The sequence below is a fragment of the Desmodus rotundus genome, chromosome 4, assembly GCF_022682495.2.
Source record: "Desmodus rotundus isolate HL8 chromosome 4, HLdesRot8A.1, whole genome shotgun sequence".
NCBI classification, from domain to species: domain Eukaryota; kingdom Metazoa; phylum Chordata; class Mammalia; order Chiroptera; family Phyllostomidae; genus Desmodus; species Desmodus rotundus.
The window spans coordinates 94,638,141-95,214,856 of NC_071390.1; the positions used below are offsets into that span (position 1 = coordinate 94,638,141).

At 38.5% G+C, this 576,716-nt stretch overlaps 1 protein-coding gene, 2 non-coding genes and 1 pseudogene across 4 annotated transcripts; 1 reads left to right on the forward strand and 3 right to left on the reverse strand.

The window, feature by feature from the left end:
• Positions 1-166,928: 166,928 nt before the first annotated feature.
• Positions 166,929-472,139, reverse strand: PPP3CA (protein phosphatase 3 catalytic subunit alpha). 2 transcript variants are annotated; one of them, XM_045183657.3, is made up of 14 exons: positions 471,308-472,139; positions 316,008-316,208; positions 246,292-246,416; positions 237,741-237,852; positions 236,339-236,484; positions 233,869-234,008; positions 223,040-223,117; positions 220,031-220,125; positions 203,789-203,914; positions 201,094-201,168; positions 180,374-180,458; positions 175,629-175,726; positions 172,655-172,684; positions 166,929-169,554 (listed from the first exon to the last, which is right to left on the reverse strand). In XM_045183657.3, the coding sequence occupies exons 1-14, from the start codon at positions 471,363-471,365 to the stop codon at positions 169,358-169,360; spliced, it is 1,566 nt and encodes a 521-aa protein (XP_045039592.2). In that variant the 5' UTR covers positions 471,366-472,139; the 3' UTR covers positions 166,929-169,357. The 2 variants fall into 2 exon arrangements, with proteins under 2 accessions (XP_045039592.2, XP_024430726.3); XM_024574958.4 differs by lacking the exon at positions 172,655-172,684.
• On the reverse strand, positions 254,744-254,850 carry LOC112317904 (U6 spliceosomal RNA). Its single transcript, XR_002976154.2, has one exon. It is a non-coding gene; the product is annotated as a U6 spliceosomal RNA (small nuclear RNA).
• LOC112317677 (small ribosomal subunit protein eS6-like) lies at positions 368,312-424,565 on the forward strand (annotated as a pseudogene).
• Positions 466,606-466,769, reverse strand: LOC112317879 (U1 spliceosomal RNA). The gene has a single exon (XR_002976142.2). It is a non-coding gene; the product is annotated as a U1 spliceosomal RNA (small nuclear RNA).
• Positions 472,140-576,716: the final 104,577 nt, after the last annotated feature.

Genomic DNA, 576,716 nt, shown 5'->3' on the forward strand with positions numbered 1-576,716 from the left:
CAACATACAGACCCCGCTGGACAGCTGGACGGTTCCTCATCAAGAGAATACTCATGAAGACATCTTCAATTCCCCTGGGCATACGTGGCAGTTGTTTTTATTGTGTTAGTAACTGACTGAAAAGCAACCATATTTTAAATATGAAAAAGCTTGACTTGATTTTTCCTAATAAAACAAAATTCTTTGCTCAGAAAGAACAACTTTGGTTGTTAGTTTAGAGGTTACGGCACCTGTTTTAAACCCCAGCTTTAGGAAAAGTGTGAAAGCAGGTGTTAGAAGCAAATGGTCCACTTTCTGGAGCCTCCACAGTTAGTTACCAACAGCTGTGTGCTACACTCATTAAGGTTCTACTGCAGGTTTTAACTTGGCTGACAGTTAATTAAATCTGAATTTACTTAAGCCCATACTTATCATCTGTGTTGTATTTAAAGCTCATTCACCCTGATTGAAGGGTGAATCTCAATTCATTTATTTGGCACTTAATCTATGCCAAACACAATTTAACCACTTTATATAACCTCAGTTAAATTCCCACAATAGCCCCATGAGGTACAAATTATTAATAACCTTGTTTTAAAGATATTAAAATTAAGGCCATGGTTAGACAGTTGTTTGGATTTTAACCCAGCAATAATCTATTCACAGCTCTCTTGCACCTGATATTGGACACCTTTCTACTCTACTAGTTGTAGGTTTATTGGACAAATCATCTACTTCAAAAAGGAAAATTATATAAGGACAGTAAAGTAAGATTACAAGTGGCATCTTATCCAGGAAAATAAAGGCCACTGAGTTAGAGTAAATCTAAAGAGACTGTTTTGTGAAATTTGAATAATTACATAACAATGGTTCAACCAAAAATTGAGCAAGAACGCACCATCTTTCACTAGCAGTAACCTCACTGCATGGCACATGATGAAGTAACTGTCTCTTCACTCTGACTTTTGGGCTTCAACAACGGAGATGACTATCAGAGGGGCATACTTTGGGCTGCAACTCTGTTGATCTTAAACATAAACAGCCAGGTATTTCTCCAGTAAAAATGGGTTTATTTGGGAACAACAAATAATTTTAATCTGACACAGGCAGTCTAATGGCAAACCACACTCAAGTCCAGAGAAGAAAGGAGAGACCTTTTTTTGATAGGTGGGAATTGTAAACAAAGAGTCCATTAGAAGACACAAAGTTCAAAGTGTAGTGGCTTTTCATTGACTGAGTTGTAGGTCTTTCATTGGATGAGTGGTTGCCAGGAGAGGTGAAGATCCTACTTCTTCCTCCTAGAGTAGTGGAAAAAAAAAAATCTTCCTACTAGTGGTGGAAAGCACGTCTCTTCCTATTTGGCTTAGTTGACAAATAAATGGTAGGACATGAGAGGTTCCCCACAGGCTCTCCCAACTCTAATTTAAATGAGATTTCTATTTATTAATCATAGTTCCTCCTTTTGAACAAGATTTTTCTCTGAAAGCATCACTGATTATGAGTTAGGTTTTTCCAGATTCAGTGGCCTTTTGTCCCTTGATGCCAGAAAGGATGTTTTGTACCATGTCAAAAAACAAACAAACAAAAAAACCCTGCACAGACTGGAAACCTGTACTGATCACATTTGAGTAACATGGAAGGGTTAGAATTCTCAAGCATTTCCCATCTAAAGTCTGTGTCTTAGAATAGTGAATCAAAGGTACAATCAGACCTGAAAATAATTAGACAAGCAGTTTGGGATGACACAATATAGGAATAAAACATGAAGCAATTAAATAGTGTTGTTATCTGAAAAGAAACTGGAACAGGATGTCTTATTGAGAATACAGTCTGTAGGTTGCAAATTCAGAAACTATGAATTTGGATAAGAACCCAGAGTTGATTAATAATCTAAATTAAAGATAGACTCTGTGAATTTTAAACCTCCTAGCAGACCTGGTCTGAATACCTTGGGATAGCTCTTATCAGATGCCATCTGCTTCAATTTCAGGAAATTTTCTTCTTCAATTCACCATATGGTCTGCACATTCAGTCAGGGTTAGGTGCTTTCTTTGCTTGTGTCATGCAAATCTGGGGGTCTAGTCTCTGGAGTTTGGTAACATAGGAGTTAGTTAGCATTACCTGATAGGGGCCTGTCAAAGGAAAATGAAGACATTCTCCTTTTACCCGCTGTAGATCAAAAGAGGCAGGGGCCAGGGCATTGGACACCCTGTAACTATCTCAAAAGTTAAGAGTTTGAGTTCCAAAGGCGGTGGGTCTGAGATTTAGAAGGACCAATGGCAGTGCCTCTGGTCAAGGTATTTGGATGGTTTGTATGAATTTTGCCAATTGATTCCTAACATTCCCATTAGTGTATTTGACTCTACCTGAGTATTGAGGGCGGTTAAGTACAGTAAAAGTATTGTAAAACTGTCCAAATAGCACAGACTTGTTGAAGGTCCTGCCTGGGAAAACAGGTTTCTCAACCCCTATGAGGCTGAGAGTCATTTCCCAGGTAGGTATAATCTTTTACAAAAAGACTTTAGCCACAGAAGAGGCGGGAGCCTATTTACTGGGAAAGCTTCAGTCTAATGAGAAAACATACAGACCATGACTAAGACATATTTATATCCATGAGACAGGAGAAGCTATCTGAAATCCATTTTTCCAAACCTTGACTAGTCCATTAGGCAATTTAAAATATCTGGGAACAGTGTGAACTGGCTTCCCTGGGTTGTTCCTTGGACAAGAGGGAAAAGTGAGGTAGGCGCTTCCTGCAGCCTTATTAATATTCTCCCACTAACACTGACTCATGAATGCTGTCATTTTTTTATAGTGGCCCAAAGGTTCAATCAATTTACAAGAGTTAAGATTGGGAATTTTAAGAGTCTCTAGCAGGACTGGGTAGCTGTTTGTCCCGAAACAGAGATTTCATTTTTTATGAAGCAACAACCAGATTTTCAATATTGTTTTTCCTTCTCTGAGGCCAATTATTGAGCTACTCTAGCCAGCTTTTTGAAGTTATCATTTGGGGGAATATCCTAGTGGGCCTTGACAGAGGTCCGACACAGTCAATTCCTTTAAGGGCAGCATTCCTCGAGGAAGCATCAGCAGGGACACTTCTGGTATCTTCCAGAGAGTCATGGTTAGAATGCCTGGGATCTTAGTAATAGCTAAAGTGGCAGGCAAAAGTATAGTAGCCAGTAATCCCTGAACATATGGGCCATTTTAAATTTTATTTCCCCTGTAAGTAAGAAACCCATGTTGCTTCCCCCGCATTCCAATATCAAGCGCCGCTTTGAAAGTATATCTTCTACTAACTAGTACAGATGATAGCAGTTAGCTAGAGGGCAGGACCATGTGAACATATAAAATTCAGCTTGTTGGCTCATAGTAGCCAAAGGCAAAGGTGCTATTTTAACTACATCAAATATGTTGACATTACATATCCAGCTCAATATTTGCCATTATCATCTTTTAAGTAAGAACCTTCAGCGAACTATTAAAAGTCAGAATTACTCAAAGGAGTTTCCTGCAGATCATCATGAGAGGTCAGACGGTGATTCACCCGCATTATGCACTCATGAGAGGCTTCATCGGTAACAGAGGGGAGAAGAGTAGCAGGGTTAAAGTTGTTACATGAAAGAATTATGTGAGCAGCAGTTAACAAAACTATGTCATAGGAGGTGAAATGGCTGACTGAAAAATGCTGAGTGTGATGAGAATTCAGGAGGGCTTCTACTGCGTGGGCTACAAAGATGGTTAAAGGCGATCCCACAGTGGTTTCCTTAGTGGCCTTAACCAAAAGGGTGGTGGCAGTGATGGCTCTAAGGCAAGGGGGATATCCCCATGCCACAGGGTTCAGTTGCTGGCTGTACATGGGTAAATGGCGGTCCCCAGGTTTTTCGATGAGTACCCCAAGGGCTTTCTTTTCCACTCCACATATGAAAGGGAATCAGTTGAGATGCTCAACGGCAGTTTCGTTCATTAACCTCTCATTTGAGACTTTAAAGGCTTTGTTGTCCTGTTCTTCTCATGAAATTGGGTCAGGGTTATTGTTCTTTAGTAAAACATTCAGGGGTTTGGCCATAAGAGAAATATTTTGGATCCAATTTCCCCAATAACCGACTAGCCCAAGAAAACCTCACAGTTGATGCTTACTCGGGGATTTGGGGAGACATAAAACACCATGAAACCAATCTGGATCTAGATGCAGTCTTTTTCTGATATCAAGTGCCCCCAACTATTAAACCTAGGGTTGGGAAAGCTGTATTTTCTTTTTCAAACTTATCTACCTTAAAGCATAAAAGATTTAACAAATGGATACTGTCTTCCTGTGAGAAGACTTTGGAAGAAGAGCAAAGAAGCAAGTTGCCCACATACTGCAACGAAGTAGCACCCAGGAACCTTTGGGTCACCCAGATCAGTCTTCAAGATTTGTGAGAAATAAAGACTCAGTAAATCCGGGAAGCATTACTGTCCAGGCGAATTGTTTTCCTCCCCAAGTGAAAGCAAACAGGTATTGGCTAGCTTCATCAACTGGCATACTAAAGAATGCACTGTGTAAATCAATTACAGCAAGAATTTATATTCAGTTGGGATGGATGTTAGTAACATTTGAGAGTTATAAACAACAGGGTGTCAAAGAATAATAATGTTGTTTATTACTGGGAAGTGCTGGACAAACCTCTACTCTTGGCCCTTGAGTTTTCTAACAGGTAAAATAAGAGCATTACAGCACTAGTGCAAGGGATAATGAGGCCCTGAGTCTCACAATCTTCTGTTATGGGCTTTATGCCTCAAAGGGCTTCTTTACCTCCAGGACATTAATTGATTCTTGGAAGGGGTTTTGAGGGATCTATTTCGATAGTGATAGGAAGTATGCTGTGAATACTGCCAACAGCAGTTGAAGATTTTGGTCATAAAGACTGGCTGATACAACAACTATAGATGCAGCTATAGTGTCATCAGAAATGGAGCAAATAAAAGATGCTGAAGGGTCATTTAATTTACCTGATTGGCTACTGTCAAATTCTAGAAGTATTTCCTCCTTTTGAGAAGAAGAAATTCTGCCATGACACTTTTCTAAGACATCTTGGCCTAATAAATAAATAAGCATAGAGAAAGTAAGGAAAAAGTAGATCTCCAAGGATTTAGACAAAAACAGGTTCAGAGACAGTAACTTCTTGAGATTTATTTAGAGATCCCCACTATTGGAGCAGTTTTAGTTCTCTGAGGCAGAGGCTGCTTTATAGCATTGAGCACCAAGAGTGTGGTTGTGGTGTCAATAAGGACACAGAGAGACTCACTGCCAATCTGGAGAGTGCTTTCCCCGAGTCAATAACGAGGAAGGACTGGGAAGGACCTCTGCAGCTCACTGGAGCCCTATCATTGGGAATTAGCAGGACATTAGAAGGGCTGGTTAGAAGGCTGAAGGTACCTGAAGCACTCAAATTTGTGACAATCTTTTTCAATGTCCTAGCTTTTTGTAAAAATAGCAGAATTTGGGAGAGTTTGGGCTTTACACAGAGACTTTCATTTACCAGAGTTGAAAACTTGTAATTTTAGCAGTCTTCCTTTTAACTGACTCATTTGGGTGGGAGCAAGCTGATTTGCCAATATAACCAAATTTGTAGTGCACATAATTTCCCATTTCATCCTGATCCTTTTTACTGAAAGAGAAAGATCTCAGTTCAGCCTGTTAATAAACATGGACTTAAAAGCTACTCAGGTGGATTCAACATTTGAAGGAAGGCCAGGATTTCCTTTGGAAGCAACCTGAAGTCAATTATAACAGTCATAAACAGATTCATCAGACTATTTTGAGCAAGCCCAAATTTTGCTCTAATCAACAAGCTTTAAGAAAGCTGCTGTAATGTTTAGTGGAAGTCTTCAACGAGCGCTCTAGCATTTTGCAAAAATTAGAGGTTTGTTCTGCTAAATCCCTTTCAGGATGTTCCCACGTCAGGCAAGTTTCATCTTATGCTTGGCTTGATCCTCACAGACAAGCATGTGGACTAATTGACATAAATCTGAGAAATCGGTTGGTTTTGAATAACTAAGATAAATTCTTTAGCAAACCTATGGGAGTCCTCAGTTACTTTAGGAAATTCTTTTAACTATAGATTACAATTCAGTCTTAATCCTGGGAACAAAAAAAACTTGAAGATTTTCACATATCCTCAAAAGGTTTAACTTTAAAGGGGCTGTTACCAAACAAAAGTGGGGTTTGGGTGCCCACTGCCGAACACAGGTATAAGACAAAGGTTGGTGGGGAAGGAAAGAGATCTTTGTTAAGATGTTGCACCATTTGGGGGGATGGAGACTCCCAGGGTCCAGGCCAATCTCACACAAACAAAACCCAGCCACCCTCAGAACCAGAAATAGTGTCCAAACATCTCGTTCCATCTTTATCTGTAGCCCAAGGCTGCTAAGTAGATGGCTCTCCGGCTTCAGCCTCCCTTCCTGAAGTCCTTGTATGTGGGGCTGGCACCACCATTGCCACTCAGAGGTTGATTTCCATTCCAGGGGCATGGGGGTGCTGCCAACTGCTGAAGCCAGTTGCGCAGAGGCTCCATCCATGCAGTCCCAGTGCCTGAGGCTTCCCAGCCCCTGGGGCTGGTGAGCACTCCAGCTCGTGCATCCGTGTGCAGATCCCAGAGGAAGAGTAGGACAAGGATGCAGCCTGGAACCATCCTTGCCAATCCTGCTCTGGTGTGACCGATGGGAATTCCTTCCCCCAGGCTAGATTGGAAGATCAGCACCTCCCCTTGCTGCCATTTTCTGGAAGGGAGTAGGAGGGCTTTTCCCTTCATCCTTCATGCTTGCCAGCCTGTACAACTCTTCCTCCTGCTCTGCATCTCCACCCGGGTGGGGAATCTGTTGTTACGCACCATTCTAGGTTGGTTTGAAGGGACATCACAATGTTGCCATGCTGCTTTGGGTGTTTTCTCTTTACCCAGGGAACACAGACTCCCCTGTACTCTCTCAGGGCCCTCCCCTTACTGGACCCCTTCTCTGCCCCACAATCTGGCCAGATCTCCCTATATCAGGGAATTCCTGGTGGGTTCAAAGAAGAAAGGAGTGGGGAAAGGTTCAGAGCAGAAAGATAGCACCAAAGGTGGAGCTTCAAATAAAGGAGAGAGAAAGATGATGGTGCCAGAGGTAGAGCCTGAGACAAAGAAGTTGGGGTGAGAAACATGTTTCTTTAACTGTTAGTTTGCTTCAATTAAAAAAATTTTATTTTGCAAGGAGGTAATTTTAGAGTACTGGTATTATTTAGAAGCCTCAAAATTCCAGTCAAAATCAGTGTTTCATTCAGTTTTGAAAAATTTTCAAATTATCATTGTCCAATTTGTTTTTAAGAAAAGCTGCATTTGAAGGGTTTGAAAGTTTTTCATAACGGCCATTGGTGTTCTAAATAACTTTGGAAAATTGGTCCATTTAGTTAGAAATGTACATGATGAGGGACATTTTTAAAACATAAAACCAGCTGGGAGGTCCCCAAAGTTGGGGGTACCCTCAAAGTATTTAAATAACTGGGATCCCATTTTTCCAAGGATTTTTTCTTTCCTACAGCAAAAGTCTAAACAATTTGTAGGCCAAATGCCAACACAGTTCTACTAGGAACTGTCCAATTTCAAAAATTCAGACCAAAGGCTGAAAAGCATAGTTCCAGTAGGAGCAGTGCAGTTCCAAAAGGAATTGGACCAAAAGGCTGAACAGTACAGTCCCGGTTGAACAGCCTTCTTCCAAATGAGTCAGGCCAAAGGCTGAATGGCACAGTTCCAATGGGACAGCCTGGTTCCAAAAGGAATCAGACCAATGGCTAGTAACAGTTTCAGTAGAAACAGCCCAGTCCAAAAGAAAATGAACCAAAAGCTCATATAATTCCAGTGGAATAGCCTGATTTCAAGAAAGTCTGGTGGAAGTGCCAACTGTGTACTCACAGACAAAACAAGGCCTTAACCAGAAGGACAAAGACTTAAAGTAGATCCCACGTAGAGCCTGGAGATCTTCCAAATGCAGAGTAGAAGTTAGGATCCAGAATGAAGACTTATCCTCAAATTCCAGGGTTGGAGAGGAAACACTGAGTTCAGTTGGCTCTGTGAGTACCGCACCCATATGCTCACCAGCCTCAGAGTTGTCTGGGGTCTTCTCTGGATCCTCACGTTAGAAGACACCAAAAAATGCTGACCTGAAACACACAGAGAGCCAGATATTTCTGTCACAAAATGATTTTATTCGGCAACAACAAACAATTGCAATTTGGCACATACGATCTAATGGCAAAGCTTGCTCAAGTCCAGGGAACAAAGGAGAGAAATGTTTTTTATAGAGGAAAGGGAGAGCTGAGAGGGCTGTTGTAAACAAAGAGTTCATTGGAGGACACTGGGAGTTCAAAGTGTGGCTTTTCATCAGCTGAGGGCTAACAGTCTTTTCATTGGCTGAGTGATTGACAGGTGAGGAGAAGATCCTCCTTCTTCTTGCTTGAGAGGTAGAGAAGAAAAACTTCCTCTTGGAGATAGTTTGTCTCTTCCTGTTTAGGGTAGTTGACAATGAGTAGGAGGGCATGACAGCTTCCCCAGCAAGCCCTTCCAACTCTAATTTAAGTCAGATTTCTATTAATTAACCTTCACAACTCTCTTCATAGCAATAACAATTATTATTTAATTTTGCAAAATGATTTAGTTATTCTTTGAGAAAACGGAGCTTTTGCCATTCTGTTTGTTTTGTTTGTTGTGTTTTTTGTTAGTGCGGACAAAAAAGGGGCCACCTATTAAACCTGACAAGCTCAGGGAGGCCTGCTTAGTGGCCTCACCAACTCAGAGACCTAAAGTAACCACATAGGATGGTCTGAAATTTAAACTTCCTTCCTAAAAGTGAGTCAGGGTGGGTAGTCTCAGGATCTTCCTAAACAAGGTCAACCTTTACCTTACCTGATCCTGTCTATTGTCTTTTACTATCCACTGCTTTTTCAGAGTAATCCTCTTTCTCCAGACCCCTCAGGGCACAATCTCCCACCAGAACAGGAGACTACAGAAGCACGTATTGGTATCTTCTTTCCCAGGTACCATCTCTTTGTGTTGTAAATGTTCATTCTTAACTATCCTATACCCATCATATAAAAAAAGTGTCTATTTGTTTTACTTTTTATCCAGTCTCAGAGATTTCTTGTAACCCCTTTCTGTATTATTCTTTGACTTTGATGTAAAAAACAAGGTGCAAATCCATCATTCTCCATCATTCTTCTGGTCCAAATCATTGATTTGAGTCCCAGTTTCCTTCCCTTCTCTGTTGGTTCCCTGTATATTTTCCTTTACTTTACTCTACATAGCCTTCACTTTTTCCTCTATTTTGTGACCATACTTAACCATTTATGTGAGCATTCTGATTACCAGTGTTTTGAACTCTGCACTTGATAGGTTGGCTATCTCTTCATTGCTTAGTTGTATTTTTTCTGGAGCTTTGATCTGTTCTTTCATTTAGGCCTTTTTTTTTTTGCTTTAGGTGCAGCTGTTACATTTAAAGGGTGGAGCCTTAGGTATTCGCCAGTGGGGGACAACCCAGGTTGCTACTTTGTGGCACTGTATGTGGGGGAGGGGACCATGAAGGAACAATGGTGCTTGCTCCTCTCTCTGCTGGCTTTCAGTCACTTCCCCAGCTACCCACAAGCAAATTGGGCCCATCTGGTACTAATTCCTGGGTGGGTGGGTTTGTGTACATTCTAGGCCTCCATAGGTCTTTCCAACCAACTCTCTTGTGAGGCTGGGAGTTTTTTCCACCACCGAAGCACCCACAGGTTTTTATAGCCAGAGGTTTTGAGGCTTTATTTCCCCCCACTGGAACCCTGGCTTGGGCAGTCTTTCTTGCTCCCCACTTGTTCCTCCTGGTTTATCTTCATGCAAATGTGGGACTGTTCAGTCCATGAACTGCCACCTCACCCACCCAGTCCTCTAGCCACCACCTTGCTGCCCATCCTCTCTGCCCCCCAGCTACCTGTCTCCACCCTCTACCAATCTGAATGAATGTTTCTCTTTAACTCTTTGGTTGTAGGACTTCCATACAGTTCTATTTTCTGGCAGTTCTGGTTGTTTTTTGTTTTTAAAATTGTTGTTGTCTTTGTTTTGGTTGTTCGAGGAAGCACAGTGTATCTACCTACACCTCTATCTTAGCCAGAAGCCCATATTTTTCTTTCTTATGAATCCCAAGATGCCTCCAGGACAGCAAAAGAAAACCTGCTAATGCAGACACCTAAAGGATCAGTAGAAATGATAATGATTTTTTTCTTGGGGGAAGAAAACTCCTTGCAAATTTTCCTCCACAGAACAAAATAGTATGGGATTCAGGCTATTCACTCTTTTCTTTTCCTTCCTTCAGGTATTTTGTATTTCTACTAATGTGGTGGATAAAACATGGTCAATTGACCTGCCTATAATGGCTGCAGAAGTTACTTTGTTTTACTAATCAGTATGTGCATTCAGTTGAGGATTAAGAGAAGCTGCTAGCTTTATTAGCATTCAAACTGAGCTTTCTCAGTCACTAGGGAACACAGCAAATCAATGCTCACAAAGATGCCCTGATGCTCACCTCTACTTCCATCTCTAACTTCACTTATGCGCAACATCCTCTAGAGTTACCAGCTGACTATGAAATGGAAACAGGTGCTCTGGAAATCTCTTCCTATACACACCCACACACGCAAAATTTTCTGCAATAATATCCCACACTGGGTTCTGACTGACAAGAACTATCATATTTTTAAAAAGCCCCTTTGAGATAGGAGGTGATGAAAGAATTGATCTACAGTTTCTGAAAGAATCACTATCTAAGACATGAGCTGTGTTCAAAGCCAGTGGAGTGGTTTTATATTGTTTGTGCCGAGATCTGTATTCCAAAACCTATATCCTTCCTTTTTGACCACAGTAAAGCCAAGTAGAGCACCATTCACCTCCACTGGAAAGTCATTACATCTTCAAATTGATTGCTATGGAAGTCTTCCTCTTGCTAAAAACTGCAGCAACTGGTTTGAGTAATACTGGCTCTGGCCACTTGCTGTTCCTTTTTGTGAATACATGGGAAACATGAATGAGGAAAGAGATGAATTAAGATTGCTGAGACTTTGATGAGAGTTGAGTAGTTTTCCAGCTTTTGCACAATCTCTATGTTCATATTTTGCACATATGCCAGAAAACCTGATGAGAGCTTCAGATGCAGAGATTTCATCATCAAAGATCTACTTCTGGCAACCATTTTCCAGCCCCACCTTCACTTTTATGGGCCTCTTGTATTTTAATTATATCAACGTTGATTTCTTTGACAGCTTTGCGTTTTTATTTGTTATAACCAAATACTTGCATTTTAAATACCAAAATAACAACACCACCACACAGGTTCTTAGTTCATTTTAAGTGAAAATTCTAGGTTTTTATAAAGTAAATTTGTCTTATGGTCCAGCATGCTAGTGAAGAATGTATGTTTCAAAATGATTCTAACTTTTGTGTGTATAGAAAAAAGTTTACCATATTTTATCCTCCATGGACTTTTTGCTGGCTTTCTTTTCCCCAAGGTTAAATTACATTAATCTAAGGATGAGGACATTTTAAAACCTAGTCCATTTGTAAATTGGAAGTTGCCTGTGAATGAAAGCAATATGTAATCTCCAGTCGTGATTTTAATCAGTAGTTTCACCTTTTCACTAGTGAACCTCCATGCCAGGATGCTCATGGAGAATCCTAGAGTATCATTAGTGTGATTGTGCAGCCTTAGAGATCAAGAGTAGGGCAGGTCTGGGCTGAAGTCCAACTGTGCCACTAAGTAGCTGTGTGACCTTGAGCCAGTTGCTTCATTTACATGAACTTCAGGTAGTAGTTCTCTCATTTTGCTTTTGTGAGGGTTAAATAAGCTAAGTCATGATGAATGCATTGCTTTATGCCTGAAACATGATGAGCACTCAATAAATATTACCGAAGTTTTCAAAGGAACTGAATACACAGCATTTACAAGGAACAAAAACTAGACTGGCACCAGATTTCCCATCAGCAAGATTGAGGCTAACAGAGAGCAAAGCAATACTTTCAAAGTTCTGAGACAATAAGGTCTTTAACCTAAAATTCTATATTCAACCAAATTTTAAATAAGGTGTCAATGTGCACCAGTTACAAACCACTGGAACATACCTTTAGTCAAACAAGGTTGGGTTTATTTATTCTGGCTGTAGAAAGGAAGACCTCATTTATAGGGAAGTGTGGGGATTTCTGTAAGAGGAGGGTGTTATGGCAGTTCTTATTATGGGATTTAGGCTTGTGTTGAGTGATTTTGGAAAGAGTGCAAGGAAGCAGGTTTTGCTTTTATTTGGGTGCTATCAAGAGATGACAATGATCCTATGATTAGGTTCTTAATAATTTTAATCTAGAAGTCAGGAGAAATGGGACAGGTAGGTCTAAAGCTTAATTGATATGGATGCAACCATCACCCATGATAGTTAAGAGAGGGGATACAAGACATTTATGGTTTGCCCTGTGTACTTGCTATTGTCTACACTTAGACACAATTACAGAGCGATCCTGTTTTTCTTTGTTCCATCATGGTCACAGAGTTACCTTGTCTGCTATTGGTGTTTTGTGAAACTGTTCACGTTAACAGGGAGCATCACTGTTAGTACTAGGCCTGCCGCCAGCAGAGAGCACTTACTCCTTCTCAGTGGAATGGAAGAATAAGGACATTTTCAGACATGCAAGGACTGAATGTTTTACCTTATGTATACTTTTTCCTAAGCAGTTACTTAAGGATGTGCTAAAGCAAAAACAATGGAGTGAACCAAGATAAAGGAAGATTTAGAATCCAAGAAATAGTGGCACCAACCCAGGAAAGCTGAGCAACTGTTCCAGGAAGAAATCAGCCCAGACCAGAGAAAGGGTAAGAGAGACCTACTAGAGAGAAAAGAGAATAGCTGGCTGGAATATGGAACTGAAAATATAAAGGCTATGATACATTGAAATAGTATAAGAAATAAAAAGACAAATTAGATACTACACAAAGCAAATATAATTAAGTGTATTATCTAACTCTGCCCTAAATAGTTAAATAATGCAAATACTTTTTATATAAATATGTTGTGAATAATCTCTACATAATGATTAGAAAATGCCTATGCGAATTATAGAATGTGAACATTTTGAACCTAGACTGTATGAAAACAAAAGTTCAGACGACAGAAGTCTACAGTGAGCACAAGGGAGAAGAGCTAAAGGAAATAGTAGAGGCAATAATACCACAAACGTGCAAAGTGGGATTTATGAGAATCTAAAACAATCTTATGGAATAAGAGGTAACTGTGCTATGAAATTACTCAAAGTTACATAATAATCCATTTTAAAAAAAAGGTTGTATAACTCTGTTAGGAAAATGAAGATGATGGTATAATTAGGCAAATCCTCATTTATCAGAACACGAATTTTAAATGAGTCAATCAAAAAACAGCCACCTAGGCATACTTATTAAAATGGTGGAAGTAACCATCAGAAGAATAAGAAGTTGCCAAAAGAGTTCAAGGTGATCGCCCCAATGCGGCAGGTCTAGCACTCAAAAGGAATGCAGCTGGGGGTGGATTTTCTTCTTTCTAAATCCTTTTCTCTGATCAATATTTTTACATGCATAAATTTTACCAAAAGCTAACTTTAAAAAGCAAAAGAAGTGCTTATAAAATGGGCATGGTCATTGCTTAATAAATATTTATTGAATAAGTTACTCTACATTAAAAATGAGAAAAATATAGTTTAAAATCAAAATTTTATAGTAACATTCTGGACCACTTGTGACTTCTTTGTGGTGCAAAAAGAGACCACTTTTTAAAAGATTTTATTTATTTTTATTTTTAGAAAGAGGGGGAGGGAGGGAGAGAGAGAAGGAGAGAAACATCATCGATGTGGGAGAGACACGTCAATCCGTTGTCTTCTCATACGCGCCCCAACCGGGTCCCAACCCACAACACAGGTGTATGCCCTGAGCAGGAGTCCTTTTGCTTTGTGTCACAATGCCCAACCAACTGTGCCACACCAGTCAGGGTACAAATTTTTTAGAATACAATATAGTAGCCCAGCTTGCAGATCCTTCAGAATTCATTAGTCATTTTTTCATCATGGGATGCTGTTCTTATTTCACAACTTCTGAGTAACTAATATCATTGGCAACAAGTGGGTTGACTTCTGCTATAAATTATGCTCTCCATGTATTTTTCTGCCTTCCACCAACCTGAAAATCAACAAGTCTAGGACTTTGCCTGGTCACCTGTGGCAAAACATAGTTGAGTGCAGCTCCATGAAGAATCCAAGATGTGTGGAGAGACAAACCCTCCATCCACCTTTGCCTACCCAGGGCCTTCAGGGATCTGCACTGAGAACCTGTGACTAGACACTTGTGCCTCTTTCCACTGATGCTTTCCACTGTCCCCCATTAATGGTGCTTAGATCCCAGGGGTTCGTGGCAGCACAAGGCCACCACACAATAATTCTGGAAGGCCAAATTGGAGGTGACAAAAGACTTTCTCCACAAACAGGAATGAGCTTTCTTTTTGGAGATATTTAGCCTAGTGGTGGTTGTTTTTGACTACCCAGGATCGATATTCCTAATAACATTCCTGTTCATGAGGAACCACCTCTTCTCCCCTGGGTTCAGAGTTGTAAGACTGTAATGGGAGAAGCTGACCAACCCTGGCTAAGGAGTAGGTTCATGACCCAAGGTCAGTCAATAGGGAGCTCCTACCATGAAATCCAAATCTCTTGAAGAGGAACCAGGTCACCCATGTCCTAGCTCACCCAACTCATTCAAGAACAGGCTGTTCTTGAAAGAGAGCATTGTTATGGCTCCTGGTATCCAGTTTTCAGGGGTGCTTAAGATCTGCCTATTTCTAAGATTGAGTCTCCACCCATCAATCCTGTGAGATCTAGCAGTCTTGAGTGAGTTCCTTTTTGCTACAGAGAGCCAAAGAATCCTAAGTAGATTCACAATATAAACTGATATTTACTGTATTTTTCGGACTATAAGACACACCAGACCATAAGACATACCTAGGTTTTAGAGGAGGAAAATAGGACAAAAAAACCCCCTGCTCCACCGCCACCCCCTTTTCCCCCAGCAAGCCAGGTAAGCTACATTCGGACTATAAGATGCACCCCCATTTTCCTCCCAAATTCGTGTCTTGTAGTTCGAAAAATACTGTATGTACTTACTGATACAGACTTTAACCAAATGGAAAATAATGACATCAGTAAAGATGGTGTTTAATATATGAACATAAAAAAAGAGAAAAAGTGTAATTTCTTTGTTTCCCCAGTGTAAGACATGGCAGATGACATCCACATGTGGGTTTTTACAAAGAAGAGCATGAGAGCTGGAAGAAACAAGAAAGGGGCGATTTGTTGTTCTTGGGTGTATCTGGGATTTTGTGCAATTCTCCATATGCTAAGTAGCATCTAGAATAAAATTAGAATGCAGTGTGTAGCAAGACATTACTGGAGACCAGTGATTTTCAACCTTTTTCATCTCCTGGCACACATAAACTAATTACTAAAACTGCAGCACACCAAAAGATATGTGTTTTGCCTAGCTGACAAAAAATAGATATACTTTTGATTCGTTCACACTGGATAGCTACTGTTATGTTGACTGTTCTCATTTTTTTAATTTCATAGTCTAAGGGAAAAGAGGTCAGTGACCCTAAGTAGTCAACTATTGAAAGTTTTAAACATTCTGGCAGAAAATTGCTGCTGTGGACAATCATTCAGCTATATTTTGCTCTATAAAAAGATGTAAATCATTCACAAATTATGGTAAATTAACCATCTCAAGTAATATCACTGATACAATTTATAACTTGTCACATCACACCAGTGGGTTTTAATGGTGAGTTTAAGAACTATGATCTTAAATAAGGTAGATAAATATTTTTAAATCATCTCTTAAAATTAACCCTATAGTATGAAAACAAAGAGAAAGAAATTAAGCTTTCTATAGAGTCATCTAACCTACAACAGCTTTTAAAAGAAGTTTTGGAGGCAAGACCTTGATGACAAAATAAACAAGTATAAAATAAGCAAACTGGCAGGTGGTGGGGGAGGTGTAGAAGGGGGAGATGCAGAACAAAATAAGGTGGTATATAAACAGAAGGGAAATTTGAAATGTCCTACACAGGAAGAGAGGACTGAAGATTGCAATTAAATGTGAAAAATAAATGAAGGATCTAATAAGGAAATATGATGCAAATAGGAAAAAATTGTGGTGACAGCAGCTTCATTGGGGGTTTGGAAGATGAGGGAGACATAACACTTTCCACACTATTGATATTTTTTAATTATATTTCTCGGGTTTTGTATAATAAAAAGAACAGGAAAAGAGTGAAACAAATTAGATGTTATAAAATTTGAGAAGACATAAATTTGGAGGGACTATGCTACATTTCATCAAAAAGGCAGAAACACAGAAACAGTGTGTTCTGAATAACACAGCCAACTGAAATAAATTCTTATTTCAAGGAAAACACAGACTTAATGTAGAGTACAAGAGTCAAACTTTTATCATAGTCTCAGTTGGAGAAATAGTTCTAGGGACTTAGGAATAAAGATTTGTGATCAACTCACTATTTTTTAAAACCATACGATGCATTCTGAATCTGGCAAACAGGTGACAGCCTCAGAATATAATGCATTAAGACTATTAAATTTCTCCGGATTGGCTTGAACACTGGCTGGCAGGCTATTACATGAATGGCAACAAACAGTGATATTGTGGATACCTGATGAGGCTCCCCAGGAACCAATAGTAATTCAATCTCACTGAATGCACAGACAGAGCAGTAGCTTCTCTGAGGCAATAACTGAGAAGAAATTACATTTTCAAAGTCCCTAATACTCTAAGTCATCAAACTTTGTATATTTAAATCAAATGGGTTTTGAGATTTGGTAACAACTTAGCATCTTTTTAGGGCAAGAAAATAAAAAATAAAAAAAAATAAAAACCCTTCCAGGAGGCAGCCCTCCAGCAAAAAGTAGTTAAATTTAACAAGTGAGAGTTCCTCTGCTTGCCTTATTTGTTTCTGTTTACAGATAGAATATCTCTTGTAAAGAGAGAAGGGAAAGACACGCTTCAAATGAAATCCCAGAAAATGAGCAAGCAGAAGACAGAGTCGGCGGGAAGACTGCAGACACGAGAGGAGTGAAAGAGGTTTCCTCGCAAGTGAGCCCCCGCCAGCTTCTCAGCCTCTGGTGCGCGTTGTTACGGAACTGAACGTTCACGTCCTCTGGACTTCCGCAGTCAGTTAAGTGTGAACATTCTTTATACATGTTCATGTTTCCAAGGCAGTGGGATTGGATATAAATGAAGAATAGAAAGTATAAATCTTACGTTTCATTGAGGAACGTTTTTCTTAGACACCATTGAATAGAAGGGGCAGAAGTGGACATCTTTGCTTCGTTCCTGATCTTAAGGGAACGTATTCCATCTGTCACTATTAAGTATGATGCTTGTTGTATATTTTTTATAGATGCGCTGGAGCCCGTTGACAAAGCTTCTTTCTATGCCTAATTCCCTTTTTGTTCTCTATTTCCACAATAACACAAAACACGTCAAGACAGACACACTGTACGATGCTGCGGGAGTGTTATGTGCATGCTTTCTACGGAAATCACGTTAGCTATATCGAATGTTTTATGCTACATTTTGGGTTAATACACTTATTTTTACCTATCTGACTAAAAAAAGTAATGTGATGAATGGTTAAAATTTTATTTACAAATATATTTATCAGAATGTTATTAGTAATAGTGACAAGTTGAAAATAACATGAGGTCGGTATAAGGAAAATAGGAAAATTATGGTCAAGTATAGAAGAGAATAATATGCAATCAATAATTTCAATTTACATGGGAAAATGTTTATTTTAATAAAGTACAGTTATAATAATTATTAAATCTTGCCCAGGAGCTTGGCTTCAGAGTCGAGAAGGTGAAGCGAATGGACTGGAAGCCATAGGGCTCTCGGACCCTGATCAGGGACAGGACGTCGGGGCCAGAGAGCGGAGGAAAGGCTCAAACGAGGGTTCCCAGACCCGGACTCTGGGTTCTGCGGGGAAAGGGCCAGAACAAACTGTGGTAAAAGGAAAGTCAGTGAGGAAGGGAGGAACAGAGCCCAGGCAGACTGAACTACTGTTCTTTTTTTGGCTTTAGCTGTGTGGAGAGTGGGCCTGACTAAGAGGACAGCAGCGCCGTCCGTCAGCTGAGAGGAGGGCACTGAGGGAGGCCGTGTTTGGAGCATGCGCAGTAGAGCGATGACTTGGGGGTGACGCCACGCCTCCAGCGCGCTGAGTGGAGCGAAATAAACCACGTGTGCCTTTCGGGACTGAGGAAAACACGTGCTTATCCAGGCCGGGAAACACACGTGCATCAGGGACTGCAGAAACAACGTGACTTCGCAGTCCAGAGGAGCACCGAAGCAGGAGCGCTGGACGAACTGCTGAGACAGCGGCTGGGGAGAGCACCGCACCGCGCTGCCCCGCTCAGTCCCGACTCAGGCGCCGCTGACTCAGCTGCACAGGACGGTGACCACCCACCCGGCTGCCCCCTGGGCTGGACTCTGATCTGGACTCTAGGCTTTGGGTCCCTTATCCCCGAATTCTCTTGTGTGGTGCTATGCTGCTGTTTCTGAGTGACTGTTAGTATTATTACGTTATTATAGATTTGGATTGAATTGCATTCATGAAAGCTGAGGGAACAGCATAGTCCCCCGTGTTGGCTCACTGTTACTCCGTGGTGCTGGCGTTTCCTGTGGGCCTGGTGGCCGTCTAGGTGGCCCAGTGCTTTCCGTTCCTAAGTCCCGGGTCAGGGGGACCTGAATGGGGCAGGGAAGGATAGAGGGCTGACTTATAAGAAAGACTACCTTGTGAAACATTCACTCATGACAAGCATATTATAATCAATTTTTTTTTTTACCTTTTCATTCTCTTCACCCATTTCTCCCATCCCCACCGTTCACTTTTGGCAACCACCAATGTGTTGTCTGTATCTATGAGCTTGGTGTGTTTTTGGTTTTTGCAACAAAACAAAACATAAATAAGAAACTACATCATACTAAAAAGTTTCTGCACAGCAAAAGAAACCATCAACAAAAAGAAAAGGAAGCCTACCGAATGGGAAAAAATATTTGCAATCATATATATATTTAATAAGGGTCTACTATCCGAAATATACAAAGAACTCATGCAACCAATTAAAAATGGGCAGAAGATCTGAATAGACATTATTCCAAAGAAGAAACATCACAGATGGCCAACAGGTACATGAAAGATGCCCGACATCATTAATCATCAGAGAAATGCAAATCAAATCCTCAATGATATATTACCTCACACAGTGGGTATTATCAAATAGAAACAAAATAACAAGTGTTGGCAAGGATGCAGAGAAAAGGAACCCCTTGTGCGCTGTTGGTGAGAATGTAAATTAGTGCAGCCACCATGGAAAACAGTATCAAGTTTTCTCAAAAAAATTAAAAATAGAAATAGCATATGATCCAGTAATTTTATTTCTGGGCATTTATCTGAAGAGAGTAAAAACAATAATTTGAAAACCTATATGCACCTCCATGCTCACTGAAGCATTATTTACAATGTTTTTAGTAAAACCATACCTTTAATCACTCAATGCTTCAACTGCCCCATTTGTAAACATAGAAATCTTTCCTGCACAATTCTCACAGATGTGGCATAAGAATTCATAAAGTCTTGAAAATAATTTTCCTTAGAAAAAGAAACTGCAAAAGTCTAGGAGTTTCTTAAACTATTAATTTAATCTTGACTTTCTCACAAAACCATATGGGAATGTTATAATCCTCCAGCATACAGTTACATTTCAAATAAATGTATGATAATCTTATCAATCTTGAAATTACTTGTGTGGAACTCTGGCAATTTCTCTTAATAACTCAGTCCAATATAATTACATACCTGACATAATGTTCATTATGACAACAAAATGAAAAACACAGATTTGGAAATCAATCAATAGGAGATTGAAGTGTAATACATGCCTAGCTGATCATGGAGAGAGAATTAACTAGTTTATGTTGCTCAAATGAGAAGCTTAAATTTAAAAAGATAAATAATAGAAATTTTATTCCCAAATGAGCAATGTTACCCTAAATACCATATTTGTTTTGTTTTATTATTGATAATCTACTGAAATCTTAGATTCAAACATACGGGCTTTTTTCTGTATCGACCTTCTCACATGAGAGAAATTTCTTTTTATACTAGCCACTCTCTCTTATCCTGGCCTATCTCCTTTCAGGACCTGCAGTGGCCAGGGCTATGCATTTCCAGTCCCCACCACCCGGCTCCATCACCCACTGGGAAGGCGGCAGCAGCAGCAGCAGTTGAAGAAGAAACTGATGATACTTATATTCAAGGTGAGGAGATAAGCTTCTGAATAAGCTTATAAATTCTGTGCTAGTCCTGTTTTCTGCTCATTGACTCACCTCTACATCCATTAAAGATTCTTAATCTTTAAAATTTTTCTTACATCAGCTCACTTTACTTCACACCTGCTGATCTGTCACTAGTAAGTAAACAACTAAAAGAGGAACGTGGTGCCTGATCTTCTGAACGTCTCTCAGTCCTCCAGGCCACCTTACTCGCCTCCCCAGTCATGTGCATCTATCTGAAAACTTTTCCTGGGTTTACAAGGCCCACAGACTCCTCAGCCTGGCATCAATGACCCCACATTCTAACTCCTTTATAGATTGGTTGCATTACTTTACATTGATCCTCTTGATTCTTATTCCTTAACAAAATCAATTCCTTTGAATTCATTAAGGGCAACAAGTTACATTTTTTTCCTTCCTTGAAATACTTCTCTCCCTCAACAGAACTACTGTAAAAATTCTACCAATCCTTTAATACCTGGTTTAAATGCTATTTTCTCTGTGAAAAGTATTATAATCTCTGTAAGTGGAAATTCTGTCTCTTTATTTCTCTGTGTCATCATCACCATCATCATCATCATCACCACTGTCATCACTTTTATCATCATCATTACCATCAGTACCATGGAATACTTTCATAGTTCTAGATTTAGGATGGCACCATAACTATTATGTCTGTATGCAACACCTTATACTAGGTCCTAGCTATGTGCCTCATCAATGCTGAGCAAGTAAATGATAAAGTTTCTCCCTCTCTATTCTCTCACTCAACTCTGCAAATGACAAAATGAGATGGAAGGATGAAAGGACTACAGATTAAGAGAAGCAGGGCATACCAAAGGGCCAAAGGTCTACCTTCTTTTTCCCCCTCATTTGTTAATTCATTCTTTTTCCCCCTCATTTTTTAATTCATTCTGTATATCTACAGCATGCTCCTCTGTAGGAAGAAGAAAGTAAGCTTGAGGTGGTACTCCTTAATGAAAAAATTGATGTGTAGTATGTAACATTGCAAGAAAAGGGGAAACCACCATTCTTCAGGTTTTCTTGTTCTATGATCCATTTCATTCTCTATTTCCTATAGAAGATACTAGCATAAGACACAATTATTCATATTTTAAAAGACAGATTGAATTCTGTCCTCTATTCCCATGATACAAATAGTACAGGATCAGTCAACCAGCAAACTGGAAAGGAAATAAATCCTCCTTCACCCTTTTATCATAGATCTCTCTCCCTGCAGTTACTCCTGGTCAGATAAGACAATGGCACTTCTGGGATCTATCAGAACACACCTGCACATCGGCATCTGTGTACATTAGTAACAGGCAAGTCAGTCAGCCCGTCATAATATTTATCCACTGCTTAAGATCTCAAGCCCATGGAAAATCAAAGGAAAACCAAAATGGCCACTGCTCCATGGAGCTTTCACTCTTAACTTCTTCCAAATAATTAAACAACTGGAAATATACAAAATGTGACTTAGGAAAAGCACCACACACTGCTGTTGCAATCAGTCTCTTCCATTAAAGGGTGAGTGGCCATGGGCAAAGACAAGAGCATTGAACACATTTACTAAGCATTACTGATAATTACATTAAAGGCCTTTAGTGCGATGTTTGGCACATACTATATTTTCAGTAAGTGACAAGGAACATGTAAACATCCCCTTGCCAAGGAAATATGTATTTTTACTTCTAAATTTCACTGGTCATTACATTAAAATTTGACTAGGAATGTTATAAAAGGCCCCCTGCCTTTACAGTGTTGGTGTACCTTTCATTCCCAAAAAGCTGATGTACAAAGTGCCAAGGGTTCTAACTTACTCCTCATTTTTTTCTCAATACCTATCTTATATGAGGTCTGTATAGACTCAGTCACTGGTTTATGACAGACGATATAGTAGCAAAGGCATGGGATTTAGTATTAGATAAACTTGAATGTAAGCATGCTTTCTACCAGTCATTGAGAAAACCTAAATCATCTGTGAAATGAACTAATATTTGCTAAATCCAATTTCTAGGCATCGTAGATGAGGGGCCAGGACCCATGACAACCCCTGGTAGGAGGACTGGGGTACTTGAGCACTGAGGATAAAGAAGACTCAATTCTATGTTTAAAGGCCATAGGTGCCAAACCAGCCGTGCACCCACACCTTCTAAGGATAATGCGAAGGCCTTTTCCCATGTGTCCTAAGGGCGTTCTAAGCATAGACACAGAGCAGCGATTAACTTTGTACTAGCAAAGTGGCTCATGGAGGAAAACTCAGGCTGCCTGCTGTTGTGCCTGTTAAAATACCCATTGGAAGTGTTGAGGAACTCTTCCCTCTATTTCCGTTTTGTGGAGTGTTTTCCTACTTGAGCTCAAGTCCAACCTCAAGAGTGGACTTGCTAGCCACGTTTTATAATAGCTAAATTGGCAGACTCTGTTGCTACCTTAGTTTCATTCCAAACCCTCCACCTGGGCTTCCTTTATTTTGCCCTACAGTCTGCAAATTGCCGTGCAGGATTCTGGGGGACTGATTGGTGAGAACACCATGGGCTGCTGGATGCCTGCATGCACTTGCGCACATACATAATGGAGAGCTGGCTCAAACAGGAGGACTTTTTCTTTTTTTCTCAAATGATTGTTTGGGCATTAAAAACAATGTATTCTGTTCTCCTGCTAGCAAGGAATAATGAAACCAGAGTGTTGCCTTCTCAGCAGCTCTCGCCTTTGAATCATGCAGAGCAGAAATGATCCTCTGTTTGCAGGCAGCAACAGCCTCCAGAAGCTGTGGGAACATTGCCAAGGCCCTGAAAAACCTCCACAGCTAATTGGGAACCAGCTTATTGGTGACACTTTTGAGAGCCAGGTTGTCATCGAAGAGAAATGAAGGAGAACATGGTGGGCGCTGTAGCCTGGAATTAGGCTGTGGGAGGGAGGGCTGGTCTCCGCTCCTCACAGAACATTGCTCTGTAATTTTCTCAAATGCTGTGCTCAGCTGGCTTGCCAAAGCCCTAGATGTTGGGAGGCTGCAGACAACACCTTATCACCCCCTGACCTGCCACGCCTCCTTGAACATCACCCCCCATCATCCACATTTGGAGGGCTCTGTGGCTATTTCAAATGCACCCTGAATTAGTTAACCACAACCTAGATAAGCACATCAAGTCCTCTTAGAAGTCTCTTGAACATGTGTTTACATTTTTTGTGTAGCAAAGTATTTTGTTTCACGATCATTAGACAATTTTAGTAGCAAACACCCTCTAGGGTTTTTTATAAATATTAAAATCTCAGTCAAAAGATAAGTGAGTTAGAGAATTTTTTTAAATTTTAAATGAACTTGTTAAAATAGCAGTTATGTGTTATTTGAGAAGGACCACAAGAAACGAATCATGGTTTTTTAGGAAGGTGATCTCCAGTGTCAGACCAGCCCCAGTCAAGCAGAATGCTATGTCTGAGCGTGGCCTGAGGTCTAGTGACATATTGCTCTGATAACAAATGGGGTTTCCCTCTCTCCTGAGAGCATGGTGCCTGATCTGGATAATTTTTTCCTGGCTTCTGTAGAAAGATTCTAACCTTCGCCCAAAAGAAAAAAGAATGAAGAAGAAACATATGTGTTGTTGCACATTAGCAATGAGAGCCATGTGAGCTGGGTGAGCCTACCCCATGTCCATCTGATAGGCTTCCTGCTGGCTAATTGGTGGAGTCTCGTTGCTGCCTGGTAAAAAGAGGCAAGTTGAGACCTGGAATTAACTCCTGGAGTTCCACTGGGGTGAAAACAGCCCTAGGAAGCTCTTCCTGATGGTACTGGAGGTCCATGTGAGCACAGGGCCTGAAACAGGGAAAACAACGGTTGACAAGCACCTGTTTGCTGCCTAACTCCATTAATTACTTCTCTCATCATTTCCAGAAAATTCATTCTTCTTTCCTCATAATAATGATTCAGCCTTTGCATAGTCCATAATTTAACCCAACCTGTGACGTGAAAGGTTCCTTGAATCTCAAGGTAACTCAATGTCTCTCTCTAGCTCTCATTTTTTTTGTTATTTTTCTTGTTGACACTATTACAGATGTCCCCCATTTTTCATCCCTTTTGCCCCCTTCACCCAGCCCCTGCCCCTCCGCAACCCTGGCCATCAGCACATTGTTGTCTGGGTCCATGGGCTATGCATATGCACATATATGTTCTTTGGTTAATCTCTTCAAGTCCCCTGCTCTATTCCCCTGTAAGATCTGTCCTTCTATTTCATGTATTTACACCTCTGGTTTTATTTTGTTAGTTTATATTATTCATTAGATTCCACATATGAATGAGATCATATGGTATTTGTCTTTCTCTGACTGACTTATTTTGCCTAACATAATAATCTCTAGGTCCATCCATGCTGTCACAAAAGCTAAGAGTTCCTTCTTTTCTACAGCCTTGTAGAATTCCACTGTGGAACCTCATATATACATACATGCATACACATGCCCACAGACACACGTGCATTTTAGTAATACACAGAATTGGATTGGTTGCCTACCCAAGAGTTGCCTATTTTCCTATGCCTTTCTTTTTTGCTAGGACAGTTTGCCTCCCACAGGAGGACCTAAGATATCAGTTACCAGCGTTCCCAACTTCCTTGCTGCTAGAGGTGACAATGTGCACAGTTGTGAGGTGAAAGCAACCGGGTCCTATTGTGGCAACATAATGATGTGACACATTTCTGAAGTGGTTATGTGACAAAGTTCTTGGATTGCAAAGTGACATGGTTCTGGGATGGACATGTGTCAGTGTTCCAGGGGGCCATGTAATACAGTACTTGGTGGCAATGTGACACCGGCTGGAGTGACCATCAAAACATTCTTGTGATGACTGTATAACACAGGTGTGGGATAGTTATGTGACACAGTTCTGTGCTGGCAGTGTGACATAGGAGATAATCACGTGAAACATTTCTGGTCAATGAAACTCAAAGGAGAACTTCCAGGAGAGGTTCTCCCTCCTTATAAAGAAGGATATGGAAAGAGACCTTTCCCACCACTGGGACTTTTCTCCTGTCAGCTTTGAATAAATTTATATGAGCAAGTCATGCGTGGGGCTGCTGCCACTGCCACCCTGCTGCGACTGTGGAAGACATTTCACCCACTAGGGATGGCAGACAAATGAAGAGTGCCTGGAACTTTGATGGCCGGTGTTTTGAACTAGTGCAAGCACCTTTGGCCTGGCTACCCCTACATTTCTTCTCACGTGAAATAATAAACTCCTGATATTTATGTCACACACATATGAACTATTTATTTTTATTAAATATACATATTTTACTGCATATACACAATTCTGCTAGCTGAGGAAACTAGAATTTCTTTGTAGAAATCAAAATTATTTGCAAAGCAAAATTTGTAAGCAAAGATACAAATCTTTTTCTGGTGAAAATTCAGGACAAAAATATCCATTTGAAACTTTGGAAAGAATAACATAAGTAGTCTCTTTTAGTTACACAAACATGAGGTAAGCAGGCTCCCTGACCTGGAATAAAGACACATAAGACTTTTTGATTGACTGTTTTCTTCTAACTACTACTTTGTTGTAAGCAACTCTAGGAAGTGAGTGGCCAGTTTGCATAAAAAGCTCAAGGCCTTCTGGGAGATTAAAAATTGCCCAATTCCTGCTCTCCAAAGCTTAAAATAAAGGAAATCAATCAATTTACACAGAGGTGGTCAAAGCCACCTGCAACAAAATTACCTTGACCAGGTTGAGAATAGGCTCACTATCTAGGGTTCAGTGTATATCAAGCTGGAAGGTTGGCATTTTCCACATCAATGACTGCGATTGAGAAACAATAGCTGAGCATGAAATCCACAAATTGCAGTCTGTGTGAAGGGACATGAACCAGCAAGGACACACCAGAGCCAGAGGACAAGTAATATCATCTGTCAAATGGTACACGACGTAGAAGTAATGGCCGCGGTGGGCTTGCGTGATGACTACTCTCTGCTTGTTTTCTGTGTGTGGAGGTAGCCTCCAACCATTTTGAGAGAATGAGCAAATGGATGGATTCTTGCACTGGAAAGAACTGAAGGGAGAATTTAAAGTATCCCCACTAATAGAACTTGTAAAAAGTCAAAGCATAATGGAAAATAAATGAAAACATCAGTACTCCCATATTATCTAAGTAGTGTATATAAATATTTGCCTAATTCACATATATACCAAACTATCAAAGCCACAAACTAAATGGTGACTTTTTATGGTCCCAAAATAAAATGAACAATTAAGCATAGTTATTTTTTAAGCATAGTTATTATTGCTTAATATAATCCTTCTGGTCTTTGCATAATGTTTATTCAGTTTGTATTTTCTAACATGAGGAAGTATTTTAAAAGAAATTTTCTAAGGTCAAATAAACCTTCTTTACACAAATTTAAACCTGTTGTTTTGATGCAGGTCTTTGGAAGCCTTTATGAGGCACAGTATAAATATCTAAGAGGGGATTAATAGCTCCTCTAAAAATTAGGGAACTGCTAAAGCCTTCCTCACAAAAAAATGTCTCATGAGACTAGTTTCTTGCAGAACATAAGCTAAGAAACACTGATTTACAGTTTTAAACCCAACTGCAGATAATACATGTTTAAATTTTACATATATTTTCTTAAACTAAAATATTCAAATTTATTGTAATTATTTAGAATTTAGCCTTGTAGTCAGTTGCATATTTACTCATCAGAAATCCCTTTATGATTTCACCTCTCAAGCTTTTAATATTAATGCATGGCTTGGTCTGTTGGAGATGTTTTTAAAATAAGTTTTCAAGAATGGTTTATGAATAATACATTTGCTGATTCCTCTGTCCCCAAAATATGCAAAAATATTTTTTCCATTGGCTTTTTGTGTACTACCCATCTAGGATATATACAAAATCATTAGGTCCCGAACCTGTGCCTTCAAAATGAGACGCCAGTTTGTGATGTACTGCGGCACAGAGGTTAGGAGCGTGCCTCAGTTTGGTGTTTGGGACATAACGTGGGGGACGAGGGATGGGGAAAAGCGTGGAGATAAACCATTATACCCATAGATTCTCTGTTTATTTTGAGTTAATATTATTTAAAATGTTTGGAAGAACATGTCTAGGGTGAGTATCCAAAATAATTTTGAATGATATTTGCAGATCACTTTAAATCTGTCTGACTGGTTCACTGTGGAGTCTCAGCTTCATAGTGCTTAAGAAATCTGCCAAGCCAAAGGTCACAAATAATTTTCTCTTAGTACTTTTACAGTTTCAGTTCTCACATTAAAGTCAGTGATTCATTCGTGTTAATGTTTGTATATCATATGAGGAAAACAATAATTGTCCAATTGTTGTAACACCATTTGTAGAAAGATTATCTTCTTTTCTCTTAGCAGTTTGGTAAAAATCAATTGATAATATATGTGAATCTGTTTCTGGACTTATTATTCTATTCCATTGATCTATATTTTTCTCTCTCTATGTTAATACTATAGAATCTTGATTATTGTAGCTTAATAAATGTTAAAATTGGTTAACATAAGAACCCAAATATGTTTCTTCTTTTTTAATTTTGTATTAACTATTCTAGATTCTTTGCATTTTTATATAAATATTAAACTCAGCTTGTTACAAAACAAAAGCCTACTGGGATTTTCAATAGCATTACTTTGAATCTATAGAGAAAATGGGGAAGATCGGTATGTTAACAATATTAAGTGTCTGATCCACTAATAGATATCTCTCTATAGTTACTCAAGTTTTTAAACTCTTCCCTTGTAATATAGTATAGATATATATCATTTGTCAAATTTAACCCTAACATTTTCATATTTTAATACTGCTATAGATGGTAATTATTTATTGATAGTAAATAGAAATACAATAAACTTTGCATATTTATCTTGTATTTTGCAAACTTACTGGAATCACTTATCCATACTAGTATATTCTTTTTTTTTCTTTTCTGTATCTCTATATTCTTGTAACAATTACATCAAATAGCCTACACAGGTAATTACGATATATACAAATAGAGGCAGTTTTATCTATCTTTTCAATCTAGATGGATTTTATTAATTATCTTGCCTTATGGCATTTTATAGACCCTAAATGATGATGTTAAATAGATGCACTGACAGCAGATATACCTAATTTTCCAGAAAAGTTGGGTAGAATTGGTATCATGACTTTCTTAACTGTTTGGTACAGTTCCTCAATGAAACCATCTAAGCTTTCTTTGTGGAAAGAATATATTTAACTGAAAATTAAATTTCACTGATATAGGATTACTTAGGTTACCTATTGCGTATTGTGTAATCTTTGGTAGTTTGTCTACTTCATCATAGTATTAGGTTACTACCCTTTATAAATATTAGAATATTGTCTCTATTGTTCTAATATTGATAACTCGTGTCTTGTTTTCATTTTGGTCAGTCAGTTTGGAGGTTTATCAAGTTATTAATTTTCTCACAGAAATTTATTTTGATTGATTATAATTGTTTTTCTGTTTTATTTAATAGATTTTTGATATGATCTTTATTATTTCTCTCTTTTGCTTACTTTGGGTGTAATTTGCTCTTTTTTTAGCTTCTTAAAGTTGAAGTGAAATAATCTATTTGCAACTTATTTTTTTCCAATTATACACTTTTAATAGTTTATTTTTATTGTGTTTTTTCCATTGCCATTTATCTTTCTGATACTCTCTCCCATCTCCGCCCCAACCTCCACAATCACCACACTGTTGTCTGAGTACATGAGTTCTTTTTATTTTTTTTGCTTGATTCCACCCCCCCCCAAATTGTACATTTTAAGGCTATACATTTCCCTCTTAAGACTGTTCTTGTATGTTATGTTATCATATTCATAAGTTTAAAACAATCTAATTTTTATTTTGATTTCTTTGACCCATGAGATTTTTAAAATTGTATTATTTAAATTTCAAATGTTTACATAGTTTCTAGATATCTTTTTCTTATTTATTAATTCCATGTGCTTGGAGAACACACTTTTTATCACTTGAATTACTTTAAATTTAGTGAACCATAATATAATTTCTTAATAGTCTATGTGCACTGAAAAAATATGTATTTTAATGTTTTTTGATACTTTCAACTGAAGTCTTTTCTAACATTACTGATTTTCTGCCCCCTTACAATAACAATTATTGAGAAAAGACTGTTAAAATTTCTAACTACAACTGTGGATTTGTCTATGTTTTTTTCTTACAGTTTTATAAGTTTTTATTTCTTTTGGAAATAAAATTGAATTCATAAATATTTAAGATTGTTATTTTCTTTTAGTGAACTAATCCCTTTGTCAGAATGAAATAGCCATTTCTTTATTCCTAATAATCTAATACCTTTGTCTGTTATTATTATAGCAACTCCAGGTGGCTTTTATTTTTTGTACCATGCTATAAAAAGCTAGCATTGTATATTCTTTTCCATTCCTTTACCTATTTGGGGCTCAATATTTAGAATGATTTTTCTGGTAAGTAACACAGTTGCATTTTAAATGTCTATACTTGAAATAGCCATGTATTATCTTAATCATATATACATACATATATATATATATATATATGTATTTGAGGAATTATAGAAATTCTTGTTGGATGTGCTACTGAAGATAAAGGCAAGACAGTGACTAGGTCTTTCCGAGTCATCTTGGGCAGGTTATGCACTGTAGACACAATCTCAAAGACAATAAAAGGTCAATAAAGCTTCTAAGCATGGAAACAGTACAATTAGATTTTAGGGGAATTACCTGGCTACAAGGTGTGTTTAGGGCTGAAGGATAGAAAGATTTGCATCAAGGAATCTACTAGGAGATGTTTGTAGAGACTCGGGGCTGGATTAGGTAGGTTAGTGGCAGTGGATATAAACAAAAATGGACAACCTTGAAACATGGTTAGCAAGTAGTTTCAAAAGAACTTCATGTTGATTATTTCAGTGTTGAAGCCTAGAGTGGATTGTTGGGTAAGAATGGAGGTGTTAAAAAATCACATTTATGTTTCTGGCCAACTTTGGACATGCAATGTATGAGAAAAACTGATGACTTCAGAATTTAGAGATTCATTGTGGAAACCAAAAGCTAAAGTCCAGTGGCCAGTTACATATATGGCTTTGAACCTCAAGAAATGTCAAAGCTAAAATGTATATTGGAGAACCATCAAGTTTAGTTTTTAAATTTCATCTCACATTATTTTCTATTATTTTTTCTGCTTTCTAAATGATCTCTTTTAAGTTTACACCCCTCACCACTGACTGAGTTTTCTGCCACAGGGTTTTGTTAAACATGCAATCCATAGTATTTTACTAAACTCCCTTTTCATTTTATCTTTACCCTCTAATTCGGCACCTGCTTATGGTTGTCTCTTCACATTACATAGCTTAGATTGTACTGATGCTGTCAAACTGTTTTGACTTTGAATTTCTGTAGTAAAACATTTTGCGGAACTCTGCTCACTCATTCCCTCTTCAGAATGTTATTTTCATTCCAGTGTAATATAATCAGTTTTTCCAGGAGCCCTGTGTTATTTTGTCTTCTCATTCATTCTCAATCAAAAGATTCCCTTAGTTTTAGTTCTCACAGAAGTAAATCCTGAGAAAAATAGTCTAATCCACGTAACTTATTTTGAAGGTAAAGAAACACAGATAGAAAAGGGAGGGGAAATATAAGAACCAGAAGGTCATGAATAGAAGGTAGATTGTCAAACTAGCTACCACTGTGAGTAAATCTGTGAGAAAATTCTGGGAACCAGCACGCAATACATACCTGAGAATTATTTCACCTGTGGGGCAAGGAAGCTGTTAATGCCCTTGACATGCACAGTCACACTTCTGCACAGAGCTTTTATACCTTCTCTCTGTGGAATCAGAGCATGTCACCACCCGGCAGGTGAAGGTATTTGTTACTGTGCTTCAGATTCTGATAAAACTCTGATTAACCCAGAGTTTTTATCAGGATTTAATTATGTAGGCAAGATTGAGTGAATCTGAACTCCCTCTCCAGCTCCTTCCCTTCCCTGGAGGTCAGGAGGTGAAATGACATCACCTTGGCCAAGGCTCCAAACCTCTCATCCCAGGGTTGGTCTTTCTGGCGTGGCCTAAGCCCCATCATGAATAATCTCATTAACATAAACTATCACGGCCTATTATAAATTTTAAGAAAGCTCTTATCACTCAGGAAATTACAAGGATTTAGTGTTCTTTCCAGGAACCAGGGACAAAGACCAGATAAATTCTTTATCAAACCACCTCAGTGTGTGGAGACAGTTGGATCTCTTTTGATCTAGATCTGGAGGGAGAGTTGTTTGTACTACTAATGTTTTATTTCTTGTGGGCATCATTTTCTTTAGGTTTTATATTAAGAATCTTTCTGTTTTCACTACCTGATTTTGTTTAAAAAAATGAAATATATTAAAACTATATCCTGGTCTATGAAAGACACTGTCAAGAGAACTTGCACTGAAAATACACAAAGAACCCTTAGATCTCAACCATAAGAAAATAAATGACCCAATTAAAAAAACCGGCTAAAGTCCTAAACAGATACCTCATCAAAGAACATATGCAGGTGACAAATGAGCATATGAAAAGGTGCTCCACATCAAGAGTCCTCAGGAAAAAATCAAATTTAAAAAGAGAGAGAAAGATACTATTACATACCTACTATAATGGCCCAAATCCAAAACATTGATAACAAGAGCTGGTGAGGATATGGAGCAACAGGAACTCACATCCAGTGCTGATGAGAACGGGAAGTGACAGTGACTTTGAAAGTCAGTTTGGTAGTTTCTTACAAAACTAAACACACTCTTACCATACAATCCATGAATTGTGTTCTCTGGTATTTACACAAAGGAACTGAAAACTTGTCTGCACACACTAACCTGCACGTAGATGTTTACAGCAGCTTCAGTCATAATTGCCAAAATTTACAAGTAACCAAGACAGCCTTCAATAGGAGAATGGGTAAATAACCTGTGGTACATCCAGACAATGGAATATTATTTAATACTAAAAAGAAATGAGCTGTCAGGCCATGGAAAGACATAAAGAACCTTAAATGCATTGGCAAAGTGAAAGAAGCCAATCTGAAAACTCTGCATACTGTGTGATTCCAACTATATGAATTCAAAAAAAGGCTAAACTGTAGAGACAGTAAAAAATAATCAGTGGTTGCCAAGGGTTTAGGAGGGAGGGATCAATAGATGGAGCACAGATTATTTTTGAGGCAGTCAAAATACTTTGTATGAAACTCCAGTGGTGAATACTTGTCATTATATATTTGTCCAAAACCATAGAATGTACAGCACCAAGGGTGAGCCCCAATATAAACTCTGGACTTTGTGTGACAATGATGTTAATGCAGGTTCATCAATTTTAACAAATGTACCTTTCTGTTGGTGGTGTTGTTAATGGAGGAAGGTACGCATGTGTGAGGGTAGCGAGTATAAGGGAAATCTCTGTACCATCCTTTCAATTTTGGTATGAACCTAAAATTGCTCTTAAAGATAAAGTCTATAAAGAAAAATATATATATACTCCCAGTACACATTAATGTCTTCCAGGATTCTTGATATTTTCTGAAATTCAAGGGAATGTAGAAATATTAAGGTGGAAGGGTACTTTTGAAGGAGAAGGCAGATCTTATTTTCTGGGTGCACACAGACCCTGGGTCACTGAGTGGAAGGTGAGTGATGATAGAAACCCTATGTTCCCAATATTTTCTTGCAATGAAGGGAAAAATTTTATTTCATAATTTTCCTTCATCCTGAAAAATTGGCTTTGTTCTTTGTGAAAATTTCCTCCAAGATTCTGACAATAGGTTGTTAATCAGTCTCTGTTTTCAGGAGTGGTGTAAATTTTTCAGCCTTAGTAATAAATTGGGAGGAGCTGAATAGAGAGTTGGGAACCAAGCACCTTTTCAAAATTCAACTCCAACCAACTTCCATTTATTTATTTATTTATTTATTTAAATCTTCATTTTTAAAAGTTTAAATAAGAAATAGGGGCAGTAAAAACATTTCTTGTGCATTTTTATGTAAAAGGCATTGTTTTATTATTTAACATGGTAATACTGAAAACCAGTAGTATTTTGGTTTTCTTACAGGAGTTAGCATGGTAGAGAGAGTCCAAGAGTTTTGGAGTCAGACATGAGTTTCAATGCTGGCCATGTTACTTAGACTCTTTAGTTTCACCTGTTAAATAGCAAAATAATAATACTGGTTTCTAGGAGTATCATTTCATTTTATATTGCTTTTTAAAAAAATCTTTTCAATGTCTAATTCTAGATCACTCCATATTTTTGTATCCTTTAATTATTAACACTAATTAATAAGGCTAGTTGTTTCTAGCCTTAAAAAAGTGGATTTGGCAAAGGTGGCTGCTATAACTTCCTCACATGTATGGAACTCAGATAAATCAAATCCATATGCAAGTGAGGTGTGGGTTTCCTCCCCACAAAACATCAAGGATGTATTTGACAAGAGGCTTTCATTCCCATATATGTTCTTTCCTTATTTTTGTTTTGTTTTCTTTAACAAGAATTTTGTGATTTAACAAAATTCTACACATATCTAACTATGTTCTAACTATAGCTAGAATTCTAACTATGTAGAATTCTAACTATATCTACACATCAGTATCTAATGCTCGTGAGTAAGATATAACAACATACAAACCCTACATTGACCTAATACTCTGCTTTTAGAATCTAATTCTTCCCTGTAACTATCCTTGGAATTAGCTCACAGCTAGTGTCTTATTCTGTTTAGTTTAACCTCCTGTAATATCACCAATTTTCTATCCTAGGAGGATGAATGTGCAGTTATGCACTAATTATTTCATCAGGTTATATAAAGCAATAACCCATTGGGTTTAAAGCTGAACTGTCTTCTCAAACTATCACCATGAACTATGCGCATCTTTTTTTCAAGAGACCATCAGGGGAAAATATAATGCACAAACATGATTTAAGCAACATCTGCTTCAGTCACTGAGATGATCCTCTCATAGGTAACTGAAAGGATAATCATTTTTGTCACATGAGAATACAGTGTTCTGTTCAAAATGGGTTAAGTACATGCAGAGGCAGAGCACAGAGGAAAGTCGAAATGGGAAAATGTCAATAGAAAATGGTTTAGCTCGGGGCTGTTCAGCCTTATTTCACAAAAATAACAGATTAGCCCACACAAAAACTTTCCCTGACAGTTGAGATTAGGTCAACCAAGTGTTAGCCTTCGGGTCAGTTTCTTACACCAGACCTTAAAGAATCTCAGCTTCCTTTTCTCAACCCACAATAATACTCATCCTAAGAATGCAGGCTTCATGCGGACAAGAACACGTCATTCTTATTCTCTGTTTTCTACCTAGTTTTAGCACTTGGCCTTTATAGTCATTAAATTCCTTACTCATTTATTTAATAAACATTGACTCTTTCCTAAACACAGAGAAAGGCAGGTGAGCTACACACCATCAGAGAAGGAAACAGAAATGTAAGCAATGGGATAATCTTCCAGAATGCAGATAATCCTGAATGCCATAGGAGCACTGAGAAAGGAATCACTAATTTTGCCTAAAAGAATTGGAAAACATACCCCAAGAAGATCGTGATCCTAAAGAAAAACTGATATTTATGAGTTTGAGAAGAAGGAGAAGAATATAACAGATTGAGAAACAACACACCTAATGACCCTGAGTAATGAGGGCCATGCACCACCATGCACCACCTAAAGTTCCTTGTGCAGCATAGTATGCGGTGGGAGAATAATGGGAGAACATACTGCAAAGGTCAACCTAGGCCAGATTATGAAGGCTTTGCATCTCACACCAAGGAGTCTGGTTTTATCTGTTTGGTAATTAGGAGCCATAGAAGGTTTTTAACAAGATCAGATTGTGGTATTGAAAGATAATCCTTGTGTCGTATGGTTTAGTTTGAAAGTAGATTTAAAAAATCTGGTTAGTAAATTCTGGCATTAAATTAGTCAATAACTGAGAGGTATATGTACTAAGGCAACAGAAGAATACAAAAATATATACAAGTTTGGAGGGTATTTAAAAACTTAGTTTGAAAAAAGTAAGACATTAACATTTGGAATGGGAATATCTCTGAGAATGCAGTGGAGAATCTGGACCAACCATAGTCCCCTGAGTTTATTGGGCCTGCCCAGGGGCCCACTCACCTTTGTTGGAAGATAGTAGCCCCTTCTTGTTTGAAGATTGTGCAAAGGTTCAGCTGAGGCAGGTGACTTACAAAACATTTCTTCTTCCCTTCAGGATCTACACCCTGCTGACAATTCAAATAATGAGGGTCAAATCTTGGCACGAATATGCTAGCCTATGGCAGGGGGGGAAACTATAGGAATCTGTCTAATAAGCACTGTCAAGAGCTGAAATACTTTACATGGAAGAAGACTCTGATAGTGCTGGGAACTTTACATAGACTAGACCCTGAGGGTGGTGGATATTGTACATGAACTGGACCCTGAGGGTAGTGGATATTGTACATAGGACTGGACCCCAAAGGTGGTGGATATTGTACATTAACTGGACCCGAGGGTGGTGGATACTGTACATGGGACTGTACTCCGAGGGTTCTGGGCAAAAACAAACCACATAAAAAAGGAGTTTATCTGATGAGTGAACTCTCTAATGACACAGGATTTAATATCCTGGCAAAGACCTCAGGAGAAAGTGCAAATGTGTTGCAAAGATGACCTTCAGAAGCAAGAAAAATGATGGTTGCTGTTAATGAAGTAGAAATGCAAGAACTGCTATAACAATTCATGGAGCAAGGGACCCAAAATCTCATAGAAATGGACACACAAAATTGGGAAACCTACCAGGTACCTATATTGTTTAGAAGGTTGTAGAGGACACTCCATATACCAAAACATGTGAGGAATGTGCTGGTAGGAGGGACTCCAGCATCAATGAAAAGCTCACTGGGTTTTTGTTGAAAACTACCTTATTGTAGGGGTTATTCATGGGATTTTAGTGTCCAGTTTGTTCTCATGTTACTACCAAAAAGTATGACTTTAATTGTAGACTAATGAGAGAAAGACAAAAATAAATAAAAAAAAGAACTGGGAAAAATATTCAAGACCTGTTCAGAAAAGTGCAGCCATTGTTAATGTAACGAGAATGGTCTGGGTGACATTGATGTAACCTGGCAGTCAAGGAGAGAGAACTAGAATGTGCATGTGTGAACAATGATGACTTCACTGTACTAGTCAGACGCCTTTGAGTTGAGCACGTGTGTTGCATGGCTGTGACAATCAAAATAATGGAGCACGTGGAGCAACGAATCTGCACCAAATTTTGTGTTAAGTTTAAGCATTCCTCTGTAGAAACTATTCAGATGATTCAGAAGGCCGCCACTATGAACAGCTGGTGATTGGCAACTTCATCATGACAATATACCCAATGGGCAAAAACTACAAGTGTTCCCCTTAAGATTGGGAGCAAGACAGGAATATCTGCTTTCACCTCTCTTATTCAACATAGTACTGGAAGTCCAAGCCTTAGCAATCAGACAAGAAGGAGAAATAAAAGACATCCAAATTAGAAAGGAAGAAATAAAACTGTCTTTATTTGGAGATGACATGATGCTATGCAGAGAGAACACTAAAGATTCCACCAAGCACTACTAGCACTACTAGCAGCATACAAAATCAACATCCAAAAATCAGTTGCATTTTTATATGCCAATAACTAACTAATAGAAAGGGAAATGAAGAAAATCCCATTCATGATTGCTTCAAAAAGAATAAAATACCTCATAATAAATCTAACCACTGAAGTAAAAAAACCTGTACTCAGAAAATTACAAAACACTGAAGAAAGAAATTGTAGAAGATACAAATAAGTGGAAGAACACAGTATGTTCATGGATAGGAAGAATTAACATCATTAAAATGTCCATACTACCCAAAGGAATCTGTAGATTAATGCAATTCCTATCAAGATTCCAATGACATATTTCTCAGAACTAGAACAAATATTTCAAAAATTTATATGGAACCACAAAGGACCCTGAATAGCAATAGCAATCCTGAGAAATAAGAACAAAGTTTGAAGAATCATGCTACTTAATATCAAATTATACTATAAGACCATAGTAATCAAAACAGCATGATACTGTCATAAAAACAGACACATAGATGAATAGAACAGAATAAAAAGTTTAGAAATAAACCCACACTTTTATAGTCATTTAATATTCAACAGAGGAAGCATGCATGTACAACATACTAAAGATAGTTTATTCAATTAATGGTGTTGGGAAAATTGGACAGATACATGCAGAAAAATGAAATGAGACCACCTTCTTACACCAACACAAGAATAAATTCAAAATGGATTAAAGACTTAAATGTTAGGCCAGAAATTATAAAAATCCTGGAAGAAAACATAAGCAAAAATCTTGGACATTGCTTGTAGTAATATTTTATTGGCTATATCTCCTCAGGCAAGAGAAACAAAAGAAAAAAATAAACAAATGGGACTACAACAAAGGAAACCAAAACAAAATAAAAAGGCAACCCATTCAATGAGAGAGCATATTCACTGATACCTCTATGGGGGTTAATATGCAACTTTTACAAAGAACTTATAAAACCCAACACAAAAAAGAAAACACAATCTAATAAAAAGTTAGGCAAAGGCCCCCAATAGACACTTTTCCAAAGAGGACACACGAATTGCCAATAGATACATGAAAAGATTTTCAATGTCACTAATCATCAGAGAGATGGAAATTAAAACCACAATGAGATATCACCTCACACTGGTCAAATGGCTGTCATCACTAAATCAACAAACTAGTGCTGGCGAAGATGTGGATGCAGGGGAACCCCAGTGCACTCTTGGTGGGAATGCAGACAGGTGCAACCACTGTGGAACACAGTATGGAGTTACCTCAAAAAATTAAAAATGGATCTGCCTTTTGACCCAGAGATCCCACTTCTGGGAATATATCCAAAGAAACCCAAAATAATTTTTAAGAACATACACACCCTTACGTTAATTTTAGCGTTATTTACAATAGCCAATCTATGGAAGCAGCCCAACTGTCCATCAGTAGATGAGCAGGTGAAACAACTATGGGACATTTACACAATGCGATACTCCTTGACCATATAAAGAAGAAAACTTTACCATTTGTGACACCATGGCTGGACCTGGAGCATATTATGCTAAGTGAAGTAAGCCAGTCAGAGAAAGACAAATACCATATGATCTCACTAATGTGTGGAATCTAATGAACTAAGTGTACTAACAAGTAAAATAGAGACAGACTCAGAGATCAGAATGACAGCTATGGTGTGTGGGGGGGGGTGGGATTGGGGGTAGAGGGTTAGAACAAAAAGGAAAAAGGACTCATAGACAGGGACAACAGTGTGGTGATTGCGGGAGAGGAGGCCTGTGTGAGGGGGATAAATGGTAATGGAAAAAATAGAATTAAAAAAAAGAAAATGAAGAAAGAATGAGGGAGATATTGCTATCAGGGATGGTACCTTACCTTAGACTGTCCTGATAAAATTGCTATTCTACAACAATAACAACAAAGTTTATTAAATAGTTAAAATTTTGTACTTTTTAAAGATATCAATTCATCTCTGTCTGTTAAGTAACATTTTCATTAAAATAATTTTTGTTAATATGGGAAGAAAGAGCCTTTACAAGCAGTCTGCATTTACTAAATTAAAATCAAACACTTGGGGGTATACCTAGCCATATCCAAGGGATGATGAAGTCCTCGGAGATAGGCACAGGCCACAGGGGGCAGCTGACAAGAAGAAAAAAGATGCTAGAACAGTTTAAGAGTGAGGTACAGTGTTTGGAAACTTTCTGCCAAATCTATAGAAATGTTTCGGATTCATAGCTTTTTGAATTTCAGATAATAATATCTCAGAGTTATAATTCACTAATACCCATTGTGCTGGCCAGGGGTTCAGTTGTTTGGAGCATTGTCCCTTGAACCAAAGTATTACAGGTTCCATTCCCAGTCAGAGTTCATACCTAGATTGTGGGTTTGATACCAGTTAGGGCACATACAGAAAGCAAATGGTAGATCTTTCTCTCTCACACTGATATCTCTCTCTCTCTCTTTCTCATCAGTAAAAAACATACTCTTGGTGAGGATTAAATAATAATAATACCCATTCAAATTAATGACATTTTTTACCATATCACAAATTTATTTAGCTATCCTAAATCATAGTCTTGTGTTTTCTCTGAGTGACTACTGCATTGACCAAATATAAGAAACATCTTGGTTCTCCTAGCAACCATACTTTAAAATAATGTGGTCATATTTTAAATATTGTGCTGAAAAGTGACATAATAAAAGTTTTATAATGTTGTTATGGCAACTTGAACATTTCAGTTTAAACACCTAGGTATCCATAATTTTAAATCACATCTAAGCAACAAAGACTGTATTGGTAAGTAACCAATCCTTATTCAGTGATTTCTATTCATTCTTAAATCCTATTTGCCTCTCTTAACTCTTAATTAATTTGTCACTTATTCATTGTGAATTTTTGAGCATTCAAATCTTTAGTCTGGATAGAATTACAATAGGATTTTGTCCCCTTCCATCCTGACTTATTTCTTTTTGCTGCACTTCCTCCTATTCAAACTAAGCTCCAGCCAAATTGAAATTCTTTCATTGTTTGAATAGCACATGACCTCTCTAATCTTAAAAGTGCCTCTCAAATGTTCATACCATCCAGTAGCTCTTTCTCAAGACTTAGATAGGCTACCAGATTCAGCAAATAAAAATACAAGACATCCAGTTAAATTTTTATTGCTGATAAGCAATAGGACTTTTTTTTACAATAAATATAGTCCCTATACTGCATAGGACATACATGTCCTAATAAAATTGTTTTTATTTGAAATTCAAATTTTACTGGGTATCTGTATTTTATCTGGCAATGTTGCAGCTAGCAATGTCTCCATGCTATAGTTATTATTTTTCTTTAAAGCATATTCTCTCCCTCAGGTATGACTGAAAAAAAACCCAGAGCCGTTTGTACAGAAAAGTAAGCCAATGGCCCTCGCCCTGGTCCTGAGCCTCTTTTCCAAATTAATTTCTCAGCCTGTACTGCCATGTTGCTCAGTATTGTTTTCTAGATTCCCAGTCTTCTAACTCATTCTTGGCTCTGATGGCTGAGATCTGACTTCTGTCTGACATCCTCTCTGGGGCAGGCATGGCAAATGAGGGACCTATCTTAAGTTTGGGGTCCTGGGCCCAGGCCTAGACCTGGTTATGAGTGGGGCTAGTCAGTATGGTACAATGGGTGGTCAAAGTCCAAGTTCTGTGACAAAATGCACCTGCCAAGTGTGCCCCTGTAGCATCAAGTTCAAGAGAGGAGGGGAAAAATAAGAATAGGAAAAAAAGTGAAGCAATAGACAACATAATCTGAAAGATGAAGCAGCAGAACAGAGCTTTTATGGAATAATTATAATGAAACATTGTCAAGGAGAAGACTGTTAAGATGGCCATGCTTATTTGAACAATTCACCTGGGCTACCCAAAGACAGTAAAGTTTTATTTTCCATCTTAATGATGGCAGATACTCTTCTCCTAGGCAGTTCCTTCATCTCAAAGCCCTAACTCCACTAGGAGGAATAAGAAGCCAAGCCCAGCCTACCTTGATTCTTTACTTACTCCCTACCCAGGTGTCCTCATTTTGCTTGACTCTCCCAGGCCTGCCTCCCTACATGTCTGCTTGTACTTTGTCCTCATGGTTTATGATAAGAAGAAAGATGAGCCATGGCCTCCTACTATTAAAGATCACCACAATCTACTAGGTTACAGCTCCCTATATTCAAATAACAGTACCTAAGAAATCACAAGCAGGTTCTAACAGAATATGCACTATAACTTTCATCTAATATCTTTGAAAACAAATGTATAAAGCTGTGCACTCACTTCAACAGTAAGGCATTCAAATAATGACTCTAATCAACCAAATAGGAAAAAATTGTGTGAAAAATATCTTGGTCAGCGTGACATCTGCTTCTTGCAATAGCTGATTGAGAATAAAAAGCTTTAATATATACATTGGTTCCCCAAACCCCATATATTTGATTTCCCAAACCCAATATATTGGTTTGGGAAATTAAAGAGCTGTATCTGAGATTAAGGGTGAACTGGAATTAATTAACCAAACTTTAAAAGACTGCAGCCCCATAATTACCTCATCTGAATTGCCCAGAAAAATCTTTGTTCCAGAAACTAAAATGACTCTGATTACTTGATCAGTGCTTCTCACTCATAATCTCAATTCTCTCCTGGATACAAGAAAAGATGGCACACCCTCACCCACTTGAATTTGGGAATAACCATGTGACTTGTCTGAGCAATGAAGCATTTAAAACCCAGTACAGAGTTCTCCAATATCATTTGCTGGCCTTATAGATATGGTCAAGAAAGATAAAACAAAAGAAAAAGAAATCATCTCAGTGGGCATAGCCATGGATGACAAAGGACAGTGGACTGGGGAAACCGTCCCAGGGAACAGAATTGTCTAAGTCCTCGGGACAAGGCGCTGTTGAAACCTATTCTCAGGATGCTCAGTATTTCTGTGGCCAGGTGACTCCTGCAGGTTATGCTCTCTTCCTTGTTCAGAATGAAAATCCTTGCTGTAATTATCCTGTCCCTGCTCCATCACTGTATATTGGTATGAAGCAGAAGATCAAGAGCTGCCACATCTGGACGTGGTATAAACACTATGGCACATCACATGCTAATAGAGAGAAAACTATGCATTACCAAAAGACCTGGATTGTCAGTTCCATGATCATATTAGAGGGGATTTCGAATCAGCCACCTGTGGGTACAGAGTGGGTATATTTGACATGCAGTAAAGACAATGAGCCTAATATTTAGTGACAAGAAGAGCAATCGGTGGTACAAATCAATGCCTCTCCCCACTATTTCCAATTTTCCTCCTCTAGGCCCATTTGAGGATTGTATTTTCCTGTCCCCTTCCTTTGGCCACTGAAATGTTAATAGAGGTGATATGTGCATTTGGAGTTAGAATTATTTAAAATACAATTCTCCAATTTTGCCCTTATCTTGGCAATTGTAAGAGCTGCTGTTAATATGAATACACTATAAAATTAAAGCAAGCTGGCCCTGGCCAGGTAGCTCAGTTGATTAGTGTCCTCTGGAGGCATGAAGGTTGCAGGTTCAATCTCAAGTTAGGACACATACAAGAAGCAACCAATGAATGCATAAATAAGTAGACAACAAATCTCTCTCTCTCTCTCTCTCTCTCTCTCTCTCTCTCTCTCTCTCTCTCTCTTTCTCCCCTCCCTTCCTCTCTCTATAAAATCAATAAATGAAATTTAAGAAAATTTAAAACAAGCTGAAATGCCCAATTGCTAAATTAAACATGTGAATACTAGTGATAATAGAGGATTACCTTTTCTCACTGGCATGAGAAAAAAAAAAATTGTTTAGCCACTGAAATTTTGAGATTTTTACCACAGCCTAGCAAAGATCACCTGACTAATTCTTTAACCTGGACTCGAAATTATTTCTAAGTTTCCTTGCAAAGTAATATTTTTATAGTATCTATTTTTGTTGTGGTTATAAAGACCATCTGTGTCTGTTGAAGAGAATCAAAGAATTCCAGCTGAAATGAAAGGGGAGTATTCAGGTTGCCCACAGCCATCACTCAGGAATCCTGTTACCATGCTGACTTTTAGCTTCTGTAGTCAAGAGGTGACAAGTCCATGTTTACAGATGAATGGAAAGGCATTACCAAAACTTCCCAATGACCAATGAAGTATTTTTGCTAATTAATGGCTACAGATACCAAATACAATAAATTATAATAACTAACCATTCCTTACCAGATTTAGAGCATTGTGAAGCTCAGGAAATACCATTCAGCCTGCTTATTTTTCTTCGAAGTGTGGCTGGCCAAAGTCTATTTTTCATTTACCAATAAACCACTTGCATTATAGTTTAATATTTTAAGTGCTTTTTTTATACTCATGATGTATTATACTTTCTCTCTCCAAAGGTGCTTTCCACAGTAAATAACCAACCTTAACAATATATCAAAGTAGAAAAAATGGGCAGTGGATTACCAGGACCAAGTTCACTTGATTGTTGAGTCTTCCCAACATGCAGAAACAGCATTAGGTGCAGATTAGGGATTGAGAAGGTGCATTGCACTAGGCAATTCTAGATCCTCTCAGTGACGCACTATTAGAAATTAATCTGTGAGGGTTAGATATTTTTCCTATTTCTTAGTATAACACCTTTAAGATATATACTTGAAATATATACATCTTTTGCTGTTAAGCTTATTTCAAGGGGCTTGTTTAACCTGAAGGTACCTTCAGTCTATCAGGGGATGCTTCTAAATAACTGTTCTGTATCTAACACTCTGCAGCAGGAACGTGGGGAAAGAAGGGTGAGTAGCTATGTTGTGCTGGAAGGAGTCTTAAAGAAAGATGACACCTCTGACCACGTGTTCTTTCAGCCACATCCTACTCACCGCTGCTTGTACACAGGTTTTCTAGAGAAGAACGAACAATTATGCATCCTGGTTTTCTTTCAGCCAGACTGACAAGCACAGATGGAGGTATAGATGTGTATGAATGTTCCATGGGTACTCTTGAAAGTTGCCCTGGACCTTACATTTCTGACTTGTCCTTAATCTCAGTCCATCCCCATTTGATCCTAAACTCTTGGCTCCACAGGCTGTGTCTGCTTCCACCTCTGGCAATTTAGATTTTGTGTCTGTAATTGGTCTCACTGGGGTTAGCCTCTCAGTTCTGCCTAAGAGATTGTGGTGTCAATTCTGATTCTGTCCTTGGCAGATTGCCTCAGATAGTATAGCCCATCCTAATCCTAGCTTCACGTGACGTGGCTGATTCCCTAGCCAAACTTACCCTGGGATTGCAGCAGAACATTCTGTTGCTTTCAGGAACCATGATTATTGCCCAGTATTCATTTCTCCTTCTGCTCTTCTTTGTGTTCCATATAGGTAAACAAAAGCCTCACGCGGCTTAGGAAAATACAGTAAAAACAGAGTGTAATAGCTTTAATGAAATGCTAGCTGGAAAAGTAAAATTGGGAGTTCATTTGGCTATTGAGAACACAGAGCTCATAAACAGCAATTGAGATGACAGCATTCCTGTTTCATGTTGCACTGAAATTGTTTTATGGAAGTGTCACATTTTCCAAACAGAGAAAATCACCAGGCCTCCCTGCACTTGGTACCGATTGAACTGAGCACATTCAGTTCCATTATTACATAAAGAAAAGTGAACCTATTGTTTTTGACAGGGAACTGGCTCCTTTCTGAGACCACATGAGCATATGATGTACCCAATTGTTTTCAGAGGCAGCAAATTAGTCAGTAATTATTAACCTGCCTTTTTCTACCAAAATGCTTAGAATAAATGGCAATTATGAAGAGTAAACATTTCTCAGGTCTGTTATTAACCATAGGCAATGCCACAAGATGTATAAAATGGGTATTCAAAAATATTCTTCCTCTCCTCTCTTTGCATTAATAGATTTTATAGGTTTATGAGCTTCCACCAGATTTCCTACAGGAAGTTTCCACCTAGATTGACTTTCACAGTAGCGTGTAAAACCAGAGCAGTTGAGCCTTTATATGTATTTAAAAAGGAGACACAGAGACACAAGAGTATTCAATATCTTATTTCACCATCAGAAAGAAGGAGGCCAAAAAAAGAGAAGAAACAGACTGGCCCAATGTGAACTACTGTGGCTTTGGCATTGGTGAGATCTAGTTTTAACACCTGGTTTTGATCTGAACATATTGTGTGACTTTGGACACTAACTCAAATGCTCTAAACCACAGTTTTATCAGTAAAATGGGATTAAAAAACCTATATCATGAAATTGTTGAAAAAATTGAATGAAAGCATGTGGTTAGCACATAATAAACTATAAATAAGTGGTTACTGTTTCTACTGAATTTTGTTTTACTAGGTTTGCTTAGATCCAATTTTTAAAACATTAGTCGGTAGACCTGAATATTGAAGTGGAAAGAGGATCTTTCCACCAATCAAGGAGGTGAGCATTTACAGCCCAGGAGTTATCATGACACTGGGTCTGGGTTTAAAGACTATAATTTGGGAGTGGAGGCTGGATGAACTGTGAAGGAGAGATACAAAGATGAGTGCTAGAGAAAAAATCACTGAAAAATAATTTTGTGGCCATCGCTGGAGACAAAGATATTTATCTGGATAAGAATGGCTCTTTCTACAAATGCTGTTACTGATTAAAAATCATCTAGCTCTGTGGAATTTAAAGATAGTTATATAATCACAAGGGTTGTCTACTTTGTGCTAAGTGGTTTACATCTACAGATTCATTACATCTCACCACAGCTCTGGAGGCATCACCTCTTTATACAGCTGAGGGAAGTGAGGCTATGTGGATTGGATGCCTTGTTCATTTATGACTCATACATAAATCAGGGCAAGGAAAACCAAGTCCATGTGACTTAACACTTACGTTCTCACCATTCCACTATTTTTTCATAGGAACCAGCTCACCACCACCACCAACAGCAAAAACAAACAAACGTGTTTGTTTTTTGCTGGTTTTTTTTTGCTGTTAAACGTATCTGTTTAAACGTATTCTGTTTAAGAAGAAAATAAGATATTAAAAAAATAAATATGGTTCTTCAGGAAATAATTGCCACACCAAGAAAATCAAATACCATGTCATCTTATTTACTCAGAAAGGGTTATTTGAGGAAGAAAAGAAGGAGATGGGAAGTTAGCTCATGAACAGTGAGGAAGCAGAAGACTGTAGAGTTTCGTTTTCAGGCTCTTTTATTAGCTGTATCTCTGTTGTCATCTTAAGATGATAAAGAGGGTCACTACTGTGTTTCTTATCAAGGTGTTTCTAACCACAACGGAGTTATGTTTCATAAATATTTTCCTGTAGCACATTTTCTAATAGCACCATTTATCATTTAATTACAAACTATGTGAACTATTCATAACATGTATTCATATTTCCTTCCCTCGAACAAGTTCAAGGATTTATATTCTCACTGGGAAAAAAAATGAGAAATTGGTTATGCAGGTTTCTGTGTCCCTCTATGAAATACTTGGACTTCTGTAGGAAGAAATATAATTACTTACACCAGAAGTATTTATTGAGCAGCTACTATTTTCAAGCCAATGTAATAAGTGCTAAAGAGGGAAGAAAATGGAGAGGAGAGGTTCCTGGCCTTTAGTAAATGTATAATCTTGTTCAAATTCCAATACAAAGGGATTACCTGACTATCAAATTCAGGAGGAAACATTTTGCTTTTCCATCTACCTGTATTCCTGATCCTCTGCTCAGCCTTTCCTTCCTACATTAAGCCTAGTAATACCTTTCACCATAAAATGTGATGTAATGTCTCTGTAGGATAGTACTGAACTTCTGGACAACCTCCTCCTTGCCTTAAGTTTGGATATATGTATAGAGGCCCAATTTTCAGAAAACACTCATGCCTCTGTATAATTTCATTCAACACTTTGTGGGTACTTACCCTTTACCAGGTGTTTCTCTAGGAAATTTCACATCCATTATCATATTTACTCCCATAGTGGCTTGCTGTTGTTAACACAGTCACCTCCATTTTACAAATGATGAAGTGAATGTACGAAATATGAAATAAATAGTCCAAGATCATACTACCAGCTCATGGCAAAACTGGATTTTAAACCTAGATCTTAAAAGAAATCCAAGTTCAATTCTTTTCTTACGGCATCACTGTATACTTAAGGACAGGAAGTGGGTCTCAGGCCTACAGTTTGGGTCCCCCAGGAAGCAGCTTCCCACATGGAGGCTGGTGCACAGGTAGGTGATGGGGACATCCTCTCAGGATCCACACGACCTGTAGGAGGGACGGAAACTGAGGAGAGTTGGATGGTGATGGAGCCACAAGATCTCAGGTGACAAGGCCAAACTTGTGCACTGAGAAGGTGTTGGATAGGCACTACCTCAGGAAGAGAATTTAAACTTAGGTAATGTGACTTTCTGCAGTGAGGCAATTCCCAGAGAGGGCTAAGCAGTTGAGATGTGACAATAACATCCCCAGCAGTCGGGGGAAGGTCCTTTAATCCCAAACTAGGGATTCAGTGGCACAGAACAGCATTCACACCTCAGAATTTTGTGGGTCAGACTCCCAAACTAATGTTTGGTGTTTTCAACTATTTTAATCCAACCATTTCAATGAATCAAATCAAGGAAAATATTGTATTTGTATATTTTTTCCAGAGAGCACAACTCCCAACTAAACAAACAAGAATAAAGAAAGTGAGAGAATGTGGTATTTGCCTAGAGCCAGAGAGCAGCTGAAGCTCATCAGCAGATGACTCTATTTCCGAAAACTTTATTTTCACTTCTCCACAACAGAAACATTAAAGGAAAGAAACTTTCATTTAATTGTTGTATCCAGTTACCTAAGCATGCCTCTAGATTTCACCCCATACAGAAAATTTCTACCGACTTTTAATAGTTCCCTCCAACAAATTTTATAACACATATGCAAAAATAATACAATAGAAAGAAGTCCAAATTTATAATCTGTTTAATAGATTGAGCCACCGTAGGATTCTTTCACTCAAATGCTAGATAAATTATAATAAAAAGTTTTGAAATACAGTTGTTTCAAATTGAGACACTTCTTGATGCGAGAAATAAAGAACTCAAACCCAGAGCAATAAATAGGCACTGCTTTGTTCTTTTTCCCCATGTGGCTCCCAGGACCAGATAGACGTGCCTAAAGGTCTGAAGGTCATGTTTTGTGGATACAGAAATTTTACAGCCACAGTCCCGATGTCAAGTGCTATTTCTGAGCTCTTTACACAAAGTCATGAACCAACAAGGGGTGACTTGTCCTTGAAAAAGAGACTACAAAAGCCCTGCCTCTGCACTAAGGATACGGCAGAGAGACCAACGACTACAGACAAGTGGTGGGAAAGAGAACTGGGAAATCTGAAACCCCGGCCTTCGGTGTGGAAAGCTAGGAAATTGCAGTTTGAGAAATTAACACAAAACTAATTCAGTGTTGGCAAAACCCTTAGAGCCTGTGCAGCGGCAACCATAAAACTATCCCACAGAGACACTGCCATGTGATTAGGACACGCAGGACTTCCATGGGGACAATTTCTTCCAAAGATGAGCTCACAGTCAAATTTACCAAAAAAGTGAAGAAGCAAATTGCCACAAAGCATAGGCACAAATGTGAGGGGAGAGTCATATCACAGAATGACAAATAACACAAAAATATGCAAGATCTTAAAATAAGTGTGTTTAAAGTGGTCAAAGAGATAATGAAGGGAACAGAAATTTGAAGCAATAATAATATAATGTGGGAAATGAGCAGATAGGCTGTATTTAAGTAGAACTAAAATAGAATTCTTGAAATGAAAATATGGAAATCAAACATTTTTAAAGCTCAAATTTATATTGAGTAGCTTACTAGATACATCAGAAAGAATTAGTGAATTGGAAGATAAATTTATAGAAATCATTTGAAATGTAGCAGAGAATGATAAAGAGATAGGAAATGTTAAAGAGAAGTTAATAGACAAGGAGAATGGAAAGAGAAGTTTCAACATACATCTAGTTGACATTCCAGAAGAAATAATAGGGATATGGGGAAAAGGCAATGTCCAAAAAAAAAAAATATTTATATCAGAAGATAGAAGCACTTATCCAGTTCAGAGCATAATTTTAAAAAAATACAAAATCCGCATTTAGATTCACCATAGTGACACAGTCAAACCAGCAAAGAATGGATAATGATGTACACGGGAACAACAGTGTTAGAAGCAGGATGTTGGCATTAGAAGAGTCTGACATAGGAAGAAAAATTAATTTGTATTATCACATTATTGCAGGCAAAATTGTCTTGTCCTTTGAAGAAACACTCTTTAGAAAGCGTGCTTAATTCGAGTCTTGGGAGTGCAGTGATATTAGAATGTGAAATTCTGGTCTCCATCCCTCAGTGTTTGCCACCTCACCCCTTCCACAAGTTACCGTGGAGGAGGAGGTTGCCCTGGGGCTGCCGTGGGCTATCTGACCCAGATTATGCACACGGGAACTGAAAAAGCCCACACGTATGGCTCTCTCACCTTTTACTTGAAGGCTCTCTCCATTTTTATACAGAAATCAGTTAATATATAACCAAATTAAACTATAATTCCGTGACAAGCATTTGAAGCACAGAAGATTTATCTTTGTATGCAGATTTGTACATTTCATGACATATTTTGTGTGTGTCCATTATTTTAAAATTATATCAACCTTCTAATACAAACTGCAGTCAGCAAGAATAAGCTGTTATATCTGATGAAATTCCTAAAGGTCTCTACTTTTCAGCAGATGTAAAACAGGAGATTGTTCCTCCTAACAATTTATTTCATTACTATTTTACTCTTAGTAGACCCTTATCAAGGCAGTGTTAATATTCTTTTAGGGGAAGTACTTTGGCATTTTAAAGCACTACTGCATTTTACTTATTGGTATGTAGTAAAGACTCTTTTAATTAAATGATTTTCCCCAATGCAGGTAATGTGTAAACAGCTCAGCAATTTTCCCAACTTTCCATAAATTCTCTAAATATGAAAAGTTGAGACTCAGTTATCTCAGAGGTAAATGAGTGAAGCTGAGTGAAAATTAGGTAGCTTCTAGAAATCTTTATAATCCATTATCTACTACAGATGCAAAAATTACCATTTATTATCTCCAAGTTTTTCTTACTTGTCAAAGTGCAATACTTCTCTGTACATTAACATTTAAAGTACATTCACTCCTTTCAAAGGCCAAAAATCTTACCTCATTATGCAAAGTAAAAACTCCTGGTGTTATTCACACAAAGATTGCTCTGCAAGAGTAGCGTCACACATGATGTGTACACAACCGCTGTGATACACAAAATGATGCTTGAAGCACAAAAATTAAAACTTAGGAATTTATTTACATTTACTTTTACTTCTAAAGTAACATATAGTGCATTTAGTATTAGCGGCACAGCCCCCCCTTGCTCAGCCCATAGGACAGTGCGGATAGTAACAGCGTCAACGTGTGAGGGCCAACACCAGTTCTCTCTCAGGCGCCCTAGCGCAAGCTCAGATCACACCCAGTTTAAACCGAACTAACCCGCACACAGTAGAGGAGCGCTTTAAAAATTCCTGGCAAAGAAGCAGCTGACTGAAGAAAATTCCCATATTACAATCTTCTGTAACATGAAACACATCTGTATAATTTTTAGCAATATTTAAAATCATATAATATTTAATCCAGTGATTTATAAATACCCAGTAACCATAATGATGAATTTTATATACATCTTTTAATGGTTTCTTGCTTATAACCAAAGCACAAAAATCTTCATACCTTTGAACAACGCCTTTCTGCTGTGGCAAAATTTGACCAAAACAGTATAAATAAATTAATGTGATAATAAATCAACATTTATTCCATTTATTCCCTTAACAAATACATTTGAATATACAGAGAAGCATAGTTAAAGATTTGAAGGAACAGATATTCGAACCAATTAAGGAGTGTGAAAAGTTTATTTACAGTTGGGTCAAACCACTGATGTTTATACTAGTCTCAGTTCATGGTATTGGCTAAATTGGCTTTCAATGACAAAACACGCATAAAACTACAATTTATAGGCCATTGAAGGACAGGTGTACTGGAGAAAATACTTTCTCAACAGTAAATGACTTATTTTTAGATCACCATAATTTTTGGACAAAAAAAAATACTGTGTGCGTTAACCCCTGATTCTACAAAGAATTCTGGGAGAAGGCCACAGGAGAAGTCAGCATCTACAGATCAGTCCCTGGTGGCAGGCCATCGCAACAAAGTGAAGCCCAAAGTGCACACAGTGCTACAGTCTCACCCAGCAGGTTAAGGGATTTTTTTGTTTCATTTTGTTTTTTAATGAGACTTTAAATAAAAATGTATCATTACAATAGATGAAATGTGGGATGTAGGACAGTCCTTGGTTCCACAGGGTTTTACTTGTCATCATGTGACAAAACACAGGAAAGGGTTGCAGAACTTCGCCACAGCTTACATATTTTTGCCTTAAAAAAGAGAACAGCATGAAGGCTACGTCCCTTCTGTGACACAGAGAGGCTGTTGTTATAATGCAGACAATTAAACATGTGTAACATGTCCTTCACACGTAAGGTGACGTTTTTACAATGGCTAAGAAAGGAACTATTTCATTAAAGACAACTGAGCTATGGAGAGAACATTTGAAATGGATATTGGACATTATTTTCCACATTATTTCTTTGGCTGGAAACAATGACAGATACCTAAAAATCTCACCTACACTCTTTAAAAACGTGTTAACATAACTTCCAAAATGAAATTTTGAAAGATTTTCAACTTATTTTAAAAAATGTAAATGCAACACATCTAATTAATTTGCAAGAACTACTGATTTACATCTTGAAGATGGAGATTTACTAGAAGCATTTTAAAACAACAAAATTTTGCAAAAAGAAAAAAAAAACTGTGGAGAGTAGGATCTGAAGCCATGTTAGCCATGTTTAGAGCATGCGCAGTATAGTAATGACGCAGAGAAATAATAGAACCCCTGAGCATGCAGAGTACAGTGTGGCAAACAACATATGTCTATCAGAGCTGATGTATACAGCACGTGCCTATCGGGACTGAGGAAAATAACATGTGCTTATTCAAATTAAGAAAACCATGTTTTTTAAAAAAGAAAAACATATTTACAAGAAATTGTGCAAAATCAACATGACTTTGCACCGAAAAGAAGCATAAAAGCAGAGGACCGCAGACCGTGGACGAAGCATCCCGAGATTGAGTCACCTTGAGAAGTCCTGCACGTTCTGAGGAGAGCTTCTCCGCCCGCTTCTGCCACTGGCTCTGCCTTGTAAGACGTGGCCACCCTCAGCTGCCTCGCGGACCGGCCTGATCTGGACTCCAGGGACTCGGGTTTGTTGTTCCCCAGTTCTCTTGTGTAATGTTATTGCTGATTGTTTCTGAGTGATAATTATTGTTATTAGGTTAATACGGATTTGGATCGAATCTACATTAATAAAAGCTGAGTAAATGACCTAGTTACCTGTGTTGACTCAGTTTTTGCTCGGTGCTGGTAGGTACAGGTGGCCTGGTGCTTTTGATTCCTGAGGCCGGAGTCAGACAACCTGATGGGGACTGAGGACTGACTCACAGGAAAGACTATATTGTGAAACAAGCACTCTCAACAAAGACCTACAAAATTTTTGAGTGGAATCTATTGATTCAGTAAGGATAGCAGTGTGCATTATATAGTTTATTTCAACTACAGTTTATTTCATTAAATTTTAAATGAAATATACCAAATAATCACTATTTATATCATAATGGGTTAAACCAAGATTTTTTTAGAGTGAAAGATATTCATTAATGTTACTTTCAAAATATTGTTTTCATATCATTAATAAAAAACATTATTTTAAAATTAATGCTTATTCTATATTTATATTTTAAATGCATTTTGATACATTTCATAATGCATGAGCTAGTATTTGTATATAACATGTAAATATATGTGTACCGTATTTTGGGTAAAGGCATAAGTATTATACTGATGAGGGTCTGAGATCTGAAAAGATTGACAATGACTTCTGACTGTTCTTTCCACTAGAGGCCTCTGCTTCATGTTGCTTTTTAGATGTTCATGCTCTTGACCAGCAGGTGTCAATATCTGGAAGCGTGGCTGCGTTTATCCTGCAGACAGAATGGAGAGCTCAAACTCACACAACAGGAAAACTCCTCTGGTTAAGAAATGTCCATAACTTGCGTCTGTTCCCTTGGCGAAAACAGGGTAGGGTTTTTTCTCACTGGGCAAAGATGGCAACCTGGCAGTGCATTTTTTGCGTTCATATTTATTAAATCGGTTTTAAGAATACAAGTCATATTGCACAGCAGGGGATATTGAGGGAAAGGGGACACCAAAACCCCTGGCCATGAAACCACCCGATTCCTTAGGTGGGCTTTGGGAGGGACAATGAGCATGTGCTGTAGAGCAAGGGATACCTGGTGTCCAGTCCTCTTCGTAGTGACCTTGTGTCCAGTGCCTCAGGCAACCAATCTGCAAAATATGCATCATTCTGCTCAAATCATAGAATTATCAGGACTGCAGAGTGGCACAAAGAAATGATCCACCATTCTGAGACCCTTTACACACTGAATTTATGAAACTAAACATACCATCAAAATAAAGACTGATTAACAGTTATTTACTTTCTTTTTTTTTTGACCAATAAATACTTTAATAGAAATGCATCCCAGCATTCAGAGATCGATCTCTCTCTCTGTCCTCGCTATACACAATACAGCTTTTCTGAGGTGTAATTGGCATGTAATAAATGCCGCATATTTAAAATGTGCAATCTGATGACTTTTGAATTGTGTGTATATACACATGAAACTATCGCCACAATAATGTTAATGAGCATATTCATCACCCCACCCCCAAAGTGTCCTCATAGCTATGGTATGGTCATTGCTTCCTTCCTATCCTTCACCCCTTCCCATCACCAGACCACCGTCAATTTGCTTCCACTTCTGATAAGTTATTTTTATCATAATTTTGTGTAAATGTTACTGTCTGGTTTATTTCACTCAAATTAATTGTTTTGAAATTCATGCATGCTGCTGTTCATTCCTTGCCACTGCCGAGTGGTGTTCAGTTGTATGGATGCCCCATTTGTTCGTTCATTTACCTGCTGACATTCATTTGATTGTTTCCAGATTGGGGCTATTATAATAAGGTTGTTGTGAACAATTTTCTTCAAGTCCTTGTGTGGATATGTGCTTTCATATTGTTTGGAATTAAATGGATCAAAGTGAAATGACTGGGACAGATGGTAGGTATATGTTTATCTTTTTAGGAAACTGCAAACTGTTCTGCAAAGTGGGCATGGCATTTTATACTTCCACCAGCAGCGTGTGAAACTCCAAGTTGCTCTATCTCCTGCTCAACAACACTTGATTTGTTCAGATTTCTAATTTAGACACTTGAACATTTTTAATTTTAGACATTGTCACTTTAATTAGTTTGCATTTCCCTACTGACAAAATATGTTAACCATCTTTTCACATGTTTTTCTTTTATCCATTCATCTTGGCTTACGTATGTATTGAAATCTTCCACTAGTTCTTTGTTGGGCTGTTTGATTTCTGTTGCAAGTTTTAAGTGTTCTCAATATGTTTGGAATTCAATTATTTATCATGTGTGTGATATACAAATATTTTCTTAAAATATGTGACTTGTATTTTCATCCTCTTAACCATGGCTTTCAAAGGGTAACAGTTCTTAATTTTGATGAAGTATGATGTATTGTTTCTTTTTAAAGAATTATAATTTGGGCATTGTATCTAAGAAATCAGTGCTAATCCCAAGGTCTCAAAGATGTTTTTCTCCAATGTTTTTCTTTTTTCTTTTTTTTAATTTAATTTAATTTTATTTTATTTAAATTTTTATTGTTATTCAATTACAGTTGTATGCCTTTTCTCCCCATCCCTCCACCCCACCCCAGGTGAACCCACCTTCCTCTCTCCAACGTTTTTCACTAAATATTTTTAGTTTTAGGATTTACATTTAGGCTTATAATTCATTTTGAGTTAATATTTATATAGTATGCGCAGTATGAATTAAATGATTTTTTGGCATGTGCATATCCAATTTTCCCAGCATCATTTTTTAAAAAAACTAACTTTCCCCATACAAATGACTTCATACCTCTGTCAAAATCCATTGACTATATAAGTATGGATTTCTTTCTGCGCTCCATTCTGTTCCAATGATTTATGTGTCTATCTTCAGACAAATGGCTCATTGTCTTTTTAAAAAATATATGTTATTGATTATGCTATTACAGTTGTCCCATTTCCCCCTTTTATTCCCCTCCGCCCTGCACACCCCCTCCAACCTGCATTCCCCCACCTTAATTCCTTATATAGAATTAATGTCCTTATATGGACATGAATTGTCCATATATGTATATATGGATGCGAATTGTTCATATATGTATATATATGGACAATATGGTTGTACATATAAGTTCTTTGGCTTCTGCATTTCCTATATTATTCTTTACCTCCCCCTGTCTATTTTGTACCTACCATTTATGCTACTCATTCCTGTATCTTCTCCCCAATTCCTGTTCACCCCTACCCCAATGATAACCCTCCATGTGATCTCCATTTCTGTGATTCTGTTCCTGTTTTAGTTGTTTGCTTGGTTTGTTGTTGTTTTTTTAGGTTCAGTTGTTGATAGTTGTGAGTTTCTTGTCATTTTACTGTTCATATTTTTAGTCTTCCCTTCTTAGAAAAGCCCTTTTAACATTTCATATAATAACGGCTTGGGGATGATGAACTCCTTTAACTTCACCTTATCTGAGAAGCGCATTATCTGCCCTCCCATTCTAAATGATAGCTTTGCTGAATAGAGTAATCTTGGATGTAGGTCCTTGTTTTTCATGACTTTTGAATACTTCTTTCCAGCCCCTTCTTGCCTGTAAAGTTTCTTTTGAGAAATCAGCTGATGGTCTTATGGGAACTCCTCTGTAGGTAACTGTCTCCTTTTCTCTTGCTGCTTTTAAGATTCTCTCCTTATCTTTAAACTTGGGTAATGTAATTATGATGTTCCTTGGTGTGTGCTTCCTTGTGTCCAACTTCTTTGGGACTCTCTGAGCTTCCTGGACTTCCTAGAAGTCTATTTCTTTTGCCATATTGGGGAAGTTCTCCTTCATTATTTGTTCAAATAAGTTTTCAGTTTCTTGCTCTTGTTCTTTTCCTTCTTGCACCCCTATCATTCAGATATTGGAACATTTAAGGTTGTCCTGGAGGTTCCTAAGCCTCTTCTCATTTTTTTGAATTCTTGTTTTTGCATTCTGTTCTGGTTGAATGTTTATTTCTTCCTTCTACTCCAAACTATTGATTTGAGTCCCAGTTTCCTTCTCTTCACTGTTGGTTCCCTATATATTTTCCTTTATTTCACTTTTCATGGCCTTCACTTTTTCCTTCTATTTTGCAACCACATTCAACCATTTCTGTGAGCATCCTGATTACCATCCTGATAGCCATCCTGATAGGCAGGCTGTCTGTTCATCACTGCTGTATTTTTTCTGGAGCTTTAATCTCTTCTTTTATTTCGGTCTCATTTTTTTTTTTGTCTCAGCACACCCGTTATGTACTAAGGGGCAGAGCCTTAGGTATTCACCAGGGCGGGCAACCCATGTCACTGTGTGTGACACTATATGTTGGGGAGGGGTCTGAGAGGGAACAATGCCCCTTGCTTGGCTCTCTGATGGCTTTCAGTCACTTCCAGTGCTACCCAAAAGCAGATTGGTCCCTTCTGGTGCTGATTCCTGGGTGTGTGGGTTTGTGTACATTCTAGGACCCTGTGGGTCTCTCCAACGAACTCTCCTGTGAGGCTGGGAGTTTCTCCTGCCACCTCAACCCCAACAGGTGTTTTTAGTCAGAGGTTTTAAGGCTTTATTTCCCCTGTACTGGAACCCTGGGTTGCGTGGTCTGCCTCATTCCCCAGGTTTTTGTCCCGGTTTATTTGCATGCAAATGTGGGACCACCTGACCGACCAGCCCCTGCCTTGCCCTGAGTTCTCTCCACCCAGCTGTCCATCTCTATCCCTCCTACTGGTCTGGATGAATGTTCCTTCTTTAACTCCTTGGCTGTCGGACTTCCATAGTTTGCTTTTCTGGCAGTTCTGGTTATTTTGGTTTTTAAATTTGTTTTTGTCCTTCTTTTGGTGGTGCGAGGAGGCACAGTATATCTACAAATGCCTCCATCAGCAGTCAGCACATTGTCTTGATTATTGTAACATTATAATGTCTTGGAATTCATTATATGTATACAACTTTTAAAAAAAATTGTGTGGTTATTCTAGTCCTTTGCTATCCAATAAAAATTTTAGAAACATATAATCTCCTTCTATAAGGACATTATACAAATGCTGTCCTCAGATTTTGACTGTGATTGCATTAAATCTATGGATTGCCTTTATGGGAATTAAAATCTTAACAATACGGAGTCTTGTGATCCAGAAACACATCTCTCTATTTAAGACTGCATTCCTTTCTCTCCGCAATGTTTTATAGTTTTCTTAAAGATCTCGTCCATCTTTTGTCACATTTGTACCTAGGTATCTCATATTTTAATGCTACTATAAAATGTTTTAAAATTTTAATTTCTTTGAAATTAAGAAGAAACTGTCAGTAACCAGAAGGGAGGTGGGAGGGGATAATGGGGGGAAAAAAGGGGAAGGGTTTTCAGGAACAACTATAAAGGACACATGGACAAAACCAAGGGGGGATGGAATCAGGGGAGGGAGGTGGGTATGGCTGGGGTGGGGGGGGGGGGGGGGAGGCAGACAACTGTACTTGAACAACAACAAAATAAAAATTAAAAAATTTTTAATTTCTGATTGTTCATTGCTAGTATATTAAAAAACAATCGACTTTTGAATATTCATTTTGTATCTTGGAAAATTATTAAATTCATTTATTGGCTCTAGTAACATTTTTTATAGATTCCATAGGATTTTCTACATTGGTGATTATGAAGTTTGTGATAAAAATAAATTTTTCTTCATGTTTCATATGAATGTTTTTATTTCTTTTACTTGTCTTGTTGGCTTGAATCCAGTGCAATGTTATATAAGTGATGAAAGCAGACATCCTAGAAATAAATACTCTGCAGCGTCTTTCCCTCTGAACTAGAATGTTAAATGTAGACTTTTCTTAAACTAATTGGGGATAAATCTTGCTTGATTATAATGTATTATCATTTCTGTGTATTGTTGAATTTCACTTTTGCTAACACTTTGTTAAAAATTTTTGCATTTTTGAAATATATTGTTTACTTTTCTTGCAATGAATTTTTCTGGTTTTGGTATCAAATTAATTCTAGCTCCATAGAAGGAGGTAGAGAATATTATTTCCTCTTTAATTTTCTGAAAGAAATTTTATAATTGGTATTATTTCTTCCTTAAATGTTTGGTAGAATTCATCATTGAGGACATCTTGGTCTGAACTGTTCTTTATGTAAAGGTTTGTAACTTAGGTTTAAAGTTATTAAATGGACACAGGGATATTTGTATTATATGTTTACTTTTCAATAAGCTTTGGTAGTTCATTTCTTTCAAGAAATCTATTTCATCTAAGTTGTATAATATATTTACAACAAGTTGTTCATATGATTCTCTATTATGCACCAAATATCTGTAAAATTTGCATGATATTACCTCTCTCATTCATGATTTGGTCACATGTACTTTTTTTGGTCTGATTGGTCTGATTGGTATGAGTACAGTTTATCAATTTTATGGATCTTCTCAAAGAGCCTGATTTTGGTTTCATTGATTTTCTCTATTGTCTTTCTTTTTGCTCTTTCATTGGTTTCTATTCTAATTTTGATTATTGTTTTCTCATTCATTTGGGGTTCCATTTGTTATTTTCTTTTCCTATTTTCTAAAGATAATTATTAATGTTATTTATTTGGGAACATTTTCCTTTTAATGTAGGCATTTTGTTCTATAATTTCCCATTAAAGAATGCTGCATTGCAGATATATTGATACATTCTGTTTTAATTTTCATTCCATTCAAAATCCCCCAATTTCTATTTTGATTTTTCTTCGATCCAGTTTATTTAGAATTGTTTATTTAGTTTACAGGTATTTGGAGTTGTTTTTTTTCCCCATGTGTCTTCCTAGTATTGGTTTCATTGTAATTCCATTGTAGTCAAAGAAGATACTTTAAAAACTTAAACCCTTTCAACTTGATTGAGATATTTATGGCCCAAATATAATCTATCTTGATAAAAATTCTTGTACACTTGAAAAGAATGTGTATCTGTCATTGCTGAATGGAGTGTCCTATAAACGTCAGTTAGGTCAAGTTATATTGACAGTGTAGTTCATATCTCCTATATCTTTGCTATTTTTATGTCTACTTATTCTAGCAATTATCGAGACAGAGATACAGAAATCTCTGATTTTCATTTTGTATATGTCTATTACTTCTATTTGCAATTCTACCGGATTTTGCTTAACGGATTTTAAAGCTTTTTTTATTATGTATATAAACACTTAAGGTTATTAGGTCTTCTTGATGAATTGACCTTATATATTTGAAATGATAAGCATTATGAAATGAGTTTATCACCTGTGGTTTTTTTCTAATACCTACTTTAATATTAATGTATGCCTGCCACTTGTAAATTCTTCCAGCATTTCTATGTCTACCTTTATGTATGAAAGAAATTTTCCCTGGATACATAGTTCTTTTCTTTCATTGCTGCATAGAGCTTGGTTTGTTGTCTTCTGGTTTTGTTTCTGATGATGAATCTGCTGTATACTGGCTTTCCTTGCTCTGTACGTAATTTAATTCAACCTACCACCCCTCTGACTGCTTTTAACATTCAGTCTTTATTATTGGTTTTGAGTAATGTGATCGTAATGTGCCTTGATGACTTTTACCCATATTTCTTATTTTGAGATTTGGAGGAGATTTTATGAGTTTTTTGTTGTTTTTGTTTTGTTTTATTTTTCTACTTCATGTACTAGTAGCATAGTAGAATTACTGTTTTAATCAATAAGTAAGTTTTCAGCCATTGTTTTCTCAAATGCATTTCCTGCTTTCCACCTCTGGTAATTTTAGTTGTATATATATTATTCTACTTGAAAATGTTCATCTTATTTTTTAGTGCTTTATTTTTGATGCTTTCTATTTCTTCAAGTTCACTAGTCTTTTCCTCAGTAAAGCCTAATCTTCAATTAATACTATCATGGTACAGTCAATCCTCATACTTGTGGATTCTGTAGTTGCTAATTCACTTACTAAAATGTATTTGAAATCTCAAACTCAATACTCACTGCACTTTCACATTCACTCTTGGACATGAATATGGCAGCAAGAAAATTGAGTTTCCCAAGATGCATTCACAGCTGAGGTTGAGTGAGGCAACACTCTGCCTTCTTGTTTCAGCTCTCACAGAGTAAGCAAGTGGGGTTTTTTATGTATTTAATGCCAAACATTTTACACTTTTACACTGTTTATCATTAATTTCACTATTCAGAATGGCCCCCAAGCATAGTGTGAAAGTGCTGTCTAGACTTCCTAAGCACAGGAAGGTTGTGATGTACCTTACAGAGAAAATACATGTGTTATATGAGCTTCATTTGGGCATGATGTATAGTGCTTTTGGCCTTGAGTTCAATATTAATGAATGAATAGTGTACATTAAATATGGCATCTTTAAACAAAAACATGCATAAAACAAGATTACTGTATTTTGCTGTGTATAATGTGCACCCACATTTTTGTGCGCATTATACATGGCATTATTATAACCATTATTGTACCCATGATATGTATTCATTACACCCATGTATAATGTGCATCCTTATTTTTCCCTCAGCAATTTGGGCAAAAAGTGTGCATTATACATGGCAAAGTATGGAATGTACTGATGGGTTGATGAAAATTTTATGACAAGAGGCTCACAGAAACCTAATTCCATGTTTCCCCTAGAAGCAATTTTTCAGTATTCACTGATTAAGTATTCATAACAACTTAGAGGTCAAACTACCACCAAAAAAAAAAAGAATCAACTGTATTTCTCATCTCAGGCAATTTTATCTAACTGAAGTTTTCACTCTAAAGCTTAGGAATATTTTATATCTTTCATTCCTTTATTTAACATGTTCAATATTTCTCCTAACTTCTTGAACACAAATAATATAGTTATAATAACAATTGTAATATTATTTCTACTAATTGTATCATCTGTGTTATTCCTGGGTCAGTTATTGATTAATTTTTCTCCTCATTATGAGTTGTAATTTCCTGCTTCTTTGCATGTCTGGAATTTTTTATTAGATATTGTGATTTTTACCTTTCTGGGTGGTCAAAATATTTGTATTGCAATAGATATCTTCGAGCTTTGTTCAGGGATGCAATTACATTACAGGTATAACAGTTTGATCCTTCAGAGTCTTGCTTTACAGCTTTGCCTAAGAAAACTTAAAAGCTTAAAAACTTAAAAGCAATACTTGGAAGGAGCAAACTATTTCCAAGTTAACTTAAACTGTCTCCCAGAACAAAGTTTAAGAATATCTATGGGATATTGTAAATTTTAGGAAGTTTTGGCTAATTTTATTCCCCTGCTAAAACAAATCTCTAGATCTCCAGAGTGTGTTCTCTCTCTCTCTCTCTGTCTCTCTGTGTCTCCTTCCCCCTGGTATTCTGATTTGCAAAATGTAGCTATTTCTGACCTCCTTGGTTTCCAGTTCTTTCTCTTCAACTTGGGGAGACTGACAGCTCTGCCTGTGGTCCCCTCCCTGTCCTGTGACCCAGAAACTCACCCAAATTAGGTAGGTGGAAGGATTGTAGTGCTCACTCCAGTTGTTTCTCGTCACTCAAGCATCACTCTCATTTGGTTGCTGATGTCAAAGCCTTTAAAACTATTCTGTCGGATATTTAGTTTAGTTTTTTATTTGTATCAGGTGTGAGCATATATCAAGCCTTTATTATTCCATCTTCGCCATTCTTTCTTCATACATATTTTCCATTCTGAAAAAAGTATGTAATTAAATTCCACTTTTCTCAATCAAACAGGCTCCAAGTTCATTGACAAGACTGATATGGCAAAATAATTATGGGCTTAATTTTTTTTGAATTGCAAATTCTAAATGACAATGTATAAGCATAATATGTCACATGTCAGTAAATGTGAATACTCAGAATAATCACACTCTCCATCAAGTCCTAGTGTCCAAGTACTTGAGGTTCAGAGCTAAAAATTGTAAAGGGTACAATAGCCCACACTTTCTAATTCTATATTAAAATTTAGATTATTGAAAGTTGAACATTAAACCAATCCTTTATTTTACAAATAAGAAAAGTAAGACTTGTAAAAATTAAGCAACCTTCCCAAGGTACCACAGCTAGTTATTGGTAGCACTGCGAAAGAATCCTGGTACTGATTTCCAACATGACTTTTCACTCTTCAAAAACCCTTTCTGCTGTCTAATTATACCTGTGTTATATATTAGTGGGCTGCACATCTACCTGAGTAAAATGCCAAGTACATATGTTAGGGTCTCACTATTAAGCAGATAAAACTAAAATAACTTAGAGAACTAAAAGAGTTTCATTAAAGAGAGTCTACAAAGAGAACATTCACAGACATGCAGACAAGCTTAAGGAAACCAGTAAGATGTTGTGACTGCAATTGTGGGAATCCCACAGAATCCCTAGGGCAACTGGGCTAAACAAAAGTACTGAGTTCTACAGAGAGGGCGATGGCCATGGAAGAAAAGCCCTCCGACCACGTCTGCGGACGTGGAGGAACACAGTCTCTTCCTGTCAAGGAGAGAGCAGAAGAATTAACCCCCAAGTTCTTTCTCCTCCCAGTCTTCAATCTTCTGTCAGTGTTTCCCACTGGTGGAACCCAGCAGAAACCAGAGGGTAAACGAGTCCGTACAAGCCAGTCTTCTGGGGCAGAGAGCACAGAAGAGAAAAATCAGACAATGAATCTGGGGGAGAAAGGAGAAAGAACATTACACCAACTTTTTTTTACATAAATATATGAAGGAAATTTGCAGCCACAGAAACGCCAAGAGGATTGAAAATATCAATTAGTCATCTGGGAACAGTCAAAACCATTTTGGAAACCATCCCTACCTTGAATGTTTTCATAAGCCCTTTCCCTTAATTGTCTTTTTCATTTTTTAATACAAAAAAACCCTATGTTAGTAATTTTTATTGAAAATAATATGGCAATGAAGCAAAAGGACAATAAGATTCAATATTTATTAGTACTACTGAGAGGCCTAACATTTTTTTACATTCACTAGAAAGGATTTTTGAATTTGTCAAAGAGTGTCTTTCTTGATGGAGATAAAAATCGATTCTGAGTGTCATAACTGAGCACTCAGAACAATTTACCTAATCTTTGTCTTCCAGATCTAAAAACGCCACTATCACATCTCTTTGACATCTCAGGCTGAGCAAGTGTAATCTGCACAAATGCCAGAGTAAACCCGTATATAGTCTTTCGGATCCTAGGGGACTCACACTTCATAGCTCACACTTCCTGAGCCAAGTGTTTTATTCAACCTTTCACTTGGTCTGCTCTGACCAGGAGGGTTGTAGGGTGGGAGACCACTTTCTTTCCCCACCTGTTCTCAGGAACACTTAAAATTGGATATTAATCAACAAATCTTTTATGGTTCAGTTTACGGAGTAATACATTCAATTTTTTCAAAATAAAAATGTTGCAGAAGCATCACACAAATACCTCCTGTGTTAATTGCTTGTTCTTGGACACTTTTTAGACGGTTATATCATGGTAAATTATGCTGGCAATAGAAAGATGTTTCATTTATAAAGTTCATATAAATGATGCATTGGAAAGGATTTTTTTTTTTTTGGTTCTGGTTGATAAAAGTTAATCAAATGCAAAATGGCATAGAGCAATTCAGCATAAATCTTCCACAGAGACTGCGCACGCCTCCCATCTCCCAGGTAGGGAGAACATTTATCTGGCTATTTCTAAACTGTCCCAATAAATCTTTGATTAAGAGAACCATATCAAAGTAGCTGACTAATGACTTGTTTTTCAGAACTCTTCTAGTAAATATATTATAAATGGCATCTCAACTCTTCAATCGTCTGAAAGCAGAGACATTTAAAACTTAAGCGAAACCCACAAATGAGTCAAAGAGGGTAAGGATTTGCCTCAAATGCAGTTTTCTCTTGACACCGGAGAACCTACGATAAGGCAAAGGGAAGGAAACAATGAGTTCAGGTTCTACAACACTCTCAAACTACTAGATTTCAGTTCCTCTGTGGCCGAGGTTGGGTATCAGATTTGTTAATGGTTGTGTTTATCAGCTTAATGGTAAAAATGAAATCTATTCCTATCAAGGTCAGATACTGTCCAAAGTCTGAGACTAAGTACCGATTTTGAATGTAACCTTCTCTTCCTCTATTTATAACAGTATAAAGGAAAATTAAGCTCTCTGAGTAGAGGTAGCTTAACTAAATGGGAGAAATGGTTACTGTTTGAGGACACTAATATCTCCCCCTACAAACCAGTCTGTGGATCAGGCAAGTTGGCCTTGGCCATGCTTTTATGCTTGACCATATGCTGCTAAATTATCCATGATTTAAAAATTACTCAGCGGATATGCCGACATAATGTGTGTCCTTTCACATATCACTGTGTGAATTGAACTATGCCCATGATGTTGAGAGAAAAATTATGACATTTACCTCTTAGCATTTTTAGGATTAGAAATTGGTGTGATTATTACTTATTACAATGCCTGACAATAAAAACCTATTTATCCACTTTCCTTTTCCTGTCCTCCACTATTCGGATGCTTTGTCCCAAAATTCTAAATGTTATTGTAGGTTCTACAAGTTATTCAGGGTTTTCTATATGCTCAGGATTTCTCATCCCTTGTGCTGAAGCCACAGAACAAATCTTTGTTGGATTAGGCACCAGGTGGTCTATTGGTGTAAAGCAAGATTCAGAGGGGTTAGGAAGCTGAAGTCATACTATCTGTAAGCAACTGATCCAGAAATTGAACCTATTATAGTTTTGTCTAAATTTGAAACACATGTCCTTTCCATTGCCTCTTTTTCATGTATATTTTTTGACATTATTCTTTATTATTTACACTATTACAGATGTCCCCATTCTTCCCCCTTTGCCCACCTCCACCCAGACCCTGCTGCCCCTTCCCTCAGGCCATCCCCACACTGTTGTCTGTGTCTGTGGGTTTTGCACACATGTTCTTTGTTTAATCCTTTCACCTTCTTTCATCTGGCCCATTGGTTCTTTCTAATAAACTGCTAAAGGTACTAGGTTGTTAAGATTTCTGATCCTGCATGCAATAAAGTACAGCTATTAAAGATTCTCACCCAGAAGACTGAAATTTAAGGATATAAATCAAACGCCTATTTTAAAAACTTGAAAATTTCAGAAAGATTGTAATATTCCTTCAGATCATGTATCTTTTTTTTTTAGGTCTGATAAAACAGACTATGTGTAATTACAAATTCGAATCTGTGGATTCAAAGAAGACGGTCCCAGTATGTCATCCCAGATGGCACAGAGGTGTTCTTACCCAGAGCAGCGTCCCACTCAACCATTTTTTGTTTGTTGTTTGTAAAATAAAAAAGTAAACAAAACAGTAAATCATCTTAGCCCCCATACTTCATTTTTTAAGCCACCCTTTTGTGCATGCAATTTACTCAATTTTAAAAATGGTGCTTGGATTTTAAGGACTAACTACAAAGGAAAGGGGCTAAATTGTCATGATTGTAAAAAATAAATATCCTTATGTTTATATTTCATGGTTTGGCTGTAGAATAAAAAAGCGAATAATGTTACTTATCTGTTATATTTATAGTGGTTCCACATATCTTTGAAAAGCAGAATAACATTTCTCCACTTCTCTCTCTCCCATTGCATTTAATTAAAATGTGATCTTTTCTAAATTGACTGAGTCACTTGGCCCTGCTGTGTATATTTCAGGCTCCACACATAAATTCTTTACCAGATTTCCATTTGGGGAGGATTAACCATTTTGCAATCTAATTTCCCTCCAGCAGAATGCCTCTGGTTCTCTGTCAATATTCGGGATGGGGGGATGAAAACTCCAAGAGTCTGACCCTCTCCATACAAAAGAACTCTCCCTTTCATCATTTCAATTACTTTCTCCTTCCCTCCCACCCTGACCAGGAGAGTTGCATGTGGACAGTCCCTCCTCAGATGGATAAGGATTGCATCCCGTCACGCCCACGAGTCCCGGCTTCACCACACATAACTTGTGCCAGATTTCATCAGACAAAGTCAAATCTCTAGACCAGAGTTGTAGTCTAAGGGATTTTTCTCTTGGACAAGAATCCAGACTGATGATTTCAAACTTTAATCTCATTGCTTTAACCCTTAGAGATTACTTAGGTCAATGCCCTCATTCTTTAAACAATAACACTGAAATCCAGATAACTGAAATGAGTATGTGACAAATGATTTTTAACAGCAAAACGTAGACTACAACACTTATAATACATGTCTGATGATTTTTCTACATAACAGTGCTATCTCAAATGTGACTTTTCATGCTTAAAAATTATTGATATTCTCTTACTCCACTGAGATAAATTAACTAAACAATTATTCTTATATTTCCTCTAACTAAGAAACATTTTTCCACTTTTCAGTGCCTCTGAATTAGGGATAAATCTCAGAAGCAACAGTATCATATTGCTGATGTTAGCTTGGTGTCAGTAAGGAAGTCGTCATTACCTATTCACACACAATCTTGGTGGCATAACTGCACACATACAATCCATTGATATTTGATTGAAAAAGCTCTTTAAAAACTTTTAAGGAATCACTATGACTTAGCTGTTGAGTTTCATTGACATTATCTGGTAAGATCAAGAGAAATACAGCATCGAAACTTGCAAAATGGTTGTTTGTGGTCAGTGAAAGAAAATCCTTCCAAAACAGTGAAGTACTCTTAAAAGAACAGCTGTATCAGCATCAGTCTTCAGAACACAGAGAACCACACTAAGGGAAAGCAGAGGAATCAACAACCCTAAAAATAATTCAAAATACTTTGAATCTGCAAAGAAACCTTAAGAACATATTAAGTAATATATTTCATTTTATGAGGTTTGTCCAGAAGGTGCCCAGTCACGTAATATGAAAAATAGAGACATTTATTGAAGAAGATACAAGATACAAGAAACATTGTACATAGAACAATGATACCTCAGTCCCCTCCAAGATAGGCACCTTGGGGCCTCACACAGTTCTCCCAATCGCCACCAGCTGCCCCATCATATTTTCCTGAATCTCATCAATGATCTGAAATCTCTTCCCTTTCAAAGGTGATTTTAGTTTTGAGAAAAGCTAGAAGTCACAGGGTGCCAAATCTGGGCCAATATGGGGCTGAGTCACCTGGATGATTTGAAGTTTCGTCAAAAAACTCTGCACAAGATGTGATGCATGAGTGGGTATTTTGTCATGATGAAGCTGCCAATCACCAGTTACCCATAGCTGCGGCCTACTGAATCATCCAAATATTTTCCATGGAGGAATGTTCAAGCTTAACACAAAATTTGACAGATTTGTTGCTCTACTCACTCAGTCATTTTGAATGTGACAGCCACACAGTACACATGCTCACTCAGTGGCATCTACTGCCCTCACTGACTAGTACACTGAAATCATCATTGCTCACACATGCACATTCTAATCTACACTCCTTGGCTGCCAGGTTACATCAATGTCATGCAAACTATTCTTGTTATATTAACCATGGCTGGACTTTTTCCAGACAGACCTTGTATATAGGAATAAGAGTGCTATATAACCAAAATCTTTTAAAATATGTCTAAAACTTATTTTCAACAAATTTAAAATAGAAATTCTAAATAATAGTACAATTTTCAGTGTTTTATTTTCTTTTTCTCTTTCATTGGCAAATAGGACCACATATCTTACAATTAATGGCAACTTGGAGTTTATAAAATAATGTGTATATATATATGTGTGTGTGTGTGTGTGTGTGTGAGTGTGTGTTTAGTTTTTTGTGTTGAGTAGTTTATTGACTAGATAAAAAATCTAAATTGAGCCCTGGCTGGTATGGCTAAGTGGGTTCAGTACTGGCCTGCAAACCACAGGGTTGCTGGTTCGATTCCTAGTCAGGACACATGCCTGGGTTGCAGGCCAGGTCCCCAGCAGGGGGTGCATGAGAGACAACCACACATTGATGTTTCTTTCCCTCTCTCTCTCCCTCTCTTCCTCTCTCTCTAAAAATAAATAAATACAATCTTTTAAAAAAGAGTTTAAAAAATCTAAGTTGTATTATCTATCTTCAAAAGTCTCCTAATCAAGAAAGATTAAGCCAATCCAAGAAATAGTCAGAAGCCAAGACAAGATGTAACCAAGAATTCAATTTTATGATAAAGCTTGTATACATGCAATTTAGAAAGAGAGCATTTCTATGACTGGTGTCCTCGAGCATTTCTATGACTGGTGTCCTCAAGCATTTCTATGACTGGTGTCCTCAAGCCAGTAAGTTATCAGCTGGGCTCTGAAGCTTGTATTGGATTTCAATAGGCTATGAAAAAATTGAAGGAGAAAAACAAATTTTTGTCACCAGTTCAGTCAAATGAATTGGCCCTGGGATGAGGCATTAAACAGAGCAGTCATACACCATTGTGCAATTTTTTTGGTGCACAAAGACTCCTCACGAAGGAAGGAAGTGAGTGGGGGCCAAAAACCCACTGTCACCAGTTTATCAAGCCAAGCAGGGAGGTGAAATAATTTGAGGAAAGCTGTTCCTTTATAACTGGTCCATCCAGCAAGATAATCTTTTTGGCAATAGGGTGCAAGATGTGCTCATGAAGGCCAAAGATGACATATTACAGCCATCAACTTCCCATTCATCAGGAGAAAACAAACAAGCTGGTGAGTGTGGCGAGGTTGGCTAGAAGTGCATCCCAGGCTTGGCAGCAGAACAATGCAGCATATTCATAGGATAATGGAAAGGTCCTCACTGGGAATCAGAGGGGAGTAAGATTGGATAACAGAATGGGGTTAGATTATGGAGGGTCTCAAAGATCAACTTTTTGAGGGAACCAGATTGAAGTTTGAAATCAGGGGCTGTGATTTATTCCCAGGAATAATTATTTGACCTGTAATGAGGCCCCCAAATTAGAAGTTGTCTGACCGACTCTGGCACACCCCTGGTAGACCAGGCTGGGGACATGGGAGAAAAGAATAGGCAATTCTTATCTGTCTGAGTCAGCTCTAGCAGATAATAGGAAATATTTTCATTTTGAGAATGGGAATGATGTAATAAAAACAATGCTTACAAGCATATCACGGCATGGGATGGGAGTGGTGGAGGAGGGGGCAACCTGGAGTCTGGCAGAGCGACAAGGATGTTGTTCTGAGTTCATTCTTGGTGCTCTCGGGGCACAGGGGGAAGGAGAGGGTATGTGATGACTCACGTTTCCATTCTGGGGGACTAAAAACCGTCATATCACTGTTAAGGAAATGAGGGACATAAGATAAAATTGCTGAAAAATGAAGAAAAACTGTTTACTAAAATGGAAAAGCCTCATGAGCATTTCAAGTCTATGGAAAAAAATCTCTAGCAAATTACTTCTTAAAACAAGAACAGCTATTATTTCTTATAAAAGAAACCAACAAGTTCAGGGTGGGTAAAGGAAATGTTGCTGATTAGCCTAAACAGGCTTATCATTCCCTAAATGTTTAAAGAAGTGAGAAATAACAATGTAAACCAGTGGTTAGCCCTATCTGCTCTACTTTATGCCAAAGCCTTAACTAGATTTATTTTTCTCTCAACAGAATACACTATAATTACACATTATGTTGACAATGGATCTCACATTCTCCTAAACTAATGGCAAGTTGCATTTCTCCTCAAAGTAAAGCAGGCAGAATTTGGTGAGGATCCAGTGTGCTGCAAGAGACGCGGAGCCTGATCCGCCCTGTGAAGCGGGCCGATACAGGGGCAGAGAGAGGTGTGAGGAACAGAGACCCAGCTGCAGGAACCAGGACAGGGCCCAGCCTGACTAACAGCACAGTAGGAGGCTGGAAAGGCAATTAACAGGTAGTAAGTCAACTGTCAAGTCTAAAAAGTATCAACGAATTCAGCTCAAGGAAAATTCCATCAGCGTCCGAAAGTGTGTCAGCAGATGGAAGGGCTTGAACTCCTTCCGGTGGGGATTGCACTGCCCAGATGAGGCACAGTAAAACTAAAGCTTGATTCAAATTACAGGTGTCAAGTAGGCTATGGAGGCTCAGGCACATAAAAGGAAATAAGAATCCAGCTTCAAAAATGGAAGTAGAAGGGAAGCACCAAACCTCTGGAATAAGGAAGCTGTGAAAATTAGAGCACAAGGCACCAGAACTCAGTATGAAACAGAAAGCTTGTGCTGTTTTCAAGAAACCTATCATGTAATGGAAACTACTACCTAATGGGATAAAGTTGTTTAATCTCTCCAAACCTCTGCTTCCTTGCCTGTGACATGGGAACAGTTATTCTTTCCTCATGCTGGTTCTAAGATACACTGTTAGGTAAAAAAGAATCACAAAATATTTACTCTATGATTCCATTTGTATTTAAAAAATCTGTGTCTAAGTTTCCATGTACAAATATGCACACACGCAATCACACACACTCCAGGTCTGGAAGGAAACATATTCCACCATTATCAATGCTAACGATGGGGAAGAAAATGGAAGGGACCCTCTCAGTTTTAGTATAAACAATTACTTTTTAAAAATATTTTACAATGTTCGCGCATTAAAATGCTACTTTTCAAAAAACCAAACTTTTAAAATATCTATCTCAGAGGATTATAAGGTTTCAACAAAAGACTGTTTGTTTCTGAAGTGTGTAACACAGGGACAGTCACATAGAACTGGACGAATGACAGAGCTGTCATTACTGTCACTGCCGTTGTTGCTGCTGTTAGAGGGAAAGGCAAGCATCCAAAAATGTATAAGAACACAGTGAAATAAAAATAAAAGCAAAAGCACAGTTAGGACCATAAACAAGCTATAGTTAGACAAACACAGCTGCTGAGAAGACTGCGACGTAACTGGCGTGTGTTAAACAGGAGGAAGTCCACCTGGGAAGGATCCATGAAGATGAGGCCGACTGAACAGAATTCTGAGGGTAGGAAGAGATGCAGTTTGCCAGCAACACAGAGCATGAGGATTATAAAAATGGGTTGGAAGAACTAAAGATCTAATGGTGCCAACATATCTAAGTCCACTTTCAAGTTCAGACCATGTCAGAGCTTTTCCATTCTGAGATGAAAAGATCCAGCAGGCAGTGAGAGAGGTCATATATGGGCGCTCCAGGGGAAAGACACAGGAAGGGACAGAAGTGTGAGTGTATTTTTAGAGACCGTCATATTTTCCCAGGTGGTCTGGGAAGAACCAGGGCAGCATTGTATGGGGTCAGCCAACAGGAGATGAATGCTTCACCTGCTACAGTGCCCTAGTGACTGGGGCTTTGTTTATGTGATGGTTGAAATAATGCATCCAACTGCTCTTCACTTCTCTCTTCCTCATGGGGGGTAGTAGCAACCTGGGACCATGCTGTCCCCAGTCACAGACCTCCATGCATGCACTTGTGTGGCCTCATTGCTGGTTCTTTCTGCTTCCTCATAGTGGCTCTTCTGGGAAAGCCTAATATGTCATTATGGACTACATGTTGTGTCCCTCTCAATCTATATGTTGAAACCCTAACCCTAATGGAATGATAAAAAGGCGTGGCATTTGGGTGGTAATCAGGTCATGTATTTTTCAGGGTTCTCCAAAGAAACAGAACTAATCGATGATGATAGATAAATAGACAGACAGGTAGATAGAGACGCAGATTTATTCTAGGAATTGACTCACATGATTATGGAGGCCAAGTCCCACTATCTGCTACCTGGAGAACCAGGGGAGGCAGTGGTGTAATTCAGTCTGAGTCCAAAGGCCTGAGAACCGGGACTGCCAATGTCTGAGAATGGATAGATGTTGCAGCTCAAGTGGGAGTGACTTTGACCTTTCTCTGCCTTTGTGTTCTCTTCAGGCCTTCAATGCCTATCCATACTGGTAAGGCCAGTTTTCTTTACTCAGTCTATCAATTCAAATGCTAATCTCCTCCAAAAACACCCTCACAGACAGATTCAGAAACAATATTTTACCAGCTATCAGAACATCCTTTAACCCAGTCAAGTGACAGATAAGATTAACTGCCACAGGTCACGACAGTGGAGCCCTTAAGAGAAAGGACATGAGAGAGGTTACTTCCTCCTACTCTTGGGCACACGAGAACACAGCTAGAGACAACCATCAGCAAACCAGAAAGTGGGTCCTCACCAGACACCGATCTGCCTGCAACTTCATCTTTAACTTCCCAGAACTGTGAGGAATGCTATTTATTGTTAAGTCACATAGTCCATGGTAATTTATTCTAGCAGCCCTCGTAGACTAAGACATGTGAGTGTAGCTTTCAATTGCTGATCATCCACAAAGGTCTCTGGGTTTACACCATCATTCTCAGTTCCAGCAACAGGACTTTTGTGACCTACCACCTATGACACAGCAGATTCCCTAACAAATTGGTAGCTGAGAATTCCTGGATCTCCTATGCCTGCTTCAATGTTGCTCCCTTTCTTGGCCATCATGTAACCAGGCAGCCTGGGGAGTCCAGCCACTTGCTGCATGTATAAGCATAACACGAAGATATGTGGGTAAGGAAGAAGGTTTTTATTAACAGGGTACCCAATTTGAGGGGGCTGGGGGCATTTCCTCTTTGAGCCCATCTCTTCTACAAAGCACAGAAAGCCAGCCACTCCCAGGACCAAAGTCAGCGTCTAGACACCTTGCCCCATCTTATCGGTCCTTTTGAGTCCCGTGGCAGCTACTCAAATGGGACTCCATCCTCAGACTCTCTCTTTCTCTCTGCTGCATACTTGTGGGTTTCAGCATCACCATCACCTTGCTCAACTCTCTCTTTCTCTCTCTCTCTCTCCTGGGGACTGGGATGCACTGCCAGATCACTCCAGATGGTCCCGTAGGGGAAGGTCCATCCATAGGGCCCCTGTGCCCGAGGCTGCCTATGCCCCTGGGGCCAAGGAACATTCTCAACTCACACCTCCATGTGCTGCTCCCAGCCTCTGTGTGCTGCTCTCAGAGCAAGAGATGGAAGCAGTCCAGGCCCCACGTGCTTGCACAGGGTCGCAGCACCCCAAGGGCTGGTGTCTGCCAGTCCCATGAGTGCTCCCCAAATGGGGGCATGAGGCAGGAAAGAGAGAGAGGTTTCTGTCCTCGTTCTGTTTTAAAGTCCTCTCCCAAAATCTCATGCAGTGTGAGAATGTCCATCTTTTCAATCAATGTGCGCTAGTATTGGCCATGTTTGTCTTTGCCTCTCTTCCAGCTGCCATGTTCCGCCAGGGGGCAGAGTTCCTAGCCACACTCAAGGGCGCAGTGTCTCAGCTGGGGGCAGGACATCCAGTCCCTACAGTGGCTTGCTGACCTTCACCATACACCTGTACTGTGACCTTTTCAGCCCCACGCAGCCTCAGTGCAAGCTCCCTTCAGCTGGGTCACAAGCTGCTCCCCAGCCGGGGCCATGCACACTGGCTGTTTACTGTTGCCTGGGGCAGCAGCGTTCTCTCACTGCCCCTCTCCTGCTGAGAAGGCACAGGCTGCTTGGTTGCCAGGGCAACACACACTGGCTTCTTTATAGTTGCCTCTGGCAGCTGCCCTTCTCCGCAGCCTCTCCCTTCTTGGAGCATCACCTGTGGCTTCAGTCCTGACCTTCTCCCTTCTTGGGGCACTGCAGCCTCTCAGATCAGGGATTCCCTCAGATTGGGGTCTCCCTGGCTCCCCAGCGATCTGGTCAAGACCCCCCTGTTACAATCAGAGTTCCTTACTGCACAGTGAGATCATGTAGCTTTTTATTCACACTGGCTCCCTTGGAGCACAGCCTCTGCCACAGCCTTCTCTTCCCCAGACTCTCCCACCTTACCTTTGTGACTGCCCACCTCACAATGTCCAGGTCACTGGCAGCTTTTCCCTGTGTCAGCATGTTGAGGTGGTCTGGAATCTGCATCTCAGGGGGGTCAACTCAGCCCCAGGACCCACATGGGGACCACCCACTGCCTGGTTCTGAGTGTCTTCTTCAACAGCACCTCTTGGTTGACAAGACTTTGGGAACCCATCACGGCAAACTGTCAGTGTTCTCTGAAGCCAGATTTTTACTTATCTACCTCATTATACCAACTCATATTGACCCCTTATTTGTGGCCTGGAAGAAGATGAGAAAAAAAGGTGGCACAATGCCTGTGGGAGTGGGGATGCTGCAGTCCCAGTCTGCGGTTATGCAAACCAAACTTTCAGCAGACCCTTGTGAAGCAGCAACTCACGCATGCACTAGCAGTGACCTGCTGAGAGACTTGGGGCATGAGTCCCCATTGGCAGGGCTTAGGTGAGAAGGGACGGTGGTTTAGGCTTCACTGTAATAGTCCAGGGGTTCTGTAATATCACATCCTAATTAGCAGAACTTTGTTGAGAAGTTCACTAGTTAACTCAAGCCTGCCACAGGAATAAACCACACGCCCTATAGAAGTTGGCTCAGGGTGCCATAAAAAATACCACAGACTGAGTGGCTTAAACAATAGAAATCTACTTCCTTGCAGTTCTGGAGGTGGGAAGTTCAAAATCGAGATGCTAATGAGATAGGTTTTATCCTGACACTTTATCTCTTGGCTTGTAGTAGGCACCATCCAGCTGCATGCTCTCACGGTATTTCCTTGGTATGTGCATGCAGAAAGAAGCAGAGAACGAGCAAGTATGGGGGTTTCTTTTTATAAGGACACGAATCCTGTTGGATCAGAGACCTCCCCTTATGACCTCACTTAACACTAACTACTTCCTTAAAGGTCCCATCAGATATAGCCACACTGGGCATTAGGGCTTCAAGATATGAATTTGGGGAGACACAAAAATTCAATCCATACTGCCCCCCCCAAAGAATGAGATTTCTCAGGAATTTATAAGTAATATTTGAAAATACCTATAGGAAGTTTAGAACTATGTTTGACTCTTAGCATGATACGCAATATTTGCATTAATAATACAATGACAAAGTTTTAACCAACAGAAAACCAGAATGGAGAAAGCTAGCCATCCAGGTGGAACCACTTTCCAGAAGACAGGGAATTATCTTGAAAGGGACTGAATAACATTTCTAATAGAACAAAAGGCAGGAGAAGGATCAGGTGTTGGGAGCATGAACTTTGGGGGAAAAGCAGAGAGGTGGAGCCAGTAAGCTGGGAGGAGGCTGTACAATGCATGATGTTCCACCTCACAGCCTTGTCTCCTGAGATCACAAGTCTGTTCGGATTTTTTATGGTACACAACAAAGGGGCTAAGCCAGAAATTGTTTTCAACCAGGAAAGTGCTACCCTTGAAGGAGGTAGAGAGCATTTGAAAATGCGTGGCAGTGCTTTGGGTTGTAATGATAACTTCAGAGCACCATTTGTAGGCTTGTAATGTCCATAATGCAAGAAGGAATGATCCCATACATGGAAGAATAGCCTCATCCAAATGTTATCATGGTTAGGCTAAAGTTATCTGAGTCTCTGAAGAGTACTGAGGCCCTGGGCTGCATGATTTGTTTGTTCATTCACACATACATGCATTTATTAACTTCTTACAATTATAGGAAAGCTAGGATGAACCAACATGAATAAGACATGGAATTTGCTCTCAAAGAACTGATAATCTATATGTACAATTAAATATGATGCTTTATATCATGGTCTGTAATAGTTGTATAAATAGAGTAACAGGCAGTGACTAATTTAAACTGAGTGAGAATAGAGAGGAGAAAGCATCAAAGAAACCATGAAATGGAAATGGTGATTAGTGTATCAGCAAGTTCCCAGTGCAGAAGTAGGGAAAATGCCATTTCGGCAGAAGGAACAAGAGCAAAGGCACAGACATGCGAAAGTCTATGGCATGTGTGTTGTGAAGCACAGAATACAAAATAATTTTGGCCAAATGATCTTAACTCATAGAATGGAATATCAGCTTTGCCCAGAATGACCTTTCATTTCCTTCTTTCGATACATCGCTGTTCACTTGAAGATTTGGAAAAGGTAATTGGACAGGGTTCTGGCAATGGCTCTGTGTTCACTAACTTCCAACAATGCTGACAAGATTCTCAAAATCTATTCAGCTCATTAGAGATGCTGCTTTTCGGGACCAGCTAATGCAGCATGTCACATCCAAGCAAGGGATTTCCATAATGTTGAATTACGGCTTCCGGCCACAGAGCTGCTGGCAGAAGGCTTCTTTCCTCTGTTTCTGTTTTGATTCTGTTGTTTCTGAACTGTCAGAAAGAAAGTCAGTGGGAGTCAAACATATTTGGTATTTTATTGCACTATTTCTATATAATCTTACTCTACAATTGTTTAAATCCAATGCTCATGTTATTGAAGGGGAAAACAAGCATAAATCAACTGCAGTAGTGCAGTTACATTGAATATCTTAACTGATAACCCAGAAAAGGTTCAAGCTCAATACCTTTCCATTAAGCAAATGTCACAATAATTATATTTATGTTATAATTTTTAATTCTAGAATTTTGCACCTGGGATACTACCTCCTTCAGTCTTGAAATATCTCTTAACTGCTCAAGTATCTCATACACTACATTAAGTACCTAAAGTTCTTAAATACTTACGTAGGAGGCAGGAAAGTTAAAATAGGGAACAAAGGCCTCAAGCTCTGCAGCTCCCCTTCTCCATCGTGGCTGGAACATCACAAATGCAACCTATGCTATCTACCTGTTCCCCCATTCCCCACCCCCACCCCCACTTTCCAGCAGTCACCACATCAGTGTCAGAAGCAGAGGACCACCATACACTCCCTGGCCCACATTTTATAAAAACCTTCCACCCAGACCCCATCAGGGCACCTCATTCTCCAAGGTTGCCTGCTCTCACTTCTCAAGTGCATACTATTGCTTTAATAAACTTACTGTGCTTTGCTAAATTTGTCACTCTCTTGAATTCCTTCTTGTTCCATGGCAAGGCCTTTCTTTGGCCTCCCCCACCCCCAGTGCCACCCAGTCCTAGTTCATAGTTACAAAACAACAAGCAATCTTTACAGTGACTAAAACATTTATAGTGAACTCACTCTGTGCTAGACAGAGTGCTTTACATGCATTAGCTTTCGTCATCCTCACAACAGCTCTGCAAGTGTGCTGCTACTATTACTCTCCCCACTTTTAAAGTACATGTGTTTAAAAGATCAGGTTTGGCCAGAGTGTATCCAGCCATGTACTATGAAAAATAGAGATATTTGTTGAAGAAGATACAAGATATAAGAAACATTGTACACAGGAAAATGATGACTCAGTCCCCTTCAAAGTAAGCACCTTGGGACCTCACACAGTTCTCCCAATCGCCACCAGCTGCCCCATTGTATTTTCCTGAATCTCATCGACGGTCTGAAATCTCTTCCCTTTCAAGGGTGATTTTAGTTTTGGGAAAAGCCAGAGGTCACAGGGCACCAAATCTGGGCTGTAGCGGGCCTGAGTCACCTGGGTGATTTGATGTTTTACCACAAATGAGATGTGATGCATGAGCTTGCGCTTTGTCATGATGAAGCTGCCAATCACCAGTTGCCCGTAACTGCAGCCATCTGAGTCATCTGAATAGTTTCCGCAGAGGAATGTTCAAGCTTAATACAAAATTTCACGCAGATTCGTTGCTCTACTTGCTCAGCCATTTTGAATGTGGTGGCCACACAGTACACATGCTCACTCAATGGCATCTACCGCCCCCACTGACTAGTATAGTGAAGTCATCATTGTTGACACATGCGCATTCCTGTCCACTCGCTTTGGATGCCAGATTGCCAAGTTATATCGATCAAGTTACATCGATGGCTTGCAAATCTTTCCCATTATATTAACAATGGTTGGATGTTTTCCAAACAAATTATATGTATATACACACACACATACACACATGTAGGAGAAGGTCATAAGTAATTGTATTAGCATTTTTTTCAGTAGTGGAACCTCACATGGTTTTAGTTGCAGTTTTCTTTTGAAGTAATTTTAAACTTAACAGAAATGTTGCAAAAAGACTACATAGTCTTTTCATATTTCCTTCACCATGTTTCTCTATATGTTAATATCTTAATCAGAGTACAATTTTGAAACCAGGAAATTAATATTGGTACATACTATTAGTAGAGTCCTTATTCAAATGTCGCCAATTTTTCACTGATGTCTTCTCCTCTTCTAGGACTCAAATCAGAATCCCACGTTGCATTTAACTCTGTTTCCTTAGCTTTTTCCTGTCTGTGACAGTTCCTCAGTCTTTCCTTGTCTTTCCTGACCCAAATAGCACTTCTAAAGACCACTGGTCAGTGATTTTGCAGAATGTTTATCAATTTGGTGTTTACTAATGTCTTCTCATAATTAAACTGATATTATGCATTTTTGGCAACCATAGCACAGAAGTAGTATCCTCTGTATCATATTATGGTGCATTTGAGGTTGATATATCTTAATTATAAAATGCTAACCTTAATAATTTTGTAAAGTTGTTTACTGTTTTCCATTTGTGTTTATAAAAAATTGAGTGAGGCTTTTTGAGATTATGCAAATATTCTGTTTCTCCTTAAACTTCACCCAAATTTAGCAACCATCCATGCATCTTGCCTGCAATTATTACCATGGTGTTTGCCTAGTAATTTTTGTATTTTCTTTATCTCTTTTACACTGATAAACTGGAAACCTTCTGTAAGAAAAATTGGCCTCTTCAGCTCCATTTATTTATTTTTATGATTATTTATTTATATCAATGTGGGCTCATGGACATCTATTTTATTCTCTTGGTTATCATTCCACACTCATTTGTTACACATATTCTTCCAGGTGTGGTGACTGAGAGCTCCTTCGGTTTGGCGCCTTGTCTTTCAACATGATGTATTCTTTTCAATCACTTTCTTATTTTCTGTACAAAAATATATTCTATGATCTTCTTATAATCTTTTTTATTCCAGCATTGAATCAATTATTTCTCTACAGATCTAGTCTCTTTTATTGGAGAATGATATTTAGAAATCAAGGTCTGGGCACTAGGTATGTCCATTGCTACTGGGCTCTCCCATCTTTTAAGCCCGCTCAGTGGACAGAGTTAGAAAATATTACGTATGTGTAGTAACCCAGGTATATCTACACTTTTCTCTGAATCTACCTATTTAAATATACTAAAAAGCATGGATTCAATCTCCAATTTCAATCAAATTTCATAGGGCTCATTCTAGCTTTTCCTTATTCCTTTTTGTAAGATTTTCGCTGTGGATATAATTATCTGCAATATGTTTTATTTATTTGTGCATTTTCAAAATTGCAAATCCATATTGCTATGAGGAAAAAGTTACTAATGAGGATGCAGTATTTGTACCCAGTTCTTTCATTCTTTGGCCTTATAAATACCGCTTCCCAAAATTTCTTAGGTTAGTTCTTCACCACCCATTATTATTAATTAATTCTTTTATTAATTAACCACATTTAAGAGTAAACACATTTTGTGTAATTTTTTAAAGACTACATTCTCTGAGATCAGCATATTGTCTTGAGCAAAATTAAGTATGAAGGTGGTATCAGACACAGGTTTTCTTAACGATGCTTTTATCTTCACCGCATTAGTAACAACTGTTTTCATACATCTGTGTTGTACCCAGGTGCAGATTTCTGGGGTCCATGAAAAAGTCTCAAGACTACTCTGTAGCTCCGGTTTCAACCACCCCCTGCTCCTCCCAGCTCCCTCATCTCACTTGTCTTGTCCCTCTTTACCAGAGCTTCAAACGTACACCTAGTTTCATGTCTGGGAAAACATTCACGACACTTAAGAATTATTGAAAGAGAAGTCAAAGAAATACAATCTTGGAGATTTTATATATATATATAAACATATATTTTATAGACACACACATATATATTCTTTTTAAAGAAACCAAAAGTCAAACAACATCTTTGGTGATTTTATAAATAATATTCTAGGAATATTTTGAAAGCATCATGAGCTATGAGGGTGTTGTTGACAAGTTGGCCGCCTTGAAAAATAATGATACTTGATTAGTCATAATGCAGATGTGACCTTGTCCTAACAAAGAGGTTAGGAAACTCACTGTTTGCCATGGAGACGAGTAACACTCAGGTATTTACTAAAGCGGTGAAATAGAACAGTTCCAGACTTTCACCTCAAAATCCTCACTTCCCACTAAAAACAATAGTTCATTAAATTAATATTAAAATAATAATAGTCTTCCTTCAAACTTATTGGTAATTGATAATTACATTAAATTTAGATTTTTTCAAATCAATAAGTCATTAATATAGAGAGATCTTACTTTTTTTTTTTTTTATCACTACTCACTTGCCTCCAAACCAAGGAGTAGGGAAGTAGTAGGGGTTGAAATTTAATGACCAAGATTCAGGAGAAAATCTTCTTTTAAATTTTTAAACATTTAAGTAACCGTTTTATTTTTCACCTTTATTGAGGTTTGGTTTTAAATAAAATTGTAAGATGTTTCAAGTCTTACTTTAAACAGACATCATGGTGACTTGATATGCAAAGATTCCTCCTATCTAGTTAGTTAACACATTCACCACCTCTGAATTTTTTACTATGAATTTCAAAAATTTTCAATAATTATACAATAAAGTGTTGTCAACTACAGTCACTATGTCATATATTAGGTCCTCAGAACTTAGCTATTTTATAACTGAAGGTTTGTACTATTTTACCAACCTCTCCCAATTTCCCTCACTCTGTTCTCAGAGTAAGTGTTTGGGCCTCTGAAGACGGTGAATTCCCTGTTTTCAGGAAGATGTACTTAGAGCAAGTGAGGACGTCTAAACCACATTAAGTGTCCAAAAGCAGCAAAATTTGACACCTTAAATGAGTCAATACACATAAATAATTGAGTAAATTATTTGTTAACTAGCAAGTGTGCATTAAAAACAATAATTTGCTTGTGCAAATCCTAGCTTACAAATTGTCACTGAACTGGCTAGTTAAGAACTGTGTGGGTACCTCTTGTGGCTTTAAAATATTGACAGCTGATCAAACTGATCATGTCAGCAACCTTAGAATTCTTTTCATTTAATCTAGAAGTTTCATTAACTAATGAAAAAACAGGTTGACGGAGAGATACTACTACACACCCACGAGAAGAGCTACCATTTTGAAAACTTACAGTGCCAGCTGTTGATGAGGATGTGGAACACCAGGAGCACTGCTGCAGAAAGTACAGATGATACAGTTGTGGGGAACAGTGATACTTTAAATTAGAGCTAATCATATGCTTATTTCATAACTCAAGAGTAGTGAGCTCATGGCACCATCAAAAAAATGTTTGAAAACATTGACAGCAGCTTTAGTCCAAACAACCCAAGGCAGAAACAACCCAACTGTCCAATAACAAGAAACTGAGTAAATAGGTTGTGTGTGCTCATGAAGGGAGACATTACACAGCAACAAAGAATATATTACACCGCAAACATGAGATCACAGACTCTCCCGGACATTTTGGTGAGTGAAAGAAAATAGACACAGAGAATACACTGTATGACACTATTTATATCATGTTCAAGAACATACAAAACTAAAGATGTTAGAAATCAGAGTAGTGATTACTTTCAGGGAAGGTGTTGACTGGGAAATGAGGTAACTTCTCTGGTATGGGAACATTCTATGTCTTGAGCTGGTATAACAGAGTCAAATGCTCTCTCCAGCTTAATTCTGGCCTGCGTTTCTCCCATGGCCTTCAGGCTCATAGTTCCTGTTATAGATATGCTACTTAACCAGAGAAATTCTGCTTAAGGCTTGAATTTTTGCCAAAAAACAACCCTCTGTTAGAAGGTATGTTTCCCAAAGAGTTTTGTAAATGAGTGATAGGGGTCTCTAGACCTGACTCAGATTGGTGGAGGCAGAGGTGGCAACAGACTAGAGGTAATAAAGAGATTTAGAAATTTTATGTTCTTCCTTGAATCCCTTTCTTGGTGCCTAACTGCCTATTGCCCCACTCACCTCTTGCCTTGTCCCTCATTCCTTGCCTTGGACATAAAAGATGCCTGAATTCTAGGCTCTCTTAAGATGGATTTGCAGCAGCCATGATGCATCCCCATCTCCTCTAGCTGGGCCTTCTCAGTCAATAAACCTTTCCTTAGTCCAAACTCTGATGTTCTGAATATTGGCCTTTCTCTTGAAGCATCAGGCACACAAACCTTGCACACATAATCACTGGGTGATTATATAGGTGTAGACATATCAAAAATAAATAAACCCATGCATTTATAGTTAGTGCAGTTCATGTACTTTACTCATATGTATCATTCGCACAGGCAGCTAGGAATGAACAAAAGAGAAGGTTGGACCTCATTGAGTCTAGAAGTTACACTTAATTAGGCTTAAGTCTGGCAGTTACAGCTCCAGACACCTCAGGGGATTGCAGAGTCCCTGCAAAGGAGATTAATATCCCTCAATAACCCCCATGTAACAAGGAAGGACTGGCTTTCCAATCTCCTTGAAGGACAACTGGTCCACCTGCCCAGACTATGGGAAGGAGGAATAAGCAATAAATGGGAAATTCCTCTGCAGGGTACATGCCCAGTGGAAACCAAGTTGGTGCCGGTGTAGGTAAGTGCATGGGCAGTAAAAACCAGATGAGGCAAAATATTGAGGCATGCAGAGTTGGAGCTGTAATAGTGACATAAAGGGGCAGCGTATAGCCTGAAAAACCTGGGGGAAAGACTGGATTGGACAGAGCGAAGACCCAGCACAAGCCTGAGAAAGATTAGGAAAGATATCGGTTAGCTTGAAAGAAAAGTTGTTCTCTCCCAAGCTCAAGGTAATATAGTCATAGCTTAACAAAAGCCCTTCTGGCTAGCATTCATTCACAGGCCCATTTGGATGCTTCCGCTCCACAGCAGCCACGTGGGCCCAAGTGCAGGCCTGAGTGAGACAGTGCAGCACCCACCAGAGCACAGCCAGGAATCCAAGTGCAACACTAGCTGTGGGTAGGGCACCATTGAGCTTAGGCAACATATGTGCAGATGGGGAAATGAGACACAGAGAACCCCTGCATCTCTGGGCCCTGGCCCTCCTGGGCTTGGTGAGGACAGGTGAGGGTCTGAAGCTCCAGAGGCTGGACCTTTTCCACAGTGGAATTAAGCTTAGCCACCTGATTGTGGATGCGACACTGGGCACCTAGGGACAGTTTGCTTTTTGCTCCAATAAATCTCAGCACTACATCTCATCCTTCTGTGTATGGGTCCCCAAAATGCTTTTCTTGTGACTCTGTGGAAGAATCCCATTTCCACTGGCAACAATATGATAAACTTCAATTTTAAATTTTTAAAAATAAGATAGGAAAAGTGCCCCAGGAAAATAGAGACATTTGGAAACCTTTTTCAACATGAAAGAAATAGCTACATCTCATCCACCTATAACCCAAGGACAGAATAAAGAATCTAAAGCAAAGTAGCTGAAGTACAGTCACGTGACTAGACCCGTGGGGGTTCAGATCTAGTCTTCCCAAGATGTACCTCAGTGGATTGCAGATTAGTTGAAGCAAAATGCCGCATTAACCTTTACTATCTACAGGGCAGGGCAAACTTCTGTTTACTAAACGCCTTCTCCTTATCATTCTGCAATGACCCTTTGAAGCCCACAAGGGGCGTTACCTCATCCCTAGCTCAGGGTGTTTTATATACCTCACTCCCCCTTTCTGTCTCTAAATCTGACCTGCATGTGGTGTCTCTGACTCTCTCACGTATGTGAGGTTCCCCTACATATGTATGTATTAAATTTGGTTATTTTGTCTTCTTAATCTGTCTCACGTTTATTTGATTATTAGACCAGGCAGAAGGACCTTGAAGGTAGAGGAAAGTGTGTTTCTCCCCCACAGACCCAAAAGAGAAGTTATTAAACCATCAGACATGACCTGGTCTGGTGGCACAGTTTGTTGGAGCATCATCCGTATACATTAGGTTATGGGTTTGACCCCTAGTCAGGGCACGTACCTAGGTTGCAGGTTCAATCCCTGTTCAGGGCATACCTGGGAGGTAATTGATGTTTCTCTCTCACATCCATCTCTCTCTCTCTCTCTGAAAACATCAATAAACATATCCACAGGTAAGAAAAAAACAAAAAAAGAAAACATTACACATCATACCTACTCCCTACTATTAATTTGAGTCCCTACATCCCATTTTTTTCAACTTCAAGAAATAAAATGATAAACAAGAATTGTCTGCTACAGAGACAATCAAGACAATCAAGTCCTTACATGAGATAATGGGTTGTTTCAGAAAAACAGACTCTAAAATTTTTATAGTTAATGTATTTTGCTCTCTCACAACTCACTTCACATTCAAAGAATCAATCAATATGCAAGTTTAGCCACACTAACGTAAGTCATTTATTAATTCAATTCTACTTGAATGGAGGCCTCTTTTACATAATCCCTAGGCAGGGACCTTGTCAAAATCTTTGCTCAGTACAAGTCCTAGGACACTGCTGACATTCGGCTGATAATGTATATTATAATTAGTATCGTAATAACAATAACATAAGGAAAATACCTCCAGCAGTTTGCCGATATACTGAGCTGAAACTAACACAGAATTTTAATTCAGAATCAACAATGAAAAGAGAGATCAGAAAGCAGCAAAAGCAATTGGATTCAGTGAATTTACAAATTCAGCCCAAACTGCAGGAAAAACAATACTTACTGGGTAAGGTCTCCTAGGGGAGACAGCTATATTAAGCAAGATAATTTTGTGGTCCCAGCGCATCTATTTTACCATAGTGAAGACTGATGCCTTAGCAGATACAGAAGGCCAGACCTTTTTTCTGAAGGTGGCAGAGATTGGAAGTGTGTGTGTAAGTGTGTGTGCGATACCAGGCAAACTGGGATTCGGCTGCATACTGCCATACACAAGCAGAACACAAAAATTAGTGGGGAACAAAAAACACTTTTATTAGCAAGGTGCCCAATTGGGGGACATGGGGACTCCCCTGCTTCAAGCCATTCTCTTCTGCAAAACATGAAATACCCTCATTCCCCCAAAAACTGAAATCCAAATCCTTGCCTAGAGACCCCCCCTTCCATTCTTATCTGCCCTTTTGAAGTCCAAGGCTGTTACACAGATGGGTCTCCATCTCTCCAGCTCCAGGCTCCCCTCTCTCTCCCTCTCTCTCTCTCTGTCTCTCTGTTTCTCTGTCTCTCTGTCTGTCTCTCTCTCTCTCTCTCTCTCTCTGGAGCACATACTTCTGAGGCCAGCATCTTCATTGCTTTACCGTAGTTTTCTCCCTCTCCCAGGGCAGGGTGCACTGCCAGGTCACTCCAGCTGGTCATGCTAGGGACTCAGTCTGCTGGGCCTCAGTGTCTCAGGCTGCTCAGAGCAGAATGGCTGGTGAACATCCCCAGCCTGAGTGTCTGTGTGCTGCTCTTAGAGGGAGAGAAAGGGAGCGGGCTGAGACCCGTGGCATGCAGTGCAGGGATGTAGTGTCCTGTGGGCTGTCACATGTGGGGCGTGTGTCTTACGTGAGCGTGCTCCTGATTGTGAGCAGGGACAGGCAAGACCCATTAGCAGGGCCTGGCATCTGCCGAGTCCATGAACGCCTGGTTCTTCAACCAGGCAGGATGAGAGGAATGCAAAAAAGGGCCGAGTTTCTGCACACCCTCCATTTTAAATCCTCCCCCCAAATCCTGTGTGCTGTGGGAGTGTCCAAATTCACTGCCGATTTCGACTAAAGTCCACACTGCATGTCGGCCTGCACAGTGCCTCTGCCCCTTCTTGGCCATCATGCTCTGGAAGGAGGTAGGAGGATTTTCTAGCCACACAGGGGTACAGCATCCCTGCCTGGGTTGGGGCACCATGCACAGGTTGTTTACAGGTGTGTGGCACACCCTGGCTGTGGGTTCGATCCGATGCCTTGGGGTTTCCTGCAATGCCTCTCCCTTCTCTGGGGAAGGCAGGCTCTCTCACCATCTCAGGGTTCCCTCCCCCACTCCAGGGAGTGCAGCCTCTTATGTTGATTGGGGTTCCCTGCCCCCCAGCAATCTGGCCAGAACCCCCTGTTACATGTGTCCATCTATGTCTTTGTGTATATTTGACAATGTTTGAATGTGTTGGTGGGAAGGGTAAGAAAGGACAAAATAGTAATAAAACAATTTTGTGACTGAAAAAGATTGTCTCATAAATGAAATAAGTTACACCTTTAACTCCTTACTCCCAGTACAGGAGAAACTACTGGTATAGTGAAGGTTAATAAACATTCCCTACAAGTGCAAAGTTATTGACATTTTTTTCCTTTGAAGAGCAGCTAACATCTACTCTCCGACCCTCAAGTCAAGAGCATACATCTTACTTTGCCAGGAAAATTTTTAAAAAACCAAAAAAGTCAGGCCAGCATTTTACAGAAACATCTGTCAAAAAGCCCCAAGGCAAGGAGGACCTCCCTTCAAATGGGTTTTCCTCTGAAGGGCTCCTTTTACAATTCCTAATCAGCGATGCTGTCAGTGTGGTCCCTAAACAGCAACATCAGCATCACCTGAGAACTTGTTAGAAAGCCCTCCTGATGAATCTCAGGCATGCTCAGGTTTCAGTTGTTCTCAATTCCACATCCTATTCCAACCTTTCAAAAAAATAACTAGCCTAGGTCCTTTATTCAGCTGCTGCAAGTTTCTTCCTGCTCCATTGTTTTTTAACTTAATTCTTGATGGTGGAGCCATATTTTCCACTTATACAACATTATTCAAATAAAATAAACTCTCCTACTACAGATCAAGAAAACACAAGAAAAGTTTTGTCTATCCCAAAATGTTGCCACTATCTATTAAATCGTATCAGGGCCACCACAAAGCACAATGATCTCTGCAACCCGATCCCAAGCATCTTCTTTCAGAACGTCCCTCTGCAGCAACGATGCTGGTGGAAGTCATGTTCTTGCACGTGATTGTGGGAATAGCATTTCATGGGCCCACACACAGGAGATTGTGATGTGCCAAGATTTATTTGGATGGAAATCTGCTACTGGGTTTCCACTTTCCCATCTCCCTTTGCCCCACCATGGAAAAGGTCCAATCATGTCTTCAGCTGGGCCAAAACAAAGGCCAGTGTCCAGAGTTCTGTTTCATATTTAAGCTTAGTACTTCGTAGCCCATGTGGTCTGCTGCCAGCCCACATGGCTGCTAGACCCACGTGGTTGCGTGTGTTCTCAGGCAACAGAGAAAACACGCGAGTGAACAAGACAAGTGTGGGTCATCGATCAAGAAGAGAGAGCTCTCTGTTCCCCTGAGGTTATATTCTCTCAGGGCTGTGAAAGACCAGGAGTCTTTTTTAAAGTAACCAATCAGGGGTGAGAAAATGGTGGCTAAGTATGTGGAAGTTGAGCCCACTTGTTCATGCCCACAGACCAGACTGTTAGCTGATCTCCTGACAAGTGACCTGAACAACAATGGAATTTTAGATGATATGAATTTCTGAAGCCACAGTACACAAAGGATACTTTGCACTGTCCAGTAAGAGATTTTATAAGTTGAAGGGGAAATACCCTGAGGGAGGCACCTGCAGCAGAGGAGAGAACAGACACAAAACTCAGCTCAGTAGCCTGTGCTCCTCCTGGAGTGGGGGGCTCCAGGCTTGCACATGGAACCCCCAACCCTAATCAGGAGTGACTTGGCAGCATATACACAATCTGAGAGACTCAGGCTGCACACGCAGTGAGCAGCATATCCAGAGCTACAGTGCCAACCGGGAGAGCTCAGAGAGGAATTCTATCTCCTAAAACTGTCAGGAGGCAGCAGTAGGCTGTGGCCAGCCCTAACTGGGAGACAATTTTTGCCTTTTGGGGAGGTAGAGTGAGCAGAGAGCCTGGCAGTGGCTCGGTGCTGCAGTGTGGGTGCCACATAGAGACTTTTTTTTAAGAGAGAAGCTGAGGCATGGCTGGCCAGCGACCCCATGTGAGCACGCAGCTGCCCTGCCAGCAAAGACACCAGACTGAAAGTGCGGTTCATGCCCATTGAGTCCAGCTGTCCAGGAAGAGTAGAAGAGGGTCCCACCAAATGTGGGTGGTGAGCAGAAGGCTGCGTGCAGAATGACGATGGGTTTGGGTCTCAGCCTTCTGCGAGAGCAGTGGGATAGAAGCTGGATGGGCAAGAGCTGAGTGCCTGAGATTCTTTGCAGCAGGCAGGGCCACTCAGAAAACTCTGGGAAGAGGAAGGCGTGCCCAATCTTCACCTGTGTGATTGCAAAAATTCCACATAATTGTAAGGCCAGGCTCAAGAACCCCCTGCTAGATAAATATCTGCAGGAAAAGAAAGAGAATCTCCAAAGGAGCCCTTTATGAACTTTTGTCAGATGCTATTCTGGCTCCTCCTTGGCACCTATTCCACTGAAAACAGCAGAGCAGAGAGATTAGAAATTGGTGCAGCAAGAGGTATTCAGGGGCCCAGCCAGCCTTGGATCTCATACAGAGCTGCCATCAGCACCAAGCAGGAAAGAGCTGACCCTTTTATACAGATTTGCCCCTCACATGAAACAGATAGCTAATTCACCAGAAACTATGCATTATTGGAAATAATCTGGGACAAACCAAGACATGTGGTGCAGGGGTGGGGGAACACACCCACCATCTTCCCTGAAGACTACAGTGCTTCCAGGGAGAAAACCACGAATCACACCCTCGGGATCACATCAGAAGCCCCCTCTAGAGGCAGGTGGAGGTAGTACATGCGTGCTCTCAGACATTAGATGAACCACCTCTGGGGCTTATGCTGATAAAAAGCCAGCAGGGCAGAACAGCAAGGACCAGCCGAGCTAGAAGGAGACAGCCACAGACTGCAGATCACTTGTGGCCTTGAATAAGCTGCCTGAAGCTGGACTAGAACACCAGCTGACATTACCAGGCATGGAGCCAAAAGGAGAAGTCAGCAGGCAAACAAATACTAGACTCCTGAGAGGAATACCACATTTTTTTTTCATTATGTGCATTACTTTTTCTCCTCCATAGTTTTTTAATATTGTTTCCTTGTCTTCAATTTTGCTTCTATTATTTCACTACTTATTTTTTATTTTATTTTTATATATATTTTTATTTATATTTTTGTTTTATTTCAAATCTTGTATTTTATGCTGCCCTTCTCTTACTCCATTTTGCTTTCATCCTTCTCTTTCTTATTTTTGTTTTAAGATTTTATTTTTCCATTTCCATGTGTTGTTTCTATTCTTCACTCTTACTATTTCTCCTCCCTCCATCCTCTCGGAACCATCTTTCTCTCCATTAGTCATCTCACATTCTTTTTCCCTTTCTTATAACATCCTTATTTTCATTCCACCTTTAGTGATATTTGTCTAGTTGTCATTGTTGTTGGGGTGGTGGTTGCATTTCTTCAATTTTATTCCCAGTTGTTCATTATTTTATTATTTAAATCTCATTTTACTGTTCCTCTGTGTTACTCCATTTCACCTTCCTCCTGCCCTGTCTTATTTTCATTTTATCTTTTATTTTCTCCTTTATTAGCCTGGTTTCTAAACATTATACTTATTATTTCTCCTCAATTTATCCTCTCAAAAATTTTTTTTCCTTTAGACATCTCATAACCTTTTCTTTCTTTTTTCTTTCTTATACGATTCTTATTCTCTTTCCACCTTCATTAATCTTTGCTCATCTGTCATGGATATTGCTGTGGTGGTTGTTTGTCTTCAATTTGGTTCTTACTTTTTAACCATTTTTTTCCAGTCCTCATCTTGTACTCTTTCCTTTTCTTACTCTGTTTTCCCCCATTCCCTCCCTATTTTATTTACATTGTAAATCTTATTTTCTCCTTTTCTTTGCCTTGTTTCTATTCCCTATTTTTATTATTTCTCCTCCTTCTACCATCACAAAATCATTTTTCTTTCCATTAGTCACCTCATATTTTCCTATCATATAATATTCTTATTTTCTTTCCACCTTTATTACTATTGGCTCATTTCTTGTTGCTCTCATGGTAGTGATTGGGGGTATTTTTGCTGGGGTGGATTTTGTTTGCTAGGTTGTTTTGTTTTGTTCTGACAGCTGCTATACAACAGCACACAAGGTGTGGTGAGGGCTGTGACTCACAGCCAGCCGGCCAGATGGGGAAACTGACCAATGAATGAGCCAACAACACTCAAAATATAGTTACAACAGGGGAGAACACATAAACTCATACAGGACATTCCTCAAGTATCCAGCTCAAAAATTCAAGGAGACTGTACCACTGAGTCCCACAGGATTCCTAACACAGAAGGCCACCCCACAAAGACAAGGAGTCAAAGCAGATCAGTCTAATATGCAGAAACAAAAAAAAGTCACCTAAAATAGGGAGGCAAAGAAACAATAACCAATCGAAAGAAAAGGAGGAATCTCCAGAAAGAGTGTTAAGTGAAATTGAGGCAAGCAATTTATCATATGTAGAGTTCAAAATAATGGTTATAAAGATGCTAAAGAAACTCAGAACAATAAGGAACTTAGTGGGAACTGCATTAGCATGAATAAGGACATAAAAACTGTGAATAAGAGCCAGGAGGAAAAGATGAATACAATATCTGAAATGAAGAATACACTAGAAGGGATTAAAAGGAGGCCAGATGAAGCAGAGAATCAAATCAGTGAGTTGGAAGACAAGGTAGAAAAAAACACCCAGTCAGAGTAACAAAAAAAAAAAGGAAAGACTCAAAAAGAACAAAGATAGTTTAAGAGATGACAGACAACATGAAACATAAAATATTCACATGATAGGGATACCAGAAGGAAAAGAAAAGGAGCAAGAGATAGAAAACCTGTTTGAAAAAGTGACAGAAAATTTCCCTAACTTGGTGAAGGAAAAAGTCATTCAAGTTCAGAAGCACGGAGGTCTCCAATCAAGATGAACCAAGGAGGCCCATTCCAAGATACATCATAATTAAAATGGCAAAATATAAAGATAAAACCCAAATCCTATGGGACACAGCAAAGGCAGTTCTGAGAGGGAAGTTCATAGCAATATAGGCCTATGCAAAAAAGACAGAACAATTTTAAATAAACAACCCAACATTACGTATAAAAGAACTGGAGTAATAACAACAAACAAAGTCCAGAGCAAGTAGAATGAAGGAAATAATCAAGATTAGAGCAGAATTAAATGACATAGAAACTAAAAAAGCAATTTAAAGGATCAATGAACCCAGGAGCTGTTTCTGTGAAAAGTTAAACCAAATTGACAAATCTTTAACCAGACTCAAAAGAAGAAAAGAGAGAGGATGCAAATAAATAAAATTAGAAATGAAAGAGGAGAAGTAAAAACAGATACCACCGAAATACAAAGGATTGTAAGAAATTACTATGAATAACTATAGGTCAAGAAAATGGACAACCTGGATGAAATGATAAACTTCTAGAAACATACAGTCTTTGAAAACTGAATCAGGAATAAGCAGAAAACCTGAATAAACTGATAATAACTAGAAACTGAAGCAATAAACAAAAAAGTCCCAACACACATAAGCCCTGGGCCAGATGCCTTCACAGCCAAATTTTACCAAACATTCAAAGAACTAACTCTTATCCTTCTCAAACTATTCCTAAAAGTCCAAAAAGAAGGAAGTTCCCAAACTCTTTTTGCAAAGCCACTGTTATCCTAATTCCAAAACCAAGACACAACAAAGAAACAAAATTACAGGCCAATATCTCTGATGAACTTAGATGCTAAAATTATCAGCAAATATTGGCAATCCAGATCCAGCAATGCATTGAAAAGATCATACACCATGATCAAGTGGGATTCATCCTAGGGATGCAAAGATAGTACAATATTTACAAATCAACAAACATAATACAACACATAAACAAAATGAAGGACAAAAACCACATGATCATATTAATAGTTACTGGAAAAAATTTGATAAAATCTAGCACCCATTTATGATAAAAATATTCAGCAAAGGGGGAATAGAGGGAGCATACTTCAATATGATAAAAGCCATATAGGAGAAACCTACTGCAAACATCATACTCAATGGGCAAAAACTAAAAGTGTTTACCTTAAGGTCAGGAACAAGACATGGGTCCACTTTCACTACTTTTATTCAACATAGCGCTGGAAGTTCTAGCCACAGCAATCAGACAGGAAGAAGAAATAAAATGGCACCAAAGTTGGAAAGGAGAAAACAAAACTGCCATTATTTACAGACAACAGGATAATGGACAGAGTAAGCCCGATAAGCTCCACCAAAAAACTACTCGACATAATATGTGAATTTAGCAAAGTAGCAGGATAAAAAGTCAATATTCAGAAATCGATGGCATTTTTATACACCAACAATGAACTATCAGAAAGAAAAACTAGGAAAAATATCCCATTTACTATAGCAAAAGAAGAATAAAGTACCTAGGAACAAATTTAAACAAGGTGGTAAAAGACCTACGCTCATAAAACTATACAACACTGAAGAAACAAATTGAGGAAGATACAAATAAATGGAAGCATATACAATATAATGGATTGGAAAAATTATCATCATTAAAATGTCCATACTACCCAAAGTAATCTATAAGCTCAATGCTAATTCCTGTTAAAATACCAATGGCATATTTCATTGATTTAGAACAAATATTCCAAAAAATTTATATGGAACCAAAAAATACCCTGAATAGCCATAGCAATTTTAGGAAGAAAAATAAAGTTGGAGGGATAACAATACCTGATATAAAACTATATTGTAAGATCATTGTAATCAAAACAGTCAGCTAATGGTATAAGAACAGACACATAGATGAGTGGAACAGAATAGAAAGCCAGAAGTGAATCCATGTTGCTATGGTCAATTAATATTTGACAAAGGGAGGACAAGCATACAATGGAGTAAAAATAGCCTCTTCAATAAATGGTGTTGGGAGAACTGGACTGGTACATGCAAACATATGAAACTAGACCACCAACTTATACCATACACCAGAATAACTCTAAATGGATAAATGACTTAAATATAAGTCATGATACCATAAAAGTCTTAGCAGAAAATATAGGCAGCAAATTTTCATATATCCCACATAGCAATATTTTTGCCTATACTCTCCTAGGGCAAGGGAAATAAAAGAAAAATAAACAAATGGGCTACATCAAATTAAAAAGCCTCTCCACAGCTAAAGAAAGCATCATCGGAATCAAAAAAGAACCAACTGTATGGAAGAACATATTTGCCAATGATACATCAGACAAGGGTTCAGTCTCCAAAATATATAAAGAACTACAGGACTCAACACCAGGAAGGCAGACACTCTTTTTGCTCTGATCCCAGTTAAGACAGGGTAAAAATGATTGGGGGATGGGAGAAAAGAAAAGAGAAAGAAGGAAAGAGATGAATGGGAAATGGAAGTAGAGGAGAGAAAAGGAGGGCAGTGGGTTGGGGGTGGGGTGTGGGAGGTGAGGAGAAAGGAATAAAAGTCCAGGGGAAAGTACTCATTCACTAAGCAGGCTTTTGCAATCACTATTGAATGAGAGTTGAATAGTAACATTTTCTAAGCTAGGGAATTTGTCTCCAAAATGAACAAAATAGTGTTTTTAGTGGTATGTAGACTACCCTTAATAACCCTTAACTGCCTCTTTACTTCTCCTGCCTGAGTATTTGGCTAGTACAGTTAGTATGTTTACCCAGAGATCTCACTTATATTTACACATGAATATATTTATAGAGATGTACTCTGTTCTGTCTCCTTTTTATACCATTAGAATGTACGACAGTGCACGTCCACTGTGGTCCAGAGGAGGTCGTTGGCTGGTTCATTAGGCAGTTCCCAACCCTAACAAGGAAACAACTATGAGCTAGTTAATGCCTAGAGTATATCATTTTCCAAATCTAAACTAGTTTCTTCCCAAACTCTGAGGGAGGTGTGTTATTTCCCATCCCTTTCATTTAATTAAAATGTCTTTAGTGCTTCTAACTATTGCTTTAGGTTTGGCCTGAGAACCATGGAAATCCTACACATTTTTTTCTTCTCTCTAGTATCAGCAGGCTAGAGACCCAGGTCTGTTTATTTCCCCTGCAATTCAGAAGGTACAATCTCTGTGCAAAATGTGGGGACCTTCCCAACTGGGCCAGACCTCAACAAGTAATTGAGTTCAGCCTCCCTGATTCAAGCACTCTTTCTCCAACCCTATCAGGTAACGTGGGCACATAAGTATTACTGTCCCTTCATCAGTCAAATGCGAATGTTATACATAACTTTCCTCTATGGGTGAGAACTTGTACCTCCTCTCCCTTCTCGGATGACTCATACTGTGTGCACCCGTGTGTGCACGTGTGTGTGTTTTTCAGGGTGGGGAGATGTGAGCTGACAGAAGTTCTTGTCTCCAAGTGAAGGGCACATCTTGGAGTGCAATTCTCCACCTGTGTCTCTTACTCTGCTGCTGATGCTCTTTCATAACTCCCACAAGCTGACAATTAGTGCTTTCCTAATAGTACATTCAGTTCTAAATGGAAACTTCTAGTGATCTGGGTTTTTTTCAGCTGCTCACATGCTATTCTGATTGCTATTCTGATCTTCAGTAGGCCTTCTGTATTTTGAGTTTATTATCTATTTCTATGCCTCTTTTTTATTATATTCTATATTTCCTCTGGTAAGTGGAAAGAATCTTGTCCAGCACTTGTCTCTTATTTTATGTTTTCTTATGTCTGATAGGCAGGACACAGCACCATCTCATCGCCTTCTTTCATAGAGGATTCTCACCCTTTAGACAGTGCCTTTCATCTGTTAGAACGTGATCACTCCCTTCAGGCTATAGCCAACCTCAGGTTTCTAGGGAATACGTTATAAACTGATTTTAGCGTGTCATATACCTCCCATGTGGTACTGGAGATTATCTGTGATTCTTTCACTCACTCATTCATTCATTCATTCAAGCAGTGTGCATTGAGCACCTCCCTCCAGGTGTCGTTAAGTAGTTGGAAGTTAACTTGCACACTGAACTCTGGCAAGCACCTCAATTCTGTATGACATCAGATCTATCCAAATGAAGTCTGATTTGGAAGCACAGGGGTTAGTTTTAAGAACTTTAGATAGTAGTTAAATTTTTAAATCACTTTTTAAATACTCCAGGCCAGTTGCTGATAGCCACTTTGAAGGAATGATGGTGAGAAACGATGAAAAGGTGTTGAGTCGTATAAGTTCTTTATATATTTTGGAGATTAAACCCTTGTCCAGTGTATTGACTCAGCACCAGGAAGACAAACAAATTAAAAAATGGGCAGAGGCCCTGAACAGACACTTCTCCAAGAAGGACATACAGAGGGCCCATAAACATATGAAAGAATGCTAGCATCACTAGCCATCAGAGATGCAAGTTAAAACCACAATGAGATATATCTCCTCACACCTGCCAAAATGGCTATCATTAATAAGCCAACAAATAAAAAGTACTGGTGAGAATGTGGAGAAAAGTAAATTCTAGTACACTGTGGTCGGAATGCAGACTGGTGCAGCCACAGTGGAAAACAGTATGGAATTTCCTCGAAAAACTAAAAATGGAATGGCCTTTTGACCTGGCAATTCCACTGCTGGGGTTATACCCTAAGAATTCCGAAACTCCAATTCAAAAGAATTAATGCATCCCTGTATTCAGAGCAGCACAATTTACAATAGTCAAAATTCAGAAACAGCCTAAATGCCCACTAGTAAATTAGTGGATAAAAAAAAAAAAAAACTGTTGTACACTTAAACAATGAAATACTACACAGAAATAAAGAAGGAACTTTTACATTTTATGACAGCATGGATTGAACTGGAGAATATTATGCTAAGTGAAATAAGCCAGTCAGTAAAAGACTAATATTATATGATCTCACTTTAAGAGGAATCTATGGAACAAAATAAACTAATGAGCAAAATAGAACCAGAGACATGGAAACATGGAATGACTGACGGAGGCCAGAGGAGAGGGACTAGGAGGATAATTGTGGAAAGAAGGGGAATGGGCTAGTCAAGAACATGTATGAATGACCCATGGACATGGACAACCACGTGGGGATTGACTGTGAGAGCAGGGTGTGGGCTTAGGTGGGGAAAGGGGAAATATTTGGGGCAACTGTAATTGAATAACAATAACAATAAAAATAACCAATCAAATTCCCAATATTTTGCAGACTTCGGATTGGTCCACTCCCTTGCCAGTGATCTCTGTCCCAGGTTAGACTGACAGGCCTCTGTGGTCAAGCACCTCCCCTGTGCCTCCCAACAATCTGGTACTGGAGGGTGGACCATGCTCCTGGGGAGATTTCCTGTGCTCCTAGGATTAAGTATCCTTGCTGGCAGTCCCTTGAACTGTGTGAATGAGTCTGTAAATGCTGTATCTTTCTGACTAAACAAGCAGACTTATGCTGCCCAGTTCATTAAGCTCAATGTCTAATTCCCTTTGCTTTATTTCTTATTAATAACTAGTTAACTACCTACAGTAATAGCAAGACCTCTATAGAAGAGACTCTAGACTCCATTATCTACACCAATTTCTAGACAATAAAATGTGGAGGAAATAATGTGTGACATTTCTGGGTTGAGTTAAGAAATAGGTGTTCCATTTTGCCATCCAACCACTGAATTCAAACAACACAAGAATGCAGGCTTAGAGCAGTGGTTCTCAAATTTCACCCTGCATCAGAATCACTTGCTGGGCAATTAAAATTGCTAATTGCTAGACCATAGCCCTAGAGCTTCTAATTTAGGAGGATTAGGGTGGGGTCCAACAACGTGCATTTCTAATAGGGCCTTAGGTGATGCTGATGCTCCTGGTCCTGGGACCACACAGTGGAGAACCACTGGCGTGAATTATTGGCCTAGAGAATGGTAGAGTCACAAGAAGGAAGCTGCTTCCCTCAGGGACCACGTGGAAAACTGCTAGCTGATCAAGAACATCGCCCTCATTCTATGTCACAGCAGGAGATCAACTCCTAGTGGTTTTGAGCCAATGTGCAAAGCTCTATTTTTTTATTACCACAGTTCATTCTATTCTAGCTGATAAAATTCTCTAGAAAAGTAGGTTTTGACATCTTTGAGATCATATCTAAAATTACATTTATGATATTCATTAATATGAAACAACAAAGACACTAAACTAACAGAAACCACACACAAAACAAAGACAAAGATGAAATTTCATAATCGCAAATTAGAAATAACTCATTTCTTCCTTTAGTTTTTGTTTGTCACAGATTTATTTTCAGTGTTTATCTTCCTCAGAGTTCCAACAAGATGCTTATGAACTGATTTTCCTTAGTGCAATAAGATACTTGTTCTGTTCGGTTTCCCATCAATGTCTTCTCATGAGAGCACCAGGAAAAGATTGTGTCTTATTTATCATAAGTTTCCTGGTACCTAACACAGTGCCTGCCACATGGTTGAGATTCAAGTGATACATTTGTGAGATGAGAAAAAAATGTGTGGGAAATGGACAAATGAATGATGCCTTTGATACTTCATTGTTTTTTTTTTTTTGACTACCCTATCTTATGTTGTATTAAGTTCCATAGATGCATTCGACAATTTGTTTAAAAATATTCCAGGCATTGTTCACATGCTAAGTAAAAAGCAGTAGACAGAGAATCAAGTTCCCTAATTCAAAGAGTTTACATCATATGAAAAAAAGACATACACAAGAAAATATTTTATAGAATACAATACCATACAATACAATACAATACAATAGAAGCAAATAAGACAAGTAACAGTGAGAGGCAGATTAATTGGGAAAATTAAAATAGAATGCTGTTCTCTAAGATGCCTAACATAGACAAAAGTACTGGGCAAACTTTATTTGGCATAAAAATGGAAAAATCTCCTGTAACACCTATTAGTAGGCTCCTGTACCAATAGCCTTTTCTTCTTCACCTGTGGTTAGTTTGACAAAGCGTATGGGATGCAGCAGACAAGTTGACAGGGCTTTTGCAGCTTTGAGTACAAATTCTATCTTATTTCTTAGAAATGTTCATTTAGCTGTGCAACAAATAAACTAGTTGTATCATGAGTTTAAAATGATCACCCATACGAAGAGAAAAGGATCACACATGGCACACTTTCCACATCCAACACTATAGGTTCACTGACACACCGCACTGGGATCTGTACTTCTATGACCGTGAATTTAAACAGCTGGAGATCTTTTGAAACAAGAAATTCTGTGATTATCTATGGTATTCAAAGACTCCCAGCCATTATATAATGAACAAATTATTCCTTTTACATAAATTGACTCCTGGGACTTCAAACATTAAAGTTACAAGGATTAGCACTTTGATAACTAGCTAAAAACTGTATATTTCTATGTCTACTGAGATTGTAGTGCTTACAGGCCAGATGGAGTGTTTAAAAAAAAAAAAACAGCACTAAGTAAAATGTATTGCCAAAAACACACACTCACTTCAATCAGCGAAGACTAAATTTATCACCAAAAAAGAAAAAGACAGGGCAACTGCTCTTCCTTGGGCTTTTTGGCCATAATTTTTTAGTTTGTCCACTGTTGACATATAATATTTCATTCTTCAGTTCATCTAGTACCTGTTTTTTGGAAGCCTGATGTATGAGAACACCTGCTACGTGTGAAAAAAGGTGAACAGGTAAAAACGCAACTCGGAGATTGTGTTCCTGCTGTTAGATCACGTTAACCAAGACTCTGCGTAGTCAGGATCTTCCCTGGCCTCTTCATTCCTCTCTCAAAGTTTCCCCTGCGAATGCCCCTACCAATGATCCAACAAGCAAGCAAATGCCTAACCACATAGTCACAGGAAAAGTACCTCATGCTATCATTTGTTCTTATGAATATTGAAAGAGTCTTAACAGATGCTGAGTTTCTAAACATATTTTTAAAAGATTGGAATTTATACATTCCTGTTCATTACAACATGTATTTGTGCTTCAGTTTTTTCTATAAAACAACTTCCCCATATTTTAGCCAGAGAGTATGACTTTGAAATGAAAAACTCGTGACTGGGTGTAGGAAGGGAAAGACTAAAATTAGAGAGACCAACAAGCTCTGATATTAGGAGTTTATTTTGAAAATAACACTTCCAATGAGAAATAACAAAGAAATTTTCTAAAAATGAATTTACTTTAATATGTTGAACTTCTGTCCTTTCCTAATAGAATAAATAACTGGCTTTTCTGAATTATTTTTGAAGATGTACAATCAGATTCAGAAAATAAATAATATCCATTTATTTAATCATGGAGAAACAACAACAACAAAAATATTTGGTCTAAAGGGAGAAGAGACTGACCAGGATAAAGGTAAAGTGAAAATAAAGAAATCTGGAGAGACACTCTTGGCTGGCCTGTCTGTGGCTTCTAAGATCCTCCCCACTTTCAACTGAATAGTTAGCTGCAGACAGAATTAGAGACCATGTGCTGCATTTAGAAGAGGTATTGTGTCACCATGGTAACTGGTTTTGCTTAAACATGGCTCTGTACATACATACAGTCCAAATTAGCTACAGAAGGTATACACACACAATATTCCTGGGGCTTACGTAAAATCTGCCTATCTATTTTTCTGAAATGGGATGTTTGAATTGAGGTTTGTAAATTCTTTTTCCTTAACAATTTCCTTTCTATGTAGTTTGTCTGTGATCACTCAGTTGTTATGATCCTGGAAGCAATATAACTGATAAAATTTTGGGTGATAATCAACATGTGAAAAGAATAATTTGTCCTTGCTGGCTTTCATCAGTAACTTCTTAGTGCATGGAATATAAATGATAAAACCTACCATTTTCACTTCTTACCTTTCAAATATATTTTATTTGGCACATTTTGGTGGAGCATTTTGGATCATATTGTTGAAAGATTATCCCCAAATAGCATTCCCACCCCCACTGACTGCTCTTTATGATAAAATTGCTAAGAAAACAAGTTACAGAAAATTAAAAGAACTTCTAAAAAGAAAAGAAGTTGTCACAACATGGTATCCAAACCAAAAATATCCCCAATATTCTTCTAATAATTTTTACTTGAAGATTTATCTAAATGAAAAAAATAATAGATTAAAATCCATAACTTTACACTGTTAAAAGCATGTGATTCTTTGTGCTTTTTAAGCTTATATTTCTCTTTTTTTAATTTTCTGAGAAGAGAATTAAATATGAGACACTTTGGGGAAAATTACATCATTGGCTGTTTCACCGTTTTCAGAACCACACTGATTTCCGTACTGGAACGGCATAACGTCCGTAGTGTTCGTGAATATTTGACCGAAAAGAGGGAAAATTAATCACGATATTTTCTTTACTGAACACCAGTGAAATTATCCTTCTCCTTTGGCCACAGGATGTACTCACACAGTTTGTCCAGTGTCTGTAGCTGTGTTCCTTCCATTCAAAGTAAAACAGCTGCCGTTTATTGAGCCCCAGTTCCACACCAGGCACTTGGTGGGAAATTTATTACGCCATGTCATTTAATTCTCAGGGACCGTTCAAGGTAGGTGTCATTATCTCCAGAAGGAAACTAATGTTCAGAGAGGTTATTTCCCTATTTCACACAGCTTATAATTTGGCAAAGCTGAGACACAAATGCAGATTCCAGGACACATTTGCTCAGATGATACTCAGCCCATGTCTAACAGAGCTGTGCCGAAGCATCAGCAGTTAAGGACTCAGCTGTGTTGCATTAAGTTGGATTAGCTGTGTTTTTCGTTAGCTCTCTGATCCCCCTATTGGAGGATCACCAGGAGGCAGTGGTAGTCTGAACCCAACACCTTATCTTGGAGTCATCATCTTTGCTAGCTTCGAGCTGGAGTCTTCGACTCTGCAAGGAAGTATGTGACACTTCCTTCCTTCCCCAGGTCGTCAAGACGCAATTGTGCTGAAGTATTTCTTAAAAACTGTTTAAGAATGTGTAATGTCCTGGCCTCCATACTCAGTGAGAAGAAGGAAGCTAGAAGTTCAGAGGAAGCTTCTCAGAGCAATTTGGTAATAGCAGTGCCTGGAGAAATGGAGACAAGTGCAACAGGCCCATGCCCTGAGTTCATGCAGATGAGTGGCATGGGATAAGGGGAGAGGCTATCATCAGCCTTCCAGAATAGTAGGAGCATCTTGAGGGTGGGCTGAGATGGATGAAGAGCTACGGTCTGTTTCCTCGGAAGAGGGGGCAAGAGTATCTTTCCATGCCACTGATGAGAAGGATATATGGTAGGGAGGGGAGTCCACAGGTCCTTAAAGGCCGGAGCTGGAGACGACCTTCAAGAAAATCTCTTCTAGTGGTTGTTACAATGTCTTGGGGAGCTTCTTATGCACGTGCCCCAAAGGCTACTGAGGGTGTGGGCCAAGGGACTCCTGGGGGAAGACTCTAGTTGCTCATACCATCCCTGCTTTTCAATCACAGTGTTTCCATTTTTATCAGTTTTACATTTTGGACTCTTTGAATAAGACTTTATTTCATAAAAGAAACCTATTGTTTAAAAGTTTGAAAACTGCTTTATAAATGAAGAAATTGAGACTTAGAGAAAATATAGTATTCCTTTCTTCAGCAATGAGAAAATTCTTGAAGCATATTTCTTATTATAGTACAAATATTTGGGCTCATGATGTGCTTCAGTGGTTCAGGCCAGCTTCGGAAACCTGCTAAGAAGAGTGGACATCAGAAGAAATGACAATCGATGCACGAGCCCAAGGTCTATGCCTCGGTTCTACCAAAACGTCTTGCTGTTAATTGTCTTGAGACAAATCAGTAACAGAAAGTCTTCCTTTATTTTCTCTTGCAAGAAAAAACTACATTATCAGCCTCCTTTATTAGGAACAGGTTCAAAGGGAAGAGTTGGCTCGGTGCTCTAGCAAGAAAGGGTAAGGGCTAAGGGCTAAAGAAGACAAAGGTATATGTTAAGGAGAGTAATTTTTTACACTATTAACTGAGAGCAGCCAATGGATTAAAAAGATACCAACCCTGTTGTTCTTTACGTGGGCAGGAAAAAAATAATAGCCTCTTTTTTGCAAATTAAAGCCCAAATTTTTCATAAGAAAACAGTTTTCATAATTTGGAGCAACAGAATATAGTTCAGAAGAAGCAGCACCTGCTTTATGCCCAGGAGTTCCCGGTGTGGATGCAGCTCCACTACTGCCCAGTTGTACGCCCTGGACCACGCCGTTGTCTTTGAGGGCCTCGCGTTCCTCTTTGTGAATGCCTGTGGGACTACCGCGAGGTTTAGAAAGAACGTGTGTGAGATGTGCATGGCATGTGCCTAACATTATTATTATTATTATTACCGTGCGTTGTGGTTGCATTCACCGTGTTTCAACCTGAAAATAAGGATTCAGAGTTAGAGTGAGGTGGCTTGTGTGATTTTCCTACAGTAAGGATATGATTTTTGGTTCTACAGTGGTTTTAACCAGCAGGGAAGTTCTGTTTGGTAGTGGGTATCTTAATGCTGCGGGAAGAAGATGCTGAAGCCTCTCAGCAGGAAAAAAATACCATGAGTGTAGAAATGAATATGTGGTTAGAGTGGCTGCACCAATGACCAGCATAGACCATCTCTGCTCTGGGCTAGGAGGGGTTAGGAAAAGGGAACACATGCATTAAACCCCAACTTTGTACCCAAAATATTTTAGCCATAGCTGATGGGCAGGAGTGGAGAAAGATTCTGTCACCTTATTTCACCGCAGATTTTACTTGGTACAGAACTGACTGTTTGCAGAGCCTCAACAGCTGATGCAATGGACTGGGGAAGATGCAACATGGAAAAAGAAAGAGCAGGAGAGAAAGTTCAGGGAGAAGCCGGGCAGGGACAATCTAAGCTGGAGAGGTGTGTATCTTGACAGGTACCACCTGCCATCCCTAGCATTTTTTAAACCATGAAGCATACATTTCACAAGTTGGAGGCTTCTTACTCCCCTTGTAGACTCCTGAAATAACCTCAGTATTGGCACAAAGACAATTTGAAATTAAGCCATCCAGAAAAATATGATCTGAGCCAAATTCTCCAGGAAACCTGAAGGTCTGGAATCAGGGGATTTAGAGTACCCAGGAGCTCAGCTGGCTGACACTAAGGTTTAGAATCGGGGGTGTCCAACCCGTGGCTTGCAGGCTGTGTGCGGCCCAGGATGACTATGAATGCGGCCCAACACAAAATCGTAAATTTACTTAAAACCGTGTTGTTGTTGTTTTTTGCTCATAAGTGTTCATTAGTGTTTGTGTATTTAATGTGTGGCCCAAGACAACTCTTCTTCCAATGTGACCCAGAGACACCAAAAGGTTGGACACCTCTGGTAGGTGCTCTGGGAAGCCAATTACAAGAAGGGTTCTTTTGAATAAAATGGGGAGAAGGAGACAGGACTTGGAAAATCTTTCCTAAAGTGACTGCTGTCATAAGAGCATGGAATTGGAGATTTTGTGCACTTTAAAGTTTTTTCTAGAGCAACAGGTAAAATAATACAAAATAATAGTATCTTGTGTGGATGCAAATTTTTCTATTGAAATTACTGGAAAACAAAACCTTGGTCCCTCATGGAGGAAGTCTATCTGGCTGATCCTCCATCTCTCACGGGTAGAAATTACATTTTTGAAAACCTAAGCCGGGTGAGCCATACTGAGGGTGTGGGCTGGCAGCGAGAACCATATGGATCGAGGGCTATAGTTGGTCACCCTTCTCAAAATGTGTCAGCCAGGCCCTTGGCTTCTCCCAGGACACACTGCTAATGGAATCTTTAGTGCTTCTCTTCAAAAAGCTTTGTTTCCCAGTTATAGCATTTTGGCTTTAATTATTTGCTTAAAGACATTTTTCTTTTGCAAGTAAGAGGTCTAGGATAAATATATGAAACCACCTTATTTGAGTAAGTGCATCAATTTAGTGTCTCGAAGCAAACAAGTGTAATGAATTGATGCATTCTGTATAGTCCCTGAACATAATTAAATTCGAACATCACCCAGGAGGGAGTCGTGCTGCTGACCGCCTTCCATAATGACAGCGCCAGAGGAAATCACAGCCTGCACACTAATTATTCAATCTTACCCTTCATCAGGGAGGAACAATGGGTTAACCGTTTTAAATCACGTTGGAAGCACAGGGTAGCTCTGCGTATCTGCTACAAATATTCTGATGTCGCCATGTGCTACAAAGTTAGAGTGTGTCCACGAGGCCACATGGAGGAAACCTATTTCCACATACCTGTATTTCCTCAGGCTACATCATCGCCTGGGGAGTTTTTAAAATTTGCAAACAGTATTTTCTCTTATGTTTGGCCCCTGAGTCGATTTTGAGATCTCCATTCCCTTTTCCAGGATCTCAATCTGGAGAGACCTCAGAAAGTATCTAATTAATATATACAGCATTTAAGCAATCAGACAGATTCCACCATTGTTCTACTCTTTCACTCTGCTTTTAGATGCCTATGCATGCGACTGCTGCCACTGCGGTTAACATTTCAAAGGCCCCACAAAGACCACACGCCTCCACTGGCCGGGGCACTGTCTGCAGCTGTTGCTCACTGAAGACGTTGCTGTACCGACACCACTGGGCCTTGAAGCTCCCAGTTTAGCATTCTATCTGGCAGCCCTGTCGAAGATGTATGGAAGATGTGTGTTTTGTTTCCACTCCAATATTATAAAGTAGTTATTATTATTATTCACTTCATTTTATCAAATGAGAAACTACAGCTTAACAAAGTTTTGTAATTATATAGCATAGTGTCACTCCACTAGTAAGTGCCAGGGCATCTGATTTCAGTCTCGTGTTTCAAACAGTCTGTATTCTGCTCCGTCTCTCTTTTATACCGCTGCTTATACCACCCCTCTGCTCACAGAGATATCTACATGGTCACAAGGGGGAATATTAAATATTCAACACGTAGACGAGGGAATTTTGAGTTAAGAGTGACAAAACTTTAGTATATCAGTCCAAAAGTAATCTATTTTTGCTAGTAATAGGATTGTCTACCCTTTCTTTTTCAATAACTAATAGATGTGTCTAGTATTTGTCCAGACCAGGGATTGGTGTAGCCTTTCTGAATAAGCCAATAGAAACTATGCTCCACTCTAAAGAGATTGTGAAAACAATCTCACTATATTAAAATCTCTTACTGGGAGAGAGTGGCTTGCATGCCCCGCAGTGGGCAGTACTCACGTCCTCTCATCTGGCTGCGTTCTGAGACACACGGGTGTGTGTTGGGAACAGGGGTGGGACTGCTTCTAAGAAAAATCTAAGAGGGCTGGAGCAGAAAAGTCACTTATTTGTATCTCTACTATATTCACCATTTTTATTATACCGAATCCCTTTAATTCAACCTGTTTTTCAAAACCAAAGATGAGCTGACACGTGTTATTGCAAATCATATCTATTTACCAAGCGCAGGCCAAAAGAAGTGTATAGCATCTTGAGGGCTTTGAAATGAGATCTGAACACTCTGTGTAGGTCCTTTCAACTTTGTTATGTTCTGATGGAGGCTTTGGGCTCAGGAAAGACTCTTCCTTCTGTGAGGATCCCCCGTTGGAGACAGCAGCTATTTTAAACAGGTCATTCACATAAATGGAGTGTGACCTGGGACTTAACCTTCCTTTCCAATTAAAAAAATAAAATAAAATAAAATAAAATAAAATAAAATAAAATAAAATAAAATAAAATAAAATAAAATAAAATAAAATAAAAAAAAACCCTTATGTTCCCAGACAGCAGGAGCCTACCATATTTTTGTTGCAAAATATAATAGAGCCTGGGTTGCAACTTAGTTTGTAGTCACTCCCAGAGCACTGTGTTGGGGAAAGTATTCAGCCCATGTTTGGGCTCTGGGAACAGTTTCACGGATCAGCCATGTTTCCCGTGGTTGCATGTCTGGCGAGAAGGACACATGTGCCTTGCGTTTAATATCCCTGTATTAGAAGCTTACATTGACCACATGAGCCCGGAAATTGACATCAGATTCCTGGGGCTGAGAGAGCATTATTTGTGTCTAGCAGAGGCAGCTTCATCTCTTCCTCAGACTAACTGACCAGGACGCTTGCTAAGCAGAGACGCACTGCTGCCTCTCCCTGAAGCCTTACCATCCTCATCCAAAAGGGCTTGTTACGCATGGTCACCTTATCTTAAGCTGCATATAAGCTTTACTTAGACATACGTTATGATAGGGTTTTAAAGCATGTCTGGACTCATTGCTCTCCCACCTCCATATCATATTCTATGAAACGAGCCCCATCATTAAGTTGCTTGGACCACCACTTCAAATTTATAAAGTTTGTAGTGGAATATTCTTTTAATTTTAGTTAGCACTCTTTTTCTGCTGAGGAATCAGACAATTTTCCAGGCGCTGTCCCAAGACAGATTCAACTGACAGCCAGCAAATCAAATGCATCACCACTTCCATTCAGGTGACAAGTTCTTGTCACCGAGCCCCTGCCTGGGTTCTTTTTCCCTCAGGAGGAACTTTTCTGAGAAGCTCCTCTGTCCTCATGCCAACAGGCTCCTCATGAGTTGTGCAGACAAACCCACACAGATGTGAATCCCAGGACCTCCAGGCAAGCTGGAAGTGTCCTGCACAATGGGACTGGGAGAGACGGTGAGCCGGGTCTGAAGTGCATCGCAGACCTGACTCGCCAAGCCATGTTGTTCAACCAGAGACTGACTGTGCTGGCCCAGAAGAGGAAGAAATGTGCCAGGCAGGCAAGCAATACATTCTGTGAAGCCTACCTGTGGGTAGATAAATATCTTCCGAGTAGACCCCAAGCCAGATCAATAACCCGAGCTTTTGAATAGAATTGTGTCACCACTTTGGAAACCAAATGGAGATGAGATGGAAAATTAGGTCCATATATTGGAAAAACCCTACATTTCTACATTTTATTCACCTCGTACTCACATCACAGACCTCCAGAGTGACAAAACAACTCAGAATTAGAAGTACTACCAGCAGGGTGTGCTCTGTTTGGAGCTGCGGTGGCGTGACACAAAGCGCACTCCGCACAGAAGACGTGGAGCCGCGTCTCACTCTGCCACCTGCATCCTCCTGAGCTCAGGGTCTGCACCCACAAAATGAGAAAACACAGCCAGTCCTCCGTGCTTTACCAGATATCTGAAAATAACCTTTGCATGTCAGAGTTTTGTACATTGTAAAGTTTCATAAAAATACGGACTATGATGATCACACTCTAAATGCAGAGTATGTTAAAATTTTTTAATGTTTATTTTTATTTTAAATAAAAAAGTAACACTCTTAAGTAGTAATTTTTAATCATCATGTATCACTGCAGCAGAAACACGGTCTCACTCCAACCCACCAGCTTTCCGGTTAGCAGAACGAGCAAACTAAGAGCAGGGTCTCAGACCATACCAAAGTGAGACCCAGTAGGTTTAAAACCTAGGAAAACAAAACATAAACCCCCAAACAAAGGAAAATACATTTAATTTATGGAGTAAGAACATTTTTTATCTTCAATTATGGCCTATAATGAAAGCAAACTCTGGAAAAGAAGAAAGTCTCTCAAAAAAATACCACATTCCAGCAAAGCAAGGATACTCGGCAGTCTCTCTCTGCACCACCCACTATTTAATGCTGTATACCTCGTAAGTGCTGATGTTTCAAGAGATAACAAAATGCAAAAACTTCTAATCCTACTGGTCTTTTACACGATTATACAAACCATATCATATCCTGCAACCTCATTTATGTTTGTTTCAGGCAGGTATTAGTCACCAGTACAAGGAAACAAATTATTTACTAATAAAATTTACACTTGATCTTAAACTATTGATGCAGAGAGGTGAGACTGAAAGTGAAAGGAAAGGGACCTTGGAGTTGGGAAGTTTTAGTTTTTATTTTATTTTCAAAGGACTGGAAGACCATTGATGGAATGTGATTTGTGGTATGTTTCAGGAAGCTTGGTTTGGGAACAGTGTATAGGGGAGGCTGAAGTAAGAGAAAGTGAAGAGAGTGAATTATTGCTAAGTGAACTGCTGGCAAAAAAGAGAGACTGTTACAATGGTCCAAGGGGTCATTTATTCATTTGTCAATATTTCAAATTCTTGAATGTGCTACTTATGAGCTATACCTATAGGCTACCATAGTGTAGGCTACCATACCTGTAGGCTACCATAGTGTTGAGCAAAAGACTAGTGAGGGTGATGGTTAAATAATTATACAACTAAATGTATAGTATAGACATGTATAGTAACTATAAATTTACAGAAAAATATTTGTGTAGAGTCATAAGTAAAAGATACTGGCAATAGTTATGGGTCAGTTCAGGTATCCTGGATGAAGTGACATGCAAGCTAAAAAAAATTAGCTGAAAAATTAACTAGATAGAATGGCAGGGAGTGAGTACAGGAAAAGAGGTTGAAAAAACATTTCAAGTAGAGCCAACATCATGTGCCAAGGCCCTGTGGCAAGAGCAAGTGATCAGAATCAAAAAGCATGGATGAGTTTAAAGAGAAGAAAAGAGAGAACAGAAAACAAATCGATAGTGCACATGAAATACGCCAGGCAACGGTGAGGTATCGAGAAGGGGAATAGAGAATGAAAGGAACAGAAAGAAATCAGGCACTAGGCAATTTGAGGATAGACATAATGCATGGAGGCACATGGCTGGCTGTGGACAGAACTTTCCAAGTAGGAATCAGTCAGTGGCCTGAAGGGAGAGAACTTTTGGTGGACTTTAGGAATAGAAAGGATACCTCTCTAGCTGCTATGAAGAGCAAGGGGGGAAACATTAGAAACGAAGCCAGAGAAATAATAAGAGCCATAGACCACTACTCTGTGCGAAACTGAAAGGTATTGAAAGATCTTTTTGCGGGAGACTTTCAAAATCTGGCTTATATTTTTAAGAGTCATTTTGGCCATTGTATAAGGAACATACTGTGGGAGTTATTGGATGAGCTAGAAGGTCAAGGGTCACTCCTAAGCATCTGACCATGAACCTGCAGAGCAGTGGTACCATTTGTGCACATCAGCAATACTGCAAAAGGATGGAGCTTTCTAGACAGAGGGCAGAGGAATAGCCAAAGGGAGGAGAGCATGATATATGTCTTGGATGTATGAGTTGGAAGTGCTCTGTGACATCCAAGTAGAGATGTAACTGTGGGAGTGATCAATGAACTGAGGAAAAATGAAACTGTGGTTGTAGAATAGATTGCCTAAGGGAGGAGACCGCACTGAGAAGACAGAGGACCCAGTGTTGAATACCAACATCTAGTGGTGGAATAGAAGAGAATAAAAATCACAGTAACAATAATAACGCATAAACGTAGGAGGAGAAGTAAAAACAAGAGATGCAGCAGCATTTATCAAGTGTCTATTATATTTTAGGCACAGCTCTTTATGCCTCATATGAATTAATTAATCTTCACAACAACCCTATCAGGGTTCTTTCATTATCCTTAGCTCAATAATTTCAACAATCTAAGATATACATTTCTGTTCACATCTCTGTATCAATTTTCTTCAGTAATCTGCAAATTCAAGTTGTTCTTTGTTCTTGGAAGGTTTTTTATTATTCATTTCTTTGGACATTTTTGTTGCTCTTATTCCATATGTACTTTCTTTTTTTTCCCCCCCTCTATAACTTCTTTTTTTGTAAGATTTTGTTTATTTATTTTTTAGAGAGAGGGGAAGGGAAGGAGAAAGAGGGAGAGAAACATCACTGTGTGGTTGCCTGTCAGGTGGCCCCCACTGAGGACCTGGCCCAAAACCCAGGCATGTGCCCAGACCTGAAATCAAACCCACCACCCTTTGGTTTGCAGTCCAGTGCTCAGTCCGCTGAGCCTCACCAGCCAGAGCTCCTCTATAACTTCTGTCCCTATCTGTCATCCACGTCTATTTCTTTTTCTGAAACTATGGCTGTTCCTTCGTGGGTTTTTCTCGTTCATTTTGTGCAATTTCATCAGTTCTGCAGATTGATTCTCCTGTTTATATTTGCCTTTGTGCTAATTGTTTAAATGCGGCTTTTATCTCCATGAGGATTTTTTTCCTACCCCATTTCCTTCTTAAAATCCTTCCACCCTGAAGCATTCTCATCTCTTGGCTTTCAGGCTGTCACACACTATTGTTAATGTTTCTTTTCTGCAGTTGTTACTTCTTGGTCTTGTTTTCTAGCATGTTCCCTTCTCCCTGAGCTCCAAACTTTAGATGATTCAGTGCTCAGTCTTCTGGTCTCTTACTTTCTCCCCCTATTACTTTTTTATTCAGTTCTGTAAATTTAAAGAATGTTTTTACTCCTGGGACTTTTGAACAGAAATTTCCAGTCCAGCCCTCTTCCCACAGAATTCTATTCAGCCTTCTAACAAATTCATTTCAATGTCCACTGGTTCCTCAAACCTAGAAAGTTTAAAAAGCAGCTCAAGATTTTCTCTCTTGTCTACTTTTCTTGCCATCTCTCTTAGTTCTGTATGTGGTACCACTCTCTGCCCAGTTGCTCATACCAAAAGCTTTGTATGTATTATCGATGCCCATCCCCATATAACCATGCAAACCGAGGCTCAGCCAATTGGTGCCTTCAATCTACATGACTCAACAATTAGTGTTGAAGGAAACAGGTTTTTATTAACAGGGTTCCAAACTTTGGGGGCTGAGAGTACTCCTGCTCAGAGCTCTCCTTTCCCCAAAACCCAGAATTTTCCTTGCTCCCCAAAAGACTACAAGCCAAAACCATGCCCGGAAGTTCCCCATGTCCTCATCTGTCCACCAGCTAGTCATGTAAATAGGTCTCTATCCCATCAGGAATGAGCACTCATGGTTTTCAGAGTCACCATCCTCTTGCAGCAGCTCCCTTGTTCAGGATCTAGGGTGCTCTGTTCTCAGCCCCCATGTAACAGTTCAGGAAACCATGTGCCATATTACACTGGGTCACGGTGCCTCTGAGATTGGGGCCCTGGGAGGCACGCGCCCCTGCAAAGGACCCTGTCTCCAGGAGTGGGCTCCCACCCGTGCAGGGTCTAAGTTGCTAGTGGACCCCACATACCCTGGTCCCATGACCACTCCCATACGTGCAGGGAGCAGGCCCAGAAGCCCAGAATGTCCAAATGCCAAAAACCCAGAGAGGAAGACACTTTATAGCAAGTTCTCAAGTTCCCTACCAATAGTCCCCATACCAAGAAAGTAACTTCTCTGTACATCCTTCAGAGAAGCAGAAGTCTGCAGCTCAGCATTCCCAGTCACAGTTCAGCTTCACGCATCTCTCATGTGTCTGCACTTGGTCTGGCAGGTCCCCGCAGCTCCATCAGCTCTACTGCAGTGTTCCCACAGATCTCATGGCTGACTCTTGTGCAGACCTCTGCAGACCTCCTCTGACCTCACGGCTCTCTCTCTCTGAACTTGAGCCCACCCTAATTTAAATGCTCAACTTGGGACTTCATATGCGACCTCATATCTGACTTCTCCAATGGTGTATTAGTGTCTGCCATTTTCGTCAGCTCCCCAGTGTTGTTTACCCTCTTTTGCCTGCTATCTTTCCCCAAGAATGCAGGGAGGACATCCGCCCCCTTGGCTAGGGCATGAGTCACTGCATGTTCTTGAGTCACTACACCATTCGCCCTGGGTAGCTAGCCTCTCTCTTCCCTTCAGGGAGGGATGGCTATTAACTTGCCTTTGTGATGCAATGTATCTTAAACACTGTACCTTCTGCTCTGTGGGCACCCCTCCTGCCCCATTCATGCAAGATTTGGGGTGTTGCCCTATTATCAGGGGACCCCACGCTCTGTACCCCATTATATCCATATCCAATCGACCATTTGAAGGGCTTAATTTTGTTTCCCATGATCATGAGAAAAATCACCCTGAGTGTTGGCTGCTGCAGGTCTCATTTTCTAGCCAATATTTTTGCTCCTTGAAAAGTTAACACCAATTTGCTTGGGATGAATAAGAAATTACCTGGGGGAAAGGTCATTTAATTAGTGGGTAAAAATGTCTTTAACCCTGGGAAGATTGAAAATTAAGGTTAGAAATTATGAAGTAAATTAAAAATCCATAGAAATATTCATACTTTTGCATTAATCTGAGGAATAATCTTTGTATGTATTTTCTTTCATATATTTGTAAAGTTTAAAAGAATTTGTCATATTAGAGTTGTGATTACAATTAAAAATATTTAATTACTAATTTTCATTTGTGAGCTTAAGTTGAAAAGTATAAAAATATTTTTAGCATACTTAAGATACACTGTATTTGTAAATCTACATTATTAGAGCTGTATTAAAGAACTTCTTAAGTACATTGTAAGTTTTTGTTAGTTTACAACTGAAATAGTTAAAAGAATACTTAAACTTCTAAATGAAATTTAAAATATTAAAGCCCTTTAAGAGAGGTTATTCAATTTATTAGAATTTGAATAGAAAAGTGATATGTTAATTAAAAAAACTAGTTTTTGCAATCCCATTACTTTAATGGGAGAAAAGCCTCCTTCTTAGGTAATACTGATATGTGCGTACCACAAAGTAATTTTTCAACAATATCTATTGAGTAAGAGGATGAGACCAGATATTTCTTAAATTTATAATCCACTGGAGATCTAAATACACTATATGACAATTTATTTAATGAAAATAAGAGCAGAGCTTTTGGGAAGTAAGTATGAAAGAGCTGATGTATTTATTAACTTCAACAGCAACCATTTACTTAATTCCTGATACCGCTATAGCCAAAACATCCACATTCCATGTGTTTGTGAGACTTTCCACTTCTCAGAAGGTAAATGGATAAGAATTTGATTGCAGTCATATGCCTACTCTAAAAACCTCCTCACCCACCTTGATACCTCAATCCATGGGCCAACACTAAGATCTCATTTGTGTAACTACACTAAACCAAGAGTCTGTGGCCTGCATAATAGGACACCAGAAACCTTCTTTAAAGGCTAATTTCCACTTTAGAAGACAATTCAGATTTACCATATTGTTGATTCACCAACAGCCAGAAAAATTCAAGTTTTAAGTTTGGTGTAATTTCAGTCTAAACCATGCTGCCATTCTTCAGAAAATCTTGTAAAAACAACCTTTGACTTATCTCTAGTTCAATTTAAACATAAAATGTCTATGCTTAAGATTGTAGACTCAGAGCTGAAATGCTCTGCAGTTAGATGCTCATCTTGTGCTACTTTATAGGAATCTCTCCCAAACCCAACCATTGGATCCAAGTCCCTAGTACCGGTTTTACACATTGGAAATGTTTGTAGGGTAAAAAAATACCGAAATCTTCTCTAAGCCAGACCTGACTCTTTTCCTTCAATAATCTGTCTTTCTATGGGTAAACTTTGTAGATGCATCTGTTTTGAGTTTCATAAATAGACAAAAAAGGATTTTATAGCTGGAAAATTTATGCATTCCATATTCTCACAGCTTTAAAATGGCCAAATTTATTCTCCTGAATAAATGCTTGGCAATAAAATCAAAAGAACAACTCCAAAGCAATATTTTGAGGGGTTTTGCCAGCATCAGAGAAAAAGAAGGTGCATAAAAATAGACACATGTATATACACATCTATCCAAATATCTGCTATTTAGGCTTGAGAAAATGGATCTACTACAGATGATTCCAAATTATTTGGCCATTCAAATTTATTTCTTACTTAAATGATGATTCCATATGAATATTTATATTTAAATATGGGTGTGTTTAACATGCTTGTATTCAGTTCAAAGCAAATAAGGCTGTCAAGAGGGTAGTAGGTGGGACCAGATAAGAGAAAGAATTTTATGGAGCATTTGTATGACTACTGGGAAGGTTTTCACCATCAAGACGGCATGAACATTGACATTGCCACCTACCACAGCAGCTGGCAGGCAAGGAGAAGTGGATCTCTGTGCCAACACCCTCTCTTACCTCCTCCCATAGGAAAATGTGTGTCTGGGAGGAACCACATCATTCACACTCTTTTCGATAGCTTAGCTCACAAAATGCAGTAGAAAAAGAATTTTAATCAAGATTCAAGTCCAGGAACTAGCAGGTGGTAGACATGGGAGATGGGATTCTTGGAAGCAGCCACATGATAGAACAAATCTCTGATGTAGTGCTACTGTGTGTCTCAGGGACAGAGAATTCCTGAGTTTCCCAATGCAAACCCATAATTGCAGCCATTAACTAGTTTCCACTTCAGCTTCACAATGCTCTGGGTCATCTCTGAGCTTCAGCCCCGTGATCATATATACTTTTACCTGAAGCATGGAGTCAACTCCGCCCACCTTACCCCTGTCTTTATGGGTATGTCCCACCCAGCATCAGTTGATGCTAAATTGAGAAGATCAGCTAGAGAAGCTAGGAAGGTGTTTAGGTTTCTGATTTTGTTGGTGTTTTGGGGGGGGCGGGCAGTAACCTAAGTTAAGATCCTTACATAGAGCAATTAAGGTATTATATATTGAATTTTAAAAAAAACAGTCCTGATAAAGGGGACATAGTATCAAAGATTTTCTGTGATGACAAATAAAACAGAAATTCTTGAATTGTAAGTTAAAGATGAAAATACACAAGCAACATCAACTGAGACATTTATCACTAAGCAGGTAGGCAGAGAAGGTAAGGGCAATTATCTGAAATCATGATTGGATAGGAGTTGACCACAACATAGATAATTTCTTTGAGAACAATAAAGAGGACATTCCATAGATGACCACGTACTTTCTGGATTAGAAGCATATAATGTGCACATGAACAGTTTCTCCTATTCTGCTTACTTTGCTGATAAGATTTTCTAAGCTCCTGGACTGATCTATATATTCTGACTTTCACTAACCCTTCACTAATCTCTTTCTGAAATGTATACTCATTTTCTATGCTAGTTACTTTTGAAAAATTTACTTTTCTTTCTTCTTTTTATTTCTTTCCCATTAGGAAATCAAATATCAACCCAACCCTGGCTGGTAAACATAGTACAGAGATGGATATCTATTAAGGAAAGGACTCAATGATTTTCACATAAAATGGGAAATAAAGAATTGATAGTTTCTAAATATAAATTCCTTTAACAGTTCCAAAAGTTTCTTAACAAATTTCCACAAAGGTTTGCATCTCTCTTACAAGAATCTATTTTTGGCTTTTGGGCAAGATGGTGGCAGAGTAGAAGTATATATTGCACACTGCCTCCCAGAACGAGATTAGAAATAAAGAGAACAATCGCCCAAGTTAAACCAAAAGCTACCTGAAAAGAGACTTTTACAAAAGATAGCGAAAAAACCATCCTTAGACTGGAAGGAAGGTCAGGGACATCTTAAAGGGGCCAACTGCGCAAACACAAGCAGTGGACAGAGGTGGCAGGGAGGCTGTGGGAGCTTCCCCTTGAGAAGAGTGAAACCAGATCCACAGGCTCCCGAGCTCTGAGAGCCAGTGCCGAGATCCGCCCACCACAGAGCATCCAGCAGGGGGGCTCTCTCTGCTGGGAGAGATAAAAACTGCTAGAGACAAACCCACCATCTTTTCTTTTTTTCCTTAAAGGGGCAAAGCACAGGTTTTGTGTTTGTGGCTAGTCACCTTGTGTTCCAGCAAAGGGAGAGTGGCACAAACTGGAGTCGTGAGAGGGGAGTCTGGAGTTGGAGGCACTGGGGAGAAAATTGGGGGAGCAGCTATGGGATTTTTTGGGCCCAGATATACCCGGGCTCCACAACTGCCATATTTCTTGAGAAGAGCTAGCCCTTCCCAAGAGAAAATCAATTACCTTACTTTGTGGGATACTGCTCCCCCACCCTCTGGAATTCTCCTCACCATACCCTCTGAACTCCTCTCCATCCTGCACCTTTTTTGTTCTTTTTTCATTTTTGCGCTGTCTTGGTGTTTTGCTTTGTTTGTTTTTTCTTTCTTTTCTCCCATCCTGCATCTTAACCTCTACTGAGGAGACAGCAACCAAAAGAAACCCAGGGGTCATCAGAGACTGGCTATAGTTCACAGCCAACCCATACACTTTCCTGGGAAACAGACTGTTGCTTCCCCCTAATGGGAGAGCCTCAGAAACACCCTCCTGGCATCCAGCAGACCAAAATTCTGGACTCTGGAGGCCTACTAGAGGCCCCACCCTGCCAAATACAGGGAAATAATTTCAGACAGACTCACACTAGTGGCTTGGGGGAAGGAGACAACACCTACCATCTTCCCTGAAGTCTGAAAGGCATCTGCCATGGGAGATCCAAGAATCACAGAGCCCTGTCTCTGCCAGAAGCCCTCTCAGAAATAGTCGGGTCTATGACTAGTCTAAGAATGACAGCAGGCCATCAGGCAGAGACAAGCAGGGGCAGATCCTGCAGTGACTTGGGATGTTTGTGACACACCCTGGACCCAGTGCTGATAAAAGCCAGCTTTGCAGAGCAGCTTGGCCCATCCTGGGAGCAGCCAAGTCAGGAAGAATCAGCCACAAACTATGGGTCACTTGCAGCTTGAAAAGGCTGCTAAGGGCCAGACGTGGACAACACCTGACATTGGCTTACACTAGCTTCAGACAACAGAGCAGCATCCAAAGGGAGAAACCAGAGGCAAGCACTAAACTCTACTGAGATGAACCATTTGGTTTCTTTTTCATCATTTTTGCTATTTTTTCTTTTTCATAGCCTTTTTATTATTTTTTATCTATTTTTCTTTTATTTTTGGTGCTCTAATTTTTCTTTCATAGCTCCTATTTTATTCTAATCTTTGACTACTCCTTTCTTCCCTTCTTTTCTCCTTTTATTATTTTTGTTGCTTTTTCTGTGTTCTTTTTCCCTCTTTTCCTCTTTCAATTCATTAATAGTAATAGTTCTCTTCCCCCTTATCTTTTCATAATCACTTTTCTTTCCTTTGGTGTTCTTATGTTTCTTTTCCTTTTCACCTGTCTCTACTATTCCATTTCTCTTTCCATTTGTATTATTCTTTGCTCTCTTGCCATTGATACTGCTCCTGTGGTTCGGGGGGTTGCTTGTCTTGGTGTTGTTTTTGTGCTGCTTTGCTTTGCTCTACCAGCACCTATACAACAGCATATGAGACCTGGTGAGGGTTGAGCTTCTTAGCCAGGTGGAGGGGAGTTCCCACCAGTGAAGGAGCCAATAACAATCATGACCCAAATATGACAGGAGAGTCCACATTCCTAGAGCATCCAGATCAAGAGATCACAGAATGTGCACCACTGGGTCCCAAGGACATCTAACACATAAGGCCTCTCCACAAGAGAAACAGTCAAAACATATCAATCTAATACATAGAAACAAACACAAAGAAACAAATAGAATGGGGAGACAAAGAAACAACCTGCAAAAAAAGAAGAATCTCCAGAAAAAGAGCTAAATGAAATCAAGGCAAGCAATTTATCAGACATAGAGTTCAAAATAATGGTTAATGGTTATAAGGATGCTCAAGGAACTTAGTGAGAACTATAAGGAACTTAGTGGGAACTACATCAGCATGAAAAAAAGATATAGAAACCTTGAATAAGAACCAGGTGAAGGGAGAACCAAGATGGCGGCGTAGGTAGACACACTGCGCCTCCTCGCACAACCAGAACTGACAGAGAATCGAACAGCAAGGGGGACCAACACCAAGAAAATAGAAAATAACCATTCATCCAGACTGGTAGGAGGGGCGGAGACGGGCACCGGGGTGGAGAGGACTCGCGTGGCTGTGGCGGGACTGAGACTGGCGGAGTGTGGGACAAATGGCGCAGGCAGTCCGAGCACTAGCAGACCCTGCGGCCCCACATTTGCACAGATAAACCCAGAGGGCCGGACTCAGAGTGGCGGAGAGTGGGGCAGGCAGAGCAGCGGGTAGCACCCTGCGGCACCACATTCGCCCACAGATAAACCTGACGAACGGCAGGCAACGAAGCAGACCGTGCAACCCAGGGCTCCAGCTCGGGGAAATAAAGCCTCAAACCTCTGATTGAAAGCGCCCCTGGGGGTTGGGGCGGCAGCAGGAGAGACTCCCAGCCTCACAGAAGAGGTTGTTGGAGAGACCCACAGGGGCCTAGAGTATGCACAGGCCCACTTACTCGGGAACCAGCACCAGAGGGGCCCAGTTTGATTGTGGGTAACGGAGTGAAAGATTGAAATCCGGAGGAGAGTGAGGCGGGCGCCATTGCTCCCACTCGGCCCCTCCCCCTCGTACAGCGTCACAGCTCAGCGACCAGCATTACCCCGCCCTGGTGAACACCTAAGGCTCCGCCCCTTAAAGTAACAGACGCGCCAAGACAAAAAAAAAAAAAAAAAAAATGGCCCAAGTGACAGAACACTTCAAAGCTCCAGAAAAAATACAACTAAGCGAGGAAGAGATAGCCAACCTATCGGATGCACAGTTCAAAGCACTGGTTATCAATATGCTCACAGACTTGGTTGAATCTATTCGAAAAACAGATGAAAAAATGAAGCCTATGCTAAGAGAAACAAAGGAAAATGTACAGGGAACCAATAGTGATGAGAAGGAAACTGGGACTCAAATCAATGGTGTGGACCAGAAGGAAGAAACAAACATCCAAACAGAAAAGAATGAAGAAACAAGAACTTGGAAAAATGAGGAGAGGCTTAGGAACCTCCCAGACGCCTTGAAACGTTCCCACATCCGAATTATAGGGGTGCCAGAAGGAGAAGAGGAAGAACAAAAAATTGAAAACTTATTTGAACAAATAATGAAGGAGAACTTCCCTAATCTGGCAAAGGAAATAGACTTCCGGGAAGTCCAGGAAGCTCAGAGAGTCCCAAAGAAGCTGGACCCAAGGAGGAACACACCAAGGCACATCATAATTACATTACCCAAGATTAAACGCAAGGACCTACATCCAAGATTACTGTATCCAGCAAAGCTATCACTTAGAATGGAAGGGAAGATAAAGTGCTTCTCAGATAAGGTCAAGTTAAAGAAGCTCATCATCACCAAGCCCTTATTATATGAAATGTTAAAGGGAGTTACCTAAGAAAAAGAAGATCAAAAATTGGAACAGTAAAAATGACAGCAAACTCACAGTTATTAATGGCCACACATGAAACAAAAACGAGAGCAAACTAGGCAAACAACTAGAACATGAGGGTTGTCATTAAAGGAGTGGGAGGGGGAGAGAGGGGGAAAGGTACAGAGAATAAGTAGCATAGATGATAGGTGGAAAATAGACAGGGGGAGGGTAAAAATAGTGTAGGAAATGTAGAAGCCAAAGAACTTATAAGTATGACCCATGGACATGAACTATGGGGGGGGAATGTGGGAGGGAGGGGGGTGGGCAGGATGGAGTGGAGTGGGGGGGGGGAATGGGACAACTGTAATAGCATAATCAATAAATATATTTAAAAAAAAAAAAGAACCAGGTGAAAATGAAAAATGCAATGTATGAAATAAAGAATACATTAGAATAAATTAAAAGCAGTGCAGATAAAGCAGAGGATTGAGTTAGGAAGTTGGAAGACAAGGTAGAACAAAAACAACCAGTCAGCACAACAAAATAATTTTAAAAAATGACGGAAGAACAATGAGGACAGTTTAAGGGAGCTTTGAACAACATGAAATGTAACAATATTTGCATTATAGGGATAGAAGGAGAAGAAAGGGAGATAGGAGTTAAAAATTTGTTTGAAAAAAAATGACAGAAAACTTCCCTAACTTGGTGAGGGAGAGTCATACAGGTTCAGGAAGCACAGGAGTTCCAATCAAGATACACCCACAGATGCCCACACCAAGACACAACACAATTAAAATGGCAAAATTTAAAGACAAAGAGAGAATCTTAAAAGCAGTGAGAGAGAAACAGCTAGTTACCTACAAAGGAGCTCTGATAAGGTTATCAGCTGATTTCTCAACAGAAACAGTACAGGTGAGATGTGACTGTCATGAAATATTCCAAGTAATGAAAAGCAAGGACCTGCAACCAAGTCTACTCTACCCAACAAGACTCAATTAAAATGGAAGGAGAAATAGTTTCTCAGATTAACAACAACAAAAAAGCTAAAGGAATGCATTTCCACCAAACCAGCATTGCAAGAGATGCTAAGGGGATTGCTTTAAGAAGAAGAAATAAACAGAGAGAGAAACACAGGTACAAATGGAAAAAATGGCAATGGATAAGTACCTATCAATAATACCTTAAATGTAAATGGGTTAAATGCTCCAATCAAAAGATATGGGGTAACTGAATGGATAAGAAAATACAACCCACAAATTTGCTGTCTACAAGAAACCCACTTCAGAACAAAAGATGTACACAAGCTGAAACTGAATGGATAGAAAAAATATTCCATGCAAATAGACATGAAAAAAGCTGGGGCAGTAATACATATATCAGAATAAAATAGACTTCCAAACTAAAGCCATAACAAGAGACAAAGAAGGCCACTCATATAATACTTAAGGGAACAATCCAACCAGAAGATATAACCCTTGTAAACATATAGAAGCACCTAAATATATAAAGAAAATCTTGGAGGACTTTAAGAAAGAGATGAACAGCAGTAAAATCTGTAGGGGATTTCAACATTCCACTGACAACAGCGAGCAGATCTTCCAGACAAAAAAATCAAGGTTATGGCAGCATTGAACAATACTCTAGATCAAATTGACTTAACCTATATTTACAGAATATTTCTCCCCAAAGAAGCAAAATACATATTCTTCTCAAACACACATGGATCATTTTCAAAGATAGACCACATGGTAGGACACAAAACAAGCCTTAGTGAACTCAAGAAAATTGAAATCATATGAAGCATCATATCAGATAACAATGGCTTGGAACTAGAAATCAACCTCAAGAAAACATTCAAATACATAGACTCTGAATAACATGTTATTAAATAATGAATGGGTTAACAACGAGATCAAGGAAAAAATCAAAAGTATCTGGAAACAAATGAAATTGAACTCACAGCAACCCAAAATCTAAGGGACACAATGAAAACAGTCCTCAGAGGGAAGTTCATAGCATTACAGGCCTATCTAAAAAAGACAGAAAAAGTTCAAATAAACAACCTAAACCCTACACCTAAAAGAACTAGAGGAATAACAACAAAGCCCAGATTGAGTAAAAGGAAGGAAATAATCAAGATCAGAGCCAAATTAAATGATATAAAGACTCAAAAAACAATTCAAAGGATCAATGAATCCAGGAGCTTATCCTTTAAAAAGATAAATAAAATTGACAAATTCTTAACCAGATTCCTCAAGAAAAGAAGAAGACCAAAATAAATAAAATCAGAAATGAAAGAGAAATAACAACTGATACCACAGAAATACAAAAGATTGTAATAAATTACTATGAACAACTATATGTCACGATATTGGACAACTAGGGTGAAATGGATAAATTTCTAGAAACATACAATTTTCCAAAATTGAATCAGGAAGAAGGAGAAAACCTGAGTAGACCAATAACAACTAGCAAAATTGAAGCAGTAATCAAAAAACTCCCAACACATAAGTCCTGGACTAGATGGTTTCACAGGTAAATTTTCCCAAACATTCAAAGGAAAACTAAAACCTATCCTTCTCAAACTATTTCAAACAATTCAAGAAAAGGGAAGATTCCCAAACTCTTTTTATAAAAGTATTATCCTAATCCTAAAATAAGGCAAAGACACAACAAAAAAAGAAAATTATAGATCAGTACCTCTGATGAACATACATGCTAAAACCCTCACCAAAATACTAGCAAACCAGACCCAGCAATACATTAAAAATATCATACAGCATGGTCCAGTGGGATTTTTTCCAGGGATGTAAGGGTGGTACAATATTCACAAATCATTAAAGGTAATACACCACATAAACAAAATGAAAGACAAAAACCACATAATCATATAAATAGATGCAGAAAAAGCATTTGATAAAATCAAACACCTTTTATGATAAAAGTACTCAGCCAAGTGGGAATAGAGAGGGCATACCTCAACATAATAAAGGCCATATACCAGAAACCTTCTGCCAATATCATTCTTATGGGCAAAACTAAAACTAAAAGTATTTTCCTTAAGCTCAAGAACAAGACAAGGGTGTCCACTTTACACACTCTTATTCAACATAGTACTGGAAATCCTAACCACAGCAATAAGAAAAGAAAAAGAAAAAAAAGACATTCAAATAAAAAAGGAGGAAGTAAAACTGTCATTCACAGATAACATGATAGTGTACATAGAAAACCCTATATTCTCCATTAAAAAACTACTTGGCCTAATAAGTGAATAAAGCAAAATAGCACAATACAAAGTCAATATTCAGAAATCAATGGCATTTTTGTATGACAACAATGAACTATCACAAAGAAAAAGTAGGGGAAAATCCCATTTACTACAGCAACAGGAATATAATAATAGAGTATCTAGGAATAAATTTATCCAAGGTGGTAAAAGACTTGTATTCAGAAAACTATAGGACACTGAAGAAATTGAGGAAGATAGAAATAAATGGAAGCATATACTGTGTTCATGGATTAGAAGAATTAACATAATTAGAGTGGCCATACTACCCAAAGCAATCTATAGATTCAATGTAATTCCTAGTAAAATACCAATAACATATCTCACAGATGTAGGACAAATATTTTAAAAATTTATACAGAACCAGAAAAGATGCCAAATAGCTTCAGAAATCTTAAGAAAGAAGAGCAAAGTAGGAGGGATCATAATACCTGATGGCAAACTATATTATAATCCTACTGTAATCAAAACAGTCTGGTATTGGCACAGTAACAGACACATAGATCAATAGAACAGAATAGAGGGCCCAGAAATAAATCCATTTCTCTATGGTTAATATCTGACAAAGTGGGTATCAGCACACAACGAAGAAAAGACAATGTCTTCAATAAATGGTGTTGGGAGAACTGGTCTGGTACATGCAAAAAAAAAAAGAAAGAAACTAGACCACCAGCTTATGCCATATACCATAATAAACTCAAAATGGATAAAAGACAACTGTAAGTCATGACACCATAAAAATCCTAGTGGAAAACATAGGCAGAAAAATGTCAGATATCCCACATAGCAATATTTTTGCTGATATATCTCCAAGGGCAAGATAAATAAATAAATAAAAAGGACTACATTAAATTTAAAAGCTTCTGCATGGCTAAAGAAACCATCATCAAAATGAAAAGGGAACCAACTGTATAGGAGAACATACCTGGCAATGATACATCAGACAAGGGTTTAATCTCCAAAATATATAAAGAACTCATATGACTCAACACCAGGAAGACATACAATTAAATTAAAAAATAGACAAAGAACTTGAATAGACACTTCTCCGAGGACATACAGATGGCCTGTAGACTTATGAAAAGATGCTCAACATCACTAGCCATCAGAGAGATGCAAATTAAAACCAAAATGAGATATCACCTCCCACCTGACAAAATGGCCATCATTAATAAATCAACAAACAACAAGTGCTGGTGAGGATGGGAAAAAAGGGAACCTTAGTGCACTGTTGGTGGAAATACAGACTGGTACAGCCACTGTGGAAAAATGTACTGAGTTTCCTAATAAAATTAGAAATGGAACTGCCTTTTGACCCAGTGATTTCAGCGCTGGGAATATACCCTAAGAAACCTGAAACACCAATCCAAAGAATTTATGCATTCTTCTGTTCATAGCAGCACTATTTACAATATCCAAGATTTGCAAATAGCCTAAATGACCATCAGTAAATGAATAGATAAAAAAACCTTTCTATTACACAATGGAATACTATGCTGCAGAAAAAAGGAATGTCTGCCTTTTACAACCACATTGATGGGACTGGAGACTATTATGCTAAGTGAAATAAGTCAGTCAGTGAAAGACAAATACCATGTGCTCTCACTTACAGAAGGAATGTAATGAACAAAATAAACTAATGAAGAAAATAAAACCAGAGGCATGGAATCATGGAACAGACTGACAGCTCTGAGAGAGGAGAGGGGAAGTAGGGACTGATTGAAAAAAGGTGAACAGATTAATCGAAGAATATACATGAAGGACCCATGGACATGGCCAATGGTGTAGGGATTGACTATGGAAGTAGGGGGCAGTTTGGGTGGAGGGGATTAAAGAGGGAAAAATAGGACAACTGTAATAGCATAAACAATAAAATATTTTTAAAAGAATATTTTAATAATAAAAACAAATTACATTTTAGTATTACTTTAAATTTAATTTCTAGTGTGTTAATTATACTTTGTATACTATCATAATGGTGTAACTGTTCAGTAATATTATGAATTAAATAGGTTTTTTACTGCTGGTCCTGCCAATAATGTTTATAATATATATAAAATAATATTATAAGTAATGTCAAAAGGACTTTTCAAACACAATCTATTTTAAATTGTGTTGTGCCTGAATAAATATTTATAGAACATATAACCACTATATGTCATAGTTTCTCGGTATAATCCAAGTTTGGTAAGTTTTCCTTTTTATTTGATTAGGATCAACAACAACAAAAAATGCTGTGAACTCAGCAATTACCTTCATATAGAAAGTCAAGTTTAGAGTGTGGGTGTGGTCCAATCAATCTAACATACATATTCCAAATTTCTTACACATGTTAGAGATTCAATAGGATGCAAAAGCAGCCAACTGCTCTTATTTTAGTACCTGAAAAGAAACCATTGCAAGCTTCATTAGCAGGGAAAAAAAGCAATCTTTTTCATTTGCCTGGGTTTAAAAACTTCTCATTGCACCTTCTGGTAAAATACAGTTTGACCTACAGATTCTGTAATCAAAATCCACAATTATGTATCTCTGAAATGAATTTTTAAGTGCATAAAAATATGTTGCGGAAGTTCTGCCAAAGAATTTTTGTTGACTGAGCAGGACTTGCTCCTTTAAATCCCTAGGAACTGTGTCCATATGTAGCCCCATGGCAATTGAGCCTCGCATGCAGTGTGAAGCTTTCATAGAGTCTAGGAGCAGCGTGAAGTAGACACGGTGCACTTTAATTTTTAAACGTTTGCAAAATATAACTTTTATGGCTCATCAATCAGAAACTTAAGATAAATTATGTATTTGGACATTTGACATATTTTTCTTAAGGCCTTATAGCTAACTGATTTTTCTCAAATTATGCATGCCCAGATGATTTTATCCTTAATTAATCTTGGTTTTGTGAAGAAGAATTTAGGTTTCATTTCTAGAAAAATGATTCTAAAATTATTTTCTTCAATAATGAGTCTCAAAATTCTCTCTTCCAAACTTTTCTTTATTTTTAAAATTCTATATATTTAAAACAAAGACAAAAACAAACAAACAAAACTTTATCTTCAGGATGACTTCATTTTTCCCAATAGTTAATATGATTCATAAATTGAGTAAATATTAACTGAGTATATTCTTTGCCAGATATCACATCCAAATAAAGGAATTAACTGGTTGCTGAGCCATGTGGCTTGATAATACTGCAAACCTTATTAATTTGGCTAACATTGATTCAGTTCCTCTTATGTTTTAAGTTCTGTATTGGTCATAGGTTTATAAAGACATGATTTAAAGAATGGTCACAGGGATGTGAAGTACAGCATAGGGAATATAGTCAATAATATTCTGATAACTACATATGGTGTCAGAAAGGTACATGATTTATTGGGATGATCTCTTAGTAGCTTATATAATGTCTAATCGTTGGGGTGTATAACTGAAACTAATATAATATGCTACATAAACTGTAATAGACAAAAATTTAAATGACTTAAATTTAAAATTTAAATAATAAAATAATAAAATGTAAATAAATACATAAATAAGTAAGAAAACCCTGCCCTTGAAAAGCTCACATTCTTTCAAGGAAAACAAAAATAAACAAATAAGCACAAAGACATAACTTTCCCCATAAAGGTAATTTCCAAAGTATTATCAAAACAGAGAAGGGAGAAGATCTAATTTCAATGTGAGGCAATGGTGGTTCAGGGAAACTTCCTAGAAGAGTCAACACTTGAGCTGATTCATGAACAGTAATTACAGATTTTCCAGAGGAAAAAATGGAGACAGGTACTCCAGACAGAATCCACAATATGTGTGAATGCATAAATAAATGAAAGAAAGTCAAGTACTTCGGCAAAGCAGAGAGTATAGTGTATTGGGGAACAGAAAGTGAAGACAGAAAGTCCTGAAATCTGGATCTGCTAAGGGATATTATCTTTGGAAAACTGTCATTTGATTCACATAGTCTCCGAGTAAACACTGAGAATTGCTTGATAATATCTTTTGTATTTGTTATTTACAGCTGATGAATTGGTAGGCCAGGTGTTACTACGTGTGATAACTGAAAGAAAAAAATTGAGAAAGACTAAGGGGAAGTTTCCACCCCTAATTTAGTCGTCAGTCCGTGGTAGCATCAGCGTCAGCTCTGTGCTTCCACAGGGCACCTTGTTAGACCTAAAAGCTTGAACCATCCTATGAGAAAATACTGGTTTTTATCCTGCTGTATGCAATTATCTCATTCAGTTTTTTATTCTTTGTCCATTAATGAAATCTCATGACTTTTAATTTTGTATGGCATCTAACTACTGCAAAGTCCCTGCGCTTCATACAGAACTTGGATTTTTATTTTTAGGTGATATAAATTACAAGCTAGGTTTAATTAAGGGAGTTATGGCTCACCTTGGAAGTAATGTTTAGAGTGAATACAAAAAAATTGAAGCAGAGATAATTACTAGCTGGCCATTGGTAATAATTTCGATAGTAGAGGAATAGGGGCTGAAATAAAGGGAGGCACACAGAACGGAGAGGAAGAGGCATATTCAAAGGTATATACTCTCGGAATTCGGCAACTAATAGCTGTAAGGGATGAGAGAGAAAATGATGAGCTCTGGCAACTTTATTTCCAATTATAGAGCTTAGCCAGCATCAAATCTAAGTCACAACAAAAAGAGAAAGTAAGGCTAGATTAAAAAAAAAAAAAAAGAAAGAAAGAAAGAAGAAATTTATGTGAAGGCAGAAGAAAGCTACCAGGCAGCCAGGATGGAGGTGATCAAGACCCCAGGGGAAAGGACATGCACTGAACTGAGTCAAGTATTCTCACCGCTTTGCCTGAGATGCATTTACCCTTCATAAGCAGACTTAAGCCAAGGACTTCAGAAGCCAAACATAAAGACATAACTAATCTAAACAGAGTGATTGGCACTTTCATAAATACTGGAGAGACATAAAGTACAAGGCCTACCAAGATGAAGCAGAACTGGTAAACATTATAAAATTTCTACTGGGACTCCTGAAAGCCTATGCAACAGAAGTAAAGGTGAACTGGACATAGATCAAACCTCACAGAATGAAATTTATATTTTATAAATTTAATCTCAGATTGGATTACATAATATTCCCTTTATCAAACTACTTGTCGAAAGTAAAATTATACTATCTGAGGGAAACATTCAGAATCTTTCCAATTATTTATTCACAACATCTGACAGCCAATAAAATATTACCACGCATACCAGAGCACAGGACCAGTTTAGTAAAAACCGAACAGAGCACAGGTTACCAAAACAGATCCATAGATGATAAAGACATTTATTTGCTTTGTCAGATACAAACTTTAAAATAGTTGTGATTAATATATTAGAATTCTTCAGCAAAAACTGAGTGTATAAATCAAATGAAAATTTAAGAACTAGAAAACAAATATGGAAATTAAAGTTTCAATAAATGGTTTTAATGGCATATTAGACAAAAAACTAAAGAAAAGATTAATAATTGGAAGTTATACCAGTTAAAAATATTCACAATGAAACAGAAAAAAAACCCAAATATGTAAATAAGAATAAGGGACATGTAGAACATGGCGAAAGGTCGAGCATGCCCGTGAGTGGAATGTCAGAGCCAGGGGAATGAAAGAACAGGGCAGTAGTAACATTTAAAGAAATAACCCTAAACATTTCCTAAACGTAAAATGTAAACCATTAAGCCACAGATTCAAGAAGTTCTGAGTCCCAAGATTTACAAATACAGAGAAAATTATATCAAGAACAATCAAAATAAAACTACGTAGAGCTAAGATAAAAAAAATCTTAAGAACAGTAGTAAACAAAGACCTCTCGCATTCATAGGAACAGCAGCAAGGGAGGGGTGACTTCTCCACAGAAACTGTAGAAACCACATGAAAATAAAACGTCTTCAAAATGCTGAAAGAAAGTAACTGCCAACCTAGAGTTCCATACCCAAGGAAAACGTCCTTCGAAAACAAAGACAAAATAGACTCATTCAAACCAACTAAAACTGAGAGACCACTGTTGGCAGACCCACACTAAAGATATATAGAGAGAGTTATTTAGGCGTAAGGGAATGACCCCGGGAGGAAGCAAGGAGATTCAAGGGGGAATAAAATACAACAGAAAGAGTAAAAACACGGCGATTGATTACATGAAAACAATAAATGCTGATGATTAATACAATAGTAATGTATTATGGAGTTTAAATTACATGTAAAATTAAAATATACGATAAAAAACCAGAAAGTGAGATCATTGCAATGCATGAGAATGAATAAAATTAATTCGTATTAGACTCTAATAAGTCAAAAATGGAAGCTATCATGCTTGGGGTAGCAAAAAAGTAATATAGGAGAAAATAAAATAATAATAAATCAATTAATAAAAGATAAAAATGAAAGGAAAAGGAATATAAAACAAGTTGAAAAAGAAAACAGGAAGATTTTGAATGTAAACACAATTATCTCATTAATTACATTAAATGTAAATGGAATAAGCATTCAAATTAGAAGTCAAAAGTTACCTAATTAAATGCAAAAATACAATAAAAAACATGGCTCATTTAAAAATATATATTAGGACACAAATACTGAAAGCAAAAGGGCAAAAATATATAAAAACACGAACAAAAAGTAAATAATTGACCCAGGGTTCCCACTTCTGGGAATACATCCTAAGAATACCCAAACCCCAATTTGAAAGAAGAGATGCACCCCTATGTTCATAGCAGCGTTATTTACAGTAACCGAGATCTGGAAGCAGTCCAAGTGCCCACCAGTAGGTGAGTGGGTAACACGACTGTGGCACATTTACACAACGGAATACTTTGCAGCAGTAAAAAACATGGAACTCTTACCTTTCACAGCAACATGCATGGACCTGAAGATTATTCTGCTAAATGAAATAAGCCAGTCAGAAAAGGAAAATACCATATGATCTCACTTATGTGTAGAATCTAATGAACAAAAGAAACTGATGAACAAAATAGAAACAGAAGCATGGGTACACAGAACTGACTGATAGTTATCAAAGGGGAGACGGAAGGGAAAGGGTCTGGATGAATGAAAGAGAAGGGATTAGACCAAGAGCACATGAGCAGGACCCACAGACACAGACAATGGTGTGGGGATGGCCTGAGGGAAAGGAGGGCAGGGCCGGGTGGAGGTGGGCAAACGTGGAAAACATGGAGACATCTGTTATAATAGTGTCAACAATAAAAATAAAGTTGAAAAAAGTACATAGTTATAACTATACTAATGTCAGACATACCCTTTAAGGCAAAAATTTGTAAAAAAGGTAGAGAAGGATATTTTATAAAGTAAAAGATTCACTTCACCAGGAAGATAAAGCAATTGGAAATTAAAATATATAAAGCAAATCTAAAACAAAAGGGAGGAATCTATCAACACCGGAAGGAGAAATACAGAAATCCACAACTTCATGGAAATTTTTAACACACAACTCCTATTAACTGATACTAAAATCAGACAAAAGAGGTTGGCATTGTTTTACATTTTGAAAATCCCTTTCAAACCTTGTATAATAGAAAACAGCTAGGTTCTCAGATCTACTTCTGCTTTCAATTTGAAGTATTATCACACATTAAGAATTTCTGGAAAACTTTACTGTTCACTCATGAAAGAATGAAAGTTAGAAAAGGGCTATCTGAATGGAATTTTGGAATCTCCAGGGTTGCTTGGACCATACCTTAAAAACTGCTATTTTAAGCATTTGATTTTTTACGCTATTACCAATAGAATTATTCTCTAACATTTCATTTCTAATTGTTTACTGCCCATATATGGAAATACAATTCATTTGTGCATATTGACTTCGCAGTCTGTGACCATGCTAAATTCACTTAAGAATTTTAATAATTTATTTGCAAATAATTTTGAATTTTCTACATATAAAATAACATCAGGACAAAAATTGTGAGTTTTATTTCCTTCTTTTAACATGTGTTCACCTTTTAATTCCTTTTCTTCCTTTTACTGCAAGTTGGGGCCTGCCGCTGAACACAGATTCTGGAAATGTTCTATTTCTTTATCTGGGTGGCATACAGATCTCTTTATTTTGTGGTAATTCACCACGCAGTAAACCCTGCGCAGCCACTCATTAATTTTTTTTTCTACTGGCCAAAGAAAACTGAGTGTTGTGAAAAAATTCAGTATAGCATTTCCATGCTTTTATACTTTTCATACTCCATTCAATTTTCCTTTGAGATTTTTCTACCAATCCACCTCTTGAGATGCATATTGAAGCGTTGAAATTTGGATAATAAAATAATCATAGCTTCCAGAGAAAGCATTGGGCACGCTCATGAATTATTTAGCTTTATAATTTCAGCTTACTTTGCCTGCACATGTGTGCCAGAAAAAACACCCATTTAGGTGGTGCCAGCTAGATTTCTTTTTTTAAATTCCCGCTTGAGAGTGCTGGCTACTTCAGCAGGATTTGGATCAATTTACTTTGCCAAGTAATTCGAGCGGTCCTGCTAACCAGTCCTTTAACCTGGCCGTGGGCAAGGTGAAAGATAAAGGAATGTTAAGGTCAATGATAGATTTCCTGTTGCCAGGTACCCGGGCCCTTTCATTAGTCTCCCTTTCTCCAATTTCCAGAACTGTTTCTGGTGGCATAGGACGAGGATCTGGATCTGCCCTGTTAAAACGGAGATGAGCAGGTTTTACGTAGTTCACGATTACTGAATTGAAAAAATAGCCCAGTGACATCAGCAGCAGAGTAAACATGCATTCAAAAAGGAGTCATTCTGGAGATGGTCATATAAGCTGTTCTTATTATTTGGGATAGGAAGTAACTTCTAAATATATTCATTCAAAATTCTCCTTGACACGACGAAGGCTGTTCTGTTCACGTGGCCCACATCACCTCGAGTCACATAAATACGTATTTTATTTTATTTTATTTGCCTCAAACATTCCCCATAGCAATGAAGTTGCTTAGGGAAAGTTTTACTGTAGAGGGAAATTTCCAAGTGACCTCCCGGGCCCCTTAATGTAAAGGAAGTGGCTGCAGGGATGGCACAGAGCAGACTGCCTGGTTTTTCTGACGGGGTTTCTCTTTCCATGCTATTCTAAGAGTTTTCCCCATCGTCTTTGTCTCAATTTCTGAGAAAAATTAAGATGAAAGAAGTCTTGGCTTCCTCTTTGGGGAGAATGATATTTGTGGCTTTTTTTAGGTGTATTTCTTACATGACACATCGAGTGTTTCCCTTTGGTATAAAGTCCATCTTAAAGAAAATGCCTACGTTTAGTGAAGGTAAATAAGAAAGCTCTCTGTTCTTTATCCACAGTCATTGCCAGCAACACCAGGGCAACTCCTGGCAGGGGTAGTAAAGGTAAAAGGGAAATGTGGCACTCTGGCAAATCGCACCTCCTTCCCCTGTTCTGCATGCCATGAGGAAACATTACGGCAGCTGACAGCAACTGGGTGATGAGTGGCGTGAAGGACAGAAGGCAGCTCCTAATGGATCCACCACACCAGAGAGCCAGGCTGCTTTCCTCTCTGTTGCCAATCCTCAAATCCTCATTCCAAATTGCAGTGTCATTCACATCGGGAACATCTAACTCTCTCCTCAGGTCCAACTGACACTGGGGATTAAGGTCAGATACATCATGGGTCCTCTTTGTGGAAAGGTAAAATGACTTTTTGAACTGACATAACAGACTTAAGGCACTAAGGCAAAATACAGCTCCATCCAAACCCCCAGTGACATATTTACAGAACCAGGTCTGGCTGGAAACAAGGTGAAAGAAACAGTAATTCTAATTGCAGCCAGCAAAACGAACACGCTGATTGGCTGAACCTTGGCCAAGCTCTTACCATTAAAAATACCACAGCGTTGCTGCCAAGAGGGGTGTTGGGACAAATTGCCAGAGGTAACTGTTACATAAGCCAGAGCTTGCCCTGCCAATTAGCCAGAAACCATTGCTACATCTCTTCTGGCCACAGTTATTCTGACAGGGCATTTGCGAGCTCTTTAGCTGTTTAAGAACTCTACCAGACGAATTCGGTTCTTCTGTGGGAGAGGAGAATTGCGTCTGGGCAAAGGCAGTTGGTGGGGGTCGTTCCCCAGGATTGGTGAACGCATCCACTTGACTGGAGGTAGTTTCAGTAAGAAAGGAAGAGAATCTCAGAGAACTCAGGTAAATGACCTATTTAAAATCGCTGCAGCTTTTTCAGAGGGCCACAGGTAGTACAAGCAAAGAAATGTGCCTTGGCTTGCAAAAAGAAAGGCAGGAAAGAAAAGGCCCACTGAATTACCTCATTTTTTTAATTAAAAAATGTTTACCACCCTGATTAGCTTTGAGCTCAGCAGCAGTCCCCTGAGGACTATTCTCCACCAACAAAATAAAGGAAAGCACAGAGGCAAGTCAGAGAAAGCCTCTTCTTTATGGCAAAGCCCTGGAAAATGTGGTGGGCATTTTCTACCCAGGTAGTAGCTCCCACCCATGCTCATCTCCTGTCACTGCTTTCTCAGGCCGCGATGGCTGTGGAGCCCTGCCACCAGTTTAGTGCTCTCTGTCCTCATTGCCTTCCTGACTCCCAGCCACAGGCTCCCTCTGAGAAGTCTTTCTATTTGCTCTTCTCCAGAATTGTGCTCTTCCTTACCGGACTGACACACAGCCAGGCTCAACATCACACCCACAATCCATTCAACTGCCACCTAGCTAGGTTCTCATTCTAATATGGGAATTCGATCTTGCCATCTACCTGTACAAAATCCTTAAGAACTACTCTGTTACCTTTGCTGCTGCCTTTGTTTGATTCGGTGAACACTGCCTATATTACAGGCTTTACCTCTACTTATCCCCACAAGCTCCATTCCAGAGAGAGGACAATTTGTAACAGTGGTGGTCAGTAAGAATAGCACGTATTTGAAATCGTCCCCACTGGTGTGATGGTATTTGGAGGTGCCCCTTCGGGAGATGATTAGGTCATGAGGGTGAAGCTCTCTTGGCTGGGATTCGTACCTTTATTAAAGAGACCCCAGAGAGCTCCCTAGCTCTCTTTCCGCACTGTGAGGACACAGAGAGAAGTTGGTTGTCTGCAACCAGGAAAAGGGCCTTCACCAGAACCCAACCATTCTGATGCCTTGATCTCAACTTCCAGCCTCTAGAGTTGTGAGAAACGAATTTCTGTTGTTTGTACACCACCCCATTTATGGGATTTTGTTAAAGTAGCCAAACCGACTAAAACAGTCACCTCATATGCTTTTGCACATGCATTTTCCTAGGTTGGAAATGAGTTATTTTACATCTTTGTTATTTTTTCCCTGCTGTTTTTGTAGGGCATAAGTAAGGTATCTTCTCCTGCAACCCTCCAGTAACTTCCGTTCATTTTCCTGCGGCAACCTATGCATGCCTGCATGCTGATCCTTGGCGTCTCTCTTTTCTTCTCTGACGGGGGGAGAAGATCTGTCTGGGCAGGAAGTGTGTTCATTCGTGTTTGCATCCGCAGTGCCTATTGTGGAAGGAGCACAGATGTGCGACAACAGCAAGCTTGGACTTAATTCTCAAAGCTCCTCTGGACAGTCTTCTGCTTACAAAACCTCACAGGCTTCCTAATTTTAGGACATAATAAAGTGAATGAGAAGAAAGACATCTGGAAGATAAGGCATCAAAACTACTTTGAGACCTTGGTAACACTTAGGGTTGTTACTCTGTGGTTATTTGTAACTGGGTGACAGCCTCTTGATAGCTTCCATACTGAACTATTTTAAAATGATTCTGAACTATTTAATCAAGAACGTAAAGGCTCATAAACACGTTTTTTTTCATGGCCTTTACTCAAATGGATTTCGCTTCTTAATGCATTTTGGCAAGGCATGCTACAATGTATGAGGTGGGAAGGACATTGAGATCCTTCCCAACTGGGGCCATGGTTTCCCTTAACAGGAAACTCAGATCCCTTTCAAACAAAAAGGGCTCCTGGACACGATGCAAGAAGGGCATTGTGAGAAAAAATCCAGATTTAGCAATAAGGATACAAACATGAAAGCAATTCTTTGCTGGAAAGACATTTAAAAATCCCGGGACCTGCAGGCCAGGGCCTGCCACTGGAATTGGCAAAGGAAGAAGAGAGAACTGACTTTCATTTTGGCTTTTACCACAAGTACGTTTGCTTTGTGATTCTTGCCCAAAGCCTCTAAATGAGATGCTTGGCAGGTACTCCACGGTTCCTGCCTTCCGACGCTAGCATGGAAGACATAACACATTCTTTTTCCTTTCTTTCCAGTGGAAAGAGTTTTAGAAGATAAGCTGCTTTGAACAATAGGTTGAAAATACAGTTTATTTTCTAACGTAAGTGATGACCCAATCATTCCTGCTCAGGAAAACCACAGGGACATAGAAAGGCAAAGCAGGAGGTACAACAAAGCACATGAAGAGCAAGGGTTTCCCTTTCCTCTCTTTTTGTTCTTTTTGGAACACTAGGAATTCCATTCTCCTGAGAAAAATTTTATACTCTTTATGATGTTGGCCTTTTTATGTGAAGGAGGCTCTATTTTTAAGAACAAATGGAGCAAGGCGCAGAAACTTTCTTCGGAGAGCTTATATTCTAGAGCAGACACAGCTTTTAGTAGTTGCCTAGATCTTAAGACAGGTGTAGTGGTAACTGAGAGGTTGGGGGTGAGTGCATAGTAAACATTGTGCACAGAACTGGTAGCCTGCAAAATTCATAATCACCAAGTTAATCCTTGTCTCTACTTCTTTGGACAAAATAACATTAGACTGAACCATACAAAATTGCCTTTTCTTCAGGTCAGAACCTGCCAGACCAGCAATTACATTAAGTTCACTCTAATAGTAAACTGATTTCAAAGCAACAGACACATGGGGAACCTGAGATAAATGCGGTCCCTCTGAATTTCATCTTTAAATTTCAACCTCCCCCTTAACACTGTAAATAATACGCAGTCGTTAACATTTATAGAGTGCTTCTTATGTGTTTAGCACTGTGTTAAGTGACTTGCATAGGAAATCTCACTTAATGCTCACAGCAATTCTGTTAGGTAGGTATTATGATTACCCCCAATTTACAGATAAGAAAACTGAGGCTTACAAAAGTTAAGTAAATTGTCCAAGAGCACATAACTTGTGTCAGTCAGAAAATGGAGTTCTGACTGCTACCCAGGTCCTGCTTCAAACCCTATGAAGGATCCAGCTGGGCCATTTCCAAGGGTGTATCTATAAGAGGCACTAAAACATCATGGCACATATCAGGAAATGAAATAAACTTTTCACGATTTTCTCAGAATGAGTACTGTGTGTTGGTTGGGAGAAACACTTGGATAGGCTGAAGGGGTGGAAGCAGAGTGGGGAAGGTGACAGCCCCCAAAGACGCGCATGCTCCTGTCGCAGCAGTCCCACGGTCAGACTCACGCAGCGTGATGGCACCCGGACAGAGTGTGCCGGCCACCCTGGCTTTGGTTCACACGGTCTGAAGTGAGCGTGGAGTCACGGGGCTATAGCCCGCCATTCTCCAGTTTCCTCAGGTTTCCTCTAATGGATCACTCAAGTCCGTGATTCACCAAAGCGTTTTGAATCGATGTTAAACCTTGGGGTGTGACAAGTGGGTTGGTCAGTCCCTTGCTCAGTGTGGATACAGTTCACTCCTTCGTGTTCTTTTTACACTGTAATCTCTCCAAGTAATCAGTCCAGTCAAACTGATACTTTATGCAAATCCTTCAATGGAAAAAAAGGGAACATTTTGGAAGGGTGCACATTTGGTGATTAAATAAATGAAAGCATATTGTGGCAAAAGATCCAAAAGCATTAAAAACATCCCCAAACATTTCTCAGCCAGTTTTATTTTTCCACTGCTTGTAAAGCACTAACTCAGCTTCTCAGTTGCCTGAGGGCTTAAGCAACTCACCACCTCAGAAACTACTATTGCTGCCTGGAGTACAGGCATCCAGGCTTTTAATGGGAAGTTGCACTCGTGAGGCCCGGCTTGTCTCCCAAAGCATCCCTCTTCGGAACCTTTGATCTTCCTTCGCTGAACAACCTTCTAGGGCTTTATTGGCAGAACCTGCTCAATTAATTTTCCAAGAGTCACATGTTTCCTTGTTGGTATACACTTTGGGTTATAGTAACTTAGGAAGATGTTGTGTCAGAGGAAAAGAATACTATAAAACATAAACTCCACTTCCTGGCCTTGTAACTTGAAGTATCCATGTGTTGCATATAATAAGCTTTAATTCTCGCATCTCATTTGATTCCTACAACCATATATTTGACAAATATAATAACTACACGTGAGCAACAACCATCAGAACAGGCATTGTAGTGACTGGTCTTGGCTTACCTCTCCGTACCATCTAACGATGGACCTTGATATTTAAGGTTCACTTCATGTTGAGTCGGAAAAGGATGCTTCGTGTAAGCAGAAGAGATTTAGAATCTTTTCATCTATTATTAACTCCTACAATGTGATAGATAACTTCAAAACAGAACAGATTGTCTGCCCAGATAGCAGCACACAACTCTTCTTTTGTTCCTTCTTTGTTCAAATTCTGGATTTGCCAAGCAATCGCTGCATAGTGTTGTGTGTGTAGAACCATGTACACTCTGCGGGATGACTTAAGGGACTTACTATGGTAACTACTTCTGTACTTTGTTTTCACTTTTTGCATTGATTTTAGAGATTCCTCTGAAGAAATGAACTGCGGATCTTCGAAGGAATGAAAAAACATTCAGACTGAATGAGCCAAGGTGCTAGCCCATAAACAACTTTTTCCATAATTAATTTTTGTTTAGAATGTGATGCTCTATTTTCAGATATTATGTGCCAGCTATTTAGACTATTTCTCCTGAATACAGTGAGGAAAATTGCTTCTTTCTTAATAATAACTTCCACCCAGCCCAACCACTTCTTATTTTGTGACAGCCTTTACGTTCCAGGCAGCTGAGAAGGCTCTAAGACTTCTCAGCCTCTGAAATCTCAGGACATTTCCTCCAGTGTATGTGAGACCAGAGTCCTCAGTAAGAAGGAGGAGGCTCCTCCCTTTGCCTTTTACCTGAATGTGGATCAAAGTGAGGCCAACTCCTTTCTGGGTAAACCAGCAGCTTTCTCATTTTCTTTATCCTCCTCCTTCACATACCTGGCCCAGTTCAGGTGGGATGTGAGATTGTTAACTACTAGACAGGTGGAAATGATCCCAGTCAGCTCCAGGCAAAAGGCAGCACAGTGATGGGCACCGGTTCTCAAACGTTTCCAGGAAGTGCTCTCAGGCAGAGGAGAATGAACGGCTACCCCGGAGATCCAAGGAGGAGATCCAAGGATGCGTGTGCTGCTAGCTTGGAGGATTTTCAGTGTTCCACATTTTATCATTAAAATGGCTTGTGATTATTTTTTTATTCTACTCCAATATATGTCTGTTTAATTACAAAATGTTTCATATCACTCACCATGGAATGAAGTGGACTTACTATGGAATCAAGTTACTGACCATGGAATCAGGTTCCAAGAAGCTACGCCGTGCATTTCCTATGGAACCGTGGCCTCTGGCTTGGAAGTTAGAGTCTCAGATGCAGATGGAAGAGTGTTGGACCTAGAGAGTGAGGCTGGAATTCTAATCCTGCCTCTGTCACCGAGATACTCTTTCTTTAATCTTCATTATTTTCTTTAATGTTTATTTGTTCCCTCTTTTAATGAAGGAAAATAGTTTCAATACTTTCCAACTCCAAAGTTCTAGAAACTTTATATTTTTGTTATAATTTTACACATATTACCTTTAAAGTAAATTAGGTAATATTTAAAATTCCTGAAATTTTTTGATGCTTCTAGAAAAGAGAATGGAGTGGTCTGGGCAAACCAAGGGAAGAATCCATTAAGAGCAGTACCGAGAGCTTATTGAAGCCAGGGAGACTGACTTAAGAGTCAGAAATCAGCACCAGAGACTGGTGAACTTGAGCTTCCGGATTTCTGCTATTCTCCGCCTTTTGCATTCAAAGGTGGTCAATAATCAAGAAAAATAAATATTAAGGAAAATTATGTATACATTTATTCTTTCACCTAGCAATACATTTCAAAGAATTTATCCCTCAGATATGCTGGTACAAACATAACACAGCATCGTGATAAGAGCACAAGACTAGGAACAATCCAAAAGTTGAATAAACAACTGTTTGTCCATAGGATAGAGTATTATAAAGATGTATCAAGGCATGAGAAGCATCTCTGTGTAATGTAATACAATGACTTTCGTAATATATAAAGTTAAAAAAAGAAAAAATATGCATAGTATAGTTTATGTAAGAAGGAGATGAATATATCTATATATACATATTCATATTTTTAAGTGAAAGGATAAACCAAAAGCTTTTGTTAAAATAACATCTATTGGAGAAGAGGAAGTAGGATGGCAGAACAGGAATGGAGACAGATTTCTTTGAATATACTTTGCACTTTGTAAATATGATTTTGGAATTTTTGCATAATTATAACACAAAATTAAATTTTAAAGAAAGCAATGCCTAAAAGTCAACAGCAATATTGAAACAAACTTAAGTATTTATCAAGCTTGTAGCATAACTGCATGGAAGGAATTATTTCAATCAACTTAACAACAGCATATTATAAAGTGATTGAACGCTCCTAACAGCATATATTGTAAAACAAAAAGAATTACAGGAAACAAAATAATAGATCTTAAAATATTTTTAGTAGCCACATTGTTGGATATACTATTTGTATTGCTATTATAAGATTGCACATAAATTGTGGTAGAAATCATAAATTGTGGGATACATGAGTAGTTATATTGGTTCATTGGGAACTGAAATTACCTGTATGGGAGAAAATAGAAACAGATGAAAGATAAAGTTAAGTAAAAACATCATAGTCCTGAATTTAAGTGGAAATTATCAGTTAAAACATAAAAGTGGTATTTTTGAAAAGAAACGAATTTCCTAGCCGTACTCACTGAAGAGGTCTAGAAACAAGAGCCGATCCTACAGCAGTGCGCCCACATGGCCTGCATTCTCTAAATCCCACTTAGAGACAACAGGGATGCTGGGAGTAAAGGCCAGGTCTAGGTCTGCGGCTGGAAACGTGCAACACCGGCTTGGAATATCTTGTTGGACGAAGCAGCAAGGTGGCACACGAAGGCTTTAGTGCTGTAACAAGGTCAGAAGCTGAGGTGGGCTGGAGCCGTGACATATTTGCTCATTAGAGCTGATTGTTAAATATGCAGACTTTTCTGATCCTATTGCAAAACTGTTGGTAGCTTAAAATAAATCAGCCATGTTGGGAGAATTTACACAAAAGTTACTAAATACTTCATATTATGGCTTTTATTTCCTTTTTTTTTGAGAGTCTCTTTGCCAGCACAATACTATACAGGAGTCAAGAAGGCTATGTTGGACACCAATAGAATATTTTGAGCATCAATAAGAAAAATAACCGCAATGCAGTGAAATGTATCAAATATAGTTAAATCTATGTGTTCATAATGGTATTACCCCCACCTCCTCTTCCTACACACACACACGCACACACACACACACACAATTTCTTTGGTCACCTTCAAAGTATATGAGGTAATCAAACTTCTGTTTCGAAGACTGGTTAAAAAAAGGGAAAAGGACCAGGCATTTATCTTTTTTTTTCTATACAAAATATACGGAGTAAACACAAGAGTTGATATGGAAATGTTGTTTGTATATATCTATGCCAGATAATTAATGACAAATAAATGATATACTATCATCATTTAAAAATCCCTAAGTAATGAATCAATCTAGACAATGAACAATAATAGCTGCTAACATAACCAAATGGGAGAGAATCAGACATTTGCTTACCTACAAAATACCATCCATTAAATAGTCTTGCCTCCCTCACCCCCACCCCCCTAATCCCCCAAATTAAACCTCTATAGTGAACTACCACTCAGGGACTACAAGAAACATGTTAATAAAAACCATGCACTCAGCAAAATTAGACTGTTGGAAATTCTACTGGACAAATCACACAATTCCTTAGAGTAATAAATTGCAAAGAATTATAAAGAGATGGGAAACGGGAGGCAGAACATCTATAGATTAAAAGAAAGTTCAGAAACATCAGTCAATAGCAACGTATGGAAGTTATTTCAACCCCAATTCAAACACACTGTGAGGGGGAAAAATAAACAAACAAGAATCAGGGAAGGTTGAACAATGAATATTTAATGCTATGGAGGAATTATTAATTTTTAAAAATAGAGTAATGGTATTGTGGCTACTTTTTAAAATGAACTCATGTTAGGTGCTCACACTGAAATATTTATGAATAAAATAACATGATATGTGGAGTTTGTTTCAAAACAACGAGTGTGTGAGGGTAAAGTTGGTAAGGGTGGAGAACTCTGCTACTCCAAACGTTAGCCACTGGCCAGCAGAACCCACGCCATCTAGGAGCTCATTAGAAACAAAGACTCTCAGGCCCAAGCATAAACTGTAAATAAAAAAAAAACTGTATTGTAACATTTGATTCTTATGTTTGTTGAATTTTCAGCAACTCTAGTTTAATAAAACACAATTGTCCATTGTTTAAGCTGGGTTGCTATCCTCTCTACTTTCGTATGTATCTGAAATGCTCCATTATAAAAAGTTACTATAAAAAGAAAGTCTGGTTGGAGAGAAAGGTTGAACAAGTGTGAATAACTCAAAAGTAGACCTTTGCCTCCTGTGGCCCCCTGTTCTGGCACTTTACCAATTGCGCAGGCCCTAACTGACCCTGAGGTGTCTTCTCAGGGTGCACTCCCAACCTCTTGTGCTCCAGGGCCATTTCTATTGTGTTCCCAGTGTGAGTCACCAAGAGCTGCAAGGCAATTTCATGGATGGGACAATTTCTCTGCTACTAACAGCTTCTCCGTGAACCACATTTGCGGGTTTCCGGCGGGAGATGAGCAGACCGTGGTGCCCCCTGCCAGGAATGACTGGCAGAACACATGAAAAGACCTCAGCTGGCCCCATGCCATGGCCCAGCTGCACTGGTTACAAAAGTCATTGTTATTTCCTCCATATTTTCAAAAATATTTTAGCGCCATTGTGAAGGGAGCCAAGGGGAGGTAGAGGGAGATCTCTGTACATGTGCAGGGAGCATTGTATTTTCTGCTCTCCAAATATACAGCAGAAGCGAGGTTCACAGACCAAGCGGAACAGAGGAGAATCAAGAAAACAAAGATTATTTTATTTGTGTTTTCCCTCTTCCCTTAGGCAGGGTTCTTTCAATACACAGCTGCATTTCACAGTGGTGCAAAAAAATTCCACTCCACTTGCTGCAGTTCCACCTTGCCCCATCTCCTCGTCAGTGTCCTCTCCTCTCCCAGTCTGCACAGGTAATTGTCAGGTACACCAGAGTTTAAGACCCTTTGGGCATAATACTGCCCAGAAATGTAATAACCAAAGCCAGTTAGTATTAGGCAAATTCCATCCTGTATTTAAAAGCAACACTAACTTGGTTTTTTTTTTTTAATGTTTGGGAAAAAAAGTAAGTTTTACTAGCGGTCCAGTGTGAAGGAACAGAACGAAGTGTCGCCCTGCCTTTCAGACTGGCAGGCGCCTTGCGCAGACGCGGACAAACCAGCCCTGTCCCGTGTCCCGTGGTGCTGATGGAGAGCGAGGGGGAAATGTTACTAGATAAAACCTAGCCTTAGGGATCAAAGACAATTTTAAAAAGAAAACAACTTTATTGAAGTTTAACAGACATATAATAAACCACCCATATTTAAAGTATAAAATTTGCTAAATTGTTAAATATATGTTAAATATATTTATACCAGTAAAATACCAACATTATTAAAATAATGAGCATATATACCACCCCCCAAATTTCACACCCCTCAGTAATCTCACTCTCAAGATCATCCCTGACACACCCTCGTGTCCACAAACATGACCTAGAATGTGATTGAAGTGAAATCATATAATGTATTCTTTTGTCTGGCTTCTTTCACTCAGCATAATTACTTTGAGATTTGCCTATGCTCCAGCATGTACCAATAGTTTATTCTGTTCTAATGATAGCTAGTTCCCCCAGACTGAATGTTCATGTCCACCCCCCTCACCCCCAAAGTGATTATGTTGAACCCCTGAAGTGATGGGATTAGGAGGTGGGGCCTTGGGGGGGTCCTGAGGGTAGAGTCCCGTGATGGGATTAGTGTTCTTAGGAGAGGGGGCAAGAGACAAGCCCTCTGCCTCTCTTCCAAGGGAGGAGGATACAAGGAGAAAATAGCTATTTGCAAACGTGGAAGAGGACATTCACCAGGAACCCAACTATTCTGGTACCCTGGCAGCCTCCAGAACAGTGAGAAATAAATGTGTGTTGTTCAAACAACCCAGGCTACGCTATCGTGTTACAGCAGCAGCCCTAACTAAGACGCTAGCATTCTGTTGTGTGCACACGCCACAGTTTCTTTAAACACTTGCCTGTCCGTAGAAATGCGGGTGGTTTCGCTGTTTGACTATCACAAACGCAGTCCCCTGAATGTGCCTGCGCACATCGCTGTGTGGGCCTGTGCTGCTCTTCTCCTCCTGGGTAAACACCTAGGAGTAGAACGTCTCAATCACAGTAGGACTGACTTTTTAAGAAATTATTAATATTAACTGTTTTAAAGTGATTGATGGTACCACTTACATTCCTACCAACCATGTGTGAGAGGTTTAGGTCTCCAGCCTCCTGAGTGTAACTTGGTATGATCAGTTTTTGTTTCTGTTTTGCTCTGTTTTAGCCATGTGTAGTGGTTTTAGATTGCATTTCTCTAATGGCTGATGATATTAAGCATCTTTCTTTCCATGTGTATATTTGCCACCTTTATATCTTCTTTGGCAAAGTGACAATTCAAATTCAAATCTTTTGCCCCTTTTTAAAAAAAAATTTGATTTTGTTTTCTTTATTGAGTTTTTGAGGTTTTTTGCAATATATTTTTGATAAAGTCCTTCATCAGTTATTTGATTGGCAAATATTTTCGGTCAGTCTCCAGCAGGCTTCATGGAGTGTTACAAAAAGCATGAGTTTTTGAAGTCCAGTTTGTTCTTTATGTATCATGCTTTGGTATCATAGCTAAAATAGAGTTAGCTGATGAAACAATATTACAAAGATTTTCTCTTATGTTTTTTTCTAGAAGTTTTAGAGTTTTGGATACACATGTAAGTCCACATATACTTTGAGTGTGTTGTTTTGCAAGGTATGAAACAAGTTCATTTATTTAATATGCGGGTATTCAACGTTCTAGGATCATTGGTTGGAAAGACTATCTTTTACCACTAAATTGCCATTGCAGCTTCGAGAAAATCAGTTGTCCATATATGTGTATGTCTATTCAAATACTCTCTATTCTGTTCCATTGACCTATTTGTCTGCCTTTACACCAATGCCATTTTGTCTAGATTACTGTAGTTTTATAACAAGTCTTGAAATCAGGTAATGTTAGTAAACACACTGTTCTTTTTCAAAATTTTTTTGGCTAGCCTAGGTGCTTTGCATTTCTATATAAATTTTAGAATCAGTTTTTCAAATTCTATGGAAAAGGCTAATGGAATTTTAATTGGGATGCCATGAACCTAGAGAGCAATTTAGGGAGAACTGACATATTATCAACATTGTGTCTTTTAATCATTAACATAGCATATCTCTTTATTTATCTGGGGCTTCTTTAATTTGTCTCAGAATATTTTCTAGTTCTCAGTATAAAATACTTTTATAACATTTGTCAGATTTGTCCCTAAGTATTTCATATTTTTATGCTATTATAAATAGTATTGTTTTAATTTTCAATATTTGATCATTTGTTGCTAGAATATAGAATTATAATTGATTTTTGTATATAAATCTTGTACCTTGGGATGTTGTTAAATTCACTTATTAGAACTAGGAGTTTTTTTTATAAATTCCATTCAATTTTCCATATAAGCAAGCATATGATCTGCAAATGGAAACAGGTTCACTTCATTTCCAACCTAAATATCTTCTTTTTGCCTTATTCTATTGGCTAGAACTTCCAGTACAATATTGAATAGAACTGTCCAGAGTGACTATCTTGACTTTTTTTCTGAATTTGGTTAAAAAGCTTTCAGTCTTTCGGCATTAATCATGATGTCAGCTATAGATATTAAGTATATGATCTTTACTAGGTTCTCTTCTATTTTTAATTTGCTAAAAACTTTTGTATCAATAATGCATGTTAAAATTGGAAAATACTTTTTCTGCATTAACTGAAATAATCTCAGATTTCTTCTGCAGCCTATTAATATGGTAGGTTATGTTAGTGGACTTTTCAATAATGTAACGGCTTTGTATTCCTTGAAAAACTGCCTGGTTGCTGAATATAATTCTTTTTATAAATTCTTGGATTCAAATTGACAAATTTTGATTAGAATTTTTGCATCTATGTTCATATGGGATATTGATCTGTACTTGCAATAATTTTTTCCTAGTTTTGGTATCAAGGTAATGCTCAGTTCGTAGAATGGGTTGGTAAGTATTTCCTCCTCTTCAGTTTTCCAGAAGAGTTTTTGTCTAATTGGTATTATTTAGGCTTTAACTATTGGGTTACATTCCAAATTCAGTGGAGAAGCCACCTCAGCCGAAATTTGGTTTTGTGGTCAGGTCCTGACTACAAATTGAATTTTGCGATAAGTATCGGACTGTCCAGATTGTGTCTTCTTGAGTGAGCTTCAGTAGTTTGTGTCTTTTAAGGAATTTGTTTATTCCATCTAAGTTGAAAAATTTATTGAGATATAGTTGTTCATAACATTTCCTTATCCTTTTACTATCTGTAGAATCTGTAGGAATGTCACTTTTCTCATTTCTGATATTGGTAATTTTATTCTTCCCCCTATTTTTTCTGATTAGTCTTTCTAGAGGTTTATTAATTTTATAAATCTCAAAGAATTAGTTTTTTATATTGTTAATTTTCTTTCTGTAGCTGTCCTGTTTTCTATTTTATTTTCACTCTCTTGTTTATTTTATTCTTTAATTTACTTACTTTCAATTTGTTGGCTTCCACCTTACAAAACCCAAACCGGTTGTGGCCTATAGCTTCATTTCTTTGTTATTTTAGTGGTTGCTTTAGGATTTATAGCACACACCATTACCTTATCCTTGTCAGCCTTCAAGTGATATTAAAACAACCATGTGGCCCTGGCCGGTGTGGCTAGTTGGTTGGAGCATCCCACCTAACTGGAGGGTTGCAGGTTCAATTGCAGGTCAGGGCACATGCCTAGGTTGCGGGTTTGATCCCTAGTGTGGTCGTGGGTGAGTGCAATCCCTGGCCCAGGGGTGAACGGGAGGCAACCAATCTATGCTTCTCCCATATCAATGTTTTTTTCTCTCTCCCCCTCTCTCCCTCTCTCTCTAAGAGCAATGAAAAAATGTCCTCAGGTCACAATAAAGAAAAATAATAACCCGTGTGTAGTATAAGGATCTTACCAGGTATTTCTTTCCTCCTGAGCTTTGTGATAGTTTTGCTTTGTTTTACATGTTTTAAACTTCTTGCTATATTATTATTATTATTTGAACAGTCCATGATCTTACAAAAACATTTAAATAACTAGAAAAACTTGTATATTTGCTCATTTAGTTACTATTGTGAGACAATTCTTAGTAGGTTTCCCATATGTTTGAACATCTTGTGAGCAAAGGCACTGAAAGCTTTTGTTTCAAACTACCTTTCCAAGGATGTTTATATAACGAGCAGCCTTCGATGAGACTAAAATAGTGTCTCCCTCTGGGACAGAGGGCTTGGGTTTCTGCTGTCTTTTATACTAAAGATAATGTCTTCCCCCTGGACCAAGTCGGGACAAATTTTCTTGCAGCCTGTTATACAATGAGAAAAAGTAAATTTGTATTTTACTAAATTCAAGGTTTCTTAGTTTCGACACAAGGACCATGTGCATCACATATCTAGGACAACCTGCTTCACCACGTGGGACTTGGGTGGCGTGGAGACCTGGCACAAACAGGAACCTCGTACCGCTTGATGGGTTATGAGTAATAAAGTTCTTTGTCTCTGACCCGGGAGCCTTGTATCTTCTGCCAGCACCCACGAAACGGTGGAAGGCTAACTTATTAACTTGCAAAAAGGGTGAAATCTCAGATCATTCACAATTCTTCATAATTACTATTTCTGGGACTCTTCATTTCTTTTTGTAGAAATTTCACCTGGTATCGTTTTCCTTCTGCCTGAAGGACTTCCTTTAACATTTTCTGGAGTGTGGGACTGCATGAAATACATTCTTTCAGCTATTGTATATTTGGAAAAGTATTTATTCTGCCTTTTTTTTAATGAAACATATGTTTACTGAGTATACAATTCTAGGAAAACAGTTTTATTCTTTTAAATTTTAGTAATTTTAAAACATTCTTCTACTACCTACTTGCCTGTATTGTTTCCTATGAGATAGTTGTCGTTATTATTTTTCTGTGCTTAATATATTTTTCCTCTGGCTGCTTTTCAGATTTTCTCTTTATCATTGGTCATGAGTAATTTGATTATGATGTGTCTTGGTATAGTTTTCTTTATGATTTTGGTGCTTGAGATTAAGCTTCTTGCATGCATATATAGTTTTATAATTTTCACCAAATTTGAAATTTTGGGATCACTACTCTCTTCAAATATTTTTACTGTCCTTTCCTCTGTGATTACATGTATATTAAGCCTCCTGGGTTATCCCAGTTTACGGATTCTCTCTCCATGTTTTAAAAGTTATTTTATTTGGGGTGATTTCTATTAGGATTTCAATGTAGCTCATTTTTGTGTCTGTAATTTGTAATCTGCCATTAATCACATTCAGTCTGTAACCGAGTGAAATGCTTGGCCTCTCTGCCTCCACCTTGTTGAAGCCTGCTCTGTTCCCATGGCCTTCAGGCTAATAGCTTCTGCTTATTCTTGCGTACAGACATGCTAATCAGTAGAGGAATTCTGCTTGTGGCTTGAGTTTATAAAAACAGCTCTTTGCCAGAAAAATGCCTCTCCTGAGGAGATAAGGGACAGACGTACAAAAATAATGATTGTTTATCAAAGATTTGCAGGAACCTGGTGACCAGAGTCACATCAACTGGAATCAACTGACTAAGAACAAAGAAGCTTTACAATCTTCCTCCAACCCCTGCTGGCACCCAGATGTCCACAGTCATCAATCACCTCTTGCCCCTCCTGTTTCCCACTTCCCCTGACATAGAAGAGGCCTAAATTCTGTACTTTCTTAAGATGGTTACCTAGGACCCTGGACTGCCATCTTCTCTGCTGGCTGGCTTTCCGAAGAAAGTTGCTTTCTTTGCCCCAACACTTTGTCACTCAACTTATTGGCTGTCATATGACAATCAGTACAAGCTTAGACTCAATAAAAGGTATATTGTTTTCATCTCATAACACACATCATATTTTCTATTTCTAGAGCTTTGATTTGCATTTTTTACATCTTCTATTTCTCAACTTAACTGTTGAACATATGGAATTAGGGCCAGGCCTTGGGTGAGGCATGAGACGTACATCCAGGGCACAAAATTTAAGAAGACACCTGCTTAGGGATGTGCAAGTCCTGACCTTGCTTCGTGTGGAATACAGTTCCAATAACTCCTTTAACAGCCTTGTCTGCTAACTCTAATAACTGTGTCAGTTTGGTGTCTGCTTCAATTGATTGATTTCTTTATGGGTCATTTAAAATTTAGAAGGTTATATAACGAAATCCACTTAGCTTTTTTGGGCAGTGATATTTCTTGATCTAACTTTTTAAATCTCATTTACTTAACTTTTCTCCATATTTCATCAATCATATATTTATGCCATTATGTATTGTGCAATGTTTGCTGACATTTGATTTAAAATATTTTTTAAACTTACAAAAAAGTTGTAAAAAGAATACAGTCTCGAATAGCCTTCACCCTAATTTTAAAATGTATAAGTTTTTGAAGTTATAAACATTATTATGAAATATTTTTAATCATGCTGACATGAAGAATAACATATCAATTGTCCTTGAAGTTGGCCCTAGGGCATGGACTGTCGTCCTCTTCTACACTCCTGAATTAAGAGAACTTGCTACTGACCAAAAAGCATCCAGGGTAAGCTTGGAATGACAAAGGTAAACCCACCACTACTATTCAGGGAATACACAGCATTAGACTGTGCTGGGGATGAGTTAGAACACACTATTCAAATACAAATGAGAGCATAACTCTTCTAGATAAAAATAGTCCTGCTTGTTCCTTTGGCAAAGACTAGGTGATCAATCTGTTTGTTTCTATCTGTAGTTTCAGGCCCTTATGTTTCCTTTCCCTGGTGTCAATTTTTCCCCAAACATAAGGCCATGGGACCAGGGCAGGGGAGGGGGTGCTGAGACAGAAAAAGAAGGATGTAAGGACCAAAATATTTGATTTGGATGCCACCAACCCACCTCCCAAGTTGGAAATGATTAACGGAGAGAAATGAGTTGGCGGTTGCATCTCATCCATAGACCAATTTTACAAGATCAGCTGAGTGGATTTACATTCCACTGATTTCTTCCTCTCAGAGACTTGAATCCTGACGCTTTTGTTCAGCACCAGGAAAAACAGTCTTAAATGCCTGTTGGACTTGATGCCCCTGGCCTCTTTCACATCTCCGCAGCCCTGCCCTTCAGTTTCAGTGAGGCTGCCGTGGGCATTGCCCTTTGCTCACTGACTCACCTTAGTGTCAGTCCCCGAGCAAACAGATGTCTTTCTGCATTTTGCCCCATGACTTCCTTAGGCAAAGCCGGAACTCTTGTGGTCTACAAGCAAACACAGAGCAAGAATCTGGGAGCCTTCATTCCCCAGGGAGCAGACCTCAAATAATGGGAGTGGTAGGGTAAACAGACCCATCTCTCAGCTTTCAAGGGGGCAGCTCTTGGAAGCATTTTGCACTTTTCGACCCAGCTCATTGTGGAATCAGGCCAGCCAGGCCTCCATTAGCAATTTTTCACTCTCGCCCTCTTTTTCCTTCACTCTTGCCTTCTAGGATAAACTACTAGCACCCTTACCTTTGTCTCCTGCTCTGCTTTTGGGAAATCCAAACTAAAACACCCTTCACTCCTTTGATATAGTTCATGTCTGGTTTAGTGAGGGCAGCTGGTTTTAATTCTGCTTGTCTACAAAATGCCCACAAAAGCAAGGACAATGTATATTTTATCTATCTTTTTGTTGCCTGAGTTCAACATAATAACTTAAGCAAAGCAATCCTTGGCCAAAGGAATAAATTAGTTAAAATGAGGCCCCAAAATTCATTTCTTAAATATAATTTAAAAAAATAATGATATAATCACTCCTCCTGGGATTGCATAAATACCACTTAAGAATCCTTTATTTGCCTTGTTTAGTTTTATAACAACTACCCATAAAGCTCAAAAGGAAAAACAACTCAATAGCCAGGAGAAATGTGTCTGATTATAGTGTGGAATTCGTTAAAATCTAATAGTTCCTTTGTACTCAGAGTCTTTCAAGAAATTTAGCAAGATCACGGTCCCGTGCATTTGCACAGAGATAGCGTAGTTTCCCATGGCCTGGATGAAGTTCTCTTACTCCGGGATCCCTAATGATGGGTCCTATTAGAATACCGACCATCACATGCGCCACACCTTTGTTATTACTCACTTGATTATCTGCCTCCCCTGGTAAACTGTACGCACTAGGAGGACGGGGGGAGCCACATTTGTCTTCGCCCCATGGCCTACCATGTTTAGTATTTTTCTCACTCTGACATTCTTTTTGCTCTGCTCCCAATTAAGGATAGAATAAAAATGGATGGGGGATGGGAGAAGAGAAAGGAGAACGGACGGAAGGGATGAAATGGAACAGGGAGTAGAGGAGAGAAAAGGATAGCAGTGAGGTGTGGGGTGGGTTGGGGGGGGGTGAAGGAAGAGAGTGAAGGACCAGGGGAAAGTACTCTCTCATTAAGCAGGTTTTTCCAATCACTATTGAATGAGAGTCAAATAGTAATATATTTTCTAAGCCAGGGAAGTTGTCTCCAAGATGAACAAAATAGTGTTTTTTAAGGGTAGGTAGACTATTTTTATAAAGACATCTTAATAAACCCTTAACTGCCTCTTTACTTCTCCTGCCTGAGTATTTGGCTAGTACAGTTAGTATGTTTACCCAGAGATCTCACTTATATTTACACATGAATATATTTATAGAGACGTACTCTGTTCTGTCTCCTTTTTATACCATTAGAATGTACGACAGTGCACGTCCACTGTGGTCCAGAGGAGGTCGTTGGCTGGTTCATTAGGCAGTTCCCAACCCTAACAAGGAAACAACTATGAGCTAGTTAATGCCTAGAGTATATCATTTTCCAAGTCTAAACTACTTTCTTCCCAAACTCTGAGGGAGGTGTGTTATTTCCCATCCCTTTCATTTAATTAAAATGTCTTTAGTGCTTCTAACTATTGCTTTAGGTTTGGCCTGAGAACCATGGAAATCCTACACATTTTTTTCTTCTCTCTAGTATCAGCAGGCTAGAGACCCAGGTCTGTTTATTTCCCCTGGAATATGTACAATCTCTGTGCAAAATGTGGGGACCTTCCCAACTGGGCCAGACCTCAACAAGTAATTGAGTTCAGCCTCCCTGATTCAAGCACTCTTTCTCCAACCCTATCAGGTAACGTGGGCACATAAGTATTACTGTCCCTTCACCAGTCAAATGTGAATGTTAAACATAACTTTCCTCTATGGGTATGAACTTGTACCTCCTCTCCCTTCTCGGATGACTCATACTGTGTGCACCCATGTGTGCACGTGTGTGTGTTTTTCAGGGTGGGGAGATGTGAGCTGACAGAAGTTCTTGTCTCCAAGTGAAGGACACATCTTGGAGTGCAATTCTCCACCTTGTGTCTCTTACTCTGCTGCTGATGCTCTTTCATAACTCCCACAAGCTGACAATTAGTGCTTTCCTAATAGTACATTCAGTTCTAAATGGAAACTTCTAGTGATCTGGGTTTTTTTCAGCTGCTCACATGCTATTCTGATTGCTATTCTGATCTTCAGTAGGCCTTCTGTATTTTGAGTTTATTATCTATTTCTATGCCTCTTTTTTATTATATTCTATATTTCCTCTGGTAAGTGGAAAGAATCTTGTCCAGCACTTGTCTCTTATTTTATGTTTTCTTATGTTTGGTAGGCAGGACACAGCACCATCTCATCGCCTTCTTTCATAGAGGATTCTCACCCTTTAGACAGTGCCTTTCATCTGTTGGAACGTGGTCACTCCCTTCAGGCTATAGCCAACCTCAGGCTTCTAGGGAATACGTTATAAACTGATTTTAGTGTGTCTGTTAGAACGTGGGTCTGGTCACTCCCTCCAGGCTATATCCAACCTCGGGTTTCTAGGGAATACGTTATAAACTGATTTTAGCGTGTCATATACCTCCCATGTGGTACTGGAGATTATCTGTGATTCTTTCACTCACTCATTCATTCATTCATTCAAGCAGTGTGCATTGAGCACCTCCCTCCAGGTGTCGTTAAGTAGTTGGAAGTTAACTTGCACACTGAACTCTGGCAAGCACCTCAATTCTGTATGACATCAGATCTATCCAAATGAAGTCTGATTTGGAAGCACAGGGGTTAGTTTTAAGAACTTTAGATAGTAGTTAAATTTTTAAATCACTTTTTAAATACTCCAGGCTGGTTGGTGATAGCCACTTTGAAGGAATGACATTCAGAAACCATGAGAAGGTTTTGAGTCGTATAAGTTCTGTATATATTTTGGAGATCAAACTCTGGTCTGATGTATTGACTCAGTACCAGTAAGAAAAAAAAATCCAATTAGAAAATGGGCGAAGGCCCTGAATAGACACTTCTGTAAGGAGGACATACAGAGGGCCCAGAGACATAAGAAAAAGTGCTCAACATCACTAGCCATCAGAGATGCAAATTAAAACCACAATGAGATATATCACCTCACACCTGCCAAAATGGCCATCATTAATAAACCAACAAACAACAAGTGTTGGCGAGAATGTGGAGAAAAAGGAAGCCCTGTGCACTATTGGTGGGAATGCAGACTGGTGCAGCCACAGTGTAGAATAGTATGGAGTTTCCTCAGAATATTAACAATGGAACCACCTTATGACCCAATGATTCCATAGCTGGGAATATACTCTAAGAATCCTGATACATCAATTTAAAGGTATTTATGCACCCTATATTCATAGCACCACTATATAAAATAGCCAAGATTTGGAAACAGCCTAAGTGCCTATCAGTAGATGAGTAGACCAAAAAATTGTGGTACCTTTACACAGTGGAAAACTACACAGCAGAAAAAAGAAGAAATTCCTACCTTTTGCACTCAGATGGATGGAACTGGAGACTATCATGTTAAGTGAAAGCAGCTAGTTGGTGAAAGACAAATACAATATGGTCTCATAAGTGGAATCTAATGAACAAAATATACTAATGAGCAAAATAGAAGCAGAGGCACAGAATCACGGGACAGACTGACAGCTGTAGGAGGGGAGGGAGGTGGTGAGGACTGGTTGAAAGAAAATGAAGGGATTAGTCAAAGAACATATACGAAGGACCTTGGACATGGACAATGGTGTGGGAATTAACTATAGGGGTGGGGGGTGGGCTGGGTGGAGGGGGGCAAAGGGGTAAATATTGGGACAACCGTGATAGCACACATAATAAAACATTAAAAAGTGAAAAATGAGAAGGCAACGTGAAGGCCTATGACATAAGGCAAAGGCAGGTACGAGAAGATGTTGGCGCACTGTGAGAGTGATGGCCAAAGGTTGTATTCAGCTGGATGGAACCGTGAAATTACCGGTAATTTTGAAGAGGCAGCCAGGACAGCTGCTCCAAATTAACTGTGGAAATGGCAATGACTTGTTCCTCCAAGTTTGATTTTAAATACCACTTATCTAAGAAAAGGAATTATGACTTCTCGCTGTAGTTTTTGACAGAAATTTTCTAGGAATTCACTATTCTTTCAATTTCAATTTACGAAGAAGTATTCTACTTCAGTATAGAAAATTTTGCTTATCCCGCTCTCTCCCTCCGAGCAGTGAGATCAGAAGGCAAAGTCTTAGGTCTGGAGTCCCATTTTCATTATTGCTCAGAACATCTTTCGACCACTGAAGGACCAATCATACTCAGACTGGGCCCTCATCATAGTCGGTCACATGAGCAATTCTGCCTTCTCAGTTATTTGTATTTGTAATCATACCCAAAATGCTGTGTTATGCTTAATAAAAATGTGAGTATGAACATATATTTTTTTTAAATCATACAAATGGAATGACAAGAGAACACGATATTTTTGTTAGCTTAACGCCGCAAACAGGTGATGTATAGAAATGTTTTTTCTGGAGTGTGCAGGAGCCATAAGGACGAGGTGTGGCCGACTTCTGGGAAGGAGGGGCTGGAAGCAACCTAAGGAAGCCAGCCTCAACAGAACCTAGAAGAAAATAAAATGGCACAGTTGCGGGGAAGCTTTTAGGATCAAAAGCAATTAACCCATTGTTTTCAGGGGACTTCCTAAGTGCAGTACGATAATTATTTTTACTGTGATTTTTATTCTTTCTCTCAAGAACTAAAAAGGTTGAGGAAATTAATCTTTGTGGTTATAAAAATAAGTCATAGATGGTAAGTTAGACTTATGTGCTAAATTTAATACAGCAACATTGAATTGTGTGTTTTTTAGCTACTCTATTGACCTGAGTGGCTTAATTTACACACAGTACAGGGTGGGCAAAAGTAGGTTCACAGTTGTGAGTGCATGAAACAGTTTATTTTGTATTACTGTTTACGAATTATTGTATTATTTTACATACGAAGAACTGTAAACCTACTTTTGCCCCACCTTTGTATTTACTCCTTGCAAAAGCCTTTGTAATAGGAGGTCAGGTGTTATGATATTAATTAACCATCTTCTAAACAGCTTTCCTAAAACATTACCTCTGCTTTAGCATGGGATCTGAGACAGTTTGAAGTGGTGATGTGTCTTATGAGAAAAAGAAAATTGGAGAGGAAATTAAAACTGAGGAGGAAAAAAAAGAGTTTCAGCGCAGATGGCCTGGTTTGCGAGGGGAAAAGAGGTCAGGTGTAATATAGTATTCCATTTCATTTCTCAAATGAAAAATGCCTTCATATTGGCAGGAAAAGTCTGGTGTTCTGATTCAGCCAACGAGGTCAGGTCAAAACCTTATCTTTTAAAGAAATAGATCATGTAATTGGTTGCTTGAAAGTAATTGAAAGTTGGCACAATTGGGAAACCATTTCCCCTGAAGACTCACTCCTCTTAAATTGAGCAAATGTCAGAAGCAGACATTAAGAGCTAATGTTTGTCTTCTAATTCTCAAAGACTGTACTGTGTGTGTTTCCTGTGGACTTGTGTACATGAACTTTCCTAGTCCTGTGTAAACAGTTCGTACCAGGCTGCCTCTAACTGCTGATCACTTACATGAAAGCAACATTTCACAGACTATTAGTGGACTCCAAACAGAAGGACCGGTTATAACCCTTTCTGACCCAATGACCTTTTTTCCCCCTTTTTTACAATAAACAATTCTTTGTTTATTAGCATTTGATTTTTGTTCATTGTTAATATTTAAATTTATATACAGTATAATTAACATTTGTTTTGACATACAGCTCGAGTTTTGATACGTATATGGATTCACATAAACACTGCCACAATCAGGTCAAAGGACCGTTCTGTGACATCAAAAGATTCCCTCGTCCTGACCCAACCCTAACCCCTGAGAATCATTGACCTATCTGTAACTCGTCACAATAGCATTGTGTTTTCCAGAAGGTTAGGTAAATGGAATCATAGAGCATGTAATCTTTTGCAATGGGCTTCTGTCGGGAGGCAATGCCATTTCTACATGTCTTGTGACAGTTGTGTCTCAGGCTATCTTCTTGGCTATTTGCTATGGTTGCTTCAGGGCTGTTTGCTAAGATAGAGGTAGCATCCCCCTCTGCAGATGGCAGAGGGCAGATTTATTTCCTCACCAGGATCCTAAAAATTAGGTCTCCCTGTAAGGCAAAGGTTGGGCAGGATTGCTTGGAGTCCCCTTGATAAGAATGGAAGTTTTCTAAGGTGGATTCCCTCAGCTGTGACGAAAACCCACTGTTTTCTTACCTGGATCTGACTGCATTGTGCCCATGGGTGGGGCGTTAGGGGAACTGATTCCAGTATGAACCTTATGCTGGCTGCTGTGCCGTGAGGAATAAAGTCCTTTGTCTCTGGCCCAGGAGTGTCCGGTCTTCGGTCAGCGCCCTCAAACTTGTGGCAAGCTGAATTGTCAGCTTGCAATAAGGCCCTAAGTTTTCAGACCTTCCACAATGCTTGATGCTTCCTTCATTTAGCATACTGCATTTTGATTCACTGTGTTATTGTGAGTAATCAGTAATGTATTATTTTCCTAGGGCTGGCCAACAAAGTACCAAAAACTGGGTGGCTTAAAACAAAAGAAAATTATTGGTTCACAGTTCTTGACCTAGAAGTCTGAAATCAAGGTGTTCAGGGTCACAATCCCTCTGAAACCTCCAGAGAAACCTTTCCTTGTTTTTCTGGTGGCTTGCCAGTAACCTTTAGTTATCCTTGGCTTTTACCTGCATAGTTTCAATCTTTGCCTTTGTCATCATATCGTGTTTTTCCCATGTGCCTTTGTTTTCACATGGATGCCCTTTTATATGGTGTGGTGAGCAGAACTGAACTAAGGTGGCATCAGTCCTGTAACTAAGAAGCCATGTTTAGAGCATGCGCAGAGGAGCAAAGACTCAGAGGGACAGTGCCACCCCCCGAGCAGGTGCAGTACAATGTGGAGGAAAGCACGTGCTTACATGAGAGGTACCACCACCCTATCAGAGCATGCACAGCAGAGAGACATATCAGCATGTGCTTACTGAGATGGCACAAGACAACATGTGTCAATCAAAGGCTGATGCAGCATTGCATGGTACACGAGTATGAAAGCAAAGGTCTTCGAACAGACAGCTGAGACAGCCGAGAGGGAGAGAAAGGCATACTGCTCCTCCAATCAACCCCGCTGTAGCTGACTCTGAAGCCGCCACAGACTCTGCCTTGCACGATGCTGACCGACTGCCTTCTAGACCCAGACTCTGATCTGGACTCTTGGGACTCGGGTTTATTATCCCCCAATTCTCTTGTGTGATGTTATCATTGATTGTTTCTGAGTGATTATTAGTGTTATTAGGTTATTATAAATTTGGGTTGCATCTGCATTTAAAACAAAGCTGAGTAAACTCTGGCTGGTGTGGTTCAGTAGATTGAGGGCCAGCCTGCGAACCAGAGGGTCGCTGGTTCAAATCCCAGTCAGGGCACATGCTTGAGTTGTGGGCCAGGTCCCCAGTAGGGGGTGCATGAGAGGTAACCACACATGGATGTTCCTCTCTCTCTCTTTTTGCCTCCCTTTCTTGCTGTCTAAAAATAAATTAATTAAATCCTGAAAAAAAGACAAAAAAGAAAAAATATTTTTTTAAAAAAGCTGAGTGAATAGCATAGTCATCTGTGTTGACTCACTGTTATTCCTTGGTGCTGGTGTTACCTCTAGGGCTGGTGGCTGTATAGGTGGCCCAATGCTTTTGGTTCCAAAGGTTTAGGTTGCAGAACCGAGCAGGGTCAGGGAAGGGCCGGGGGCTGACTTACAAGAAATACTTCATCACGAAACATTTGCTTAAACATAACGACAGTAATTAGCCTTATTGAATGTAGGTCCACCTACTCCAGTAAGACCTCATGTTAATTAAATGACTCCATTTCCAAATAAGGTCACATTCTTACATACTTGGTATAAGAACTTCAACGGATTATGGTTTTTTTTGGGGGGGGAGGAGCACAATTTAACCCATTTCAAATAGCTTCTTCTTATTAATAAGCAGTACTCCACTGGGTCAGAGATACCACAGGTTTTTTATTCTTTTGCCTGTTGAAGAACATCAGGATGTTTCCAGTTTGGGGTAATTATGACTGATGCTGCTGTGAACATTTGTGTACAAACTTTTGTGTGAACATTTACCTAGGAATGATATTGTTGGGTCACATGGGAACTTTATCTGAAACTGTTTAACTTTTTAAGAAGCAGTTTATCAAAGTGGCTATATCATTTTGGACTTCCACCAGCAACATATGAGTCCATTTGCAGAATCCTCACAAGCACATGATATCGTCATTTTGTTCTGTTTTTTTAAATTTGTTCTGTGTATGCGTGTGTCCATTTGAATAGTTATACAGTGTTATCCCATATGCCTTTAATTTGTATTTTCCTAGTGACTAATGGTGTTGAAAATCTTTTCATGTGCTTATTTGCTGTATGTCTATCTTGTTTGATGTGCTTGTTCAAATTTCTTGCTCACTTTTTATTCGGTTTGCTTGTTGTTTTACTTGGAGAGAGTTATATATATTCTGTATATAAGTCATCTGGTAAAGATGTGATTTGAATAAATCTTCTCCCAGACTATTGTTTGTCCTTTCATTTTTCTTAGCAATGCCCTTTGCAAAGCATAATGTTATAATTTGATGAAGTATGATTTTTTCATTTTTTTTCTTACATAGATTGTGCTTTTGGTGTCATACATGTGAAATCTTTGCCTAAGCCAAGGTCTCCAAAATATTCTCTCTCTCTCTCTCCCCTTCTTCTGTCAATCATAGGAATCATCTACACCCCACAATGCTTTAAGACCTTATTGCTTATGTAGTTAAGAATTTCCTGAATCAAACCCACTCTATAATTCTCTCACATTCTCTTCTGTTTTCATGTAAATATTTTAGCCTTTGCATTTTAGATTTGTGTTCATGATCTACTTTGAGTTCACTTCTGGATAGACTGTGAGGTTGAATTAATTTGTTTCTTTGCCAATGTATCTCCAGTTGTTCCAGCATTACTTGCTGAGAAGGTTATACCTTCTTCATTGAATTGTCTTTGCACTTTTCTCACTATTTGTGTGGGTCTATAGCTGGATTCTATTCTGTCCATTAATCTAAATATCTATACTTTCATCAATACTAATTTGATTTCAATAGATTTAGAGTGATTTTTAAGTTGGGTACTATGAACTCTCCAAAACTTGAACTTTACCAAATCTGTTTTGGCCATTCTAGCTATTTCTCTTCTCAACATAGATTTTAGAATGAACTTGTCTGTATCTAGAAGAAAATCCTGTTATGGTTTCAGTGTGATTGCATTAAGTGTATAAAATCACTTGAAAAGAATTCACATCATAAGTATAGCCATATGCCACATAAAGATGTTTTGAGCAATGATTAACTGCATGTGTGAGTTGTCCCATAACATTTATTTATTTTAAAAAATTTGGGTAGGGGGTGGACAATCAAGATGGAGGCATAGGTAGAAATGCTTCACTTCCTTGCACAACCAAAAGAAGGATAACACTCAATTTAAAAAGAAAGAACAACCAGAACTGCCAGAAAATGAAACTGCATGGAAGTCTGACAACCAAGGAGTTAAAGATGAAACATTCATCCAGACTGGTAGGAGGGGCAGGAAGCTGGCTTGGAGAGGATGTGAGACAAGGTGGCAGATCGTGTGGGCGAGGTGGGGGCTGGCAGACCAGGTAGTCCCACATTTGCATGTGGATAAGCTGGGAGGAACAACTGGGGAGTGAGATAGACCAGGTAGCCCAGGGTTCCAGTGGGGGAAGTAAAGCCTCAAAACCTCTGGCTGTAAAAACCTGTGGGGGTTGCAAAGGTGGGAGAAACTCCCAGCCTCACAGGAGAGTCCGGTGGAGAGACCCAGGGTGTCCTAGAATGTACACAAGCTCACCCATCTGAGAATCAGTCCCTGAAAGGGTACAATCTACTTGTGGGAAACAAGGGAAGTGATGGAAAGCGGGATGAGAGCTGAGCAAGTGAGCAAGCAGCACTGTTCCCTCTCTGACCCCTCCCCCACATACAGTGCCACAATGCAGGGAAGTGGGTTACCCCACCCTGACAAATACCTAAGGCTCCACCCCTTGAAACGTAACAGGTGTGCCAAGACAAAAAAATATGGCCCAGACAAAAGAACAGATCAAAACTCCAGGGAAAGAACTAAGCGGCGAGGAGATAGACAGATGCAAAGTTCAAAACACTGGTAACCAGAGACTCACAGAAATGATTGAGTTTGCTCACAAAATGAAAGAAGAAATGAAGGCTATAAAAAGTTAAATAAAGGAAAATATACAGGGAACCAACAGTGAAGGGAAGGAAACCAGGATTCAAATCAATGATTTGGAACAAAAGGAAGAAATAAACATCCAATTGCAACAGAATGAAGAAACAAGAACTCAAAAAAGTGAGGAGAGGTTTAAGAACCTCTGGGACAACTTTAAATGTTCCAACATCTAAATCATGGGGATGCCAGAAGGAGAAGAGGAAGAGCAAGAATTTGAAGAAATAATGAAGGAAATCTGGTGAAGGAACTAGACATGCAAGTGCAAGACACTCAGAGAGTCCCAAAGAAGTTGGATCCAAGAAGGAGCGCACCAAGACACATCATAATTACATTACCCAAGATTAAAGAGAAGGACAGAATCTTAAAAGCAGCAAGAGAAAATGAATTACCTACAAAGGGGTTCCCAGAAGACTATCAGCTGATTTCTCAAAAGAAACCTTACAGGCAAGAAGGGGCCGGAAAGAAGTATTCAAAGTCATGAAAGGCAAGGACCTACAACCAAGATTACTCTGTCCAGCAAAGCTATCATTTAGAATTGAAGGGCAGATAAAGTGCTTCCCAGATAAGGTCAAGTTATAAGAGTTCATCATCACCAAGTCCTTATTATATGAAATGTTAAAGGGACTTATCAAAGAAAAAGAAGATCAAAAACTATGAACAGTAAAATGACAACACACTCACAACGATCAACAACTGAACTTAAAAAACTAAAACAAAAACTAAGAAAACAACTAGAACAGGAACAGAATCACAGAAATAGAGATCACATGGAGGGATATCAGCAGATGGGGAGGGGCGAGAATGGGGGAAGTTACAGGGAATAAGAAGCATAATTGGTAGGTACAAAATAGGCAGGGGGAGGTTAATAATAGTATGGAGAAGCCAAAGAATTTATATGTATGACCCATGGACATGAACAAAGGGGTAGGGAATGCTGGAGGGTGGGGAAGGCAGGAAGGAGGGGGATAAAGGGGAGAAAAAATTGAGACAACTGTAATAGCATAATCAATAAAATATACTTTAATAAAAAGAAAATATGACGAAATCTTAACATTGGTTGCCTCTACAGTATAACTATTGCTTTTCTACTTTAAAATGTTTTTCTTAGGGTATATGGGGATAAATGGTAATGGAAAAATACAATAAAACATAATGTAAAAAAATAATAAACATTTGAATATAAAAACAGGAAAAATATTAAAAAATAAAAATGTATAAAAATAAAAAAATGTTTATCCTCACCCGAGAACTTTTTAAATTGCTTTTAAATAGAGAGGAAGGGGGAGAAGAGAAAGAGATGGAGAGAATCATTGATGTGGGGGAGAAACATTGATTGGTTGACTTCTCATATGCACCCTGAGTAGGGATCAACCCGCAACTTGGGTATGTGCCCTGATTAGGAACAGACACCGTGACCACTTGGTGTACGGGATGACGCTCCAGCTAACTGAGCACACTGGCCAGAACCCCATAACATTTTAATGAAGCTGAATTTCCTGTTATTCAGAAATGGAAGGACGTGTGGTTCAGGAGGAATTTTTTCTCTGATGGGAGCAATGTCTGTGGAGATTGGCAATAGAGTCCCTCTTACTCATAGCACCTCAATTTTGAGGGCACATATTCCATCCAAATGAGTCAACCACTGACCTGGTTCACCTAACGCTACATATTCATAGGGTGCCTACAGCCCTCCCTGATGTAGGTGATGGCCCTCAGAGTACATCAGCATTGTGTATTCTTTGTTGAAGACCTAAGAATCTTGTGCAAGGACACCGGGCCCACAGGAGCTACCTTAACAAGTACTAGGTGCCACTGCCACGTCAGTAAAAGCTCCTGTGGCAGTGTGGAGCCCGCTGTCCCGGTACTTTGGAAATATTTTTAATAATGTAAAACATAGATGTTTTCTTTCTTTCATCAATTCAATGCAGAGAGAGCCCTTTAGGCCAGATAGGGTCAATGGAACCAAAATAAATTTCCGAAGTCAAAATACTGAGTTCTCAGTTTTACCTTCTTTCCATCTTAAATGCCTTCTCTTTTCAAATGCATATCACAGAGCTCCTTAATCTGACCATTGCTTTACCACACAATAGCCAAAACCAGGTCGTCATGACAACCTGTTATGATCCTTCATCTCTCCATCTTGATTTTTTTTCAAAGATTTTATTTTTAGAGAAAGGGGAAGGGAAGGAGGGACAGAAACATTGATGTGTGGTTGCCTCTTGTGTGCCCACAACTGGAGACCTGGCCCGCAGCCCAGGCCTGTGCCCTGACTTGGAATCGAACCAGCAACCCTTTGGTTCAAAGGCTGGCACTCAATACACTGAGCCACACCAGCCAGGGTTCCATCCTGATTTCTTATTCCTACTGATCCTCAGGCCACCTTTCACTCCCCACTGACAGTCACCAGTATGGTGATCTACACCTTACCCAGCTTTCCCTGGATATTTCCAATCCGTCCAGCGCACAGCCCTGTTCATGCAGCAGCACTGAGAGCTTCGATGTTCTCTTTCTGACCCTGCTGGAAGGGAGTGGGGGGAGGGCTGTGGGGCATTGTGTATGAAGCCTCAGCAGTGTGCAGTGATGCCCAGGCCTCCACATTCACTCCCCACGCCCTCGCTGATTCACCCAGAGCACCTTCCCGGCCTGCAAGTCCCATTCACAACATGTCCCCTATACAAGTGAACCACTTTAAAAATCTCTTATATTGTATTCTTACTGTACTTTTTCTCTTTAGATGCACAAATAGCTTTGTGTTACAGTTGCCTACAGTGTTTAGTACAGTAACATGCTGCACAGGGTTATAGCCTAGAAGCAATAAGCTGTACAACTCAGCCTAGGTGTGTAGTAGGCTGTATCATCGAGCTCTCTATGATGTTTGCCCAAGGACCAAATCACCTACCAATGCATTTCTCAGAACATAGCCCTGGCATTACGTGATGCATGATTATTATTGAGTCTTCTGATTTATGAACTCAACATGTCTCTCCATTTATTTCAGTCTCCTTTGATTTCTTTCATCAGCATCTGGGAGTTTTATCATTTTTGCTTCAATTGTCATATATACCTTAAGAGACAAAAGAAAAGTTTCATACTTTAACCCAGATATTTACTGCAAACTCTTCAAAATTCACGTAGTAACTCTCTCTCGGCTATTCTACCAATCTTAAACTATCATGTCACAAACTCTGTCCAGTCCTTATCAGTCCTTGTAAATATTATGCTTTTGCTTTGCTCCTTCTAGATTCACTGTGACTGTGAAGGCAGTGGTTCCAAGACTGCGGTAAGCAGTCCATTCGCGTTAGTTATAGGCTATCTCGGTGGTATTTTCCCGTGGTCAGACAGTGTTGTGTACGAAAGTGATGCCAGTGGCTGTGACTGTTCTTCGCAGCCATAAAGACAGAAGCCAACAGAATAATAGTGTGGGAAGAAGCCTGGAAAGAGCCTAGGTCCATGGTCATAATGTTGAGCCATCAAACCAATCCTGGGACCACAGAGTCAGGCCCATGTGTCCTGTCAAGTAATTGCAAGTGTATTTATGGTTCGAGCACAGTTAAGTATGTATTTGGTTATGTGAAGCTGAGACCTCCTGATAGAAACAACTGATTTGGCTCTACTCTCCCCTGTCCTTTCCCCTTTGCGCCCACCCCTCTTATGCTTTAACCACAGTGGTCCACTTGTCATTACTATCCTCCTGGATCTTCTCTTTGCTCTTACTGGTTCCCCCAGGCTGAAGTGCCTTCCTGCCCCCCGCCCACTCCCCTCCCCTCCCCCAACCCCATTCCAAGCCTCCAACCCCAGCTATTTCTTCCGGAAGGATTTTCTGACTCCACATACCTGCCCAACACACACATACACAGCCCACACACCTTCGTCTACCCAATATTTATTTTAAGTACTCACATGACTGAGCTGCTGCTGAATACCAAATAAAAACTAGTTCGCTGAGTGCTTATTTTGTGCCAGGCACCATAACAATACTTTGTGTTGTCATTTTACTCCCCATGAAAAGTTTACATATTAAGCACTCTTCTTGCCTTCCTTCTTACCAAGGATAAAATGAAGTTTAAAGAGGCCTAGTCGGTCTCCCAAGGTCACACGGACACCTGGTAAGTGGCAGGCTATAAAAATTCCAGCCCAGGACTGGCTCCAGACTTAAACTCAGGGGGTACATGCTCTCTTACACAGAAGAGAGCATGTGTGGCACAAAACATGAATTTATCTTCACTGCTGCTGGCATGAGACGAGGCTGTGCTGCGGGTTCCATTGTATTTGCTTGTCTGCAGGCCTGTGCCTTGCACAGAGCTGCACAGTACGTGTGCCCAGTGATCAGAGGGGCATCGTCCTCTCTGAGTGCTGGAGCTCCCTCCACCTGCTCACCCCAAGTGCTGTCCCAGGCTCTAGCTGTGGCTTTCCTCCCCTTCTCCATAACCACACCTGTCTTTACTAGCTTTTCGCCAGCCCTGTCAGAACCGTGATAAGTTAATTCTCACTAAGATGTTAGCAACTGCCAGCAGCTTGTGTTTTTTTTTTTTAATGTGTGTCCTTTAATAAAGGACTTTTGGATAAAGTGGAGTTGAAACCAAAGGAATGATTCTCTCATGGTAAAACTTCAGGTACATTATCGGATTCTTAAGGACAAACGGTGTTGAGTATACATTCAAAAAGCATTTTTTTGAACAAATTATGATAAGCTGGTGGTGACGGTGGGTGAATGAAGTTGTTATAGTGGAGAAGTGATATGAATGAAACAGTCTTTTCCTTGATTCGTCACTGAGGGTGTCTAGATTATTTTACTGCCCTAACCTCCTTTTCCAGGTGAACTTTTATCGACTCAAAAAGGCTACCACCTCCTCCCTGGTCTTTTAGTGAATATTAAGGTTTACATAAATAATGCCTGCATTTTCATTCACATTCACACTCACTAAACTGTAAACAAAAAATGTGTGAATCTGTACAGCAACAATGGTAAGCAGTAAAATATTTGCCCATACTAAATCATCTGTTGAATTGGAAATACAGGACTAAATTTTAAATTTGCTATAGGAATTAATAGAATTTTGGTGGATGCCTAGTAAAATGTAAGCTCCATTCCAGACCTTCAGGCCCCAGAAGGCACCCGTGAGAGGAGTGGGAAGTACTGAGCTGGGGTAAGTGTTGCAGCTGTTCTTCTACAGGGTTTGCCCCTCGGACTCTGGGTTAGCTATATCATGGAACCGTGCCGGAAAACATTCCATTCTTTCCCTATCTGCCTTTCTATCAAGAAACACTGTGCCAGGCACTGGGGCATGCTGAGAACACAAGGATGAGCAACACTTCTCACTGAAGTGCCAGGCAAAGACAACTAACAGTCATACACAGTGGACTAAGTGCTAAGTAGAGGTACTACAGGATACTACTGTACACTTAAGAGAGAAGGAAACACCTTGCTCAAGTAATTAAGGCAAATTGGACAACGCAAAGGAGAGGTCATTCCACACAGACCCAGAGGGTTAAGGAAACCTGGTGCTTGCTGAGCATTGTTCAATGTCTGGCCTGGCTGAAGTTCAGGGTCAAGCTGGGGAGAGTGGAGGCAGATGAGATTGGCTAGAATCAGACTGTGAATAGCCTTACATGTCACCTTGAAGATGTTGGACTTAATCCCATAAACAATACAGAGCTGTTGGGAAGAAACCTAGATATCCCCAGCATTTGGAATAAAATAATTTCGAAGTATAACTTGACAAGAATGCCACAGGATTAGAGTTGAAATCAACTTAGTTCTCAGCTAATATTCTATAATCATCAGTTTCGAGCTGTGTTAATCTAATGAAGACTCCTCTCAGCTGATATAACGAGCTCAAAATGTAAAACAGATAAAAGGGCTGCTTTGGTCGATTCAGAAAACTCAGCCCTTTCTGTAAATACATGGCTCTAGAGAACAGTCTGCAAATCGAAGTGCTGTGTTCCCTAAAGGCTGGATAACTGAAGGAAAACTTTGATGCTCTCTCTGAGGGGAGCCGGGCTACTGCCTAGTACAGCTCCTTCCATGCAGCATCAGTCAGGAGCTGCTTGGGACGCTGAGTTCACTGAACGGGAGGGTCATTTATTCGCAGCTTCCACTCTATGATAAGGCGGCATCTTTCTGAGTTAAATAGGATCTTTTGAAATAACCAACTCAATATAATGGCTATTGTGTCTCCTTCTGTTCCCTTTAGGTGTCTTCAGTCTTTCCCTAAAACAGACCCCCTCTTCTGCTGGGTTTCTATTCTCCCACATGCATCCCAATTTGTCTGTGTTGTCTCTTGAAAATGTCCTCACTTTTGCTACTTCTTTCCTCTCATTACAATGAACACATTTTTTAATAAATGAATTTATCATCAAAGGGCCTCATTGGGGGCTTAAAATATATGTGAGAAGAAACACCTATGAAACAGAGAGTAAAAATGGATTTAAAAAGCAGCTGTGTTAAGCCAGACACTGACTCATGATTGGATGGAACGCTGACATTTTACGTCATAATGAAAACTGATATGTTGTCAAGCCTGCTAGACCTTTTTCTGTGGAAAAAATAAGTACCTAAGACAGTGAGAGGCACATAGCAGAAGATCAATGTCTGTGGAGTGAGTAAAGTGGAAAGACACACAGTAAAGGGCAAGAAAGTATCTCTAGTTTGAGGACTTCAGATTTGTCCACCTCAAGGAACTTCTGGTCTGGAAGAAATGTAGGCACTCAGGCCAGGCAAGCTGTGAGGTCCCTGCTCTTAATGGAGTTTGACAGAAGGGTCGGCGAGTGAGAGACATGAAGTAGACAAGAAAAGCGTGAGCCGGTTACAGCCATTCTACTTCCCTGCTATGGTGCTGAATTCACATGGGGGGCTTGGATTAGGGGGCAGAAAAATGGATGTTGCTAAAATGTATTCTTTCGCATGGATATGATGGGGTGGCAAGGAAAGAAATGTTTTAGGACAAGGTCATGCTGGGGCCTCAGCTTCACCATGACACTTACGGGGTTGACACCACTGGAGGCCTCTGCTTGAATGCCCTGCCCCCGGGCATGCCTCTGTCCGGCTGAGATGTGCCCCCCCCCACTTTACTTAGCTCCCCTTGTCATACAAGTTCAGTCTCTGAAGACTTTTCTTTAAAAAATATTTCAGAAGGACATAAGCAGAGAATATTTTAAATAAAAATTTGCTGATGTAGGGTTAGTGAAATCTAGCTCTTACTCCTTGAAAAGCTAGACAAAAACTCAGTACTGAGTTTGAACCCCAGGAGAGGTCAGACTTTGGGAGTGGGTGAAGGAGGCCAGGGAACCGAGGTTGTTCCTGTGCGTGTGTGTGTGTGCGTGTGTGTGTGTAGATGAAGATGCACTGGCATAAACCACTCAAGAATTCAACAGTTTCTCCCAAAGTGAAGGAGACAGACCTAATAACCGATGATCTGGCAGTGTTCCACCTTTTGGAAAAATGACTTCATTTCTACATTGATTTCTTTGGTAGAATTACTATTTAAAAATATTCAGTATTACCTTCCTAATTACTGACCAGAAAGACCAAGCAATACTCACATCAACTGATTATTTTAATGTCAAATGTTTATTTCTATGCCATAGTTGCCTCAGCACAATTTGTAAAAGAAAGGAATCCAAAAGAACGAATTTTTTTTTTTTTTTGGTCAGGATATTTTCTCTGCAGATATAAGAAAGTAAACACCTTGGTACCAGGAATTATCATTTCTTTCACACCATTCTATAAATTGCATCTAAATATTTTCCTTGGATGTCATTTTTTTAGGGCAGAAAAATATCCAAAGAAAAAAAAATGTCTGGGTTCATTAAAATAAATTTGGGATAGTCCGTGTCAGAGAACATGTCTAGAACATCTTTGTCCTGGTACGCTACATCACTAATCGTCTCATTTCATATGATAGCATACTTTACCCCACAAAACAGAGTGCGCTGAAAATGAACAATGTTAGAAACAAACGGAAATCGGTGTATCTTAAATCTCCTGGTGATTAGATATTAGCTGAAGCGCCGGAATACAAATTGTTTATCAATACAAATGCAACTCTCTTCTGTGATGAAAACGCACTTAGTAGCTCAGTTCTTTCTGCTTCAGCAGACAGGGCCGCCAATACAACTGACACACCTGATAACAATTTTTTTTTCCACAATATAAAGGAATGCTCTGGTTTCTTAACTGGCTCCCACACTCGAGGGAGCCAGAAGATGGCATTTGCTCTTTAAATATATTTCTTATCTAATTTGAGACACAAATCCACCACGGTTCTCACAGCAGAAGTAGGCACCACACTTAGAGCGGGAGGCCGTCGGGGAAGCCCGTTAGAGTAATTCTGTGGTGGCGCCTAGAAGACAGCGTGGTGGTGGTTGTGCACAGAAATGCCTTCAGCAGACTCAGTGAAGGATGAGAGTTCTGTAAGTTCATGCACATTTTATTGAGTAGTAATATAAAATGCTTTTTCTTTTTCATTGTTACAAGTGCATGCTTTGATTGCCAACATTTCAGAAGTCAAATTACAAAGGCAAGGCTTTAGGCTCTAGTGAATTACTTGGGCACTTATACAATTGTTAAAAAATATGAATGGACTTTTGTTGTTGTTTTCAGAATGAACCAGTTGTAACCCGTAACTGATATACAAAGGGAAAAAAGTGAAAAAAGTACGTGGTTTGTGGCACATGACAGAACAGAACAAAATAACTAAACCATTATGACATTAACAGTTACCATGCATTTAGAGTTTCACATGTAACTACAAACTTATTTAAATTTCACAAGGTTGCTAAACATGCTAACCATCTATATGTGCACTGACAAGCTTATGTTAAAAACTTTTAAGAATACTCTCCCCTTTAGATTTTTTCAAAGCTTTTTTGATTACAAAATTTCAAAGGCATTAAGCATTTTAGAGAATATAAAGTACGCCAGTATACATACATTTCCAGTATATGTCAGACCACTAAGCGCATTACAGTCCCATACAGGCCGATACAGCCATTTTTTTTTCTTAAAAAACATGCATAGGCAGATTTTTTTTTTACAGAATATAGATGCTTTATCACTGTACTTAATATGGTGTCTTGTTCACTATACTTAAAATGCACCACTCATAAATATTTAATTCAGCAAGCCACAACCAAGACTTGATTTATCAACAAAACCCCTAAATATAAACAGCAAAAAAAGATAGATGTAATTATTCCAGTTTTTTAAAACTTAAAGAAAAGAAACAAAAAGATAGTCATTGCTAAATTAATACGTGTTATATTGAAAGAAGGGCATTCAAGCACACTAAAGAAACCTGAGGTAAGCATAATCTGTACAAAATTAAACTGTCTTTTTTGGCATTTTAACAAATTTGCAACATTTTTTTTTCTTTTTCTATTTTTTTAAGTCTGCCTAATTCATTTTATAGCCATTATCTGACAAGAGTAGCAAAACATTATCAATAAATAGTCCTTATTTAGTTTGTACATCATTTTGTTAAAAATGTTTGATGTCATTCATTTTTAGTGCTGCAACTGTAAACGTACAATAGAGTAAGAAATTAGACAAAGTTTTCTTGTCCAGTAACATAACAAAAGACCTCTCCTGAACCTATCTTGGAGTCCCCAATGCAGTAGGAAAACGTGTCCGTTCCCTAACACTGCAGTATGAACTAGCATTAGCTTTCTTTTTAAATTTGTTTTTCCTGTAAGTATTTTTAAAAGGCATACCCCAAAGACGTGTTTAATCACCACCCTCACCAAAATACAGTTTTATTATCTCTCCCCCTTTTTTAATGATAGTGTAAACTGAATCCAATTGCTGGCCCCCACAGCAAATAAGCTACCTTCAGAGGCAAGAACATACAACTGCTGATAATATGCAGCAATCCCCACCATGCCCTGCAGCTGCAGCTCAAAAAAAAAGTAAAATAAAATAAAAAAAAGAAAGAACGAAAGAAAAGAAAGACAAAAGGAAAAGCGTGAACAAAAAGTGGTCACTGAATATTGCTGCTATTACTGCCATTGCTGTCCGTGCCGTTAGTCTCTGAGGCAAGAGCCTTGTTGATGGAGTTAAGGTTGGCATCAGAGGGCATGGCGTCTCTGCGAGGCGGCATCCTCTCGTTAATTCGGTCTAAGCCCTTGGCCTCCTCGAAGCTGGTGATCTTATGCTGTGGTGAAAATCCTTTGATAGCTAAACACAAAATCATTAAAAAAAGAAAAATGAGGTTAGCCGGAGGAAGACAAGGGCACAGCTGTTGCATCAGGTGTGTTAGAGATTCTGCAGTGAGAGAGGGAACCCTTTAGCAGAGAACAAGTGACGGGACCTGAGCACAACACGACAGACTGCTTACCATACCCGAAGAGAACCAAAAGGGTTCAAGACAGCCAATGTCTCTTGCCAACCAAAATGTCCTCTTCAAGTCAGTAAGACGTAAACACTTCTGTTGTCTTCAGGAAAGCTTAGATCAACAAAAGCCGAGGTGGGTACGTAAAGAGGAAAGCTGCTACCAGGGACAGGTCTCGAGACCCAGAACAGCATCGAGTGCCCACGTAATTAACTGGATTATAGCATCAAACACCCTGATTTAGACAGACTGGAACATAACCCTTTTACTATTCCATTCTGCTAGAAATGGCAAATTCAGTAGAATCGCTGAGGCAGGTATAAAGCTTAGAGCAGAAGCTAAAAGGAGATAAAAGGAATTAATAACCTGGGGCATTTCCATGCCATCTCAGAATCCCAGAAACACTTCCTTGACAAACGACTCAGTAATGGCATGAACACAATAAAATTAAAAGCTCCCACTTCTCCATTCAACTTTGGGAGCATGTAGAGTGGGTGACAAGGTGAGAGAAACTCAGAAAAATCAAGATCAGATCACTGATCTTGGGTAGAAAACTTTCTCTGCCCTTCAGCAGAGAACAGGTCAAACTGATGTTCATATGGTATCCATTTTTGCCTAAATCAAAGAAAAACTTCCTTGGTGGATCAATGTAGACATAAGTGATGATTCGAGAATAACACTGAGAAAATGCCTTTCACAATTTTAGCAAAGGAATGGGCCTGGTTTCAGCCCTATTCAATGAAAACATGAATTCTCAAAGGGGGAGCACTGCTATTTGGTATTTTTTTTTTATTTTACAGTAAACTTTAATGTGCTCCAGAGACAGATATGCCATTTGTTCAAGAAACTCAATGAGTCTGTCAGTGAGTGCACCAACAGGTAAGCTGAAGTGAAGTCCGTAAATGGGGAACCAATGACATCAGTTTGCTTTACTCCCCGTGAAGTGCAAGCCAGACATTGAAGGGCCAATCACCAATGCTGAACGGGCTGCGTCTCCACAGTGGGTTAAGGACAATTTTATGGTACCTTTATCCTTCCCACCTTATGTGGGGAAAAAAAGGAAAGCTGTTGCAATCGGAAACTTTGCCAGCCACTCTTACACAAATGTGCCGTGCCTTTGATTAGTATGGGTGAGATTCTTGAAGATATACACAGTTGCTTCTAAACTTATTAAATGATGAGAAATAGCATGTTTCCCCCTCTGCATTTTAAAGGTTAGCATCATGGTGATTAGTCGACTATGAGAGGAACAAGATGGGGAAATGGGGAAAGACCAAGGCCCAAAGCAAAGCTTCTTAATTCTTCTCTAATTGAGTAATAAATTGCAAAATAATAGAGCTGTCTAATGAGCACCCACCCTGAAAACGAACTCAGTTATTTTGAGGGACAAAACAATTGCACAAAGGGGTACTCTATTCCTTTTTTCTAAGCTACTACGAATACCATTTCATCAGAATGAATACATATGAAAAGTTCATCATCATGATAATTTAAGGAGTTACTTCATTAAATTTCAGTGATAAAAGTGGAATCTCTGGGTTTTAAAAGCCAATAAGATGGGAGCATAGAAATGAAAAAATCTAGTGGAACAAGGGATGTGCTCAGAATGGGGCTCCACTGCTAATCATTTTTGTCTCCCCGGGATGGAAGAACGTGCTCTGCTGTAGTTGCTGGTCAGACAATGGGTATTAGCAATTTACATTGGTAGTATACTTAACACAACACAGAGTCACAGAAACCACAGAAAACAGCCAAACTACCAACAAGAATGCACACTGCAGATTAGAATTTGCCAAGAGGAATAGAGAATTCCCACATAAATAGCAGTTTATTCACTGCTATTTAGGAAGCAGTTGTATTTTCTCTTACAGGTGCTATCATTTCCCCTACCACATCCAAATCATGTACAAATTAAAGAGTCTAAAGTGGCACTTTTTAACATCATGTCAAAGGACCATATGCACACAATTTGGGGGAAAAGAAAAAGTGGTCTTGCAAGAACAAAATACAACTGAAGAATTTTGTTTTAAAGGGGAACTTCAAATTATTCTTTTTTACAATTTCCAGAGGGTACGGTATGTATAATATTAAAAACTATGTGATAGGTAGTTCTCTCATAACTGTATATTTAAAAAGCACGTATTTCAAAAGTAATTGCTAAAGGGTCAACTCTACTGTCCTTGAGCAGTGCCACAAAACAGCCGGTGAGAGACACCTCTCGATTTCTCCTGCAGCACCTAGCAGAGTGCCTGGTGCGAAGCAGACACTCAGTAAACATATATCAATTGAGTGATTTACTCAGTAGTCACTGTGCTCGCTGCCGGCCACGCCCACAGCTACTTTGCTGGTGCTAACTGCACTACAAATACCAGACAGTTAGAATTTGGTAAGAGGGGCAGAACTGTATCTCATACACAGCTGTCACATGTTGGGATATTGTTTAGAGACATAAATTAATGCTGACTACAACAAAGCACTATTCAAATGAACATTTTTTTTCTTTCTAGAAACTTCTGAAGACCAGAATTCATAGAGCTATTTTTATTCTCTCCTTTTCAGTGCTGACTAAAAGTGATTTGAGGGAGGGACATGGTTCAGCTCTAAGAATATAGTTTTGTGCATTATTTGTCAAAACAGCTGCCATAACCCCCACCCCACATCATTCAAGATATATAATCCTTTTGTTTTCTGTGATTATCCTAGATTCATTGTGTACAAAAGTCATACATAGCTTCAAGGGAAAAAAACAAACAAACAAACCATAAAAGGACATTTTCCCCTTTAAAGCAAGAACATTTTGGTTAATACTGAGCCACAACTGTTAGCCCAACACCCACACACTCTGTACAAGCTACAGCAAAATAAAAAATAAAAAATAAAAATGAATACACCCAGCAGAGCCCTTATCTGTTGCAGGTACAACAGAAAGGGGACTGGCCAATTTACCTTCATCAGCCTCAATAGCCTCAACAGTAGCTGAAGAGAAGAAAGGGGGTGTAAAATGAATGAGAAAAATGAGCAGAGGATTTTTAACTCTAAGAACAAATCAATGACGATCAAGGGAGCTACGAGAATTCATGTTCCTGTAAGTGCTGGATTCTGGCATAGACAACAGAACAGAAATGCTAAAAAGAAAGAAAAAAAAAACACAACAAAATGGTAAGTTTACCTTGTGAGATGCATACACCTTTGCTTTGGTTTTTCCTCACTAATAAATGGTAAAATGATCCTTTAGGAAAATACTCAGGAAAGTTTTCTTTTACTTAGATCAAATCGATAAGAAACTAGGTCAGTCTAAAATTTGCCTGTGACTCACAGAAATTTCAATAAAACCACTGCTATGCTTAGTGATTTATAGTTTTAAAATTCCAGAAAAATGGAAGAATTTGAGGCAGTGCCATAATGTCAATGGGGTAATTAAACAGCCCAGTTTCCTACTGCAAATGAAAAGCAGAGGGTGGGGGTGAAGAGAGGTCCATATAGGGGAAGAATAAAATCAACATGTCTTTAGTTAAAAATGCATGTGTTTCTATAAAGACCAACACCCAGAATGATTACAGTGGTGAGTGAAGAAGAGAAAAAAAAGGCAATGATACAGTTTGGACTTCTTTTTTATCAGGCAATCAGATTTAAAATCAGTTTTTCTTATTGGAATATCACTTCTGGGAACGAAATTCTTAAAAAGGTACAATCAAGTGGTAACATGCTAATAGCAGCAATAATTCTATCAGCATTTTAAAGAAAATGCAGCCTAAATACTGCAACATCAGGATACTTCAGAGGTAAAACTTAAGAAAACCGTTGCTTTATCAGCAATTTTTATAATAAGGTGAGGGTCTCTATTCTCACTGTACAGGTGTGTGAATCTGTGTTACTAATGGTAGTTGATATTTCCCTAATTAACTGTTAAAATGCAAAACTTCTCAACGATTACTTCCAAAACTAAAATTCTACCCCTTTACTTTAACATGCACATTTCTTATAATTTAAGGTTTGAAATCTAGGGCAACTGCCAAAGTGTACTACAACTTACTTCAGTGCATTCTGAAGTCCACCATGGAGACTGAATAGTAAAACTCTAAGTAGTTTCTCCATTTAGACAACTGAAGGGTGGCAGACAATGGGTTTTGAAACTGTATTAATATATATGCTTCACAATATACACTGTGTTTTCCAATTCTTAGGACTAATCAGGTTCCAGTCCTTACGTTCATTGTGTGTGTGTGTTCAACACAGAATAATGCAAACAATGAATTTTAAAATAAAGTTAACAGAAAAGGAAATGGAATAATCTAAAATACCAGTGAAATACCAGTGAAAATCTCAAAAAAATCCCTAAAGAATTATAAGAACTTAAATAACTTAAGTTTGAAAGTAAAGCAAAGATATGAAACCACACCAGCACCGACACATTAGGAACATGTACTGCCCATTGTTAAATGTACTCTCCTAAAGCAGATGTGGCCATAGTTTCTGATAACACACCTGCAGTACCTTAAATGTGCTTATCAAAAACTACGCAGAGTTCAGTCATTTAGGTAGTTGTGCATTTAAGTGATTCATTTATGCTAATGTTGTAGAGAGCATGTTTACTATAGTGGGAAAAATTCTGCAGTTTTTAAAAAAGATTATTAAATTAATCCTTAGCTATAAAAAGAGACTTTACTTAAATACTATACATTTTCCTTCCATCATTTAGAAAATTCTCTTTTGTGGAAACTCAAAGATACTGATTTTGGAATAAATTCATATGAAAATAAAGAAAACTAGAATGATGCTCCTAGATGTGATTATTTAGCAGTACCATATTACATGAAGTTGAACATTACTGTCTACGTAGGTGTGTCTAAATAACGTAACCTGAACCTTCTCATTTGAGAGATAGGGATAGAAAAAAAAAAAAACACAAAACAGATTCAGGGAAAGATATAGGAAAATAAGCAAGCGCCTGAGATTATTTTCAAAATGTTACAGTGTATTTTTGTTTTCATTCTTTCCTTTTCAATTCTAATTTAATACAACATTTCCATAAAGTATTATTAAAACTGGACTCTAGTTAATGATCATATTAGTTAAAATAGGTAACAGAACAAAAGCAACAAAAATACAACAGTGTATATAGTACTGTACCATCTAACAGGGTAGCCATGAGCCACATGTGACTGTTTAAATCAAATTAATAAAAATTAGATAAAACACTCAGATAAAAACTCAATATAGTTTTATCAGCTATATTTCAAGTGCTCAAAACCCTATGGTGCCCGTGGCTTCTGTACAGATATAGGAGTGTCCATCATCACAAAAAGTTTTATTGGAAAGCACTTGTCCAGAAAGCTACAGATTTTAATACAAATTCTTTGACTTAAAGGAATTTTTTTTTTTGCAGAAATAAAACATGGTTTTACTCTGTCTTAGGGGTATAAATCAAAGAAAAGACATATATGACATGTATTTCCATTCAAGTGGATAATGAAATTATCCTTTTGTATATTCTTCCTCCATTTCCCACTGAACTCTAGACTTAGGGATATATATTTGTGTATGTGTGTATATCTGCGGTGTGTTTCATCCATCAAATAGATAACCAGAGCATTTAGTAAAAATGTAACTAAAAGTTTATTTTAGCAACTGATTCACTCAAAGTGGTCACACCTATCGGGCAGGAGGGCATTCTAAATGAACGGCCCTACAGCAAGCCTGAGCTGCTAACGCGGGAATGAGGGAGTGTGTGGTGGGGTCAGGACCCCATGCAGGCGACCAAGGGAGCTACTGTGTTGGACAGGACTGGTCAAGTGGATGTGGGGTGTCAGCCCTTCTTTGAGCAGAGACTGAGACAGAGCTTAAATGAATGAAAGTCAGGGCTGGACAGTGCAGCTGACTGAGATCCTCCCAGCACAGCCAGAGCAACGGGCCTGCTTACCGCTTTGCAGGGTCTGCTTCCCTCCAGAGAGCACTCCGCTGGGGAGCATGCCAGTGGGCGTCAGGCCTTTCAGCGTCAGCACGCTCTCACTCTCTTCTCTGCAAAGGCACAATGTGGGGGGAGGGCATTAACTCTTACTTTCTTCTAAGAGAAAGAAAAGTCTTGAAAGAAAAAATGCATATAAAAACTCACATTTACACCTATCTTGGCGCTGTAGATTTCTTAAAAGTCAAAACATTTTTTTTTTATACATTCATATCGAATTATGTTATGTGAAGGGTGGGACTGATTAGTTTACAACTATGCAATTGTGATGGTTGGGTCTCTTCTGAGTACTGGATGGACAGACAGCAGTTCTGATTTAGTAGGAGGCATCACAATACACAGTCCTGGCTGGGCATTCTCCGTGGGCCCACACGTATGTGGAGAATGAGCCAGCCGGAGTGTTGATGTGACTTTTTCAGCAAGGCTCAGGAAAAATCAGTGAAGCTGATTTGATGGGGAGAGAAAACCAGACAGTATGTGGGAGATAAAAAAAAAAAGTAAATAAAATCCATCTATGGATTAGGAAGCTAGGAGTTACATTCAAGAGGTGAGGAATTTTGACATTACGTGATAAACATACAAAATAATGGCAACTAGCCAATAATGAAACTTGTAAAATCTCCCAGCTTTCCTTGTCTGCCACCTCTTTCCCCACTACTTTGCTAATACAAAAGTATTTTATTACTCATTATGACAAATGTTTTGTAATCAATTTTATGTACATCATCATTTCAATTATATTTATTAATCACAGCCCAGCATTGATCATACTGATTAAATAACCATGAAATAGGAATAATCTAACATAACCAAAGGGTTATATTTTTATATATCTATGTTTCCAATGTGTGCATCTGCCTACTGCACATTTTTATGATGTCTTACATGATCCAAACAGAATTCCTAAACTCCCCCCAAACCTGCCTCTTCCATAATCTTTCTTCAATTCCATCCTTGAGTTAAGCTTAAAGATACACCCTTTAGCTCCTTCTACCTCTCTCATGCCACATGCACTCAATCAGCAAACCTGCGGGCTCTACCCTCGAAGCAGTTCCAGCATCGTCTCACAGTGCTACCCCTTTGTCTCTTTTTAAAGCAGCTTCACTGACATGGAAGTAACATTTCATACAATTGGCTCATTTAAAGTATATGATTCAATCAATGGTTTTAGTGTATTCATAGTTGTGAAACCATAACCCATAGTGAATTTTGGAACATTTTTGTCATTCCAGAAAGAAACCCTTTGTCCATTAGAGGTCACTTGCCATTTCTTTTAGCCCTATATAACCACTAAGCTACTTTCTGTAGGTTTGCTTCTTCTAGATTTTGTATTCAAACTTCAGCTCTCGAATGTTTTGGTTCTTGACCAAGATTTTTGCAGGAAAAAAATTTCTTGGTTGTCTAACAAAATTCAGGGCTTGATTCTCTACCTGACAACCCTTCCATGCTGGTATCTGTGTGATCAGTCACACATCTCTCAGGCAACAAAGGAGATTTGGTTTTCTAACAAATTGCTTCTTGAACAGTTACCATCAACAACTGGATTGCTCTACCCGCCTCTTAACTAGTCTCCCTGCTCTATCCTTGTTATGCTCTTGTGCTCCCTCTCCACCCCCGCAGATATTATACCAACGTGTAAGGAATGTGTTGGACAGCTGTACCTGACAAATCGGTACCGCCATCCACATTCATTCATTGCATTTATCATCTGCTAGCTTCACAAATTCCTTATATTTGTCCCTTCCTTTGCATCTTTCCTCCTATCGCCCAGTTTGGCTTGCATTATTTCAAGAGCTTCCTAAATGTTTTTCCTGACACCAGTAAGTCATCTTGCTATCTGATCTTCACACAGTCATTAACATATAATATCTAAATATGGGTTAGAGCATGTCACTCACTCCATGAAGACCATTCCATAGCTCATTTACTACGCACACAAAATTAAATGCTTTATTTACCATGGTATGCAGACCATCAGGGATCTGGACTCCAATCCATTTTCAGCCTCATTTTTTACTGGATTGTTCACTCACCTTCATGTCTCACTGTCCAGGTCTTTTAAATACTTAGAATGCATTGACCACATCGTTCACTTTCAGATCAGACCCTCATCAGTGCTGCTCACTAACTGAGCCCGGACATACCACTCGGCCTCTCCCGGTTTCAGCTTCCTCACTAAGGTCAACCCGACCTTGCAAGTGTGCTGTGCAGATTCCCGTCAAGTGCGTACACCATGGGGCACGGCACTTGGCGCTTAACCAGGACCTCGTCAAACACTGCTCTTGGGACTGTGGGACTGTGTTCTCGATGATTTCTCGGCTCCAGGACTGCCTTCACCACCATTCTCCACCCAGTGGAGCCGGGCCTATCCTGTACAGCTCTCCTCCAATGCCAGCCCCTCCATGAACATTCCTTTCAGGAAACGCAAGGGCTCCTTGCTGTCCTCTTCCACAGCAGAGCGTGTCTGTGTGCACCCAGCACGCATTTCATCGTCTCTTGTTTATTTTCCACATTGTCTGGCATTCCAATTTGTCACCCATTTTACTTAACGTAGTATCGATATAATAGTACACATTTAATGCTCAATCCTTACTTACTAAGCTTAACTTACTTTTCTCTGGATATTACCCCCCTGTATTCTACAAATTTACTGAGATGATTTAATTGCAGAAAAGCTGTAAAATGTACCTTGTTTTAATTTTCTATCCATATGTGTAATCTTAGTCAAATCACTGATTATCAGTGGCTTCAAGCGGATCATTTCTCAGCTGGGAACGATGTACTAACAGGCAAGGGACTGGAGGTACTTCCAAATTTTAAGACCTACCTATGATTTACAGCATTGTTTCTAACATCTTCATGTGGTTTGAAGGCAACATAGACAAAAATAATTTTTTTAAATTTTCTCTTTGTTTTTATTTTATTTTTTAAAAGATTTTATTTAGTTATTTTTAGAGAGGGAGAAAGAAAGGGAGAGAAACATCATTGTGTGCTTGCTCTAGTGTGCCCCCTACTGAGGACCTGGCCCACAACCCAGGCATGTGCCCTGACTGTGAATCGAACCTATGACCCTTTGGTTCGCAGGCTGGCGCTCAATCTACTGAGCCACACCAACCAGGGCCCAAAATAATTTTTTTATATTAAGGAAGGCTTCTCCTTTTCTCCCTTAATGTACTTTCACATGGACATGCTGGAGCTGCTTTTCCTCCTCCTTATACAGATTTCAGATAAGAAACAAAATAAAGCATTTATCGGTAAATCTGAGACACGATAAGCAAGTATTTACATAGTTATCAACTGAGCTTATGATCTTTCTAAAGTCCTTTGCTCCATAGGACATCTAGCCACACATGCCTCCTTGCTGGTCCTCAAAACTGCTAACTCTGTTTCTACCTAAGGATCTTTGCACCTGCTCTTCTGGGGCCTTGAACCCTCTCAGCCCACAGTTCCATGAAGGCCACTCCCACACTGGCTCAAATGCTGTTACTCAGAAAGCTCTTTGTTGATTACATACTAAAGTGCCTCATTTCCCACTTGTTATACCTTTATATTGCTTTTTTACCCCTTCATGGTACAGAATCAATGCTTTAAGTTTTATATTTATTACTGAGTGAATGAATAAATGAATCCTAACAGTTCAGTTAAGCATTAGAGCAAAGGCAGCCTCATTCATTCGGCGGTAGGGAGCAATGTTGCTGTATTTTCAGCTTTTACGTGACTTTTCAAGATTTGGCTGGCTACCACGGAGCTATTAGTGACTTTGACTTGATGTCTTTGAGAAGGCATGGCACTGCTTTTCGTCCTTCTCACGGCTCTCTGCTTGTGGCCTCAAGTCACTCAGTCACTCTTTAGTGACTCTACCAGGAGCAGGATAGAAATAGCAAGAGGAGAAATCAAAAGACCTAGTGTAGCTACTCTATGCAAAACAGTTGAGGCAAAATTAGGTTACAAAATTACACAATCTGTAGATGGCCTATTTCCCAAGATTTTTCTATCTCCCCTTTTTTAATGTGTAATTGTGAATTGATTGTATCCTCCTCACATATAAACATGCTATATTTTAAGTAAATTTTTGGAAGTGAAATAGTTATTTTGTATTATCTAAGAACAGATAATTAAATTTAAGTAGACTGTAGTTAATTCTCTTCAAGAAAATGTTTGTTTTCTAAATCCAGGCTTAATAATAACATGATTCATGGTCTACTTAAAAAATAAGTACTACATGAGAATTGAAACATTAAATAACTATTTTTTCCTCTCAATCATTTATTAGAATAATATAGACTCACATGATTAAGCTTTATGGTTGATGTTCATTTCCTAGAAATCTAGTGAAATGCACATAATAGAATCATCTTTTACCACAGAGCCAGAATGAAAAATAAAAAAGATTATAATAGTTTTCCTATTTTACCTCATGTTCAACCTGTTGCAAAATAAATGTTTTAAAAGTCCAGCAGCAAATAGAGGGATACAATGTGAAACAGTACATTTAGAGACCTTCTCCACAGAAATAATTTAGTGTATTTCAGTTTGAATAGAACAGTGAGGAACTTACAATTTCATTTAAAAGAAAAAATAATTATGGAAAATCAAGTATCTTCTAGTAAAATACTTAAATTACCAGATTAAAGTATTAAAATGTTTATTAAGTGACACTTAATCAAATTTAAAACAAAATAGAGGAAAAATGATCCCACCTGAGAACGGAGAACACTCTGGCCATTTTGCCTATTGCTCGGATCTTGTTCCTTATCACTTCCTTCCGGGCTGCAGCTGTGGCTCCTACAGTGTAAAACAGAAAGTTGACTAGTCAGTGCCTTTTGACATTACTGTAATTATTTCATAATTTTTTAATGTAATAGACAGTAGTGAGCAAAACCAGTGTCTTTTCCCTCCTCTAAGGGAATTTATCTGTAAATCAATTAAAAAACCCTATGTATCCAGCCTTGATACCTGGATGTGATTCTCGATTTGTCCTTGGAATGTCAAAGACTAACTTTTGATACTTCCTTGGGGAAGTGGGTAAAGAGCTAGCAGTGAAAAATCACTGAGCAGACGGTGTAGGTTCCTACCCTTGTCTTCTAGTTGAGTTCCCTTCTCTTACATTTATACAAAGAGAGTGTGCATTGGCAGGAAAAATGGTCAGCAGGGTCTACTCATTTCCTGTCTCTATGCTGGGAAGAGTACATTAGGAAACTGCTTTTTCAAAAGTTCTCCCTGGAAGTGATCAAGGGAAGGAGTCTCAACTCATTGTACTCCCTGGAACATTATGTATGTCACTTAATCACCATAAAACATTTATCTTTGCTCCTGACACTTTTTCATCTTCTGGTGGGTTCGCAAGTTCTGGAGGAAAAAGTAGAAAACTACTAAGTTGGATTTAGTGAGAGATAGTGGCATGTGGTTTGTATTTCAGTGCTTAGGTAAATGAGTCACTCATAGGTCTGTCTGAATGAGTTTCCACCACTTACTGGAAAAAAAATCAATCTACGTAGGTTATTGTTATTATAAGCATTTTCTTGTTTTAATTATTTTTTTAAAAAATACCATATGATTTTTAGTGAATCTGTTTTATTGTTTTCTTAAATTCCCCAGGCACATTTGGAAGAGTGAAAGTCACAGTAACAAGCTTTCTTCTTAAGATTTTTATTCTCCCAGGTAAAAGGGATTCAGTTGTCCTTTTTATGTATACAGTATGTGGGACTTTGTAGAAAGTGTTAACACAAGCCACTAACAGAAATGCAACAGACTGGGATCTGAACTTCCGGCCAAGATGGAAGTGTAGGTAGATACACTTTGCCTCCTCCAACCACCACAAGAAGGACAACAACAAATTTAAAAACAAAAATAACCAGAACTGCCAGAAAATCAAACTGTATGGAAGTCTGACAACGAAGGACTTAAAGAAGACACATTCATTCAGACTGATAGGAAGGGCGGAGACAGCCAGCCAGGGCAGAGAGGACGCGCAGCAAGGTGGCAGCTGGTGGAAACGGCAGTCCCACATTTGTGTGCAGATAAACCAGGGGAACAACTGTGGAGAAAGACAGACCTCACAACCCAGGGTTCTATCGTGGGGAAATAAAACATCAAAACCTCTGGCTGTAAAAACATGTGGGGTTTGAGGCTGCAGGAGAAACTCCCAGTCTCAAAGGAGAGTTCAGTGAAGAGATCCACTGGGTCTTAGAATGTACACAAACCCACCCACCCAGGAATCAGCATCAGAAGGGCCCAATTTGCTTGTGGGTAGCAAGGAAAGTGACTGAAAGCTGCTGACAGCTAAGCAAGCGGCATTATTCCCTCTCTGACCCCTTCCCCACATATAGTGCCATAACGTATTAACGTGGGTGGCCCCAACCTGGTGGATACCTAAGCCTCCACCCTTTACAACATAACGGGTATGCCAAGATGGAGGAATATGGCCCAAATGAAAGAACAGATCAAAGCTCCAAAAACAGAACTAACCAATGAAGAGATAGCCTACCTATCAGATGTAGAATTCAAAACACTGGTAATCAGGATACTCACATAAATGGTTATGTTTATAAAATAGAGGAAAAAGTGAAAGCTATTCAAAGTAAAATAAGGAAAAATACACAGGGAACCAACAGTGAAGGGAAGGAAACCAGCACTCAAATCAACAATTTGGAGCAGAAAGAAGAAATAAACATTCAATCAGAACAGGATGAAGAAACAAGAATTCAAAAAAACGAGGAGAGGCTTCAGAACCTCTGGGACAATTTTAAACATTCCAACTTCTGAATCATAGTGGTGCCAGGAGGAGAAGAGGAAGAGCAACAAATCAGAAACTTATTTGAAAAAATAATGAAGGAGAACTTCTCCAATCTGCCAAAGGAAAGAGGCTTCCAGGAAGTCAAGGAAGCTCAGAGAGTCCCAAACAAGTTGGACCCAAGGAAGCACACACCAAAGCACATCATAATTATATCACCTGAGATTAAAGATAAGGAGAGAATCCTAAAAGCAGCAAGAGAAAAAGAGACAGTTACTTACAAAGGAGTTCCCACAAGACTGTCAGCTGATTTCTCAAGAGACCTTACAGGCAAGAAGGGGCTGGAAAGAAGTATTCAAAGTCATGAAAGGCAAGGACCTACATCCGAGATTACTCTATCCAGCAGAGCTATCATTTAGAATGGAAGGACAAGTAAAGGGTTTCCCAGAAAAGATAAAGTTAAAGGAGTTCATACCCCCTAGCTCTTATTAAATGAAATGTTAAAGGGAGTTATCTAAGAAAAAGAAGAATTTCAAAACTATGAACAGGAAAATGACAACAAAGTCACAACTATCAACAACTGAACCTAAAAACAAAAACAGAAACAAAAACAAACTAAGCAAACAACTAGAACAGGGCCAGAATCACAGAAATGGAGATCACATGGAGGGATATGAGCGAGGAGTGGGGAGAATGGGGAAAAAGGTACAGGGAATAAGTAGCATAAATGGTAGGCACAAAATAGACAGGGGGAGGTTAGAATAGTATAGGAAATGGAGAAGCCAAAGAACTTATGTGTGTGACCCATGGACATGAACTAAGAGGTTGGGGAATGCTGGTGGGAGGGGTGCTGCAAGCTGGAGGGGAATAAAGGGGAGAAAAAATTGGGACAACTGTAATAACATAATCAACAAAATATATTTTTAAAAAAGAAATGCTACAAAATAAGTCTTTTTATATAATATCAGAAATGTTCCTAACCCAATGAACAGTTTAAGTCACATAATTTGTTCAAAGACTGTAGTCTATAAATGGTAATTGGTGTAAATTTTGGTCTTTAAGCTGTGACAATAACAAGCTTTCTGACCTTTTTGCAAGAAAGGACTTCTGCCGTTTCTCTTAGAGGGCTTTCAGGAATGTAATTTGGAGCTTCTGCATTGTTTGATAAGGGTCAAACAATTAATCACCACTGTAAGATTTCTATAAGAAAACTCACACCAACACTTTCACACAATTTAGAAATGTCTGGAGGAAAGGCCTCTGCCATTCTCCACCCCAAGAAAATACGAACATAATGGGCCGCCTTCTTCTCATGAGTGGGTTAATTTGTCAGAGGTGATGCTGATACAGACCCATCTCACCTGCCCACGGGTGTCCCCCACGTGTGTACCAGTGAGCTAGCTGCCTTCCTCTCACCTTCCCTCTGACCTGAAAGCCCTCAAACAGCTTGTATTTTTCCTCATTTCTCTCTCTCTTGTGGCAATCACAATGTGTAATTATCTCTCAACATGGCTGTTTGGCAGGACGTACTATTTCGGCCAGCTCTCCTGCCTGCAAATGAGTAGAGTAAGTATAAATCCAAATGGGGAAAAGCCATTCTCCAGTCCAGTCCTTCTGAAGATCACGTGGAACCATGGCTTCTCCTTCACTGTCGGTTCCTAGAATGATACTCTACTGGACAGAACACTGGAAGGGAAGATGGGGTGGGTGTAGGACTGCCTGCCTCAAACTTGATTCTGAGTTTTTAGCAATTTTTATAATGTGTGTTTTCTAATTAAGACTCTTCATACAATAAGTTCTATCCTAAAGACCATCTAAAAGTCTGAAGTTTCTGAGCTTGGATTTCTCTAATTTATGGTGAAGAGACTACTAAAAGACATTTGTTAAAGGAAAAAAAACTGGGATGGAGATTACTCTCCTGAAGGTGTTTTTCCTTTATATACATTTTCAGTGAAATGCTGCTTCCACTCTGACACTGTGCTTTCCTACTCTATGTGTAACGTTACCCAGCCTGACTGGCCCAGTGCACTCAGAGGTCACGATGTGCTGAGTGAGGGGAGAGATTCTGACCCGCTACAGCAAGCAGGATAACCAGAGCGTAAATCCATCCAACAGACGCGAAGAATGGAAAGTGTGGGAAAGCTCCAAAAATCGTGGCTATATTTAGAAGCTCAACAAGAAAAGCAGCAAGAAGTAGTAGTTAAGTGTCCAGATAGAAACTATATATATTTTAGAAAAATGAGAAGGGGAAAATATAAAATAAAATATATAAATATATAAAATATGTCAGAAAGATAATCTCCCAGAAAATTTTCAATAAAGGACTTGTAAAAAACATAACCAGAGAGAAGAAAAGCAAGGCGCTAAGTTGGGAGTGAAATAAATTATGTAGAGTTGTTCTTCTGAGCTCAGTATTAGCTCAAGTACGTACGAAATTTTAAATGTAAAATGAACACTCTGACAGAGTCAGTTTATCATTCCTTATCTTTTTTCACATCAAATGGCCTAGTAGGGGACGCACGGCAGATATTCTACTTAGTGCACTCCTAGTTCCCGCCAACAGCGGCTCTCTGCACACGGCAGTGCTGTTCTCATGGAGGAGGGCTATCTCTCTTTAGGTTCCTCAACACCCCTTTCAAAATTAGAGTATATTTACTCAAAGTCAAATAATCTAATCACAAACAGTAAGAAAAACCATCAAAAACTACTGTCTCAAATATCCTAGGCTTACCTTCAACATTTTCCAAATAACCAAAATCAGAATTAAGCTAATACCACACATTTGTAACACTACAAATATTTAAAATATTCAAGTAAAACATCTGAATTGACATATAATGGAACTCAAAGGAGCTGAACAACAGCAGGATAAATTTAAGTTCAGATATAAAGGCTTTACATATTTAGTATTGATATTCCTGGTTTTGGTTACTTTCCAGAGTTCATTAAAACTCTTCTTCAACTACTGTGTTCCAGCGCAAATCCTCACAGTCCACAATTCAACAGAAAGATCAAGGCCAATAGCACGGTTTTTAGAATTATACTAGCTGCAACATGCAAAGGTAATGTCATATTCCACACTCTCGGTACCTGCTCTGTTTATGTGGTGAAAATGTACGACTGCAGCTCAAATTAAAATTCAGTACATTAAATAATTTAGACACATAAAAGTCCTTTTACATGAAAAACTGTGGCAACTATTTTTTATCATTAAGAGTATAATCACTTATTTTAACTTGGAAGTCCAAAACTGAAAGGCAGTATTTTCTCCGTTTAAAAAATTAATAATTTTAAGTAAAATTTCATTTTATGTTTCCATTCAAATAATTATCCCTTCTTTTTTTTGGCTTCTGTCCCTCTTTAACTTTTAAGTTCTAATATTCTTTTAAGCCTGGGGCATTAGGGTACTATTTCTAAAATGTAGACAAACCCTGCATACTCCATTTTCCTCAAAGGGGAAGAGGCTAATGTACAGACAAGGGGATCTTTAAAGATTCGCTTTTCATATGTGTCCTTCCTGACCTTAACTTAGCACCTTGCTGACTTCTCATGCAGTTGCGTAAAGGTATCTGTGCCAAGTGGCCTGCTGAGCGAGTGTTACATCCTCACAGGGTGATTTCAGCCTCTGCAGGGAACTCAGAAACTGTGGCAGCACCACAGCGATGAGGGGCCCAGTGTGGGGTGAAGAGACGTTCTCACCACATGGACATCTGCTGCCAGGTGCTGGCTCTGTCCTCCGCTCACAGTTCCCACCCCTTGAGCTGCTGCTATAAACTCCTCAGTTTTAACGGAATGAAGGGTGTGTGGAAAGTACTATGTAGCATACAATTCATTACCCGTATCATTCACTCAAATGTTCCTGTGAATCCTATCCTACGTGGCTTGCCATGTGCCAACTGCTACCAACAGAAACAGGAACAAAGCATGGTCTCTGCTTTAGGAGAGCATGTGAATGGTGCTCTGCTAGACAATGGACTGTGCCAACATTACAGTGACACTGCGGGGGATGCTGCTGTCGGCTCGTGCGAGTATACCAAGTGAACACCTTCTGAACTCCACGCTCAGGAACTTCGTTTGGGGAGCCTGAAGTCAGCTGCTGAGACAGGAATCATCTATACCATGGAAATCTGCAAATGCCACAAACCAGGGCCATTTCCCCCTGGGAAACAGGTTGTTAAACATTCACCAGCACACCTCTGGAAGGAGGTGCTGCTTGGAGGCATGAGAAAAATGTTCACTGAAATAACGATGGTTGAAGGATTTTGAAGAATGAAGAGTAGAGAAAATGAGTGTTCTCCATAGAAGGAGAATTCTCAAACTCGGAGGCCTCGGTGGTCCATGCACGGTTCAGATGAGGGGTGAGAAGCCTGCTGTGGGTGGAGTCTGAGTACCTTGGGGTAAGGCTGGGAGAGAAGAGAAGCGGGAGGTGCCTAGGGTTGAACTGTAAAGGCTTTAGCACAGCAGTGTGTGGAAATAGGAGCTTGGACAATAGCATTCATGAAATGGAGATAAACTGACCTTTGTCACTGGAGATAAAATGAACTTACTTTGTGACTCCCCCACCCTCCCCCTCCCAAAAAAGAAAAACTTAAAATAATTAGGTAGAAAGAGTTATGTGGGAAAGCAGATATAGTCAAATTTTAACAGTAGAAAGTGATGGGCATCAACTATAAAATTCTTTCAACATTCCTCTATGTTTGAAACACCTTGTAATAAAACACCAAAAAATAAAACTATACTTGGAAGAGCTTAGTTTTGAGGGAAAAGACAGCAGCTTTGGGAAGAGAGGGTTCTCCATCTCCCGTTCTTTGTGTTATGTGGGAGATGCATGACCTTGCTAAAGGAGGCAAGAAGAAAAAAGTCCCCTGGGGCAGTGCCGTTGCCCCCTGACCTTCTGCAATCAGCCCCAGGAGAAAATGGGACTGGTCAGATATTTTATACTCCCAATCCAGTGGATTCCAATTGGTTTCAATACATTCTTACAATGATAAGAATTGAAGATGACTAGCTATATACAAATTTCATATTTGAATATATTTTTAGAATGTGAAAAAGCTTTTAAAAATTGTTATTGAGTTGTTTTCTCTTTAATGGGAAAAGCAGTTTTCCCCTTCACTATTACATTGGTCTCAAATGTCTCAGTTATGCTTCCTCCTCTAAATGACTCTTAGCTAATACAAGTGTATCTGCACCGTATGTTTTAAAATAAAACATTAAAGTACGCATATACACTAACATTTCACATGTTTTCAAAGGAAAGAAATTTGAAGTCTATCAGTAAAATATAAGCTTCAAATTTCTTTTAACTTTTATTTCTAACTCAAAGAAAATATTACAGAAAACTCACCACTTTTCCATATTTGTTAAAAGTAAACCAAGTTTACCTCTGTAGAAAACCTATTCCACTTGAAAGTAAAATTTTATCAAGGATTATTATTACTAAGTGGTTTAAACATGCCTCAAAATTTTATTTTTTTTTGTGAAAAGAGCAATTACTGATTTGAATAAAGGCTATTGATGGAATAAAGCATAAGGTAATGAGATAAGAAATATCTTTTATGGTGTTACATTAAGGACAAAAATTGGCTCAATCCGAAGTCAGCGCCTTCGAAATACAAGACATAATGTGAAGACAGAACATGACTTCAGATGCCTCTAAAAACCTTAGATGATGATGAAATCATGAGTATACAGACTGTCTTATGTGGGAGAACGCCTGTTCCAAATTGGCCCCCATAAAAAACTACAGGACCAAACCCTGTGGTAATCCCTAAACCTTACCTATTTTGTCTTTTCTTTCCCTAACCTAGTTTACCAATAACAAATATTGAGCTTCTATATCCCAACAAAGTAACGTTATCCAAAAGTGACTTAGAGGTCCACCCAGTTTTGCCCTCGGCTATGAGCGTGTCAAGAGCTTTACCACATTTTTCTAGACCAGGCACTTGTGTCCTGGATTCAGGCCCGGCGCTGGAAGCACTGAGTGACTGTGCCCACTCTGATGGGAGGGCCTCCAAACTAGCCTTTACCTTTGTCACCCATGCACCCACAAAGAGTGTCCTGCAAAAAACACGACTGCCACCTCCAAGTTTAAGTAGTTATAAAGAATATATATATATAATATTGTAAGCACTGCCATTTAAGGATTACACTTTTACACTTTTTTAAACCAATGGCATGTAAGTATCTTAGCAATTTCATCCCACCATCGTCCATTAAAAGAAAAAAGTCCATGAACCAGACATTTATTGGTATTTAGAAATCTTATGTTAGTACGTTTTCTTTGAAATTATATTTCCATTTCAATTTCCCTGTTTCATGCTAGTGAATCATATATTTCTACTTTAAAATACTTTTATCACCATACTGTACTTTTATGAAAAAATACGTTGAGAAATTTAAACTAAATGTATTTTTAAAAATTTCCCGAAACAATAAGGCCCTAAGTGTTAAAAATTCCTTTATAACCATTATCACAATTATTAGTAGTAAATAATTGAGCCAGATAGTACCAATATATGACACACGTCTAAATATGTAAAAAGCATATAAAATTTTGTTGGAATGCATCCCTTAATGATAGGGATGGGAGGGAGGTTGCACTACCTTGATGAAGAAGACTTCCTAGACTTGGAGTTGTTCTAACATGTTTCTGTTTAGTACTCCAGTGCGAAGCATCTCACAGCCATGTTCAGAGTAATTGTGTCTAAGGAGACCTGCGCCTTCTATGAAAATGGGAGAGGGCAACTGAGAAAGCGGAGGCGGGAACGAGGCAGCTGCAACGAGGCACGTAGCCTCCAGCTCAGGTGAGTTCCCATGATTCCTTTCAGGCAAGAGGACACATGGAAGCTGAGCATGTAAAAATGGATTCCCTTAAAGCTCCTCTTGAAATGTGTCTGGATAACCCCAGTAGTACAGATGTCCTGGCATGAAGATTGCTGCTTTATTAAGGATTAGATTACTCAGTTTCTAGAGCTGATAGCTGTTGGAAGATCTTCTTGACTAGCATAACCTGGGAAAACTACATTGCTCATCCACTTAGGGTCCGTGCTGGTTAAAATTTAGTCCAAATATATTGTTAGGTGCTGCCCCTCACAAAACAGCTGTTTTTACGTAATGCTTATGTAAGTTATTCTATTAGGCAGAGGAAAACACCTTCAGCATAAGAAAATTTAAAAATCCCTGTAAAAGTTAATCTTTCTGAAGATTACAATGTAAAACTTGGAATACCTTTCTAATTTTGATTCTAACTATACAATACTCTACGTCCACAAGTGATAAAACGGGCACATGACAGCCACTCACTCCAAAGCACATACTATTCTGAATTTCTTCCACATGTTTTTCAGCTCAACTAAAATCTCAGCATGTAATAAAACCCGCAGTGGTGTGATGCTTGGCATAAGACTATTCTGTCTTATATCCCATTTTGAAGGCAACAGAAGACCCTTCAAAATACATATGCATATTTGAGAATGTGTATTCCAAATTGGCCCTTATAAAACTACATCGACAAACCATGTGCTATATAATCCCTAAACCTTATCTCTTTTTGTCTTTTCTTTCCCTGACCTTATATATATATATATATATTTGAGTCTCTCTTGTATAATGAACTTTAAGGAAGGCTAGTATAGCCTATACTATGTTTTCCCCACTTCTCTTGTCATAAAACATAACTGAATTCTTTGGATAGGAAGTCTCAAAAATGCACAGACTACTTTCAAATGTTAAATATCACTCATTATTTGATTATCTTCCATTTTAGTTAAAAGTTACTTTGTTTACAAGCTCTAATTGATCCCACAAACTTTTGTTCTTTGAGACACCATTCCGTCTGTTAATGACTTCTCAGTCAAGTCGCAGAAATTGGCTATAAGCATAATTCTAAGTTGGGTGGAAATTAGAGACTTTAACGTAGATAGGAAGCTTCTGTTGATTTTTCAAGAAATTATCCCCTCATCAGCCTATGCCTTACACAGGCTTTTTTCAGTTTATTATATTCACCGAAGAAGAAATGAATAGCATGTAAAATCCTACTTCAATGGACCTTTTTTCATGATAAAAACACATCAGTTTTATAAACTGACAAGAGAAAAGCAAAATGGAATTACATAACAAATGTCAAGTGAATAATGTAGATTTTTTTTGTCTAAATGAGAAACAATCATAATACCTGAAAGTACAATTTATAAAGAATTATTCTGGATAGAGATAAGGCTGTAACAGTTAAAAAGCTATTTATTAAGTACCTAATTATATATGCATGGTAAGTGCTAGAAACATGCATTCAGACTAGAACTTAATTCTGGACCCATTTTATAAATTGATCAAATACTAAAATATTTTAATGTTATCTATAAAAATACAAAAACTGAAGGGAAAAATGAACAAATATATAGTAGAATACTGTTTGATAGTCCCGTGTATTATACTTGAGATACAAAGTTAATTGAGTGCCATTTAACAGCACAATAAAAAAGCAGAATACCATATGATCTCACCATTAACAGGAACCTAATCAACAAAACGCACAAGCAAGCAAAGTATAGCCAAAGACACTGAAATTGAGAACAGTGATCAGAGGGGAGAGGGAGGGGATAATGGGGGAAAAGGGTGAAGGGTTTACTGGAACACTTATAAAGGACATACGGACAATAACAAGAGGGGGTGGAAATGGGGGAGGGAGGCGGGGAGGGCTGGGGTGGTGGGGAGAGGTGGGGGGAAAAGGCAGAAAAATGTACTTGAACAACAATAAAAAATAAAAAAAAATTTAAAAAAGCAGAATTAAAGAATTAATGCAACTCCTTCATCTGACAGCAGAAGGTGGCTGAGGCACTGGCATGTATTGAGCTTATCTGAAATAAAGTTGGTCAAAACTCTTATGTTGCTATACAAGACTTAGGCTGTGTGTTTTGTCAGTCCATGGGGGAAGCAGCAAGGTTTTGTCCATGAAGGAAAAACAGAAAATGAGCAGTAGGTTCTGGCCACTGTTCAGTACACAGGCAACTTAAAGAGGCAGGACGGTTCCCACATCCTGAGACATTAACACCACTAAGGATGATTCTAAGGAACAAAAAGGGTAAATTGTTTGCCTAAGGTCACCCGCGAGAAAATGGACATCAGAGCCAGTATTCATTACTGCGGCAGCTGTCTGAGTGACTAGGTCCGTGGGTAGAGGCATGAAACAAGTGATGGGTTCATTCATTCTCCACGTTCAACAAGCACACACGCCAGGCGCTGTGCTACCTGCTAAAGCACAGACCTTTGATACATGGGAAGTACTCAGAAATGTTTGCTATTATTAAGCACGAGAAAATGCTTGTGCAGAGAAGAGTATTCCAGTTCTGCTAACAGTTACATATCTTACTATAAATTACAAGATTGATTGTGTGATTTTCATTACTACCAAGCTGCCCAAATGGGGCCTCATTTGTGTTTTGTGCTAGACAGGCCACCAGCTGGACCCTGCTGATGGCAAACTTATTAGGGGAGAATGCAAGCAGCCAGAATGATGCTGGTTTCGCTTTGAGGGAAAAAAAATGTGAATTTTTTCCCCTCAAAAGACAGGCTGACCAAACGCAATCAAAATTTCTATAAGGTTCTAGGAAAAACTAGGAGAAAAGTTTTATAGTTTCTCACGAACTAAGAGTAATGACAAAAAGAATAAAACATTTTTAAGAGAGTCAAAATAGATTACCTCATAAAAATATTTTAAAATTTAGATTTTTCTGAGCATTTATTAAATTTTTTTGTATACCTTTAAACCTGCCATCAGAGATCAAACCATTCCACTAAAAAGTATACTTTACAAACTTTGGACTCATAACGCTAAATCTGCCTGAGGCTATTTAATCAATTATTATTCATTCTCATATAGGTCCAATCTCCAGGTTGGGAACCTGGACATATAAAATGCGTTAGCATAAGAAAGAATCGTGAAAGCTCTGCCAAAGACACAAGGAAAATACATCTTCTTTTCTTATGGCATTGGATTTCAGGAAGTTGACACTAGCTACCACAGTTCCCTCAGTGAAGAAGGCCTTTTCACAATCACCTTGACCTCGTTGGTGAGCAGTAATGATTTCCTATGATACACACACATACATATCCACAAAATCTCTGCCCTTATTAAAGAAAAAAATGCTCTACTTCAGTGCCTTTCAAATAAAGAATATGAGGTCTGTCCAAAAAGTCCAGCCACTATTAATATAACGAGAACAATTTGTGCAATATCGATGTAGCCTGGCAGCCAAGGAGAGTGGCCTGGAATGCGCATATGTGAACAATGATGACTTCACTGTACTAGTCATTGGGGGTGGTAGATGCTGTTGAGTGAGCATGTGTACTGTGTGGCCATCACATTCAAAATGGCTGAGCAAGTAGAGCAACGAATCTGCGTGAAATTTTGTATTAAGCTTGAACATTCCTCTGCGGAAACTATTCAGATGATTAAGAAGGCCACAGCTATGGGCAACTGGTGATTGGCAGCTTCATCATGACAATGCTCCTGCTCATGCATCACTGTCTTGTGCAGAGGTTTTTAGTGAAACATCAAATCACTCAAGGACTCAGTCCCCCTACAGCCCAGATTTGGTACCCAGTGACTTCTGACTTTTCCCAAAACTAAAATCACCTTTGAAAGGGAAGAGATTTCAGACCATACATGAGATTCAGGAAAATATGATGGGGCAGCTGATGGTGATTGGGAGAACTGTGTGAGGTCCCAAGGTGCCTACTTTGAAGGGGACTGAGGTGTCATTGTCCTGTGTACAATGTTTCTTGTATCTTCTATCTTCTTCAATAAATGTCTCTGTTTTTCATATTACATGGCTGGGCACCTTCTGGACAGACCTCATACATTAAGGTTTATAGAGTGCATGCTTATTTCCGTTATTATGTAGCACAGATTTCCTTCTCAAAGAAATTGCATAAGTACATTTAATTGAAGTGTATGCTCAGATATACAACAGGTAATGTCTAGTGTAAGTTGGCCAATGTCACCATGAGTTGATGGAAGGCTCAAGTGCTACAAGTATCAATGCTTTTTAAAAGTGAGTAAAATATTGTATATATGCATAACACATGTGTCTCAGGAAATATAAATGTGAAGTACTTTCTAGAGCATTATTTTACTGTGAGTGTAATATTCTAGCCAATGGTGAATGTTATCCCATTTTTTACCTGGCTGTTTTTTAACTTTTAATTTGTTCTAAAAGTCTGCACTTACATGCAATGTGAAAATTATGCCAGGTAATAAAAAAACACATTTGTGCAAAATCATGGTGGTACAATATGAAGAGAAAGTAATACTTTGAATGTCTGTGTTACTGTATCATTTTAATTAGCAACTTAGAAGAATTTTAATTATTATAATCAAATATGATAAGCCAGATTTGATGATACTGATTACAATATGATGGCTAACACCAGGCAACTTTCGTTTGTCACGGCTTCAAACAAACCATCAAAAGCCATAATATGATGGGAATGTACACTCTACTCCCTAGTAAATGCCTATGCATTTCAGATATGTTTCAGTTTTAATGACATACTAGATAATCAAATTTGTTTCCTTTTTATGGCATAACCATATAACAAAAGCAGTTATCTGTCATAAAGAGCACAGAGTACAAACAGCGCATTTACAGTACCAAAAAGTGATTTAGCTTCTAAATCACACACTAAAATATTAAATAATTGAAAAAGTCAACAAGAAACTAGAAGTTTTGCCTTTGACGAAATACTGAATAATCTTTTTATAAATGTCTTCCTTTTCCTTTCTTGAATTATATCATGAAAATTCAGTTATTATAAAAAATATAAGACAATGTAAAACTGGTAAAGTGATACCCATCTTTGCATACAATTTCCTCAGCAAATTATATGGATTTTTCATATGGGATGCTTCCCACAGCAGTAAAACACACAAAACTGCTTTTCTGTCCCTTGTCAGTGGTTGAAGAGGACAAAAATGATGCCCTCTGTGTGTCCTCCTTTAGTTAGGAAACACTTCACCCCAATTCATGGCCTCGCCCAACCCTCTCGACCCTCTGTGAGACCAGCATGGTTGAAGCGGGTTCCTTCTTGAACCACATTCTCAGTTCAATAAAGGCAGAGACCATGGGTTTGTTTGCCTTTGAGTACACAGAGAAGACATTCCACACATATTTTATATAGAAATATAACACAATATTAAAACGCAGATACTCTGAATTTTATTTTTTGACCTTTTTAAATGACTCCAATTTTCTTTTTTAGCAACTATAAAAATAAATGTTGCTATTTACCTCTTTTCAAAAATCTGATATCTGACAACCGAAGTTATAGCCTAGTATTTCATTTTCTTGCCAGACTTATTCTCACAGTCTTTTTCTGCCCTTGGCGCATATATTTTCAAACAGCTGCCACCTGAACTTGCTACACCAATCCCACTTCTTGTGCTCCCTTCCCTGATCCCGCCTTTCTCCTTCAGTTGTTTATCTGTCTTCTCCAGCTTCATCAAGAAGGCTTAACCTTAAAGGATCAGTCCTCGATTTTCTGATATTTCCTTCCACATAAGCCTCTTTGGAGGCCTATTTCATTCTTAACAGATTTAATTGCAGCTTTTAATTCCAAACCTCTGTCACAAGCCTAGATTTTGTTCCCCACTTCCATGACTCCATTTCCAAATCCTGCTTGAACATTTCCAGAATTATGTATGTCACTTTCACTCAAACTCTTATCTGTGACTGAATTCATCTTTCTCCTGAAACCGATGAGTCTTTCCATAAATGTTCTCATCCTCTGAGGCACCTAGGATAAGCCATCCCAATCAACTTCCTTAGCCCCACTGACGCTGTACGTGGTAAGTCCTGGGACAGCTCTTTGGAAGAGCTCCCTTTTTAATTTATTCTTAACACCATCACTGTTCAGACCTAATCACCACAACTCTCAGATACTTTATTAAGGTCCTAAATTAGCCCACTTATCCTTGGTTCTTTTCCCAAACATTTTTCTAGGCTTAGAAAAAGTATTTGCTTTTTCTCAAATACTGCTTTTATTAGGTTACTCCTCTGCTTACCAACTAGGGGTTGCACCTCAGTGTTGACAAACAAGAGTCCTACTGCCACTCTTTTTTGGTGTGTCTATATACTTTTATTTTTATATTAAAATTTGCTATTTTCTCCCCACCTGTCATTATAGGACATACAACAGTTTTGTTTTGTTTTTTTTCAGATTGGGAACCTGAAATATAGAATACTGAAATAATTCACTCAGAAACGACCATAATAACGGCCACAAGAACTCTAAGTGAACGGCTCTCAGAATGTGTGCTGCCAGATGCGCAAAGCAGAGGAGTTGTACGATGGAATTCATCTTGAACATTCAACGTGGCAAATAAATAGTTTTGATAGAAAATGATATAAACAAACCCTCTATATAGAAGTATTCCTCAAGGACCAATAAGATGTTGTGTTACTTCCACCAATTCCCAACTTTGGACTTTTAAAAGTTCTGCATAACTTTTTAAAGCCAGACGGAAAGAAGTGGAGAGACACTCTGGAACCCACGATATTAGATATGAATCTAATAATTCAAAGCAGATGATGAGAGATAATTTCCTTGTATACAATTTTGATGGTTTCTTAAAGGCATGCAAGGAACTGCTCTGATCCCGTATTTGGTGACTTGCCTGTGGTTAACATTAGGATAAGGCAAAAATGGGGATGAAGGATGAGAGTTTCACCATGTGGTTTGCTCTTTAGATGAAAGAAAGAGACATAAAGTTTAATTTAATATTAGTCTTTCCAGTACAGCCTGAAACTATATTTGGCTGGAAATATATTTATTATTGTTTCTTTCTTATTCTAAAGGATTTCAGTTTCACCTCCACAAGTCTTTAGCCAGAGTCATCACATATCAGTCTCACACATAATTTGTATATACATATAAAAAAGTGACCTTGGAGTCTAAGATTTTAGGACCTAAAAGAAAGTTCCAAATAAATATTTCTGACTCACGTAACTGTCATTAGGTCTCTAATGCTTACTGGGACTCCTGACTTCCTTAGTATAATGACAAACTCTAAAGAGGCCTTTGTGATGCAAACGGCTTGATTTCTGCAAACTGCTCCCACCCCCCACCGCCTGACTTTGGGATCCTTTACTACTCCTTGGTCTGAAATAAATCCTCTTCATTAATGAGAATCAACTAGCAAATGGGAGACATACACTTGGATTTCTTCCCTCTCTAAATGTTCTGGCGAATACCAACCCCAAATTGAAACCAGATTATCATATCATCATCCAAAATCAGAAGTGGAAACAGGAAACAAAGACCCCAATACATATAAATTAGATCCTCAAAACACATGCATTGGCATTAAACTGCTTCAAGACTTTACAAGATAATAGAAGTTTTGTATTTTATTTTCGACATAAAAGAACCACAGGCCAATTGAAAACAGCAAATGTTTTCTGGCAAGGCTATCAAACCCCTTTATTTTGTAAGGCAGAAGCTGAGCAGGAGAGAATCATGACGTGATTTCCACCCAGCAGAAGCCTAGGTAAAAGCCAGAGGACTTTTTGCTCAGAGACCAACATTTTTAACACCATGAGACGTGTCTTCTCAGAGTAGACCACGGCTAAAGGAATACAGTGAGTCTGTTACGCTTGCAGCTTATTTGACTTTCATGGCCAAATGATAATGCAAAATATCTATTTCTTTATTTTACAGTATACTTAACAGAACAAACTATGTTTAGTTATGCAGGTTGTTTTGTTAAAAAAAAAAGGCATCAAGCTGTTTCAAAGAAAAAGACTTCAAGCACTGTAATCACAGTTAGTGAAGAGTTCAAGAGTCTGAGAACGAGACAGACATTAGTCTGAATCCAGGCTCTATTATTTCACTAGCTATGTGACCTTGGACTTCACCTCACCAGGTCCTAACCACTTCGTATGTAAAACAGGGATACTCATAGCATCCACATCAACAGGCTGTTTGAGGATTAGAGATAATACAAATCTCCTGGTAAATTTATACATATACATATATACGTGTGTGTGTGTGTATGAATGACAGTTAATAATTATATTTTTGTAAAACTTTTTGGTCCAAAGGTAAAATGAGTCGAGTTAATCCATACAGATGACAGAATGAGAGCTAACACGTGTTAGCCCCTGTCACCATCGTTAAATGGTAAGAGAGAGCTGACAGAACCTGGGGGAAAAGAAGCAAAATTAATCCCATACCTTTCATTCCTCAAGGAAATCAGAAGAGCCCCTACTTTCTACAGATTTCAGAGACACTAAGAATTCAAGCTAAGATAAAAAGACAGTCATAGAGCATAAAGACACTGTACTGCGTTTGACTTTTCAGTTGACATTGAATATGCAGCAAAGCGTTGAGAAGGGCTAGACAAATGACTCACAAAGAGATCGCCCCATCCAGCCACCCTGAGAATAAATATAAAGCAATTTAAGGAAGAGCTTTAATTAAGCCCTTTGCTGTCCTGATTTCTGTTTTCACCTCTGTAGCCAATAAGCCCACGAGCCCGATAAGCAGAGCACAGAGCCAGCCCCCAGAGAGACAGACTGCAGACTGCATGCAGGAGGGGCAGGGTAGGAGGACTGGAAACCTTATCCTAAGATTGAAAATACTATCACCAAAAAAAGGAAAAGAAACTTCAATAAACTGCAGTTCCAGAGAGAGCCAAAGAGTTCTGGGGAGTTTTACAAGTTGTTCTTTAAGCACCTTTCTATAGCTTTTGTGTCGTATTAATGAAAGTCCTAAAGAACACTGCTGGTTGTGTACTCCGAAATGTAATATATCTTATGTCAAATGTACTTTTAGTTAATAATTTTGCTTTCTTTTTTATTCCCCTAAGAGGGCATATATATGAGATATGCGCTGAAAGATCGTATTTAGAGGCCGTAGCTTTTTCTCTGCGAGACTGACATAAGATTTTTTTTTTTTTTTTTTATTGTTATGCAATTACAGTTGTATGCCTTTTCTCCCCATCCCTCTACCCCACCCCAGGTGAACCCACCTCCCTCCCCCCTCTCCACCCTCCCCCTTGGTTTTGTCCATGTGTCCTTTATAGTAGTTCCTGTAATACCCTCTTCCCACTATCCCCGCCCCCACCCCCCACCCCCGCCCTGGCTATTGTTAGATTGTTCTTAACTTCAATGTCTCTGGTTATATTTTGTTTGCTTTTTTCTTCTATTGCTTATGTTCCAGTTAAAGGTGAGATCATATGGTACTTGTCCCTCACTTCCTGGCTTATTTCACTTAGCATAATGCTCTCCAGTTTCATCCATGCTGTTGCAAAGGGTATAAGCTCCTTCTTTCTCTCTGCTGCGTATAATTCCATTTAAATGTGGCAGAGAGCAGGACTACAGAAGCGGGGGGCGGTGAGGGGGTGGAGGGGTTGAGCAAAAAGGATGAAGCACTCCTGGACCTGGACAACAGTGTAGTTTGTGGGGCGGGGAGGCGGGTTGTGGTATAAAGGGGATAAATGGTAATGGAAAAATGCAATAAGAAAGAATCTTATAATAACCAAAAATAAAATAGAAATAATATGATCCAGTCAAAAATTGGAAAAATAAAATGCGGCAGAGTGAGATTTCAGCAGTCTGCTTAGAAAGAAAAAATTCTTCCAAATGCCTTGAAAAGGATGTTCACTTCTATAATTGGAGTTAACAGGCTAAAAAGCCAGTGCTGATGAGCAGAGCACACTGAACTAATAATTTTAAAGCAGAGTAAATCACAAAATGTATCCTTTCATGTAAGTGACTGAGAAAGTGGGTAATAACAACTCACTTTCAATGAAGTAAACAATGAGTCTTGGTAACACTTCACTGTGGAGGCGCACCTGCACTGTTGAAATGTGCAGGCGTTTGGGGCTCTAACACCTGGCACATCGTCAGTGCCCAGTAATATTTACTGAGCAAATGGATTAACGTGTAATTACAGACCTCTGCAGGTCTACTTATTTTATACAATATGATACACATTTATTATATTGTCTATATTATAATTATTGTCCAATGAACTTAATTACAACTGAGATTTGTTAACAGAGGAGTATCACTGTATTAATGCTGACTGAATTTCTTCTGAGGAATAAAAGGAAGATAGGGAGAGGCATGCATTGAAACATGTTTGTTGATTTTAAGATTTAGATTTCATCAGGTTGGTAGCCTTCCTTTAGGAAAAAAGTTTCTGCCATCATGAAAATATTATCTTATCTGTCAAATGATATCAGTATCTATGGAAAAGTTAAGAGTAGCAAACTGTGGCTATAACATATGGACCATCTAGAATCCGGTAAAGCACAAAATATCCACTGATCTCCCAAATACTCCAAAATATATAAATATATTTATTTAAGTTTTTATAAGTATTCTTTACATAATTCTAACCTAGTAAAAGTGTGTGTGTGTGTATATATGTGTATGTGTATATAAATATATGAGTATATACCTATATATTCATTCTCTTTCCTTCCTTATGTTGTACACCCCCTTGCCATGTGATAACTGACTGGAGAGTAGTACATGGAGACAAGAAATGTATAGAAGGGGTAAAATTATGAGATATTGAGGATAACGGCACCACTTTAAATCTACCTAAGTACACAGACTAAATTCCTCTGAGTGAGTGAACACTTCGATTTTACTTTTGCCTGCAGCCTTGGGTATTTTGCACTGAGACAGGCAACCTGTATTAAACCCAAGTGAATATTAGGTCATGCTGCTCAGATACAACTTTCAGAAAGGGCCACTTTCTCTTCTCTTTTTACTTAAACACAATTTTTAAAGGTAAAGGTTTTTATCAACTTAAACTTGCCACAGTACCTGTTTCCCCTGCTACCTTCGCCCTTTATTTTACAAACTGTCTCGTTTTGCTGGTATCAGCTGTTTGTGTGTTAGTCTCTCTAACCAGACTGCAGTCTCACCAGGTCATAGGAAGCTTGGAATCCTCTGAGTGCAGCACACCGGGCAGGTGCTTCCCAAATGTCTACGAAGATAAAGTGTGCTCTGGCCCTTTCCTCTTCTAACCACATTTTTGCTACTTTCCACTTATTTTTGGGTGCTTTTATAAGGACCAGAGTAATTTTTCTCTTCATCTTTAACCTCATCGATCTTTGTCTTTTACAGAGTAAGCATTCTTTTCTATGGTAACTGAATATGAACAGCATCTTAAGAAACAACAATAATTTGAAAAACCTAAGAGCTATTCATTAGTTATTAGAGATATAGAAAATATTGGGGTTGACGTAAATACCAACATATCAATGTAAATATCTTCTTTCATCATAGACATCAAAATTTGAATAATTGACAGGAGCAACCTCATTTAAAGGGCACATTTAACTAAAAGTTACCCAGTAAATGGTAACATCTGTTAAAAAATAAAAGATTACATTTTCTTAAATCAAGGAATCTAAAAAGTTACTTAGTAATGTGAAATACTGAAAAATGGTTACTAAAATAGTTCACTACTTAATGTTTCCAGGGTAATGGGAAAATTTTCTCATGGTTTTTGTTTCTTGTATTTTTTCAGAGCAAACAGAAATTATAATCTATCATCTCAATCATATAATTTAAAAAAATCCAAATCTTAGAAATTCATTCATAGGGTTAGCTATGAGACACCATGGAATTTATCTGGCAAATCTGCACAAAGTTTCAAGCCTCTTACCATCAAATCCATCTTCTTCCGACCCTAGTTCATCATCTGAGCAGATGTTAAGAACATTTACCAGCATCTCAGTCACTAGAGAGAAGAAAACAAAAGTCCAGATTTTCTATTACCACCTTAATTATTACTCTGGAACTTTTAATGAGCAAGCTTAGCAATGACGTTTCTTACCTGGTTTGTGTGTAGAACCTCCTGCAAAGCAGTTTCTATAAAACCTAGGTCATAAACCTTTAAGAGGCTTTATGATTCCATATAGACCCTATAAAATTATTAGCTCATGTGTACACAACCTAATGGTAAGGTTTATGAGCTATAGGTCAATAGACAATAGATACATATGTGGATGTGAACATATATGGATGTGAACCTATGAAGGAGAAAATGAATACACTATAAATCTATGAAGGAGGTTACCATGGAACTTTTTTCTTTTTTAACAAATATTTTTATTTTTTAAAGATTTTATGTATTTATTTTTAGTGAGGGGAATGGAGAAAGAGGGAGAGAAATATCAATGTGTGGTTGCTTGTCACACGCCCCCCACTGGGGACTTGGCCTGCAAAACCCAGGCATGTGACCTGACGGGGAATCGAACTGGCGAACCTTTGGTTCACAGGCTGGCACTCAATCCATTGATCCACACCAGCCAGGGCTGAATATTTATCTGTACAATGAGATCTAGATTTAGATCAGATTACAGACTTCTGTTCAGCAGGGTCTAAGTACACGGTGGATCTCTTTTTAAATTATTTTTTATTTTTTTAATTCTCTAGAGAACCCAGCACACTGATGGGCATGTGATTTGTGTTTAATAAATTTTGTTGATTGATTAGTATACTAGAAGTCATTTTAATAATATTAATTTAAAAAATGAATACTTTATTGTAGATACTGTTACATTTTATTATCAAAAGTACATTAAAAATAAAGGTTGGGTAAGTTGAATAAGAAATTTAGTTGAGTAAATAGATTATGTAAAAGTGTACAAAAATTAGTATTGCATCGCTTTTACACCAATGTGCATACTATTTACCTTTAACATTTTTAGAAATCAGGTTGGGTTCTATCATGAATGTGAAAAGTGCTTGTCCACTATTTCTTCCAGAGCTACTTTTTAAAATCAATGTTCTTCTAGAATTGAAGATACATTATAAAGAGCAAACCTTTAGTGGAGGAACATTAACCCAGAGCTTCAGTTTAATTATCAAAAGTGAATTATGTGCACAATTATATTACTCTGTTCCTTTATCATAGATGTTCGAACTCTGAATAACTGATGGAAACGACTCAATTCACGGGAATTCAAAGGTCAGCTGTGCACAGCCTCTGTCTCCAGGGAACACACACGGGACACTGGTGTCTGAGATCTGGCCAGTGCCACAGAATGGGGACACGGTGTAGGACTGGAGACGTTTACCAGAGACTGTTACAATTCACTGTCACACACTTTGGTGCACAAAGGGAAGACTTCTTTGCTGACAATTCATAACTTCCTAGTCATTTTAAAGAAATGCATTTAAAGAAAAAAAAACAAACACTGTAGGAAGTAAATATTGCATGTATTAATATAAATAAACAAACATTTCAGAAATATGTGAGGCTTTTCTCCATAACCCTCTCAGAGGACATCATTTTTCTGAAATGCGTGCAAACGCAAGTCTTTATGACAATGCCGTTCACCTTCCCACACTTTGCGTGTGGAGACGCAGGAAGACCAGTCGTCTGTTACCGTAAGGCCTCCTGAAGCAAAAGCACAAGCCCGCTGTCTGCAGGCCCCTTCTCACACTTTTGGTGAGGTTTAGGTCAAAACATAAAAACAAAACAAAAGGGGAAGGCAGGCAGGCAGGCAGGCAGATCAGTTCTTCTGGAAAACTGGGGCAAGTTAATAGACAACTTTTTAAGTATAAATTTGTCTCCTCTTGTAACACAGTCATGGCCACTGTTTTTAATAAACTATTTTGTTGGTGTTGTACATGTAGTCCTTCAAAATACTGTAGTCATTAATCGCTGTTAATCAGTGGTCACTCCTAGGACAGAAATGTGAGGAGAGCGCTGCTATCTCAACGTTTTAATTTGATAAGTAGTTTGTAAAATAAAATAGCATTTTTAAATTATAACACAAAGAGACTTTTTTAAAAGGCAGTCATTATGACTTGAAGCCAGTTAAATATGTGTCTCTGTTATTTCTGAGTTGTATTATTCTGTGATTATATTAATTCCAATATTCCATATTTCTTTTATTGCCCCTTAATCCGTTCACTGTACTCTGTTAATAGGATCCTCACTGACACTTTCAAATCATACCTCTCATGGCATAACCTGTGCGTGTTATTGGGGAGGCCAGTGATTTGCAACCTTTTTCATCTCATGGCACAGACAAACTAATTACTAAAATTCTGTGGCACATGAAAAATATACTTTTTGCCCATCCGACAAAAAACAGGTATAATTCTGACTCATTCACACCAGATGGCTATTATTGCGTTGGCTGTTGTCATGCTTGTATTTGACAGTATGAAGACAATGAGGCCCGTGCCCCTGAGTAAACGGTTAGGTACGGCATGCTTTAAACATCCTTGCGGCACACGGTTGAGAGTCGCTGGGGCGGGTTAAGGTGTTTCATGGTAAAACGGCCTCCATCTCCTCTCCTTCCTACACCATTTCATTAAGAATACTCCAGGATTCCACAACACACCTTTCTCCCCAACGAATGGCAGAGACCACGTGAACACATCCATGAAATTTGGAAGCCAGTACGGGTGAGGAGAACAGTTGAACTGCCTGATGTTCATGACGTTGTTCTCATACTTCAATACTGCAGCTGCAAACAAAGAGAAGAGTGTTAGATTCACAAGCGCAGATTCCTGCCTTTCCACATGGCTTTGGTCGATCAAGAAAATTCAACTGTCTGACTTGAGTCCAAAACACCAAGGCAAATAGCTTAATTAATCATGAATGGTTACAGTACTTATGGACTTAAAACTTCATTCGGTGTAATATGTAACTGTACAATATATAAATACTAAATATGAAATGGCATTGTAATTTGGCAAATATTCATATAAAGTAGTTAATAAAATGTTTAATTGAATCCAAGAACATTTTGGTCTTAGTTAATATCTGATGATACTAATAAAACTGTCCTAGTTTTTTCTGACATAATTTAATAGTGTCAAGTATTTGTACAGAATTTATTCTATTTTTTAAAAGACACACTTTCTTCCAGTAGAACTCACAGTATGTACACTAAGCAGTTTAAAGTAGATTGTGTTCTTGACTTGACAAAGTAAATGTTTGGACTGAATTCTGCATTAAATAATATGCTGGTGACTGACTCCACCCTTGGTTTCTGAAAAGGATGAATCATCCATACTTCAGGAAAACGAATCTGTCCCTCACTCTGCGTTCTGGGTGTCTGTAGGCTGCAGATGGCCTCACGTAGAGGTCCCCAGCGTCTCACTTCCACCCAGGTTTAGAAATTCATGCCCTAGTAATCCGGACACAGGATTAGCAGGACTCAGTGAGTGCTTTCAGTGAAGGAAAAGCTACCTACTTTAATGGGGTCACTTTTTTCTATGAATAGACAATTTTAGGTTTTGGGGAATTGTCAGGACTGAACTTTGACACCATGTTATTTTGATTACCCTATCACGGCATAACCAGCATTTTATTAGTGGAGATTATTGAACAGATCCTAGATGATGTCACAAGACTTTTTTTCCTGTTGTTGTTTAGGGGTCTGAAATATAGAAAATTATTTCATTACTTTTTAAGTTTTAGACCGACTTTTACATAACGGTGTGTTGTAGTATGTGATTATAGATAACAAAACAAAGGCAGCCCTGAAAATCTATTTTTGAAAAGCAATTGAAAGTTTACTGGGTTTGAGCTTTTATATTAAGATCTGCACTAATATCCCTTCTTACTTAATGGTATCTTGAACATTACATGGCTTTCATAACTCTGTATGTGCTCTTCCACATGGAATATTTTCTCAGAAACCTCTGAATATCCAAATTCTCCCTGTTCTTTGGCGTCCAGTCCAAACACTATTCCCTCAGTGAAGTGTTTTCTGATTCCTTCTGGTGAATTCCAAAAGCCCTTGACTTACTCTTCTCTGCTGCATTTATCACTCAGTTTTGGCCACAGCTCCTCTGTGTGCGTGCAGATACCCGACCCCCCTCCCTTTCGTTAAGGACAAGAATCGTACAGCAGACTTTCTGCTCTTTATGCCGCACACACCACCACTTCAGCACGGTGCTCCGGACATTCCCTTTCCCCTACAGTGGTCTTCAAGAACATTCTTACTAATCTCCTCTTTTTTCATACTTTCAAGGATCTTTTATTTCCTTAGTTATATAAAAGTTATCTTATATTTTGATAATTCCAACATCTGAAATGTCTGGTCTGTTGTTTCTGCTGCCTCCCATAGTGGATTCTTTCCTTGTGGTGTTTGTGAAAATTTGTTTTTAACCCAAAGATGCTCATTTTCCTTAGAGCAGAGGTTTTTATTCAGGGCGATTTGTAACCCTGCCCCCCAAAAGCACCTCAGACTTTTTGTTTGTTTCTGACATCTAACTGAGAAGTCAGGGATGCTGCTCCTACAGGGCAGGAGGGCTCCCAAACCCCTCTGCCCCAAACATCGTTGTGCAAGGCGGAGGGAACTCTCCAGAGGTGTTTGCCTCTGCCAATGGCCTGGCCCCCCAACCTGGGCCACCTGAAATCCTGCGCTTGAGGTCTCAGGAGGCAAGTGGATGTCACCGTGCAGGGAACACCAGGGCCAGGTAGTCCCTGCAGCTGAGGGTCAGCCTCAGGTGAAGGTCTCCCGATAACAGTCACCCTGGGGCAGACCTGCGTCCTGTCTCCTGTCTCCCAAGTCCCTTGTTTGACCCTTCCTCATATGAGATGGTTTCTCGAGTGTCTTCCTCATCCTGCTCATCCCTATTCTGGCCACATGCCACCATGGCAATGCTGCTGTTCAACTGGTCCAGGACTAACTTAATCTTCTTGGCCGGTTTGATCCGTGCAGAATAGGGGGGGCACACACAGTTTTCTGTGATTTGGATACTACATGTATTATATTACAGCCTAATAATATGTTGAAGGTTTTAGCAGCTTGCAGAAAAGTAAGGTCTCTGCTTTGAATCATGTTTCTGCCTAACCGCTGGGGAGTTATAGGGAACAGAATTACAGACACCTTGGGGACAAGAACTGAAGACAGTGCAGTTAACTTGGATCTGAAGGGAGTTACCCTCCTCTTCCCATGGATTTCTGAATTCTGCAGATTTCTGTAAACCCATTCTTCCTCACATTACCCTCTCATTTGTGCCATATGTCATTTGGCCTCAGGACACATTCATAAAACACATAAAATGAAGAAAACGTGGTAAATTACTAGACCAGTGCTTCTCATCCGCCAGATGGGAGAGAGAAAGAATTGCCCCCCTTTGCGAGCGCTGCCCGAGCACCGGCTCTGTGGTAAAAGGCCTTCATTGTTTCGGAATGCTGCGTTTATAGCAAGAGTGGAGCCTCAGATCTTCCAAACATGGTTTAACATTCTAACTCGTCCTTTTGAAGAGTAATTTGTCCTCTAAGTTTCTCCCAGTTTTTGTTAGCATAAGGTTAGTAGAGCAAAAGGAAGGAAATTAAGTGTCATAATGCCCTGCAGAACTGGGAGAGGCTTTATATAATATGTAATTTAATCCTTCCTACAAATCTGAGAAGCAGGTGTGACTGCCTGTATGTTACAGACTAAGGGACTGAGGCTGAGAAGTGAAGTGACTTGCTTAAGACCATGCAACCATGCAACTAGAAGACCTCACTCTTATTTATGTATTTATTTTTTAAAGATTTTATTTATTGATTTTTACAGAGAAGGGAAGGGAGAGAGGGAGAGAAACATTGATGTGTGGTTGCCTCTTGAGCACCCCCTACTGGAGACCTAGCCTGCAACCTAGGCATGTGCCCTGACTGGGAATCGGACCTGCAACCCATTGGTTTGTGGGCCGGCACTCAACCCACTGAGGCACCTCAGACAGGGCTGATCTCACTCATAGTTAAATTCAGCTTTTACTGACACCAAATTCATGGCCTTTCTACCTTTCCCTTTTGTCTCTCATACATTTATATGAATTCTAGCCCTAGCTGTTACAATAATTTAACTTTCAGTATGGTATTCATAATTAAAGACATTTTAGCTTTTGCCAAAATATAAGTTTGAGAAAAACAGGACACAAATTCACAGGTGAAGGTAAGGGTTGTGCAGTAGCTAAAATGGTTGTTTGGTAGCGGGTGAGATAAAGTATTTATTCATTTGACATTATGCAACACAATTTATCTGAATGCTTACTAATAAAGCAGATACTGTATCAGATTTTATTTTCATTAACAGCAGAAATAATAAATTTTAACAATAGCTACACTTACTTAGCATCTACTGAATACCAGGCACTATGTTTGGTCCTCTACAAACAATCACAAATCTCCACAATATCCTCGAAAGTGGTTCTTATAATTTGTGTTTTAAAAATAAGCAAACATAGAGGTTATTTGCCCAAGATCACACTTGAGAGGCAGCAAAGCTCAGTGTGGGCCTGAATCTAAAGTCCCTGATCTTTCTAGCATTCCATGGTACTCTTACCCTAACGACATAAATCATTCAGTGCCTATCAAATGTTGGACACAGATTCTCCCTCTACATTTATTCTTTTTTTTAAAAAGGAGCACTGGACTGGAAGGCCAAGAACCCGGATGGCTAGATGGGTTCTGTCACTAATTACTCGCGAGACCCCCAGTCACTAAATGTCTCTAGATCTCAATTACCTCATCTAACCACATGGGTTTGTCTAAATGACTTACAACTTCTTCTAGATCTGATGATGTTAATGAACTCTGAAACAAAGACCTCATCGTTAGTACAATGATTGTTTAATATTCTCAGTAATTTTCGAGGTTATTAATAGAACTTTTAAACTATTTTGCTATAGTTTAAAAAATACAAATGTAACAGTATATATTCTTTTTTCTTCAGCAACATAAAATATTCATGCAAAAATACTTTTCAAATAACCTAACTAATAAGCTACTCATAAATTTTGATGTTTTATATAACAAATATGTTAGAAAAATACATTAAAAAAATAAACCAAAACAGTTCCAAATATCTACAGCCACAAAACTCACAGTTAACATTTCTCTTTCACCTCCCACATCTTCTGCCCCGGCCACCTGCCTCTGACTGTCACTGGGATTACAACAGTCAACTGGAGCCCTAACAATGTGCTCTTCTCTGAAGTCCTTGCAAGACATTTGTCTCCAGTGCAATATAAATAATACAAGTGGTTGTACTTCAAGAATCACTTGAGACCACCTCCTGAGACCTTGTCTGAGAAACAGAGAGAGGAAAAAAGAACAAAGTCCCCCATCAAGGAACTCCTCTATCCACACGACCTAGTGTCATTTAACGATTGTGTCAGAGGCCTGGAGAGGGATTATGACATGTATTCATAGGCCTCACATTAGTAATCATAATTTAGAGCAGACCAGACGGCACAGAAACAAAGGTTCTTGTGTTGTACGTGCAGGTATAAAGAATAGTCAGAAGAAAACTTGCTATAATGAAAACAACACTGATCCTCATGAATCTGGAGGCCTGAGTGCTAATTCTTCTCTGAGGCCAAAATTATGGTATTAAAGTTATGCCATTACTTGGTTCAGTCATCTCATTGTACCCGTAGGCCCCTGCGCAAGCGTGTCAGACATGCTTATGTAGAAGATACAAAATCAGTGATTTGGGGGCTGGTCCTACTCGGGAACAGGAAGGGCCACTGAACCTCCACTGTTTCTAATGACACCAGTAGGAACAGAATCTAGATCTTATTCCATCCCTCTGTCTGCCAAGCCACGCACTAATCGCTAGGCCACATATAAATACGTAAATTAAAGGGGTCTTGCCTACTTTAAAATTGAAAATTTTAATGAGACACAAAACCCCATATTTCATAGGAACTTAATAACATTTCTCAACATCTTCTTTACAGTTGCTATCACCAGGGAAGCTGGTGACAGGGTAAGAGGTGACAAACATAGAAAGATCAAAAGAGAGCTTCTAATTTAAGGGAAGTTGTCAAAATATTGCTAGCAAGATGCATTGACTAGCTCGCCAAATCACGAGCTCAGCACATTCCAGATGGATGGCAAGGGAAATACAAAGCTCCCTTTCTGAAAGCCTTTATTAACTATAACACACCCAACCTACCTCAGGCATTCTCAACACTCCTAGGGCTGTTTTCAAATAGGGGAGAGGAGAAGTCAGAGAATGGAAATGACAAACTGTGTTCCTTTTCTTGCCCTTCTACTAAAATGTTTTATCTCCTTAATTTTAACTGACCATCCATTCCCATCTTCAAAAGATGGGGCACAGGGACAGGAAATAAACACAGACGAGAGGAAAGCAAATGGGGGCACTCTGAAATCATTATAATCTATGCAGAAATAGGAAAAAAGTGCTCAATAGACCCAGGATGTTTTTTCTTCTCAATTCTTTGACCTGCAAAAACCCTAGCAGAAAAACTAGTGTGTTGTTTCACAAAACCTACGATCACAGAAGGAGGGATGATCACTGGATAGGTAAACTTTTGAGGTAGGACCTATGTATCCATAACGTATTTTGGCAGGGACTGAGGGTTATGTTGGTACACTGCAAGAAAGGGCTCTGATTCTGGGAGAGATGCTATCATTTTTTTAAAAGAATATCTGTGTTTTCCCCTAAAAATGATCTCTTAGGTAAAATTTTCACTTAAGATTATGTGAGAATATATATATATGTTTACATACATGCACAGTCTTCATAGTACATATTATTATCATATCATCTGTGAACAAAATCTCTAGGATTCCTTCCATTTCAAAAATCTGACTTTTAACTCATTTCCTTTTGTTTATTTTTGCCCTGTGAATGTCCTCTCCTTGCCAGATAAAGTATGTTTCCAAAAGATTCCTTTTTCAATTATTATCAGAGATGTAGGTTAAGCAAAACTTACTGACTCATGAGGAGGTATTTGATAAGCACCACACTGGTAACTTACTTTTTCTCTATACTCAGGTCACTTATGAAGATGGAGTTCATTTCTTCGATTTTCAGGTAATTTGTCATAATGATATTCTTCAGTATGGGTTTCTTAAGAAATGTAATGTCTCAATGATTCAGTACTTAACATGAGGCCTTCACAACCTATTCTCAGCAAGTTCCATGTAATGACTGAATTTCAACCAACCTGAACTATTTTATTAATGGATACAGTCAGGAGGCATCTCTAATTTCCTTGAAGCTATTGATTTTGTATTTATCAAGTTGCACACGTTACTATATATCATACTTTTGTGCCTACATCTGGCTGTTGCTCCAATCCCCTTACCTTGTACACCCATCCTTCACAGAACCACTGATGCCAACACCTTCTGTAACTTTGTTATAAGTTTCCTACACAAAATTTGGTTTATATTATCTTACATGAAGAAAAGAGACAGCACCAGGTATATTTATAAAATAATATGAGCCCATATGATGATTGTGTGTGCATGTGTTATGTGCTTCTCTTATTAGTATGTGAGTAAATTCTGAACCAGATCATTACTGAAATACAGAACTTTTGGTAAAGTGGCAGGAAGATGGCGGAAGGGATGAAGAAGTACAGATCTCTTTCGTTCTCTCGTAGGGCTTTATACCATATCTGGCGCGTGGTTAGCGTTCAGCAGTGTTGGGTGAGGAAATGATCTAAGGATGGGAAATAGCGAAAGGAAGGACAAGACAAAGGAAGACAGGAAGGAAAGAAAGAAGGCAGGCAAGAAAAGCAAAAAAAATTTCAAAAACATAAAACTTGTCCGGACACTAAAAATGTAACTAGCCACATATAAAGAGAAGTCTGAGGGGAGCATGAGGGAATTTAGGACAAAGGTAATATGTCACTGCACAGGCTAAACTCAGTTTTAAAACTCTAAAAGAGTCTTCAAAATAGATAAGAGTAAAAACAATACTGGTTCTGTCAGTAACTGTGAAATTGGGCAAATATTTCTCCTTATTTGGGCTTTACCTTCTAAACTTGTAAAACAGGGATAATAATGCCTGTCCTGTCATTTTCAAAGTAAGAAGATCAAAAAAATATATGATTAATATACACAATATACACAGTCAGATAAAACATTTAGCACACAAAAATGTAAAATACCATAACTCAGTTTCAAATTCCTCAGGAAGGGAAGGCTACCTATTTTTTTAAATGATCCTATTTATTTATTTTTAGAGAGAGGGGGATGGAGGGGGAGAGAGAGGGAGAGAAACATCAATGTGTGGTTGCCTCTCGTACACCCTCTAATGGGGACCTGGCCCACAACACAGGCATGTGCCCTGATTGGGACTTGTACCAGTGGCCCATTGGTTTGTGGGCCAGCACTCAATCCACTGAGCCACACCAGCCAGGGCAAGAAAGGAGGGCTACCTATTTTTAATAGTTGGCCATTTTATAATTCCCACCTAACTAGCTTGTGTGAACCTTGGGAAAAGTATGTGACCCCTTTGTGCCCTAGTTTTTCATCAATAAAATCAAGATTACAATGTAATTCATACAATTTTTGATAGATAAAATGAAACACAGAGCAATGTCTGGCAATCCTAAGTGCTCAATATGAGTTATTACTGTTATTGTTATACGTTATGTATAGGAACAAAATAAATAGCATTCGTATAACATGCTATCCCAGCTAAAGGACGATACAGGGTGGAGCAAGACTAGATCTACGGCTGTGAGTACATGAAACACTGTTTGCTACTGTATTACTTTCCGTACGAACAACGGAAACCTACTTTTGCTCCAGCCCGCATTTATGTTTACTGAACATGTCGTTACCAACCTAAGACTTTAGAAACATACACCAAGCTACATCACTCAAGGTAACGATGACAACGGCAGTGGTGTAGGAAATTGTAATCACAGATCAATGCCACACACCGAAGAGTCCTGAGTACAAAAGGCAGTGAAATAAGACGCTGCTGATGCCTCTGCAGTTAATTTTATCCATTCATCTCACGGAGGATTTCTCTGAAAACTAATCCCGGTTTCCTAATCTCAACTTCTCTTTAGTCTTAGATGTCTACATAAATTTCTTTTCTACCACCTCATACTGATAATAAAAAAGTAAAGACTAAGAGTTTTATTCATGGCTGCTGCTTTGCTCCTTCATAAGTGTTTATATTCTATACCATTTCTTGGTAGCTTCACCTAGGTTTAAAAATCATTATAAAATTATCTTCCTAGTGTGTACAGTTCTACCAATATTAATCAGGCTAAAGAATAAAAATATTTATTAAATAAACAAAGGAATAAATTTTTTTCAGTGGGGTGGTATTGTACTGTTTTGTATCAGTAACAAAAAAACTACTCGGCTTACTTGGCAAATATCACATAACAAAATGCCATAGTGATAGGTATTTACATTTTTTCTATTGAAATAAATGATCTGGGCAAACAGTTGCTCAACACCAATTAAGAGGTTCTTTAGATTTGAGATAATGGCAGAAAAAAAGAGAGCTGGGAAAACGACTGCCATAGGACGAAGTATCTGAATTAACTGTATTCAACATGTAAAGCAACTAGGATTACATTTACGCCTGTGGCTTTAAAAACGTTTACATCAACGCCAAAGGCTCTGACCAAGATAAGACAGGCCCAAGAGTCTAGAGAAATGGCCTCTGCTGTCGGAACTGCACACCTTTGTTGGGTAGTAAGCTTTTTCACGTGCTGAAGAACAAGAGCTCTACAGAACACTACTCAAGACTCCCTGGGCATAGATTCTGCTCCCTTCCAGACACATCCCCAGCCCGGATCTCCCTCTCCCACCCAGGATAAGGACCCAATCTAGTTAGTCATGCGTTTGTCTTCAGAACCAGGTGGGCACCAGGTATCTCTAAGTTATGATGGTTATTCCTGAATTGTGAAAGAAGCCCCTAGTATGAAAGAACTGTGGTGCAGTTTGGAATGAGATTCTCAGGCCTGGCGACACCCTGCTGTGCTGACGGCGTCACCAAGCGCTGACTGCGGACTGCTCCTGCGGGAAGTCAGGGGTCTCAGGCACTCGGGCCTCAGGCGTGCTGCATGTGCTCCCCTGCGCTTATGTCATGACGGCCAGTAAGATTTTTACCTTAGTCCACTCTATCAGCAGTTCAGTCCTCCTCTCCAATGGTATCTTCCCGTCAAGCAATAAATTACCTTTCTGTTATAAATGGTATTTTCCTGAAGCCCCTGACTACTTTTCGATTGGAAAATATTTGAGGATGTTTGAAAATACTTGAAAGTGTCAGGTTTTGATAAGACTAAAATGCTTTTGGTAAGTAATTCTATCATATTGCCAAGTTTAGAAGTCTAAAACATCAAAATACATTTTTCCCTATCAAAAAGGGTAGACATTTGTATCTCAGAATTTTAGGAAGTAATGCTTTTCTTGTCCATCCTTGGCACCTGATTTTCTACCTCCTCTCTCTTCCTTAACCTACCTTCATATTGATTTTCTTTGTTGTCCCTTTAATCTTTGGTTATGATTGCTGTATCAATTTGTTTGCCATTTAGATTTTCCTCTAAAATCCAAATACACTTCATTTAATAAACTTCCTTAATTACTTAATTTTACTGTCAGTACCTGTTCCTGGAACTGAGCTATACCCCCTGGCACATGTTTTCTCTACGTCTACGTCACATACCCACTCACCCATCCACTCAGCAACCCGCACAACAACTCTGAACTGCAGCAAACGAACCACACAGGAACCTGCTACAATTTACTTTAAACTTCCTTGAAGCACAGGTATATCATAGGGAAAAAAGGAGTTAATTGTTTACCCCATGGTTTAAAACACATTTTCCCGGAGGGTCATTACAGTTTTCAGCCAAACTATAAAGTTTAAGGCAGAGCGCACCTTCGCCATTGTATGTCTTGATACTGAAAGATTTTACTCTACCATCACTTAAGGGGTACTTCCTCATTAAACTTCCTTTTGTCCCCAAACACGAATTTCTACCCTCACTTCATACCACTCTCTTCTTTGGAGTATTTGCCAAATATATTTAAATAATTACTGGTGGAATTATTTACTTAATGTCTATCCCAGACCAGATTATCTATCCCAGGCAGGGCAAAGGCCCCATCTGTCTTATTTATTTCACACCCCTGGCGCCTAACATGGTGCTGGGTAGACAGTAAGTGCTCAATAAAGGTGGACTGCACTGGTGAGTGGATGAGGTTAGAAGTCACTTTTCCAGGTGGCAAAATATTAAGACAGAGAAAGTGGGAAAGAAGGAGAGGGGAGAAGAAGTGTTTCATTATTCAATTTTCTTTCTGTTTGGCATATCTGGGTAATTATGAATAGCTTTTCCCTCAGGGCTACAGGTTCACAGAGAAAAACAATTTAAGCGTACAAATTGCTCTGCCAATGTTTAACTCAAATTTAGAAAGGGTATCTTCCCTGGTTACGGCAGTAATTTCAAGTGAGATAAAGCTCTGTGAATCAATACCGATAGAGTACTTTTGGGCACTGTCTTGCTATTAACTTCCAGAAAGAAAATGCTTCCATCAATGCCTGTACTGACGGCCTACCTTGTATAAGGCATGCTACTTGGATTTACCATGTGTATCAAAAAGCCCCTGCTTCAAATGAGTTACAATCTGATTAGGAATTTATAGGAATGTTAACTATAGGAAAAACTAATAGAAAAAATTCAGTGATAAGTCCAAGGGCAATCCCTGGCACTGCAGGCATCAGGGAAGGACTACGGAAAGTCTTCGTGGCGGCACAGACTGCGATGGGCCTGTCCGTTTAGATGTGGGGAGAAGAGCGAGACAAGTGCTCCGGATGGAGAAAGTGTGTGGGCCAAGGTGTGGAAAAGGGAAAGTCAAAAGCTGCTCAGGGCTGTGAACGGAACAATCTGGCTGAAGTAAATTAGCCAGAGGGAAGCAGAGAGACAGGTCATAAAGGTAGCTCAGCCCACAGAGTGAAATTATAACTCAGAAGCTAAGTGGGAGGAATATTCTGCCAGGAGCTTCTGTGATGCTCCACACTGACACGTGGCATAAGAGTGTCACCACGGCTGTAGGCCTCAGGCTGTTTAAAACCACATGCACTTATCTTTCTATTTCCGTTACAGGAGAAACACAAAAGATGGAAGGGGGATAGAACTGCAAAACTACCAGAGCCAGCCTGAACCAAGATGGCGCTGAACCTGACCTCCAGGAGGCCCTGAACTCCATTATACCCTGAATCTTATTGTACCTCGATTATGATACATTAGCATGCTAACTGACTCACCCTTGGGTGCCTCGACACATTGAAGTGGACTAGATAAGGGCAGAAGCGGTTGGACCCCAATTCTGGGAAGATACCAGCTCATTCTCCCAAAACTAATGCATATGCTTCCCCGTCATTATATTGCCCCCATAAAAGTCCCCCCAGACTTCTCTAGAACGAGAAGTTGATCTGTGACTTTGACTCCCACTCCTCCATCCTCTGACTATCGAATACAGCCTGCGCTACCGAACGCTCTTTGGCTCATTGACACCACACGGAGAAAGAACCCTTAGAAGGCCAGAGGGTCCTTCCTGGGGAGCAGGTCCCCACAGCGGGGGCCTGAATGATCTAAACTGGTAACAATAGCAATATAACATATCCAGTGATGGTATTTTAATACTGCACAACATTATTTTCAAAGCAGTTTCATCTATTATTGATAATTTATTTTCCCATTTTACAGAGATGTCACTGTATGCCAATCAAATTAGGTGAGTAAGTTGTTTAATGGTGGAGCTGTGATTCAAATCTACATCCTCTGTCCTGGAGTCTTGCAGGAGTAAGCAGGAGTTGTCAGAGTGAGGAGCTGGGAACAGGCAGATGGGTGAGAAGGAGATGGGTGGGAAGGATGTGAACTGAGTGAATTAGTGTGGGCCACACCCACAGATGGGACACTTACACAATCAAAACTTTCTGGAAGCTGGCTTTAAATTGTAGGCAAGTATGAGCAACAAATCAGAGCTATTTTCATTTAAACATGAAGCTGATCATACAATTATTATTGGTTTTAAGACGGCAAAATATACCCACTATTCGTATCCCTTCATTTTGCTAGAGGGCTATTAGTTAACTTGCAGAAAGTTTAAAAATCAAATCACACCCTGGTTGGTGTGTTCAGTGGACTGAGCGCGGGCCTGCAAAGCAAAGTGTTGCCGGTTTGATTCCCAGTCCGGGCACATGCCTGGGTTTCGGGCCAGGTCCCCAGTAGGGGGACTCACGAGAGGCAACCACACATTGATGTTTCACTTCCCCTCTTTATCCCTCCCCCCTCTCTAAAAATAAACAAATAAAGTCTTAAAAGAAAAAACAGGAAAAAAATAAAAATCAAATCATACTGTAACCATTAGGTTATAATTCCAGATTCTTAGATTCTTAGATGTATGACCGTCTACATCTAAGAATCAAATGACTCACACACTTCTCACTGCTATCTTTCCATTAACTGTGTTTTGAAGGTGCTTGCAACCCAGCGTTGTTGCCCTGAACTTGAAGACTCCTTTTAGGGTTTACTTTATTCTAAGACAGTAACCCTCACTCCCACAGTGACTGACTGGTCCCACTCCCACACACTGTGCACAGTGTTAGCACAGCAGCTTTGAAGCGTTTCCGAAACTTCACACAAAAGCCTTTTGAAATTATGCTCGAACTGGAGAGTATATTTTTCTTCTTCTTACCAGTTTATTTTTCCCCTCAGGAGAATTTTTCCTTTTATGAAAAGGATCCCCACATGAAATGCTTCCGTCTACTTTCTGAGCGATTGTGATCTACTCCGAAGGCAAGAGAATACACTGAAAGACCTACAGAACCGCAAAGCTAGCAATGCACTGAGGGGTATGGCTCTCTCCAGTCCCTACCTTGTTAAATCAGAACCGCAGAAGCAACGCTCACCTTCCGTGGCAAATGGCTATTGGTCTCGAGCACACTGCAGTACGCAGCATGATGACGAAAGGAAAGGGTCTCAGTCTGTTCCTATGGAGTACATTCCCAATTTTCTTCTGCCTTTTTTAACTGATTTTTTAGTTGTTAAAAAACCTTTTAAGTATAGTACATGCTACTTAGTAATCTATCTCCACCAAGAAAATTACTTGTTTGGGCATTCCCTTCACTAGGTTTAAAAGAAAAAAAAACATTTCTTTAGTAACATAAAACAACAAAATCCTCAGTGTTCACATTTTATATACTTTCGGTAAATAACAGGATCATGGTGGGACATGACAAGCAAGGGGACCTCCTGAGTTCTTGCACTCCCTGGAAGCACCACAAGGGAACTCTCTGGTCCAAGACAAGGAACCCTCACCTTATCAAAGGGAATTAGCGCTTATGGGTTTTATACAAAAGGCTTCAAGATTGAGAATTTGCCTGGGGAAAAAATAAGTTTAAAAGATACTGGACGTGGCTTTATATTTTTCCTCTTTCTAAACAAATGTTAATCTTTTTTTTAATGTCTTGAGGGAGAAGAGGAGGAACTGAAAGTGAGGGTCCTTATGACTTTGATTACATTTAGTTTTAAATTGCAGCTCTAGAAATCCCATCTCTCTCTCTATACACATACCCCTCAAAGACCTAGCCTTTCCCCAGAACAATCAATAACCTCCGAGGACAGTAGCTGAGACCTGACTGGTGGCCACAAGGTCTGGACCTCTGGCACGCTAAAGATAAAATCTCGACCTCAGTCAAATTTTCAGCTCTTGATGCCTAAGGTGGAACATCCCCCTGGCCAGTTTCCCATGAGACTGGACCCTGGAGAAGACCTCAGAGCTGTAGTCAAGCCCCGAAGAAATGATTTATTACCCTTTCCTCGCCTCCAACCAGTAAGTTCCCAGTATGACTCTGAACCCCCAAATCACAGAGCATTGTGTTTGTGTCCTCTGGACTCTGTAACCTGCACACCATCAAGGAGTCAGGTCTTCAGAGCATTAGCTTTCTCTTCTCCTGGATGGTGCCATTCACAAACAGAACAGCCAGTCTCTCTCCACTGCAGTTCTCAGTGTCCAGTGTTTGGCTTTGCTAGTGTGGGGTGGACAAACTCTTTCTCTTTGTAACACAGATCATTTTTTACCTTAAAAAGGTCCTTCCTGACAATTCTAGAGAATTACCCCTTGTCAAATGTATTTAGCATTTGACTCTCTTACTTTATACTTAATCTAATTGTGCCTTATATTTTTATTCAATCATCCAAGTATCTTTGTCACCTGGCTTATAAGCCCTTGCATGCTGAGAACACATTTCTTTTACTTGGCATGCTTCTTGCCACAGAGTGCTATGGTAGCGTCTCTGTTTTAGGAACTGGGCAACTAGAAAAGGGGGACAACTGTCCCTTGCCCCCAGCATCATTCATGGTTGTGACAGGAACTGCATGTTACTGATAACCACGGCTGAGGAAGAGGCCACCTGGCTGCAGCACACCCTGCCCCGCAGGCGTTGCTCTCTGGGCTACGTGGGCGGAGGGCGAGAGTGAAGCTCTCTCCGCAGGACAAGGCAGAGGCGTCTAGGGAGAGGCAAGGATCAGGAAGATACATGGCAGCACTGTAATGACATGAGGTTTGCCTCTTGGAGCAGGATCCCTGCCGGGCCCCGAACGTACGGGGGTCAGGGTCCAGCCCTGAGCAGGAGGAGGTGGGAAGCGCTAAGCAGGAAATCAGGGCACAGGCAAAAAGGGAGGCCTACCTCCCACAGGGAATGGGGAGTACAAGACGGAAACAAGACAACTACCTTCGAAGGGCTGAGGACACAGAGCAGGCGCTTGGTTATCAAAGTGGCCAAGGCCCCCCTCAGGCACCTGCACTCCAGCTGGTGACAGGAAGCAACTGTCACAACTCACTCAGGCACGGGAATGGCTCCTTCTAGAACTTCTGACTGGTTCAGAAATGAGGCTGCCTTTTCCTGCTTCTCCAGGGCTGTATCTCACCTCACAAACATTTGATTGCTTTTTCTCTTTCTGTCTCCATTTTTCTTCATCTCAGAGAGCCACACTCAGACATGCCACCTATGTACTACCCAGACCAACGCCAGCCAGAGTTAATGGCTTTTCACATTTTATCACCCTTTCCGCCAGAGCTATTACACTTCTCATCGTTTCTGAATGAAGAGATTACCTTGATGAAAGAAGATTGTGTCCCTTGCCCCTCCTTTCTTCCTTGTAGTCAGTAAATAATGCCCTCTTGTTTCCTGGTCTCTTTCAGGCACACAAGTGTGGCGTTTCAGAGAGGAAGTGCAGAACGCCAAACCAGAAGACCTGGGGTGGAGCCCAGTTCACCACTACTGAACTGAGTGACCCTGGGCAAGACAATCAACCGCAAACTCACTCTGCATAATAAAGGGGGGGGGCTAGTGATATCTACTATGAAGTCTTATAAATAAAAAAATAATAATGAATAATTACTTTCCTAGCATAGGATCGGACTCATAGTAGGCTCTCAATATACAATCAGAATCTGAATTTCAAGCTATAGATTATTTACGCTTATTTTTTCTTGATTCTTTACATGCACAATCACACTATTCTTATTTAAATCCACATCCTTCTTAAGGGACATGATTTTGGATTACTGCTAATTATAATTTCTTTTAAAGCCTATAGTTTAACAGAGCAGCAGCTGTCAACCCTGCTATACCCTAGAAGTGCCTGGAGAAGAGGTAAAACATAACTGAACCTGCTGACCAACTGAATCTTTACCTCTGGAGATAAAAAATTTGCATCAAACAATAAATGAAAAAGTAAAGGAAAAAATGGTTAAAATATTGACTAAAACCAAACTAAAAGAATGAAACTTAAAAATTATTACACATATTACAAAAGTCCACAAGAGATTTAACAGAACTCACCTTTGTTATTGTACACATCTAAGTAATTTGGTGCGGAGAAAATCGTAATTAGAGAAGGGAAGCCTGTTGTTTGGCTTTTCCTGTACATGCGATACCTAAAAACAGTAAGTACAAGTTTAAGCAAGGCTCACAGGAAAAAACGGTGATATCAAATTATCAATTCAGAAATAGAACATTAAAATTCAGTTTTATCATTCAGAGAGAATTTGATTACATAACATTCAACAAAATTTTCTCTGAAAGTCTGTTATACAATGACATCAATTCACTTCAGAGATGCCAATAAAAACATACAATCACATGTAAAATGTCCAAACACGTTTTTCCTAAGTTTAGACAGAGGTTACTTTTTGCCCTCCACCTACCAGTTTTTTCACAAGCTTGCCAGTATTTTTGACATAAGAAAACTAAATAAGCAAAGCAATATATAAATCTTTCCCACTAATACGCAGGCTGATTATTTATCTACAGTGTGTTGTTAAATTATATTTCCCTTTTTTGCTTGGACTAAGTAATTTGCTTTTCAAATAAAGTTTAGTTAAATCTATGAATCTTATGAATTGAAAGTTTTTCTACTTTAGAGTTCATTCATTATCAATTTCTTGTGATGTCTGCAGGCCAAAGGTTATTGTTTCAGCAGGGTGATATTTAATCAATCAGTAATGAAACAGAATATCTGCAAGACCTTTGGAAATAGACCAAAAATTCAGTTTTTTTTCTTCTACTAAGACAAAACTAAAACTCTAGTCCTCAAACAACCAGAAGATCCAGAAGACTGGCTTTTGCCACCAAGGTTAAATGTATTTCATGACTTCTATGTTAGATTTCAGGAATATCAGTTTAGAAACATCCCTCCAAAGCACATAACAAAATTTTATCATTCCTCGTATTCGGGGTCAATTATTTCTGGCATGCCTGATTTAGCGAGGTTCTAGGTGTGCCTCAAATGGTACCTTAAGATTAGTAAATGGCTACCTTAAAATGTATAATTTTACAAATATTTTGGATACTACTTTTCCCAGAAGAAAATATCCCCTTAAAAATCTTTTGAAATGTTCTTGTGGGCCTTGAGAAGATTAATTTGATGTGAATACTGAGAAGGAATTTATCTCCTGCGACGGATTTCCCACGGTCAACTGAGGGCCCAAATTTTACGAATAAGACCCTACCGGTCATTTGCTGACAGGGACTTCTCACAGGTCCCAGGAAGACTCTCAGATGGTACTCTGGGCTTCCTGTACCACGCCTTGCTTTTTTATGACTTCTGTGTCAACAACGACAAAGAAACCCTGATTTTGTCTTTACCAGGGACTGAGACCTTCCCTCTCCAGTCCGAAATGCACAATTTCGATACGTCATTTACATAAAACAGACCTAATTGAGAACCTGGGTAGGTACTTTTGCTATAAAAGAAGGCCACCCCATTTTCTCAGTGGAACACAATTTAGGTTGCTACCTGAATCTGTGTCTCCAGGGCTGCAGCTCCTTTTGCTCAAATGAATGCTTATTACTCTTTATTTCAGTCTCAAATTACTTTTGGTTTGGGAGGAAGGGGTGGGTGGAGGTAGAAGAGGGTGTAAGAAGGATAAATGGTAATGGAAAAATACCATAAAAATGAACTATTAAAAATAAAATAAAATTACTTTTGGTTTACATTTTAGAAATATTTATTCTGCTTATGGGACTGAGTTTTTTTAGGGGAAAACCAGAATGTGAAAGATAGAAACACTCTTTAATACTAGTACCTTGACTTCATAAACCATGGCTGGCTACACCTACTTGACAACAAATAAAAACAAAGAAAACGGATGACATAATCTCAATTGTCCCCAATGAATCAATCAACTGCTCATTTTAAAGAGTTGTTGATTTTAATTGATGAACTTAACATGTTTTCAAATAAGCAGATGATTTCAGGTTCATAGAGAGATTAAGATAAATCTGCCTCAAATTCACAACTGGGACAGTCAGCCAAAAAGGCGCGGTGACACCACTGCCGGAGAAGTGGGAACAACTGGTGGGGGACCTGAGTGGCTGGGCCTACCAACAGGTCACTCAGAGAACGGGCAACAACCGCAGTGGGCACATAATACTGGATCAGTTTGTACCTGAAGCAGAGTCACCCCAATAAATTCAATAAAAAGGAAAAAAAAGAAGAAAAAGAAAACAGCTAATTTTGAAAGGAACAAAGGATCTGCCTTGATTCAGGATCATCGCAGACATGGGCTAACTTCAGAAGGCAGATATCTGCATTCCCATTTAGCACACAGGTTATAAAAGAACTGCTCCTCCATTTCAGAAAATTCAGAAAACGAAGGGATGAGTTCAAGCGTTTGAAGGAAAACAGTGTTTTCAGTGGAGCCTACCTGGAAGGATAACTGACTTCCAGTCTTCAAATTAATTGTGCCTCTTCCTCCATAACACAGACTTAATGCACCATTCAAAGTGAATATCTAGTATTTCTTAGTTGTCTAAACCCTTAAAATTGGTCTACGTTTTAAAATTTACCAGATATTACAAAACCATGCTATGTATTGATTAGTTAGAACGTAAGATTTTCCCCACCATTTAAATATCTCTGTTTTGGTCCATTAAAACTGCGGAGGTCAGGAATGATATTCTTTAAACAAAAGTACAACATGCAATATCTGTTAAATGTTTATGTGTAATTCTCATTCACATTGCCAATCAAGACTGGTAGTTTACACACTTCTGGGACAGTGAAAAGAGCAGGAACTGAAATAGGAGGAAATGCCCTTACAGTGTTTAAGAAAGCCAGCTGAAAATTTTACCTGTTCGAGCTAAAAAGGGAAGAACTCGAAAGGGGACGTTACCGCACACCTGCAGTCGCTCCTGCCCCAGAACGCTATCTCTGCCATCAGAAGACAAGTTAAGGTTGAACTCCTTCAGGGAAAGAGCCTAGCAAAGGGACCCTCCACAGCCTAAGCAGTGAGGGGGCTGTGACAAAGGGACAATGTATGGTTGTCATAAACCCACAGAACTGCTCACCCTGCATCCTGGGCTTCATGGGCTCGGAGTATAGATAACAAGTTATTGTGCTGTAAGAATTCACAAACGGCCGGGTAACTGCCAGAGACAAAAAGAAAAGAGAAGCATCTGTTATGAAATCATCAAAGGAAGCAAATTTACCTGTTACACCCAGACCTGTGTGATTAGATCCAGCATAATCACACATACATCATTCATGAACAAGCCTCTTGGCTCTCTAAGGACAGGTTTTCCCCTGTGGCAGAAAACAGCACCCACAGCTGTACTTTTTACATAATCAGAAAGGGCTAGAGCTGTATGAATTGCAAAAGATCGAAGGCTCTTATATAACAACACTAGAAAAGTGTCCACTTGTAGAGAAAAATTGATATTATCAATCCATCTTTAAACACAAAGTGAACAGAACCATAAATATAACATGAGCATGGAATTTAAAATGTAAACCTCAATTTTCTCAAGTACAACACTATTTTTTCAAGGATATTTTATTGATTATGCTATTATAGTTGTCCCATTTTTTCTCCCCTTTATTCCCCTCTGCCCTGCACCCCTTCTTACACCAGCATTACCCCACCTTAGTTCATGTCCTTGGGTTGCACATATAAGTTCTTTGACTTCTCCATTTCCTACACTATTCTTAACCTCCCTGTCTATTTTGTACCTATGATTTATGCTTCTTATTCCCTGTACCTTTTCCCCGTTCTCCCCTCTCCCCCTACCCGATGATAACCCCACATGTGATCTCTATTTCTGTGATTGTTCCTGTTCTAGTTGTTTGCTTAGTTTTTTTTCAGATTCAGCTGTTGATAGTTGTGAGTTTGTTGTCATTTTACTGTTCATATTTTTGAAATTCTTCTTTTTCTTAGATGAATCCCTTTAACATTTCATATAATAAGGGCTTGGGGATGACGAACTCCTTTAACTTGACCTTATCTGGGAAGCACTTTATCTGCCCTTCCATTCTAAATGATTGCTTTGCTGGATAGAGTAATCTTGCCTTTCATGACTTTGAATACTTCTTTCCAGCCCCTTCTTGCCTGTAAGGTCTCTTTGGAGAAATCAGCTGAAAACCTTGTGGGAACTCCTTTGTAGGTAACTGTGTCCTTTTTTCTTGCTGCTTTTAAGATTCTCTCTTTTCTTTAATCTTGGGTAACATAATTTTGATGTTCCTTGGTGTGTGCTTCCTTGGGTGCAACTTCTTTGGGACTCTCTGGGCTTCCTGGACTTCCTGGAAGTCTATTTCTTTTGGCAGATTAGGGAAGTTCTCCTTCATTATGTTTTCAAATAAGTTTTCAATTTCTTGGTCTTCCTCTTCTCCTTCTGGCACCCTTATGATTCAGATGTTGGAATGTTTAAAGTTGTACTGGTGGTTCCTAAGTGTCTCCTCATTTTTTTTTTTTAATTTTTGTTTCTTCATTCCATTCTGGTTGAATGTTTCTTTTTTCCTTCTGGTCCAAACTGTTGATTTGAGCCCCAGTTTCCTTCCCATCACTGTTGGTTTCCTATACATTTTCCTTTGTTTTACTTTTCACTGCCTTCACTTTTTCGTCTACTTTGCAACCATACTCAAGCAATTCTGTAACCATCCTGATTACCAGTGTTTTGAACTCTGAATCTGATAGGTTGGTTATCTCTTCATCAATTAATTATATTTTTTCTGGAGCTTTGATCTGTTCTTTCATTTGGGCCGTATTTTTTTGTCTTGGCACAACTTTTATGTAGTAAGGGGCAGAGCCTTAGGTGTTCACCCGGGTGGGGCAAGCCCCATTGGTGTGTTGTGATGCTGTATGTGGGGGAGGGGGTCCGAGAGGGAACAACACTTCTTGCTCAGCTCTCGTCAGCTTTCAGTCAGTTAGCCCACTACCCACAATCAAATTGGGCCCTTCTGGTGCTGATTCCTGGGTGGGTGGGTTTGTGTATGTTATAGGACCCTGTGGGTCTCTCCAGTGAACTCTCCTGTGAGGCTGGGAGTTTCTCCTGCTGCTGCAAACCCCACAGCTTTTTTCAGTCTGAGGTTTTGAGGCCTTCTTTTCCCCACATTAGAACCCTGGGTTGTGTGGTCTGTCTTGCTCCCCAGTTGTTCCTCCTGATTTATCTGTAGGTGAATGTGGGACCGGCCACTCCACCAGCTGTGCCTTGCCCACCCTGGTTCTCTAGCTGCTATCTTGCTGCGAGTCTTCTCCACCCCAGCTGCCCCTCCTACCAGTCTGGATGAACATTTCTTCTTTAACTCCTTGGTTGTTGGACTTCCATGCAGTTCAATTTTCTGGCAGCTCTGGTTGTTTTTTGTTTTTAAATTTGTTGTTGTCCTCCTTTTGGTTGTGTCAGGAGGCAAAGTGTATCTACCTACGCCTCCATCTTGGCCCTCAAGTACAGCACAATCAGCGTTTGGATACTCACGCAAGCCTGAGTGCTACACAGAGAGGACTGAGTTAGGGACCGAGTTAGGAAGTGGGGCAGAGTAAGTCTTCTAAGAAATCAAGTTATCGACTTATGCCAGGTTATATTAATTGACTGCATTATTCAAAATCTAAATAAAAGTATAGAATTCACAGGATACCTTATATATGATCAACAGAACTTTATCTTTAATCTTATCTTTTACCTTGATTTAATAAAAGTATCAAAATTCAATTAAGATAATACTCTCTGTTAAGAAAGTCTTCAAAGTAGAGATGACAACTTCATTTAAAATAAAATTCAAATTACAAACTAAACTTGAAAAACCCTCTGCAATCACTTTGTCTGTGTTCTAAGGATTTTTAATGAGCTAAATATATGCTATAAAGTGATGAAATGTTACATATTTCAAATCAAAGGACAGCAAATCCATGCTTGTTTTAATATTAACAAACTGCAAATACCCACAAACCTGAACTGCATATACTACGGACGCCAATTCAGCAATTATAAAAATAGCTCTTTGGGAAAATATTTAACAGATGTCACTCAAATAATTTATTACAAAAGAGAAATTGAAAATAGTTTCTGTGCTACAGATTTTGAGAGAATTAGCTGAGCAACAGGAAAGAAAACACCATTTAGATGGAATACTGCTGCAGAAATACTGATTATAAAAAGGTTCAATTCTCTGGCAAAAGTGGGATCTGAAGAAAAAGCAATCTTTCGCACGTGTGCACGACGCATGCTCTGAAAACTTGTTCTCAGTGTTCCTCCCCAGCTCTTCACGCTGCTCGCTTACGGCTTTTGTTCCCTCATAATACTTCTTTTAAAAGACAGTTTATTGCACTGTCATTATACTAAGACAGCGGTTGTCTGTCTAGGTTTGTTACTTTTTTGTCCGTGGGAAAATGGCTTCGTGCTCTTTATTTTATTGTATTTTATTTTACTTTTTCCTTTTGGAAGAACTCATGCTAGTCTTATGAAAACACAATTTTAATATATTTTCTTCATGCTACATTTGATACCTTTATGCATTTAAGTTTCCTTCCATGGAAATAGATATCTGATTTCTAATGAAAATCTGAAGAAAATAACGTTAGCAGCATTCTGCTCTGTTAATAGCATTAAGCGAGAAACACTTGCATTCTTTCTTGGAGAAAAAACATTTTGAAGAAAATCTTTAGAAATTTAAAACACATGCAAGCAAATACTCAGACTTTCTAAGAATTACAAATAGTTTTCAAAATAAATTATAGGAAATACTTGATTACCAATTAGATTCCTATTATTGATAAGTTACATGTCTAGGATATATTAAAATTTTTAATAATATTAGGGGAAAGAGCTTTACAATATTTTTATGTTTTTTTAATGGAAATGATGAAAACGAAAAAAGTGTTCAAACTGAACAGCATTAAAGAAGATATATGCAGAATGGTAGAAAAAGCAGAGTTCACAACACCTCACCGCCACAGACAGAGATGTAAATCATTTAGTCACCAATAACTTAGCAAAGGCCCACTGGTGAATCTGTTCCATTCGTTAGAAGACTGTACTATGCACAGGGGTGGGTGGTATGATAAATGTAAGGTGTGGTTTCTGTATAGATGGTATTTATAATCTAGATAGAAAAGTAAAACTCTTTCAAATTAAAAAACCTACTTAAGAATAAAATACACAAGAAAAAATAGTTTTGAGAATTAATAAAGCAAGAAAAAAAAGCACATGGGTCTGAGGAAATCTTTTTGAAAAATAACTATCTCATGGCAGTTTTTCTCTTCTTTGCATTAATAAGGTGAAACTTGCATGTTCTGTGCCCACCAAGGAGAAAGGGCCCCTCTTCCTCCAGACTGATCAGCCCAAGTCTGAGCCCATGGCCTTCTGGGCAGAGGGCTGGCTGGATCGGAGCCCCACCCTCACCCCTCCATGGGCACCCCTGTCAGGTGCAATCTGTCTGTATGCAGTGACCCTGCAATGATTTGTTTAACCCAGTGGCCTAACCATGTCTTAAACCAGATCAGCTGCAAGGAGTGGTGAAGACCAGTGACGCTCTCAGCTCTGTGATATTCGTTTACCAGCATCGCTACTGTATTTAGGGAACAAGTTACCTTCTCTGAAAATGTTGTTTTCTATTGGATCATAATTATTCCTTAGGCACTAAAGAATGCATCTTGTCTGAGTAGAAGGGGAGGTGAAAATATCCATGGAATAGTGGGGATACTTAGATCTGGCTTCTTATATCTATTTCCTATGTAAACTTTGGAAAATTGTTTAATTTCTTTGCTTAACCTCATAAAAATAAATCACCTCATTTGTAAAACTGTAGACGGTATCATTTATTTCTTAGATTTGAGATACAAGATTAAATGAGTTAGCAATACATGTAAATGTTCTAGTCCAGTGCCTGACTCATAATAGTAGGCCTTTCACAACTCCTAATTTTCTCCCCCCGCATGGCGTGAAAGGAAGAATGCCGTCTAGAACGGTGAGTCAGCAACTCCAGAGTCTAATAGTAGATGTTACACTTGTTAGTTGTGACTTGTGTTAGATCTTAAGGAAATCACGTATGGGGATTACTAGGTAGGAAGTGGTTAGAATGTGAACAAGAGAGGGAGAGGGACAGGAAGTGGGCTGAGCATGAACACAGATGACAGTAGAAAGACAAAAATGTGAGACATGGTAGAAAAAGGGCTTGGCACTAGAGAAAATAGCTATTATTAGATGCAGTCTGTTTATTCTCTTATTTTTGTTTCTTGCAATGTTAAATTATTTATCATTTATTTTTAAATTTTTAAAAATTTACTGGGATGACATTGGTTATTAAAATTATACAGGTTTCAGATGTACAATTCTACAATATGTCATCTTTATATTGTATTGTGTGTTCACCACCCCAAGTCAAGTGTCCTTCCATCACCAATCATTTCCCCATTGCCCCTTCTACTGCAATATTAAATTATATTTTAGACTTTGATTTCAATCTTCCAGATTTTAAGGTCTTTAACCAAGCTATAGCCAGCAGACATTGTTAAAATGCTTTTTTATGCTTTTATGCCCTTACATACTTTGGGTATTTTTTTCCTTCTAGAACAGTCTACTCTTCTGCCAAGCCTTAGCTAAATTCCCACTTGTGAACCATTCCCTTCAAACCAATGTTACTCTGAAGTGTACACAATTGCTGTATCCACCATGTTTCCATAATATGTGAATGTAATATACCACTTGTCATGTTGTAGTGTAAATTATGTGTGTACATCTGCTCTCCAGCAATAGTGAATGCCTTAAGAGATGAGCAGTTTTGTCTTCATGTCCTATATGCTTAGTGGCCATTTGTCAGCAAATTGGAGCCCACAGTTAATTTCTGGAGTAACCTCAACAGGAGCAGTTAAGCAGGTAAGAAAAGCAAAAGTTTTTTTTCCCTTCATTGGCTTCTGCAAAGCAGAGGCAGGCAGCCTGGTCAAGGGGATGGGAGGAAGCCTCCACCCTCCCCTGTCACAGCCCAGTACTACAGAGGACTTTACCTAACAGTCCACCTCCACCTCCACTTCCTAGGGCCTGGCAATGGGTACTCAGCCCTGGGGTATCTTGGCGTTGCCCAGGTACTGTTAGGCCTCTCTTTTCCTAGGACTTGCTGTGTTCTTTTCTTTGCCCCATGGTTCTCCAACTAATTTCCTTTTACCCACTAGGGCTCCAACTCTTTCTGTCAGAACTTCACCAGTGCTTATGTCCATACTTGCATTTGCATCTGGCTGCCAGCTGCCTCGAGAGCGGGCAGTAATGTGCACTTAAGGCAGGCTTTTTATTGAAGAGTGACATCGGTACAGAACACTGCACAAATCAGAAGATTACCCATTGGTGGCCTTTCCCAAAGTGAACACTTTTGCAACTCGCACTCAGATCAAGACACAGAAGGCTTCCGGGACCTCAGCAACTCTGCGTATCTCCTCTGAGTCACCGTCACCTCCTCACTAAGGGAGACCACTGTCGTGGCTTTTAACATTATAGATTAGCTTCTCTAAGCTTGAACTCTTATTTCAGTTCCATGGGATCATCCAGTATGCACTCTGTAGTATCTGGCTTTGTCCACTCATCATCATACATGTGACACTCATCCATGCTATGTGCAGTTTTGTTCAACTCATTCTCACTTGCTGCATTTAATTATTTAAATATACTACAATTAGTTGTTCCTTTTACTAAATGAGCATCTGGGTTGTTTCCATTTTTTTGGCTATCACAAATACTGCTGACATGAACAATCTGGTGTTTTGGTACACATATGTACACATTTCCAGTGGACACTGAAGTAGGAATAGAATAGGTTAGTTATATGAATGTCCAACTTCAGTGTATACTGAGGCTGCTAACTGTACTTTTGGACAGAGGTAAAGTGAGACCATTCAGGTAGTGATCTTTCTAGAATTCCTAGTGTTATCTCCCCTCAAATTTTCATGAACATCAGTTTCTCTGACTGTAAGAGCCTAACCTTCCCCAGTGTCTCTGGCTGGATATGTTCTACTCATCCTTTAAAATTTTAGTTTAACAACATTTCCACCACGAGCAGTCCCTTAAACTCCGATCCTTCCCTTTGGGTTAGGGCCCCCAGCTCTGTGTGTGTGTGCGCGCTGACCTCCACATTTATCACAACGCTAACCCACCTTGCATTTTACTTACCATTTTCTGCTTATCAAACTCTGGCACTAGACTGTTATTCCCTTGGAAGGCAGGGACTCTCCGTATTTACAACATCTCATAGAAGGCATATATATATAGCGTGTGCTCAGGTAATGTTAAAAAACTGAATGAGTGAAGGAATTCTTTTCCCATGGATGGAAGGGAAAGAACTGAGAGGGGTGGTATTGTACAATCAGGTGTGATTTCAACAGACCAAAAAAGGAAGGTTTTGAATTAGGAGTGGGAGGGACGGAAGGCAGGATGGCCCCGATTTATTAAAAAGGTTCAATAACATGTGATAACTGGTAGCGATTTCAATGCAAGAAGAAAAAGATATTTGCTAGTCTACATAGCTAGAAGAAAGAACTGTTAACAGAAACAAACAAACAGGACTCTAGCGCAGAATAAGCAAGTGGGGAAGTAAATAATAAGCTTTTTCAGGCAAGATGAGTTTAGGTTAAGGTGACAATGGGACATCTTAGGTAAAAACATTCCAGCAGACAACTAGAAAGAATTCAAGCTCAGGAAAGACCGACGAAGGGGCTAGATGCAGATCCTGCAATTAAACCATGGAGGTTCTAGTTTACAGTGAACCTAAGGGAACAGTTGAGGTTCCTGGGACCATGTGAAGAAAACAATGTCAAAAGCAGGAGGAAGACAAAGGAAGAGGCAGCAGAAGAGGCAAGGATCTGCCTGGTAAGTCAGAGCAGAGCCAGGACTTGTGAAAAAGGAAGAACCAGAGGTCTTCAGGGTAGGAGGGGTTAATAAGAGTGTTTCAGGCTGCTGACTTGTGATTAACGGACCAGTAGTTACTTGAGTGAGCTGTAATTTGCAACTCCAGAAACACTTTTAAAATGACTGTTAAGATGTTCTTCAAATCTCAGAACGTCAGATGTCTAATTTAACTCGCTCCTTTTGAAGCAAGCTTACATGATTCATCCAAGACAGACACACGGACTGATGACCCAAGCCCCTCCCCCAGCCGACAGTTTTGTTTAGACTCCATGAAAATGAAAACTCTACCTCCAGTTCGTCAGGATGCTCATTACTCTGTACAATCTAACCGTTGGCATGCTTCGAGTATCTAAATTACTTGCCTCAAAACTTTAGACATTTGACTACGTAAACTCTGGTCTAAGGTTATAAAGATAATAGTAGCACTTGGGCAAAAATCATGTTTTTATGGATTCTTTCCTCTGTCACATTGCCTATTTTCTATAACTCATGAACAGCATTAACAAATTCTACCAATGCATTTTCCTGCAAACTTCATTTTATTTGAATCATAGTCCAGGCAACGTGTTAGACCATGATTAGGGTGGCACGGCAAATTAAATACACAAATGTAACATAAACATGTAAAATATAACTGGGAGTTGTGGATCAAAATCAGGGCCAATAACTCAACAGGTAATTGTCACCAGGTTTCCTTCCTGGTTTTTTGGTTCCCCTGTGCTCCTCTAAGTCAGCTTTATAAACCAAGACTACAAAAGATGCCTTGATACCTTCACGATGGCGCCAAAATGAAAAGGATCGACCAGCTCTGGAATAAAAGACTCATTTTCCTCCTCCTTAGATAAAACGTAATTCAGACTGCTTTGCCATTTATCAGTCTATAGGCCCTGAATTTAGATATTCAACATTTGTCTTGGCTAAAGATCTATTAACAACCTCTAATGAGAGGAGTTAAATAATCATTTTGGGGGGAACAACAGTGAGAAAACATGCATAGTCCTCTGTCTAGCTGATGGCCTTTCTCTCTGATGTAAACACATCTGTGTCTGCAGTCAGAAAACAAAAGTACTGTAAGTTTATTTAAGTGCAGTAGACGACTGACTTTATGTGGAGTATGATTTCTTTGAAAAGCTGACTCAGAAAGCTAATAGAAGAGGGTAGGCTATGCGTTAAAGAAAGATTAATGCAATATGGCTTAATATCAAAATCAAGAGGCTTAGATTTTGTTTGATAGTGCACTACCTAAGCACAACCCAGTGGTATCAAATAGGTAATTTAAATACTTATGGTACACTTAGGGGTTCAACACAAGATTTGAGAAATTGAACACTTGGCTTCGATACATTTCAATATTACTTAACTTTTCACTATAATATTTGAACATCTTTAATAAAAGATTACTTCCAAATTAATTAATTACTGAAAAGAAACCTTAGGCTTCTCAGAAATACTATATACCACACTTCATTTCAGTCAAAACAAACTCATTAGACTTCATGTCCAAATTTCCAAAACAAAGAAACTTCATCTTCTTTGTTTTGGACACTTTCTGATACATAAGGCTAGAACTAACCTCTTTATTAATATTTCTATCCAAAACTATTCTTTCATTGATGCTTTACAGTGTACACGACTTTCTGTTCACAAACTTCAATTTCCCAATCACATCAACAGATAAAAAGAAAATTACTTCTCCCGCTAAGGAAAACTTAGTGTCTGAAACAAAATGTTCTACCATTGAGTGAAGTCCGATCCATGTTGGGCAGAAGGGTGGTATCTGCTCACTCTACAGGCAGAAGGTGTGTGGCTCAAAACACAGGGCAGAATTCTTCCGGCCTTGCCATTCACTTATTAGCTGGCAGAGCTGGGATTGGGCATCAACTTCAGTGAACACCAATTTTGATTTTTAAGGGTTTTTTTTTTAAAGACTATGTATTCTACTGTTTAAAGTTCTCCATGACGTCTTTGCCCCTTCCGCATAAATTGTAGGTCTGATGAAAGGGAAGCTAGCGAAACCGAGGGTACGAATGCAGGAGACTGAAACTGACGTGAGATGCCCGGAAGTCACGAGGATAAACAGCACCCCACAGTGTTGTTGGTTTATGCTCTGAAACGTTATGGAGTGGGCAGACCCCCATACACTGGCAAATGTAAAGACATAACAATTATATAAAATTTTTTCAATGTGGCTTGTCAATGTGCTAACACTAATTTACTTATTGTACCTATATATTAAGTTGCTGCTAATTTTAATTTATCCAGGAACTTTAATACTGTTAAGAAAATTTAAGAATAACTTGAATATAATTAATTAGCAATTAAAAATTATTTTTCTTCTTTAAGTTCTAAGAACTGGTAAAATATTTTAAAGTTATTACATAATTAAATAAAAAATTAAGGCTGATGTTGAAATTTTTTTCTATAGTTCTTGAAACAAAACCAGTTTTCTACTAAATCCTACTTACTATCTTCTTTAGCTACTTTGCCTTCTTGATACCACATGGGGTTTTGGGGGGGGGTTTGTATTCTCACCTGAGGACATTTTTTTCATTACTTTTACAGAGAGAAGAAGCAGGAGAGAAAAAGAGAGAAACACTGATGAGAGAGAGAAACGTTGATTGGTTGCCTTCTCCTACGTGCCCTGACTGGGGATCGAACAGGCAACTTGGGTATGCACCCTGACCACAAATTGAACCTGTGATTCTTTGGTCTATGGCATGATGCTCCAACTAACTGAGTCACACCAGCCAGGGCCTGAATACTTCTTTTATGCCTTTTCTATTCACAGATGTTATATCTATATGTTTACATAGATATTTTTCTTATCTATTTATTTATATTTTCACTTTGCAAGTGCTATGAACTCATTTGAACCAGGCTTTTGACATGAACTGTTCATTTATACTTGTTTTCTAGGGAAGTTACACAAACATCATAAGTAAATCCAACACATGGACTGATAAATTACAAGATTTATGAACCAAGTGTGCTCCGGAAGGCGGGCACTCCGTCCTCACCTGTAGAAGTACGAACATCCCCTGACTGTGTTGTGAGTGAAGTGTTCCTGAGTCTTCTCATTGCCAAAGTCTTCCAGGGGGTCTGACCACAGGATGTCGCACATAGGTCCATAAGCAGGTGGCTCTTTGAATCGGTCTAACTAAGAAAAATAGGAGACAGAGAGAAAAATACTAATCTTTGGAAACTTGGAATTCTGAAAATAGAAGAAACCAGAATTTTGGCATATCCAACTTCCTCTCCCCAAGCACAGAGCAGAGCAGCATGAACTCTGAACTGCCCTCTCTGCCTCTTTTCCGGTCAGCTGCCCTTTCTCCATGGTTCTTCCCCATTCTTCGACTCTTCATCTTCTCAGTTTGCCTGCCTTCTTTCTCCTGGTGAGCTCATTTATCATCTGCCTTCATCTCACCCTTGACCTCCCTCCTGCCTCTCTAATTCCTAACTCTTTACTCCTTTTTTTCCCTTTCTCCTATTCTCCCTTTTATTTCTTTTTCTCCCCTAACTTATGTTATTTATCCAAGTATTTTAGTCATTGTCGGTTCACGTGACTATCTGTGTTTCATTTCTTGGGGAGGAGCTTTTAACTTTATTTTATCTTTAGAGACATTTCTTTTACTGCTTCCGTTAAACTGTGATTTAGAATTGTGGATGACAACAACCTATGGTATTTATGTTTAACAATATGATTTTGAGAACAGACAGCTTTCACCTTAAGAGTGGCACATTTCGGATAGTCACTCATTAGGGGCTACCTCGGTGTTTAATTAAAGTACAAGCCTACTCTAGTTTATCTTACTGGTTACAAAATAAGAATAATGATAAGCAGAGTAAACTAAACCCAAATTTAGCTAGTAATTCTTCAGCTCACAGTTCTAAGCTTCATAGTTTTACCTGAAGTCCTCATATAAAATCCATTTTCCAGCTATAAATGTTTAGCAAAGTTGTATTTCAATTTTCAATGGTGCATTTAGAAGGTATAAGCAATACCACTGCAGATGGCATTTCACTAACAATTTAATTACACTGCGGCTGTCCTTTATTTTATCCCAATTTAAATTGCTATTAAAGGATCTTTAGTAAAGTTAGCAGATATTATAGTCACTTGAAAAGAAATGTATAAAGCAGCTATGAAAACACAAAATTGATATTCTACATAGTTAATACTTTAACATTAAAAAAAACCCCATAGGAATAGGTGGACAGGTGAATATATAAGGCTAACAGCCAACCAAATTGTCCTTTTCCCTATAAAATGTGATATAAATTATGGTTTTATTACATTCCATCTTTAAAACTAACATCGAACAGAATAAAGCAATATTTCACATTTTAAACACCCGATGAAAAACTTCAAGATGAGACACTCTATATTTTAACCATTATGTTTTCCATAAAATATGCATTGCAAACTTGTTTAAGAGATTTGAATAATTTATGCCTTTGGAACAATTCATCCTAGAAAAATAATACTTGTCCATAAAAATACAGAATTTCCTTCTGAGAAACAAGAACTTATTGTTAGTGGTAGAAGAGCAGTGGAGGGGAGGCATTCTGATTAATGTGACTCCCAAGCTGAAGGCTGGGTAAGGCAACCAGAACATAGAATTGCTTTTGAAAAGTTAAAAAATGCTTTCTAAAATTAATACTGTCTACAGTGAAAACAAACAACTAAAAAAATCATTAAATAAAGAAAGTGTGGTGGAAAATCTTATTGACACATGGCAAAATGCAACCCTTAAAATCACTTCATGGCTAAGTCTAGAGTTTAATGACATATGGAAATTGAACATAATATCTGAAACACGCCAGTCCTGGGACAGTAGGCGATATACTAAAGTGTATTTAATTTATGAGAAGAAGTTTAGTTATTTATTTCAGGAGTCCACCAAATCATAGCAGAATAAACCTGTTGCATTCATGCAGAAAGTGAGCCAGTCTGTACTGGGACTCCACGGCCACACCGCAGTGCCTGTCCCCAGGGCACATTGGACACAGCGCGAACACCAACGCTTGGCGCACTACCGATGCCAGAAGCAGAGCTACATCTGATGAAAAGGACACAAACCCACGAGGCAGACAACAAAGGTTCATTTAATGTCCTTTTGTTTGATTTTAAAAATAAAAATCATGTATTTTCTTTCTAGTATAAAAGTAAATAGAGTATTATTTTTATACTTGAAGACTTGGACCTTCATGAAAAAATATTAAGGTAAAATTTGAACATTTTACTTCCCTAAAACAGTTTTTCTTTTAAACCAATGAATTTTTAGAAGAATTTTGAACATAAAGAAAGAAAAGATTGTAAATGTATCTTTCTTCCTAGAAAAAAGTTACTACAGAAAAGAGATTCATGACCACTTAAATCATTTTAGTTCAAAAGGACAAGTGAGTGAAAAAGGGAGGGAAATCAATGTCTTCTCTTTCTGACTGAAGCGCACGGAATGATTACACTTGGAAAACAACAGAACTTACTTTTCTGATGTCATCTAAAGTGTTGATCTCTGGGGACAGCCCGCCGTGCACACACAGGAACTGCTGGTTCATCAGGGCGGCCAGGGGCAGGCAGTCAAAGGCGTCCATACAGGCATCGTAGACACGTTCTGAATACTTTATTTTACCTTTGAAAACAGGATTTGAAAAACATTTACTCCCAGGATTTCATAGCTAGAATCATTTCATGCAACAGTTTTTAAAAAAAATGTTTTCATGCCAGAATCATGTTAGCATGTAACTATACACTGCAAGGTTCCAAAATATATTAAATAAGACCTTTTAAAGAGTTATATGTTAACACTTCAACTTACTGCCTTTTAAAAATTTTGTTGTTTATGCATATCTTCCGGTTTTTAGTAACATTTTATAAAGCAGAAGAGAGAACTTTGGTATATTTCCTTGTTATTTATGTGCAGACGTGTCTCACAAATATATACACAAACAAGTAGGAGACCAACAGAAAGATGGACACAAAACTGGCTGATCTTCCTAAATGACCTTCCAGAGACCAGAGAGCAAGAAATTCTGAGGCTGTGTTTCTGTGTCGCTGTGCACCGTGCTTCTCTTACTGATTTACATCGAAAGTTTTAGAAGATGTCACTATGCCCCACTGAGTACAGGATTAAATGATACGGGCAATGTTAAGTTTCACTGGACGATGGGAAAAATTGAGAGGAGGACTTCATAAAGTGTGTATGAAGTACTCATCACTCCTAGTATTTATATCTAAAGAAAGAAGTCATCTTTAATTCTGTAAAATCCACTAGAAGCTAGTAAATGTGCTGCATCCAAAAATAGGGGCACAAGGTTGAATCTGCCCTCCATTTGCTTTTCTTGAGTGAGTTGAGATTAAAGGGGACGGTCATTATCCCAAATAATAGCATTCTTGCTATTTCTTTTTAATATGTTTATTGATTTTAGAGAGAAGAAGGGGGGGAGAGAGAGAGGTAGACAGACATTGATGTGAGACAGAAACACCCATATGAGCCCCTCCTGGGATCAAACCTGCAACCTAGGTATGTGCCCTGACTGTGAATTGAACCCTCAACTTTTTGGTGTACAGGACAATGTTCCAGCCAACTGAGCCACACATAGGTGCATTCTAACTATTTTTAAAAGATAATTTAATCACTGTTTCTTAGGATAATTACATCAAATATTAACTGAAAGTTTTAGATAACTTTTATAGAAAATTTAGAATTTAAAAAGAAATTCTAAATTCTCTTAACTATCCATGCTTAGACACAATGATGCAAATAGTGTGTTTTTTAAAGACTTTTCACTTTGAAGCAATTGATCATATTGTAATGTGCTCTTGACATGCACTACAATGCTTACTTAGCACTTATCTTGTTAAAGGAAGAGGACGAAATATACTTACATTCTTGTTTAAATGTGAAATACTCTGTTAGATGTCTGCATTCATGATTTCCTCGGAGTAAAAACAGTGTTTTGGGGTAAAGAATTTTCAAGGCCCACAAATACAGCACACACTGAGAAAAAAAATAAGAATATAAAAATAAATATTATATCATTATACTTAAGCATCCCATTGCTAACATATCAGGAAGGCATCAATCAAATGTGCTACTGAGACCAAAAGTCCCCAAAGGCTAGATTTTTTAAGGAAAAACACTGAAAATCAAGCAAAAAAATTTATTTTGGTAAAAAGCCAAGGTTTATGTATACATAAAATACATACAGGCACTGGGGAGCTATATATCACAAGAAAACCATAGACTACGCACAGTCTATTGGAAAACGCCTGAAGGAAAATACACTAGAAAATGAAAATACACTGATGTAAAAATATGAAAAGAAATGCGATTAGCCATCAATAAATAAAATCAAGACATCTCTCTATAAAGCTAATTATTATTTTTTTGAAATCAGGAACGAATGGACAAATTGGAAAGGGAAAGCAAGACAAAATTCGGAAACAAATACAGACAAGCTCAGGCTGACTCGGATAGTGTCCTCTTCACTTCCATTACCTTGTTTTTAGGTCAGTGCTGTTGGTATACAGAGCCGTAAGTTGTTTGTTTGTTTGTTTTACATGTAAATGTAACTAACCTGAAGGCCACGGACTCTCACTACAAATGCTGCTAATAGCCAGGGGAAATATTTCATATACGTACCTTAAAATGCTCAAATTTAGTTACTTGGGTATTTCAGTTTGTGTCAAAGTGACAGCCAACTACGAATTAGCCAGTCCAGAGTACAGCTACGCTGACACTGTCTACCTGAAATGTGCATTAAAATAACTGGATACTCAAATATTAACATCAATTTCACTATCCTTGGCTGACATTCATTAAGAACCCCAGGGAACAGAAAACCACTCTTTGAAAACAAGTATGCTTTTTTAAATCCTCATTAAGTTTATGTTCTAAAAGTGAAGCTAAGAAGATAAGAGAACCACAAAAATATTAAGACAAGTCTGCTTGTGGTTACTATAATCTGAAACAAAAAAACCATATAATATTTGTATTTTAATAAAGAGCTTTCCAAATATAATAAATTTGCTGAATAATGTCCAGAGGATAAAACTACTAGCAAATCATTTGCTGTGCTACCTGTGAGGAATAATCATGTCTGACAATTTATTGAGTGGAAATAATTAAGTTTGAATATAGAGCCTAAGTTTTGAAGAAAATACTAACAGAAAAAGTATGTATTATTGTGCTTTTGAAAAGATATAATATCTTTAAGCAAGATATTGTCTCCAACTATGTCCTTGTGATTAAGGTAAACAAAAATAAGGGGTTGACATAAAATTATGTGTGTGTGTGTGTGTGTGTATAGGTTTAATTTCCCAATTACCTTTTTCTGATTACAGTTAGTAGTTAAAGTTCATGTGAGAAGTTGACCAAGTGGCTTATTCCAGTGATACTTGAAGCATCACGATCTGCTGATACGTGTGGTGGTTCCCTGTTATCTCAGTGGGTAGTCATGTGGCTCAATAAGTCTCTGGTTACCATGTATCAGGTGTTATAGGTACATTCAATGTGTTTTCAAAAAAGACTTTGTATTACTCATACTTATCTCACATTTCGGAGAAGATATTTGTAAATCATTATGAATATTAATGAGAACTATTTCCAATTTAAAGTTTATAAGGTTGTACTTTACATACTTATACATATGAATATATATAAATATATATATATACACATTTCCAAATTGGTTTTAACTTTTGATGTCTAATTCCAAGTAGAAATGATCATGTTGTAAAGTCTTTAAAAATTATATTGAGTATTTACTTGTTGAAATTGCTATTTCTATGTTGAGGGAAAGAATGCATGTTTTGGCTATACTGTAGTTACCTTTTAGGAAGCTTCTCCTTTTTTTATTATTGTTCAATTACACTTGTCCCCCATTTTCCCCCATGGCTCTCTCCTGCCCTACCCACCCCTCCCACATTCAATCTTCCCCCTGTTGTCTTTGCCCGTGGGTCCTTTATACATGCTCCTTGACTTTATCTTTTGTTCTTACTAAAGCATAACTTATATGCAGTGAAGTGTATGTATTTTCAATGTATAATTAAATGTTTATATATGTATACTCCCCATGCAAGTATTGTGCAGATCCACTTACATTTTAACATACAGAAGAAGCCTCTCTTGTACTCCCCCGATTAATTCTTTTAGAAATGTAGCCACAATACTGAACTATTTAGATTAGTTTTGCCAGTAACAATTTATTTTAAAGCAAAGCTATCATCTCTCCAACCAAAATCTAAAATGTAATTTTTTCATCCCATTCAAATACTACTAGAGGAATCACATTCTAGGGCCCATATTTCCTTCTTCACCATCTGTTACAGATCCTGTTTTGATATTCACACGTGGCTTTACCACCTCTAGTCTTAATTACTGGGCCTCTTCCATAACTGAAACCTCAAAGAGTGATACAGAAATAGTCTGATATTCTATCATACTTATTTACTTTTTAAGAGATTCAATACACAGTGAATGCCCCTTGTTATTTAATGGATGTGAAACACTGAGTACATAGAAGTTTAGGAAATATTAGCTTTTCCTGTAAATCTATAAATGAGAAGGAAGACAGAAACACAGAAAGCAGAAAGGGAGAGAGGGAGGAAGAGGGGGGAGGAAGGAAGACAAGATAGAGGGAAGGAGGGAGGGAGGTAAAGAAGAGGAAAGGAAGGAAAGAAAAAAGAAAGAAGCAGAGAAAAGAAGAGAAAGAAAGAAGCTGAAGGAAGGAAGGGAGGGAGGAGGGAGGAAGGGAGGAAAAGAGAAAGAAAGAAAAGAAAGGAAGGAAGGAAGGGAAAGAGAAAGAAAGAAGAGGAAGGATGGCAGGCAGAGAGAGAGAGAGAGGAAGAAAGAAAGAGAGAGAAAGAAGAAAGAAAAAGAAAGAAAGAAAGAAAGAAAGAGAAGAGAAGGAGGAAGGAAGGAAGGAAGGAAGGAAGGAAGGAAGGAAGGAAGGAAGGAAGGAAGGAAGGAAGGAAAGAAAGAAAGAAAGAAAGAAAGAAAGAAAGAAAGAAAGAAAGAAAGAAAGAAAAGAAAAGAGAAGGAAAGAAAGAAAGAGAAGAGAAGAGAAGGAAAGAAAGAGAAAAAGAAATTTTCAAAATCTTGGCTCAAAATAAGACTCCTGTTTTCACATTTTATTTCCTTCTCCCCTGTGGCAAGAATAAAATATCTTCCCAAACACTGAATAAAACCACAAATGTAGCCAATATGGAAGAAGCGGCATGGTAAATGAAAGGGCAGGGTGGACTGGAGAGTGGAGACCTGCCAGCCTTCACCCTCAACATCTGGTGGGAGAGGGCTGCCAAGTACAACATGTCTTGCTAGCAACTGTTTTGCCATCTAAAGTTCTAACGTTCTAGAGAGCCAAAGATCTTAAACAAAACTATAACCTGATATTATTTTTAAAAAGGAAAGTCTCTTGTAAAAAATTTTTCACAATCAGTAAGTAATGAAATACAAATCAGCTAAATAATTGGGTATTTTCATCTATGTGGTATCAGATGACAGTAATATTTTCACTGAATTAAATGATGAAGGTAGGAACAGAGGCAAGTTACAATGGCCTTTCTGAATGTGAGATGTAAATTAGCTGCATTAATCACTTTCACCTGGACCTTGATTGTCTTCTAGTCTTACTGTAAATAATTAAACAAATATTTACAATTTAGAATTAGTTTGAGTTACTCAATAGAGAGATTGAGCAACCCCTACCTTTCCATTAATTTTCATCATAAAGGGAGTCTTCTTCTATTTAATGTATCTGCCTTCCTCTATGAAGCAACACTGAGGATATAACTTTACTAGTTTAATTGGCAATTCATGCCTTTTAATGATCAGTATTCTTGGAAACTTGCATGGGGCACTAAAGAAGCATGTCAAAAAGGAAGCAAGCGAGTAAAATACATATCTATGGCTTCACATACACATCAATCAGCTCTCTGAAATAACTATCTGGGCTGTGACACATTCCAGTAAAAAATGCCACCTCTCAATCATCAGACTACTAGGTGAAGGATGTGTATCAGCTGGGAAAAGATCTAAACTCCTGCAATGTCAAATGCAGCTCCTCCAAGACACCATTCACTGGGTCTGACAAGCGTGCGGAGAAGCAGCTGTGGAGCAGCAGTGCGCTAAGCAGAGGATCAGCTGCAGGGAGACAGCCAGACACTTTCTTCCTTGTGTCTGTGGCATCACTCTGCCACCTAACATTGCTTGCTGTATTATTTGCTTGTTATTCTCAGGCAGAAGCATGGAACACTGCTTGATTTGCTGTCTTCATTCTAGTCTATGAATTCACAGCTAATAAACACAACTCTTTGTGCTTAAATGTTTGAGGCTTGAGGGCTGAGATCTGGATGTAAGTACAGTGTGTGTGTGGAGGCGGGGGCAGCTTGCTGTTGGGCTCAAGGCAATGCCAGGCACAACGGCTAGAAAGGGAGCCTGAGGAAGTGAATAGAAGGAAACAGCTGTGCGTGCCTGTTTGCAGTTCTGTTTTTCCCTGCTTTCCCAGAGAAACACACTCAGACACAGACCTATATACACACATATTCTTGATCAAAGACATTAGGTAGCATAATGCAATCATCAGAAAAAGGACGGTATTTGGTGCGAGACAAATTATTACCCAAAACAAAATTACCTCTTTCATCACTACTCAAAAGCTTGCTTGTTTTATTTGGGCTTTGTGGGGAATGGTTTCTGATCTTGGCAAGAAAAGATGGGGGGGAGAGGCACTGAGCGAGTACGTAAAGTGAGTGCTCTGTACTGCCCGGAGCACATTACCTAGTGCCTGTAAATACTACCGGGGGAGCCTGTATGAAATCCGAACCCTCTCTTCAAAGCTGATTTGGTAAAAATTAAACTTAAGTGCTCTTCTTTGCCCAGAGGAGAGCCAAAGGAAAATACCTGCAGTGGTGCCCTGAATTATTCAGGTGAATGAAGAACCTTTTCAAACAGGTACTAACCTGTTCGGATAGTACATGCTGAAAAACTGAGCTCTTGTTTTAGGATTTTTCTTAAACCAACAGCGCTGTACTCAAAGAGAATATTTTATATTGAATGCTGTGACCTTCAGAATGTATCGGTGGGAAGAGGGCTGTGTATGTGTTTGCACATGCGTGAGTGAATGTGAAGGTGTATTTCCTTTTCTGCATTCCTGATGTGCCCATTTTTTTGTGGTTTTTCAGTGAAGACACGGCCGGGGTGTGGGGTGTAGTAGAAAGGGCACAGACTTTGAATCCCAGCACTGCCGTTTACTATGTACGTGACTCTCCCTGGCCTAGGTTTCCGCACGCATGCAAAGGAAACATTTACATGTTCCTTGCAGAGCTCTAAGGGAAGAATGAAATCATTTGTACCTCGCAAATAATAGCATTTACAGCATGCAAACAATGTCAGCTTGCTTAATCCACAATCAAAAGCCCCAAAGTATTCTCAGTAAGTATATTTTAAATAAATGTCTGTTCTGTTTTAAAAATGACAGTATCACTGAGAAATCCCAAAGTCCCTCAAAGGTCAAAATGAATCATTTTTTACACATCACATTTTTGTCATTTCTGTTCGCATGTGGCAAGTCCCTGGGGCTGTACTATAAGACGATAGGAGTTTAATTAAAGAGATCATTTTGATGATGAGGATTCTGATATGTGCACCTCAGAACTTTTAAATGTCCCATGATGCCTACAATTGATGTCACCAATATTTGGTTTTATTCTTTGATCCTTTGCTTGAATTTAAAAGGTACATATTACACAAAATAATCACAATCTTCATGGTTTAAATATGTAGATAATTGTATGCTAAAAAATATCCGCTGAGAAACAAGTTAGTGATTACTGCTTCTGAACTTCTTTAAAGAAACAGAGTTCTAAATGAGCTCTAATTAGAGGGAGTTTAGGAAATTTCAAGTGATTTGAGGCCAGAGATTCAGAGGGCTGAACTCTTCAAGTGAAAAAATAAAAGGTGAGTAAAGACCAGTGAGATTAAGAATGTTATCCACAACCGAACTGGATGAGATAATGAGGTCCATCTGAGCCATAAGTTACTCAAGCGCCGTTGGATTTCGTACTTTATCTTTACTACTAAAATTAACAAGCAATAGTGTTGTCTTTGATTAGGTAAAAGATAACAAATTAAGTTGTTAAAAGTCATAAATATTATGATATTAAAAAAATTTCCACCATCACATTCCACCCTTTGGCTCATAAAAATAACTGCTCCCAACAGGACAGTCTTGGGTGTCCTTGCTTAGGAAGTGAGCTTCAAGGACAGAAGAACACCTACTTCACTCCTCCTCAGGATCTTTCAAAGGAGCATATCGATGTTAAATAAATAAGATGAATTTTAGAGTTACTAAAATAATTTTAAAAATATGCACACAACCCTACTTTAAGGGAAGCAGCAGAAACTGTTATCTCCCATTGCTGTTTCCTGCCTCTCCACTCTTTCTCAAGTCCGGCTGCACAGGGAAACCGCCTTTGGTCATTATCAATGAATCTGGCCCACGTGGAAGTAATGTGTCACTTCTGGGAAACATCCTTTAATGAGAGGGTATGTCCTTCTCTTTCCCCTTTTCCTTCTACTTGAAAGTCATGTGGGGACATGGTGGCTGGAGCTGGGGTAGCAGTCTTGGGTCAGGAGGCGGCCTCTGGAACGAGGCCATGTACATCAGAGCAAGGAGGCAGAAAGGGTCTGGGCCCTGGCACCATGCTTGTCACACCAGCCAGTCTGCAGGTGTTTACTGGAGGGAGAAATAAACTTTTGCCTTGCTCAAACCATCATTACGTAGGTTTTTTTTCTTTTTTCTTACTCTTGGCAAATACTAGCCCTAATGCGACACAAAAGTCTTAAAAATTTATACTCAATCACACTTCCCTGCCAACTTGGTCAAGTTAGCCTATGAGATTTATGAGGTTTACGAAGTTCTTCCTCTACGCTTCTCACTTTGATTTCCCTCCTAGCTAAATCTCACTTGTCCTTTGACTTAGTCTGCTCCCCCATGGGTAAACTCTCAACAGTCTCCCACTTTTCTACATTCCAATGGCAATTATTTTCTGTATCTCTTTTATTACAAATTTTTAATAATCAGGTTAAATAATAATTAAATCCTAGATGACCACCTGTTCTAGGCTTTTGATTCTACAGAGCTTTTTATAGTTATAGTTTCCCATATAGATTTAGTTTTCTAGAGAGTAAGGATATATATTTCTTCAAATTCTCTACAGCCCCCATCATACTGCACATACATTGTATGTGCTTGATAATATGTGTTTACCAAATGGATGACATTCCAAAAACGTTCTTTCTCCTTTTGGATTTATATACGAACACCACCCCTCATCCCCTCATCGTCACGAATAAATACGCGATCCTTCAATGAAGAAACGATTAATCTACTGGGGGAAACATATGTATGTAGTCAATGACATGAGGTAAACTGAGTAACCAAAAAATATAATATGATATTTTTAAAAACAAAAGCTGCCTACGAATGATAGGATTTTAATATTGAAATATTCCTTTAGTAAATAAATTATGATGAAAATTGAAAAACCTAGAGCCTCTCTTTTATGACTATTATAAATACCTGACATTGGTGTGAGACACCAATAAATTTGAATTCTATCTTTAAATAAGAAAAATTGTTTTTCTTTTTAATGCTTTTTTCCCCCGAGAGCACTTATATCAGCTACTACAGCATAAATTGTTTCTTTAAGACTTATTTCTAGTTCAACCATTTCTTTCAATAAATTTTAATGAACCTTTTCTATGTTTGACACCATGTTAAGCACCAGGAAGAACAAACATCTGAATAAAACAAGATGCTTGCCTTTATTTTGAATGTAATTTCTACCCACCTGAAGAAGCAGATGGGAGGCTGAGGAGGAACCTCTACTCAAAGGTTACCTGCTTTGTTTCAATTAATGAGTTTATCAAATTACCTCAGTTAGATGACAGGTACCCAAAGCCAAAAAACACAGCACTTATAAATGTATTCGCACATATTTACACACGCAAATGCAGACACAGAGAAACACTTGCACTTGACTATCAATTCACAAAAATTGCTTATGTTCTCATCATTATAGGCATAACCATGTAAGCACATTCCTGCATATTTAAGCAACTTTGATTGGTTTCCTCAACAGGGAACAGAATTCTGTAGTGTGAATATGATGTGATTTTTGCAAAGTTGCAAATATATAAAAGGCACAAAAGCAAAAATCTTACTTTTAGCCATTTCCTTGGCATCTCTACATATTAAAAAAGCCTATGTGAATCTACTGAAAATAGGATATGTAATATCCCATGAATTAAGTGTATTCAAGTTCATTGTTACAACTAGGGATTTCCTTAAGGCAATGCTATTTACCACTTCTATTTTACTAAGATACTGTTGATCCATTAGTGAGCAGCTAAAAAGAGGTGATGTGGACTTACTTCGATACTGAAGTACCCTCTGTCAACATAGTCCCCTAAGAAGAGGTAGCGAGTGTTGGCAGGAGATCCCCCCACTTCAAAGAGCTTCATCAAGTCAAAGAATTGTCCATGGATGTCCCCACAAACTGAAAGAAACACAGAAATTAATTTTATGGTCCCATTATTTTAAGACTTGCATTAGATAACAAAATTATAAGATTTTAGAGCCATAAGAAATTCAGAGGTCATCTTAGCCAAAACATTATCTTGCAAAGCAGGAAGATAAGACAGAGATTCCAAAGTTTTTTAGTGGCAGACCTGGCTCTAGCACCCAGGTCTACTAATTCACAGATCAACTGGAAAAATAAAGATAATAACAATAATGGCTTTTATTATTATGCATTTAACCACTGTGCATCAGACACTGTGCTAACAAATTTATACACATTTGCTAACTTAATACTAATAATGTTGCACAAAAGACATTTCCTTTTGTAGATAAGAGATGAGGCAAAGAACGGTTCAGAAATTTGACACAATCTATATGCAAATAAAGCCTGAATGCAGAACTACATGTTATTGCCTCCTGAAGAAAAAAAGAACTGTTGATATGTATCACAAAAACTGTAGCTCATTGAATCTAAAATGTCATCAATTATAAAATACATCATTATACAAGGGTGGGCAAAAGTAGGTCTACAGTTGTCTGTATGGAAAATAATACATACGATAATACATAATAACATAAGAATAAACTGTGTTTCCCATACAGCTGTAAACCTACTTTTGCCATCGCTGTACTACATACCACTGAGAAAGAAAAGAATTCAATTAAATTTAAATTATAGCCCTGGTTGGAGTGGCTCAGTGAATTCAGTGCTGGCCTGTAGACTAAAGGGTCGCTGGTTCAATTCCCAGTAGGGCACATGCCTGGGTTGCAGGCCAGGTCCCCAGAAGGGGGTGCACGAGAGGCAACTACACATTGATGTTTCTGTCCCTCTCTTCCTTTCCCTCTCTCTAAAACTAAATATATAAAATTTTAAAAAATTATAAAGAAGCATTTTTATAAGATGAACTTTAATATTAGATCTTAAAAATGAAAAAAATAAATCATGAAGTGGAAAAAAATCCTGTAAAATATAATAGAAAAAATCACTAGGAATTTTTATTTATTAATATGCTCACCTTCTCTTTTAAACCAAAATTCTTGAAAGAGCTGTAGTCTCTTTTCAAAAACCACTTATTTAGTACTTATTATTTAATTTAACTACTTTGAAAGCCCTAAAAAAATATTATCTCCACTATACAGAGAAGAAAACAGTGTGGCTAAGAGAGGCTAGACAAGGCCACTATTAAACATGGATGATCCAGGGTTTAAATTCAGATTTGTCTAATTCAAAGCTTTTGCTGTCAAACACCATATTATAATATTTTTGATATTTTTTGTTTTATATATGTATAGATATTTAATATTTTTAAAGTTTTGTGATTAAATGATGCCTATGATGTGACTGTTTCTTGAACACTAAGAGGTTCACAAAATGAATACACCAGTGACTAGTACGTTACCTTAAGGGGCTACTGAGGATTAAATGTGTTAATATTGTAACTGGCTTAGAAGAGTTCCTGGAGCCTATGGGTTGGCCAAAAAGTCCATTTTTTTTTTCATAAGATGGCTCTAGTAGTGCTTAGTTGTCTTTAACTTCATTCAAAACAATTTTGTTAGATTGCATTATGACAGATGTTATTATCAGCGTGCATTTTACAAAATTATCAAAATTGGTGAATTTTTGTGTAGCCATTTTAATATTGAAGATGGAAGAAATAGGCAACATTTTTGTCATATTATGCTTTATTATTTCATGAAAGGTAAAAATGCAACTGAAATACAAAAAAAGACTTGTGCAGTGTATGGAGAAGGTGCTGTGACTGATGAAACTTGTCAAAAGTGGCTTGCAAAGTTCTGTGCTGGAGATTTCTCACTAGACGATGCTCCACAGTAGGGTAGACCAGTTGAAGTTAATAGCGATCAAATTGAGAACAAGCAACGTTCTACCACACGGGAGATAGCTGACATACTTAAAATGTCCAAATCAATAAAGTTACTGGTGAAAATGAAAAATGGATCTTTTATTTTACAGAAAAAAACCACATGGACTTTTTGGCCAACCCAATAATACAAACTTGATAAATGGCTACCTCTGTGTGACGCCATGGCCCCACCCTCCATGCTCCGGTATCCCCAGAGAAGTACACTGCACCGAGTGCCACCTAATGAGGCAAGCCATCTGTTTGGTCGTTCACAGCATCCAATTCCCCATGAGACTAGGCCTTTCATGTTCAACGCCACTTGGTTTTAACAGCACTCCTAGAACATCCAGGCTTTGACAAGTTATTTTATACCTTCGAGGCAAGGCAAACTCATCCTTCACAGACATACTCCCCTGCTTCCCGCACTCCCCTAGCTTCCCATTATTTGCATTTCCTTTCCAATGGAATACTGCTGGTGGGTGGGGTACCAGCTGGGGGTCAGCACTGATAGAACTATGATGTTCAAAAAGCACCCCAAACATAGAACCACATATAGGTAATACAAGTGGTCCCCACTGTTGTTACATGATGTTGCCTGGACTCTGACTCCTGCTACCCTGTGAAGGAGTGATGACCTGTCCTCAACAGCCCTGCTCAGCTCCCATACATACATGCCTTTGGCTTGCATGGAGTCAATCCATCCCATGTTTGGTCTTCCGATTTTCCTGCGCCCTTCTATTAACATTTTTGGTAAGATTACTGTCTTTCCAGAGAATCTTGCCTTTTTATGATGACCTGAAGGAGGACAGCTTCAGTTTTGCCACTTCTACCTGCAGTGCTGTTTCAGGCTTAATGGTTCTAGGACTGGTTTGTTTTTCTTTCTGGTTGTCCAGGGTATCCTTACGTTCCCCTCCAACATCATACTTCAAATGAACCCATTTTTCCTACCAGCCTTCTTCACTGTCCAAGTTTTGCATCCTTGCATAGTATTGAATGAATGGGAATGCAATAGTGTGGGTGATCTTAGCCTTGGTCTCCAATGACACATCTTTGCTCTCGGCGCTGTTTCCTAATTATCTCATTGTTGTGCTTCCAAGTCGCAGCCTTCTCTTGATTTATTGGCTGCAGTCTGCATTTGAATTAATGACTGAGCCAAGTTAAGCAAAATCTTTAACAACTTCAGTGTCCTCATTCTCTATGTTAAAGTTGTGTGTATCTTTTGCAGTCATAAGTTTTGTCTTCTAGATGTTCACATGTCGTCCTGGTTTGAGACTTTATTCTTCCACTTTGATCAGAAGTCACTTCAAATCAGTGCTGCTTCCTGCCCATAAGATGGTATTCTCTGCATATCTTAAGTTATTGCTATTCTTCCACCAATTTTCACTCCTCCTTCCCTTGAGTCTAGCCCAGTTTTTCACAAAATATGTTCTGCAAACAGATGAAACAAACAGGGGGATAAAATGCAGCCTTGTTTGACACCGCTGCCTGTAGGAAACCATTCTGTCCCTCCACACTCTGTCTGATCGTGGCTTCCTGTCCACAGCACAGGACAGACCCCTAACCATCAATGCAAAACCACAATAGAGACCATCCCTGAAGCCTACCAGCACTCCTAGTTTCTAGGAAACAGCCCTCCATCTGACCACACATTCTAAAAAATATTATGTCCTTAATAGATTATTAACAGAGCTGTACATATTTCCATCAGCAATGTATGAAGTTAAGGCATTTAATGAAATTGACACATCAAAGATAATGAAACAAAATGGTATTCCTCCCTCCCTGGAACATTGTGATCCCTATCCATTAGCAGCCTAACATGCCACAGCATGACGGCTATTTTCCCCATGAGAAGCAGTCCTCCATTTGTTTTTGCACCAGACAAGTGAGAAGTAGGCACACTGAGCAGCTGAAACTATTTGGTGAGAAGGTGGCAAAGTTGTCATTATCTCCTTCTTGGTTTTTTCCCTCCCAAATGGAGTCAATGTGTTGCTTTTGAATGCGGCTACGTGAATAGCCTCAGGACAAGCAAATGGTGCAAGAGTGACCAACATCCTGTGACGCTTACACATTCATACATTTCACCCTCTTACCATCAGGAAATACACAAACTATGCCTAATCAGTCAGCTACTAAGTAGTTCCTAAGCAAATAATTACTTTTGAATAACTGCCTTTTAATATTGCATCCCTTCCCTGATGACCCCAGCCCACATCAAATAAAATGTTTTTGGAAATGACTGTCACACATGAGTGGTGTCAACAACTTTTGATCTACGTCTTCTGAAGGGGAATACAGAGTTTTGAAGTAGAAAACTGAAAATAACATACAGGAAGGATTTGTCTTCATTTCTTAGGGAAGGGAATAGTCAGTCTTTCCTTCTAATGTTGCTGGAGAGCTCGTGATTGGGCTTTGAAATCACAGTCTAAGGGGGTTCAATTATGTGTGTGTGTGTGTGTGTGTGTGTGTAAAGCCACCCCCAACAAAGGAGGGATTATTTGCAGATTAGTGGTCAGTAGAGCAATTAGGGAGTCATTAAACAAGTTTAAGACTATATTCACTGTAGATTACAGCGAAGTCCTGCCAAGGAGAAACATCAAAAACCAGCTAGGGCAGTGACAAGGGGCTCTTTGTAGTGAGCTGAGTAAGGCCTTGTGATCTACGGGCTGGACAATGAATCAGTCACAGAGCAAGTCTAAGAGTCCCTAAAACCAGCACACTGCTAAGTAGAAAAAATAATGGCCAGCATGTTGAGGACAAACAGGCCCTTCAGAAAATCATCTCAGGGAGCGGAAGGAGGAAGTTGGAAAGAAAACCACAACCAGGACCAAGGCTATGCCTTACATTTCCTCACTAGAGAAATGCCACTGACTCTCCACTGGGAAGGGGTGGGTATTCCAGACAGCAACCACGTGTGTGTTATATGAGTAATTAGGTATGCACGTCCAAATTACTGTAGCGAAGCTGCAAACCAGTGTGTCTATATTATAGCAATTATTTTTTAAAAGGATTCTCTTGTTTCTAAGTTCACACTGTAAATTAAGTTACTACACTGGAATTATAAACACTAGACAGCATTGTACCTACTAGGATGAAACCCCAGTGTAACTGCCATCCAACTGATGGCTTTCAAAGCACTCCGATAAAACTGTCATCTGTTGTAGAAGACACATTTTTTAAATGTAATATAAAATATATACTTCCATGTAAAACTTTAACTTAAAACAGATTTTCATTAGTGCTTAGACTTACACATTGGTCCTGTTTACTTGCCTATAAAAAAGGAAATACATCAAAAAACATAATTGGGTCAGTTTCCTCCTAAGCAAAAATTTTATGTCATAGAATTCCAGGTTAAAGAAAGCTTCTAGAAGTTAGAATGCTTAAGAATAGAGATTTGTTAAGGATAAACAAACAAATAATAAACTGCAAGTGAAAATAGATTTTTAATGGATCAACATTTCAAAATTGTACCAATATTATGATTTAGAAGTCAAGTGCTTTTAATTCTTGTCTCACTATTTATTTTTTTATAAAGAACTTTTAGTTCCTCCAAAATACTGGCTTTTATTATCTTGGAAGACTTGCATGAAAAAGAGTAACTCCTACAAGTTTTTCCAGTTCATACTAATCTAACAGGTTGTAATTTTTCTTTTAGAAAAGACGTTACTGAATTGCCAAGCAATTTTCGCCATTAGAGTTCCACTCTACTTTCAGCTTCATTTACATCAACCCCATATTTTTCCACAATAGCCACACTTTCCCGAGACAATAACATTTCTAATGTTAAGGAACTATCATAATGTCTAATTCTCACCATCAGGGGACTACCTGTTCAATTTATATGCTTGGTTTTTGTATCCTCTATCTGCCACAACTTTTTCTTTTCCAAAATCTGCAATTTTGTAGAGAAAGATCTTGCACTTAGAGGTTTTGTTACAGGTTAAACACAGTGGGTATCACAAGTACATATCTGTTTCCCGCTGGTGATAATCCAGGATTATGTAACCTTTAGTGGGTGATAAATTCAAGTACAAACCAGCCAGAACAAATATGTGTAGGTTATTAGCAGAATGTGTAAACATCTGCAATCAGGCAATTATTGAGATAAAAGTGAGTTTATTATAGCATTCACTTATCTCTAGAAATCTTCATCAACTGTGAGGTAAACTAACCAAGAAAAAATAACAGGGGTATAATTCACTACAGAGGTACACTTCAAAATAATTAATATCATCCCCATAGTGAATATTATTTTTCAAATGTTAAATGTGTTAAACACTTTGTGAAATGTGTAAAACACAAAATGTAAGTTCTTAACCAGGGAACTGTAGTTCAACCGTAACAAAAAGTCTGTAAATCAAGTAAAAATTTGCTGAACACAAATTTTAAGGATTTTAATAGGGAAAAAAGCTATGAAATGAAATACAAAAAATAACATCAGTGCAGATTAACAGCCATAATTTCAGCATTTATTGATATTTATAATGCTGGTCTAAATGACAGACTGTCTGTTGGCCAGGGTTAATGAGAAATGTAACAGGACAACGGAAAGAGCAAGAACGGATGGGCTATGTTAGAAAGGACAACAATCATAGCAGCCACGAATCCCCTAAATCTCAGTTTATTTCTAATCAGATGGAAAGAAACTAGATTAGTCTGTTTTTAAACTATTTTATAGGATCTAGCATATACAGCACCGTGGTATATCCACAGTGCATTCCATCCAAAAAATAAATTATTGAAACTTTAATTTTTGTTTATCTTAAAGGTAAGTGTTCTCATCACTGAAATTATTTTTTGAAGGTTTTTTTTCCCCCCTTCATGGCTTTACAAGATTTTGCTTACTGGAAGAACTTAATTATCGAATTACAGTGCATGCTTTTCCATCTGTTATCACAATTTTTCCATTTCAGCAATGATCCAGATTTTAAGAAAGCATCTATCTATTAAGAATTCATAACATCATGGAATTATTGACGCCATGATTCTAGCTGTGATATTAATAAACAGTAAGTATGTACATGTATAATACAGTGGTATTAAATTAAATTTCGTCATCACTCTGTTCACGTGTCCAAGTCTGGTCAGTCTTGGAAACTATCAGTTACTTGATATGTGGCTTTATTTACACTATGTGGTCCACCAAACTCTTGATTGTCCTCACCAGTCAATTAAGAGTACTGGATAAACATCATGAGCTGATTTAATTTCAGCCAAATGTAAGTAAATTAGAAAACTTATGTACTTATACATATTTATTTATAAATGAATGAATTGCTCTCTTTACCTTTTGAAATACTGATTCTAGGTTTCCGATGCCCATGAACTTCCTTCAGGGCCCTGAAAGATGGACTCCACTGTAACCAGATCTGGGGGCTACAGATCTGTGCCTTAAGGTTTCTATCTTGGGCCTTCCAAACCTACATTTTGGGATTAAAAAAAACGTTTGGTAGCTGTGGCCACAGTGTTCTTTCCATTGGCTTTTTGCTTTTTTCTGGATGTGTTACTGCTTCCTTGGGGAGAGGCGCATAGTGTGCTGGTTAAGAACACAAACTGTGTACTGAGACCTCACAGTTTCATATTAGTTCTTGGGTTTGTATGTGTATTCCTCCTGATTGAATTTAATCAATAAGCTCTGGCCTCTTAGTCGATTATTACTTTATTCCTTCTCCCTGAATCAGCTTTATTCTCCATGGAATGCACGGACTACTCCAGTTTGCGTTTCCTGCCTCTTCCTCTCTATGGGCACACTCTGCTCTCTTCTCACTACGTTTCTTTCCACTGTGGCCATCTTGCCACTTGTGTAACTGGGACAGGATACTTCGTCTTTGTAGGTGGTCACAGATGCCTCATCTATGAGGGGCTTCATAATAAACCTGCTCTCAGTCCATTTTTGTTAACTAAATGAGTTAATACGAGGGAGGAAAAAAGCTTATGGCGTGTGGGACATACAGGTGCGGTGTGAAATGGTAGGTGCGGTGGCTATTCCAGAGGTTGTCTCCCCAGGAAACACCCTCAACGCTTTGCCAGATTTAGACAGATGATCTCAGTTCCTGGAATCAGCGTAGTCCTAAATAAAACACACGAAAAGTTGCTGTGTTTCTTTCCCACTTTTTATTCAAATGCTATCTTATGTTGAAAGCTGTTAAGGTCTCATGCTCCACAAGTTTCATTTTTTAAGACTGGAAATATCTCCGAATGACTTTAGTGCCATTACCAATCTTTCAGTGGGTAACCCCACCATGACAAATCTCCAGGTAGTCTCCTTTGCTTTTTTTTTAATAAATCATTTTTATTGTTATTCTATTACAGTTATACTTGTAGTGCTCCTTTACAACCCCACTGTGTTCCATGGCTGTGTAAAGGTACAGAGTAACGTTTTAAAGCTGAGAGTGACAGAGTAAATAGAAGGTATTTCACCAAATGGATTTTTTCCCCTAAAAAAATGGAACGCTTCGCGAATTTGCACATCATCCTTGCGCATGGGCCATGCTAACCTTTTCTGTACCGTTCCAATTGCGGTGTATGTGCCACTGAAGTGAGCACCAAATGGGTTTTTTAAAAGCTGCGTCTGACTAGACTTCTGGAAAACTCAGTTAAGAAAAATTTCCTAAGTAGGAAAAAAGTGAGTCATCTCTTATTCTTGTCATGATACTCCTCCAATTTTAACAATTGAAAATATTGTTATTTTTAATATTTTTTAAACTCAAGGAAATCAAGTTTATGATATTTAATTCTATAGACCACATATCCATCATTAATTTGGCAATTATAGGCAGTGGGGATATTAGGAAGAGTTTTTACCTATCACTGGCTTTCAAGTATTTGGCCGTATTTATACCTAAAAGTATGGGAACAAAGCTAATAAGTACTCTTTCTATGAAATAATACTTAAATGATTTAATAAAAAGTAATTAAATGAATTAAATGCTATTGTTTCCTTAGTAAAAATAAATATATAAGCTTATTTGTTGTATAGGCATATGTGGAAATGGATGTGAGAAATCCTAACTGAGCAACTATTAAAAAAATATATATGAACTACTCAGACATGTTCGAACACATTCATTTAAAACTCAGTTAAGAAAAAGTATTTTCTGGAATATAATTCTAACAAAGGCAGCAAGCTTATTTTTAAATTCTGCCTAGTTTTCCTTAATCTATCATTTCCTTCTCTGTCTTTCATTAAGCAGATATTTCAGAATTATTTATTCATTTATGTATGTAAAAAATCAATAAAACATTTACTGAATGTGCTGTGTTAAAAGGATGAATAAATAACATCACAGATACAACTTTTTACTTGTGTTCAATTATATTGGGACAATAAAGAAATGGAAGGCATGAAACTTGGTCTCAAGAATTTTACAGAATACTTGAGAGGACATACATACACAAAATATTAAAAAATTACTGGCTTCCTGTCATCAGAATATTACCTCTCCATTCTAAAATTTCTGAGTACCAGTCAAGAAAATGGGTTTAAGGCTTACGTCTCCCATAAATATTTCCTATGGTAAGTGCATTTTTATTGCCTATTTACCATCTGCCAAATTCCTTAACAGAGCAGGATAGTATATAATTTTCTGAAAATATGTCAAATTATAAATACTCCACATTTACTTTTAGTAATGTTGTTGTTACTTTGAAATTTCAAATTATATTAAGGTATGAGATTGTTTTGTTTATTCAAAGGGAGTATCAATTTAAAACTTTGAAAACTTGTATTAAGTTATCTCAAATTTCCATTTCAGAGCTAATTCATGTAATCGAAGACTTCTCTTATGGAGATAAATGATTTTCATAGTGATAGAAACCATCAATTTTATTTATTTTTAAGAATAAAACTAGGGGTCATGGCTACCTAAACTGATTGAATCATAGCATCCATAAAGTCTTTGTATATTCCATCCTTTTAATAGGCTCTTGCCTCCAAATGTGCACGATAATGTCATATGTTTTTGTTTCTCCAGCATTTGACAAATATCTAATTAAATTGTACAAAGATCATGTTTTCCTAACATGTTACATATGACATATAAACTAGGTGATCATGGCAAATTAATGCAGGTGTTTAGAAAACAGAACATAGCTGTTAATCATCATAACTTGTGATTCATTAGTAATCATAATTTCAAATTTAGGTTAATTTTCATCAATTAAAAATGATGAATGTTTGTTATATATTTGAATTGCTAAAAAGACCAATTAGCGTTGTCAATCACCCCTTTTCCTTTGCACCTTGACAAAATATAAAAAATTGAAAAGCATTTCATAATGTGGTGAGTTATTAAATTGATTTTTATGAGGGAAAAGTTTGTTATATAAAATCACATAATTTCAAGTTACATTTCCTTATAGATCTACTTCATTAAATTTCCAGAACTCTTCCCACCTTCTATATTTCCTTTTTAATATATTTTAAATAAAATTTTTTGATGTTCTTAATACATTTAAAATGTGAGATCTATTATTAACCATGTCAGAAATAGAACTACATCTTTCTAAAGGACGCTTGAACTATATTATGATGACTTGATACTTTATATGGAGAGTTCACATGTTAGAGAGGAAAAATTGTGACTAATCCTATAAAATAGACAATTTTATAAACTAAGATATTTTATTCCTAATTAGTAGGAATTTTAGTCCTAATTAGTAGGCATTTATTAAGTACCTCCTATGTGATGGTTGTTCTAGATTTTAAAAAAAGTTCATTCTTGAAAACTGGTAGAAAGACAAGATTACAACATTATGAAATAATTAAAGAATAATATATAATTTTATAGTAAAGGAATATAAATACAATTATTCCATTAAGAATCTTAAGGTATACTTGGGATATCACACATGTGAATAAGGACTAGATAGGGCTTCCAACTGCTCAACTGCTACTAGTTTGACCTTTCATCAGTAATACACTGACCTTTGACCTGGACTCACTCTTGCCTCTGGACATGGGAAATACGGATGACTAAAAAGGTTTCGGGGGGTCTAGCCTAGAGGCCTCTTAACATTTCAAATGTCTCAGAACTACAGAAAAGAATAAAATCAAACTCTATTCTCTGTTTCCTACAGATGTTGCCTGGCAAGTTGGTAAGAAGCCAAAAACACGGGACTAGTATGATCCTTTCCTTCTGTTGCATGAGTAAGTAATTTTCGTCTCCGTAGTGCTAAGTCACCTGACCACCTTTGACATGCCCTTGCCAATATTAAGACCAAGCAAAGACCAGTGTGACTGAGCTCACACATTGGTTTCAAATGTGTTCTGTAGAGGGTACATGAGAAGTGTTAGCGTCGTATTACAATAAGCTCTATTATTATTATTTTATTTATTTATTTGTTTATTTTTACCTTGGAGGCCCATGTGAGGCTTCTTTCTCTGTGTGTGTGTACGTGTGTGTTGGGGGGTTAGGAGTGGGGGCTAGATAGATTCTACTGCTTAAAACTTGTTTAGGAGTCTATAGATAGAGAGTCTTACTGGAAATGAGTAATTATGAAAACAAAGGTTGGCTGACACTGTTAAAGAAGACTTAACCAAAGGGAAGGGACTTACAGTGTTGATAAAATTTGCAGTGAACTGAAAATAAGAGAAAGGGATATTTACATAGAAAGGTGGAAATGAACCAGAATAAGTGGACTGCAAAATAAATAAATAAATAAAAGGATTGATTAGAAGGTATAAGTTAGATAAATTAGAGTAGAAAGGCGTCACTAGATTATGAAGGGACTTGGGTTTCAGTGTGAGATGTTTTATGAAGAAGGAGAACAATACCAGCAAGGAGAGAAGATGAGTCCGACAGCTTTATGGGGAATCCCATGATGCAGAAAAGCTGAAAGCAAGGTTGCTTTCAATTACAGATTCACTGCAACAGTACAGTCATAAGACAGTGAGGTCTAGTATTATGATGATGACAGTGGGAAAAAATAAAAGGGGCCGGAGAGAACATTCTTATACTCCTATGCAACTATTATAAATTAAACAGTGAGTGAGGTCATTCGTTTGTGCCCCAATTCAATAAATATTAAACAAACGCCTGCAACATTCCTACAATATCCCATTGGGTAAGACTCTAAAAATGTAACAGAACAACTTAGACATAATCGATCCTCTCGTGAAGCAAATATGTAATGAGGGACACTGAACTAAATGATACTAAAGTACTGGCAAGAAGGGCAGAGATTTTCTTCCCCCTTTGCTCACTGTTATATTCCTAGTGCCTGGTACTAGGATAGTACCTGGGCACTATATACAACAGGACTGTCCAGAAAGTATCCATCCATGTAACATGAAAAATAGAGACATTTATTAGAGAAGATATAACACACAAGAACCACTGTACATAAGACAATGACTCCTCAGTCTCCTACAAAGTAAGCAACTTGGGACCTCACACAGTTCTCCCAATTGCCATCAGCTGCCCTGTTGTATTTTCCTGAATCTCATCAGTAGCCTGAAATCGATTCCCTTTCAAAGGTGATCTTAGTTTTGGGAAAAGCCAGAAGTCACCTGGATGATTTGACGTTTCGCCAAAACACTCTGCAGGAGATGTGATGTATGAGTGGACATATTGTTGTGATGAAGCTGCCAATCACCAGTAGCCCATAGCTGCTGCCTTCTGAATCATCCGAATAGGTTCCGCAGAGGAATGTTCAAGCTTAATGCAAAATTTGATGCAGATTCACCACTCTACTCGTTCACTCATTTTGAATGTGATGATCACACAGAACATATGCTCACTCGATGGCGTCTACCGCCCCCACAGACTAGTACAGTGAAGTCGTCATTGTTCACACATGTGCATTCCAGTCCACTCTCCTCAGCTGCCATGTTACATTCATGTTGCGCAAGCCATTCTCATTGTATTAACAATGGATGGACTTTTTCCAGACAGACCTCGTATTTGTTATATGAATGAATGAACAATGCAGTGGGCATGGTGGACTTGGTGAAGTTACCTGGAGGATGTGGTATGTAAGCTGAAACCTAAAGACTGAAAAGGAGTTAGTCACTAAATGGTGGGCACAGGAACAGGGACTGTTGCTCACAGCAGAAGACAGAACCTGTGACATTTAAAATGTGAAAGATCTGTAAACTTGGAGACTAGGTAAGAAATGAAAAGAGATGATAATGTAAAGATTAAGAAAGGCCAGAGAATGAAATTTTATCATCCAAGTTAGGAAGTTTGAACTTCACCCAAAAAGGAGCCATTGAAAGGATTCGGGCAAGAAGAAATAGCCTGTCTCACCTCTGGTAAATCAGTATATCTATCTCAGCCTGAGGTTCCTAATGTGGAGAATAAGGACAAGAGTAGCTACCAGGCCCAGGGACTGAGAAGATTAAATCTGATAATGCTGTAGTAGGTGGCCCCGGTTAGTAACTCAAGATAAGGGAAGTTCCCTATTGCTATGATACCACAGCTCTCTTCAGCTTCTCTTGAATGGAGCTGCCCCCCTTTATAAATGATCACGATAATATTCCAAAGTTAAAATATCATTAGCATCAGCCTGGATAAAGAGTTTAGTGTATCATATTAATATTCTGTCTCTTTTTTTAATGCTAGGTAATGGGGACCTGATGGTCCTAACAGCAAAGTGCAAACAAGGTGACATTGCTTTCTTACCTCTGTTCACACACACGACTAAATCAGAAAAAAAAAAGATTTAGAAATATATTTTAAAAAATTACATATGAATAAATCATATAAAAATTACTATTTTGGTATCGAGTAGCATATTTTTATTAGCATAGTTTAAAATTTCCATCATTTATAAAGTCCCTTAATTGAAATTCATTATTAAAGTAGCTAAATATTCACAGGTTTCTAACTTATTAATTGATTCACACGATGCTTTCCACTGTTTGTAAATATAATGTAGTTAAAAGGAAGCATGAGTTTCAATGTTTATCATAAAACACAGAGAAGCAGAATTCATAACAGCCTCGCAGATAGCACGGAAGTTTAAGTGCTTGTTAGAGCAGCGGTGGAAGGGTGTAAGATACCACAGACAGGGGTGTCCGGCCTTCTGGCATCTCTGGGCCACACTGGAAGAAGAAGAGTTGTCTTGGGCCACACATTAAATACATTGCAATACGTAATCACAAAAAAACTCATTATATTTTAAGTAAATTTATGATTTTGTGTTGGGCTGCATTCATAGCCATCCTTGAGCCGCATGTGGCCCACAGACCACAAACTGGATACCCTTGCTAGACTCTTAAGCTACATGAAAGATTTGCTCCCAAGATTTTTGGAAATCTTGTAATTCATAAAGATTACCAAACATAGTATTTCCCCATATAATGCAGTAAAATATAAGCCCTGGCTTCATACAAAAATGGATCTGGGCTTACATGAAGCCTCCTTAACTTTCACTCTCGTATCAGCTTCTCTCAGCACATCGGTCTTATTTTCTCCTACTACAGTTACTCCTCACTCTGCTTATCCTCCAAATCCCATCCTGCTGGGATGCTGAAATGAGAGGTGGATCCACCAATTCCAGCAAAACTGAGCCATGGAACAAGTGTGATGGGCCCCCTGCAGGTACCCTGCTTACCCTCAATCAATCACTGTGTCCACCGACTGGCCGGACCTGGCTCAGGCGCCCACTCCCCGTTGTTAGTGGGAGTGGTGCAAAGTCAATAGTCAAAAGGAGTATCCCAGGCAACCACAAGCACATTTTGTGCATTTAAAAAAGGCTGACATTCTTGTACTTCTGCTGACCTTGAAGATCATTTCAGTAGCCATTCTAGTGACTTTGCTAAAGTTTTAGGTCCTCATTTGAGCAATGTGGGCAGGACCTGGAAAATTCATGAAATAGTTTAATATCCACTTTGTCTAATATCTCCACAGACTTTATAATGGATTCATTTATATTATAGACCCAGACCCCCAAAGAATATAACATTCTACCCTTTAGTTTATCTAAAGCCTTTCTTTCTGGCTAAGTCATCCCCTCATTATGTCCCGATTCCACAAAATTGGCTCTCTTTGCACGAACGTACTTTTTCACAAAATACATATACACAGAAATACAGGTAGACATACACACAGTACTTAAAAAAGAAAAAAGCCAAAATGAAACTCAGACACTGAGGAGTCTGCTAGCCTAGTGCATGAGCTGAATTAATACATGTGTAATGAACACTCTGAAAGGTCAAGTCTTAGAATGTAAAAGTTGCGAATGCCAAGACTCTACTCTCTTCTTACTATGTGCTATGATGTCCAAAGTATGGTGAAGACATTTTAAGTACCATGACTCATGTCTCTGAAGATGGCAGCAGTTCTCCTACAAAGATCAAGTGTTAGAAAGGCCTGGAAAACTGGACATGAAGCAACTACATAAAACCCACTTAGGGGATGACCTAATCTTAAATTGATTTAAATTCCTGTAAGGATTAGAAAATTCTACGTGAAGTACACTTTCCACATTTCTCTTTCCATAGCTGTCATTAACATGGTATTTACAAAAGGCTTTCCGACAGAGATACAAAAGGGATGAGTTTTTCAAGTATTTCAGGCATATTGCTTCTAACTCGCAGTCAAAATGCTCATTTCCCAAAATGGTATTTGGGAAATCAAGACTGGTTCCTCTGGAAATATCGATGGTACAGACACACAGATAGTCATAATGAAACTCTGTGTACAATACGCCTTTTATTCAGAGCACCTTCAAGCGCTTTACAAACCCAACAAACTCAGGCTTATCCAGCAGTGAAGCTCTCAAGAGCAGATAATGCCTCGTGGTTTTTCAGAGCAAATTCTCAGGTGTTTCAACCAGAAGACATAAACACCTCCTCGTCCTCTGGAGAATTCAAATGCATCTGACGTATATGAAATCTAGCTGTTGGTTGGAAATTGTCCAAGCAATCATAATCTGTAATGCTGTGCTTAGGAAGGCTGTTAAAACTACATTAACACCTCAAAGTTGTTAAGACGTTGTTCTGTTCGGTGTTCGAGGAAAGGCACTTCGAAGAGTGAACAGGATCCTCAGGGACAACTTTGGGTTTACAGCTCCGACCTTGGTAACCTATTTGGTATTGCAGAACCTTTAGAGTGTGCGCCCAAACTCCCCCCACGGAGAACTGAAGTCTTCTGTCCTACTGTATTAGCCCAAAGATTTGGTTTGGACTGTATCACTTTTTCCCAAAAAGCAGATCTCCCATTCCCCACTGCTATCTTCTGCTAGCTTCTGGGGCAGACGTTTCCTCTGCTTTGAATTCGTCTCATACTAGACAACGAGTTGAACTGTGTCCCCCAAAGATATGTTGAAGTCCTAACCACTGGTACCTATGAATGTTACTTTATTTGGCAACGGAGTCTTTGCAGATATAATCAGGTTAATGTGAAGTCACACTCCATTAGGGTGGGCCCTGATCCAGTATGACGGGTGTCCTTATTAAGAAGAGGAAAATACAGACAGAGACACAGAGGCCTCGTAAAGGTTGAGGCAGAAATGAGAGTCCTGCTGCCACAAGCCAAAGAAGGCCTGAGGCTACTGGACGTAGGAAGAAGCCGGAAAGAATCCTCCCCTAAGGGTTTCAAAGAGAGCAAGGCTCGGCCAACACTCCGACTCCAGACTCCCCGCCTCCAGAACTGTGAGACAATACATTTCTGTTGCTGGAAGCAACTCAGTTAGTGGAACTTCCTTGTGGGAGCCCTAGGAAACGGATACACTAGAGTTGTTATTCAATGATTTGAAATCTACTCGCACACACACACGCATACATACATGTGTGCACACACATAGAAATATTTTTACTTCTTAAACAAGCTCATGCAGTATTTCTAAGCATTTTAAATGCTGAAGTTCAATGAATCCTCAAGTGACTTAAGAGGAACACCTCGTGTTCATCATCATTTTCCAGACATGGAATTGAGGAAGGTTAAGTAACTCGCCCTCACAGCAGCAAAGGTCAGTTCACACCCAGGAAGCCTCCCTCTGAGGCCTACGCTGCCCAGGATGCCCTTGGTGTCAGCCACCACATCTCTGCCGTGGAGAGAGGACTTCCTATAGCCACAAGCAGCCAAACCTTATGGCGAACTACTGTTCACAGATGTCTCAGGCCACACACTTTTCCATCTGCCCTATTCCAATAAGAGGCAGGCTACGTGCTCTGAGAGATGACATCAAAATCAGGATGAGCGGAGCCTGGCTTCACACTCATTACTTTGAAAAGGTCCCGTAAGTGTTAGATGACTGCAGACTGAATGTGCGCCATGTCACTCCTCAAAGGCTTAATGCCATAGTTCACTGTGAACTCCGTATTTTTTAACACACACCAACAAAACAGAATAGCCTCAGGGAATATGGTAAACATGATTCCGGGTCATGCAAACACATTTTGTAAGAAAAACTGGGGCTATCTGGTTCAGGAAACCAAAGAGCAACGTGGTAACTTCTTGAGAATTTGAGAGGCTTCTATACAACGGATGAGCTGCCAGGCTTATTTTCTGGGTTTCTGAGGGCAGAATAAAGGCAAATGAGTGAACGTTATAAGGAGGCCTATTTGTTTACTGTATAAAAAAAGATTCGTTTCTAACGAGAAAACCATTCACAATGGGATGGCAGGCGCGATGAGCTCTCCCACACTAGAAATATTTAAGCCAAGTGTAAAACACTAAGTTGTTACTGGTATTTCATCACGTCCCCGTGTCCTCCCCTCATTTTCTTCTTTCTGATTAATGGTGCTCTTCACTTAGGACACCTTGCTTTGGGTAAACAACTTGAAAGCTGGCTCAAGCGGCAGCCGCCATTATCTAGCTGCTAGTTTCCGAACCCTGTGACTGTTCTAAGATACTGGTCTAGTTACGTGCTGTTCTCGTCTGTAAAACTGAAATAATAATATTCCAGCTTGCAAGGCTGTCTGAGGATTAAAACGCATAATGCCTTGTGATCGTCACTACCAATTTCAATGGCCTTAAGACATCATTTATAAGATACACCAGTGTTTTAGATATTACTAAATGAAACAGTTAAACAATGACATGTTTTCTTATCACTAAAAGCCTCTATTTTATACTTTATAAGAGAAATATTGATTAATAGGTCCTGAAACCTTTCCATTGACTTTGACTCATCAGAGTCCGTTTTCGCATTAGTCATTGATGTTTCTTCACCAATATCGTTATCTATGCTACCCGAAGGTTCGGGATGCACTGGTTTTCAATGACATGTTCCAGCATAACCACCAGGCTTTTGCTCCTGGCCTTTCTTGCCTGGTGCAGGACAGGCCGTCCTCTGCTTGTGTGTTGGTAAGAAAACATAATGGGCTTCATCAGATTATTGTCATCACTATTTCTCAGTCTTGTAAAGCACACGGCCTTTGCTTTGCGAGAAAACAGAAAATATCAGACAGTCCTCCAAGAGAGAATATTTTCTTTTCTAATATTAAATGTATACGTACTTCACTGTCCCATTTCTGGGCCTTCCTACCTGGTAACATTTAGTTTCGATGCCCAATGATATTTTTGAAGACACTGTGAATAGCCATTGAACCCAACACATGTGGTTCCAATAATGTGCATCACTCAGAGAGACCACAGTGTAAACAGTCACAACCAGCTCGGTGCGTGTGCACGGTGACAGCTCCATCGTGACCGTTGTGTGACTCCTGCCTGACAGGTGGCTGTGAGACCCAGGCAAACTTCAGAGAAGTTAGGATATAAAAAGTGTGCATTGTAGAACTGGTAAAATATGGAATTGTTTGATTACTGTATCACAGTTTTCCTCAACTGTCAGGAAGTGTCTGTCTTAATATGTGCCCCTGTGTTACCTAAAAGGAGGACTCAATAAATGTGGCTTCCTGGGGTAGAAGCTAGCAGGCCTACTCCCCTTACAGAGGGGGTTTTCTGGTATGGTCCGGAGGACAGGACTGCTAAATTACTTTCTGAACCTAAGATACTTTCATCCCAAAGCAATTAAAAAGAAAGATGGGGAAGGGAGGGGGCATCTGACCGATTATACCTTAAAATGCAAATAAAGATTCCATCAACTAAGGTGTGATTACACAGTTAGTTGTCGCTGTGGCTGAGGTTTGCAGTTCCCAGGCCCCGTGCCCAGCTGGTGTGAGAAGGCACATAAACATGTCCCCACTGACCCCGGTATGCCTTTAGGAGGTCATGTCATTTCCACAGCTCTCTGTGTACCCCCTCAGTGCTACCCTCCCTTCCCCACCCGAACAAACCCGACCAAAGCAAAGGCTGGGGTTCCTGAGCAGGAGTAGGCTGAAACCCTTTGAAGGACTGAGCCACCACCCTCCCTGGTTTAGGTTCCTGCCTGTGCGCTATTTTCTCTTTTCATTGTTGCAGATCTTACTATTTCCCAAGGGTCTTCATCCCACACTAGTTTGAATTAGTTGATGCAATGCTGTGCCCCCTCCCTCCTTCTCCTGATTCACGCATGTCACGAGGATGAGAGCAGTCCACCACTCTCCGTGGGCTGACGGTGGGCACGTGTATAAGTTTGGGAAGTCCACTATGGCTTACCGCTGTCAGTCCTCAAGGAAAAAAATTAAAATCCTGCCACAAAAGGACAAAACAAATAAGCTCAAAAGAATAAGGACTTTGCCTTCACTATTCTGTGTTAGATAAAATAGGTTATTAATACGAGCAATTGTATTTCCACTTCTGTAAAGCTGAGATCTTACTGATCTTAAAGCATTGCTTACACCACGTCACTTTCCTGGGCAGAAATAATCAATGGTTGCCTTTTGACTTAATGACAGAAACCCAAATTTTCCGCCATAGCACCACGACATCCTTTCCTCTCAATACGATCTGGTCCTATCCCATTTCTCTGGCCTCGTCTCCAGCCCATCGCTGTGAGAAGTGGCATCGTGGTGGTTCCAGTCTTTAAGTGCGTAATTTTGGGACAAGTGACGAAACCCCAATGGGCTTCAGAGTTCTGATCTCTAAAAATGAGGGCAAGACATCTACTCGTTGGCTCACCGTGTGGCGTTACATTTCATCACCATACATACTATGTGACATATAGTACATGTGTATTAATGGCACCGAAGAAAAGCATTCCCCTCTGCACTCTCAGCTCTCTGAAATCTCATCAGGCTCGCTCTCCTCCTACTCATTCTATACATGTAATAAATACGTATGTAATTCTATACAGTTACATATAAGGTTACAGGGCAACTTCACACATGGTCATAAGGCTCGTATGCATACGGTTGCTTACATATGTCACCATATATGGTTAATAATTTCATATTTAGCATAATATGAAACTGAAATGAAATATGAATTATATGAAAATAATGTAAAATGATTTGAAATTTTGACATATTAAAATATTTTTAAAGGAACCTTTTGCAGTAAACAGTCTAAGCATTTTATAATAGTGGTAAGTGAGTCTTAGATTTAGAGGAGCTACTAAAGGTAAGCTGGTTGGTTAGTGACAGGGCCAGGCCGAGGGCTCTGACGATTCCATGTACAGTCATGTCCACACATCCCAGACTTGACAAGGTACTTAGAAGACAAAGATAGTCTTTCTGTGTCCCCTACAGTCGCCAATATTACGCCTTGCATTTGCCTCTTACAGGACCTCAATGATATCTTGTTTGACCTTTACAAAGAACATAGCAAGTGTGTGAATCGTGCTTTACGTACAAATATCAGGCAGCGGACCTGAACAGAGCCCTGCCGTTTTTATACAGTAGAATGGGTCCTGTACCAAAGCAGCGGGATTTTTGTGTGTTGTCTGCTTTCACCCTTTAAGTACTGAGCAAATAAAATAAAGGACTTTAAGGAACTTCATTCAGTTTGCCACTGGCTTTGAGTTTAAATATGTCTCAATGGCTCCTATTACTTGGAAAAAAAATGCCAATGTAAATAGGACAATACATTTAATTCTCTGAAGTCTTTAAAATTTCATTTTCCCTTATGGTATTTTTAAACCTTCTGGCGAAATGACATTACTTTGTAATTGTAGGTTTTATGTCTTTTGCATTGCTTTTCCAATGAACTTTACACAGTATTTTCATATTTGACTAACATAGATTTCTGACTAGAAGTGAATGATTGGGACTAGGAATTTCCCATTCTAAGCCATTTATTTATTTAGTTACATAGCAGTTTTTTTAAAAGGTAATTGATATTTATCTAAATCTCGTTCAGGCGATTACTTTGAAAGCGGCCACTTGTCTTCAGTAAAGTGGAACTCATGCTATATTTCTCTCTGCAATTTACTTCTCGAATTCATTTTAATTTTAGTGGATATCCACGCTGAGTTCTGAGCGCAGAATTCAGCACTAATGACTTAATAATATCCTCATTTGCAAAATACTACCCTTTCAAGTCGCAGATCTCAGCAGACAACTAAACCGCACGCCCCGTGTAGAGTCCCTGTCACGCTGTGGCAGGTACACGCTGGCGGTCTGGAGCAGCTCTCTTCAGTGGTACTCAGAACACTAATCACGAACTATTGGCTACCAAAGACACCTTCCTTCCCCTCTTTGTCCCCTTTTCAGTGCTACCTTTCCAGGATGTGATGCGTTAACTATGTGAATCAGAGTAACATGAAAAAAATGTGCTGTAAGTTGTGTTTTTATTTGGGAAGAAAAGTATTCAAGTTTGTCACTTTTTGAAATTGATTTTAGACAGAGGAAGGGAGGGAGAAAGGAGAGAGGGATGGATAGAGAGAGAAAGAGAAACACTGATTTGTTGTCCCACTTATTTGTGCATCCGTTGGTTGATTTCTTGAATGTGCCCTGACCGAGGAATGAACCCACAACCTTGGTGTATCGGGTCGATGCTCTAAGCAACTGGGCTACCTGGCCAGGGCTTCAAGTTTGAGACTTTTTAAGAGACACTGTTAGTAAAAGTCAAATTATCATGATGAGGCATAAACACTAGATCGTAGACAAAGGGAAATGATGCCCTAACTATCACACAGAGAGTTTGCAGCTCTCAAAGTATGCAGTTACGTGTACAAAACACTGTAGTTACAGGTCTGGTGCTCACTCTACTCACAGACACACATTTTTTTAAAACATCATTAAGCTGAACAGAAACAATATCTCCTGTTTCTAGCATTCTATTCACCTGAATAAAAATGAGAAAACAAGGATTTGAGCTTATAAACTATCTACGAGACACCATTCTCTAATAGCACATTTTTCATGGAAGACTCAGCAATTTTGATTATTTGCTTATGATTCAGAAAAAAGGATACAACATGGGGAGAAAAATAATACAATCTCATGATGTAATAAGGTCAATATTTTACATCTCTGCTCAAAACCCTTCTGCGCCATCCTATTTGAATTGAGTAAAAGGCCTTACATGTTCTGGTCCTCGGCTCCTCTTCTAACCTCAGCTTCCCTCTCTCCTAGGCACAAACTTTGCTTCAACCAAAGGAGCCTTGCTTTTCTAAGGACAGGAGACTGACTCCCACCTCAGGGCCTTTGCACTTGCTATCCCTTTGCCTGGAGAATTCTTCCCTAAACATGTGCTCTTCTAGCCTCTTGTTTTATTCAGAACCCTGCTGATGTGTTGTGCTCTCAATGACCTTCCTGATTTTCCATCTTCCATTCCCTACCAGACATGTGCCATTCCTTAACCTTCTTTCATCTTCTTTACAGCACTTGTTACAATCTCTTATGTACTTTTCAAAAACTTATCAGGTTGCTTTGCTCCTCCAGTAGAACACAGCTTCCTGAGGACAGAGACTACTTTGTTCACTACTGAATCACAACATGTTGCTAAACGAGCACATGCTGCAACCCAACATATGAGTCTACACCTGATTCTGACATTCGAGGAGCAGCTGGTTACTGACTTAGAAGCGGCAGGAGAGCAGTGATATCATCCGAACACTTGAGGCAGTAAGACAGGAGAAAGCTAAGTATTGTCCAAACACACATCACCGACTTTCCAAATGCTTAACAGTAACGATGATGATAATACCTATCGCTCACCCAGTGTCCTTTTTCCTTTCCCTCTGGTCTCCAAAAGTCTTTACTTCTACCTAAAGCCAATTAGTCCACCAGTGTTTCCATGCTGAGTTTCTCAAGGTTCACGCTCCATTATTAATTATTTACTTTGCCTCTTATATTTCTGACTTCTCCTTTTCTACTGGTTCTTTCCCTTTCCCTGTACACATCTGAGTCTCTCTCACGGTCAGATAGTCTTTCCTGGGCCTGTCACCCTCTCATGCTCCTGCAGCACATTTCTTCTCAGTCCAGACACCTCAAAGAGGGTCCACACTGGGTGTCTTCCTTCCTTCCACCCTTCATCACTCTCAGTTGACTAGAACAGGACTGTCCTGTCCCCAGCCATTCTACTCCATTCCTAGGGACAGTTACTTCCTAATTGTCCAGACCAGCAGACATTCTTGAGTCCTTGCCTTCTCAACTTCTATTAACACTAGCCGTCTTGGACCATTCATGCTGCTATAATGGGATACCAAAGACGAGGTGGCTTATAAACAACAGAAATGTATTTCTCACAGTTTTAGAGGCTGGAATATCCAAGATCAAGGCACCAAGGCACCTGAATATCCAAGATTCAAGTCACTGGAAGACTTGGTGAGGGGGCCTGTTTCCTGGTTCACAGAGATGGCCGTCTTCTTGCTGTGCCCTCACATGGCAGAGGAACGAGATAGTGCTTTAATGTCTCTTTTAAAAGGGCACTAATCCCACTCATGAGGGCTTAACCCTCATGACCTAAGTGCCCCTCCAAGACTTCACTTCAAAATGCCATCACACTGGGATTTAGGTTTCAGCATATGAATTTGGAGGGACACAAAGAGTAAGTAAGTAGTTTTCCACTTACTTTTCTAGCCAGTTTCTCAATCTTCTCTGCTCCTCTTCTTTTGGTCATTCCTTAAACGCAGGCATTATGCCCAGGTTTGTCACTGTCCCCTTACTAGTCTCATGACTTTACCACTGACTATATAACCTTCATGACTTTACCACTGCCTATATAGTGACAGCTCCAGAGCAGCGTCTCTAACCCAGATCTGTCAGCTGAACCCTAGAGAAATGTACACACAGGAGTTAACTAGCAACTTTGCTGGCACGTCACATAAGATGCCCACATTCAGCCTGCCTAAGATGAATCCATTGTCTCCTCACGCAAACCCGTCCCCACACATGTGAGTACATCCTGTCTTGGATGGTGTCCTCTGGTGGACTTTGACGCTGAGGGCAGAGGCTACACACAGGCATACTTTTGTAGACGTTATGGGTCCGGTTCCGAACCACCACAATAAACAAGTCATACTCTTTTCACTGGTGGAAGGTCTTGCCCCCAATTTGTAGAAATACGACATGTGTGAAGCACAATAAAGCAAAGCACCCTGGAAGAAGGTGAGCCTGTATTCGCCAACCCTGCGCCTGTAGACCCTAGAAATGGCAGTGCTCGATAAAATTTTGCACTGAACAGAAGCATGAACATTCTCCTTAGCCCGCCCTGACCCCCTTCCAGGTACTCCCCGAAGCTGATTATTCATGGTTAGGGCGAGCTCCTTCCTAGAGTTCGCGAAGCCACCGCGCAGTCTGAACAGAGGGCACTGTGCGCAGGGTCCCGTGCTGCAGGAAGTGTTTTCTAAAACCACCTGACCACAAACCAAGGTTAGAGATATTGGACATCATACGCCATTAGAAGTGCACACATTTACAAACAAACCAAAGGGTTATGGATACTTCCCTTACTTTTGTATAGTACACTGGCATTTTCTTTCTTTCTTTAATCTTTCGCATCTCATTAAACCCAAGACTGATGACCATAAACTGCTGTCACGTCTCCCAGCCCGCGACACACTCAGACTCTGGACAGATGGTGTTTTTAAAGAGTCCTAGGAAGTTTAAATTTCTGAATTAGCTAAGCATTTCTCTCACTTAACATTTAGCTATAAATGTTATTGAAAAACATTTGCCATTTGTCCCAACTATGGGAACATCCATGTAAATAAGTGGGAAATTATAGAATATTTAAAAAGAAATAACATACTACTTTTCTGAGGTCCACACATTGCTTCCAACTATTAAAAATATGGGAAGGTCCATCCCAGCTTAAATGAACATAGAGAAAAGCATTTTGTTTACAAGATATGACCTTAAATTCATAAAAAAATATTATGTTAAATGTGAATAATGTCCCTTTGAACTATGTTTCATATTTTATTTAATTTGATAAACCCTTTATGACAGGCATTTTTCAAAGTAAACTTCAACCTGGTCCAGATGTAAGTATCAGGAATCTAAATTTAGGAGAATTCAAGTTTAAGGAATTCAAATTCAAGTTCTCTGCTCACATTTAAAGCTGGAATGTTCATGTATATATGAATGTTCTGTGTTTTAGTCTCTGCCACTCTACGAACTGCCTCAGAACATCTTCTCTGATTTATCCAAAAATGCCTCCAAGTGTAGTCAAGACTGCGTTAGGAGCACTGCAGCAAAGCTACCGTCTATCAAGTGTTTCTGCGTGTCAGGCGAAGCACTGGGTGACCCATGTCTTTCACAGCGGTCGCAACGGTCCCAAAGGTCAGTGCTGACCTGTTTACGAAGGAAGAACTAAGTAACATATGGGATGCAGACATACAGTTAGGAGGTATAGGAATCAGTATCAAAACGAGAGGAAAAGCACATTTTATCGTGTATTTACTAGCTGCCATACATTGTGCTTTACATGTAGCATCTCATTTAATTTGTACGACATCCCTCTGAGACAGGTACTATTTGTGTGCCCACTGTTTTTCAGATTAGGAGACTAAAGCTGAAAAGGGGGAAATAATTGGTGCAGGGCCCATAGCTGTTAAGTGGTACACCTGTGGTTTGAACCCAATTTCTCACAAAGTCTAGGCTATTTCCATAGGACTCTCTGCTGCTAAATAAATGTAGTGAACAGTGGAGAACTGCTAAGTACTAGATTTAGAATTCAGGGTTTTTCTTTTCTGGCCAATAATTTCCCATTTCCTCCATTCTTTAGAGCATGCAATTAAAATCTGGCTTAATTTCCTTTACATTCTGTAAAATCTCACTGTGTTATTAAATAATTTAAAATGAATCTGAAGAATATGGGCATTTTTCAACAATGCCATGAGTGAGAGTTTCCTGGCTTGCTATAGTGCATGATCAAAGAATTCAGAAGGATGCCTTTTATCTAAGAATATCAAAGGCCACTAACTAAAAAAAGACACAGAGTTCTTATTACACTGAGGAGAAAAAGCTGAGTCCACTGAAATACAATACAAGAATGTTGGCATACAGGTAATTCACAGATATTATTACCTTTGCTACTTGAAATTGAACCAATCTGAATTCTTTCCAAGAGCTATTCTGTTAGAAGTATAATATACTCAATTCATTTATTATAATCACGACTTTTTCCCCTTGGTACTCTGCCTTACTTCATCCACACCTACACACACATACACAAATTTACAGATTCAAATCACACATCTACATATTATGTTCTTTTTCCTCCGTGGCTAATTATAACCCATACCATAAAATACTTAGTATTATCATTTTTAAAACTACAAGAGGCAAATTAACTGAATTATCTACCCAAGTTGTCACAAGTCTCTAGTTATTGTGAGGGCAAATGAACCTTTCCAAAATGGAGCCAATTAAGTAACGTGATGTCTTCTACGAAGGTCCAAGTTTCTGCCTGAAGTAGACTCAGTCCAGTAAGTTAGCTGGTCTGGGGCACAGTGCAGGCAGTATTAACCCCTTCTTAAAACGCTTACCTCAACTCTCTCACCCGCAACATCAACAGAAGAAGAACCTTTTTTCTCAGGGTATATCAAAAGCAAAATTATTATTGAAATATACCGAGTTAAATCTCATCATGATATTAAAATATCGGGTCTTACAGAATTTTTAAGTGCGGCTGGGAAAAAAAGTTTCCTTTGAGCTAGAAATGAAATAAAAGTAAGAACTAGGAAAAGTGAGTAAGATTTGTGAATTATCTGACTCAAATTAAATGCGTGGTGTTTAACAACTGTATCAAGGTAAGTATTCCCATTTACAATCTGTCTTAGTCTGCTTGGGCTGCCGTAAGAAAATACGTTAGACTGGGTGGCTTAAATAACAGAGACTTATTTTTCACTGCTCTGGAGGTTGGAAGTCCAAAATCAGATTCTCTCTTCCTCTTGGATAAGGCCACTAATCCCATCACAAGCATCTCACCCTGAGGACCTAATCGACCCTGAGACCCTTAATTACCCCCCAAGGGCATCGTTTCTTTACACCATCACATCGGGCATTGGGGCTTCAAAATATGAATTTGATGGGGATACAAATATTCCATAACATTCATTCCGTAACATTTTATTGTTCCTCAATGTGATCTTTTTCATGTAGAATTATTTCTAAATTTTTAACTCAGTTGCCCTAGTTAGACTACTTATTAATTCATTAAATGTCTTTAAAAAGTGAGGAAGAAGTTGATTTCCAAAAATGGGTCTTTTTGTAAATATTGCTATAGAAAACACTGCAATTTTATATCTTTAAACCATAAGCACATATAAAATAAATTCTAAAAGAATATTTAAGGAAAAACTAGGTAAAATTAAAAAGGGGATAATTGTAACTTTGGTTGAGCACTTAGTATGTGTAAGGTACTACCTTTCTTTACATCCGTCACATCATACCCTTACAGCAACACTAACTAGTGACTAGACAAAAGTATACGTATGCTTGTTGAAAAATGTAATTAGGTTTCGAAAACTTTCTTACATTTCCCACCTATTTTACAAAACATTATTTTTCGATATATTATTAATGTACTCCGAGTGTAAACTAACCAAGCATGTATTAATCAGAAATAGGAAAAGTAACTGGTTTCGTTCTCTAGCATGTATAACTAAAAGATTAGTTTTTGAAATGGTGTATTCATTGATCTCCATGGAAAAGGAGAAAGTCAAACATTAACCAAAATGTAAGATTTTTGCTAGAAGCTGTAAATTCAGTATCAGAATCAAAACAATGGCAATGCTTATTTTTATTTTACTTGTGGTCTTCACACTAAATATTAGGCATTAAAAAGTCCAAACGATTATGTGTTTCTCTGTACTTCAGCTGACATAATTTTCTCTAACCAGTAGTTAAGAATTGAGCAGAGCAAACCCAATCCTAATATTTTAATTCCTCGTTTATCATTTACCGGACACTGACAAATTATCACGCACAGTCTGAAATTATAATTTAAATTATAATTGAATTATGCTTGCCTTAAGTGATCGATGAGATCCCGGCCATCTCGTTAGGTCATTATCTAGCAATGGCTGGGCCACTGGGTTTGCAAGTGCAAAGCAGTGCAGTAAGTAAGGTCGTCATGTAGATTACCACATTTAAACTTCACAATGACCCTGTTACTCACATATAACTCCTGCTCCATTTTAGGGTGAGTAAACTTAAGCTATGAGAGGTTCTAAAGTCACTACTACGTATGGTGGGAACCAGAACTTGAAAGCAGGGCATTTGATTCAAGAGTCTGTGTTCTTGACCTCTGGCCTTTACTACTCACACCAATATTTTGGGTAGAATGACAATGCACACACTTTCACCAGGACTTCACTATATGAAAACTGGAACAAGAGGAAGAAGATCATCAGAATTTTACAGGGTGTAAGAAGATTCAAAATAGGCCTATAGCAATTAAAAATCCAAAGGTGAAGATATTACACTTGGCAGCCTGTTCTAGAGATTAATGAGTTCTTCCTGAGGTCTCACTGCATTGGTCCAAATTCTGGGCTTGTACCCCTGCCAGCTCTTGAGCTTTCTCTGTGCTTCTAAGTCGTGTAGTATGATGAGCGGGCAACATGGAGACAAATGACTGCTGGGTTTTGCTCTTTATTAACTTAATACCTCTCTGACTTTCATGTTTCTTGTTCACCAAATTAAGCTAACTCCTACTTTAGTTGCCTCATTTATTGAGGCAACACATATTTAGAGAAAACATATTAAATTGTTTTGAGAATACAACTCTTTATTTAACTATTATTATCATCACTAATACAATATAATGCTATAGATTAAGAGTAGTTGAGAACTACCATTTTTTCCCAGTAATTCACTGAAACCAATTTTTTTTACTAAAGTTAAAGTATTACTAAATAAGGCATTATGTGTTATATTTAGTTGTAGAGTAATTCATAAGACAGTAAAGCAAAATATAGAAAGTCTAAATAGTTATCACAAACTGTGAGTAAATATAGATAAAGACAGTGAATCAATTTGGTTTCACCAAAGCTTTGGGAAAACATTTAAAAAGTTTGTTTAAAGAAAAAAACACAAAAACATAAAGGGAACATATTAGTGTTATCTCTTCAGTGGAAACAGTTTCAGAGGTTAAATAAGAATTTCTGCTGAAAGTAAAAATGTCAACTCTCTTCTTATACTTGCTCCCAGTCTACTTTGTTAAACTGTCTTGTTGATTCTTTCTTCATGCCACACACATTATTTCTTCTTTCCAAGTCCACTGCCATTGCCTGACCATTATTTATTTTTTCAGGATTAATCCAACAGCCTCTTAAGTGGTCTCAACTCCTGATCTCCTTTCTTTTTATGTATCCAACTTAATGCTACCATGATTATCATGATAAAGCAAGGACTTGTCACAATCCCTTTATCCCCAGGACAGGGTGCAGTAATAAATAACTCTCAAATCTCTGTACACAGCTTAAAACAACAAAGGTTTCTATGTCTATACATCCATCTCTGGTCAGCAGGGCAACTCCATGCATATGAGGCAACCACCATCTCAAATACACCAAATGAACGAGAGCTGGAAAAAGCCTTTTGTAGGTCACTAATGCTCCATCAATTCTAGTACCAACACCACTCTCAGAAGTAGCTATAGGACCTCATTAAACCAGAAAGAATAGGGAAAGAGTGGTACAAAATGTGCAATTCTACTAAAATGTTCTAGGAAGGGAGAAATGTTTGGTGACTATTTTCAATGATTACTAGAGTCTCTTTCAGTAAAAAAATCTTTAGTGGTAGGTCCTTGTGAGCTACCAAAAAAAGTCCAATTCATTCAAAGGTCTCCTCCACTGGACATAACCACACTTGCGATTACTGCCCCCAAACCCATTTCCAAACATACTCTGTCCAGCCCCTCCAGATGGTCCCAGTCCCTCAGATGGTCCCATTCCCTGAGTACGAAGTACACAGTAGTTTGCATGAGCGGGTCTCTTCTACCGGGGAATCTTCCGTCTCTAACCATCTCTCTCCTGAAATGGTGTTCAACCTTCAACTACCATCTTTTCTATGAAGCATTCTCTTGAGTCTACAATTCGTATTAATCACTTCCTTCCTGGCGTTCTCATAATAGTTTCTTCTTCATTTAATTTTTGTAGTCTATCAAGTCATACAACATATTATTTGGGGAAACATTAGTTAGAATCCCTAGAATCCCAGCCCTTAGGAAGAGTTACTATGCATTTTTCATTTGTGGGTCTTCCAGACCTAGCTCACTATGCCATATACCACAGGTAGTTAACAAAAGTGTTTCCAAAAAAAGGAGTTCTATCAAAGTTTAAAATATTTATAGCTAACTACAATGCCACAAAATTAATAAGATTTTTAAATAACGTGACATCCCTAACATTAGACATTAGACATGACTAACACAGGCAGCTCTCCACACAGTGCCGCTTCACTGCCGGCCCGCACGCCATGACCATGGATTTGAGTATGAGGGACGAACAGTACTGTTCTGACCAAGTACTCATTTCTGTAAGTTTTGTCTTGATGAGGTTCTACATAGAAGTGTTTACCCTCATTTTTCTATACCAAGGAAGAACTTCATTCCTAAACTTTAGCCAAGCCAAGGTTTTATATTTTCTACGTCTAGTTAAATATTCTAACATTCATGAAACACAACGTTGCAGAATGTCACTGCTTCCGTACAACTGGAAGAAGGGAGTATGCCTGAATCACTGAAAATCTGAACCTTAAAAATACCTTCTAAATACTTCTATAAGGCAGAGTCAGTATTTACATTTCTTCTTGAACACATACAACTTTAAAACCTAGTATTAAATTTTTTAATTTATGAATGTACTAAGTGTTCCATTCAATAAGCACTGACTAGACAGATCAATGATTAACCACATATAAAAATGCAAATAAATACTTGAAAAATACATGTTACTTTGTTGTAGGATGAGACAGTATATTATAGAGGTCATTATGGGGCTTTATAAAGAACAGGTTAGAACTATTGAGAATTGCCAGCACAATTGTTTAAAAGTAAAATTATGGCCCTGGCTGGTGTGGCTCAGTGGATTGAGCACAGGCTGCGAACCAAAGGGTGGTCGGTTTGATTCCCAGTCAGGGCACATGCCTGGGTTGCAGGCAAGGTCCCCAGTGGGGGCCACATGGGAAGCAACCACACACTGATGTTTCTCTCCCTCTCTTTCTCCCTCTCTTACCCTCTCTCTAAAAATAAATAAAATCTTTTAAGAAAAAGTAAAATTATGAAGTTATAATGCTGTTGGCTGCTAGAACGAAGATTTTTCTTTTCCTGAGCTATCTTTGAAAATTATTAGTTCATAGGACTGGGTAGAAGAGGTGAGGGCATTAAGCAAAGCAAACACACATAAAAAAGACCTCATGAACACAGACAACAGTATGGTGATTATCAGAAGGGGGGGCGAATAGAAGACGGTAAAGGAGGATAAATGGTGATGGAAGGAGACTTGGCTTGGGGTGGCGAACATACAATACAATACACAGATGATGTTTCATAGAAGGGTACACCTGAAACCTATATAATTGTATTAACCAATGTCATCTCAGTAAGTTCAATAAAAAGGAAAAATAAAAATTATTAGTTCAGACTGCATAACTGATCATATTCTAATACAGCACACTTAATGAAGATATTCTACTTTATAATCACAGAGTACTACTGTTTATTTAAAGAAAGTAAGCGACTGTTAATCTGGATAATATAACAGAAAACAAAAACTGTAAGTGTAACTCAAGTCAATTTCTACTAGAAACAGGTTTCTCCATCATGCAGCAAACACGATTTCTTCTCCTTACAAATCGATCGGCAAACATTCGGGACAATGGACCACGGGGCAGGCAGTGTGTTACACACTGGGGAATGAGTCAAAGACAGACGAATCCAGTCTTTTCCTGGCAAGAAATAAACACAAGGTTTTACAGGGAACACAGGTACGAGGCCAAGGAACGCTTGATTAAAAGTAAACTTGGGTGCACTAATCTCAGCAAGAGGAAAAGTGTGAAGGCAGAAGACTGCATACTTCTGTGAATAAGAAGAGACTTCCCACAGGAGGGACATGCAAGCTGAGACCCAAAGGGTGAGTAAGACCTATCTAGGTTACAGGGGAGCTTAACAAATTCCATGAAATATGAAATATCCAGTAAGGCTAGGGCATGGAGAAAAAGGGGAAAGGCTCAGAGGGTGTTAGAGAACAAAGCAGCCCTCTGGGCATTTTGGGACCATAAGGAGTTTGGATTCTGTCCAACAGGCGCAGGGCAGCTGCTGAAGGTTTTTTGTGCAGGGCTCTGGCACGTACATGCAGAACGCTGTGCGTGGGTCTGCGTGAGGCAGCCACTAAGTGAAAGCAAGAACTCAGGCTGCTTCTCAATACGGAACTTAAACAAAGCATGATAATGTACCAAATAAAGGGGCACCCCTTTTAAGTTCATCTATCAGCAAGAAATAAAACACTGCATTTCTTTCCTTAAAAAAATAACATTTATTTCAGCAGCACACACAGACGTACTGATTGCGAAGATATCATACATTAGTGACTAAAAAGAATTGTGTCTTGGGCTCATGTTATATAAAATTCTAGACAGAGCCCCACATTTGTTTGTTTAGCTGTTAAGAGATCTCTGAACAAAGAGTCAGGTCAACAGAGAGGGTGTCAAAACATCAACATGGGTCTTGTTAGAGCTTAATTAGGGCCTCCAATTAGGAAACCAAACTGAGAATCCTATTAGCACTCAACTAGGCATTCTCCTTGATTTAGAAGAACCACCCTGCACCCACATCTCATCTAGGCAACAAAAAGAAACTTTTTACTTTAATGATGACCTTCCTGCTGGTGGGCTTAGGTCAACAAAGACAAGCCACAGGAGAATCACCGTCACAGAACACACTGAAGAGCGCCACTTGGTGCCCGAGCACTTTCTGCAGTGTCTCCAAGTCACCATCCCAGTCGCTTTTTAATACTAGAACAGTGTGAACAATGCAAGGCTTGCCTTCTGCTCTTTGACAGAAATTATTAAATCAAGCTGATGGCCACTTTTAAGAGTAAAGAAAATCTGCAAGTCACAAGAGGAAATCATCTACCTAACAATGAGATGAACTCGATTTTTATGAAGAGCCATGTTGGCCTGTGTATGTCATGTGTAGCATGAGTGCTGCCTGCCTGCCTCTAAATTTCAGAGAAGAAACACTTCTTTCCTCCTCTCCAAATTATTTCATGGTCAGAAAGCTTTAAAAGCTGTAAATGGTCCTACTAGTCAGTAAAAAAAAGTACACAGTGCTGCCTTCCCACTCCTCCTCTGGAAGAGATCGGTGCAGTTACATTTACTTTCTCTGTACTGTACAAACTTAGAGACGCCAGCAATGAATAAACAAAAGAAAATTTTCAAACCAAAGTAACATCCACAAGAATATAATTCTGACTAGAAAACTTACAAAGAGGTTCAAAACTTACATTAGTGTCTACAATCAAGCAGCACGTGGCTTATGGTGCACAGGAAATTGAAATGGTTCTTTTCCCAGGCTCGTGCAATGGATGGGAACATGCTGCGGGGCAAAAAGTATTTTCTGCACATCTAAATTTCATGTGGCCTAGCGGTAACATTTACATGCCAATATCTCATCACAGAGATACACAGAGTGACTGAATTTTATTTTATTTTTTAATTTTTCTACACAAATTTATTGGTCTTAGTTCTAATTTGAGGTCACGATGATTTGTTTTCATACTTATGTTTTACTCATTATCCTTTTTTTTCTTTTTTTTTTAGTTTTTTTTATTTATTTTTTCCATGACCATTTAGTCCCCTTATACTCCCTCCCCAATCACCACACTGTCCTCCGTGTCCGTGAGTCCTTTCCCCTCAGTCTGTCCATCCCTGGCCCTCCCCCTTAGCTGTCATCTTGCTCTCCATCCATGAGTCCGTCTCTGGTTTGCTGGTGAGATCAGTCTGTGCATTAGATTCTGCATATAAGTGAAATTATGTGGTACTTGTCTTTCTCTGCCTGGCTCATTCCACTGAGCATCATGTTCTCCAGGGTTTGGAACCCAGTCACCGGTCGGGGCCTCACACAGAGCTGCAGGAGCAGCATGGCTCCAGCTCTGACCAGGTTTCTTCAGTAAAGTTCTCCAACTGCTCAAGTACTTCTATTCTATGAACTTTAAATTAAATATGCATTATATTTGTTCCACTGGGCACTGAGTTCAGCGAATGTAAATCTGTTTCAGAAAGTACTCATTCCCAGAAGAAATAAAACTCCCTAACCTCAAGGCAGAGAAGTAAATGTCAGTTTTTCCCTCTGCATGTCGATGTCCAGCAGTGTCTGCCACTAGGTGTATGCGGGATAAGTGCTTGATGAGCCGGATGAATAATAAAAAAGGGGTGAATGGATGAATGAACTCAGGTGAGCGCATCTTTCTGCATCATAGGCCTCAGATTGGCTTCAAAAAAAGAGGACAGTTTCTTGCTGCTTTTGTTGCTTCTCCAGCTCTTCTTTCTCATAGGATAGGACAGGCAGGCATTCCAAGATCAGGGAGGTAGCAGTGGATCAGAGAGTGGAGAGCTTTTGTACTCAAATCTTAAGCCGGGAGAGATAGTTTCTTTCTCCTGGGAACAAATCCATTTGGCCTCAGGCTAAGAGAAGGGATAATTACATGACTAATACAAGGAATTGTTAAGCTTAAATGATTTCTTTGTTGTAAGTTCCCACTTTGGGAAGCACATAACTACTTCAGTGTACTAAATGCCTCATTATTACTTAAGGGTATATTAGATGAGTTTTTATTTTAACTTGAAACAGATTTCATTCTCATAGTAGGAAATGGCCTTTAACTAAAAATTAAATGTGGTGGTGAAGTAAATGCTGAAAAAAAAATCAAATTCACCAGAAAATAACTATACTAATACTAACACGAATATGAATACTAACACTAATGGCAGCAGCTAATGTTTACTGAGCTCTAACCATGTGGTGGGCACTATTCTTATACTCCCAACCTCCCTACCAGGTGGGGAGGTAGCATCATCAGACCTATGTGCAGACAAGGAAACGCTGCCCAAGACTAAGCAGCTGGAGGTCAGAGTGAGGTGTCACCCAAGACAGTCCGATTCTAGTACCTGCTCTATCATCCAACAACTATGGCTTTTATTATGAAAATATAAAACCTGTTTTTAAAGCAAGAAGCATTACCAAAGATAAGCAGTTATGAAATGGTTTCAATTATGGATTCTTGAGTGGTTCTTTCCAGTGCGAGGTCAATCCCTCAGGCCTGAATCAATTAACGTTTTATATCAATAATCATTAATAATTGAAGTAATGACATTCGATTATGTCATGGAATTTTTCCACATTTCAACCAGTGTGGCTTTTACAAGTGGGTTGGGTCCCTAGGCCAACCCCGCAGGGCCTGAACGCAGATGTAGGGATTAAAGAAGGAGAATGAGATTTGAAACCTATTCTAAAGAACATTCAGAGAAGGGCTGAGGTAAGAGAATGTATACCACAGGGACAAAGAACAAATCAATTTGGCTAGCGTTGAAAGGTTTAGGAAGGAGAGGAGGAGATAGGCGGGCACGGGCCCAACTGTGGGAGGCCAACAACCAGCTTCATTAAGGCCCTTGACTTGATTTCTAAACCCGATGGTGAATCACCACAGGTTTTGAAACAGAGGATGAGGAATGCAAAATGGTGTTTTAGTAAAATTAATCTAGAAGATTTCAAAAAATGAATTAGAAGAGAAAGAAACAAACTACAGGCAAAACAGGCAGGAAATACCATAGCCCCTCAGCAATCACAGATTCAACATTCACAACTTCAGCTTTTCCCAAGCGATCTCCAATGTTCTCATTTCTACGTTTTCTAGGGCACAGAGTCGGAGTTATGAGGTCGATCTGTGAAAGCACGCTGTTAGCTAGCACTGTGCTTCTGCCTCTCAGTGAGGTTTTGTGTTTTTTCCTCTAAACCAGGGTTCTGTACTCAGTCATTCTCACTAAGTGATAAAATATTCCTTTACACAGAGCACCTCCAAGTAAACCACAAGTGTGGAAATAAACAGTGAGTTATATTAATAAGACTGGTGACTGAATTGTGAAAGTTCTACACATACATCCCTAATCGTCCAGGCATTTTGTACTTGCCACGTTCCAGATAAGAAAAAGGCATCTGAAGCACTATAGTTTAGGAGAAAAGGGATGCAAGAAAACATCCGAAAGGAATGGTGGGCCCTAGTGGCCAACTAGATATGGGGGATGAGGGAAAAGAAGAAATCAGGAGGGTCTCTGAAGTTTCAAGCCTAAGAGACAGGAAACATGTTAGAGCCCTTAGTAGAAATAGGAAACCTAAAGGGAACCTAGCACCTAGGAAGACCTAACAGTTGTCTGCGTACTGAATAAAGATCTCAAAGGCTGAGTGAAGTGAACTCCTGTCTGTAAGAAGAGAAGCCGCTGGATAATTTTAGAGTTCTTTGAAACCCATTCTGGGGGACAGAGGGTTTATTCAATACTCTTTTCTTCTGTTCTTTTAATGCTGTAGATTTGGGACACTGTGATTTCTTGATTTTTCAAATCAAAATTGTATAGTTCTGCCTCTTATTTCAGAAAACACTTGATGAAACCAGAAACATTCCTTGACAGTTGCAAAAACTCCCAGTTTTCATGACTAGTTTCTAGCCAGTTCTGTTCTCAGTATGTAAGAGCTACAAGTGCTTAAACTTTTGTGCATTTAATAACGGTGTGATGTGGATGTACTACACCATCATGGGGACAGAAAGGCCACTGGTGAAATACCTTTGTTCATTTTTTGTCTTTGCTTTGCAGGTAAAGCTCCAGGGTGACAAACATTCTGTGAAATCATTATAGCTACATATATACCAGGAAGGTTAAAAAAAAAGAAGGAAGGAAGGAAGGAAGGAAGGAAGGAAGGAAGGAAGGAAGGAAGGAAGGAAGGAAGATCCTCCCAGCAACCTGCTAATGCCGCAGGCTGAATTAACCAGCTAATAATTCAAACTGAGAGAATGCTTCACAATGACAGTCATCATCTCAGTGTCCCCTGACTGCTCCTGGGTCACCGGCCTCATCTGTATTCCCCAGGGGAAGCAGCAGCAGCTCCGGGGAAGATCAGCAGTGAACAGAGACTGTTATGTGGAGACAGTTATTTCAGAAGGATCAGACACAAGCCCAGCGAGAAGAGAAAAGCTGGAGCAGACTGCAACAAGAAGTTTAAAAAGCAGTATTTAAAAGGAGAGGGATTTTTTTCATTCTTAAAATATTGTTGGAAGTTCAAACAAAAACGGAATTTGAAAGCAACTGTGCATTAAAGATCACTCCTTTCAGTTCCAATATTTGGGGCTTTTGGTCTCTATACCATATCTAATAAAAAGTCCGAGAAATTATAAGAGTAGATAAAACTGGGGAGTAACATGACCGATCAGAGTTCTTTGGGCCTCGGTGACCTCACCCGCAGCCTTTACTGAGATTTGCCACAGCAAGTGCTCAATAAATAATGTCTGAGGGCACCAGTCACCTGTAATATTCAATAACCAAATGTCAAAACATGCACATCCTATGAATAAATTGGGGTTTACTAAACAGAGTAAAAGTTTTCTTATTCAAGTGTTCAAGGCAAAGGAGAATGCAAGTTAAAGCATTTAATGAGCTAAAAATTACTTAATATCTTAGTAATATTTGGTATGAACTTGTAATAAATATCATCCATTTTATGCAATCTTCACACTGTATAAGATACTCTGTTTTATGAATGAGGAAAATCTAAGGCTCAGAGTGGTTAAAGAACTTTAGACACTGAGAGTAACAGTTGGTTTAGCCTACTCTGGGGTTTGTGCTCATTGAATTCTCACAATTCCCTAAGGAATGTCCTATTATCATCTCCATAAGGCAGACAAGGAAACTGAGGCTCCAAGACTTATAGGTAACTGGCTCAAATTTGTAAGGCTAGCAAGTCACACAGTCACTCAAGGTGGGAACCAATCCCACAGTCTGGCCCCGGCCCACAGAGAGCTGACCCACCTACTCCTCCACACCCCAGGAAAAGAACAGGGGCTGGCCCGAGCTTTTATCTGGATTTACCCTATCTCATGGGAAGAGATCAGGGATTTTACAGTAACCCAACCCTTCCACTCTGAGTCAGGTTTAGTCTTATGATGGGTTTTTTTTTTTACCAGAAGTTTACTTTCAATTCAGGGAACGGGATTGGTCTGTTTATTAATGGTCAATAATTGTCTAAATGAACAGCTGCATTTTTACTAAGTAACGTAGACTCAGACAACTTCACAATGGTTCTAGACTTAAGGTTATTCCTACACTATATGCTGTATTGTCACTACTTAAAAGAAAAATCACCCAACAAAATTTAGTATTATTACAGGTTAATTCCAGAAAGAAACCTTTCAAAAATAATGCATTTATGGATGTAGGGCTAATTCTAAAATAGGTATCAACCAGGACTGCCTTTTTCGGCATTGCTCCAGATACCTGAAATACATACATCAAAACCATCTGTACACAGAAACGGGGCCACTGCTAGAAGCAATATTTCTGAGTTACAAAAACTGGAGCTATCTATAAAATGTGCTGTAGAGTTCTTATTGAAAAATAGCCTAAGAGAAAAAATGTTCGTGTACGCATCTTTATAAAAATCAAGATGGGGTAAAGTGACAACTATCTTTGGAAAGCAGCACAGGAAAAGGTAAAATAGCAGACCAGGAAAGTATGGCTGGGGCATGTGGGCTACGTTCCACACTGTCATTTGAACCGCCATGTGATTTAATAGTACGGTAGGGCGAAATCTGTATACCAACTGCAATGATGAAATGGCTAAAAACATCCTGACACACCTTTGTTTATTTCTCCATAGAAAACCCACTGGCAAAGACCATTTAGTAGTTAATACTTCTTATTCTTACAAACAAGGCTTGGCTCACATTCGGTGAATAACATTATTTATGCTTCAAGATTTTGTTTTGTTTTTTTAAAGGGTCCCCTGACCCCGCTCTATGGAGGTACAACTGTCCACTGAAAATTGTATCACTTTAGATGTACAGCACAATGTGATCGCAAGTTGTTTTTTTTTAACCTCAAGAAACAAGAACAGGGCCAACGTGACTTCTTTAGTCTCTTCAAACTTTCATATTTATCAACCCAGTCAAAAAATAATATACCCAAATTTATGTATAAATATATTACGTGGGAGTCATCATGTGAAATGCAAAAAGAAACTATGGACAACTCTGGTGGATTCTTCGGAAGTTAAATACGTCTTGCAAGATGACTAATGGTCTTCCCCACCCCTCGTTCATTTCTGTGAAGCCAACTTTTACTTGGGTTGTCTAAAGCAGGTAGATTCAACCCTCACAAGCAACAAACACCTTTACACTACTCAGCTAAAGAAAAAGACGGTGGTGCACTTTTGAATTTTACAAATCAATAGACATTTTCTCTTTTTGTATAACCAGAGTGAACCTAGCTCTTTAAAAATATTTTTAAAATCAGAAAAATGAGGGTGTTCGTTAGAATATGTGAGTGAGTGAAAGTATCCAAGTAGATAATAAGAGGACAGGTTTTACAAATATAGAGAAAACGAGCTTGGGAAATTTAGATCTGCTAACATCAAGAGTAAGTCGGAGTCCTTGGTGAAGTTCAAAATAATGACTCAGATTTCAAGGGTTTCTTTTCCTCCATTACAAAAAAAAAGTAATATTTTTATCGATTATTTAAACAAGCTCCCTCCACCTCATCCAGAACCCACAATGAATTCAATCAGCCATGATTCATTTCTCTAGGTGCTATAATATGGTATAATACATTATACATTTTCTAAGGCTATAATTTTGGCATTTAATGAAACTAAAACAGATTGTCCTAGTGTTGCTATGGGAACATTTATCAGATGAGAAGGGGCTGGCAGTGAGCTATCTGCTGCCAAATGGGAAAGAATTCATTAGCTCTAGAAGACTGGCAGTCCCACAAATCATTTAAATATAGACATTAAGAAAAAAAGCTCAGCTGACAATCTGATTACACAAACTAAAATCTCTTCTAAAGCATAAAGTCGAAAGCTGTGTAGATCACACAATACTTGGTACGGGACTTTGAACAAATTTAAGTACAGTTGCAAACTTCTGAAAACTCCAGGAAAAGGAACCGATGGAGTTGGTGTGTAAGGGAAAACTCAGTCGCCCCCAAAAGCACAGAGGAGCCAGAGTCTTCATCAGAACACCGTAACAGGAGTCGCTCTGAAGCAGGCACGCTGATATTTTTTCACAGGCGAGTCTGTAAATGGTGTGGCTATACATGCATTCTGAAGGAAAATTCTACCTTTACAGTCTACATTTCTTAAAAAATAAAAAGTGAAATATATCAGTTAGCTAAATCACTGGTTTCTTTCCTCAGTTTGTAGAAGATAGATGGGACCCGCTCCTCGACCCGTGAAAATTAGTGTTAATCAGTCATCCACTCAAATGAGTGGCATTACCAGGAACGCATGCATGTACACAATTATAGATACAGTTTACAATATTTTGTCTCTGGGATTAAAATTTCTCACTAGCAAATTTGACTCATCCTCTCCTTTTGAGAATTTCCATTTAGTTTGTACTTCTTCACTTAGAAAACGGGCCTGCCTTTGACAAACTCTAGTAGTTTGCAGTCATTAGGACTCCCTTCTGTAGTCTCCCCTGGTATTATAGGGGCTAGAAGCTTAGAAACTACATATCCCAGAATCCTCTTCCACTGGAATTCTGCATAATACTTAGATTCAGCCAATGAGAGATACTCATGTGACATTAAAGCAAAGGAATGCAGAAGTCATTCTTATGCCCCTCAGCTGACATGGCTACTGACTGTTGGTTTTGGTAAATGCTTTTTTGGTGACTGATGACTCCATGTTCTACTATTAGTGACCCGAAAAGAGACTGTGAAGCAGTTTTAACTCGCTCAGGGTTTTTCTTCATTTGTGGATGCAGCTGTAGTTTCCTGGATGCTTGTTCATAGTCTGCAGTGCAGTAAACATTGAGGACAACAAAAAACTCTGTCCCTTGCAACAATTTGGGGGGTACTTAATTCATTGTTTCACATTCCTTTTCAGGTAGAAATTCTAGCATTAATGTTTTCTGCCCTGAACCCTTTCTCTCAAGAAAAAGAAACAATTTGGTTCAAATTTCAAGATCTTTATTATAAGCCCACAAGGCAAGGTTATGGGGTTTCCAAAGAGACCCCACAAAAGCTTGTAACATCTGTATGTATATAGTCTCCACAATTGTTTGGTGAGCGCTTTAAAGACAACAGGTCGTTATTCTCTTGTCCTTTGTCATCCCCGCCCTTCCTACAGGGCTTAAGTCACCTTCTGGACAAGGTGTGTTCTCTCCCTCTCCTCTCATTCCTCCTTGTGTTTGGGAAAGGCCTCAGCCAGGTTATGGAAGCACAGCTCTGGCTGTTGGGATACACATTTTATTCCCCATTCTCTTCCTTTAACTGGTTTGTCTCTGGGTAAATATACTGCAGTTTAAGGATTCTGGTTGACTCTAGGAGTGGGAATAGGTAAAGCAGCTCTTCCTCTGTTTTCAAGTCTGCTTCAGAGCACCAGAGAAGGGTTCCATTCGGCTGAGCCTAGCTCTTCAGGCTCTACACTGAGGCTCAGGGCCAAAGGATCCGCTAGTACCTATTTATCACAAAGAGATTTCTCTCGCGATCTCATGAGAAAACTTCGGTATTTTCAATTCCACATCCAGCCCATCATTCTCTCCAGTTTCATGTCCCCCAAAACTCATTTTGACACAAGGGGAGAAAATATTGATAAAAATGCTGTTTTAAAAAAAAATGTGCAGCATGTTATATAATTTAATGTAAAAGTTCAAAGTTAATAAATATCCAAGTTTCCATTTTATCAAAACAAATACATTAAATAAAAGTAAAGTAACTCAGGATTTTTTTAGAGTGATAAATTCCCAAGGACAAGACAATATGAGAAGAATCAATAATCAGGTACACGATTCTCCAGCTTGCTCACTCTGTATGAGCCATACTTGCCTCCTGGCTGCTGCTTGACCACTGCAGGCATATTTTTGCCTTGCAGCCATGCTCTAGCTGTTCTCTTTAGGAACAGCCCTTCCTCCACGGGTCTCCTGGGCTACCTCCACCCCTATTTTGTCTGTTCAAATCTCAGCTTCTCAACGAGGCCTACTGGGACCACCCTATTGAACCACGCCACCTGCTCCAAACCTGGCAATTCCTTTACCCCACTCTACTCTTCTATTTCTGTGGTGTTTATTACCTTCGAATATCCTTTATAACGTACTCTCTTCATTTATATGTTGCTGCATTTACTGTTTATGTTTTTTGTCCTACCAATAAGACAGTAAGGAACTTTGTGTGGTTCACTGTCATATCCTGCTCCTTAGTCTGTATTTCCCTTTGCATAACAGCCACATCTTCCTCCCAAACCTTTCAGGTTACGGATTCAACAACAAGAAGTAATGCCACTTGTTAATACAGTAAACAATTACCTTCTATACAAACAATAAAATATTTGCTATATCAATTTGTCATCAATACAATCTTTGAGACAGCACAGAAATAAGAACTTAATATCAATATTTAAACGCGCCTCATGCAGTTCCTTCTCCTGGATCAAGTCAGGTATAATTCTTAACTTTTTACAATTTGATACAAAACTGTTTTCTCCTGTTGCTTTACCTCAAAGTAAGAAGAAAAATCCTTGAACTTCTGAAAATACTTTCTTCTTTGATATAGCTACACTGCCTAAGCTGTCCAAATATTGCAAACCGTGTATGTGTATGTCAACAAAATTTACCTCCTCTCAAGATGACTGGCCATACTCAAGTGCATAGCAACTGGTTATAAGTCAATGGGAATTTTTACATTAAAATAGAAGGAATTTTCAAGTTTTATATACTTAATCTGGTAACAACAGCTTTTTAGGTGACACCAAGCAAAATGTATGTGTATATATATATATATATATATATATATATATATATATATATATATATGTTTTTCTAGATAATAACAACACACAAAAATGTTATTTCTATGTTAAATAAGACTCTTCTCACCTGGTAAATTAAGAGGAAGGTTGAAAGATGACATAATGATAGAATGAGCAACAGTTGCTAAATTAGTTAAGTAAAATTTAAAAACATAAGGGGATGATAAAAATACAATTGGGTAAATTGGAACACATTCATTTAGCAGGTTTCTAAATGATGAACTTGAGTTTGCATATATTCTGACTTAAAAATATTTGGGGATGAGACATATACAACAGCCACTTACACAACTGAAGGAAGTACTCCTAGACAAAGAAATTCTTCTGCTACAGGCAACCAGGCACCAACATATTCTCTTCCAAAGTCATCAGTTAATTTTCCTTTTGCCTCAACCAATTGTTAGCTTTTCTGAAGTATGCAAGTCAACAGTGTCTCTTAAGCCACTTTTGCACCAAAGGGACATTGCCCTAAAAGAGCAGTACAGTGTCCCCAACCCAACGAAGTAGATTTTCATCCTGCAAAATTCAGTCTCAATACGGACATTCTATGTCCACTTATTTTAGTTAATTTCTTTTGCTTCCTAAGGATATTTTTTCCTGAAACCACTCCCTCCTCCAGAGAAGAGCTGAGAGAGAGAAACAGCTTCCTGAATTCAGTTTCTCATTGGCTGAGCCATAGGTGCAAGTTGCACTCTGTGTGGCTCAGCAGGTGTCACGCCCTGCCCCTCTGAGTCCTCACTGCAGTTTATTTCTATAGAGAACAATGCTGTTGTTTTGTATTTGCATATGTGTTATTCCTTTTTATTAAGCCAATCATCCTAACGTACCTCAGCCCATCATTTAAAAGATAAAAAAGATCTTACCTTTAAGGAGTCCTAAGCAATGTTAACAACATCAATGCATTACTGACAGCTACATGCAATTTACAAGGTCTATCCAGATGTTATCCACACATATGATATGAAAAATAAACATTTATTGAAGAAGACACAAGATACAATAAACATTGTACATAGGACAATGAAGCCTCAGCCCCCTTCAATGTAGACACCCTGGGAGCTCACAGTTCTCCCAATCGCCATCAGCTGCCCCATAGTATTTTCCTGAATCTCACTAACAGTTTGAAATCTCTTCCGTTTTGAAGGTGATTTTAGTTTAGAGAAAAGCCAGAAGTCACAGGGTGCCAAATGGGCTGTAGTGGGGCTGAGTCACCTGGGTGATTTGATGTTTTGCCCCAAAACTCTGCAAGAGACGTGTGATAGATGAGCGGGCACATTGTTGTGAAGAAGCTGCCAATCACCAGTTGCCCATAGCTACAACCTTCTGAATCATCTGAATAGTTTCCAAGGAGGAATGTTGAAGCTTAATGAGAAATGTGAAAAAGATTTGTTGCTCTACTCACTCAGTCATTTTGAATGTGATGGCCAGACAGTACAAATGCTCACTCAACAGCATCTACTGCTCCCACTGACTAGTACAGTGAAGTCGTCATTGTTCATGTATGTGCATTCCAGGACACTCTCTTTGGCTTCCAGGTTACATGGATGTCATGCAAACTGTTCTCATTATATTAACAATGTCTGGGCTTTTTCAGAACAGATCTTGTATTTTCCTTTAGGGCATATTAATATATTGAGTGCCTGCTACATTGTGTCCAAGCCAAAGCACTATCAACTTATTCGCTTTGTACTATTGATGTTAACAAGAACTAGATTATTAGAAAACAAGAAGACAATTATAAAAGCTGAAATAATAACACATGCCCAGTCACTCACTCTGTCCTGCCTCTCCTTTTTAACTATAACTGCAATTGAATATTTTAATCTGAATTCAGGAGAAAATTAGGTGAGAAATGATTGGCCTAAAGTTGAATTCCACAATTCCATGCTTTCCGATGAATACGTTATTTAGAATACCATTACTGGAAGGAAGTGGGACAAATACTAACGTAGATTTATGTAGGAGGAACAAATTGTTAGGCTCTGTGGGTGGCCGTGACTGTGACAGCTTGAGGAGCCACAGTCGTCACTGGAAAAATAGAGATGATTCCTGCCATCACTGCAGGCGCTCTTGACTACAATAAATTAAGATAAAATTTTAGGGGGGGTAAATCCCAGTCACGTGGTTCCAAACAGACAATTTTGTTTCACTAGGCAGCTACAGTATAAAGTATCAAAAAGGACTTAGTAAATATGTAAATTATTATTAATAACAAGTATTTATTTATCAAGTGCCAAATATACTCCAGGTAATGCTGTGGACAACAGGAATAGAGCAGTGGAAAATATAAATTAAACATTCTTGCCTTCCTTGAGCTTACGTTCTAGTCAGCAAGACAGGTGTAAGTACAAAACTGAGCTACAAAGTGCATCACTGGCTGGTACATGCAATGCAGGTACCTACATCGGAAAGGAAGTACCAACTTGCCAAGAAGTCCAATAAGAGGAGCACTAAAAATTGACTGATGGCAAAAAATAAATGTTCGGGTACTGTAAAACTGAATCCTATCTATTAAAACCACAAGTTGGTGTTTAGGAGCTGTGCCATCCTACCCACCTGTCTAGCTAGTAAAATCTCTTAGGTATTTGTACCAATTTTTTGCATTTGCTGTATCTGCTTATACAGATACAATGACATACCTGCCAAATCCACAATTTTAGCCTGAAAAAGCAATGGTAAACCCTAAACTGATTCTTGATAACCCTATCTTCTCCTTCATGCTTACTTGCTGGATGATCAATAATATTCATTAAATGAAACAATAAAATTATCTCATAGACTTCAATATCAACTGCAAACAGGAAACTGAGATACTTTTGCACAAGGGCAATTAATTACAATGAGAAACTACAGATAAGCTTCTAAGTAATTATTTCTAGGCACAAGAGTCAACAACCAAGCTTGCCTGTTTACTAAAGACCAAACTGAGCGTCTAGTATGGTAATCATGAGCAGGCAATTTAGGAAACTGAGTATTTTACTTAAATCCTAATAAACTGCCAGGTGAAATTCATCACTCATACTTTCTACATGGTAGCAAAGTGCCTGGGGAAGGTGCTCAACAAGCAGCGAAGACAAGAATGAAAGGCTTGTGTGCCCAGAGCTACTGCAAAGGACACCGTGCAGGTTGTGTCTTGCACCCTGCAGAGGGCGCTGTTCACCAGGCAGCCAGGGCATGGCATGCTCAGTGCAAGCCTCAAGCACACGTGGCAGCCTGGGGAGCATCAACCAGCCCCTGACGTTTATCCTCAAGTTGAAAAGCTGGCACAGTAATGCCATGACACAGTAATGGCATGCACATGCTTAAATAGCCTTTGAGATCAAGAGAAACTCAAAACAGGCCTACAGAGATGTGTCATGCAGGAAGAGACAGTTGCTGGATGTCTACATATGAGTTTGATAATTTTTACCTTGCTGTATTTAAATATTGTATGTTTCAGCATTCAATTATAAACTTGTAGATGGTAGGGACTGATCATGCAAATGTACCCTTAAAGTAATCCATATCAAGCACCTTCAGGAAATGGTGATTCAGAAACCATGTAAAAGCCGTATTTTCAACACATGCTGATGATTTTTAGCCTCTTAAAGTTTGGGAGTCAGGGTTAATTCTGAAGAGAAGAGACTGTTCATTTGACAGTGAGTGCCATGCAGTGTATTTTAAATCGAGACAGTGAATTATCAAGTGGACTCAAGTTGTTTGGCTAATTTTCCATATTTTTCTATCATTTTCTTATCTGCAGCATTCTCATTACAGCCCTATTATGAACCATAACACAAGACACCGTAGTGACTTTAAATTATCTACAGGCAAAAATTTAAGATTTCTGGATTACCAGTTGAAATCACAAAATAGTGGCCTTCAAACAAATCAGACAAAGTCTGTTATTTAAAGCCTCAAGACATTATTTTTCTCATAATTATATAAAGCTACAAAGAAAAGTAGAAAAAAAAAACATCTTCCTGCTTCTTATTGAAAGTCACCCATTGAGATCAAAACCCAGAACACACTGTAAAGTACCTGAGATGTTTGGCTTTAATTTCTTTGACCCTCAAGGCTATAATTCTTCCAGATAATTTGCAAGCCAGAGTTAACCACATAATAAATACAGAACATCAGTCAGAATTTAAAAACAAAAGCAATAACCATTTTATATGTTAGTTCAAATAATTAAATAGAATGTAACTACTTAGAAAAGAGCTAAGAGCTGAGAAAGAGCACCAGAGGGGTGAAGTGAGAGGTGGTGAAAAAATGAGGCTTTTCCTTTTACCAAAATGTCCACCACACTCAATGAACCTCACACCTAGCGTCTGTTCTTTATGTCTCTGTGCCCTGCTTAGATGTATCTGTACCAGGATTTTACTAGGGAAAATGACAGAATAATCAATATGTGTTTCATCCACTTTCTCTAGAAAATTACCGCACAGACCACAGTTCAACATTTTTGTTCCTTTCGAAATATCTTAAGGCTTTCAAAATTCACTCAATTCACTTCATCTTTTTTTTAAAAAGATTTTATTTATTTATTTTTAGAGAGGGGGGAAGGGAAGGAGAAAGAGAGGGAATGGAATATCGATGTGTGGCTGCCTCTCCTACGCCCCCAACTGGGGACCTGGTCCACAACCCAGGCATGTGCCCTGGCTGGGAATCGAACTAGTGACCCTTTGGTTCACAGGCCCGCACTTAATCCACTGAGCTATACCAGCCAAGGCCTCATTTCATCTTATTTACTGAGCATCTACTATATACCAACACATCAGTGACACTAACAAAAACCCCTGACCTCCAGCAGCTCATGCTCTAGGGTAGTCAAACTTATTTGGGAAATTAATAAATCATTTTGTTATTTTAAAAAATATTAAAAATTAAATCCCACATCAAAAAATAAATTAACTAAAATTTACAGGTACTCTTAAATATGCATTTGTTCTGTTTACTGATCACACATCTTCCCAAGTGGCTATCAATACTCACTCAAGGGCAGGTGCACCGAGCAAAGTCCGAGGGTGGCTGTCAGCAGCTGGCATTCCCGTTCTGCCATGTGTGTAATCTCCTTTCTGTGTCATTTGAAAGCCATCAGTTTTTACCCTGGGTGTGAATCAGGGTCATCTGGTGAAGCCTTTGTAATTTAGAGCTCAATCCAGACATACTGACTGAGAGTCTCCTGCAGGGGGCCCTGGATATGTGTTCTCTTTGCAGCCCTACAGCTGGTTCTGACACACACACTCCAGTTTGAGAAAAATCCTTCTAACAGACTCTGAGACAAAAGTTAACATAGGTGAACACCATGGGTACAAGAGCATTTCCTGAACAGCTCTACTGCATAACAGTAGCAATAGGAACAATAATAATAACAGCAGCTAAATCTTGTTCATATACTGTATGTCTTGCCCTCTTCCATACCACTTCCTGATATTCCTTCAGTCAGCCCTTACAACAACCACCGTTACCCCATTCTGCAGTAAACTGGAACATGGGGGGCTGAGAACCTTTACAGGGCCCCAAAGCTCAGGCAGCAGCAGGTTTGGGTTCTGAACCCCGGCACGATGGCACTCAAGTCTCTGTGCTCAGTCGTTGTTTTGTAGAGGGATTTATTCTAACCATTTATTAATTTAATAAATCTGGTTAAAGAGGTGTAGCTTTGAGACAGATGTGTCTCTATTTCCCCTCTGTAATGCTTATCACAAATATAAACAATTGTGTATCTGTGAAATATCCATCAGTCATATGAAAATAGGCACGTCTCTCATTTACTGCGGCACCCCCGTATTTAGTGCCATGGCTAATGCAGGGCAGCATTCAGTAAATACCTGTTGACCCAACGACTGAGGGAATGAATGAATGACAGTGTGCAGAATGCGGATGTGCATTTTCTACTGAAGGAGTCATAGCTGTAAATAGGCTTAACTCAGAGTATTAATGCTCTGTCCAAGTGAACAGAAAGCGGTGGGAGACAGGAAGAGAGAAACTAAAACCCACCAAATCCAAAGTACCGCTTGATTCAATAGCCAAGGAGACAAGCAGCAGAGGTATCATCAACTGTATTTTGCAGGAAAAATACTCAACAGTCGTGTGCCCAGTAACTCATGCTATATTCCCAAAACTTGGATGGTGGGTTCAAAGACTTGTGTTAAAATCCCATTCTGGACACTTCCATTTGTGGCTTCAGACAAGCTGCTTAACATCTTTGAAGCTTTAAGCTTTGAGCTTCAGCTCTCTCATTAATAAAGAGAGGTATACACCAATATTGCCTGTTACTCACTGATATATCCAAACACTTCGAATAGTGCCTGGCATATAGTTGGCACCAAATTTATGACTGAATTGCAGTGCAACTAAAAGCCTTAAATGTAAAAACATGCATAAAAGTGCTTGGTATTGTGACTGAAACACAGTCAGTCACAGTTCCTTTGAGACTAAATGTCCTTAAATGTTATTCACACTTCCCCTTCCCTTTCAAATCTTGAAAGGGATTCTCTGCCCCCTCTTCCCCATTTCAGATTCCTTCTAAACCGTGTGGCCCTTCTACCTGAGTCTTAGCTGGGTTAGACCTATTTCCATGAAATCACCTAGTTCACTAAAGCAAAGGGAGGCAGATTTAATCTTTTAATCAGGACAGACTCTAACTTATACCAGGAGTTCATTTGTTTTCTCATTCCCATAAGACATATTAAACACAAGTCTCTCCTTCTTTCTAAAAACATTGGTATCATTTTAATACATTTTATAATGATCCTATAAAAAGGTTTACAAAAGTACAGTACTGTTTTATTATTACCATTCAGACTAATAAAATCAATTCATTATATAGCTACACATTAGATTTCTTTGTGCTGAAGCATAATTACCTGAACATTTAAACTCAGCATCCTCAGATTTGTGAAAATCCGTATGTATGTACACTAAGCTCAGATGCTCACGTCCCTCCTCAGATTCCTCCCTACTACTGTCTTTGCCTCTTAGTGTAGGACCAGAGACATCAGCCCGTGCAACAGCACGTCTGCGGTGTTGAAGATGGACTCTGGGCACTGACAATGGCTTTTAGGGGTTAATGGAAAAAGGATTGTGTTTGTTTATTTGGGGGGAAAGTGTGGAGGTTGTGTGAAAAAGTCCGTGGACCCAGCTACATTGCTATGAGTAATACCTGGATGTGTGGTAGGGAAGGTGTTTATTTAGCCTGTGGTAGGAGGGAGAAGGTGGTGTGGGAATGTGCAAGATTCTGCAAAGCCAGTGTGCTCAGGAAAACAATCCAAACTTTAGTGGGCCAATTTCCTGCAACTGCAAAATGAAACAGTAGGTGATTTCCACAGCTATATCTAGCCTCAGCAATCCACATTTTTATTAACAGCTAAAAACCAAATTGCTATATTTACACCACATACTTATTCTTATGCACCCAGAAAGACAGTGATGTCAGGACTTAACACAAATAGAGACAGAGATAGAGATGCAGGTTAGATGTGCATTTTTCCTCTGTGATACTTGTCACAATTACAAACACTTGTGTAATTTGTGTAATGCCCATCTCTGTTAGGATGGAAGGATCACGTGAAAATAAGCACGTCTCTCATTTACTATGGCACCCCCATATTCAGCGCAGTGACCAATGCATGACAGCATTCAATAAATATTTGTTGATCAACTGACTCATTGGATGAAGAAGTGAATGAATGAATGTATGACAGTTTCTAGAATGCAGATGTGCATTTTCCACTGGAGGAGTCACATTTGTAAACAGACTGCCTCCTCTGTGAGCCTAAGTTTTAAGTAACAATTTGGCAAAGAGGTTTTTCATCCAATGTAATTTAGTTTAAATTAATTAATCTTGATTTTAATTTTCAATCAAAACAATCCCCGATTTAATAATTAGCTCACTAAATGTAATATTAACAATGAGCACATCAATGCTAATCACTGAAAACACTTACTGATGTGATAGCATTGCAAAAGCTCACGAGGCACATGCCATTAGTATCCTGCCTATTTCAGATAAGATCATCTTATCCATGAGATAAGGTGCAAGACAAAACAAGCAGATCCAGAACTTGAATCTAGATCAATCTAACCACAAAGTCCCAGCAGTTAAGCACAAGCTCTTCCAAATAATGACAGATAACTCTAACGATAATTTCACAGGGCAAAAGTGGTATGAAGTATGGAAATCGTGCTAACAGAGGAGTTAAGGCAGCTGATTCCCACGCCCAGTTCAGCTATTAACTAGGTGAATGTCCTTGGAATGGAACAACCCTCTCTGAACCTCAGGGAGGGAAAGGAGAAATTCAGCCGGGCTGACATTTCCCAATTCTGTCTCTGTAGGACCTCTGCTCACAGGAAAAGGAGGCCTCATCTTTCTGTTAAGAGGCCTCTCTGTTTTGTATTTGGAGTTGTGCAGAATACGAGCATTTTTGAAATTAAAATTTAAAAAACCTGTGTTGCTAACAAATAGTCTGCAAATCACTGGATTGATCATCTCTAAGGTTTTTTTAACTTCTGATATTGTACAGCTCTATTAAATATTTATGATTTTATGAATAAGTTTGGCTTCTTCACTGTTACTTATTTCATATTAGCTTTTTAAAAACATGAACCTAAAATATTCCTTTTCAAGGAAGCAAAACAACCAAACTATTTGGTGGATTAACTTTTCCCATCAGGATGTCACAAGATTAACTGGAGTAGGAGAATACATCGCCCAAGAGTAAAGTCTTTAACTGTGTGTTTTACTTATTTTTAAAAGAAAACATAAATCCTTTCATATTTACATATTCTTAAAGTCTGGCTTACATTTTTTCTAAAATATTTTCTTCAATGAAGTGCATTTTCTCCCAGCATGGTATGAAAGCCATTAGAATTGTGAGAATGGCCTTTACGACTAGAGGAATATAACATGTATGTATTCCAACCTAGATGTGAGGTCACACGTAATTTGAAGTATTGAAGGGAAGCCTGTGGGCATCAGTCTCTGTGTACTTCATGGTCTAAAATAGCATCTTAGGGCAGAGTGTCAGAGTTTGGGGAGGATGAGACCCTCAGCACCGAGGAGAATAGGGAGGTGGGAAAAGGGAACAAACCGTCAGCAGTATCGCAACAGCCAGCAGCCACACAGCAGTCACTAAGGTCCAGACAGTGCTTTAAGAACTTTACAGATACTAATCACTTCATCCCCACAATTGTGTGAGACAGACACTGAAGCACAGAGAGTGTAAGTAATCTCGACAGGCACAGAGCGGGAAGGCGACAGAGCTGGGATCTGAATGAGGCCCCACGTAGCTGTGAAGGGGTGTGCCTTGTGGAGTGGGGGAGGAAAGGAGAGCCAGAGCGCTGAGTAAGACTTAATGTCCTGAGAAATACTGGGAGACATGAGAAAGATCTAAGAAATCTATAATGATGGAAGAAAAGAAATGCAAGTGCCCTGGAAGCTAAGATCAAAACACAGGCTAAAGAAAGGAAATAAAGAATTCCTAGATGAAGAAGCTAGGATGACACTCTCCTTGTTTTTGAAGGTACAGAAATCAGCAGGGGCCTGCAGAAGAAAAAATCTTATTTCTGAGAAATGAAAGGACACGCTCAAGGTGATAGCTTAAATTGGGACTTAGAGTTGAATGTGGCCGACTCCTGGGAAACAGTACCGGCCAATTCGAGTGAATGAAACCAAAGAGAAGTGATGAGCGGGTAATTCTTGCACCTTGCTGTCTGGCTCATTTTATCATTGAGGCAAATGAGGTATAGTTGTCATTGAAGTAACTTGCTCCAAGGTTATTCCAGCTGATTAGTGACAGGTTCACCATTCCCTTCACTAGACTACCTGAGCTTTTATCCATAATGTTTCTTTCAGGTTTAGTACATTTTTAAAGATTCTATTTGAGCGTTTGCTAAAGAATAAGTGTCTAAGGAGACCAAAGAAAGTTAAAGTTGTCTGTGATATACACACATTGATGTTTTTGTAATTCTGCAGCTGTGCACAACATTTAAAGACATCTGCTACAAATGCTAGCTGAGAAAGAAGAAATTTGAGAGTAATGGTCTTTGGTGTATGAAACACCTTCTATTTTTCAAATTGAGAGGGATGGTCAGCAAGAAACCTCAACAAGAAGTGGGGCAGAAACTTGTTTGCTCTTTAGGCACAAATATAATGAATAAGGCTGGTTCTACCACACAGAGGAGTAGGTCTGGAAAGCTAAAAACATTCTATTTTACTCCACTTTCCACAGGAAATAGGGAATGGAGATCTGTGGTAGACTCCTGTTAGCATTCTGTGGTCTCCATAAAATCCTACCTTCTCAAGTCTCAAGACATTTAGAGGTAATTATGGGGGACGACAAGGGAAACTTTCCCAGCAGTTAAATAGGGATAGTCATGGAATGGACAAACATCACGCCTCCTAGGTCATTACCTCTGTCCTCCTGCCAAATATGACATAAGAAGCAGAAGAAAGCTCCAGGTCAAGGACAAAATAAGGAGGCCATACAAGGCTTACTCTAAAAGTTAGTTGGGAAGAATGAGTTAATGTGTGATCTACAGGCTAGGTGAGAGGAGAAGAGCTCCAATCTATTACTAAAGAATAACTGTTAAAATGTGCTAAATGTATATAAATATGGATTGCATTCTAATAAAAGCAATAGCAATTAAATTGTAAAATAACACTGACATGGTGCAGATGTAAAAATCATTAATTTTCCCCACGGTTGTTCAGAAGGAAACAGGTGACAGAACAAAGAAGGGCCGTGGGACGTCGTGGAGGAGACCGGAGTCCTGGGCCTCACTCAGCCGTGACCAGTGCTGAGTGACAGTGCCAGACCACACCGAGCCCCTGACCCCCAGTTTCCTGATCTGTGAGGCTGGCAGCTGCCGTAGTCTCTAAGTCTTTCCAAAAATAAAATTGGATGACTCTTCATAGTAGGAACATAATCACAGAAAAAATTCAAATATTCTTTAGAAGTCAAGATTTAGTAACGGGATTGAGATGACCAGTCAGCAGATATATGAGCAAATTATTAACCCTGAGAGGAATAATGAAAGTGCTCATTAAATTATTACTATTACTTATAAACAACTACTATAAAAAATCTCCCTCTTCCCCATCCCCCTCACAAAAAAGAAACACACAGTTAGTGAGGCCAACATCCAATAAAACATCAGTAGCTATGTAATTAAAGGAAAAGTGTTTCTCTGCTCACAACACTTCTGATACCACATGTATGGGTTTTCCCCCCAAAACCAACAATTCTCAACACTCCCAACAACTGGGGAGCCTGAAATTTCCATCATGATGCTCACTATCCAGAGTCAGTGGAGTAACTCTGGGTGCCAGTTGCATGTAATAGGTTCCCAAAATGCACACTGACTTGGGTACAAAGTTTGGGCTTCCCACAACAGCCTACTCCTGCTCCAGGTTCAGTAATTCGCTGGGATGGCTCACAAAACTCAGGGGAACATTTACATATATTTTCTAGTTTATTATGACGGATATTACAGAAGATACAGATGAAGAGCCAAATGAAGAAATGCAGGCAGTGTATGGAAGGACCCAAGCACAGGCGCTTCTGTCCCCTTGGAGTTGGGGGGTGGCATCCTCCTGGCATGTGGTGCGTTCACCTACCCAGAAGCATTCTGAACCCTCTAACTGAGGAATTTTCATGGTGGCCTCACACACAGGCATGGTGGATTATTAACGCACTCTCCAGGCCCTCTACCCTTGGAGCATGGGGGTAAGGCTTGGTCCTCCTGGTGACCAGCCCCCCACCCCTGGAAGCTATCCAGGCGCCCACCAAGAATCACCTCATGAAAACCAAGCATGCTCCCATCAGTGAGGAAATTGCAAAGAATGCAGAAGCGCTGTGTGAGACACTGCTATCCCCCACCATCACTCAGAAGTTACCAGGGTTACCGGATTTCTATGTCAGGAACCAGGAACCAAATATGTATTTCTTATTATGTCATAGTGATAGATCAGAATATTTTACTTAAACTTCACAAATCCATCCCCTTTTCACCATGCTTTTTTCTACAGCCACAATAAAATTATTCAAATTAAAAAGCAATTGATTCACTTGTACTATTTATATTAGAAGTATGTAAAGCACATATGCTTAAAGAATGAAAAAATGTTTTGGTAAAATAGCTCTTGCATATTTTAGAGGGAAAGAACATGTGGGAACGGATGGGGAAGCTTTAGTTATGACAATATAGATTATAATATAAATGGCAAGAGTCATTTTGGTTATTGAAGAGCTCGCAAAAATAAAACTAATAGTTCTCAACGTTCAGGAAACCATCACGCGGTGGGAAGGGAAATCACACAGTAACACAGGCTGGGGTTATCTGTTACCCTGACACAGATGTTTTTAAAGGGTGGCAGGAGGAAACCATGATTAAGGTTAATGAAGGATCTAATCAAGGTACTCACTTTGAAGTCATGTAACATGTACTCTGAGGAAGAAATACACTTACAGAATCAAAACTGCAAAGGGCCTTGAGATCACCTAGAATAATCTCATGAATTACAGGAAGAAGCTGTTGTCAGAGCTGGCTCCACCTCTCCGGATTCCTGATTCACTGTCCTGCATGCATTCTCTCTGCTTTTAGACAATAGTTTTCCCCAATATCATTATTATCACCTTCCTTTTCCTGTTGGGCTCAGTGCAAAGGTATTCTTTTAGTATAATAATGACAAGAAAATCCTAAACAAAACAATACATCTACTTGGAACCAAAATAAATGTCAAGGTAAGTCATATGTGCGTCAGATGAAAAGTGGAATGATAAGCAAGCACACCAAGTAAGATAAAAAAAAGAGTTTACATAAATTCTCTGAAATGAATTTTTGAATTTTCAATCATAAATCACTTCATAGTGATTTTAGATTTTTACCAAAGGGCAAATTTGAAGTAAGAACTGAATAAATCAGCAAATATTTGATGTTTTCTTACCAAAAATGATTGTTAAATTTAGCAAAGTAAGGCAACCTCTCTGACCACGACTATCATCGCCAGGATAGGCCACTAACTAAACATAAACCTTGTTATCCGTCCGTGTACAGAAGGGCCAGGGCTTTGGGTGTGTGTGCATCAATGGTAAAGGTAACAAATGATTATTTTTGTTTACTGAGTTTCTACTACATATCAGGTATTGTGTGGGGAACTTTTCAAACAGTACCTCGTGTCTCATGGCAGCATGAGGCAGAAATGATTTCAGCCATTTATACAGGTAAGTAAATGAAGAGGGATGCATTAGGCAACTCGTCAGAAGCAGGATTAAAATGTATGTCTGATCCTGGAGCCAAAGATATTTTCAGTAGGTGACAGAACTTTATCCTGACAACATTCCCGTTACATACAGAATGCAGATGTTAGGTGAAAAAAGTCTAGAACACAAGATGAAACACATCCAAGCTCCATTTCAGTTTTACTTTCTACACAAATGTTCCAATTTCATTATTTGCCAGCAGCGTAGTGAATCCTTAACAGCTTTAGCAGTAGGCCTTAAACACAAAATCAAAATCTGCTCAAAACCAACAACAACAAAAAAGCTGCTCAAAAAGAAACCTTGCCTTTACATTTAAAAAATTTATTTAACATCACAATCATTAACTGACCCTTTAAGTAGCTTACTCTGTCTGACCAGTCCAGCCAGGCTGTCTCCGATTGACCTCTACCAGACGGACCGGTGGTGCTCTGCTCCCCTTCCTGTGGGCACATGTGACATTTCCCAGATTCCTCTGATCAATTACAATGTTTATTTTGCCATAAGCCTTCCGGTCTTTCCTGCCATCATTCTAAACTGGAAAATTACCCACCGTGACTCAACCCGACTCTATTTCTAGTCTATCCTCACGAGGGTCATGGCCGTTTCCATTGTAATTTTACCACCAGCCCCTTTCCTAAAATGAGCATTAGTCGTTACACTGACCTAGCCACCACTAAATTCAACACCAAGCCCCAAGCCACGAGGGTGCCCCAGACACCCATCTCATCAACCCAACTGTGTGCGTGAGCCCTCCTGCCCCAGTTCTCAGACTCGACCAACCACACAGGAACTACCTTGATCCTCACTTGGTCTGCAAATCCCAAGCCCACAGGACTGGATCTTGCTAACTCACCAATCTTACGAATCCCTTCACCACATTGCCCCCCCACAATTTTCTTTCTTTCTTGAACTCTCTCTAAGACAATCACCCCCTCCCTGTGGTTCATCTTGCTTGTACCCTAGAACTAAAAACGTGTCCAGGGCATCACAGTTTCCCTGGTGGATGACCTCAGTTCCTTGGGAGGTGATTTAGGAAAAACAGCCATGGATTGGGCCTAAATTCCATCCACAACCTCACCCTTTGGGCAGGGTCTGCCACCTTTCTGATGCTGTGTGACAGAATCCACCCCCTGGCTGAAGAGACGTGACTCCGCAACAGAGTCTCGTCAGAGTCACTGCTGAAGCAGTTCGCCTTGTCTCAGGACAGTATCGCCACTGGCCTCGAATCTGGGATCGGCTAATTATGAGAAACCCAGTGCACTGTCTCCCACAGCCACGTCACCCCAGATGCGGCGGGAATCGACTGCTGCTGCTCTGTCCCAGTGACCTACCCAATGAGGAGGGCTTGAGGGACGAAAGGAGAAATGCCTTGCATTACTGCCATAGCTGTCACTCCACTAAGAAAGATGACAGGTTCTGGGGCTTCTTTTTTTGGTCCCTGAAGGCCTGTGAAGTTGGACGTACATATTGATTCAGTCTCTAATCTCTGTCTTCAAAGGTCTCCCACTAAGTGTCTCTGGGTTGCACAGGACAGCAACTGGCAATTGTCACCAAGTCTCAACTGATGGTTCAGCTGGTCTTTCATGACCAAAAGGTGGCTGAATAATAAATGAACTACATTGTTTAGAGAGAAAAAGAATGTTTCTTCTCTCCTTGAATAAGAAGAGGGACTGACAAAGACTTTCTCCTTGAGCAAATTTTAGACAGGCTCCTCTGAGCCCCCTTCTCTTGAAGGCCTCACCCCCTGCACCCGGTCTTCAGCTTGTGCAGTCCAGTCGGAGCAAGAACCCTCCCGTTCCTGCCATCCGTTCCCCTGGCCTGCCTGCAGCAAGAACCCCCTACCCTGCTGTCTCCTCTTAGCAATTTTCTCTCCACTGGCCCCTCACCTGCTCTTTGGCTGTAAACTCCCACTTTTCCTGTTTTATGCCAAAGCGAGCTCAGTTCTGTAGTGAAGTTCTTTCCCCCTACTGAAACAGTTTAGGGATAAAATCTGTTTTTATTGGTTTTAACTGGGCCTGGCTCTCATTCTCTTTTTACATGCATGTGGTCATAAGGAATATTAAAGAACTTTATAAACTGATATAATGCACATATGTATCATTTCATGAGACAAATGTTAGTGAATATCCACCCCAAGGTTGCCACAATGCTACGTGGTGAGGACAAGTGGTGGGCAGAAGCGGACAAAGTGTCTGCCTCTCAAAACAGACAGTCTAGTAAAGAAGAGACACCTCAATACAATGATCACACAATTAACAACATTATTACTATGATAAGTACGTTGAAGAAAAGGTACATGGAGTACACTGGGATAGTCAGGGAAGGCTTCTCTGAAAAACTAATGAAGGGACATTTAGCTGAAATCTGACTATTCAAGATTATTGGGTGTGTGTATAGGGGTAGGGGACAGTCCAGAAAGGAAGAGCATGTGGCAAGTCTCTTACTGAAAGGGAAAGTGACACATTAAAGGAACTGTAAAAATGCCAGTGTAGACATGTCACAGGAAATAAAGAGGTAATAAGAGAAATAAATATTGAATAAGCCTGAAGATATATATCGGGAATAGAACATCTAAGACTTTCTAAACCATCTTAGAATTGCCAACTTTTTTGCTAAGAACGTTGTATGTATGTGCTTAGCACAGTACCTGTATCAGGATAAATGCCCAATTAATGAAAACTTTAAAAGTATTTGAGCCCTGACAGGGTAGTTCAGTTGGTTAGAGCGTTTTCTCGATACATCAAGGTCGTGGGTTCAATCCCGGTCAGGGCACAAGAATCAACCAATGAATGCGTAAGTAAGTGGAACAACAAATCACTATTGTTTTTTCCCTCTCTCTCTCCTTTCTTCTCTCCCTCTCTCTAAAAATTGATGAAAATAAATAAATAAAAATAAAAATTCAAATTCCACTGCAACAAATATAATAAAAAATTGGAATCATCTTAATGTAAAAATGTATGTTATTTGTTTTATGCATAAAGCACCCAAGTCCATTTATCAGTGATTTTTGGCCCTACGGTGGCCAATGGGAGGAAAAAAAAAATCACCGGATATCCCTGTCACATTTTTGTGATTTAAACGTCAGAGAGCATTCTACAGTTTACATTACTCGGGAAATGTAAAATCTAGATAATGTACATTTAGTAGTGGGTGGTTCCCATAAGCTGTTATTTAAAAAGTCGATCGCCCAAATTTGAAATGAAAATGGTATTAGATCAGAATGGTTCTCAGCCATCAAATATTAAGAATTATTACTTTACATGGGACCCTCCCATATTTGATGAATTATTTCTAATTTTAAAAGACATCTTAATAGCTTATGTTTCAGAGATTTTTTTTCCATTCTCCTCTAGGTGGTATACTGATAGCACAAAAAATTTCCACAAAAACAAAATTTATCTTTCTTTAATCAAAATCAAAACTCATTTGCAATTTAGAACGCAGGAGTAGTGGAGAGCTATAGGAAGAGGACTTGTCTGCTCCTTCTCTTACATCCAAGAGGAGAAATGTAATGTCTGCTATATTATCCAAATTTGTATAGTTAAAAGCTCTCCATGGTCCTAACTACCAAACAACAGAACAGAGCTAATAGTTGGAATATTGGCCACATAACACAATGACAAACACAGTTAGGGCCATGATAATAAAGCAGCTACTAATTCATTGGGCACTTGCTCTAAATGTTGTAGTTGTAGCATTTCACTTAATCTGAACTACAGACAGGAGACTAACCCCTCATCTCTTCAAAGATGAGGATACTGAGGTTTACCAGTGTGAGATGACTTGCCCAGTGGCAAATGGCTAGGAAACTGCAGATCCAGAATGCTAACCTAGAGATCCACAATTTCATCCTGATACCAAGCACTACAAAGGGCGAAAATAAAGTTGGTGTCACACTGTCATTAGGAGATATACCTCAGGTGACCTGCACAGCACAGATTAAATCACACTTCCTTTTCTCACCTCTTCTCATGCCATTCATTACTCCTCTATCATCCCCCATAAATTGGCTGAACCAGCAGACTGAGGATAAATCGAAATCACAGTGGGAAAGGAATCTATAAACTGGCTCACTGCCACCATGTCCTTAATAACCTAAGCTAACTGGTCACAAATAATTTTGAAAGAGCCTTAAAAAAAAATCTCAAGAATAGTTAACACTTCCTCAATTCAGATTCTCAACTGGTATGGATATTTTATATCTATAATGTAGACAATATACTTTCTAATTTTCACCTAGCTTTGATATATATTTAATAAGTATTATCAGCTTATCTCTTGAAGGAGGCAAAGAAAACAGTAGTTAAGATTAAGCTAAGGTCCACCTTTGAAGGAGTTGGTCTTTAATGTTTAAAACATGAGGCAAAGAATTTCAAATGAATAATTTCTGTTTCATCTTTATGATTACCTGATAATCTCCTACTTACCACATGGCATCCAAAGAGCCAATCAAATGTTACTGTTTAAAAACGAAATGAAAAATACATGTAAATAGGCTTTTAAAGAGGATGCTGAATATCTACAAATTTCTGTGAACTAAATTGAGTTTTCAAAATTGGAGCTTGATTTTTAAAGTCAATATTTTTTTAAAGAAAGAATCAGAGTATGCTAATAAAGACCAAAGCAAAGATGCATAGTTGAGAAAAAAGAAAGTAAGGTACAAAGGATCCTTTGTTTGAAATGGAAACAAATGCCTTTGTAAGCCATTTCAAAAAAATGTCCCCCTTCACAGGCCATAAAGGATGTAAGGCTGCTGGCAGTCTCAGTACGGCTGGGTGTATAAACGCACACCGCCAGATGGCATCTCAAATCGGAGCGCGCTCAGAGGTCAGGAGACTTAATAACTGCGTTTCTGAAAGGGGATCAAATCGTGAATTTCAAATAGATTTTTTAATATTAAAAATCTCTGACTCTAATCATAACATCCAAAAAACCCAACAATAATTTTGTTTTAAACATAACAACAAAGGCAAAAAAGTTAAAACTAAAGAAAGGCACCGGAAATAAAGTGGTGATCTTGGCATCGATTTTTAATTTTAAACGTCATTAAAATGGAGCTGTGAGAGAAAAAGAAAGTTCGGTTAAGAATTTTATGTTTTCTTCATTTTTACCTACAACTTTCCTTCCCACTGATCCAAACTCTTTCACAGGCTTTTGCTGATTGTGAACACAATGAAAGACAGCTCAAAGCAGACGGCATTAAGAAGAAATTAAGAAGAAAAGCTTCTAGAAAAAATAAAACAGGTCAAGTTTCCTTTCACCTACATATGTGAATGACTCATGGAATTACAGTTCAAAAGCCTCAGTGTCCAAACCTTAAATATCTTAAGGACAGAATAAAACGCTAGGTCTAAAAGTGGCCGATACGTGGACCACAATGTCAAACACGAACAGAAAGTAACCACAGAGCACATTATACACCAAACTAGACTCAAAAAGTAACCATTTAATGGCAGGGTCTGAAATCTTGTTCAGAATATTAAAATACAATGTTGTTTCATAACAATCTCTGGAAAAGACTTGATTCTTGCTTAGATATGAGGTTGGTTCATTGTTGCTTTTTTCCCTCCATCTTATAACCAGTAAAGTCCTATTTTTAGAAAATACCTTTTACTAGAAATGTTATTTTCATATGATGAAAGCAACTTAAAGGAGACTTGTTACCAGTCTGTAATTTATTCTTGGATCATGATTTATATATACATAAAATATCTTAAATATATCTTTTAGGGTTTAGTATTAGGAAAAGAACTTGGGACTTTTTTGAGAGTTTTCTTCCCTCCTCAACAGGTGGGCCTAAGTCTCAAACCATTACTATGGACTCTCCGGTCGCTTCCTGAGGCAATGGTTACTCACTGATACCGGTGGGTGGGGGACAAAATAGTAAGAGGAAGACGAGCTATTGACTCCAAGACGAAAGCAAAGGCTTCTCTGAGGAAACGCATTTTACCAATAGCAAAAATGCATGCACAAAGTCATTTAATTAATATTTTAAATAGTATATTTTATGCCAAGATAGGCATTTCAAATAGTGATAAAGCAGCTGCCTCAAAACTTAGTATTATTTTTCTTTTACAAAGCCACCAATTAAACCACAGATTCTTCCGTGAGAAACTCTTCTGACTAGTTCATGTATTTTATTTATGCAGTATGTCACATGTCCAAAATCTTCCACAGAAATCAACAAATAGCTATATTCAGGAAAAAAGAATGAAATGAAAGGATAACTGCTATGTAAGTGATCACAGTGCCACACAAACAGAAGCGCACACCCCCACGCATGCGTATAAATACGTATTCTGTCTTAGAGGTTCCTACATATTTCCTTTATAATATTATCATAGTTTACTATAAGCAAATCAACAGTGCACTTACATTAAAATTATTTTGAAATAGGGAAACATCTATAAAACCACGAGATCCATGTCCTCAGGTTAATATTTCATAAGAAAATAGCATGAAACAAACAAAAAAATCAGTCCAATATTGTTAAATGCCACACTGTATGATCACTCCCAGACTTAATGATATCAAGGATCTCTGAAGCTAACTCCTACCTGCAAATAAAATGAGAATAAACACGGTTGAACTGCCTGGGCTTTAAAACCCGTCCTGGCACTTTCTGGCTGGGTAACATCAGATAAGATACTCAATTTCACTGAGCTTCAGTTTCCTCATTTGTAAAATGGAGCTGAGAACAGTACTTCCTTCATTGGGTTGTGTGAAAAATAAGAATTACAAAGTACAGTGTTTACTTATAGTAGTGACCAGCAAAAAAATAAGAACTTAAGAAATGTTAGCCTTACAATAAAAATAACTCATTAATTTGTCCCCAAAAAGCTAATTAAAAAAATTACCACCTACTCTCATCATAGTTTCATATACAAAAGAAAGCCTTCTCACTAAAGTGAAAAAGCAAAGAATCATTTCACTCTGGCCGAGGGACAACTTTAGTATAGACCAGCGCCACTCTACAACCATTGGCAATGTCCATTAAAGACCATAAACACTACTGGCTCGCAGGACAACAAAATCAATGGAGCCCAAAATTATTAAGCACACTTCCATGAGAAAATAAACATGAGATGAAACTGGAAACGTGGATTTAATCTGGGCAGACAAAGAAAAGCGCACCTACATTTTTCCTCTAATGTACCCAAGAAGGATGCTCTTTCCTTATCTGGAAGCACTGAAATATCACTTCTCTTAAAGCCACAGTAGTATTGATTACAATATACTTCAATCTTCTCCAAACCATCAGAATATTATTACTACAAGGGATAACTTTCAGAATTTAATAACAGTTTGGGGAGTTTTTATCTTCCTATGAAAATGACTACAGGCACTGCCGTACCCACGGTGCTCAGACACGTCGCTACAGCGCTGGTGGAAAGTAGTGTTTCGGGGCCAACTGAAAAGAACAGGGTACACCGTGTCTGACGGCAGTACACCTGACCTGTTCCCGTGATTATAATGCAGTTGTCATGACTGTCAGGTGTTTCCTCTGGGCGGTGGTAGATGTCCACTGACGCTAGGTTATTACTGACTGGTACACTCGCACAGGCGCTCGGTTACTGTGGGAGTCCCTCTGAGACTCCCTTTCCTCATTTGTGAGATGGGTTTCCTAAGACCAGCCTTGCAAAACCAGAGTAAACAGCTTAGAGAAAAGCACTCTGACTCTGGTAGTGACTTTTTAAATAATAACTATCATTTATTAATAATAATTATTATTAACTAATAATAATTATTGTTAATCAAGGGCCCAAATTAAGGGAAATAAGGACATGGAAATAATGTGCTGCTACCGCAGGCAGGGGCTAACGGGCCCTGACAGCACGAAGTGGGCTGGGTACCAAAACAGGCCTCTGGCTGCAGGGCAGGCCTTGAAGATTTGGCCACTGAAATCACAAGTGGGCAAAATGCCCCAGAAGTAATATTTTATCCCCATATAAACTAAGGCCACATTGCTTTGATAGTGACAAACGATAGTATGAGGAGAATAAACAGTGACCTTTTAGGTCTCAAAAGACACCGGATTCTTATCCCCACTTAGCTCTCCCCAGAGTAAAGGCACGGGGAATTCTCCTAATTGACGTCAGCTGCTGTAAGGGAAGGAATGCCATGACCTTAAACTTGGCCACCGGTCCACTCTCACATCCAGGAACAAAGCCAGAGGGTTCTCCTGGCAACTGCCTGACATACTAAATGGCAGGCGCAGCCACTGAGGGAATCCTTTGCTGCCCGAGGGACAAATACCCCACTGCAGGAAACAGACAAACGAGAGATTAGCAGTTTGCGCAGCAGATGCGGGCCTACCCCCTCCGCCCAGAGGCCTTTGCATTCAAAAACCTCAGCTCCTGGTCTGCCTTTGCTTTATAAATGAGGGAAATGCTCTCTGCTAAGTCAAATGGAAAACAGAAGACTATGAGAATGCAAAAAAACATGTAGTAAGCCGGCTCACTGCATAAACCATCCTATCGTACTTCAGAAGTCTTTAATAGATATTCATTAACCAGATGTTTTAACTGTCATTTTTTAAAAGCCCCATAATCAAAATCGGATCCAAGCTTCCTACATCACCAAAATCATCATCATTTGTTCTCCTGGACAACTATGAGGTACCTAGTCAATCCCTCTCCCTCTCCCTCCCCTTCCCACTCCACTCTTCTCATCTCACGCACTATGCTATTCTAGCCACAAACTTGATAATGTCGCTTTTCTGCTCAAAGACAGCCCTGGACTTCCTGGTGCCTGTAGAACAGAATCTGGGTGTTTAAGTGCTGCCTGTGAGACTAATATCTGACCCTGACCATCCAACCTCAATCCCACCCCCTTGCCCACCCACCACCCATCATAACCCTCTGAGATCCTGAGAAGCCACAAACCTCCAAGAGCACCCCTTTCCACTTTACAAAAAACAGTGCTTTGATATGCTTGGTCTATGCCCAGGATATCCTTCTCTAGCTTTTCATTGTATTATAAAATTTTATTTACCAACCACACATGATCCCATTCAAATATCATGTAATCTGCCAAGACTTTGGTGGCTCCCCTGCGTTCCTTCTTCTGAGTTCCCACACCAGCTTGTAGGTGCCTCCATGATTGTTCTTAACCAATAATATAGTAATTATCTGTTTGTGTCTGACTGCCCAACTAGACCTCGAGTATTCTAGTCAATGACTGTGTCTCATGTGTTTTATCACGCACAGTCCCCATCCTTCTGGAAGAGTTCAATCCAGACCCCAGGCAGGTACAATCCCGGGTATCTGACAGTTTAACTCAGAGATGGAATGTAATAATCAATGGGCACTGACTGTCATGCAAACCGGAACCATGTAGAAGATAGTAAATCCTTTTGGCTTTAAGTTAACTATATACAGCTGGATACTTCTTAATTAGCTTGAATAAAATGAGGTCGCATCCTTTGATTTAATCAATAGTTTGAAGTACTTGTCTTTGGGCAAATAGCTGTCCGAGTTTTCCTATTATATTATGAGCCCTCGGAGAACAGAAACCAAGTCTCACCTGCCTGTGTATAACCTACAGCACCTGCACCAGGTAAGTAAAAGAGTGTTAAACTGAATTTCCCAAATGAGTTGTGTCTCAGTTTCAGCTGGTGGAACCAAACCCTGTAAACCAGGTAGCTTAAACCACAGAGATTTCTACAGCTATGGAGGCTAGAAATCCCAAGATCGAGGTGCTGGCACACTCGGTGTTCAGTGAGGGTCCTACTCGGGGTTTACAGATGGCCATCTTCTGGCGTCCTCACTTGGAGGAGAGAAGGCTCTCGTCTCTTCCTCTTCTTGTAAGGGCACTAATCCCATCGTGGGGGCTCCCTCCTCATGACCTCACCTAAACCTAATTACTGTACTTCCTAAAGGCCCCACCACCAAACAGCATCACATTGAGGACTGTGGCTTCAACACAGGAATACTAGGGGACGCAAACCTTCAGTCCACAGCAAGTTGCCATACTGATAGTTCACCATAATTCTTAATGTTCCATGTGTATATGTGCAAGGAAACAAAGACAATTCAACTCAATTTTCAGAAAAGAGTTAAAAAGGGAGAATACTTTCCTTTACAAAGTGCCTCCGACACAAAAACACAAACTTCAGGCAAGTTAGTTTAGAGAAAAGAAGAGATCATGCCTCCTACTCCCTCATTTTGACTGGGAACCATAGCTAATCTACATCTCTATTCCCGAGGAGATAATTACAGTTTATCTAATTCTCTGCTCCTGGGGGGTGAGCTACACAGAGCTTTATCTCCTCCAGAGGGATATTCGGGGAGAGCCGGGTTGAGACAGGCAGCTTTCTGGTCCTTCAGTCTTCTCCCAAATAAAACGTACTGAATTTTAAGGGGAAAAAACCCTAAGTGAACATAAACCTTTCACTACTTTATAAGCACCTCCGGGGAAGTGTGTGGGGGGAGGGGAGGGTAGACGAGGGCAGCTTTGTACACTTAAACTTGAAAGAAATACTGTAATGAATGAAATAATGTCCAGATTTCAAAAAACTACAACACTCACTTCCAGCTTTCCTTAAAATGCACAGATGTTAGTGTAACTTCTCTTTAAACGCTTTGAAAGTAAAATATTTTTATTAATATAAACTAGGAGGCCAGGAGTAAAGGGAGAGCCAAGAGTGGCATGTGAGTATAATTGTAAAACATTTGCCATTTGTTTCATTTGGGAGTTCACATATCTACTGCACTGAGAAGTTGAATTCCAGTCCTACCCAGACGCACTCATCTTGCCATTTTCAGGAGTCTGACTTGTGCAGGTGAGAGACAATTTCTAATACCACTTGAAAAACTCCATATGGTCAGGCTTCAGGCACTTCCTTCCTATGTTGAAAGTACTTGCTTCTTTCCACATAATTTTTTTTCACAGGTTCTCATTGGTAACTGTATTATTCCCCCTCTTCTCTCCTCCCCTTCTACTTCCTTCTCTGAAGATTTTTAAATGTAAACGATGCCTTTTAATGTGTAGCCTAGTATCAATAATAAAATTCAACTTTACTGATTCAGTTATCCAAACAACAAATATTCTAAATTTAAAAATAAATACTACAATGTTGGTTCAGCTGTATAAATAAAATAAGATAAAATCTCAGAACACAATAATATATCGTAAAATTTTACCAATAAATTATACAAAGTATCTTGAAATACAAAGAGATTATAATTTTCTCATCCTCCACGCTTCAGCTTTTGCTCAGAAACTCTTGGTCGGTATATGAAGCTATGAATTTCGCTTTCTGGTGAATTAATGCAAAAGGTTTTTTTTCTTTTTATCAAAGTGTTAAAATAAATTATCTTCTTCCCCACTGTCTCTGCCATTTTTACTCCACATCCTTTTACTCCCAGAAAAGAGTGAAAAGACGATTGTAACAGAATCCAGCGGAGGCTCCTTAGGGTCCCACCTATATTGTGAAATACAGACACTCCTCTGGAGAAAGGTGTTTCCTTCCTGGGTTGTATTTCACTAGTCTGCATATTCCGTGATGTCTCAATCTCCACAGCTGCTTTTGTCACTATCTAAAAAATGGTTTTTTTTTCTCCCCCAGGGAAAGTACTGACTTCTAAAGCCTCTTGAACTTTGCCAGGCTATCCACTGGGATCTCCCTAGAAAGAACCAGGTGTGATCTTTACTGACGATGAGAGCAATTAGTCCATAGACTTCAGAAAGGGTTTTCATTAAAAATCACACACTGTCATGTGAAAGGAAGAAAAAATAAACTCATAATAAAATATCAAGCCATTCATTCTTACCAAAAACAAATAAGCTTACTGATAAGATATCATTTAAATCTTAGAGTTTACCATGAATTTGTAAGTGGAATTTATATAGTCAGTTTTTAAAGTAATTGGGGGGGGGGGCTGGTAGATTTCAAACTAATATTTAGTTACTAAAAAAGTTAGCATGTTAGTACCTAAGAAAGGACAGCATGTTCACTGTGTGTGGTCTTCATGTTGTCACAGTGTCAGTGACTCGGAGAACACAGTGCATGACCCCACTTTCACCCATGGAAAAGGGGGTCACAGCGACAACCGCTGGTCCAACACTAAATCATCGCGGCTGAAGCCATTTCTCCTGCTGCCCAAAACACATTTATTATATTTCTTAAAAAGAAAATTAGCACTGCCAACCGAAAATGAAATGTAAATAATGTCAATTTCTTTGGAATAGGAAGCATTAGGGCCATATTTGGCCAAGGAAAGTCTAGTCTGATGTTGAGGAGAACTTATCTTTTTCTCAACAGTCACATTCAAATATACATTTGGAGGCCAATAACGTAAGTAATGAAGACCTGGAAAAAAGGAGCAATCAATAATAGCATATACCAAATATTTTTAAATGTCCCATTTATTTTGAAAAGCATAATTTTCTATCTCTAAATATTTTTCCCTTTTCCAGAATGATGACAATTGAGAAAAATAACTGTTTTATAGCTTCTCTAGAAATGACAACTTGCACATTTACCAACTCAAAGGGTAGATCAAAAGCTCTAATATTTGATCCTCTATATCCAAGATTTAATTATTATGGTCTAAGAGAAGTTACACTTACATGAAATATGCATCTTCCCATCAAAGGTAACAGAACAAAAACAGTCAAAAATTAAAGACACATTCTCTAGACAAATAACATTATGGAAAAGAGAGGAATTTGGCCTTCTTTCTAAACTTCAGTGGTTGTCAACTGTAATGAGCATCAGAGTCACCTGGAGGACTTGATAAAAAAGATTTCTGGGCCTCATGCAGGAGACAGTGATCCAGCAGTTCTGGGGTAGGGCCCGGGAACTCACATTTTAACAAGTGTCTAGGTGATCGATGATGGTGATGTGATGATGATGATGATGCTCCTGCAGGATGACACTTTGAGAACCACTGCTTTAACTCAGTCACTTACTCCACCACTGTGGAAGCCTTAGTATAATTGTCTAGTCATTCTAAATAAATACCTTGTGTTTTTTGTGCCGGCTAGTTTTAGTGACAAATAATACCACTTCTTAATTAAAGTATTACTTTGGAATATCTTCATCACCTCTAATTTGCACACCATTTTTAAGAGCATCACAAAATTATATAGATATTGAATATGTGAAAATAAAAATTTCTTATGTATGATCGTATTTTTAGTTCTTAATGTATAGATTTGACTACGCTATTTAAAGACAAAGTATGGATACAAGCGGGCAGTCTCCATCCTTAGGACTTACCAGTGACTGGTGCGTCGATATCCAGCAAATTTTTTTCCTGTCGAAGAATTGAAGCCCCCTCTGTTATTATTCTCAATGCAACACTCTCTTCCAACCTGCCCTCCTTCATGAGATGTGCCTTTAAGATATCCACTCGAGGTTTCCCATCGTTATCAAATACTTCTTTTGCTGTAAGCCGGTGACTTGGAGGAAATGGTACAGCTGAAAGAGAAAAAGTCAGAATCACACATTAGCCAAAACTCAAAAACAAAAGATTCAATAATAACCACCAAATATCTATCCTAATCACTAACCATCTATCAGAGTATTTTAAATGTTCTCACATTAAAATGATCAAGGGCTCTCAAGAATTAAAGACTTCCTTTGATTCCAGATGTATGATTGCTTGAAAGGAAGTTTGCAGTTCTTACTTCTTACATCGCAAAGATGACGACTGAGTTAATAACAAAAAAGGGTATTTCCTTCTGTTAGGCACTAATCAGTTCGACAAATGAAATCTCTCCTGAAGATCCAACCATAACCAACTTGGATGAAGACATTTCTCTACTAGAAAACAGGCTCCTCCACTGGGATTAGAGAAATGGGAGACAAGGTCTGCCCCTTCAACTGAAGTCACGTCTCTGAGTAAACGGATGGACTCATTGTTTAAGGGAGAACAGGAATCTGAGAGCAAAAAGGTAAAAACACACAGGATATTGAAGAGGACGTCAGGATGTGTGTGTGTGTGTGTGTGTGTGTGTGTGTGTGTGTGCGCTGAAGGAACACCTTGAACAGTGAGGGGACAGTATGATGTCAGGAAGGAAACACAGGTATTTAGGAACACGGTACAATGACAAACCACTTGCTGCACAGACTTAAACCCAGCCTTCCACTCTTCCACACCCCCCAGGCCTTCTCAAGAGTAAGGTGCTCTCCTTACAGCTACTGTCATTCCTCATATCTGTGAATCCATTCCTTCATTCACTCAGCGAAGGATGGTCAATGAACAACTACAATGAACCAGGATATCCGAGGTCCATGAGCAGAGATGGTATCATAAATGCACAATTTCTGATGAATGGACAATACACCTCTTCAAGTGAGGGAAACTCATTATTTCTGTTTCACATGAGGGCTCATTTCCAATTCCTATCTATTAGAAATATGTGGAAGGAGCATAAACACAGCTTCATGTAATTTTCATCTGCCATATGCATTATGCCATAAGCATAAGAACATCTCTAATAATGGTTCCTCTCTGTAAAAGAACACTTGATATTCAGAAATAAACCTGGCTTTTAAAGAAGCAAGAATTATGGTAGCTCTAGACCAAGGCATTCTGTGCAATCTAATGGCACAGATTAGTTATCCAAGAGAAATTATAACTACTTAAGAGAAAAGAAAATCAGGAAATGAACCCGCACTAATGACTGCAGTTTTGATTTTCCCAACAGTCCAAGCTTCTCTACTTCACTGTGCTGCCAAAATGAAGTGGCAGTGGCACACGCAGTGGACAGCACGTGGCTTCTGCGGTCCGATGAACCTGGGTGCAAGCCTCCGCTCTGCTCACTCGCCGGCTGTATGACCCTGAGCAAGTTCAATATCCTCCTATGGCTTCCATTACCTCACCTGTAAAGTGGGGGTTATATCCATCTGAAGATTGTTATAATAACTAAAGCAAATAGGAATAGTAGTAGCTAACGTTTCTAGAGTGTTTATTTTATGCCACACAATGTTTGGGTAATAAAGTCAGGCAGAACAGTAAAGCTATAAAATGAGTAAGGCATATGTCCACGTGTTTACATATAACCTTATTCAGTCCCCATAGCATTACTGTGGGAGACAAAGCAGGTGCTTGAAAATCATAAGCATCCTGCCCAAGATAATCACATAGATTTATATGTGGACCCACTCAGTGCAGCCTTTGGCAATCTGATGCCAGGAAACTGTATTAACAACTACATGGCTCTGCTTTCCAGAAAGTACCTAAGACAGTGCTTAAAAAAAATGAGCAAAGCACATTTTAGAATTGAATTCTAATGAACACTAAGCAGTGCTTCTTATAAAGACCACATTCATTTTCAAAAATTATTTTAATGACTGATAGAATAGATATAATACAAACATATGATGTAAAATAAAAGACAAAATGGATAATGCCAAAGTATAGTGTAAAATAAGAAAAAGAAAATTTAAGAATTAGACAAAGAGAAGAAAAGAGAGGAAATTTGGTTCTTAGACTTGAGGCATTTGGAGATTTTGTTCATTTTGTTCCTTTGCTTCCCCCCTTTTTCATGCCTCCCACATATTTTGTTAAGAAAACATGAAAACATTTCAATGGCCACAATTTTTATTCAGGTCTTCACGTAAGGTTTGAAATTAGACAATATCTTACGTGGCAACTCCTCAAAATTCCCCAGATATAGGATGAAGGTTGCACAGGCTGAAACTTCAGAAGGACACGTGGGGTAAAGATAAGAGTTGATTTTTTTTTTTTTGAGTGACTTCCCAAAACATGAGTTGGACAACTGTGAAGGTTTAAGTGACTCTGCAAAAGTGTCAGGCCAGAACTGTAAGAGCACCGAAGGGGAGGAACGAGTCTGATTTGCAGTCAGGCAGATAAAAGCAGTGGGTCCCTGCCATGCACTAGCTGGCCTTATTAAACTAAGACAGCCCAAAGGATTAAACCCGAAATAGTCCAAGCATTTAAGAAGGTAAAAGGCCAAAGGAGGGCATCCCAGAGAGGCACCGTCTTCATGAATTAGGCTTTCTCCAAGTCTCTAGACTCTCTCCAAGGCTAAGATCACTGCACTAACAGATGCTCCACCCTTGGCAGAAGATTTCTTACCTTCCAGTAATTGCTTGTGCTACAGTAATTGGCTAAGACAAAGCCACCTGCTCTGAGATATTTTAACTGGTTCCAAGTAAACAGAAGAAAGGAGAGACAAAAAAGGTGAATGAGAGGCTCTGTCCAAATGGATGATAGGGACACTGATGAGATGGGGCCCTTTACCAGTTAAACAGATGGCAAGGCTTGCAGGGACCCAAGATGAGCAGCAAGGATGCCAAAGACCGAATGTAGAGACGGTCTCAGGCAGAGAGAAGTTTTCTGGCACAAAAAGGTAAGAGTGGGCTAATATTTGTGTATTTGTGCACCCTTTGGCTTCATAAAGAAAATACCAGCCTTACAAAGGTCACATTTATTTGCTTTCCCTGTTCACCTGGAGTCCTACATGCAGACCTAGGCCAGATATTGAGCAAAAACTACTTAGACCAAAGAATCCAATGTGCTTAGTAAACATTTCTTTCATTAACTTGTTGTAAAAGTGGCTAGGCTTGATACAATAAAATTGGATTTCCCCTTCCCTCTTTTGCTTTTGAGTATTAGCAGTTACTTTCATTAATATATGAGCAGGCCAGCACTAGAAGAATTAAGTTTGGGCATGATAGTAAAAAGTCAGAAGTAGCTGTTGATATTTGCGCTGACACTTTCAAAACAATTCTCTTACAATTACTTATTAGGTGCAGAATAAGGTGTTATCATAGACTTTTCTTTTTAAAATATTTTATTTATTTTTAGAGAGTGAAAGGGAAGGAGAAAGAAAAGAGAGAAATATGAATGTGTGGTTGCCTCTTGAGGGCCACCTCCTGGGGACCTGGCTGGCAACACAGGCATGTGCCCTGACTGGGAATCAAACCAGCTACCCGTTGGTTCACAGGCTGGCTCAATCCACTGAGCCACATCAGCCAGTGCTATCATAGACTTCTTAGCAGCATTCTAAAAATAGAAACCCTCTCATCTTTCTCCACGATTCCTACCCAGTATCATTTCCCCCCTCAAATACAACAGCAAAGTAGCTAAAATTTGGGACATATAAATCCTTGGCTGACTCCTAACACAAACCACCATCGAAGGCTTTAAAAGGCAAACAAAATGCTGGACTAGAATCGTGTTCCCATGTCACTGACTGTGGAAATCTGGTAGAGATTGATTTCTAATAAATACAATATGATATTGCTTCTTTTCTATTTATTGTTGCCACCAGAGTTCATCTACCTGATACAGAGAGAGATTACGTCTGGGAACAAAAATCGTGTGCATCCGATAATGACATCAATGTAACAATTATTGGAGTTGTTGTAAATTATTCATTCACCAGTAGAAAAGCACATTCCAAGTCAGAAAGCCTGGCTGCATACAGAGTATCCCTAGTCCTCGGTTCGGGCTGCCTGCGGGGACCACAGCTCAGAGAGAGCCAGGGGTCTCCGCCCACAATCTGGGCTGGTCAGTTTCAGACAAGCCAGGCCTGCCCCCGTAGCCGTCAGTGACCTGCTCTCCCGCCCGATGTCGGAGACTTCTGTCCCGCACATCTAGGTCAGTTTCGCCACTACTGAGGGGATTCCTATTATTTGATAGGAAACATCCAAGAGTCATTGTCTCAGCGACACCTTCACTGGAAGGAAACGCAGGATACCTGCGGCCTGACCTCTCCCTGGAGTAACTGTCATAAATGCTGACGAGAGAGAATCACGACTTAGAACTAGTCTAGTGATTTTTTTAAACCTTTGTTTTACTTTAAAACAATTTTTTTTTTGTTTTTTTGGTTTTTTCCTCAAACAAAATACCATCTGAAAATTCAAGTATATCCAAAGGAAAAAAGAACTAAAAGCAGTATGCTTGTCTCTCTTCTCCCATAGGATGGCTCACAAAGTCTTGGGGCTCTCTGCAACAAAATCAGAAAACTCCCAATTTAGACTGACTCCTGATCCACTCACATTAAAGAGGAAATTGAAGTCCAGAGAGAGGATAAATGAACTATTCAAGGTCAAATGATTAATCAGTGGCAAAATCAACACTAAACACTAAACTTCAGGTCTCCCTCTTTCTATTCCAGTATTTTACCCTCCAGATCTGCTTTGTCCAGTACAGAACTGACGAGACACGTTTACACGAATGGCTGCGGAACACTTGAAAAGCGGCAGTCCAAACGGAGATGGACTTCAAGTCTGCCATATGCACCACGTTTAGAATTCTTCATACAAGTAAAAAGAATGTAAGTATCTCATTAAATATTTGTATATTGATTACACATTGAAGTAATAAGATTTGGAAATACTGGGCTAAATAAAGTTTATTACTACAATTAATTCCAGCTATTTCTCTTTACTTTTTAAATAGAGCCACTAGAACTTTTAAAATTGCATAAATGGCTTGTATTAGATTATTGTTGGAGAGCAGTTCATCCTTCTCAACAAGTAAATGAGAACAGAGTGAATGGAAATTACATTCTTTACTCTTTCTTTTCTTCCAGCTCTGGTTCCTATAAAACTTCAAACTACCTCAGAACTGGCGCACACTCGTATTGCTTTTCAAAACAAATGATGCCCAGGCCCATCCTCTAGCAGGGGCATCCAACCTTTTGGTGTCTCTGCACCACACTGGAAGGACAATTGTTTTGGGCCACACAATAAATACGTTGTGACACGTAATCACAAAAAAATCTTATAATGTTTTAACTAAATTTATGGTTTTGTGTTGGACCACATTCACAGTCATCTGGAGCTGCATGCAGGGTTGGGCCCCAGACTGGACACCCCTTCAGAGCTTCTTAGTTGATTGGCTTAGCAGTGGCCTGTTTTTAAAGAAACCCAGGGTATACTAATGTAAAGACCAGACTGAGATTCACTGACCTATATACCATTCTGTGAAGGCATACAAAACACTAGGTGGTTACGGATGATATCTTACAGAATTGTATACCTGAAACCTATATAATTTTATTAAGCAGTACCACCCCAATAAATTCAATAAAAAAGAAAAAAACACCAGGTGGTTTAATCCCCACCCCCATCATGCTCCACAATGCCAATCAACCGCAGAAGATGTCACGACTTTGCAAGCCCAGACATGTTTATACCATTTCTCTCTGTAATCCAAACGTACACGGGAACCGCTCTTGTCCCATATTTCATGCAGCCTCTGTCCGCACCAGGGCTGTCTAGGGTACTTATGTCAGCACATGTTGGGAGAACAGCTTAAGGATATCACATGTCAGACACAACTTAAAACACATTCTGACCTGAGGTCCACAGATGGACAGTCTATTCCCTCCTGGACATTTGTGTATATCACAAATCATGATTCTAATCAAACTCTATTAATTATCCAATCAATCAGTCAATCATCAAGAACCTACTAATCACTATATTCCCTGCTAGGCAGAGAGAACCACCTGGAGAAGTGAGTGATAGAGAACAAACATAAGCAAACCAGGCTCTGAAGAGCTTACCACATGGACTAATTATTAGTCTTTGCTTGAGGTTGCTGGGAAAGTGTTAAACTGCAAAACAAAGGAGAAAATGAGAGAAAATGCAAGCAGTAAGAAGAGTATCTTTGTCTCCCGTAAGGTTATGTCTGTCCTCCTAGAAACCCGTAGGAGCAGCTGCACATTTCTTTGGTCTACAGTATGTAAGATCTAATTTTTCATATGACTCCAGAAGATGAGGTTGCATTTTAAGGTAATTAAAAACAAAATATGCTAATTATAAAATACAATATTCCAGCTAAAACATACAAAAGAAGTTCCATCAACAGTCATCAAAATATGTGAAATACGATCCTACTTCTGAATACAGAGTGAAGGGATCTATAAAATGAAGCACTAGTGGCATCACTACATTTTATTTGGTTCAAATATCGAGCAAGTATATTGATTTATATTCTTTTATCAGTATGGGAATATATGTTTATCCATTTGTACAATGTCTATATGCAAAGATAGAGAACTCATTTTGTGCAAGAGAGCTAAAAATTAACCACAGCTAGCCTCCAAGAAATAATACGGAAACTCATTTATTAGGGTCTTATTCATGCTACTGCTCTAGACACTCATCACTTGTTTGTTTGAAAATCTGTGGCTTTCATTACAAACATTAATGCCAGTCAAATTAAAATATGCTTACCCATCTCAAGTGTGGCTGAATATTAATCTTGCAAACAAAAACATCCGGTCCCACTTAAGCTAAAAAAAGTCCTTCACATCAGGTCTATAAATAAAACTCTAATCTATTTATTAACTGGTGGGGTTCTTTTCTTACCCCTATGATGACCTACCTCATCTATCCTTAGCAGAGAACTCTTTACCAGCCCCCTCTGAATACTACCACGCAATTCCTGAGCCTTAAACGTGTTCAATTATTAGGCACAGTATGCGCTGACCATTTCACTAACAGGAAGTACATGCAAATATAGCACAATGGTATCTTATGTAACATGTCAAAGGTATTAACAAATTAAGGGTACTGTGGTACTCAAAGCATTTATTAAAATACAAGTGATCTTTTTCTCCTTCTGGCTTATGGAACACATATTATACCCAGTACTTTTGAAAGTAAACCTAAAATGGCTACAAGCAAGTCTTTAAAAAAGATCAGACACTAATTAATTTTAAAAAATATTGCTCTAACTACAAGGGATTAATAAATAATTAGTGAAAATGAGTACCTTAATAGTACAATAAGAAATTCTTTTATTATCTACATCTCATTTAAATATGCTTATTGCTGTATAACTACTCCTTATCCTTTGCAGATGCAGCCTTTCTCATTCCCCGGCCACTATGCATTCAGTCTCATCACTCAAGGACAGAGGAAGCGGTGACAGTCCACAACCCCCTCCACATGTGGCCTTGGGTAGTTCTATCAAAAAAACTACTTTGAAATTTTGGTATTTTGGTTAGTTCATTTAATTACTAGAAACATTGCAAATGGCTTGTATAATGAATTATGTAATAATGATTCAACATAAAATATTATTTGAGAAAAGTTTTAAGTGTTCAAAATAGTTCATCATTACTTAAATGCTTATATAAACATCTTATTTTTTTAAGATTTTATTTACTTATATTTAGAGAGAAGGGAAGGGAAGAAGAAAGAGAGGGAAACATCAATGTGTGGTTGCCTCTTGTGTGCCCCCCACTGGGGACCTGGCCCGCAACCCAGGCATGTGCCCTGACTGGGAATTGAACCAATGACCCTTTGATTCTCAGGCTAGCACTCAATCTACTGAGTCACACCAGCCACAGTAAAAATCTTGTATTTTGTTGTTGTTAAAATATAAAAATTAAACCTGTAAGTCCAGCAATTAACATAGGGGCCATGCCAATTAAATTTTATACATGTACATAATAACAGCAAAATTATATTACATTATATATTATATATTATATATATAATTACTGATTTTGATATATATAATATTGAATATTTAAATTAAACTAAGAATTTTAATTAAATATTAAATGTTTTAATTATTTAAGTTAAATACTTAAAATTTTTTAAATATCTAGTTGAAAGTGTGTTGTTTTATGAGAGTCAACTTTATAGTGGTTTTTCAATTAAAAATGGATAGTCAACCATGTTAAGTTGCATCAGTAGGCACTTCATCTATCTTGGATTTCAGTACTAGACTAGTGATTAAAGCAATATTTTCAGCAAATGCTATTTATAGTAATTTCTAGAATAGCAAACTTGTAATAATGCATAAAATTCTAATCACTGGGATGAATTTAAAAAGTGGGTTTTTAATTTATTTATTTTTGCCTTGAACATTTTCTTTTTTCCTGGAGAAATATCATAGGAGCAGATTAAAATCAAGAAGCAAACAAGAACTTTAAGACAAGTTGAATGTATTTCCCAAGTGAGTAGGTCCCTTTGAACATGATAATTATCCCTTAGAAATGAAGAGAGTCCGAGGATGCTAAAACTTTCTTTAACCCATGACAACCTTAGCATTCAGCAATCCTCAACTCAGTGGCCTAAGACATGAAATAAACAAGGGCTTTACCTATATTGGAATAGAACTATTTGATTAGAAATTCTTTAATAAATATAAACTGTAGACATTTCTGAATTAAAAATAGCATACCTACAACATATATGTGCCTTCTTAGTCTTCAATCCGAAACTTATAAATTGATATGAAATAAATCAATCTATGCCAACATACGACTCTTTCGTTTCAAATTCATCATTCAGCTCTACATGCCCATCCACTTCCCCTACCCCCTGGGATTAAAACACCTACAGGCATCAGAACTTTTTTAAAAAAATGAATAAACTTTCTCTTCTTCAAAAGATTTTCATGAAACGGCAAATCTACATCCCAAATGACATCAAATAAGGTAAATCCTAAGTGGCAATTTAAGGATGTTACTATGTTACCACATTTACATATAATGCCAATTGTTTAAAAAAATAATAAATTTGACATACAGCTTGATATCTTTGTGTCACAGTAAAGCAAAGATCAACGTATTTCACCACAGAGTCACTCTCCCAAGAGTCAAGGAGGGGCTAAATTCCCAGGTTTGCATTTGTTACTTCCCCCTCTTATTTTCCAGGTTTGCATGTAAGCCCTCCCGCCCTGACTCTGTGCTCTCCCCAGAGGCTCCATGGAGAAACATCAGGTCCCCTGGGCCTCTCCACCTCTCAGTAACGCTTTCTCTGTTTGCTTCAGTCTGATAACCACACCTGCTCTCACCCACTCGCCCAGTCCACCATGTCTCAGAGCCGTCCACTCAGTTGAGTAACACGGAAGGATGCAGGAGGGGTCCCAGTGCTCACTGCCTGAAGTGTGGACTCCCCGAACCATAGTCATCGCACATCTACTGAAAAATCAGAACACTTCACTCAATACCGCCAACACCTGTATCCTCTCGAACTTCATTTTCATTTGTTTCATTATCTTCAAAACGTACATCGATTTTAATTAAAAATTGAATGGGAATGTCTTAATCTATCAAGTAGAAAATGGCTAATTTCATAATAAAGCTGTAACAGACTGCATTTCCTCCCTCGATAAAGAGCAACATTTGAGACATTGTCTGCTCTGATATAGGGAATATATGTGCATAAAAGAAATTCTCAAATAACTAGGGGAACAGACTGCTGGTACTATAATGTCAATTGAAAGTTTACAGGTAATGCCAAATATCACTCTTCGAGTGAACTAATCAATCATCGCTATTCAAAAAAATCAGAGCAATTAAGTAGAATGATTAACAATCAAGTTCTACGAGTGTCTAGGCCAAAGACCTAGCATTTGACAGATATTCAACCAATCTGTTTTTGATTGATATAAAAAAATAAACTTGCCCTGGCTGGTGTGGCTCGGTGGATTGAGTGCGGGCTGTGAAACAAAGGGTCACCGGTTTGATTCCCAATCAGGGCACATGCCTGCGTTGTGGGCCAGGTTCCAAAAAGGGGATGTGCAGGAGGCAACCACACATTGATATTTCTCTCCCTCTGTTTCTTCTTTCTTCCCTTCCCTTCTCTCTAAAAATATAAATAAATAAAATCTTAAAAAATAATAATAAAATAAACTTGGTTTTCTCCTTCTTCACTAAGAATTTGAATAGTACGAGAAGTACTTTAAGGAGAGAGAATTTAGAGGCTCCCAGGCAAGATGGTGGTATAGGTAGATAGACAGGCTTTGCTTCCTCGCACGACCAAAAGAAGAACAACAAATTTAAAAACAAAAAACAACCAAAACTGCCAGAAATTCAAACTTTATGGAAGTCTGATTCATCCAGACTGGTAGGAAGGGCAGAAGACAGGCAGTCAGGGCAGAGAGGATGCACAGCAAGGTGGCAAGTGGGGAACCGGGCAAGCAAGATGGTGGCTGGCAGACCAGGCAGTCCCTCATTTGCGTGTGGATAAACCAAGAGGACCAACTGGGGAGCTAGACAGACCATGCAACCTAGGGTTCCAGTGCAGGAAAGAAAGTTTACAAGACCTCTGGGTATAAAAACCCATGGGGGTTGCAGTGGGAGAAACTCCAAGTCTTACAGGAGAGTCCACTGGAGGGGCGCATGGGGTCCTAGAATGTACTCAAGCCCACCCACCCGAGGAATCAGCACCACTGTGGGTAGCAGGGGAAGTGACTGAAAGCAGGGCAAAGCAGAGCAAGCAGCATTGTTCTTTCTCTGACCCCTGCCCCACAATGCAGCAAAGTGGGTTGCCCCACCCTGACCAATACCTAAGGCTCTGCTCTAAGGGAACAATGTAACAGGTATACCAAGACAAAGAAATATGGCCCAAATGAAAGAACAGATCAAAACTCCAGAAAAAATATAATTAAGGGATGAAGAGATAGCCAACGTATCAGATGCAGAGCTCAAAATACTGGTAATCAGGATGCTCAAGGAAATGATTGAGTACAGTCACAAATAGAGGAAAAAGTGAAGGCTATGAAAAGTGAAATAAAGGAAAGTATGCAGGGAACCAACAGTGAAGGGAATGAAACCGGGACTCAGATCAGTGGTTTGGGAAAGGCAGAAATAAATATTCAACCGCAACAGAATAAAGAAACAAGAATTCAAAAAAAATGAGGAGAGGCTAAGGTACCTGTAAGGACAACTTTAAATGTTTCAACATCTGAATCATAGGGGTGCCAGAAGTAGAACAACAAGAGCAAGATACTGAAAACTTATTCAGAAAAATAAAGAAGGAAAACTTCCCCAATCTGGTGAAGGAAATAGACATACAAGTCCAGGAAGCTCAGAGAGTCCTAAAGAAGTTGGACCCAAGGAAGCACACACCAAAACACATCATAATTACACTACCCAAGATTAAGATAAGGAGAGAATCTTAAAAGCAGCCAGAGAAAAGGAGACAGTTAACCTACAAAGGAGTTCCCATAAGACCATCAGCTGACTTTTTCAAAGAAAACTTACAGACTAGAAGTATTCAAAGTCATAAAAGGAAAGGAACTACATCCAAGATTACTCTATCCAGCAAAGCTATCATTTAGAATGGAAGGACAGATAAAGTGCTTCCCAGATAAGGTCAAGTTAAAGGAGTTCATCATCACCAAGCTCTTATCACATGAAATGTTAAAGGGACTTATCTAAGAAAAAGATCAAAACTATGATCAGTAAAATGACAACAAACTCACAACTATCAACAACTGAACCTAAAACAAAAACAAAAACAAGCTAATCAAGCAACTAGAACAGGAACAGAATCACAGAAATGGAGATCACACGGAGGGATATCAGCAGGGAGGGAGAGAGGGGAGAACGGAGGAAAAGGTAGAAGGAATAACAAGCATAGTTGGTATGTACAAAATAGACGGGGAGGTTCAAAATAGTACAGAAAATGGAGAAGCCAAAGAACTTATATGTACAACCCATGGACATGAACTAAGGGACGGGGGGAATGCTGGAGGGAATGGGGATACAGGGAGGAGGACAAAGGGAGAAAAAAATGGGACAACTGTAATAACATAATCAATAAAATATACTTAAAAATAATTTAAAAAATGACCTTGTTAAGATCTACAAGTATGTAATTATAAAAAGGATAGTCAACAGCCCAAATAACTGAGTAACTGACACCTTCATTTAATAAAGGTCTCTTTTACAGTACTCACTACAGAGAAGAGACCACGGATGCCAGACGGAGGAGTGGGAGCTAGAGGCCCAGCCCTGAGATGAAATGGTCCAAAGTGAGCAACAGAGAACTGAAAAGGGGAGGGGTTAAAAAGCCACACAAAAAGTTTGAAGTACTAAATGTTTTAATCCCATATGTGAATAGAGGCTCATCAATAAAATGTGTTATGGTTTAAAATTGGCCAAATGCCAATAAGAACAATATTACAATATTACAATAATGCTTTGGTACTTTTAGCTCACCAAGTGCTATCCTATGGAATTTCAGAAAGCAGTTCAAATATTTCCTTTCAAAAGAACATTATTTTCTAGTTTGTGAGAATGCTATTAGAATACGTTTATGGAAGTATGCTTCAGTAAAAAAGACATTTTATTAGACTAATACTTCCTCAGCGTTCCTGAGCATCGGAGGTAATTCAGGAGGAGAAAGGCTTCCTCTCCCCTGCTCAACGGATTACCACTGCTACTTAGAGAAAATGCAAATCACACCAGTACACACAAATGAAGTATTTGTTGTGAAATGCAGCTGTCAAGAATAGTTAAAAACTACGTTATCTAACTCACACTAAAAACATACAGGATGACAAAGAGAACAACATGATATATGACTTTGGGTTATGGTTCCCCAAAACATCCAAACAGCTTTAGTTCCATAAATTTGTCACTGTCCAAGTTAAAGACACTCACTTAGGCGTGATGGTGAGTCACTCAGGCAGCACTGTGAGCGCTTTTCTTAAAGTTACAAGTGCAGGGTTCACAACTGGCAGACTAGAATATAGCCCTTTTGTATTACTACAACATTTAAAATGATTCCTTGCTAAAATCCCCACTCAAAAAATAATCATGATTAAATGTAGAAGTATAGGTTAATACAAATGTAATCTCTAGGACACATCAGGTGAAAAGTAATGCACACGCACACAATTCAAGTGGTAAAATGGTGCATATTACTCCAACAATGTGTGTGTGTGTGTCTAAGTCCCTGGATACACAATAATGCCCTACTTATTCAGAGTTCCGGTCCCCATCATCCTCACCAACCACAGTGCAATCACTCACCCAGAGGTAATCAAACAATTGAGCAGGGGTGAGAACACTCACCACTAAATCTATAGCCCTGTTCCACAGGAAAGAAATGGAGTCACTCCCTGTAACCTAAAGAGAAGAGGATGGTGGCGTAATTGGGTGTTTGCTTATGCAGTTCCACATGTGACAACAATCCCAGGGGATATCAGGGCGTACCCATGTGTTTGTAATGGTACACATTCCACATTTCACAACACGTGAATATCTTATTCCAAACTATGAGATAGTACACACTGTTACAAAGAAGAAAAAGGCGTAACACAATTTTCATTTAATTTCACTAAATAGCAGTTTAAATGATTTAATGTTTAAAAGATATGCCCACTTACATAATTTCACTTTCAGTGAAGTATCTCCTTTCCTAATCGCAACACATAAATAAGGTTTATAAATATACTCCATTTCTTTTGAAATACAATTCAAATCATGAACAAGTCCTCATTCCCAAAAGAGAACGTGCAGTCATTAGGAATGAAACTTAACCTAGTTTTTGATATACTAATATTCTGTATATCAGATGTATTTTTTGTAGAGTAGGATTGAAGAAAGAAAAAAGGTCAAAAAGATTCTAATCATTACATAAATGCAAACTAACTGAAAGCTATTTTCCTTTATAAGTGTAAAGTCTGAAAAAAATACAGAGAAACCTCTGAAGTTCTTTTTCTAATAATATTCTTCAAAATAAACTGGTCAAAAACATGTTTTTTGAGAATATCTACACATGTGCAAATAAATAATTTATACTTTGCAATGGAGACTTCAACAATCCAAAATGCTACTAAAATACAGGGAAAATTGAAGAAAACGATTGGTTTATCACTTGAGGAAGATGAATTTCAGTTCAGCTCACCAACTTGCCACATTAGGCAGTAGTTTCTTTAAAGCAAAACCCTAAACAGCAAGCGAATTTTACTAGAGCAACTTCTCATAGACATTGGCAATACTCCCCGCATGGCCAAGGGGGACCCAATTACCACTCTCACACCAAATGAAAAACAACACAAACGATAATCGGTTGCCCAACCTCTTCTGAACTCCCTTGCCTCCGGACTCTAATTACTACAGGGACTTCCATGCACAAGAGACGAAAAAGCCTGTCCTAGGAGCAAAGACAGAACTTTCAATGTGATTCTCTGGGAGAGGCCATTTCAGGTGTACTTTGAAATAAGACTGATTTCTTTTTTAATCCACATAATTTTCCCATCCCAGACACAGCCATTTGAGTAACAAAATGTTCAAGAATAAACACGGAACTGTGTGGATCGCTGTAGAGAGTATCTACTGGCCACAAAGTCTATCATATCATCACTTTTACACTCAACCAACAAAGGAAGAAAATTACAGGAGATTACAAGCCAATATTCATATATATTCATACAGTGGGGATAGAAAGTAGATTAAGTCATCAAGAACCCACCAAAATTATATTATGTAAAAGTTAGTAATCAAAGGATAGGCATCTAAACAAATATAAATAATAAAGAATATGACTACTAAAAAAAATAAAACAAAAAATGAAGAAAAACTGCAGATTTTTAAGAAAATATAAAATTATTACAATGGAGGAAAACCAAGCTGTGTACAACATCAAATAAATTAAAGAGTTTGTGAAACTGTTGAAATCCTGTGGCATTTTTCTATGCTGCACAAATTTCTGGGGAGAAAGACCACAGTTAAATAGATTCTCAAAAGGGTCCTTGACCCAAAGAAGCTAAGATTATCCCCTAAAGTCTTCCTCACTGTATTCCTATGGAAGCCATTGTGGTTTAGTCCCTCAACTAACCTCCTTTGTAGATTAAGAAGATGGTCAGAGTATTTCCTCAAATCCCCCGTTATCTGGCCTCAATCCACATTATCCCCAAATCCTAAAGTCTGGCCGTGCCCAGTTACTCAGTACTCTAACTATTCCAAGCAACTCCAAGTCATTGAAGAAAGCTTCAAGCTTTTCAGAGATACTCAGAAAGCGCAGGAACTCAGAAGCCAGGCTGCGTGGGTTTACATCCCAACTTTGCCAATGGTATGATCTTGGGCAAGTAACTTAACTTCCCCATACTTTCTAGATATGTAAACCGGGGATTAAATAAACTAGTATCTGTGAAGTGCTTGAAACATTATTAGCATAGTAAATACTTCGTAAGTATTTGCTATGATTAACAAGTGCCTGGCTTACCTCCCTACACATGCAACCTCCTAATCATCATTGTTCAAATGTCACGACTCCTGAAGAAACCCAAAGCCTGCTTTCCACCTCAACTCCACATCCTGGAGTACCGAGAGCTTAATAGAAAGTCCGTTGTTAAAACATACGTTTTTTTGTTTGTTTGTTTTTCTCTATGTTTCCTTTGTGTTTCTCTTTGTCTTTAAAACACAAAGCACTGGCTGCCTGTATTAATTTTCATACTTTTGTACGTACAAGACAGCATAGAAATCATTAGACTTCTATACTAAGTTCAATAAATTTGAATAAGTATGAAATTATGTACTTAAGTATCAGTTAATTTAATCCTCTAATTTTGCAGTTGAAGAAAGTGAGGCTCAAAGAAAATGAGTAGTAATGTTAATAACAATTAAAATAATAAAATAATCACTGACACACAGCACTTCCTATACCCCAGGCATCATTCTAATACTATACATGTGTCATCTCATTAAATCATCACAAAAAACCTGTGATATGGGTACTAGTTATTCCATGTTCCATGTCCAAGAACTGTGGCAGAAGGAAATTAAATGACCAAGTTCACGCAGAGAGTTAAGTAGGGGAACACCAGGCTCCCAGGCTCTAGTCTCTGGAGTTGTGCTTGTAAGCCGCGCTACTGTGCCTCCAGACAAGAGGGGACCGATCCAGTGATTATCCATGGGTGTGCTGCAAGGATTTTTACAGGATGCAATCCTGACTGCTTAGTCAGGGGCGCTGGCCTCTTTTCCCTTAGACTGTCAAATAAAAAAATGACAACACTCAACACAATAGCCATCCAGTGTGAGTGAATTAAAATCCTACCTATTTTTCAGCAAAAAATCCTACCTCATATCAGCAAAAAAATTAATATTTTTTGATGTACCACAGAATTGCAGTTATTGGTTTATGGGTACCACAAGACAAAAAGGTCAAAAATCATTGGACTAATCCAATAATTCAAAGAGAATGAAAGGCAAAGCCTGAAATACACACCTAGTTCTCTGGACTCCCTGAACAATGAATGCCCTTTCCTTCTGAGTTTACTGTTCCCTACACTGATAAGCATGGCCAACATTCAAAAACATTTGTCCAGTGGTTCATTGATACACGAATCACACCTCATCACATAATTCTCTACTGGCAGCAATATTTATCCCCAACGCCATTTGCTCCTTGAATATCTTATTTGGCTTTTCTCTCTCCTCAATTAATTGCTTCCAGTTTGAAAGAGATCAAATATTACAAGGAACAATTAATTGGTTCACTATTCAGTTTGTAATTTGGTTTCAGATGGGTTAGTTCAAAGGCAAGAGGCGCCTCCAAAGTATTTCTGATACAGAGAGATCTGATCAGATCACTGAGGAAGAGGCCACCGGAGGAGGCTGCTCTGAGGCAACGGTAAGCACTCCAGGACAGGACTGGCTGAGAAGCTGAATGCCTCCAGGGTGCGTGGAATTATGGGCTATTGGATTTTATGTTTCAGCAGCATATTCCAGTCTGGCCTAACAGACATTTTATAAAAATACATTTTCTGGGGGAGAAAATAAAAGCTCCAGAATATCTACGCTAACCATGGTTAAATGGGCTTATTTATGTCAAGTTTCCTTAGAGATTTGAATATGCTGTTGTACCTTATGACCACGTAGGAGGGCATGGGTCATGCCTCACTTTTCTTCCTTCTTCCCCCCAGAGTCAGTCTCCCAGAGATGGTATGTTCCCTGAAAGCCTACCACAAACAAATAACCAATCCAACTGTTCGGACAAAATGCATCAGTCCACCCAAACATGAATATTTAAAATTGGCCAGAAATTTAAATCAAAACCATAAACACATTAGTTCTGGCTAAGGACAAAGTATATTTAGCTATCAATTTCCAAAAACAAACAAACAAACAAACAAACAAAAAAACCCAGGTGGGAAACTTGAATTTCCTCATATATCTAGTTATTCGTGCATGTATTATAGTGAACAGGGTACTACGGTGCAGTAGAAGTGAGCACCTTTTAGTCTAAATGCACACAGTGTTTATTTAATGGTTCAAGACTACAACCATCTAATATTGATTTAAGTTAAATATAATTTGAAGATACCAAATGCTATTAGGTGATTTCAAATCAGGAATGGATAAATAAATTCCTAACAAATTTTCTCAATTCAAAATCCCTCTAGCTGTGTTAATTTGACTGCTCTGCTAGGCAGGGAGAAAAGTCATTTGGAACTAAGTACTACTTTCTGAATGTAAGATTTTCAACTTTAAAGAATTATTAAACATTAAAATGATACATGCACATGCTTCACATTGTAAAACAGTTTCATGTAGATGATTTAACACAATCTTCACAATAATACCATGTATCACAATGTTCACCGTTTTACAGATGAGGAGAAGAGGAACAAGGAGTTGACATTACAGGTCAAAGACAGCACAGAGAGTGGGGGGGCCAGGACGCGGTCCCTGAGCCTTGACTCCAAGCCCTGCCCTCTCCACCAAAGTCCAGGACATTAATCTGAAAATTCCTACCGATTGTAGGTTGTCCAAGGCAGTTGCTATTTTTCTTTAAAATGCTAATTAAGAAGGAAACCAAAGAAATCCAACCAAAGGAAAGAAACCTTTGGTTTTTGACAGACAGGATGCTATAGCCGAAGGGTAGTCTTCCTTCCACTTTCAAACACACTGCTTGGCATTCTAGATCTGTGATCGAGGGGTCAGACCAACCTTTTAATGGGCCAAACAAGCACTGTCAATTATTTAAGTGTTTACTCAAACTGATTACAGTGTATATTTATATTCTCAAATAAGAGAGTTGCTCCTTCCTATTTTAAGGACTTACATTAAAAAGGTTAGGTTAATGCAGCTGTGGTTGTCCCAGGGCTCTGGACACCCCGCTCTCTGGGTTCAGATCCTTTTGCCGCTACCTAATAGTTCTCAGTAGTTAGTCTCACTATGCCTGAGTAAACTGTGAATTATAATAGCATCCACTGCATAAGGCTATTGTGAGGATTCAATAACACATGTCACATAAAAACTTAGAGCAATGACGGACACATACTAAGTGCTCAATAAGTGCTTACTACTATTACTAAGAGACTTGTTAAAATGAGAACAAAACCAAGAGTATACCGCAGTAGCTCCGGGAATTGTGATTTACCAGGGAAGAGATCAAGAAGCATTATAGGCCTTCGATCAAAGAGATGACTCCCAAGCCATAAGGTACACTTTGCCTGTCAGCATTGATTAGTGTCTCCATGGAGAAAGTTCTATCTCTACCTATTTGACAAACAAAATTTAAAACTCAAGAATGTGACTGCTCCCATAGCAGAATAATCTGTAAAAGCTCCTTTCATCAGGTCAATGTAACCTGGGGAGTGATTCAGGTAAATTCATTGATGTGACTAGTCAACAAAATCACCAGGGAGAGCTCCCTGAAATAGCCTGTGACCAAATGCAAAGATACCCAAATTGTGCTACAGAAATCTCATTTGGGTGAGCTCTGACTGCACAGACACCCAGTCATCTGGCATATTGGCCAGGCACATGCCTACAACTAGCTGCAGCAATTTTCCTCCTAGTCATTTCTTTCATTTTCATTTAAAATAACTCTTCAGCTAAAAGGCAAGAGAAAATTTAGAAGAAGAAATTTTTTTCACCCTAGTAGAAATAATCAAGTGTTTTCATTCTTATGGTATAATGGTATAACTATGTACCTCTTTTCTAAGAAAACTCTCAAGTTCTTTTATTAGATTTTTGTCTTGTATATATTCAACAAGTTGAATTTGCAGTGAGGGAATGTCATTTTGTCCAATACTTATATTTGCAATGTTTACAATAACCGTGTTTACAATTAATACTGTAAATAAGTAATGCACAAATAGTACATTTATCAGATGTATTGTGTGCTTTGAAGTAAAGAAAACTGTCTTGAAAATTTTACAGACAAATTCAAATTACTATGAAGTTAAGGAAAAATAACGTATTCAGCTATATAGGAGATATTAATGAAAATATAAGAGAATATAAATATACACTTCATTTTCTAAGGAACAGTTGTTTTAACTGAACAAGTTACTGCCAAAAACATGGAATACTTTAATTGACACACATTATATTGATTTCTTTCAAATTCTTCATTTCTAACATTAGAAAAGGATTCAAAAGTTTTCCATATTTCCTCCTACCCCTAATTACCTATTAACCATCCAATTACCTATTAAGCAAAATATATTTCTTTTTCATTTGTTACTGTGCAGGCATTTTCTTCTCTTTGGTTAAAAAAAAAGATAGAGGGAAAGAGAATTGAGGTATGTGTTTCAGAAACAAGGGCGTGTTCACCACTATCCAAATGTGCCTTTTAACAAAATTAAACTACCGTATTTTTTGACTATAAGACTCACGGGACCATAAGACGTATTTGGGTTTTAGAGGAGGAAAACAGGAAAAAAAAGCCCCGCTCCAGCACTGCCCCTGGCGAGCCAGGTAAGCTACATTCAGACTATATGACACACCCCTATTTTCCTCCCAAATTTGAAAGGGTTGGGGGGTGCAGGGAGGAGGGGGTGGGGTGGGTGCGTCTTATAGTCTGAAAAATACGGTAACCTTGTTGTTTTTATTTGCGCATTTTTAATATTCCTAATTTAACAAAACTAACATGATTTGTTCCAGAACCAACCATATATTGCTGCTATACTGAACTTACTCTAAAACATTGCTAATCTGTTTAAAATGTATAACATACTTTATTATATAAAAATGCTGCCATTTAGCAAAGACTTAGAAACATAACACAATCAGTTTCACATCGAAGTTGTGCCACCAAAGTTCGACAACAGCGGCACCTGGGCAGTGGGGCAACACAAGTCACATCCACTCGGGACACGCAGCCTGGGTCATCACCAAAGCTGGAGGGTCTTTCATTAAACAAGTATTTCACTTAATTAAAAGAAAAAAGCCCCTAAGTCTTGAACTTTTGTGCCAACAATAAATATCTATTAGAAGAATCTAAGAATGAAGGTGCTTTCTGAAATGTTTTTTTTTGGCTGACCTACATATGAATACAGAGGAAAGAAATTTCAACTATCAATGTAACTTGCACAGCACTCTATACAACTTCTCATTTGGGAACATACTATTCAGCCATTGTACTATATCAGAGAATTAATAACGTGGTCCTCAAATGAACTTCAGTTACATAAAGTATTTCCTCTCATTTGCAGAATAAATGACACTGTCCCCAATTAAGGAACTGGTAGTGATAACAAATGAACACCATTACACTTTCCTGAATCCTGGGTTTTACTTACTTTTGTCAGTCATGAGGCTATAAATTATATTTCACCAACTGATCACAATATTGTGGGTCTTGCATCCCAAAAACATATGAGTCCTTCAAAACAATGTTTTAGAAATGATCCTTTGCTACAAAAATGCCGTTAATAATAGCCTACTTCTAACATCACCACATACATCTATAGTAAATTACATCTGAAAGAATTTTGAAAGTAAAGCCACTAAAAAATCCCTTTTCTAAAGTGCTATCCAAATACTAAAATATACCTTCAACGATCATGGAAAATAACTTTTCAATAATTATATAAGTAAAGAATGCTATTCTGTAGCACAAATCAATTAAATTGTGCTATCTCTTAGAAACACTTCTAAAACTTGTTGCAGAAAGGAGCTACACTAGTGTGGACACTGAGGCTATACATTCCACATGGATTTCACTGATCCACGGAGCACTTTGCTCAGGTGTCATGAGTTTTGATTACTTGAATTTGAGACCTGGTTTTACCGTAACCATATGAAGTAAGTGTTTATTGTCCCTATTTGACAGATTAAGAAGAAGTGCCCAAGTTCACTCTCACATTAAGTGGCACAGTTTGGATGCACACCCAGGTGAGATTCGGGCAGGGCTCCTAAATGAAAAGGCTGTACTCAACTTCACTTTCAAATTGCCCCGTTTCCTTGTTTGTAAAATAAGGGGATAAACCAGAAGGCTCCAGGTTGCTTTCCATTTTGTACACACAAGCTGCATAAAGGTTTCTAGTATTCGCCTCTGATATATAACCCTTTCACCTGTTTAACAAACCCCAGCGGCATTCCCCAGGCTACAGTTTTTGGAAGGAACACTTTTAAAAACAGTAGTCAGCACAAGGCAGCCTGTGCATTCAGTAGTACAATGTGTGTATTGCCCCGAAGTGTTTAAATGAGTCAGAAACGGTGGGCCAAAATTCTGTCCCCACTGAATGATTCAAACTTTGGACCTTTTCCACTTCCTGCACAGAGGATGGACACACAGGCCAGCCAGTGACCCCAGTGATGCTAAAGGGATCCACTTCTTAACAAAGGATTTGGTCAAGGTGGGACAAGAAAATTAATGCAATGGTTTAATTACTCCTCTTCCTCTCTGCTGCTTGAGGATAATCCCGCTGTCTTGAAGAAGATATCATCAAAAAAGACTCAGTAAATAAACACTGGTGGAAGGAAAGGGAGCCATTAACTACTAAGAAAAATTCCTTAAAAACTGCATTATTTTATTGAATAACTTTTATTGGAGTTAAAATGTGGAAAAACTGAAGCATACTCTCCCACCTTCATTGTTGAGATATTCCCCTTCACCTTAAAAATGTTTTTTGTTACACCCAAGTTTTCCCATAGCTCTTCATTGTATAAGGTCAACTTTTGTTTTCACAGACACTAGAAAAGCTGGATAATAATTGCCCATAGCTTAGATTCCTTTCTAGGAACAATTCATTTAAAGAAAACAAAGGAAAAACTCATATGTGACAATGGAAAATACAGTTAATCCAACAACTAGATAAGACAGGAACACAAGTAATAAGACTACTTCAGCAGTGGGTATTAAATTTATAAATCTGCTCGCAGGGAAAAAGAAACAGAGACCTAATGAAGTAAAGGATATGAGGGGGAAAGTGACAGGTTCTGAGGGCTGAAACAGGCAGAATTACACTAGGAAAACAAAGTCCCAAATCAGATATATACAATCAGCAGCCAATTAAGAATGTTCTCTCCACTGTTTACCCTCCACAGTTTTTACTGGGTATCCATATGCTCCTTCACGTCACAAATAAACACACGGGCCTTTGAGAAACATCTGCTGGAAAGCTGAGTTTATTTATTCATTTAAAAAGCTTTTGTTAAGTGCCTATTCTGTGTCAGACACTGACCTAGATGTTGGAGAACCAGTGGTAAGATTCCCACTTTGCTGCATGGCATAAGAATGGGGAACAATGAACGGAAGGGTGAGGGTGGGATTCTCAGGTTCAGTGCCAGGGTCTGATATGCTGTAATTTTTTCATCTTGTGCTCAAAATTTTCCTAAATATTTTACCAATGCATCTGGAAAGTATGCTGTTTGAAGAATAATTTAAAAATCCATTAATGTAGGATTACAGAAGAAGAAGAAAATAAATTAGGAAAAATGCCACTACAAGAAATGTTTCAAATACACCTAAGTTAATGACAACCCCTTTTAAAGTAACCACAACCTAGAACTTAACAGGAAGGCACAGAAATGCCTAAAATCATTGTGACATTTGAGGTGGGGCAAAAGTAGGCTTATAGTTGTGAGTATGCAAAAAACAGAGTTGCTTATTCTTTCATTCTTTATTAATTATTGTGTTATTTTCCATACGAACAACTGTAAACCTACTTTTGCCCCACCCTGTACTTAAAATCTGAATGTGAAGTTAGTGATTAAAAAATACACAGAATATTGTTGACATTATTTCCACTAAATGAAACTAATATTATTGCTTCCGTGATGGTAGGTATATTTCTCAGTAGGTATATCTGTGACATTTCCAACTCATCCTTCCTCAACAACACCATCAATATTTCATATCTATACTCCTCTACTTCAGAAGAGATCGCCTAACAATGGATAATATATGCATGATATTTTAATAAAATCTTTTCTCCTCTTAAAATGTATTTTATAGTATCATGAACATTGCAGATAAGTAGAAATGTAGTTAAAAATAAAGTATTATTTTCAACAGACATCTTCCGCATCAAATCTTAAGCACATTATTATAAATCAGCATATGGGGGGAAAGGCAGAGGAGAATTAATCTTAAAAAATAATCAGACTATGAAAATAAAATCTCATTATTACGTTAAATATATATCCCCTCTTTCATCTTTCAGTAAACCAGCCTATAAGAAAATACAATGTCAAGTTATTTCAAAAGGGAATTTAAATCATATTATTCTGAATGACCCATGGTGAACAATGAAACTTTTATTCCTTGAAGCTATTTTTTTTTTAATTAAAGCAATCTAAAAAGTAGTGAACACCTAGAACGAAATGAAATCCAACGCACAGTAGAGTCTTCGGTCCGCCGTCTTGGGAGAGAGGCCAGGTAACAAATGTACTCCACGTAACAATGTAGACTGATTTTTCACATGTCCTCTTTAAGTTGTGAAATGAGAGAATTCAAACTCCGAATCAGATTTCTAAATTTCCTTCATTAATGAGTTACACAAATGCATAACTTCATAGCATTAAGAATGGAATTAACTTTACATGAAATGTGACCAAATGAATTTATTGAACATCTGTAGTGTTCATTTTCCATGAAGTTAAATACTTGGAACCACGAGTTTTGGTTACCACGCTCTGGTATCTTGCACGCCACGTTATCATTATAATCAGAAAGCTAAAAGGAATTTTCTCCAATTAAATATAAAACAGATGATCACAGTTGGGAAAAAAACATGTTTCACTGACATAAGATTATAAATACATATAAGTATTTTTATCATAAAGGAAATCAGATTATTAAGCATCCTAATTTTTATAACAGACTTAAATTGTCAATCCCTTGAGACAAACTCAAAGGATACGTTGTTAAACTGATGCTATGGACCCTCGATGCTTTGGTTTCCCCATTACTTCCCAGCATGCTTGGGGTTGTGTTTTTGTTGTTTTTGTTGTTTCTTTGATGCACGAAAATTAGTCTGATCAGAAAGAAAAATTAACCTATTCCAGTTTCACCAGAAACATTTCTTAATTTTATTTTAAATACTCAAACTAAAATACGATTTCTTAAATAAATTACTAACACTGAACTTTAACAGAATTACTGATGCTTCCTCAGCTGGAGGTTAGTAAGTTTTAATAAAAAGATCTAGCTTTTCTGATACTCAAGGGAAAATATACTTGTCTGGATGCAACTGGCACTACGGAAACCGGCTTTTTTGTTTTGATTGTTTTTTCTGGTGTAATGATTCTTCCCACCGACTACATGGAAATGCAGTGGCAGTTGTTCCTTCTCCACCTTCCCAGACGACTTGAGGCTAGCGCCTGTTACCTACGGCCCCATGCACATTCTCTATCGGTAACTCGCCCACGGTCCGAGCCGGTGTGGCTCAGTGGTTTGGGTGGTGTTGTCCCACAAACTGCAAGGTCATGGGTTTGATTACCGGTCTGGGCACATGCTTAGATTGCAGGTTCAGTCCCTGGTGGAGGCACGTACAAACGGCAGCCAATCAATGTTTCTCCCTCTCACATCAATGTTTCTTTCCCTCTTCCTCCCTCCCATCCCCTCTCTCTAAACCCTCTCTCCCTTCCTCTCTTGAAGCAGTGAAAAAATGTTCTCCTGTGACTTGGGTGAGGATGAAAAAAGAAAGTCACCACTTACAAGGGACTCGTGGAATTACAAGAAACTATGTCTGCTGTATTTAATAGATATAAATAAGTCTGTGCATGTTAACATGCTTAGTGAAATATTTTACACAGACATAAAACATTTCCAGTTTTTGTTGATTAAAATATCTAAAGTTTGTTTCAAAGAAAAATCATACTTTGAGAAAAGGCACTTCCGTCAGCCTTCCTTCACAGATGCAAACAAACAAAACCCCACAATTTCCAATTGAAATTCTAAGTCCTATGCTCATTTTGCTAAAAAAAAAAACCCATAAATGTGTAAGAGATTATGTCAAGCAGCCTACTTTTTGAAAAACCACATACACACAAAATCAAGTCCAACGCAGGCAACTGGCATATAGCAATGTAAGGCCCATCTGTGGTCCCTGAGTGCCCACCTTTAGGGATGACTGTCCAACACCAGAGGGGACACATTTAAGCATGTGATAATGGTTACAACCCCAAACATATTTACTGTACAAAGAGTATATATAACAACACCAGCCAGTAACTTTTCAAACAGCCTCAAGGAACAAAACCCACTTCCCTCTCAAAGCAAATGCATGTCTTAGTCACCACCTGGCAGCCAAGATAATTTAAACTTCACACATGCTTCCTCTCCTAGATTGTGCTCTTAACACTAACACACACATTTAAAAATAGGAGATATCCAACCAAGAGGAGATAGCCAACTAATCTTTCATTTATTTTTCTGTTTTCTTTAGAGATCTACCCTATTGAATTTTTCTCATTCCTTCTCATAGACATAAAATGTCCTGTATTTAAATCTAGGAGCCCAGATTATAAGTGAATTCTGGAAATACTTTAAATTATCATAAACACTTATAAAACTTCTTAGACCACTTGGAAAGTCATTGCTCTCAGTGTATATTGCTTTGGGAGTCATCTGAAGTAACAGGAGTGCCCTTGTGGGAAGCACATTGTTGCATATTCTTAGGACTTCTAAGTAGGCACTTGCATTCATCAAAAAGATGTAAGGAGGGCCCAAAATCACTAGGCCCAGCAAACAACTTTACTAGGTATAGCTGAAAAATAGTAAGTCAGACAAACCCTCTTTTAAATAATGGGATAGCACAGATACTGGATATTGATCTTTTATACCCAACACAACAGAGATCTAGTCTTAGAGTAGTACTTTCTGGATACCACTGGGCAAAAACCTAAACACGCTTGCATTATTTTCCCCAAAAGTGAACATCAAGACAATAATACTGTAGGGGAAATTAATAAAATTTCTATATTGAAAAACATACAAGATGATTAACATTTAGTATGCTTTTAATTGCCTCTTTTCAATATACTTTTCAGCCAATGCTCTCTTACAATCCTGCACGCGACTTCCTGTCCTCTTGGTTCAAAGACATGTAACACTTAGGATGAACTGCTGAAAACTACCAAATCTGTGCGCATTGAAAACTTCACTGTTAAGACCTGTAGTTACTTATTGTAACACATCACACATGAAAATAAATCCATTCCTTCTCACAACCACTGCCAGCACCACCACCACCAGGATCCGAGAAACAAAACCCAAACCCGAAATAGACTACCAAAAACCAATCTCGGGGCTTAGTCAAGAGCTTTTGTTCATAACTCCTTCCTTCCTTCCTTTCTCTACTTCTTCTTTCTTTTAGTGTGGGAGAAGGAGCCACTTAACTTTAAAAAATATATATGAGGAATATACTATAAATGGACAGAACTCTTTCCACACTGAATCAGATATCCAGCTTGTAAAAGTTTCCACCCATGACCCCACCCCAAATACATTAAAAATATATTCAGTAACAATGGTACACCATAACTGCTTTTTAGTCATTGTTTTTCCAGTCCTTAAAAATAATGTGCACAAAAGATTAACTTCATTTTTCCTTCATTGCTGTATGGTTGAGTAAATGTGCACGAGAGAATGGGCAGAGCTTACACTTCACATTGCCGAACATCCCATATAGAAATCAGATTATTTTTCCTACTTGTTATTTTACTCCAAGGTCATGACTATCTCTTGGCAGGTATCCAGGAATGGCTGATTCATTGCACTGATGAAAATGTGGTTCATAAAAGTATTTGTATCAAAGATAGGCAGTTGCAGGAGGATAGAATGAGGATCTACTCCTAATCAAACAATAAAAATATGAATGGATATTATTAAAAAGGAATATGCTTAAACTTATTTAAACATAGTCATTCATGTTCCAATATCTCTAATGAAAGATACATTCTACACTAGATAAAATACAGGTATCAAGCTGGATTAGGGGCGTCTGACCAGATCCCTGGGAAGCAGGGGAGAAACCCTGAGCACCAGTACCCCACCCCTCGAAGGGAGAGGGGTTCCAGGAAGTGCCAGAGGCTGCATGGATTGAACAACCAAAACCATATGACAGCCTGCCCACACCCTGGGGCATTGCCCCCGCAGCCAAGCAGCTCGTGATACAGCTAGAGGGATCTTACAGAGAGCCCTGTGAGCTGTGGGGGCAGGACACCCACCTGGGACCCAGATGTTTGTGCGCCTGCACTTGGCTGGGAAACGTCTGGCCCCTGGCGCGAAATGGCAGCCAGAAGACAGTCAAAGACACTGGGGAGCTGACACAAAGGGCACACTGCTGCACACCGAGGAAAAAGCCAGATGCTCCACCATACATGGATTTCTGGGACGAGTCTTTAAAATGTAACACACCGGGAAACATAGCTTTTTCCTCCCCCTTGGCTAGTCCAGTCAGCTACAGCTGGGCCAAGTTCCTGAGACCAGTGGACCCTGGAGGTTGGGTGGTCTGGGAATCTTCATGGAGCTCCTTCTGCCCAAAAAGCAGGGGCAGAACTGGTTGTGCTGTGCGGGACTCTGGCAGGCGCACACAGGCCTGGGAGAGATGCCCAAAGCCGACTGGGACCGGGAACCAGCTAAGCTACCTGAATGATCATGCTGCAGACATCTGCATCCCCAAGGGATGGTACTTTTAAGAGTGGGAGAGGGGATTCCAGACACTTCTTTGAACTGGTCTGGCCTGGCAGAAGGTGGCAGAATTATTAGTCTTTGGGTGTTTTAAAGGGAATGAGGCTCTGAGGCAGAAACCTGTCCGTATTCCAAAACTGTATTGCCTTTAAATAAACAACACCTTTCCTTTTCCACCGAACTTCTGACTCCAGAGTTTTGCCTTTAGGCGGAGAGAAATAGAACCCCACTGACTGTTCTGGAACAGCACCGGCTGTTCTGTGACACAGTTGAAATTTAATTATCTATGCCAATCATACAGGTCATTGGTGTACATAATCCAAAAAGTATTTGTATATGACAGATAGACATTTGGATATCTCCGACAGTCTAATAATGCACATTATTTTCAGTAAAATCATCAAGTTATTCCAAAAAGCCTATTCGGGTCTTTTTTCCAGGCTCCCAAACTTGTCAAACTGTTCCCATTAGTTCCTGCATTACCTCCATGCAAGAGATGAACTAAGTAGTCTCTTAGACTAATGGAAAGATTGGCTTAAATTTGACCTTGGCTCACTCTTTATAATTAGGTGATTCATTCCCTAGGGAAAAGAGGTAATTAACTTACTGGTTCAGAACTTCCTTAGGAAAAAAAAGTAACTGATTCACTTATAAGGGCTTTCCTTTTTTCTGCAGATCTAAAGCAATCTCAGACTTAGATAGAAATGATAATTTATAAAATTCTTTCAAACATATTAGCTCTTTGGCTCCACGTAATAGCCCAAGACCTACTTCAGGCCAGAGAGCCCTAAGGCACAAACAGAATAAATGATAACAGCAAAATTATAACGCCACTCACTAAATAAAACCAAATTTGAATTCAAGTTTCCTGAGTCTTAATTTAGTTTTCTACCCGACTCCACGATACCATGTCCCTAAGAATGTTATAGCAATATTTACAGTGTTATGACGTTTCCTACTGAGGCAATGTATCAGCAAAGCAATTCCAGATACACACGTAAAGGTATCCATTCCGGAAAATTCTCTATGAAGTGAACCCTTTATTTTTCTCTTCAATCTCCTACCACAAACCAAAACTCTCATATTTTTTCAATAGTACATAAATAATAACATTTCACAATTTTAATGTAGTTACTTAGTATTATTTTAACAGCAACACTCCAGAAACAACCTATAACTTTGAATCTAGAATAGTTTCTAATTCCCCATACAAAAATGTTAAATAAAATAAACTTAAATGTAAGCATCTTCTAAAATATTTTTCCAAATTTCCTAAAAAGTGAGCAATCTCCAATCTCTTTAAACATGTATTTATAAAATTATTCCCATAAAGGAAAAATTTTAAAGAGAAAAAATATTGAACTGAGCACTAGTAACACCCCAAATCAAACTAAAATTTTGAAAATACCAAAAATTGAAATGATTAACAATAATATAAAAGATATGAAGCCCAAATATTTGTAAGTTGGGTGACCACATAATTTATCATCAAATCAGGGCACTTTGGGGAATAAAAAGAGATGCTATTAATAATTACACTGGGACAACAGACATACATTGGGATTGCCCTGGGAAATAAACAGGATATAGGGTCACTTTAATTTTATGTCTTCACCAGATGGATTTTTTCCAAGGATTCCTAAGCATCTCGATTTCCTTTTCTTTCTCCTTCCTTCCTTTTCTTTCTCTTTCTTTCTTTTTCTTTCTCTCTCTTTTAGGTCAGGATTACTTTTTTCCTTCCATCCCTCCTACCCCCACTTCTCTTTTACAGTCTAGGAAAATATTAGTCAAACAACTTAATTCTTTCTTCTCTACATGTCTGATCGATTTTGTCTTAACTAGGGCAAGAGACGTTTATTAGTCTGAAAATCTCCTTTAAAAGCTATTACTTCTACAACTGCAGCTTTACGACCTCTGTGTTTCCTTTTCAAAATGCCTCGGCCAGAGCCCCGAGGAGAAATCAGCAGTCTGGTTTCTGCCTGCACTAATAGACCCCTCTGTAACTAAAATCACCTGAAACTGGACTTGAAAAACCTGCTATATCTAACTTTAGGCAGGGATATTACAAATTTAACAGTTCCTGAAATTCAATATTCAAAATAAATAAGAAAAGTTGGAGGTGAGGGGTAGTGAATCTAGTCAACATTGTAAATAGGAGGTTTCCCTATACAAAATATGGTTAAGGTGTCTGAAGACATTTTCATTAATTCTTCATGCTTACAGCCTTCCAATAGTTCCTCATCTTTTACAGAGTAAAGCCAAAGCCCTCACAAAATGTTGTATGATTTTCCTCCATCCTGCCCCTGAACACTCCCTCTTTAAAATTTCCTTTTTTCTTAATTCTCTCACCTCACTGACTAGGCACGAGCCAACCTAACCCTCTGAGATTCCCAGAACCACCAGACTTGCTGCTACCTTGGGGATTACAGCCGGCTGTGGCTGGAACGCTCTCCCACGCGAGCACTCAAGCCTCTTCCTCACCTCCTGTAGGTCTTCTTCCCAATGTGACCTCGGCGAGACCTTCACTGACCACACCACTTTAAACCGAACACCCCAGCAGTCCCATCTTGCTTTCTACCATTCCTTTCTTCCATAGAATCACTATCCAAGGTAGCATGTTTTACTTATTTCTTCTGTCATATTCCCACTAGAAGGCAAGCTTTACAAGGACAGATAGTTTTGTTGAATGTCCTCACTATGATACCACCAGTGCCTAGAACAATGTCACCAAAAAAAACCCTCAATAAAATTTGTTAAAGAAATAAATCAACTAAAATAAGATGTGTAACACTAAATGCACTAAGCGTTCCAAAATGGCTGGCACATTAGTCACAAATCCTTCGACAGCCCTGGCTGCCTAAAGATGATTTAAAGTTTACATTTAAAATGTAGGCTACTTTGTAAATGTCCCTTTAAGGATCTCTGAAATACAGAATTCTGTGTCTTTCAAAGAATTTATTGGTTCCAGAATGTTTTTTATCAGTAACAGGCACAGCAAATTAGATTGTATTGTTTAAGAATATTTCTAAAAGCAATATTAAGCGTATATATTTTGAGACAGTTAAGAATTTAAAATAGAAAAAAATTCCTTTAAGTATCTTAAACAAAAAATACAAGTAAATATACATAAGATACCAATACAAAAAACAAAGACCTTCCCTTTTTTCTCCAAAACATCTGGGATAAATACAGATTTAAGAGTAAGCATTTTGTGTCAAACTATATAAAAATGCAAATACCAATATCAGAAACATTAGTCATCAAATTTTCAGTTTTCTCCATCAAGATGAATGTTTGTGTATGAGACAAAATGATGACATACAAATACAAAATGTGTGTTTGTTTTGAATGGAAAAGATGTATTGCTAATCACCTGCACTATAAATCTAGTCATATGTTGACACACCTGAAATTATGAATTCTAACACTGCAATAATATTACTCTTCTTTCTACGTGAATAAAACTTGATAGATATTAGACCTGAGCTTTGAAAGATTTTTAAATGGCTGATGAGCAGACTTGTGCTGAGATGGCTCTGCCAAGACCTGAGCTGTAAACTTTCTAAGAATCTACGCTCCTTGCAATCACTCTCTCTCTCTCTCTCTCTCTCTCTCTCTCTCTCTCTCTCTCTCACACACACACACACACACACACACACACACACACACACACACACACACACACACAGCTCCTTCCTTTCTCCAGCATAGTTGTAATTACACATCCACACCTGGGCAAAATTTCTCAAAAGAAGTATAGTATAGTTCATACCATATACTATAAAGTCACAGCAATCAAAACAGCGTGGTACTGGCATAAAAATATTCAAAAGAAGAAGCAAGCACACACAATGAGCTGAAGACAGTTTATTCAATAAATGGTGTTGGAAAAATTGGACAGATACATGCGGAAAAATGAAACTAGACCATCTTCTTCCACCATACACAAGAATAAGTTCAAAATGGATTAAAGACTGAAATTTAGACCAAAAACCATAAAAACTGTAGAAGAAAACACAGGCAGAAAAATCTTGGACATTGCTCATAGCAATATGTTTTTGTATTGTTGTTCAAGTACAGTTGTCTCCATTTTTCCCTCACCACTCCCTCCCCACTCCACCCTTCCCCACCTCCCACCCTGATCCTACCCCCCTTTGGCTTTGTCAATGTGTCCTTCATAAATGTTCCTTGACAACCCTTGCCCCTTTTTTCCCCATTACTGGTTTCTGTCAGTTTGTTCATTATTTCAACGTCTCTGGTTATATTTGCCTCACTTGTTTGTTTTGTTGATTAGGTTCCACTCATAGGTGAGATCATATGGTATTTGTCTTTCACTACCTGGTTTATTTCACTTAGCATAATGTTCTCCAGTTCCATCTGTGCTATCGCAAAGGATAGGAGCTCCTTCAATCTTTCTGCTGTGTAGTAATCCATTGTATAAATATACCACAGTTTTTTGATTCAGTCATTTACTGATGGGCACTTAGGCTGTTTCCAACACTTGGCTATTGTAAATTGTGGTGCTATGAACACTGGGGTGCATAGGTTCTTTTGAATTGGTGTTTCAGGATTCTTAGGGTATAGTTGCCAGCAGTGGAATTGCTGGGTCAAAAGGCAGATCCAGTTTCAGTTTTGTGAGGAAATTCCATGCTGTTTTCCACAGTGGCTGCACCAGTCTGCATTCCCATCAACAGTGCACTAGGGTTCCCTTTTCTCCATAACCTTGATAGCACTTGTTTGTTGATTCCGTTATGTTGGCCATTCTGACTGGTGTGAGGTGGTATCTCGTTGTGGTTTTAATTTGCATTTCTCTGATGGCTAGTGATGCTGAGCATCCTTTCATATGTCTCTGGGCCCTCTGTATGTCCTCCTTGGAGAAGTGTCTGTTCAAGTACTTTGCCCACTGTTTAATTGGATTGTTTGTCTTCCTGGAGTGGAGTCTTGAGTTCCTTACAAATTTTGGAGATCAAACCCTTGTCCAAGGTATCATTTGCAAATATATTTTCTCATGCAGTTGGTTCCCTTTTAATTTTGCTGATGTTTGCTTTAGCCATACAGAAGCTTTTTAATTTGATGAGGTCCTGTTTGTTTATCCTTTCCTTTATGTCCCTTGCTCTAGGGGACATATCGGTGAAAATATTGCTGCGTGGAATATCTGAGATTTTCCTGCCTATGTTCTCCTCTAGGACTTTCACGGTGTCACAACTTATATTTAAGTCTTTTATTCATCTTGAGTTTATTTTTGGTATGGTGTAATTTGGTGGTCAAGTTTCAATTTTATGCATGTAGTTGTCCAGATCTCCCAACACCATTTGTTGAAGAAGCTATTTTTACTCCATATTATGCTTCTGCCCCCTTTGTTGAATATTAATTGACCATAGAGACATGGGTTTATTTCTGGGCTCTCTATTTTGTTCCATTGATCTATGTATCTGTTCTTATGCCAGTATCAGGCTGTTTTGATTACAGTGGCCTTGTAATACAGTTTGATATCAGGTATTGTGATCCCTCTTGCTTTGTTCTTCTTTCTCAAAATTGCTGCGGCTATTTGGGGTCTTTCATGCTTCCATAGAATTTTTGAAATGTTTGTTCTGTGTCTGTGAAATAAGTCATTGGTATTTTAATAGGGATTGTGTTGAATCTATAAATTGCTTTGGGTAGTATGGACATTCTCATGATGTTAATTCTTCCAATACATGAACATGGTACATGCTCCCATTTGTTTGTGTCTTCCTTAATTTCTTTCTTCAGTGTTGTGTAGTTTTCTGAGTACAGGTCTTTTACCTCCTTGGTTAGGTTTATTCCTAGGTACTTTATTTTTCTTGTTGCTATATGAAATGTGATTTTTTCCTGATTTCTGTTTCTGATATTTCATTGGTGGTGTACAAAAATGCCTTTGATTTCTCAGTATTGACTTTGTATCCAGCTGTTTTGCCAAATTCACTTACTACGTCGACTAGTTTTTTGTTAGAGTCTACAGAGTTTTCTGTGAATACTATCATGTCATCTGCAAACAGTGACAGTTTTACTTCTTCCTTTCCAATTTGGATGCCTTTTATTTCTTTTTCTTATCTGATCTTTGTGTCTGGGATTTCCAATACTATGTTGAATAGAAGTGGTGAAAGCCAAAATCCTTGTCTCATTCCTGATCTTAGTGGGAAAGCTTTTTGCCCATTGGGTATGATATTGGCTGTATGTCTCTCATATATGGCCTTTATTATGTTGAGGAATGCTCCCTCTACTCCCACTTTGCTGAGTGTTTTTATCATAAATGGGTGCTGCACCTTATCAAATGCTTTTTCCACATCTATTGATATGATCATGTGATTTTTGTCTTTCCTTTTGTTTATGTGATGTATTATGTTTGTTGATTTTTGAATATTGTACCATACTTGCATCCCCAGTATGAATCCCACTTGCTCATGGTGTATGATCTTTTCAATGTATTTCTGGATGAAGTTTGCCAATATTTTGTTGAAGATTTTAGCATCTATGTTCATCAGTGATGTTTGCCTAAAGTTTTCTTTCTTTATCTGGTTTTGGGATTAGGATGATGCTGGCTTCATAAAAAGAGTTTGGGAGTCTTCCATCATCTTGGATTTTTTGGTATAGTCTGTGAAGGATAGGGGTTAGCTCTTCCTTAAATGTTTTATAAAATTCTCCTGTGAAACTGTCTGTTCCAGGGCTTTTGTGTGCCGGGGATTTTTTTTTATTACTGCTTCAATTTCACCAGCTGTTATTAGTCTGTTCAGGCTTTCTGCTTCTTCATCCAGTTTTGAAAGATTATATGTTTCTGGAAATTTCTCCATTTCACCCAGGTTTTCGAATTTCTTGGCATATTCATATCAACATTGTAGTGCATATATCTCCCCAGGCAAGGGAAACCAAAAAATAAATAAATGGGATTACATCAGACTAAAAGGTTTGTACACAGCAAAGGAAATCAACAAAATAAAAAGACAACCCACAGAATGGGAGAACATATTTGCCAATACATCTGATAAGGGGTTAATATCCAAAACTTATAAAGAACTTACAAAACTCAACACCAAAAAACCAAACTATCCAATTAAAAAATGGACAAAGGACCTGAATAGACACTTCTCCAAAGAGGACATACAGATGGTCAATAGACAGATGAAAAGATGGTCAATGTCACTAATCATCAGAGAAATGTAAGTTAAAACCACAATGAGATACTATGTCACACGTGTCAGAATGGCTGTCATCAATAAATCAACAAACAACAAGTGCTGGTGAGGATGTGGAGAAAGGGGAACCCTTGTGCACCACTGGTGGGAATGTAGACTGGTGCAGCCACTGTGGAAAGCACCATGGAGATACCTCAAAAAATTAAAAACAGATATGCCTTTTGACCCAGAGATCCCACTTCTGGGAATATATCCAAAGAAACCCAAAATAATTTTTAGGAACATACACACCCTTATGTTAATTGCAGCATTATTTACAACGGCCAATCTATGGAAGCAGCCCAAGTGTCCATCAGTAGGTGAGTGGATGAAACAACTATGGGACATTTACACAATGGTATATAACTCAGCCATAAAAAAGAAGAAATTTTCCCTTTGCTGTCATATGGGTGAACCTGGAGAGCATTATCCTAAGCCAGTCAGAGAAATACAAATACCATATAATTTCACTCATACATGGAACCTAATGAACAAACTGAACTAAGGAGTAAAATAGAGACAGACTGACAAGAAAGCAGGACGACAGATGGGGTGGGGGAAGTTACGGGGTGGAGGGATTAAAGAAAGAGGAGAAAAGACTCATGGACATGGACAACAGTGTGGTGACTGCTGGGGTGTGGGTGGGCAGGGGTATACAGGGACTAAATGGTAATGAAAAAAATCCAATAAAATATAATTTTAAAAATTTAAAACCTTTTGAAATCCTGATGTGTTTACTTCGGAACAATCACATGTTTTGATTGCTCAGGCTTCCTTGGGATTGATAGTGAAAATATGTAACATAATGACCAACGTCAGAGGCAGCAGACCACTGATATCAGGAAGCATCTTGCTAAATTAATGAGTCTCTATAAAGACTCTTTGTACAACTGTCAAAAAAGCAAAAACAAGTTGTAAATCAGTGAACTCACCAATATGAATATCACTGAATGAAAGTTCGCAATGTGCTTCCATGTTTCTTGCACTCAGTTATTAGGAAGTTATTACAACCTGGTACAGCTTTCTTAAGTATCAATTTTACTCAAAGATCTTACTTGAAAAAGTCTCTTTTGCATTAAAACTAACACATATATTTGGAGGAGGATGAAATGTTTGCATGATTTTTTCATATAAAGCCTGACTTCAAAGAGCTCTGTCTCTCACACAACCCATAAGAACATGATAAGAACATTGTAACAATAGCCACAGGGGAGTGGGGAGGGGATAGTGGGGAGAGGGGTCTATAGGAGCGACTATAAAGGACACAAGGACAAAATCAAGGGGGAGGGTAGAGGTGGGGGAGGGAGGTGGGACTGGCTGGGGTGGGGTGGAGGGAAGGGGAGAAAATGCAGACAATTGTAACTGAATAAAAATAAATAAATTAATTAAAAAAAAAAGAACATGATCATTCCCATTCACCTCTGCAGCCAAGGCACCTTCTGATAGAAATGCTTGGGAAACACTGACATCAAAAAAAAATCACTTCAAGTAGAGAAACAACAACAGACACACAACTTACAAGCCTATTCAGTAGGATTATTTTTGTATGTTATGGACAGTGCATGGTAATCAAAGATACAAAGATTTATATTTCCTTTATAATAAATCAGAGTCTACTATAAATAAACATTCCAAAAATAAAATAAGCATGGTCCTATTGATAAGTCTAATGTTGAAAATACAGATGTCTATAGAGTAATGGTATATAAGTATGAGCCTTCATACATACACACAGACATATTTACCTGTTATATATATATTTGTATTACACACCCACATAAATTATATTGCTTAATTACTCCACACTTGTGGGGAGAAAGAAAGCTCAAACCACACTTAATTTCTGTTAGGAAAATAAATGCTCTGCAATATTTTAAGAGATTGAATTGGGTTATATATAATTTAAAATTCAACAGAATCTTTCCCTTCTGCTTTCTCTTTCCAATCTGTAAAGTCTTCCTTCTTGTTCTACATGCAGGATTATGTGGTCTTATTATACACAATGGTACAATTATTCACCAACTATCTCCCACTCTAGAGGGAAATTTTTGAAAAGGCAAAAAATACTTTATATATCGGTCAATATTTAGATTAGCACCTCACACACAGAAAACTGCTCAACAAGTATTCATCTGATTAGCTGAGTAAATGAAAGAATAGGTAAATAATTCTAGCTTCCATTACTCATGTTCTAACCACACTAGTGGTACTTGGAGGAGAGTAAACACGATTCCTCTTGTCATCCAACAGGCATTTCCAGGGGATTCTCTCAGCAATGACTCAAGCTGCACTTGACCAAATAAGGTTAAGTTATACAGAACATACAATTTAATATGATAAATAATTTTAAATAAATGAAACCTCCTTTTTCTGACTAGAGAACAAATATCTAAAACATTTGTTTTTCAAGGGAGCCAGAACATGGTTTGTTTTTCAAGATAAGAACTCCCTAGTCACTTAACCAGGGAATTCTTGAAATCGGCACGAGGCTACTCCTTCAGTGTGTACCTCCAGAGACTCTGCTACAGAACTACAAAAACCTCAGATTCTAGGTGGAAATTACTGAAATGCCAATATCTGAAAAGTCTTAGGAGAACTGAATCCCAATTCAAAAGTATGAACAGACAGCAACCACAGTGTATGTAAAAATCTGTACAAAGAATGGAATTAGATTTAGATAAAACTATTTCAACCTTAGACATGGAAACTTAAAACCCAAACACTTAAATAACATAATAAGCCTTGATTAAACACTCTATGCAATAAGGAGTTTTACACTTTATCTTTTCAAATTGTTTTAATTTAGGACTCTTTCATTTAGGTCATGAGAAATCAAAACAAAATTTCTCCATATGAATCCGGAAAAAAACAACCCTTCCGGACAAAGGGCTATTTTCAAAAGATGCTTTTGTGAGTTAGAAGCACTTGCTAAAATTCACAAAGATCCAACTATTAACTATTTAATCTTTGGAACAAGGAGAAGGCCAGGCAACCCTAACAGAGGTAAATTCTATCCCTGGTAAAACAGTGTCCTTTATAAAGGACAGTTTATTAATCGCCAGGGAACAACAGGCAACAACAGGCAACAACAGCAAGTACCTGTTGTGGAAGAGAACCATTTAACCATTATATCTCCTTAGAAAAGATCGAAGGAGATATAAACTCTACAAAGATAATGTCTCCAGAAAAGTCCAGTCAGTGCTGCCCCACTGATACTGGTTTTGATTTTCCCGTTAACAAAGTGTAAGGGACTCTTTGGGGAACCCATTTTTGACTGGACCCCCAGCATGTAAACACCTACCACTCCACTTAACAGCACTAAATGATACGCCATTTCTATGGTAATGTTATATTAGCTTGCAAATGGCTGAAATATAAAATAGAATGATAAATTAAGTCTGATAAATAACTCTCTCACTCCAAATATGTGATGCAGAGTGGTACAAAATAGAATTTCTTTTTGAGGACCAATGGAAAAATAATTCAAGACGATCTAAGAAATGAATAATGGACAAGCAACACATTGAAATGCTAAAAGGGTAAAATAATTTTAGAAGTAAGATTTGTATTCATTTTTTATACATTATTTACATGTACACAACACGATACATTTTGAAGATGATGCCTGGGGGTTTTGCATGGAATTACAAATATCCAGCCCCAAAGGAAAGAGAGCTGAGTTTCTAGGCTAGTTCTAGGAAGCCAGGCACCTCCTGAAGTCATGCTTCTGCACATTCCTCCCTGCAAAGCCTGGCTGTTCTTCGGGATTCACTTACCAAGTTCACGAGAAACAGATAAACATTCAAACAAAACTGATATTGTTAGATCCCCTTCGCTCTAACTGGCACTTTTTAAGAACCATATTTGTTTCGTATTTTGATCTATTCATTCTTCATAAAAGTAAACCTTGATTTAAACAAACTAGGGAGTTTGGCAGCATGCTATCAAGTGAAGAAAGTGAACCTAAATGGCTTTCGATTAATATAAATTGAGCCCTTAGGAGTTAGTCACAAGTCAGTCTAGCCTCTACTATAATCCCTGGGCCAAATGTTGAGCTAATTGCTCCCTTCAGTATTATGTATTATTCCCAGTGTTGTCCACAAGGCAGGTAAAAAGGGCAGCAGAAAAAGGGAGAGGAGAAAAGCAGGGAACGAAAAGGCAGGTAGGTGCTCTCGCAGTGACAGTAATTGCTTGTCCAGGAGAGAGGACAAGGGAAAGTGAGAAGGTAACAAATAGAGAAAGGAAGGAAGAAAAAGCCCAAGGAATATGAGAAAGATGAAAAGATACTCACAGACATTCTAAAAGGAAAAAAAAAAGTCTATATTTGAAAGCATTTATCACTGGTCTTGATATACATTTTTCTCCATTAATTTTGTTTCAACCACAAATTGATTTTAAAAAATCATGCAACTTCCATGAAATCATACTGATTTGAGTTATAAAATACTTTAATCAAAGTACCGTGACAATTCTTAAACCTTAAATTTTAATCTTTAGAAACCTTTTATCATGAGTCAAAAGACAAGATACTGTATCAGTCAGACTTTTCCTCCCAGGAACAGGTTGGAAATTCTATCCATCCCCACTCGCAGATACTACTTTTAACACCAGCACCAGTTCTATCTGAAATCCAGATTTGACTTTAAAATATATCATTATCTTATGTGTCTCGAAGAAACAAAAAAATACTGCTAATTAATTCATAATTTCCATCAACTGTGAAATGCATCCTAATTTCAGAAATGTAAGAAAAAATGTTTATTTTAGAATGCATGAAATCTCTCACCTGGCTGGCTGTCTGCCTCCTGTATTCTACTCCAGCTTCTCCTCCAAGCCTCACTCTGCCATGCAAATCATCTGCATTTAACAATACTGTCCATCTGAAAAGCCACTATTTCCCTTTTGCCTTCCTAAATAATATCTAACTTAGAGATTAATAGCACGCAAAGTTGTTGGGTTTTTTTCATCCTCACCAGAGGATATTTTTTCGTTGCTTTTTAGAGAGAGAGAACAGAAGGAGAAAAACATCAATGCAAGAGAGCGAGAAGCATCAACAGGTTGCCTCCTGCACATGCCCAGACAGGAGATGGTGCACATCCGGACCAGGAACCAAACCCACAACTTAGACATATTCTGTGACTGGGAATCAAACCCGCAACCCTTTGGTTCTGAGACAATACTCCAACCAACTGAGCCACATAGGCCAGGGCAACATGCAAGTTCTTCACAAACCAATTCCAACCAGTTCTCTGGCCTCACCTTCTGCCACTCCCACAATATCACCTCAAGTCACAATGAGGCTTTCTACTTCCCATAAATACAGCATGTTCTTTTCATGACTTCCTAGGTATTCTGTGAACTGTCCCTTTCTGTGAACTGTCTCTCTTCCCCACCTCCCTCATCCTACTTACACTGTAGAGCCTTTCATGAAGCATTTTCAAAGCATAAAGTCATTCCAAGATGCACATGAGTTTGGATAATTTTGAGTCAATTTGCAAATCTTCAGTTCTCAAATCTCCTCTTTCTTAAAACTATACTTGAGCACTCTCTGTTTCTTCTTTCTCACCAACACCTCTGACCCTTTCTTTCACCAGTGTCCTTCTCCACTTTAAAAATCTTACAATGAGCCCTGGCTGGTGTGGCTCAGCAGATTGAGTCCCAGCCTGTAAACCAAAGGGTCACCAGCTCAATGACCAGTCAGAGCACATGTCTGAGTTGTGGGCCAGGTCCCCAGTTGGGGCCGCACAAAAGGCAACCACACATTGATGTTTCCCTCCCTTTCTTTCTCCTTCCCTTCCCCCTCTCTAAAAATAAATAAATAAAACCTTTACTTATAAAAAGGGTTTACAATGATAAGTCCAGGGCCTAAAAACCTCCAGAGCACCAAGCAACTTAGTCTTCTCCCTGGAGGGAGAGTCCTGTAAGAGCAAAGCAGGAAATGTGGAAGGCGGCCACTAACTCATGGCAAGACTCCATGCCTGTTACCATCTGTAAGTCAGACTATTTATCTACCGTCCATCTGATAAATAAATCAAAAATGAGATGCTTGGGGAAGGACATAGTTTATTTAGACTAAAAAACAAAATCACATGCTTTCTAACCAAAAGTTAAGTCTGATTTGGCTTGTTAATTTGACAAATAAAGACTAGCTATACTAATTAGATAATGTGGCAGATATTTTCCAATTTGAACTAAATCTAGTGTTGGAGACTTTGACCAAATATATATATACATATAGATATTTAAAATACATATGTAATGTACCATAAGCAAGAAATTATATCCTTTATATATGTGTTATAATACTTATCATATCTTGCTATAAATACTTGTTACATTTCTTTCTCCCTTGATTGGAACATGACATTTTAAAAACAATCTGTGTGTTAATTATCCCTTATTTTCTTAAATACCTCATTTATTCAGGTGTTCAATAAATCTTCAATGGATTATTGGATCAATCAGAGCTACAATTAAATCTTAATTAAAATCTTACATTAAAATTCATACTAGAATATAGTGATAATCATACTGTTGAATAAATAAAAGATGCCCTCCCAACAATAAGTGCTCACTCCCGCCTCTCAACTCCTATTTCATTTTACCTAACTCAGCATTCTATGCTAAAAAAAATTACTTCAGTATATTCCCCATTTTCTATAAGATCAAAAGCTCTCCAAAGTGAAGACCCATATCAGACTGACCTCTGCCATCACCTCAGCACCTAAAGTAAATCTTACTTAATATTTTTGAGTGAATTAGTAATATGAACTTAATATACCAGTCTTTGCTCTTTGTAAATTGAACCTAATTGATACCTGATTGAGCCTTACTGCCATGTGCTTTGGCTCGGAGAGAGGGTCATTCCTAAAAAGAAAAAAATGCTGTCAGTATGTGAACAGGACTCCACTGACTCACCATGAGCAGGGCAGGCATGCTGAGTTATTTTTCCCAGTAGTAATGAGGACTTGTGCCGAGTGGGCCGTCTGGTTCCTCCTGGGATCAATGATGTGCACTTTTAATATAGCCTGCCGGTTTTTAAGATATAAGTTTTGGCCACTGAGTGAGGTGGAGTTTTTTTTCTTCAAAATATTATATTTATTTTACTCAAAGTAACAAAACTAAGAGCCAAAATAAAATAACCAAGAGTACACACAGTAGCAATGAATGCTTAATCTTTTGTTGGGAGCCTTTAGACCTTCTGATCTTTTCTAATTTCTTCATATATGAGTCAGTATTTAGTCTCAATATCGTATGACTGACCAGAGGTAAAGCAAATACTGATTTGAATTTTACATGCTTTCCTTACAATTACTTTCTGGCCATACCAAGGATCAGATTCATAAAAAAGGAATATCTCACTGTTTTCTAATTTTTTACTAAAAGTCTTGAGTTTTAAATTAGTTTCATGGCCTTAAATAAAAAATATTATTATTATTTTACTTATTCTGAAAAATATCCATTTTAATAATAATTGATATTCCATCTTTAATTATATATTCTGATATTCCAACAGAAAAGAAATCTTCAGTAATAAGTAAGAATGCTATGTACATTTACTAATGCATGTTAAAATACTGTTTAAATAATTAAACCTACCAGTGAAACAAAATCTGGCTGTTTCTTTCAAACTTATTGAAAGGGTTTCAGCGGTAACTGATACTCAGCTTCCATGAGGTGTCACCAACACGAAACACCGTAATGACATTCTTCAGTTAACTACTGCCTCATCATCTGTCATCTTCTATGTATTTGTTTATTTAAATCATTGTCACTTATTAGGCTGCCCTCCCTTAAAATAAATTATCTAAACTTAATGGGAACTACATAAATGTGGTCTTGTCTTAATCTACGTCTACTGTCAAAGGAAAGACCACCTTCCTAGTAAGTAAATCTAAGACGGCACGATACCGAAAGTATAAAGAATCTCTGAAACTTTATATTAGAAAGAGCTTTAAATATATATAGTAAGAATGGCTGTTTGGAAACATGAATGGGAGAATACCAGGTAAGGATTTTAACCTTGACATTAGCATAGCCACCCAGCCTGGTCTGCCTGCACGGAGGAGGAAGCTTTCCAGATTCAGGTCTTCCGGTACTAACACCAGAAAAGCGCCCGACACTGGGACCTACTGCTCTCCCTACATGGAAAGCTGAAAATGAGATTTTTCAGTGTTTCTTATAAAGCAGTGAACAAAATCAAAACCATTTTAAAAAGAAAATGTATGCTTTTCACAGTTTTATTTTTTTTAAACAGTTCAGAATAATCCTTAGTTTTCATATTTTAAGGAAAATGTAAATAAACCCTAAAAGGCTTTGGAAAATCCACTCTGTAAATTGGAGGATTTAGCCTATAATGTTTACTTTTCACTTTCTATCACCAATTTAACAGGCCTTTGTGTATGAGTTTAGAAGTCAAGAAAAATAAATAAAATCAACTAAATTATTAAGGAACCCAAATTAAAATTTGTGAAGTACTAACAGAGGAATTTTGGGGTCTTTTTTATTAAAGGCTTTAAAGTTAGGTAAACCCATTAATCAAATTTTATTTATTGTATCACTAAGTGGTACTAAATTCTTGGCAAAGTCTTCAAAGTAATAGAAAGCCTGTCCATTTTAACATAAGTTAAAGCAGTGAGAAATTTACTTGTTCAGAGTAAAAAATGTACAAAAATAAATATTAATGTGCCCTGATTACCATTTACTTAATCATACGTTTTAGCCTGGAAAGAAAATTCTCCTCTGGTGTGTTTTCTAATGTTGAAATCACAAAGGAATGCTATTCTAAAATTATTGAAGAAGTAAAGAACTCATCTGTTTAGAAGAAATGTGAAGTTATTCATGAAGAATTACTGCAAACAGGCTTTGTTTACAACAAACTTTCCAATCATACATATATTACTAATGAATAAAACAGAAAAAATTGTCTTTTTAACATAAATTATTGATGCATGAAAGATATTGAGATATTACTTCAAAATAATAAAACTTTTAAAAATTATATACCTGAATTGCAGCTGCCCAAATTATACATAATTTATACAATTTAAGAACAAAACCCTTTTAAAACATATGTCTATCCAACTCATCTGGATTGTGGGGCTGAATTGCCTTATAAAAAAATTGCAATGAAAATGACTTTTTAAAGCATCTTATTTCAGACTCAACTAACACTACTGAGGTCGACCATTCTCCCTACCAACTAGCTGCAGTCTTTGTCACTTCCGACTTGTGAACCGGTCACCACACCTGTACGTACACAAATAATATCAGAAGTGTACACTCACAATATGGCCATATAATGTGTGCAATCAGTCTTATCACTGACATAAAGGTAAAATCGCCTGCAATGGACAATGACTGCTAATTACAAAGTTCCCCCTCACTAGACCATAAGCGTCGTGAGGACAGGGGTTGCTATGTCTCCCTTCCACATCCCTAAACCCAAAATAAGTGCCTAGGCACACAGGAGATGCTCAGTAAACATGTGTAATTAATGGAGCCTATTGTGGCCATTGAAATCTTGTCTTTTTAAATAAACATCAATAATAAATACTTGTGAACTTTACTTAAAAACCAGTTGAAAGAATCAGATTAGTTTTGGGCAGTAACTTAGCATATACTAATATTTACCCCAAAGCAACACAGTATTATAATCACTTGACAGCCAACTAGACTAAAATCGGTTCATTTCATACTTGGAAAGATGTTTTCCTCACTGTTGTCACAGAATGTAATACCTAAACTTTTAACTAAAACGAACTTTAACTCTTTTTAACAATAATACATCCTTTGCACTGTTCAGGGCCTGCATGACGTTCAAACAAAATTGGCAGCTTTTGCCATATGGAAATTTAATTCTATGTTCTATCTTTAAAGGGTGTAAAAACAGAGCATGAGTAGGCAAGTCACATTCATCACAGCTTGACTACGAAGACCATTACATTACCGCCCCTGGTGATTCATTCAAACACTGCAGGACAGTGACTCGGCCAGACACGGGGCCAGGCTCTGCCAAAACAAGGGGAACAAGACAGATGCCAGCCCTGTACTCATGGAGTCTGCAGTGTTGCGGTGGCCCTGGATAACAAGTAGCCTAAGTTACAAGTAGTGTAATCACAAATGAGGGCAAGAACTACGAAGGAAATGGGGTACAAAGACAGAAAGCAACAGGGGAAACCAACTTTAAATAGTATGGTCAGGACGGGCCCTGCTGAGGAAGTGACATTTCAGTCAAGATCTGAAGGGCAAGAAAAACTCAGTCATGTGAAAAGCAGAAGGAAACACATTCTAGGCATTGAAAATAGCAAGTGCAAAAGACTGAAGTGGTAAAGAGCTTAGCATTTAGAAGAAGTGAAAGAAACCTTGTTGACTTGAGCAAAATTGAAGGGGACTGGGGTGGGGACACCAGCTGTTGCTGAAGAAGCTCCAAAGAACGCGTATTTCACATGTAACAGGGAGCCATTGAAGGACTGAGGTAGGCAGTAACAGATCCAGCAGGAGAGCTCTCTCTTTGCCAAGTGCGGGGACTGGGCTGGGGACACCAGCTGTTGCTGAAGAAGCTCCAAAGAACGCGTATTTCACATGTAACAGGGAGCCATTGAAGGACTGAGGTAGGCAGTAACAGATCCAGCAGGAGAGCTCTCCTTTGCCAAGTGCGGGATGAGACTGGGGAGCAGTACCAGAATTGATGGTGGTGAAACCCTTGCCTTAAGGCATTTATTAAATTTCCCCATCTGTATAAGCAAGAGAAAAAAGTTTTTAAGTTGTTTCTTTCTCTCTGAATGGCTGAACATTTTTTTCAGCCATCCCTGACTCTCTACTACCAACACATTTCAAATAAATATGCTCAATGTGTCCCTAAGAAAAGCTCTAGGCTCAAGATGCCATTTTGTTCACCTTTGCACTTCTGCTTACTAGTTTCGTGAAGACTAGCTGTAGTGTCCACACCTGTAACGTGGGGATAATAATAGGACTTATTTCATAAAGACATTATGAAGATTATTTCACATAATCTGTGTAAACCTCTTAGAACAGTAGGCTAATAATAACTAAATAAGATAATCCATATAAAGCACTTGGCAACTAGATCATCATACTCAGAAGCAATAGTTAGTATTCTTTTAATTAAGTTATTAAAAAGCAGCTTCAGCAGTCTTCCCATATTAGATATCCTTTTTGTATTAGTTTGAAAATATAGTATCTCCTAGAAACCTCAAGTCCAGCAGAAAATATCACAACCACAATTCTGACTTCCCAGTTAATCAAGTCTAATGTGTATACAGTAAGATTTTTCCATGAGTAGGGGAATGTAACCTTATCATTGTGACAGATGAATCATCTGCATTACACTTCTCCAGCACTCTGGGGAGTGGAGGGCTTGGTGTTACTATGGAACTCAGATGTTAATAGTTAAACAATGTCCATAGAAAATAGCATGAAAAAATACAATACAGGATATACATTTGTTAGAGAAAGCAAACCAGTAATGAGATTGCATAAAGACTACTGGTAGCTTGACTACCACCTCTAAGTATTTTCCCCATAGTTCCATAACAGAGTCTTAGCTTCTCAATGTAGACCTTCATAACACCATGTATCTGCATGTACGACAACCACACGTTTGCTTTTATTTACGGAGTTGTCGACTAGTATCTCATCCCTGTTGGAGATCAGCTTTTTTATTGTGACAAATGTCAGGACCCATAGTGAATACATAAAAGGAATCACAGAATAAGCCTCCACATACCCAACTACACTTAGCAAATACATGTTTTTTTAATTTTTCATCGAATATTACTTTCTATTAGTTTCACATGTACAGCAGAGTGGTTAGACATTTAGATCATTTAAAAAGTGATTCCCCTGTAAGTCTAGTACCTACCTGGCACCATAGTTATTGAAATATTATTGACTATATTCCTTACACTATACGTTACATCCCTGTGACTATTTGTTGTAACTACCCATTTGTCCTTCTTAATCCCTTCACCTTTTTCACTCAGTCCTCAAGCCCCATCCCATTAGCAACCATCTCTTTTTTCTATGTGTCTATGAGTCCATTTCTGTTTTATTTGTTGGTTTATTTGATTCTTTAGATTATACATATGAGTGAAATCATATGGTATTTGTCTTTCTCTGTCTTATTTTACTTAGTAAAATCCCATCTAATTGCATCCATGTTCTTACAAATAGTAAGATTTCATTCTTTCTTATGGTCAAGTGGGGGGGGGGCTTTAACGCAGCTGCCCCCCCCCTCACCTGCCATGGATGAAGAATAAATCTACCAAGACATGATCTTCTTGGGGAGGAGAGGTGGCCAATGTCTCAGAGGAGAAGGGCCCAGAGCCTTTCTCTCCTTGGGCTTTTATTAGGTTCATTCACACAGGAATACAGATAAAGCTCATCAATCATTGTCAACCAGTAAGGATTAAACAATACAGGATTTACAGAGAACTTTGAGGGCTTATTCTGAGTCACAGCCAATTAGTTAGAGGGCCATAAAACTTTAGGTGCCAGACTCATCTCAGGTCTGGACCCTTATCTTTTAAACTGAGGGTACAAATTAAGTAGGTTTCATAGGAATGTATGTATTTTTCTTAGGCCTGATTCCCCAGGGAATCCGCCCCTCCCAGCACAGGACTGCACCGCCCTCTGTTATGGCTTCAGACTTAAGTCAGGCAAGGGAAGTAAGGCAGCCAAGAGATTAGGAGACTTCTTGCAGACAGAATGAGGACTCAGGCTATTTCAAAGCCGAGGGGCGAGGGTCCATCACCCCCTTTTTCCACAGCCCCCCTGAGTCCTTCCCTGCGAGCTTATCCCTGGTGACCAGAGCCTGTCTTAGGTTCATCCTCCCTTGAGGATTCTTACCCATCATTGGCTAACTGGTCAAGCTCAGGGCCAAGCAGGGTGAAGTGGGCAGAGATGGCACACCTACCAGGGAGATAAGCTTTGTCTCCTTCATGGCTTATGGTCCCAACTCTGACTCAGCCTTAACCATGGGGGGTTACAGCCTCTGAAACCAGGCAGGGCAGTTCCCAACATCTCCCCCTTTTTTGTTTATTTAATAATGCCATTCCAGCTCCTTTATCCACTCCAGACATCAACTTCTTATAAGAACAGGGTATGTACATTTCCTTTTGCTCAACACAGTACCTCCAGTGCCTGGAGTCGGATTCTTAGTGGGCAGCCATAGAAGATGCGACAGGGCACAACCCAGACCCTCCGGGCAGGACTCCTCTTCAGAATCAAGGCCCTCCTCCCAGCATCCAGGAGTACTGGCTGCTGACTGTTCATAACTGCACCACTCAAGGTGGCGTCACTGTCCTGGCCAATGAAGGGCAGCAAAGGCCCTTGCCTCAAAAACCCAGGACAACTGTGAAGAGCCATCCCAGCTCCAGAGCTCACCATGGGATCGGCTGACATCTCTACTGTAACTGCCTCACAATTCAACTTCTGCCTTCTTCCAGTCCTCACTCTCATCAGTCCCCCACAGGCACCAATCCTGTGTGTGCTCGCCAGCATCACCCACCGAATACCGGTAGAACAAATCAATGATTTTGCCACTAGACCCACACACACCTTCTTTGAAAAGAAAATGCACATACTTAAAGCCAATAGTTAAACTGATAATAAAAGTGTGAGTATACTTTAAAAATATAGTCATACCATTTCAGTTCACTATTTTATTTATATTATCCAACAAAAATAATTACTATGTGAACTGATTTAACATCATGTCCTTCACTCTGAGACCAGAAACCAATTAAAAGGCTGGTAACATTAGTTCTACAGGAATACCAAGAAAATTATTTTTATTTTTATGGAAAAAATAATGTACGGTTAAAATAGGTGTCTTCAGCCAGTCCATTTCTTTTAAACTTATACACCCAATTACTTGGTTCATAAGAACAGACCTAATATTTATTTACAGACAAAAATCATTTAAATTCAAGAAATAAAAACTCAGTTTCTTTCAGACAAGTTAGTATTTTATTTTTTAATTATAAGAGCAGATAATAAATTCTTTAGTATAATTCTAATTTTATTATTTTATAAAGTGATGACAAATTGATATATAAGGAAGTTTTAGTACCAAGATAAAAAATAAGAAGAAATACTAAAAATGGACGCTTGAGAAATACATTCAAGCTTCCTTTCCTTCAAATAAAGAACAGGGAGGGAGGGAGGGAGAGAGAGAGCGAGAGCGAGAGCGAGAGCGAGAGCGAGAGCGAGAGCGAGAGCGAGAGAGAGAGAGAGAGAGAGAGAGAGAGAGAGAGAGAGAGGGAGGGAGGAGAGAGAACTCCCCTGGGGCTATTTAGTCTTAAAGTGCATCACTTAAGAGCTTGATTCAAAAATTACAGTTTTTCTACTTCAAAAATCAATATTTATCTCAGACCACAAGCTGGAATCTTAATTGTTTTGGTGGGAAGCTCTTCAATTTTAATGGTTGTAAAAAGAAAATTTACTCTGTTCACCAAAAACTAGAATTATATTCTCAAATATATCCTCCTATCACCTACCCTCAACTAGTATTTTGAGACTTAAGTCTCTCCCTGACCTAAGATGTTTTGAATGTCTTACCCAATTGTTGCTTTACTGGCACTTTGATGACTCATGATTATTTTTAGGCTCAAAACTCTAACGCAACCATCCTCCCGTTTGCCAGCATTCCCCAGTCTAACTGAGACATACACATCTGTCCCCGACAATTACGTTAATTTGCTTTACCCAAGAACACTATTCAAAGTTTACTGGAAGTCAGATTAGATATGGTGAGGAACTACTGAGTCCCAGAAGCAGAACCTGAAACAAAGTTTATTTCGGTCAACAACAGCAAGAGGCTACATATGTAATTTAGATTGTCCTGTCCTCCCTTGTATCTTATTATACCCAAATAGAAACATCTCACTCTTTGGCATAAGCAAATAAATCAATCATTTTCTTAAAAAGTGATGGTCTCACTGAATTGTACATTCCAACAGAATTTAAATATTTTGTTCAGTATTATTCCTTAAAGCACTAAAATACTTTGATATCCCCCCCTTGATTATTCCCTGTTTCTTTCTCAGTAATGTCAAAATCTCAATAGTCTAATTTAAAGCAAACAAACATACCAACAAGAAAAAAATAAAATAAAATTCTCTCTTTACAAAGAGAAGGAAAGCAATTCCAGGAGAAAACAATTCTACCCAGATAGAGGAGAGGATTATGATAAAGCATTAGGATATCTAATTATCACAATTTGGAAGCAAGAAGAAGCAATAAAGAAAAGTAAGTAGATGGTAAACATGAGAAAAATTGCTAAATACTAACTCATTAGTAAATAGGAAAAATGATAAAAATGATGATCATTTTATGATTCGTCTCTGCTTTCCCAACTCCTCTCCATTCATACTAGTAAGATGAAGTATGAAGACATACTGAGGCGGCCACGGGCCTTGTTCTCAGAACAGGCACTCAAAAGGAGAAACTGAAATCCCAACACTGGCTCAACCAAACTCCTCAACATCCTCACTCCTTTAGGTGGAAATCAGTGGCAACAGGGATTGTATTCGCAGGCCAACCCAGTCCAGAATCTCACTCTTTAGATATAATAATGGTTAAAATGTAGCCTCCCTCTGGTGGTGGATTTGAACACGTTTGACTGTACCCTGACTACAGTTAGATCTTACGTTAATATAATTTTCTGGAATAGTTTGATGATGGAGATTTACAGTAAAGGGAGGCTGCAGAAACCACTTTGGGGGTAGCAACCAGAACACAAGAACAACTGGCTTGTACATCATTTTACTCTTTAGTACTAGATACAGTTGTGCTCAGAAAAATAGCAGAGGAAAGCATTTTTAAGAGTCAGAGTACAAGCAAGCTCAAAGCAACTGTTAAGATTGTGAATGCTCTCAAAATATTTTGGCCCTTTAAAGTTTATATACACAATAGAGTGCTCCTCTCTCTAGAGAACATCACTGTACAAAACCGAAAAGGACCACAAACTTCAGCTGCAGCTACTGGGAATTACCACATTACATAAAATTAATGGGATGTGGCTCTTAGCTATGAATAAATTTATAACTAAATGTTGAGTGCCTTACGCTTTTTATTCCACTGGGTGAACTGCTAGAGTAATCAATTCAATCAGGTCTGTTAGAGAGAGGCCCATTAAATGTCTGATGGGCAGCTTTACTTTTGTTCCCCTTCTTATACAGACGTCTTTCTGTGTTGGTCTCTGAATTTAAATCTGGAATGATGGAAGTTCACAATGCAAATAAGATAAAAAACTTTTTTAAAAGTAGGATTTGGATAAGCCAAAGACCCAAAAAGATAAAAATCAGCATCTAAAATATTAAAATGTTTGTGACTAAATCAAATATTTTCAATATATTTACAAATGCAAAATTTTATAACATTCAACAATTTTTTAAGCTACAAAAACAAAAACCTAAAGGGTGGAATTTATGTGGTTTAACCTTAGAAAAATACAAACTAACATGGATACTTGTCCTAGGTCCAAGGGATCCACATACAAACCTTTAGAGGCAACAGTAAGCCACATGGGAATGTAAGCAAGCTTCTTGCAACGAGGAGATAGATGGTGGGCAGAGAGAAACAAGGAGTGGCCTAGGCTTTTCTTCCTGTGTTGAGGCACGTCTCTGTACCCGTATGACAAGGTACTTCACCTATAAACTGGCAGTGCCAATGGTTCTCTTAGCTACCTCACAGCCCTGACAGGAAAACCACCTGAGATGACAAGGGGCAGGGCTCTGTAAAGGTTGGAGCACGATGCAAGCAGAAGGCAGCAGTGACACCAGAGGCGGCCTCAACGCTACTGTCTCTGACACAGGGCAAGTACTCGACACAGAGTTGTTGATGAAAGACTGAACGTCTTTAACGAATTTTTTAAAAACCTGATACCAAATTACCAAATTACTTCAGTATGTAATATTGTATTAACATTATATTCTGGAATTGTTCTAGGAGTCTGTAACAATTGACAGTATTAGTCCAGTGCTTATTGTTTGCCAGGCCCTCTTCTAAAGACTTTACAAATATTAACCTGACAAAAACCCATCAAGTGGGCTCTACTATCAGAATCTACCTCATTTATAAATCTTTACTTACAGATAAAGAAAATTGCCTGATTCACAATACAGGGCTAAATAATTTATCAAAACTCAGTCTATAAGTGGAGGATTCCATTCAATCTTTTAAACACCGTCCGATAACCATGCTTTTAAACTAAAATGAATTCACTAACACATATCCTCAGTGATAAATCGGTAGGTAAGTGTATCTGCAAACATTACAAGTACATGACCAAAAAGTATACTCAGATTAAATCAGTTCGCAAGCATAGTTAATTGTGCTACATAGTCATAGTTCTTTTACATTCGGGAGCTAACTCAAGGTCATCTTACCTATTATATGGCCTCCTTGTTCCACTCCTCTGTCTTCAAAATACTTGGTTCCCCATATACCGGATTTACTAGCAATTGCATATTTTAAGTATAATAGTTTTGTTTAGATATAAAAATACTTACACATGTGGAATTCTTGAACAAAAAATCATAGTAGAAACACCTAGCCTAGGTGAATGTTTAGTCATTAGTTCATTCACAATTTATTTACTATTGACTGCAATGAGCATTGTATTAGGTACTGAATGTGGAGAGACCAGCACTTAAACACATAACCTTAAGTATTTTTAAAATTGATTAATGCAAAAAAGTATTTATGTGAGATAGCCTGGACATTACACTTTTAAAACCACTTATTTTCAACTGAAAATTAATAACATGCTTACTAGTTGAATTAAAAAGTTCTGAAGAGAAAGAGGAAGGATCGAATTCTGGGAAGACAAGTGCCAGAGAACAAGTGAGCCAAGTTAGTATTTTATTTACACAGCAGAGAACAGAAATGAAGTTAACTCCCTGTGCTTGAGGTTGCTCAGCAAGAAAAATGTAAGTTTAATAAAAAATAGTAAAACTGGACCCTCCACCTATTTCTTACATCAAGGGTTTATATGCCTTCCAGGCTATCTGTGTGTGTCATATTCAGAATTAAATTTTGAAACCTGTGTTTCTGATCCCTTGAACAATGGCTCCTGATGCCACTGAATCTCTAGTCCGTCACCCACTAGTGCAGCACACCCGTGCGGTGGACTGTCACCGGGCTAAATGGTTGTAGCTCTAAACCCAGAGTGCTTCGAAAAATGTAGAAAACATTTAAAGCAAAACCATTTTCTCTTATCCCCACCTTTACAACCTACACACAGCTTAGAAGAATCTTCTTTTTTTCCTTCTCATCTTAAAACCACCCAACTCCCACCCCTGTCAATCTTTTCAGGCAGCTGCCCGACTCCCTTACACCATACCCATGCAGACGCATGCACACACCCTCACGGACACAGCGCATGCTCTCACTCACAAACGTCAGGACGTAGAAAACATTACCATTCTGAAGCACCTGTGTAAGCCCTAGCCTGAGAAAGAGCACACTGAATTACATCGCAGGGCTGTGAAGGAAGTGTATGGTTAATACTTCCTGACCGAGAGTTAAACACCCTGAACCAAATCCCAGTGTTCACCTTAGGCCTGTGTGGTCCCCAGTGCTTATTAATCTTTCCAAGCCTCGCTTTTCTTATTCACTGAATCCTGGATGAAGAAATGGCTAATCCACTTTCCAGTTCAAAACTCTTAATTCTTGAAAGAATAAAAGTGAATTCAAATGGAATAAGACAGAATAGTTTTGATTTATACATAAGGTTTTGATGTGTTTTTTACAGGATAAAAAATGTTCTATCTCATGACAGTTGACCGTTAGATCGCGAGTCTCTTACTGACAGCATGGAGGCTTCCCTCTGCCCTCTCCAAATACTGGTGACATTCAAGACGCAATCCATCAGTCACTCTGCCTTTCAGCCAGTCCCGTGCCCGCAGAACAGCGTTCAGGTCCACGAGGGAGCGCACGGAGGACACTAGGCCTAAGAGTTCCTGTGAACCAGTGCTATTCCGTGCGTGGTTGGAAGACGCTGGTGCAGACAAACCTGCTGCACTGCAGTCACATGAAAGTACAGCACACGCAATGACGCACCGGACACACACTCAATAATGTCACGGGTTGAAGCATTCACTAGCCCATACTTTTTACTGTGATTTCAGAGTGTGCTCTTTCCACTTATTAAAAAAAAAGTGTGCTGTCGAACAGGAAGCCATGCTGTTGCACTGGCAGCAGCCTGGTGCCTCCCCTGTGCACTGTGCCTCCCAATTACATCACGTGCTCTCGTGCTCTCGGTTCATCTCAGGTTGTTTTGTGCGGTAACATACTGCGTAGGGTTGTGGCCTGGGAACAATGGGCCATGACGTCCTCACAAGGAAACAGCCTAACAACACACTTCTCACAACGTCATTCCCACCGTTAAGCATACATGTCTGTACCTGATTTTGAGTTGTGTTGTATTATTTTCAAACACGCTTTCTATACAAGTTTATTTCTTAAAATGCATTTTGCAGAAAAGTCACGGACCAACTTCCAATAATATGCGTATCTTTGTTCACCACCAGACAATGTCTACTCTCCAACACACAGAAGTTAGAGTCTACACACTTCTACAGATTCCTCTATTTTTTGCTTAATAATCTTTGTAATTTAATGAAAGAGGAGCGAAACGGGGAGGCTATATAATTAACCTCTTCAACCTGCAAGTTGAACAACCTGAAAACAGACCACAAAGAAGTCACCACCTGGAGCGCTGAGAGCACATTCTACTGAGAGCACATGCATGCTAATTTTAATTAAGTCCCTGAAATAAGAGGAAGGGAGAAATAAAGTCCCCGCCATTGCGCAGATGAGGACTGCCTACCTGCACAATGAAAGAGCATGCTGTCCCCGGGCAGACACGAGAGAAGCTAACAGCTCACACGGGGACACACCAAAGCTACACAGGAAAACAACACAGAGCAGCTCCAATTATTTGATGTGACACGCACGTTCTATATTTTAAGAGTTTAAAATATTTTAGGAGCAGTTTCTTGAAGTTGTACCATACATGGTCCAGTTTAGTTAAGTATGGAATCAGTTAACATGGGCTTTCAAGTCAAACTGGCACCAAATCAGAGCTCTCTATTCTGCACCTGTAAATGTTTAAAGATGCCAGTGCATGGTTCTGTTAAAAAAAAATGGCTTTAAAGGAAACTATTTAAAATTATTTCCAAGCTATGTCATAATTTTACACACATCACTAACAAAAAAGAAAAGAAGAGGGTAAAAAATTGACTCTACCTGTGATTTTGGACTATCACAACCATCAGCCTGCATATATTTCAAAGAAATCTTGTGAAATTTATGAGATTGGTAAGTAGTTTCTCCATACTTGTTTGAATGGATTTTTTTAGATGGCTTCCCATCAAGGCTTTAAAAAAATAAAAGGATATGCAGTCTGATTAGACCAAGAGAAGGCTCACAGTGTAAAGCCCAACTTCCAACCCTCCCCCCAATCTCTCTCTGTCCACACTTCCTGCCTCCTGTTTAACTCCCACCTGCCCCCGCGCAGCACCAGCTCCTCTCCACCGCTGGCTCTGTCTGAGTGGTGCCGCCTTACCTGCAGTACCCTCTGACAGAACACCGAGGGCTGCTTTCTAACTGTTCACCTCTTTATCCCTAACAGAGACGAGAATTGCTTTCAGTCACTACATTTTGCCATCACTTTATTTAATTCACTTCACTACCACATCCTGGAGGGTGTTAGTTCATTTGAAAAAAAAGGTCTTGAATTTACCTCTTATCCTCCAGAATCACTGTCGCCACCCTAGCCCAGGCTGTCTTCAACCCTCTCCTGAAGCATTTCAAGGGCTTCTATTTACTCCTCTATTTATCCGGGTTATCTCTAGAATACTTATCTTCCCAAAACACTATTTAATACGTGTTTTTCAGTAAAACTTGTATTGGATGCATGTATTTTCTACTACAGTCTCTTGCTAAGTGTACTTATCCCAAGGGGGAAAAAAAGACACCCGTTGCCAACTAGGTGTATGTTTGCTATATATCCCTCTTGGAATTCCACCACGTACATTAACATATTAAAATATCTGTAGTTTTGAAGTACAAAAATCAGTGTGCCTTTCTTTAATCTAACATATCCCACACTTATTTGATCAAGGGATGCTTTCTTTCCTCAAAACATGATATAACGAAGCAGCTTCGGAAATGTATCTATCTTCATGTATCAATTCCAAACACTCCTCTGGCTTTCAATTCCCTCTTTCATCCTTGTAAACCCGCAGTTACCCGTTTCCCATTGCTTTCTTTTACCACTGATGCAGCAGATAACCTGCAGGAACATTGTACTCAACTCTCTCCCAACCCAGTGGCTCATGCTGTCTCTCTGACTGTCTCTGCCTCTTCTGTCTATACAGTTAAATCCAGCTTAGCCTGCGAAGCCTGGTACAAATCATACCTCACCCATGAATCTTCCATCAGCCCTTTCCCAGTCTCACTATCCGACACTCGGCCTCTGTCTTTCCCAGTTAGAGAGCGATCAATCTCCTTAAAGGAAGTACCTATGCTTTATGTCAGAATCAGTGTTTTCTTCACTTCCAGCAAATGTGCATGTAGTAGGAACTGAATGAGTTAGCATTAAAGGCTGCATTATTGATTATCTGACACCAAGGAATGCCCAATTAGAGGGAAATATCAACTGCAATCCACATACGAGAATACTGCTATGTTTTTTAAAAAGGAAGAGGCCAGTGAGATGCTACTTCTTATCCTGATCCTTTTCGGCCAGTGAAGTCATAACAAGTGTGGCCGTTCACACTTTTTCATACAAGAGAGTAAACAAGCATATCCAAGGCCACTAGGAGGATTTTCAAAGGGAAGAAGACATCTATTTTTCTAGGCAAAAATATTCAAATCTTAACTAATTAGCAACAAATTACAAGTCTAAATAACTTGTAATTTAGATTATTTAGAGTTAAAACTCTTTTTTTAGTCTTAATGTAAACAAAAATACCTTTATATATCGCTCTATATGTAAAACTGGAAGTCAAATCAGTGTGGACATGGTAATTGTGTGTGGGAAATGTGTGGCCACTTTGAGACCTCCTGCTGTGTTAGAGAGCTCTATCTACAACTTGCGACCTAAATACATTTAGTTAAATTGTGGTGCAAATGAGGTAAAAGTGAAAAGGGTAACTCCTCATAAGCCAATTAGCTTCACCTTGACTTTGCAGTGTTCTCCTGTAACCCTCACCTTAGTCTTCCAGCTGCCCCACAAAAAAATAGAAGTGAGAAAAATTCTCTAACCTTACCAACGTATATAAAATAAGCACAACATATGTAATTCCTTTAGAGTAAAAAAATCAGTTTGCATTCAAATGCAAATCACACACAAGCTCACTACTCCAGCTAGAATAAAGTTCTACTCCCTATCATAAGGTCAATTTGTGGAAACCTGTACATCAAATACTTTTTTACAGCCTATCTGTAAGGAGACGTGCAATGTCCTCCTTAGGAGCTAGAAAAGTGGTGCGGTCTCAGTGCACGCCTGCCCCCTGCCCTCACTGGAGATCTTCCCTCCCCGGCCCTTTCTCTGTCATGTACAGTGTTCTGCCTTTTCCACGAAGCACAGCAGGAGCATCATTTCTGTAATGGTCGTGAGCAAATAGTTCAAAAAATTAAGCAAGCCAACTTAATATGTTCACCCCATATTTAATATTTTTCATTCAGTTTGTGACTTATTTTGTATTTGGATATGGTAGAAAACAGAAACCATACCAGGCATTTCAACAAAAGGAATTTAAGGAATGATCACTCTTCGTTGTCAGAGGGCTGAAGGAACAAAACGACAACAATGAACCAACAGGAAGCAAACAGCAGCGATAAACTAGTCAGTGATTACCACGTGCTACTATGTATATGCCACTTGGCTGGACACTGGACAAAGGACAAAGAATCCTTCCTTGCCTTATAGAAGCTCACAATAAAATGAGAGCAAAACACACACACACACACACACACACACACAGAGTTGACTAATACAAGCAATGTTCCAAGACGGTATGTGATTTATTGCTCCTGCACAGTATTGGAAAGAAGCTTCAAAAGAGCTAATACTAGGAATTAAAAGACCAAACTTCTGGTCTAGCCCCTATCTGTTTATCTCTGGGAAGTCCATGAACCTCTTTTGGCTCATGAAGATTGTGGGGTGTCCAACCTTTCGGTGTCTCTGGGCCACACTGGAAGCAGAAGAAGAGTTGTCTTGGGCCACACATTAAATACACAAACACTAACAAGAACTGATGAACAAAATAAAGGTTTTAAGTAAATTTACGATTTTGCGTTTGGCCGTAGCCATCCTGGGCCGCATGCAGTCTGAGGGCCGCAGGTTGGACATCCCTGGTAGGTGATTGATAAGGCTCCTTCTATCTCTAACACCCTATGATACTTCGCAGTTTAGACACAGGAGACAAGTCACAGGAAGGCGAAAGGCAGTTTAATATAAAAAGAACGCGAGTTTTAGAACCAGAGGTGAGTAAGCATTCATTTTCCACATTATAATTTTTCTTGTATTATTCTGATTAGAAAGAGATGATGCAGTTAAGGCATACAAATCATAATTAGCACTGCACAATGGCAATTGCAGAATTACGAGGAAACCACTGTTCAGAGAAAGTCTGCTACATCACAAAATATAATCTGAATCCCAGTCCTCAAAGGTTTAAATGTATATACAGGGTCCAACACAAATAACACCCCTTTTTTATTACAAAATCTTTTATTATAAAGTCACAAGCATGTGATTCTGTAACATAACAATGTCACACTCAAGCACACCATATGACATTGTAGGTGAAATGTTCAAATTAAAACTATAAATTATTACACCCATGTTATTACCCCACCACCCACACTCAGGCAGGCGTTACTTCTGCTGGACCCTGTATTTACCTTTGCCTCTAGTAATCGGTAAACACCCTATCAAAGTGCACCATGCACCACCACTCTGGGGATGGGTTTATCATCACCACTGACACGGAGTGATGGGCTTAAAAGTTCAACACAATCAATGTTGTTGATCTAACAGAGATATATGTTGGATTGCCTTTCAGTATGTCAAAGTATAGTCTATCCTTTTCCCCCCAAAGGCACTAGAAGATACAGCTCTAGATTCCAATGGCTGGCTACATAATAACAGAATTGTCAAACTCCTAGTTAATGCAGTTGTATTTTCTTCTGTCTTTCCCTCATTGGTAGCTACTTTTTATAATTCAAATCTGAACTGAAATATTTTGAAGCCATCTATCAGAGATTCTTAAGTGTTCTGCAACATTTAATAGAAAATAAGTTACTGTTCTTTGGAATTTTAATATATTTTAAAAGAATACAGGCATTGCTACAAAGGTAATTTCGATTTCCTCTTTTATAGACATTGCATCTACCTTTGACATAACTTTAATAAACTTAGCAAAAGTAAGGCAAATTTAGCTTTACCTTTTAATTTTATGCCATGTAAGATATTCTTCAAATGTCTTTGCTACCATTTACCATGGCAGCAAAGAACACTCATTAAAAAGTATGACAAGTTCTCTTGAAACAAGATTGCTAAAAATGATCCATCACTACAAAAGGAAAGACGAGTGTTCTTTTTTTAATTGCATTCATTCCTCAGTGAAATATAAAATTAAACAGAAAAAAGAGTAAGCAAAGAAGTTGAAAATGTATTATTTTATGAGAGGGCAATATATTAACATTCCAATTTCTTGAAATACTCACTTCAGTTATCAGAACTGAATTTTAAGAACAGAATAGTGAACTTGTAGTAGACATTACCTCTTAATTTCACTCTATACAAACTTTAAAAATATTCACATCTATTTACATTAACACGTATGTCATCAACTTTCTCTCTTTAGTTGTATGGTATATTAGCAAACACAGTTTTAACATCACAAAGCTAAATTACCACAAAGAAAAGTAAGTTGAATACTTTTATATTGTATCACATGTTGAAGAAATCAATATATTTACAGCATAATACAAAATAAAAACAAACTAATTTTCTGGTTAATTTTCCATAAATTATATAGCAAATTACTGTTTCTCAATGCTAAGTGCAACTGAATAGCCTTTCAACATTTGACTTTGGATAACTATAGACTGTTATACTTACTGAATTTGCTATAAGGTAACAAGGTAGTAATTTACTGAATAGTATTCAATATGTAACCCCTGTAATATTTTATGTTCTCAATTTTTAAAATAAGAAAAAAATTATAAGAAGTTGAGAGGCAATGAGATTTCTAATATAAATTAGTCTAAATCTTCCCTTTATAAATTAAGAAATAGTCCCCTAAGTGAATTAAACACCTTGGTCAAGGTCACACAGTCAGTTTGGTGCAGGGAAAGGCCTGGTATTTAGACTGAGGCAGACCTGGATACTAATCCACACTCCACCCTTTACTGTATTACGTTATACGTGTCACCGTATCTTCATGGACTTAGTTTTGGTGTTTGTAGAAAGTGCATGCAATAAGCATTCCCGATGTTGCTGCGATGACTACACGGAATCGAGTATCATGGTCCCTACATGACAGGAGAGTAAATGTACGTGAAGTTCTATCCTTCCTAAAGAAACAGCTACATTCAACCAGGTTTCTTGTGTTCTTTTCTAAAACTCACCAGGATGATACTCTATTTAACTTACTAATGACGTAAAATTTTAAATATATATCTTTCCATATAGTTTTAAAACTCATTTTAACTGTGTGAATCTTGTAACTTCAAAACTATACCTTTTGCTACCTGCATCTTAAAGAAGCATAATTAGCTAATCTGGTGACTTTAACAACGCTTTTCCATTCTATCCACCAGTCTCTGCTTTTTTCCCTAAGTGAGGTAATATTTTTTCAATTCCAAAATTCTTAATAGGGTTAATGAGTGAGTGTAATTCTCTCTGTAAATACAATGGGTTGCTAACCTTTATATTAAGGAGAATTTTTTTTAAGTCAAGTCAAATGTCTCAACTGTGATTACCAATTTCTTGAACAATTACTTCAATACAATGATTAAAAAGAAAAAAAGAAAAGGTTGTTCCTGCTTTCATATAAAGTACCTTTACATACTCTAGGGATGCTTTCCATTTTATAAGAGAAAACTGTACTTCTACTTAATCAAAAAATTGTCATATTGTTTAACTCTTTATTATGCATTAATATGAATTTATGAGAAACAACTAGCAATAATTTTCTTAGTCCTCAAATTATCTCATAAAGCCATGTTTATGTGGAGACAAATGTGGAATGGTAAAAAGAAAATGACAGAGAGTCCTTTATAGCTTCATTTACCAAAGAAAAGTAATACATATTATAACCTATGTACATACACACACATACACATACACACATACATATTTTATCAATTTCTCTGTGTTCTCCTTAACATAAATTTCCTCTCTTACAGACGGTAACAATAGATGAGGGACTCTACACATTTTAACTCATATTTTGCTAACTACAAAACTCAGTTCCAGGGAGTTTTTACTACGTGAAAATATGACTGACACACAGTACTCCCAGCCGCCGAAAGTACATGGAAACATCCGCATAAATTACACAGGATGAAAGTGAAGTTAGACCCAACAATGATACTCCTTTGGAATATAGTACGCTGACATTTCCTCCTTCAGAATCGCAGATCACTTGTTAAATGTCCTATAACTGCTGACCATGGGGATTCTCTAATGCTCTTCCTGAATAATAGAAACAAAAATATGGCAGAGATTAAAAGCAATGTGAAAGCCCCAGATGAATCAAAGGTATACAGTAACAATTGCCATTTCAATAAAAGTACATTCTAACATCCTCTTTCTCTCCTTTCTCAAGAGGTTCAAAAATAAAATGCATATTGATTTTGCCAGCTGGAAGAAACTCTCACCATTCCCAAAAGCAAAAATCCACATAGGATCCCAATCTCTGCCACTCAGCAAACATTCGCATAAATACCAAGGCGGCGTCTGTGGAGAGAGCAGTCACAGGGTAGTCACAACCGTACCCTACCTCGTTACTCAAAGGTTTAGACAGGTGGCCCTCCAGAAATTCAGAACCAGTCAGACTGCCCCGCAAGAAAGGTGCTCCGTTCAGAAAGGTCACCTCTTATAGAAAGGGTATGTAGTCCCAATTTCTCATTGCTGAAACTGTGATTTTCAGACAAAACCAATCCTAGGAATAAACATGAGTATCTCCAACCCCAGAAAGGAAACTGCCTACGTGTACAATGACAATCAGTAACATGCAGTCGATTCCAAAACTAAACTTCAAAGCCCACGTCGTTAGCAAAAATGACCACGTCAGTCTCATATTACCAGGACACTGCCGTTTTAAACTTATTTTCCACCTTAGTCTCAAAAGAATTAAGGCAAACACGAATTCTTTCTTGTTTGTCTGTCATATGACTAAATAGAGACTTTGGTTGGCTTGTAAATATAGTAGAGAATTACCAAATGAGTATAAAAGTCCCCTCAATTAAATATAATTATTTCTTACCTCTTCTCTGATTTAGGTGATTTATTTTCTCAATCAGCGATTACTCAACAATGATAGTTAAATACACCACTATAAAACAAATGAGAAAAAAAGGGCTGGTGCAAATCTTTCTACTCCTATTTTTAACTCCATGGTAATGGTTTTTAACTACACTCATACCAAAAAATAATAATAAAATAAAATGAAACAAAATAAATTAAGTGCTACACAGAATTTTAGAGTTTCAAGACACTCTGAAGACCATATATTAACTCCACATAAGTCCACACATAACTCTGTTTTTAATGGATACCTGAAAGTACTAAGAACATTATTGTTATTATTAGCTTTTTCTTTATACATTTCAGCCTGGCTCAGAAGCTTAGCTCCTTATGTCATTTTCTTCCCTCCCTTGAAGCACTTCTTAAAGATACATCTAACTTGCCCTGGCCAGCTCAGTTGGTTAGAGCATCATCTGATGCCAAAGTTGCAGGTTCTATCCCTGGTTGGGGCACATACAAGAAGCAACCAGTGAATGCATAAATAAGTGCAACAGCAAATGAAAGTCTGTCTCTGTCTGTCTGTCTGTCTGTCTCTCTCTCTCTCGTCTATTCCTTTCCTCTCTCACTCTCAACTCAATTTTTTTTTTTTTTAAAAAGATGTACCTATCTTGTTTGGCAGACAGTGACTCTCACTTCAGTCTCCCTCTACCATCAAGCCCACATTTAGCATCTGGATGAGGTGAAACAGCAGAGTGGCTAGGCTGTCCCCGACAGCTGGCTCCAGGAGGCACGTGTCCCCACGCAGAGAGAAAAGGACTCTAAGAAAACTGACAGAGAGGGCCACCCCTGAGGGACTGGGAAACCAACGCTGATTAACCAAGCAGGGTCCAAGAGTGAATTCTGAGTTCCCCTTCCCCATCTCCACTTTTCCCATAATAGGATGCCTGGGCTTGTTCCTGATCAAGCCCGAGATAAATTTGTTCAATAACCTCTATTGTTCTATTATATGTTACGTGTAAGAACTAAGTGTTGTTTCACTAAAACCCATCTTTCTTTCCATCTCTGCTTTAATTAAGCCTGGAAAAAATGTTTGTAACCAGTTTAGGGGGAAGACATGTTTTAATCTGCCAGGGCATTTATTTGGTCAAACTCAACTGTCAAATATACTTTTCTAAGATTTCTGGTCCTCTGTCAAGCTTTGATTAGAAACAAACAAGCTTCACACATGTAAGTAACAGACAAACCCACATACTGAGATTGACTGTGAAAAGATTTTTAGCTTATGTTTATTTAATGAACGTATTCATGTTAAAACGATCATCCCAAATGGCATAGCTTCTATAACCACCAACCACTAAATATAAGATCTCTGCTACATTAATTTTTAGCATACAAAATTTTATATGTGAGGTGGTCACGGTAAACTTGGCACCAGTCTACCATCTGCTCTTCGTGTCAAGTTCCGAAAGTTACTTAAAGACAATGATGTTGGTGAAGCCAACAGTAGCCTTCTTCCTTGAACTCTCCCATCATTGGAAATACATACATCAAGTACACTGAAGGGTAGCAATTTATCTAAAATAGATATATAAATCTATTTTAATTTCATTTTATTAAATAAAACCAAAATTCAAAAAATATATTTCTATAGTATCCCACAGATACTTTCTTAACAAGGAAAAAAAATCAATTTTTAAAAACGTATACAGCAGGTGCTCAAATAATGTGGTTTAGTTCAATGTCTTTTCCTTATAACATAGATGAGAAAAAAAAAAAAGATTCCTGGCCAGGCCACTGTCTGTGTGGAGTTGCACGCTCTCCCCATGTCTGTGGGGGTTTGCTCCAGGGACTCCGGTTTCCTCCACATCCCAAAGGTGTGCCTGTGACAGTGGCGTGTCTGCACCGTCCCAGAATAAAGAGCACGGGTGCCCAGTGCCCTGAGATGGAAGGGCATCCTGCCCTGGGTAGGTCCTGCTTGTACCCTGATCTCCCCCCACCCACAATTCTGAACTGAAATAGTCAGGTTGAAAAACAATAATCTTACTTGTTCTTATTCATCTTTGTTAAATGTATGTATAGCTCACATTTATTTCAATTTTTAATATTAGTTAGAAGTGTTTGGGGTCTTTATTTAAAAGTTTGGTGATGTTTTTGCTACAGAAATCTGCCTGCAGAAACTGCATTATCTCTGCATTCAGCAAAGGAACTTAGCACATATTTAACACTTAATGAATAATGAAAGCAATAACTATCAGATGTAACTTGTAAGTTCATCATTTCAGTTTGTATTCTGGATCCACACTTGTGATCACCAAATAAACTGTAAAGAGTCTCTAACTGGGAAAGAAATATTTTCATTTTTATTTTTAAAAAACTGCCTTGCATTTTAAGTTTTTAAAAAGCAAGAATCATTGATTTGGTGATTGCTCCATAATTTTCTTCAAACTCCAAATGTTCATTATTATAATAGTTAAGGCTGATAGTTCTTGGCAATGTCTCTATGAATAAAGATTAAATAGTATAATTTATATTATTTTAAAAGTATGTCCTCATACCACTATAAAACTATGGAATGGTGTTCACTGACATCATTCATACAAAAGTAAACAGAGAAAAATTATCTAAATGGACTTTGAAGATCAACTTAGAAAATTAAAAAAGATAAATCAAGCAAATATTAATTGACTGTTCCCTCAATTAGGCTACATGTTAAATATTGAGACTATCCCTGTGCAAGTTTTGCTGCTATAGCCACTATGACTGTCACAAATTTTTCCACTCCGATACTCAACTAGTATTTAATGACCTTAGCTTGTTTCTTTTCTACCAAAAATGGTACAAAAAAATGTACCATTTTTGCAGGCAAACCTTGTACCCAGTTAATCTCTGTATCTTCCCTCATGCAAAATGCAGAACCTTAATATAATTAACAGGAAATAAGCAGTATGGAAATGAACAAATCCTTCTGTTCCACAATATCGTAATATATAAAACATGAGTTCCAGGATTAGATTTAAAGTTGTACAAGAAAATGGTTCTTTCATTTTTTTTTTGTTTTTGGAGGAGCCAGACCTTCAAGTTTCACAAATTTGAAATCACTAAAATGGAAAATCCTATTCCTAGGAACTTCCAATCTTCTTTCCCCCTACCTCCAATTAGCCTGCCCTAAAACACTGTGAATCTATCCTCAGAGGACTATCCTCCAACTTTCTCTCACAAGCCTCCTAAGACTTCCTCCTTCCTGGAATCAAAACATCCATTTCCTCAGCGTAGTCTGTCACTTCAGGCACACAAGAACTCTCATCACGCTGCAATATTTAATAACCAATAATATCAGGTAGTTGTGTTTATTCTCTCCTAAAAATCACTGAGGCAGAATATCTTGCTCTGTTAGAAAAGAGGGGGACAGGGAATGCCAACAGTTTAAAGAGGCTCGCTTCCAGTCAAGATGACAACATAGGTGAACATGGCTTGCCTCCTCACAAAACCACAACAAAATTACAACTGAAATATAGAATTCCACATTTTAGAACCATCAGAAATTGAGTTGAGTGGAAGTCTGACAACTACGGAATTGAAGAATACATCCACCCAGACTGGTAGCAGGGGCAGAGATGTGAAACTGGCTGGTCCCATACCCATGTGTGGTGGATAAAAATTCAGGAGGGGAATCTCAGCAGTGAGAAGTCCCAGCCCCACACCAGGTCCCTGTGCCCAGGTTCACATACCAGTAAGATAAGTACTTTAACTTATGGCTACAAACACCAATGGGAATTAAGTCGGTGGAAGAAACTTCTGGAGTCCCAAGCAGTTCCCCTTACAGAACCCACATGTGGACTTATTCAGACTCACTCCCTCTGAGCTCCAGCACCAGAGCAGCAGCAAAGGCACCAGTGGCACACAGGGAGGAACCAGTGACATCAAGGCATGAGCTGGGGAACAGTTTTCTCCCAGACAGAAAGCCAGGGGCCGCTATCCCTTTCTGAACCCTCCATACACAGAGCCACAGAGAGCAGCTGGTGCTATGTCTGAGACTCCACTAACCTGGCTAACACTGTTTTCCCCACCCTGGAGATTACCTGAGGCTTCTCCCTACCCAACTTTGGGCTCACCCAAACTGTTAATAGTGACTCTTCCAAATGAATGGCTGGTGTTGACTCATGCTTCACAACTTACTAAATCCTATGAAACAAGCGATAGCCAGCCTCAGCAAGCCCCCACACCCCATACCTCTTAAGTATCCCCAGGCCCAGCACTAGCTGCAGCCAGCCTAGATTCACAACTTAGCCTTGCCTGGGAATCTCCAAGCCTAGAACAAGTAGCAGCCATCTCAGATTGCTTTGTAGTTCATGCAGGGTGGTCCCTGGCAGAACACAGGTGGGGGGTGATCTTGTTCTCCACCACCACAGAAAGCCAGAGCCTGTGCGTCAAGTGGACAGCTATAGATCATGTCCAAGCATGACCACCCTGCCCCTGCACAGCTGATCAGCCACAAAGGGCGGAAGTCAGTGGTCACAGCCAGTCCTTGAAGCTGACTGGCCTCAGTAAATCCTTCCCATTGACCTGCCAACAGCAATCAAGGCTCAACTAGAAGAGGAGGCTCAGCCCACACAAAGGGTGCACCTCAAGTACCCAGCCTGGGTGATAAGGGAGGCTGTGCCACTGGACCCTACAGGACACCTATTAGGTCACACTACCAAGACAGGGAGTCATAGCAGCTCTACCTAATACATAAAAACAAACACAGGGAGGCTGCCGAAATGAGGAGACAAAGTAACATGGCCCAAATGAAAGAAGAAATAAAAACTCCAGAGAAAGAGCTAAACAAAATGGAGATAAGCCATCTATCAGATGCAGAGTTCAAAACACTGGTTATGAGGATGCTCAAGGAACTTAGTGAGGACCTCAACAGCATAATGAAGACCCAGTCATAAATGAAACATACACTAATTGAAATAAAGAACAACCTACAGGGAAACAACAGTAGAGTGGATGAAGCTGAGAATCCAATCAATGATTTGGAACACAAAGAATCAAAAAAACAACCAATCAGAACAACAAGAAGAAAAAAGAATCCAAAAAAGTGAGGGTAGTGAAAGTAGTCTCTTAGACAACTTCAAATATCCAACATTCCCATCATAGGGGTTCCTGAAGGAGAAGAGAAAGAGCAAGAAATTAGAAATCTATTCAAAAAATAATGAAGAAAACTTCCCTAATTTGGTGAAGGAAATAGATATAAATGCAGGAAGCACAGAGAATCCCAATTATGATGGAGGCAAAGAGGCTCACTCCAAGATATGTCATAATTAAAATGCCAAAGGTTAAAGATAAAGAGAAAATCTTAAAAGCAGCAAGAGAAAAGTGGTTAGTTACCTATACAGGGGTTCCCATAAGTCTGTCAGCTGATGTCTCAAAAGAAACTTTGCCAGCTAGAAGGGACTGGCACAAAATATTCAAAATTATGAAAAACAGGGACCTAAACCAAGATTGCTCTACCCAGCAAAACTATCATTTAGAATTGAAGGGCAGATAAAGACTTTCCCAGACAATAAAAAATTAAAGGAGTTCATCATCACTAAACCATTATTATATGAAATGTTAAAGGGACTTATTTAAGAAAAAAGATCAAAACTATGAACAATGAAAGGGCAAAAAATACGTATCTATCAACAATTGCATTTAAACAAACAAAACAAAGAAGAAGAACAGAGACAGATCATGGACACAGAGAGTGTTTTGATGGTTGCCTGCCGAGAGAGGGGTGTGGGAGAATGGGTGAAGAGGTAAGGGGATTAAGAAGCACAAATAGGTGGTTACAGAACAGCCCTGGGGATGTAAAGTACACAGGAAATGGAGAAGCCGAAGAGCTTATACACAAGACCCTTGACATGAACAATGGTGTGGGGATGGGCTGAGGGAGTGGCGGTGCTTGTTGAAGGGAGCTAAGGGAAGAAAAACTGGGACAATTGTAATAGCATAATCAATAAAATGTAATTTTTAGAAAATATGTCCTTATCCAAGAAAAAATAAAATAAAATAATAATTCTCCCAACAATCTGGAAAAAAATGTAAAGAGAAGGCACATTGGTTAAGGACAGAGATTTTTCAACTGGTGTGCCCCAAGAATTTGTAAAACACGCAATACCCACTAGTCAGGAGCACTCACCTCTTTTTCCTTAGATTGTCAAATAAAAACAGTTACAACAGTCAACACAGCAACAGCCATCTGATATCAATGAATTAAAATTATACCTCTTATTGTTTTTTCAGATCAGTGAAAATATATTTTTTGGTGTGCCACACAATTTGAGTAATTAGTTTACGTGTGCCATGAGATGAAAATGTTGAAAATCCTTGCCTAAAGAGAATCAGCATTTACACCTAATTTCCACACCTCTACTGCCCCTTCTCTCTCTCCTCCCTACTACAGTAAGTAGTTTTTATTCTGATTTTCTGAGAAAGCAGAGGTTCTCTATTGTCATTGTTATTTTTTAAAAGGCAAAAATATAGTGTCACTATATCAACTGATTTTTAGGTGAAAATTATATTTTTCATTTTTCAATTATTACATTTTTTCACTGTAACACAAATAGGTCACCCCGAACTTACAAAATACAAAGCCCTGTACATGAAGGCAACAATGAGGACGGAAAACAAATTAAGATACAGCCCTTCTTCTCCCATCTTTGATCACATCTGTCATATTGATAATGATCAGTTTTATTCTTAAATTAATTAAGAAAAAACCACTCTAATCTTATTATCAACTAAAAGGGACTGAATTCTGCAAATATATAAAAGGTCTCTAAATGCTAACTCTCTCAAGGTAAGAGTATAATTTAAAACATTTAAATTGAAGATTTATTTATTCCTTCTCCTCTTTTTCATCTTATGTATGGTGCCACCTGTATTTAAATACTTTGTCCATAAGTGTAGTGACACATTAGAGGTATGTTTAGCTGGCCCTTCTGTTTTGTTACTGTAATCACTGTTGGATCTGTCTCAATGTTACTTTTTCATTAAAAAAATTCCTCAAATCTATATTATTATTTACATTTCTCTACTTCCTCCCCAGTTTTAAGTAGGATAATGGATGCTTAGATCACTTTCCTCTATCTTTTGGGTTATTTTTTTTTGCCTTTTTAAAAAGATTTTATTTATTTATTTTTAGAGAGAGGGGAAGGGAGGGAGATAGAGAAGGAGAGAAACATCAGTGTGTGGTTGCCTCTTTCGCACCCCCAGGCACGTGCCCTCACTGGGAATCCAACCGACAACCCTTCGGTCCACAGGCCGGCACTCAATCCACTGGACCACCACCGAAGGCACTTTCATCTATCTTTTGTATACATTATGGCCACTGAATGGTTAAAATAAATTGGTCCATTACCCATATATCTAACAATTTATATTCTTTTCTTTCCTTGGTCCTGGTACTGATCTTCTATTCACCACTTTTACTATACCAAGATTCTTATCAAAAACACACATTACAAAATATAACACAGGCAAAGGTACGGATTCCTAATAGAGATTTGTCACTAGACCAATGTGGATACTCTGTTAACTTGCTATCAAACCAGAGTCAGAATCCATAGTTAACTTTTCAAAAATCATCTAATGTCAGAAGGATTTCACACCAAGTAAGAAAAAGAATGTTTTCGGGTTACAATATTAAAGTCAGAGATGCACAGTCTAGCTATTGTTCATTCTGGCAAATCACCCCTGGCTGGATGACTTACAACAGGTTGCTAATTAAATGAGAGCACGTAAACACTGCCAGAAATTTCAAATGACCCACTGCTAGAAGCGCAACTACATGAGCTGTAAAAGTGACGGAATCATGGTCACTGGCTGACTCCAAAGGCAAATATTTGGCTAGCAAGGCAACCTTTTCACTAGTGTTCTTCATATTCACCGATACCAATAAACCATATCCACGACAGAAATTTCCACTTAAATGACTGTTAAGAAATCTGGTGACGTTAAACTGAAATAGGATGACTGCAGGATTTCAATGATGGAAAGAGTCAAAAGACCATTATGAAATGGCTGTGTGTGTTGGGAATATTTGCCTGGCGGGATCATCTGATACTGTGAGTAGCTTGGAAATCTTCGAGTTGTGTCCTAGGGTAGTGGATTAAGTCACAGACTGTTAGAGAGACAGTGAGGAAAAAGGAAAATTGGCATTCACTGTGGTCCTCCTATGAAATAAAACACTGAACTAAATGCTTTCAAGTGTATTAATTTGTTTATTATTCTCATTAATGCTGTAAACTTTATCACTGCTACTTTTTCACACATGAAGAAACAGAAGCTGTGAAAGATTAATTTTGCCAGGGTCACTTAGGTGAGCAAGGGGTAGGATTTGAATCCAAATACTTCTCATTATAGAACCCATCCTAGCCCTGCTGTGTACCTTCCACAAATCACTTAATCTGTCTGAGACTCAGCTTCCACCTCTTTAAACTGTGCTCCGAAGATACTTCCATTTTATTGTCTAGTCCTGACTCTGGTAACTTTGTTGTCTTCTTTCTTATGCCTTTGTTAATGCCTGGTGAAGGGTTGTTCGATAGAGATAAGATACACTAATGTTCCAAAGGGAAAAATCATTAGAGAAATGAGTTGGTCAGTTCCCTTCACCCCAAGTTAGAGCGTTAGAAGTCTCCATCTGCACACAGAAGACATTTTCTCAGTGCTCCAGGTTCAGTGACTAAATCCAATGAGCGGATCATCAGCCATTGTACTTGATATTTAGGATCTATTAGGAGCTGGCTGTGAACCCACAAATATTTATAGTTTGTGGGCTGCATTTACCTGACTTACCATGTGCAAATCAAGAACTAGTAGTTTAGTACACAAACTATTTACCACACACGGTTGATGAAATAATTAAATGAATCAATATATGTAAAACACTTAGAACAGTGTCTGGCATGCAGCACGCTCCGTAAAGTACTACGTATAATACTTTTATTATGTTGGGTGATGTACCTCTTCATCCACTAAACATACAGAATATTACATAATTCCTGACTGACGATATTAATGTCTGTGTAAAGAATTCATGTTTAACTGTAAACGTAACATTTATCTGTTTACTTTTTGTCTAAGAACATTGATTGCTGATTATTCATTAATTATATTTAGAATGTATCCAGGAAAGTTTTCAATTTTTTAAAAATTGACCTTCTATCTAGAAATTAAGAATGAATTATCATTGTTTACCAAAACTGATCAGAAATAATTCCTCTTCAAACTATATTAACACATGAAAGTGTTAAAAAGAAATTTAGTAATATTATGTTCTACTTGTCAAGACACAGGAAAGCACACAAAACTGCCTGCAATCAATACTGAATAAATATTTACTATAAGATCAAATGAACAAATAATTCTTTTAAAAGTAGGCATGATCCCACATGTAGTGAATCACTCAAAACAATACAAAACAAACTAGAAAAACAAAGTTCCAACTCTATTCAAGACCACTAAATCTGAAGGCAAACACTAAATTTTCAAATTCATTGATGGGAAAAAACAATGTAAAATATAATAGCTAAGGAAAGCTTCACTGAAGAAAGTGGACATGAGAGAAGGTACGTAAGGAAATATCTAAAGGGAAGAAGCTACAGTCAGACTTCCAGTCAGTCTGCCCTGATTTTCTGATGGACCAATGAACCACTAACAAACCAAAGAAGGAGAAAGGGCCCCCGAGACGAGAGCTGATACACTGCCCCCAAGTCAAGTCTTCCTCTCAAAGGTTGACCTACGTTCCTTCAACCTGTCATTGTTTCAACACTAACTTCCGAGGTGGAAACAGCAGATACCATGTGAATTCCTCTGCATGCATGGAAAATGTGTGATTTTGACACAATACCATAAGTATGTCTCTCCCTGATGAATTATTCATTCTTTTTAACATTCTCTTTTTATTTACTTGCTATTGAGCTAAACCATTGCTCTGCCACCACTCATTTCCAGGTCTCCTCCTTCTCCCTCTCTCCAAAGACTCCCATAAGCTTTGATAAAACTCGGACAGGAGAAAGCTTCCCAATGAAGTCTTCAGTTTCCTTTCTCAAAAGAAATTAAATCTCTAGGAAATTAAGTTTCTTTGAGAAGAAACCAAACAAGCATACTGTTGGTTCTAGAAACCCAACAAACCACTCCCCATTAGGAATTCACCCCCAGGTCCTCACTGTGCTAAAGGAAGCATCTCGTATGTGCCCCGAATCAGAAGATGGGGTTTCCGTTTTTGAGCCTTCAGCTGACTCCATCTAGAGAGAAGTTTATACCTTTAATCTCTGCTGTGGGTTTCCCCACTTACCAAAAACGGGAACCAGAGGTTTTCTTCAGTTTATATTTAAATAATCTTACTACTCTGAGGAAAACAACCCTGCAAGTTCCTTGCTCTTCTTCTATCATCACTCTCCACCACCCCACATGCCAACTGTTTCCTCTCATGTGTCCTTGAGATATATTCGACCTCGGAAACTAGTTACAACAGCTGTTCTGAACCTTACGGCTGAGCATTTTCTTTTGTTTCATGACTTGACTGTTCCTCTCCCAGTTTTCAGGTAGGTTCTCATTCATTCTACAAACGTCCACAATGAGCCTGGACCCCAGGGAGATCAGTGAGTCCCGTAACACCAGTCCCCCACCCCCATAGCCCAGTCCCCACTGTGGACCATGGCCTCAGAGCTGCCAGCTTTCTTAGAGCAGGCCAGAATTGTCCTCCTTCATGAGAGCTAAAAATGAAGGATTTGAGTACTAGCTTAACAAATGTACTCAGCTGATCGTGTCTGGCATGACACGAAAGGAACCTGGTTAAGATAATAAAGCAAGGACGGACTTATTCGCAGTGCTACATTAAAATCATTATGTTCATAACAACCTAGAAATTCGGAAAGGTGTTTTAGATCCCTTAGATAAAAAATCAACACACCATCCTACAAGATGCTGACTTTTTATCAGGGCAGTGGATCCAGACTGGCAACCTGATCGAAGTACGTGAACCTTCTGGCATGTGCCCCCTCCTCCGAGACCGGTGCACCGGGTACCTGCTGGCACTCTATCAGCCGCAGGGTCCTGCGACCCTCCAGGTGAGCCACACAAAGTATGTTCCAAAGTATGTTTTCCAAAGTATGTTAATAAAAGGCTACGAGCTGTCAAGGCAGAGGACTTAAGACACTACCAGACCAATTTTAATAGTAACTACTCTTTCCTTTCATGGCAGAAACTGCTTTCAGCCTCGGCCAATTTTAGCTAGATGACCAGTTTAGAAAGCATTATTGTAAAAATATAGTTTTACTAATTCCATTTTCTCTTAATGACTCATCTTCAGCTGCTTAGGCTTCTGAAGACCAGGCAAATCATACCAACAAGAAAGGTGCAAAATTGCTACTCTAATAAAGCATCATGGGGTTTCATGCCATCTTCTACTTAAATTTTCTCTTATATAAATCTGAGGCGACAAAGAAATTGTGCCTGTGTGATGCGGGATGGCTGTATGTAAAGGATGTATTTGTATGGTATTATAAATGTAACACCTTAAAACTTTCTTAACGCACTGGCTTCCTGCTGGTCTCACAGAGCACTTCATAATCCAAAAAAGAGAATTCAAAGTCTAACAAAATTTAAATGACCTAGTAAACCCATTCCTTCCAATATCATATCTGGTTTCCCAGGAACTCGTCTAGTTTCCTGGTACCATGCTGGTCTATATGAGACTACCTGAGATCTTTCTAGAATAAAAGGTATGTCATCTAAACAATTTTTTTTCATTAGAACTTTCAAATGATCTTTCATCAATAGAGGCAAGTTGTATTTCAACCATTAAGTATGACCCTGAGGAGCCAAATTATTAAGTAAAGAATGAACACCAGCAACACACTGTAGCTTTCTAACTCACTCTAAAATATGTCCAAAGCATCTGCCTCTTTCCCTGTAACAACAACTTCTGTTCATCTAAAGTAATTCATTAACTTCTCAATATTATCATCAGGTAAATTATCCTCATAAAATATGTTAATTTCTATTTCTAATTAACATACTTTCTGATTATTCCTATCTAGAATAAGCTAGAAGGAAAGAACCATTAAAGTAAATCATTCAATTATTTTCACTGCCCCAGGGATATACGTTATCTTAAAAAAAAAAAAAGTTAAAAGGCATCACTTTCACAGGGAAAGCACCAGGCAATAGCAAATGAACAAATGACTTTTTAGCTCACAGATAACAACATCATCACTAACTTTTACTGAGTATTTGCTATACAGCAGTTTCTAGCAAAACACTTAACATGTATTTTTTATTTTATTTTTTAATGTATTTTTATTGTATTTTTTCATTATCATTCATCCCTCTTACACACCCCTACCTCTCACAATCACCACACTGTTGTCCATGAGTCCTAATTCAAAAGAACATAAGCACCCCTGTGTTCATTGCAGGGTTACAACAGCCAAGATCTGGAAGCAGCCCGAGTGTCCATCAGGATATGAGTGGGTAAAACTACTGTGGAACATTTACACAATGGAATACTACTCAGCCGTAAAAAGGAAGAAATTTTTATCCTTTGCAACAGCATGATGGACCTGAAGAACATTATGCTAAGTGAAATAAGCCAGTCAGAGAAAGACAAATACCATATGATTTCACTCATATGTAAAATCTAATGAACAAACTGAACTAAAAAGCAAAACAGAGACAGACTCATAGACAGAGAGCAGGACGACAGCTCTGGGCAGGGGGTGGGTTGGAGAGGTTAGGGGGTACCGGGATTAAGTAAAAAGAAAAAAGGACTTAATATGTATTTTTTAACTTAATTTTCATGAAAATATATGTGATAGGTATCACTAACATCTCCTATTTAGAGATAAAGAAGCTGAGGTCTGGTTACCTTAGTTACTTAACCAAAATGAAAACAGGTAAAATCTCAAAGTAAGGCTCTCTTACAGCAAACTGGGGTAGCTCCTTCAAGAATGACAGGAGTCTTACAGTCAGTTCTCAGTCATAACAAAAGGATATCGTGGAAAATTCCATAGAAGGAGACACCAATATTCATTTCTAACTTCAAGTGCTCCAGAACCAAATCCGTAAATTAGAAGTCATAGTATTTTTTTACTCATTAGTATTTATTACAAGATATTGTGTTTACCTTAATACATTAAGATTACATTATCATATCACAATTTTTAAAACTGTTCCAGACTTTTTGAAGGCCTGTCTCAAACAATGGCCTTTCTTCCGAGGCATTTGCAAATGTCACACAGTCACTGCTTTTGGAGCTTCAGTCTGAAAAAAGAACTCAGTATCCTCTAAATTACCGAAGTAGAGCAATTCTTTTCACGTTTAAATATCGGAATTTTATTTGCTACAAAGGCACCAATGTTCGATCCCATTGCAAAGCACTAGCCAGAGTTTTACATGTTAGTTTAGAAATACCTAGTTAACTATGGGCTCTGCTAATTCCCAAATTGATTATAGAATTACCTTGAGATTTTTCATATACTTCTAAAGACCTCATTTAAAAAATACTTTAATTATATGTGTGCATTGTTAACTCCATAAACACATCAAAAGTAAGAATCAAGTATTATTTTTTATTAGCCCCCGAAATACTTAAACTAATCTACTTTAACTACTTAAATCTTTCAACAGGATTAAAGTATAAAATATCGGGGAGATTACTAACTTGCTATATAACAACCAAAAAATGATTTTCAAATATTTGTTAAAAGTTATTCAACGAGTTACATATTGACCATGAACTAAGGTAGAATGCAAAGACTGATTTAACATAACATAAAATTTTTATATTAAATTTTCTTTTTGGTAGAAAAGGCAGAATTCATCAATCCCATCCACATTTTACTAATAATCACCGCAGACAGGCAATCAAAAGCAGGCTCATCTACATTTTACAGAAGCACTCCAAGTGAAGTCAGCAAGACCACAGACCTATACCCCGGGCCTTCACTCTCATCCAACGTTACAAAATATTTCCAGACTGGTGTATAGTCTGAATTTATAACCCTAAGACACATTCCAAATAAAACTCACCAAAAATAAGAGTATACATGAAATTACATAAATTGCTGAACTCATTAATTTATATTTACTTTTTGCCTAGATTTTTTAAAGATTTTATTTTTTGAGCAGTTTTGGGTTCACAGCGAAATTGAGAGGGTACAGAGGTTTCCCATGTACTCCTGGCCTCCCCACTGTCAACGTCTTTCACCAGAGTGGGACACATAGCTAGTTTTGTAATGCCAAAAAATATTATTTAGCTACAAGAATGCTCATTTTTCAAATAATAACAAAAGTCACATTTCATATTTTAAGGGCTAACAAGAACCTTAGTGATGACCTAATCTGAGCTTCTCATTTCCCACACAGGAAAGCAAAGCAAAGGGCAAATAAAAAAGTTGCTGAAAGTCATAAAGTTAAGTGGCCCCTAAACATCTGAGGCCACGGTGCAGGCTTCCTGACTCTCACAGTTTTGCTCCATAACTTTCAACTATACATAATGCCTTCTAAAAATAATTAGAAAAATTATTTTTTTTCTAGCAACCAGCAAACCAGGTTGGTGCTAGCCGGAACCACCCACCTGACCACCTTGCTCCCAGAGTGAGTGACCCAGCTCTTGCTAAGAAGAAAATTTACATAAGCTCACTCTCCTGGGTTGTGGAGGCTCAGAGGTGCCTGAAGGGAGGAAGGGATGCTGGAGAGCAAGCAACTTGAGGGAAACAAGGCTGAGAACACACCACCACAACCACAGCACACCACAAGTTAACACACTTATGGCACACAACGTACACACTCGTGTGTTGTGTGTACATACTTGAGAAAACACATTTAAGCGGCAGACTTGCATCATATATTCTTAGGGACATTTTAATGTTCTTCAGCTTCCAATCCTACCAAGCCAAGTCCTGGGACAAATGAATATTACTAAGCAACAGCGACTGCACAACATGTAGGAATAGGCAACCTTCCGTCCACCTCAGAAAATCTTAAGACTTATAAATGACTGAACCAGTACCCCTTAACCTTCACTGACATTTGAATTATGCAAATAACTTACAGAAAACACCAATGCCTGGACCCCATCCCAGATCAATTAGATCTGAATTTCTAAGACTGGGGACCATTCCGCAAAACCTATTACTCCAAATTACATGTTGCATCTCATTCAATAATTCAGTCAACTCCTTCTTCATAAAGGGCAATATGATAGGCATCAAGAATATATTTTTTAAAAAATAAGACAGATAAAATTTGTTGCTTACATTTAAGAAGGGAAGCTTTCTAAAATTCTGGGTTCTTAATTTCCACTGTCAATGTTACATTTCTACTGTGATATCATCCTGTTGTATTTTTTTTATTACTTGTGTTTTTACCATTAATGGCAAAATGCCAACTCTCCCCATGTATACACAAAAGTCAGAGCCCCCTGCTCACCACTAGAAGCACCCCTCCAGACTGACACTGATCCATCAATTAGTCTGTTTTGTTGTTGTTGCTGCTGTTGTTGTTGTTATTGTTGTTCAAACTGAAAAATCCATTTAATCACATTATCATCTAACCCACATCAGCTTTATTGTACACTGTATCCATTAAGGTACCTACCGCTCAAGAGTTTTATAAGAGTGGAACAAGCATCTAGATACACCATGCCAAATACCTTTGTTGGTCAATCTTCTCATTTTACCAAATTATTGAGTGAGGTCAGTCGGGCTGACACAGGAGACGGTGAGGGGAGTGCGCTCACCAGTGATGCGACAATGGCGAAGGGTCTCTGTCCAAAGCCATCTTTCCACAAGATTATCTATCGGTGCACTGATTCTCATGCAAATTCACAATTTTGCCATCAAATATAGATTTTTAAACAGGCAGAAAATTTTAATATACCTTCACATAAAGTACTTCATTTACATTAAATAAATCAGATAAAGAATATATCTCTTTTCAGATCCTTCTGCCCATACAGTAAGTTACTGCAAAGGAGGTACTGTTTCTGTTTCTCTCTTATTTTTAATGACCCAGCACATAATTAGTAAATGAGAAGTTACTGTAGTTCACAATTGCATTTAAATTTTTGGAGTTTTCACTTTAACACAAATTGAGTTTTGTTTTGTTTTTTAATCATGAAAATCAAAACTGAAGTTACTTCTGAGAGTTATGAAGGAAATAGAAATTCCTCTTAAACTTTCTCCATGAAATATTCTTGAAAATCAGCAAGCATTACTGTTTAACACAAAAAATGTACAATATACAAATGCACACAGAATTCGGTTTATTGTGACCTCTGTCCCTCAGTCTCAGAGTTAATCCAGATTCTAAATGCACAGCTGCACAGGACAGTGACCCTCAATTTCTCACAATGGTTTTGTCATTCAAACAATCATTAAACAAATAATTCATTCAACTACCCCAAGGAATGCAGCAAATTCAAGTACCTATAGGAGCCAGTGTGAGGCAAAGTAACTGAATGGGTATAGGGAGGAGAGAGCAGACGAGGAGACAAGGTGGACTGTTGGCAACGCATGTCTTTATTAAAGGAGGCAGCTATGAAAAGTCAGATTATATATTTGAATCCTCCCTTGAAACTTTCCAATCCTCCATTTTGGAAACTACTGCAAAACCACTTAAATTTCTCTGTAGGCCAAATAGTTCTCTGCAAGCTAGGAGGCAGCCTTTGCCTCTGATCTAGATGACTAAAAGAAAGACAATTTTTTGTCTTTAGGACAGGAACAAAAATATGTACATTACTGTTTTCTATAAGCATTCGCTGAATTTTGTTTTCTTGTAGTCTACAATTTGTCACCCCATATGCAATAACTCATTAATGTCCACCTTATTTAAGATATTCAAGATAATTCATCTTGAGTTTTTCTAACTAAATGCGCCTGAACCCTTAAGAATATTCTAACAAATACAAAACACAGGCAAAGAGAAGACTGAACCCTTTTTTTTCTTTTTGGTGAATGGTGATTCATGGAATGGATAACCGAACATGAATCACTTGGAAACATGAACAAATATAAAGTGAGATTTTGCTCACTCATGCTTTCTCTCTGCCGACATTTTGGGGGAGACGCTGAGTGAAAGGTAAGGAGTGGCTAAATTCCATAGTGAAATGACAAACCAAATAAAAAAACCACACAAGGTTATCAACAGATACACAAACATTGCCTCAAACCAAACATAACCCACTTAGCATGATTCCAAAAAATAAAATTGAACTATCGGACAAACTTCACTGGTCATTTGCTCATGAGATAAAGACCTAATTATGTAATCCAGGTGAATAAATCAAGGGAAGTGATACAGACAAATGTTTCCATAGTAACGCAATTTGCATGCTCTATCCAGAAAAAAACAAATAAATTGTATTTTTACCAATGTATTTATGACAGCATATTAGAGGGTAGGGAAATTTACATGTTACTTCTTCCTAGGTATGAACTACCTTTACATATACAAAGAGAAAGTGGAATAATTTTATTCTTCATCAGGTTTACTTTTTTACCAAGTGTCTTAGATAAAGTAACAGTTATAATTCTACACTGTTTTTACATCTTCTTACCCTCCCCCATTTACTCTACTTTTCACCAAAACTCTACATTTTCTTTTATCAATTCTTTTCATTCTTTTCCTTAAACTCTGTCAAAACATGTAAAGCCAAAACTAAATTTTAAAAAATAATAACAATTTCATACATCCCTATACTCTTGTGATTTATATGTAGCATCAAAAGTATAAAAAAGAAATATAATAATAAATTAAACACATTTTTTCACTTAAGTTATTAAACTGAGATGTGACCCTGGCCATGTGATAGCTACTAATATATTATAAAAATTTGTTTCACTATTATAAATTGAGTGACTAAGCTTTCTCATTTAAAATCATGGTGATATCAACTCAATGTACAACAACCATAAAAACAAAATTAAAAACCCATAACTAAGAATTACCTAATAAAATCCGAAAGTCAAAGTTGGGACTAACATAAAAACAATGGCTTTACATTGATGACTCTGAGACTGTTGACGAGAGAATTCAGTCCACACGGAAGTCTCCCAACTGAACCCGAGGTTCATCTAGTGAAAGGGTTTTAAATTAGGGGTTATTTGCATCAATACGTACTCACAGAAGAAAGGTAAGAGAACAGATATTCTGAAAGGAGAGAACAGACAGTAACTGCTCAACAACTGCTGATACGGATGTTGTCCTCTCTCAACTACAAAATCTGACCAAATAAGCCAAAAGCTATAAGGATAGGAGACACCCACACACCACATTACCGCCTCTGTCTTTTTCCCACCACTGATAGAGATACAGTGTGAAGCACGATAAACAAGTATCTTCTTACCAATCTGCCTCTGCCCTGGGGCTCCATCGGTTACCTAGGAATGAAATAATATGTACGTGTGGATTTCCACGCCCTCGTACTGAGGCAGAGGACCCTAAAATAAATGGAGCTCAGCTGCAGTGTTAGAAAAAAACATAGTATTATATAATTCATGTACCGCACAGAGTATATATACATTAGATACAGGTAAGTTAGTGTTTCATTTAAAAGCTGAATGAAATAATCAAATAATCACATACAGAAAGTGTGCTGTGATGTCTGCTTTGAGGGCCATAAGCACAAGGTCCAATGATGGAAGTACATGAAGCCCACTCCACAGAGACTAGAGGAGGAAGGTGTCAAGGGATTTGAGGGTGGCTTCTAAAGGAGGTGACGTAACCTTGTACCGAAGTGGAGGGAGTAGGTTCTGGGTGGTTGTAAGGCCCTGTGTCGAGACTCTGAAGCAACAGGGGCCTGTGGAGAAGCAAAGAGGGACCCAGTACCAAAGAGAGCTTGGACTGTGTCCTTTATGGAAAGAGAAACCATCAAAAGACTTTATTCAGAGGAATAATGTGCAAGGCTACTTCTAAAGGGCATACTTCAGCTACTAAACTGCCTCAAAATGGCCTTTACATTACATACAGTCCCAACAGTTAAATACATATAACGCCAAAAATCAGATTCCAATTGATCTTTTAAAATCTTACCCCATCTTTTACTGAATAATTAATTGACTCAATAAATATTTCCTGAACATGGAAGAATGTTTCGAAGAAAAAGAAAAAAACAACTTTGAGAACTGGAGTGGAGTGGGCCACCAAGATGAACAAAGGCACAGAAACAGGGCCCTGGGAAAGCACGGGGCGTGTTCCGAGAAAGCAAATATCTGGGGCTACTTACGACTACAGTAGGAGTTTAAACAAACAACAACAACAAAGCACAAAGAATGATAAGGCAGGAAAGGGAGGTTAAATGCCTTTAATTTAATCTAAAGCTACTGGAGAACCAGCTAAAGTTCTGTAAACTGAAGAGTGACAGGTTGCATGAGAAAACTTACCGTAACTGCAGACAGTGTGTAGGGAAAAACAGAATGATGCAAAAAAACTGCTAAGCGTTTTAACACTTTCAGTTTAAATAATTTCCTCTTTTTAAGAGATATACTAAACAGCCTAGAATAAAGTCAATATGGAGAAGAAAAAATTCTGTAAACTCTCATTAGTCTATTTTCAACTCAAGCCAATGGGAAGGACACACCACTCTCTCTCTGCAAAAAACCCTGCATACAATTAATCACCTGTGAAAGAAATCTGAGAAAAGAAGGCCAAACTCTGTCACATTCCGTGGTTACATTCTTCAGGGGGCACATAATGGTTAGCACGTCTGAGTTCTCACTCTGACTCCACAATTCTATGGAGCCACAAACCTGGAGTCAACTCAAACACGTACAACCACCCTCATCTGGAATAGCGCCCTAGAAACAACAGTACCACTGCAAAGAGCTGCAAGCCAGAGGGCCAACAACACAGAGTCCCACTGCAACCACTGACCTGTGACCTCAAGAAAATACAACTTTAACTTTATCTCACCTCCATACCTAGACAAACCTAAGGAAGACTCAAACCCCATAACATCTTAATAGAATATCATTTACATTAATGTGCGAGACACATTAGGATTAATATACAGGGTGTGGCAAAAGTAGGTTTACAGGTGCTCCTGTGGAAAAGAATACAATTAATAAATAATAATACAAGAATAAACTCTGTGTTTTGTGTACTCACAACTGTAAACTGACATTTTGCCCTGTATTAGTCACCCATAAGTAACATACTTATGAACCAAATGTCCAAGAGTTACAGGTATTCGAGGTATCTTCCTTAAGCAGCTATGGGGAAAAAGTCCAGGTCATTATCATGATTTGACTTCTAAGTCATGTTCACAAACCTGATCTTGGCTTTTGATCCTTTTAATGGAGTGGCTCATGGGACTTCCTACTAAATAGTATCTGCTCCAAGTTCATAAGCATTCATGGTTCATCCCAGAAGAATATTGCTATTAAAAATTGTAAGAGGACAGTCACCAAATTTATTTGTCTACTACTACCAAATTTAGTCAGTATTTTTCATTTTTATTGTTACCTTTTAGCAATGTTATAGCCTTCCTTCAGAAACTTTGTCAAGAAGATTGAGTCCTACTGCTGTGAGATTCCACAGCCTCCCTCCTCACTAACTCACAATCACTCTGCTTCCTCAATTCACTCTCCCTTTCCTCCTTTCTGTTTTAGCATCCCTCCTCTTTGTCAGGATCAATCTTCCACCCATTTTCTTGAAAGTGCTTCTTTGCCAGCTCTAGTTCATTGTTTTTTCAATTATACAGAAAAGAAAGACAGGGAAGGGAAGGGGAAGGGAGGGGAAGGAGGGGAGGGGAAGGGAAGGGAAGAGGAAAAGGAAGGAAAGAAAGAAAGAGGGAGGGAGGGGAAAAAGAGTGAAAGAGGAAAAGAGAGAGAGAAGGAAAGAGAAAAAGAAGCAAAGAAAGAAAGGAGAGACCTTTCCCTGATCCTGTTCTCTCTCTCAACACAATACTTTGGTGACTTCTTCCCCTTCCATTTGAATGTCTTGAAAATGAAGGCCACTCCAGCCTGCTCTAATTCTTCACTTCCCACCCACCACCTTGCTCCCCACCCCCCACCCAGTCACATTTCTACATTGTTTAAATTGTTCTCCAAACTCCTCACATTCCTATTTTCCACACACACATCACTCTAAACTCTTGGCAAGTCAGAAACTGGGTCATCCGAAACCCATTTGGTTCTGTCACCATATGCATTCACTCAGTACTAAGGTCTTATATTTAGGTGATAGTTCTACTGTCTGTCTCAAATACACCCCTCAGAGCCAGTACATTGCCTTGGGTGCTCTTTATCTCCACCTAAAGTACGGTGAACGGTTTCTCCACCTTCATCAATCCACTGCCGAGAACAGGTTCCAGACATAAATTTGACTATTCCTTACTTAGGACTTCGACTCTCCCTATACTTTGATGGTAGAATAATCTTCTAGAAGCCCAGCAGCAACCATGCCACTGTGCGGCTCTAAATCTTTACTAGCTCTACATTCACAAGTGAATTAAGTGCAATCTTTTCAGTTTGTAAATCAGGACCGCGCATTTTGGCCCAAGCCATCTTCAAATCTACTTCTAACTTATATTCTAAAATTCAAACAGTATTAAATTTTTATTCCTATCCACAAAAGCTGGGATACAATCCTGTTTACTTATTTACTTTGGCCTTCTCCCATCACACACAGAAGTGTCATTATACAAAAAAAAAAAGTGTTCAGTGATAATTTTTCAATGGACTACCCATAGAATTAATACCAAATCAAATTTAAAAAAAGGAATATAAATTCTATGTGATCAGGGAACTTTTGAGAGAATACACACACATATATACGTGTGTGTGTGTGTGTATTTATCTCTGCTGTATCCCCACAACCCAGAAACTCTCCTTGTATTAACAGGCATTGATGGAACTGTTGGAAACACGGGTGTATTATGGTACTATCCAATTTGTTCTACAGCTGTGAAACACAGAAAGCGCACTGCTGTCATAATTAAGCACTTGAACATGAACATCATGAGGAAGCTAACACACAAGTATCTGTAAGATAAGCGTCCAAATATGGCAGTCCTCCAGAAGTGTAGTGTCAGTAGAAGAGAGGCCCCTACTTAGCTGCCTCTATAAGCTGGCCATAGGTTTTTCCTGGATCATGTTAACACTTCATACATGTTTGTTTTTCCCATGGTAATCTCTGTGACATAGAGTTGGCTGCTTAGGATTTCATGAAATATTAGGAGAAATTCCCACAAGTGGACTTACATGCACATTATACTTGAGGTAGAAATGAAAACGTACTTTGCATGCTCCAAAGTACGCTACACTGCAACCAAGTTCTCGAGGCAACATTGTGCATGGGCTGCAACTTTCAAAAGCCCAAAATGAAGAAGAAAGTGCTGTATTTACAGCACTTTTATTATCTAACATCTGGAATTTTCCCAGTAGCTACAATTATTGCATAAAAACAAGCATGTATGAGCTCCGTGAAGAACACAGGCCTTTCATACATGTGCCTCTGCACCTACACAGCCAAACACACATTTTAAGAGTAAAAACTTCGTTAGTGCTATAACTATGTCTCTCAATCGACTGCTCTAGCGAAAGGCCTACAAGACTGTCTAACATTCTAGATGAGAATGTTCACAGTAAATTCCCTTCAAACTCTGAGATACAAAGGAAAGGCTCACTGCATAATGCTCTCAGTTTCTTAGAGACCCAAAGGATCGCTTAACCAATTACTTGAGATGTACTACGCTACAAGACAGGAGGTACCGAGGGCTCGCTCAAGTAGATCTTCCTGGTCTTTTTGAATGGTTATATCAAGGTGTATCTCCTAGAAAGAGCACAGCTGCAAACCGGCAAAAAGGACTCGGACAACTTCTTTTACACTCCTGTTATTTAACTTGAATAGTTTTTATTTCTTAATTTATAGGTTGGCTGGGCCAGTACCTGATTCCCTACACAAACTTTAATAATTGGTTAAGATCCATTTTTAATTAACATCATTTATATTCAAATAAATCATGGCCTAAAAAAATCCCTTTTATAAGTTTATACTCTAGATTAAATATTATACACTGTTATTCTATGAACTTTAATGAACAGTTCCATAAGCAAGTGAAAATCATTTTAATAAGTTTTTGTTAGACCCCTGTATTCCATGCTCTGCCAAGTTCCTGGCTTCTCAAACTGGCGAGACCTGTGGGCCTATCAAATTTCCTACAAAACTTGTTTTACCTATATCCAGGCAGTTTTCTCCAAAAAAAAAATTATTTCTTGGCTAACATGCATTATATTATAAAAATCAAACAAACAAAAAGAAGAAATTCTGCACCTGAAAGGTGTGAGATAGCGGAGATTCCCTCAGGATTAGAGACGGCAGCTAGTGTTAGCCACTGGCAAACCCACCCTCCGCTTCACGTGTGCTCCTCGAGGCCCCTCAGAGACTGGACATACACACACCCTATTCTCCAAATTACCAGCGCTCCCTGCCCTCCAAGTTTTCTAGATTTCTCTTCATGGGACACCGTGTGTTTCCAAACCTCAAAAATGTAAAAGCAGCATTTCAAGATATGGAAACAACATAAGTCACCTTTGATGACTTAAAAATTGAAATATTGTCATTTGCAACAACATGAATGGATCTTGACAGTATCGTGCTAAGTGAAATAAGTCAGATGGAAAAGGGCAAGAACCATATGATTTCACTCATATGCAGAACATAAAACAGGAAGCAACAAACAAAACAAACAGGGGCAACAGTGGGTGGTTACCAGAGGGGAGGGAGGAAGGCGGAGCATGGGAGGGGAAAGGGGGTCAATATAAGGTGATGAGAGGAGACTAGACTTTGGGTGGAGAACAATAGAGCATACAGGCATTGTCTTACCAAGTTGTACACACAAAACATACGTTATGAACCAATGTTACCCCAGTAAATTTAATTAAAATACTTTTAAAAAATTTTTTTAAAAAGCAGCATTTAGTCAACAATAAATTCCTGACAAATACTACGATTCTTGTATTTAGCTAGACATTCAACAATTCTCTCACCAATAAGAACTTAACGGTGCCAAGCATGATCGGTAAGTGCTACTTACCTATTTACCCACAGGCACACCACCAGTTAGAAGTGGATGTTAATATTTTATTTATAAATACGATATCCCCCTTTCACCTTCTCACTGGATAAAGGGACCATAAATTTAAAAGACAGTAAGCATTAGCAATTGTTTCTCAAGGGTAAGCCATGGAACAAGAATGAAACACAAATAAAACTGCCACAAATACAGACCAACACTTCAGACCAGTGCCTCAGTGAGCTATCATATATACTGCTTTGTAACTCTGGCTTGACTTTGTTCCCGTGTGGGGGGAAAGGGGTCTTATCTCCCCGCCCCTCGTCCTCAGGCACCTCGTCTTCCTGCTGCAGCAAGAGTCAGCACCACTGGAAATGGACAGCTTCCTGCTGTTCATTAGGAGGAAAAGTTTTCTCCCCATGGCATGAACCAGCACAGCTAAGACACAAAGGAGGGTAAAAGATATACCCTCGTTTGTGTCTTAACGAACAAATGAAATGTGGGAAAATTAAACACACATATACACTAAACACAAATAACAAAAATGGTATTGATAAACTCTAATGTTTATGTTGCTCATTGGTACAATTCGCCTTTTTAAAACAAAATTTAAAATATAACATACAGCTATTATCTTAATTATTAATTAGTTAATAATATGATGACATAATGATTATTAATTCACTAATAGTAATAATGTCATTTTCTTTATTAGTAGTTAGGCCTAATTTGCTTCAAAAATAATTCCCTGATATCCACAACCCACACTTGCAAGTTAGGTTAGGTGTCTTCACGCATGTGTGGACACTTCACTCACTGCTCTTACCTGATAACATAATACTGAAACACTACTCTTAGATTTCTCCTCCACTATAGGGCTTCTAGTTCTATCATTCTATGGCACTTAGTAATACTACAACCATTTAGTGAATGCCTACAATGTACTCTGCCTGTTACATTCATTCCCTCATTTGACACCATAACTACCTTATGAAATATTAGTTTCATTTTATATTTGAAGACATTTATCAAGAATTATAATTAAGAATTATAACTAAGTAGAATGCAAGATGTAAACCCAGTTCTGTTAGGTATCAAAGGCTGGGAATCACCCAGAGATGGCCTGCCTCATCCTATAATTTACAAAAATATCAAATAACATATAGGTAAATCAGGCAACCATATCAAGTTTCATTTATCTGTTCAATACAAGCTTATCCAGGAAAAATGTTTTTCACATTAGGAATCACTGGCACCCCTGTCTTCAGCACTGACCCTTTACCCTCAGCCAAGCAACAGCATGAAGTCTGACAACGTGGGTTCCAATCCCAGTCCCCCCGTTCCTTCCTCACCTGCACACTGTGGGTGATATACTGTCTACCGTAAGACTAAATGAGTTGATATTTGTACAGTACTTGCAACAGTGCCTGCCAGAGTAAGGACTGGGTAAGTGTTTGTTAAACAAAAACAGTCTCCATGGCTAGATTGTATCAAAGCTGCTTAGTGGCAAACTCTGTTGACGGCACAATATGAACTCTAGTTATAGGAAAACAATTTGTAACCCAGAAACTTCTAAATGTTCCCCTAGGGCAAAGAAGTTAGTTGAAAGAATGGACAGTGGACAAACTCTTCAAAGGTAGGAATGGAGAGCTAACAACTGCAGTCAGAAGGGAGCAGAAGAAAAACTGAAATGGCTTAAGATCATTTTCCAGATTGATTTCCAATCATCTGAATTAGTATCAGACCCTAAGATCATCTTTAGTTCAAATAGATAGATTTTGTAAATTTTGACTATGATCCTTCAATTGATGACTTAATAGATGTAAGTATGGTATGTATATATTGCTTGTTATTTTGAAAGTACACACTGGTATGTGTTACTTTCTAAATGAAGATTATATGTGTGACTTCCAAACACCTGCATTAAGGGGTTTTACTACTCTTAGTTTAAGGAATTAATGAATACAATTTCTTCATTCTAAGATTCTATTTTTAATAGAGAAAAAAACAATTATAAGTACTTACTTTTAATATAACTCACATTTATGAATCCGAATCCCAAATCTAAGCAGTTTTATTTCCTGTCTTTTAAAAAATAAGCTTCAATATATAACAAACCTCTAGAGTGAGAATGAATAAAGGAGTGGAATAGAAGAAGTCTTTCAAACAAATGGCTAAGGGTGCCACCACCTCCACAGGAATGACCACCTGTAACACTGCAGAGAAGGAAGGAGGGAGGGAGGGAGGGAGGGAGGGAGGAAGGAAGGAAGGAAGGAAGGAAGGAAGCGGAGAGGTGGAGGAAGAGAGAAAGGGAGGGAGGAAGGACATCCTGAGCAAAAAAAGAAAACACTGAGAAAGTTGGCTATTATAACTTACATTTTTAAAAATTTAAGAAAATAAACAAATGTTATGAGTAAAATTTATTTGAATAGACACCTGGAAAAAGGTTTATATAAAAAAGTACAGAATAACTCTTTAAATAACAGAGTAGATAAAGGGGAACATTATAGATAAGAAAACATACTTAAGTTTCAGTCTGTTTTACAGTCTTTTTTCTGGAAAATTTTTTATATTTTTTATTGTTGTTCAATTACAGTTGTCCCCATTTTCCCCCTATTACTCTCCCCCATCCTACCCACCCCCACCTCCCACATTCAGCTTTACAGTCGTTACCCAATTATTATTACAGGAAATCTCAGCTATTATTTTGCTACAAGATCCAAATCTTCAATCATTTGATTTCAACCCATCAGAAAGAATATCTGCTGAATGATTTAGTAATTCAGGGCATAATTTACTCTGCATGAATACTAAAACCACCATTCCATGTTGACTTCCCAGTTGCTTCTCTGGGGATGAGATTCTTACACTGTTCACAAATGCCTTTATTTTTTTCTTTAATCTTTTATATATTATGGTATGCGAGTCATGAATTATACAAAAATAATATTTAATGCACTTTCTACATTAGTAAAATTTCTGGAGGATTTTCTGCCTTTAAAGAAAGCCATCCTCCCCACAAATCTAGTCTATATAATTCATTTAATGTTTCACTTCATAAAGCACTCTTATCAAGCTAAACTGAAGTTTCATTTCAATTACAAATCTAACAGGTGATTTATTATAGTCCAAGCCATTTTGAGCAATAACACAAGATGTGTGGCATTTAAAGCCTTTAAAATCAATCCCTAATATCTAATTTTTTCTTTACCAAAAGATGCTCAAAAGTTTAAAAATAAAACTGAACAGTTTCTAATAATTGAGCTCCAAAAGTTAATTACTTAACACGGCTTGCAGGCTTTTCATCTGACCTGGTTCCTCATTAGCCTCGTTATTTCCTCATAGCCCTCAGTTAACGGTATACATTCCAGCCACAGAGAACATCACACTCCTCGGCCTTGACCCTAAGCCTCTCCACAGACTACCCCTCTAACTTCATGAGTCTCCTCTCTTAGCACCTCCTCATTTAGGTACTGCCACCTGTCCCTCAGGTCCCATTCAGCTGTCACTTCTCACAGGACACCTTTCCTAACCCTCAGGTCTGCAGGAAAGCAACCTCCCTCTGCCCCTACAATGTCTTGTCTTTCTCTCTAACAGCCTATAGGAAGCTGTACCTTCCTTCATGTCAAATCCTGCAGGAACATGGTTCGCAACATGTTACAACCTTTCACCAGCCACCTTCAGACCACTGCGAAGAAGATAGAGGCTGGGAAAAATATACTTCTTCCAAGGAGAAATCATTACACAGCTTTTTCCAAATACAGCAAGAAGCTTATTTGGGAAAAACAGCAATATACCTTCAACATATTGGCACTTAATATTACTAAAGGTAAAACTAGGAAACCAAGGTCATTCAAAAATTTACCCAGAACTCAACAAAATAAGTTTTCTTTAGACCAAAGACCGGAAGATATCCGGTATTATGTAACTGATAGCCCACCTTCTGCTTCCTTTAATTGCCTTTCTGTCTTCTTTACTGGAAGCTTGTTATTTACGTAAGGAGGTTACATTCACATCTTATCAAGGTTTTGCATCAATGGTATGGAAACCTGACTACATAAAACAACGGAGGAAAAATACCTCCAGAGCAGAGTCCCCTCGGAAACTTGTAACTTGAGCCCTCTAGAACACAGCCAAATACACAGGCAGTAATTTGATTCAGAGGGTTTCTCTAATTCATGTAGCCTGCAAGCACATGTACCAACCTTTGTTTAAAAGAAACAATACTATTTTTTTGAAGACTAACCTGTTAAAAAGTTTCAGTATTTAATTCAAATTCAAATTCCTCTTATGCCATTTCAATCTTTTTCACTGAAAGTTTTCACAATTACATTTTCTCATTTGTCTTTATTAGTTTTTTTTTTTCTCCACATTTGTGAAGTAGTTTAGTGTTTACAGGGCACTTATATTTATCACCTGTTCATTTCTTCATGTACTTCATCTTGCATTCATGTACCAAGTATTAATTAGACATCCACTATATACCAGGAAATGGGATTTGCCCTTTTCAAAACATATTAATAGATTTTATTTTTAGAGCAATTTTAGCTTTACAGAAACCCTGAATGAATGGAAAGTAGAGAGTGGCCATATACCTCCTCCAGTTATCCCTATTACCATCTTGCATTCGTGTGTCATATTTGTTACAATTGAGCTAGTACTGATACATCACAATTAACTGAGGTCCACAGTTCAGGGTTCACTCTTTATATTGTATAGTTGTGTGGGTTTTGACAAATGCATGTCATGTATCCACCAGTATATCATACAGAATAGTTTCACGATGGAAAAATTCTCTGCTCTACCTGTCCTTCCCTCCTGCTCTCCCACTTCCTCCGAACCCCTGGGAATCACTGGTGTTTTTATCATTGCTCTGGTTTCATCTTTCCCACAGTCATATAATTGGAATCATACAACATGTAACCTTTTCAGATTGATTTATTTCACTTAGCAATAAACATTTAAGCTTCCTCCACTTCTTTCGTGGCTTGATAGCTCCTCTCTTTTTAACTCTGAATAATATTCCATTCTCTGGAAGTACCAGTCTGTCCATTCACTCACTGAAGGACATCTTGTTGGCTTCCATGTTTTGGCAACTATGAATAAAGCTGCTATAAATATTCGGATGCCAGGTTTCACATGCACATAAGTTTCCAACTCATTTTGGTACATACCAACGAGCAGAGATTTTTTACATAACAAAACTAACACACACCTAATTTTTTAAAATTATCTAATTGAATAGGCCTCTCTCTTTCCCTTGCATTGAGTTATGAATATTTAGGTAACTAAATATGCATGAGTTTCTTGTTGTTCTTGTCTCCTCAGAAGTACATCCATTATCCAGGATAAAGTAGGGAGCAGGTTCATTTCACACATGCACACAATTTTTGTTAGACCAAAAAATCAGCCACCCCCTCTATAGAGGAGATATACCCACCCTTAAAAGCAAAGCACACCAAAAACTAAATGGATTATTCGTAAAGTGCACTGGCTTCATGTTTTTCCACTGACAACCTTAACCAAATTCAGTCAACAATATTTATTAAGCATCTACTCATAGGCAAGTCACTAGTTAGCTGCAAACAGGTTTCCAATTCCTACTGCACAATGATTTGAGTGCTCAAAATTCTGTCTATATCAATGACATACAATGCTCTCTTTAAAAGAAATTTCCATGAAAACAGAAGCAAACAGTCATAACACTAAGATGGTAACTATATTACAGGCCTATGAAGTCCTCTTCCCAACCGTCCTAGGATCCATCGTAATTTCTCTTACAGCCTAAATCAACTAGATATTTTTACCAAGTCACAATTTGAAACTGCCAATACACAAAAATGTGTTTTTTAATTATGGAGATTCACTTTTTAATTCTTACATGGCACCAAACAAAAAATGCATAAGCAAAAGCCATTACTGCAAAATTAAGAACGGTTCTTTTATCTATGACTTTAAAATTCAATGTTCTGGAATAAATTTAACATTGTATTTTTTTATCCTGTACAATTTAAAAAAGCTAGTGGTGGGGGGAAATGGACACAACTGTACTTGAACAACAATAAAAAATGTGAAAAAAGTAAATAAAAACCACTATAAACTTATAATGAGGTAAGCATCTTTATATATTTTTCAAATTACTTTCTTTATAATCTCTATCATTTGTCACCCCTCTGCTATTACCTCCTGACTCCCAATTTTGCCTCCTGCTAGCATTCAGAATTAGTCCCATGAGCTGTCCAGTGAGAAACCTCACGCCCCTCACAGAACTCCCTTCGCCACACTCCCATCTGCTGTAGTTTGGAAACAGCGCCTGCTCAGAAGAGGACCTCTCTGCACTGACCTCAGGACTCTTGAACTGCGTGCTTCCTGAGTCTCTTGCTCACTCTCATACATACATGTATGTGTGTGTATACACATGTAAAACAGATCGCTGGCACAATGCAAGTGGGATAGCAGCTTCACTAAGTCCTGAGAATCTGAGAGCTAACCAGGCCTACCCACATTTCTGACTTGCGCTACCAATGTCGTCAGCAGGATTTGCGTAAGGCAGTCCCAGTTTTTGCCTGTGGTACTTTCATCTTCAAAGCATCCTGATATAGACAATAAATGATGCAGTCACCGCCGTCATAAGCACCCCCTCCCTCTACCCACTCACATTACATATCTCCTACTTTCTCTTTAAACAACCACCCCTGTGGACACCTAAACCCTTCACGCACCTGGCTACCAAAAATTCCAGAGCTCTGACTATAAGAACTCTACATCCACTATTTTTCATAACACGCTATATTCTATGCAGGACTGTTTCTAAATATGAGAGGTTTGTTTTATGAAAAACGAGTGGTTTCCCAATAGAGCATTTTTCCAAACAAAAAATGCAATTAAAATGTCTTGCATCAGACTTAGGAGCTGAACAATCTTCTTGAATAAAATAATCTCAGGCCAAGCATCTTCTCACTAAAAAAAATATGTTCAATGTTCTAAATTCAAAATAGAAATTACTGTACAGAATCCCAGATTAATAGTAAGGATTGCACCTAGAATTCAAGTCAATTAAAAACAAAGAAAGCCTGACCATTACACATGCAACTCAATGTCCCTTTATAGATGGCAAAGCCAAAAAAAAAAAAAGTGCTCCAGAAGCAGAGGGAGGGAGGGATGAGTAAGAACAAACTGGGAAGTGAGTTTGGGGTAGTCTGATTAAGGGTACGAGGATGACATTTAGAGAGCAGAATAAGGCACGGGCACCAGCACGTTAGGAGGGCCTGGAGGGGCAGGCAGAGGGGGAGCCAGTGAGCAGGGGACCGGTGCCATCAGATGACCGTGTTGCCTTTGTGTGAACTGCGGAGAATCCTCATTAGTAAGGAGTGAAGAAATGCATTCCTGTGACTTGGGTGTGATGATTGCTAAAGGGTTAGCACTGTATATAGCTTGTTTTATGTCTGAATCAGTCTGGCCCAGCAAAAGATAACTTGCAGAGTCATAAACCAGCTTCAACTGTGCTCTGTTTGAAAACTGATTGAAACCAGCTGGGCCAATGACATCACCACAGGCTTTTTACTATAAAAAGGGCGCGCTCTGTGAGGTCAGGAAGCAGAACTAAGCTCCATGAACAGAAGCCAAGCTGGAGGAGGAGAGAGCCAAGTGAAGTTCAGAGGAGGAGAAATTCATTCCAAGAAGAAGCTAGGATGAGCAATTTGCTCAGAGACAGCTGCAGAAGAAAAAGACCCAATGGAAACTTTCCTTTAAGAATAAGAGGCTGCTGTCTCTCCCAAACACATAAGTTATCTAAAGTTAAGCCTCAGAGGAGAAACTGATTTAAGCTCTTTCAGATTTTCCATTCTCGGAAATGAATTAAACTATAGCATCATCACGGTAATAGAGTTCATGTGCTTGTTCGCAACATGTATATTAATTGAGCACCTACTATAGATCAGGCACTGTTAGGGGAACTGGGAATACGTTAGTGAATAAAACGGACAAATATAGCTGCCCTTATGGATCTTATATTCTTGAAATGAAACACAGTTAGTAAGCAGACAATACACAGTAAATCAAATAAGCAATACAGACAAAATTAAGGAAAGTAGTTGGTTTAAAAGTGGTGATATTTGAGCAAAGACTTCAGGAGGCAGGGACACAAACCAGGTGTGTGTCTGGGAGAAAAGCGTGGCAGACAGAGGGAAGAGCGAGAGCAAAGGCCTTGAGCTGGGAGCATGTTTTCTGCATTGGAACAACTTCCATAACCTCATTCTAATTTTATATAATAAAATAATAGTCTTTCTTCTCAGTGAAAATGTTTCACTTAACGTAACAAATGCAGGTTTGCCAGTTATCAAGAGTTTCCCGTCCTGTACCAGGTTCCCATGTAACAAATGACAGAGCAGACTAAGGGAAACAGGAAGAGAAAAATGTGCATTCAGTACACACTCAATTAGATCCTGGCCTGTAAATACACCTGTGTGGGACTTTTCATATCTACAGAAATTAGTATTTAATTCTGATAGCCCTCGAACCCATACCGTTTCCTGGGAAGAGTCCATACAACAAGAATATCTTTTTATCTTCTCATCTATGACAAGTTTAAAAGTGATCTGCAGTTATTCTGTATGAGCAGAGATAATCCCACACCCAAAAAATCATTTAAATCTGGCTTAACTGCTAAAACCTACTTAGAAGACGGATGTTTCTGAAAGTCTGAGCACTTATAGCCACTTCACACCCATCCGCAGGCAAAGTCCCAGCCAGGTGGTGACAGCAGGTTTTCTCTCTCTCCTCTCTGTGAAAACCAGAATAGTGAAGACTAGGACGGGAGGAATGTCATGGACAGAACTCACCAGAATTCAGTTGCAGAGTTCAGTCTAGGAGGTATGTGTCCAGAGCTCTTCCCAGATGATTGCTTCAAGCTGATATACACACAGGGAAAATCAGGCCCCCGGCTCCCCACGCTCTATTTTAAATGGCAGGCTGCGCAGCACATTCTCTCAATCTGACTGACCTCTGGGCTTCCAGTGCTGCCCTCCCACATGGAGCTGGTGTCTGATCACACTTGCTCTGTATTCTTCTCTGCAAAACCTCATTCCTCCTCTGATCTATTTGTTGATCTGAACCCCAAGTGATTCCACTGTCAATAGATATCCATGGGCTGCTATTAGGATAATTTCACACAGTGGATGTTGGAGCTTAGTACCTTAGCAAGCTTCCCTTCCTGAGCTTCCTGAGCAAAGCAGGGCTCCCACCCCCAACCACAGAAACATGGCTGATCTACCCAGAGGACAACCTGTTCCCAGGGAAGCCCTCTACACATTTATCATGGGATTTAAGCAGCTATTTCAACCCTAACTTTCATAAAAGCAACAGTCATGCTGTGTGGGTGCCTCTCCTTTCTACTTGTTTTTGACTTAAATGGGGCAAGAATTATTCAATTGAAATATATTAAGAGGAGGTGATTTTATGAGTTCACATGACACAAATATCACATTCTCAATCAAAAGTTCATGTTGCACAAAAAATCAAAGAAGCAGAACAAAAAGCTTATTAAAAATCAAAACTTGCACTACTCAGGTTTCTTACAAATTTTTACCATTCTCATATTACAAAAAAAAAAATAATTTTCAAAAAAGATCTGAAATTCTAAAGTATGGTTTTTAATTTAACATTTAACAGGTCAATACCATAGGTTCTGATGACAGCAAGCATTTGGCCCCAACATGGCAGCTATTTTTGTGCCTCAGTTTCCACATCTATGAAAAGGGAGCGCTGGCTAATATACTCCTGTTGTTGCCTTTAACTGTAATGTTCTATTCCACACAAGGTTAGTAGGTTTTATCAGCATATAGCAGAATTACGTTAACTTGTAATAAAAAGGTAAATAGGCTCAATATGAGTGGATTAACAAAATTAAGAGTATTTTAAATGTAGAAAATCAATGATTGAAGAGAAAAAGGAGTTTAAGTAACGCGGTAGACAATTTTGAGGGTCTCTACCTGGCTCACACTTCCTGCTCCCCAGAGAACTGTCCTCAGCACTCCTATCCTACGCTGTAATTCTTCGACCCAACCTCCAGCTCACTGATTTGGGAGCAGACACCAGCCCCAAGCAAGCTAAGGCAACCAGACTGTCTCTCCCTGGAAGCTGTCATTTTGATCTAATAAACCCAGGCCGGGCACTATTGTCCGGGTCGTGGTACCGGCGACCCTAAAGAGGCCACCTCTCCTGTTTCTAAAGACCCCGGGCAACCCTCAGACCCCAGGGCCACCGTGGCTCCTACCTTCCCTGCCTAGACTAATGGCTGTTATTCCCAGGATTCCTCTAAATACTTAAATTTTGAAGTTTAAAATAACTAAAACTAAACAAAATGAAAAGTCAGTTCCTTAGCTGAACTCACCACATGTCAAGCACCTAATAATCACATACGGCTACTGGCTACCGCACTGCACAGCCCCGATTTAGAGCACGTTTGCATCATCAGAGAGAGTCCTAGGGAATAATGCTGCCCCAGACCCCCTAATGAACTTCCACTTTTCTTAAGCTGCCAGGGTCAGGATTTGCTTTGTTTGATGTGTATGTGTTTGCTTTTTATTTGCTTTATACTTGCACCTATGAGAGTCTCCCGTAAATGATTTCTGGGTACTCTTAATAGTCCTAAGCCTTGGAGTTAATGTCACTTCAAAACTTTGTTTACTAACATCACTCCTAGACTCCTCCTGGGTCCCGGAATCTTGGAATTTAAGAGCTTGGAAAAACCTTACCACATACCTAATTCGATTTCCTGTTTTTTACACATGAAGAATTAAAACCCAGAAAGTTTGTAACTTGCTTTTGCTTCTGAACAGCACTTAAATTTGGTGTAATAGGTTATTTAAAACAAGATAAATGTGATACCGACTAAACTGAAATACACACCATAACTCTGCAAATCTCATGGTTACACAAGTAACCAAACATGAAGTTTAAATATTTATTTACTCGCCAAGCTGTTACTACACCAACTCCTTCCCACTCCCCACCCCCACCTTTTTTTTTTCTGTTTACTTTGTAAGGTACATTCGCCATGGTTACCATTGTTTTCAGTGTCACAACTCCCCATATCTAAAAGGCACAGAAAACATTCTGTACTTTCAAACCAGGGAGCAAATACATTTTTTATTGTAATTTTTATTTTTCACTAGAACCTTTATGTTCGAATCTGCTACATGATTAGTCATCTGTACAGATTGAAATCTGGATAGCTGAAGATGTTTTTATTCAGGTGCTTTTAAACAAACAGTAACCAAACATAATTGCAAATATGTGGATAAAAATGTCATACCTATGCATCAATAGATTTAAACTTGCTAAAGCAAGTTCTCAGGGCATCTTCATAAAGCAGCATGTTCTCTCTACCTCCTCCCCCCAAAATCTCTAAAACACAATCTACATGCTACCTGCAGACAAGGATTCTGAAGCTCTACTGTATTCGACGTCTCCCACCTAACCATAGTGAAATGTGTAATTGTCCATCCAATAGAGAGAATTTACACGTTGCTTTCAGGTAAATATAGAATTCAATATTCATGCAATGTTAATTCTGACTTAAAGGATTATTTCTAAACAATTCTTATACTTACTTGCTTTCCTGAGTTCAAGTGCTGTCCAGTGTTAGAGGAGTTTGTGACCTCCCAACCATCCTTTTCATGAAAGATCAACAACTAATGGGTTTTCCCCAATACTGGTTTGCGTCTCATATAACTATCTATAAAGAAATGGAGTAAAATGGTGCATATATATCATTGCAGACCCATATTTTTCTATGGCTTTTTCTTCTTAAGAGTACACAAGATTTCCCTCTGCTCCTGTCACATCACATAAACCCGTGTTCCAAATCAACTCAAACAATGATACACATTTCAAAGAATTAACCGAGACTATTTTCTTTTCCCTTCCCTTTCAAGCACCACACATTACACACACACACACACACACACGTTTCACATAATTTCTAACACATACGGGTGTTGGCCATTCCTATCTGAAGGAAACACTTCTCCCAAGCCCATAAGGCATGACCCACAAAGTCAACAAGGGCTGGTCCTGAACTTCAGGGCGCTGAGCTGAATCATGCCAGTAATCAATGGCAGTGTGAATAATGGAAAGCAGTCCAGGGGGCACAGACCAACACTTGCCTTCTTTCATCAAAGGTTTATGCAGATAATTTGTACCCCGCCCCCAAAAAGAGCCCCGATGGGGTAGGTCATTTGGTTGGTATGACGGCCCAATCAGAACACCAAGGTTGTGGGTTATATCAACCAATGAATGCATCAGTAAGTGGAACAACAAATTGATATTTCTGTTTCTCTCTCCTCCTTCGTCTAAAAAATCAATTAAAAAAACCGCCTAAATTCCAACATTGAAATTGTACAGCAAAAACTTAACGTTCTTTAGAGAAAATGTGGCAGAGCCAGTATGTACATCTGCAAGTAAATGAACACAAATGCCAGCCACAACCTTGGCACAGCTGTCCCGCAGACGCGGGGCTCCTCTGAAACACCTGCGGACACCAAGGAGGGGACCACACATTAGTCAGGTCATAACGTTTGCACCTGGAACTATTTAGCAGAATCATGGTTTCTTATGAATGGAAGTTATGGACCTATTTTAATAAAAGTCGAACCACTGATTAAAAAACAAAAACTTCTGTACACAGTTGAATGAGCTTTATAATCAAACTCTTAGCATCTGCGGGCCTTACCTTCCCTTAGAAATGGAACTCTAAATACTATTACAGGCTACTCTGGATGTGTCAGAAATTTGTCATCGGCTCCTGTTAAACATCACTCCAATACTGGTTAGTTACACTAAAGCCATAAAAACTTAAGTATAAGAGATTTAGCGTCAGCAGCCCCAGCTGGTTATGACAGGCCCGAAGAATCTGGAGACCTACAAAAGGAACCTGGCGCTTCAAAAAGGTCTGAGTAAGTGGGTCAGCTGTCACCTGTGACCGGGCTCGCCCTCTCGCAGGAGAGTGCATTAGCTGCAGCGGTCCGGGATCAGTTTTCAACAGCTGGGACTTGAACCTTTAGGCTTTTCAAAGTCGTTGGCAATTTCTTTTTTCGAGTGGAAAACATATTTTCCCCCCACAGGTTCGAGGCTGTACACAGGGGAAAATGTATGTGTGGATAATTTTGATATGCCTTTTCTCTTAAAGTAAGGGGCAAAAAGGACTTCAAGGCTGGGCTTACCAAATTACATTTAATATTTAAAGACTAAATTAAAAGGTCATTCTCAAATCTGTATTTCATTTCTCAATCCCAGCAACAGCAGGAAAAAAATAACCACTAACAGAAATACCTTTGCTAATTTATCTTGTTTTAGCAAAGTTTAAAGGTTTTGGAATGGTCATCAGCTTTACATCTCTGATTACTTTACATGTATTTAAATATACATATTTAAACATCAGAAATGCATCTGAAAAGGATCCTCATTTTTCTACATTCCTGTTAATACAGACATCTAGTATTGCACCACCAGAAGAAACGGAGATTAGAGTTTTCAGGAAGAACCGATGTTGACCTCCTCTTGACAGAGATCTTGTTTTGAAAATATTCAGCATGGAAACACAAGGTTCTAATCAAAACAGCGGCAAAGCCCTTTTCCTCAGATATGCAGCCCAGCTCCCAGTGTCGGAGTACGAAGCTCAGGTGCCCTGGGCCACTGCCTACTCAAGTGTACACAGTCTTCTGCTCAAAGGGCCCACCAGCACTCCGCGTCCAGAGCAGGGAAAGTGCTCACCACTTCCCTCAGCACATGCACACGTTTCTTTTTTTGCCTTCTAAAATATGTGGATCGTGTGGTATAAAAAAGGAAACAGAATAGTAGCTAGTTGTCTATTGATTCCCCCACCCCTTCCTGTATAAGTTGATGTGGGGAAAATGGCTAAATGTGTTTTACAGTAAATCCATCCAAAGACAAACGTTAAACTAATTCTGCTAATCGATGGTTGGTGACAAGTTCTATGCAATCTCAAAAAATGCAAATGGTAACAGTTTCCAACAGCCCAGCCAAGGCCGCCTTGCACCTTTTCCCCTCCTTGCTGGGACTGTTGAAACCAAACAGGTTAAGGAGATGGTCACCTTCAAGAAAGCCCTTTGCCCTGCCAGGCTGAAGTCACGCCAGCCACCAAAGTAGAATCTGTTATAAAAATAGGAGTCTCAGGAATCCAGGGGAAGCAAAGCACATTGTGCAGCCAGCAGTTCACACGGCCCACGACACAAAAGAGGTGCTGGAAACTTCAGGCTCTGCCTGAAGCAGCTATAGAATTAACCGCTCGTGCCATGTCAACCAGTTAAATTAACAAATCTCTAAAATGGCCACATGTTAGGCTGAAAAACCACAAGCAGATTATTTGGTGTTGCAGAGTCACAGTAAAAGACATTAATTATCTAGGTTTTTTTATGTCTTAGTTTATACATAAAAGCCATTTATTTTACTGAGGCAAAAAAAAAAACGTCTACCTAACCACCCCCCCCCAAAAAATGGCAAGGCTGCAATACAGAATACTAAAATTAAAATTAATTACTCTAATTATTACTCTTATCTCAATTTTCAGTCACCCTAAGGTCTAACAAACTCATAGATGACAATAATTTTTTTAGAAAAAGAAGAAAGGAATTGGTATCAAAATACTGCTACCAAAAGCAGAAATAAAGTTAAGGGGTTTACAGGAGTCTAAAGTATGTTGGTTACAAAGGCATGATGATGTCTGTGAGGTAGTAAAAATATTATTTGTATATTTAAAAAAATAAAGGAAGCAGCTGTCTAAACATTTTAGCTTTTTTCCCCCCAAAATGTTTACACACTGCTCTGAGGACAGAAATAATCCTAGCTGAGTCACTGTTTTAACCCACTGGAACGCACAGACACAGTCACAGAGGCCTGCCTTGGGTCCCTCTCTCCTTCCACTTTTTGATTCGAGGCATTTCCTCCCAACTCAGCTGCAAGAAGGAAATCCTGAAAGTGAGGGTCATAACCAAGTACCTGTCACTCCCCAAATGTGCATGACAACAGAAAAGGAAAATTCTTACCTGCCTGCTGGTTTCAATTAAAAAAAAAAATCTGAGAATTCTATCTTCTATAAACCACCATTATAAACTTAATGTCAATCCAATTTTACTAAAAATATGTGCATATACATATATATAGCAAGACTTATATATAGAAAAACTTATAAATTAAAATTACAACAAAAATAGCTCCAATCTAGAATATGCATTTTTGCAGATTCCCTTCATCTTTTTGTATCAGACTATACATTAATCACATAATTTCAATCACGGCTCCCTTATCGCCTTCTAGTATGCATTTTTACTTATCATAAACATTTCAATATGCCCACGTATTTGTAGTTATAGTGTCATTAAGAATTCCATAATATTCCACAAACTTAATACGCTATGCACTTGCTGGATTGTTCCTACCTTGCTTTCTCACAGGATAGGCTTCAGGTAGAATCACTCCAATTTGGGGCAATTGTGCCTTCCATTATTCTGTTGTTAGCCCCCTTCGGGGGTTCCAATTTCTTCTCTCCCACTGTAGCCATGCCTGCGATGAGCAACTTCATGTAATACAGCTCCCTTTCTCAGTTGAATAATTTCTTCTAATGAGTCAATGGTTGTAAACAATTTTTCAGTAACTATAATGTCTCATTGCTTTAAAAAATGTTTTCACCCATTTATAGTATCAAGAGTAGTAAAGTGGAACAAAATACCCAGTAATGATTTCAGTACTGAGACAACTCTGAGGTCAATTTTTAAATGCTCTTAACTTTTTTCACATTTCGAATTAAATGATCCATGCTTCTAGGTAAACTTCAAATATGTGTCTGCCACGGTGCAGGGCAAAATCGCTAGTCTCCCAACTCCTAAAACCCTCTCTGTGATGCGCGCTCTATTAACAATTTGGTGGGTAACTTTTCATACTTCTTCTTTTGTATATATAAGCATATATGACTATATGCAGGACTTCTAAACTTTTCTTTCACGTCACAATGCTAAGTCTCTCCCTATTCCCAATATAAGCTCATACTGTGACTTCTATGAACATAACATGACTTTTATAAAATGATTCTGTCTCATTCAAATATCACTTGATTCGTATACACTCAGTTTAACATTAGCTCCTAGTATTGTACCAATGTTCGGTTAACTGCCGCTCATGGATAACCTAAATTACTTGAAACACTGGGATTGTGTATGTGTGTGTGTGTGAGAGAGAGAATGAATTACCTTCCTAATCACGTTGAAGACCACTACTAAAATGGGCTTGCATGCCCTAAGATCATGTCGCTGGGGTGGTACAGGGAGGCATTTAGGGAGGAAGTTAGCCGGACACCAGAAATGTGTCACCCATGTGTGAATAACCAATACTTTATACCAGTAGTAGCGTACCCAACAAGACGAAAGATAAAAGTGACCTACAGTTTTTAAAGAGATGAATGACACACAGTTAAAAGTCAATAAAAGTTCAGAGAACATAGCGAAAATCTTGGAAATAGTGGAAATTCTAAAGGGTATTCCTAATTTGATGAAGCTATAAGACCTCTCCTGCAAGGACCACATTGTCGTTATCTCCATGCCAGCTGGACAACTTGCTGTTGCCGTCTCGGGATCTCCTCTGGGAACCCCTGCCTCTCCCGTGAGCAGCCATACAATCAAGGCGGACGCTCCCACCAAACTAGACCACTCCTCCTGCACCTGCTGCCCCAGCACTGTGTCCTATTTTTAACAATGCTATCACTATCTGGTATTCTCTTATTTACTTAGTTATTTAATAGATATCCTCCCCCACAAGAATCTCAGCTTAGAAAGTAAGGACACTGTCTCTTCATTCTCCCATTCCACTCATACCAGCAACCGTTTATCGAGCACACACACAGTGGGCCAAGGAGATGGAGCAGAGACAAAAACAGTCAAAAACTGGTGCCCTGCTGAAGCCTGCATCCCCACGAGGAGAGACTATCTACTACAACACTGAAACAGACAGCGTGTTAGAAGGTAATGTGTGCGCTGGAAAAAAAGAAAATAGGGAGAAAACATAGAGGGCCAAGGTGAGAGTGGAGGTGTGGGCATGCAACTGGAACCACCTGCAGCCCCTGAAAGAGAACGTGCAGGCAGCTGGTAAATACTGGCTCTTGGGACAAAGCCAGAGCGACCAAAGCCAAATCGCTTTTCCCGACTCCCTGGACACAGTGATTGGTTCTCAGATGTGCAGATAACAAGATCAGAGTCATTCAGATACAGGAGACTTTGGCACCGGCTAGCTCCATGGTATTTGGTGTTGTAGCCATGTGAGGTTTGGAGCTACTACAGCCCTTTTGCAATCATGAGAAGAAAGCCATTATAGGTAGGAAGGCAGAGCCCAAGAGAGCAAAATGATCGTTTGATTGTCTGGTTCAAAGGATGAAGATTTGCCCCTTGACTGGTCTATTCAATTACTTGGGACAACAGTAACTCAATTCAGTTACTTAGGAAGACTAACTAAATTAGCTCTTCTGTGTGGGGCAAAAACAACTTCCTGCTTTGCTTTCACTCATGGGAGTTCTCTTGGGGCCATTTCCTCATTTGGAAAAGTTAAGAGTTGCTCTTGTGGTGTTGTTCAATCCACTCTGAACCTCATTTCCTAGTGCTTGCGACCTAAAGGCCAACATGCATTCCACTATTGTATAAATCTGACACAAACCGTCTTCCCAGCACATCGCGTTCTCAGTATGACCTTGTGCAGGTGTGGAGTATTCCCCTACCTCCCTTCCACTCCCAGCCTCAACTTTCTACCAGTCCATACCCATACCCTACTCCCCCACCTCTGTCACAGCATTTCGCCCATTAATCCATTCCTCAGTCCGTCAGTCATGAGATCGAATGTGCTCAGCGGGTGAGGCACTGACAGACCGCAAGAGTAAGACTAATAAGGCGCAGCCCTTCTCAAGGACATTCCGGAAAGGAAAGGAACCACCACCTGAAGAATAGTTGCAAAAGCGAATGCGGGCTAATGACCAGGATGACGTGTAGGAGGCAATGGCAGTGCGAAGGGTACGGTGATAAACAAGTCTTTAGACGGCCCGCCACTTCCCTCGCCTCCTCTGCACCCACTGACGGTATTGTCTTGTATACACAGGGCCCCCAATACCAGAGTTTCTCTTCCCTACAAGGTTTTAGGTCCTTGTGGGCCGGAACTATGTCCAATTCGTTCATATTTCCCAACTTTCTAGCATATAATAAACAATAAAATTCCAATAAATGTCTATTAAATTCAAATATGGGCGTTTTGTACTCAAACTTTGAGAGCCATAGATGTTATTTGTAGTCCTAGTTAAGTTCCATGGCTTTTTGACAAACTCCTAATTTTACCTTATCTGTTTTGACAGCTGAAAGCTTATCAGACTGCTCATCCTTAACTCCATCAGGACAGACATGTGACCTCAGAATCAGCCTCTTCTTTGTGGATCAAAATAACTTTCTGCTTTGATCTAACCCGCTCTCCCAGGGGCCAAAGAGACCATTATTCTAGAGAGTTTCACTTTTGAGCGCTATATTCCGAAGCCACTGTGCCGTGGCAATGAATCAGAGAATTTCCAAAGCCACAATACTCCTTGACCAATTTAGAAAAAAAATTGAAAATAATAATGAACCAGGTGGAAGGAAGTAGAGCTTTTAGTCCTTAAGACACAGCAAACAACAATTAACTAAAAAAAAAAAAAAAAGAACACACAGCAGTAGGGAGTGGCAGGGGGAGAGCACAGTATGTTCCTGAAAAAAATTTTCTGAATTCCTAAAAGCTATGTGGTTCAAAGGAGAAAAACTGTTTTTATCATATGGTGAATAATGAATCTAGTTTTATTAAAATGTATTTCCATATGAAAATCTCATGTATCATATCACAAATTTAAATATAGATTAATCTTTTCCCAAATCTATGTGGTCATTTAAAGGCTATGATTTATATGTCTGATAAATCAAACTTGCTAGCCATATTACCCAAATCTAATCCACTATTTCAAAACGTTGTATTAAAAGTTTGGTGCATTACAGGTTTAGTCGGCTACGGGAAGGGGGCCGAGAAACAAAAGCCATGTTCACGGTGCAGCCCGCGGGCAAGTGCCGTCCAAAGCTGGGGCAGGAAATGGGCTCATCTTTTCCCTACTGTCACCCCACCGGCACGCTGTGTTCTCCTCCCTTCTTTCACGGCTCCAGTCCCTTTTCCACCTTCCCCCCTTTTCCAAATGACAGTTCGGGCAGCTATGGACTGCCCAGAGCCTGACACAAGGGCTGAAAAGAGCTCACAAAATCTTCACTTTTCAGACCTCCATGGGATACCAACCACCCCATGGATGGCTGTGTCCTCTTAAGAAAGGAAGGAGTGCTGGCCACTTTCTCTTTGCAGTACCTGCTCCTACCCCAGTACACACCCTTGTATTTTTCCGGAGCTACAGGATGCTCCTGTTCCCAACCTGCACGTCTGTGAGCATGGAGTGGCAGAGCAGAGCTATGTCCAAAGGTCCTTGCCCCCCCTTCCATCTCCACCTTGGCATGTAATTAGGTGACCTTGGGCAAGTCACTTTGACTCCTTGGGTCTCAGATAATCCAAGCAATTGCTAGGTCCCTTTCAATTTTTTTATTCCTGTTTGTTAATTATTCCTACAGATTTCCTTTTATTGCATTTGCTTATTTGTTTTATTTGGTCTGTGTTCTGCTCCATGAGGGCTAGGACTGTATCTGTATCAACTGCTGGCACTGGGTCTGCCAGACACCTAGGGGCATTCTGTAAGTGTAAGGAGAATGAACTTACATAGACAGGAAAATCGGTATTTCAGTATTTTGAAAGCAAGCCTACTAAAGCAATAGGGCTATCTCTTTTGTGGTGCCTCGGAGGCGATCTGCTGCTTCAAGGGAAAGCTGAACATCTCTTTCCCAGCCACTGGTTGCCAGAAACTCATTGAAAGGGACAATGAACACAAACTTTGTACCTTTTATGTGAAGCGTATGGCCACAGCAGTTGCTGTTGATGCTCTGGGTGGAGAGTGGAAGGGCTATGTGGTTCAAATCAGTGGTGGGAATGACAAACAAGGTTTCCCCATGAAGCAGGGTGTCTTGACCCATCGCCTTGTCCACCTGCTGCTGAGTAAGGGGCATTCCTGTTACAGACCAAGGAGGACCAAAGAGAGAAAGTGCAATCTGTTCAGGGTTGCATTGTGGATGCCAATTTGTGCTCCCCACTTGGACATTGTAAAAAAGGGGAGAAAGATACTCCTGGTCTCACTGATACTACTGTGCCTTGTTGCCTGGGGCCCAAAAGAGCTGGCAGAATCCACAAACTTTATAATCTCTCTGAAGAAGATGATGTCCGCCAATATGTTGTGAGAAAGCCCCTAAACAAGGAAGGCAAGAAACCTAGGGCAAAGCATCCAAGATCCAGCGTCTTCTTACTCTACGTGTCCTGCAACACAAACGCTGGTGTATTTCTCTACAGAAACAACATACTAAGAAAAATAAGGAAGAGTCCACAGAATATGCTAAGCTTTTGGATAAAAGAATGAAAGAGGCCAAAGAGAAATGCCAGGAACAGACTGCCAAGCGATGTAGGCTGTAGATTTTACTGGATTCTACCTCTAAGTCTGATCCAGTAAAAAATGAGATTTTCTAAGAGTAACAAATAAAAAAGATTTAAAAAAAAGCAAATAAGGAAAGAATGACCTGTTTTTTTTAAGTTCAGCAGTTACTAATTAACTGTGGTACCTGCTACCTACAGGAAGCAAGCATCTTTGAGACACCACGTCACAAGGAGTAGAGAAAGCAGTGGCTCTCAGAGAGGAAAAGGAGTGGGAATAGGAGTAAGGTCATCAGGTCCACTTATAAAAAGCACTGATGAGAGTGGGCCTCTAAGAACTTTTTTTGAGGAAGGCATCTCCTCAAGTAATTTCAAAGCACTGATGCCTATCAACACATCACCTCAGTTATGAACCATCAAATCAGATAACCATTAAGGCCCCTTCCAGCCTTAGCAATATGTTGTGTTGGATACATACCAAATTTTACCAAATCGCTACCATTTTTTCAGGTGTACTTCAGCACTATAATTTTATATCCAAATGTCTACTAGATGCTATAATTTTATGGCCTATATGTAGCTAACTTCAAGTATTTCATTAGGGGCTAAATTTTAGTCTCTAATACTACCATTTTCTAAGAGTATATTTCAGGACATTTTAATAATGAAAAAACTAAATACATTATGTATGGCAAGAGAGAAAGAAAGACAGTTCCTTCCATCTAGAGTAGGGTTTCTCAACCTCAGCACTACTAACGTTGTGGGCTAAATAATCCTTTACTGGAGGGGGCTGTCCTGTGTCCTGTGGGCTGGTCAGTAGCATCCCTGGCCTCTACTCACTAGACAGATACGAGTACCTGAGCCCTACCCCTAGTTATGACCACAAAAATATCTCCAGACACTGCCACTACCCGCCCCCACCCCTACCCCACTGGAAACTACTAGGGGAATAACATTACACATTAAAGTAATTTAACAATCTGGGGTCTCAGGACACCAAACGACCACTGTACATAAGGTAGGGTTTGCTGCCAACAGGCAATTACATAAGGGAAAGAGCTACTTATATAAAAGAATATTCACTCATTTGTTGGTTTAAAACACTTTATGAATAAACAGACAAATTAAACATGAGCACATACATGTTCTAAGATTATTATGGAATTCTAAGTAACATTTCCTGAACATTTCTAGAACTTTCCTTTTGGAAAACTGGACACCCTTATTCAGAATCTCATTGCAGATCTTATGACTTAAGACCACATCTAGATAGAAAAAAACAGAATGGAAACTTGGCAACTGTTTTGATATGATTACTTTGTTTCAAACTTTTCTCTTTGGGAAAAGTCTAAATTATAGCTTTTTGCAGTCAACACTAATTAAATTAACCAGATAATTAGAAAATCTACAAATAACTTTTTGCCATGTAGCCATAATCTACTGTAATAATTTAAAGATGTTCCCATCTATGTCCATGAGTCCTCTTAACTGGAGTTCTAAATACCAGGGGAAAGTGAAAAAAGAAAAATCACTCAGACTCTGCAAGTCGAACACTAGAGAGGGGGATCTTCAGCTTTCTGATGGACCAAATACAACATCGTATGAACTTTACATAAACTTCTTTGCAATTGTAAGGCCTGAAGAATGGTGCCTTCCCATTTTTTCTTTGTAACAGATTGAACAGAAGCGAAGTTATTTTTTTTATTTCTAAAGGAATATTATGTCTTTTAAGCAAAATGTGCCAAAAGGAGAACCACACTGACTATTTAAGCTTAAAAAACTAATATTATGCATTTTAAAGATATTTTTATGTGGTAGCATGAGAGGTATTTCCAAACTTCGTTAAGAATTACCAACCTTGTTAAAGTGGGTACTTTTCTCAAATAAATTTAACTGATTGCAATTAAAGTAAACTTTAAATAATTTAAGATTCTTATTGTGTCTCATTCACAGTAAAAGATACAGTTAACCATTATCAATAGGCTAAGGTATTTGTTTCCACAATTAAATACAGGCATTATATACGTGTATCTTTTTAAGTGCATTATTCACCTAGAGTCTAACAGGCCACATTTCTCCCAGCGCCTACTTTTGTTCACTGCACTGCTCACTAACAGCAATGTAAGAAAGCTAAGGAGGAGTAAGAGGAAGATGAATGAACTATATTCATTACATTACAGGTTGTAGTAAACCAGCTCACCTTCTTTTTTTGCCTTAAGTTAAACTCTTCAAAAATAATCAGGAGGTAAGTAGAGTATATGTATTCTCTTTTTAAAGATGGAATCCCATATGTCCCTATCACTCCTATATATTCTGGAGACTATTTCATTTTATAATATTTTTTTAAAGACTTATTTATTTTTAGAGAGAGGGGAAGGCAGAAAGGGAAGGAGAGAAACATCAATGTGTGGTTGCCTCTTGCACACCCCCTACAGGGGACCTGGCCTGCAACTCAGGCATGTGCCCTGACTGGGAATCAAACTCAAGACCCTTTGGTTAGCAGGCCGGCACTCAACCACTGAGCCACACCAGCCAGGGCTCATTTTATAATATTTAAGGATTTTAGTTACAGGCTTACTTTCCTGAGGGTTTCTACCAATTTACTGTTTCTTTTTCCAAATGACATTTTAAAAAAATGAAAGACAGCTTTTCTAAAGTTTATTATTTCAGACATAGGCAAAAACTTACATTTATGCATAGGTGAGTACCACTGATAAACAATCATATACCTAAAAGTTAGATTTAAAATTATAGCTGAAGTTAGTCAGTAACTCATATTGAAACACTGGTAAGTCATTTAATGTGTCCTTAATGGTCCCGTCTATAACAAGTCTGCAGTCAAATCACATTGAAAATATTTTAAGTTAAATAAGAATACATGAAATAACAATATATTTAAAACATCCAGAGCTTCTTTAGAAAAATTTTACTATTTGCGCAATTAAACACAGTATCATTCTAGGAACTTACAAGGTTCACATCAGAGGTGATGATAAATGAGGTCCGTCTGGAAAAAGTCCAGCCATTGTTAATATAATGAGAACGGTTTGCATGACATCTATGTAACCCGGCAGCCAAGGAGAGTGGACTGAAATGCACATGTGTGAACAATGATGACTTCACTGTACTAGTCAGTGGGGAGTAAGCACGTGTACTACGTGTCCATCACATTCAAAATGACTGAGCAAGTAGAGCAATGAATCTGCATCAAATTGTGTTAAGCTTGAACATTCCTCCGTGGAAATTATCTGGATGATTCAGAAGGCTTTCGGAGACGATGCAGTGAGTGCAGTGCAAATAAGAGTATGGCACAAATGTTTCGACGATGGCCGAGAATCTGTTGAAAGTGATCCATGTTCTGGAAGGCCTGCAACAAGCACAACACCTGAGAAAGTTGAACGTGCATGGATTGCAATCAACAAAGATCAGCAACTGACAGTGCGAGAACTAGAAGCTGATCTGGGGATTCCAAAAACTGTGTCCCAGATATTGATGCAGGATCTCAGCATGAAAAGTGTCATGGCAAAACTCGTTCCGCAACTTCTGCTGCCAGAGCAGAAGGAACATCGTGCTGCAGTTGCTAATGACTTGATTCAAACCACAGGCAGTGAACCAGAATGGGCTCCCTAACGACTTCTGGCTCTTCCCAAAACTAAAATCACCTTTGAAAGGGAAGAGATTTCAGACTGTCGATGAGATTCAGGAAAATACAACTGGGCAGCTGATGGCAATTCCAACAAAGGATTTTGCAAAGTGTTTTGAACAGTGGAAGAGACGCTGGGAGAACTGTGTGAGGTCCCAAGGTGCCTACTTTGAAGGGGACTGAGGTGTCATTGTCCTATGTACACTGTTTCTTGTATCTTGTATCTTCTTCAATAAATGCCTCTACTTTTCATATTACATGGCTGGACTCTTTCTGGGCAGACCTCATAATGACAAAACAAGGAATATTATACATTGCTGCCTTCCTTGTTTTCTTATGTTGTGTATTCTTTGTAATCAAGTTTGGTTGCCTTCTGTCAATGACACTGGCAAGTAACAAGTTCCCTGTGCCTTCCTAATCTTCTCTAATCTATTTCTTTTAGAGTTTCAATGGGATTTATTCAAGATAACAAATAGTATATATTTTAGCACAGTGCCTAATACATAGTAAGTTTAAGAGGAACTATAAGCTTCCATTTCAAAAGGCATGAAGTAAAATTAATCATCATCACACTTACTTACCGCATCCAAAGTTATTACTATATGGACATCATGAATTGGCTTTGTAATACAGGTCACTGCTTAGTGAGGATAACATCAGCAGACCGACATAAGTTGATTGAAGCCGGCCCACAGTCTTTTAAAAGCCATACAGTCTGACTATGCAGACGGAATACCGCCAATTGCCTCCGTTACCAGAAAGGGGAACGCATGGATGATGAACCCTGGGAAAGGCCATAGCCCCCACCCTCATAATCAGATGGTAGCAGAAAATCTGAATATAACCCACCATGACAGGAGCCTCTACAGGAATTTTTCCCCTGTTCTTTTGTGCAGGAATATTGGTAAGGGCAAAGAGGATCCCCTTCCCTAAGTCTTAGATAAGGAAGGTCTGCTGCATATTGCTTCAGGCATTCTTAAGTACAATCATGAAGGTAGCTTTGCTCGATTGGTTTTTCTTGCCTCATCACAATGTTGTGATTAAAGTTCCTTCCGTTTGAATAGTTCAGCTGTTTTTTCCTTGTATCGCCAGCACGTCAGTAGTGAAAGCACACTGCCGATGCTAAGCAGTATGACCAGGAGTCAGAGAACCAGCTCTTAAAGGAACTGGCTCTGCTCACACTTCATTGTGTGCAGGGCAAATCCCTGCTGGGTTTTCTCAGCGGCGACAAGCCAGTTCCAATGAATGACTCCTGAGGTTCCTCTCAGTTCCAGAAAGCTAGGATTCTGGCTTTTCCCCTATGGATCTTAGAATCAGCACAAGCAGCAGATCACACATCTTCCACGCCAACATTACAGAAAGGTGACCCCCAAACAAGCTCAAGAGTCCCTAAGGTGCAAACCAAAGTCACTCAGCACCACAGAGTCTCCTAATCCCTTCTAAACTGAACTGATGCAAAGAAAACTTTGTTCAAAATCACCCAATAGCTGGCTGTCCTTCCAAGCCGGTGACTGGCTTGTCCTTCCATACATCTAGCAGGGATCATTTTTAAAATTAACTTTACCTATCAGAATTTTATAGTTTTGTCTTCTATGTCTGTGAAATGCTAGAGGACAGAGACTTGCTACCCCATTGTTAACAAGCATGGAGTAAGTGTATGTAAGTGATACTGAGTCAATGATTTATAATTTCTATTAGAAAAAAGTCCAACTTATTTTCATCAGGTTGTAAGCGTCTCCTTTACCATTAAGAACAGGCATCCCGCACACCCCCTGAGGTTACTTTAAAGGGCATTCTTTTAACACTTTTATGGAATACCTATGTCTATATTTTATCTTTATGTACATATACTGTCATACCTTGGTCCTCGTCAAACCCTATACTCGTTGCATTTTGATGAGAAAAAAATGATTTCGCACTCGCCACTTGCTCAGCACTCATCACACTTGCTAGAACTTGTATGAGTTACGACACCGCCCAGCAAGAGAAAGTGCTTCATTACTCACTGCTTGAAAAAGTCGTTCGGTATTCATTGGTTTCGGCACTTGTCGCAAGTTCTGGGACGAATTAACAACGAGTACGGAGGTGCCACTGTTTCTCTATGTGCCAAGCTCTGTGCTTGCCACTAGGTTTGTAAGTGTAACTAAGATAACGGTATTTGCCCTCCAGGAACACAGTCTCCCAAGGAGGAGGGAGAAAAGTAATGTGCTGACTGCTATTTCAGAGAGACACATGATTTGAACCATAAGGACAAATAATCTAAAATGTTACCAACCTTATTTAACAGAAGCTAAGATTAGTGCACCTACACATTAAATATTTCAAGCTGTCAAGTCAAACTACTCATATAAATACTGTGTACCCAGAAGATGTGAGTTACGGTAACATTATAAAACACGGTTCACCAGAAAACCCACTGGGATCGAAGACTGACAAAGTCACACACCTTGGCTTAGGTTTTTCCCGACACACAAAGGGAATAAATCAGATCAAAAGCATAAACTGTGATGACAGTCTCCTAGGGAATTAGTCTTACCACAGCGATGAAATATTTTCATTACTTTTTAAGTTAATTTTTAAAGTTCCTTTATGCCACATAAGATAGTATTTCACGTGAGGTCTTAAATGTTACTCGAGACTGTACTGTCTATCTGCCTCCCCAAAAGTTAAGAGACTCTGAGTAATTCTGAGTTCTCTCCATACTAAGAGTATCATTGTTTCTATAACTATTCATAGGTAATTTGATGGTTTAAAGATAGAATAAGGGGGGAAAACATTAAACAAATTATCTCAATGTTAGAAAATCATTTAATACATAGGATCTTAATTTAAACCATTTCAAAGGTCCTTAACAGAAGTCATCATCACTCATCATAAACAGAATCATTTTAAATACCAGCACAGAAACATATTTATGTAAACCCTTATCTATAAATTTATATTTATATAAATTTGTTTATAAAATATGTAACATATAACTAAACACACACACACAGACACAACATAAAGCAAGCACTCACACCTCCAAATGTCCAAAATTTATTGGGACTAAAACATTCAACTCATTTAATATCAAAAACAACAGGATACTCTCTGATTGTTATACATTAGCCCCCAACTCAAATATGTCCAATGAAATTAGTGTGTAACTCACCCAATTCTCTTGATCATTTTTCATCCAAGTAATGCAACCACCATGTTCAATTCTAGGAAAAGTAATCCTGTTTAGGTTTTTAAAGGGTGGTTTATGTATTTTAAGTTACCTTTTACTGTTTTTTTCATATTTAATGATATGATGCTTACTCCAAATAACATGATTAATTTATTAAAATTCTTATATATTTAAATGTGTGTGTATGTGAGTTTGGGTATGTTTAAATCACATATGAGCTCAAAGAAACCCAGCAAATAATGGTCCTATTAAAAAAAATATGCAATTAAGTAAATTACTTATACATGTTTTCTACAAGTCATCCATTTAATAAAGCTTAGAGAATATCCCAAAGAAATTTCAGTTTTGAAAGGAAAAAAGGAAAGCAAAGCTACCCAGCTTTTAAAAGGGTACACCTTGTTTTAGAGTAGAATCTACCTGGTAGAGATTACCTAGACTTCTGAATAATGTTTGTTACAGGTATGATAATAAGGAACTATTAAGTAAAATGTAGAAGTACTATAGAAAAAGCCCCATACTGAAAGTAAAGAGATGACTCTATGAATTCATTTATGCCAGAAATACTTCCCAGCATGCTCTCAGCTCTGTCATTAACCAGCTATGTAACCATGGACAAGGGATTCAACGTCATTTGAGCGTCTTTAAAATGTAGTAGCAGCCTCATGTTCCAGGCCCCTCTGGCCCTTACTTACACTATGAGAAGGGCAAGTTGCAATGAAGTATTATTCCAAGCATCTTAGTACTACATAACACCATATAGGCAAGGACAAACTTTTCTAAGTTAGCATGTTACCACAGAGTAATAAATAATTCTTGATCTGCATGGCAGTTTATTATAGAAACTAACAGGAAGATAATTAACAGAATGTGCCATCTCTATCATTACCATACTTTTTTTTATACAGAACTCCAAAGAACATGAAAGTACTAACCAGTTAATTCTCAATATTATCATGCCCATTTGACAAAAAGAGAAGTTGAGTCTCAGAGCCATGAGAGTAATCTGACCCTTTGTCAGCAAGGCAGAGCCTCACATGACTCGTCAAAAGTTCCTGGCTCTCTCCCAGCCACTGCCTTTTAGAAGTAAGGCAGTAGGAGCCTCCTGGATCGCTCTAAGGCAGAATTGTAAACTGCATGCAGGAATCAAGTGGAAAAGTTTAGGGCCAAACTTATGTCTCACTTAAGAATGGGGAGTGGCCATTAAATTTTGTTTGGGTGTTACTCAAAGCTACACCTACTTCGAATCCCACCCCTTTGTTAAGAACCCCGGAAGGACATTTCATAATCAGGCAGGGCTTCACTCTCCCCTGTGAACATGCCAGAATGAGAAGGGAGCTTCAGGGCAGAACCTATAGTTCTGTATATTTGCCTCTAAAGTCAGTAATAATTTGTTCATAAGATGTGTAATTCTGACTTGTTTCAAAATAACATTTTCTGAAAGTAAAATGGTCAAAATATCTATTTAAAAGTTTACTGGTACTACTAAAATTACAAATGTTAATAAAGGCTCATATTTCTTTTACCTCTACCTCTCCAACGATCTAACACTGACCCACCCTAAAAAAATACCCATATTTTGACTATGTGTACACTAAAATGTGTAAATGTATTCATTTTACAGAATAATTTTTATTACCAAAAGATATATAATACATGATCATATATTTATGTATACACAAAAACCTGCAATTTCCTTTGTTCACTCAAAAATATCATGTACACTTTTCCAAGCGGAGAGATATGTACCAATTACTTTTAATATGACCATATTATATTCCATACTTTAAATGTACCATATTTGGTTCAAAATGTTGTCACTGATTTTTTAATTGATAAAATACATTTTTTAACAATCAAGTTATATTAACAACATGTAGGTCACAAACAATAGACGTCCCTGTACTCTATCCGTACGTACTGTTACTTTCCGTAGGGTGGGTTCTAACAAGGACAGGACCACTGCGATGTACATGTTAGGTGTAAAAAATTCACACTCTTATCGACAGAATACAAAAACATCAATTACTCCATAACCTTATTAACATTAGCCATGTTAAGCCCTTGTAAATTAACCAGTCTGAAGAGATACACACGACACTTAACATTTTCATTTGTGTTATCCTGGCCCTCAAGGGCTTGGGTGCACTGATGAATCTTCACTGGCCGCGTCTGCATCTCACCTACTCTTCATATGCTTTCTCTTATCAGTGCATGGAAGCCCTTTACACAGCATGTGAATTTGTCTACCATATTTTTGTAAGTATTTTTCTGCCTTTGTTTATGCTGTCATTTGCGAATAAGAATATTTTACTTTATATAACCAAACCTGCAATTTTTGCATTATGAGTCAGTTTCTTAGCAAGCTTATGAGGGCCACCTTCAGCAGGACATTTTACTAATATTGTTTTCTCCTAGTAGTTTTCACTTAAGTTGTTTTTTAGCTTTATTTTGTTGTTAATATATTTGGTATCTGTGTTTATGATATCAAATAAGGTTAAAAGCTATGCCATTTAGTCTTTTAATAATCCATGCCTTTTCTATTTAATTAAAATATTATTTTATTACTTAATTCATTTCACTATGTACTAGAACCTGTTTCCGGGCTTTGCTTATTGGCGCCCATTTCTGCGCCAATAATGCACTGTAATTTGTATTTTAATTTTTGGTATAAGGACAACATTCTCCTGCAGTTTCATTTTTAATTTCTATAGACAAAAAAGCTTTCACTTATGGTTTTTAAAATTAATGCAATAAAAATCTAAACACAGAATGTTGTATAGGATGTTCAACTTTCTCATCTAGATAAGGAAGTCATTGATCAATCTAATCTAAACTCCTCATGTGAGATTTTAAACAGTATTATATTTAAAAATAAAATATATTTCCATAACCTAATAGGTTTTAACATAAAAACTTACAGCTTCCACAAGTTCTAAACTCTATACCCATTTATTTAATTTGCCAACACAAGTAATTAAAGAATATGAAATAAAAATTTATCTTTGACCTTACAGTTTTTAAATAGGAAAACAAATTCAAAAACCTCTAATAAACGTTCCTTATTTTTATATGCTACAATTTATATGAGGCTGTCTAACTTTAAATAGGCCCATTGGTCTGGCCCAATTTAAGAAAAAACATTGAGGCCATTGAAAATTAACTGAAATGTCAACCCACTTTAGAAGAAAGCTATTAGTAAAACAAGGGTGAAGTTACAAGCACTTGTGAAAAGCACAATAAATAAACAATGAGCCCCATTCAAAGATACTGGGGAGATATTCAGGCTTTGCAGAGTTAGAACAGAAGACAGCAGAACCAGTTTCCACATGGGCAGGAGTTTGTTTACTTTATTTTGCTTATCTGAAATCAGAGCAAATGATGCCAGTAGTTTGGAATGGCTAAAAAGGTTCCGCGGCATCTGAACAGAAAAACTGCCTGGCTTTCAGGCAGCTTGACTGCCTTGCAGTGACTTTTGCGCCTGTGAACCTTGAAGGTCCCATTTGAAAACTGAACTGTTTGAGTCTGCAAAAGGTATTATTATTCTTTATTCATCCTCTACCAATTTTAGTCATATTTTTAAGAGGTGATCAAAAGAAATAAAGAATACTTTCTAAATTAAGGTTTATGGAAATAGTATGTTTCACACCTCAGAAAAAAAATGTGAAATGAATTTAAATGGCTACTTTTAATCATAATTGAAGTTTTCTAAGTAATCAACAAGTACTGAAAACTTGAATTATAATGATCTGTTTCCATGATTTAATTTGAGGCCAGGCTAACTGATGAGAAAGCCTAGAATATGCTTCTTTTAAAGTACAAGTATGAAGGAAAAATGATAACAATCATCCTTTTTTCATATAAAAGGTAAAAGATAACTGTATTCTTTTGAGAGGATAAAATAAAATTCAAAAACTTCTATTCAAGTACAATTTCAGAGTAAAATCATTTGTCATAATTTTCCTACTTCAAAAGCACCAAACAAAAGTTTATCAAAGGTTTGGAGGGGTTTAGAAAAAAATCAATGATGATAGTTTTTAACTTTTACACATATCTTCTCCTGGCATCTACCAGTCATGAAACATACCTGCCCTAACAACCATATAGTTTTCCAAGTGTTTTTCAGAGTTCACAAAAATGATCATATAGTCAGTCAGTCTTAAAAGATGGAAATACATCCACCTTCAGAACCTGAGAACTTCACTACCAATTAAACTAGTTAATTTCAAAGCTTTATACAACGTTTTGAGAGCCCAGGGTTACTGGACAAGTAAATTTAAGTGATAGATTTTTTTTTTCCCAAGAGAACAGTTGTTTCCAAGGAAAAAGTTTTAGCACTGCCTCCCAAAAAAGAGAAAGAGAATGTGCGTTACTTTCATAAGGTGTTGAGGCATTCACAACAACTACGAGAGGTAAAATTACAAATTCCTTAATGCAGGAAAATTAGCTCTTTGTCACATCCATGAAACACCTCTTGTTTGGTTAGCTCACCCTGGAAGAGGTTTCTAAATCAGTTAGCTGTCATTAATCTAATTGCATATTGGGCTAGCTAATTAGAGCGGCACTTTCCTGTTTAAAATACACTGCTTCAGGTGTGGCTTGAATAAGTAGCCAACTTTCACCCCGCACCCTAACTCACTCCAGAATCAGTGCTCTGTCTGGAACACCTACCACTCCAATGTTGGAATGTGGCCTGCCTCCTCCACCTGACCACAGAGGTTCCCTCTCAGAAAGCCACAAATTGCAAGCGCTCAATTTCAGCCAACTTTGGAGGTAAAGCCAAAATGAGTGTGAAACTAAGAAACCAACAATGATAACTGACATATGAACGCCATAAAAAATAAACAAATATGGGCTGTATACCCACTACCATCCTCACTTCTCAGAATAAAGAGAACACAAAAAGGCTCCTATTCTGACCTGAAAGAAAAAAATGTTCAGCAAAAGCAAATCAGAAAGTAAACAAGCTGAGCTCAGACTTTTCTCCTTGCTCTAAATTTTACTGTCATTCTGAAGTTGATGTACCAATCCAACTCCTTTATTTTATATAGACTGCTTATTTTGTGAAAGTTGTACTCTCATTTCTTTTTTTGTTTTGCTATTATCGTCTCCTTTAGTTTGAGATGTGAGAATTAGGGCACAGATAAGCAAGACCAAACCAATGACTGCAAGGTCTCAGAGCTGGACCAGGAATGCGAGCCAAGGGCGGCGCTCTTTCCCTCCTGGTTGACCTCTCCTCCACGAGCACTTGTTGAAGATCTCGGTGACCACACCACCGCCTCTCCCCCTCTCTGAAGCACTGGTGTTGTCAGTATGCTAGCTCTACCAAACTACCAAATAATTTTTCCCAGCAAAGCACGCTACACTTAGATCCTGCTGTACATTCGAAGAATCTGAAATGAAATTAAAAGAAATCACTGCCCTAATTTCATTTTAAATCAAAGAAAACCAGATTTTGTTGGCATATTGTATTTATACAAATGACCCGGCATGCACGGAAAACGAGACCGTCTGAGGGTAGAGTTCTGCCTTGTAAACTTTCACTCCAGTCAACGTCGTGATCACGGCTCTGCTTTTCCTGGTCCCAGGGAATTTGAACACAGAATATGTTGAAATGAGGATGAATAACTCCCATATTTTCACTGCTTCTGGGCTTTTACCTCTGCAAAACAATTCCGAGAATGTAGTTTGGCAGCACAAACCAAGGAAACCAGATAGGTCACCATGGTTAGCTGACTTATCGACTGAAAATGAACCTTCTTTAAAGTCCAACGTTAATGCCTGCAGATGGACAAACTAACTCTCTAAAAAGTTTTCTCCTAACAAATGGCTTACCTCAATTATGTGACAAATGGTGACTATCTTGATTATGAAATGTAGTTATAACTGGTAGTGTTAAAAAGGTTAAAACACGGTCAACTTTTTTGGTTGGAATTTTCTCTTACATTCCTAAATCTACCAGATGTGCCTTCGGGCCAAGCCTTGGACACTAGGTGCCTGGTATGTGAAGCCTTCCTTAGGAGCAAAAAATATGCTCGATGTTTTTTCACAGCCCAAAGTAACCAATGAGGTTATAACTGAAGCATTCACTGCTTTTTTTAAGGACACACTTCTTTTAAAGTGTGTCCTTATTTATACTCCAATTCTATGGTAAGTTCAGTTTCATTAAAGGACACAACCACCACTTCAAAGTATGAATCCTTACTAGGAGTCTACTGAATCTGTTATCCAGAAATAATTAATGATAAAGCGCAATAACTGAGTAATCAAGGCAGAATTTCATAATTATATCTTATACATTCTTTGGCCTTTTCATTATTGGGTGTGTCCCAAACAACTCGACAGTACATCTTGTAATGACTCATGTGTACACATTACATGGACTTCTATTTGTGCTCTTAAAGATTCATACGCCTAAAGTTGGGCCTGGAATGTGAAATTAAGAGTTATTTCTCAAGAATTTAATGTATTTTCCACATTCAAAACTGTTCATGCTATGCAAATGGAATTTTAAAGACTTGTTTTCTTCCAAGATGACTATACCTGAGCCAAAGTAACCCTCGATTTCAAACCTGTGAGGCAGCAACTGCCCCACAGAAACCTGGCGTCTGTGTCACCTTTGTAGGGTGCGTGTGGTGCGCTCCAGCTGCAGTTCGGTTGCATGACACCTGACATACAGAATGTTCCCAAAGTCCCCTTGAGCGTGACATTTCAGAATTATTTTCCATAAAAAGTGTATTATTCAAAAATTATTCTATATTCACAAAATACTTCATTGTTGGTTTAAAGTGTACTTGCTGAAATGTGAAATTTTATACATAAGCACAATGAGATGAAAACATTTACACTAGTGAGAGGAAGTTATTTCCCAGAAGAAGGAACAGAGAGTTTTATATAAAAACCTCTCCCAGCCCGAACCCCAACCTCTGCCATTCCCCTTCTTCACTTGGAGAGCAAGGCCTGTGTCATCTATGATTTGTAAAAGCTAAGGGGACAGAAAGGGAACAAACGATACTACACATCAGGTGTTACCTTGGTACTTCCTGTGGCTTCCAGTTGCCAGGTGCTTTATTCCTAGGGATATTATGAAATGACTAACCCATATATAATAGAATATAAGAAACAGAACCCTTCTGAAGCGGGGCAGCCAGACTCTGAATTAGTTATATTGTGATGTTGCTTTCATACAAATACTTGAAACCCAAAAGGCAGAATGTGTGTGTGTTAGTGGGGGGAGAGCAGAGGGCAGACACTTCACAGCCCACAAACTTCACCTTGTTCTAGGGTTCACGGAAAACTGTCTTACATTTAGTGAAGTGGAACATTAATTACCAAAAAAAAAAAAATCAATGTGACCCCACCTGAGAATAAAATAAAAGCATCTAAAAGAAAAAATATATATATCTTCATGTAGGGCCCTGACAAAATTCCAATTATACATTTTTTAAAAAAGAAATCCAGATGTGCCTGCATAAGAACAGAATTTATTCTGGTGGAGGGTTCTCTCTGTAATCTACACAAGCATGGTTAGCAGTGAGAATGAACCAAAGCAGATCCTGTTCTCTACTGTGTGAAAGAACTAAATGTTTCTACAGGATGTTCTTACACTGATGTAATAAAGCTACTTCAAATCACATGCTACATATTTTCGTTTGAAAATGACAGCACATATTTTTCAGCTTCTCCCAATGATTCGCCAGACCCCCCCACTTTAATTCTGCATTCCGTGTCCCATATGAAAAGATCGGTATATAAACAAAGACTTGATTTTCTAAGTACAATTACAAAAACTGAACCAACTATCAAGTTACCTAACATCTACTTAAGTTTACCTAAAGTAGATTACTTGTACCTTCTCCAACTATAATATTACTAATAATTGTATTTGTATAAATAAAAAGAAAAGCTTTCCATGATTAACTTCCTGATTTTCTACATACTAGTTTGTTTGCTGCCAAGGTTCTTAGTATCTCTCATAATTAATACAATAGATCAAAGTAAAGATAAGTCAAACTTAAATGATTATTGAGCTCTGTGGATCAACCTGGCTCACAGGACTTATTAATATAATCACACAAACCCTCACACTTTTTCAAAATGGGTGACAGCTGTCCTGCAAGACTAGCGAAAAAAAGGAAACTATATAAACTCCACTTTGAAAGAAATAATTTATGTTTGGTTTTGTAAATTAATGTATTTACTTTCATCAAATAAAAAATTTTACTTAGGAATAGTCCATAAAATCCATGACAAAATTCAGTACAATAAAAGCATACATAAGCATTTTTAATATAAGGACTTTGTTAAAATTAAATAAAATTATATTTACTTGGCAAGATACAATTTACATTAATGTACTTGAGATGGAATAGCAGATTGCTTGAAATTCATCATCCTAAAAATATGAGTTGAAATTGTAATTGCTACAAAACTGAATAGTAAAAAATACTAAAATCTTGTTTTAAGCAAAGAATAAAACACAAAAAATAAGCTTTATAAAAGGAGACATTTAAAAATCAAGAATCAGTCAATTTTCACTTGTTAAATAAGTCATAGCAATGAAATAGATCACCCATCATTTCAAGATTTATTTCCAGAGAACCCAAGTATAGCTAAAATTCTAAAAGATTAATGTATGTTTTTTAAAAATTATGAAAAGAGTGTCATGTATTCAATTTTGTTCTTCTATTATATTCCTGCCATTTTTCTCTTCTCTGTCCTAGGAGAAAGAAAATTAATATTTGCTGAGTACCTAACGTGCTGTGCCTTATTCTTTACATGTTATATCATTTAATCTTTATAACAAGTCCTACCTGTTTGTGTCACTCCTATTTATCTGATGAGGAATTTGAAAATTCTAAAATTAGGTAAGTTAACCTGAAGTCATGCAAACATTTATAAGGTTTTCTGGTCTCCACCCTATGTTCCATTTCTGTGAGGCAATATTCCACATTGGGGTCCTATCTCCCAGGATGCTGCTGCATCTATGCCAGACAATTTATTATGCTTTTTATATTTACCTCTTCCCACAAAAGGTAGTTATGGAACTAGGCAAAAAATCCATTCATAAGTTATCGAGACTCAATTTTCTACCATTATTACTACATATTACTATGTGCCGTTTAATTATTAAAATAATAGTTGCTATTTTATGACTGCTTACTCCTTGTCAAGCACTGTTCTAGGTGGCTTACACAAATACTTCATTTAATCTATTAAGCAGTTGGAAAAAACAAGCAGAAGTCAATGAGAAAAATACAAAAAGATCCCATGTACTTTTGATTTAAATGACACTCTGGAACTATACACATGATCAAGGAAATAAACAGCTATTTTGCATACTTAGGTGATGCAAATAAGCAATTGTATAACATGGGTCTTTACAATAAATTCAATCTCATTGAAAGTATAAAATTATAATTATGTGATGCTAGACAAAAAAAGGCTAGAATTTATCAAATATAATTTTATAAATAAAAAGTTAATAGAAAAATTTACCTTGGAGAAGAGATTTTATCTAAGAAGAAAAAGCAAATGTCTGAAATAAAATATCTAGAATCCTATTTTTACATTCTTATGGAACTAACATTCATGAATTATGTTAGTTGTTAGACTGGATAAATGACCATTCACTTAGTTAATGCACAGCGATTTTGTATAAAATAAAGTTAAAATAGCTCCTTCTTTAATAAAATGTTTAGGAAAATTAAGCTGCATTGTCATTTTATCTAAAAATTTCAATTAATTTTTAATAATAATTTTAAAACACACAATGTGTAGATTCGTACTATAGAGACAAATAGCCAACAAAGGACAAAATGTATAGAAGACGAACCAAAAGGTGAAACAACGGAGCCCAGTGCCTTCCACACAGGACAGCACCACGGGGCGTGTTAAAATACAGTGGCTGGGACAACCAGTGTCTGTGACGCGTGAATGTTCTGGCTGCAGAAAGCAAACGGAGTACATGAAAAGCGCTTTAGAAATGGAAACCAAAGTATAAGACAAATTATTGAGAACATTCCAATACATTTTCAAAAGTTTGTTTCTTCTTTCCTTTTCTTCCTGTCTAACCAAATCCTTCACCTGAGACCTCTCAGATTCTTGCAGTATCCTGATGCTCCACCATTCTTTATTCCAAAACATCCCATGAGTTGGAATGCATTTTTTCTATAATAAACATCTCTCCTTTTTTAATAGCAAGAAATTCTGAGTTATTAGTGAATCCAATACGTGGAGTTAATCTCTGGGACATATCAATGAGGTTCTGACTTAAGGTAAATGGAGATTTGTCTTCCTGTTTAAGATGTATTACATTACAAAAAGGTCATTTTCTGAAAGTTCAAATTAATGTTCCTATTTGTTTAGCTAACATCTGCAAACACGGCAGAAGTGGAGATTTTATACAATTCCTCTTAATTTCTGTTTTAGCTCTGTTTTGAGACGCAGGAGAACATCGCGGCCCCGCTCACCGTCTGTGCGGAGATCAGCACTCCACGTCGGTAGAACCTCACAGCTGAAATGTTCTCAAAGACTAAGGCAATTCAGACTGCACAGCTGTCTACTCAGGAGCCCCATTAAACAAACTAAAAACTCCTAGAGGAAGGCAGGATTTACTATAAGCAAATGGCTTATGCTAGCTTTTATTAGTAACGTAATTTTACATGAAAATAAATTATATAAGATACATCTTGTTTGGATTTTTCAAACTCCATTAAACTTAACTTTTATATGGCTGAATATAAAAATTGGAATGATTAAAGGCAATCCTAGCTGATTAAAGACCAAATGAAAAATGGGGGAACTGATCCCCAAAACTCTTCTATTCTAAGGAGTGCTTCACTTGAGGGACACACTCTCGAGACAACAGTCACTACTGTGAAACAGGAAACACTAGTCAGAAGCTGTCAAGTAATTGTGAGGGGAAATGAGAATGCATTTGCAATTTTCAGTGCATTTAATGCCTCACAATTTCATCACCTACCCTACATTTAAAACTGGGACACAATCCAGAAATGGGAGGGAATCAGATATTTGCGAAAATATGTTTGCACTACACTCTCCAACACTTGTACTGGCAACATTACTGTAGACATTTCAACATATGTTGATTTTAAAAAATAAGTTTTGGCTTTAGGCTTCTAATTTATCACATTTTAATTAAGGAGATATTATCAGCTAAATTATAAAAATATTTAATTTTCAAAATGGCAATTCTTAAGCTGCTTCTCTGTTGTGAAAACTACAGGGCAGTAAAGTACCCCTGTTACCATTTATCATTTTCAATAACTTAATAAAAATATCTAACTCAATGTATTTCTAAGAGCATAAAAGTAATCCCTATGAGAGGCTTTCTATATTTTTCAGTTGAACCACAAAGAGGAGATTGGAAACAAAATACAAAAATTCCTCAAGTCTGTTACTTCAAGTTACCTTAATGGCCACCTTCCGTCATTGCTTATTCTCATCTTCTACAAAAACTGCTCTGCAGAAGGACAATATATTTTATTTGAATTTTCTCAAAACATCATTGAAAACAACTAGCTCTTGATTCAATTGATTTTTCATTTAAGCATCACAGTCCAACTCAGTGAGAGAAATCTTAGCATTAAGTAGCTGTTCTCTCTATATAAAGCCCTGAAACTTGCTTTAATACATAAATACTAAGTCCTAAAACACCCAATTTTCATTGTACATGGCACTGAATTCTTGAATCACCTTTTTGTCTGTAGCCTTCAAGAACAAAGCTACAAGTTTCCTGTACTTTTTGTTTCTGCCAACATACTTAACATGTTCCATTTTCTGGCCTCTTTATTTCTCAGTGCCTGTAGAGGAATATGCCATTTGGCATGAACTCCTATCTCTAATATAAAGGAAAAACAGGAAAGGAGGTAACAAATGTAAATTCTGAGCCCACTATGTGGTCCACTTTGAGCCAAGCATTTATTCAGCAATAACTTTTGGAAAACACTACAACCCTAGTTTTACAAAAGATGAAACTGAGACTCAATGTGGTTCAATAACTACCCCAAGACCACACAGCCAACAGAATTTGAACTTAAGTTCATGTTCTTCCCTCTATATATACTTTGTTGCTTCTAAATATTCACTGATATTTACATGTGGGAATCAGAGTTTCTCATGCAGGAATACGCCCAAAAGAATGAATGAAATATCCAAAGAAAAATAAAATATCCAGCCCTGCCCAGTGTGGCTCAATGGGTTGGAGCATCTTCCCCTAACCAAAAGGTTGTGGGGGTCTGATTCCCAGTCAAGGCACATACCTAGGTTATGGGTTCGATCCCTGGTCCGGCTGTGTATAGGAGGCAACCAATTGATGCTCCTCTCTTGCATCAATGGCTCTCTGTCTCCCCTCCTCTCTCCCTTCCTTTCTGTCTAAAAGCAATGGAAAAATGTCCTTGGGCGAAATTATGTATATGTAATTACTATAAAATATATTTTTTTCCTCCAAAAATGATCCTATTTAGTGGCTTTTCTCTATGGGAAAGTAATTTTACCTGCTAGAATTAGATTCAGCTGGATTTGACAAACCCAAAATAATAATAGCTCATACAAGATAGAAGTATAATTCTCTTTCACAGAAAATAAGTAAAGGTAGTTAACCCAGACTTAGAATGGCAATCCCACAGTCATCAAGGACCCAAACTCCTTTTAGCTGGCTACTTCATATTCTTCAGAGTGTGATGCTTACCTTTGTCATCCAAAATGGCTGACAAAGCTCCAGCCATCACATATGTGTTCCAGGAAGCAAGACGAAGGAATTAAAAAAAGAAGCATGCTACTCTTCCTTTTTAAGATTATTTATTTCTCAAGTAACACTCAAGACTTCAATTCTTCCTACTACATAGGACATAGTTACATGCACTCACCTGGTGTAAAGGAGACCAGGACACTAGGAAATGCAGGTTTTCTGGCAGGGCAGCAAAGTGCTACGCTAAGACCAGAGTTTTATTATTTCTGAAATGGAAGGTAAGAGGCTATCTGGATGCAACTAGATGAACCTGCCATAGACATTTGCACACAGTCTTCAATTTATTCATAATATTATCAAGTAAATCAGAGATGACTGAAATGGACAGATGCTGTATTATTTCCTAGGTAGAATATATTAAGCCATTGGATTCATCTCATTACAGACAATAAAATGAACACATGTGGTTTACATTTTTGGACAAGTTTTACTTTTATTTTTACCATTTTGGAAATTTTACTTTTATTTTCACCATTTACATAATGAAATATTGGGTCTATCAGACAAAAATCAAGCAGGATTTGTTTTATAAATGGTCATCTTTTTCCAGATTTAGGATACAAGGCATTGTATTAGATGATAAATTAGTTCTACCAATGGGGGTGCCACTGAATTTAAACCGTCATTTATCTTCTAGAACTCTCCTAGTATCCAGAGGGCAGAAACAAAATAGAGAACATAGGAGAGAATGCAAATGTTGATAAGAAATCAAATCCAAAAGGCGCTTCAATAATTAATCTAGGCCCAAGTATTTACGTACATTTATAACTATTCTCAAATACATTCTAGTTACATCATTACTTGAAAGCACTCTCAGGAAATGTGTGCATCTGTAACTCAAATGGAAGTGAGCTCTTTTGGTCCCTGCTGTCACCTACAAGCCAGTGTCTTCTCCTAGAAGTTGGACTTTTATAATTAGGCATTTGAGAAAAACACAAACATAACTTCAAAAGCACTAACCAAATAAAGTTGATTTTTACAAAAGTTTGTTGTGGAAGATAGAGGAGTCACTTCACATTCAACAAAGTAAGTGTGCTTGAAATTCTCTTTGACTATCTTTTCCTTGACTATGTTCCACTCGTCGTGGCATTTACCTTACCCTGCTCTCTCCTCTCCCTCATAAACCTTCCCAACTTCCCACAATCACTTTCTAGAATCCATCTGACCACAGTCAGCTGGCAAAGCCATCCAAAGAGTCCTCAGCAAAATAAAATCAGGCCATGAGTTATCTCTCGAACCATCCTGGGGCTCCTCATCAGCAATCCCAACACATAAACACACCAACACACAACTCTCAATTTCTCCAATGGTAAAGTGATATAATTTCTACTACCTGGAGCCATAGTCAAGAGAGTACAATTTTTCCTTCAATTTCATTTATTTGTGAAAATTTATCATATGCATTCCCTTATCTACCCCAAAACCTAAATGCTAGACTAAACATTCCCTGTCTCTTCAACCTCTCTTTATATATGGTTCCATTCTATGTGTTTGAGTATATTTTGTCATTTTTTAGATTTAGATAAGATTTCCAAGGATCATGATTAAAATAGGAGGCTCAAAATTAAGCACAGAAATAATATTATAGCTAAATATACATAATATAATGAGTATTACTTGTTATACACAATAATATTTGTATACCGACAATATTATTTGTCCACTTTTTCAAAATCAGAGAACACTATTTAATATGACAGATGTCTTCTACCAGCAGAGTAATTAAAGTATTCTTTTAGAGCTAAAGATGAGAGAGGTTAAGATTGAATTGGTTTCTTAGCTAGTACCTAAAACCTCTACTTAGTCTCAGCAACACTTAAGAGTTTTCAATGTGAACATAAAACCCACTGTGGATTCACAAGTATCCTGATGGTGCGAAGTTCTGTCCAGTGACTCACACAGGACTTTGCTCAAAAGGGTCTGGAATCTAAGAAATGCAAAATGATAATTAGTGTGGAGACTCACTTTTCCAAATACTCTCTATTCCAAAAATGTTCTATAGAGGCTTCCACACCTCTCGAGGTAGACTAGGTCCGTTTCTGCTGGACAAGCAGCCTCTCGACTACAAAATTTTTAAAAAATCTTTAAATTGCCAGCAAATGAGAACATAATGAAGAAACTATATTTGAAAAGCAGGCTCGCAATTTCCCATGAGCTACTGAGCTTTTCAAGACTGAAAAAAGCTGCCTGGGTTAAAAAACGAAGAAAAGAAGAGAAAGTTATCTTACCTTCCCTCAGTAATATGTGGCCCCTCAAAAGAATGAGGAACAAGTTAATTATCACTTTTAAAAGCTAGTTATATGCTCTTTTAAAAGTGATTAAGGTTACAGTCTTGAGTTTTAGCTGTTTGGCATGTTTCCGAGGAAAGCCTACACATTAGTGCAGGTACTCCATCTAAGGTTCACTCACACCCATGAGCATCTGTTTACTGTTCCTTAATTTCAACAAATTTCTAGAGCAGCTACAGGTAGTATAAACCAACTAGACTTACTCAAGAGTACACAAGAATCAATGTAAGAACAACAACAGTAAACAGTATCCTATCTCATAGAACTACTCAGAATTTACACACACATCTGTAGATTTTAAAACACCTGGCAGTAAGTTATCCCATACTGTGACTAAAAGAGTATCCATTTGAGATTAGTTTTAGCATTAGCAAAGCATCCCCTAAAAACTACCCAAAAACAGTTACCCTGAAATGTAATCAAACCTAAATTGTTTACATATTATATTGATATTAAAACAGTTTAGGTGCTGAAGGAAGATGGTATTTTAAAAACAGATCAGCACAGCTATAGATCAATGGCATATTAAATAACACTTCAATGTGTTTCCTACAATGAGAGGGCTCAGGTGATTGGCTGGTCCTGGTTCTTAGAAAGAAATACAGTACTAGAAAAAAAGGACGGTGCTTCCGGCTACAGGAGCAGGACACAAGCACAGCCACTCCTTCATTCTAATCTTGACTTCAACAAACAATATTCCAATGTGTAAGGAGGCTGTCATTACTTTGTAATCGGCTGGCCTATCAGAGTGGGACACAGTGACTAATCCACGAGTGGGCATATGCTCCAATCAAACCTTCTGAGAGAGATCGCATGGGCTTCGATGGTTACTGTGTCAGGCCTCGTATCAGATCTCTAGCAAAAAGACCACGTGAGTCGGGATTTTCTGGTGGTTTTCTCTGCTACAACATGGAAACAGCCTGCATGACTGTAAAGCCAACTAAGAGGAAAACATCACAGAGGGATGAAAGGGAGAACCCTGATGTGTGCGTGTTTAAAGCCAAATCTATCCCTTGGATTTCCTGGTACAAGACAACCTATTCTGGATGATTTATATTATTTGCTATCAAAAGAGTATCATACGCACACATGATACGTGCTTCAAAGTCCACCAACAACCTGTGTGATCCAAAAGTGTGACCCGCTTTTCTCACCCACATGTTACAGATGGTAATCTGTAACAAACTTAAAAACAAACTCCAGGACAGCCGATCTACAGAGATAAACATGTCCGTACATGCTTATGTTTCGTGCATTTTTAACTCTGAAAAAAAGAACAGAAACACAAATCCTTTGGTCCGATTGACTTACAGAAATATTTTTAAAAAGTAGAGTTCAAAACCACATACGTTTATTTAGACAAACAAACACAAGAGCATTTCGGAGGTAAATTGAGCGTTGGGCGTTACCTTGGCACGAGACATAACATCACTGGGGGCAGGAAAGACAATCCCTACCCGAAAGGCTTAAAAATATCAACAGAGACCAAACAGTCCGTGAGCGGGAGTGATTGTCATTCTATCTTGAATGTCGAGGGTAAAAATTTTTTTAATTTCCCCTCTCTAAATTTTCTTCCCCAAAAAGCCAACTATAAAAGACCAAGGAACGGGATTCATTTGTTGTCCTCTGGCATGAAAAAAGGGAAACCTTCCAAGGATATCGAGTATCATGAACGAGCCACCAAGAAGAGGGGGGAAAATGAAAACAAAGGCAAGCAGCTGGTACCAAGGCCGCACAGAGCTTCAAAAGTGAGAGCAGAAAAAGGAAAAATTAATTTTATGTAGGAAACACGAGAAAATTGAAGAGTCAATTAGCAGAGTAAAGTGTTTGCAGCAGCAATGCTCCGCGAGGGAGGGGAAACCAGGCCAACCAGAAAGGCAGTTGTTGCCACGAGGACGTCTTCCCTGCGAAGACCATTTATAGGCATTGCCCCCGCAGAAGGGTGGCCCTTTCCCTGAGGAAGAGTAAGAAATCCTTGTCTCATTTGTCCTTTATAATACTTCTGACTCACACTGTCAAATGAGCTGTTCTGAACACATTTTAACTTTCAGGTTAAATGTTAAATAAATAATAGTCACTCTTTTCACACAGCATTTTTTCAGTGCCAACAAAAACATGCCTAATCTTGCCCATAAAAAATAGATACCATATTCTATTCCAAAATGCATGCAATCACTAGTTGAATATCAGTTCGCTGATCTCACAACTTTCAAGAGAGGTATGTAAAAACAGACACAAGAAAACTGTTATAGAAAAATATTCAATGTTGCTATTACATTATTTTTGCCGCACTTGGCATATATATGTACATATATGCATAGAACGCATCTAATAAATAAGAAAAGTATCAAAAATAAGTAAAACTAGAATTGCATTTCTCATTAAGAGCATCAGAATCACATTTCAGCCCCAACTTTGCGATCTGTGAAATAAAGGCACTGGACTAAAATGTAATCTTTCAGCCCCGTGACGTAGCCACGTTTGATGGTTCTCATACTCCCGTGACTCCAGGCTACTGCGCTTGCCTTCTAGTCTGTCTGCCACATTTCCTCCACGTCTGCAGCCATTCCTCAAATAAAGCCCAACCATAAAATGCTACTAATCTAATTAATGGCTTTAAAAATACTCAAATGTGCTACTACACAGCTTTGGGGAAAGCAATTATTTTAAAAAACTAAAAGCTGAATTTTTTCAGTGGTTCTTATTCAAGGGGTATAAAATACTTCAACAAACTAAGGTTAATTGTGTCCATGAGGTAAGTGTTACTTGCGCACCCTCCCCACTCCCTTCAGTTAAAGGTGGACTGATTGACCCAATTACCCAATAAAGTAAGAAATACATGCAGTTGGAATACATGTCTAAACCTCTGGAGTCCTGCCTCTAATCAGGGAGCCAATTTCCCTGCACAAAAGTCCTATTTTAACCTAAAGAATCTCTCAAAGATTAGGTTAAGAGTCTATGCTTTCATATACAAGCCACTTTTCCCTTGGAGATATGGAATAATTAACAGTAACAATTCTATCAGCAAAAATTTACATAGCACTTATTATGGGCCAGACATTCTTCTTCGTGCTTTACACATACAGTAATTCATTTAATCACTGTAGCAACTCTACAGGTGGGTGCTGTGAGGCCGCCCTGTTTTACAGAAAACAAACAGGTAGACAACTGAGGCACGTAATTAACTTGCCCCTGGGTACACAGCGAATAAGCAGCAGAGCTAGCTAGGGTGCCAGGCAGGTGGTTTGACTCGAGAGTCCAGGCCCTAAGCCACTCCACTACATGCAACTGTGTAAGGAGCACGAAAACATTACTTCATTCATGTGGCTGCATTTACTAAGTACTCAGTAACTGCAGCTGAATGAACAAAATACAGGCCTATAATTGGAGTCACTGACTCAAAGAAAAGCAAACACCCATGTACACACAGGAAAAAATTTAAGAACAAAATTAAAATACTTAGAATCCTATCTAGTATCATCTCATAAATTTAATGACTCTTGGTCCACTCTCCATCCATTTGCTATTCGGCATCTCCCTGTCTCCCTCTGTGTCACTCACCTGAAGGAAAGAATGAAACAAAGAATAGGCAATAAATACAAGCAGCATTTTCTTCCCTAGTGCCAAAGAAAGATAAGAACAGTGAAGAAGTTCAGTCCTGCATAAAAGGAAATTATTTTCTATACAGTTGTCAATGAATTACCATCACCGAAAAGACTAAGTCCAGAATGTTTTTTATCTTCAATTCTCATTTATATTTTTCAATATACAATTTATACAATTCACCATTTTCAACATACAATTTGTAAGATAAAATGTTCTGGTCAGAGTTAAGCAGCTGAAACAGGATGGAAAGATATTCCAGTCCTATTAAACCAGTGTACATTAAAGCCTGGCCAAACTTTAAAAAATCACCCTGGAGACTTAAGGAAATAAATAAATAAAGGTCCTAGGGCCTTAAATTAGACACCTAGAGTGTCTAATTTAACTGGTCTGAGCACTGGTAGCCTTAAAAGTTTTCCAGGTGACTGGAATTGGTAGCCATGCTTGAGAGGCACTGTGTAAGCGCTATCCAGAGCTTCTCAAACTTTAGTATGCGTGTGGATCACCTGAGGATCTTATTTAAAACGCAGATTGATTAGAAAGGTCTGGAGAATGGCCTGAGATTCTGCCTTTCTACGATGGCCCCAGGCGATGCCGATGCTGTTGGGCTAGGGACCACATTTTTGAGCAGCAACCATCAGTACGCCTTCATCAATGTACTATTGTAATTACTATTAAAGGTGAGGATTGGAAAATGCATTACTATTTAAGGTAATGTACAATATAAAATATTTCACTTTTACGTAGAGACACTTATTTTTAAAAAGCAACTTGAACCCACAAGAAAAGATTATCAAGCGCAGGGTTATTGAGAACTATATGAACCAAGAGGCATGAAGCAGGAGGGGCTATTCCTAGCTTAGAATCTGCGCTCAAAAAGTATTAGCCATTTCACTGCTAATTTATTAATAAATGACGAGCAAACTAAATGCACACATAAACTCGTTTCTTAAAAAGATACTGGTTTCTATTTGTTCACAGTCTTCATATTATGTCATTCTCTTCTAAGAGGATCTGATATAGAGATAAAACGTTTGTCCCAAAGTCAAAATTTGCACATTTGAAAACATGATGTCTGGGATCTGTTTTAAAACACTTCAGCAAGCAAAAAGAAAAGAAAGAGGAGGGGAGATGGGGGGAGACAGGGAGAGGGAGGGATAGAGAGAGGGGAGAGAAAAAAGGAATAAAGCAAACTGGGAAATCTGGATATCTCAATCATTAATCTGTGGGACAGGTACATGGGGGTAATTGTCCTCTCAACTTCTACATGTGTTTCAAATTTTTCAAAATAATTTTTAAGTGTTCTGTTTAGGAATATCAACTTTCCTGTTGACCAGCTCTCTCATCATAAACAAATTGTTTACCCTCTCTGACCCACAAAATACTCTGCAGTAAATCGGGTTTCCATATTAACCATCTCAAATGGATTACCATAGAGATTTTTTAAAACCAGCATTTTTAAAAATAACTGAAACCAAGCAGTCATATCATAAAGATAAATTTAATTTTAATTCAAATGGGTCCAATTTAAAGAGAGCAAAAAGAATGGTAGAGTGTTTCTAAAATAGAAAGAGGCATGTCTGTGAAGAATGAAGATGGTGTGCCTCATCCTTTCTCCTACCTCCTTCTTAATACTCTAGACGAGATTCCATCAGAAATAAGAACAAGTAGCATAGGAAGAATTATCCAGAATGCCATGTTCTGAGCTAAGTGCATAAAAAAAGTTTCTTGCATGACAACACAAATCCACTAAGGGTAGCCTACAGACAACCACCACTCCTAGGTCCTGCACGATTACCATGACTACAAGTAATGGCTTTCCTCCTCCTCGTTGCCTTCATTCATGAAAATCTCTAAGAAGTGGCTGAGGTAGCAGTTCGGGAGAAAAGTGATGTCTTGAATACATGCCAAATAATCAAAAGCAAAATATCATTTCTGGTGCTCTCTATTTAAAGGAGACAGAAGTTCAAGACCAGCTGTCACCTTTAGGACCTATAACATAATTATGACATAACTGAGTATCTTTCAAATATATACATTATCGGAGACAATTCCATCCTTCCAGAAATAAATCAAATCATTCACAAAACCTCACAGTTGTAAACCTTGCACAGAAGTGCACAATTCCATAATACACAGTTTAGCATAATGAAGGGGAAAAATATTAAAAGTAGTGGATGTACAGAAAATAACTTAATGCACATTCCCTATTTTTTTAAGAATTTGTAGAAGCAATGGCATACTGGATCTCACTTATGTCCATTCCAACTGAATTTTAATCAAATGTTGGGATCAAATGGGATTCCAGGGGCATGCCTCGCTTCCACATGAAAAAATTCTAAAGCCCGGAATGTACTACCGGATATGCAGGCCTCCCTCATTAGTTCAAGAAAGAGCAAAAACAGTGAAGTGAGTTCAGAAGTTGCATTTACTAGGGGAATTCTCAAAAAGAGGTACTCTTCACACAAGCATTCTATTTTACAATTTCGCTCCTAGGACAAGGCAAAGCCACGTTTTAAACAGCTGTATCCAAGCATGTTTCTTATGTATTTCTCACATTGTTCATATATGGAATGAGTGAAACAATTCGTCATTACCTATTTTACTTAGGTGTTCCTACTTTAATACAAACTTACCTGACATTTTTTCCTACACTAATAACATTCAAATTATCTGTGTGTATAACAATAAATACTAGGCATAATTTAAATCTCAGTATCAATTTCCTTAAAAGGCAAAGCTTATTTCACACAGGGTCTGACTCAAGGATTAAAATAAACACACACAGCAGTAAAGTTGTAATGTATATTTTGTTTTTTCAGGCCATGAAATAACTTACAGTTCAATATACATAAGTTAACAAAGTAAGAACTATCAATAAAACACCCTAGTTGGACACCTATTTAAAAATTAAAGTTATTCAATTTTTTTCTTCTATGTGTTAAAGAACATCTTTAAAAAACATATTTTAAGTCCAAGGTTTACAAAAAATGTCACAGGAAAAAAAAAGGAAAGGAAAATCTGAACCCAAGCTGATTCCAGCAGGGAAGAAATTTCCCCACATACAGAGTATTAGCCATGAAGCAAGGGAAAGCCAGAGGCGCCCATGTGACATTGGAGCTCTCTGAATTCACAGACTCGGGGAATCCAGGCAAGGTGCTGATCTTCCATTCCACCTGAGCCCGCCCTGCAACTGCTTCACAACCACCAGTCTTCTCAGTCAGCCAAACCAGAGTCATTCGGATCAGAATGTGTTTAGCAATCGTGTGAATAAAGAAAAAGGGACTTATCTAAGAAAAAGAAGATAAAAAATATGAACAGTAAAAATGACAACAAACTCACAAGTATCAACAACCAAACCTAAAAAAACAAGAACAAAAACAGAAATGAACTAAGCAAACAACTAGAACAGGACCAGATCACAGAAATGGACATCACATGGAGGGTTATGAGCAGGGAAGGGGCGGGGAGAATGGGGAAAAGGTACAGGGAATAAGTAGCATAAATGGTAGGTAGAAAAGAGACAGGGGAAGGTTAAGAATAAAATATATTTAAATAAATCAATAACAGAAATAAGTTTCTCTAAACACCTGCCTCAGACAGCATTAAAATTATGATTCAGAATCATCACTCCTTTCCTTTAAATAATTACATTTATTTGAAAGTACAACAGACTAGTCCTGAACTACCATCATAGTACAGAATAGTTATGAAAATGTAAATGAAAAATTCTGATCTTAAAACAATTCACATTTGCATGTTACAATAAAACCACATAACTCCCTCCTCAAAATGTTTCATGTGACGTCTCCTTGAAGTGGCTTTCACTTTAGCTATATGTGGCTTCCTTTATTTGCTTTAGTGACAAAAAATATAAAAATGGATATAAAGAAGCAAAATCTCTAAAACAAAGGCCAACAGTATATACAACAGCTAGCACTAGTTTGGGGAGTTGGTTTTTTTTTTTTTTTTTTTTCAGTTTTAACCTAGAGGAAAAACTCAAGGTCCAATAAAAATACCTTTTTTATGTAACTCATAAAGCACTTTTTATGTTTGAAATTAGTCTGTCTTGTAACACCATGATAAGGTCAGTAATGGCCAAGTAAAGCCTAGTTTAGAGTCTAGTCTGATTTTTTGTAAGCCTCAGCTACACATTTCTAAAAAGGAAGCAGAAATACCTGCCCCACAGAAGTGCTAGCTTTTCCTCCCACAGAAAAGGCCAATTATGTTCTCACTAAAATAATTTCCAGCACCACCAGTATTTTATATAAAAACAAATCCCTAATAAAGTCTATTTTCTATCCGTTAATACATACTCCCTAATGCATTTGGCCCTGTACGCACTTCAACTTATCGTTATGGTGGTAAAAGTCCGAGATCTGGAGTCAAGATTGAAGTCCAAATACCTGCTCCGCCACTTGCTTGTTATGTGACCTTGAAGAGGTGCTGAATCTCCCCTAGCCACAGACTTATTGGAAGGATAACATTAGCTAGTGTATGTGCAAGGCATACATATTAATGTCATTAAAATTTTTAGAACAGAAAGCTCAAAAAATATATAAAGGCACTTTATTACTTATTTACTTTGAGCAAGATCCGACAGAGAAGGAAAGTAGCCCACAAATTAACACTATTCCCCTCAAATATAATTGTGTGAACTAACATAGTCCCAAACATATGCCAGTAATAAACACACCAACTCTCTAATCATTATTCCTAAAAAAACTATTTTTCCAGTCCCTGAAATGACAAAATTTAAAATAATCTCAGAGTAGGCAAAACCATTAGACTCTTTTTTTTTAAATTTTTCATTCCAAAGTCCAGCTATTGAAAAATACATTAATTATGTAAGGAAAAGATTAAGGACAATTACTGAAGTACCTCCCCTTCTTTCTATAGAAGCCACCAGCTTCTTATTAACACAGGTAGAGTTATTTTCCCATGTTACGTACGCAGAACCTAAACTAAAGACTTATAAACCCCCTCATCCAGACTGACTGGCTCCAAAAATTCATTTGGTTGCCAAGCTTAGGTGAAGGCCTAGGCAGATCTCATAAGGACATAAATTGGAGCAAATAACTAAGAAGAAGAGAGAAAAAATCCAGATGTTTAAACAAAAGAGCTAAATAAGCCTAGAACCAGAAAACTTGGTAAACATGATTAAATCAGAATGTATTACTTCAAAATTTTGTGCCTAGAATTGTATAAAATAATTGCAAAATCCAGAGTGAAGGAGACCTGGCTTATAGGTTTACATGAAAATTCCTGGTGAGGGGGATGAGATTAGGTATTCCATATATCAAGGGTACTAGGAAAAGCAATTCAATTTGGGCTACATTGATAAAAAGTATATACTGGGGGGGAAGCAAGTACTAATATCATTATACTTTTGTGATGAACAGCTATATATTTTACAGTCAACTTATTTGATGCTGGTGGGGGGATGGGGAGTGGAGGTAACATGATTAACTATGTGTCAGGCATCGTGCTTGGGAGCATGAAGCAGATGAGCCCTCGCCCTGGATGACTTCACAGCTAAAGAGAACATTTTGTTGCAAACTGTGTGTACCAAGTATGTGGAGAACTGCAGACAGCTGTGCCTGAGGGGATCAGATAAGTCTTACACAGAAGAGGACACAATAAGAAGCAAGAGTGTTCCACACAGCAGTAAAGCAAACACAAAGCCATAGGAGGTATCATTGGTTCAACTGACTTTATACACAGCAAATGCAGATAAGCATTCAGAATGCACACATGAATAAAAAAAAATGTTCCCCCTGCCCTTAAGAATGTATATTGTAATAAATTAGAGACTTAATTCAGTACAATGTAAAGTATGCTATATTATAAATATTTTCAAAAATCATGCAATAAGGATTGAATTCCATTATATATAGAGTTCCCACAAATCGGTGGGGGAAAAAATGATCAACCACCAAATATGGGATTAGCGTAAATCAGATGTTCACTTTTAAAGTATCACTTTAGTGACAATATAGGGAAATTGTGGTATGAGAGGGAACAAGTTTGAAAGCAGAGACTGATACTGGGCAGCCACTGCAGCACTCGGTCAAATACTTAAAAGTCCTGAACTGAGCTGGTCTAATCAACTTTGTGAGTGGTGGCAACATCACCCACGACAGGACACACAGGAGAACAAATTCCCCACTTTAGCCCGTCCATACCTACCCACAGCAACTGTTGTATACAAGGTTTGAGAGAAACCTCTACGAAAAAAGACTGGGTTGCAAATACAGATGTGTTTATCATTGGCCTATAAGAAACAGTCAATCCTCTGAGTAGAGGGAGATAAAGTTACCTGGAGGAACTTGTAAAGGGATAAATGAACACCAACATTTAGGACTCAATCAAGAGGAGCTGTCAAAACAGAAAAAAAAAAATCAGAAAAAGAGGAAATCCAAGAAAGTCAATGAGGACAATGTTTCAAGAACAAAGAGGAAGCCCTTCATGTCAAATATAGAAACCAGTAAATAGACAGTCACTGGTGACTTTTGCCACACTGTCTGAGAGGAATGACGGAGGTCCCCAAACTGTAATGGAATTTGTCTGTATAGGATGAGGGAGTATTATACTTTAATGCAGGTTACCTGTAGAAGCAGAAAGCTGCACTTTCCAAAGAGATGCCCAACAATAAAATAACAACACCTAACATGATAGAAGGCCCTTTTGGGGCACTGTCGTGGTTAACAATCTCATGGTTAACACTCTCATGGTTACAAGAACCTTGCAATGATACCACTAATGATCATTTCCACTTTTCAGTGAGAAAAGTGGGTTCAGGGTGGCTACATGACTTCCCATGAACACTTAGCTGGCACAAGGAGAGAGCAGGATTTAAATGCAAGTTTTGCCAAACTGTAAACCAACGTTCTTTCCATAATATCATGCTGACTCTGGATTACTAGGGGGCAGGGGCAGAGGAAAGCTTGTTACCTATTTAACATGTCTGGAAGCTAGTTAAACTGGCTGACTTTTAGAGTCACTTCCACCTTCAAGAGTACATAATTGATTCTATATACCTGATTCTATATACCTCACAGATGAATTATAATAACCACAGAATTTCAGATAAAAATGCCCATCTCTTCTTTTGCACTTTTTATTCCACCTTCATTTAAAAATAAGCCCACATCCCAAATATATATATATACACACACACATATACACCGAGTCCAGAAGGTACCCATCCATGTAATAAGAAAAATTGAGACTTTATTGGAGAAACAAGAAACATTGTACATAGGACAATGACGCCTCAGTCCCCTTCAAAGTAGGCGCCTTGGGATCTCACACAATTCTCCCAATCACCATCAGCTGCCTCTTCGTATTCTCCTGAATTTCATCAATGCTCTGAAATCTCTTTCCTTTCAAAGGTGATTTTAGTTTTGGGAAAAGCCAGAAGGCACAAGCACTAAATAAATCTGGGCTGTAGGGGGGCTGAGTCATCTGGGTGATTTGATGTTTCATCAAAAACTGTGAACAAGACATGATGCATGAGCAGGCACCATCATCGTGATGAAGCTGCCAATCACCAGTTGCCCATAGCCTTGGCCTCCTGAATCATCCAAATAGCGTATTTTTCAGACTATAAGACGCACCAGACTGTAAGACACACCTAGGTTTTAGAGGAGGAAAATAGGAAAACAAAAAAACCTGCTCCACTGCCGCCTCCCCCCGCCCCCAGCGAGTCAGGTAAGCTACATTCAGACTGTAAGACGCACCCCCATTTTCCTCCCAAATTTAAGGGGGGAAATATGCATCTTATAGTCCGAAAAATATGGTAGTTTCCACACAGAGGAATGTTCAAGCTTAACACAAAATTTGGTGCAGATTTGTGCTCTACTATCTCAGTCATTTTGAATTGAGGACCACACAGCACACACGCTCACTCAACAGCATCTACCGCCCCCACTGACTAGTACAGTGAAGTCATCATTGTTCATGCACGTGCATTCCAGTCCACTCTCCTTGGCTGCCAGGTTGCATCGATGTCATGCAAACCATTCTCAGATTAATGATGGCTGGACTTTTTCCAGAAAGACCTTGTGTGTGTATGTTTATATGAGCATGTGTGTGTATGTATATATGTATATAGGTATATATGTATATCACACAGAAAAAGTAACATTGGTTCCACCTACTTTCACAAAAAATAATGAAAGTCTATGAAGACAGTTACTTATTCCCTTTTCTGCACTCCCCAGCATGTTGCACCTTGTGCTATTAAACTAATTATAACTTATATTGTGGTTTTCTTTCACCCCCCACGCTGGACAACAATCTTTAGAGAGCGCCTTTTTCATTTGAAGCCCCCAAACACAGCACAGAGCCAGGCAAGTAGTTGGCAGGAAAACTCTGATGTGTTCATGAAGAGAATGGAAGGATAAATGGCAGATAAATGAAGGAAATAATATTTTTCAACAACCATTTTATCTCAATGATAGATTATTCAATCCACTTACCAATTGGAATATTACAATATGTCATACTTGAGGGTAGAAGTATAGAAAACTGAGTAAATTTGTAAGAGGCATGGGGTATGGATTTTAAAAGTGACACCAAAGTTCAGTCTCAAAAATGCTCCTGAAATACAGATTTTTCCTGGACACACTTCTACCCAAAGGAAAAATGAAAAACTCAGTCGGCCCTGTTGGTGTGGCTCAGTTGGTTGGTGTGTCATAGCATAACCAAGAGATTGTGGTTTCCATTCCCAGTCAGGGCACCTACCCAGGTCACAGGTTCAATCCCCAGTTAGGGAGCTTATGGAAGGCAAACAATCAATGTTTCTCTCTCACATCAATGTGTCTCCCTCCCTTCCTCTCTCCCTTCCACTCTCTCTAAAATCTAATTTTAAAAAAATGTCCTCAAGTAATTTTTCATTTAGCCAGTTCACTAAAATTTTTTTACTTAATATATTAGGTAATATTGGTTAATAAAATTATGTAGGTTTCAGGTATACAATTTTATAAAACATCATCTGTATATTGAATTGTGTGTTCACCATGCAAAGTCAAGTCTCCTTGTATAAGCATTTGTGCCCCCTATGATCTCTCCTACCTCCCCCACCCCCTTTCCCTCTGGTAATCACCATACTGTTGTCTGTGTCTATGAGGGTTTTTTTTCCTTCGCTTAATCCTTTCCCCTTTTTCACCCAGCCCCCAACCCCCTTCCTCTCTGACGGCTGTCAGTCTGTTCTCTGTATCTATGAGTCTGTTTCTACTCTGTTTGTTAGTTTATTTTGTTCATTAGACTCCACATATGAGTGAAATCATATGGTACTTGTCTTTCTCTGACTTATTTCACTTAGCATAATATTCTCCAGGTCTATCCATGCTGTCACAAAAGGTAAGATTTCCATCTTTTTTATGGCTGAGTAGTAGTATTCCATGTGTAAACGTACCACAGCTTTTTTATCCACTCACCTACTGATGGGCACTTGGGCTCTTTCTAGATCTTGGCTATTGTAAATAATGCTGCAATGAACATGGGGTGAATATATTCTTTCCAGTAAGTGTTTTGGTTTTCTTCAGATAGGGAAAATTGGACAGATATCTGTAGAAAAATGAAACTAGACCACCTTCTTATGTCATACACAGGAATAACCTTGAGATGGATTAGAGACTTAAACTTAAGACCTGAAACCACAAAACTAAAAAAAAAAGAAAAAAGAAAAAAGAAAAACCCACAGGCAATAAAATCTTGGGACATTTTCTCGTGGCAGTATTTTTTCTGACATCTCCTCTAGCAATGGAAACAAAAAGAAATAAAAATAAAGAAACAGAACTACATCAAACCAAAAAGTTTTTGCACAGCAAAGGAAACCATCGACAAAATGAAAAGACAAGCTACTGAATGGGAGAACATATTAGCCAATACATCTGATAAGGGCTTAATACGTACATTTTATAAGAAACATAAAACTCCACACCAAAAAAGCAAACAATCCAATTAAAAATGGGCAAAGGACCTGAATAGTCACTTCTCCAAAGAAGACATACAGATGGCCAACAGCTATATGAAAAGGTGCTCAATGCCACTAGTCATCAGAGAAATGCACATTAACATCACAATGAGATACCATCTCACATCTGTCAGAATGGCTATGGTCAATAAATCAACCAACAAGCGTGGGCAAGGATGTGGAGAAAGGAAACCCTCATGCAATGTTGGTGGGAATGCAGACTGGTGCAGCCACATAGAAAGCAGTATGGAGCTACCGGAAAAAATTAGAAATGGAAGTGCCTCACAACCCAGTGATTCCACTTCTGGGACTATATCCAAAGAACCTCAAAACACTAATTAGAAAGAATACATGCAGCCCTATGACCAATGTAGCACTACTTACAATAGCCAAGATCTGGAAGCAGTCCAAGCACCCATCAGTATATGACTGGATAAAAAAGCTGTGGTAATTTACACTGAATTATTTTTTAAAGGTCATTTACTTTATTTAGAAACTTCTATCAAAGGTGGCCAATCTTATCCTGAATAAAAAATTAACCATGGAATTTCGGGCATGGCCCCTGGAAGATGTTTGAGAGCAGAAGGTGTCATGGGTACTTTGAAACTTCCCAGAGGTGCTCACTTCACGTGTCTCATGACCTCTTCAACCCACCAATCTCACTGGCACAAGCGTATTCTCCAGTCTTAAGTCTCAGCCTTTTTTTCCCATCAAGATGCACATCACGTGATAATCACTTGCACAAAACTCTAGCATGAGTGAATCCAGATTCTAATAAGCTATCCTCAAAATGCTCACGGGAGTAAGGCAAACACTGGCACAGATTACAAGAATGTATAATTTCCGCTATTATTAAGGGCATATGGGAGAGATCAAGAAGACTACAAGTAATGCAAAATGCCCACCATGACAGCTGCAACTCCATTCCTTTCTCTCCTGCATGAGAAACTTGCATGAGAATGCAAGCGAAAGTAAAATTTTATGGGTAAATTTGAATCCACCCCAGTTTACACATAGACATTTTAAAATAAGTCATTTGCAAACTTCTGTACATTGTTATCAGTAGCTGTTAATGCCTCACAGCTGAGTGTAACACAGAAATGTGTTGTGACACCACAGTTGGAAGCCACTGACCTCTTTTAGGCCTCGGTGAAACTTAAGCTTGTTATCAAATTACAGCTGAACTCACTGGGTTAGCCAAATTCAATGGCCTTAGGAGCTGTTTATCAACAACCTTCAAAGACTGGGTGCCAGAAGTAAGAACAGGCAGAAGACGCAGGTTCAGCTCTGGTCAAGAGGGATGCTGAGCAGCCTTCGTGGTGTGATTTGAAAAGCAAACAAAGGACTGGCCTGCCCTCAATTATCCTGCCACCACCACCATGGTGTCATGCGAGCATGCTGTCTTTATTATTTGCCTGTCTTACAAATAAAGGCAAGAAAAATTAAAGCAACTGCTCAAGAAAATCACTGTTAAAATGCATCAGCTATCCAGGTTTTCTGGAAAGCTCCTACATATAAAGCAGATGAAGTATTTGACACCTTAAAGCTATAGAGGAACTGGAGAAAATACAATTGAAGAGAATTGCCATAGGAAGGATATGAAGAGTTAAAAGTATCACACAGTGACAGTCCTCATTCAACCAAAGGACATCATGGAAAGAATTCTAGATTGGGCCCACCAGTGACGGACTTGAGTTCCAAGAAGTTTAAAGGTTAGCACAAGGACACAGAATGGCAAAGCAAGAGTACTGAAGCACCCAAGGCCAAGGTGCTAAAGGTTCCACAGAAGAAGGCAAGCCAAGATAACCCTTGCTCACTTCTCCATTTTCAAGAGACCCCAACAATGTGACATGGCGTTAAAGGAAGGCTACTAGGATGGCAAATGACCCAGAAATCATGCCATTTGGGGACTAGCTAGAAGATTTGAAAACATAAAAGCTGTCGTTACTATCCAAAAAGCTTTCTTGTGGAGGACACAAAGCTCATTTTATGGAACTCTATAGGGCAATGGTAGGCACAATAAATGTGTACTTTAGAACATCAGATGAAGGTCAAGCATGAAGAAACATTCTGACAAACAGAAAAGGCCAGGATAAAGCAGGAAGTCTTAGGAAGTGGGAGCTTCTTCCCAATAAATGTGTTCACACAGCAATAGGATTACCATCCATCAGGAAGACGGATAGAAATTCCACACTGGGTAGGGGCTGAGCTAGACTTCTGGTTCACCTTCCAATTCTAAGAGTTTCATTTATTTGTTTTGCTTAGGCTGAGACATGAGCAAGCATTAAGAAATGAAACATTCCCTCGGTATCCCCATTCCCTCAGTATTCCTCTCCCCAGTACAGAACTGGAGGACCGACCCCAGCCCAGATGTGGAGATACATTTCCAAGGTTTCTTCCAGCTTCAAAATGTCATGATTTTAGATTAAGATCACATTTACTACCCAAATAAATGAGGATCATTTATTCTCTCCATTCAGAAGATGCCCACAATTCATGCCAGTGTTACATGTCTTTGACTGATTAAAAAATCACCTAAATCCTTGATGCGTCCAAATAGTGATCTTCCTTATTCAGTTGATAGTGGTGATGGACATCTAGGTGTAATCCACTGTGAAAAGAGACTTAATACTTGAAATCCAGTTACATCACCACTCAACCTTTTGTTTTTAAGACATTAATCTTTCAGTTGTTGCAATTTAAAGTCCTTTTATCACTTGGGGATGGGGTTCATTTTTTTTTTTTTTGACATACTCCAAATTTTTCACCAGCTTTTCTAGTTCATGTGGAATGAGACAGAGTACTCAAGTAGAATCCTGACCATAGGTCAGGGCTACAGAGAGATTCCCTCCAGACTGCTGAATGCAAGTTATCAGAAACTGACAGTAAGATGATTTTATGTAGGAAACTAGACTCTCCCTAGCCTTTATTTCCTTGAAAGGAAAGTATCTCTGCACTACGGTGACAGATTAAATACTGGCCCATAAACCAGAGCTTGGAAAGCCCTGGATGGCCTGCTTTAATGGGGGGCCATATGACCAAGTCTGGGCCAGTGCAGACTGGGCAATGGTCCTCTGTGAGAATAGGACTGACAGCAGGTGCCTCACCAAACTGCCTCCCTGTTGATATCATCCCAGGTCTGGCTTTTCTCAAACCATTCATTCACCAGGTAGATACTCCATCCAGGGACCTGACTCACAAGCAGCCTGTACTCATGCCATGGGCCTCAACATTTTTATTCGTATTACACACACATCCTCATATCTGGGCCTGCAGTATGTTTTACATCTCTGTTCTGATTCCCAGATGTATTAACTCTTATTCTTTTGCATTCGCACATTTTTTCTAAGCAAGCTATATAATTGTGAAATTCAATCTGGGCCTCTCAGATGCTTGTCACAAAAGCTAACCCCAAACCTGGTATCATCACAAGTCTTCCTGAGGAAAAAAAACCATTGCCCACCTTTGAAAAGATTGGCCCATACACCCTTTGACTGACACTTACCCACTGAAAACCAAGCACTTCCTGAGTAAGCCACTCCTGCTAGATATGCTTCTGCAGGCTGGCTATTGGGCAAAAAACAATTCCAGTTAATGAAACAAAGCACGTCAAAACTCATATGAAAAAACCCTTCTACAGAATTGGCAGTTACAAGTCAGGAAACTCATCAGGTGTTTGTGATCTGCCCATGATTTAAATTCCACAAAATTTCAAACTAGGAAAGAACCCTGTAGTTGAGAAATTTAAATCCCTCTTTTTATTTAACAACCATGTATCAAATGCCTATTCCTTAGTTGGCACTCTGCAGGGCTGAAGATAAAAAGATAAATGGAACCACTCTCCTAGGCTCGCCCCTTAATGGGGAGGACAGGCAAACAGGTAAACCGTCACAGCAACTGCTCTATTCAAGATATCTTCTCTGAGAAACTGAGTCCCTTTACTACAATTGAAGATATCAAGATATGAGTCCCAGAGAAGGTGACATTTGAACTGCCTGAATGAGAATTAAATAATGGAAATTGTTATCATGCAAATAATCAGACTCACACAGAGAACATATTTGTGTACTTTAATTTATTAGCATTAAATATGCATAACAGAGCAACAATGTCAGGTTTAATAATAAAAAAAACTTGTAATTCCTTTGTAAAAAGCAGTAATAACAACAACAACACAAACTTGAAGTCCTGACTCAGGTTCCATTATTTTAAGAAAACATATTGGGCTTTTAATTTAATAAAATGGAATAGCTTACAAAATGTTTAAAAACCAATGTCAAGATGGCTTAAAGTCCACTTAGGCGATATAAGGAGTCAGCAAAATTGGTGCCACTTTTTTTTTTAACTCCTCTTAGCCCATGTATCTTCCCACTGGGTATCATCCAATGATGTTTTGGGGGGACCAGGAGGTTATGTTGGTCAAGGCTGCATTTCTAGATTACAAAAACAGTACAGACAACGATAAACTGAGATGTAAACAAAGAAAGAGGATTTTATTTGTTTTGGTTTGGGGTTTTTTTCATGAAATTTGCCAGGTCATTTTCTCTTCAAGTCCAAGTATGGACAATAATTAAAATACGTTAGTCACCCAATAAATCAAACACTGAGTGAGTGACTAACCTATCTTTTCCACTTGTCAAAAACTGATCAACCTAAGGGAAAATACAACAAAACTGAAAGAAAGCTTTAAGGTTGAAGCTAATATGCTAAGCGGAAAAGCCCTTGAGATCCAGCTGGCACAAAGCCAGTCTCAATGACCAAATACCACCACCACTCTCCATCTAACTGTGCCACCTTTCTGATGTTTCCCTCTCATACTCCATCCCCCAATGTGACTGGAGAAGGAAGCAGTTAACCAGACAGTCACCGCACAGAACCATTCACAAAGAGTCACAACTTAATACCCTCAAAATAAACATAGTTCTTCTCCACTTACTGCTTCAGGGGGCACATGAGAAGACTGCAATGCCAGATCACTCGGTAAGAATGTATCCAGTGCATGGTAAGGCACTGAGCTGGCACCACTGGTTCAATGACCCTATTTTCCAAATGAAAATTTTGAATATGCATGTTAACAAAAATTCTGTAACTTCCAAGTATATGCAGCAACCTGGGAGACATAGATTAGACACTGACATTCTAAAACATTCTAATGTTACATAGACGCAACTGAACATTTTGTATCAGAAGTAGTAGCTCCTCCCCTCAAAAACAAAAAACTGGGCTGTACAGTTAATTTAAGAGACTCCAAATATTTGAATCTTACATCTGATGGAATTTTTTTTAATTTAGCTCAAATAAAACCTTCTCTTTGAACACCAACCATCATTCCTCTAGTTTCATAATTGGAGAAAGCACCTGAAATTGACACACTGGAGGTGGTATGTCATCATCTGAAGGCAGCTATTAACATAAATCTCTGATATCCACTTGCTTGTTTTGCTCTTAGCGGGCGTGTGCACAATTTCCAGTTGCAAGAGACAGTTCATAGAAAGTCAGGTAGACCATGTTTTAAAATAGTCATAATATATGTTTGCTGTGAGGCAAAAGCATGGATTAGGGGCATAAAAAGCAAAAACTCCACAAAATTCTATTCCTTTCTATGATGGTCTCAATAAGAGTCCATCTAATTCCAAAAATGCAACATTTTAATAAGTGATTACTACTTCTTCAGACAGGGTTTGTATTTTTTTAATATCTAAGACTTCAGCTACCTGAGTGTACGTTTATAAAATGAATTAGAGCTCCTAGCAACATGTCTTAAATATCAGGTTGATAACTCATCTATTTAAGACATTACGCAGAACACCTAACTATGTTGGGATATGAAATGTTTTGTTTGACTTCTTATATAACTGATGGCTTGTCAATGAATATAGGAGATGAAAATATTACAGAATAAAATGGGCTGAAAATGTCAAGATTTCTAAAGACTTAATTTAAAAACTGAAATTCTGTTTCAGTGCTTACATCATTCCCACCTCATGACTATTTTTAAAAAGGAGTGGAGTCCTCACTGGGTAGGTAGCTCAGTTGGTTAGAGCATCATTCCAATACACCAAGTGGTGAGTTCAATCCCTGTTCAGGGCACATACAAGAATCAACCAATGAATGCATAAATAAATGGAACCACAAATCAATGTTTTTTTCTTTCTCTTTCTCTCTGCAGCCTCCTTCCTCTAAATAAATAAATAAAGTAGAATGTTTAAGAAGCACTGGCTAAAATTTTCGCTTTAACTTTTGCTAGAAATTAACAAAATCCTCAAGCCAGAGTAGCAATGTGGGTCACTATAGATAATGACAAAGGCTTACAGTAATACCCTTCAAAATTATAGTAAGTAGCAACTCCTTATAAGGAGAGTATGCTATTTCTACTTCTGTGTATATATTTACCTGAGTAGAAGACAATGCTTAACAGTTTTCCTTTAGTAAACCTCAAAGATCAAACCAGGTTATAACATTTATCTTCAGAATTTATATTTCTGCTAAACACAGAGATATAAGTTTCTTCTCATAATAAAAATATTTTACATATATAGCTAGTAGTTCAGTAAAGCAAAATTCACACACACACACACACAAAAAGTGGTATCTTAAATATACCTAAAGGAGTGACAGTTACAAAAAGATTTTTCCAGAGAGCCACCTCTGCTAAAGAATTTGCTTCACTTGCCTACCATCTAGTCCCACCTGTGACCAACCCTTCTAGCTATTCTGTCTCCATTTCGACTATAAAACAAGTGTCACCACATACTGTTGTAGACCCAAGCTATTCATGGATTTTAACATTAATGGTCTGCCTATTCACGAATGACCCTGAAAATACATTAGCACATTGTCACGTGTAACTCTGTGTCAGCAGTGACTGACTTGCCATCCCCAGGCAAGTGGCCCAAATGTAACCATTTAGGTTCTCAAATCCCACTTGATGATCTTCTGATTCTCACAAGTGATGGTGAGTACAATTATTGCCCTTTTATATATGAGGAAAGTAGCCAGTGACATTATAATATATATATCAATGGAATTACATAAAATTGTTATTGAAAATCTCACTATATCCCTCTTGAATAGCAAGAGAATGCTACCCAAAACATTGCTGAAAAAACCAACAAAATGATTTTTTAGCATTTATCAAAGTTCCATATTATGAATCATTATCATTCTTTAATGTCCTGGAAATGTCCAATATCTTCACAAAATTTTCAAAAAGGCTATTTAACTGGCTCTGCTAAAAAGACAGTATGTCTAGAAAAATGCTGTTTTCCAATGAGGTCACTATAACTGGATTCTGTATTTGGCTTCATAATTAGTTTCAACTTTATACATAGCTAACACAACAAATAAATAAGGAAAAGCATTACGAGGCCATTTTAAAAGTTATAATGTACAATATATCATTTTTCATCTCTAAAATTACAAATAAAAACAGAGAAATAGATTTTTAAAAGCTTATTTTTTTTTCTTCAGGGGAGAGCGCAAACACAGTCCCCCACTACCACAGATCATGCAGTCGAGTTTCCGACACTGGGGGAAATCGCAGGGGTCGGCACATCCTGAGTGCAAGGGATAAGCCTCGCCCTGGGAAAACCACCTTCGTGACCAAGGTATCTCCCCTGCCAAGTAACTATAAAAGCCTATTTTTAAACTAATATAAACAAATGTTAGAATAAATCTCTAACTAGTTTCTAAGGTGTTTCTTTTTCATATTTTAACTGGCTATCTTAAAATAGATCGCTCATTTAAAGAACTACGTTTCTTCCCCACAATTTCCAAAAACTATTATTTTTTAAATGTTAGTTCTTCTAATTGATGACTCTTTAGAATCATTGGAATTTCCCAGAATCCCAGTCTCAACTGTTGCCTTAAGCCTTAAGTTTACAGAATGTTTTGAAAACAATGCACTTGTGTTATATTTACTTTATAGTAATGAATGGATCGATCTGATTTGTAGTTAACAACATTAATTTGCATGCTATTCACTAAGTCCTGAAAAGAATGTGGTATCAAGTATATTAACCATGCCCAAATCGTGTTGTTTATAGTATAATTAGATTAGCAGACCCCTTTCTTCATATCGACTGCTTATGTAATCTTCAGCCACCAGACATTTAATCATAGTAAGTTTCAATTAACAACCCTGAATTAATGAGGTTTTACTCTACTCAAATGGAGACCCAGATATATAAAATAACTCAGCCTACGGTAACAAAATCAGTAAAATAAATTCACAATAAGGTCTTCTTGACAACTGCAAAGAAATGACATATTTCTGTTTTCTTTTTAAGTAGTGTTACCAGTCTCATTCAGCTAGAAAACTGGTGGCTTGAATCCTTATTTACTTAGTATTTTACTTAGCTACCATTTTCTTGCTTATATGATCTTAGATATATTTCCAGAACTTCCCTACATATCCTTTGTCTACACTAAAAGTATATAGGTGACGATACACAGTAAAACAAGCTCCCTTTTCCCCAGGCAAAAGCAACCTGACACAGAGCACAAAAGTGCCCTACCTTGAGTTTTGATAAATTTCCTAAAACTCTTCCCAGGGATTCACCCCTCAACAACCTGCCAGGGTATCTGGAATTTCTACCATTAGAAACAGCTCAGGTGAGGGTACAAGAACCACCACAAAATATCTGAAAATGGGAAGGGAGCGAAGGGCAAGAGATGGAACAAGGGAGTGCACTCACTCATCACACACAGTTTAATTTCCTCCAAGTATCTAACTGTCATGTAGCAAAGTTCTACAGCCACTAGGGATTTAAAGGCAGGAGCAGGCAGGGAGAAATGAAGAGAAGCCAAAGTTAGGAAAAAGGCCTGTGGAACATCACTGCAGAGAAAACCAAGCTATTGGGTATGTTGGGGGGAGGGGGAAGAGGGGAGTAGTTAGTCTTCTACTTACTGCCCTCCATCTTTGGCTTTATATTATGCAATGTTTCTTTTTAAAAAAAAATGTAAAACAATGGATCAAATTATTCTGATTTCCTACAAATGGCATTATGAAAATGTTTTCTCTGAATTTTTATACTTTCCATTGTTTTTATCCAAGAACAGTCAAAATGAAACAGCGCTAGTTTTGCTAAATGAAGTAACTTTTCCTGAGATAATCTAAATGAATGCTTTTCATCTCCAATGCTGCCATTCATTTCCTTTCATTTCTGAGGCTTGGAAAATGATCAGGGTCTCTGAACATACTCCGGAAGGTGCTGCAAACCGGAAAAAATTAGTTGAAACTTAAACTCAACCTACCTTTCTAAAGTTGCATTCTGGAAGTACGTCAAGAAAGTCACATTACTACAACACAACCACAAACACAGCTTTATTTGTAAGTAAGTAGCAATTTGTTATACAACAAAAACCAGAGCACACTCCTGAAGGAAACTGTAAACAAACACCATGGCATGCCATGGTACTAATAATCCAAATACCTCTTATTTCTGTTTGTAAGCAAATACCTCTAACTATACTTGGTAAAAGGAGAGAAAGCTTAGGGAGTACAGAAATTTCCTCAAGGATAATCCCTTTCCTGCATTAAAGAATAAGCCAATTTTAGAGCACTGAGATGAAGTTCTAGCAAAATTTAGAGTGAAGTCATGGTTTTGTGAACTCTCATTTTTATTAATATAAAAATTGTTTGGTAATGTTTTCCATTCATTATACATGTACTTTGTACTCACTAAGCATGTGTATACATATTCAAGGAGAACTGCTATTTCATAATATACTGATCATCAAAATTGATTATCATCTCATATAATCAATCATAAAAACCGGATGTATGACAAAATATTGAATCCAACATTTGATAACGCCTTTTAAGACAACAATGGAAAGAAAGCATAAGAGAAATAGTGGTGGTGTGTCCATCTTAAAAATCAGGATTCACCAAAAAAACTTTTTTCTATAAATTAATTTCACACTCAGAATTCCACATCCAGAGCCCTATCAAAACAAATGTAAAGTTAACTTTTCCTATTTTGAGTCTGTTACCCACATTTGCATTTTAGTTATGCAATAATATGTAAACACAATTTTTGGAATTATGGGTTGATGTGTGTACTTACAATGGAAAGCTCCATTTATAACAATATACATAATATAGCATTGAAAAAAAAAGACAAAACAGCCATGGAATGGTTGAATGGACTCTTTCACATTAACTGGCAAAGGCAACAAGCCTAAATGTATCAACAATCATTTTTACATTTCTTCACTTCATGACAATTTTACATGTACATTTAGAATCCACAGCTTGTAATTTAAAACAGGGAATGTAATCTTACATGTGTGCACGTGGTTTTTTTTAATTGCTGACCCATTCACTGCTATCATTTGAATTGCAAGCTTTACATTATTTTGGAAACAGATAATCTTAATATACAGATTGGAGTTATAACTAAACTTCACACATTGGGGAGATATCTGTTATCCTCTGATATTTTAGCCGAACGTCTTAATTATCTTTAAGTGTCAACAAAAAGCCTTAATACAAACAGTTCTTTTGAATGAAGTTGAGCTGACTATTTACAGGAGAATCCATGCCTGCAGAAATAGCTGTGCATCTGTAGTCCTATTTCCAGTCATTTTTGCAGATATTTCCTCATTTTGATGGGTTTATGAATACTGCTCTAAAGTAGGAATGATTCCAATAAAACCAAAACAAGAGATATTTTATTCTATTTTTCTTATTAAAGGAGACCACAATTTCCCCCATCTTCAAGAGAATACACAGACAAAACTTCAAAAACTGAGTAAACCTGAATGGAGCAATGAACAGTATTGAAGCCCCAATGACTTCTGTTATCACAGTCCTTAGGCTGCTGGGTTACTTCACCAAAGGGCTCATGATGCAAATGACTTTACTGCCTTGCACTCTACTTGCAAGCTCTGGCCACATAAGATCCTATCTCTGCTTTACACCACACACACACACACACTCACACACACACACTCACACACACACCACCAGCCAGTGTTGTTTTCAATTTCAGAGGCCTGCTCTGCGCCTAGCCCACGCCCAACCCTGCTTTGCTCTGCATTCTGACCCCGGGAATTATGGATACTACTTAATCCTGGCGGATCTGCTCTGTTGCCTCATCCTTCCAGGATTCCTAGGATGGTTCCTCCCCCACTCCACCACGGAATACAGGGACGGCGGATTCCCCTGTGCAATAGAGACCACTGCCTCTCCCCTTCCTCACTCCGTGCATCCCAGCTTCTTTGCCAAAAAACCCAGAGCCATCCTCACCAAGAGTATAAAATGTAGGGCTGTGGGATAATCAAATAGCCCATTAAACGGGGTGACAGGGGGTGACAGAGGCACGGAGAAACAGAGCGAGGCGAGTTCACCCCTGGGGAGGTGTGCTCCAGAGGAGAATCGTTCAAGAGCAATGACAGGTCCATGGGGAAAGGCTGGAGGGGGCGAGGGAGGTTGGAGAACTGCTTTTCGAGTCCTCCTTTCTCGAGGGCCTGCAGGGGAATCCCGGGGCGGCGGCGGCAGGGCTCTAGGGTCGTTCCCAGCCTCCAGCGCCCCCGCGCATCCCCTCGGACACCCCCCACGGCCTGAGGCCGCCCCCGCCCCGCGCGGTAGGCACCGCCGGGCTCCCACCAGCTCTCCCGCTCTCTCGCGAGTCCTGTGCAGGCCCTTCCAGGGGGAGGGGGAGGGAGCGCGGAAGGAATTGCTGCAATGGAGCGCGGAGAGAACCCTGCCCGAGCCCGGCAGTCGGTGGAAAGCCACGGCCACATAAAAATGCCATATTAATTTTTTAAAAGCCATAAATCACCCCTTCCTGTGCAAAAGAAAACCATAAACCCGATCCCATGCAAGCCAGTGAACAGCCACCCACTTCCTATTTCTGTCACAGCAGCTACACCCTGCCACCAACCACCCCCCCGGCGCCCCCTCCCGCCACCGCCACCCCCGCAGCCGCCTCCCCAAGGCTCAGCCATTTGCCAACCGACGCCCCCGAAAATACAAAATCCCCAAGTGAGGTTGGGTGGGAGGTGGGGGAAGGGCGCCCGAGAAAGGGGGACGAGGGTTGCACAATATCCTAGAAGGTCTGTGGCAGGAGCCGGGAGAGAACCCGGGGCGGGGGAGGGGAGGCCAGCCGCCCGGGTGCTTGCGGCACACGGTGCACCCGGGCGACCGCGAGGAGCCGCTTACCTTTTACCACCCTGTCGGTCGTCGACAACTTGGGATCAATTGCCTTGGGCTCGGACATCTCCAGCCGCCGGGGGACAGCGACGCGCTGTTCGTCCGTCCTACTGCTCACCCCGACCGGACCGGCGGGCCAGACACTCAGCGCCGCCGCCGCCGCCGCCGCGCTGCAAACCGCTCAGTTGGAGATCTGGTTTCTGAGCTGGCTTTAAAGTTACTGCCTTCTCCGCGTGTCCCTCTTCCTCCTCCTCCTCCTCCGCCGCCTTCACTCCTCCTCCGCCGCCACCGCCAGTCCCGCCGACTCTGCTCCGGGCACGCGTGTGTGGTTGTTATTTATTTATTTCCCAAGCACGCCTCTAGGTTCTTCTTTTATTCTTGGGGAAGGGGGATGGGGAGGAGAAGCGCACACACGAGCACCCACCCTGGCACAGAGACCAGGCACGGCGGAATGGAGCCCCACGCGCGCACACTGCCGGGATTAAGACCGATCACAAGGGGAGGGCCGGGGGCGAGGGAGGAGAGGCAGGGCCGCCGCTGTCAGTGCCACCAACCGCGCCTCGGCGTCCCCGGCGGCGGAGAGGCGCCCGCCGTTGCTTCTGCCGCTGCCGCCGCCGCTGCCCCTGCTGCTGCCGCTGCTTCCCCACACGGAGCGCCGCCGCAGGTCCGCGGCCGCCGGAGATGTCCCGCCGCCGCTCGCCTCTGCCTCCCCGCACCACTCCTTCACTCACACAGGCAGAGCCGCGGAGCTCGGCAGACACAGTCCCAGGCGTAAGCTACCCTCCTCCTCCTCCGCCGCTGCCACAGCCGCCGCCACCGCGCCCGCCTCCCCCTCCGCCTCCTCCCCTTCCTCCTCCCGGCCCCCGCCTCCAGCGCCAGGTCAGTCTCCACCTCCCCGCCGAGCCCGCCTCCGGCTGCCCGCCGACGTCTGAGCTGCGGGCGCTTATTGGCTGGCGCACCTGTCACTTGTCAGGTGGCAGCCCCGGGTTCCGCCCGCCTCCCGCTCCTCCTCGCGGACCCGCCCCCCTCTCTGTTTTCTCCCAGCTGCTAGTCCAGCGGGCTTGGCGCCTCCGCCGCCCAGTCCCTGCTCAGGTGTCACTGTTGCAGGCAAACCCGTCTTACGGAAGGAGAGTGGGCAGGGGTCGCGGCTGGGAGGAGAGGGGCTCTACCAGGCCACCATGGCCCCCTTTGGCTTCCGCCTCTGGACCCCGCACACACCCCCGCGCCGCTTCGGTAACCGTGCCTTGTTGGCTGGGTTACCCTCAGTGTGAGTAGCCAAGTGCAGAGGGTGTCTCCGAGTGTGTGCGTGGCCGGCAGGAGGGCGAGAAGGGTGGAGGCAAAGAGAGGAGGGAAGGGGTGTGGTGAGAGCAGACCAAGAAAGGGCGGAGGAAGGAAGAGCGCGGGGAGTTCCGCGGCCCGAGCCACAGTTGCTGTCGCTGCTGCAGCTGTCCAGGGAGGATCGCCAAAACGTTGACGAATAAACAACCTACCTTGGGGAACCGGGCTCTGCTTGTGATGGGTGTAGAGTTGTTGTAGCTATTGGGCCTTTTTCGCGGGCGGTGTGGTGCTTACTGTTTCCTACCCTGGTCTCCATACTTTCCGAGGAAGGGTCTGCTCCGGAGCGTTGTGGGCCGGGAACGTGGTGGAAAGTGCGGAGCGCTACCAGGCGCGGGAGCGGGCTATGCAAGAAGGTTTGGGGACTGGAGTCCAAAGGATCCTGGACATCTCTGAGTCACCAGGGCACTCTGAGACCCTGTGGATCTCCAGGGAGAAATGAGGGGGCGGGGAAACACGGGAGAGGGTCGCCTTTTCCATGTTCGAACACCGAGCTTCTGGTTGGGTGCTCGTGACACACCTCCCTTCCTAGCTCTTTCCAGTTTTCAGGCACCAGTTGATGCTACCGGTACTTACAGGGCCTTGAAGCCCTATGAGGATCCACACACTGGTCCCTCCAGTTGGAAAAAGAATAAAGAGAATTCAAGGCACAGAGCAAAGGGTGGTGGTGGCCTAAAGGCCCATTTCTGGCCTACCTGCCATTCCACAGAAAGAAGAGTGGCTCTCCCTCTGCACAGCCCCTCTCTCAGACCTCAGTCAGCACCAAGGACTGGCAAGGAGGCTGGAGTTTCTTTTGGAATAATGAAGAGAACTAAATAAATTTCTCACCCTCCATCCTTCCTGTTTTATTTCCAAATGCCTTCAATATCAACTTTTTCCTATTTCCTGCAGGGGATCATACGCCTAGTAAAAGGCCTAATAAAAGATTTAAGAAGCTAGGAAATAGAGCCAGGAGTGTTTTGGGGGACAGGGATTACATTAAAGCTCAAACTTGCAAATAAGTTTTAGGAATTGACTGATGGTGCTGGACTATGACTTGAACAGTTTGGCCTAAAAAAAGTAGGAACTTACTGTAGAAGGCAGGTGAGCCTTTGAAGGGGCCTCCCAGCCTGAAAGGAGATCATGTAGGGTGTGTCCCACTGGTTCAGGGAGGCTACCACTGACTCCCAAGATTCTACTGCCCAATTCAGAACCCAAGATAGTGAGTGTAGTGAGTGGTAATTAAACAGACAGTACATTCAATAAATATGAATTGTTCTTTTATAAGCCAGGCACTGTGGTAGTTTATGTGTGTGGGAGGGGTGGGGGGTGCAGATGGTCCTTGCCCTCAATAAAAGCTAGAGTCCAATAGAACTATCAAAAATGTGAGCTCTGAGAAGCCACTGTATCATCTCAGGAAGGGGTTTTGAGAACGCCTGGTGAGCATGGGCAGAGCTAGTTGTTAAGGCAGATTTAAGAAGCTGGTCCCTGGCCAGATGGCACAAAGCCAGTCAGGGATGCTAAGACCTGTGGGTGAGGAAGAGGGCCTGTTTGAGGAAAGACCAGGAAACCATGACCAGGGATGCTCACTTCTGAGACCATGATGATGTTCCCTCCCAAGGTTGAAAATAGAGACGCCGTTTCCACCCGTTTTTGGACTCAGTTTTCAGGTTAAGGAAAAATACCTTTGAACCAAGATCAGAATGCTTAAAATGTCAGCACCATATAAAACTTGCATGATACAGATAGAAAGTAAAGGCACACCTTGGAGGCACACCCTTCAGTCCGCTACAAGTCTAAGACACCTCCTAGCTGAGGTATGTGTGGGAAAAAAGGTTATGAATCATAATCACTTTACAACGCATTATCATCAGGTAACTACAATACAAGTGTGTGGTTCCACATGGCTGCAACACAGGCATGTCTTCTAAGCAAAACTGGACCCTACTCCAAGGGTCTAGTTTGAAAACTAGACAACAACGTGTTAATTGGGAACTGGTTATGTCCTCATACCTGGCCTGCTGAAATAGCCAAATCTTTGTTATGCAATATTCTTTTCACATGTCCTACTATCTGCTACTGCCATTTTTAAAATTTTGTTAGACTGCCCAAGCTCACTATAATTACATTACACTTGCATAAGATTACCTTTTACTTGAAATATACATTTTCAGGCATTTCCTGGATGCTCACTAACAATGTCCTTTGCTTATAAAGAAACAGAAATGAAGAAGAAGAAGAAAAAAACCTTGGCAAAAACAACTTGCTTTCTATTACAAAAATTGTATTTCCCTTTCTTTTGTATATTTGTCTCTGGGAAGCATCTGCCCAGGTAGGAATACCATTTCCTAGCCTGCTCCCATTTGCACCTAAGTGAGTCCATGTGACACGTTCTGGTCAATGAACTGTGGGCCAGAGTATTTCATTATTTTCAGGCTAAAACAGCTAAGCAGCATATATACGTTCTCCATCCTATGGGTTCCTGAACTTTAGCTGAATGCTGAGACTTCTAGGGCCCAGGGGAAAGCATAATGCCAAGTGAAAAGAGCTAACTGCCTGAATTACCACATAGAGAAATGCTGCCCACCTACTAGGAAAATCTGCATTAGACTTGCAGTGAAGAAATAAACATTTACTGTGTTCCATTGAAATTTGGGGGTGTTTGTTAAGGTTGCTGGTATTACCAAATAACTGAAGTTATTTAAAATGTTAGTTCAAAAGTAAAATTCAGAATTATTCTGTAATAGAACTACCAGACTAAAACTCTTCCTATTTCTTTTAACACATGAGCAACAAATTTTGACTTCTTGTAAATGAATTAATCATTTACCAGTTGTGTTTTTCACACCTGTTCTGTACAAGGTTCCATGCTAGATGACGCATAAATGTATGGAGTGAGGATTCAAACCTTTTGTCCTTTCATTCGAGGACCTCAAAGTCTTGTTATACAAGAATGTTTCACATAACTTTGCAAAAATTTAGAAACTTAAGATGTAAGGTGCAACTTCCTCTCACTATTGAAGAACACAAACTAATTTCACTATTGACTTCACAACTAATTATAAGGATAAATATGTGTGAATAAAAAAGAAAATATTGAGGATTTGCATCATCTATGCATTCCAATGCTCCAAGTCACAGCTGATCTACTTGGGGGCAAGTCATAATAAAGAAGCAATGTTTTAGTTTGTTTGTAAGTGCTCTACTACATCTAGAGGCATATTTTTTTTAAGAAAAGAACTAAAGATACTGTATTTTATATCTTGTTTTGAGAAAAACCTGCTTTTGAAATTTTGAATTTTATTTTGGTTCTTGGATGACATTGCTATCATTTTGATATTAAGAGTTGAATAATAGCCCTGACTGGTGTGGCTCTGTGGGTTGGGGTTCAATTCCTGGTTCAGAGCCAGGTCCCTGCTGGGGGCATGCCAAAGACAATCAACCGATGTTGGATGTTCTCTTGCACACAGACATTTCTATCCCACTCTTTCTCCCTCCCTTCCCCTCTCTCTCTCAAAAAAAAAAGTAAAAATCTTTTTTTAAAAAGGGTTGAATAATAACTGCTGGTTTTGACTGTCTGAAGAATGCCCTTTGTTCTGAGTAGTTGGCAGTAGACAGCGTGTCTGACCTATTCTCACCTGAGCTGGTGGAGCCTAGTGCTGAAGAACCTGCAGACTAGACAGCCAATCCTAGTGGGCCCATCAATGTATATAAGAATTTGACTTATTGTCTTAGAGTTCATTCCCCTGACATTCATTTCTAACATGTCAAGTTCTACCCTATTTACAATGGAGGCTTTATGAAATATATTAGTCACCACAGATTTTATTATTGGAGGTTTAAACTAAAAGAGCTTTTGTTTATCTTTGGGTTGCTCTTGAAATTTTGTTGAACCTTTTTTCCCCAGAGGGCAATTTTACTCATTTAGAAAAGTTATTTCTCAAAGAACATAAAAATGTTATACCCAATGTAATCAAGAATAAATTTTACTTTTTCCATTGGGAACCAAACTATAGCTTACGGAATTGTGTGTTAAGTTTAATGTGGAGATGAAATATTTTACATAAAATTTGACGACTGAGTGATCATTATTTACTTGAATTTAATAAACATATTTTATTTATATGTGTATCTTCATCTCATATTTTACTTCTAGGCACAGAGTAGAGTGCTCAACAAATTTTACTGAATGAATTTTAAAAACGTATCTGCAGCCAGTGTGTGAGGCACTAGGCTAAGTTCCACAGTCCTTGCTCTCAGAGATAATGTAATATTCAATATTTCTTATATATGCATTTCTATATATTACATATATAGACACTGGAGAAAACCTTATTAGTCTTTTCTTCTAGATAACATGAATTGTAACTTTATTATTAATTTTAAAATTATAAATAGAGTAATGATGCCAAATCATAAAAGCTTACATTTAGAATAGCTATATGTGTATGCTATTACATTGAAAATCCAAGAAATATTCATACTGTAAAACTTTTTATATTCTGGCTTTTCTAAAGTCAGAATTTCAGAATATATGACCCAAAATGCTGAGGTCTACATCTGAAGTATTTTCAGAACAACTTCAACAATAACAGCAAAAGGTTTAGTAATCAAACTAAAGGTATTACCCAATTGTGGGAGGCCTCGTAAATCAATTTAGGAGAAAAATTGTCGAGCCCTTTAAAAGCACATTTGCATGTATAAAATCACTATAATAGTTAGAAATGAGTTTCACTCATTAAAGCTGGCAGAAATTTACCTTTACTGGAGGTAAATTTTGCCCATTATTGATTGAAAATTCATGCCTTTGAAAAAAATATTCTATTATTAGAAAAGAATCTTGCACTCAAGTTAGTTGTATTTCCATGTACATGTAAGGAAATATTACAAACAACTGCATGACAACAAATTGAACACTCTGGACAAAATGGATAAATTCCTAGAAACATACAGTTTTCCAAAACTAAATCAGAAAAAATCAGAGAATCTGAATACACAGATTACAACTAGTGAGACTTAAGCAATAATCAAAAAATACCTAGCAAACAAAAGTCCCGGACCAGATGGCTTCACAGGCAAATTGTATCAAATATTCAAAGAACTAATACCTCTCCTCCTCAAACTATTCCAAAAAGTTCAAGAGGAGAGAAGACTTTTCTAAGCTCATTATATAAGGCCAGCATTATTCTAATTCCAAAACCAGAAAAAGATACTTCAATGAAAGAAAATTATGGGTTAATATCCCTGATGAACATAGATGTTAAAATCCTCAACAAAATATTAGCAAACTGGATCCAACAATACATTAAAAAGATTATACACCATAATTAAGTGGGATTTTTTCCAGGGATGCAAGGTTGGTATAATAGCCACAAATCAATAAACATGATGTATTACCTAAACAAAATGAGGGATAAAAATCACTTGATCATATCAATAGATGCAGAAAAAGCATCTGATAAAATCCAGCACCCATTTATGATAAAAAACTCTCAGCAAAGTGGGAATAGAGGGAATATACCTCAATGTAATAAAGGTCACATGTGACAAACACACAGCCCACATCTACTCAAGGCAAAAACTACAAGCATTTCCCTTAAGATCAGGAACAAAACAGGGATGTCTGCTTTCACCTCTCTTATTCAATAGAGCACTGGCAGTCCTTGTCATTGCAATCAGACAAGAAAAAATAAAATGCAACCAAGTTGGAAAAGAAGAAGTAAAACTTTCACTATTTTGCAGATGACATGACAGTGTATATAGAAAACACTAAAGGTTCCACCAAAAAACTACTAGCAGGGATAAATGAATTTAGTAAAGTAAGCAGGATACAAAGTAAATATCCAGAATCAGTTGCATTTTTATATTGTAATAGTTCAATAATGAACTATTAGAAGAAGAAACTAAAGAAAAAAATCCATTCACACTTGCTTAAAAAAGAATAAAATACCTAGGAATTAATTTAACAAAAGATATAAAAGATCTGTACTCACAAAATTATAAGACACTGAAGAAAGAAATTAAAGAAAATACAAATATGGAAACATATACTGTGTTCATGTTGAAGAAAAATTAACATCATTAAAATGCCCAAACTACCCAAGACAATCTATAGACTCAATGCAATTCCTCTCAATATAACAATGGCATATTTCACAGATTTAGAACAAAAATTTCAATAATGTATATGGAACCACAGAAGACCCAAATAGCCACAGAAATCTTGAGAAAGAAGCATAAAATTGGAGGAATCATGCTACCTGATATCAAACTACACTATAAGGCCACAGTAAACAAAACAGCATGGTTTTAGTACAAAAACAGGCATATAGATCAATGGAACAGAATAGAGCCCAGAAATAAACCCATGCTTTTACATTCAATCAACATTTGACAAATGAGGCAAAAATGTACAATATAGTAAATATACTTTATTCAATAAATGGTGTTGGGTATATTGGACAGATACATGCAAAAAAAATGAAACTGACCACTTTCTTATACCATACACAGATACAAAAAAAATTAGATTAAAGACTTAAATGTTAAACTCAAAACCATAAAAATCCTAGCAGAAAACATAGGCAATAAAATCTCAGACATTTCTCATAGTGATGTCTTTTCCTGATATCTCCTTGGGCAGGGGGTACAAAAGAGAAAATAAACAAATAGGACTACATCAAACTGCAAACATTTTATATAGCAAAGGAAACTATCAACGAAATTAAAAGACAACCCACCGAATGAGAGAACATATTCACTGATACAGGTTGATTGGGGTTATTATTCAAAATTTATAAAGAACTTATAAAACTCAACACCAAAAAACCCCAAACAATCCAATTAAATAAATAGGCAAAAGGCCTGAATAGACACTTCTCCAAAGAGGACATACAGATGGCCAAGAGACATATGAAAAGGTGCTCAATGTCACTAATCATCAGAAAAATGCAAATTAAAACCACAATGAGGTATCATCTCAACACCTGTCAGAATGGCTCTCATCAATAAATCAACAGACATGTACTGATGAGAATGTGGAGGGAAAAAAAAGCTGGTGCACTGTTGGTGGGAATGCAGACTGGTGCCGCCACTGTGGAGAACATTATGGAGTCACCGCCAAAAATTAAAAATGGAATTGCCTTATGACCTAGCAATTCTGCTTCTGGGAATTTGTCCAAAGATACTGGAAACACTAATCCAAAAGAATACATGCACCCCTGTGTTCATTGTAGTATTATTTACAATAGCCAAGATTTTGAAGCAGCCCAAGTGCCCATCAGGAGATGACTGGATAGAAAAGCTGTTACAGAATGTGAAGGCAATCTGGCTGTGACATTTGCTACCTCCTTGATCACCAGGGTTGATTCAGCTGATCTAACTGGCTAGGTGGGTATCCTTTCCCTCTTTCACCAGTCCATGTGCATCCCTCTGGAAGCTGCATGCTCGGTCGAAGAGGACGACTTTCATAGCTACAGGAAAGGACAGCCCTTCAGTCAAGGGTATATGAATAGCTATGCTCCCCTGCTAGAACCTCCAAACAAGCTCTCAAAAAAAGCTGTGCTACATTTACACAGTGGAATACTACTCAGCCATAAAAAAGAAGGGAATCTTACCTTTTGTAACAGTTTGAATGGGCCTGGAAAATATTATACTAAGTGAAATGAGCCAGTCAGAAAAAGACAAGTACAGTATGATTTCACTCATATGTGGAATCTAATGAACAAAATGAACTAACTAATAAGCAAAATAGAGACAGACTCATAGATGGAGAGTAGGCTGACATTTGTGTGGAGGTCTGGTGGGAGCATGGAGGGATTGAGCAAAAAATAGAAGAAAAAAGAAAAAAAAAAGAGAAAGAATTTGTGGGTATGGACCACAGTTGATTGACGGTGAGGGGGGAGTGGGAGGGTAGGGGGATGAGGGTACAGAGGGGATATATGGTGACAGAAGGAGACTTGACTTGGGGTGGTAGACACACAATGCAGGGTACAGACGATGAGTTGTAGAACTGTGCACCTGAAACCTGTATAATTTTGTTAACCATTGTCACCCCAACAAATTCAATTAAAAGGGAAAAAAGAATTCAAAAATTTGAAATTAAACACTCTATTATAAGAAAAGAGTCTTACACTCAAATTACTCATATTTCCATTTGCTTCAAATAAGTGAAGGTCTATTTTGCATTTTAATGATTATTGGAAAGCATGTATTCCATTGAACACATATCAGGCAGTGGGAATATAACTTAAAAAGAAAACAGTCTCTTCCCTCATAAACCTTACATTCTACTGAGGAGAAACAGATGATTAAAAAAGAATAATTAAAAACAATTACACACACAGGCAAGCACACATGTGATATTTCAGGTGGACTAAGCAATAAACATTAAAGTAATCCACAGTTTTTAGGGCACTGGAAGAAGTGTTAGGCAACGGGGTGCTACTCATTGTTGTAGGCAAATTGTGTAGGGTAGACATCTCTGAGAAGGTGATATTTGAGTGGAGGTTCAAATGAAGTGAAGGAGTTATCTGTACTGCTATCTCAAGAAGAGTGTTATAAGTTAAAGGAATACTATGTGGAAATGCTCTAAGGTAAGACTCTGACATATTTTAAGAACTGTCAAAGAAGGTGAAGAAAGCTAGTGTAGAGTGGACTGGAGAAAGAGGTATACGATGAAGCCCAGGGGATGGTGTGAGGTCAGATCACATAGAGTCTCAAAGACTATTGAATAGATTTGAGTTTTATTCTGTTGAAATGAAAATTATTTCATTAGAGAAGTGATATGACATGATTTAAGTTTAAACAAATGCTCACTCTTTTCTAAGAACTGACTTTGGTTGTGAGGATAGTAAGAGAGCAGGGATAGAAATGGGAAGACCGCTGAAGAGACTGTTGTCAAAATCCAGGGTAGAAATAAGATGGTTTGAACAATGAGAAGCATCTGATTCCAAATATATTTTAAAAGTAAAGCTAACATTTGTTTATGGATTGGCAACAGGGTATGAGAAAATAAAAATGAGGAGTCAAGAACTCCAGGGTTCGAAAGATAAATACCATAAGATTTCACTTATATGTGGAATCTAATGAACAAATAAACAAACAAAATAGAAACAGATTCATAGATACAGAGAACAGACTGACAGCTGTCAGAGGGGAAGGAGGAGGAGGACAGGGTGAAAAAGGTAAATAAGCAAAAAAAAAAACCCTTCATAGACCAATGTCACCCCAATAAATTCAATAAAAAAGAGCCATTTAAAAAAAAAGAACTCCAAGGTTTTGGGTATGACCAAGTGCAAGGTACAAGTTACCATTTACAGAGAAAGAATATTTGAAATTGAGCACATACTTTGTGGAAAAGATCTAAAACTACTTTTATATATGTTAACTTTGAGAGGCATATTATACATGAAAGTAGAGATAACATGTAGGTAGGCAGATATATGGATCTGGACTTGGGAGAAGGTAGTCAGGCTGGTGATCTATAAAATTGAAAGTTGTGGCATCCTAGTTGTTTTTTATTTCAGTGAGAAGGTAAGGAGAAGAGGAGGGACCCGCAAAGCTGACTGAAAAGAGCAGCTTCTGGGGGGAAATGGTGGTGTCTCTGGGGTCAAGCAAATGAAGTGAGTTGTGTCAGCCATGCTGATTGATGGGTTGAGTAAAATGACAACTGAAAAATAACTATTGGTTTTGACTATGGGGCCAATCACTGGTGACCTTAACGAAGTAGTCTTTACACCTAAAATAGCACCTCATCACTCTCTGCCTCTTTATACTGATTTAGCTCCCTTTCGTGTTTATAACTCTTTGACATGACACATGTAGGTGTGCTCTGTGAGTGGTGTGTGCTTCTCTCCCTGCAGCTAGATGACGTGATCCCTGAGAGCAGGCACTTTCCTTTGTTACCAGTTGCATCGCCCATGCCTGTAGTGTGCCAAGCACATATGAGGAGCTTAATAAAATGTTTGCTCCAAGAATTACTATTCACTTACAATGCTCGCTCAGATTACTTTTTCTGATTTTCTCAGTAGTTGAAATGAGCTTTTCACAAAGGGGGTGGGGGGTTAGGCGAAAGCGTTCAAAAGGTACAAACTCCCGCTTATAAGATAAAAAAGCTCCGGGGATGTAATGTCCTATATGATGACTCCAGTTACCCGTACTGCTTGTGTGTTTGCAAGTTGCTGAGAGAGTAGATCTTAAAACTTTCAGTCATAAGGAAAAAATTGTAACTCTGTGAGGCTATGGATACTAACTAATCGTATTATGGTAATTACTTTACAATACATCAAATATATTTTTATTACATATATCAAAACATATTTTACACTTTTAAATTATACAGTGCTGCATGTCAATTATATCTCAATAAAACTGGGCGGAAGGGAAATAAACATTTCAAAGCATTTGTAGGATAAAATTAAAATCCATGTTTAGTTCTTTTTTTTTAATTTTTTAAGTCACGAAATCAACTTCCACAGAATAAAGAGAATTGACGGGGGCCTTCAGGATGAGAAATGGAATGGGAACTCAGGAACCTAGATTTAGCATGAGGTGTGTTTCTCACATATCCCCAGTGGAAGACTCATTATGTGTAATCCAGGGGAGGGCATAGTATTATTCATAACTCCTGTTTCTCCAAATACACAAAGGCTTCTATTGTTTGCAATATCTAAGTGATTCCCTGGTGATAAGTTAGGCTAGACATTAGCAATTTTAAGACAGGAAGTAGACAGGGTTTCGATTTTGACTTGTTTAGGAGCAGTCCCCTAAAAAGGTTTCCTTCTCTCTTTCAGGGTGTCCCTCCTGCCCAGCCCAAAGAAGTCCAGACAGTAGGGGAAATTGTGCTATAAGCTTTAGAGTGCTGTCCTGCCCTTCCTCCTGTTTTAAGTAAAATGCCCCAGTCACAGTACCCGTTGAGTGATCATCAGGTCCCAGGTTCAACTGCTGGCATCACAGGGGATTGGACTGGGGTGGGTGAACATCTAATGAGCGGACACCTAAAAGCCAGTGACATTTAATTTCCCTGACCTAATCTGCAAAAGTAAGCTCGGCCAATTATATATCTACTGGGAAGAGCTTGATCTAAAAATTCTGTGGAAAGTTGGTGGTGGTTGTTTGAATGAAGGGTCTCATAGGCTTGGACTAAGATGGTCACTAGCCAGTGATTCACATGTAGGGTGAGTAAACAGGTGAAGCCATTCTAGCCAGAGGATCAAAGGTAGGATTCAGCACTGGTAAAGAGAGGAGATGAGGGAGACAGAAAAATTCCTAAATCTCTTTTCCTTTTTGTCCTTCTTAAGTCCTAGTTGATTAATTTTTTTCTGGATTCACACTATCCTTCAATATCCTTGTAATAAACCTTATTTTCTAGAGATGGTTTGAGAGTTATGTTCCTTGCGAAATGAAGAATCCTCGCTAAATTATACGGAAGACAAAAAGAATAGCATGCCCTCTGTAGGTTATCAGAAGTTAACAACTTCTGATTGTGGTGCTTATAGAAATCAGTTTCTTCATTCAAAAAATGACTGTATTATGCTTCCATCCTTGCCCATCCAAATGGTCTGGATAGCACACCCAGGGCTACAATAAAAACAGCAAAAGTGTGTGTGTGCATAGAGAGAGATTCTCTGTGCCCTTTTCCATGTCATGACCAGGCAGGATACAAGCTATGCCGTAGGCAGGAAAAACAGAAATATCTCATGAGCTTAACAAAGTTTGAAGTCTTCTGCACATCTGGGCCATTCTCCACAGCAACCGTCCTGCCTGCTGACTCAGCATCCCAGCCTGCTGTGATCAGACAGTGCCCACAGGAGTGCATGTTTTCATAGTCACCCAGGAGGGAGGAGAGCCCTGGAGAGCTGAGCTCCATCAATCAAGCACTTCTGCCCAGAAATGACACTCATGAGTGAATACCCTCGTGTTTGTTGGCAACACCTAAATTCAAAGGGAGTAGGGAAGCAGAGGTATATGATACTCCCACATATCCAAAATTAGAGGCAAATGAAATATTTTAAAAGGGTAATAATGCCAATCAGTATTTCTAAATAACCCACCTAATCCTTTCAGACCTCCATGCTACAGTTTGACACCCAGTGACTAAGGCATGTGTCATATTTCTGTTTTAAAGCCAAGGTACTCCTGCGTGACTGTAGCTCCTGAGCTGCTTCTGGTATAGAACCTCTCCTTCCATCCCTGTTGCAAGGCCTCTACTGGGCTGAATCAGACATATTCTGGTTGGACAGGTTTTAGCATTACTACATCTCCCCTGGGGCCCTGTGGTCCTACACGGATTCCTGGTTTCTCAGCTGCTTCTTATGATCTTGTTAATTCTCTCTTAGGCCAAAGTTTAGTTACTCCCTCACTCTCAGCATTCTAGTGCCTCTGTACATGGGCAATGTTGGGCAAGAGTTGGCATTTATTAATATTATACAAACTAGACAGCAAAAAAATGCCCTCTTCCTGTGTCTTAGCCACAACTAGAACCGCTAAATTCTTTTTAATCTTGAAAGATATAAGCAGATTACCTAGAAATAGAAATTTATCTATATATAGATAAAAACAGTATATAGTATGGGGTTCATTATTGTTAGTCACTGCCTTTTATAACAAGTTAATATGACTAGTTTAATAATATGCAAACTTGTTATTATAGTGCAGTTCCTGTGAAGGCCAGGTTTTGGTATTATTTTGACATAGCAAAACTTTCTTCTTCTTCTTCTTACTATATTAGGCCTACAGTGTGATGAGCAGTCTTTTGTGTCAACCTGGCTAGGCTATAATACCCAGTTTTTTAACCAAACCCTAGTCTAGAGCAGCGATTTTCAACCCGTGTGCCAGAAGAATGTTTAAAACATGCAATACCTGACTATTCAGGTCAGGGCCACTGACCTCTTTTCCCTTAGATTGCCAAATAAAAAACCGACGGCAGCCAACACAACTATAGCCGTCCACTGTGAATGAATCAAAATTATACCTGTTTTTTTGTCAGATTTGCAAAAAATATATTTTTTGGTGTGCTGTAGAATTTTAGTAATTAGGTTATGTGGGCCATGAGATAAAAAAGGTTGAAAATCCCTGGTGTAAGTGTTGCTCTGAAGGTATTTTGTAGATGTGGTTAACATCTACAATCAACTGACTTCAAGTAAGGAGATGACCTTTGATAATGTGGATGAGGCTCACGCAATCAGTTGAAAGCCTTAAGAGCAAAGACTGAGGTTTCCTGGAGAAGAAATTCTGCCTCAAGGCCGCCACATCAGCTCCTGCCTGAGTTTCCAGCCAGCGAGTTTGCTGTGTAGATGACAGGCTCACCAGCCTACCACTGCGTGACTCAGTTCCTTAAATGTCTTCATACACACACACACACACGCACGCACACATCACATCACATAAAAACACATCGTATATTCATTAAAATATAAAGTTGCTAATTTAATTCTCTAGGGTAACATACATTTGCTTTATTCACTCATGGCCTGGGCATAGGATTTTATTTGCCCAAATAAAACAACTTCCAGGCAATTCCAGTGGACACTCAGGAATCTAAGTTGGAATTCCCCGATGTAGACCCTGAACCAAAAATTCATATAAAAGTGATTTATTAAAGAGTGCTCCAAGGGAAAACCACAGGAAAGTAGGGCAAGTGACAGGTAAGGGAAGGAAACCAGGCAGGGGTGAAGAATAGAAGGATGATGGAAAATGGCCTATCACCTGCCTGAAGGTATGCAGTGTTTTAAAAAATCACATCTCTTCCCATATCACTTTAAATTTCAAATTAGTCTCCTTCTCCCATCTCCACAATGGACTTACCATCCTCGGAGTGTGATGTGGTTTCACGCACAGATGAAACCTCACTCCTGCCCCATTTCCAATTCCCAAATAACATCCCTCTACTGTATGAAATTCCAAAGTCTCAGAATATAGCACCTAATACCTTTGTGGATAGATTAATGTGAAAGTATTCCTAAGACAGATAATGCATTAATTCAACTCAGGATGGAGTTCTATCCTGGATATTTGTGGCTAGGTCCTCTGTCCAGCCTTGCAAGGCATGGGTGTATGCTGGATGATTTGTTTTCCCATTTTTCTTTTTCTCTTTTTATCTATGCTGGATGTTTCATCTGTTCAGAAGTGTTATTTCAAACCTGACGCACTCCCATGATTGTCCATGAATCATGGGACCTTAGTTCCATGTATCAGGACTGGGAACGTGATGCCATCTTCCCCTATAAAATTCTTTTCTCTGGTGAATTGGATTGTTCTTTCTGGAAAACAGGCCATATTTATACTGAGGCATTTTTAGCAGCCATATTATTCTGCCCTATAGATCAGGAAAGTAAGGAGAGAGTTCCTACTTAAAGAAAGCATCATGAAGCAGACATGCAGAGAAGAGCAGAAATTAATGAAGAAACACTACTGAAATTCCATTGTCTGATCCCACGATGTTCCTGATGCCCAACTGCATTATGGCTCTCGGGGTCTGTGAGACCACTCTGTATTCTCATCGTCGATGCCCACCTTGTCCTGAAATGGGTTGAAGTCTAGGTACATAAGGAAGAAAAAACAGTGGGAAACCAAGAGAAACAAATATTTTTCAGCTGTGAACTCTGCCTGGGAGAAATCCTGGATAGAAACCAATGGGGGTCCCTTACCTCCAGGTGCCCGGCAGGATGACCCAGAGGGTAAGGTGGTGACATGCACAGCCCTAGAATTATAAGGTTCCCCAGGTAAGAACACTTTTCAGAGGACAATCTTTCAGATCCTCCAAGTTCATACTTACTCTTTCTTAAAACTGGTTGTCAGTGAAGGTCCTGTGAGCCGCCACTTCTTTTTTCCCCATAACTCTCTTCACAGACCCTTTTGCCTTCCCCTTACTTGTCTGAAATCAATATGGTTCATTCTCCCAGGGTGTGAAATCCTCTGGGGTCACAAACAAACAAAGATACAATTTGAGAAGTGATAGCGAGGCAGCACCACAAGATGGTAAAGCTAGAAAGGCAACAGTGAAAACATTGGAGAGGACAGTTTCCTTTCTCACCTAGCGGAAAAACTGATGGCTGGACTCCTGTGGCCTTATCTCCCGAAAACCATGCATGATGTACAATATATATCTTAGGGTTCAGAGGTGAGATGCTAGTGGGGACGTATATTTACGTTTGTTTTGATTGTAAAACAAAATCATTTTTTTCTCACAGAAAAGCCTAATTTAGATAATGGGTTTCACAATTAAGAACTGGATTTAGCAATTAAGTTCTTTGGCAGATATTAACTAAATTCAATAAGTTAAATTTGACATTTTAATGTTTTGATGAAAAATGTTTAACACACAAATGCAATATACAACTTGCTAGAAGTTAAAATCATGTTTAACTATTAAACCTTCAATATAAAGCTTTAACTAAAACCTGAAAAAATATAATTAAAATATTTTAGGAGGTACTTGAGCAAAAAACATTGAATACCTCTAGATTAGCAAAATGTATTTACCCAGGCTAAACACTGTGACCGAGGCAAGCTGACCGAACCCATTTTTTTCCTTTCATATCCTTGAATACCTTGCAATCTTAAGCCCACACACTTTGATGGATTAGCTGAGTGACCCAGGTATAAAAGCATTCACTATTCCTTGTTTTGACGTGTGAGAGAGAAGACAGAACACAAGTATACTAAGTACCTGAAAGGTGGTAGTTGTGGGGTAACTGAGGGAAAAGGAATAAAAGTAATGAATTTGACTTTTTATATAATTCTGTATATATTAATATTAAATTTTTACAATTCTTGTTAATAAAGTGTTTCCTATATATTTACTTCATTTCATTTTCATAATATTTGGATAAATATTTTTTGTCTTAGCTTATCTAAAAGCAAAGTCTGAGATGGAGATTCTTTTCAAAGGATTAATTGAGAAAGTGTCCTTAAGCAGAAGGGGAGTGAGGGAAGTAGAACAGGCCAGTAAATAAAAGCTAAGCAAGAAGGTCTCTGCAAATCTCTATACACAAACTGCATTATAAAGTTGATCTCCTAGGTGCAATGAACCAGCTTCTTGTACCCGTTGTCAGGTATTGGTAAAGGTCTCTGGGGGCAGAGGAAAGTTCCTGTTTGACCAGTGCTCTGGGGGCAATGGTCTCATCAGAAGAGGGCCTTTGTTAATCAATACAGCAGATGAGAGATGGGTGCTGGGGATGGTAAAGGGGATGTGGGAGGGGCACCAATAACCTCTAGTTTTCTGTTTTATTTTTTTGAATGATGTTTTAAAGATTTTTGTTTGTTTATTTTTAGAGTGAAGGTAAGGGAGGGAGAAAGAGAGGGAGAGAAACACCAATGTGAGAAAGAAACAATTGACCAGTTGCCTCTTGTACACGCTCTGACCAGGGACAGAACCCATAACCCGGGCCTGTGCCCTGACCGGGAATGAACTAGTGACCTTTTGTTTCACAGCATGACACCTAACCACCTGAGCCACACTAGTCAGGGCCAGTTTTCTGCTTTAGAAATGAGGAAACCAAGACTCAGAATGGCTGAGTATCTTGCTCCAGGGTTCTGCAGGTATCACTGACGGGAGTAACAGCATGAGTTCAGGTCTTTTGACAGTAAAGCCAGACAGTAAAGGTCAGGTTTCTCTCAGGTCGGTTTCATCTCTAGTGTATGTGGTTTATATGAAATGAGACTCTAACACTTACTAGCTATGTCCTCGGACACATATTCTTCAGATATGTGACCTTAGACACGTTACTTAACATTTATGAATCTCAACTTTTTAATCTGAAAAATATGAACAATAATAACTACCCATGGTATTGTTCTGATGATTAAAAAAACATGTAAAATACCTATCGTTGTGACTTACGTAGCATTTATGTTCCAAAATATCAATTTTCTTTGTTTTTCCCTTTTACCTATGAAAAGACACATTAAAATATGTAAAGAATGTACTGGATAACACGTAAATCACCTGTCACTTAGAGGGAACATTCAAACTGATAAGATTTTTTTTTACCGTGGAAAGTCCTTTGAGTCCACATTGCCATCACAAAAGCTTGCGGGAGCTGCTATAAAGGACACATGGACAGAACCAGGGGGTGGGGGGGGTGGAGGTGGGAGAGGGAGGTGGGTTTGGCTGGGGTGGGGTGGAGGGATGGGGAGAAAGGGCATACAACTGTAATTGAATAACAATAAAAATTTTAAAAAAAAGAAAAGAAAAAACAAACAAACAAACAAACAAAGCTATAAAACTGACTACTACAATTTGGTGATCACTTTCTTTCTCTACTTGAAAATGTGTAATTAAAAGGAGCTATTGAAGGATAACACATACAGAAAAGTGAAAAATTCATAAATGTATAGTTAAATGACCTATTGCAAGTAAACAAACTTGTGTAACCGTGACAGACAAAAGAAATAAGACATTACCAGCAGCCAAGAATCACCTGCTTTTCACCTTGGACCCTCCCCCCAGTTATGAATCCTTCCCTTCTCCCTAAAAGTACCCACTCTTAGAGCTTATAATAACATGGGACTGTTTTGCCAGTTTGAAGTTTATGCAAATGAAATCAAACAGTATTAACATAATGTATCTAACTTCCTTCACTTACCTGGTTTTTTGTGTGTGTAACTGGTTTTCTTTTTCATTCTCTTTCCTGAATAATATTTCCATGCGTGTATATTTACTTAAATATTTTATGTTAATGAAAATTTGGGTCGTTTCCAGTATGGGACTCTCACCAGTAACGCTGTGGTAAATATCACTGAGTCGTCCCTCTGGTGCACCTGCGTACATTTCATTTGAGTGCGGAATTCCCTCCCTATTCACGGGGAAAACATTCTGAGACCCCCAGTGGATGCCTGGAACTGCAGATAATCCTGAACTCTATGTACACTATGTTTTTTCCTATGCATGCATACCTATGATAAATTTTAATTTGTATACTATATGCAGCACCAGATTAACAAAATAACTAATAAAATAGAAACATTATAACAATATACTATAATAAGAGTTATGTGAGTGTGGTCTCTCTCAAAATGTCTTAACATACTGTACTCACCTTTTCATTTAAAGGACACAATTTATGGCTTCTTTATTGCATATTGGAGCAGACGGCATCACTACTCTTGCACTTTGGGACATAACTAAAAAAAATAAGGCTTACTTGAACACAGCGTTGGGATACTGCGACAGTGAATCTGATAACAAAGACGACTACTAAGTCACTAACTGGTGGAGAGCGTTGCAACACAGATCTGCTGGACAAAGTGATGATTCACATCCTGGGCAGGACGGAGCAGGACAGCATGAGATTTCATCATGCTACTCAGAACGACACAGTTGAAAACATGAGTTTTTTATTGCTGGAATTTTCCATTAATTTTTTTGGACCACAGTTGACTGCGATAATTTCAACCATGGAAAATAAAACCGCAGGTAAGGGGGACTACTGTATAAAGGTAAGAGTTAAATTGAGGGATTATGAAGTACGTTTATAATCAACTTGACTAAATACCGCTTAACAGCTCTCCAAAGTGATTGTGACAGCTTATACTCTATTCCCCTTTAATTTGTAGGAGCTCTTGTTGCTCCACATTCACACTAATACTTTGTTTTCTCTGTTTTGTTTCTGATTTTGTCATTCTAGTGGCACACCACTACAAACCTACAAAAGTTATGTTTTTACCTTCCATTTCCCTGATGTCTAATAGTATTGAGTACCTTTCAGATATCTATTGACCATTTTGGTATACTTTTTTGCAGGGGATACTGTGTGTAGTTCAGATGGATTCTCTTCTTCTTACTGATTTTTAGGGCTTCTCTGTGTATTTTGGATACCAGCCCTTTGTTATTTGTATATCTTCCCCCCCCCCTCTAACTTGCCTTTTTTGCTCTCTTAGTGTTACTGAACAAAGTCAGTGAGTTCGATGGTCATAGCACCCAGAGAAGCCAAAGCCTGAAGCAATAAATTTTCACAAAGATTTGTCAGGCCGCCAGATGGGGAGGCAGGGCTCCGATCAGTCTCCTCCGGACAATGGCTTGGAGCAAATTAAAGAATGAGGTTAGAAAGGAGCTATACATATTTATTCATTCTAATTAAAGGGCTTGGATTGATGAAATACTACTTGGCTGTAAAAAAAGAAGGAAATCTTACCCTTTGTGTTTGCATGGATGGACCCGGAGAGTATTGTACTAAGTGAAATAAGCCAGTCAGAAAAAGACAAATACCATTATTTCACTTGTATGTGGAATCTAATGAACAAAATAAACTAGCAAACAAAATAGGAACAGACTCATAGATACAGAGAACAGACTGACAGCTTTCAGAGGGGATGGGGAATTGGAGGTCTGGGTGAAAAGGTGAAGGATTAAGCAAAAAAAAAAAAGAAAAATACCTTACAGGCACAGACAACAGTATGGTGATTACCAGTGGGAAAGAAGGGTGGGGGAGGTAGAAGAGGGTAAAGGGAGGATAAATGGTGATAGAAGGAGACTTAGCTTGGGGTGGTGAACACACAATACAATATACAGATGATGTGTTATAGAATTGTATAGCTGAAACCTATATAATTTTATTAACCAATGTCACTCCAATAAATTCAGAAATTTTTAAAAAGGGCTTGCATTGAATAGTCTTAGAACTAAGTGATCTAAGATAAAATATGTGGAAGAGGCAAGTAAGAATAAAAAAACTTCAACCAGGCAGAGTTTGATTAGTTAGCCCTATGAGCATCCAAATTTGATTTCTGCACTGTATCTTCCTTGTGGACGGACCCCTCACTTTTTAATGGGCCCCGGGTGGGAAAAGTAGCACCTCTGCACTTGAGTTCTGTAAATCTTGGTTCTGCTGTGCTCTTGAGGTCCGCTTAGCATCATGTAGCTGCTTGTGCTCCTGCTCAACCCTCTGGGACTATCCTGATCTGCTTGGACTGGTGGTCTCCAGAGTGCTGTGAGGAGGCCTATTGTTATCTCCTGAAAGACACTGAAGATCTAGGAAAAAAACTGTTAGGGCCTGGTTTCGATGTTAGGGCTGGTTACATTAATTGTGTCTTTTGATACAGATAAATTCTTAACTTCAAGGTAGTCCAATTTGCCAATCTTTTTTGGGGGGGCTAGTATTTTTTATGTTTTGAGAAATACTTTGTTAACTCCACATTTATGAAGATATTCTCAATGTTTTCTTCTAAGTACTTTATTATTTTACATTTTGCTACTCAATCCACCTGGAATTAATTTTTATTCATTATTCATTATGTAAGGCAGTGGTTAAGACTATCCAATTAACATAATACTATTTATTAAAAAGACTGAGCTTTGCCACTGTTCTAGATCACCACGTTAGACATAAGTCGAGCATACATTTTTTCTAAATATTCTATTATGATTCATTAATCTATTCATCTATTCATCTATATACATCTATTCATATGTAGCTCTGTAATTACTCTGATACTGAAAAGGACACTCTTTCCCAATCTGTTCTTCACGGTCGCCTTGGTTATTTGTATTCCAATATACACTTCAGCAAAAAAGTTCATGGGCATTTGATTAGGATTTCATTTGATTTTTAGATTAATTGGGGGAAAAGTGACCTCTTCACAATATTGAGTCTTCCAATCCATGAACATGGTATATTTATCCAATTTACATCTTTAATTTCTGTCAATATTGCTTAATAGCTTTTTGGGAAGAGGCATTGTACATATTTCTTTAGATTTAAAAAAACTAGATGTTTAAAATTTTTTATAACAGTGAATACTTTTGAGGAAGTATTAACTGACTTGGAATTTTGACTCTGGCTTTGTTTGACGTGAAGGTCAAAACCTTCAAGATGATACTCATTGGTACATGGACCTAAGATAATAAGGCTACTGTGAATGTGCTAATTTCCCAGAATATATTATTTTAAACTTCTATAGTAATTAACTTCAATGAATTGCAATTCAATATTAATTCCTCAGACTTTATGAAATGTTGCCAGAACAAATAACCCTATGAAGAATACTTCACATGCTCAGTCCATCATATTCATTGTATTTTAAGTGAGAACTTATTCATGCAATAAATTGTGTCTAGAATTTAATGTCAGGAATATTATCCACTTTTGTGATGAAATGATGTACCACCTACATTAGTGAGGGTCACTTCAGGAAACAACAAACTTCGGGTTCTGTGAAGAAATCTTAACAAGAAAACTCTTTACGATGGTTTAGGCAGGATGTGTCTTCCACCGTGAGGCTAGTACCAGCAAAGCATCACTGCCACTCCTCCACCTAAAATGACGAGAGCGAAAGTACTCACCAAACTCTGACAGAGTAGGCTGCCTGAACTACTGTGATCTTTGGAGCAGGGTTGCAGCCAGTTCACGTAAACCCTACAGGAATGGAGTCACCTTGCATTTTATCCTCCTGTTGGTGATCCCATTGGCCTGACTCAATCAGAAACTAAAAGTCAAAAGCACATCTGACGCAGCTGATCCATTCCAGCTTCCAGGAAATACAGCCCAGTACAGAGAAGGAAAGGGCTCTAGGGTCTAAGAGAAAACATAGAACATACTACTTTTATAAATCAAGAACAACTTTTAAAATCCTGTTTTCCTTCACTCCTGGGAAGCTAAGCTATCAAACAGCCAATTTCATTAACAATAGTGCATCCAGGCCTCCTACCCGTGTCCGTGTGTGACGTGTGCTGTTGGTGTCCCACTGAGGCTGCCTTTACCCAGCTGTACTAATCACTCTGTTACTGCATTGTTGACTAATTATAATTTACTGTTACTTCTTGTCAAAGAATTGCTCTTGGCCAATAAGAAGCTATTTTTTAAGGGGCTACCCCCCTTGCCCTTTCCTCAAGAAGGCGATCAATGACAGACTGACAGAGCACTGTAACGACTGGTCCACTTGCCACAATGGGAGACTAACTCTGCGGTGCAATTTGTGCCTCAAATTTCCCCCAGGGATCAGACTGAGGCAAGTGTCCAGCTGAGACTACATTCTTGGTTCGTTTATTTCCTTCCCTAGCCTATCTCCTTTCCCTCCCCATGAAGGCACTTTCCTAATAAATCACTGGAGCAAGAGTGCCTGTCTTAGGCTCTACCTCTAAGCCACTTGACCTAAGATGCTCTGTAATTTGATACATATGTGTACATGTTGCCTATGAGGGCATATTCTGTGGTAACTTTAACCCTTTAATTTAAAATACACTGGCACTTTAATAAGTACTTTACAGGCATTCAAAATTTTTATCATCTCAGCAAACCAAAGGGCAGTCATAATTTCTGCCTTAAAAATGAGGACATACTTAAAAGATAAGGAATATCCTGAGGACACGCAGATAGTAAATGGCAAAGCTGACACCAAAAACTGAACTGTTTTACTCCAAAGACCAAGCTTGTAATCACTAAATATATTGTTCCCTTTCTGAATTTAAAAAAAGTATCTCATATTTTTAAGGCAATTACTGATCACTTTACCTATATTATTAAATCCTCACAATATTCTGTAAGGCAAAAACTAAAATTATTCCCATTTTACAGAAGAGAAAAATGGAGGAATAAACCATATATAAAAGACACAACGTGGAAATGGAGGTCACCGTCTTCAGATTAGTGCCTTTTTCCCTCAGCACCTCATGAACAGGTGTGTAAGTGGCCTATATCACAGTATGATACGGTCTTTTGTCAAAATGATTGTAATTGTATGTCTGCCCACTAAATATATTAATACAATGGGCAACTATTTGTTTCTGGATTTTTAGTCTCTCCTACAAGGCCTGGCATGTAGTACATGTTCATTAATGCCACATAATTGAATAAATAAAATAAATAAATAAACCGGGAAAACTCACTCTTATCTTAGTCAGTTCAGGCTGCTATAACAGGAGACTGCAGACCGGGTAACAGCAAACATTTATTTCTGACAGTCTGGGGCCGGCAGGTGTGGTGCCTAGTGAGAGCTTCTTCCTGCTTGCAGATGGTGTCTTCTCCTTGTGTCCGCACATGGCCCAGAGCAGAGCAGAGAGAGCACACTCTCCTGCTGCTCCTTACAAGGACTCTAATTTCATTCGTAAGGGCTCCATCCTCATGACCTAATTACCTCCCAAAGACCCCACCTCCTCACACCATCACGTTGGGGACTAGAAGGTCAACATGGGAATTTTAGGGGGCACAAACATCTGGTGCATTAAAGCTGTTTTTTATGTGTGCTACTCTAGTTCTCTGCCACGTGTGTGTTAGACCCTGTTGCTGCGTTCTTATTGCTGAGTGAGTTTGGCAGGAGAAACTCTCCTTTCAGTTTTTTTTCTCTTTTGAGAGTCACTTTACCTTAATCTATGGTTCTGCATATTCCTGTTTGATACGACAGATGTATTCTAGAAAAAATATTGAATCAATGACTATTAGAACTAGATTAGAACCATAGAAATCCTCTTATCTCAACTCTCATCTTACAAATGGGGAAAGCGAGATGCGGAGAGGCTGAATCTACCAGGCACAAAACAGCTGGCCAGCCAGTCAGCCTAGACTTGCCCAGTGCTGTTTTATGGGTCCAGGTTGCTGCCTTAGCGCAAACGGCGAGATGTACATATGTGTATGCATACATATTTACTGCATATGTGTTTTTATTTACACCTTTATCCGTGACGGCCATTTTTAGCCTACATCATTTAAGAACAATAATGGAAGGTAGAAATTATTGAGTCCTAATATTTGTGTCTGGCCTTATGCTGGCAGTTTTACATACTTTATCTCATTTTGTCATCAAAATAGTTTATAAAAGAAGTGTTGTTATACTTTCCTGTTAGGGAAAAAGACACTGAGGCACAGCGAAGTGAAGCAGCTCATCTGAGGTTACAAAACTACCGAGCTGTGCTTTCCAATCACAAAGCCTTGACTCCAGAGCCCTCCGCACTTTAACAACTAATATAAGGAAATTTCTTCTAACGTTTTACCTTCTATAAAACTTCTGACATAAGATAAATATTTTTATTGCTTAGCAAGGAAGTCTTTAAAAGCAAGAAACTTAATGTTCAACTTTCTTCTTCTTTCACTGAAAACCACTAATGGCATAATATATATTGTAATAGTTGTCATATTAGTAAAGAATTCAAAAGGAACAAATGTTACGTATAAAAACAAAAGTCACTGAAATTTTGCTACGTAAGGATAAGAAAATCATATCTTAGTATAGTGTAGTTCTTACCATTTCACATGAAAGAAAGGTACTTATTCTGTAACTTTATCATAGGTGTTTTTCTAATACAAGCACTTTTTAAATTTAAAATAAAGTAGAATCATATTTACTGATTAAATAGTTCACAAGAAATAGAATGTAAGAAGGCAAATAAATTGTTTCAACAAAATTATCATCATCATACATGCTTAATGTTGAAATTTCATAAATTCAAAGAGTAAGAAAATGTTTAATTAAAATTCTTCAAAAGTATTACATACTTTATTTACAAATCATTGCTGTTCTTAGGAATCATGTATTACTATTTCCTAAAAAGAGAGGCAAAATCGTATACCTATCTGCCAGAAGACATCAAGCCATTCTCTGCAGAGCTAGAAGTAAAAAAAAATTGGTATTTGAATTTGTCTTTACTCCACATTTTTCTCTAAGAAAATATTACCATATTTTCAGTGAAGACCTTTGCAAAATAAATGCAATTAGATGTATTATTTGAATTCGGTTGCTTTGAAGAGAGTCTTCTGAAAATAAACACTGTATTTCAATTTCATTTATAAACTGTATTAAAGGGAATGGAAACAGATCACTGTGTTTTAAGTATATTTTTCTATAATAGAGACATTAACAGCAGTGCCTTCTATCCCTTGGGAATTTGAATAAACATGGCCTAGTTTCTACGTGTGTATCTAGTAGCAGTTCAGACTTGCTCTAAAATGTGTTTCCTTAGGTTCTGTGCTCCTGCCCATTAGTGCTATTCTAGTTCCCTGCCATGTCAAATCCTGAGGTGAGTATCCCCTCCTTCACTATGCTTCCAAATTAAACTCTGTCAGCATTTTGTGATTTGATGAACCTACTGAATATTTGAGGATTTCTGAGAGCAGACCATTTAACACAGTCCACAACATTCTACCGTTTGCTTGCTCCTTCATTTCTTCCCTTCCATTCTGTCAGCTTGCAGAGCCTGGAAATCTCTCCTCTTCCCACCCCCACTGCCCTGCCCCCATTTTTCCTCCTGCAGTATCACCGCCCGTCATCCAACACGTTCTCTCAGTGCAGCAGCCCTGCAAGGTCGCTCTGCCTTCACAGTCGCCAGCCAGAATTTCAGTGAGCAAATATTCTGAATTTTTTTAACATAAGGTGTAAATCTTCTAAGTCTTTTTGAGAAATGCCTGTTTTTTAAAGTTTAAATCAATTTTAAAACAAAATACCACCTCAGTATAGGAACATATATTGAATATCAAATATAACTGAATTAATTTAATAATGTAAGGCACAAACAGAGATGCTATTATCCAATTAAAAAGCAAAGCTGAGCCTTTACAGTGCCTTAAAAAAATCTAACAACTATAGTTAATATTACGTACACAAAGAGAAAAATCTTTGAATAAGTTGTAAAAAGAATTTAAGTTTGGAAGATGCTCTTGCTTATGAGGTAGGTGAGGATAAATCATTTCCAAGGGCAGGTGGAATAAAATGTACTTGCCAAGATCAATTTTCTTTTTTCAGCAATTAAAAAATAAATTTAGAGAGACAAAAAAGCACTGGGAAAAACAAAACAAGCACTTATGCAGCCAACACCAATAGGAAATAAATGATTACAAATACAATTGAAATTTCCTATGAACTCTCCCTTATTGCATTCCTTGAATTTGGCATCATTCTTTTGAATGTTCTGTACTTCTACTACATGTAATAATAATAATAACAATAACAAACCCAGTATTTCATAAGTGTATGTAGTATTATTTTACATATTTTAAAAATTATAGAAACGCATTTAGGTTTAGCTTTTTAATTTTAACTACTGTATAGTTTTTGTTAAATAAATAAATAGACGCTTATAGTCCCACTAAAATATATTTAATTTTCTTTTCTTTTTTTTTTTTTTGCTATTAAAACCAAAGCTGCCATGAGCATTTTGGTAAGCTTCTCTGTATACACGTGCGAAGGGTGTGTATCTAGTAGGACAATGACTGGGTTAAAAGGTATGCATATCTTCAATTTTATTTAGTATTCCAAATTGCTTGTTAATGTGGCTGAATCAATTTATACTCTGCCAAACGTATATACTCTTCATTATCACTTTAAAGTTTACATAATCAGATGCGTGTGAAGAGTATCTTAATGTGTTTTCAAATGGCATTTTTCTGAGTAAGTGTGAAGTTTAACATCTTGTAGTATGTTTACTGGCCATTTAGTTTCCTTTTGGGTAAACTGTTGTTTCTCTGACATTGTTTTGAGTCATCTTGGCTAGGCTAGACCTGTTTCCCATAACCCCCTTCTCTGTATGGCTCCAGTTAGAGTTGGCCAAAGAAAAATTGTAAGGCATTTGGATGGTAGAAGTGGAGCAGCTGCTATTTTGCTTTGAAGGTTATCATAATTAGATTTGGTGAGAAACAAATGCAGAAATGTTCGTGGTTTCCACTGTGGACTTTCTTTTCTCCACCGTGTTTAGCTCTTCACGATGGCTGACCCTGATGACCAGTCATGACCCTAAGCACCCATCAGACCCAGAAGCAACAGCCTTCCCTAGGCCTCTCCACCAACATGCTTTTGTGTTCCCATTCCAGCAACTCAAACCGCCTGGATTCAGGAGACCTAGTTAGTGACTTGTCTTTGATTCTCTAATCTCTCCCTTTGTAATCTTCCTTCCCTAGTTTCTCCTACAATTGTGTAAGTTCTTATTGCTATAATAAATTTCTCAGACAAAAAAAAATTTTTAAATGGAAGCAACTGAATACTTCATTAAGTTGTGAGAAACTAATAGACTAAGATCTGAGAGAGAAGAGAGGAACTAAAGTGAGCCCAATACCTGACATAGCTTTTTGCCTCAAAGCATTTGTCAAATCCTAAGAATCTATCAAGATGCCAAGAAGAAGTGTGTAGCAGAAGCAGATGGAGGGTAAACCAGGTGGAAAGTGACCAAGGCAAAGAAACTAAGCAGAACCTTTGGCACTCTCATAGAGATGAAGTGGAGAGGGAGGGGGAAGAATATTAGAGACTGGAGTTCTCCAAGGAGAAGGGGCCTTGGTGAAGAACTTTGGCTTCCAATGGGATGAATGAAGGGTACACTTTAGGAGTGATTGGTAACCCATAATAAAATAGCTTCACATCAGTTTAAACCCAGACTATAAAGGTAATCTGTGACCATTCTTTTACTGATAGAAGCAAAAGTAAATCTTTTATAGAGAAAGATAGCATCATTCTGCTCATTAAATTATATCTAGAAATCTTCATATAAAATACCTTGCATTCAATACTATTAGTGTACATATTCTATTAAAATACTGGATAAAAATAAAATGTACACTAAGAAATACATTCAAATGATCATAAACCGGCAGAAAAACAAACTCACAAGAAATATATTTATTGGAGTTTACAGATGGTGGCTTTAAAATAACTGTGATTAAGATATTTGGGGAAAGAAAAGAAAAGGTAAAGAATTTTACCAGAAAAATAAAAATCATAAAAAGAAATATAAAGGAAATCTTATAACAAAAAATATTCAAAAGTTAAACTTTAGAACTTAGTAGATGAATTTAAAGCTGATTAGTACAGATAGAAGGATTAGTGACTGGAAGCACCAAGAGAAAAAGTATGGAAACACAGATAAGTGACATATGGAGATATAATGAGAAGTTATGATATATATACAATTGATGTTCCAGAAGGAAAAGACAAAATATTGGGAAAGAATAATTATTTGAAGAGATAATGGCAGAAAAAATTATGAAATTGATTTTAAAAATCTACAGCTACATATTTAAGAAGCACAATAGACACAACACGGGATAAATATAAAGAGTAGCACATGTAGAAACATCATAAGCTTCCTGAAAATAAAAAAAACAGTTCTTAAAAATCAGCCAATAAAAATATGGGAGGATATTTAAAAATGTAATTTAATAAGTTGAGTCTAAAATTTAGCACAGAAATATAAAAGGCCAAATATAGCCAAGACACTCTTGAAAGGCAGACTATCTAGAGGACATTTTAAAAATAGGACACAAAAAATATTGATAAGTAGCCCTACATTAAAATGCTGCTCGTCAATAGACACCATTAAGAGAGTGGTACCAAGACTACGAAAAGATATTTGCTACAAATATGACCAGTAATAAAAATATAAAAAAAACAACAGAAACAAATGTAAAAATGGGTGAAAGATGTTAACTGTCACTTAAACATTTTTTTAAAAATCAAGTGCTAATGCACATATGAAAAATTTCTCACCATGTTAATCATCAAGAAAATTCAAATTGTAATTATGAGATGCCTCTATATATACCAGAATGATTCAAAATTGTAAATTATCACATAACCTTGCAATGGAGAGATATGGGTCCTGTCGTACATGGTTGAAAAAGAATTGATATAAAGACTTTGGAAAACTATTTAGCATTGGCTACTAAACTTAAATGTACACTTTCCCAATGACCAACAATTTCACATCTGGTTTCACACTCAAGAGAATTCTAAGACATTTTCGAAAATATTCTTGACTTCTTTATTTTGTATTAGTCAATGGAAACAACCCAAATGTCCACTAAACACAGAAGGGGCAAAATTTGATAAATTCATACAGAAAAATACTTCATAGTGTAACAGGTGTGGAACGAGGTCCAGAACTTGGGGTGTTTGGGCTAGGGGTCTCCCTGAACCAGAGAAGCCACCCCACCCCCTTGGGAATATAGAAAAGCGGGGGGGAAAATCCCAAAGCCACCACAACCTGGCTGGGGGAAGGGGAAGCAGAGCAGAGCCTTTGAGAATTACTTCACATTATCTGAAGAACTCGACCAGTGTTTTAGTAATAATGTCAAGTGGCCATGCCTGCTGCGCTGGAAGCCAGGGAAATGGGCAGGACTCTAACCCTCGATGCAGCTGGGAGGCTTTCCAGTGAGAGCCACTTGGAGGTGGTTCTTCTGTCACAGGGCCACGCCTGCCCGGACTAACAATGACAGCCAAGAAGGCAAAGAGACCAGACTAATGGCAAGGGTAACTCAGCGTGGGAGGAGTCGGAATCCCTGTTACGAGGAAGATCTGCCCCGGGATGTAAAGGGAAGCATGGCAGGTAGGCTAGAGCTGGGGACCATGTGGGAAGGACAGCAGGAGAGACTTCAGAGTCTCTCTCTCTCTCTGTCTCTCTCTCTCTCTGTCTCTCTCTCTCTGTCTCTGTCTCTCTCTCTCTCTCTCTCTGGCTCTCTTGACCACACAGCTTAGAAAGGAGCAGAAAAGCAGGATGTAGCAGCCTTGTGGGGTCTTGGCCATGCGGTTTGAAAGGATGCAGAAGGACCCCCACGAGCCCACCATGAGGATGTGGTGTTGGATTAAGAGCAGGAGCCTAGCCAAACACAGACGACTGCAAGAAGCCAGAATACAGACGGGAACCTGCCCAGCTAAGCTGCAGACTCCTGTTTCTTTTCCTGAGAGGTGGTACCTCTCACTGGCCTGGTTTGGCAAGGGGCAGCAGGACTGTGTGTTTGTGGGTGTTTTTTGTTTCTAAGGGGCATGGGATTTAATGGTAGAATTCTGCCATTATTCTACACCTGTATAACTTTTGAATAAATCGTTCCTTTTCTTCTCATAAGACTCTAGCATTGGGAGTCACAAGTTCTTATCGGCGGCAAGCAATAGAACCCAGAGCAAAAGAAACCAGAGTGGTTCTGTTACAATAGCAATGAACATGAATGAATCTCACCTAAAAAATATCTTTAAAAAAATCTTTGTGGATCATTTTTCTGCTAATACTTGAAATCTTTCTTGAAGAGGAAGCTGGGCAGAGAATTGCCCTGCTGGTACCTGGGGCGCAGCTTTGCTAAAGAGTGGGATGGCGGGGGCAGTTCTGCTTCCTCCTAGTTTGCCAACAGGTGGAGTGATGCTTTTATCCTAAGAACATGAAAATGCTGGATAAACTACAGATTCATAACTTTTCTGAAACCCATTGTAGACCTGAGACTTCAGGGTAGCTAAGTAGGTTGAAATCTGAGGGATGGCAGGTCCTTCTAGGAGAGGCAGAGGGAGAGCGATGAGAGCAGTTTCCGCTATTGTTCTAGATGCTGCTTGGAGATCATCCAGACCTTAGATCTGGATGTTTAAATGTTCATTTGCCCCAGGGCAGGTTCCTTCTTTTAAAATGTGAAATTGCTCCAAATTTTTCCATTTTTCATTCAGCTGCAAAAAGTAGTTAAATTTTTTCCCTCCAGTATTTATCATTGTTAGCAGCAGAAGGTTTAGTCCAATACAAACAACACTATCACTGTTAGAACATTTCAATTAAATATTTATGCTGAGCTTACATCAATGTTGCTAAATTTCTTGTTATCTTAGTAATTTTTAATGTACATTTTAACATTTGAAGAGTAGAATACATAATGTCTGAAAATAATTATAATTTCTCTTTTTAATTTGGATGCCTTAGTTTTTCATTTTGTTTTATGTAATATTGGCTAGAACCTCTGGAAAAAATATTAAAATATCAATAAAATCAGAAGTCCTTGCTGGTTTCTGATTTTTGAAAAAAAATTAGGTTTTCACCATTTAATATCATGTATGCTGCAAAATTTGATGGCTGCTGTTTTTGAAGTTATGAAATATCCTATTTTTAGTTTGCTAGGGTTGATTTATTATCACAAATAAAGTATTGATTTTATTAAATATTTGATCTTTATCTATTATATGATTTATATGATTTTATCCTAAAACTATTATAGAGAACTGTTATATGGATAGCTTATATGAATCACATAATGTGAAAAATTTGTATTCCAGGGATAAATCAAGGTTTGTCATGATATTTATACAAATATGTGTATGTTCATTAATATATTACTTCTGGATTTAATTGGCTAATTTTATAAAAGAATATATATGTGTGTGTGTGTTATACATGAGCTAAGTTTTAATTTAATTTTTTTTCTAGTTTTGGTAACAAGATTACCATAGTCTCATAAAATTAATTGTCAATCTTTTTTTATTTTTAATATATGGAGCAGAATGCATAGGATAAAGATTACCTGTAAAATCATGTTGTTCATGGGGGAGACCTGGCATATGTGAAGTTACAGATCAGCAAATCTATTACTGTACAATAAGGATTTATTGGTGATCTGTTCCCATGGAAGAGAACGGGCCTAGCTAAGGTGTGGGGGTGAAAGGCATGGGTTCAGGGCAAAGCATATCAGTGAAAGTAAGGTGTGGCAAGCACATTCAGGTGGCCAGAGGCTGGGTGGCCAGCCAGAGAGCCAAGAGCAGGAGTCTGGAGTCCTTTGTTCTGAGGATTTACATAGTTGGAAGGTTGGGGGTGAAGAAATTACATATTGATTGACAGGTAAAGGTGGTGCTAGGTTTCTTGGGGGGACGTGACTACCCAAACTTAAGTAGTGGGGGTCTATTAGGCCAAATCTTTATCGAGCTCTGGACTCCATTTGTTCATCCTGTAAAACAGATACGTGACAGGAGGCAGTTGATTAAAGTTGGGGCAATGACCCAAAGTTATTTATGGGTTCTTTCTTTAAGCATTAGGGACTCCCTCTGAAAACAGATAGTGACCAGAGGCAGGCAATTAACCAAAGTTGTTTGATGGGCTTCTTCCTTGGGCACTGTGGACCCTCTCCTGCTTTTCAGGCCTTGGGATGAAAGCACAGTTTCAAAGGCTTTCCTTCCCATATAGGATACACAGAATTTCAAGGACTTCCTCCTTCCGTGTTAACGTAGTGTTTCTTGTGATGTTGGAGCACCTGGCAATATTATTGGACCAGGCTCAGTACTGCTGAGTTAGTGGGTGAGATATGTCTCCCTCCTCCTCCCTGCCTTGGTTTACTATCCATTCTACCTAAGTGCTAGAAGGTGTTTCCTGGCAACCAGGATGCTAGACGCTGGCAGTAACAGCAGCACAGTCTCAGAGTTCTTGTTGTCTGCTGACTCAATGTGACCTAGTGTTTTACTTGTAAGCTTTTAACCATTTTTCAATTACTGCAAGTGTAATAGTAATTGTCTATTCTCCTACAGATCTATGTTTTCTTGAGACAACTTTAGTAAGACATTTTTTCTAGCAATTTGTCCATTTTGTATAAATTTGCAATATATCAACATAACAATATGTTATTAAATCTCCTATATATATAGGTTTATCTCTTTTTAAAGTGTATCTTTTATTTGTGCCTTCCCCTGGCTTGGTTTATCTTGCTATGAATGAATAATGTCTTTCCCCACTCTTATTTTCTCTCCTTTTGTAATGCGTAATTAGATACATGTTGGTTCTTTGATTTTCTTTTTCCTATTTCTTTGTCTTCATGTGTTGCATTTTGAATAATTTCTCCAGATATACATGTCATTCATTAGGTTCTATTCAATCTGCATTTTTTTAACCTAATCCTTGTCTCCAAGTTTTTTTTATCACTCATTGTATTTTTTGTTTTTCTCACTTCTGTTTTTTATTCCAAACTGCCGATCTTTCTGGTTAATGTCTTATTTATTTCCTGTATGTTCAATTTCTTCTTTTATCTTCTGTAATTTTGAACATTATTATATGACTTGTATCTAATAAGTCTTTCTACTGCATGTTTTAGGAGTATATATATTTCCATCACTTGCTTTTTATTGACTTTTTGCTCATTTTGGATTTTTTTCTCCCTCATGTTTTATAATTGTGAACTTGGAAAATTATGTTCAACTGACTTTACTGTTAGAATCCTGGAAAGATAGCTTGATGTTTTATCTTTACAGAGAAGCTTTGGGTTTGCATCTTCCAGGCTTAAAAACATTACTATTTTGGGAACACTTTTTACGTTAATTTTCCCAGCCATGAAAACCATGCGAATTAAAATCCTGAACGGGTATGAAAGCAGGCCTATGGATACAATGTTTTATGGGAGTTTTTTCCCTCCCACCCTGAGCCAGGAATGATACAAAGTTCTTTTGCTCTATCCATTTTCATGTGGAGAGATTTTACTGAAGTTCACACTTTCATAATGGATGCTGTCTTTCAAGGGCTGAAGTTGTATGTGTCATCTTCATTCCAAATTATCAAGTATCAGGTGCCTAGGACTCCATGTGCCTTTAAAGGCCATGCATCTTGATTACTCAGCCTAGCAGAGCCCCAGGACCACCAAATCGACAGTGCCCGATCACATCACTAGTTTTCCATTTCTCCTGTGAGACACTAGGGGTTTCCTTTAATCACTTGTGAATTCAAACATGTATGTTAAAGATGTTTACCCAGAATTTTGTCAGATTTGCCTCAAGAGGGCTTTTGTTTTTTTTTATCATCAAATACACAAAATTCTTAGGAAAAAAAATTGGCCTCAAAGTTCTTCAGTGCAAAATCACGGACTATGATGTTCAGTAGCCGATGTTCACTGCTGAGAAATGTAAAGTATTGCTCAGTTAAGAAAATGGCCTACTATATTAAAGCATACTTAAAAACTATTATTTTACTATTTTAAATATATTCATTTATTCATTTAATTTTTTAAGTTGAATTCAGTGATTTTTTAAAAATATATTTATTGATAATGCTATTACAGTTGTCCCTTTTCCGCCCCTTCACTCAACTCCATCCTGTCCACCCCCTCCCTCCCACATTCCTCCCCTATAGTTCATGTCCATGGGTCATACATATAAGTTCTTTGGCTTCTACATTTCCTACACTATTCTTACCCTCCCCCTGTCTATTCCACCTATCATTTATGCTATTTATTCTCTGTACCTTTCCCCCTTTCTCCCCCTCCCACTCCCCTATTGATAACCCTCCATGTGATCTCCATTTCTGTGGTTCTGTTCCTGTTCTAGTTGTTTGCTTAGTTTGCTGTTGTTTTTATTAGATAGTATTAAAATACAAAATATAATTTATGAAGAAATTATAGTGTTCAAAATTATCAAGGGTCTCAAAGACCTGTTATTTTTGTAGGTTATAGCTATCATTATTTGCTATGTTACAAATTAAAACTAAGAAATTTAAAACTTTTTCTTTTTTATTAACTTATTTTAAAAATATTTCAATAAATCCATCATATTTTAATATAAATAACATTTTCATGAAAATCATATTTTCCAAATAAAAAAAATGAGAAGAGCAGCATTGTTTTACATTTTGGCTTACCCCTTAGTGTCTGGCTCAATAGAGAAAGAGCTGGATTCACATATGTTTCTGCATTCAATCTACTGCGTTATGTGGTTGCACATATTGAAGAATGGTTGCATATATTGCAAATATATGAAGAAAAATCAGTCTCACGAAACATGTAGTTGGAAAAGGGAGGAGTGTTCTAATAACTTTTTCAGATCATTGTGAATATTCCTGTTTGAGTCAATGTTTTTCTAGTCTGCTAAATTCAAAGGGGCATGGCCAACCCCTTGGCTACCCACCCACTTGGAATAGTGTGGGGTAAGGGAAATGGAGATAGAATTCCACTGTACTGTGTGTCTCTATGGTCCCATGTCAGAGACACAACAGATACTGCACACGTTTTCAAAGCTTTTTCCTCACCTTAAAGCTTTTTCTGTAGTCCCATTTTCTTGCCCAACTTTTCTCCTCCTGAGAATTCCCAAACATGAAATGCAAGGAGAAAAGAAACAGAGAACAATAGGAGGCAGTAGGACTAGAACACTGGAGAGGGAAGCAATTACACAGAGTAGAAATGAGAGACCAAATGACAAAAGAGGCCTAGAGCCCAGTGCTGCACAACAAAAAATAAAGTACAAGTGTAGGGGAGGGCAAGCAGTAGGATAGCAGAGACACCAGAGAGAAGATAGGCACAAAGGACAGGAGAGGAGGATGGAGGCATATGTACGGAGAATATCTTTCTTCAATTTATCAGAGAAGAGAGGTACTATTACAGAGCAGTAAGAACAATAACATAAGAAAATAGCATGGTGTATCCAACCTAATATTTTGTCAGTAAGGGAGTCCTCAGGAGACTGTGGTGGTCGTCCATGGCTGTCCTCACTCCAAAGAATGAGGAACTGCCCCCGCCACCAATCCATCCCTCTCCATTTTTTCTTAGAAAGTTATTGTGTGACCACTACCTATGGTGGTATCAAACCCTTTCAGAATGGTCCTGGCTGGTGGGGCTCAGTGGATTGAGTGCTGGCCTGCAAACCAAGGGTCACTGGTTTGATTCCCAGTCAAGGTACATGCCTGGGTTGTGGGCCAGGTCCCCAGTGGGGAGCACATGAGAGGCAACCACTTATTGATGTTTCTCTCCCTCTCTTTCTCCCTCCCTTCCCCGTTCTCTAAAAATAAATAAATAAATAAAATCTTAAAAAAAATAACCATTCAGAATGTTTTCATTTTTTCTTAGCTTGTTCTAACTCAAAATACTATATTAATCTATCTCTCCATTGTGTAAAATGACTCATATTGCCATTTTTTAAAAAAGATTTTATTTATTTATTTTTAGAGAGAGAGGAAGGGAAAGCCAAAGAGAGGGAGAGAAACACCAATGTCTGCTTGCCTCTTATGTGCCCCTCACTGGGGACCTGGCCCACAACCCAGGCATGTTCCCTGACTGAAAATGGAACTGGTGACCCTTTAGTTCGCAGGCCAGCACTCAATCCACTGAGCCACACCGGCCATGGCTGCATTTGCCATCTTATATGTTAACTTATTTCCCATATCATAGAGTTTTTTCTCATTCTAGTATTTCATTTTTACAGATTAAGAAAATTTATTTTTGAGTTCTGATCTAATTAAACTGTTCTGTCACACTCTTAATGGTCTCAGGTTTTATCCGTGGGCTTCATTTCTATTGTCCTTGTTTATGATTGTAACATCCAGACAATTTTTGTATTCTTTTATTTTTTTTTAAGAACAACTAGCTTTTGAATATCTTTTTCTGCGATAGCCTAGAAAACCGATGTCTTCAGTAAAGGTTTTATAATGGTTGCTAAGCCCTTTATTTGAATTATTGCTATCTCTGAGTTTGACATTTTACGAGTAAAATCTGGATTATCTTTTTTATGAAACTTTCTTTCTGTATTTTGTTATATAGAAACTTGTTTGCCATTTGTATGCCCTCTCATACCTAAAGGGATTTCTGCAGTTCATCTCCTTTATCTTAGAATTTCACTGCAATAAAAAGTTTATACCATTTATAGACTTACAGATTTGACTATGGACTGTGCTTTCCAAATTATTTATAAATCTATAAAAGAAGACTACAGAAATGAGTTTACCTATCATTATCCTATAATTCCTGTTAAAGTCTATTGTAAAACCATGGCTGTCTTTTCTGGGTGACTCAATGCATTTTAGTAGTGTTTGATACAGAAAAATCTCAGAAAATCTAAATTAATTACAAAACTACTGTTTTTCTTTTTTCTCATATTACTGCAAATAAGCACCTAGTTCTCTTAAGAAACCTTGCTAGCTTTTGTATTTTATATATGTGTACATATTCAATGCTCTAATTCTTTATTTTAAATTTTCACGGCACCTGCAAAATGAGAGAGCATTAGCATTTAACAACTGGCAGTTTTCGGTATTCCTTTGGAGCTCTGTTATAAATGATCATTACATTGGAAAATCACTTGCGATCTTGCATAAAAGCTTGAACATGCTGGGAGATATTCCACATTTGCACACCTTAAATTTTTCCAATCATATATGTCAGTGATAAACAGATAAATTACTTATATATTTTTTGGTGTTTTAGTATAGAATAATCTGTAATTTTATGTTTATACAATTCAAAAATTTTTAAATATCAATTTCTAAAATAATTTGGGGGTGAAAATCCCCCTGAACATTTTCCAGTAAAGACCCAGAAAATCAATTTATTATTCTCTAGTTGTTCTTTCTTTTCAATCCCCAATTCTCCTTTTAGACCATGATCCTCATGTAAGTCTATGGATTTCTTAATTCGATCTCTATCTTTATTACATTTACCGCTAGTTTAGAAGCTCCTATAATACTCTTCAAAATATATTTTGTCCTACCTTATTTGTAATTGTGAACATTTCAGTTAATATGGACCTCAAATTATCCTATAAAACCACCAGATCAGAAGAAACTATGGTTTAGACATCAGAGGCGGGGCAGGGATCTCAGACATCCATTGCCCCTTTCCTGCTCTGTACGTGCTGCCTCTCATCAGCCTACGGCTTCTTCTCAGAAAACAGCTTCACAGACCAATGCCGTGTCTGAGTCACTAAGGAGGAATGTTCTTCTTCACACAACATAGAGGGAACTCACAACTTTCTAGAGGAGTTTTGAATACAGAAGAGGAAAGCATCCGGGAAGAGTTAGAGCACTTGGTATCAAAGTATGACTCACAGGTCAGCAGCAGCAACAGCCTCTTGAAACCTGGTAGAAATAAATTTTTGATCCCCTTTCTTCAGTTCTACTAAATCAGATATTTTACAAGTGGGATCTAGAAGTATGTATTTTAATTTCCAAGTGATTTTAATGTCTACTAGGGTTTGAAAACCAACACTCTAGAAACTTAGGTCTACTTATCAAAGGGCAGACTACGCCAAAGGTGCTTCTCAAACAGGACACGTATAGAAATTAGACGTCTCATTGGGACTAGAATCTACATTTCTAAGAAGCTCCTGGGTAATGCTGCCACTGCTGTTTCATAGACAACATTTGATGCGAGACCACTGATAAAATTTAGAGATCTGAGATCATAGAATGAGGCGCCAAGAAAAACAGACTAAATGGAGTGACCTTGATGAGTTTGGCCAGACAATGAGGGAGATTGACTAGACATGGCCTTATGGGGAGTCTTGGCAGCAGACACAAAAGAAGGCCTTATTGTGAATCCAGGGTTTTAAGAAAGGTGATCTGGCATAAAAGGTCAGTAAATAAAGACCACAGAATATAAAGCTTTAAACTCATGCCAGGTTAGGTTGTATGGTTTGAGCCTGCATGATGTACTGTATCTTAGATCTTTATAGTAATTTTCAGAAAAAATAGAGTTACATTTGAACTTTCCGGAAGCTATAGTAAGTAGACACAGTGGGGCAAATTGTACTCATAGAGGACAGGAAGCAGGCCTAGGTCATGTGGGTGTAACTCAACTGAGAAAGCCTGCAGCACGGGGCCTCTGTGTGACCTTGGGCACATTACTTAATATCCATGTTCCTCAATTCTCTCCTATATAAAATGTGAATGAAAATAAAACCTATCTTACAGAATTCTTGGGAACCTTAAATACGTGACGGCGCACGAGGCACCCAAAAGAGTGTCTAGCATATAACATAACTCAATAAACTACTTTTTCTTCTTTGTATTTTCATCTTTAATTTGCAAGTTTTGTCATTATTATTGCATCAGCCATATTGGTCTTCCCTAAAAAATGGAGAATCAATTATTCTGAAAAAATTATAAACATATCAGGATAATAATAGTTGGGTGTTAGAGAACAAATCAAGGTAATTCAGAAAGGGCTCTTTGACAATGAGGAACACTAACTGAAAAAACAAATCCTTATGTCAAATATTTTCATACAAGAACTGAAAATCTCTTTATTATATGACGAGGCCCCAAAGGATGAATAACTAATGCAAAGCTATGGTTAGAGTTAACCTCAGACACATCAAGGGAATAATGTTTTAATGATGTATAAGAAAAGTCACAGGTCCTACCACTAGTTCATTTTCTTCTGGCTTTTCTGAGGCCACTTGCGGGTCAGTTTTCCTGTCCAGTCAATATTTTGACATAGTGAGCTGCTGAAGAAAGTGAAGAGTTTCTCTGGGGAACATACTTCTGTTTTTATTCTTTTTCTTTTCATTCATTCAAGAAAAATCACCCATATGTCAGACAGCTGCAGAAAAAGAATTTGGTGAAATCATTTCTGCAACCATCTCCCAGAATAGGTGACAAATGTTTGGGATAAGAAACGGTGGAAGGGAGTTCTTGGTATCCCCATGATTATTTATTTAGTGTTGAAGTAATTTGGTTTCATTTCTGAGAACATAGATTACCACAAAATAAAACTTTGATTTTGTTTGTTTATTGATCTTAACTTTTTGTTGTCTTCAGGAAACACTTATAATCTTAAAATGACAAGCTAATTTAAAATACCTTAATACACATGCATATGACTCGTCTTTCTCTCTATCTCTCTCTCTTTCCCCCACACATACACAAGCAATATTATTGATGATTTTTAGCAGTAATTTTGATTTACATAAAATTTCAGGTATTTTCAACACAGTTCACATTCTCAATAATATAAAATAAAACTTAAAATTCCTGATAAAAAATCAGTTAGGATTTTTCAGGCTTTATTAAGTTCTCCAAAAACAGGCCTTTAAAAATGATTTTTAGTTTTTAATGTATTATTAGGAAGAATTTTCTTACCAGCCTTCACTAAAGCAGTGCAAAGTAATGATAAATTTTTCTTCCAAAGACAGAACTGTCTTACCAGTGATTCCAACAGTCAGTAATATTTACCTTGCCTGCTTCATGTAACAGTACAACAAATGAATTTCCCCTAAAATGTTACATCCTGCAATATATAAACATTTCCCTTTAGCACATTGAGCCCTGCCTAGCCACAAAGTATGGTAGCCTTCCTAGACATGAAGTACTCTCCCTATTAAGGCCAAGACATTTTCACTGATTTCCCTCACATCACAGTGAAATAGTCTGTACCAATAAAATAAGTAGCATTATTTAATTAAGATATCTAAAGCACCTTATTATCAATTAGTATTTAACATAGCCAACAGCAGCAAATGCACTGGATCTTCCTAAATGAATTAATTATTTGGTACTTCAAAAGTTAATGAGGTTGGAGTAGTGATGAAAGAATCTGCTCTGATGGGTCCATGTTTATCTAGCTAATGTGCAGAGTTCCCACAAGTTTGGCAGAGAAACGTTGAGACAGTCCTACCAACCAGGTTAAGTGAAGCAGGCTGGATTCCAGGGCCCGTCAGTCATGCCATAGTGTAAACAGAAGTCAGCCCACAAAGCTCAAAACCAAGAAACTGTGGTGTTCTTCTTCAGAAGGGAGGCTGATGAGAGGGAAAGTGTCTAGGGGATTCTCCAAGGGGCTAATAACAATGTAATCTGATGAAAAACAAAGAGGCAGGGTGACATCCTGCCTGTAGTGCTGACCTTTCCACAAATCACTTAACAAAACAAACTGCAGTTTACTCAGGGAGACAGGTATGCAAACCCCCTGCCACTCCGAGAGTAGGTACAAAGGTAAACTCTTTACAATCTCTTCTTTTAGTGATTATTAAATAGATTATAAAATGGTTTGGAATTCTCAGAATGTAGGTGAAAAGAAAGGAGTAAGCCTTGCCTCTAGAACTGACCTCTAAATTATAAATATAAACCATTTTGTTCTGACCTGCTATGGATGGCTTTTGATCTACAAATAAATAAGATGCTCATTAGAGCCGTGACACCATTCTAAATTATCAAGAACATGTGAAACATTTTTAAAATTGTATTTTATTGATTATGCTATTACAATTGTCTCAATATTTCCCCCTTCGCTCCTCTCCACGCAGCACCCCCAACTCCATCAGGCAATGCCCACATCTTTGTTCATGTCTACGGGTCATGTGTATCAGTTCTTTGCCTACTCCGCTTCCTACACTGTACTTTACATCCCCATGACTATTCTGTAACTACCAATTTGTGCTACTTTTTTTTAATTGTTGTTCAATTACGGTTGTACCCATTTCCCCTCATTACTCTCCCCTGCCCTACCCACCCCCACTTCCCACATTCACTCCTCCCCCCACTTTGTCTTTGTCCATGGGTCCTTTATACATGGTCCTGGATGGCCCTTTCCCTTCTTTGCCCTGTTATCCCCCTCCCCCTCCCCTCTGGTTACTGTCAGTGTATTCCTTATTTCCATGTGTCTGTTTATATTTTGCTCTCTTGTTTGTTCTATTGTTTACATTCCACTTATATTTGTACTTCTTAATCCCTTCACCTCTAAACCCATTCCCCCATATGCCCCTCATATCTGGCAACCATTAAAATGCTCTCTGTATCAATGAACAGAAGAACAGAAGAACAGAAGAGATTCTGTCTCTGTTCTTGTTTGCTTAGTTTGTTTTTAAGATTGAATTGTTGATAGATATGTATTCATATGAACCGTTAAATATGTCCCTTTAACATTTCATATAATAATGGTTTTGTGGTGATGAACTCCTTTAGTTTTTTTTCTTGTCTGGGAATCTCTTTTTCTGCCCTGTGATTCTAAATGATATCTTTGCTGGGTAGAGCAATCTTGGCTGTATGTCCTTGCTTTTCATGTCTTTGAATATTTCTTGCCAATCCCTTCAATCTGCAACATTTCTTTTGAGAAATCAGCTGACAGTCTTATAGAAACTCCCCTGTAGGTAACTAACTGCTTGTCTCTCGATGCTTTTAAAATTCTCTCTTTATCTTTAACCTTTGGCATTTTAATTATGATGTGTCTTGGGGTGGCTTCTTTGCATCCATCTTGTTTGGGCTCTCCGTGCTTCCTGGACTTGCATGTCTATTTTCTTCACAAATTAAGGAAATTTTCTTTCATTATTTTTTCAAATATTTCCAATTCATTATTCTTTCTCTTCTCCTTCAGGCACCCCTATGATGTGAATGTTGGACCTCTTGAACTTGTCTAAGAGTCTGCTTACACTACCTTCACTTTTTTGGATCTTTTTGTCTTCTTATTGTTCTAATTGGTTGTTTTTCCTTCCTTATCTTTCAAATCATTGATTTGATTCTGAGCTTCATGCATTCTACTATTGTTTCTCTGTAAATTATTCTTTATTTCCATTAGTGTATGTTTTGTTCCTGACTGGATCTTTTTTATGTTGTTGAGGTCCCCACTAAGTTCCTTGAGCATCCTTATAACCAGTGTTTTGAACTCTGCATCTGGTAGATTGCTTATCTCCATTTCCTTTAGCTCTTTTTCTGGAGTTTTGTTCTGTTCTTTCATTTGGGCCATGTTTCTTTGTCTCCTCATTTTGTCAGCCTCTCTGTGTTTGTTTCTATGTATTAGGTAGAGCTGCTATGACTCCCTGTCTTGGTAGTGTGGCCTAATGTAGTAGGAGTCTTATAGGGACCAGTGGCACAGCCTCCCTTATCACAAGCTGGGTACTTGAGATACCCCCTTTGTGTGGGCTGAGTACACCCTCCTTTTATAGTTGATCCTTGATTGTTATTGGCAGGTCAAAAGAGTTTTTCCCAGGCCAGTCAGCTGCAAGGTCTGGCTGTGACTACTGACCACCGACTTCCACCTTCCATGGAAGATCAGCTGTGCAAGGTCAGAGTGGTGGTGCTCTGGCATGGTCTATAGCTGTTCACTGAGTGCATAGAATCTGGAGTTTGCTGGGTGGTGCAGGTGAAGGTCAGCCCCCACCTGTGTTATGCCCAGAGCCACCCTGCATGAGCTACAGAGCAAATCTGAGGTGCCTGCTACTTGTGCTGGGCTTGGAGATTCTCAGGCAAGGCTAAGTTGTGAATCTAGACTGGCTGCTGCTAGTGCTGTGCCTGCGGCCACTTAGCAAGAGGTATGGGGTGGGGCTGTGGGGGTTTACTGAGGCTGGCTGTTTCTTGTTTAGTAGGATTTAGAAAGTTATGAAGCATGAGCCAAACTTATCCATTCACATGGAAAAGTCGCTGTTAACAGTTTGGTTGTGCCAGTATGCTGGGTGGATTGGAGTCTCAGGGAATCTCCAGTGCAGGGGAAATAGTGTTAGCCAGGTTGATGGAGTGTGCGATATGACACCTGCCTGCCGGCTCTGTGGCTCTGTGGGGGGAGTGTTTAAGAAGGGGGGCAATGGCCTCTGCCTTCCTTTCTGCCTGGGAGAAAGTGGTCCTCCAACTCTCTCCTTGATGTCAGACACTTCAGTTCTTCCCTGTGTACCCCTGGTAACTTTCAAGTTGCTACCTTAGTGCTGGGGCTTAGAGGGAGTGTGAGTAAGTCCATGTGTGGGTTCCTTAAAAGACACAGCTTGGGACTCCAGAAGTTTCTTCCACTGACTCAATCTCCCTGGTTTTTGTAGCCAGGAGTTATGGGGACTTACCTTCCTGGCACTGAAACCCTTGCCTGGGGGTCATGGTGTGGGGCTTGAATTCCTTGCTCCAGAGATATCCCTCCTGAATTTTTATCCACCATACATGGGTGTGGGACCAGCCTATTCTGTGTCTCTGCCCCTTCTACCAGTCTAGATGGCTGTGGTTTCTTTAATTCTGTAGTTGTTGGACTTCATTCACCTTGATTTCTGATGGCTCTGGGTGATGGTTGTCCTATATTTCAGTTGTAATTTTGATGTGGTTCTGTGAGGAGGTGAGCCCTCTTTTCCTTCGCTGCCATCTTGACCGGAAGTACACATGAAACTTTATATACTTAGGATAGGATCAAATGGCCCATACCTTTAAGAAATTATTGAAAATGGGAGAATTAAAATGTGTGGCCATTAAATCACCAGGTTTAGGTTGGTCACAGAATCTCAACCCTAATCCTTGCCTACAAGCTCATTCCTAGTCCTCCAGACTTGACAATGAGGGCAGTTACTCCTCTGAATGATAACCTGCTTATGTCATACTCTCGACCTGAAACTGGGGTCTCTGAGTTCTTTCTGCGTCTCCTATCTTCATGATACTTTTCATGCATCATCTATGTAAAGACTGACATCACCAAGGGTTACAACTGTTTTAGGATGTCACTAGTTTCAAGGCTGGATTCATATGTTAGCTTCATTATTTTCTTCTAAGATGTCCCTCACTTTCCAACTGCCTCAGGAATGCATTTGAATTTTTTTCAACATCTTTCCTATACTTTTAAAAGTTTTGTGATGTATGAAACTTTGGCAACAATTGTGTGAGCTTGCAAGGAGACTGTAAAATCTGAGAGATTTCACAGTTCTTGACAATATATGTATATACCGAATACCTTTGTTTTAACCTTTTTTTTTCTTTAATTACCTGACCAACCACTGCACCTAATCTTATCATATAAGGGTGCTTTATAATACTCACTATGGTTGTATGAAGCCTTTTACTCTTCTTTTTTCCTTCTTTTAAAATCTTTTTCCTCTAAAAGGAGTGAGAGTCTTTCAGAATACTTCAAGTGTTTCAGTAATGCTCCTCTCCATAAATATCTCATTTGACAATATACCTTTAAGCTATATGATAGCCCACTTTACTGCTTAATAGGTCCTGTTTGACAGCCTGTACTCACTTTCCCATACCCAAAGTCCCAACTTCAAACACTTCTCCAAAATTAGTTATTAAAATAAACATTGTTATGTGGTCACCACTCATGGTAATTTGTCTTCTAAATTTCTTTGAGAAAATTTTTTCTTTCCAGTGGTAGAGACTTTAATTGCAGTTGCATAATTATTAGGGTCAGTGAAGATGAAACATTATGGACAAAACAAGATAGAATGAATAAAATATAAATTTTGAAATTTATAAGCCCAATTATGTTATAGAGAATTTTGTGTTTTTCTCAGAGATTCTGCAAGAATGAGTGCAAGCATGGAATACTTTTATATAAATGAAGTCTGCATCTTTTTTTTTCTTTTTTTTTTATTGTTATTCAATTACAGTTGTATGCCTTTTCTCCCCGTCCCTCCACCCCACCCCAGCTGAACCCACCTCCCTCCCCCCTCTCCACCCTCCCCCTTGGTTTTGTCCATGTGTCCTTTATAGTAGTTCCTGAAGTCTGCATCTTTACCCCTCCTGTCAAGTCACCATGTGGCCTTGCTTTGCCCTATTGCAACTTTTTATACCCAAATCACTTTTGAATGTTTTCTCAGAAAATTATTTAAGAGGATACTTGTTTTAAAAAGTTATCTCTTCAGAAATAAACACATTGAAATGTAACTTCTTTTTGTGCCACAATCTTTGTTTCCTCTCATTTTCCTCAATCTCCAATTCTTTTCTCCACCCACTGTCATATTTTATTAACATTCTCTTAATCCATCTTCTCAAATATTCACATTCCCTCTTTCTCAGGGAAATTTCAGACAGTTTTTCTAGAAAATTTTATCCCACTTTTATTTCTTTTACTCTTCTCTATCTACTCTATATATTCCCAAGAGACAATTATATGATAAGGAAGTAAAAAGAAATTCTGTGCCCATGACCACGGGCATCACAGAGAATCAGGTAGACTATGTAGGGTGTTGGGGAATGGAGTAACTCTAACTAATGAAAATGAGGTGGATCAGAGAGTACATATGTTTATACAGGGAAGGCAAACTAAGCTTAAATTATGCAACAAGGTGGAAATATTGAAAATCTGAAGAATTGTATATGGGTTGAAATTGGAGGAGAGTAAGGAAGGAAGAGAGAAGAATGCGGTGGGCTCTTTTCTTTAGCATCTAGAGGCTGTCTGAGTTCCTTGCTAATGGTTTCTGGCCTCTGTCTTCTGCTACCTTCCTCACCTCTACCTCACTGCCTCTTCTTCCTTTCCCTATAAGCATGCTTGTGATTGCATTAGCCATCCCCCCACCAAAATGATCCAGGATAATCTTCTCATATCAAGGTCCTTAATTTAATATTTGCAAAGTCCCTTTTGCCATGTAAGGTTACATACTCACAGATTCTGTGGATTGGAATGTGGACATCATTATGACCCATTATTCTATTGTATGTGGTATCTCCATGTTTCACGTTGTGAGAAAGTGGTTTCTAAAGTGAGCACTATTTTACACTCCCACCAACACTGTATGAGGGTTGCTAGTTATCCTCATCCTTATATGTTTTTTTAAATAATAAACTTCCTTTTTTATAATAGCTTTAAGTGCACAGAAAATTGGGTGGAAATAGAGAGTTCCCACTTACCTCTTAGAGAGCCTGTGCACACAATCTCCTGAGCTATCAGCATCCCCCACAGAGGGGTGTGTTTGTTATAATCTATGGACCTACACTGACACATCAGTACAGCCCAAAGACCGTGGTTTGCCTGAGGGTTCACGCTGGGTGTTGTGCATCCTGTAGGTCTTGACAACTGTATAAATGACGTGTATCTGCAATAACAGGACTATGCAGAATCGTTTCCTACCTTAAAAACCCTGGCTTCAGTTTATTCACCCCTCTTCCCTCAACCCTTGGCAACCACGGATCCTGTTAATGTCTCCAATAGTTTTGCCTTTTTCAGAAGATCATACAGTTGGAATCAAACAGCCTTTTCATACTGGCTTATCACCTTTAGTAATATACATCTGAGTTTTCTACATGACTTTTCATGGCTTGATAGCAGCTCTCTTTTGTGCCGAATAATATTCCAGTGTTTGAATGGACCCCAGTTAATCCATTCACCTACTGAAGGACACCTTGGTTCCTTCTAGGTTTGGCAATTATGAATAAAGCTGCTCTCTGTGTGTGGGTTTTCAGCTCCTTTGGGTAAATACCAAGGAGTATGATTGCTGGCTCATACAGTAAAATGATGTTAGTTTTATGAGAAACTGACAAACTCTCTGTCGAAATGGTTGTACAATTTTTCGTTTCCACTAACAGTAAGTGAGGGTTCCTGTTGCTCTAATCCTCACAAGCATTTGGTGTTGTCATTGTTTTGGACTCGGGCACTCTAATAGGAATGTAGTGGTATCTCGTTGTTTTAAATTACAAATCCTTAATAACAAATGATGTGGAACATGCTTTCATATGCTTATTACCTCTATATCTTTGGTGAGGTGTCCAGAATTTTTGCCCATTTTTTAATCATGTTGCTTGTTTTCTTCTTGATGGATTTTAAGAGTTACCTACATATTTTGGGTAACAGTACTTTCCTCTATGTCCTTTGCAAATATTTTTTCCTAGTCTGTGGCTTGTCTTCTCATTCTCTTGACTATGCCTTTCACAAACTAGATGTTTTTAATTTTAATGAAGACTAGCTGATCAATTATTCCTTTTATGGGTCATGCCTTTGGTGTTATATCTGAAAAGTCTCACCAAATCCAAGGTCATCTAGATTATCTTCTATGTTACCTACTAGGATTTTTACATTTGATATTTAAGTTTCTGATCCATTAAATTTAAAAAATTCAATTGCAGTTGATGTACAATATTTTATTAGTTTCAGGTGTATAATATAGTAACTAGACATTTATACAATTATGAAGTGATCACCCCAATAAATGTAGTGCCCAACTGACATTTTACATAATTATTATAATATTATTGACTACATTTCTTGTGTGGTACTTTACATCCCCATGACTGTTTATATAACTGGTAATTTGCACATCTTAACCTCTTCACCTTTTTCACTCATTCCCTCAGCCACCCCCTCCCCCCGCCCAATCTGGCAACCCTCCATTTGTTCTTTGTATCTATGAGTTTGATTCTTCTCCTCCTCCTCCTTCTTCTTCCTCTTCTCCTTTCTCCCTCTCCTCCTTCTTCTTCTTCAGGACAAGGGTAAAACATTAAGTAGTGATGAACTTTTTTTTTTAATTTTGTTTATTTTTAGATAGAGGGGGAGGAAGGAAGAAAGAGATGGAAACATCAATGTGCAAAAGAAACGTTGATTGACTGCCTCTTGCATGTCCCCACGTGGCATATGCCCTGGCCAGGATCAAACAGGTGACCTTTTGGCTTACAGGACAGTGCCCAACCCACTGAACCACACCAGTCAGGGCAAATTGGTGGACATTTTTGTTTTATGGAGGTAGCACTGGTTTATAACATTATTTGTATAAGTTTTGAGTGTATAGTATTTTTTACTGAATTTATTGGGGTGACACTGGGTAACAAAATTATACAAGTTTCATGTGCACAGTTCTGCAACACATCATCTCCACACTGTTTTGTGTGTTCAGCACCCCAAGTCAAGTCTCTGTCCATCACTACTTATTCCCCCATATCCTCCTCTACCTCCTGCTACCCCTCTTCCCCTGGATATCAGGTGTGGGGTGGGGCTGGGTGAGGGAGTGGAGGGATTGAGCAAAAGAGAATGAACTCATGGACAGGGACAACGGTATGAGTTTATTTCTGTTTTGTTTGTTCATTTATTTTGTTTTTAGGATTCCACATATAAGTGAAATCATATGTTATTTGTCTTTCTCTGTCTGACTTACCTGACTTACTTCATTTAATACCCTCTACATCCATCTATATTGTCACAAATGGTAAGATTTCTTTCTTTTTTTTTCACTTTGGGGTGGAAGGATGGGGAGAAAATGGGGAAGATTTCTTTTTTATGGCTGAGTAATATTGCATTGTATATGTATTACTGCATCTTTATCCATTCATTATTCATTTACCAATGAACACTAAGTTTGCTTCCATATCTTAGCTATTGAAATAATACTGCAGTGAATATAGGGGTGCATTATGGTCCATTTTGAGTTAGTTTTATGAAGGGTATAAAGTCCGTTTATAGATTCTTTTTGGCAAAAGGATGTAAAGTTATTCCAGTGTCATTTGTTGAAGATTTTCTTTTATTTTATTGCCCTTCATCCTTTGTCAAAGATCAGTTTTTAAATTTTAAACATTCAGATAGATTTAAGGTGGTATGACTGTGGCTTTGATTTGCATTTCCTTAATTACTAGTGATGTTGAGCATGGTGCGCATAATTTTAAGTAGAATTTACATTATTTTTATTGCACTACATTTCATTGTTTCAAGATAAGCAGGCAGTATCTTTCAGCAATGGTATTACCGTATTAATTCCGCTGGCCAGCTTTCATTTAGATACTTCTGAGAGACTCTTTCCTCACTGGTTTTGATTAGAAATTCTAACCTGAGTCTTTCTTTACAAAACATGTGGCATACGGGATGAACAACAGATACCTAAACTTGTGTCTACTGTGATTAACACTCATTTTATCCTGGAGAATGTTGATGTCATGTGATGAGGAAGTATTTGGATCTGTAACTGACGTCGATTTGTGAGAATATCCATCATATGTTGCTTTGGGCTGCCCAGCTGCCCTTCCTTGAGGAAACCACCTTCCATTAGTTCATGTAGTCCTGCTGATGCTTATAATCGCACCCACTCCTCATCCTCTTAACGTCCCTCCCCAGGCCACAGGAATGACCGCAGAGCAGAGAATCCCAGCAGGCTGGCCGTAGTGGCGCACACACACCTTTTTTGCTGCAGGGGCCGGACGCTTTCTCTTCTCCATTTCAGTGTACAGCTTCTTCCAGGTCCTCGAGATCTCGGAGGGGAAGCAAGCTCTCTAGGCAAGCAATAAAAGCAATATATTAAATTCGGCATGATTTTAGGAATACACAAATATTTCCCAGTGAATACACACATTCATTTCCCATTCAATTATGCTTTATTTCTTTTCAAGTGAGTTGTGCCTTTTGGTAAATATGTTGACTGAAAGAACACTTCTAAAATATTATCTCAAGGATGTGATTAATTTTCACTCATCGGGCTATCATATAGACTATCCAGATTCCATAGTTTTTATTGACTAATATTGTAGATAAATATCACTTCTTCATTTCTGTCTCTAGGTGACAGGAGGTAATAGGACTTTAAGGCTTATTTTATCATGTTATATGTACACTAGTGAAAAAAACCATACCATGCCAAGTATCTGTAATAAAACTGGTGATTTCAAAAATATTAGGAGCTATACAGATAAGAAGTCTATTAAGAGAATGAGCTATGGGCCTTTTTTGTTTCCTAGACAATAAAGGCCTTAGTGAGTTAATCATGTTTTGATGATCTCCCAGGACCTCAGATTGCTAAGGATCCCCGGACCTTGGTGCATCCAAGTGCACGATTTTGCTTTGTTTTTCAGAGAACCTACTGAGGAAAGTATTGTGATACTGTTTTTATAGATTAGCAATCTGAAGTTCAGTGATCTTAATTAAATTGATTAATCTTTCTTCTCTGTATCAATGCCTACCAAAGGCAACATATAAATATGTAAAGGGCTGTCTGCATGATAATTATCCTATTGAAATATAAATTCTAGGACCACCAGTACTGGAGATTCTAGTTTAATAGGTTTAGCTTAGATCCAGGTATCCTTTTGGATATCCGTTTGGAACATCTCTTCCACACCCTGCGGCCTCTGACTGGTTCAGAGAGTTAACTAGTTTTCATCTCTTACACCTACTGAAATAGATTGGAAATGGCTGCTCAAGGCCTGCGCTGAGAGGCCTCTGAAGCTGATGGGGAAGTATTTCATGGTCCATTAGTGATGGCTGTGGTGGGCCAGATGGAGGGAATAGAATCCCACAGCCAAATATTGGCCAACCGTGATCTAGACTGTGACAGTTGGTAGGTGGGTGAGGAGAGAAAAAGGGAATTAGAGAATATCAGTTACATTTTGATTAAAAATTGCCTGAGAATATACTAAAATTTTTACACAGCTGTATGTAACCTCTTCACTATGTCAGATACCTAAGTGTTACTTTTGGAAATATACTAGAGATGACCACAGTGCAGAGAGCCAGATAGAGGAGAGGAGCCAAAATATTCTTGCACGTCTCCAAGATGCTAAATTCCTCCACTGCCCCAGCCCTGGAGGAATGCCTTTGCCAGGAATATTGGGGACTCTGTAAGAGCAGCTGCCATGTGTTCATGTTCTTTCTGTTGTGATCTTATTGTTACAGCACAAAAGATGTGACTCGATGTATTTTGCAATTGATCAAGAGAGAGCAAGTGTATTTTGCAGTTCTAAATTTTGTATGCTTAGTTTCCATATTATTAAATTTTAATATTATTAGATGTGTACATTTAATTTGAAGAAACAGTTTATAAGGTAGGTCTGATAGAAGTATTCTTAAGTAGGTACAATGGTTGTCATTACTTAGATATGTTATAAAGAGAGGGGAGATAAAGCTGTGCCATTCCCCAGAAAAAAGTTTTCTTGTAGGGCTTAATTTTACATGGCAGTGTAGTCTTCTTTAAGGCAGAACTCCATGCTTGGGATTCATTTGGTCCAGGATAACTGTGCACACAGCTCCTTGTTAGGACACCAGCCACCAGGGCTTCTATCATCCCCATCATTTCAGTGACCATCAGCAGGTAATCTGTGGCAGACTGAATAGACTTTTCTGATCTGCAACAAGTTCTTACTTTACCTTCTACTCTTGTGGACATTGCTATTTCCTTCTGTCCACATAGAGTTGAAAGGAAGTGATACATAAAGTCACTTCCCATGGACAATGTCTGGGATGACTTTTAAACTGTTTAGTTCCCTGCTTGCCTTTAGGAGAGTTGTGAAAGAGACATATAACAAATATAAAGACAAAGTGTTACAATTTATTAGTGATATCTATCATCAGACCAGCATTGGGAAATGGCAACCCATGATTAGTATGGTATCACCTTTGATTCATATCAGTTACAGTGGCTAGGCAAGTGGAGAAAACAATAAAGGTATGTCAATGTGATGTTGCTACTATCAGCATGAAGATAGGAAAAAGAAAGACCTGGCCAAGAGCTCTGGCATGGAGTGTCTGGATACAGATTCTGCAAGACCCAGACTGATCTCTACAGCGCTAGAATTATTGGAACTTTAAAAAAAAACTGTCTTAGATACAACTGGTGAGTGCGTTTTAAAAATATAATTGACTTTGAGTTGTACATGCATTATTTTTCTGCTGCCAATGTTCCCTATCTCAAAATTCATAAGATGTGAGTTTTTAGAAAAATGGAGTTGGAATAATACTTTGTTACTCTGTATTTATTCATTAGTACATGGAAATTGGTCATTAATTTGGTTCACAATCTGAAAGTCTAGTATTTCTCCTCAGTTTTCTCATTGTAACAATTAAGCCTATCTTTTAAAGATAATTACATTTATTGCACAAGCTAATTGAAAAAGTGCTGAATAATTGACACTGATTCAGAGATTAGATTCCGTAGTGATATTTTGACTGCATTGTGATGCTTTGGATGGAGGGAGCTAAGTAATATTAAACAATTGTTAACAGCTACTTATGAGAAGGATATTTATATTTGTAAACAATACTTGACTTTCTCAAAGCAAATACCAAGAGGTTTCTTTACCCTCTATGACACCTCATATGTAGTTTTCATATATTCCATGAGTGAGGAGGGTGGGAAAGGTTTAATACAACAGACGGAGAAAGCCTAGCATTTGGCAGATCAAATGACAAGGAAAAAAAGTAGAGACAGACAACAAATATGTTTTTTTGTGCAATGCTGCAGTGGGATTTTTGAGTCCCCATTTGCCTCAAGCTCTGGGAAACACACCCAGTGAGAACTCTTTCTTCTCTCCTCCTTCTTCTTCCTCTTCTTCCTTCCCTTCCCCTTCCTCCTCTTCCTCCTCCTCCTTCTTCTTTGGTTTGGTCTTTTTGAAAACATTATCTTTGAGGCAATGAGTAAGGAAACCCAGTAAACAACTAGCTGGAAACCAAGACACGTAGCGACCTGAAGCCAGGACACGTAGTGAAATTAGAGCTTTGCCATGGCGCCCCTCCTGGTTTTCTCATTGGCTGTCGTACATATACTTCCTGCTGTGTCACTAAACAGTGTCTCCTGTCAGGTCTCAGTTCCTACACATACCAACCAAAAAGTTTTTCTAGCTTGCAAATTAACTTTTAAATATGATTGTGTATCACGTTTTAATAAGAAGATGAATGGTTCTTTAATAAATGGTGTGGGGTAATTTTTTAACTATTTGGGCTTCACTGTACATTTCAAGAAATGAGAGAAAAAGAGAGAGAGGGAGAGAAATGCAATAAATTGTAAAAACAGGGAAGCAAATGCTAAGCATAAAACCCTAAGGAAGAAAAAAATGGAAAAATATTTAGTTTATTTTAAGACTCTTATTTTCCAAGTAACAAACCAAATCATACAAAAAGGTGACTTCGCTATATAAAAATTGAAAAATCACCCTGTCAAGAATGGCAAATTAAAAAAGAAGCAGCCAGTGAGATGAGAAAATATCTGTGGCAAATATTACAAACTAGGGATTCATATCCTGAAAATATAAAGGGTTCCTAGAAACATAGAAGGAAATCTTAAGTTCCCAAAAGCTGGAAGAAAACAACCATAGAGATTTTTGTTCACATTTCTTTCAAATGGATAATGAAAGAAATAATGAGATGTTTCCTTTCACTGGTAATCGAAGAAATATAAATTGAAATAAGATGTTATTTTGACTAAATACTTAGAAAATAGAATAAATTAAGTAACAACAAGGCTTTGGTAGAATAAGAGTATTCACATACAGTGCATTTTGGTCCAGGATTTCTGGGTCAGTTTGGCCATCCATATTGAAAGTGTCCAAAAAGTTCACAACTTTTTCGTCCGTTGTTTCCATTACAGAAAACTATACTATAAAAATCATCATGTGAACAAATCGTCAGTCCAACGTTGTTGATGATGAACAACACTTAATTCCAATTATAAGGAAATGTTTATATAATCTAGTCAACCACTGTGTAGTCCCCCAGCCAGCAAGGCCAGCATCACCGGACACATTGTTAGAAATGCACGTTCCTGGTTCTACCTGCCACCATTTTACCGAGGAACTCTGGGTGAGCCCAGCAGTCATGAAGTCTTCAAGATAAGTGATGCATACAAAAAGCTGGAGGATCACTGATGTAATGAAGTATTTTACAGACATTCAAAGTGTTTGCAAAAAACATTTAACATTGAAAAATTCTTAAAACATAATTTTAAGTGAATAAAACAAAAATAAAAATTGTTCCTATTTCATACGATCATGGGAATTATGTATAACATGATTTCCATTTTGTAAATACAAATGAGGATTTACTTCTAAAACAAAATCTTCATGTATATGTATTCACATATATACCCACACACATATGTACTAGCAGAACAAATTGCTATTCTCAATATATCAGAGGAGGTGACTTTGAATTATTTCCTTTTTTGCCACTTTATGGATTTTCCAAATTCTCTTCTATGAAGATACATTACTTTTTATTATCAATAAAAGGTCTTGGCCACCAATATTTTCACATGTATACGTAATTCTCAAAGCTCCAGGCTTCCTATAATTTTAAGGGTTTACTACCTTTTCATGATGACATTGATTTATTGCAAAGAGAGACCCCTTCTTCAACAGCAAATGGTGTTTTATCATTCAAGAAAACAGTAAGATGTGGTACTTGGGTTGACCTAGCCACAGGCAGGATGTGGCTGCCAGAGCGCAGCGCTAAGTCTTTGAGCAAGGAGCCACATCCTCCTCCCACTAGTTCTTTTTTTAGCTGATGGCAACTCCCAGGATTCTGACGTTAACCAAAGTTCACATCTTCTTTGTATTGCCATTTTACACCCCTCCTTCATCAGCAATTTTCACAATAATTTTAGTACAGAGAAAAGGGTATATAACTAATGAAACAGTAGGTATTGGAAATTTCAAATAACCTAGCTCATTTAGCCAAAAAGCTCTAGCAGGGGGTGGGGTGGACCAAGAAAAAAGTGATAAACAACAGTTGCTTACCTTCCGATGTTAAAAATTATATGTCCTTTGTTATCTCAGAAAACCATCAGAATTTTTTCACTGGTGGACTGTCATTCCCAATTATCTGAGTACACAGAGGTTCAGCCTGTTCTACTAGTGCTTGGACCGTCCAGTGAATCTGTCATGATTTACAATTGTTTTAAAAACCCTGACATTTTGGGAGCATTTTTTAACATATTAGTTATTTTATTAAATTTAATTAAATATTCTATTGTTGTTCATTTTAATTAAGTATTTTATTGTTGTTCTACTACAGTTGTCCCATCTTTCCCCCTTTGCTCTCCTCCACCCTCAGTGTTTCCAGCACTTGTATTGTAAATAACACTGCTGTGAACATTGGGGTGCACAGGTTCTTTTGAATTGCTGTTTCAGGATTATTTGGGTATAATCCCAGTCATGGAATTGTTGGGTCAAAAGGCAGTTCCATTTTTAAATTTTTGATGAAATTCCATACTGTTTTCCACAGTGGCTGCACCTGTCTGCATTCCCACCAACAGTGTATTCCCTTTTCTCCACATCCTCCCCAGCACTTGTTTGTTGATTTATTAATTATGGTCATTCTCATTCTGACTGGTGTGAGGTTATATCCTCACATTGTGATTTTAATTTGCATCTCTCTAATGGCTAGTGATGTTGAGCATCCTTTCATATGTTGATGAGCCATTTGTTTATCCTCCTTGGAGAAGTGTCTATTCTGGTCCTTTATCCATTTTTTAATTGACTTGTTTGACTTCCTGGTGTTGGTGGTCTACTTTCATTTTTTTTGCGTGTAACTGTCCAGATCTCCTGACACTATTTTTTGAAGAGGCTATTTTTACTCTATTTTATGCTCCTCCTCCTTTTGTCAAATATTAATTGACCATAGAGATATTAGTATGGGCATTTTAATGATGTTAATTCTTCCAATCCATGAACATGGTATATGCTTCCATTTATTTGTACCTTCTTTAATTTTCTTTTTCAGTGTTCTGTAGTTTTCTGAGTACAGGTTTTATCTCCTTGGTAAAGTTTATCCCAATACTTTATCCTTTTTGTTGTTATAGTAAATGGGATTTTTTCCCTAGTTTCTATTTCTGATATTTCATTGCTGGTGTACAAAAATGCCTTCGATTACTGAATATTGACTTGTATCTTGCTATTTTACAAATTCACTTATTAGGCTAAGTGGTTTTTTGGTGGAGACTACAGGGTTTTCTATGTACACTCTCATGTTATCTGCAAATAATGACAGTTTTACTTCTTCCTTTTCTAATTTGGATGCCTTTTATTTCTTTCTCTTGTCTGATTGCTGTGGCTAGAACTCCCAATACTATGTTGAATAAGAGTGGTGAAAGTGGACAATCTTGTCTTGTTCCTGATCTTAAGGGGAAAGCTTTTAGTTTTTGCCCATTGAGTGTGACATTGGCTGTAGGTGTCTTGTATATGGCCTGTATTATGTTGACATATACTCCACTTCACTGAGTAGTTTTATCATAAATGGTGCTGGCCTTTATCCAATGGTTTTCAGCATCTATTGATAGTATCATGTGATTTTTGTCTTTCATTTTGTTTATGTGGTGTATTATGTTTATTGATTTGCGAATATTGTACCATCCTTGCATCCCTGGGATGAATCCCACTTGATCATGGTGTATGATCTTTTTAAGGTATTGCTGAATCCAGATTGCCAATATTTTGTTGAGGATTTTAGCATCTATGTTCGTTCATCAGAGATATTGGCCTATAGGTTTCTTTCTTTGTTGTGGCTTTATCTGGTTTGGGGATTATGATGATATTGGCCTTGTGAAAAGTATTTGCGAATCTTTCCTCTTATTGAAGTTTTTGGAATAGTTTGGGAAGAATAGGAGTTAGTTCTTAAAATGTTTGGTAAAATTCTCCCATGAAGGCGTCCAGTAGAGGGCTTTTGTGTGTCAGGAGTTTTTTTTATTACTGTTTCAATTTCACTAGTTGGTATTGGTCTATTCAGTCTTTCTCCTTCTTCTTGATTCAGTTTGGAAAGATTGTATGTTTCTAGAAATTTGTCCATTACATTCAGGTTGTCCAATTTCTTGGCATATAGTTGTGCAGAGTAATTTCTTACAATCCTTTTTATTTTTATGGTATCAATTGTAACTTCTCCTTATTCATTTCTGATTTCATTTATTTGGGTCCTCTCTCTTTTTTGGAAGCATTTTTAAATGTTACAGAAAATAAATATTGTAGTACATGTCTCATTACTTGTCTAAATCGCTGGAAAAAGATAACTTGTTTTCTGCTTCCTGATCATGTTAACTTAGATAGTAATGTTAGGTAGGATAGGTAGTAAACTAAGGCACAGAGGGAGGGAGACATGTCTCACCCATTGACTCCGCAGCCCTGAGCCTGGTCTGATAAGATCATATGGCTTTCAAACATCACAAGCAGGGATAGCACAGTTGGAGGGGAGTCTTTGAGACTCTGTGCTGGGAAAGGGAGTCTCTGTAGTAATTTCACTAAGACAAAGAGCTTTTACTAGTGAGAAAGAAAACCTTTGTAGCCGTACATTATTCCCAAGGTTGGAAGGGGGAGAAGGAGGGGTCCTGAGAAGCTGACTAAAGTATGTAATCCCTGAACCCCAATAGTCGGTTCACTCAGATTAGCTAAGACCCATTTGTAGCCTCGGCTCAAGTGTATAGAACAAACTTACTAATAAACTTACTAACAACTTTACTTCCTCTATATGTGAGCCATTCAAACTACCCAAGTCCTTGCTTGCAGCTTCATGCTTGTGTGTGTTTTATAAATAAACATCCTATCTCATTTCCACCATTCATGTTGTCTTTTGCTTGAATTCGTCTCTTGCAAGTGAGGCAAGAACCAAGGAACAAGTTTGGGGAGGGCTTCTGACTTGGGTCTCTGGTAACAGTAAGAAGAGTAAAGGACAGCCTCGCCTCCTCCAAAGTGACAGCTGCCCTTAATTAGGGTATTTAGGGACTAAGAAGAGGCATCATTCAGCTTTTATGCTACAGTTTGCTTCAGCTTCTGTAGCTTATGTTGGATAAATCTGTGGGCAGAAATACCATTCCATTCCACAAGTAGGTGCAGATATTAGTGTGATCTGAGGGAATAGTGGTGTGTTAAAGAATGACATATTAAGGTAAATATCCCAAATTCTTATAGAAAATGGGAATGAAAGAGTATAATTTTATACAGTGATCTTGAAAGTTAAATATACATATTAAACCTACTTAATGGCAACAAAGCCTTAGATTTTCTGATATCTGTATTCCAAATAAGCGGCTATATGAGTAGGATCAGAGAGTGATTTCAAAAACCTAAAGTCCCTCATTTAATGGTTGATATTTTGGCATGTCGATGCCATCACCTGAATATGTGGTCATTCCCTCAGGCTTCATGACCAGGGTTATTGTGCTTTGTGTCTCTGAGATACTCTTATAAATATTTGACTAAAATTGGAAATGCTCAGAAGCTTTTCCAAAGAAACTTATGCATTGTATGGTGACTGACTTGGCATGTAAATGTTGAAAATAAGGTGATTTTGCAGAAAATAGAACAAAGGGAAATGCAGTAAGGATCAGGATGGACAGTCGATCAAAAATAAGAAATTTAAAACACCTGTGTTTTGTCAACAGCAGCTTGGCAACTAGAATAGGAAGGATGGAGGAAGTGAAACCCATGCTGGCTTCCAGAAGTCAGCTACAAAGAATGACCCCCTAGGACCAGATGGTTTTACGGTTTTAGTAAACAATAGATTTGTATAATGCTTCCTCAATAATTCTGCCAGAAAGAGTGTTGAGCTGGGAAACAATGTACAATTGTGCCTTTTTTTGAAAATCAGCTGTCTAAATGGCCCACTGGTAATCAGGTGGCAACTGAAATGTTGAGTAGAACAAGTGTGCAAAGAACTCTTATCAGACCATCTTGACTAAAAGATAGTTGTAAATACCAGTGTGTTTTGAAACTATTAAATCAGCCCTTGTGGCCACATTATAAACCAATCATCACACTGCAATGGGAGCTTCTCTGGTTTCAGGCACTACCTCCCTAAGGTTTCTTTGTTTGTTCTAATTCGTAGCTTCCTTTGATTTTGTTTCTAAGGCTTGGGTGACTGCCATTTGGTTTCCCTTCAAGAAGAATCAGCAAACCACTTAATGTTAAATTCTTTTCTACTATGCACATGCATCACTACTCCCTATTGATCTCAGGATGTGGGATCCCCTTACACCTTTTGAACAAAATCCTCTGTTTCAGCAAATGGATGGGAACCCTCCTCTACTTCATTCAACTGTGATTTAATTGACAATTGTGCCCACAGGTGATTTCTCCACATGCAAATACTTATTTCTGTTTTTCAACACCTTAATCAGAAAATGGGCTAGTGGAAAATACGCACCACTTAAAATCCACATTTTTATACCTCTCAAACATGGCAAAAATCCCCTCCTCGTTTTTATGTTGGATGACAAAATATCAGTCATAAACTATAGGGCTTATAAATTCAAAACCCTTCGGGGGGGTAGCAACTACATACAACTGATGATGGAAGGAGCGTAGACTAGCAATAGGGTGTGTTGGGGACCACGGCCAGCTGGTCTAAAAAGCAGCCAGCCGCTGTCCAGCTCCAGACAACTGGTGCCACATAATAACATAGTCCAAGAAATGCCTGATCTCTGGGATTTTCAAGAAAAGTAAAATTCATTTTTAAAAAAAATCTCAAGTTTATGAGAATACTGATGATATGTCAAAGTTAGCGACAAAGTTTAAATTTGAACAACAGTTTAAAGAGACACACAAAGCACTTCTGTGAACAGTGTTTTTCTTACAAAGTACCACATTGTATACTCTACCTTAGTCTCTGAGGGTAAGCTGTCAAATGGAAACATCATGTGAGTTCGTATCTGTTTTAAAAATTTCCAGGAACTTAGAAACCAAAAAAAAAAAAAAAAAACCAGGCAAAATTAGTTTTTATAATGTATTTTACCTAACTCAGCTATCTAAAATATTGGTATTTCAACATGCAGTCATTATAAAGATTATTAATGGGCTATCCCTCTTCGTGCTGAATCTGAATACATTCAGCACGTTTCACTTTTTACTGGCCGTATTTCAAGTGCTCAAGAGCCGTGTGTGGCTGGTGGCTCCATATTGGACAGCACGGCTCTAAGATTATGCCTGCTCTTCCACGTGTAGACACAGGGAGCCAGTCCTTGGCTGGGTAAACTGTCATGGTCTTCTGGCACCAGGGCTTGGCCTGGCTTCTGCCCAGCGAGCTACTGCTGCCTCGGGATAACATCCTCTGCGACTGCCAGAGGAGGGGAGGAGGCGGGAGAGGCTGTGTTCATGGGATATGTTTTCCCAAGGAAGTACTGCAAGGAATTTTGGATATTGCTTGAATTATGTGAAATACAATCTTACAAGTGTTTGGAGAAAGGCATTTAATTCATATGACCTTCCATAATATCATGAAAAATGATAACTCATCCTCTGCTCGGGCACAGCTACCTAGTGAAATAACTTTTGTTATTTCTAGAGGATTATTTTAATTTCTAAAGTATTTTGTGTCAGGTGAAAAAGGATTTGACTCATTCTAGAACAAAATTTGGGTGGAAAAAGCTATGGGGAGACAAATATTAATTCAAAAAAGAAACATCTCAATTACAACAAAAGTAAAAGCAACAACTTTCTAATTTTGAATCATTAAAGATTGACATGGTTTTCCTGAGTCTTTATATCTACAGGCATGTATGCAGTAATTGGAGAAATAATCATTGAGTTTATTATAGCACATTTGTTATGATTGGATAACATTTTTGCCCTGAGGAATAATAATAATAATAACAACAATAAATGTATATAATATGCACATATATATATATAATTCAGGTGAACACGATTACATTGTATTATTATTTTGAAATTTGACATATTATCATGTGATTTTAATCTATATTTTTCTATTACCAATGAAATTGAGTATATTTGAATATTTTAGCAATTTAGACTTTCCATTTTGTGAATATCTGGTTTATATTTTTTCTAGTTTTCCTATTAGATGTTTATCTTTTCCTTACTGAGTTTTATGTATTTCAGATACAAGTAATTGTGGGTTATATGTGTTATAAATATGTTCTCCCACTTTCTGTCTTAGAGTTTGCTCTTTTTAGAAACAAAGTTCTTGAGTTTAATTTAGTCTAAATTATCATACTTTTTTATGCTTATTAACTTTAGTACTTGTTTAAGAAATCCTTCCCTACTTTGAAATCATAAAGATATATTCTACATTAACATTTTGTTTGCTTACTTATCCTTTTGTACATAAGTCTTTCATCTACTCAGAACTGATAACTGTAAATGGCGAAGGTAGGAATCCAGTTGTGCTTCCCAAGTTGCATATGAAATTGTCACACTTCTGTTTATCATTTTCTCCACTGAATTGTTATCAAGTGTCCACTTGTGTGTGTATCCTGGGCTCTGTTTTATGGTATTTGGTCCATTTGTTGGTCCTTGCTCCAATACAAAACTGTCCTAACTTCTATGAATTTATATCTTGATGTCTATCTACTAAGGTGACTTCTTCCAGATGTTTCTTCTTCATAGGTGCCTTCAATATTCTTGTCCCTTATTACGTTCATATAAATTTTAGAATCTGCTTAAGTTCTAGAGCAGGAGTAAAGGGTTGGGGTGGGGCTTGGGCTTTGGATATGGGTTGCATTGAAACTATAGACCAATTTGAAGGGATTCATCAACTTTATACTGTCTTCCAATCCATATTTATGGTATGTCTCCACTTATTGCTTTTTAGATTCCTCAGTAAAGTTTCTCCATAGAGGTTTTGCATTTCCCTTACTATATTTATGCTTGAATACTATATATTTTTAAATTAATAAACTATAATTTTAGGGCAGTTTTAGATTCATAGCAAAACTGAGCAGAAGGTACAGAGATTTTTCATATATTTCCTGGCGGAGACACATGCATAGTCTTCCTCATTGTCAACATTCCCCCACAAGAGTGGTGGTAGATTTGTTACAATTGATGAACCTTCACGGACACATTATCACCTAAAGCCCCTAGTTTACATCAGGATTCACCCTTGATGTTGTATGTTCTATGTACTTCATATGTCCTAATGTATTGGTAAATCTAATCTTTTAACTTTCATTTCCAATTGCTTGTTGCTGGAATAGAAATGAAAACTGATATATATTATATGTATTGTTTTATTTTACAAACTTGGTAAGCTGCTAGTAATTCTAATAATTTATCTACAGATTATTGTGGAGGTTTAAAAATATATATACAATCAAATAATCTTCAAATAATGACAGTGTTTGCTTTTCCTCGGATTCCTAGGCTTTCACTTCTGTTGGTTACCCGACTGTGGCGGTCACATGCAGGCAGCGTTACTTGCCTGTTGTATAGAACCCGTGCCAGAGGGCTGCTTATCTTGTTTGTAATCTCAAAAGGAAGCTTCTAGTGTTTCACCTCTACGTTGTGATTGCTGTAGATTTTTTGTAAATACCCTTTATACGATTAAGAAAAGTTTCCTTTATTGTTCTCCTGCTAGAATTTATATCACAAAACAATATTGAACTTTATTTTTTTGTCATTTAATGATAAGATCATTTGACTTTCCTCTGTTTCCATTTATATTGTGGATTACATTAATTGATTTTTCAAATATTAACCCCAAATTCATTGGATACATGAAACTTGGTCATGATGTATTATCCTTTTCTGTATTTCTGGATTCAATGTCATAATATTTTGCTTAGAAAGTATTTACTCACATTGATGAATTGGCCTGTCATTTTCCTTATTTCCTCCCGCCATTTCTGAAATTTGAGGTTAAAGTTATGTACATCAAAATGTGAAGTAATGCTGACACTGGGTGAGCATAACTTTAATTGTCTTCTAGATGAGTGTATGTAAAATTGGAATTAAAAAATATTTATTTTGAAATAATTTCAGGCTTTAAGAAAAGTTGCAAGAATAGAACAAGAAATCTTCTATCTGCTTCACCCAGTTTCAGTTTCACTCATTGGTAACATGAGTGGCCTTATGATTTTCTCTCTGTTTTTCAAAACTTCAAGAATAGCTTGCAATAATCACCCTCTTTTACTCTGCAAAATTTTGTCACTTATTTCATAAGAAGAGCATTTTTTAAGTCACTAGAGTACAATTAGCAAAACTAGGAAAATCAACATTGATAAAATACTATTGTCTAATATATAGTCCATAATAAAATTTAGCCAGTTATCTCAATAATGTTCTTTATATTTTTTCCTTACTGATTCAGGATTCAATCCAGCATCATAAATTATATTTAGTTGTTACGAAACTTTACTCTTGTTATTTTAGAACAGGTTATCAGATTTTCTTCATATTTTATCACTTTGATAAATTTAGAGGGCAGCGGTTCTTTGCTGAATCCTTTATAATTAAAACAGGAATTATGTCGCCCATGAATGTCTGTAGAATTTACTGATGAAGACCTACTTTTGGATTTGGGAGTTTCTTTGTGGGATGATTTTCAATGACTGATTCAATTTTGTAAGCATATTTTATTGATTAAGCTATCACAATTGTCCCATTTTTTTTCTTTTTTTTATCCCCCTCTGCCCTGCACCCCCCTTACCACCACCATTTCCCCCCTTTAGTTCATGTCTATGGGTCATACATATATGTCCTTTGGCTTCTCCATTTCCCATACTCTTCTTCACCTCCCCCTGTCTACTTTGTACCTACCATTTATACTTCTTATTCCCTGTACCTTTTCCCTCTTTCTCCCCCTCCTCCTCCCAATACCAATATTTTTTAAGTATCATAAGACTATGGAAGATAGTTCTCTCTCTGTTAGTCATTTGTTTAAATTTTCTAGAAATTCATCCATTTTAATCATATTTGTTGCTATAAAGTTGGTCGTAACATTGTTATCTTTTTGAAGTCCATGGAAGACGTAGTTATGTCCTCTTTTACGTGGGCAGTAACGATTACATGTGCTTGTCTTCTGTTTAAGTTTTATCAGCATTGCCAGTATTTTTTCTCCAATTTTTAGTCTATCTAGAAATTCAACGTTAGAATTTGCCAATTCTCCCCATTTTTCATTTGTTTTCTATTTTATTATTTTTTCATGTTCATATTTTCCCTTTTTCCTTTCTTATTTGGTTTTTTTTAAATGTTACTATTAAAAATTTCTTTATCTTGCATATGTCTGAAGATTAGTGACATTGAGCATCTTTTTATAATTCTGATGGCCATCTGTAAGTCGTCTTTGGAGAAGTGTCTATTCAGGTCTTTGCCCACTTTTTAGTTAGATTGTTTGGTTTTTTGGTGGTGAGTTTTATAAGTTTTTAATCAATTTTAGATATTAACCCCTTATCAGATGTATTGACAAATAGGTTCTCTCATTCAGTGATTTGTCTTTTCATTTTATTGATGGTTTCCTTTGCTGTGCAAAAACTTTTTAGTTTGATGTAGTCCCATTTGTGTTTTGTTTGTTTGTTTGTTTCCCTTGCCCAAGGAGATATATCAGAAAAAGTATTGCTACAAGAAGTGTCTGAGATTTTACTGCCTGTGTTTTCTTCTAGGATTTTTATAGTCTTTAATCCATTTTGAGTTTATTCTTATGTATGATGTAAGATGGTAGTCTAGTTTCATTTTTTGGTATGAATCTGTCCAATTTTCCCTATCTGAAGAAACTTGAAATACTAATTCAAAAGAATATATGCACCCATATGTTCGTTGCTGCATTACTTACAATAGTCACGATTTGGAAATAGCTCAAGTGCCCATCAGTAGGTGAGTGGATAAAAACGCTGCGGTACGTTCACAAAACAGAAAACTACTCGGGCACAAAAATAAAGGAAATCTTACACTTTGTGACATCATGGATAGACTTGAAAAGCATTATGTTAAGTGAAATAAGTCAGACAGAGAAAGACAAAACCATATGATTTCATTTATATGTGGAATCTAATGAACAAAATGAACCATGCAAAACAGAGGCAAACTCATAGACAGAGAGCAGGCTGTCGGCTGTAAGAGGGAAAATGCAGTCTGGGTATGTGGTGGAGGGAGTGAGCAAAGAAGAAAAAAAAAGAGGAAAAAACTAATGGGCTCGGACAACAGTGTAATGACCGCTGGGCACTGGGAGAGGAAGGAGGAAATAGGGGGAATGCGAGGTGATGGAAGGAGACCTGACCTGGGCTGGTGAACACACAGCATGGTGTATAGATGATGTGCTGTGGAACTGTGCACCTGAAGCCTGTATAATTCTGTTATCCGGCGCCACCGCAACAAATTCAATAAAAAGTAAAATAAATAAAATAAAATTTGTTTATCTCATTATTTTTTCCTTTTTTCTTTTTTAATACATGAATTAAAGAATAACTTTTTCTTAAGACATTATTTGTTTGCAACTTATAGGTCTTGATGTAAATTATATTTATTATTGTTCTGTTCAAAGTATTTTCTAATTTTTATTATGATTTCTTCTTTGGTCTACGGTTTACTAGAAAATATTAATTTTCAAGTTATGTTTGTTATTTATTTCTATTGCATTATGGCTAGAGACTATAATTTGTATGTTTTCAATCATTTTAAATTCAGAGGACTAGCTTTTTGGCTCACAACTTTTTCAAAGTTTGAAAAATTTCTTCATGTACTTGAAAAAATATGTATTTAGCAGGCATTCAATGTTTTACATGTACCCCTCATGTAAAGTTTGTTATAGATATGGATAAAATATTTTATATCCCTATAATATTAGGTAAAGGTTTTAAATTATAGAGGCAAATATTTTATATCCCTGTTGACATTTTGTTGGCTTGTTTCATCAAATAGAAAAGAATTTAAGACCTGAGAACCAAGATGGCGGCGTAGGTAGACACACTGCGCCTCCTCGCACAACCAGAACTGACAGAGAATCGAACAGCAAGGGGGACCAACACCAAGGAAACAGAAAATAATCATTCATCCAGACTGGTAGGAGGGGCGGAGACGGCACTGGGGTGGAGAGGACTCGCGTGGCTGTGGCAGGACTGAGACTGGCGGAGTGTGGGACAAATGGCGCAGGCAGTCCGAGCACTAGCAGACCCTGCGGTCCCACATTTGCACAGATAAACCCAGAGGGCCGGACTCAGAGTGGCGGAGAGTGGGGCAGGCAGAGTGGCGGGTAGCACCTTGCGGCACCACATTCGCCCACAGATAAACCGGACAAACGGCGGGCAGAGAAGCAGACCGCTGCGCAACCCAGGGCTCCAGTTCGGGGAAATAAAGCCTCAAACCTCTGTTTGAAAGCGCCCCTGGGGGTTGGGGCGGCAGGAGAGACTCCCAGCCTCACAGGAGAGGTTGTTGGAGAGTCCCACAGGGGCCTGGAGTGTGCACAGGCCCACTTACTCGGGAACCAGCACCAGAGGGGCCCAGTTTGATTGTGGGTAGCAGAGTGAAAGACTAAAATACGGTGGAGAGTGAAGCGGGCGCCAGTGCTCCCTCTCGGCCCCTCCCCCACGTACAGCATCACAGCGCAGCGACCAGCATTACCCCGCCCCGGTGAACACCTAAGGCTCCGCCCCTTAAAGTAACAGACGCGCCAAGACAAAAAAAAAAAAAAAAATGGCCCAAATGACAGAACACTTCAAAGCTCCAGAAAAAATACAACTAAGCGACGAAGAGATAGCCAACCTATCGGATGCACAGTTCAAAGCACTGGTTATCAATATGCTCACAGACTTGGTTGAATCTATTCGAAAAACAGATGAAAAAATGAAGCCTATGCTAAGAGAAACAAAGGAAAATGTACAGGGAACCAATAGTGATGAGAAGGAAACTGGGACTCAAATCAATGGTGTGGACCAGAAGGAAGAAACAAACATCCAACCAGAAAAGAATGAAGAAACAAGAACTTGGAAAAATGAGGAGAGGCTTAGGAACCTCCAGGACACCTTGAAACGTTCCAACATCCGAATTATAGGGGTGCCAGAAGGAGAAGAGGAAGAACAAAAAATTGAAAACTTATTTGAACAAATAATGGAGAACTTCCCTAATATGGCAAAGGAAATAGACTTCCGGGAAGTCCAGGAAGCTCAGAGAGTCCCAAAGAAGGTGGACCCAAGGAGGAACACTACAAGGCACATCATAATTACATTACCCAAGATTAAACGCAAGGACCTACGTCCAAGATTACTGTATCCAGCAAAGCTATCATTTAGAATGGAAGGGAGGATAAAGTGCTTCTCAGATAAGGTCAAGTTGAAGAGGCTCATCATCACCAAGCCCTTATTATATGAAATGTTAAAGGGAGTTACCTAAGAAAAAGAAGATCAAAAATAGGAACAGTAAAAATGACAGCAAACTCACAGTTATTAACGACCACACATAAAACAAAAACAAGAGCAAACTAGGCAAACAACTAGAACATGAGGGTTGTCAATAGGGAGTGGGAGGGGGAGAGGGGGGTAAAGGTACAGAGAATAAGTAGCATAGATGATAGGTGGAAAATAGACAGGGGGAGGGTAAAAATAGTGTAGGAAATGTAGAAGCCAAAGAACTTATAAGTATGACCCATGGACATGAACTATGGGGGGGAGTGTGGGAGGGAGGGGGGTGGGCAGGATGGAGTGGAGTGGGGGGAGAAATGGGACAACTGTAATAGCATAATCAATAAATATATTTAAAAAAAAAAGAATTTAAAAATAAATATTCTCTCCCATATTTGTCAATTTTTGCTTTTTGTATTTTGAAACTGTTATTAGGCAAATTCAAATGGAAGATTAATGTATCTCTAGTGAATTAAAATCTTTATCATTGGAAGAAAAGGAGGAAGATGGCGGCAACATAGGTGGGAGTGGAATCCACTTCCCCTCAGCGCCAGGGAAATACCTAGCTGATCTGAGGAGCAGAGCGAACAGCCAACAGTATTCCAGCATATACGAAGATCAGAGACCAAAGATAGAGGACATTGAAAGATCTGACGGTAAGAAGAGTGCTCAAGGACAATAAGGTCCCCGGGACCTGGGAACGCGCGGTACAAGGGCGGCAGAAGTGCCAGCCCTGGCGCAGGGGCTCCTGCAGGAGTCCTGGGAGAGGGCCAGGCTGCGCTGTGAGCAGCCAGGTGCTTGATTGGACCAGGGGAGCTTGAAAAGGAGGAATTTCTCAAAAAGAAAAAGAAAATAGAGACACTCAGGGGCTAGTTAGAGAACTCTCAGTGGTAGCCGTGGCCCCTGGCGCCCCTCCCCCCTCCGCCCCTGGACTGCGAGCGGGGGGAAGGGCAGCAACAGAGTGACTGCGCTCACCTGAGGTCCGGTCTCACGCGTGCGCGAGCGCAGATTAGCGAACGGGGCCCATACAAGAAACCCCGGAGGGGCGCCCACACCTGAAACCGCCGAGATCATTTGGAGCTGAGGCTAGCTGCTCCACCCACAGGCCCAAAACCTCGGAACCGAGTGCCGCGTGATTCAGTCCCAGGGCGGCCCCACCCACCCGAGAGACTCAAGCCCAGGGCGGCTGGAACGGCCCCCAAGCATAGAACCTCAGGCTCGGCCGGTTGCGCGCTCACCAAGCACAGGGCCGGCTGGGTGCGCGTTTTCCAAACACAAAGCTGCTGGCGAGGGTCCTAACGCCAAGGCGGCTGAACCTGCCGCCTGCGCGCCAGCGGCCCAAGCCCGGGCAGCTCCATTGGTCGGCCGGCTGCACGCTCAGCGCACAAAATAGCGTCACAACCCACAGCGGCTGGATTCCCCTGCTGCGCACGTACGTCCCAAACCAAAGCGCCTGGAGCCGCCGCTTGCGTGTCCCAAGAACAAAGCTGCTGGATTGGCTGATCAACGGCCTGATTGACTGCCAGGGACCACACCTACAAAACAGTGAAGAGTGTGACCCAGGAAGGGAGAAAAGTGAAACCAATCCTTCTAACCATCCCCTCCCGTTGCACAGACAGGACACCAGCAGAAATAACCTGACCGGTTTAAAGCCAACAGAAGATTTTTTTTTTTTATCCTTTTTTTTTTTTCCTTTCCCCCTGAATTCCTTCTTCCTCTCTCTTTTTTTCTTTTTTTTCATTCCTTCTTCCTCCCATCCTTTACCATTTTTATGTCTTCTTCCTGCCTTCTTTTATCTATTTCTATGTTTTAATTTTTGTTAAAATTCCTTCTTATCTTGCCTCCGATCTTTCTTTATTCCTTCTTCCCTCCTTCCTTCCTTTCCTCCTTTCCTATTTCCTTTTTCCCTCCTTCCCATCTTTGTTTTGGTTTTTTTTTGTGGGGGTTTTTTTTTTTCCTTTTCTTTCTCCCCCGCTTTTCTCTTTTTCCCACAGGTGAGACAACAAAACCTGGAGTGCTGAAAAGACGAGAGTTAGACCGTGTTAAACACATAAACGTCAGCTCAAGACCAGTGAGCACAGGAGAGTAAGGAGACAGCACCACCGAATCCCATTGGCATTCTACCATAGAAGTTCATATCATAAATCCAGGGAGTCAGAACAAAGCAATTTAAGAAGCAGAGGCCAACAAGAAGAGCCTCACAAACAATGGGAAGACAAAGAAACAATTCCCAAATGAAAGGAAAGGAGGAAGTCTCAGAAAGAATACTAACCGAAAAAGAGGCAACTCAACTATCAGATACTGAGTTCAAAGCAATGGTCATCAGGAAGCTCACTGAGCTCTCTGAGCTCAAAGAGAACTACCAGAAACTACAAGGAAACTACAATGAACTCACTGCAAACTATATCAACATGGAAAAGGAAATAGAAAATATCAACAAGAGCCAAGAGGAAATGAAGAATACAATTTCTGAATTGAAGAACACAGTAGAAGGAATGAAAAGCAGACTTGACGAAGCAGAGGATCGGATCAGCGAGCTGGAGGATAAAGTAGAAAAAAACACCCAGAAGGAGCAAGAAAAGGAAAAGAGGCTCAGAAAGAATGAAGAGGCAATAAGGGAAATGCAGGACAACATGAAACGTAACAATATCCATATAATAGGAATACCAGAAGGAGAAGAAGAAGAGCAAGGGATAGAAAACCTGTTTGAAAAAGTAATGATGGAAAATTTCCCTAATCTGAGAAGAGAAAAAGCCACCCAAATCCAGGAATCACAGAGAGTCCCAAACAAGAGGAACCCAAAGAGACCCACTGCAAGACACATCATAATTAAAATGGCAAATTTCCAAGACAAAGAGAGGATCTTAAAGGCAGCAAGGGAGAAAAAGGAAGTAACATACAAGGGAGCCCCAATAAGGTTGGCAACTGACTTCTCAATGGAAACGCTCCAAGCCAGAAGAGAATGGCAAAAAATATTCCAAGTACTGAGAACCAGAGGCCTGCAACCAAGACTACTTTACCCAGCAAGGCTCTCAATCAAGATAGAAGACCAAATAAAGAGTTTCCCAGACAAAAGAAGTCTAAAAGAATACAGCTCCACCAAACCAGCTCTGCAAGAGATGCTAAAGGGACTGCTTTAAGGAAAGGAAGGAAAAGAGAAAGACAGAGGAACACAGGTAGGAAATAATGGCAATGAATAACTACCTATCGATAATAACCTTAAACGTAAATGGATTAAATGCTCCAATCAAAAGACATAGAACAGCTGAATGGATAAGAAAACATGACCCACATATATGCTGCCTACAAGAAACCCATCTCAGGACAAAAGACTTACACAGACTGAAAGTGAAGGGCTGGAAACAAGTTTTCCAAGCAAACGGACAGGAAAAAAAAGCAGGAGTAGCAATACTCATATCAGACAAAATAGACTTCCAAAGAAGGGCCATAAAGAGAGACCCAGAAGGTCACTTCATAATACTCAAAGGAAGAATCCACCAAGAAGACATAAACATTGTAAATATATATGCACCCAACATAGGAGCACCCAAATACATAAAGAAAATCTTGGAGGATTTCAAGAAAGATATTGACAGCAACACAATTATAGTAGGGGATTTTAACACCCCACTATCAAAAATGGACAGGTCTTCCAAACAAAAGATCAACAAAGATATTGTGTCACTTAACAATACCCTAGAGGAAATGGACTTAACTGATATATACAGAGCTTTTCATCCCAAAGAAGCAAAATACACATTCTTTTCAAGTGTCCATGGAACTTTTTCAAAGATAGACCACATGATAGGACACAAAGCAAGCCTCAACAAATTCAAGAAAATTGACATCATATCAAGCATCTTCTCTGACCACAAGGGTCTGAAACTAGAAACCAACCCCAAGGGTAAAAACCCAAAACACTCAAAAACATGGAGACTGAATAGCATGCTATTAAACAATGAATGGGTCAAGAACGAGATTAGGGAAGAAATCAAAAACTTCCTGGAAACAAATGAAAACGAACTCACAACAACCCAAAACCTATGGGACACAGCAAAGGCAGTCCTGAGAGGGAAGTTCATAGCAATACAGGCCTACCTTAAGAAGTTAGAAACAGTTCAAACAAACAACCTAACCCTATGCCTACAAGAACTGGAGGAACCACAACAAAGACAGCCCAGAGCAAGCAGAAGGAAGGAAATAACCAAGATCACAGCAGAACTAAATGACATAGAGACTAAAAGCACAATTGTAAGGATCAATGAATCCAGAAGCTGGTTCTTTGAAAAGATAAACAAAATCGACAAGCCTTTAAGTAGGCTTATCAAGAAGAAAAGAGAGAGGATCCAAATAAACAGAATTAGAAATGAAAGTGGAGAGATTACAACTGATACCACAGAAATACAAAGGATCGTAAGAAATTACTATGAAGACCTGTATGCTAAGAAATTTGAAAACCTAGATGAAATGGACACATTTCTAGAAAAATATAATCTTCTAAAACTGACTGAAGAAGAAGCAGAAAACCTGAACAGACCAATATCAGCAAAGGAAATTGAAGCAGTCATCAAGAAACTCCCATCACACAAAAGCCCTGGACCAGATGGTTTCACAGGAGATTTCTACAAAGCATTTAAGGAAGAACTAACCCCTATCCTTCACAGACTATTCGAAAAAATCCAAACTGATGGAAGACTCCCAAACTCTTTTTATGAAGCCAACATCATCCTAATCCCAAAACCAGATAAAGACACAACGAAGAAAGAAAACTTCAGGCCAATATCGCTGATGAACATAGACGCTAAAATTCTCAACAAAATATTAGCAAACCGCATCCAGCAATATATTAAAAAGATCATCCACCATGACCAAGTGGGATTCATCCCAGGGATGCAAGGATGGTACAATATTCGCAAATCAATAAACATAATACATCACATCAACAACAGCAAAGACAAAAATCACATGATCATATCAATAGATGCGGAAAAAGCGTTCGATAAGATACAGCACCCATTTCTGATAAAAACACTCAGCAAAGTGGGAATAAAGGGAGCAGTCCTCAACATAATTAAGGCCATATATGAGAGACCTACAGCCAACATCACACTCAATGGAAAAAAACTTAGAGCTTTCCCACTAAGATCAGGAACTAGACAAGGATGCCCTCTCTCACCACTCCTATTCAACATAGTATTGGAAGTCCTAGCCACAGCAATCAGACAAGAAAAAGCAATAAAAGGCATCCAAATTGGAAAGGAGGAAATGAAACTGTCACTGTTTGCAGACGACATGATAGTGTACATGGAAAACCCTATAGACTCCACTCAAAAACTACTCGACCTAATAAATGAATTTGGCAAAATAGCTGGATACAGAGTCAATACCCAGAAATCAAAGGCATTCCTGTACACCAACAACGAAACTGCAGAAACAGAAATCAGGAAAAAAATCCCATTCGATATAGCAACAAGAAAAATAAAGTACCTAGGAATAAACCTAACCAAGGAGGTAAAAGACCTGTACTCAGAAAACTACACAACACTGAAGAAAGAAATTAAGGAAGATACAAACAAATGGAAGCATGTACCATGTTCATGGATTGGAAGAATTAACATCATCAAAATGGCCATACTACCCAAAGCAATTTATAGATTCAATGCAATCCCTATTAGAGTACCCATGACATATTTCACAGATATAGAACAAACATTGCAGAAATTCATATGGAACCATAAACGACCTCGAATAGCAGCAGCAATTTTGAGAAAGAAGAACAAAGCAGGAGGGATCACAATACCTGATATCAAACTGTATTACAAGGCCACTGTCATCAAAACAGCCGGGTACTGGCATAAAAACAGGCACATAGACCAATGGAACAGAATAGAGAGCCCAGAAATAAACTCAAACCTATACGATCAATTAATATTTGACAAAGGAGGCAGGAGCATAAAATGGAGCAAAAACAGTCTCTTCAACAGATGGTGTTGGGAGATCTGGACAGCTACGTGCAAAAAAATGAAACTCGATCACCAACTTACGCCATACACGAAAATAAACTCAAGATGGATAAAAGACTTAAATATAAGTAGTAACACCATAAAAGTCCTTGAGGAAAACATTGGCAGGAAAATCTCAGACATTCCACGCAGCAACATCCTCACAGACACATCCCCTAAAGCAAGGGACATAAAGGAAAGAATAAACAAATGGGATCTCATCAAAATAAAAAGCTTCTGTATGGCTAAAGAAAACAGCACCAAATTACAAAGAGAACCAACAGTATGGGAAAACATATTTGCCAATGATACCTCAGACAAGGGCCTGATCTCCAAAATATATAAAGAACTCACACGACTCCACTCCAGGAAGACAAACAACCCAATTAAAAAATGGGCAAAAGACTTGAACAGACACTTCTCCAAGGAAGACATACAGAGGGCCCAGAGACATATGAAAAGATGCTCAGCATCACTAGCCATCAGAGAGATGCAAATTAAAACCACAATGAGGTATCATCTCACACCAGTCAGAATGGCCAACATAAACAAATCCACAAACAAATGTTGGAGAGGATGTGGAGAAAAGGGAACCCTCGTGCACTGTTGGTGGGAATGCAGACTGGTGAGGCCACTGTGGAAAACAGTATGGAATTTCCTCAGAAAACTAAAAATGGAACTGCCCTTTGACCCAGTAATTCCGCTGCTGGGATTATACCCTAAGAACACTGAAACACCATCCAAAAGAATCTGTGCACCCCAATGTTCATAGCAGCACAATTTACAATAGCCAAGTACTGGAAGCAACCGAAGTGCCCATCAGCAAACGAATGGATCCAAAAACTATGGTATATTTACACAATGGAATTCTACGCAGCAGAGAGAAAGAAGGAGCTTATACCCTTTGCAACAGCATGGATGAAACTGGAGAGCATTATGCTAAGTGAAATAAGCCAGGAAGTGAGGGACAAATACCATATGATCTCACCTTTAACTGGAACATAAGCAATAGAAGGAAAAAGCAAACAAAATATAACCAGAGTCATTGAAGTTAAGAACAATCTAACAATAGCCAGGGCGGGGGTGGGGGGTGGGGGCGGGGACAGTGGGAAGAGGGGATTACAGGAACTACTATAAAGGACACATGGACAAAACCAAGGGGGAGGGTGGAGAGGGGGGAGGGAGGTGGGTTCAGCTGGGGTGGGGTGGAGGGACGGGGAGAAAAGGCATACAACTATAATTGAATAACAATAAAAAAAAAATCTTTATCATTATAAAATGACTTTCTTAATCCCTGGTAATGCTTTTTGCTTACAGCTGTATTTTATCTGCAATGCCTTCTTTCTTTTCTGATAGTAGTGCCTAGTGTATCTATTTTGGTACTTACTTTCACATTTCTTAATCCTTAACTTTTACCTGAAACACTTTAAAATAGCAGAGTTGGATTTTTTAAAATCCAACTATGTTTTAAAAAATCATAGTCTGGCTATGTTTGTCTTTTACTATAAGAATTTAAAATTTTATTTTTAATGTAATTACTGATAAATTTGCATTCCACTCTATCATTTAGTATTATGCTTTCAACTTTTTTCCCCCTCTTCTTACCATTCTTGGATTGATTAAAAATTATCTAGCCATAAATTTTTCCCCATGACTACCTTGGATATTATATTTTATAATGTAATATTAGAAAATATAATATTTTATATTTTATAAAGGGAGAGAGAAAGAGAGGAAGAGAAACATCAATGTGTGGCTGTCTGTTGTGTGCCCACTACTGGGAACCTGTCCTGCAACCCAGGCATGTGCCCTGACTGGGGATCGAACTGGTGACCCTTTGGTTTGCAGGCCAGCACTCAATCCACTGAGCCACACCAGCTAGGGCATGTTGCGTGGGTTCTTGTCCATGGGTGCTCCTGACAGATTGACTACATCAGACTTTGACTACCCTTGTGCTATTGGTGGTACCTCAGCACTGTTGACACTTTCTCAGATTACCATTTTCAGATTGTAGCCCATGAAATAATCTGTGCTATTTGCATCCCGAGAGTGGTATGCTTTTTACTGCAAAAGCCACTCAACAATGGCCTAATAGTTAAGGTATCTGATAGATCTTTTATACTCCTACCATCCACAGTACCTTGTATTGTGTTGGAAAGACCTCCACAAAATTTGACTCAAAAATTTCTGACTGTACCCTCCTCTTGGTTCATTTCCCTTTAGTAAAAGAGTTTGGTTACTGAGCAAGGCTGTTCCCAGAAAGGAATCACTTCCTCTTGTCTGCTTCCTTGTTAATGATCAGGATAAAATTTTGGAGTACTGCCTTGATTATTCTTGGGAGTGACACATTTTATCTTTCCTAATGGCAACCTCAAAGTCATCATAGGACTGTACATAATAATTAAAATATAATACAGATAAATTACTAGAATTAATGAGTGAATTTTGCAAAGTCACTTGATATAAGGTGATATAGGAAATAATTTCCATTTCAATACTTTTACTAAAGGATTAAATAAAATAATAAATTAAGTAATACCTTATATTTGGTAATACTGGTATATGCACAAATTGAATTTTCCTCTTTGGAAAACAGTTTGGCGTTATCTGCTAAAGTTGAAATTATGCATACAACCTGGCGCCCGGACCGTTAGGTATATATACCGAGGGAGAGGCATGTACATGTGTATAAGAAGACATGCGCAGGGATGTTTACAGTAACATCATTTATAATGGTCTCCAGCTGGTCACAAACCCAGTGTTCACCAACAGTAAACTGAATGGTGGTATATTTCTACAATAAAATAATGGCAACAAAAGTGAACGAAACTGCAGATTCGTAGAGCATGGAAGAATCTCTTAAAAGTGACCACGTACAAAATAGTATATATTAGGTGATTCCATTTATATTTAGTTCAAAAAGGAAAAAAAAACAATAACGTTAAGTGGTAAAACCTTAGTTGGTGGAACTGTAAAGAAAAGCAAGAAAGTGACAATCATAATATCCCAGGGAGTAAAAAGGACAATGATTGGGAAAAGAATAAGAAAATTTATGGAGTGTTAAAAATGTTGTTTTTTTATTTGGGTGATAGTATTTTTATTTTATGTAACATTCATATTTTTTAAACAAATCTTTTTTTAATTTTAATTTTGTATTGTTATTCAATTACAGTTGTGTGCCTTTTCTCCCCATCCCTCCACCCCACCCCAGCTGAACCCCCTTCCCTCCCCCCCTCCACCCTCCCCCTTGATTTTGTCTGTGTGTCCTTTATAGTAGTTCCTGTAATCCTAACAACGGGCAGGGGGGAGTGGGGAGGGGACAGTGAGAAGAGGGGATTACAGGGTGATAGTATTTTTTTGTGGTAAGTCAGTATTCTGTGTGTTTTCGTTTTGTATACTTTTCTAAATGCATTCTACATTTTAAATGAAATTTTGTGGAAAAGGAATTATGAACTAGGAGTTCTGCATCAGAATGTATGAATATTTTAAATTTTAATATACATTTCCAGATTATTCAATTGAAAGATCATAATAATATAGTTCCGTTAGCAATGCTTTTACACTGACATATTATCATGTGAAATTCAGTGATGTAATTTTTCATCCCATCACTCTGTCTTCCCAAAGGAAATGTTATCTTTACTAACTCAGATTGTTCCTTGCTCCGTTATCTTGTTTGTATAATAATCAACATACAGGCTGAGCCACCCTGAAATTTCTGTTCCATCATGGAAAGAAGGGAGATGCACGACAGTCACTTGTCCTTAGCAGTTCTCAGATTTCACTAGGCATACATAGTAGAGTTTTATTTCTCTGTTATTCAAACATCATTGTGGAGTGAAATAATGGCCCTCCTTCATGTTAAGTTTAAACCTTTTGAAATTTGGGGCTTCCAACATAGCTGCAACGGAGGAAGAGAAAAATGTAGCAGGCGCTCACTCCGATTAATATTTGATAGGTACTTACTTTTCTCATCTGATACAAAATAGTTTTGTGCCATTCCTTCCACACTTAGAATATATTAAACTTTTCTCTATGGAAGACAATCCAAAAATCTCATATTGTCACTACATCTAGCTCAAACTCCAAGGTCACCAGATGACATACAGTAGTCACTGCATCGGGTCCAATTTATCTCTTGTGTGTCTGGAGAGCTAAAAGAAGAAAAGGGAACTCATCCCCTCCTATACCTTCACACAACCTACAGGGGTAATATACAGAAAATAAACATTTCTTGTAGTCAGCTCTGCCAGATCTTGAGTTCTGACATATCACCCGGAGAGGGTTTCTCTGTTGGTTATCATAAAGATGACTGTTTATTTTAACAATATGAGGGTATTGTTTTTTGGAAAGATTCTAAACACTTAAAATTATTTTTGCTACTTCTCTCCGCAAATAATATATCAGTAAATATGATCTACTTTTTAATAGAATGGTGACCTAGAGCCACAATTTTTAACTACAATTTAAAAATACAAAATTTCAAAAATGAAGCAGAACCAAACCCTAAGTCCTTGGTGTTTAGTGATAAAACTTACCTTGGACTGAAATGAGGGCATTTGTAGTCCTTATTTATCCTACTTCATGTGAATATTTATGAATTGCACTGCATATGTATTAAAGTGTTTGATTATGGGCTGCTGCCTCAGATTTTCACTGGGAATGCCTTCTCATGTATGCGGTGCCCTGTATTAGACTTCTAATGTTGGAAAAGTTTTAAATTGCAAAACATGCGATGCTCTAAGAATTTAAGATAAGAGATTATGGATCTGTATTTACATATTTTGTTAGTTTTTAGGACTTAAGTATTTGACACTGAGACAAAATATGTATACACTAAGCAGTACCTCTGAAGTTTCAATGTTGATTTAATCTTTAGATTACAATTTAGATACTGACGTTCTTACGAAGTCACTGTTAAAAACTGTGTACATAGTGCTTTCCCTTTGAATAAGAGGTATCTATTTCTGGTGTTTAAATAGGAAAAGCTGTTACTTCTGAAGACCTAAGCTTGTGCATGTTTCCTTGCTCATTGCTGGATGTTTATTGCTATATTTGATCCCAGTATATAGCACATACTTTTTTCTAGTGGGCTCATTTTCTCATTTCTGATTCCATGATATAGCTCTTTGCTTTTCCATTCTATTTTCTTCTTCAAATTTATTTTTGTGCACTGTCTTGATTTTGTGCATTTTACTGTTTCCTAAACCCTATTAGAGAAACAAAGTAGAAGTATAAGTAAAATAAATAGATACACAAAAATTACATGACATGCTAAGAGTAATGTTAAACGGGGCTAAATTCCTTCAGAAAAGAACTCTCTATTATGCACATGTGTGTTGAGCTTTGCCAATTTTATGATATATTATTCTGTCATCATCTGCATTTTGTTAATGGTCATTTTTATCACCATCCTTAAATTATTATAATTGTTTGTGTCATGTATTTCTTTTTGCTTGGACCCTGATTGATAAAGTAATTGGTACCACAAGAGGTCCAGAAAACAGACTGTGAAAAATGGTATTTGAGATTGGGTTGCCCATAAAGTCAAGAAATAGAGGTAACTTTCTTGCAAGAGGCCAGTGAGTCAGATGTATGACATGTGGTGGCATCACAGTTGCTCGGACTGTCACCGGTGGCAGTGCCTAAGGAAGGCACGTAATCAGCACTGTGCTTCTGAAATTTTAACGCACGTGCAAACTACCGCCGCAGTATCTTGTTAAAATCTGTTGCTCATCCAATGTGTGTGATGGTGTCTAATAGGCTGCATTTCTAACAAGCTCCCAGGTGATGTCAATACAACTGATTTGATATCAGGTATTAAACAGCAGGAATTAAGAGATCAAGTGGCTGTATCACTTAGTCTATGACAGCAATAGTGATGGTAAAGATGGAGGAGTCAACTGGCTCCTTCTTATTTCCCAAGAGATGTAAGTAGGGTAAATGGAGGAATTGAGAAGGATGAATACATTTTGAGAAGAAATATGGAGACTATCAGGCCTTCTCGCAGGTGTGAAGTTACCTGTCATCTGCTGTCGGTGCAGGGCGGACATAGCTCAGGACCATGCCCAGATCTGTCTGACTGTAAGGATCACAGACTTGCAGCAACAATGAAATGCTAAGTTTTTACAAGCCAAAGTAAGGCACTGGTAGGGAACAAAGAGGCCTCAAAGATGGGGACTCTTTAGCAGACATGGATAAAACTGAGAATTTTGAAACTTCAAATTCCTATGGTCCATCTTTGATGGCAGAGGCAGGCCATTTCAGCCACGTGAGGGAACCAACCCTCCTCAACATAAAAACCTTTTTAATCATTTTCCTCTGGGACAGTTTTCCCACAGGGTAATGCCAATTGTTTGTTTGTTTGTTTGTTTGTTTTCCCCTGGCTCACCTTCATTGATTCTCATTGCCTCTGGGGTAAGTGGTAGTAAGATATATATTGCAAATACTCCTCAACACTTTCCCAGAGGGACCTCAGCTATAGACCTAAATGACTGAGCATGAGGTAAAAGAAAAATACCCTGAAATTTCTAGGCCTAATTAGATACTGGCCTTAACTTTTTGTTGAACCTCAAAGTCCCGTAATGCACCTATAACTACTAGGCACAACTGGGGCTTATGCAGGTGAAGTCAGGGATGGAATTTGGGCTCATTTCATCTCACGGTGTGTACAGACAGACTACAGACTTGTCCTGTTATTATTTTCCTGGCCCCAGAATATGTAAGTATGTATAATATATGTCAGAATCACAACAGTGTTTCTCGGACCCAAAGAGTATGGGCTATTTGAGGAGGAAGGACCAGTTAGAAGCCCCTGCAACTGTCCCCAACAACCCTCATCACAACGGTCTGTCAAAAGTAACACTGCATCCTGTGGAAATAAGAGAGCAGCCCCATCATTCCCACCATATCCTGTCTGCTTTTCATTCAGTACTTGACCACCAACTGAACATTTAACTCAAAATTCAGATGATCCATAGAAAACCAGACTAGATCATCACACCCATAGTCAGGTGACCATGGAGGCCACAGATGAAATTCCCAATGCGGGTCTTTACAGGAGCAAATTAACATAATCCCTGGAACTTGATATGCAGCTACTGACCCGACAAACGCTCTCTTGTCCATTCCTGTTAATTACTAAAATTAGAAGCACTTTGCAGAGATGACAGTATAATTTTTCTGACTTGCCCCACGACGGTGTCAAATTTCATGTTCTCTTCAGATAACGGTATGTGCTTCAGAGGGTTCTTTATCTTCTTAGTAACCAACAGAACATCACAGGTTTATTATGCTGATGACAGTGTGACAACTGAACCCAGCAAAAATAAAGTAACAAGCACCTAAGATACCTTAATAAGACTTATCTGTTCCAGAGGGGGGGAAATAATCTTTGTAAATATCTGAGGTCTGCCACATTGGGGAGGTTTCTGGGATGCAGCGTTCTGGGCCGTGTCAGTATATCCTTTATGTCTAAAGTGGCAGACTTGTTCTGTGCCTTGCAACAGCTAGTATGAACAGTGAGACATACCACTTCACGGACCTCTTTGGATTTTGGAGACAACGTGTAACATATCTGGATATGTTTATCAACCCACTACTGTCTATTAGCAATGCTGCTAGTTTTGAGTAGCCTGGATATAGATAGGGCTCTGTAGCAGTTCCCTATATGTAAGGTATGCTGCCCTACCACTCACTCCTTATAGCCTGGCAGGTGCAATTTTATTGGAAATATTCGAGGCAAAAAAAGATGCTGTATAGAGTGATTGGAAAAGCTTTGAAGAGGATGGCATTGCCTGCCTTTGAGGTTTCAGAGTCAAGCTCTGCTCTCTTTGGTCAACACTCATTCTCCATCTGAAACGCGCTGCTGGATTGCTGATGGGCCTGGGTGGAGAGAGGCATCTGACCTTGGGACACCCAGTAACCATGTGGCCTGAACTTCCTGTCATGAACTGAGTATTATTTGATCTGTTGAAACATAAAACCACATGCATAGCAGCATTCCATTATAAAAAGGAAGTATTTTATAAAAGACTTGGTTTAAGCAGGTCTAGATGTAATAGTGAATTACTTGAAACCAGGTTTGGACTCCTGCTGTAACTGTTTCTCCATTGTTTCCTTCTCTACTCACACCTATGGCTTCATAGGAAGTTCCCTGTTACCATTTATTGGAGAACAAAGAATAATGGGCCTGGTTTATGGATGGGTCTGAATGGTAGGTCATTGTCAAGTGGAAGTGGATAGATTCTGCATTATATCTTGTTTGGGGAGTGGCCTGAGAGAGTGTGAGGAGTAAAATCCTTCAAGAAAATTTAGTCTTTGGAGGTACTCTGGTTGCCCACATTTTATGGAAGGAAAGATGGCTTGAGGTATGTATCTACACTGACTTATGGGCATTGGCTAATTGTTTGGGTAATTGCTTAGTGACCTGGAACAAAGAATATTGAAGACTGGTGATCAGGAAGTGTGGAGGAAATCTGTGTACATATGGGTATGTCTTTTGTAAGGGGGGAAGTGAGCAAGTATCTTTGTATTTTATGTAAATGCTCACAAGAATTATCCACAGTGGAGGATGTTTTTAATAATTAGGATCACGAAATGACTTGGCCTCTTGTTGTTAGTCACTTTCCCTTCCTAAATCTCCTAGAAGTTGCACCATAGGCCCGTGAACACAATGAACGTGATGATCAGGAGGGAAGTGATGGATGGACTCAACCATATGGTCTTTTCCCCACCAGATTTGATCATCTGACTACTGCCACGCTGAGTGCCCGAACTGACTGCAGCAGAGGCCAATACTGCACCCCCAATATGGAGCTGTGGAGACACAAGAGCTTGCTGGTGGCCATTGATTATATTAGTCGCTTCTCATTGGAGGGGTGGGCACTGTTGCCTCATGGAATTAGATACTTTTTTGAGGTTTGCATTGACCTTCTTTGTCTACAGACTGCTAGCACTTTGAGTTGTGGACTAGAAGAATGTCATCATACCCTGAACAAACATGCTTCGACCAAGGCACACACACTGCATACGTACTGCAACAATGGGCTGACACTCCTGGGGCTCATTGGTCTTACTATGCGCCAATCATCCAAAGCAGTTGGCTCAATAGAATGGTGGCATGGCCCACTGAAGGCTTATTTATGGCTCCTGCTACTGATAAAATCTTGCAAATTTATGGTATATGCCTTAAACCAGCAGGCCATGTATTATGCAATCTCCCCTACAGCCAGAAACAAGGGCTTGACATTAAAAGTTATTCTCACGATGATGTCTAATGATCAAGAAATTATACTTACTGTCATCAAGACCTTAAACATGGAGGGTGTGAAGGAACTGGCATGTAAAAGGCTATAACTTTGAAGAATTAGAAGCTTCTGAGATCATTTTAAGATCATTTTGCAATTGTACTCATCGTCAGCCAAAGGATGGCCATGTAAGAATTTGGTTCTAATTATTGAGAGAAATTAGTGTTTTCCTCTGCCTTCTTTCAGCATTTGTTCTTGATTCTTTATTTTCTGGTATGAAAATGATATACGTAGGTGCAAGGTTTTTTTTGGGGGGTGGTTAGGCTTGTATTTATCCTGCTTGCTTTTCTCTGAACCTTCTGGATCTGTGATTTGGTGTCTAAGATTAATTTGGGGGAGATTCTCAGTCATTGTAGCAAATATTTGTTCTGTTCCTTTCTTTCTTCAGGTATTTCCATTTCATGCACATTATACCTTTTGTAGTTGTCCCACAGTCCTCAGATATTCTATTCTGGTTTTTTTAGTCTTTTTTTTTTATTTTGTTTTGTTTTGTTTTCTTCAATTTTTAAGGATTCTATTGATGTATCCCTCTAGTGTGGATTCTTTCCTCAGCTGTGTCCAGTCTTCTAATAATCCCATCAAAAGCATTCCCCATTATTGCTTCAATTTTTTGTTGTTTTAATCTCTATAATTTCTTTTTGGTTCTGTCTTAGGATTTCCATCTCTCTGCTCACATTGTCCATCTGTTCTTGAACAGTGACTACTTTAGCCATTAGAGCCCTCAGCATATTTATCATGGTTGTTTTAAAGTCTTGGTCTGATAATTCCAGCATCCCTGCCATATCTGATTCTGGTGCTCACTCTGTCTCTTCAAATCGTGTTTTTTGTCTTTTGGTGTGCCTTGCAATTTTTTCTTTTTGATAGCTGGATATGATGTATCCATACTGGATAAGAGGAACTGCTGTAAATAGGCCTATCATAATGGACAGGTGTGGCAGAAAGGGAAGCATTCTGTATTACTATGCTTAGGTCTCAGTCTTTAGTGAGCTTATGACTCTGCACTGAGAATTTCACAGGTGTTTCTCAGTTGTTTCCTCTTCCCTTAGTGGGATAGGATGGCTAGAGAGGGTCGGAACTGGGTGTTTTCCATCCCTCAAATCAGTTACACTCCTCTAATACCACAGCAGGTTAGGCTCCAGGTTAACTAGTTCCCCCGAGGGCAGGCCTTGTTAAGAACAGACCCTCTGGCATATTTCAAAATGGTTCCTACTCCCCTCACCTTGCTGAAAGCCCAAGGAGATTTTTCTGTGATATTTACTCTGAAAATCTCATAGAGCATCTAGAGGCTAAACTCACAATATCGTGGGAGCCAATCCACTATGACCGGCTTTGTGGTTTTTAATTGTCATTTTGCGCACACTGAGCCTTCAGCAATTCAGCAATTACAGTTTGGATCCTCGAGGCTGGCAAGTCTGCTCAGGTAAGCTGCAGCTCCCTCTGTTCCCTGGCATCTCTCTCTCTCTAATCTTAGTGGCAGGGTTTGGGTCCTTCTCTCTCATGCATTCAAGAGGAATTGTTGATTTTTCAATCTGTTTAGCCTTTTACTTGTTAGGACAGAGTGGTGACTTCCAATTTCCTTACATGCGGAACTGGAAATCAGAAGTCCCTCTCTAATTCTTTTAAACTTCAACTATTATTTTTCTTTTTGTTCCTTTTATTAATGTGTATGTCTATTATTATTATGCAGTATTCATTCATACATTAATTCCAATTTTGTCTTCATTTCTGTTGGTTTTATTTTCTTTGTTTTTCCTGAATTTACCAGCTTGTGTCCATGGGGCATACGTGTAATGTTTGCTTTATTGCACAGTTTATTATATCTGTTCATTTAAGCTCTGTTTTTGTATACTTGAATTTTATATGTTTTGGCTTTTTTTCACATTCTGAAAGAGGTTTATTAAAATCCATTTGGTAATGGTTTTGTCAGCGTCTCTTTTGTGATTCTAGAAGCATTCCTTACTCCTTTTTTTGAGACATAAAGCATTGTGATTAATAATTATGCCTTATTAGATATAACATTTATCATTAGAATATCTCTTTTTTTAAATAAATGCTTTGTGCTTTAAACTCTGATTACCGAAATAGTAATTCAACTATTTCTATATCTTGTTATCATTTGTTTGAAATATCATTTGTTTGAAACATACCTATATTTTTAATCTTTAATGGCACTCTGCTTTAAGAATGCTACTTATTACCGGAACTACTTACTACAAAGGACACATGGACAAAATCAAGGGGGAGGGTGAAGGTGGGGGAGGGAGGGGAGTTTGGCTGGGGTGGGGTGGAGGGATGGGGAGAAAAGGCACACAACTGTAATTGAATAACAATAAAAATTTTTTAAAAATGCTACTTATCAAAAACAAAAAAAGAATGCTACTTAGTGATAAATACCAGGATGTTCTTCATTTGAAGAAAATTCAAAGTCCTTGTATTTTGAAAGAAAAGCCAGACTATTCAATTTATGTTAACTGATCCAATTTTTTTTTCTGTTTCTCTTTTCTTTCAATTTTTCAGTTACAGTTTATATTATTCTTTATTAGTTCCAGGTGTCCAGCATAGTGTTTTTCTTTTTATTAATCTATTTTATGTATACAATTATGCAGTTTTGTTGTTTGCATTTCCTGTACTTAACCTTATTTGTTTTTTCTATTTTTTTATTATTTTATTAAATTTCACTGGATTTTTAGAAAGGGGACAGAATACATATGCTTTTGTTTACCACCAATAATTGGAGAGATTTAATAGCAATTAAAAGTAGCAGAGTACTATGATCTAATTCTTTAACGTATATCTTCATGTATATGTAGAAAAATTATTGGCATTAATAAATCAAGGCTACTTCTTGTTAACAGTTTCTTTCTGTGTATTAGAATTTATGGTTTTACTTTTTAAAAATACATTTTTTCTGTCAACTATTTAGAGTTTATAATGATGTTTTATAGTCAGCAGAAAAGATAAAACTACATTTTTCTTTTTTAAAGATGTAGAGTACTCCTATTGGAAAGATATGTTTTGCTTTGTCCAAATGATCCCGACCATTTTCTCAACATAGTCCTGATTATACTACATACCATCACGCATTTCTTGAGTTCTTTCTCAACTAGCTGTTTCCTTCTCTCTTAGTGGTGTTATTCTTCAGGTATATGCTCTATTAGACACCTGTGGGCTAAAAGAGGAAACTAGCTGCTATCTTACAATAGTTTTGAGGATATGTGTAGTCTGTATATCTATTTCCGTACCCTATACATCTGACCTGAAATGCATTTTAGGGCCCAGGTGCAGGACTTCTTGTAAAGTGAATTTAATCAAAAGTATCTGAGGACTTGTGTTTCAGGTTAAATATTACTGGTTTGACTTTGAAACTCAAAGAGGACTTAATGATGTCCTGATGTAGTAATTAAAAACAGATTTCTGGAATATTTAATTAAACCCTATTATAAACATTTAAGTTATTATTGTTGTTGTTTGCAGACAATATTTATGTAGCTGTTAATGAAGTTTGCCACCATTTTGGCTCAATATTTGTAATCTTGGTTCTCAGTGTCAAGCAGAATTTTTTTTTCCAAAACTACACTAGAGAATTTGTGTGATGAGCAGACTACCATGTCTCCGCTTCCTTAGTGTCTGTGAGGTAAGAGCAGCAGCCCTTTCCAGGTTTCCAAGGCCCCTTCTGCACCAGGAAGACCATCTTGCAACTGCTGAAAACCCCACATATCTGACTGACATTTCCAAGATACCAATTGCTCCCTCAGCTCATACCAGAAAAGGTAGAAGTTGAGTTAATAGGCTGACTTCTTCCTTGGCTCTCTCAAATCCAAACCTCAATGGGTGTGTCTGATCTGTGGAGTCAAATATGTATTGACTAAATCCAAGGCTCAAGGGAGTCTGGGAACTTGAGTTTTCTTACATCTGAGAGGAATTTCAGCTCCTTAGCCTTCCTACTGTGTTCCAGGTGGTTTTTTAAATTCTAGTTTAAAATACACAAATTGTGTATTTAGTTTTTATTACTGCATTTTTTCTTTCCCAGACTTCCAAAGGCTTGAAAAAGGTTTTCAGCTCTTCTAGAAAGTAATCTACTGTTTTTACTTCAAAGATGTTTCCTCCTCATTATATCTGAGTATTCTACATATACTCACTTTTTAAATCTTATTTTGTATTGCTTTCGAGTATACATCTTTGTGGTTGGATAAGCATATAATTTACACAGTGTTCCCCTTGATACTTCCAGTACTCCTTCTGGCAGTGCACATAGTTATTGTAGCAACGTACATAGTATGATTGACTAAATTTCCTATTCTTTCGTACTTCCATGTGACTATTTTGTAACTACCAATTGCGCTTCTTAGTCCTTTCACCTCTTTCACCCAGTCCCAACCCTTGGAAATACACTTCCGATTATTTCATTATTTTATTTCTGTTGGTATAAATTTTTCTGTTTGAGGTATCTTCTGACAGCTGCTCAGGTATTAGGGTTGCTTGTGTATGTTGTAATTTTTTGTTTGCCCTCCTTCATAAACTTGCTCCTGGAAACTCCTGATCTGTCTAGAGCCTCTCAGTCAATTGAGGAATGTGTTGCTTTGGTTATCCGTGATCCTTTGGGGCCATTACCCACTCCATTCACTACAGAGAAGGTTGTCTCCACGTACTCAGCTGGAGGAAGCTGCTTTTCAGTGGCAGGCAGTTTGTTGAGAAAATGTTAAATGTTAAAAATGATCTCTTCGTCTTGCAGAACGGGACTCAAAGAGGTGCTGTGTTAGAAAAATGATTTCATTAATAACATTGTTTATTTCCTGAAAGTAACACTTTTTGTAGGTCCTGTGTGCCAGGCTCTGCCTGTCCACACTCGCACTCTCCTTGCAGTCACCGAACCTGTGCGCAGCGTGGTTATAGTTAAATGACTGCTGTGTGCTCCTGCGCATGTGAGGCCTATTCATTATCTAATAATTAGCAAGAGGTCCAGTTTACCTGAAACTCAGATGATAGAGCTTAGTATCATGCCTTGTTACAGGTAGTTTTTGCAACATCTTCAATTATGCTGAAGATTCAGGCTGATGTGGTTGGGGTAGACGAAGCTCTGTTAATCCCCTCTCCTAGTTTTCTGGGCTTTCTGCAGCCTGACAGGACCCTCTGAACCAGCAAAACCCTCAGCCAAGCACTCTCACTCAACAACTCCCAGCCTGGCCCTGCTTGTTATCCTTTACTTTAAAAAAAGATCCTTTCCTCTGCCTTATTGCGGGAAATCTTTAACTTCTATAACAATTAGGAGCTAGAGAACGCTTTTTCACAAAAATCTCTCCAGACTGTAACTGAAACGCAGGTTTGGCTGCCCGCTTCAGGGAATAACAAACTTGTGAGGCAGGTGCTGGTGCAAAAGGAAAGAAATTTTTTCAGGTGTCACGACCGAGGAGAATGGTGGACTCCCATCTTAAAGACTATCCCCTACCTTCCTGGTCAAGTCTGTGGTTCTTATAGAGACAGGGACGGGAGGGCTTTTTTTTTCTATCCAATTTTCTCGCTAGCTTTTGGCCACTTGGGCCCTACCCATTCGTCTTTCTAGTTTTTGGAGTGCTCAGTGTAAGAACCTCCCCTGCACCGCCTTGGTCGATGGAGGAGGCCCCCCGGCACTCCCTGACTGTCTACTGTAACAAGTAAGATGCAGATGTTGGATACAAATGTTAGTTTCACAAAGGGATTGCTTATTATGATTACTTTTTGTGTATAAAGTTTTCACTTACAGTTCAGCAAATGACAATACGCAGATGGATAAATTCTCCATGGATTTTGGTGGAGCTGGAATGTTTAAAATTTGCTTAGGGGCAAGTGGATGAGCATTTGTTACAACAGCATTACAAGAACAGAATATTCTTGTAGAGACCGGATAGAATTTGGTAGTTGAGTCTAGTGGCATTTGCAACTAACATTTTATAATAAAAATGGAACGAATTTTCAAGTATGCAAATTTTGTTTAGACATAATAATAATTTCAATTGAGATGGAATCAGGTCAAAATAAAATTAATACAATAAATAAATTTCTTCTGAAATTAGCATCTGAAAAGTTAAATACCAACTACTTTATACTAAACCAAAGCTCTCCACAAAAAAAACATTACCAGTATTGCTCTATTATTAGGTAACCGGTTTTAGTGACAGTTTACAATTTTACTTGATAGATTGCTGTTGCATAGATTCTGCGTTTGAGCTGTCAGTCTTATGCACAATGGGGTCTTTGACCCCTTTGCCTTTTCCATGTAGAGAGTCATGAAGAAATTTACTTTTTGGCTTACGTTTACACTCTACTATATGAGTGGAATCATTAGGCATGAAAAGATGGGATTATGTAAAATGATGTGGCAATATTTTGACTCTTCAAATTTCCACTCTTACCTCTTTAGCTACAACTCATAGGCAAAATATAAAAAGAAAAAACCCTTGATCCCTAGTGTAGACATGTTAGAATTGACACACAAAGAGTAATATAATTGTTTTCCAAAAAAGCTGGTAACTGATATGCCAGGAATCAGTAAAGACTAAATAAAACAGATTTGTAAATGATAATTTGGAAAATAAAAAAACTTATGTAAATGCATAAAGAAAGTTGAAACAGATCTACTTACTTGGAGATCTGTAAAGAAGTCTATTCTCATTTCTTACCATTTATTTAGGGAAAAGCAGAGACTATTTGGCCTTCATGGTCCTTTATTCTTATTCTGTGACTGCTGGGAAGAGAGAATGTTAGTCACTGTTTTTTGTTCTCATTGCCATCCCTACTTACTGGCTACTGTTTTTGTCCCAGCTGAGTTTAAGGGCAGGGTGGGTGTGAAGGAGGGGGAAGGAAGAGTTAAAGGGGAGCAGAAAATTGCTTATTTTGACTATTTGACAGGATGGCTCTATGCTATCAAATCCCAGCAGATGTGTGAAGCTGCTTTCTTCTCCTTGGTGCATTGTTTTTATGGGTTGTATGTAAGTCCTCCTCCATTTCTGGATTTCTCTTACCTGAGATTCCCTCACACTTTACTATTTTATCTGGTTGCTTATTCTGCCTGCAGTTCCAAAGAGTTTTATCCAAAAAAAAACTTCCTCACAAATTTTCATATAACCTGACTCTTTCATCATCTTAATGTGGTTGACAGGTTCAAAAATCAGGTAATTTTTTTAAATTTTAACTGCTTTTTAAATTTGGCATTTTGTCTAACACTTCCTTTGGAAAACAATTTATTCTACTTTACTGCCCCAGCTTAGTAACATGCCCCCTCGTGACAGCACATCAAGACGTACATATTGAGGAAAGGCTCTTTTTACAGTTGGCACGGCTTTGTAAATTCATTGTAAATTCACCCTATAATTTCATTGAAGATTATAAGGTTTCTTTCCTGTTCTACCTTGGAGCCTGCAAGAATTATAAAACAGCTTCAATTCTTGTTACCTGGAGTGTGATTTAGGTCTTAATTATGTTTGCTTAATTCTTTGGTTCTCCCCTGAGGTGGGAGGTGGAGGGTGCACAGTGAAAAGGGGTTGAGAAGTTGCATCATTCCTATTGCCAAAGATATTTTATTTTCAACTGTTCAGAATAAAAACATGCCCAATTCTCTATTTCATAATAGTTAAAGGTCCTCTATAATTTAAAAATATTAAAACTATATTTCCTATAAAGTTAAACATAATTCACTTATGATTTGGTTATTTTTCTTAGAACCTATTCACGAGTCACTTCCTATCGCACATTTCCTTCAAGTTGCCTGAATAGTTGTTTTCCCAAAGGATCTACAATCATTCAGACTTTTGGTCTACACTGCATTTTACCTCACGAAAACAGCAGACACTGACAAAAATGCAAGCCAACCATAGCTTTTAAAACTGCCTTTTGTTTTAAAAAATGTCAAAATGACTTTTCATTGTAAGACTAGAATGTTAGCTATAAGATGTAAAAATAAAGTTCTCATAGGACTGGTGAATGTTCGGTTTTCTCCTACTTCTCCAACTGAATGTTGATTTAAGTTTATGTGGAATCACTTATCCTTTTCTTTTTGATTCTGTGTTATTTTACATTTATTCACCTGAAAAAGACTCCATAAATCTTTGAAAAAGAAGAAAGAGGGTTGTTTGCATAAAGGTAGTTTCCACCAGTTCCTTAGGTAGAGGCACTGTTGGCCAACTTTTGCATCTGTAGCAACAATGGATTCATCTATGGAAAAAAATGAAAATGACTCTGGCTCTGCTCTGATCCAAATTTACATGTCACTTGTGTTATTAAAAATATAGTTTAAAAAGCTACAAATGTTTGAATTATAAAAAAGATCAAAGAGAAAAAAACTAAAAAAAAAAACCCATGAATTATCTATTGCCCGGATTTAAATAATATGAAGGTTTGGCCACATGTATTTCAAATCTTAAAAACACTATTAAAAGTACAAATGAAATTCCCTCCCCCATCCCACCTTCTTCTTCTTTTCTTTTTCACCTAGAAGAAACTTCTCTTCTTAAGCTGGTATATATATTTTTCTAGCTAAGTTTTATAATTTAACATACTCATACCATCCCATGTTTTTAAAATTTCATGTGTGATATTGTACTATATATATCTCTCTGATTTACACTTTCATCATTTAATAGTCAGATTCATGCTTAAGGATAATTTTAGATCGAGATTATTCACTTTATAGTATTTACACAATAGAACCTCTGTGTGCGTGCACATATGTTGGACATTTGACTTCCTTCCAGCTTTTCTCTATTACAGATAATGCTGGGAGGAACATCTTCACATATATGCCAAGTTTTGGCACATATACAAGAATGTATACAGGTCCAGCAGAAGTAACACCTGCTTGAGTGGGGTTGGTTGGGTAATAAAATGGGTGTAATAATTTATAGTTTCAATTTGAACATTTCAACTAAAATATCATATGGTGTGCTTGAGTGTGATATTGTTATGTTTCAGAATTACATGCTTATGATTTTGTAATAAAAGATTTTGTAATAAAAAGGAGCGTTATATATGTCAGACCCTGTATTTTGAAGTAGAATTGCTGTGTTGTAGGATATGTACATCTTCAAACTTCGCTTGGCACGATTTTAGACTAAGATCTCTCTCTACAACCTGGGCTGCCATTCCAAACAAAGGGAAATCACTTGGGATAAGCCGTACCTGGCGTGTTTTATTGGCCCAGCAGCACCACGTGAACCCTGTCCTTGGCCACCACTTCTCAGGGCACTCACACACTCATTCCTAGTGTGCCCACAAAACTAGACGTTATTCACAACATGCACGATTAATTTACTTCGTAAGGGTTTATATATCTTGACTGGATAATACTTCTACTAGATTAAAAATACTATTACCCAACAGGATCTGAGTGGATAAAAACATAATCTCTCATTTTCTTTGAGAGTAGAAACCAATGAATAGCAGGTTGTTGTCTAAATAATGGATTTTGCTTACATCATGAAAGCAAGCCTTAAAAATAAAAAAAAAATCCAGTTTATTGGGATTTTGTTCACTAGGTTTAAAATCTAGTTGGTTTTTAATATTTACTGGATGTAATACAACCAGAGCATAGCTAATTACCCATTTGGATCTAAATGTTGTTTATCAACAGATAAAGCTTTCTGAGAATGAAAAGGATACTTGAATTTTATGTAAAAAACAAACAAAAAAGCCCCATAGAAATGGCTTGTTGGATTTGAGTTTATAGTAGCGGTTCAGTGAACATGATTTAAAATCATTGCTATTGAATTAGGAAGCTAATGAATCATCTATCTATGAAAGTTTGGGAGACTGGAAAGTAGTAAAAAAAATCATCATTTAAGAATATTTAAATGAATGAATAAATAAATAGCACATAACATCTTTGAGACAGACGTCCACGTCCAGGGTATCTTTGTATTGTTGTGGCCTCGAGTGCTATACCTTGCGCACCCCGAATGCTAAGTGAACGCATTACTGAAGGAAAGTGGTGCTGACAGTGAGCATGAGAGATGCGCTGATCCGTTTCCTTCCTCGTTAAGAATAAGATCACAAAATGGAATATTAAAATTAGAAAATAATTCTGGTGGCATAATTTATTTAATTTAAAGGCTTTTTTGACAGTGGACAGCTGATTCAAAATTAGAGAGGATATCTATTATGCAATTATTTAAAGCTCGTTTCCCAAAATAGTATTTGTTCATTCAATTAAAAACTTTTAGCAAAATGCCTCCTTGATTTCTGTAGCATTATTTAAAAAAATGTTTGGGGGACTTAATTGTAATTCTCTTTTAAGCTTTTTTGAGCTTAACTAAGACTATTACCTAAGTCTTTTAGATTTTGCTACTACTGTGTGCTAGTATGACAGATATTTGGATAGCTGTGACCAAGGAGATTGTTCATTTCTGGGTTTGCATGCAAGAGAAAACAGTGTCGAAACAGAATGCTAAAAGTGTGTGAACTAGGAAATTAATGTGATGAGTTATGACCAAAATTATTATTTTTAATGAGATAAAACAAATTTATTAGTATACAGTTTCACATAGTAAGGAAATATTATTTCAGAACATGATATAAATATGTTTTTGAATACAGATTTGTTATTCAAAATATATTTCCTCCCATGGTTACAATAAAAATATTTGGAAGCCAATTTCTTAAAGGGCACAGACAGTAGGAACCTTAAAAGTGACTGCAATAAGTACACAAAGGCAAAAACCAAGAGAATGTGGTCCTATGAAAACCAAAGGCAGGGCATTTTTAGGAAGGAGGGTGTGGTCAACAGTATCAATTGCCATGGTGAGATCAAGTAAGATAAGATGGGAAAGGGCTCATTTGGTTTAGCAATCAGGAGGCCATGGATGATTTAGCTTCATTTCAGTGATGAGGGGTTCTTGATTAGGCTGATGAGCCAACGGCATTAAGAAAGTAGACAGAAGTAAATAGATAATACTTTAAAAACTTAACTCTAACCATATGTTGCATACCTGAAACTAATATCAAATAATATTGAATGTCAATTGTAATTGGAAAGTAAAATAAACAAATTTAACTCTGAAGGCACCAGAAACAGGGATACAATTTATAAAAACTCTTTGTCTCAGTTGTGTTACTTGTAAAATAGATGCAGAGATACTTATATGAAAAGGCTAATGTGTAGTTTAGGCACAAAGCCTGGGCAACATGTGGTGCTCAGTAAATATGAGCGACCACCACTACCACGACCATCATCATTCCTAGATGTAGTTCAATTTATAAAGTTTTTATAAAATATATTTTTCCATTCTATCAGTCACTGGCAGCACTAACTCCACTATTCTTGCATACTACATTAGAATTCTTAATACAAAATTTAATGACTTTACATGTATGGAAAAGGATGGGTGAGAGTAGGTGGAGAATGTGGTACAAATTCACAAAGGATCAGGGATAGATTATGTTGCATACAAATCCAAATCCTGTGTAAAGATCTATAAGCACAGACAACATGTACTGAAAGTTTCCATGTGCCAGCCATTCTTCTAAGCATTTCACATTCACTCATCTTTACGACCACCCTATAGGTTAAGTGTTCTAATAGATACTCCTTCGACCAGGCACAGCGAGGTACTAAAAATTTAAGTGAATGTGTAGCACATATTCTTTCCTGGTAGCTGTGGTTTGGGTCCTTTTGGGGGAAAAAAGTTTAAAAATATTAAAACCAAAAAGGGAGTAAGAGCAAGAGCAAGAGAGAGAACATTTAATGTTTTTTCTCTCCTGTTTCTCTTTTTTCTGTCTTATGTCATCCTAAGAGACAATCCACTCCTGCAGTGTTTATAAATCATCCTTTTTGAATATTCTTCAGGTAGGGCTTGGAACACTTGGGGAAGACTTGGCACAATTCCTCCGTCAATTGGGCAAGGGAAAGAGCTGTCACAGCTCTGTTTTTAAGTGATCAGTTCAGAAGTGGCTGCCGACTACCCTTCACCAGGCACTGTTGATATAAATTGAAGTAATCACTGTAAATGAAGAGTTAGATTCCATTGCATGTTTAGGAAAATGGGAAGGAGGTGGTTGGGACAGCTATTGGCTGTGGAATTGGAAATACATTTTCACTGTGAAATATTTCCAAAGATACTGCAGGCTAAAATTTCAAAGTATCTCCAGAGGATTTAGTTTTATTACTCGCACTGATGTCAGTGGGAACTGGGCAGTTATAGCCTCGGCTGCTCCCTGGAACTCTGCCTGACTACTCCTGTTTCAGCCATCAGAAATTATTTCTTTTAGTCTTTCTCTGCACCACCCCATCCAAATAAACGAATCTCAGATAATTGATGTTAAGGTAATAGCAGACAAGTAGTCCCACAGAGCAGCTACTAGCTATGAACTGTTAGCTAGAGAGCATAGATGCCCCTGTCTTTGTGAAACAAATATTGCCTATGGAAGCAATTCCCTGCATGTGAAAGCTGATCTTCCTGTTGACTTCCATTATAAAATAGGAGACTTGCTCACTCAGAAAATCTCTGACAAATAAAATAGAAACACATGCAAAGGTAGCAAATTGAAGACATATTTAAAACTAATGCAATATATGTGAACATGCAAACAATGAGTTTGAAATAGTAAGTTATTTTTGTGTTTCTTAAGTTGGCTTATGTTTGAGAAATAAATTAATTAGTTCAAACAGGAAAAAACCCATTTGGCTTAAAGATTTTTCCAATTTCTTTCAGTCTCCATTCATTCACATGTGTAACAGAATGTTGTCTATAGTTCCCTTTGATTGGACAGACTATATGCCTCCTGGAGGTTTAAGAAAATCCTAGATAATCATTATTGTATTTCAAAATAATAAGCTTGCTTATCGGGTTGAAGGGGAAGGAGAATATTGAGAAGCATAACAGGAACAACAATTTAAATGACAAAAAACTGAATTAACTATATTCATATTCCATTCTTCAATTTTATATTCTCTAAATAGATATTTGTGAGATTCTGGATTTATTCTACAAGGTTTTCATTTAATCTCAACTGAATTCCACTTTATGGTTGAAGTGTTGCCTTCCAGATTATGAGGGCAGATCTAGCACCAGGTTCCCTTGACTTAACTTCCCTGAATTCATCTCATTTTGAGCTTTCATTTCCTTGACTCCTTTTTATTCTGTATTCTTCCACTTGCAATTCTGATTTATATTTAATCAGTCAGCAACTGGGCAACTGTCCTCAACTCCTAACTGGTTCACAGTACTGGCTAATTAACATTCTCTGTTGCTACTCAAGGTCACTAGATAAAAGACGCCGTTCGTTTAGAGAGCGCTCATGTCTACTCTCTGTACCACCACTGCACCACTGTCCTTTACTCCATTTTGGGGTGTGCTGCACTATTTTATGTTCAAGCATCGCACTGAACTACACACGGCTGGGAATTCTATTTTAGTTTATTTTCCTTTCCCTGGAATATGGGCCAGCACTATGTCTGCATAACCAATAGAGTCAGGTAGAAGTGACTCAGTGGGCGTTCTAGGCCTAGACTTGCAGAACCCTGGCAGCTACAAATGCATACTGTTGTGATGCATTCTGGACACCAGATGACATGCTGTGAAAAGCCGGGCAACATGGGGAACATGCATGCACGTGTTCCAGACAACACCCCCACTTGAGTTCCCAACCTGGAACAGCTTAGCGTCAGCTGTCAGCACATGAGTGAGCCATCGTGGATGCTCTAGCTCTCAGATGACTGCAGCCTCCGCCAACGTCAGGTGGAGGAGAATTGCCTAGCGGAGCCTAGTCGACTTGAGAATTGTGAGAGAAATTAAAATAGTGGTGTTTATAAGCCATTAGGTTTTGGGGTGGTTCGTTACATAGCAATAGGTAACAATGAGGGATCTTTGTTCAGATATGGTACTAGGGGCTGGGAATGTCAAGAAGAGAAGACAGGGGATTGATGACATTAGACCCTGTCAGTGTAGTTCTTCCCCACGTCTACGGGCTTCTCCGTGTCTAGTATGTTGTGTCTAGTCCGGCGTCTGGTGAAGCACTGTGTTAGCCCACCTTTTGGAGCTGGAGACTGCCAAGTCTTCCTCACCCGCTCTGAAAGTCAGTTCTAGGTGCAAGGGGGACTCTTAGGTGTGCCTAGACTGGCACAAGAAACCACATTAATTTTGATATGCTTCTAAGATTCTGCACTGAGGTTTGCTTGCCAAAGTTTTCAGTAAGGATTTTCCTTAGCAGATGTTCTTTATCCATAAATCTTCCTCAGGGAACTTGAAGTTGTCTGTGACAGAATCAGATTTAGATATTCTGATTTAGATATTTAGCTATTCCTCAGCTCCAGCTATTTTCATGCTCTTTCCATTTCCTCACAATCATTTGCAACTGGGCTTTTTAGAGAAAAGGATTATGTGCCTGGTGGACCGGTTTCCCCACTAATCCCTGTAGCTTCTTCCTAAGTGGCAGTAATCAGGGCTTTTCATCTCTGCCTGTAGCTTCTGGAAGAGAGTCTATCGCATTGCTCTCAGTCGAAGTTTGTGGAGCTAAAATGGAAGCCAGAACATTGAAGAACGCACTCCATTTATTTGTCTTCTAGTTTCAATTAACTAGGAGCCGGGCTATGTTGGGTCTTCTAATTTAGGATTAGTACTAATTAGTTAATTAACTTGAACAAATCTTTATATTAGCATCTTTCTTTCCATACCTTCTGTTGCTTAATTTCAGGTATATTTTAAGTGCAGGAACATTCACTTGTGTACATAAGAATTATATATTCATAAATGTCTTTCCGTTACTGCCCCTATTTTTATAATGTCCTGACCTCACCAGAGATAATTTATTTGTGGCTACTCAATAGGTGTTTTGATATGACTTCATAAAGACTTATTTCCATTCATCACTTCGCAAATACTAAATCTGGTAAAATTGGCTGCAAAAATATGAGTTTTCTGGCACTTCTGGTTTCTAATGAGTGTTCTCTCTTACCCTAGGTTCAAGCCTGTCTCTTGTTAATGTTCTCTCTGTACCCATTCAATACCAGTGTGATTCTTCCTCACATCTAAATTTGTGTCTTATGTCATGTTCTGATTGTAGTAAAAAATGAAAGTGTCCATTCTACTGTAAAATCTTCATTATTTTCAATCATTTTTTTATCCTTGGGACATTTAATCCTCCATTTTTTAAAAAAATGTACTTACTATTCTACAGTTACATGCTGCCAATTCAACTATCTCATTATGCTGGTCAGTTATGAATAATGCACCAAAACCAAACCAACCCATGATAGACTAAATGGATCTCACTTGGCCCAAATGTATTTCTGACTCAGTGAATCACTGAGCAGTTTGTGCTAGATATTCCCTCATCGGATCCACTTTATACTTCTGTTTCCCAGCCTGCTCCGTGCGTGGAGGCTGCCCCTGCGAGGGCTGAAACACAGGCCCCTTAGCCCTCTGGTTTTCAGTTGTGTTTGGCCTATGGAAGGTTCTGGTAGGAAATCAGACGATGGGAAGGTAAAGATGCCCTAATATATATTCTCTCCATCTACTTCTCTCCAGCCTTGCTTCAGTATGGTTCTACCCATGGCTTTCTTCCTGTATCAAAGGCAATACCTGTTAATGTGACTTTCTTCCTGATAGAAATGTATCTTGCTAGTTTTTCTAATTGCCTCTTTCCCTCTTTAGGAGTTTCAGTGGCTTCTTAAAGCTTTTAGTCCTGGGATTCTTTACTATTCCTCTGATTTATTTTAAACTTGCCAGTGCCCTGTCGATTGTTTCCTCAGTGAATGCTTTGTGCCCATTGTGCCATCTCTTTCCTGCCAGGAATCTTGAGGGTTAAAACTGCAAGTATTTGTAAGCAATTTTCAATTTTTAGGCTACAGAGAGCTTTGAATTGTATTTTCATAACAGAGCCACACTGTAAATTTAGGCAAGACCTCAGAGAACATTTATGTCTGATAGTGAACATTAAAAAGCCATGGACTCACTTTTCTACAAATCAGCAAAACTATAACCCCAGACATGCTCACCCAGATGTGCTCATTTTCTAACAAGTCTCAGCTGAACTTAGTTCACTTGTTACTGACCAATCTATTTTTTCCGTATGGCATGTGTGTCAGTCATACCTACTCTTCTCCATGGTATTTCCCCCTCCTACTGTTTTATTTACATTTCCCCTGGTGCCTGGATATCCATGTTGTCATCCCAGCTTTGAAGATTTCATATAAGCATGAATGTAACATAAAATTTAGTCCCCCTTTTTTAAGAATGCTTCAGACATGCTCTCCACGCTTACTGTAAGTCTCAGCGTTGTCATCAGTTACTTGTCCACCTACATTGTCTAGGGATTCTGAACTTCAATGGCTGTTACCCACATTTGAGGATCTATTCCATACCCTGTTCCCTCCTTTTTTTTTTTTTTCATTTGATGTCAGAGCTTTTCTTACTCAAAGTATTAATATGCTTATATGGTCTCGTTGCACTTTGTTTTGCTGTTTTGAAGAACATCTCTCACCCTTGCTTTTACCCCCTACGTGTTAAGGGCCTTGTTGCCATTGCCTGTATCGAGAACAGATCAAAGGACAATGTTTATATCCCTTTGCTATTTGTTTTCAAAATTCAGTGTGTAGGATTTATAACAGCTTATAACTAGATATAATAAAATAAGTTTTCATCACCCATGACAAAAGCTAGGCAATTTTGTTAAACCTATATGGTAATCAGTGAAATTGATAAAAGAAGAATTTTAAGTCTAATTTATCTAGTTGTAAGACAATAGTGAATTACATATCCATGTGTCTATGTCTGTGTGCGAATCTGTCTGTGTTTTGGTCGGCTTGGGAGCCACTGCATTGACTCAGAGGAACCCCTGTTTGGGCTGTGAGCTTAAGCAGTCACAGAATTCCCAGAGAAGAGAGTGACATTTCGGTGGAGACCTAGTTCTCCTTGGGTACGGACTTTGTGTATTTGTTTGATGCACTAACCCTTTTCTAGTCCTTTGAGGAGTTTTTCTGGTTCAGATTCATTATATAAGAAAAGGGTTTATCTATATAATATATAAATAATAAACATATATAAAGAAATTTATATAAAATGTATGTATATAATTTATGGTATATTATATATAAATTATATACATAAATAATATATATAAAGAAAAATGAAAACTCTGGTGTCTCTTATTATCTTTAACTCTGTTATCCTACTTGATTTCAGTGTTAGTATTTGATGACATGCCATCTTTATGGCATTCTAAGTTGTTTGAACAACAGTCATATCTAAATATAAAGATTTATACTATTGCCCCACTAGAAATCAAGTTACTCATCAAGTTAGAACCTTTGGTATCAAATGCTGGACATACATTTAAGGGCCTTGGAGTCATTTAAAACTGTATTTTCTCCAGTCTCTTAAACTTCTATTTACACAGTAGGATTAATGCTAGAGACATCCCTAAAAGAAAAATGATTCTGTTATGTCAGTGGAAGAAATCCATTTTACTATTCCAACACAAAACATAGTATCCATAGATTCCCATAAATTTCCTTTTTCAGAAGACTAACAAGTGAATTAGCATACTTATCTCTTTCTCCATCAAATGAAGTGTGTGGATGTTAAGTTAGAATGTGAAAAAGGGTGTGCATGGGCATTTTTACTCAGCGTGTAAAAGCTCTTCACAGGAATAACGACTCTGGACCACTGCTATAATTATTACCTTTAGTTTAATGCTGCATTCTACACCAAGAGCACTGATTCTAACATCAGTGCTCTTTCCAGGTCACCCTATTGGATGGGTAAGAAAGGCCGATGTTTCCATTTCATTTTCATAGACTTTTAAAGAGAACACCTTGCTAATTATCATTTATAAGGGAAGCAACTTGGGAGTTTGCAATTGCACTGGGCTTCAACCTAGGGGTGGGGATTCCTGTCCCCCTCACTAAAAGCGTTACTTAGCACTTCCTAGAGAAGTAGAGTGCAGCAAAATTTTCCTGTGCTTCATTGCCAAGTCATGCTTTTGGTACATATTGATACTCCTGGAATACTTGTTGGACCTTGTTGATTTCTTCCTGATTGCATTTTTACGTTATGATACTGTTTTAAGAAGATTTTTTCTAAGTATTTCTATCTTTGGCTATTTACACATGCCTATATTTTAGAGTTAGAAAGATATTTAAATATGATCCTCAGTCTAAAGAGTAACTATGAATCTGTATTCTGTTACTTCTTTATGGTAGTTTTCTTTGTCTTCATTGAATTTAGCTTTTTCTATTGTTTCCTACTTTACTAGTTCTGAATGATATCACTATATTGAATGATAGTCTCAGGACAATAATCTAGACCTCTTTATAACCCAAATTCTAAGCTTTAAACTAAACTATCTTTATACCATTATCATTATGCATCCATATAATATGGTTTGCTTTACACACCTGCTTTCCTACAATACGAGAATTTTATGCTCCAAAACACGGTACTCACCTTGTTACTAGTTTTCAAAGTTTTTTTCTCAGACATCAGGCCAACTACCTTTGGAATGTAATTTTAGCTTTATTCAATGGTACCCCAACTTTCCTTTACCAGTATCATGTCTTCAATCCATTTCCTAAAAGGAGTGTTTTAAACTTCGCTCTTTTGGGTCATTTCTTTGGTACCTCTCATCCTCCAAGAATTTACTTTTCCTTCTAACGCTAGAGGAGAACAAAATTTTAAAATCAAAATTTAATGAAAACTAGTTCTGAATTCTTAGGCATTGTGTTTCTGGATAGAATCATGGATTAATATATTCCTACCATAGATTGAGTCTCCTAAGCTTTGTGTATGGTTAGAAAATGCAGTGTTAACATCTCACTCCATGAGTTTAATAGCCAAGTACTTTACAGAAGGTATTTATATTGGTCTAGTGCATGATACCAGGCAATCCCAAGAAATTTTATTGGTGGTAATCTGTTTATCCTGGGGTAGGTAGCATCCCTTCTTTCTTCTAGCTCTATGCCCCAGCGCCCAGGCATAAATCACATTCTCATTCAGAGTACCTCTTCTCAAACAACACCACCACCACTCCAAAATGGTCCAGAGATTCAAGCATTAATTTTAAAACATAAAATACAAGATAAAAGTCAAAGAAGAGTGATAAATACATATCCCAGGACCCCTTAAGATAAGCTGCACTGGACCATAAAACGCACCCAGGTTTTAGAGGAGGAAAGTAGGAAAAAAAAACCCTTTCCACCGCCATTGCCCCCCGCCCCAGCGAGCCAGGTAAACTACATTCGGACTAAAAGATGCACCCTCATTTCCCCCCTAAATTTGGGGGGTGCATCTTATAGTCTGAAAAATATGGTATGTCAGGCTTGATCTGGCACCCCCAGCTGTTTTTCACGCCTAGAGTCTCAAAATTAGAAATTCAAGGCAAAAAAGAGAAAAGAAAAAAGAGAGAGAATGCTACATAAAGGTGATAATGAAAAAAGTTAAGCTCAGCATAACATACAAACTATCATCTCTTGTATTGGAGAACTGAGCTTGGCAAAGATCTCAATTCTCACTTTGTTGTTTTTAATGAGAATTTGATTTTTTCATGGGTTTTCCCACAATTTAGTCAGATAATTTTTTTTTTCCAATTTCACATTCTTACAAATTTTAGAGGCTGATTTTCATGTGTTCTCTAGAGAGAAACTCCCTTATTTAACAAGATCTTTTGCTTCCAGCACTAGTAACAACAAATACCCTATGAAAACTCTCCCAAGATCTGTTCTGCACAGTAGTGGAGGTTTCTCCGGTCTAAAGAAATCAAATTATATATTGAGAGCAATAGAAGATCTATAGAACAGGAAGTGCTATTTGGTGGATAATGTCTTAGGGTGGGTTTTGAATATAACAACGTTATTTGTGCCAGGGGTATAGTGACCCTGGGCATAATATTTGATGGCCAGACTACATTGACATCAAGTCCTTGGGTCTTACTTAACATTTAATGGCCAGTTTTGAGTATGGAACTTGACATGAAGTACAAGCTCAGTGAATATTTGTTGCCTTAAAGTTTTTTTGTCTGCCAGGCTTCAACACTATCTAGGGCAGACAGTTTATCTGCTATTTCGTTTGTATTTCTCATAATGTCCTATGAATTGCAGTGGTCCTGTAAATAGCTAGAGCTCAAAGAAGCTGGCTAATGACAGTATTGATAATTTTAAATTAGCTGAGCTAGGAAAAATAAATAGTATGAAGGTGACAAGTTTTTTCCCCTCTCTTTTCCAGTTGTATAAATTAGCTTGGCAATTAGGGTAAAGTATGCTCACCAAAGACGTTTACCTTTGAGTACTAACTAGCTTCAGTCATATATTGGTAGGATCTCTAGTCTGCTTTTCATGTAAGAGCATAGATTCCTAAAATCACATATTTAATGCTTATTTTTGAAGCTATGTAAAGCCCTCCTCCTCTAAAGTCATTTTTTATTTTTTTAATTTAATCTTTATTATATTTTTTCCCATTACCATTTAGTCCCTTTATACCCCCCTCTCTCTAGCAATCACCACACTGTTGTCCATGTCCATGAGTGCTTTTTCCTATTTGCCCAGTTCCTCCACCCCTAACCTCCCCCCCAATCCCCACTAACTGTCATCTGCTCTCCATCTATGAGTCTGTCTGTGTTTTGCTTGTTCAGTTCGCTTGTTAGATTCCACATATGAGTGAAATCATATGGTATTTGTCTTTCTCTGACTGGCTTATTTCACTCAGCATAATGTTCTCCATGTCCATCCATGCTGTTGCAAAGGGTAACATTTTCTTCTTTTTTACAGCTGAGTAGAATTCCATTGTGTACATGTCCCATAGTTGTTTTATCTGCTCATCTATTGATGGACACTTGGGCTATTTCCATATCTTGGTGATTGTAAATAATACTGCAGTGGACATAGGGCTGTTTATGTTCTTTCAAATTAGTGTGTTGGGTTCCTTTGGCTATATTCCCAGAAGTGGGATTGCTAGGTCAAAAGGCAGATGCATTTCAAATTTTCTGAGGTAGCTCCATACTGCTTTCTCAAGTGGCTACACCAGTCTGCATTGCCACCTACAGTGCAAAAGGGTTCCCCTTTCTCCACATCCTCCTCAGCATTTGCTACTTGTTGATTTATTGATGATAGCTATTCTGACAGATGTGAGATGGTATCTCATCATGCTTTTAATTTGCATTTCTCTGATGATTCATGATATTGAGCATCTTTCCATACGTCTATTGGTCATCTGTATGTCCTCTTTGGAGAAGTATCCATCTCCTTCGCCCATTTTTTAATTATGTTGTTTGGGGTTTTTTGGTGTTGAGTTTTATAAGTATCTTATAAATTTTGGATATTAACCCCTTATCAGATGAATCGGTGAATATGTTCTCCCATTCTGTGGGTTGTCTTTTATTTTTTTGATGGTTCCCTTTGCGTGCAAAAACCTTTTAGTCTGATGTAGTCTCAGCTAGTGTTCAGTTGGCTATTCAGGATGATTTCTCTACCATTTAGTTGTAATTCTGATTGGTCCTGGGAGGAGGTTAGTGTAGCTTCCACTTACTCCTTTGCCATCTTGGATCTCTTAAAATGTTTTTTTAATTAAGAGAGTTTCATATGGTCTCATAGGATGCTTGAATTTGAAGAAATATCAACTATCATATGGATTAAATTCCTCATAATGTAGATAAAGAAATTGAAGTTCAGTGTATTAAAGGAGAATTAGAGAATTATCATCTATTTTAAATCACATATATGCTGGAAATTATGCTATATTACATGTGTATTTTATCTATTTTATAATTTCAAATTAACTTTTATTTTGTAGATGGACATCTATTTAAATTTTTTGTTCCCCTGGCCAAGAAGAAAATATGTTAAACCTTACTGGCATACATTTTTTGAGAACTATTTTATTTACTAAATGAATTAATACTTTTTCATAAGCCACATAAAAATTAATGGTGATTAATAGCCAATGAAAAGAGTCACATTTTGATTGATGTACCTTTTCCCACTGTCCTTGATTCACTGTTGAAGAGGCAGCCTTAATATTGCTTTTATTCATA

Bases quoted from the DNA above. Each gene is read 5' to 3' on its own strand.
- PPP3CA (XM_045183657.3), bottom strand. From the start codon at position 471,365: ATGTCCGAGCCCAAGGCAATTGATCCCAAGTTGTCGACGACCGACAGG. The intron at 220,126-223,039 runs GTGAGCAGTTCT...TACTGTTTTTAG, and splicing joins CATGAAGCCCAGGATGCAGG to GTATCGCATGTACAGGAAAA. The intron at 201,169-203,788 runs GTGTGTTGTGGA...TCTTCTCTCTAG, and splicing joins GCCATTCGTTGGGGAGAAAG to TGACTGAGATGCTGGTAAAT.